General features: G+C 33.4%; 75 protein-coding genes, 8 long non-coding RNA genes and 4 pseudogenes across 136 annotated transcripts in view; 45 read left to right on the forward strand and 42 right to left on the reverse strand.

Annotated features, from left to right (window-relative positions):
• Positions 1-4,580: 4,580 nt before the first annotated feature.
• Positions 4,581-6,476, reverse strand: LOC103834452 (probable protein phosphatase 2C 63). Its single transcript, XM_009110519.1, has 4 exons — positions 6,084-6,476; positions 5,463-5,851; positions 5,125-5,361; positions 4,581-5,051 (listed from the first exon to the last, which is right to left on the reverse strand). Exons 1-4 carry the CDS (start codon positions 6,340-6,342, stop codon positions 4,779-4,781), a joined length of 1,158 nt encoding a protein of 385 aa, XP_009108767.1. The 5' UTR covers positions 6,343-6,476; the 3' UTR covers positions 4,581-4,778.
• A 3,281-nt stretch (positions 6,477-9,757) lies between these two features.
• On the forward strand, positions 9,758-11,860 carry LOC103834453 (probable prolyl 4-hydroxylase 9). Its single transcript, XM_009110520.3, has 8 exons — positions 9,758-10,028; positions 10,114-10,248; positions 10,501-10,658; positions 10,746-10,848; positions 11,051-11,146; positions 11,227-11,292; positions 11,386-11,505; positions 11,624-11,860. Exons 1-8 carry the CDS (start codon positions 9,915-9,917, stop codon positions 11,705-11,707), a joined length of 876 nt encoding a protein of 291 aa, XP_009108768.1. The 5' UTR covers positions 9,758-9,914; the 3' UTR covers positions 11,708-11,860.
• A 490-nt stretch (positions 11,861-12,350) lies between these two features.
• On the reverse strand, positions 12,351-13,286 carry LOC103834454 (40S ribosomal protein S29). Its single transcript, XM_009110521.3, has 3 exons — positions 13,119-13,286; positions 12,670-12,769; positions 12,351-12,547 (listed from the first exon to the last, which is right to left on the reverse strand). Exons 1-3 carry the CDS (start codon positions 13,178-13,180, stop codon positions 12,539-12,541), a joined length of 171 nt encoding a protein of 56 aa, XP_009108769.1. The 5' UTR covers positions 13,181-13,286; the 3' UTR covers positions 12,351-12,538.
• A 1,504-nt stretch (positions 13,287-14,790) lies between these two features.
• LOC103834455 lies at positions 14,791-16,431 on the forward strand. Of its 3 annotated transcripts, XR_001955847.2 has the most exons (4): positions 14,833-15,416; positions 15,634-15,869; positions 16,085-16,167; positions 16,257-16,431. It is a non-coding gene; the product is annotated as an uncharacterized LOC103834455 (long non-coding RNA). The 3 variants fall into 3 exon arrangements; XR_004450018.1 differs by having other exon boundaries at positions 14,791-15,416; positions 15,571-15,869; positions 16,085-16,431; XR_004450017.1 differs by having other exon boundaries at positions 14,856-15,416; positions 16,085-16,431.
• Positions 16,432-33,270: 16,839 nt separating this feature from the next.
• On the forward strand, positions 33,271-39,979 carry LOC103834456 (transcription factor bHLH85). Its single transcript, XM_033276681.1, has 7 exons — positions 33,271-36,294; positions 36,445-36,738; positions 36,860-36,925; positions 37,007-37,072; positions 37,166-38,444; positions 38,528-38,620; positions 38,898-39,979. The coding sequence occupies exons 1-5, from the start codon at positions 35,761-35,763 to the stop codon at positions 37,244-37,246; spliced, it is 1,041 nt and encodes a 346-aa protein (XP_033132572.1). The 5' UTR covers positions 33,271-35,760; the 3' UTR covers positions 37,247-38,444; positions 38,528-38,620; positions 38,898-39,979.
• A 6,460-nt stretch (positions 39,980-46,439) lies between these two features.
• Positions 46,440-59,211, forward strand: LOC103834542 (endo-1,4-beta-xylanase 5). 4 transcript variants are annotated; one of them, XM_033276678.1, is made up of 6 exons: positions 46,447-56,383; positions 56,487-56,533; positions 56,615-56,834; positions 56,937-57,100; positions 57,608-58,495; positions 58,722-59,211. In XM_033276678.1, the coding sequence occupies exons 1-6, from the start codon at positions 56,317-56,319 to the stop codon at positions 59,079-59,081; spliced, it is 1,746 nt and encodes a 581-aa protein (XP_033132569.1). In that variant the 5' UTR covers positions 46,447-56,316; the 3' UTR covers positions 59,082-59,211. The 4 variants fall into 4 exon arrangements, with proteins under 4 accessions (XP_033132567.1, XP_033132568.1, XP_033132569.1 ...); XM_018653685.2 differs by having other exon boundaries at positions 46,447-56,368; XM_033276676.1 differs by having other exon boundaries at positions 46,440-56,383; positions 56,615-57,100.
• Positions 59,212-59,579: 368 nt separating this feature from the next.
• LOC103834457 (endo-1,4-beta-xylanase 5) lies at positions 59,580-66,568 on the forward strand. The gene is made up of 6 exons (XM_009110523.2): positions 59,580-60,715; positions 60,877-60,923; positions 60,998-61,217; positions 61,309-61,472; positions 61,805-62,692; positions 62,949-66,568. The coding sequence occupies exons 1-6, from the start codon at positions 60,664-60,666 to the stop codon at positions 63,297-63,299; spliced, it is 1,722 nt and encodes a 573-aa protein (XP_009108771.2). The 5' UTR covers positions 59,580-60,663; the 3' UTR covers positions 63,300-66,568.
• A 411-nt stretch (positions 66,569-66,979) lies between these two features.
• On the forward strand, positions 66,980-73,715 carry LOC103834458 (endo-1,4-beta-xylanase 5). The gene is made up of 6 exons (XM_009110524.2): positions 66,980-68,164; positions 68,355-68,401; positions 68,477-68,696; positions 68,793-68,956; positions 69,691-70,581; positions 70,779-73,715. Exons 1-6 carry the CDS (start codon positions 68,116-68,118, stop codon positions 71,127-71,129), a joined length of 1,722 nt encoding a protein of 573 aa, XP_009108772.2. The 5' UTR covers positions 66,980-68,115; the 3' UTR covers positions 71,130-73,715.
• Positions 73,716-78,026: 4,311 nt separating this feature from the next.
• On the forward strand, positions 78,027-85,965 carry LOC103834459 (fatty acyl-CoA reductase 3). Of its 3 annotated transcripts, none has more exons than XR_004450016.1 (10): positions 78,027-78,266; positions 79,793-79,896; positions 80,066-80,265; positions 80,560-80,660; positions 81,140-81,332; positions 81,456-81,617; positions 81,890-81,971; positions 82,203-82,469; positions 84,222-84,418; positions 85,567-85,965. XR_004450016.1 is itself a non-coding variant. In XM_009110525.3 (10 exons), the coding sequence occupies exons 1-10, from the start codon at positions 78,176-78,178 to the stop codon at positions 85,751-85,753; spliced, it is 1,479 nt and encodes a 492-aa protein (XP_009108773.1). In that variant the 5' UTR covers positions 78,027-78,175; the 3' UTR covers positions 85,754-85,959. The 3 variants fall into 3 exon arrangements, 2 of the variants coding, with proteins under 2 accessions (XP_009108773.1, XP_033132570.1); XM_009110525.3 differs by having other exon boundaries at positions 84,222-84,349; positions 85,603-85,959; XM_033276679.1 differs by lacking the exon at positions 78,027-78,266 and adding an exon at positions 79,640-79,658 and having other exon boundaries at positions 84,222-84,349; positions 85,603-85,753.
• Positions 85,966-93,322: 7,357 nt separating this feature from the next.
• On the forward strand, positions 93,323-96,552 carry LOC103834460 (inositol-tetrakisphosphate 1-kinase 2-like). Its single transcript, XM_009110526.3, has 9 exons — positions 93,323-94,029; positions 94,816-94,897; positions 94,990-95,022; positions 95,130-95,250; positions 95,336-95,428; positions 95,503-95,622; positions 95,709-95,941; positions 96,025-96,109; positions 96,196-96,552. Exons 1-9 carry the CDS (start codon positions 93,851-93,853, stop codon positions 96,285-96,287), a joined length of 1,038 nt encoding a protein of 345 aa, XP_009108774.1. The 5' UTR covers positions 93,323-93,850; the 3' UTR covers positions 96,288-96,552.
• A 247-nt stretch (positions 96,553-96,799) lies between these two features.
• Positions 96,800-100,655, forward strand: LOC103834543 (annotated as a pseudogene).
• Positions 100,434-106,082, reverse strand: LOC117127200. Its single transcript, XR_004450021.1, has 2 exons — positions 105,319-106,082; positions 100,434-105,250 (listed from the first exon to the last, which is right to left on the reverse strand). It is a non-coding gene; the product is annotated as an uncharacterized LOC117127200 (long non-coding RNA).
• A 6,521-nt stretch (positions 106,083-112,603) lies between these two features.
• On the forward strand, positions 112,604-115,271 carry LOC103849070 (inositol-tetrakisphosphate 1-kinase 2). The gene is made up of 9 exons (XM_009125890.3): positions 112,604-112,841; positions 113,624-113,705; positions 113,798-113,830; positions 113,924-114,044; positions 114,130-114,222; positions 114,297-114,416; positions 114,503-114,735; positions 114,820-114,904; positions 114,991-115,271. Exons 1-9 carry the CDS (start codon positions 112,663-112,665, stop codon positions 115,080-115,082), a joined length of 1,038 nt encoding a protein of 345 aa, XP_009124138.2. The 5' UTR covers positions 112,604-112,662; the 3' UTR covers positions 115,083-115,271.
• A 624-nt stretch (positions 115,272-115,895) lies between these two features.
• LOC103849071 (aspartate--tRNA ligase, chloroplastic/mitochondrial) lies at positions 115,896-119,734 on the forward strand. Its single transcript, XM_033276694.1, is given in 15 exon segments — positions 115,896-116,246; positions 116,390-116,533; positions 116,610-116,719; positions 116,818-116,929; positions 117,021-117,092; positions 117,168-117,259; positions 117,362-117,482; positions 117,647-117,769; positions 117,985-118,180; positions 118,270-118,457; positions 118,546-118,617; positions 118,709-118,807; positions 118,893-118,973; positions 119,047-119,104; positions 119,341-119,734. Coding segments are annotated over 15 exon segments (1,989 nt in total). The 3' UTR covers positions 119,511-119,734.
• Positions 119,735-121,732: 1,998 nt separating this feature from the next.
• Positions 121,733-126,357, reverse strand: LOC117127546 (pathogenesis-related protein 1-like). The gene has a single exon (XM_033278141.1). It carries the CDS (start codon positions 124,241-124,243, stop codon positions 123,731-123,733), a length of 513 nt encoding a protein of 170 aa, XP_033134032.1. The 5' UTR covers positions 124,244-126,357; the 3' UTR covers positions 121,733-123,730.
• A 249-nt stretch (positions 126,358-126,606) lies between these two features.
• Positions 126,607-129,693, forward strand: LOC103834462 (LL-diaminopimelate aminotransferase, chloroplastic). The gene is made up of 10 exons (XM_009110529.3): positions 126,607-126,844; positions 127,141-127,217; positions 127,357-127,424; positions 127,671-127,787; positions 127,969-128,031; positions 128,218-128,322; positions 128,412-128,462; positions 128,562-128,882; positions 128,955-129,161; positions 129,247-129,693. Exons 1-10 carry the CDS (start codon positions 126,762-126,764, stop codon positions 129,538-129,540), a joined length of 1,386 nt encoding a protein of 461 aa, XP_009108777.1. The 5' UTR covers positions 126,607-126,761; the 3' UTR covers positions 129,541-129,693.
• A 51-nt stretch (positions 129,694-129,744) lies between these two features.
• Positions 129,745-131,712, forward strand: LOC103834464 (L-galactose dehydrogenase). Its single transcript, XM_009110532.3, is given in 6 exon segments — positions 129,745-129,949; positions 130,151-130,379; positions 130,460-130,478; positions 130,481-130,758; positions 131,238-131,366; positions 131,469-131,712. Coding segments are annotated over 6 exon segments (948 nt in total). The 5' UTR covers positions 129,745-129,788; the 3' UTR covers positions 131,601-131,712.
• Positions 131,713-131,854: 142 nt separating this feature from the next.
• Positions 131,855-137,297, reverse strand: LOC103834463 (dynamin-related protein 3A). 2 transcript variants are annotated; one of them, XM_009110530.3, is made up of 20 exons: positions 136,790-137,297; positions 136,390-136,672; positions 136,266-136,294; positions 136,048-136,149; positions 135,786-135,854; positions 135,646-135,705; positions 135,249-135,362; positions 134,868-134,916; positions 134,661-134,770; positions 134,443-134,535; positions 134,211-134,303; positions 134,003-134,140; positions 133,661-133,774; positions 133,470-133,571; positions 133,291-133,330; positions 133,000-133,148; positions 132,767-132,913; positions 132,502-132,554; positions 132,313-132,412; positions 131,855-132,213 (listed from the first exon to the last, which is right to left on the reverse strand). In XM_009110530.3, the coding sequence occupies exons 1-20, from the start codon at positions 137,198-137,200 to the stop codon at positions 132,016-132,018; spliced, it is 2,454 nt and encodes an 817-aa protein (XP_009108778.2). In that variant the 5' UTR covers positions 137,201-137,297; the 3' UTR covers positions 131,855-132,015. The 2 variants fall into 2 exon arrangements, with proteins under 2 accessions (XP_009108778.2, XP_009108779.2); XM_009110531.3 differs by having other exon boundaries at positions 133,470-133,568; positions 136,790-137,200.
• A 487-nt stretch (positions 137,298-137,784) lies between these two features.
• LOC103834465 (protein EXECUTER 1, chloroplastic) lies at positions 137,785-141,830 on the reverse strand. The gene is made up of 11 exons (XM_009110533.3): positions 141,169-141,830; positions 140,975-141,091; positions 140,821-140,886; positions 140,594-140,700; positions 140,406-140,487; positions 139,408-140,148; positions 139,189-139,312; positions 138,836-139,005; positions 138,606-138,680; positions 138,437-138,529; positions 137,785-138,337 (listed from the first exon to the last, which is right to left on the reverse strand). The coding sequence occupies exons 1-11, from the start codon at positions 141,589-141,591 to the stop codon at positions 138,245-138,247; spliced, it is 2,091 nt and encodes a 696-aa protein (XP_009108781.1). The 5' UTR covers positions 141,592-141,830; the 3' UTR covers positions 137,785-138,244.
• Positions 141,831-142,292: 462 nt separating this feature from the next.
• Positions 142,293-146,084, reverse strand: LOC103834466 (PE-PGRS family protein PE_PGRS30). The gene is made up of 4 exons (XM_033278074.1): positions 146,064-146,084; positions 143,491-145,039; positions 142,905-142,967; positions 142,293-142,823 (listed from the first exon to the last, which is right to left on the reverse strand). The coding sequence occupies exons 1-2, from the start codon at positions 146,082-146,084 to the stop codon at positions 144,656-144,658; spliced, it is 405 nt and encodes a 134-aa protein (XP_033133965.1). The 3' UTR covers positions 142,293-142,823; positions 142,905-142,967; positions 143,491-144,655.
• On the forward strand, positions 145,037-148,128 carry LOC103834469. Its single transcript, XM_009110535.3, has one exon. It carries the CDS (start codon positions 146,149-146,151, stop codon positions 147,538-147,540), a length of 1,392 nt encoding a protein of 463 aa, XP_009108783.1. The 5' UTR covers positions 145,037-146,148; the 3' UTR covers positions 147,541-148,128.
• Positions 148,129-148,177: 49 nt separating this feature from the next.
• Positions 148,178-154,976, forward strand: LOC103834470. Its single transcript, XM_033278142.1, has one exon. The coding sequence runs from the start codon at positions 148,230-148,232 to the stop codon at positions 149,628-149,630; it is 1,401 nt and encodes a 466-aa protein (XP_033134033.1). The 5' UTR covers positions 148,178-148,229; the 3' UTR covers positions 149,631-154,976.
• LOC103834471 (beta carbonic anhydrase 5, chloroplastic) lies at positions 154,774-157,179 on the reverse strand. Its single transcript, XM_009110538.3, has 9 exons — positions 156,937-157,179; positions 156,805-156,860; positions 156,442-156,585; positions 156,316-156,364; positions 156,104-156,217; positions 155,961-156,014; positions 155,527-155,609; positions 155,323-155,428; positions 154,774-155,238 (listed from the first exon to the last, which is right to left on the reverse strand). Exons 1-9 carry the CDS (start codon positions 157,021-157,023, stop codon positions 155,035-155,037), a joined length of 897 nt encoding a protein of 298 aa, XP_009108786.1. The 5' UTR covers positions 157,024-157,179; the 3' UTR covers positions 154,774-155,034.
• Positions 156,804-159,566, reverse strand: LOC103834472 (RING-H2 finger protein ATL54). The gene is made up of 2 exons (XM_033278143.1): positions 156,937-159,566; positions 156,804-156,860 (listed from the first exon to the last, which is right to left on the reverse strand). The coding sequence occupies exon 1, from the start codon at positions 159,262-159,264 to the stop codon at positions 158,317-158,319; it is 948 nt and encodes a 315-aa protein (XP_033134034.1). The 5' UTR covers positions 159,265-159,566; the 3' UTR covers positions 156,804-156,860; positions 156,937-158,316.
• Positions 159,567-163,293: 3,727 nt separating this feature from the next.
• On the reverse strand, positions 163,294-164,324 carry LOC103834473. The gene has a single exon (XM_009110540.3). The coding sequence runs from the start codon at positions 163,721-163,723 to the stop codon at positions 163,433-163,435; it is 291 nt and encodes a 96-aa protein (XP_009108788.1). The 5' UTR covers positions 163,724-164,324; the 3' UTR covers positions 163,294-163,432.
• A 2,402-nt stretch (positions 164,325-166,726) lies between these two features.
• Positions 166,727-171,704, reverse strand: LOC103834474 (protein STABILIZED1). Its single transcript, XM_009110541.3, has 2 exons — positions 168,325-171,704; positions 166,727-167,064 (listed from the first exon to the last, which is right to left on the reverse strand). Exon 1 carries the CDS (start codon positions 171,331-171,333, stop codon positions 168,445-168,447), a length of 2,889 nt encoding a protein of 962 aa, XP_009108789.1. The 5' UTR covers positions 171,334-171,704; the 3' UTR covers positions 166,727-167,064; positions 168,325-168,444.
• A 5,631-nt stretch (positions 171,705-177,335) lies between these two features.
• LOC103834475 lies at positions 177,336-178,091 on the reverse strand. The gene is made up of 2 exons (XM_009110547.3): positions 177,635-178,091; positions 177,336-177,549 (listed from the first exon to the last, which is right to left on the reverse strand). Exons 1-2 carry the CDS (start codon positions 177,954-177,956, stop codon positions 177,527-177,529), a joined length of 345 nt encoding a protein of 114 aa, XP_009108795.1. The 5' UTR covers positions 177,957-178,091; the 3' UTR covers positions 177,336-177,526.
• Positions 178,092-183,336: 5,245 nt separating this feature from the next.
• LOC103834478 lies at positions 183,337-184,166 on the reverse strand. Its single transcript, XM_009110550.2, has 2 exons — positions 183,642-184,166; positions 183,337-183,540 (listed from the first exon to the last, which is right to left on the reverse strand). The coding sequence occupies exons 1-2, from the start codon at positions 183,961-183,963 to the stop codon at positions 183,518-183,520; spliced, it is 345 nt and encodes a 114-aa protein (XP_009108798.1). The 5' UTR covers positions 183,964-184,166; the 3' UTR covers positions 183,337-183,517.
• Positions 184,167-184,414: 248 nt separating this feature from the next.
• Positions 184,415-186,028, reverse strand: LOC103834479 (copper-transporting ATPase PAA1, chloroplastic). Of its 2 annotated transcripts, XM_009110551.3 has the most exons (5): positions 185,499-186,025; positions 185,341-185,394; positions 185,095-185,248; positions 184,750-184,831; positions 184,415-184,668 (listed from the first exon to the last, which is right to left on the reverse strand). In XM_009110551.3, exons 1-4 carry the CDS (start codon positions 185,886-185,888, stop codon positions 184,791-184,793), a joined length of 639 nt encoding a protein of 212 aa, XP_009108799.1. In that variant the 5' UTR covers positions 185,889-186,025; the 3' UTR covers positions 184,415-184,668; positions 184,750-184,790. The 2 variants fall into 2 exon arrangements, 1 of the variants encoding a protein (XP_009108799.1); XR_626486.3 differs by having other exon boundaries at positions 184,433-184,668; positions 184,750-185,248; positions 185,499-186,028.
• Positions 186,029-188,775: 2,747 nt separating this feature from the next.
• On the forward strand, positions 188,776-193,130 carry LOC103834480 (transcription factor MYB54). Its single transcript, XM_009110552.2, has 2 exons — positions 188,776-190,192; positions 190,298-193,130. The coding sequence occupies exons 1-2, from the start codon at positions 190,033-190,035 to the stop codon at positions 190,891-190,893; spliced, it is 756 nt and encodes a 251-aa protein (XP_009108800.1). The 5' UTR covers positions 188,776-190,032; the 3' UTR covers positions 190,894-193,130.
• Positions 193,131-194,075: 945 nt separating this feature from the next.
• On the reverse strand, positions 194,076-195,365 carry LOC103834481. The gene is made up of 3 exons (XR_626487.3): positions 194,947-195,365; positions 194,669-194,797; positions 194,076-194,577 (listed from the first exon to the last, which is right to left on the reverse strand). It is a non-coding gene; the product is annotated as an uncharacterized LOC103834481 (long non-coding RNA).
• A 304-nt stretch (positions 195,366-195,669) lies between these two features.
• On the forward strand, positions 195,670-199,291 carry LOC103834483 (BRASSINOSTEROID INSENSITIVE 1-associated receptor kinase 1). Its single transcript, XM_009110553.3, has 11 exons — positions 195,670-195,996; positions 196,127-196,259; positions 196,328-196,399; positions 196,489-196,632; positions 196,734-196,805; positions 196,896-196,967; positions 197,049-197,125; positions 197,194-197,325; positions 197,396-197,737; positions 198,273-198,667; positions 198,759-199,291. Exons 1-11 carry the CDS (start codon positions 195,915-195,917, stop codon positions 199,080-199,082), a joined length of 1,845 nt encoding a protein of 614 aa, XP_009108801.1. The 5' UTR covers positions 195,670-195,914; the 3' UTR covers positions 199,083-199,291.
• Positions 199,292-200,582: 1,291 nt separating this feature from the next.
• Positions 200,583-203,435, reverse strand: LOC103834484 (peroxidase 47). The gene is made up of 4 exons (XM_009110554.3): positions 202,082-203,435; positions 201,820-202,008; positions 201,566-201,728; positions 200,583-201,151 (listed from the first exon to the last, which is right to left on the reverse strand). The coding sequence occupies exons 1-4, from the start codon at positions 202,307-202,309 to the stop codon at positions 200,772-200,774; spliced, it is 960 nt and encodes a 319-aa protein (XP_009108802.1). The 5' UTR covers positions 202,310-203,435; the 3' UTR covers positions 200,583-200,771.
• A 7,989-nt stretch (positions 203,436-211,424) lies between these two features.
• On the forward strand, positions 211,425-214,337 carry LOC103834487 (protein CYPRO4). The gene is made up of 2 exons (XM_009110556.3): positions 211,425-213,318; positions 213,813-214,337. The coding sequence occupies exons 1-2, from the start codon at positions 211,693-211,695 to the stop codon at positions 214,092-214,094; spliced, it is 1,908 nt and encodes a 635-aa protein (XP_009108804.1). The 5' UTR covers positions 211,425-211,692; the 3' UTR covers positions 214,095-214,337.
• Positions 214,338-214,608: 271 nt separating this feature from the next.
• LOC103834488 lies at positions 214,609-217,042 on the reverse strand. The gene is made up of 7 exons (XM_033277661.1): positions 216,727-217,042; positions 216,555-216,643; positions 216,343-216,481; positions 215,727-215,825; positions 215,476-215,598; positions 215,111-215,370; positions 214,609-215,001 (listed from the first exon to the last, which is right to left on the reverse strand). Exons 1-7 carry the CDS (start codon positions 216,884-216,886, stop codon positions 214,885-214,887), a joined length of 987 nt encoding a protein of 328 aa, XP_033133552.1. The 5' UTR covers positions 216,887-217,042; the 3' UTR covers positions 214,609-214,884.
• A 1,228-nt stretch (positions 217,043-218,270) lies between these two features.
• Positions 218,271-219,247, reverse strand: LOC103834489 (non-specific lipid-transfer protein 11-like). Its single transcript, XM_009110557.3, has 2 exons — positions 218,824-219,247; positions 218,271-218,616 (listed from the first exon to the last, which is right to left on the reverse strand). Exons 1-2 carry the CDS (start codon positions 219,171-219,173, stop codon positions 218,607-218,609), a joined length of 360 nt encoding a protein of 119 aa, XP_009108805.1. The 5' UTR covers positions 219,174-219,247; the 3' UTR covers positions 218,271-218,606.
• Positions 219,248-221,628: 2,381 nt separating this feature from the next.
• Positions 221,629-225,646, forward strand: LOC103834490 (UDP-glucuronate:xylan alpha-glucuronosyltransferase 2). 3 transcript variants are annotated; one of them, XM_033277663.1, is made up of 4 exons: positions 221,629-222,292; positions 222,425-223,055; positions 223,775-224,300; positions 225,049-225,646. In XM_033277663.1, exons 1-4 carry the CDS (start codon positions 222,077-222,079, stop codon positions 225,467-225,469), a joined length of 1,794 nt encoding a protein of 597 aa, XP_033133554.1. In that variant the 5' UTR covers positions 221,629-222,076; the 3' UTR covers positions 225,470-225,646. The 3 variants fall into 3 exon arrangements, with proteins under 3 accessions (XP_033133554.1, XP_009108806.1, XP_009108807.1); XM_009110558.3 differs by having other exon boundaries at positions 221,637-222,292; positions 222,401-223,055; XM_009110559.3 differs by having other exon boundaries at positions 222,033-222,297; positions 222,401-223,055.
• Positions 225,647-226,519: 873 nt separating this feature from the next.
• On the reverse strand, positions 226,520-230,962 carry LOC117127403. Its single transcript, XR_004450420.1, has 2 exons — positions 230,169-230,962; positions 226,520-229,964 (listed from the first exon to the last, which is right to left on the reverse strand). It is a non-coding gene; the product is annotated as an uncharacterized LOC117127403 (long non-coding RNA).
• Positions 230,963-231,194: 232 nt separating this feature from the next.
• LOC103834491 (probable disease resistance protein At4g33300) lies at positions 231,195-234,625 on the forward strand. Its single transcript, XM_009110560.3, has 5 exons — positions 231,195-232,010; positions 232,304-232,686; positions 232,771-233,126; positions 233,350-233,555; positions 233,631-234,625. The coding sequence occupies exons 1-5, from the start codon at positions 231,326-231,328 to the stop codon at positions 234,464-234,466; spliced, it is 2,466 nt and encodes an 821-aa protein (XP_009108808.1). The 5' UTR covers positions 231,195-231,325; the 3' UTR covers positions 234,467-234,625.
• A 4,822-nt stretch (positions 234,626-239,447) lies between these two features.
• Positions 239,448-241,702, forward strand: LOC103834545 (annotated as a pseudogene).
• Positions 241,703-242,761: 1,059 nt separating this feature from the next.
• On the forward strand, positions 242,762-244,309 carry LOC103834492 (eukaryotic translation initiation factor 3 subunit K). Its single transcript, XM_009110562.3, has 6 exons — positions 242,762-243,035; positions 243,129-243,242; positions 243,328-243,378; positions 243,456-243,525; positions 243,662-243,744; positions 243,888-244,309. Exons 1-6 carry the CDS (start codon positions 242,859-242,861, stop codon positions 244,080-244,082), a joined length of 690 nt encoding a protein of 229 aa, XP_009108810.2. The 5' UTR covers positions 242,762-242,858; the 3' UTR covers positions 244,083-244,309.
• Positions 244,310-244,754: 445 nt separating this feature from the next.
• LOC103834493 (probable pectinesterase/pectinesterase inhibitor 44) lies at positions 244,755-252,841 on the reverse strand. The gene is made up of 5 exons (XM_009110563.3): positions 252,444-252,841; positions 250,726-250,854; positions 246,891-247,361; positions 246,482-246,805; positions 244,755-245,217 (listed from the first exon to the last, which is right to left on the reverse strand). The coding sequence occupies exons 1-5, from the start codon at positions 252,724-252,726 to the stop codon at positions 244,844-244,846; spliced, it is 1,581 nt and encodes a 526-aa protein (XP_009108811.1). The 5' UTR covers positions 252,727-252,841; the 3' UTR covers positions 244,755-244,843.
• Positions 252,842-254,143: 1,302 nt separating this feature from the next.
• Positions 254,144-259,521, forward strand: LOC103834495 (F-box/LRR-repeat protein 15). 2 transcript variants are annotated; one of them, XM_018653989.2, is made up of 17 exons: positions 254,145-255,028; positions 255,125-255,299; positions 255,380-255,512; positions 255,741-255,840; positions 255,927-256,127; positions 256,205-256,475; positions 256,550-256,648; positions 256,740-256,828; positions 256,925-257,024; positions 257,105-257,275; positions 257,405-257,557; positions 257,640-257,800; positions 257,887-258,085; positions 258,200-258,618; positions 258,733-258,796; positions 258,967-259,053; positions 259,149-259,521. In XM_018653989.2, exons 3-17 carry the CDS (start codon positions 255,491-255,493, stop codon positions 259,284-259,286), a joined length of 2,274 nt encoding a protein of 757 aa, XP_018509505.1. In that variant the 5' UTR covers positions 254,145-255,028; positions 255,125-255,299; positions 255,380-255,490; the 3' UTR covers positions 259,287-259,521. The 2 variants fall into 2 exon arrangements, with proteins under 2 accessions (XP_033133553.1, XP_018509505.1); XM_033277662.1 differs by having other exon boundaries at positions 254,144-255,028; positions 255,125-255,512.
• Positions 259,522-259,792: 271 nt separating this feature from the next.
• On the forward strand, positions 259,793-267,578 carry LOC103834494 (annotated as a pseudogene).
• Positions 267,579-267,848: 270 nt separating this feature from the next.
• On the forward strand, positions 267,849-271,030 carry LOC103834497 (pentatricopeptide repeat-containing protein At4g33170). The gene has a single exon (XM_009110566.3). It carries the CDS (start codon positions 267,950-267,952, stop codon positions 270,902-270,904), a length of 2,955 nt encoding a protein of 984 aa, XP_009108814.1. The 5' UTR covers positions 267,849-267,949; the 3' UTR covers positions 270,905-271,030.
• An 89-nt stretch (positions 271,031-271,119) lies between these two features.
• On the reverse strand, positions 271,120-272,280 carry LOC103834496 (uncharacterized protein At4g33100). Of its 2 annotated transcripts, none has more exons than XM_033277664.1 (4): positions 272,150-272,280; positions 271,807-271,936; positions 271,513-271,597; positions 271,120-271,384 (listed from the first exon to the last, which is right to left on the reverse strand). In XM_033277664.1, the coding sequence occupies exons 2-4, from the start codon at positions 271,899-271,901 to the stop codon at positions 271,289-271,291; spliced, it is 276 nt and encodes a 91-aa protein (XP_033133555.1). In that variant the 5' UTR covers positions 271,902-271,936; positions 272,150-272,280; the 3' UTR covers positions 271,120-271,288. The 2 variants fall into 2 exon arrangements, with proteins under 2 accessions (XP_033133555.1, XP_009108813.1); XM_009110565.3 differs by having other exon boundaries at positions 271,807-271,937; positions 272,153-272,265.
• Positions 272,281-273,911: 1,631 nt separating this feature from the next.
• LOC103834499 (aminopeptidase M1) lies at positions 273,912-279,134 on the forward strand. Its single transcript, XM_009110567.3, has 18 exons — positions 273,912-274,951; positions 275,223-275,368; positions 275,470-275,572; positions 275,692-275,878; positions 275,957-276,050; positions 276,120-276,273; positions 276,367-276,471; positions 276,556-276,672; positions 276,749-276,862; positions 276,951-277,133; positions 277,213-277,492; positions 277,576-277,697; positions 277,771-277,868; positions 277,970-278,147; positions 278,230-278,344; positions 278,418-278,485; positions 278,560-278,715; positions 278,802-279,134. The coding sequence occupies exons 1-18, from the start codon at positions 274,736-274,738 to the stop codon at positions 278,979-278,981; spliced, it is 2,616 nt and encodes an 871-aa protein (XP_009108815.1). The 5' UTR covers positions 273,912-274,735; the 3' UTR covers positions 278,982-279,134.
• A 1,462-nt stretch (positions 279,135-280,596) lies between these two features.
• On the forward strand, positions 280,597-283,911 carry LOC103834500 (IQ domain-containing protein IQM1). Its single transcript, XM_009110568.3, has 10 exons — positions 280,597-280,870; positions 280,998-281,469; positions 281,552-281,851; positions 281,937-282,051; positions 282,165-282,230; positions 282,543-282,631; positions 282,718-282,805; positions 282,893-283,123; positions 283,205-283,306; positions 283,393-283,911. Exons 2-10 carry the CDS (start codon positions 281,051-281,053, stop codon positions 283,759-283,761), a joined length of 1,779 nt encoding a protein of 592 aa, XP_009108816.1. The 5' UTR covers positions 280,597-280,870; positions 280,998-281,050; the 3' UTR covers positions 283,762-283,911.
• On the reverse strand, positions 283,890-287,365 carry LOC117127402 (annotated as a pseudogene).
• An 8,487-nt stretch (positions 287,366-295,852) lies between these two features.
• On the forward strand, positions 295,853-298,662 carry LOC103834501 (glutaredoxin-C6). Of its 3 annotated transcripts, none has more exons than XM_009110569.3 (2): positions 295,853-297,653; positions 298,302-298,662. In XM_009110569.3, the coding sequence occupies exons 1-2, from the start codon at positions 297,225-297,227 to the stop codon at positions 298,335-298,337; spliced, it is 465 nt and encodes a 154-aa protein (XP_009108817.1). In that variant the 5' UTR covers positions 295,853-297,224; the 3' UTR covers positions 298,338-298,662. The 3 variants fall into 3 exon arrangements, with proteins under 3 accessions (XP_009108817.1, XP_009108820.1, XP_009108818.1); XM_009110572.3 differs by having other exon boundaries at positions 295,861-297,653; positions 298,299-298,662; XM_009110570.3 differs by lacking the exon at positions 298,302-298,662 and having other exon boundaries at positions 295,861-297,875.
• Positions 298,663-299,446: 784 nt separating this feature from the next.
• On the forward strand, positions 299,447-304,826 carry LOC117127211. The gene is made up of 2 exons (XR_004450039.1): positions 299,447-303,858; positions 304,116-304,826. It is a non-coding gene; the product is annotated as an uncharacterized LOC117127211 (long non-coding RNA).
• Positions 304,827-305,328: 502 nt separating this feature from the next.
• Positions 305,329-307,222, reverse strand: LOC103834502 (calcineurin B-like protein 10). Of its 2 annotated transcripts, none has more exons than XR_626491.3 (9): positions 306,936-307,222; positions 306,693-306,864; positions 306,480-306,562; positions 306,320-306,370; positions 306,129-306,237; positions 305,988-306,040; positions 305,826-305,906; positions 305,619-305,715; positions 305,329-305,524 (listed from the first exon to the last, which is right to left on the reverse strand). XR_626491.3 is itself a non-coding variant. In XM_009110573.3 (9 exons), the coding sequence occupies exons 1-9, from the start codon at positions 306,957-306,959 to the stop codon at positions 305,470-305,472; spliced, it is 741 nt and encodes a 246-aa protein (XP_009108821.1). In that variant the 5' UTR covers positions 306,960-307,222; the 3' UTR covers positions 305,329-305,469. The 2 variants fall into 2 exon arrangements, 1 of the variants encoding a protein (XP_009108821.1); XM_009110573.3 differs by having other exon boundaries at positions 305,619-305,731.
• Positions 307,223-307,509: 287 nt separating this feature from the next.
• Positions 307,510-317,766, forward strand: LOC103834503 (probable protein phosphatase 2C 61). Of its 2 annotated transcripts, XM_033276735.1 has the most exons (6): positions 307,510-309,341; positions 309,433-314,489; positions 314,636-314,890; positions 315,313-315,430; positions 315,528-315,751; positions 316,017-317,766. In XM_033276735.1, the coding sequence occupies exons 2-6, from the start codon at positions 314,301-314,303 to the stop codon at positions 316,209-316,211; spliced, it is 981 nt and encodes a 326-aa protein (XP_033132626.1). In that variant the 5' UTR covers positions 307,510-309,341; positions 309,433-314,300; the 3' UTR covers positions 316,212-317,766. The 2 variants fall into 2 exon arrangements, with proteins under 2 accessions (XP_033132626.1, XP_009108822.1); XM_009110574.3 differs by having other exon boundaries at positions 307,510-314,489.
• Positions 317,464-319,081, reverse strand: LOC103834504 (glutamyl-tRNA(Gln) amidotransferase subunit C, chloroplastic/mitochondrial). 2 transcript variants are annotated; one of them, XM_009110575.3, is made up of 6 exons: positions 318,714-318,981; positions 318,600-318,640; positions 318,454-318,509; positions 318,038-318,089; positions 317,869-317,958; positions 317,534-317,763 (listed from the first exon to the last, which is right to left on the reverse strand). In XM_009110575.3, the coding sequence occupies exons 1-5, from the start codon at positions 318,924-318,926 to the stop codon at positions 317,883-317,885; spliced, it is 438 nt and encodes a 145-aa protein (XP_009108823.1). In that variant the 5' UTR covers positions 318,927-318,981; the 3' UTR covers positions 317,534-317,763; positions 317,869-317,882. The 2 variants fall into 2 exon arrangements, 1 of the variants encoding a protein (XP_009108823.1); XR_004450038.1 differs by having other exon boundaries at positions 317,464-317,763; positions 317,869-318,089; positions 318,714-319,081.
• Positions 319,082-334,346: 15,265 nt separating this feature from the next.
• LOC103834507 (homeobox-leucine zipper protein ATHB-8) lies at positions 334,347-342,577 on the forward strand. 3 transcript variants are annotated; one of them, XM_033276733.1, is made up of 19 exons: positions 334,347-336,419; positions 336,541-336,663; positions 337,526-337,765; positions 337,863-338,022; positions 338,132-338,232; positions 338,565-338,655; positions 338,738-338,833; positions 338,919-339,032; positions 339,127-339,210; positions 339,298-339,453; positions 339,671-339,745; positions 339,834-339,940; positions 340,031-340,226; positions 340,319-340,504; positions 340,644-340,724; positions 340,969-341,103; positions 341,186-341,599; positions 341,949-342,101; positions 342,202-342,577. In XM_033276733.1, the coding sequence occupies exons 3-19, from the start codon at positions 337,563-337,565 to the stop codon at positions 342,346-342,348; spliced, it is 2,499 nt and encodes an 832-aa protein (XP_033132624.1). In that variant the 5' UTR covers positions 334,347-336,419; positions 336,541-336,663; positions 337,526-337,562; the 3' UTR covers positions 342,349-342,577. The 3 variants fall into 3 exon arrangements, with proteins under 3 accessions (XP_033132624.1, XP_033132625.1, XP_009108824.1); XM_033276734.1 differs by lacking the exon at positions 336,541-336,663 and having other exon boundaries at positions 337,531-337,765; XM_009110576.3 differs by lacking the exon at positions 336,541-336,663 and having other exon boundaries at positions 334,353-336,419.
• Positions 342,578-344,584: 2,007 nt separating this feature from the next.
• LOC103834508 (lachrymatory-factor synthase-like) lies at positions 344,585-347,797 on the reverse strand. Its single transcript, XM_033276736.1, has one exon. The coding sequence runs from the start codon at positions 345,869-345,871 to the stop codon at positions 345,380-345,382; it is 492 nt and encodes a 163-aa protein (XP_033132627.1). The 5' UTR covers positions 345,872-347,797; the 3' UTR covers positions 344,585-345,379.
• A 539-nt stretch (positions 347,798-348,336) lies between these two features.
• LOC103834509 lies at positions 348,337-358,681 on the forward strand. Its single transcript, XM_033277581.1, has one exon. The coding sequence runs from the start codon at positions 357,803-357,805 to the stop codon at positions 358,379-358,381; it is 579 nt and encodes a 192-aa protein (XP_033133472.1). The 5' UTR covers positions 348,337-357,802; the 3' UTR covers positions 358,382-358,681.
• A 1,925-nt stretch (positions 358,682-360,606) lies between these two features.
• LOC103834510 (serine/threonine-protein kinase Aurora-1) lies at positions 360,607-362,594 on the reverse strand. The gene is made up of 8 exons (XM_009110580.3): positions 362,385-362,594; positions 361,869-362,132; positions 361,709-361,804; positions 361,535-361,630; positions 361,360-361,456; positions 361,152-361,269; positions 361,007-361,079; positions 360,607-360,916 (listed from the first exon to the last, which is right to left on the reverse strand). The coding sequence occupies exons 1-8, from the start codon at positions 362,403-362,405 to the stop codon at positions 360,815-360,817; spliced, it is 867 nt and encodes a 288-aa protein (XP_009108828.1). The 5' UTR covers positions 362,406-362,594; the 3' UTR covers positions 360,607-360,814.
• Positions 362,595-363,146: 552 nt separating this feature from the next.
• Positions 363,147-366,289, forward strand: LOC117127216. Of its 2 annotated transcripts, XM_033276758.1 has the most exons (3): positions 363,147-364,290; positions 364,494-365,362; positions 365,444-366,289. In XM_033276758.1, the coding sequence occupies exons 2-3, from the start codon at positions 364,496-364,498 to the stop codon at positions 366,053-366,055; spliced, it is 1,479 nt and encodes a 492-aa protein (XP_033132649.1). In that variant the 5' UTR covers positions 363,147-364,290; positions 364,494-364,495; the 3' UTR covers positions 366,056-366,289. The 2 variants fall into 2 exon arrangements, with proteins under 2 accessions (XP_033132649.1, XP_033132648.1); XM_033276757.1 differs by having other exon boundaries at positions 363,148-365,362.
• Positions 366,290-366,421: 132 nt separating this feature from the next.
• Positions 366,422-369,092, forward strand: LOC103831396. Its single transcript, XM_033276760.1, has 4 exons — positions 366,422-366,785; positions 366,875-367,133; positions 367,206-368,508; positions 368,599-369,092. The coding sequence occupies exons 1-3, from the start codon at positions 366,480-366,482 to the stop codon at positions 367,637-367,639; spliced, it is 999 nt and encodes a 332-aa protein (XP_033132651.1). The 5' UTR covers positions 366,422-366,479; the 3' UTR covers positions 367,640-368,508; positions 368,599-369,092.
• LOC117127215 lies at positions 369,023-372,827 on the reverse strand. The gene is made up of 3 exons (XM_033276755.1): positions 372,747-372,827; positions 369,550-372,684; positions 369,023-369,450 (listed from the first exon to the last, which is right to left on the reverse strand). Exons 2-3 carry the CDS (start codon positions 371,528-371,530, stop codon positions 369,146-369,148), a joined length of 2,286 nt encoding a protein of 761 aa, XP_033132646.1. The 5' UTR covers positions 371,531-372,684; positions 372,747-372,827; the 3' UTR covers positions 369,023-369,145.
• Positions 372,828-378,865: 6,038 nt separating this feature from the next.
• On the forward strand, positions 378,866-380,124 carry LOC108869383. The gene is made up of 2 exons (XR_001955710.2): positions 378,866-379,035; positions 379,790-380,124. It is a non-coding gene; the product is annotated as an uncharacterized LOC108869383 (long non-coding RNA).
• A 9,700-nt stretch (positions 380,125-389,824) lies between these two features.
• On the reverse strand, positions 389,825-393,363 carry LOC103834511 (ethylene-responsive transcription factor ERF043). Its single transcript, XM_009110581.3, has one exon. It carries the CDS (start codon positions 390,776-390,778, stop codon positions 390,080-390,082), a length of 699 nt encoding a protein of 232 aa, XP_009108829.1. The 5' UTR covers positions 390,779-393,363; the 3' UTR covers positions 389,825-390,079.
• Positions 393,364-402,952: 9,589 nt separating this feature from the next.
• Positions 402,953-405,793, reverse strand: LOC103834512 (probable glycosyltransferase At5g03795). The gene is made up of 5 exons (XM_009110582.3): positions 405,586-405,793; positions 404,677-405,436; positions 404,476-404,606; positions 403,914-404,262; positions 402,953-403,846 (listed from the first exon to the last, which is right to left on the reverse strand). The coding sequence occupies exons 2-5, from the start codon at positions 405,394-405,396 to the stop codon at positions 403,184-403,186; spliced, it is 1,863 nt and encodes a 620-aa protein (XP_009108830.1). The 5' UTR covers positions 405,397-405,436; positions 405,586-405,793; the 3' UTR covers positions 402,953-403,183.
• Positions 405,794-406,907: 1,114 nt separating this feature from the next.
• Positions 406,908-410,614, forward strand: LOC103834514. 2 transcript variants are annotated; one of them, XR_001955739.2, is made up of 3 exons: positions 406,908-407,163; positions 407,303-407,409; positions 407,498-410,614. It is a non-coding gene; the product is annotated as an uncharacterized LOC103834514 (long non-coding RNA). The 2 variants fall into 2 exon arrangements; XR_004450044.1 differs by having other exon boundaries at positions 407,303-409,300.
• Positions 410,615-411,397: 783 nt separating this feature from the next.
• On the reverse strand, positions 411,398-415,425 carry LOC103834515 (TOM1-like protein 9). Of its 2 annotated transcripts, none has more exons than XM_009110584.3 (9): positions 415,083-415,425; positions 414,560-414,638; positions 414,382-414,480; positions 414,181-414,294; positions 413,842-414,002; positions 413,365-413,446; positions 413,090-413,175; positions 412,354-413,006; positions 411,398-412,229 (listed from the first exon to the last, which is right to left on the reverse strand). In XM_009110584.3, exons 1-9 carry the CDS (start codon positions 415,181-415,183, stop codon positions 411,649-411,651), a joined length of 1,956 nt encoding a protein of 651 aa, XP_009108832.2. In that variant the 5' UTR covers positions 415,184-415,425; the 3' UTR covers positions 411,398-411,648. The 2 variants fall into 2 exon arrangements, with proteins under 2 accessions (XP_009108832.2, XP_009108833.2); XM_009110585.3 differs by having other exon boundaries at positions 414,556-414,638; positions 415,083-415,356.
• A 905-nt stretch (positions 415,426-416,330) lies between these two features.
• LOC103834517 lies at positions 416,331-418,788 on the forward strand. The gene is made up of 3 exons (XM_009110586.3): positions 416,331-416,950; positions 417,708-417,788; positions 418,039-418,788. The coding sequence occupies exons 1-3, from the start codon at positions 416,575-416,577 to the stop codon at positions 418,464-418,466; spliced, it is 885 nt and encodes a 294-aa protein (XP_009108834.1). The 5' UTR covers positions 416,331-416,574; the 3' UTR covers positions 418,467-418,788.
• On the reverse strand, positions 418,764-423,831 carry LOC103834518 (transcription factor MYB3R-1). Of its 3 annotated transcripts, none has more exons than XM_009110587.3 (12): positions 423,391-423,831; positions 423,061-423,183; positions 422,892-422,946; positions 422,671-422,728; positions 422,417-422,511; positions 422,174-422,277; positions 421,942-422,070; positions 420,282-421,812; positions 419,757-420,028; positions 419,533-419,647; positions 419,193-419,411; positions 418,764-419,052 (listed from the first exon to the last, which is right to left on the reverse strand). In XM_009110587.3, exons 2-12 carry the CDS (start codon positions 423,120-423,122, stop codon positions 418,933-418,935), a joined length of 2,760 nt encoding a protein of 919 aa, XP_009108835.1. In that variant the 5' UTR covers positions 423,123-423,183; positions 423,391-423,831; the 3' UTR covers positions 418,764-418,932. The 3 variants fall into 3 exon arrangements, with proteins under 3 accessions (XP_009108835.1, XP_033132645.1, XP_033132644.1); XM_033276754.1 differs by having other exon boundaries at positions 418,817-419,052; positions 423,061-423,186; positions 423,397-423,831; XM_033276753.1 differs by having other exon boundaries at positions 418,817-419,052; positions 423,061-423,196.
• Positions 423,832-424,077: 246 nt separating this feature from the next.
• LOC103834519 (la protein 1) lies at positions 424,078-427,090 on the reverse strand. Its single transcript, XM_009110588.3, has 10 exons — positions 426,888-427,090; positions 426,734-426,812; positions 426,489-426,638; positions 425,933-426,075; positions 425,682-425,830; positions 425,493-425,615; positions 425,084-425,396; positions 424,834-424,981; positions 424,683-424,746; positions 424,078-424,425 (listed from the first exon to the last, which is right to left on the reverse strand). The coding sequence occupies exons 1-10, from the start codon at positions 426,936-426,938 to the stop codon at positions 424,326-424,328; spliced, it is 1,320 nt and encodes a 439-aa protein (XP_009108836.1). The 5' UTR covers positions 426,939-427,090; the 3' UTR covers positions 424,078-424,325.
• A 29,221-nt stretch (positions 427,091-456,311) lies between these two features.
• On the reverse strand, positions 456,312-458,936 carry LOC117127217. Its single transcript, XR_004450045.1, has 2 exons — positions 457,167-458,936; positions 456,312-457,134 (listed from the first exon to the last, which is right to left on the reverse strand). It is a non-coding gene; the product is annotated as an uncharacterized LOC117127217 (long non-coding RNA).
• Positions 458,937-459,198: 262 nt separating this feature from the next.
• On the forward strand, positions 459,199-462,132 carry LOC103847896 (serine carboxypeptidase-like 42). The gene is made up of 11 exons (XM_009124919.3): positions 459,199-459,375; positions 459,658-459,916; positions 460,089-460,196; positions 460,273-460,365; positions 460,454-460,546; positions 460,642-460,727; positions 460,814-461,074; positions 461,165-461,298; positions 461,410-461,502; positions 461,585-461,702; positions 461,784-462,132. The coding sequence occupies exons 2-11, from the start codon at positions 459,661-459,663 to the stop codon at positions 461,949-461,951; spliced, it is 1,410 nt and encodes a 469-aa protein (XP_009123167.1). The 5' UTR covers positions 459,199-459,375; positions 459,658-459,660; the 3' UTR covers positions 461,952-462,132.
• Positions 462,133-462,992: 860 nt separating this feature from the next.
• LOC103847895 (helicase and polymerase-containing protein TEBICHI) lies at positions 462,993-484,847 on the reverse strand. 11 transcript variants are annotated; one of them, XM_033276749.1, is made up of 29 exons: positions 478,807-479,441; positions 478,607-478,688; positions 478,409-478,515; positions 473,745-478,310; positions 472,997-473,391; positions 472,647-472,869; positions 471,711-472,553; positions 471,229-471,293; positions 470,971-471,076; positions 470,685-470,885; positions 470,344-470,544; positions 469,832-469,993; positions 469,494-469,733; positions 469,153-469,365; positions 468,654-469,004; positions 468,416-468,568; positions 467,907-468,128; positions 467,574-467,792; positions 467,375-467,492; positions 466,101-467,221; positions 465,733-465,930; positions 465,313-465,572; positions 464,995-465,184; positions 464,829-464,921; positions 464,392-464,744; positions 464,090-464,198; positions 463,843-463,983; positions 463,622-463,718; positions 462,993-463,535 (listed from the first exon to the last, which is right to left on the reverse strand). In XM_033276749.1, exons 4-29 carry the CDS (start codon positions 473,778-473,780, stop codon positions 463,468-463,470), a joined length of 6,378 nt encoding a protein of 2,125 aa, XP_033132640.1. In that variant the 5' UTR covers positions 473,781-478,310; positions 478,409-478,515; positions 478,607-478,688; positions 478,807-479,441; the 3' UTR covers positions 462,993-463,467. The 11 variants fall into 11 exon arrangements, 10 of the variants coding, with proteins under 10 accessions (XP_033132640.1, XP_033132642.1, XP_033132637.1 ...); XM_033276751.1 differs by having other exon boundaries at positions 473,745-478,688; positions 478,807-478,930; positions 479,024-479,094; positions 479,197-479,326; XM_033276746.1 differs by having other exon boundaries at positions 473,745-479,094; positions 479,197-479,247; positions 479,349-479,489.
• On the reverse strand, positions 477,595-484,830 carry LOC103834547 (probable pre-mRNA-splicing factor ATP-dependent RNA helicase DEAH5). Its single transcript, XM_009110613.3, has one exon. The coding sequence runs from the start codon at positions 484,814-484,816 to the stop codon at positions 482,921-482,923; it is 1,896 nt and encodes a 631-aa protein (XP_009108861.2). The 5' UTR covers positions 484,817-484,830; the 3' UTR covers positions 477,595-482,920.
• Positions 484,848-488,397: 3,550 nt separating the features above from the next.
• LOC103834548 lies at positions 488,398-489,867 on the forward strand. Of its 2 annotated transcripts, XR_004450043.1 has the most exons (3): positions 488,398-488,664; positions 489,034-489,726; positions 489,788-489,867. XR_004450043.1 is itself a non-coding variant. In XM_009110614.3 (2 exons), the coding sequence occupies exons 1-2, from the start codon at positions 488,448-488,450 to the stop codon at positions 489,642-489,644; spliced, it is 828 nt and encodes a 275-aa protein (XP_009108862.2). In that variant the 5' UTR covers positions 488,398-488,447; the 3' UTR covers positions 489,645-489,796. The 2 variants fall into 2 exon arrangements, 1 of the variants encoding a protein (XP_009108862.2); XM_009110614.3 differs by having other exon boundaries at positions 489,034-489,796.
• Positions 489,799-491,697, reverse strand: LOC103834549 (protein FAR1-RELATED SEQUENCE 9). Its single transcript, XM_033276756.1, has 2 exons — positions 491,581-491,697; positions 489,799-491,507 (listed from the first exon to the last, which is right to left on the reverse strand). The coding sequence occupies exon 2, from the start codon at positions 491,489-491,491 to the stop codon at positions 489,941-489,943; it is 1,551 nt and encodes a 516-aa protein (XP_033132647.1). The 5' UTR covers positions 491,492-491,507; positions 491,581-491,697; the 3' UTR covers positions 489,799-489,940.
• A 3,911-nt stretch (positions 491,698-495,608) lies between these two features.
• Positions 495,609-497,513, forward strand: LOC103834550 (cilia- and flagella-associated protein 251). Of its 2 annotated transcripts, none has more exons than XM_009110617.3 (3): positions 495,609-496,260; positions 496,570-496,816; positions 496,924-497,513. In XM_009110617.3, the coding sequence occupies exons 1-3, from the start codon at positions 495,946-495,948 to the stop codon at positions 497,295-497,297; spliced, it is 936 nt and encodes a 311-aa protein (XP_009108865.2). In that variant the 5' UTR covers positions 495,609-495,945; the 3' UTR covers positions 497,298-497,513. The 2 variants fall into 2 exon arrangements, with proteins under 2 accessions (XP_009108865.2, XP_009108866.2); XM_009110618.3 differs by having other exon boundaries at positions 495,611-496,260; positions 496,573-496,816.
• Positions 497,514-498,635: 1,122 nt separating this feature from the next.
• On the reverse strand, positions 498,636-501,266 carry LOC103834551 (E3 ubiquitin-protein ligase At4g11680). Its single transcript, XM_009110619.3, has 5 exons — positions 500,662-501,266; positions 499,883-500,525; positions 499,683-499,808; positions 499,319-499,595; positions 498,636-499,236 (listed from the first exon to the last, which is right to left on the reverse strand). The coding sequence occupies exons 2-5, from the start codon at positions 500,482-500,484 to the stop codon at positions 498,970-498,972; spliced, it is 1,272 nt and encodes a 423-aa protein (XP_009108867.1). The 5' UTR covers positions 500,485-500,525; positions 500,662-501,266; the 3' UTR covers positions 498,636-498,969.
• A 2,888-nt stretch (positions 501,267-504,154) lies between these two features.
• On the forward strand, positions 504,155-506,584 carry LOC103834552 (protein TIFY 8). The gene is made up of 6 exons (XM_009110620.3): positions 504,155-504,555; positions 505,141-505,313; positions 505,392-505,648; positions 505,718-505,814; positions 505,893-506,118; positions 506,274-506,584. The coding sequence occupies exons 1-6, from the start codon at positions 504,324-504,326 to the stop codon at positions 506,363-506,365; spliced, it is 1,077 nt and encodes a 358-aa protein (XP_009108868.1). The 5' UTR covers positions 504,155-504,323; the 3' UTR covers positions 506,366-506,584.
• A 135-nt stretch (positions 506,585-506,719) lies between these two features.
• LOC103834553 (transcriptional corepressor LEUNIG) lies at positions 506,720-512,275 on the reverse strand. The gene is made up of 18 exons (XM_009110621.3): positions 511,837-512,275; positions 511,158-511,255; positions 510,946-511,055; positions 510,240-510,677; positions 510,066-510,151; positions 509,887-509,965; positions 509,724-509,799; positions 509,605-509,651; positions 509,200-509,511; positions 508,905-509,108; positions 508,588-508,830; positions 508,394-508,511; positions 508,206-508,315; positions 507,977-508,126; positions 507,727-507,882; positions 507,536-507,652; positions 507,217-507,423; positions 506,720-507,120 (listed from the first exon to the last, which is right to left on the reverse strand). Exons 1-18 carry the CDS (start codon positions 511,866-511,868, stop codon positions 506,977-506,979), a joined length of 2,727 nt encoding a protein of 908 aa, XP_009108869.2. The 5' UTR covers positions 511,869-512,275; the 3' UTR covers positions 506,720-506,976.
• A 4,186-nt stretch (positions 512,276-516,461) lies between these two features.
• LOC103834554 (probable indole-3-pyruvate monooxygenase YUCCA1) lies at positions 516,462-527,110 on the reverse strand. The gene is made up of 4 exons (XM_009110622.3): positions 522,901-527,110; positions 522,576-522,824; positions 522,024-522,146; positions 516,462-521,937 (listed from the first exon to the last, which is right to left on the reverse strand). The coding sequence occupies exons 1-4, from the start codon at positions 523,534-523,536 to the stop codon at positions 521,713-521,715; spliced, it is 1,233 nt and encodes a 410-aa protein (XP_009108870.1). The 5' UTR covers positions 523,537-527,110; the 3' UTR covers positions 516,462-521,712.
• A 730-nt stretch (positions 527,111-527,840) lies between these two features.
• Positions 527,841-533,829, forward strand: LOC103834577. Its single transcript, XM_033276761.1, has one exon. The coding sequence runs from the start codon at positions 532,226-532,228 to the stop codon at positions 533,510-533,512; it is 1,287 nt and encodes a 428-aa protein (XP_033132652.1). The 5' UTR covers positions 527,841-532,225; the 3' UTR covers positions 533,513-533,829.
• Positions 533,830-534,067: 238 nt separating this feature from the next.
• LOC103834555 (V-type proton ATPase subunit c''2) lies at positions 534,068-535,920 on the forward strand. The gene is made up of 4 exons (XM_009110623.3): positions 534,068-534,329; positions 534,436-534,513; positions 535,247-535,417; positions 535,521-535,920. Exons 1-4 carry the CDS (start codon positions 534,211-534,213, stop codon positions 535,684-535,686), a joined length of 534 nt encoding a protein of 177 aa, XP_009108871.1. The 5' UTR covers positions 534,068-534,210; the 3' UTR covers positions 535,687-535,920.
• Positions 535,921-536,039: 119 nt separating this feature from the next.
• Positions 536,040-539,146, forward strand: LOC103834557 (serine hydroxymethyltransferase 3, chloroplastic). Its single transcript, XM_009110624.3, has 11 exons — positions 536,040-536,290; positions 536,530-536,759; positions 536,849-537,044; positions 537,113-537,287; positions 537,373-537,603; positions 537,690-537,812; positions 537,897-538,001; positions 538,088-538,174; positions 538,267-538,374; positions 538,472-538,544; positions 538,726-539,146. Exons 2-11 carry the CDS (start codon positions 536,543-536,545, stop codon positions 538,998-539,000), a joined length of 1,590 nt encoding a protein of 529 aa, XP_009108872.1. The 5' UTR covers positions 536,040-536,290; positions 536,530-536,542; the 3' UTR covers positions 539,001-539,146.
• Positions 539,147-539,335: 189 nt separating this feature from the next.
• On the forward strand, positions 539,336-540,574 carry LOC103834558 (cytochrome b-c1 complex subunit 7-1). The gene is made up of 4 exons (XM_009110625.3): positions 539,336-539,567; positions 539,659-539,816; positions 539,982-540,029; positions 540,352-540,574. Exons 1-4 carry the CDS (start codon positions 539,474-539,476, stop codon positions 540,418-540,420), a joined length of 369 nt encoding a protein of 122 aa, XP_009108873.1. The 5' UTR covers positions 539,336-539,473; the 3' UTR covers positions 540,421-540,574.
• A 2,132-nt stretch (positions 540,575-542,706) lies between these two features.
• Positions 542,707-546,205, reverse strand: LOC103834559. 17 transcript variants are annotated; one of them, XR_004450056.1, is made up of 7 exons: positions 545,957-546,204; positions 544,958-545,369; positions 544,266-544,862; positions 543,593-543,740; positions 543,461-543,513; positions 543,341-543,374; positions 542,707-543,191 (listed from the first exon to the last, which is right to left on the reverse strand). XR_004450056.1 is itself a non-coding variant. In XM_009110627.3 (4 exons), exons 2-4 carry the CDS (start codon positions 545,345-545,347, stop codon positions 543,711-543,713), a joined length of 1,017 nt encoding a protein of 338 aa, XP_009108875.1. In that variant the 5' UTR covers positions 545,348-545,369; positions 545,957-546,204; the 3' UTR covers positions 542,707-543,710. The 17 variants fall into 17 exon arrangements, 2 of the variants coding, with proteins under 2 accessions (XP_009108875.1, XP_009108874.1); XR_004450053.1 differs by having other exon boundaries at positions 542,741-543,024; positions 543,120-543,191; positions 543,593-544,862; positions 545,957-546,205; XR_626512.3 differs by lacking the exon at positions 543,341-543,374 and having other exon boundaries at positions 542,707-542,977.
• A 288-nt stretch (positions 546,206-546,493) lies between these two features.
• Positions 546,494-553,032, reverse strand: LOC103834560 (probable polygalacturonase At3g15720). Its single transcript, XM_009110629.2, has 9 exons — positions 550,728-553,032; positions 550,484-550,615; positions 550,268-550,399; positions 549,979-550,149; positions 549,673-549,880; positions 549,480-549,561; positions 549,153-549,261; positions 548,900-549,013; positions 546,494-547,672 (listed from the first exon to the last, which is right to left on the reverse strand). The coding sequence occupies exons 1-9, from the start codon at positions 550,728-550,730 to the stop codon at positions 547,325-547,327; spliced, it is 1,299 nt and encodes a 432-aa protein (XP_009108877.1). The 5' UTR covers positions 550,731-553,032; the 3' UTR covers positions 546,494-547,324.
• A 577-nt stretch (positions 553,033-553,609) lies between these two features.
• The window catches only part of LOC103834561 (S-protein homolog 9-like), a 7,923-nt gene continuing 1,050 nt past the window's right edge, over positions 553,610-560,482 (reverse strand). Inside the window, exons 1-3 of the mRNA XM_033276764.1 lie at positions 554,216-560,482; positions 554,010-554,123; positions 553,610-553,809 (exon numbers count right to left, since the gene is read on the reverse strand). The exon at positions 554,216-560,482 is cut by the window's right edge and continues 1,050 nt beyond it. Coding sequence (XP_033132655.1) covers positions 559,486-559,908 — 423 coding nt within the window. The 5' untranslated portion in view covers positions 559,909-560,482 and the 3' untranslated portion in view covers positions 553,610-553,809; positions 554,010-554,123; positions 554,216-559,485. The remainder of the gene's footprint in view (positions 553,810-554,009; positions 554,124-554,215) is intronic.

Here is a 560,482-nt window from a genome sequence, read left to right on the forward strand (position 1 = left end):
AAAAATAAAATCTAATATGTTGGTAAGATGGGTTAACATTATCAATCTATATAATACATGTATAAAAATTAACATGTATTTTTTTAAAGTAAATAATATAAAATCTTTGTAACTACTTTAATCATAATATATTTTCATTTTAAATATAATATATATTTATATATTATATTTTAGAAATTCTAATAAATCTGTATAAAAATATTTAAACAATAACTTAATGTATTTTAAGTTATCGTTTAGAAATGAAAATAAATAAATTATATCCTATTTTATCTACTTTTATAGTCATGATCATGTTAAAATATAATTACTATACTAAAATAAATATGATAAAATTACATTCAATTGATAAATTTATAAATTTTATTTTCATAAATATAAACTATTTATTTAAAATATAATATGATGATAGAACGGTTTAAAATTAACAAACTATATAATACATGTCTAAAAATTAACATATCTTACACTTTTATATATATAATAAATTATCTAAAATGAATAAGCATAAAAATATTGGTACAAAAAAATCTAGTTTTTAAATACGGGTCAGAATTTAGCATAAATTAAATACAAAATATTTTTTAAATATATTTTCTCATGAATATATTAATTTGCTTAATAACTAAATGCAAATACAATAAGATAAATATATAATAAGAAGTGGCAAATACATAAGGTTTAAACAATTAATTAATTATAACATGTAAATTATAAAATTATTGTATTTGAAATAGTTATATAAATATTTAAGTATATGATTAACATTAAAAATATATACCACTTATGTTCTATAACAATAATTTATGTATAGAAAAGTGAAAACAAACACCCGTGCGGTTGCACGGATCAAAATCTAGTTCAAGTGTTAAAACATAAAATAGAAAGCGAAGACAATACTAAAGCAACACCAATCATCAATAGTGATAATTAAATGGAGAATCCTATTGGTAGCGACAATAACCATATAGTAAAGAAATTATTGATCAAGAAATTTGTCAACAAATTCGTTGATGAAGAGATTTTTGAAAATAAAATAAAAACAGAAAAATAAAAGTTGAAGAGGTTGAACCCGTAGATGTAAAAAGTGTTTTAGTATTTAAGACACAAAATATGTTGAATATCATGGTTAATTTTTTCAGTTATCCAATAAATTTTTAATTGTTCGACGGTTATACAATGCAATTACCTAAATTCATCTGATTATCTGCAAAATTTCGTCACTTTCTTAGCAGAAATATTATATTCTAAACACCTAACGTGATCATGTATTCATATGTGTTCTCTTATCTGGTTGTAGCTTTATTAAAGAAAGATGAGTTTCCTTTTAGTGTAGTTATCAAAAACATATTCCAAGAAGACAGTAAATCAACTACACTGACAAATAGTATTTTGGTTTTAAAAATATCATTCAATCATTTAAAAATTGTTCAATTTTTTTCTAAAATCAATTACCCGAACGTTATAGAAATGAAGTTAGGCCAATTTCATATCAACAATTCAACTGTGCCCGTTCAGACAAAATTAGGCTAATTTCAATAGCAAACAACACACTGTTCTTCTTTCATCTTCATTTTTGTATCAGAAACCATAGAGTAACAAAGATAGAATCTAAGTGCTTAAAGAAGACAACAGTTTCTAGTTGTTTACTAAGTGCTGTCTATTGGCATTAACTATGATCCTCGACTTACTTGAGAAGCAACCACACGGTTATCATCTGGTGTCAAAATAACACGAATGGCATCATACAAAGCTTGAATAGTGATTTTACCCTCTCTACTTAGGACTTGAAGTCTGAAGAATTTTTGCAATGGTTATGAGGACGTTGTTATGAGGAATCTATGTTTAAGCAAAACAATGCTCAATTTGCAGCACCAGTCTCAACTCTAAAGCTCTGAGTATATGTTGATGGTGAAACGCATGGATGAGCTGAAAGAGGAGTGCATGTTCCTTGATTTGAAACCCGCTAATGTCGATTCTGAAAAGGAGGAGAAACTTCAGGCTACAAGTGCTTGAGCAAGAATTGACTGAGACTGAGACCAAGAAGGTAAGACAACCATAATATAACTAAATCCGAGTTAAAGCATAAGAGAGACAGAACTCACATTTCTGTTAACCCGAAAGCAAGATCCAGCATATCATTCTCTTCATCTGTTGGCTCTTTCAGGTTTGTTGTAGTATTCAGTGTCGTAATTTTCAATCACAGTTTGGTGAAAACACACTTGATGATCAATTTATTGCAAGAAAAAGACCGTTAGCTTTACCAACGATCACATGGCACGTCAAACACGCTAGAGAACCTTCACACGCCCCTGAACATTTAGATTAAAAAATCTGAGACGTTAGTTACTGTCATCAGACCCAAAAAAAATAATCAAATGGAAGAAAATAGTGCCTTCGAGAGTTCTATATCGTTTCTATGAGCAGCTTCAACGATGTTCATTCCAACCCAATGGGGGACCTTAACATGAATTTTCCACTCCATCTTTATGAACAAAGATAACGTTTATCCTGTTTAAACTCTCATCTGTTGTAAATCTATTTATGAGAGTTTGTGTATCTATTTATTTATAAGGGTTTAAAAATGTATTTACAAATGTTTATGAACCTATTTATAAAGGTTTTATAAATTTGATAAAATCATTATAATTAGATTGATGTATTACTCTATCCTCTTAAGTTTACAAGACCATTTGTAAGAATTTATAAATATTTATAAATTATTCATATTGGTTTGTAAATTATTTATACGGATTTATAAATTTATGTGTAATCTTATAAATAAAGGTTTATAAATCATATACAAGGGATACTAAATACTATAAAATTATAAATGTTAAATTAGTTCTGAAGCCAAAAGCTAGGTTATGGAACTAAGTGTAGGACTTGATTTGTTATTTTTAACATATCACAGCCTAAAGAGTACAGTGGAAAGTATTAAAGGGTGGGTTATCTTCTAGCCATAAATAAAACGAAAAACAGAAAGTTTTCATTTACATCTTGCTTTCTATCGTCGCTTGTTGAAGTGTTATTTAAGAGATGTAACCGATAAGAAAAATCCGACTAGTGCTAACTAAGAAATGGAAATGTATCGACATAATAGTATGGTTGATCACTTGATTGAGTTGCGAACATTGATTTACCTTTCTAAATCCCAATACATGCAAACGAGAATATTGAAACTTGTGAGTCTAGATCGACACAAAAACCAATAATACTGATACACAAGCAAATTAAACAAAAGAGCAAAACTATCCAATACGACATGAACAGAACTTGTGATCATTTGCTAAACATCTTGGGTACCTCTTGCAAGGAAAGCACAAATTGTGTAAGAGTATTACCTGGGTAAAAGCACACTGATATGTTGCAAGGCAAGTACTTCTCGTTGGCACGGTTGATAGGGCCTAGATATTTTGTTTGTGTCCGAACATTACATGCAACGTAACGTATGTGTTGTAAGCTCCATAGGTAGATGATGTCTACATCGAAGTTATTGATGGCCATTGGAACAGACTCAAAGCCAATCCCGATAGAAGCCATGTTAATTTCCCAAGCCTTGTCCCATTCCCAAGAATAATCACTCTCGATCAGCCGCCAAACCTTTACATTGTAACCCTCCTCCGCTTGTTTCTTCACATGTTACAAGCGTTTGTTAAATGCTTCCTTTGATCTAATTCTTGGTCCAACTTATGCAGCTGCAAGATGCCTAACCCACTAAACTTGCATATGCTAATACACTGCACTGAAAGATTTAGATCTTTGAAAGCATCACGGGAAGATGCTCATCCGACACCTCAATTGCGCTTGTATGTACCCAACGAAGAAGCCAAACTCGCAGCTAATTGATGTTTTGATAGACTTTAGATACTTGTAACCTAAAGAGTATGAATACTCCTTCGATTATCAATGTAAAGAACAGTTACAGCTTTGTAGTACTCTCATAGCGAGATCTCCATCATCGACAGTCTCATAGCGACTGGGAACAGAAAACTCATATATATTGTCACTCAAATTACACATACAAAGCATAAAGTTCACAAATGAAATACAATTTTTATTTATACTATCTTCTCTTCACTCTCAATTTGTAACTGCAAAGTCTCTCTCCGAATTAGAGGCTTCCAGACTCCTTCCGTATTTGAATTAAGCTTCAACGGTCCTTCCTACTTCATCCTCTCCTTTCTTTCGATAATACACCTTCTTAAACCTATCATATTTACACTTGCCAACATAAACAAGTAGAAAAAAAGTCAGTAGTCTATACGAAACCTTAAAGGATGGATGGAGAAGAATCCTCTCACAAAATCTTACACATTGTTGTTCTCCTCTGCTAACAACATCATAGAAGAAAGAATAGCATCCACAGTAATGTCCCATCTCAAAACTGCTATTATATGTTTTTTTGGCTTTGATAAGTTTCAGAGTTATGTTTAAAACCCTAAGCAGTGCGAGTGTCCACTTGTTCCACATACCAAACGAACTGAGCCAAATCAATACAAAATTGCACGATAATCAGATTCAGTATCTCGGTTACATTCGACACTTTTTGGTTTGTGGCTGAAAATGTTCATAATAAGGTTCCAAACGGTTTCACTTTATATTGTTTGTCAAAACCAAAACTGCTTTGCCCCCAAAAGAGAAGGGTTTTCGTTCTTTGCTGGTAAAAAGAATATACAAATCCAACTCCAAATATTTAAAAAAAAAAAAAAGAACAAACATTCTTCGTAAAAGATTAAACAAATATGTAAACAAGTTGTATCCCCCTAACCAGAGAGTCAATATAACACATTGAGTAGCCGTCTTTGCTCCGCTTCATCTGACCGTAATGAGTAGATATCCGGTGGAGCAGTGATTCCTCCTTTCTGGATCAACCTATCATTCGATGAAGAAGTGGTTTTATGTTGATCAAGATAAACTACAACAACGCTTATGTCGTCATGGAAATGCCTTCTAACCCCTTTGGCTATTTTCTTTATATCTCCATATCTCATTTCTCTCTTCCTTGCTGCTTCTTCAAGAGCTGCTCTTACAAGTTTTCTTGCAATCCCCTGTTGATCACCAGAGATTTAGAAAATAGCTTACGGAAAGAGAAAGACGCAAGCGTTTAGGGAGGGAACTTACAGTTCTTGGGTGTTTGAGTACAATTTCTACGGCTGCTTCATCACTAAGATGCTCCCAGAGACCATCTGATGCAAATATCAGAAACAAGTCTTGCGGCTTGAGCTTCCTTACTATAATGGATGGTTCAGCTGTCATCGCGGGTCTCCTCAAAGGAATGTGATTTCCATGCTGCTGGAATATAGGATCCCTGTAAAACTCTGGCTTCTTCAAGTACACATCACCAATTGATCTAGATACCTATAAAGAACCACATACAGAAACGACTTAGCTTAAGTAACATTACCACACAACGAGCTCAAGGTCATAGAACACATAAAAACATAAGAACTTCATCATACCTGAATAATGCCTTTAATCCTCCAAACTCCACGAATGTACATGACGATCTGTGAATCATCCGGGTTAAGTTCCTTAACCTCCTTTCTAACTTCTTCAACAGCAACGTTATGATCAGTAGACAACCGTTCAGCAGCAGCACCCTTGTTACTACTATTACTACTATCATCCCCTGCAACAACGCTCCCAAGAACGGCTCTCGAGTCTCCGAGATTCGCGACATAGAGCGTGCCGTTAGAGATGGCACCAAAGAGACAGCAAGATCCTACAGTAGCCATCTGTGGCTTCATGGGAAGTGAGCGTTTAACCATACCGCAAAAATCCTCTTCAGTTTCTTTGAATGCTTTTTTGATAACGTCTGCAGATAGTCCTCCATGTTCTTTTGCGAACTCTGCAAAATTACAAAAACAATACAGAACATAAGATCACAAACACACCAAAGTTCGAATCTTTTTATATTGGAAAGTGACTAACTATGTTATTACTACAAGACATGAACATGTTCTGTAAGAGAAAAATGATTTAACAGAAAAAAAAAACAGAGCATAAGATCATAAAGACCAAAGCTTTGTAGCAAAGTTCGAATCTTTTTATGAACCCAGATTGAGAATTAGGATTATTACTCTGAATATAAGGAAAGAGATGTCTGTTAACGAATCTAGAAGCTTCGGGTCCGCCATGGCCGTCGTAGACGCCGACGTAAGTAGCGGAGGAAGACGTGAACACCTGACTCTGATCCTCAAGGCTAGAATTGGCTTGAACCACCGCGATCGAGTAATCTCCGCCGGCGTGCGGCTTCAATTCCGATTGCCAGAGCAAACCGTCGCCGCTCGCTCTGCTTCCTAAACACCGTTCGAGAGGCCGCGCTAAAGCTCGCAACATCTTCAATTGCTAGGGTTTTCTGATTCGAAATGGAATGAGATCGAAAGGGTTTTGATTTGATTTGATTATTGGAAGAGTTTTGATCCGTTCGTTGTTTTGTTTTTTTTTTGATGTGATGGAATTTAAGGGGTTGTGTGTTGAGTTGGTAAAAGGAAAGAAAAACGCGTGAAGGAGACAGGTGACTTTTGGTCTACGCCGTTCTTTATTTACCTACGTAGACTACGCGTCGTTTTTTATGCCGTGCTTTTTCAATCCATATCCCCTTTGTAGCTTTTTTCAACGCGTAGCTTTTTTTTCTAGAAATAAACAAAATTGTGGGCGGATAAAAAAATAGAAACGTTACTTTCTCTTAATAAATATTTTTCTTCTTGTTCAATTTAAAAAATTGATATAAAAAATATCTAGATTGATGTCTCACCAGATTTCTATCTAATATTAACAGCTACTTTAATGTATTTTAGAGGAAAATCTATAATTGTAAATTGTATTTTCATTGTCAAGTAGTACGATAAGGAAACTCTATTTTGCATTCTTTTCTCAAAGTAGACAATATTAGTATTTAATATTTTTAGTAGGAATATGCTGTAATAAGAGAATGAGTAAAGCTGTAGCCAACGTGTAGCGATATATATTTGGTTGTTGGATAAGAAATATGGATAACTACTGAATTCAATTTTTGGTTAATCTACTCATCTTTGTGTTTTAGTTAATCTGCGCTTTTTCATCACGTTACGGTTTCCAGCACAAGAAAAATACTCCGTTTTGAGTCAAAATGGTGAATGTAATACTGATTAGTTTTAATTTAACAGCAACTTGCGCATTTAATTCTGTTAATCACAAATACGTTACCCCATTTTAGTTAAGAAACTGACGTGGATGGACTTATATAATAATTAATCTAGTTTTATCATCACGTTACAGTTTCTAGAATATAGTCAAACTCTCTCTTTTGTTCTATAGAATTGATCAAAATGGTGAATATATTAGTTTTAATAAATTGCAAGTTGCATAATTTAGTGTTTTTTTACTGACGTTGCATAATTTAGTTAAGAAATTGATGTGGACAAGACATATGAAGATACGAGGGGGCAACTAGAAACACGTTGGCCAAGTTGTTACTCTTTTGACCAATATATGTTTCCCAAATATTTTGTTGTCTTGTTCTTGTGTTCATATCAATGTTTTCCTGATACCTTTACTATATGTATTCGCACGTGTTTCCAAATTGCAGACTTTATCATAAAACATAACTAGTAGTAATTTATAATAATATATGTAAGTGAACCAAAAGAAACAGACTACTTTTAGGTGGAGAAATTTGCAAACATCGAGTTTGGTTAAAAGTCAGTTTTTAAGTTGGAGGAAGACAACGATTAGTGGATTTGTAACCACCAACAAACGACCTTGGAAATTTAATTCAACACAAGCTTTTTAGGTAGTTCAATGTTTCGAAGTTGACTATAAAAAATCGCTGAAATAGCTCAATGTTTATAAATCACCAAAGTCGACATTGAACATAGCAATCAAGACAAAAACATTTGTTTTGGTCTTAAGAAACAAGTTGTTAATCTGTATAAATTATTTGACTTTTGAAATTATAAAAATATATATATTTAATCATTTAATTCTTAATCCATTATTGTTTCATGCTCTATGTTCACCTAACGTTCTTGGATCAACAATTCTCAAGCCGTTGTCGATAGCCTAAACCATTGAAAATAAATGAATATGTCAAAACATTCAAAAGGAAGCAACCACATCAAAATCACAGTAAGTTTGAAGTTTCATCGAACATAATCCAATAAACACACTACGGGGTCCAGAGTCCAAACCCGACTTATCTCAACCTCAAGATAAGTTTGGCGCACTGCACTGTTGGTATGTGTTGTGTTGGAACTCGGTTTTGAGAAAGAGGTGTGGACCATTTTTCCGATGAGTTTTTCGATGGAGACGTCTGTTGGAAGTACCGGAATTTGGGCACGATGTAATCGTCACCGTGAACACTAGGAACTAGTGTATTTGTTGGCCAAAATCGGAGTTGTTTTGAATGATAAATGGAGGTCCAAAGTGAATGACATGAAAAGCTTATAAAGGTATTATTTGGTTAAATATAAAATTTAACAAATATTTCACTTTGGAAATTTGGGTTTGAATTTAGATTTAATAAATTGATTAGACTTAAGGTCAATTAATTTGTTTTAAATCTTATTCATAAAATATTTTGATATTTAATTAAATATAAAATATAAACTCAATTAAAGTATATTGTTGGTTTTGATTTGGTCAATACAACATTATGACTTGATACACTAACGTATTTGAATCATAGTCATGGGAATCAATTGCCTTTATTGCTATTAATGACTATGTGTACGTTAGTACTCCATAATGGCTAACGTGTTTCATTTTTCTATAAAAAATGGAAATGAAACATTCGAGCAACTCATTCTTTTTGAGAACAGAAAAACAAATCCCTCACATTATTATTTTTTTTCTCTTTTTTTCTCTTTGATATTCTTTTTGAGTCTGAGAGTATACACAAAACTAGTTTCGCCAGGCTTCTGATAGAGTGACGCAAATCAGAAGATTTTTGCAGTTGTATTTTGGGACTCATTACGTTATCAAATTGTCGCACTACGGGACGTATTTTGAGTTAAAGAAAGAGATAATATCTCACCTCTGCAGTTGTACCATCCTTTTCTTAGTCTTTGGTATACTTTTATCAATTTTATTCTTTACAATATTCAGCTCTCCGTAGTTTATATAATACGGTCCTATCATGTTGCTGAACAGTAAAGAGAAGCAATATTTGTCAACACATATTACCTTTACATTTTTTTTAAACAGATGACCTTAAAAAATAGGAAAATTATTTTAAATAGCCATTTTTAATTTATTTTTACAGAATAGACCTCTAAAGAAAATGGCCAAAAAATATTTTATTGAAAGATAAATATGCATTTATACCCTTAGAGTTAAATAATAAAAAATTTAGGATTTAGAGCTAACAAGTTGAGTTTTAGGGATGAGTTCAAATTTTTAAAAACAAAAAATCAATATTAAAATTTTCAAAAATAAAAATGGCTATTTTGGTCATTTTATTTTTTAAGGTTATTTTTGTGACAAAAACTTAAAAATGACTATTTGATAGAATTGTCTTTTTAAATATACTAATTATTCCATTCAATTTCAAAAGATAAAATACTATTTTAAAACTGTTTTTAAAATGTTAATTTTTTTTTAATTTATAGATCTTTTATTACTATTAGTTAACAGTAATAAATATTAAATCTCAAAATAACTGAGTTTATTTAATTATCATAAATTAAAAATTATTGAAATTTGTTAATCTTAGGAAAAAAAATACATTTATAATTAATTTTAAATTTGTTTTCTTACGTGAGGAAAAAAAAAATCAAAACATCTAGTACTACTACTTTCAAACACGGTCTGTAAAGGTTCTGTTCTTACACAACTTCTGGTGCATCCGTGGATCAAAGAAAAAGTCTCGTCCGGAGTTGAGATTCCCTTACGCCGGCGAAGATCAGATCGGAGGAAAAGAAGAGAGCTCGATGACGAGCAGATTGAAGAGCTACAAGAGGAAGAGGCTAGGGTTAGCCACAGTCATCGCCTTCTGCTCTCTCTGTTTCCTCATCGGCTTCTACTCTTCTGCTCTGCTTTCTCAGGTGCTGATCTACTACCTCTATCGTCTTCAAGATGCGATCAGATCTGCCTGACCAATCTAGAGTTTCGTGTTTTTTTTGGTGGCAGAATGTGCCTGGAGTTAGACCCAGGTTGAGAATGCTGGAGATGGTGAAAAACGGTGAAGTAGAAGAAGAAGAAGAAGCTTCCTCGATGCCTCATGGTGTTACTGGAGATGAATCCGTTGGATCGATTCCGTTTCAGGTGTGATCTTTGTTACTATTTTTAGACTTGAGACTACTTAAAGTTTCAATCTTTGATCTAACTAAACTCTGTTTTCTAACATTTGGTTAACTGAATAGTCTGAATTGATTACTTAAGTGTAAAGTTTCGATCTTTGATCGAATTAAACTCTGTTTCCTGGCTGATTTTATGAGTGTGAGGTCACTTGAATCAAGTAGAGAGATTTAGTGTTTGGTCTATTTTTGGATCATCTTTGGTTTAACAATGGTGCAGGTACTGAGTTGGAAGCCGAGGGCTTTGTATTTTCCGAATTTCGCAACTGCAGAACAATGCCAAGCTATTATTGAGAGAGCAAAGGTTAATCTGAAACCTTCTGCTTTGGCTCTCCGGCAAGGAGAAACTGCTGAGAGCACTCAGGGCACTAGAACTAGGTTCTTCTTTCTACTCTCATGTTGCCATTTTGCAGAAAAGGAGTCACCCTTTTCCAATCATTAACCTTTCCTGGTGTGTTGTTACAGCTCAGGAACTTTTGTTAGTGCTTCAGAAGAGAGTACTGGTGCTCTGGAATTTGTTGAAAAGAAAATCGCAAGAGCTACGATGATCCCAAGGACCCATGGAGAGGTGGTTTGGTTCTCTACTCCCCACCCCATTTGATTCATAGATATAGTAGCAATAAGTGTTTATTGACATTGCTTACTTACCTTTGATGAGTAGCAATAAGCATTTAATGATATTTAAATAATCTCCAACTTTTAGTGTCCACATTTTGCTAAAAGTGATGAATATCCTAAAAGAGTAACAAGAGGTTTGATGTTTTTGGCAGGCATTCAATATTTTAAGGTATGAACTTGGCCAAAAGTATGATTCCCACTATGATGTTTTCAACCCAGCAGAATATGGACCACAAACAAGCCAAAGGGTAGGCAGGCATCCTTTTTTCTCTCAGTCTTATTTTTTAGCTTTCTTAAGAACATAAGACCTTATTTGATTTTTTTGTAGATTGCTTCCTTCCTATTGTACTTATCTGATGTAGAAGAAGGCGGTGAAACCATGTTCCCTTTTGAGGTCAGTTTTACAATACATGATTGCATATGTATACACAATTCAAACCGTTTTTGTTAGCTTTGATTCCTTAATTCAAACGCCTGTGATTGCCAGAACGGTGCTAATATGGGCGATGGATATGATTACAAGCAATGTATGGGGCTAAAAGTAAAACCTCGGAAAGGAGATGGTCTTCTTTTTTATTCAGTGTTTCCTAATGGAACAATTGATCAGGTAAACAAACTCTGAACATAATATATCAAATCATTTCAGCTCTTGACTCTAGTTCCTTGGGTTAGATTAGTTCATGCTAAAAATAGCTCTTTGACTTAGGTTGTATTGCTTTTTGCAGACTTCGCTTCACGGGAGTTGCCCGGTGACCAAAGGAGAGAAGTGGGTAGCGACCAAATGGATCAGAGACCAAAAGCAAGAATAAAAGGATTTCATCTTTTATGTATACATCTCAGAGCTTCTATCTTTTGCCTGAAAAAATTCTTGATCTGTTATGTATAGTTCTTCAACAAGACAGTGTAACTATTGGGGTTATTTATATACAATGTGACGCAGTCCTAAATCATTATGTTATCAACGTGTGTGTGTCCTGCGCTCTTAGGATTGAATTCATGGAGGTTATTTTGTAGTAACCCATACTATGGCGTTTCTGCTCATCGAAAGCACTCAAATATATCTTCTCCAGAAGTATGGGCCATTCTTCCCCAAGCACCTGTGCGTACTCATCTCTTCACTTGTTCATTCCCACATCGAGAATTAGCCAAACTCGAACAAGGCTCAGTCAACCTTTCAAACAAAGCCACGCTTCTGTGACTTCCCAAGTGGGCTTGGCCAGTCTCTAAACTGATTTTTCTCACGTTTTGACTGATTATACGACACACTTGTTCAGTTGTTTGATTAGGTGATGGATTACTTGACGATGATAGTTAATTAGTTTAACAGTGGTTCAAGATTAACCAAAGTGAGAGTGAGTTTTGCCATGTAGTGATTCTCGTTGTTGCTAGTGTTGAGGTCTGCCCATGTTTTATGGTTAGAGCTCGATAACAGAGCAACAGCCACCACACACATCCAAAAGAAACTATGATAATCAAATGGTAGTAGAATCAGGATGTTTGATAAAACAAGGAAGCTAAAATGTTCAACAGCTTAAATGCCTTGTTGAAACTAAAAAAACATTTATAAGATCCATTACAAGATTAAAGTAAAACTTAAAACCGCAAATGACTCTTCCTGCTCAAACAACCACGGATCTTCTTTAACGGTACTGCATAGAGGAGAAACACAACCAGAGAGTTAGTTATTACTTCAAGGGAAGTGAGAAACACACAACACAAGCAATCATATGGAGGCAGAGAGTAATTAATAATATCATCAAATATCTTTTACCTTGATGAATCCAATTTCTTTCGCGTTGCTGCGGAAGCACTGTCTACAGCAGTTAAGACCATACTTCCTAATCAGCCCATGCGAGTTTCCGCACACACGGCTACACAAATCCATAAAATTTTCGATCTTTTAGTCAAATATCATCAACACATACTACGGTTAAAATCAAGATGAAATTTTTATAACATTAAAATTTAACCATTCACGCAAAAATTAGCATCATTTGAAATGTTAAAACCATCTTAAGGTTATGAAACAGATCAACATGGATTGTCGTCCGACAATGACAAGTTTTGTACTTTACACACACAGAGAACTAAACAGTAACATAACAGCAAAGCTTTTAAAAATCTGTCGGAGGTGAAACAGCGAGGAACCAGACTAAACAGATCGAAGGAGGACGAAAATGAGAGAGAGAGAGAGAGGGAGGGGAAGAACATGGAAATTACCAGGTGCGGGAACCAGGCCCGTACTTCTTGGGATGAGAGTTCCAAATCGCAGCGAAACCCATGATCTTCTAATGCGAATCTAGAAGACGAAGACGAAGACGGACGGCGTGATAACACTCAGAAAGTTTGGAAAACCCTAATAGGTAATGACGACGCAGATGGTCAATTTATTTAATTATAGCGGGCCCAAAATGAAAAAGGTTGATTAGAAGGTGGGCTTTGTTATACAAGCCCAATATTAAATTTGAAAACCTATGTATGTAAGTATGTAACAACAACAGACATGTAGAAAAAGTAGAAACTAGTGCTATCCATTTCCTCTACCCATTTCCTCTACTAGTGGGGACGACTGGTTTTTCCGCTACCACCCGCAAATGCAGCTTTTGCGGTTGGTAGCGGTTGTCGGCAGTTTGCAACAATCATTCAAATCATTCTAAACTGCTTCAAACCGCTCCAAATATCATAAATTCAAAAGCTCGTTCCAGCTAGCGTTTGCGGTTGAGACAATTGCGGGAGGGTAAAAAAAAATTTCTTTTTCTTAAAACAATATATATACAAAAGTAAAAAAAATTTAATAAAAAATTTAAAATTGAAATTATGAAAATATTAAAATATATTTATTATATTTTAATTAATATTATAAAATTTTATAATAAAAACAATTTCAATAAATTTTCAAAAATTAAAATTATAACTTTCTAAATATAAATTTTATATTTTTGATATTTTTATAATTATATTAAATGTAAATATTGTTAATTTATTATTTTACTGTCACCGCATTTGGTAGTTAACCAGTAATAAGTCACCCGCAAACGCACCAATTTTTAACCGCAGTACCAGTCGTACTAATCTCTTAAAACCGCTAGAAACCGCAACCGCCCGCATCCACAAACTCCCGCAACCGAAACCGCTAAAATATTATCATTTAAATTTTAAATAGTCCAACAAAATATTTAACAGTATTTAGAGTAATATAAATACATTTTTTATAATTTGGTTATTAAAAATTCAATCATTCTCGAATATATTGATTTCAGTTAACATTTAACTTAGCCAAAATTTACCAGTCACAATATATTTAAATTATGTGCATATATTTTTGTACATAAAGTTTATGAAAATTAATATGTTACACATTACTTCAAGGGAAATACCCTAAGATAGCACTAAAAATGTTTTGGTCACAAAAATAGACCACAAGGAGGAAAATGACCAAAATGTTTCATTAAAGAGGTAAATATACATTTATATATTTAGGGTTAACTAATCCAAACCTTAGTGTTTAGAGTTAAAGGTGTGGATTTGGGATAAAGATTTAAAATTTTATAAAATAAATATTAAAAATTTGAAAATAAAAATTTTAAAAATAGTTTCAAAAAGTATTTTCGTATTACAAAAAGAAAAATTGAAAAAAAATATAAAAAATATAAAAAAGTTCGAATTTAAAAACATATAATCTAAAACTATATAAAAATTATCTTTTTTAATATATATTTTTTAAAAAATTCTTTATATCTAAGGTATTAGTGTCATTTTACCTATTAAATGAAACATTTTGATCATTTTCTTCCTTGTGGTCTATTCTTGTGACCAAAATTTGAAAATTATCTATCTAGGAAAATTGCCCTTATTTCAAACACTATACATCAATACAATACTAAAAGGGGGATAATCTCAACTCTCAGCTATGCCACGTCATCGGAAATAATTGGCCAATCACAACATTTCATTCTCGGTTTGGGCTTCAATTTTTTACGTATGGGCTTGGAATTGGTTTTGATTTCGATTGAGCCTTTCACGTCTACCTAAACCTACGTCTACGAAGACCAAGTCACGTATCGCTCCGCCTCTTCCCCATTTCTCTTCGTCTTCTTCCTTGAAACCTCAGCGTTTCAGTTCTGATCATCCCCTTCTTCACTTTCAGATTCTTCCCAATCAATTTCGCAATCAATTTTTTTCTTAATAGTTTCGTTTCATCTTCCCCCTTTCCTCCTTCTTTATATAATGTGTTTTTTTTTCGATTACAAATCAAAACCCTATATTTACTCGAAACTCGATCGATGGCGATGAAACCACATGGGAAGTTGATTATCTCCTCCGATTACGACGACAAAGTCGTGTTCTTCAAAGATCTCTCCCTGGGTCACCACGAAGCTCAGTTGCGGTTTCGGCTCATCCATTTCTGGGAGGCTTGGAACCCAGTTAAGAAGACGCTCATCGGCATGGAGATGCTACTCATCGACGAAAAGGTAGAAGACGCTCATCGGCATGGAGATGCTACTCATTGACGAGAAGGTACAGTAATGAATCGTTTGTTATCCTTTCAAAAGAATTATATCATTGTCGTTCTTCACTTAATTATTTTTTTTTCCTTTCGTTTGTTATCCTTTCAAAAGAATTATATCATTATCGTTCTTCACTTTATTTTTTTTTATGGTTTTATTCGCAGGGATTAGTAATATGTTAGTTACTAAGATGCCGAAAGTGAATTCTTAATCATTCTCTTTTACAGTTACCGTCTATTTCAAAGGCTATGGCGGAAGTGACAGAAACCGTGGATCAGATGCGGAGGAATAGGTGGTTGCCAGGGAGAAGCGACTACTATATGTGTGGTAAGCCAGGTTACATGGTCAGAGACTGTTTGGAGGACACGGAGGCGGTGGTGGCTACGGTTGATGGACAGGAGGAGGTGGTGGCCACGAGGTGGAGTCAGGTACAAAGGTGGTCAGTATCAACAAAAATTTGAAGGTACTCTCAGTAATATTGCAAATTATGATTGGTCAAGACCAACTGAATTAGACATTGTTCTCTCTTTAGCCAGTTTCAGATCGGACCATACGTATATGATAGATCTTTTGCATTCGATTTAGCATTTTCTTGAACTGTGACTACCATTTCTTTCATTAAGATATCTTCACCTCAGATACAAACTATATCTTTGGTTTGTTCTGTGATAACCTCAGGGTCCTCTATACGATAAGCACTTGAAGCTACAAAGGTTCTTGCTGATGATTATCAACGCAATGGCACTGCTTTTTATCTTTGGGTAATTAGTTTTCTTCTTCTGCTCTTTATCCGTACATTCTCTTGATATCTAAGCAAGTCACCTACCTTGCTTTTTGTTCTCTGATTCAGGCAGTTATGTCACAACATTAACACCAGCCCCACTACTCTCCCCACTCTCCGTCAATTAAACATGATAATTATCATGAAAGCTAACCTTTTGGAGCTGTATATACTATAAATATGTTTCATCTCTGCGATGAAAATTCCAAACAGCTAAAAAAATCTAAAACTCCGCTATTTATAAGTGATGGATCGTCTGTGTCTATTAGCTTTTGTTTGGATATTTACTTGATTTTAGGTGATGCAAGTGATGGATGATACCCTTTACCAGGTTCTAGAGTTGCGTCAACACCTGCTAAACCAAAAAGGCAAGAACTCTAGACTCCACTGGGGAGCTCACTAGCCACCACAGCTAGGAAACATACTAATATAAAAACCAGCTGTCATAAAAAAAACAAGTTCAGTTCCATCGGATACAAATCAAACCTAAGAAAAACTTGACATGTTTTGGTCTTTTCCTTCAGATTTGAAGCTGCAGGGAGAATAAGGATATGGAAGAGGAGATAAACAAGAGAATAATGGGTGGGGAGGCTTTGACAGTAGAGGATGGTAATAAATCAAGTTGGCATCTTTCAGTATTTACAATAACAGCAGACGTGATTCAAGCAACTCTTGAGAAATTTATAAAATGTGAAATGGATGGGTATGTATCAAAACCCTTTGCAGCAGAGCAGCTATACCGAGAACTTTCTATCTTTTTCAATGACTTCAGATACAGAATCATAAGGGCTTGAAGAAGAAGGCTGAAGGAACACAAAACTCGCGTCTCCTTTGCATCTTGAATTAGTAGTAAGCCTATATATATGTATCTTCCCATCTAAACTAATCACACTTTCTCGATTGCCAGTAATGTCTCTGAACTTTCTTTAGGAAAGTAAAAAAAAACAGATTGATAATTGCAAAAGAGTGTATATAGGAAGGCATGTGTGACAATATTGTGGCCAGGCCAAGAAGTTAGAGTAGTAGCAGGAATCGATGTATATATTTTGGGTTGCTTTGTATACCTATATATTATTTTGGCTGACTCTCGCTATGTTCTGTTAGCAGCATACTTATATATATGATTTATGGTTAATGTCACTGAGAAGCAAAAATAAATGGGGGAGGAAACTTTGCTCTTATCAAATAGCAGCCACTACTAGAGAATTATCCCCAAACCTTCATGTATTTATTTAATTATCCATGCGCACACATATAACAAAAAAAATCCAATTTTACATATATTTTTCCTAAATCTACACATCAGTATTTTTAATATAACACATCTTCCCATGAAAATCATTAATAAGTTGGAAGGTAATATTTGGAGCTAAAATCACGAAGACTATATATATCTTCTGCAATATGATAAAACGAAATATAAAAAAACTCAAAGAACAAAAGATATTACATTTAAAAAAATAAAATAAATTACATTTTTCAAATAAAGTATTATTCTTTGTACTGAAATGCAAAATTAAAACATCATACAATTATTTCAAACATTTAATTTTAGTATCTATTAAATCACTTTACTCTTCGCAACAAAATAATGACGATGGATAAAAATAACAGTCTATATACAAAAATATTTCTCAAACCAATAAAATTATTAAATTTTATTGAACTAAGTAGTTTTAAGCAATAAAAATATAGCCAAAGAAAAATAAAATAAATTGAAAAAGTACATCTAAAGCATTAATAAGACTTATAAAAACAATATTTCAGTGTTTACTTATTTTAAAAATATAAATCAACGACATATAATTTCTAAGTTATATCCACGGAAATACATCCAATAACAAAAATTCTACAATAAACGTATCTAAGAAATATTCAATGGATGATGATGATGTAGTATTTGTTATCATATGCTTACTATAATTATTCAAGAACTACAATTGTATTAATCATCAAATGTCATGCAAACATCTGTAATGCATGTAAGCTTACAAAATTACAGTATATATTTATGTTTAAGACTATTAAGTATTATAGACTCAGTGTAATAGTATTAGTTATGAACTATTATCTTACAAAATTAAGTATACATATTATTTAAATATACTATAATTTTTTTTAAGTTATAAGAAAATTGTAAAACCTAATAAATATAAAATAATATAAAAATTTGAATTATCATGTGCGATACTTTATAGTTTTTGTTCAGGAAATTGGAGAAAAATAGTACCCACTTCAACATCGAAAACAAAAAATTATTACAAAACATACTATAATAGACATTGTCATCGTCAGAAGTTAAAAAAAAAAACATTAACCTATAGAAAGACAGTTTTAAACACATCAGTTTGTTAAAAAGTAATTCATCAAATCAATAGCCAAATTATCCTTTCTAGACCTTTACAGTTTCTGATCAAATATCATGTAATTTAAAAAAAAAACTATTAACAAGATTCACAAACACAAAACATATAATATCAGCGTTTGCACTCTAATAATATGAACTTCATTTTATAAGTTATATTTTGTAACAATCGATATATGCATTATCTATATTCAAAAAATATAGTAGATTAAATTAAATTAAAATTTATATAAGAAAACCCGGGCGTAGCCCGGGAAAGTCACTAGTTCTTATAATAAATGTATAAGAAATATTTATAGTGTTTTGTATAGCGTTTATTTTTGTAAAGTGTTTTATTTAGTAAAGTTGGTTTCTTTTGGTTAATTATATATATATATATAATTATATTAGTGAGATCATTAATGAGAGAGTGAACATAGTGATGAGAACGACATTAGTGAGATCATTATAGTGGTTGAGTGAATTAAGTGGGAATGCATTATGTTTTTTTGTTTGAACAACGGGGGAATGCATTATGTAAACCAACAGTCTTTGTTGGCTAATTGTTCCGACCATACATGATCGAAGAAGAAAGACTTCCGGACCGAGATTCTGGAATAATGATAGGTACAAACAAATAAATCAAATGCAACATGAGGTTTTCGTAAATAGACAACCCATTTTACAGAAAAAAGAGTAAGAAAGCAACGCCACGTGTCATATTTTAGAATAGCCTTCACTGAAGTGGCGCATTATGGAGCTTTTTAGTCAACTGTATTAGTCTATATATATAATTATATTAATTTTTATAGTTTTCATATAGTGTTATATTTTGTAACATATGATATTATGTTTTTCATATAGTGTTGTACATGTTTCATAATTATTTTTATTTAGTGTTTTTTTATAAAGTTGGTATATATTTAATAGTTATATATACATTTTCATATTATACTTTCAACAATCTTTTTCTTTCACACTGAAATTTCCATTACCTTAAAGAAAATACAGAGATGGGATGCAGTTTTGAGATACAGACTTAGAAACACAAAACCAGCAGGAACATTAAGAGTCCTCTGGAGCCAGAAGCCATCTGAATTACATGAATTCAATGGAAACAAACTACAACCAGACAAATACTACTTAACCCTTAGAGTTCATACAAAACAGAACTAATCATTCATAATAAGACATCCTAGAAGGAGAAATCACCATGATTGGAAGGAGATGAAGAGGACAGCATCACAGGCCGAGCTTTCTATACCTTCAACAATCCATATATTGAAATTTTAGTCTAACAATATTTATACAAATACAATTTTTTTTTTTGTAAAAATGTTTTATATATTATATTTGGTAACTAATAGTCTAATACCTATATAAATTTGAGGCATGAGCTTTCTAAAGAAACATACGACATAACAAAAGGCAAACATCGAGCAATTGCTTGAACACTACAAGAAAACAGCGACATATTGAGGGAAAAAATCGTTGGTATGTCGTCGGAATAACGCTATTCCGACGACATACCGACGAAAAAAGTCCTCGGAAATAACTACTCGGAATTTCATTTTTCCTCGGAAATTCCTCGGAAATTTTCGACGGAATTCCGAGGAAATAAATTTCCGAGGAAATTCCGAGGACCACAAGTTCGTCGAAATTTCCTCGGAATATTCCGAGGAAGATGTCGTCGGAATATCCCGAGGGATACACTTCCTCGGAATATTTCCAAAATTAAAAAAAAAATATAAATTTATTTTTTAAATTGAAATTCGAAAATATAAAATTAAAATTAAAATAGAAAACATATTTAAAATACAAAAAAAAATAAAATAGTTTTTATAAATAAAAAAATGTTTTATAAATACAAAATTAGTTATAATAAATATAAATATTTTTATAAATATGAAATCATCTTTTTATAAATACAAAATAGTTTCTATAAATACAAAAAAAATAAAATAGTTTTTATAAATAAAAAAAATGTTTTATAAATAAAAAATTAGTTATAATAAATATAAATATTTTTATAAATATGAAATCATCTTTTTATAAATACAAAATAGTTTTTATAAATACAAAAAATAATAAAATAGTGTTTATAAATCAAAAAAATGTTTTATAAATACAAAATTAGTTTTAATAAATATAAATATTTTTATAAATATGAAATCATCTTTTTATAAATACAAAATAGTTTTTATAAATACAAAAAATAATAAAATATTGTTTATAAATAAAAAAATGTTTTATAAATACAAAATTAGTTTTAATAAATATAAAATAGTATAAAAATTAAAAAAATAGTTTAAATAAATCGCAAAAACAGTTAATAATTACAAAAAATAGTTTTAAAAATATTAAAAATGTTAAATAATTACAAAAAATAGTTTTCATAATATTAAAAATGTTTAATAAATATAGAAATTTATATTTTATATATAAAATACATAAAACGTTTTATAACCACAAAAAATGATTTTAAATATTATATATATGATTTTTAATCTTAAAAAAAGTTTTATAGATTTTAAAAATGTTTAATAAATATATAAATGAATTTAAAATGCAAAAAATAGATTTTATATACAAAACACGTTTTCAATATATATATATAATTACAAATTCGATTTTTATAACCACAAAATTAATAAAAACTAAAAAAAAAAATTCAAATCAAGTGAAATACATAATCAAACTCGATTTTACACAAATCTACCATTCACCCTAACAAAATCTATAAATCTCATTCCAAAATCATCAAATCTACTTAAAAACCATACAAATCTAACCTAAAAGGGTGGGATAGGGTTCATACATGAGGATTAGGGTGGAAATCGCGAGGGAGAAGAGAGAAAGCGCCGTAAATCGCAAGAGAGAAGAGAGGAGTCGACGAAATCGCAGGGGAAAGAGAGAGTGCGGCGGAGAGAAATGGGGAAGAAGGTCGGGCTCGACCTAATAAAATGAGGGGTTCGACGGAAATTATCCGTCGGAATTTCCTCGGAAATATTTACTATATCCGTCGGAATTTCCTCGGAAATCATTAATTCAATTTTCGCGAAATATTTGGCGACTTGGTTTACCCGGTTAAATGAAAATATTCCGAGGAACCAGGTTTCTTCGGAATTTCCTCGGAATTTACCGAGGAAATTCTGAGGAACCAGGGTTTGGGGTTTCAAAACATCGATTATTTTCGCCGTATTTCATTTCTTATACAATTATAATGCATACCATTGAGGATTCTTTGTATAGATGATCATAAACCATGAAATAACAAAATTTCAAAAATAATTGTAAGTATTCCCTTTACCGTTTGTTAAAGTGTTAAAGTGTATAAGTGTTTCTCTTATGTTGTGTGGTTTTCGTTCATGCAATCGTAAAAGTGTTTGTTATTGGGTAAAACACCAAAGTTTGACTTCATAATCTGGTTAAGACACTTAATGAAAGTTATATACGTGTTATTCAATCCGTAAAACGTTGTTTTCGGTTTAAAACCCCAAGTTCCTCGGAATTTCCTCGGAATTTTCCGAGGGAATTCCGAGGAAAACTCTATCGTCGTCGGAATTTCCTCGGAAAATTCCGAGGAAATTCCGAGGAAAAGGAATGTATAATCAAATCCCTAAATCGACAAGATCTATTCCGAGGAAATTCCGAGGAAAATCTTTCTGCCCTCGGAATTTCTTCGGAATTTTTAAAATCCCCCCAACGGCTCTCCAACGGCTCTCTAACGTCTATAATATTTCTTCGGAATTCATCGGTTTTTTCCGAGGAATACTATTTTCCTCGGTATTCCGTCGGAATATTCCGACGAAATGAATTTTCCTCGGAATTCCGTCGGTATATTCCGAGGAAATTCCGAGGAAGCCAAATTTTGGGTTTCCTCGGAATTGCCTCGGAAATTCCTCGGTATATTCCGAGGAATTCATTTTCCGTCGGAACGTCCGTCAGAATACCGCTGTTTTCTTGTAGTGGAAGTCATCAGAGAGAAAAAGCCCGAAGCAAAGCGAGTGAACAAGAGACCAAACGAAATAACGACAAAGAAGCTGGAGTTGAAGAGGACGAGAAGCGAGAGATGGCAACAGCAAACTAGGCCACTGCTGGCCTCGGGAAACAATTGTGTAATGGCTCTTCGCACTCCGTTGAATTTAGGGCGAGCTTTTTTAATTGATATCAGCTTTGGTGTCAAATAATAAAAAATATAAATAAACTATATTGTTACCTCTACACATATATGGAATTTTTATAAATACCAGGAGAGGGAAAATGACTTTTCCCGTAGCCATTTTGTATTTCATTTTTTCTTGGTTGAATATATTATTCGATTGAGTGAAATATACATAATTTTCTCCTTAGCTGTTTACAAGTATAAACCGTAAAGATATTAAAAAAATACCTCGAACAAAAGTCATTTGATTTAATAGGAGATGAAAAGCCAAAGTCAATTGTTATTTAATAATTTACGAAAATACTTTATCACGATATAGAATAATTAGTTGGTGAAGAATATCCAGTGTAAACCGTATTATTTTTAATAGATACAGGTTTTTATGCAATTGATTAATTCAGAAATTAATCTGATCATTTATAAAAGAATAATCTGTCTTCCAAAAATGTATTGTTAAGATATTTATTTAAAGGTTTTGGATATGAAAAGAAAATAGTAAACTTGTGCCATATAACCAAAATAAATGCATCTGCAATGTCACAATCTATATTGATTCTATTCAAAACCTAACTTCTTGGAAATTATGTCAAAATTAAGAAAAAATATGTTACTTCTCTTTCAAATAATGTTTTTCCTAATTTACACGTTTGAATAAATGAAAAGGTGTATTTTGTATTAGCCTGCCCCTTCTGAATATTTTTATTAATTTTAAATATTACAAAATAAAATTACTCAAAGAGTTGTTTTTTTTGTCAACAGTGTGGACCTGTACTAAACATTGATATAAGAGTTGATTATACTCATAAGATCTGTGATATAAGAAGTAGAAAAATGATACAGACTTGTATTTAATTTAGGTAGTCTTTTTCTTAATTCTGGCACATACTTGGTATTTGTTTGTCTAGGATTATTATATATACTAGATTTTTTAACCGCACTACGCGCGGATAAAATTTTATATGTATTTCTCAATTCTAAAAAAATAATATATAATATTGTATTACATTATTTAAAGAATATAAAATAAGACTACATAATATAAATATTTTTTAAAATTTTCTTTATGGAAATCATTATGTTGTTTGATTGTTCTACTTGACTCACATATTTGCATAGTTATTTGTGATAGATGAATAACTATATTTTTATTATCAGTAAATAATATATATTTGTTATATAATATAAGAAAAATAAAATTATTTACTTTTAAAACAAACTTGTCTTATGTTGGGGACTCGGTTATAGACATATCATATTCGAATGAGACATTTTTATAGTTATCAATCTTCTTAACAGTCAAGAAACAAATCTGAATATCAAAACAATCTCATACGATCTCTTTGTGGAATAACTGCTCTGAAGAAATTGAATTAAGCATCAAAAGGACTGAAAATGGATGTGTAGATGTGTTATCTAAGTGAGCTTTACAAAATACTATTCATAGTTCATATATTATTTATGTTCATTCTATTTTTTTGTCCATCATTTCTTAAACATCTTGAAATAACTGATGTTAATTAATAATAAACTTTTGGCTAGCAAAAAATCAAATTTGTCTAATTATCGCTTAATTTGTCTAATTGATATATATGTAATTCTCAATTCTAAAAAATAATGTATAATATTGTATTACATTATTTAAAGAATATAAAATAAGACTACATAACATAAATATATTTATTTTAAATTTTCTTTGTGGAAATCATTATGTTGTTTGATTGTTGTATTTGATTCACATATTTGCATAGATATTTGTAATAGATGAATAACTATATTTTTATTATCTAAATAATATATATTTGTTATATAATATAAAAAAATGAAATTATTTACTTTTTAAACAAAGTTGTCTCATGGTGGAGATTCGATTATAGACATATAATATTCGAAGGAGACATTTTTACAGTTATCAATCTTCTTAACAGTCAAGAAACAAATATGAATATCAAAACAATTTCTCATACGATCTCTTTGTGGAATAACTGCTCTGAAAATTTTGAATTTAGGCATCAAAAAGGACGGGAAATGATGTACAGTTGTGTTATCTAAGTCAGCTTTACAAAGTACTACTATTCATAGTTCATATATCATTTAAGTCCATCATTTCTTAAATATTTTGAAATAACTGATGCTAATTAATAATAAACTTTTGGCTGAAAAAAAAATCAAATTTGTCTTATTATCGCTTAAATATTTTATTAATATTGTCTAAGAAGCTTTCAATTGATATCATAGTTTAATTTTTATTAGTTTTTTTTGTTAATTTTAGAGTTTTTTGTATTTAAGATTTTTTTCCATATTAAGCTTATATTTCTTTCACATAATATATATATGTCATAAAAATTACCATCAAATCAGTTTTTAAATAATTTAATTTAAAATAAAATTATATTTTAATTTGTTTTATTCTAACAATTTGATTGATTTAATTAATTTGTTTTGGTAGATAACTTAAAAAGGTTTTAATATGAATCGGGGAAAGCAAGCTTATGTTGTTATATTATATTTATTTGTGTATATGAAATATATATATAAAATGGTAATTAAATAAATCTAATTGTTTTTTTTTATCTTGTTTAGTTGGATTCTCATGAAAAGAAATCGATAGGTTAAACAAATGTTTCAAAATTTGTTGTGTTATTGTTTTGTTTATAAATTACAAAATTTATTGAATTGATATATTTAATTATTGCACCCTTAAATAATATTTTATTAAGACATTAGAGAACTATGTTTTGAGTTGTTTTGTCAAAATTGTACAAAAATTTATGTTTTTTCATATTTGTCACGAAAATTTATATGTTAATACTTTTACAAAATTCTTAACTTTGTCACGAAAACAAAAATCTATTTCTTTGTGGTATATGTCAATGTTCTCACACTTTCAAAGAATATATTAGCTTAGTCACTTACTTATTTTTTTTTACAAAACAATGTATTGGAGTCTTGAAAGTTGAATCCATATTATTATAAATGTACATAAGAGTGTGATTACATATTTAGTGATTCTTGTATATGTGTTCAAGAAAGTCTCAATGGCTTAGTGGTATCTCTCATATATTCATGTCATTATAACCCGGGTTCGATCCTTTCCTTTGCATTGGTTTTTCATTTTTTACGAAAAAATAAATGAGATGACGTGGCAACTTCGGACTCTCTGATTGGACGATTTTTTGTGCCTACGTGGATACTCTAAGAGGAGCTTATATCCTCCTTTTAGTATAGTATAGATTGGATTTCGTTTAGCGAAAAAGCTTAGTAAAATCATCATGAAGTCTTTTACCAAGAGAAGACATATTATGGAATGTCTATCACTTACTTAACGTAAATCATTAGCAAGTTGATTATAGAAATCAATAATATTTATGGCCTAAAGTCTCATCAAAAACAAAATACATTCTTCTTCTTTTCCTTCAAAACATTTCAAATAAAATAAATAGCAATCCAACTGTCAACTACGTACTATTTGGAAAGATGTAAGAAACACACACTTATTTTGGTTAAGAAGTTTTGGATCTAAATCGTCATTTATATATATACTACTCCTACTCAGTTCTATGAGGACACACGCTTTTCTAACATGATGACAACACTCAATAACACATTCATCAAAGATGCAGTTCAAGAAGAAGAAAAAAAAACGCAGATTAGTAACGGGAATGCACAGTGAAACAACACAAGTTTTACTTGTGATGTTTGCTTGCAAAAGAATACAACTCCGAGATATCTAAAAATGTACATACTTTTAATAATGTTGAGAATTCAATCTAGTATTATTCGTAAGAGGGTGCAAATAATTAATGTGTTTAACTATTGTATGTCTTGAAAGTAGGTGTTGGAAATACACTCTTATAGTCTTATGTATGTCTTTAGTTTATTATATTCAAAGAACGTGATACGTTGGTTAAATTTTGTTACATTTGAATCAAGTAACAGAAAAGATAGTGTGGATCGGATTGACCTAAAGCTTTTGAGAAAGGATACATTCATCTTTCGATGGTGTGACTAGACAATGACGATTGGATCTCAGTTCCGGCCATTAAACGAAACGGACAAAATCACTTGGATATATGTAAGCAGATATATTAACTACCTTATAAAAAAAATAGATCTTCTGGTCTTTGTTTGATCAAAATCTATTCTAATGTATATTTTCATTTCTTTATTTTTGGTCGAATATATGATTCATTTCGTGTGTCCATTAAATAATGTTAAATGTTGTTGCCTATAGACAATTGTTTTTGTTGTTAAAAAAAAAAAGACAATTGTTTTTGTTGTTATACATTCAATCAATGCACCAAACGTCGAAGTTTAATAAAAAGAAAACCACGAATGGACGAGGCGGACGCAAACCGTAACAAACGTTTTAATAAGATAGATTAAAGATTCTGTAATAATCGTATCGTTAAGTATAGACAAATCAGGAAGCCATATTGAGAGAATAAATAATTAAATAAATACATTCCCTTCAACTACCAATCGTCAGCCGAATCAAATTTAATTAAGAATCAAATAATTGCACTTTATATATAGATTGATCCGCGCAGATGTTGGTTTTATATTTTGTTAAACTGATAATTTTTTTATGATTAGTGTTATATATTTACATGTACCACTATTTAACAAATTGTATTGTATATTGCATATTTGAAAATTTATAATACATCAAAAAAGCCTAATTTTAAAACCCAAAAATTCTGATATCCAAAAGAAACGATCTATATCCATACGGATATCCGAATATCTATGCATAACTGATTTGTAAAAAAAAATGCTACTGTTTTGAAGTTTTTTTTTTCAAAAATAGAGCAATAACAATTAAACATGTCGAATTATTATGGTTAACATAAAATACATGTTGTCAAATAAATTAATGTTGTAAAGATAATTAGTGAAGAAGTCGAAAAGAATAAAAAATAAATGTAAAAAATATAATAAAATACTTAAAATAGTTAATTTATGTTTTATAATTTGTAATAAATGTTTTGAATTAATTAAAAACAATAAATGAAGTGCTTAGAATTAGTTAAAAATGAAAATTTATAAAAAACCACTTAAAATAAACAATTATTATTGTATTTCAGTTTTAATAGAATAGATGTACTTTACATATACTAACTTTAAAAAGCGATTTGGAGGTCATTATTTACAAAGTAGGTGTTTTCTCGGCGATATGTATTCTGCTTCATTATAGAAAATATTTATTTTACATTGTTTATTTTCTTTAAAGGATTTAAAAACAAAATATATATTTTACATTGCTTTGCTTTCTTAATATATATTTTCACACTGAATTTTGGGAAATTACACCCTACATCGTCCAAAAAATTATAATTCATTGTCTAACCAATTGACCTTATTTTTCATAGATTTAGCGCGTGTATTTTATATAATAATACACTTATGCACTTGTAAACAACCGCCGAAACCTGTTTCCAAAATAAATAATAACTAAAAATAAAAAGTAAATTCCTGGCCTTTTGTTATTCACATACAATTCAAAATAAGTTTTTACTTGATAATTTTGGAGAAGATGAATATGATATCTCTCAGATTTGCGCGACCTCCGACATCACCGTCCACATTGCCAGTGAAGTATTATGGACGAGAAACCACTTTCGAAGGCTAAGGTGTTGAGAAAAGGGGAGAGACGTTTCAGATTCTGAAATTAACAGTCCCAAGGACGATGAAACAGGAACTGCAACAAGGTGAATTAATGCTTTGCGGATTCGACTTCGCAAAACCATATTGTAAGAGCTGCGGCAAGGTGATAACTGTAGGAAATATACTATTTGCTAAGTTGAGACATATCTAGTATAGTATTTCTACACCATTTGATAATTTCAATAATTTGTACTATACTATTTTTCATGTTCCAATGTATATATTCATTTATGTACAATGATCCAAATTATTAATTTTATAATATTTATTTGTCAATTCGTTATCAGTTTATACTGTTTATAGAAACGTCCTTATAATTTCATGTGTAAGCATTTTCACAGATTATAATGTTATATTCGATTAGGAAAAATAGTTTAGTTTAATATTACAAAATATTATGTACTTCAGATTTTGATACTTTGGTTTAGGTTTTATTTTTGGGTTCAAAATTTAGTGATTATGTCTTAGTGTTTAGTATTTAGAGGGTGGAGGTGAAATCGGACAGCATTAAACCCAAGTCAAGTATATTCTAGAATTCATGTTTTGTATAGTTTTATTTTAGAAAATATTTTGCATTATTTTCTTGTTTGAGCAGCACGGTAACAAAGCTCTTATTACTGGTCATAATTCATGTTTTGTATAGTTTTATATTAGAAAATATTATACCACTGAAAAAGTATTATATTTCATCTACACATTATTGAGTACAATGAATACATATGCGGTAACTAAGAATGTGACGTGGGTGCTTCCATTGCATCATTAGTGAATATTATTCAGTGAATGTTGTCTATATCTGAATTAGTCTGATCATCAACTATATCCTTTATTTACGGGGTAATTGTACTTAAAATGGTATAACCGGCACAACTCAACCTTATTTTCTTTATTACGTCAAAATCAGTGTCATTCTCTCAATTTTTCTTCCCATTTTTGTTAGTAAGCGAATAAACCCTTGAATTTTCCAATTAATTAAGTTTTTGGCATCCAGGATTAAATAAATTCATTTATAAAATGTATTGCATATATTATGTTTTCAATTAATATTTGAAAACAATGTTTTTCAGTAAATTCATTAATAAAATGGCGTCCTGAAAAAACATTGGGTATCAACTCCAATAACAATTTTATTTTTCAGAAACATAATTCTACTTAATAAACGTTTGGAGCCAATTATATATGGAACCAAATGTAAATCGAAAATATAAAAACAGTTATGAACGATCCGTCAGTTGTGTCTTTCCCATTATCAGTTAAATATGTGATTTTCTGATTATTTATTAATGGCTTTCGTTAACCCAAATTTTCTACTATATGCGTGTGGTTTACGTCAAGTCTATATTTTAAGTGTCTAAAAACATTCGTTTGGAATTTAATGTGAACAATGATGCTGAGGAATATCCGACACACGTTGCACCTTGATTTCTTGTTGTACTGTATTTGGTATGATTCGATTCGTTTCGTTTCTCGTTATTGCAGATTATTAATCTTATTTTTCATTTTAAGGTTTTCATGATCAATGACACATTATAGTACTAATTAACTTCAACAATAATATTGGTTTAATAAGGAAACTAACCGTATGAAAAACGAACGTAGACCTAATATACCCTAACCGTATGAAAAACGGATTATGCCTGGGGCAGTGGCTCGGATCTAACGTACCATGAATGCGAGAAGTTATATAGTAGATGATGATCAGTTGGCGCATGTTTTAACATTTTTCATTAGAATATTCAGAAAAGTTCCTCAATTCACTTGGTATCTTTTTTGTTCAAATAGTAGATGGACTAATATATTTTTTTTTAATTCAGAAAAAGGAAAAAAAGCATTTAAAAAAAATTATCGACTATTGAAAAAGGCAAAATTGTTAGATCGGATTTTTATTTTCGTACCTGTATTCGTTTTCTGGAATTAATATCCATAAAATACTACTACTACAAGAATGAAAAAAAACTAGGAATTATATTACAAAATATATCTTTTGCAAAAAAAAAAAATTACAAAATATAGCGTCTATGTTAACTGAAACGACAATTTTATATATAAAAAAAAAAGTGGTCGTTTGGCTATTTTAAATCTTAAAGATGCATCAAATTGCCAGCTATCTACCCAACAAAGAAATAATAGTAATGTCCGAACCATACTCGTCCGATGTGCCATGATGTTTGGTCGTGCGTGCAAGGATTGCTTTGCTTCTAAATTTAGTATTCCAAAATAATATGGGACCATAGTTCCAGCAATATAATTTTAATGTAATTTAATCAGATCAGATTACCCAATTGGGTCTTTCGAGCTGTGCACATATTTTATCCCTCTGCATAAATATCCGAATAAAATAGATACGTTTGTGTAAACTATTCAACTGTGTTTTGAATGATATTGGAGGACACAGGTACACTGATCTCTAATGTGTAAGGATCATTTTACGAAACTCTGTCAATTTTTTATAACTTTATATTTTAAAAGTATTTTAGTATAATCGTAAAATTTTATACTAAAATATATTTTTGTTTCTGATAGAAGTTACAAATATGACTAGTAGTGGATAAGATCACAAAACTATAACAAAGAAAAACGAGAAGAATTAACTCCGGAAGGTCTAGCGGCCGTTACAATCGAATAAGAATCACGAGTTAACTAGATTAACAGAATACAAAGCTTAATCGAAAGGTAAGCATTACCAAATGAAAATGATGTCTTTGATAGATCATAAGAACACTCTCAATAAAATGGGTTTGCCCAAAATACTATTTCAAAGATTGAGAAAACTATTGCCGACGAGTAATCCGATCATCCCAGCCACCACGGGCAGTAAGAGACAAAGATCTCACGAGCTAGGACCTTCTTTTAGGGTTTCATTCATAATTCTCATTTATTTTATTTTAATACCCTTCCTTGTACATCAATATTGTATATTTTTACTTATATATATATTGCATACATTCACACACACATATATATATTTATAAATGTGGTTAAAAAAATATATATATATATATATATATATATATATATATATTTATAAATATGTTTCACATTATAGGCGTATCTCCAATGATTTTTCTCATATTTCCATCAAAATGAAGCAAATTCAAAGTGAGATTGAATTTTGGTCTAAATATTTTTTTCTCATTTTGCCTCAAAAAATATTCTAAGTATACCCTATTATTAATACATGTTAGTAATTTGAATAATCTTTTTTTTTTAATTAATTTTTATAATTTTATTTAACTAAATCTATATTATTTAATAAGTTTATTTGAATACATTCACACACACCCATATATATATATATATATAAGAGTTTAAAACGTTACAAATTAATTAATTTTTTTTCCAATTCAAAAATAGTTGAAAAATTTTATCACTAAAATTTCTAGAATATAATGGTTTAAATGAACTTATAATTGTATTAAAATAGTTATAATTTGATTAAGTATAAGCACGCAAATATTATTATAAAAGTTTACGGACTATTTTCTTATAAGTTTCAAAATTAAAATGAAGTTATAAATAGTTTTCCTTCAAATTTAAAGATATATTATTTTTACCCTCATTTCCTTAAAATAATGCACAATTTTCCCTCATTTCAATTTTTTTTTAATCAAAATTAGGGATCATTGGATATAATCTTAGGAGGTTTAATTACTGATAGATAAAAAATTTTGAAAACTAGTTTTGTTTTTAAATTTCCTAATAATTGGTTTATGTATTTTTTAAAATCTTAGTAAAATATTTTGTTATTGGTTTAAAGACTTTAAATTTATTGAAAATCAACTGTTATTCAAAAAATTTAGTTTTCCCTGATTTTGTAAATCTATTAAATTTCCTTGTTAGTGAGATATATTATTTCTTAAATTTTATTCTTAAATTTTAATTTTAAAAATACCATATATACTCATAAAATTTATATAACTAGAAAAATATGAATCTATAACATATAAGCAACTTGTTGCACTTGCATCTTATGTATTCTTATATGGGAAGCGCATATAAATATCTCCCCCTTAGACCCAATTTGTTTATTTTGCGATTATTTATTTGTTGTGAAACGTAATATATTGATTGATACGTTGTATTGCTATACAGAGTTAAGATAAAATACAATTATATTTTATCAAAAGATATATTGGAATATTCTGAGATGTGTAGAACATTATAGCGAGATAATATTATCCAACTAAAATAATAAAAGGTCTTTGCTATATCATCTCCAATATATTAATCATAAACCATTACAACATATTTTCTTAACGTCTCATTACTATGATGATTCTTAGAATCTTTAGAAAAATAAGTTGGTTCATACAAATATATATATTATATATCTATATTAAACTAACTATCAAATTGATTGATAGTGTACAAAAGAATATCCTCAATTTTTTTCTGAAATAAAAGCTACAGAATTACCTAATATGATTTACATATATATGACAATTAATGATTATGAATAATACATATTTGATAACAATTTTTGTATCTTCTTTTTTTTTGTATATATTATTGAAATAAATTAGAAAATTACATTAAGCATATAATAAAAAAAATTAGATTTTTTCTTATATGTTATATTTGAATTTTTTCAAAACGACTATAAATTTACGAATATGGTAAAAGTTTTGTGATCAATCGTTTCATTTTTTTTGTTCAAGCAAGATACAAATAATCATAAATCGTATGAATATAAAGTCTCATTTAGAGATATTCATATTATATACATATTAATAACATTTGAAATAAATTATATACTATATAAAAATATATGTCAATTTCAAAATTTGCATTAAAAAATTATTGATATCTTAATATTTTAATTTTGAAAAATCTCTCATTAAAAGTTTTGTTATTAGCGGTTTAAAATTTTGCTACATGAAATATACAAATGTTAATAAAATCATATGAGTAGGAAGGGTCAATAATAAATGTTTATATTAAAATATACCATATATATATGTATATATCTATTTCAATATCACTAAAATTTAATAATATACCATATAAAGTAAATAAAATGATTGTTTTGATTTCTTTACCAAAAAATGATTGTAAATAAACAAAAGATATTGGTTTTGATTTATGTTCTTAATGTATATACTTTTATGTATACAAATTAATTTTTAAATAAGTAGTTTTTAATATGGTATTTGATTCTGACAATCCCAGAAATACAGTTCTTCAAATTGAAGTGATCTTTAATATTGGAAGCACTATACATGTATATATTATTTCATTCAGATTAAATACTTTAATCTTGATTTTTATTCCTAAAAGAAAAGTTTTTAGTAAAATATCATGACAAGATTCTAATCACCTCTTTTTGAGTTTATTCGAAGAATGAGAGATTTGATCATTTGTTTAGTATTTGGTTCTTCCTAATATCCTATCTACCTATATTACAAATGTAAGAATGAGAGATTTTAACTATTTATTATAAGTTTTCTGGTTTATCATTTAATAAATCAAACAGTTCTTACTTTATACATAGTTTACATATACTAGAATCATAAAGTATTATATTTATTTTTTATCGGTATACTATTAAATAACTAAACCTCAAAAATGTAGGTTAATAAAGTAAGTAATTTTTTTTTCTAGAATTAGATAATTTTTTGACCGAACTGGTGAATATATACTAGACAAACATTTATATTTCGAGTCTTCACTTATTATCTATAACAGTTTGATATATTAGATTTGAATACTAACCTGTAAATAGAGTTTGTCGGTGGTTTTCCTTACAAATTTGATTCTTAGATATGTATCTATAGAGTGGAATTAATTTTTATCCATGTCCATCTTTTTAAATTGACTCTTATGTAATTCACTTAATTCACAGAATAAGTTAAAAAAACTCATATGAGTGAAACATAAACGAGAACGAAAACATAATTTTATAGAAGTAAAATATGAAATCACTTATGGAGAGTCAGTAGTAAACAAATTGAGAGCATAAAACCTAATCATTTTTCTTCATTTTACAATTGATGTTGCCTATCTGGTTTTTGTGATTTGTGTCAGCCGCAAAATTTAATTTTTTTTGTGCATATGAAGTCTTAAAAATAATTAAAATAAGTTGTAATACGTTAGCTCTTCAACAACGATGATACATTTAAGAGACCAATATTTGTAATCGTAATTTTACAATTGATAAAGATTGTAGTGTTGCAAAATATTAAAATTATTTAATGAACAAAAATTAGTATAAAAGATTCATTGCGCGCATGCAGGCAAGTTGTCATCTAGTGGCAGGTTAAAACAAGGTATTTTCTATATCATGGCAGGTTGAACTATATGTCTATTAATGGAAAGTATTTGAAGGTAGCATATGTAGTTTACTTTTTGCTGTATAAGGATCATATGTAGTTTTTCAAAGATGGCTCTAATTTAATACTCAACATTAAACTTCATGGATCACTAAAAACTACAGTCTAAATCCATACATAAACATAAAATGTTGATTTGGACATGCCTGTTATTAGTACTAGATTACCGAATTCAAAGTTTGATCTATTGTTTCGATAAGAAAAAGTTCAGTAATATTGTTAACCTTGTGACACATATTAAGTTATGAATATCTATTCTTTTTTTTTTTTGAACAACGAATATCTATTCTAATAACTGTGTAGTTTATGTAGTTATACATTTTATTTCTGTAGCAATTAGCGAGCATATTATGAACCCGACCGTAAATTCAATGTCCCCGAGTGTTTTCAATCTTATCTGTATGCAAAAATTCATTTCTATTTTAGTCCATTCATCTCCAAATAGAGTTCGAAAAAAGCTCCTAATAATGAATAGTCTGCCATTAGTTAATGCTTTGGTAAAACGAAAACCTAATCCTGACTAAGATATTATCTACAATAAAGTTGAATAACCTAGTGAGATTCTCCAATCTTGATCCCATAATTCTGTTGAAAACCCCCGTTAACTGTGAATACCGCTATAATCATGGCTCATCAGTTATCACATTGGTCATAATTCGGGAATATCATCCGACCTATAATCTTTTTGCTTACTTAAATTTCTGTGTTTAACAAATATGAGATAATATACTCTTAAGTTAAGCAATAAGATAAGCAGAATGCATCGAGTCATAACCGAGAAACGACAAAATATGCTTTGAAGACTAAGTTGTATCGCCCACAATAATTAGCTGTTCATATCTAAGGGAATCAAGACTTGGTTACTTATTAATTAATTAGGAAGGTGATTGCAATTGGTGTCACAAGTGTTGACTTTGTCCATTATTCGTCATGTTCACTATATATACATCCCAACTCCTCTCCCTCATTCCCTCACTTCTTACAAGACTTCCAAGAAACAAAACTAACCAATCTTCTTAATTAAGATTAAACTCTTAATTATTACTGTTAAGTTCTAATAAAAAAAATTAAATGGAAGCCATGGGAGAATGGAGCAACAACCTCGGAGGAATGTACACATATGCAACCGAAGAGGCCGATTTCATGAACCAGCTCCTTACCTCATACGATCATCCTGGCACCGGCTCATCCTCTGGTACGGCCAGTGCAGACCACCAGGGCTTGTGTTGGAGCCTTGGTTCTCATCACAACCACCTTACCATTATGCCTGAAGCCAGTAGCTTCTGTTTTTCTGGTGAGAGCAGCAGCTACAGCGAATACTATGCGGTGGCACCACCCGGGGTTAGAGAGAACAACAATGGGTCAATGGACTTTGACATGGTAGATGTGACCATCAACACCAACTCTTACCTTGTTGGTGAGGAGACTAGTGAGTGTGACGTTGAAAAGTACTCATCTGGAAAGACTCGTTTGCCTTTGGGAGCCGTCTTGGAGACCCATGATGACGTGGAGAGCATGTTGCAGCCCGAGATCTCTGTGACTACTACTGATCATCAGAAGTATCTCACCGGTTCCAAGAAGAGATCACGTGCGACATCCGCTGATGTAAGTTTACATCTATTTATTTTTTTCTTTACAACTGCATCAAAATATTACAATTTTACAGTAAATATAAAATGGCACAATTTAATTAGATATATGATAATAACATTATTTATTGACTAATATTGTATAAACGGTATCACATGGATTTAGAAAAATAAGAAAGCAAAAGTGGGTAAGAGGGGCCAAAAGAGCTTAGAGATGAGTGGCGATGACAGGAATGGAGGGGAAGAGGAAGAAGGAGAGAAGGTGAAGAAAAGAAAGACTGGGCCTATGATGAGTAGACAGAACTCTAGCATTACTTTATGTTCTGAAGACGAATCACACTGCGCTTCCCAGGACGTTGGAGGAGAAGATGAAGAAGATGCCTCCAAGGCCCTAAACCTCAACGGCAAGACCAGGGCTAGTCGTGGTGCTGCCACCGACCCTCAAAGCCTTTACGCAAGGGTAAATCTTTTTCTCGTGTCAACGTCAACTTTTTTGGCTTAATATTTACTCTCTGTTACAAAAGTTAAATCTTCCGCAAAAAGTTCAAAGGCTAAGTCCGGATATTTCATTGGTTATGCAGAAAAGAAGAGAAAGGATTAACGAGAGACTGAGGATTTTGCAAAATCTTGTCCCTAATGGAACAAAGGTAAAAACTTGTTATGATTCTTCACATACAAGAAATGATAGTAAAATTCTGAGCATATATAACTTATTAAATACGTAACAGGTCGATATCAGTACAATGCTTGAGGAAGCCGTTCACTACGTCAAATTTTTACAGCTGCAAATTAAGGTGCTGAAGGGTTTTAATTTTAACATTTTACGTACATTATGTATCATATGATAATGATCTAACTTAAAACTATAATTATATATAATTACGCAGTTATTAAGCTCTGATGATATGTGGATGTATGCGCCGATTGCTTTCAACGGAATGGACATTGGCCTCAACTCATCAAGATGATGCGGAACTTCTGGTCAATTATAACAAAATTAATATTCTTTTCATTTTAAACATTCTCCGCCTTAGGATGAGTTGGATTAAAATTGCTCGTGCTTTGTTCAATATGAGAGAAATGGAGAGGCACATTCGCTTTTACTTTTTTTTTTTTTATCACATTCCATTTCTTCAATAAAGACTTGAGCCATTCTTTTATTTTATAGATGCTGATGTTTCTATCAATTCAGTCTAGTTGCCGTTATTATAATTTGACCTATAATTTAATGTATCTTGACCATCCCACTATATAAAAGGGACTAATTTAGGATGTTATAAAGGATACCACATGGGCGAAATATTCTCAGCCATTCATTCTGCCACGTCACGTCGACAGTGGGTCCTCCGTGTTTTATTGTTTTTCGAGTGGGTTTACGGTGTGTTTTGTTTTGTTTTGATTTGGGCTTTCACATGTTATTGGTTGGCCCAATCTCTAAATGGAATGACGTAAGTGATGCGTTGTTTTTACCGATTCCTCTTCTCGCTAGCACATTAATTAGTGAACCCTGTTTCTTAAAAAAGGTTTAACCATGTTAATCGTACATCTTTCATGGGAATAACCTCAATCGTGAGGCGTTTAGGTGAGAGGAAACGACGAGATAGCGATTTCTTTAGGTTACACCGTGATTGGAAAACCCTAGCTTAGATCCTCTAGACTCAATCCAAGCCTAAAGGTTCGTCTCTTCACCTTCTCCTTAGATCTGCTTCATAATCATCTTTCTCGATTCGCCGATGCTTTGAATGGTTGACACTAGGCAGATTTTTGTAGATTTTCGATTCGTTGCACCGTTTCTCAATACCAATTGAGATTCGTGTTCTAATATTGCTGAAATCGATTACGAGGTCTCTTATCAAAGGTTGTGCAGAACCCAAGAAAGTTTAGATCACTGACGGTGACCTAGGGGATTCGTTTGAGATGTCAAGCTTTCACGTGGGAGGAAAGGTAGTGGACAAGGTCGACTTGTGTAGGAAGAAACACTGGGCGTGGCCTTTGGATGTTTGGCCGTTTGCTATCCTCTATGCTACGTGGTTGGCTACAATCGTGCCTAACGTAGATTTCATCGATGCTATGATCGGTTTTGGTGATCTTCTTGCTTCTCACATCTTAGTCTTGCTTTTCTCTATGTGGTCTGTGGATTTCAAGTGTTTTATCCAGTTTAGCAAGGTAAATCATCACTCTTATGCCTGCTATTTGTTTACTTGAGTTAAAGGCTTATGATGGCCATGTGTTTGTGTATTGATTCACAGGTTAACAGTATCATCCAGGCAGATGCGTTTAAAGTCACCCCAGCCAAGTTTTCTGGTTCTAAAAAAGTTGTGCCTCTTCATTTTCGTAGCCAAGTAAGCTCATTTGAGATTTTAGATTCAGTTGTTAGGCTGCCACTAAAATAGTCTCGGTGACTGGTTTGGATTGTAAACTAGATTTAGACTACTTTAATGACTGAATATATGTAAAGTTCAGTGTTTACCTCCAACGAATGAACACACAGTCTCTGCAAAAATTAATAATGAATATATACCGTATACTATTTGAATCCTCTTTATCCTAGAATGCTTGAGGTTATTTCAGTACTCTTACTTATGATGTTTTATCAGTTAAGCCCTTTGATGTTTGCAGATGACTGGTTCGTCATCCTCAGGAGACATGGAATAAATTTTTTTTGACTTCAGAAAGCAGCGTTTTATGTACTCAAAAGAGTTAGGAGCCTTTTCCAAGCTTCCTTACCCCACAAAGAAAACATTTGGTCATTATCTAAAATATATTGGCCATGGTACATAAGATAAAGTTGCAACAGCCACTGAGAAGTGGGGAAGGAACGTGTAAGACAACTTATCACTTTTATATACATGTTTTTATTATAAGTTCATTTTATGGTCGACAATTGATGTTTTTATTGGCAATTCTTTTTTGCATGTCTCTTAATTTCTGCAATCAGTTTGTCTTTTTTTTTTTTGTGTCTAACTAACTTTTCTTTTCCAAACATTTCTCTTTCTGAATATATCCAATCCAGAGCATGGTTGTTCTTTTTTCTTAATAAAATGTTGGATCCGTCAAAGCCGGATCCGGATCCAGATCCAGATATTTTAATTTTTTAGTCCGGATATCTAGATCCGTAAGTTTTATTAATAACTATTTCAAAAATAATAATATCTATATATAAAAATTAATTTTATTTAATATATTTCATTTTTAATAGTATATATAAATTTTATGTAAATTATGTAATATTATACATAAAAAAATTTAAAAAAATTATATATTTTTTATTTTTAAATTATTGTTAATATTTTATATATATTAATATTATTTTTTATTTATTTTAAGGATCCAGATCTTTATCTGGTGGATCCATAATTTAACTATCCTTATCCGGATTCGGGGTTCTCGGATATCCGGATGTCGGATATCCTTCTAAAAATTGTAATATCCGGCGGATATCTGATCCGTCCTAGGCAGATTCAAAATTGAAAATCTGTTTTGTAATTACACAATGTGTTAAATGGAAAAATATTAAAATTTCATATTTTATTTTCAAATCAAACAAAAACATAAAAAACAAAAACATAAAAAATAAATAATCAGAAAACAGGTTAAATAGATATGTAAACATTTACAAAATTTAATAAAATATTAAAATAAAACAATTAACATATTAAGTCAAAAAATCAAAATCAAAATTTTAAATAAAAATATATAATCCGCGCGTAGCGCGGAAACGGACCTAGTTTATATAATGGTGTTATCTCATTGATAAAGACTATATTTTAAAAGCCAATACTTCACAAATGGAGTTATAAACTAAATTTTCTTTTACCCAAAAAGGAGAATTAAATAAATTAAAAGGAAACCGAAGTTTGGTAATATATATGTGCTAATAACTCTACAAATTTGCTTTCTTCTTCAATAAAAATACTAAATTTTTTATTCAAATTGAAGAGAGGACTCCATATATTGGATTTTTATTCTTAAAAGTCAGTGGCGTAGGTAGGATTAGAAATAGACATACGGTCTCCTGTTTAATATGTGTGAAGTTTGATATTCCGGGCGGCAGTATATTTTTCAATTCTTATTATTTAACGTCAAAATCATTCGATGAATATATCATGAAAGATTCATTACAGTAGCCCAAAAATGTTTTTTTCCATGAATAAAAGCAGTCTGTTGTGTTGCCAAATCCATTGCTCATAAGATGGCTGCAAGACCCTATGGAACTCCTAACTCAGTAGTTAATTTGCTATAATATGTTTGCAGTAGGGTATGCACGAATCGAATATATAAACTTTTGGAGGTATTTGTAATCCGATCCATTTCGTCTGAATAACCAGTTATCTAATCTGATTCGAATTGTAGTTACTCAGATATTCAGTGTCAGGATATCTAAATTTTTTTAAATTTGGATATCAGATTCGATCAGTATAAATAAAATAAATAAAAATAAATAATCTTTAATAATATAAAATAATAAAATTTTATTACAAAAATAAAAATTACTTACTTTTTGGAAATCCAAAAATTATTATAAAAATTACATAAAATATAATATTTATATAATTTATATACATAATTTTTTAATATATGTATATATATGTACATATAGGAACAGATTGGACGAATATCCATTTTCCAAAATATTAGTATTTGTGATTGCTTCATTTCTTACGAATATACATATTAATATTTATCTTTTCGTAAAATTACTGATATCTGGATTTTTAGGTCCAGATCGAAACATATAACAAATCGTATCAAAACTTACGGATATTTTGTCTGGCCCTAGTTTTCAGCCACATATGGTACGTTCTTGTGTAGCCTATCTGATTTCTCTTGCCAGAGGAAGTATATATATGTATATGATAGTGTGAACCATAATTTTCCATCACACAAATCTCATACGTCTACAATGAAGATTTGTAAGTAAGCAAGCTGCAAGCATAATCTTCCACGTCCGTTCTTACCGTCACCTTAACTTCTTCCACGGCTTCTAAATGTCGCCGTATTTCATGCACCGTGTGTTTGATGAATAAACGAGCAAGTGCAGTTGATAGTCAAGTTCAAAGAGCTACGTTGACTATTATGATATACAGAGACAGAGAGATTGATAGACACAATGGTTATGTTTTTTATTTTATTAATTTGGTATTCCAGACCTATAGAAAAGTATATATACTAATATTTAACCGGAGATGCAACCTAGGGATACATCATTTTCCGATTATTCAAATGAAGATTAAAGCATGGTTTGATATCCATACGGTTGTAAGTAATATGAAGAAAACAGAGGATGAGGAAGAGATGAAGAGTGTGGGCCAAGACAAAGATACTCAAATGGGCTTCGAAGGAAGAGAGAATAAAGGCCCATGTCTGAAGGCGGTAAAAGGTGTTTCAAGTGATGACGTGATGAAGTGCAGACAAGGAAGTACGGTAAGGAAGAAGGTGGAGCCAGCTGGGCTGTGGTCCTGCACAACCAATACGCTCCTCTTGTGTCATGTAACTAACGGTTTAGATCGTTTCACGTGTAACTAGATTAAGGCATGACACTAGGGTTTGAGAGTCTCTCTGAACAATATATAAGAGCCTCTATTGTAATCTTCTGAACTTAATGAGAAAATATATTCAGTTTTCATAAAGTTATAGTTTTTCTCATGGTATCAGAGCAATAAGAACCTTAACAGGTCGCTCAAATGGCTGAAGAGGCTCCAAATGGTCCTTACCCGTTTCCGACGGGCCTACATGTGACGAGTTGTGTGACTCTCAAGTTGAGTGAGAGCAACTATCTGCTGTGGAAGACACAGTTTGAAGCTTTGTTGAGTAGTCAGAAGCTTCTAGGTTTTGTTACGGGGCAAGTGGAGGCTCCTGAAGCAACTGTAACGGTTGTAGAGAATGAAGTTCAAGTGGTGAATCCGAATCCAGACTTTGAAGCGTGGACGTGTACGGATCAGTTAGTAAAATCGTGGTTGTTTGGTACTCTGACAGAGGAAGTTTTGGGTTATGTTCATAGCTTAACCACATCGCAGGAAGTGTGGCTTGCGCTTGCAGACAACTTTAACAAGAGCTCAGTGGCTAGAGAATTTGACCTTCGTCGTCGACTCCAACTCCTTTCCACTCGAGGTAAAGAATTCTTGGTCTACTGTCGGGAGTTTAGGGTGTTATGTGATCAACTGAGCTCTATTGGAAGGCCGGTAGATGAGTCTATGAAGGTCTTCACGTTTCTGAATGGTCTCTCTAGAGATTATGACCCTATCTCTACAGTTATTCAGAGTTCTATGTCTCGGTATCCGCCTCCGACATTCTCAGATATGGTCTCTGAAGTTACTGGGTTTCACACAAGACTGCAGTCGTATGAAACTCCAGCTGAAGTTACTCCATTCACAGCCTTTCAGACACAGCGGACCGGGTACAATGGAAATCAGCGTGGTCGTGGTTACAATGGTGGTAGGTTTGGTGCCAGAGGTCGTGGTGGAGGATTCTCAACCAGAGGCAGAGGATTTTCTCAACAGGTTAACTCCTCTGGCTGGAATCAAGCTCAGGGAAGTGATAGCAACCGACCAACATGTCAGATTTGTGGACGAGTAGGACACTCGGCTCTGAAGTGCTGGAACCGCTTTGACAACGCATATCAAAGTACTGATATTCCAAAAGCTCTAGCTGCGATCCAGGTCTCAGACACAGCAGGTGGAGAGTGGTATCCTGACTCTGCAGCTACAGCTCATATCACTGCTCATGCTTCTGCTCTTCAGAATGTGTCACCTTATCACAGACCTGAATCTGTGATGGTCGGCAATGGACATCAACTGCCTATTACTCATGTTGGATCAACGGTCATTACTACTCCACAAGGTAGTATTCCTTTACTCGATGTACTTGTGTGTCCTGGAATCCAAAAACCATTGCTCTCTATCTCTAAGTTATGTGATGACTATCCTTGTGGTGTGTTTTTTGACTCTAACTGGGTATATGTGATTGATCTCAACTCTCAGAGAGTAGTGACCAAAGGACCTCGTCATGAGGATCTCTATAAGCTGAAGAATGCCGAGTTTGTTGCGTTTTACTCTAATAGACAGGTAACAGCCAGTGAGTTGGTGTGGCATCATCGTCTGGCGCATTCAAATCCTCAGGTTCTTCAGCATCTCAAGAGCAGCAAGGTCATATCAACAAATAAGAGCAGCACATCCTCCATTTGTGAGCCTTGCCAGATGGGGAAGAGCGCTAGGCTACCGTTTTTTACTTCTTTATCTACTGCTGTGGCACCCCTAGATCGTATTCACTGTGATCTTTGGGGGCCATCTCCTGTTGTATCAAACCAAGGATTCAAGTATTATGCTATTTTGGTTGATGATTTCTCTCGATTCTCGTGGCTGTTTCCTTTAAAAACAAAGTCTGAGTTCTATCAAGTCTTTGTGGCGTTTCAAAAGCTAGTTGAGAATCATTATGGTCGCAAAATTAAACAGTTCCAGAGTGATGGTGGGGGAGAGTTCACAAGTAATGTCTTCAAGCATCACCTGGCTTCGTGTGGCATCCATCACCAACTGTCATGTCCCTCGACGCCGCAGCAGAATGGTCTCGCCGAACGTAAGCATAGGCACCTTACTGAACTTGCACTAGCGATGATGTTTCAGAGTAAAACCCCATTTAAATACTGGGTTGAAGCTTACTACACTGCCAATTATGTTAGTAACTTACTCCCTTCTGCTGTGGTTGGTTTCAAGTCACCTTATGAATTGATCAACAACTCGAAACCTGATTATTCCTTCCTACGAGTTTTTGGATCAGCCTGTTATCCTTGCTTACGGTTTTATGGGCAAAACAAGTTTGATCCAAGATCATTGCAGTGTATCTTTCTTGGCTATCATTCTCAATACAAGGGGTATCGCTGTCTGTATCCTCCCACGGGTCGTATCTATATCTCTCGCCATGTTATTTTTGATGAAGATGTGTTTCCATTTGAGAATCGGTATAAAGACTATGTGGTTCCTCTCAGTACGCCCTTATTACAGGCGTGGCAGTCAGCCCCTGCTTCACCCACACTATTACCTACGGTTCAGAGAACCCACACCTCTCAACCATCTGTCAGTTCACCCCAAGTTGAAAATCCTGGTGTGACATCTCCAAGTCTCTCTACCGAAGAGGAGTATGATCACTCTGTCCACACACCTGAGAGGAATGAACCAAGTGGAGAACGGTCTGAATCTTCCGGAGATAGGTCAGTGCCTGTTGCTGCAGCACAACCGTCTCGTCTCCATCAGATGACTACACGTCTGCAACATGGAATATGCAAACCGAATCCTTGGTATGCTCTACTCACTAGAACAGATATTCCATCAATTCCGAAGACTATCGCTGCTGCATTGAAGGATCCTGGCTGGACGAACTCAATGCAAGAGGAGATGGATGCGCAAAATCAAAATGAGACGATGTCTTTGGTTCCTCGACTGCCTGGAATGCATGTTTTGGGTTGCAGGTGGATTCATACTGTTAAACTCAAAGCTGACGGAACTCCAGATAAACTAAAGTCGCGACTGGTTGCTAGAGGGTATGAACAGGAAGAAGGTGTTGATTTTGTTGATACATACAGTCCAGTGGTTCGAACTTCAACTATCAGGGTAGTTTTGAATGTTGCGGTGTCTAAGAATTGGAAGGTGCGCCAGTTTGATGTAAAAAATGCCTTTTTACATGGGGAGTTACAAGAAGAGGTGTTCATCGAACAACCTCCCGGCTTTGAAGATCAGTCGCATCCTGATTATGTCTGCAGGTTGCATAAGGCGCTCTATGGTTTGAAACAAGCACCTCGGGCCTGGTTTAATAAGTTTACCAACTTTTTATTGGAGTTTGGCTTCAAGTGTAGCCCTGCAGACCCGTCTTTATTTACGTATCACTGCAAGGGTCAAAGCATGGTACTTTTGCTCTATGTTGACGACGTTTTACTCACTGGTACCTCGTCCGAGTTGATGACGCGCCTGGTTGATGACTTGAGTAATACCTTTGCCATGAAGGATCTGGGAGAAATTCACTATTTCTTGGGAATTCAAGCTCAGTATCATGATCAGGGATTGTTTCTCAATCAGACTACATATGCAGAGGAGATTTTATTTGAAGCGGGGATGGCTGCAGCGAATCCAATGCCTACGCCTCTGCCTTCACGCCTTGATGAGGTATTCAAAGATACAGTGGTGTTTCCTGAGCCAACATACTTCCGGAGTCTTGCCGGGAAACTACAATATCTCACCTTAACACGTCCGGATATTCAATTTGCGGTTAATTTTGTGTGCCAACGGATGCACTCACCTACTATGAGTGATTTCAACTTACTGAAGAGGATCTTGCGTTACATTAGAGGCACAACTCAGTATGGGCTTCATTTGTTCAGACACACATCACTGTCTCTCTCCGCGTTTAGTGACAGTGATTGGGCTGGGTGCCATGACACACGGAGGTCAACAACTGGGTTCTGTGCCTTACTTGGTCCTAATGTCGTCTCCTGGTGCGCCAAGCGTCAGCCTACGGTCTCTCGGTCATCTACGGAGGCTGAGTACCGTGCTCTTGCTCAGACTGCTTGCGAATTTAACTTGGCTGAGCTACATCCTCCGTGAACTCCACATCTATCAACCTGAACCAGCTCGTCTCCGGTGTGATAACCTTTCAGCAGTTCACTTAGCGGCAAATCCTGGTTTCCATGGTCGTACAAAGCATATGGAGCTAGACTATCATTACATCAGGGAGAGAGTTGCACTTGGTTTGGTTGAAGTGTATCATATCCCGGCTGATGATCAGCTTGCTGATATATTTACCAAACCTCTACCGAGATTGGCGTTCACCAGACTAAGGAACAAACTTGGTGTTGGTACTCTACAACTTCCAAGTTTGCGGGGGAGTGTAAGTAATATGAAGAAAACAGAGGATGAGGAAGAGATGAAGAGTGTGGGCCAATACAAAGATACTCAAATGGGGTTCGAAGGAAGAGAGAATAAAGGCCCATGTCTGAAGGCGGTAAAAGGTGTTTCAAGTGATGACGTGATGAAGTGCAGACAAGGAAGTACGGTAAGGAAGAAGGTGGAGCCAGCTGGGGCTGTGGTCCTGCACAACCAATACGCTCCTCTTGTGTCATGTAACTAACGGTTTAGATCGTTTCACGTGTAACTAGATTAAGGCATGACACTAAGGTTTGAGAGTCTCTCTGAACAATATATAAGAGCCTCTATTGTAATCTTCTGAACTTAATGAGAAAATATATTCAGTTTTCATAAAGTTATAGTTTTTCTCAACGGTCACTGGCAGACGCAGCAAATAATTTAAGTGGGGTCATAATTTCTTACTACCAACCCAAAAAGGCCAAATATAAAAAAAAAGAGGTGTTATTACAATAAAGAGAACAAAATACGGGTGCAATATGGAGGTTTTGAACTCGGATTAGGGGGTTCAGAGGATGAGAACTGTCACCAACTGAGCTCTGTCATATTAGTATATATTAAACTTACAAATCAACTTTTTATAGTTAACTGGTGTCAAGTGGACCTGTTTTTCCTCTATGGGTCCACCCTTGCATCTACATTCGAACCCGAATCGCTTAAATTTCCAAAACTCACCTACGATAATAGACTATCCTTGTGTGGTTGAGACACTGATTAAGCTCTCGCATTGGTTTTCATTATTACGTTATTAACCATATGTCACCTTTTTGTTTGCATGCCACACTACGAGTATTGGTGCATATCATAATGAAATAATCACAAGAAGTTTCGAATCAAAGAAAAAATTCATAACGGAATAACGACAGTCATCCAACGTTCCAAACCAAAACTTCGGCCGCGAAATGTACATTCCCACACGTTTTAATGAATAAGACCATTTCATAGTTCATGAATAGTTTACTAATTCTCACAATGGAATGTTTCAGTACTGGTTCTGCGCATATAATTTTTTTGCAGTTAGATTTTTTATTAAATATAATTGTTCCCATGCAATAGCTGTGTTTGGACCATCGTGTATATAATATATATAGCTACTAGGTGGTAACCTGCGCCTTGCGCAGGATGAATGAACTAAAAAATCATATTGTTTAATTTAATAGATATAATACACACAAAGTGATAGTCACCTTATTACTCCATTTACGAATTGATCTTTTAAAATTAGAAAACATTTTATTCTTATTTTTAATATAAGGAAACAAAGGTTGCGGCTTGATTGAAAAATCAATCAATCTCAAATCAATAATCAATTCTGATTTTGAAAATTTTCATATTTTGTCGCTATTTTTTGTGTTATGTTAAATTATGTTAAAGATAAATACATGCTATTTCTAAAAAATAAAATAAATAAATAAATACATGCTAATTATTTGTGAACCCGCAATTTTTACCCAATATCAAATTTTAGATAATCGGAAATATTCTTTAAAAATAAGCAAATACTTAATATAAATTTATTATGAGTTTAAAATAAAACAAAACATAGGCAATATAATTATTATTTAATTCATAAAAAATATGATTAAAATATAAAATGTAACAAAAGTAATAGAATTATAAAATATAAAAGAAACAACAAAAAACTGATAAAAGCACAACTAGTATGAATAGTTTCTTCAGGACTCCTGGTTTTTAAATCAACAACGGAGTTGAAGCCTGTCATTTGTGTTCTGCTTGAAAGAATGGTTTTTGATAGTTTGATGTCGGAATAAGAATGTGATGAGGAGATGTGTCCAAGGTTTGGTATTTATATACGTATGATTATCGCTGACGATAATCTTTAGAGTTAATGTGATAAAATCAAATCTCCCTGATTATAGAGAATTTTCACTAATTACAGTAACTTTACTTGCGCTCCAATTAAGAATTATAACTTGCTTTAACACAAAATATATTAAATCAAACCATATCAAATAAGGTACAGACAATTAAAAACAAACTGAGACGATAACCCCAACTTTCATAACCGTGTGCCAAATTTTAAAATTTTGGAAAATAATCAAACTTTCCTTTTTTTTACAAACGTAATTGCCGTATCAATTTATGTATCTCGATTTTGTCATATTAATTCACTTTCTATTTTTAAAATTGTTATTATATCTACATTTATTAACCGTGTGCTGTAGTTTTAAAATTTTGAAATTTTGATAAACTTTCAGTTATATACAATCAATTTGACGTAGCTGATGTTAGATCAATTTTAGAAACGTGATCAAACTTTCATATATATACAACCACTAACTATGTAAGGAGTAAGGACTCGATTTGACGTAGATACCCAGTTAAGTTAGCTCAAAATACATATTTTATGTTTGATTATGCTAATACTATCAACATTAATTTATGTTAGACAAATGACTTGGATATGTCAATGACGTATAGTATATTACTGATGTCTGTATATATTAAAACCCAAAACCTCACATTAGCTATGAATACATTATATACACAATTTAATCTATATTCGACTACAATTAACATTATAGTTCTAAAGCATAATACGTAATACATAAATATACAATTGAGGTTGATACCGAAGTAGAAAACCTACGTAAATATGCAATAGCTGTGATGGCTGCACCAATTAAATGACCAACTCAATAGACCCAAAGGTTCGTCCAAGTCAGCTAATCACGGCCAGACCAAATAAAACCGCCGGTTTCATCGACGAATGTGCTCTTATAAAGCAAAAATAAATATATATGTAAGGTTGCTATCGAAGTATAGTCACAAAACCAAAAATGATTATATGTTAAACATATAAGATTAGTAATTTGGTTCGGCATGATTATATGAACCATAATAGTCAAAGAACCATAATCGTCAAAAAACCAAGACTTAACCAAACATGTATCTCGCGAATGGTTTAAGTGAGTAATCGGATATAATACTTATGTAGAGATATAAAGCATAATATATGAGAGAAATGTTAGTCTAGTGTATAATGGCAAACTATGTAAATAGTCTAGTGAGAAGAGGGCAATTAATTAATAGGGGTGAGAGTGATTGTAGTGTTGCCACATAAGAAATGGCATTCTTGTTAATAACACATTAGAGGAAGGTTACATTCAAATAATGCTCCTCAAATAATAAGAAAGAGATTATTCCTCGACAAGAGTTTGAATATACATAATATCAAGGGATTAACTAAGAGTGCCAGATTTTAAAGTATTTATTAAAAGTAACCAGAAAAGCATATTCATTGTTTCCACTACAATATTATCAGCAATCAATCTTATTTTTGGCAATCAATATCAGATAGTTGATTTTTATTTGTGTACTTTATTCATATATATTCTCAAGAAAAAAAATACAACTAACTTCTTTTTGTCAACAATTAGAACTATTGTTTTAATACTTTGAAAAGTAATTACGATTTTTTTTTGATAATCGTGGAGATCCCAAAAACTTTATACTTTTATAAACCCATGAAACCTTACATCCTAATACCAACTAATCCATCTAAATGGCACGATTAGTCTACTTGTTGACAAAAAGAACTATTGTTTTAATACTTTGAAAAGTAATTAAGCCGAGAAGACTTGGTTAGTAATTACAAGTTCTTTATTGCATCAAACTTCAATCAGTTTCTAATTCATAATTTCATGAGTGACATCAAAACTATAATTCCGCAGCTCTATCCAGTTAATCCAAAAGTGATTATAGAATGTATTGCTACAGATTTATCCATTTTATAAATGTATTGATATCTGTTAATAATTTTGTTAAAAACTGGAGTATAAGTTTTTTAAAAATGGTTCTCTTTTAGCAAAAAAAAAAGTTTCTCAAAAACAAAACATAACGAAAGTTTATGGTTGTAAGAAAAGCATAAACAATTATTGGAATATTTTAAGAAATGTCAACTATATTAGAACAGGTAGTCTATTCCATTCAGGAATCATATACATACCGCAAGTAAAGTTATGTAAATTTTAAAATTGTCTTTATCAGAAGAAGAATGAAAAATTGACATGATAGCTATTAAAATAGATTTTGACTTTTGCGTTTGATCAATGATCACTTTCTAAATCCTAAACTATGGGGTTGACTTAGACCATGATTAACCCGGAGTTCTTAGAGTGGAGTTCTTAGCGCAAGTTAAGAAACTGTTCTTAACTTTTAACTAAAAAAACTAAGAACCAGTTCTTAAATAAGGATTTTTTGATCTTTGCAGGTTCGTCCACACCCGGGGTTCTTAGAGTGGGGTTTTTTGATCCTTTTTAATGTAAATTTTGCAAACGGTCCACTGGACTAAAACACCTAAAATTTTATAAATCAATTTACATTGAAAAAGATAAAAAATTAATTAAAATTTTATTTTTTATTAAAATCTTGGTAAAATATTTATGACCTCCAACAAATTAGGGACTTCCCTACAGGAAGGCTTAACTAATAGCTAACTAACCGCCGAACAAATTACTTTACGATCAAGCGCATATCTGTGATTTCATATAGATATCCCGCTTCTTTCTCTCTTCTTCATCGTCTTAAAAAAACCTCCCTTCGACGATGATTTGATGTTTTTGTATTGGAGCCGGTTCTGAGCCAAATCGCCTCAAATCTCTAATTTTTTTGAAAAAGTTATATATATATATAGACCCACAAATTTATGAAAAGAAATTACACTCAGACTATTGAAATCTTTATTAAATCGTCTGTAGCCCCCAAAATCTCAGCCCGGCCATTGCTCAAGTTATCGAACAACCTTTACTAACTCCACTAAGATTTCTACCAACATTCTTGCCCCTCCTCCGAGAGAATAATCATCAAGGCAATCAGAGAATCCGTCAATGCTCCGAAGATACACAAAATTGTTCCTACGTAACTTTGCCATGTCCACGATAAAACCGTCAAGTTATCATGTCTCGACTGGTCTTCTTTACCACTTTTTGTTTCGTACTTCCTTTCCATTTTGTGAGAGTCATTGTCATGCCTGGCCCGTTGTCTATGGGCGCCTAAAACCCAAAACTTTTAAACACAAGTTACAAAAATGTATTTTTTTTCTAAAATGAGGAGCTCCTGATTCGAACCCTGCCCATTATGTTATCTCCAACCACTAGGCTACAAGCAATTCATTGAAATGCACTAAGTATTTAAAATAATTATAGCGACTACAGCATGGGCTTTACTAACTTTATCCCAGGGCTGATCCTGGTCATTGTGTATATCCACGACCATTTAAAGTAAAACATCAAATCTGAGATTCTATAGTTGCAAAAATAATATGATGTCGTAATATTCTCTTGGATAAACTTTACAGACATTTTATCTTCTATGATTTTTTTAGTATATGTAATAAATGAATTTATATTATTTACTTTTTTCATCTTTGCTTTAGTTTAACTAGGTAAAGAACCCGTGCGATATCGCACGGAACTCATTTTATAAAAACAAATAAGCTATATTTTCAATAAAAAACTTGTTTTTTTTTAAAACTTGTTACAATTGCTTTCGAAAAAATACATGTATTACATAAATATCTTGCATGCAGTTATATTTGTCTATTGATAATATATGTATTTTGCATTAATAGTTTTGTGCTTAACTGAAAATTTGGGGCTAAACGACCAAAACAAATAGTGTGAAATTCAGAAAATACAAATATTAAATATATTAATTTTGTAAATATATAATATTATCAAATGAATTAAATTACTCAGCAAATATAACAACAAGATTATTTTTTATATAATCTTAAAGATTATTTAAAATGTAGATAAATAGATATAAAATAAATGAAAAAGTATTTTTTGAAAAATCTATACAATTTTTAGAATGAGAAGACACATCCTTAAATATTTTTACATTCTCTTCAAACTAATAAAATTTTCCGAATTTATATGTTTTTGCCAAGATCTTTAATGAACTTTTAAAAATGAATCTCTCTTTTCCTAATTTATTTTGTGATTGTTATGATTTTTATTTTAGTTGTGATTATTATTCTTATTTTTTTTTATTTAGAGGGCTAAGGGTTTTAATGGTTGACAACCAAACATTACAATGGCTAGTTAGTGGTTACAATAGATAACACGAAAATTCAAAATAGCTCATCGCCGAGTACTACAATCACCAAATGCTACAATTACCAACAATTACAATGGTTCATTGCCAAATATATTGCAATGGTCCATCACCAATAGTTAAAATCAACAACATATGTAACATTTCATTTAGTTAGTTTCAATAGTTCATTTAGATAATTGCAATAATTAATTTAAACGATTTCAAAGAATGACTTAATTCATTTAATTAGATAGTCTATTAATAAATAGTACATATATCAAACTTATGCATATAAGTTATAATGTACATAAATAAAAAAATATATGTTCATGGTTTAAGTTTTCTTAATATTAATCTATTAATAAATAAAATTATCTAAACATGACCTATAATTTTTTCTTTAAACGAATAAATGAAACCGGATGAGAACAAAATATCCACACCAAAGCATGATATTACAAACCATGAAATATAATTGAAAACCATATAGATAATTTTCTTCAAATATATAATATTATAATAATTATTAAATTACACAACAAACCGAATTATTAGAATATTTCAGATATTTATAAATTTATAACAACATTGTCATGATCAATTTTTTTAATATAATCTAAAAGCATGAAAATATAAGACATGAATCATGTGTTAGTGGAACATATATAATAAGAAATGCAGTTTTCCAAATAAAATAAAAACGTGTTTTCCAGTTTTTTGTCAAATATATCTTAATTTTCATTTAGTAAAACAAAATTAAGACTAATTATTTCATTATTTCATTTAAGATTTTTTGCTACCCAAACTCAAATGACTCTTAAAATTACTAATTGTAGAAAGACATTTATTAAGATATTATAACTGTTTTTAAAAGAATTTTCTTGTTAAGATGTTATAAATAATTTAAAAAAATAATAATAAGTGCGTGTTAAATAAATACAAAAGGACACTTATTGTGAATTTTAACTATTTTAAAAAACATTTCTAATAGTTGCACATTGGAAAAATAAAAATAATCATTGTTTTTTTAATGAAAAGACACAATTTTTGTAATAAAAAGATGCAACTTTTAAAGTTATTAATTGTAGAAAGACTCTTATTAATATATTATAACTGCTTTTTAAAAGAATTCACTTGTTAAGATGTTATAACTAATTAATTTTTTTTTGTATATTTGCATGTTGAAAAAATGCAAAAAAAAACTTATTGTGATATTTTAATTATTTTAAAAAACGTTTCCAATAGTTGCATGTTGGAAAAACAAAACTAACCACACTTTTTATGAAATACACAATATTTATTATAAGAAAACAAAACTCTTAAAATTATTAATTGTAGAAGAAAACTATTAATATACTACATAACTACTTTAAAAAAGAATCCAATAGTTACGTGTTGAAAAAAATAAATCTAATTTCAGTTTTTGTGAAAAGACACAACTCTAAACATTAAATGGGATTGGGTTAACTGTCTAAAACCTCCTCTACTAAACAAATCAACACTCATTCCCCCAAACTATTGTACTCGTCGAAAACCCACTTATATTATTTGATACAAATAAGTTTCTAACTAATTCCACATTTGGAATTGAAAACATGAAATGTCGTTTAATTCTCCCTAATGGCGTCTGGTTACGATTACCCATAATCCAAAATCCGATCCGATACAAACTACAAATAAACGTCGCCTTGGGCCCTTTCCAGCGAATCTCCACCGTCAATCTCTCCTTCTCCGGCTCCCTCGCCAGATCCCACCCTTCTAATCTCCTCACGGATAGCTTCACCACGTATTTCCTCGTAACTAACGGCGGCCATGGCCGCCACTTCATCATCATCACCACCATTGTAACTCCTAAGCGACGTCACGAAAAGAGAGATTGAAGAGACGTAAACAAACTCTTTCTCAAGTAGTTGAGAAAAAAACAAGGGAAATAAAAAAAAAGTTTTTTTTTATTTAGCTTGTTGATTTAGATCAATGCCCAGAAATAGAAAGCACGTTTTAGACACAGGAAGCTTTTAGGATGTGGTTTCTATCTTGGATAGATTAAAACTTGGAAGTTTAGCTTCTTCTCTCGTAAAGATGAAAAAGTTTATGGTGCGAAGAGAGAAGAGAGAGAGAGAAAGTGGAGACACAGAACACAGCACAAGCGTGTAGACACAGAGAGACAACAAAGAAAAGTGAAAAGAAAGATCATAGCTTCACAGATCTGTCCCTCTTTCTCTAACGAACGATAGACTCGTTGGAATAAACCAGCAAACCGGAGTTAAAATGTATTGGTTAGAGGCGCATGCCATTCTTTATTCTATGTCCATCGCACTTTAAGACATCCTCCAAACATGTGACACGATCGATCCTATCGTTACAAGATCACGCATACAAGTCAGTTTGAATTTCTAAAATCTAAATGATGGTTTTATGCGACAACGTTTGACAACTAATGTGCTTTATGCCACTGGAGTGCGGTGGTCACTGGTCCTAGCTATTCTTCACACTAAAGGAACAAGCAGTATCTAATGCATCACGATTCATGCATGATCATTCTTTTTTCTATCGCATAATAATTTAGCCAACCCACTTTATATATATCAGGAGGAATTCTTAAATTGTGATTAGCATGACTCGAGATTCATTGACTTGTTTCACACATCACAGCCACGTGCCTATTATTTAATTTGCTCATGAGTTATGAAGCCTATCTGCTTTATTTAAACACGACGAATACCATTGCGATTGCTTTATTAAAAGAAAAATAACAATAAAATATGAGAGAAACGAAGAAGACAATGCTTTCCAGATTTCAAGTGAAAGAAATTAATTTTTTTTCTTTAGTGTATTGTTTAGTTGGAGACAGACCTTTTCATCTAATTGTTTCGTTTAGGATTTTTGGCTATCCAAACACGTAAAACTTGTCCTACTATTTTTTGTTGACAATGTTTTATTTGAATATTTTCTAAAAAATTTGTAAGCAAAAATCTGCATAGAAGTTTTTTTTCACCATTTTATAATTAGTGCAATTAGTGCAAATTTTACTTTGACAAATGCATAGACATCGACTATTTATATTTTAAAAATCTATTTGAATAGTTACATCTTTTCAGTTTAAATAGTCACATCTTTTTGATTTAAAAATAATTATTTTAAAAAGATATTTATATGAATAGTCACAATTTTTCACTTTTAAAAATATACTTATATGAATTTTAGAAAAGACACAACCTTTTACACATCTTGTTAAAAAGACACAACATTTCAACATAAGTAGATTCACAACTTTTAGAATTAATCAGGATTGCTATTATTAGTAGATAGAGACAAACAAATCACCAAGATTTAATTATCATTTTGTACAAAATATCTAATTTGTAAAACCAGGAATTAATTATCATTTTATACAAAATTAATAAATCCTTTTCATTGATATGAAATTGTGTCAACATAACAACGAGTCGACATTAGAGGAAACAAAATATTCTGGGAAGTAGTCCTCGTTTAGATATATTTAGAATGAAAAAAAGAGGAACTAAACCAATGTATCAATACTTAACCACAAGACTAAACCAACATAACTGAAACATATATAACCGGATAAATGGCTTCACTGATAATATTTAAGATTAATTTTGTCATTTTGTGTGTTTCTTTTAGGAACTTTATAGTTTACATATCTAACTGTTGATTATTGACTATTTTTGTTTACTTTTTTTCTGTCAACTATACTTTTGTTTATTATGTACGCACTAGACTATAATTTCCTTGCTAAAAGTTTTGAGTCTTTGAAAATCACTTACAATTTTAAGATGGTGTTTCTATTGATAGTTCATGGATAAATATATTGAATTTTATTTACCATAACTAGTATGTTTAAAAGTTGATAATAGTTAATATTTATCAAGGTAATCAAGATTAGTAAAGCTTGTTTTTTCGTTTTTTTTTTGGTTTAGTAAACTTCTTTTTGTTCATCAATTATATCAAGATCTTCAAGAATAGTATAGATTTCTTACTATATCAAGATCTTGGGAGAGTTATAAAAATACGATCAACAAAAACAAAACTTCATTATCATCACAATGAAGCGTCTTCTTCTGCAGCTGCTTGCCCTCTGGAGCTTTTCTCTATCAAGTTTTTTTTTTTTTGGTAAAATTTTCTCTATCAAGTTGTTCTCCATCTTATATATGATTCTTATTTTCTTCTACTTTTTAATATTGAATATTTTGTTTATGTTTGAAAACATTTTCAGGATGTGAATCAACGTTTGTACCGTATGATTATTCTGCAACCGTAGAGGCAAGCAATGTTATGTTCAATTTTCTGAAGTTGGACATGTTTGTTTAAATTATTATTGTCTTTTGTTTTGTTTGGGTGCAGTGTCTAGATAAACCTTTAAAACCACAGTACAATGGAGGAATCATCGTGAACCCTGACCTACGAGATGGTCCACAAGCTTGGTTACCATTTGGAAACGCAAAAATCGAATTTAAAGATATTGGACACGATAAATTTGTTGTTGCACGAGAGAGGAAACAGCCTCATGACAGCGTCTCACAGAAGGTTCATCTGGAAAAGGGACGTCTCTACACTTTTTCTGGTAAAAATAAATATATGTTTTTCTGTTTCTTGGAGCAAACTCTTTCGAATTTTGTAAACCCTGTCATAACAATGGCCTGCTTTGTTTTTATGTTCCTCATAGCTTGGCTACAAGTAAACAACGGAAAGGCTCCAGTGAGTGCCGTTTTCAAGACGAACGGTGAATATAAGCATGCAGGTTCGGTCATTGCTGAATCCAAATGTTGGTCCATGCTCAAAGGTGGTCTCACTGTTGATGAATCTGGCCCTGGCGAACTCTACTTCGAGGTAATCATATCATGGTCCCGAGTGCTTTTCACAGTCTTGAGTTCGGCTATCCTTTTCGGTTCGGTCGGGTTTTATGGATTTTTCAGATTTTCGGGTTTCAGTGTCTTTAGCAGCCCCGTCCGGCGATTATCTCGGGTCGAATTGTATAATAACATTTCGGGTTCAGTTACATTCGTAATGTACATGCCGAAACTCATTTTATAACCAATATTTATTGTGGTTTCAGTTATTTTAATTCTAGTTCAGATATCTTCGGATCGGGCTTTCAGATTTTAAAATTTTTAAGAGTATCCTTTTGAGTTCGAATAGATTTTTTTGTATCACCATATAGGATCCATTCAGATAATTTTCCATTGATTTTCTGTTTGCATTTAGTTCGCAAATTCGGGTTTCCAACTTTTTTTCCCGGACCTAGTTTCTCACATTTTGAAACATTATCTTCACTTAAGCGCCAGTTTTCGCAATCAGCGAGTTTATTTTGTGTCTGGTTTCATTGCTCATGTGTAGAGCAACGACACAAGGGTTGAAATTTGGGTAGATAGCGTCTCACTGCAACCATTCACACAAGAGGAGTGGAAGTCTCACCAAGATCATAACATTCATAAGGAGAGAAAGAGAACCGTGAGAATCAGAGTCGTAAACAGCAAAGGCGAACCAGTGCAGAAGGCAAGCCTTTCCATCGAACAGAGGAAACTCGGCTTCCCATTCGGCTGCGAGGTAGAGAAGAACATACTTGGGAACCACGCATACCAAAGCTGGTTCACTAAAAGGTTCACGGTGACAACTTTCGCCAATGAAATGAAATGGTACAGCACCGAAGTAGTTAGAGGCAAAGAGGACTACTCGATCGCTGATAAGATGTTTAGATTTTTCAAGAAGCACGGGGTCGCTGTACGTGGTCACAATATTGTATGGAGCGACCCAAAGTATCAAACTAAATGGCTAAACTCTCTCTCTGGTCGCGAGTTCTACAATGCAGTGAAACAAAGGGTTTCATCTGTGGCTTCACGATACAAAGGCCAGCTTGAGGGTTGGGACGTTGTGAATGAGAATCTTCATTTCTCGTACTTTGAGAAAAAGATGGGTCCTAAGGCTTCTCGTAACATCTTTAAGATGGCTCAAGCATTTGATCCAACGACAACTAAGTTTATAAATGAGTACAATACGTTAGAGGAACCGAGGGATTTAGATTCTAGTCCAGCAAAGTTTTTGAAGAAGCTTAGGGAGCTTAAATCTATTGTGGTTCGTGGAAATATATCGTTAGGGATTGGTCTTGAGTCTCATTTTAAGACTCCTAACATTCCCTTTATGAGATCAGCTCTTGACATTCTTGGTGCCACTGATTTGCCTATTTGGCTCACTGAGGTCGACGTAGAAGCTCCTAAGAATGTTCAGGTAACTCATATTCTCTTATAATGGTTAACAAAAGTACCGTCCTTACCACCGGTTTGAAGTCTAGTGGTTAACAAAAGGGATTAGTCCTATTGAGCTCCTTGTTCGAGCCCGGTGGAAAAAAATGTTTTGCGCCGTATTGCCTAAGGCCCAAACTCTTCCTAGTTCCTAGTTAACAAAAAAAAAGTCCCGGCTCTCACATCCATTATTTTGTTCGGTTTTCTTGCAGGCCAAGTATTTCGAACAGGTACTAAGGGAAGGCCACGCACATCCTCGTGTTAAAGGAATAGTGACATGGGCAGGTTATTCACCAACAGGTTGTTACCGAATGTGCCTCACTGATGGAAACTTCAAGAACCTACCCACCGGTGATGTGGTGGACAAACTTCTGCATGAATGGGGAGGCTTCCGCCGACAAACCAAAGGTCTCACTGATGCTGATGGATTTTTTGAAGCCTCACTCTTCCATGGTGACTATGATTTCAAGATTGATCATCCTCTCACCAATTCAAAAGCTTCCCACAGCTTTAAGTTGGTTTCTGATGTCTCCTCAAACACTCAACCATCATCTTTTGTCTTTCGTCTTTAAGTAGCGCTTGCTTCTAAGTAAGAATAGTGGCAGATATATAGTATGTTTTGTTATTAGTCTAGACATGGTGTATATATATATCTGTGTCTGCCGAAACCCCCGAGTGCTAATCATGAGCATCCTTGGGCTGTGTTCTTAATGCATAAGCCTTTAACATTGTAATGAAATTGATCAATCATATTGTAAAATACTTATTTGTCTCCATAATTTTAGGATGAGACTTTAATTTTAGTAAAAATAAAATTCCAAATCATTAACTTTTATAAACAATTTTAGTAATTATCTTATATTATGATCTATGATTACTATGAGACTTTCATGTGGTTTAGTGTAAAAATAAATAAAAGATTTGCAAATACCAAACTGGCAAACCATTATTTACGTTATGCTGCTATAAAAGAAAGTTTAAGTTACCTCTTCTTAGAGAACTAACTATTTCATTGTTAGAACTTCAAAATCCTCCGCCGGTGAGGAACCATCAGATAATAAATCTTGAAATTGTTTGAGAGATTTAACATTTAAATATTCTTAGAACACTATCTAAACAAAAATAACTTTAAAATTGTCTAACTAGCGCCAAACCAATAAAAACTAGAAAAATATAACCCTATACTAATATATATCTAATTTGAAGAAAATGAAGATCTCTCAAAGAGATTCTAGGCAATAAAATAAGTAGAGTTGAATTTTTTTTTAAGTAAGAGGATGTAATTTAAAATGGATATCTCATTTGAGGTACTCAAAAAAAATCCAAAGACACTTGTTAAAAAATATTTAAAATTTTATAAAAATATTATAAATGGCGAGATACTCTTGCGAGTATCTAACCACTAATAATGTTCTAAGTCTTTTGTATTGTTGAAATCATATCTCTAGTTGCCTTTGTTAATTATAGTCAAATATTATTCTAATATTGATTACAATGTAAAACAATTCTCCTAATATTTGAAATGAATGAAATTAGCACAAGTCCGGTCTTAAGATTTTAGTGGTTAAATATAATTTAATAAGTTTAATGATTTTTCTTTTACAATTTAAGTTTATACCTATGTATGTAAACCCTTCAAATTTGGGGGACCAACAATAGTGTTCACATTGTAATGTCCAAGACCCGTCCTGGTTGGCTACTATATCAATGGAAACAAATCAATTTGAAATACCAACAAATATATAGGATATACATATCTGTTAACTTTTTTGGCATATGTATTGACTATTGACTATACTTATTTGCTTTCTGTTGAAGATTACTGGGACGCTAAGTATCTGAACTTCTTTGTCCAAAACAATTAAGGTAAAAACTATATCAAAGCAAACAAATCATTTTGAAATACATATAGGATATATACATATCTGAACTCTTTTGGCATATATATTGACTACTGACAATACTTATTTACTTTCTATTAAAGATTACTGGGGCGATAAGTATCAGAACTTCTTTGTACAAAATAATTAAGGTAAGAATTTATTATATAGTCTTTTTTTTTTTGTTAGTTCACTATATCAAGAACATAAGAAAAATAGTATAAATATTATTTGAAACCCATAATTATCATCAAAGTGATTCTTTAGTTCCGCAATGAAGCTTCTGTTGCTGCTGCTGCTTGCCTTCTTCTGCCTTTCTCTATCAAGTTGTTCCCCTTCTTATCCTCTGATTTTCATATACGATTATTGTTCTTATGTTAAATTGAATATCCTATAAGGTTTCTCTATCAACATATATGCTTGTACATGGTATTAAAGAAAAATAAATAATTAACATAACATAATTTTGCATGAAAACGTTTTGCAGGGTGTGAAGAAAAGTACGTACCTTATGATTACTCGGCAACGATAGAGGTAAGCAATTATGCGTTCTTTCAGAAATGTTTATTATGAAGTTCTGTTATTTAATTGCTTTTGTTCTGGTGCAGTGTCTAGGGAACCCTAATAAACCACAGTACAATGGAGGAATCATCGTGAACCCTGACCTACAAAATGGTTCACAGGGCTGGTCACAACTGGGAAACGCCAAAGTCGATTTCACAGAATTTGGAGGCAATAAGTTTGTTATTGCACGAGGGAGGAATCGATCTTATGATAGCGTCTCTCAAAAGGTTTATTTGGAAAAGGGACTTCTCTACACTTTCTCTGGTACATATAATTTCAATTTTTTGTTTCGTGGCTCACACTCTTTAGAATTTTGGAAGCATTGTGCCAGCTAAGTGTTATATGTTACTTGTAGCTTGGTTACAAGTAAGCCAAGGGAACGCTCCTGTGAGAGCCGTCTTCAAGAAGAATGGTGAATATAAGCTTGCCGGTTCAGTTATTGCTGAATCCAAATGCTGGTCCATGCTCAAAGGTGGTCTCACTGTTGATGAATCTGGTCCTGCCGATCTCTTATTTGAGGTATCTTCATATACAAACATAGTTGTGGTCTAGATTGTTTGTCTAAGGAAAAACTATACAACTATAATATATTTTTTTTAAGGAATATTGCAACAAGAAGACTAAACTTTATTTTTGAAAAGGAAGGATTTATTTGGCAAAACACGTAAGGGAGTTGTTAATAAGGAGCTAATGTTCAAATAGAATCAGTCCCCTTTTTGGGTGGAAAAGTAATTTCTGATTTATGCTTCTATACATTTTAAAACTTCAAAAATAAAACGTTACATGTAACTGGAAACAGAGAAACTGACCAATGATGATTCTTATTGACTTATTGTCATGGTCATGTATAGAGCGAGGACACAAGCGCTGAGATTTGGGTGGACAGCGTCTCGTTGCAACCATTCACACAAGAAGAGTGGAACTCTCACCACGAGCAGAGCATTAACATGAAGAGGAAAGGAGCCGTGAAGATCAGAGCCGTAAACAGCGCCGGTGAGCCAGTACCAAACGCCACCATCTCCATCTTACAGAACAAACTCGGGTTCCCATTCGGGTGCGCGGTAGAAAGTAACATACTTGGGAACCAAGCATACCAAGACTGGTTCACTAAGAGATTCACCGTGACAACTTTCGGGAACGAGATGAAATGGTACAGCACGGAAGTTGTAAGAGGCAAAGAGGATTACTCGACCGCAGACGCGATGGTGAAATTGTTCCAGCAACATGGGATCGCTATCCGTGGCCACAATATTATATGGGACAACCCAATTTATCAACCTAGTTGGGTGAAGGCTTTGAGCGTATCCGATCTCTACAACGCCGTGAAGAGAAGGGTTTTCTCGGTGGTCACAAGGTACAAAGGCCAGCTTGCGGGTTGGGACGTTGTGAATGAGAATCTTCATTTCTCATTCCTTGAGAGCAAGTTTGGTCCCAAAGCCTCTTACAACGTCTTTGCGCAGGCGCATGCCCTTGATCCAACGACTACAGTGTTTATGAATGAATACAATACGTTAGAGCAACCGGGGGACCCAGTTGCTACTCCAGCAAGGTATTTGCAGAAGCTTAGAGAGCTTCAATCTATTCATGTGGCCGGAAACATTCCTTTAGGGATCGGTCTTCAGTCTCATTTCAGTACTCCTAACATTCCGTATATGAGATCAGCTCTTGACACTCTTGCTGCCACTGGTTTGCCTATTTGGCTCACTGAGGTCGACGTCGCAGCTCCTCCAAATGTTCAGGTAACTCATATATAATATTCGTTTATAAGCCCAACGAAAAATTACGTCCCATTCAGTATAGCATGGCCAGATCTGAAATGTGGGGACATTTTAAGGTTAATTTTAATAAAATAAAGTTTTTGATAATTTGGGGCATTTGATTTATGCATACGAACTTTTTAAAATTTAAAAGCTAATGCAAATGTTTCATCCGGTTGTGTCCAGAACCAACACTGCCATTTTGCTCATATTTGTCTGATGTTCGTGTTTCTTGCAGGCCAATTATTTCGAGCAAATCTTAAGGGAAGGTCACGCACATCCGCAAGTGAAAGGAATGGTGACATGGGCAGGTTATAATCCAAAAGGTTGCTATCGAATGTGCCTCACTGATGGCAACTTCAGGAACCTACCCACCGGAGACGTTGTGGACAAACTTCTGCGAGAGTGGGGAGGGCTTAGTGGGCAAACAACAGGTTTAACTGATGCTGATGGATTCTTTGAAGCTTCACTCTTCCATGGTGACTACAATCTCGATATTTCTCACCCTCTCACCAATTCCACAGCTTCTCACAGCTTTAAGTTGACTTCTGAGGATTCCAATCCATCTCCTTCAGTCTTTCGTGTTTGAGACGCTAAGTTTACAACTACTTTGTAATGGAATAGTGTGCTTTTTAATTTTTGTCTTGTGTGAGGAAACTCAGAGGGTTATTATTATACATAAACACCAATAGGTTGGTTTACTAAAGTTTAAGCCCTTGATAACATCTATCAATCAATAATATATACTTATAAGCAATTCCAATATTTAATTTAAGTTTTTTTTTTGTCATCAACTTATACAGATTCATACTAACTCTAATCCAATATCAATACTATTAAAATAGAAGTAACTTTATCTATTTAAAAATATTCTAGGTGTAACCATTACATTTAATTAGCTTTCATATTATTTCTATCTATATCTAACTTAATTATTATTAAATATATATCATATCCTAAAATTAATGACCTAAATAACTAATATATTGTTTTTTTAATAATGAATTCAATTTATATTAACTCTATAACTAATCAATATTTTTTATTAATATATAAAATTATATATACATATTAATTCATATATATATATAACTATATTTTAATCCAAATGCAAGAAACAAATTCACAAACCCTCAGAAAATACATAATTATTAAAATTAGATATATATATATATATATATATATATTTGATAAAATAAATATTAAGAGTTAGTTAATATTAATACTTAATGATATGATGAAACATGTTACTATTGATATTTTTATGAATATAATTTTACAAGTTATTCCAACAAACATGTAAAATATTTATCAAATGTGAAAGTAATTAAACAAAACATAAAACACATTTTAAGTTTGGCTTGGGCGTTCATATACCCGTTGGGATACGGGTTGGGTATTTTGAATTTGGTTTTATTTATATCACATCATAGGTTTCATTCTCGTAGATTTGTTAGTAGAGATCAAAATCAAATATAACACATCGGTTTTGATTCTAATTTGTATTCATATTAAAATACATAAAATAACCATACATTGTTTGCATTCTTTTTATATTGGTTCGATTCAGATATATCCGAAGTTAAATCCATTTTTTTTAAACATAAGAAGTAAATATTTATTTTTATAAAAGACTTATTGAAAAGTTAAATATTTATTTTTAATTATAATTTCAAAATAAATATATAATTGAATATTTGAAAGAAATATTTATATTTGTGATTTATTTGGACAATAAGATCAGTTTTCTAGATTTTTCGGTTTTTTGGATTCAGCTTATTACACTTCGGAATATGTTTTGTAGCACCCTCTTACATAGGACCGGATACGGATCGGGTTCTTTGGTTTGGTTCGTGATGTATTTTGTTTTCGACACATTTCAATATTTTTTTCTAAAGTGTTTTCGAGTATTTATCGAGTCCTTTTAGTCAATTTTGAGTTATTACATGTCAGGAGTTGCATTGGATGGGATATCGATCATTTGGAGCAAAAGAGGCGGAAAAAAAAGAAATGGGAGATTTTCAGAACAGAGCAGCCGTTTTCAAAATGCACAGCTGCTCTGGCGACTGAGATTTTTAAGAAAGTTTTCAATATTTAGGGATTTTTACCTAGGGATTCTCCTTTTTCCTTATGAGTCATACAGACCTGCAAATATATTGTTTTCTATTATTTTCATCAGGGAGCTACCTTTTGAGAGAGATTGATAGGACATTTATCGAATTTGAAAAAGAGTCAGAAGAAATGGCTAGAAAGCTTATAATCTTGTTAAGGGAGAAGAATCTCTACACACTCTTGAGAAAAATCCTGAACCCTATATTTATTCTTACAATCTATTTCATCATGTTTTCTTCATCATCTATCACTATGTTTTCTTTGTTTTCTCTGTTCATGGCTGAGTAGTCAGCTTGCTTAGTCTAGGGTGTTAGAGTGTTTAGATCGATGAGCTAAATACAAATAAGATCATTGTTTGACTGTCTCCATTCATGATTATGCTTATTGTCTGCATTAAACTAATCATTTACTGTTTGAAACTAGGTTTAATCTAATCATCAAAAGTGCTTAGGTTGCTAGAAACAATAAGAATGGAAAACTTGTCCCTAACCAGCGAAAGTAGATGTTAGGGTAACTTGTGAACAAATCGAATCTGAGCAATAATGTTTGTCATCTTTCTCTAATCCAAATGATAGTTTAGAAGTTAGATTTTTTTTGATAAAAGATGAGACATTTCGAGTTCTAAACTTGTTTGAAATCGTTTCTTGAATAGTTATTTGGCTCATGATCGCTAGACACCCGATTCATCACTCTAGGCCTAGCACTTTATCTCCTTGATTTTTACATGGTATTAATCCTGATATTTATTTACTTTCGTTACATAAATCATCAACCAAATCGATTTGTCTAAGCTAATTTATTTCACTCTGAAAGAATGTAGTGTAACCGTTAATCTCTGTGGATTCGACCCCTAGAATATTATTTGGTTTGCTGTGCACTTGCAATAGATTTATAGGGTTTTAAAACCTGAGATGAAATTTCGTGTATCAGTTCGGTTCGTACTTTGGTTTACGGATTTTATGCACAAGCATACTTTAAATAAAGAAAAAATGTGATTATATGTACAGAAAAATTATTCTGCGTTTTCAGAAAATGCGGTTCAAAATCTAGTTAGCTGTTAAGCTTGTAGGAAGCTAAACTAATCATATCACTACATATGGGCACTCGTAGTAAATAATAATGAATAATCGAGTGTTGATTAAGTGTAGTTAAATGGTCAACTGTTTCTTTCCAGAATGTATGGGAAATTTAATTGGGTCATATTAGAATATTGATGAATCATTTAAAAAAAAAATTGAATGAAACATGCATGTCCTTTATATGTATCAAATGATAGAACATCTCTTTATACACAAGTTTATATGGGAAGTTAACAGTCTTTTGTCTCCCAGCCACAGCCACTCCCAGTACCGTTATCGAGTTGCTCAGCAAAATAAGGTTAGAAATTTAAAACAGGATACCTGCAATCTCGGTCATATCCAAACCTAAGAGATAAGACTGTTGGGGTCAAAAACGGTAATCTGGAAATCAATGTCCAGAATTGCTAAACTATTTTCAAAAAAACTTGATTCAAAATAACTTCGGAAAAAACTTTGCTTCGGAGTACAAGAGGTTACGAACATCACAGAAAAACCGAGACCATCCTAGTCTCGTCGGTACAAATATAATAAATGCCAAAACGAGTCTCGTAGGGCGGTACAAATTATATCCGAATCTGAAGTGTTAATTAGCCGAACTCGAAGCCCGAAAAAACAGAAAAAAAAATGCAAAACCGATCCGAATGTCAAAATTAATCACAAATAAAAATATTTGAGACATAAATATGTACTTCAAATATTCAGTCCTATATTTATTTTGAAATGATATATAAAAATAAGTATTTTAAGTTTTAAATAAGATACCTTAAATATCAAACTCAATACAAATAAGTATTTATTTTTACGTTTTGCTTTTTAATTTTGGATTTGACTTCAGATAAATCCGAACCAATCCAATTTAACCCGAAACCGAATGATATATTGTTATTTTATTGGTTTTAGGATGTGATACAAATTAGAACAAAAACCGATATGTTATATCCGAACTCGATCCATACTTACAAATTTACCAGAATGAGGTCTAGGATGTGATGTAAATTAGAACTGAAATTCAAAGTACCAACCAGTCTTATATTAATTTTATTTATAGTTTAAAGCTTTAAATAATAATATGAATTTATTATTAATTGTTTTATTGGAGAAAAAATATTTTGTGATAATATAAATTAATATATGTCGTTCAACATGTTTCATACTATAAATATTTATATGTTTATTAAATAACCCGTAAAAACTGTAATCGTAAAACTTACTTATATTTCTATGTACCTCATAATCAAATAATACTAATATAAACTAAATTTAGTATTGCATTTTTATCACATTCAATATATTAAATATATTTTAATAACTAATTAAAATATGTATATTAAAATATAAAGTTTCCATTATTTTAAATATCTTATTTTATTATTTTATTTTAATAAATTGGAATATGTCAACATTAATGAATATATTTCATTCTGTATATGTACTTATTTTATTTTTATATTTTTAAAATAGTCAAAAAGTATATGAATTTCTTTTATATTTATTGATTGTTGTAGTAACTTAATTATGAATATAAGTTATGTATATATAAATATTATAGAAATGTTATTTCTTATTCTATAAATCAAAAAAGAATTAATATTAATTTATAGTAAAATAGCTAATATTAATTACGAATTTTTTATTATTTAAAAATAATGTTAGAAAATATATATTTATATTTTAAATAAAAAAATTATTAAAATTTAATCTTTGAAAAGATATTTAAGAAAATATTTTTGAGATTTCATTTTTGAAAATATTTAAATAATATGTTAAGTTAATATGTATGCTTAATAATAAATAAGTTAGTTGTAGACAAAATAATACGAATGTAAATAAATTTAATGGTCCAACTTAGATTATTTGTAAATAGATTTTTATTACTTCTGTTTTAATAGTATGGAAAAATACATGAACCTCCTTTTCAAATAACTATGAAAAGATCTTATAACAAGTATAGTCAAACTTCTATTTTTGTTAATTCATTGTATCAAGACCGTAAAACAAATAGTATAAATATTATTAAAAATTCTTAAACATCGCTTCTGTTTTAATAGTATAGAAATGTATCTTAACCTCCTTTTCATATAATTATGAAAAAATCTTATAAAAGTACAGTCAAACTTCTATTTTTGTTAATTCACTGTATCAAGACCGTAAAACAAATAGTATAAATATTACTAGAAACTCTTAAGCATCATCAAGCGAATTTTTAGTTCCGCAATGAAGCTTCTTTTGCTACTGCTTGCCTTCTGCTGCCTTTCTCTATCAAGTTGTTCCCCTTCTTGTCCTCTGATTTTCATAAATTATTATTGTTGTTATGTTAAATTGAATCTCCTATAAGGTTTCTCTATCAATATATATTTTTAATGCTTGTACGTAGTAAGAACTTTTGAATTTCTTATTATTAACGAAAAATAAATAATTAATATAACATAATTTTGTATGAAAATTTTTTGCAGGGTGTGAAGAAAAGAACGTACCATATGATTACTCGGCAACGATAGAGGTAAGCAATTATGTGTTCTTTCAGACATGTTCATTATAAAGTTCTGTTTTTGATTATCTTTTTGTTCTGGTGCAGTGTCTAGGGAACCCTAATAAGCCACAGTACAATGGAGGGATCATCGTTAACCCTGACTTACAAAATGGTTCTCAGGGATGGTCACAAATGGGAAACACCAAAGTCGATTTCACAGAATTTGGAGGCAATAAGTTTGTTATTGCACGAGGGAGGAATCAATCTTATGATAGCGTCTCACAAAAGGTTTATTTGGAAAAGGGACTTCTCTACACTTTCTCTGGTAGATAAAATTTTGAATTTGTGTTTCTTGGCTCACATTCTTTAGAAAGCAAGCATTGTGCCAAGTATCGTCTAACGTGTTTTATGTAACTTGTAGCATGGTTACAAGTAAGTAAAGGGAATTCTCCTGTGAGAGCCGTTTTCAAGAAGAATGGTAAATATAAGCATGCCGGTTCAGTTATTGCTGAATCCAAATGCTGGTCCATGCTCAAAGGTGGTCTTACTGTTGACGAATCTGGTCCTGCCGATCTCTACTTTGAGGTATCTTCATATACAAACATAGTAAATTAGTAATGGTCTAGATTGTTTGTCTAAGAAAACTACTACTTTTAATATATTCTTAAAAGGAAAGTTGCAATACGACACCAAAGTTTATTTTTAAAAAGGAAGAATTTTTTTGAAAAGTAATTTATGATTGAGAAATTTTTAGGATAACACTAATTTTTTTATTATAAATATAACACACAAAAATCCAAATGACCATAATATTTAATTAAAAAAATAAAACAACACTTATATCTCTAGGGTTAATTAATCTACACTTAAGGTTAGATTTGAGGGACGGAGTTTAGGCTTTTTTTTAATATTATTCAAAATTTAAAATAATAATTTTTTAAAAGTTTCAAAAATAATTTTAGGATTTCAAAAGAAATTTTTGAAAAAAAATATATTCGAATTGAAAAAATATTTAGAATTAAAAATATTTTTTATTATTTATTTATATTTATATATCTTAAAATAATGGTAGAAAGGTCTTTTATCTCTTTATTTAAACTTCTTTTTATCATTTTTTATTTTCAAAAAAGAATTAAAAAAAGGTCATTTATTTATTTATTTGCTCTTTTGGTCAAAAACACTTATTTTATGGTCTTTTGGGAGATTTGCTATGATTTATGGTTCTTTTCATTTTAAATGTGAAAAGGAAAACGTTACATTTAAGTGGAAACAGAGAAACTGACCAATGATGATTCTTACTGACTTATTGTCATGTGTAGAGCGAGGACACAACCGCTGAGATTTGGGTTGACAGCGTCTCGTTGCAACCATTTACACAAGAAGAGTGGAGCTCTCACCACAAGCAGAGCATTGACATAACGAGGAAAGGAGCCGTGAGGATCAGAGCCGTAAACAGCGCCGGTGAGCCAGTACCAAACGCAACCATCTCAATCTTACAGAACAGACTCGGGTTCCCATTCGGGTGCTCGGCAGGAAGTAACATACTTGGGAACCAAGCCTTCCAAGACTGGTTCACTAAGAGATTCACCGTGACAGTTTTCGAGAACGAGATGAAATGGTACAGCACGGAAGTTGTAAGAGGCAAAGAGGATTACTCAACCGCAGACGCGATGGTAAGATTATTCAAGCAGCATGGGATCGCTATACGTGGCCACCATATTATATTGGACGACCCTAAATATCAACCTAGTTGGGTGACGGCATTGAACGGACCCGATCTCTACAACGCCGTGAAGAGAAGGGTTGACTCGGTGGTGTCAAGGTACAAAGGCCAGCTCGCTAGTTGGGACGTTGTGAATGAGAATCTTCATTTCTCGTTCTTTGAGAACAAGATGGGCCCTAAAGTCTCCTATAACGTCTTTGAGCAGGCGCATGCTGTTGACCCAACGACTACAATGTTTATGAATGAATTCAATACGTTAGAGCAACCAGGGGATGCGGTGTCTAGTCCAGCAAGGTATTTGCAGAAGCTTAGAGAGCTTCAATCTATTCGTGTCCCCGGAAACATTCCTTTAGGGATCGGTCTTGAGTCTCATTTTTTCAACACTCCTAACATTCCGTATATGAGATCAGCTCTTGACACTCTTGGTGCCACTGGTTTGCCTATTTGGCTCACTGAGGTCGACGTCGCAGCTCCTCCAAATGTTCAGGTAACTGAAATATATTTAAGGGTTATAAATATTTTAACGTTAGTCTTAATAACAATATTTTTTTTTTACAATTTGAGAAAATCTTGGGGGTAAATGTTTCATCCGTCTGTGCTTAGAATCGGCTCTGCTCTTATAAGGGCTACTGGAAATCCTGTCCCATGTTGTTCCGCTCTGTCTGATATCTGAGTTTCTTGCAGGCCAATTATTTCGAGCAGGTCCTTAGGGAAGGCCACGCACATCCGAAAGTGACGGGAATGGTGACGTGGTCAGGTTATAATCCAAGAGGTTGTTTCCGAATGTGCCTCACCGATGGCAACTTCAGGAACCTACCAACCGGAGACGTTGTGGACAAACTTCTGCGAGAGTGGGGAGGGCTTCGTGGGAAAACCACAGGTTTAACTGATGCTGATGGATATTTTGAAGCTTCACTCTTTCATGGTGACTATGATCTCAGTATTGCTCACCCTCTCACCAATTGCACAGCTTCTCACAGCTTTAAGTTGACTTCTGATGATTATCACCCATCTCCTACTGTCGTTCGTGTTTGAGACGCTAAGTTTAAGTTTACAACTACTTTGTAACTGAGTAGCTTGATTTTAAATTGTAGCCTTCTGTGAAGAAACTCCCGAGGGTTATTATTATTCACAAACACCATTAAGTTGGTTTACTAAAGTTTAAGCCTTGGTAGCATCTATCAGTCAATAATACTAATAACCAACTTCGATGTATAACCGATTTAAGACTTTTATTTCTTATATTTCTGATCCAACATTGGTTGTTAAACTCGTAGGAAGTTAAACAAATCAAACTACTACATATGGGCACTCGTAGTAAATAAAATATTTTTGAAGAATGCATGGACCAAGTGTAGTTAAATGGTCAACTATTTTTGAAGAATGCATGGATTTGGGTCAGATTAGAAAATTGAATGAAACATGTATTGTCCTTTCTATGTGAAATGATATAAAATCTCTTTCTTTTTTCTTGGTAAAAATATAAAATCTCTTTATATGCACGTTTATGTAGGAACTAGGAAGACAGTCTTCTGTCTCCCAGGCACTGCGAGTGCCGTTTCTTACCCATGGTAATATAGACATTTACCATGAGTCCATAGATCTATAAATTTGTTTTATTGTTTTAAAGGTCCATTTCAATCGGTTAAATTATCAAAAAAGACTATAATTAAGTAAATATAATTTACTTATTAAAAGACAAGACAATAAGAAATATGTATTTTCATCACTAGTTTTGAGATATTTTTTTTCTATTTGTTTCAGACCAAATTAAAAGAAATGCAATGAAAAAAAATATAGAAAATAGTTATAAAATGGTCCATATTTCATGTTTCGTCCAAGACTATTATATTGGTTAAGACGGCACTGCCTATTTCCACTACCACTATTGAGTTACTCAGAAAAATAAGATAAGGAATCGTATCTTGCATTTTGTTCCACACAGTCAACTTTTGTTCCACACAGTCAACTGTTATTTATCATAAACAAAAGGATTTATTGTTTATCTTTAGGTTCACTGTATCTTCCTATATGCCTTACAAAGGTTTATATGCCTAATCATTGTCTAACAAGAAAGCCTCTCTGCATTTTATTCAAAAATAATAATAATAATAATGAGTTTACTAATTTGATTGCTTAACAGGCAAAATACACTGAATAAATTTTTTTTTTGATAAACTTTCTTGGCTATCCGGTTAACCTCTAATCCGAAAACGCACTATTCTACATGATCTGAATTTGAATATTTTTTGACTTATACCAAAAGATTGATAGATTTACGGTCCATCATATTAACCAATTTAGACCGAAATTCAATTCTAGACTTACCAAATAGCGATAACTTAGTTTTGAGCGGATATCAAATTTAAAACCGATGGATTTATGCCGAGTCCTAAAAAATTACTATACCACTTCTTGGTTAATATTATAGAAAAGAGTGGACTTATCTGGGAAGCCCACTTGCATCCTGCGGTGGAAGGCATCACATTCACCGATAAAGATTTCAACGACATAGAGACAGGCGATGTGATTGACAAGTTGCTCAAGGCGTGGACCAAAAAATTACAAAGAAGAGATGTATCATTGTTGCATAGACATTACGACGTGAATGTAATTAATAAGTCATCCACTATTTATAAAGAGCTTGTTTACGGTCCACATGTTTGAGCTTGGAGGTAACTAGCTAGGGAGATGGGTCAGCTCCAGGTGGTTAGAGTTGTAATTAATGCTTAAAATTACAAATAATTAATCTGTAAGATATCATATAATGAGATAAAACTTGAAAATTCATCTTTTGTTTTGAATTTGCAAAAGTGTAGTACTGGGTCGAAGTGCGTGTTCTTGCACGTGCCCACCTGTGTGTATTTGTTGAACCTTGCGTATTTCCTTTTTACATGCACACGTGCCTACTTGCTGCTCGCGTGACTGATTTTGCTAGCTATCGAATTCCTTCGTTATAATTCATACTAGAGATTGACCCGCACGCCCGTGCGGGTGTTAATTTTTACTTTCTTATAAATCGATATTTTATTTTTATGATTAGTATTATATATTTTATATGTGTCATAATATAATTAATTGCATAAGTACTTTTAGATTTCTATACATCATAATCGAACCTGAATCAAATAGAGTAATATGATTACTTTTGGTTATTTGGTTATTTTTAGTTTAGTTTGAATTCAACATACCCGAATTGAATCGGTTAATATTCTTACTTTTCATACAAATATCCGTACCGGCGTCAAATACATTAGTTTTTGGATATTTGTAGGTTTGTATATATCAAGACTGAATTCATCTCGACCCGATTCGAAACACACATGAAAATTTATAATACCGAAATGAAGTCTAGTTTCAAAACTCAAAAAGCATGATAACCCACAGAAATAACTCGTAGCTGAATAGTTATCCGAATGTCCATGTCTAACCGATACATAAGTAAATAAAAAAAATTGTTAACCATTTTGAATTCTTATCACAAATAGAGTGGTTTCATTCAAATATGTCGAATTATTATAGTTAATATGTAAATAATCCTGGCAAAATATTATAGTAAATATAATTAATGAGATAGTTAAAAAGTGAGAAAATGAATGTAAAAGATAAAATAAAAAAAATTGAAAACAAATAAGTTTTGTTTTTCATGTCACTATTATATATCATATATATGTCATCATATAATTAATCATATTTTATATGTACCATAATATAAGTAATCATATAATTAATATTATTTTATACATACTATCATATAAATAATCACATATATTATATTTATAAACTTAATATGAAATATAAAAACCATAATTTAAGTTGGTGTTTTTAATTAAGTTATGTATTGTATTTTTCTTATATATAGTGAAAATATTTTTTAAATGGCTATTGGAAAATATTTTAGTAAATTTTTTTAAAATATATATATATATATTTGAATCAATTATTTATATAAATTAATTTTAAATTATTATTTTGATTTGAATTTTGTATAGAAATAATTAAAATTGAGAAAAATGAATGCAAAAGATAAAATAAAAATTGAAAACAAATAAATTTTGTTTTGTACTTCTGTAATAAATGATATTAACTTATTTAGTAAATATAATAGATGAAGGGTTAGAATTGATTAACAATATAATAAAAATCTTTTAAAAAATCAATTAAGATAAGCAAGTATTATTTTCTACTGCTATCCATGTTTCCAAACAATTCTCATTTATACTACTATCCATGTTTCTAAACAATTCTCATTTATACTACTATCCAAGTTTCCAAACAACTCTCAAATGTACTTCAGTTTTAATAATATAGATATCAATCAAAATTCATTTGTTCTTATTTTCTTAAAAAACTTACATGGCATGTGTGCCAAAACAGAGATGCACTTACATAGCTATCGAATTCCTTCGTTATAATTTATATCAATCAAAATTCATCTGCAACTACATTTTGTTCTCCAGGAATCCATCCAAAGAGATTTCATCAAATCCTTAGGCAAGCTCGAAGACATCATAACTCCATAAATTTCTGGAAGGAGGTTCAACTCAAACAAAAAAAAATTCTGGAAGGAAGTCTCCTTTTTATGCAATTTATGTGTTCCTCGGAGTTAGCTTCCATCCTGAGTTTAGAGACCCCCAGTTCCCTGCATTTGTAAAGTTCTCCATGCGTGGCGAGTCCTTCAGCCACTAGTGGTGAACTTTCTATTAGTATGACACTTACAATAAATCAACGTACTGAATTTTCACTCTGTGTACTTAGATATGCGACGTTTGTTTATTTTAATGTAGCTTAAATGTATAAATCACCAGGATCAAATGAAAAATGTATGACCACGAACGCTGCATGTCATTTCCATGTTACATACTGGCATTGTAAGAAAAGAGTAACAAAGTATGACAGAATTCACATGTTGCGAACTTGCAAAAAACGCTCGAGTGTGCCTGAATAACGCCGACTTTTCATGTCAATTAGCTTTTTTTTTTTGAACAAACAACTTGCATTACTCAAAGGAAGTTTACACTCCATGAATGGAGTTCATTACAGACATAGACAAGACTGATTTTGCCACTAAATCAGCTTCCGAATTGAAGTTTCTAGAGATGAAAGTAAAGGAAATTGCATCAAAGAAAGACATAAAGTGATAGATATCAAACATGATACCGAATAGTTCAGGTTAAGTCCCTCCCCTCTTCAAGAGCTTGATCAAAGAGAGGGAATCGGAAAGAACTGCCAGGGATCGGATGTTTGAGAATCACAAGGGCGACCGCCCGATGGATAGCTAAGGCTTCCGCCATTAAAGCTGAAGAGACATGGCTGTGAGCTTCCGAAACGGTTTACGAGGTTTGGAGCATTGTAGCCTGAGAAAATCCCACCTATACCATAAGCTCATGTCAGTTAGCTTTTATAAATGTTATTTCGTTCATATGTATTCTCTAATAGCGACAAAACAAGAGCGAACATTATTAGAGACCAATCTAAGGTTTAAAAATTAATAGGCAGAAGTAGGAGACCAAAAAGTTATTCACAAAGTTTAAAAAAAAAAGATACATACTCCGTACGTATTGAAGATAAGACCAAAAAGTTGAATCAAATTTAACCTAAGAAATAGAAAGGAAACACACATGGAGAGAAAGAGATGCATGTGTATAAATTAAGTCGATTCTAGTTTTAATACACTAAAAATAAGAAAATGTCGCGTTCGTCGGAATGGAGTAGTGGATGCGAGTCAGGATGGACTCTGTACTTAGACCATTCTGTTTCTTCTTCTGCAAGTCTTTCTTGTCTCCGAGACATCAGTGGGTCTGAAGACAGAAGAAGAAGCAAAGTTTCATGGAACCAAAACTATGTGCACCAAGAAGAAGATGAAGATAATGGAGAAGAATATTTATGAGGAAGACTCAGTGAAAACTGTAAACAGTCTTGTCCCCAAGAAACAGAACAAGAGAGAAAACAAAGGAAGAGATTATGAGAAATTAACTCGGTTCTTGATGATACTGCTAGTTCTCATGTAAAAATTTTCTTTTCAAAGAAGTTAACTAAGTGATAGTAGTCCATTAGTTATCACTTTTTCGAGTACAAATCTCAAGATTTTTCATTTTGTAGTAGAATCCGTGGCCACTTACATCACATAGAAATGTGTGATTATTTAGGCTTGACAACTATTAAACATAGACTTTCCATTAGGTTTTAAATGACAGGGCATTGATTTTATCTTTTTATTGGGTTTATTTCTTATAGATGTTGCATAAAAGTGTGGGTGGTAACATTATAGATCAAACCTTTACCCGAAAGTTCATTGGATTATTCGCAAGGCGTCTCGGCAACTCACTTTCAGTTTCAGGTCTCTGTCTCTCTGAGATTATGTTGAGTACACATACTTGTCTCAAGAGACTCACTATATGTGTTTGTGTATTGAAACAAGTAGGACAAAGCAGCAATCCAAGAACATTATGTTTATTTGCATATGAGAACAAAGATTCTAAATAACGAGTTCAGTAAAATACATACATATAGATCTTCACTAGTTGTTTACTCTTACTTTATGAAATTTGTTTACTCCAATGATCCAATCTGACTGACTAAGCGTTGTGTACTTAGCAGGTGGTTTTTAATTTACCGCCAGGATCGAAATTTAGAGCAGCTATTTTGGACCTTTTGTGAAGCTTTTTTTTTTTTTTTGAGAAAGTTTTTCTGAAGCATTTATGGGTTCAAATAATGATTTAAGCAAAAAAATGATATATAAAAAAGTGAATGGATCTAAATCTTTTTCTCTCTTTTAATTTGTAATCTCATCACAAATGAGTTTGTCCTTGTAGATACTCTTGTGTAACGGTTGTGCGGATCAAGATCTAGTTTAATTTATAGTATAAAACAAGTCAAACACAGAAATACAGATACATCGTAGATCTCGCACATGAAAATATCAGTGTTATCAGTTGCTGTATCTGTTCTCATTAATTAATTTTATTTTCTATATTTCGAATGTGAACACATGAACATTAATATACCACTTTGATAATCTAGTTTTTTAGTCTTTTTGTTCGTTAATCATGCCTTGATTATAATTAGCCCACGTTAGTCTATATGGTTGTAAGTTGGATCTAATTTTCTCTTCAATGTTGGTAGGTTCGAAGGGAGAATACTTTACAGTTTAATCAGATATGAATGATTCAGTCAAGCTTAAGTATCTGGTTAACCATGCAATTTCTGATTATAATCCCGATTTATTTACAGAAGCCGCACTTGGTATACAAATTCGTCTACTCTTTGATTTTGAATTGAATAACTATGTTCATTTGGTTTACCATCACGTAGTTAAGCCAGTTTTCAATTGAAGAAGTTCATATATATATTTTTTAGACATGTAATTTAAAAGGAGAAGGTAGCTTGCTGTCATTGATTTCATTTTTAAAACATAAAATTAGAAATGTTAGGACTGTATGATTTTGTTGTTGTACTTTGTCGGATTCATTATCATCTAAATGTAGAAATTTACAAATGTACATGTGCCGACAGAAATCCAGCCTAGACTGTTTTCTTGTTTCGAAATATTTTGAAAAATGAATACGGTTAAAGTACCACCTCTTTTTAGTTTCTATGCTGTTTCCATTATTAGACACTACGCATACCTTGTCGATAGTTTATAGTATCATCATTTGTGCGGAATTTTTTTAAAAAAATAGTATAGCCAATGATAAATAATCACAAAACATTATTGTTTATATTTTGTATTGAAAAATGTAAAACATCATTTGAACTTTTTGGTTAAAACACCACTGTATATGATATGAAAGGAATAATGTTTTAATCTAATGTTCAAAATATAATGTTTTTATCTTTTTCTTTTTAATGAGTTGAAGATGTCTATATCTACAATTTGTAGAAGTTGAAATGAATAGTCCTTTTTTTATGAGAATTGTTGACAGCTAATGACAAGTAGTTGAGAGAGTACAAAAAATGTAGGTGCACACATTGATTTCACCTTGTAAAGTCCATGATTATAAATCAGACCCTGCATATGATTTTGTATGTTGTACTGGTCGGATTCTTTCTCTCACTCAAAGTGCATACAAACATAAATTATGTCGACAGAAATGGAGGCCGTAAGTGTTCTTCAGTACCTTGACAACAAGTCCATATTGGTCATTGGAGCGGCTGGGTTCTTAGCAAATAGTATACTCTCTCTCCCTTATCTCCCTATACATGCATATCCTATGTTGCTTCAGGTCACCCATTTTGGTTAAATGATCTATTTGCTTCTGAAAACTCCTTTTTTATATAATGATATATTAGCTTATCCGTTTGTAAGTGTCGATATTATTTTGTAAAGTGGATCTTTTAAGAATATTAATGCAAGTATCTTTCAGACGTAAAAAAAAAACTATGAAGTTATTGACAATACAGTCGGAATCGGCTAATCAGTTTTAGAGCATCTGCAATGATAGTTAAAAAAAAGTGTTTATATAAAATAATAAAAAAATATGAGTGAAGAAGAAAAAAATTGAGAAACTCTCTAAAAAAAAATCATTTGAGAGATTTTCATGCCACTTGTCCTCTTATGGCCGATGTATTTTCACCATTAAATATTAGTCACATAATTAAACTATTTTATAATATTAATATTTTAAAGTTGATAACAACTCATTTAGAGAAATTTATATTATTATTATTTTTAGAAATTCATATTATTGATGCTCTTAGAATATGCAGTAATTTTTTTCAAAAAGACTTTCTCCGGTTAGGCTAGCTTACCTTTGGTATTAGTCAGACTCGTCTGCCGCCTATTTGTGTTGGTTTGGTTCTTATAATACAAGTTGAACCTCGCCCCCACCAGACCAATCCCAAAGATTTGTATCACCCAAGATTAGCAAAATAAAAAAATAAAAATAATAGAAGGGCATTATGATTATGAAAAAAATACTTCAGCTACACTCGAACAGTTATAAAATTATTAAAATTTAGAGTATATATTTAAAGTATATATTGCAATATGGCACGTGCGACTTAAGGCAAGACTATAAATCGTTTCAAATCGCTATAAATCGTTTCAAATCTCTATAAATCACTTTTAACCATTAAAACTTCTTAAATTCAAAAACGTTGGCGGTTGTGGAAGGATAAAATATTTTTTTTATAAAAAATTATATAAATAAAAGAATAAAAACAAATATTCAATTAAATTTTAAACAATAATATAAATACTATATATATATTTTAAAAAAAATTATATTAAAATTTAAAACAAAAATATTTCTATAACTTTTTAAAAATTTAATAGCATAATTTTGTATTTATTATAATACTATATTTTTAATATTTTTATAATTATAGAAAATATAAATATCCTTAATTTATTATTTAACCGCTGCTGCATTTGGTATTTAACAAATCATAAGTATTCCGAAAACACAATAATTTCTGAAACCGTTGTACCAGCCGTAAATCTCTTAATAATGTTTTAAACCGCAACCATCCACATCAGTATCTGCAAACTTCCTCGACCGCACCCGAAACTGCTGCGGTTACACCGGTTACTCTTGTGGGTCCAAACAAAACTGCGTATATGTAAAATTTCATATTCGATACAAATTGCTTTTTAATTCGCTCTATATATATATAGACAAATAGCTTTCTATAGACTATCATTTAATTAGACTAGATTTAATCCCTATAATAATGTTGTATAAATTCATATGCAGTTTTTGTGGAGAAGATATTAAGGGTGGCACCAAACGTGAAGAAACTCTATCTTCTTCTAAGAGCATCAAATGAAAAATCTGCTACCCAGAGGTTTAAGGATGAGGTTTGTCTCAGCCTACTTAGATTTGGAGTGTTGAGTTTATATGTGTTTAGTTGTTGTATATGCAAAAAAAAAACTCCCATTTGGCTTAATTAATAAGCCTAATTTTAATCAAATAATTCAAAAGCTCATATGGACCGCCAACTTTTTGAGGTGTTTAAAATCAATGCAGATCTTGGGGAAGGATTTGTACAAGGTGGTGAAAGAGAAGTATGGTCCAAATCTAACTCAACTTACATCTGAGAAAGTCACTGTCGTCAATGGGGACATTTGCCTTGCGGATTTGGGTATTCAAGACTCTTTGGCACATGAGATGATCCACCAAGTTGATGCCATTATTAATTTAGCGGCAACTACTAAGTTTGATGAACGGTATTTATCCAACCAACATGAACTGAATTTTATTTATTGCTGACAATAACGAACAAAAACACTTATTTAGTTACTGATTTATGTCGGTATATATTTACCCCCTTAGCAATAAATATGCTATCAGTCAATTCAAAACCAACAACATCTTAGCACGACATAAACTGTTGTTACTGTTTATAAATAAAATAAAAAGTTGTAGACCGATGGAAAAAGTCCAATAGTCTTCATACTGTTCAGTAATTGCAATTGATATGGTTTATATTACTAATCAAGGAATGTTTACATTAACCGCAGATACGATGTAGCACTTGGGATCAACACATTGGGTCCCCTCAATGTCTTGGATTTCGCCAAGAAATGTGAAAACGCTAAGATCTTTGTTCATGTATCAACAGGTAAATATAGAAACAAACCAATGCTGTTAATGACTGTGAAATAACTCGTGTTTATTAAATCGCAAGTGATATTTATTTTACGTACACGTGTTCTTCCATGTTAACGAATCTTTCAAGTGAACATAGTATAAATTCAGTTTCTAAAGCCGTATCTTGATTAGAAGGATCATAATATATACGTTTAAAGTTTTCAATTTTAAGGCCACTTCGCAAGTGATATGAAACGATAAAGACATTTTTGAATGTATATCAAGAAATACAAGTGGTCACATTTAGCTTAGGTTAAGACGATTTTGACATGTAACGACTAAGTAGTCCCAAAAAAAACTACTAAGTAGTCCCAATACTGTAGAGATATTTTTGGTTTCTTACATTTTCCTTTCTAGCACAATTTTAGTATTCTTTCTCGGAATATTTCATTAATATTAAGGAATATTCCATAATTAAACCCAACAACTAACAACATTTGCATAATACAGCTTACGTGTCCGGGGAAAAATCTGGTTTGATAATGGAAACACCATACCGTATGGGTGAGACGTTGAATGGAACCACCGGCTTAGATATCAACCATGAGAGGAAATTGGTCCAGGAGAAACTTGACCAGCTCCTAGTCATCAAAACCCCTCCCGAAACAATCACACAAGCCATGAAGGATATGGGACTCACCAGGTTATAATCCCTACTTATGTGTGTGTGTATATATATATATATATTGTTTATTACAATAAAAATGAGATTTAGGGTTAATCCTTGAGATGGGGAAATGATTATAAATCTACATAACATTTATAGGGCAAAAATGTACGGATGGCCAAACACATACGTTTTCACAAAAGCAATGGGAGAGATGATGGTAGGAGAAAAAAGAGACAATATATCACTTGTGTTGATCCGTCCATCAATTATTACCAGCACTTTCAAAGAACCATTCCCTGGTTGGACCGAGGGCATCAGGTTAGGACATATCTTTTTGTGACATAATGTTTATAAATAATGTCGTTTCGTATTTTCTCTTAAAATAAAATTTCAATTTTTATTCCTAGTACTTCAATATTTGACTATAAACATTAAATAATACATGAGATAAATACTTTCTGAATATATGCTAAGATCCTAAAATTATATTTATAACGAACTATGAGTATTAGAAAGTTTTGTAGAAAATAAATACTTGTGATATTAGTGTGCTTGTCCTTGTCCGTTAGTTAACTACTCTGATGTTACAGGACTATTGATAGTTTAGCTGTCGGATACGGTAAAGGCAGACTCACATGCTTCCTTGGTGATCTTAATGCTATTTCTGATGTGGTACCTCCTTTCCTTCACATTTGATCTTAATCTACATTCTACATTAACATTTCCTCCGTACATTTGTTCAAGGGGACTTCACATTGATCCTAATCTACATTATATATTATTTACTTATTTCCTGGTTTTTTTTTTTGAAAAAATTATTGTAGAATTGATAGAATGATTATTGTAGAATTGATAGAATGATTATTTACTTATTTCCTGGTTTTGACACAATCTATGGACCAGATGCCAGCAGATATGGTAGTAAATTCGATTCTAGTATCGATGGCCGCTCAAGCCGGGAAACAAAAAGAGATTATTTATCATTTGGGTTCCTCGCAAAAAAATCCGTTGAAGAATGAGAAATTTCCTGAAGTAGCATACCAGTATTTTACTACCAAACCATGGACTAACAAAGATGGGAAGCCAGTTCATGTACGGAAAATAGAGATTCTGAGTTCTATGCCAAGTTTCCACCGATACATGGCCATACATTACTCGATTCCACTAAAGGTACATAATTCTTTGGCACCAACTGGATTGTTAATTTTGGAATATAATGATATGGAATGATTCATCCAATTAATTCCATAATTTTTAATAATAGAATGCAATAATCATTCTATCAATTCTAAAATAAACTAGGTAATAATCCGCGCCTTGCGCGGGATGTGATTATTAGTTTCGTTATTTTTAATAAAAAAGGCAATAAATCTATTTAATCTGGATATTAGTTAGGTTTTACGTTTTTTTGTTTTTAATCTTCTAAAATATAACTATTATTTTAAATTAATATTCATTTTAGTTTATTCGGTTAAAACATTTGATTTTTAGGTTTTTTCGGATAAAAACCTAAAATTAATATTATATGTTTATTTTTATATTATGAAGTTTAGATAGTCGTCATGTCGAACCAATAGTTTTATATTATAGTTTTTAAACAGATAATAGTTTAAGAAAAAGAAAAGAAAATTATTAAGACAAATCATTTAACTACAATTTGGTCAATAGTGAAAGAAACATTAAGAAAAAATATTTCAACTTTCAAAAAAATTAGATACTTCAGTTGTGGTGAATACTTAGTTATAAGATGCTCACATCAAGGTGCACATGTATATTTATGTAAAAAGTATATAAAAATAGTTGAAAAATATATAAAGATATTGTTAATTAATATTAAATGATATTTTTGTTTAGAATAATACATGAAAGATAAAATTAAAATTTATTTAAAATAAAAAAAGACCTTGACATTGGTCATTTTTTCATCAAAAGAAAATAAAATTACATTCGTAAATAGGGGTGGACACATATCAAGTATCTGGATATTTGGAAGCATTTTTGTCGATTCGATTTTTAGCCACCTAGATATTCGGTGACTCGGATATCCGAAATGTTTTAGAATTTTAAAGAATATTCGATTTGATTGTAAATAAAATAAAACTTTAAAAATAATTTAATAATAACATTCTATTACAAAAATAAAACATTATATAACCTTTTAATTCTAGTACCTAATATAATAAATTTATATTGTAAAACTGATATAAAGTATAATATATATAACATATATATATAATTCTTTCCATATATGTATATATATGCATATAACATATCAAATTAGATATATGTTCCTAAAAATATTGGCATTAGTGATTTGTTTCTTTTTTGGATATTGTATTTTAGTATTTGATTTGTTTCGTAGAGTTTCAAATATCAAGATTTTTTGGTTCAAATCAAAACGGATAACTAATCGAATCAAAATTTATGAATATTTTGCTCAATTTTATCCGTAAACAATAAAAATAATATATATATAATTTAGCTTTTGATTCGTTATCTATTTTTATTCGAACCGAAAAATCTAGAGTTTTATTGGAACTATGTATGTGAGTTTTATATTAAAAAAAATCACAAAGTACGTAGTGTGAACACATTTATGATTATAGTGTGAACGCGTTAGCATATTTATTATCAAATCATTGTGAAGCTGCCACGTGTCTATTATAATGTGAATGCATTTATTACAATGCTTCTCTTTTAATATATAAGGGATTTTAAAATACAAAGGAAAATATTTCTGAACAATTTTCTATAATTTTGATTAAAAATGAATGGAATGAATATATTTCATTTTCAACCAATTCCCTTCTCTTTTATAACCAATTCCTCTATAATTCTATTTCATGGTTACCATTGACAATGTTAAATTTTTGAATAACCGGGAATGTTTCCTAATTCATTATTCTTTTTGCTTTATTACAGGGACTTGCAGTACTAAACATGGTACTTTGCAAGTTGTTGGATAAAAGCGTTACGGATTTTCATAGGAAGATAAATCTTGCGTTGCGGCTTGTTGATCTCTATCAGCCTTACCTCTTTTTCTATGGGGTGTAAGTGACTTTTTGAGCTTCTCACTAAGTTTTTTTCTCTAATCTAATGTGGTTTGAGATTTAAAATATACTAGACCAGGACCCGCGCAACCGCGCGGGTATTTATTTTCAATTTTAAATTTTAGTTATACAAAAGATTTTTTGGGGTAAATTATACTAAATGAGTAAATGTTATACTTGTGTTACATAGTTATTGTAATGTGTTTTGAAATTCGACCCCGATTCGAGATCGAACCGGTAAATCTGGTGACCTATATGTAATCATCCGGTTTGGGTTTAAAAAAACTATTATATAAAAATCCGATAAAAATTGTAAAAATCGTTAAAATCTGGAATCTGACTACCTGATCAACCATTGCTTGACCGAGTAGATAACTCCTAATTATTTTTTTCTTTAGATTTTTTTTAATTATATTATTAAAATATGTTTTATATTCTAAGTAAGAAGTTAGTTTTTTACCATCATCTAGACTTTGATTGCCAAAACCGCACGTATATTTTTTTTTTGGTTATACTAAAAGATTCATTTGTAAAATATAATCTTCATAGATTTTTTAATTTTTTTAATAAAAATATGAAGAAAATAGAGAACTTGTATCATGGATTAACGATTTTTTGGTTATACTTAACGATTTTACATATTTTATCGGATTTTTATATAATAGATTATGATTTTTAAAAATGAATGTATAAATTAAATTAAAATAATTACAAATTAATTATGGGCTTAAGTTTGTATAAAGATACATAATATTTTGGGTCCTCTTAAATTAGTTGAGACCCATAATTTTAGCTAATTATTTAATTATTCTATGAGAAAGTTAACAGTAGAAAAAATAATTTGAGATGGAAAATATTTACAAACATATATTTACACACGCTAATTATTTAGTTAATTATTTTGAATTAATTGTTATTAGATATGAAAACCGATTGTATTGTTACCAAAGGTGGTTGGAAGAATAATTCAAAATAGGAAATCCCTATAAATATGCATTTACACTTGCATTTACATGATTCAAAATAGAAATTTCTATAAATATGCATTATACTCATTTTTTTAAATCAAAGTTAAATTTAGGATATGCATTAATTAAACTGTAAAAGACAAGAATTTTTAAAAGTAAGTAAATTTATTACTTCAGTGGCATATGATTGTAAATAAAATGAAAAATTAAGGGGTAATTTATAAGGGTACTTCTCTTTTAATAATATAGATGTTAACGTTATGCTATGTGATTACATATGTTCAGATTTGATGATTCAAACACAGAAAAACTGCAAAGAATGGTGTTGAAAACCGGAGTCGAAACTGAGATGTTCTATTTTGATCCAAAGATTATCAACTGGGACGACTATTTTGTGAAGACACATATTCCTGGGTTGGTTAAGTACGTTTTCTAGTGATATCATTTCAGTAATATTTATTTTATCGTGATCAAAAGAGTAGAAACTATGTGGAAGTTATACTACTCGTTGGTTTGTTTTCATATGGCTATGTTTTCAAAAGTGTGTTATTGACCTGGGTTTTTTTATTTCTTATTTCTTATTTCAGCATCTGTATCTCTATAAAGTTATTTTTTCAATATAGTTTTATTTTACTGTCGTAATCTATATGAGTTAATAGTAGCTTATATTGAAAATAACTACTAATTCCATATTAATAATAGTAATCCCAAAGGTAAATATCTCGGAACTCCGTGACGAACAATGCACTAAATCAACAAATTAAATGGTCTGAATATACTGGCCCACTGTGTAAATAGCATAAGCAGACGTGTAAAGCAATCTCAATGGAGAATTCTTTCTTTGGGATTCTCAAAATACACATATATGTGTGTATATATAACTAAATATTATTGTTTAATTATGAGATTTTTAAATAGACAATTAAGTAGATATACCACTTTTAGACCAGAATTAGCAAACTACCCGTTTTGCTGATAAACCCAATAACCTTTGTAGCTTAACTGTATGAACTTCCTGAAATGTCCTGCCATTAGCCACATTAGGAATGAGGTTGACCGCGAAAACATTGGGAACTATTTTGATAAATCTCCAAGTACGATTTCGTAGCCAGCTAAGGCTTACTTAAGTCTGTTGTAGGTTAGTTCTAAACCACATGTTTAAATTACAATTATTTAACATTACTAATACCAACCATTGTATAGTTAGTCATATATTAATATTATTATTTGTTAAGTTATATTTTAGTCGTATTTCTTATTTGTTATCTCATGTACATATTAGATTCACTTACAAAACATCCTCACTAACACATATTTTAGCGATTAATATAACGCTCACTAAACACACAAAAGGTTAACCATAATATATAATTCGTTACTACATTAGGAATTGTATTATGTTGGTGTAACCGCTAACATGTATGTTAGGTTTTTTTTTTTTTAACAGGAGGTTCAAAGGTGACCCGTAATCCGCACGTAGTTTCCGTTTGCTCAAAGGCCCGTAATCCGCACGTGGTTTCCGATTACCAACCATCTAATCCCCCTGGCCCGGAACCAGCCGACACTAATACCCATTACCCAAGGACCCGACACCAACGCCGTGATAATTTTTAACTTAGGGAGGGCATAAAGCATTCCGTGACCACAGGGGGTATTCGAACCCGGGTCCGTATTGGTGTGTTAACTACCTCAAGACCACTAGTCCACCATCCCGTGGTTATGTATGTTAGATATACACAAATTTATCATATGAATTGTGCAAACTAGCATCCGTTAAAACATAAATAATATCAAATAACTAGAAAAATATCGACTAACATAAAATATTAAAATTTTAAATTTAAAAAACACCAGTAAATTATAGATAATATTAGTATTTAAATTTACTAGTTAAATATAACACTAGTATGTAAGTGGTAATGTATTACATAGTTTAAAGTTAGACGATAAAAAAATGTTAAATGCAAAACTGTATGCTGATGTTGATGCAGGTTGCATCGGAGGCGGCACTGCAGAAGCTGAAGACTGGTAGCGGATCCGATGAATTGCAGGCGTTGAGAAGTCACAGTTTTACGACCGAGGAAACATAGTCTTCTTGAAAACATGCTTTTTACTGATAAGCCAAACTATGTTATCCCATACGTTTGCTACTTAATCATGCGACCAAAAATCAGTTTTAGCTAGGATGGAGTCTCCATCCTTTTCTACAAGCGACATTATCTCCACTTATAACATTAAACACAACACATAATAAACTTATATTTTAACTGCTACAATTGACATTAACATTTAACTAAATAGATATCGTCTATAGTTATTAATACTTGACACAACAAAAAATATAAACATAATCCCAGTATATAGAAGTAGTATTGCATAAAGTTAAAGAGTTTGGTTTCTATACATACTGTATAATAACAGCTACACAATGATGTGTCGTCTAACTAGATTGTTGTCGTCTACAACTATTATTATTGAATACACTATGGGTTACCATCTAACTATCTATACTCCAAAACACTTTGTCGTCCTCAATAGATGATCTACTAAACTCTTCTATTTAAAATCTAATGAAGAGTAATAAATGTTACAATATAAGTTGTCAGCTAATTAAAAAGATATCGTTATAGAATAGGTTTCCCTAGGCAAATAACAAAAAGTACAAACTTAAATAAATCTCAAACATATAAACATATGTTGGAGAGTAATGAAAGAATTATCGACTAAGTTATCTATAATATATTCTATACACTATGGGTTACCATGTAACTAAATCACTATCACTATGGGTTACAAAATATTTTAAAGTATATAGATGAGTAAGCATTATGTTAAGTGGTAAAGAATAAGTTAAAGTCGATGAAAGATATTAGACCCTAACTTCCCAACAAGAGACACCAGATTTATGTCTTCTTCTTCATTTAGACATGCTTTGAGGTCTGAAGATATTGTATCTTCCCCATCTCAAAAAGTTAAAAACCAGTAGTTTAACAGTTAGGACTTGGAAAGGACAAAAATATTAGAACAAAATGAGAAGAAATCACACACAATTAAGGACTTAGTGATAGTGATTTCACTTAAGTTTTGAAAATGGAGGATTAATAATTATCAGAAAAAAATGAAAAACGTATTAGTTTATCTAAGCTCTAACACAAAACCTGAGCTAGGATAATGTAGGTGTACAGAGCCATAGGGTTATTTTGGTATTAAATAGAAGTATACAGTTTATGTAATAGTGATCGGGTAGTTTGCAAATTATGGTCGAAATGATGTATATGCACTCTAATTTCTCTTTCTTAAAACTACAAAAATTCCAACCGAAAATATCTAAGTAGAATTTTTGTCTTGTACTTGTACTTGATCCGATCAAGTACTTGCCTATATTTTTAATACTTGCAAATTACTTGGTAATACTTGATACTTATTTATTTAGGTTTAAAACTTTAAAACTAAATGTACCAGAACTGATAAGTACAACTAAACATGGAATAAGTACTTTTATTTTTCCATATGCTTGTTACTTTATTCAATCAATTCAAGTAATTTGATTTAGTGTGTATATACCCATTCAAAATAAGTAATAATATAAAATACCTAAAGAATAATAAATATAATTTTATTACAATTTCAGAAGTAAAAAGTATTTTAATAGGTCATAAATATTTTTAGAACCAATAACAAATAATAAAATAAGTAACGGATCGAGTATTTGAAAAAAATTGTAATACTTGATACTTGACTTGTACTTACAAGTAGTAAAATTTACGGACTTGCCACTTGACTCGACAATGTCAAGTGCTTGCTTTTTCAAGCCGAGTACAAGTCAAGTAGCAAGTATTGACCGAGTAACAAGTATGGATGCCCAGCCCTACAGGCTTAAACTAGCAAACTGTATTTAAATAATTCATTAACCCTTGACTGAATTCTGACCAAACCGGTTCATGATTAATAATGGAGACAATTTATCATGTTCTTTGTGTTAAAAAAGTATATTCATATAAACCAAGTTTTGAACGTTACAAACATGTATTACCATACTCTAACTTTTTGAGCAAAATAACATATTCTTATGAGATCCAACCAGATTATATTCGTCTTTACTAATACTTACATAACCATACTTATAAAATTCAAATAGGTTTAGATATAAAACCATAACGGTACATATGACAATACATATACCCAATATCACATACTAAATGTTTACTTTATGACTAATACACATGACAATATCAACTTATTTGATCTGTATATATCATGAATATTTTATATTCAAGAAACTTACCTACTCGATATATTGTACACATTGTATATATGCATGTCTAAAATGAGAAGTTTATAGAAAATAAAACCAAACCAAACTAATCCAATTAAATGAATAAACCAGATAAATAAAAACATTTAAAATATGGTACTATTAACATATTCAACCAATTCTTACCATGGAAAGAAGATTAACTAATTAAATGAGAGATCGCTATCTTAACATACAATAAATCCTCATTTTGTTGCCATATTTTTAATTTAAAAAACTCCAAAATACAAAATCAATGATGATTTTCCATAAGAATTCCAGAATTTTATCTATTTACTTAATTATAGGAATTGATATAAGATTTACAATATTCTATGAACAAAAAAATTAATTGCAATCATTGAAATGAATATTCTGTGAATAAATCCTACAATTAATCAACCTCCTATAAATATAACCTCATTTAAATGAACATGTGAGTAAAGTCTTCAATTAACCCTACAATTAATCGGCCACTTATTCTGTTACATTTTTAGTCTTGGCTTAAGATAATTGGAAGATTAGAGTTTAACTCACTTGAGTTATAAATTTTAAATATAGTGGCCCATTAAACTAGGCATGCGGGTTCGGGTAGTACGGAATTAGGATAGTTTGATTCGACCAAAATCTGGCCAAATTAAACTGAAATTTTTTTGGTTTGGTTTGGTATTCAGGTAGTTTGGTTTTTAAAATTTTTACCGAAACTAACCGAAGTTTTTTAGTTTCGATTATATTTCAGTTAAAATTTGGTTAACTTCAGGTAATTTTACTGAAACAAAGCAATTACTGAACCGAGAACCAAATGTTTTTTTAAACCTCTTGAATGGAACCAAGCTTCTCACCAAAATTTCAGTTTGCTTCGGTTCAGCGGGTTTGGTTCGGTTCAACATCTCAGGCCTCATTTAAATAGTAATTAAACTTATGTTTTAATTATATAAATAACTAATACCTTCAAATTAGTGTCATAAAATGCCAATTTACTAAATTTATTATTTTTATTACTTATAATTTTTGATAAGATATTTAAATAATATATGAGTTACATACAAAACAATTTTCAAGTTAATTGATCTTTCAAAATCATCTAATAATCAAACGCAAATCCAAATAAGTACTACTAAATATATAATAAGAACCTACAAATACATATTGTGACATTTTTTGAAACGATTAATTAAATGACAAAAATCTAAACTATAATATTATCGTGTTTAAAAAGTCATGTAAACATTTTAAGAGATGGTTGATGTACATATATTTGCACTAATGATATAAAAATAAGAATATATATATATATGAAAATGAATATCCACGCGGTTGCGCGTGTTAAAATCAAGTTTTAAATTACAAAACAAATTTTACGAACAGTATGTCTATGTATTTTATGGAGTAGTAGTGGGATTATGGGCTTTAATATATCTATCCCTAATTCTAGTATTTAAATATAATAGATTTTAACAGAACAAGAATATGTAATATAATTTTATCCATCACAACCTAAAAGCTTAGATTTGGTTATTTATAATTTTGCATAAGCTTTTTATTAAATATATTTCAAATAATACTATCATAAAATTTATAAAATGTTGTATGACACAACATCTACTAAAATTTAAAATAAAAACCAAAAATATTATAATTTAAAGTATTTTGAAAAATAAATACAAATACATCGAGGAAATTGGACACATATACATAACAGAAAAAATAAGTTTATACACATAATAATAAATATGCTAGAATATTATGTATATTTTATATAAAATTACATTTCTTACTCTTAATCAACTTCAGCTGTTTGATCATCCATGCATCTTTTTTTTTTTTGGTGTAAAAAAAGTGTTTTTACCTCTTTGCCGGGAACCTAAGCATTGTAAATAGTCTGGCGGAAGTTACAGCCGCAACCCCTTTACCACTAGGCCAACTCAACGTTGGTATCATCCATGCATCTTTCATCTTTTTCTTGCTTTTTTTCTTCTTTTCCCCTTCTCAATTTATTTGATATATATCTTTTGGATCAAATATATGTCAACCAAATATTTATCTCGGTAAAAACAAACAATATTTTTTACATATTTCATAATTTGAAAAAAATTTAATCGGATTTTTTAAAACGTAAATTTCCAGGATGTACATATTGGAAATCAAAATTCACTGAATACCCATGTAACAATACCGAAAAGCGATATGACATTTTGTCATCAGATTTGACCACTTTCACTTTTGTTGCACAATAAATCATAGTTACACTAATATGTGTTATAGTATAGATTCAAAAGTTTCAAATTTAAAATTCTCTCTCTCACGTGGGAAAAGTGTTGTGATTTTGGAGAGACTGTTAGCCACAGTGTATTACGTAAGGTTTTTTTTTTTTTTTTTTTTTTTGGTAAAAGTATTACGTAAGGTTTAGAAAAGTTGTTACTAGTAATCACAAAAATAATTCAACAACCATGTCAATGTCACTTATGTTATTTTGTTATTTTGTCTGCAACTCTTTCAATCTAATCTTCTTGTATAAATATATTAGATGATAAACTGCAGTTATGCATGGAGTAATTTATATACTAATGTTTTCATTAAATAGTTTTAACATTTTGCAACATTACAATTTTTATCGATTGTAAAATGACGAATACAAATGTTGGTATCTTAAATACATCATTGTTGTTGAAGAGTTAACGTTAATACAACTCATTTAATTATTTTTAAGACTTCATATGCACTAAACAAAATTAAGTTTTACGGCTGACACAAATCACAAAAACCAGATAGGCAACATCGATTGTAAAATGACGAAAGAGATTAGGTTTTGTACTCTCGATTTGTTTACTATTGATTCTCCATAAGTGATTTAATTTGCTACATTTATAAAATTGTGCTTTCGTATTGTTTCACTAATATGAGTTTTGTTTTTTTCTTAACTTCTTCTTTGAATTCCGTGAATTACATAAGTTTTAATTTAACAAGATGGACATCTGTAAAAATTATTTTTACTCCATATACATATCTAAGAATCAAAAGTGTATTTCTGGGATTGTCATGATCAAATAATTTAAAAAATAATTTATATACATAAAAGTATATACATTAGAATACACACATAAATCAAAACAAATACCTTTTTATTTATTTTCAATCATGTTTTTGGTAAATAAATAAAACAATCATTTTACTTACTTTATATGATATATAATTATTTTTTAGTGATATTGACATAGATATATATAGTATTTTCAATATAAATAATTAACATTGGCACTTCCTACTCATATGATTTTATTAATATTTGTATATTTGTTGTAACAAAAATGAAAACCGTTAATCAAACAAAAATTTATCTGAGATTTATCAATACAAATTTCAAAATTAAAATATTAAGATCTCAATAATTTTTCAATGCAAAATTTTAAATTAACATATTTTTATATAGTATATAATTTAATTTAAATGATATTAATATATATATATACATATATATATATATATATTAATGAGACTTCATATTCATACGATTTATGATCATTTTTATCTTGCTTGAATAGAAAAAAAATTAAACCATTGATCAAAAAATTTCCAGTGTGATATTTTTACCATTTTTAGTAATTTATAGTCGTTTTATAAAACTTAAAATATAACATATAAGAAAAAAATCTAATTTTTTAATTATATAGTTAATGTGATTGTTTATTTCCTTTTAATAGTATAAAATTAAACAAAAAAATAGAGAAGATACAAAATTGTCATCAAATATGTTTTATTTATAATCATTAATTATCACATATATGTTAATCATATTAAGTAATTCTGTAGCTTTTATTTAAGAAATGAATTAAGAATATTTTTTTGTACACTAACCAATTTGATAATTAGTTTAATAAAAAAATATAATATTTATTTATTTAAACCAACTTATTTTTCTAAAGATTTGAAGAATCAGTGATGACATTTACCCGATTCTTCTCTGATATATTAATAAAAAGTATAGTATATATATATTTACATGAACCAATCTTCCATCAAAATTCTTCTCTGATACAGGATCTCTAGTTTCTAAATTTTGACCCTATACGTGTAGTGTCGTACTCATATCTCTCTAGCTCTCTCTCTTCTACGTTTATGGCAGCGTTAGAGACTGTAGGGCAGTGACAATTCCACCACTTGCGTGTGTAAGCGGAGATAGAATCTTAAAGGGATCTTAAAAGTATCTCCCTTTCTTCTTACCCATCTCTCTCTCTATTAATGTTTGGGACTCTCGCTTCCGGAGAACTCGAAACCGCCAGATTGAGGCGTGATTTAGGGTTTTCATGCGGTGGTATAAGAATGGAAGGCGAGCAGACGCAGAAACTCGTTGTGGGGTATGCTCTGACTCCCAAGAAGAAAAAGAGTTTCTTGCAGCCCAAGCTTGAAGTCCTGGCTAGGTAACCAAACATAACACAAATGTTACATACATAGTTTTCAAAATTGTGTTACAATCTTCGATGTGTTTCTTGTCCCGAGACGAATGTTCGTTTGATTGGCGTATAATACTGAACCGACAATGTGTTTTCCACTTTTAAAAGGATATTTAGGACTTTGACATTTTCACTAGATTTGGTTCTTGTTTCCTTACTCCTGGTATAGCTATATTGTTTGTTTGCATGATTCTATTGTGGAGGACCATAGCCACTAGCAATTGTCTTGTCATGTGCCATGTTTTTGTCTTTAGCTTGCTTAGACTTACACTAGTATACTTGTGGTATCAGGAACCTTGTTTCTATGGGAATATTCCTTCTTTTTATCCTTTTGGATTAGTCTCTGTTGGAGTTTGACTTTACCCTCCTTTAAAAAAATGCATTTGATATTTTTCCTTTTCTATCGCTTGGAAATCTTCTTCACCCACATGGGTTGTTTTAGTTAGAACTTAGAACAATGACTAACTCTTACTTAAAATTATCTCAAACAAGGATTCTATAGTTCAACCACATCCCACATGGGTGTTTTTAGTTAAAACAATGACTGGTTCTACTTAAAAAATATCATGTTACAGAATCTCTCAAACAAGGATTTTATACTTCAGGGATAAATCTTTCTTAGTGAGTCGGTTTGACGTCTGGTCTAGTACTTTTGCTTCTTTCTAATCACCCCATAGCTTTCAGGCTTTTTTCTTTTTACAGCAGAGTGTTTGAACAAGTGTTAACAGTACTACGTTTGTATGTCTATTTTAGGAGAAAAGGCATTTGCTTTGTCCCCATTGATTTGAACCGTCCACTCTCTGAACAAGGGCCATTTGATGTCGTTTTGCATAAGGTTTGTGAGAATTATAAGAATGCTTTCAACTGAACCTTTTTAAATATGTATTTCTGCTAAAAATCTTATGATTTATGATTCTGCATTTGCAGTTGCTAGGAAAAGAGTGGCAAGATGTTATTGAGGTTAGCGGCTGCCTTTTGGTGTGAGAGTATTTTCCATGTAATGAGACTAGTGTGGCAAACACAATATCTTGTTTGACAATCTCATGTTAGCCTCTCTATGTTTGTAGGATTACCAGCAAAAACACCCGGAAGTGACTGTGCTTGATCCTCCAGGTGCAATACAACGTATACATAATCGACAATCGATGCTTGAGGGTTTGGCAGATTTGAACCTGTCTGATTGCAGTGGTAATAATTCACATTTGTTATTTATACATTAAGATCAACCACTTTTGTAAATTTCTCTATAAGTGATTTTGGTAAATCTTTGTAGGCAGCATTTTTGTTCCAAAGCAAATGGTTGTCTTGAAAGATTCAGCATCTAGTGCTGATAGAGCCGTAGAAGCTGGTCTTAAATTTCCATTAGGTAGAAAAAATTTCAACATATATATTATTTCCAATAAACTTGGTCCAAACTTGATTCTTGTAACTTTGTTCCAGTTGCAAAGCCACTCTGGATCGACGGAACTGCAAAGTCACATCAGTTGTTCTTAGCTTATGACAGGCGCTCGCTTGCAGAACTTGATCCACCTTTGGTCCTGCAAGAGTTTGTTAATCATGGTACTATTGTGTTTTACGTTACACTTTAGTATGCAATTGTCTCAAACTATAGTATGCATCCTAAATTCACTTTTTGGTGTCTCAAGGTGGAGTTATGTTCAAGGTTTTTGTGGTGGGTGATACTATAAAAGTTGTGAGACGATTCTCTCTACCGAATATTAGTAATTGTGAAAAAGGCAAAGTTGATGGCGTCTTCCAGTTCCCAAGGGTTTCATCTGCTGCTGCTTCAGCCGATAACGCTGACTTGGACCCTAGTGTTGCTGAGCTACCTCCAAAGCCTTTCCTAGAGGCCCTTGCAAAAGAGCTACGAATCTTATTGGTATATAAACTTGCTGCTTCTTCACATTTTTTTGCCAATCAAGTCTGTTTTGTTTTAAGTTGTTGATGCTTTGTTTTGAATAGAGACTTCGGCTTTTCAACATAGACATGATCAGGGAACATGGGAGCAAGAACGTGTTTTATGTTATTGACATCAATTATTTTCCTGGTTTGTATTTGAAGCTTTTCTGTACGTAGTGTGAATATGATTTTGTCAGATAGATGAACTTATTGTCTTTGAAATTACATTTACAGGTTATGCAAAGATGCCAGATTATGAGCAAGTTTTTGTAGATTTCTTCCACGATATGGCGCAAGCCAAACAGAAGAAGAGACATTGTAAATGAAGAGCCTCTGAACTCATGCAAGGAGCTGTGAGAAAAGTATAATGACTAAACTAATGATGGATTTGTACAGAATTAGCTCTCATCCCTTTTGGAAGCTTTATGAGATGACAAGTTTTGATTAGTGATTCTGAGTATTTTTTCAACAACTCAAAACGTTTTAGAGAAGTTGCTAAGGATTCGAAAAAAAAAAAAGAAAAAAAAATTGCTATAGGATTCATTTTACCACAAAAAGTCATCATCAATATTAGGCCTTACTCCTTAGCAATTGTCATTGAACCCGAAATCTGAACCAAACACTAGCAAGGAAACTTAAAGATTCAATCTGCAATATATATATTATGTAAAATGGTATTTTGAATTACGAATATTATCCAAACTGGAAATGAATCCAAAAGATACTCAAAAAATTTGAAAAACCAAAAAAAAAAACTTGATCTAAAAATTGAAATTAGTATCCAAATAAATAGTGAAAACATAAATAAATATTTCAAATATTTAGTTTTATGTTTATTTTGACATGATCGAAATATTATTGACTGGAATCGAATGAGTTCAGATCCAGAATAGATATCTGGCATAGATAAATTTAGTTGAATCCAAATTATTATTAACCAAACATGATTCATACTTGAATGGGATGGGACATGACATACGAGGCAAAATCAGTATGGCCAACAGAATTTCGGTTAGTTACATAAACCAAACCAAACCAAATAAACCGGTTCAATCAAATTTGATTTCGTCAACTCTTTGTTTCTAAAACGCAATCCTTAAACCTTTTCATCTCTTAGCTACTCTTCTCCTCCCAACAATGTCTCTGCTCCTCCGAACTCTCCCTCTCCGACCTTCCCTTTTCCTCTCCGCCACCGCCAACGCCGCCGTTCTCTTCCTCTTACCCAAGCTGAGAAACCCACTTCCCCGAACCCGAAGAACCTTCTCCAATTCCACCGCCGCAGCCACCTCCATCGACTCCGTAGTGAAACCGCCTCCTCTTCCTCTTCCTCCGTCTCTTCTCAGGTGGGTTTCTCGCACAGAGCTTTGCGGTGAGTTATCAGTCGAAGACGTTGGAAAAAGAGTCCACCTTTGCGGGTGGGTCGCCCTCCACCGAGTCCACGGAGGTCTCACTTTCCTTAACCTTAGAGATCATACAGGCATTGTCCAGGTCTTCCATCTCAACTAAAGTCTTCAACTTTGTATATTAGTATTTAGAAAGTTTCTTCTTACCAATGCACTTAAGTTGTGTTCGATTCTATTCATTTTGGGACTTTATGTTTTGTTAATGTTCGAAAGTTTTATAATTATTAGGTTAGGACGCTTCCTGATGAGTTTCCTGAGGCGCACGGGTTGATCAATGACATGAGACTTGAGTACGTTGTTTCAGTGGAAGGTACTGTTCGTGCTAGACCAAATGAGTCCATCAACAAGAAAATGAAAACAGGAGTTGTTGAGGTATATGCTTTCTCTTCTTTCATTCAGCTCACTATATGTTTTGGTCTTTCTGAAAGTTAGTAGGTTGTTGCATTAGGTAGTTGCAGAGCATGTTGAAATATTGAATCCTGTGAGGTCAAAGCTTCCCTTCCTCGTTACTACTTCTGACGAGACAAAAGATTCGATTAAAGAAGATATTCGCTTAAGGTGAAATATTAGCTATCTTTCATGGTTGGTCTTTTTTTTTTGCTTTGAAGCTCCAAGTGCTTAAATGATGCTTTTGGATTTTGTTTGTTTATTGGTAGGTTTCGATGTCTTGATCTACGCCGTCAGCAGATGACGAATAATATTGTTCTTCGCCATAATGTGGTAAAACTGATTAGGAGGTATCTAGAAGACTTGCATGGGTTTATTGAGGTACTTCCTTCTCCATTTGAAAGAGGGTCTGCACAGTTCTTTTGGTCTTACCTAGTTTTTGTTTTTCATCTTGGTTTGTTGTTTGTGTTAGATTGAAACTCCAATACTCTCTAGATCAACTCCAGAAGGCGCTCGAGATTATTTGGTTCCCTCAAGAATTCAGGTGCATTTGTACTTCTTTTTATCTTGATTTATTCGCTTTAGAGAATGAAGAAGCTTTAATCATAGTTTATAGACTGATTCTATCAAATGTCTCTTTCGAAGTCAGGAACATTTTATGCTTTGCCCCAAAGTCCTCAGCTCTTCAAACAAATGTTAATGGTCTCTGGGTTTGACAAGTATTACCAGATAGCAAGGTATGTATGAATATGATCTTTGGCTCTAAAGCATGGTCTAGAATAAGACTCCCTAGCATACGTGGCGCATCATGCAAATGATTTTTCTTTGGTACTTATCAGATGTTTTAGAGATGAAGATCTAAGAGCTGATAGGCAACCTGAATTCACTCAGCTTGATATGGAAATGGCTTTCATGCCTATGGAGGACATGCTCAAGCTGAATGAGGATCTTATTCGTAAGGTAAGGGCTCCATTGAGCTATGTTGATGATGTTTTAATCTTGTTACTTCGTAATGTGTTTTGCGTCCTGTAATTCTGTTCCTCATTTTCTTCGTGAATCTCTTCACTTTAGTGATATTTTGGTAGTGCGTTAGAGAGCTATTTTCCATATTTTGTACAGAAGCTGTGAAGTCTATTTTAATGTTTAAACTCCCAAGTTTTTGAAATTGCAGGTGTCAAATGCTTTCACAGAATCGTCTTTCAGGGTTTTCACGGAGACCCTTGAAAGTGTTATGTGTACCTTTGGGTGCTAAAAAATATTCAAACTCAGCTCTCAAAAAAGGAGATGTTTACAATGAAGCAATAAAATCTGGAGCGAAGGGTCTACCGTTCTTGAAGATCCTGGATAATGGTAAATAGATATATCATGCCTACTGCTATATCTCTGTCATTCTTTTATAGTAACATTCAGTTCTGATTATATCTAAACTTCTGATGCAGGCGAGGTCGAGGGAATTGCAGCATTAGTGTCTAGTTTAGACCCAGAGGGTAAAGCAAACATTGTGAGACAATGTGGAGCAAAGCCTGGTGACCTTATTTTATTTGGAGTTGGTCCTGTTACTTCTGTTAATAAGACCCTAGACAGGTTAAGACTTTTTGTTGCCCATGACATGGATTTGATTGACCATGTAAGTTCCTCAATTATCCAGTCCATTTTTTTCTCTCTCTTAATGATATTTTATAAGATTAATGACATATCATGTTTTATTATATAGTCCAAGCACTCCATTCTGTGGGTAACAGACTTCCCAATGTTCGAGTGGAATGAACCAGAGCAGAGGCTTGAGGTCTGTGAGTTCTTAATCTGATATCTTTGCATGAGATGAGATTAATGGCCAAATATGTTGTTTGCTAATATGAAATTACCTTTTCTCTCCAGGCATTACATCATCCATTCACAGCTCCTAGGCCTGAAGATATAGATGACTTACCTTCTGCAAGAGCTCTCGCTTATGACATGGTCTACAATGGGGTCGAGGTAAACAAAACAGCTTGGCCATTTACTTTTTTATGAAACAATGGTTTGGGAGATTTCTTTGATACGCTGTCTTAATTTATAATAGATTGGTGGAGGAAGTTTAAGGATATATAAGCGGGATGTCCAAGAAAAGGTTTTGGAGATCATTGGCATCTCAGCTGAAGAAGTGAGACTCATTTTCTAAATTGACATCTACAGATTGTAAGCCTTGTCTCATGTTTTCTTTTCCCTGCAAACAGGCTGAAGCGAAGTTTGGCTATCTTCTGGAGGCTCTTGACATGGGTGCTCCTCCTCATGGTATGTAAATTTACACAGGCTTCATTGATTCAACGTGTCCTTTCATGTGTCGGGATATTTAACGTACACCATAATCAACCCGTCACTTTCTGCCTTGGATCTTTAAGGAAAAATGGGATTAAATTTGTCTGACACTTTGTTCAATAACTTGATGGCACTCTTGTGATGATGCTGTTGCTGAAGAAGATTGTTCAAGCATGGTTGATGAAGCATTAGTATTTGATATGTTATTTCAGGTGGAATTGCTTATGGATTGGATAGGATGGTGATGATGCTGGGAGGTGCGAGTTCCATAAGGGATGTAATAGCTTTCCCAAAGACAACCACAGCGCAGTGTGCCTTAACCAGAACTCCCTCTGAAGTCGATCCAAAGCAGCTCCAAGATCTCTCCATCCGCACCAAATAATAGCTCTGAGAAGATGATCAAGTAGAGATGTGGTAATAATAGTATATCGGAGGCAAACCTCTTGTCCACATCTTCTATATATCCTTAACACCATTGGTTATTGATTTTACAGAAATTTGTATGGATATTAGTATATTACTTTTTGAAACGATATTTGAAGAGTTCCCACTTGAACATAAAAGATAAAAAAATTACCCACAATAAATTTTTTGAGTTGCTGATTATTGATGTATCTTATCTATACTACAACACGTGGATCTTGTTCAGATATTCATGTCTTCCTACGGGTGGAGAGAGAGGGAAAACAGACTGAGCTTCGATAAATCTACAGAGAGAGTTTATAATAAGGGAACAAAGAGGGCAAACTTTGGAGAAAAGAAAGAGTGCAAAGGACATTGGCAAGGCCCAGACAGAAGAGGGTCAACTGGTCAAGCGAAGACTACTCCCTCATTTTATTATTTATTTATTGGGGAATTAATTTACAATTATTGACAAAATTTTATATAAATATTTGCTGTGATAATTATGTAATCTTTTGAAATATCCTCAATTATCAGAACTCATTCTAAATTTGTAATCGTGAAACTGAAAATAATTTTGGAAAAAAAAACATGTCATTTTTTTGTTTGGAATGGTGAATCCTCTATGTAGATGTAGTACGTAGATATTGTTCCTGGTTATAATAGCACAACCTTGTATGTCTTGAAAAAGGATTTATAACAAAAATATACATTTCCAAACAAAAAAAATCTTTAGATGACAAAACCTAAAATTAAATAGAACTATAAAGGCATGATCACTGATAAAAGAAATATTTTAATATAATATAATATTAATAAATAATAACGAATAATTATATTAAAATAAGTAGGTTAATTTTAAACTAAAAGAAAATTTGTACAATTACAGAATGGAAGTTTCTAGCAAAATTTTAAAGTATCTAAATTAAAACCCGTTTTTCATATTTCTCTTACTTTTTTTTCAGAAAGTAATTCCACGAAATCCAATGAGAAACTTCCGTTATTAGTATCCTTAGATATTCAATTAATCTGATTAAGATGCTTTGTAAGAGAATGATTTCAGCATTGAAAACTTAATATGTGTATGAGTCATTCTTGAAGTGGTCAAAGTGGACTAGACAATGGATCAAGACCACAACAGTCTAAGAAATATATTTGTTGATTGAGCAGGTAGTAGTACACATTTGATATATCGTCTTATTTGTGCTCTTTTTTTTTAGGGTCAACCTGCTCTCTTTTTTTAATAAAACATATGTATTTTCTAATTCCAATTAATGAGACCAAACTTTTATTTTTGGTTCAAAGATAGGAGAATTTTCTATAACTTACACAAAATCAAAACATAGGAAAATTAGTTGATGTCCCACACCATGTGCAGACTAATATATTTATATATCTAATAATTTTTAATTCTAATATTTATTTTTAATAATTTCGATACAAATTTAGATTAATATTAAAATTATAAAACTTCAATATTCATACTGGTAATCAATGTGTTAAATTACCTTCTTTTGTTTCATATTTTTATTTATGGGATGTGGATTTTGGATCAAAAATATTTTCTATAGTAATAATCAAATTAGGAAACTTGGATTTGAAATTAAATACTTATTGTATTTGGACTGAATGTATTATAATTAATTATAACCTATAAAATGTTAACAAAATAACAATAGCCTAGAAGTATTCAATCCGGTAAAACTGAACCATTTAAAACCGAACCAAAATGAAGTAAATAGTTTTGATTTGGTAGTATCAAATAAACCAAATGCGTATTATTTTGAAAACTCTAGTATATGGACATGGTTTAGGATATTAACCCATCCAACCGAATAAACCGATTAATTAAAATATATTAGTATATTTATATATAAATTTATAATAATCTGTATTTTGAACAATATTTTCAATAAAAAACAGAAAATTGGCTATAATAATAGTCATTAAAACCATAAACTAAATATAAGATTAACATAATTATGATACTATATGTAGATACTATTAATATCAATTGTTAATATATATTTAATTAAATGTTTTAAATATCATAATAATTATATATTAGAATTTTAAAAATAATAGTATATATATAGGTAGAATAGGTTAATATTTATTAATTATCTTAAAATATTATGATAAATTTATATATTAAAATAAAAAAATTAAATAATATTATAAGTTAAACTAATGACTTATCCTAAAATTACGGAGAATATGACAACTAAACAAATTCACTAAGATCATGGAAAATATGATAAGGAAGTAAATTCACTTATCAAATAATAGTATAGATTTCTCATTGTGTCACGTTTTCAATTGACTATAACTTACACAATTTCAAAACTTCGCAGAATTTTAACTTTATCCTAAGTTTGCTGCCAATTTTCAAATTTACTTTTGTTTGAAAGATAGCTATTTTCATATATACCTTAAATCTGTGATAATATTAAAATAACTTTCCTAAAACATTTATAAATATTAAATAATAATTTATAAAAGTTAATAAACCCAATCACACCTTTAAATACTAAAAATCCTAAACACAAATGTTAGAGTATTTGATTAAAATTTTTTTTTGAGAAGTGGTAATCGGCATATTTTAATCAATTTCTCTCAAAACATTGTGAAATGTACGCACGTTATCTATGCTTTTAGACAGGTCCGGCTCTGGCCCAGTGCTGGAGGTGCATTTGCACAGGGTCCATTTTTTTTTTAACTTTTTTCAGCTTAGTTTAGGATCCTGTTAAAAAAAGTTTTTGTATAAAGAAATAGGTGTCAAAATTTGTGTAGTACATGACCTATTTTATGTTTGAGACGGGCTTGGTTTTAGATGTGCAAAAGGTGATATATATGTTTTTTTTTTTTTAACTGAGGTGATATATATGTTCGTAGAGCTGACAGTGATGACTATCTAGGACAGCTAGGGGGGATGGAACAATATTTCTAAAATTATTAGTTTTGGCTGTGGATTATATATTTTAGAGTAAAAAACTTGTATTTTTGGTTCAAAGATCGATTTCTTCCATCAATCGCCTAGTTCTCGATAACCAAGGTGATGAAATAATAGCTAGTTCAGAATTATGTATTTCTAGAAAAAAAAAACAGCAAAATGAAAACGGTACATCGATCTATATTAGAAAACATATTATAGAGAAAATAAAAATTAAGCTAAACGTTTGGAAACTCTTTAAAAAGGATTCAACTAATGGTTTGGAAACGCTTTCATCAAAATGCAGCTAACGATTTTGAAATTCTTGGCATATTATCACAACTGAAAAAAAGGAGACTTGTACATACTACATAGCAAACAAAGCAAGTGCATGCCGTAGCATTGCAGTTTTCTTATTCCATTATAGAAACACACGCATAAATATGGTACAAAAGACGACCGGACCAAACAAACCAATCATTATTAGCTTATATATGAACAACATAGAAACAAACAATAAACACATAGACTTGGAAACATATTCAAAGGAGGGGGGATCATAGGTTATTTCCTTTTAGTAAGGCCACTGGCCAACAATGTTACCGGGAGGATCATAGTTGCAAGTAATATAGGTTCCACCACTGATGCAGCTCACTTTTGCGAGTCTGCCCAATGGTATCGATAAGAGCCTGAGGTACCGGAACCAAGTGATCATCTTCTACATTCTCATTAGCCTAATATACATTAAAAAATTGTCACTATATATATCTAGCTATCTTGGAGAATACAGTTTCAAATAACAGAATCACACAGGTTTGTAATTACCTCGAAATAACTCGCAACCAACTCTGAAGCTTTCCGTCCGGATAACTCATGTCCAGCATCACCGAGGAGCACAAAAGACGCCTGATCATCACTATCATGCACAGATATCTTGGCCAGGTACCTGTGGCATGTGCAGAGTTATAAGTAGTGCGTTAAAGTATAAGAATAAGTACAGCTGAGTCACTTACTGTGCATCACCAACAATTTCGGTTTTCCCACATTTCCTACACATAAGGGTGGTAGGCCCTTTGGTTGCCTTAGTGTGGCACCCACCACAGCCTATGTAATACCAGGATGAACCGTGCACAACATCAGCAATGGTTGCTATGCACTCAAACCAAGCAACCTGCAAGATGTTAAACAATCAAATAAGAGACTAAGACTATCATATTGAATGCGTTATTCATTGATATTGTATAACCTTGGCATCTTCCTGCTTCATATAGGAAAAGAGATCGCCTATGGTCACTGTCTCAGTCTTGGTAACAACGTCTGCATTCACTCTGTTGGCAACAGCTAAGTTCGCGTTCATCCTGAAGCAACCGTCCAAACATCAATTACATCGTGGAATAACAGCAGCCAAAATTTAAATAAAGAACGCTTACAAAGTGAGATACTCTTCGGTTTCTTGAACATCAGTGTCTAAAAATACGCGTGATGACGTCATAGAAGAGAGAGCTAGGGCACCTATAACAGATCCATTGTTATAATACATATGAGAAGTTTTAATGTAAAATGAGATGTATAAATATGTGTATCTCTCTATTTGCTATCTCTGAACCTATCGGTTACTCATAGCTATTATGCTCCAATTTATACCAAAAGCAGTTCTACTACCAAAGCTAATCTAAGCAGATAAGATTCCTTGACCATCATATGTACATCTTAAACAATAAAAAAAGATTACTAATACGGACCTCCAAATCGTTTCGGGTTTAGAGTAGTGACCAAAACAACACGTGCGGTTCCTCCAGTTGCTTTAAATTTCTCACTAAAATCCGATGCAACCTTGTCCCATAGGTACAACTTGATCACCGGATCACTATAACATAAAAACATGTGTATTAAGAGAGACAACATGTGAATATGAAAAATTACAAATTAGCTTACTCATGTGTTTGAACATGGAGTAGGACGCGGCGTGATGAAGCTATCTCGGCATCATCTAGCATGAGACTATCACTGAGAACCTGCCCATTCACAAGCTTGATATGGCCAACATAATCTGCAAGATAAAAAAACATACTCAATGCTTCATATATCAGAAACCCAACAATGAAACCTAAAAATTGTAAGTGTAGATCAAACCATTATTCTAGACAAAGAATCCTGAACATACTTGATTGATTTAAACGCATTATATAATAGTGGGAACTTACCATAAAGATCCCCTTTCAAGTCGCAGGCAGCATCGAACTCCTCATATCCATGAATCCGGAACCGGTCCTCAGGGAAACAAACCGGACTGTCCATTAGATCAGAGAGGACGGAACTCGATGAGAATGTGACGGTGAAACTTGGTTCCGCAACACGATACAAAGTCTTGTTGTTAGACCCGTAAAAACTGTTGAGTCTGTAAAGGCCACCAACTCTCAAGCGTGCAAATAAGTGTCTATCCTCCCAGCTGGGATGAAACCCTGGATGACAGTCTCCTGGTTACATCAGTAAAGAAAATAAATCAGAAATGCAAAACATGAAATCTTTGAAACGCATCAACAACAATATTATATTTACTGTTCTATCAACAAAAGCAAACATTTGCTTTAAATTCATAAAAAATAAAATAATAGAACAGTAAGCTTGAATCTAAAATGTTTATCAGCATCTTGTATGAACAATTTCTAAACAAAACTGTAAGCAAGAATTTGGGCTATACCTCTTGTCGATGAGAAGCATCTCAAGACCGAGAAGCACCTTTGACACAACATTCCGAGCTTCCCAAAAATGGATCAACCGAAACCTCAGCTCGCCGTCATGAGACCCGTATTTAACATCTTTGAAAGCCACCAATTCGGTAGAGACAATGGCTTTTCCCCTGACGCTAGAGGAGACAGCGGCTTTGCCTCTAACTCCTGAAGAGACACCAGTCTTCGAGCTGTGAATGATCGTATCTGCATAGGAATACAAACGTTTCCATCATCAAAAAGGGAACTAAAAATCCACAATTTCACATGCTTTTCTATTTTCTGTCGTATAAAAATTATCTTTTTTTACATAATCATTTTGTTCATCGTCATAGCTTCATACTCTCTATTTTTATGGTAATCAAACGGACTCTATAATTTCATAAGGAAACGATAAGGTTTCTTACCATTGGGGTTCTTCGATTTAGATTCACCGATAAAGACGCCGGAAGAGACAGCGGTTTTGCCGCTGAGTTTAGTCAGACCGGAGGTGACCGACGCTTCGCCTTTAGCTCGCTTAGAGTGGGGATCGCCTATTGAGTGGCCGGATGAGACATAGGGTGTTCCGATGGGTTTGATTGGTCCGGGAGAGGAGTCAGACTCAACGGCTTTTGGTTTTTCAGAGGTGGATTTTCCGTAGGAACTCATTGCAACAAAGCTTAATCGAAATAAGACTTGGATCAAGAGTTGTATAAAAAAAATCCGAAGGAGAAAAGGCGGATTAAGAGATTTATAAACAAAATCTGGAGGAGAAAAGCAAAACGAATCCATAAATGAGTGTAAAGAGAAAACGAAGTGGAGGATGTATTGATTGTTTAGGGGGCAGATCGCGAAACGGATCGAAGAAGAGGAAGAGCAAAGGGATGAAGAATCGACAAAGGGGATCAAAAATCATCTCGGGTATTAGGGTCTGAGAAATGCGAAAGAGAGGATCGAAATAGTGTGGTCGTGACTTTTTATTATGTGTTGGGCTTGAGGCCCATTCGTATCAAGTATGTTTTGTTTTAAAATAAACACGGTAAGCCCAACAGAGGCAACACACAATGACATGGCAAAAATGGTATATCCGATTGGTTGATTAAAATGGCTTACGTGGACAGCCTAGTTGAGGAGGATATCCCCCTTTTATTACTTATCTGATTGGCCCATTTATATGATCTATATAATTTTTTAAATAGGTAAGATGTTTTGTATATTTGTGTAAAGCCCAATTCAATAAGATAATATGTTTGATTTAAATTAGGCATGCGGGTTCGGGTAGTTCGGAATTAGGATATAGTTTGATTCGACCAAAATCTGGCCAAATTAAACTGAAATTTTTTTGGTTCGGTTTGGTATTCAGGTAGTTTGGTTTTAAAAATTTTTACCGAAACTAACCAAAGTTTTTTAGTTTCGATTATATTTCAGTTAAAATTTGGTTAACTTCAGGTAATTTTACTGAAACAAAGCAATTACTGAACCGAGAACCAAATGTTTTTTTAAACCTCTTGAATGGAACCGAGCTTCTCACCAAAATTTCAGTTTGGTTCGGTTCAACATCTCAGGCCTCATTTAAATAGTAACTAAACTTATGTTTTAATTATATAAATAACTGATACCTTCAAATTAGTGTCATAAAATGCCAATTTACTAAATTCATTATTTTTATTACTTATAAATTTTGATAAGATATTTAAATAATATATGAGTTACATACAAAACAATTTTCAAGTTAATTGATCTTTCAAAATCATCTAATAATCAAACGCAAATCCAAATAAGTACTACTAAATATATAATAAGAACCTACAAATATATATTGTGACAGTTTGAAACGATTAATTAAATGACAAACATCTAAACTATAACATTATTGTGTTTACAAAGTCATGTAAACATTTTAAGAGATGGTTGATGTACATATATTTGCACTAGTATTATAAAAATAAGAATATATATATAAATATGCAAACGAATACCCACGGGGTTGCGCGGGTTAAAATCTAGTTTTAAATTACAAAACAAATTTTACTAATGATATGTTTATGTATTTTATGGAGTAGTAGTGAGATTTTGGGCTTTAATATATCTATCCCTAATTCTAGTGTTTAAATATAATAGATTTTAACAGAACAAGAATATGTAATATAATTTTATCCATCACAACCTAAAAGCTTAGATTTGGTTATTTATAATTTTGCATAAGCTTTTTATTAAATATATTTCAAATAATACTATCATAAAATTTATAAAATGTTGTATGACACAAGTTCACAACATCTACTAAAATTTAAAATATAAAAACCAAAATACTATAATTTAAAGTATTTTGTAAAATAAATACAAATAGATCGAGGAAATTGGAACACATATACATAACAGAAAAAATAAGTTTATACACATAATAATAAATATGCTAGAATATTATGTATATTTTATATAATTTTACATTTCTTACCCTTAATCAACTTCAGCTGTTTGATCATCCATGCATCTTTCATCTTCTTCTTGCCTTTTTTCTTCTTTTCTCCTTCTCAATTTATTTGATATATATATCTTTTGGATCAAATATATTTCAACCAAATATTTATCTCGGTAAAAACAAACATATTTTTTACATATTTCATAATTTGAAAAAGTGTAATCTGATTTTTTAAAACGTAAATTTCCAGGATGTACATATTGGAAATCAAAATTCACTGAATACCCATGTAATAATAATGAAGAGCGATATGACATTTTGTCATCAGATTTAACCACTTTCACTTTTGTTGCACAATAAATCATAGTTACACTAATATATGTTATAGTATAGATTCAAAAGTTTCAAATTTAAAATTATCTCTCTCACGTGGGAAAAGTGTTGTGATTTTGGAGAGACTGTTAGCCGCCACAGTGTATTACGTAACGTTTAGAAACGTTGTTACTAGTAATCACAAAAATAATTCAACAACCATGTCAATGTCACTTATGTTATTTTGTTATTTTGTCTGCAACTCTTTCAATCTAATCTTCTTGTATAAATATATTAGATGATTAACTGCTCTTATGAATGGAGTAATTTATATACTAATGTTTATTCATTATATAGTTTTAACATTTTGTAACATTACAATTTTTATTGATTGTAAAATGGCGAATACAAATGTTGGTATCTTAAATGCATCATTGTTGTTGAAGAGGTAACGCTAATACAACTCATTTAATTATTTTTAAGACTTCATATGCACTAAACAAAATTAAGTTTTACGGCTGACACAAATCACAAAAACCAGATAGGCAACATCGATTGTAAAATGACGAAAAAGATTAGGTTTTGTGCTCTCGATTTGTTTACTATTGACTCTCCATAAGTGATTTCATTTGCTACATTTATAAAATTGTGCTTTCATTTTGTTTCACCAATATGAGTTTTGTTTTTTTTTTCTTAACTTCTTCATTGAATTCGGTGAATTACATAAGTTTTAATTTAAAAAGATGGACATCTGTAAAAATTATTTTTAATCCATGTAAATATCTAAGAATCAAAAAATTTGAAGAAAATCACCGGCAAACTCTATTCACGGGTTAATGTTCAAATCTAATATATCAAGCTGTTATAAAATATAAGTGATGACTCAAAATATAAATATTTGTTTAGTATATATTCACATGTTCAATCTAAAAATCATATAATTCTAAACCAACAAAACATATTACTTATTTGAGGTTTAGATACTTAAGAATATACCGATAAAAAATACTTTACCATTCTTGCATATGTAAACTTGTATAAAATAAGAGATATTTGATTTATTAAATGATAAATCAGAAAACTTATAATAAATAGTTCAAATCTTTTATTCTTACAATTATAATAATTAGATAAGGTATAAGGGAGAAACAAATATTAGACGAATGATCAAATCTCTCATTCTTCGAACAAACTCAAAATAAAGTGATTAGAATCTTGTGACAAAATGAGAAAATGAGTTTTTGTAGTTACGGCGGGAAAACTAGTTTTGTGGTTTTGGTGGAAAACACGTTTTTACGATTTAGGCACAAAAACATATTTTTGCGGGAAAACGAGTTTTGCAGTTTTGGCAGGAAAACTCGTTTTGTAGTTTTGGCGGGAAAACATGTTTTGGCGGAAAACGAGTTTTTGCAGTTTAGGCGGAAAACGCAGTTTTGTGGTTTTGGCAGAAAACGCGGTTTTTCGGTTTTGGTAGGAAACGCGGTTTTGCGGGAAAACTGATTTTTACAGCCGGAAAATGCGTTTTTGCGGTTTAGGCGGAAAAATGTTTTTTTTGCGGTTTTGGCGGGAAAACACGTTTTTTGCGGTTTTGGTGAGAAAACGCACGCGTTTTTACGGAAAAACTAGTTTTTCAGTTTTGGCGGGAAATTGTGTTTTGTGGTTTTGGCGGGAAAATGCGTTTTTGCGATTTTGACGGGAAACATGTTTTTGCGGGAAAACGAGTTTTTTGCGGTTTTGGCGGTAAATCACATTTTTGCGGTTTAGGCGGAAAATGCGTTTTTTGTTTTGGGGGGGGGGAATGCGTTTTTGGCGGAAAAATGTGTGTTTGCGGTTTTGGCGGGAAAACGCGTTTTTCGGTTTTGGCGGGAAAACACATTTTTGTGGTTTTGGCGGAAAAACTCTTTTTTTTTTTGCGATTTTGGCGGAAAAACGTGTTTTGCGGTTTTGAAATTGAATCGTGGCCTTGGATGAGAATTTTGTTTACTAATGTTTTTTTTAATTGAAATCTAAATGGGTCAGAATTGACTCAACCCAATAGACCTATTTAACTTGTTAACCCATTAACCTGTTAATCCATTAACCTGTTAATCCGTTAACCTATTGGATAAAAAATAAACAGTTCATTTGGGTTAATGGGTCATCTTAGATTGGGTGAACCCATGGGTCATGACCCATTTTGACACCCCTAATCTTATCATGATATTTCATTAAGTTTTTTTGGAATAAAAAACAAGACAAAAATATTTAATATGAATGAAATAATATATATATATATATATATATATATAGTGCTTCCAATATTGAAAATAACTTCAATTTAAAAAAAGTGTATTTCTGGGATTGACACATGATCAAATAATATATTAGAAAGCATCTATTAAAAAAATAATTTATATACATAAAAATATATACATTAGAATACACACATAAATCAAAACAAATACCTTTTATTTATTTACAATCATGTTTTTGGTAAATAAATAAAACAATCATTTTATTTACTTTATATGATATATAATTATTATTTTTGTGATATTGACATAGATATATATATAGTATTTTCAATATAAATATTTATCATTGGCACTTCCTACTCATATGATTTTATTAATATTTGTATATTTGTTGTAACAAAAATTAAAACCTTTAATCAAACAAAACTTTATCTGAGATTTATCAATACAAATTTCAAAATTAAAATATTAAGATCTCACAATTTTTCAATGCAATTTTTAAATTTAACATATTTTTATATAGTATATAATTTAATTTAAACGATATTAATATATATATATATATTAATGAGACTTCATATTCATACGATTTATGATCATTTTTATCTTGCTTGAATAGAAAAAAATTAAACCATTGATCACAAAATTTTCAGTGTGAGATTTTTACAATTTTTAGTAATTTGTAGTCGTTTTATAAAATTTAAAATATAACATATAAAAAAAATCTAATTTTTAATTATATAGTTAATGTGATTGTTTATTTTCTTTTAATAGTATAAAATTAAACAAAAAAAAAGAGAATATACAAAAATTGTTATCAAATATGTATTATTCATAATCATTAATTATCACATATATGTTAACCATATTAAGTAGTTCTGTAGCTTTTATTTAAAAAATAAATTAAGAATATTTTTTTGTACACTAACCAGTTTGATAGTTAGTTTAATAAAAGATTTGAAGAATCGGTGATGTCATGCAGGGCCGGCTTGCAAGGGGGGACAAGCGGTGCGACCGCCCCGGGTCCGAGCCCGTGTCCCCACGTGTAATGATAAATAAGGGACCCAATTTTTTATAAATTTATATTTTTATATATAAAAAAATTATAAATATAATAAATAAAATTGAAAAGGGCCCAAAATTATTTGATATGTATATAGTTTTATTTTCATTACAAAATATACAAAATATTATTGATTAAATTTTAAAAATATTTTAAACATTATCTTTATATAAATTTTAAAGAGTAAAAAAAATTTTTTTGCCCTAGGGCCCCTATCACTGTTGAGCCGGCCCTGATGTCATGTACTCGATTCTTCTCTGATATATTAATAAAAAGTATAATATATATATATTTACATGAACCAATCTTCCATCAAAATTCTTCTCTGATACAGGATCTCTAGTTTCTAAATTTTGACCCTATACGTAATACGTGTAGTGTCGTACTCATATCTCTCTAGCTCTCTCTTCTACGTTTATGGCAGCGTTAGAGACTGTAGGGCAGTGACAATTCCACCACTTGCGTGTGTAAGCGGAGATAGAATCTTAAAGGGATCTTAAAAGTATCTCCCTTTCTTCTTACCCATCTCTCTCTCTATTAATGTTTGGGACTCTCGCTTCCGGAGAACTCGAAACCGCCAGATTGAGGCGTGATTTAGGGTTTTCATGCGGTGGTATAAGAATGGAAGGCGAGCAGACGCAGAAACTCGTTGTGGGGTATGCTCTGACTCCCAAGAAGAAAAAGAGTTTCTTGCAGCCCAAGCTTGAAGTCCTGGCTAGGTAACCAAACATAACACTAATGTTACATACATAGTTTTCAAAATTGTGTTACAATCTTCGATGTGTTTTCTTGTCCTGAGACGAATGTTCGTTTGATTGGCGTATAATACTGAACCGACAATGTGTTTTCTACTTTTAAAAGGATATTTAGGACTTTGACATTTTCACTAGATTTGGTTCTTGTTTCCTTACTCCTGTTTTGGTATAGCTATTGTTTGTTTGCATGATTCTATTGTGGAGGACCATAGCCACTAGCAATTGTCTTGTCATGTGCCATGTTTTTGTCTTTAGCTTGCTTAGACTTACACTAGTATACTTGTGGTATCAGGAACCTTGTTTCTATGGGAATATTCCTTCTTTTTATCCTTTTGGATTAGTCTCTGTTGGAGTTTGACTTTACCCTCCTTTAAAAAAATGCACTTGATATTTTTCCTTTTCTGTGGCTTGGAAATCTTCTTCACCCACATGGGTTGTTTTAGTTAGAACAATGACTAACTCTTACTTAAGATTATCTCAAACAAGGATTCTATAGTTCAACCACATCCCACATGGGTGTTTTAGTTAAAACAATGACTGGTTCTAATTAAAAAATATCATGTTAAAGAATCTCTCAAACAAGGATTTTATAGTTCAGGGATAAATCTTTCTTAGTGAGTCGGTTTGACGTCTGGTCTAGTACTTTTGCTTCTTTCTAATCACCCCATAGCTTTCAGGCTTTTTTCTTTTTACAGCAGAGTTTTTGAACAAGTGTTAACAGTACTACTTTTGTGTGTCTATTTTAGGAGAAAAGGCATTTGCTTTGTCCCCATTGATTTGAACCGTCCACTTTCTGAACAAGGGCCATTTGATGTCGTTTTGCATAAGGTTTGTGAGAATTATAAGAATGCTTTCAACTGAACCTTTTTAAATATGTATTTCTGCTAAAAATCTTATGATTTATGATTCTGCATTTGCAGTTGCTAGGAAAAGAGTGGCAAGATGTTATTGAGGTTAGTGGCTGCCTTTTGGTTTGAGAGTATTTTCCATGTAATGAGACTAGTGTGGGAAACACAATATCTTGTTTGACAATCTCATGTTTGTAGGATTACCAGCAAAAACACCCGGAAGTGACTGTGCTTGATCCTCCAGGTGCAATACAACGTATACATAATCGACAATCGATGCTTGAGGGTTTGGCAGATTTGAACCTGTCTGATTGCAGTGGTAATCATTCACATTTGTTATTTATACATTAAGATCAACCACTTTTGTAAATTTCTCTATAAGTGATTTTGGTAAATCTTTGTAGGCAACATTTTTGTTCCAAAGCAAATGGTTGTCTTGAAAGATTCAGCATCTAGTGCTGATAGAGCCGTAGAAGCTGGTCTTAAATTTCCATTAGGTAGAAAAAATTTCAACATATATATTATTTCCAATAAACTTGGTCTAAACTTGATTCTTGTAACTTTGTTCCAGTTGCAAAGCCACTCTGGATCGATGGAACTGCAAAATCACATCAGTTGTTCTTAGCTTATGACAAGCGCTCGCTTGCAGAACTTGATCCACCTTTAGTCCTGCAAGAGTTTGTTAATCATGGTACTATTGTGTTTTACGTTACACTTTAGTATGCAATTGTCTCAAACTATAGTATGCATCCTAAATTCACTTTTTGGTGTCTCAAGGTGGAGTTATGTTCAAGGTTTTTGTGGTGGGTGATACTATAAAAGTTGTGAGACGATTCTCTCTACCGAATATTAGTAATTGTGAAAAAGCCAAAGTTGATGGCGTCTTCCAGTTCCCAAGGGTTTCATCTGCTGCTGCTTCAGCCGATAACGCTGACTTGGACCCTAGTGTTGCTGAGCTACCTCCAAAGCCTTTCCTAGAGGCCCTTGCAAAAGAGCTACGAATCTTATTGGTATATAAACTTGCTGCTTCTTCACATTTTTTTTGCCAATCAAGTCTGTTTTGTTTTAAGTTGTTGATGCTTTGTTTTGAATAGGGACTTCGGCTTTTCAACATAGACATGATCAGGGAACATGGGAGCAAGAACGTGTTTTATGTTATTGACATCAATTATTTTCCTGGTTTGTATTTGAAGCTTTTCTGTACGTAGTGTGAATATGATTTTGTCAGATAGATGAACTTATAGTCTTTGAAATTACATTTACAGGTTATGCAAAGATGCCAGATTATGAGCAAGTTTTTGTAGATTTCTTCCACGATATGGCGCAAGTCAAACAGAAGAAGAGACATTGTAAATGAAGAGCCTCTGAACTCATGCAAGGAGCTGTGAGAAAAGTATAATGACTAAACTAATGATGGATTTGTACAGAATTAGCTCTCATCCCTTTTGGAAGCTTTATGAGATGACAAGTTTTGATTAGTGATTCTGAGTATTTTTTCAACAACTCAAAACGTTTTAGAGAAGTTGCTAAGGATTCGAAAAAAAAAGGAAAAAAAAATTGCTATAGGATTCATTTTACCACAAAAAGTCATCCTCAATATTAGGCCTTACTCCTTAGCAATTGTCATTGAACCCGAAATCTGAACCAAACACTAGCAAGGAAACTTAAAGATTCAATCTGCAAAATATATATTATGTAAAATGGTATTTTGAATTACGAATATTATCCAAACTGGAAATGAATCCAAAAGATACTCAAAAAATTTGAAAAACCAAAAAAAAAAACTTGATCTAAAAATTGAAATTAGTATCCAAATAAATAGTGAAAACATAAATAAATATTTCAAATATTTAGTTTTATGTTTATTTTGACATGATCGAAATATTATTGACTGGAATCGAATGAGTTCAGATCCAGAATAGATATCTGGCATAGATAAATTTAGTTGAATCCAAATTATTATTAACCAAACATGATTCATACTTGAATGGGATGGGACATGACATACGAGGCAAAATCAGTATGGCCAACAGAATTTCGGTTAGTTACATAAACCAAACCAAACTAAACCAAATAAACCGGTTCAATCAAATTTGATTTCGTCAACTCTTACTCTCTTTCTAAAACGCAATCCTTAAACCTCTTCATCTCTTAGCTACTCCTCCCAGCAATGTCTCTCCTCCTCCGAACTCTCCCTCTCCGACCTTCCCTTTTCCTCTCCGCCACCGCCAACGCCGCCGTTCTCTTCCTCTTACCCAAACTGAGAAACCCACTTCCCCGAACCCGAAGAGCCTTCTCCAACTCCACCGCCGCAGCCACCTCCATCGACTCCGTAGTGAAACCGCCTCCTCCTCCTCTTCCTCCGTCGGTTCTCAGGTGGGTTTCTCGCACAGAGCTTTGCGGTGAGTTATCAGCCGAAGACGTTGGAAAAAGAGTCCACCTTTGCGGGTGGGTCGCCCTCCACCGAGTCCACGGAGGTCTCACTTTCCTTAACCTTAGAGATCATTCCGGCATTGTCCAGGTCTTCCATCTCAACTAAAGTCTTCAACTTTGTATATTAGTATTTAGAAAGTTTCTTCTTACCAATGCACTTAAGTTGTGTTCGATTCTATTCATTTTGGGACTTTATGTTTTGTTAATGTTCGAAAGTTTTATAATTATTAGGTTAGGACGCTTCCTGATGAGTTTCCTGAGGCGCATGGCTTGATCAATGACATGAGGCTTGAGTACGTTGTTTCAGTGGAAGGTACTGTTCGTGCTAGACCAAATGAGTCCATCAACAAGAAAATGAAAACAGGAGTTGTTGAGGTATATGCTTTATCTTCTCTCATTCATGTTTATATATGTTTTGGTCTTTCTGAAAGTTAGTAGGTTGTTGCATTAGGTAGTTGCAGAGCATGTTGAAATATTGAATCCTGTGAGGTCAAAGCTTCCCTTCCTCGTTACTACTTCTGACGAGACAAAAGATTCGATTAAAGAAGATATTCGCTTAAGGTGAAATATTAGCTATCTTTCATGGTTGGTCTTTTTTTTTTGCTTTGAAGCTCCAAGTGCTTAAATGATGCTTTTGGATTTTGTTTGTTTATTGGTAGGTTTCGATGTCTTGATTTACGCCGTCAGTAGATGACGAATAATATTGTTCTTCGCCATAATGTGGTAAAACTGATTAGGAGGTATCTAGAAGACTTGCATGGGTTTATTGAGGTACTTCCTTCTCCTTTTGAAAGAGGGTCTGCACAGTTCTTTTGGTCTTACCTAGTTTTTGTTTTTCATCTTGGTTTGTTGTTTGTGTTAGATTGAAACTCCAATACTCTCTAGATCAACTCCAGAAGGCGCTCGAGATTATTTGGTTCCCTCAAGAATTCAGGTGCATTTGTACTTCTTTTTATCTTGATTTAATCATAGTTTATAGATCTGATTTTATCAAATGTCTGTTTCGAAGTCAGGAACATTTTATGCTTTGCCACAAAGTCCTCAGCTCTTCAAACAAATGTTAATGGTCTCTGGGTTTGACAAGTATTACCAGATAGCAAGGTATGTATGAATATGATCTTTGGCTCTAAAGCATGGTCTAGAATAAGACTCCCTAGCATACGTGGCGCATCATGCAAATGATTTTTCTTTGGTACTTATCAGATGTTTTAGAGATGAAGATCTAAGAGCTGATAGGCAACCTGAATTCACTCAGCTTGATATGGAAATGGCTTTCATGCCTATGGAGGACATGCTCAAGCTGAATGAGGATCTTATTCGTAAGGTAAGGGCTCCATTGAGCTATGTTGATGATGTTTTAATCTTGTTACTTCGTAATGTGTTTTGCGTCCTGTAATTCTGTTCCTCATTTTCTTCGTGAATCTCTTCACTTTAGTGATATTTTGGTGAACTCCAGCACTTTTTTATTATTTGAAACTTCTTGTGCAGGTCTTTGCAGAGATCAAAGGTATACAGCTACCTGATCCATTCCCAAGACTGACGTATGCTGATGCAATGGATCGATATGGTTCAGATAGACCAGATACAAGATTTGATCTTGAGTTGAAAGACGTAATATTATCTCTGCATCTTGGTTATTTAGCTAACTGTTACAAAGAAGTATATAAATATCTCTTTGCCTGCTTTTGTTTCCTGCAAGGACATAATTGCTTATGCTGGTTTTTAGCTTGACTTAGGTAGTGCGTTAGAGAGCTATTTTCCATATTTTGTACAGAAGCTGTGAAGTCTATTTTAATGTTTAAACTCCCAAGTTTTTGAAATTGCAGGTGTCAAATGCTTTCACAGGATCGTCCTTCAGGGTTTTCACGGAGACCCTTGAAAGCGGTGGAATCATTAAAGTACTATGTGTGCCTTTGGGTGCTAAAAAATATTCAAACTCAGCTCTCAAAAAAGGAGATGTTTACAATGAAGCAATGAAATCTGGAGCAAAGGGTCTACCGTTCTTGAAGGTCCTGGATAATGGTAAATAGATATATCATGCCTACTGCTATATCTCTGTCATTCTTTTATAGTAACATTCAGCGCTGATTAGGTCCAAACTTCTGATGCAGGCGAGGTGGAGGGAATTGCAGCATTAGTGTCTAGTTTAGACTCTGAGGGTAAAGCAAACATTGTGAGACAATGTGGAGCAAAGCCTGGTGATCTTATTTTATTTGGAGTGGGTCCTGTTACTTCTGTTAATAAGACCCTAGACAGGTTAAGACTTTTTGTTGCCCATGACATGGATTTGATTGACCATGTAAGTTCCTCAATTGGCTAGTCACTTCTTTTTTTTCCCTCTTAATGATAGTTTATCAGATTAATGACATATCATGTTTATTATATAGTCCAAGCACTCCATTCTGTGGGTAACAGACTTCCCAATGTTCGAGTGGAATGAACCAGAGCAGAGGCTTGAGGTCTGTGAGTTCTTAATCTGATTTCTTCCATGAGATGAGATTAATGGCCAAATATGTTGTTTGCTAATATGAAATTACCTTTTCTCTTCAGGCATTACATCATCCATTCACAGCTCCTAGGCCTGAAGATATAGATGACTTACCTTCTGCAAGAGCTCTCGCTTATGACATGGTCTACAATGGGGTCGAGGTAAACAAAACAGCTTGGCCATTTACTTTTTTATGAAACAATGGTTTGGGAGATTTCTTTGATACGCTGTCTTAATTTATAATAGATTGGTGGAGGAAGTTTAAGGATATATAAGCGGGATGTCCAAGAAAAGGTTTTGGAGATCATTGGCATCTCAGCTGAAGAAGTGAGACTCATTTTCTAAATTGACATCTACAGATTGTAAGCCTTGTCTCATGTTTTCTTTTCCCTGCAAACAGGCTGAAGCGAAGTTTGGCTATCTTCTGGAGGCTCTTGACATGGGTGCTCCTCCTCATGGTATGTAAATTTACACAGGCTTCATTGATTCAACGTGTCCTTTCATGTGTCGGGATATTTAACGTACACCATAATCAACCCGTCACTTTCTGCCTTGGATCTTTAAGGAAAAATGGGATTAAATTTGTCTGACACTTTGTTCAATAACTTGATGGCACTCTTGTGATGATGCTGTTGCTGAAGAAGATTGTTCAAGCATGGTTGATGAAGCATTAGTATTTGATATGTTATTTCAGGTGGAATTGCTTATGGATTGGATAGGATGGTGATGATGCTGGGAGGTGCGAGTTCCATAAGGGATGTAATAGCTTTCCCAAAGACAACCACAGCGCAATGTGCCTTAACCAGAACTCCCTCTGAAGTCGATCCAAAGCAGCTCCAAGATCTCTCCATCCGCACCAAATAATAGCTCTGAGAAGATGATCAAGTAGAGATGTGGTAATAATAGTATATCGGAGGCAAACCTCTTGTCCACATCTTCTATATATCCTTAACACCATTGGTTATTGATTTTACAGAAATTTGTATGGATATTAGTATATTACTTTTTGAAACGATATTTGAAGAGTTCCCACTTGAACATAAAAGATAAAAAAATTACCCACAATAAATTTTTTGAGTTGCTGATTATTGATGTATCTTATCTATACTACAACACGTGGATCTTGTTCAGATATTCATGTCTTCCTACGGGTGGAGAGAGAGGGAAAACTGACTGAGCTTCGATAAATCTACAGAGAGAGTTTATAATAAGGGAACAAAGAGGGCAAACTTTGGAGAAAAGAAAGAGTGCAAAGGACATTGGCAAGGCCCAGACAGAAGAGGGTCAAGTAGGAGTGGGCGTTCGGGTACCCGTTCGGGTTCGGATCGGGTATTTCGGATTTTCGGGTATTTCGGTATAGAGGTGTAGAACCCGTTCGGGTATTTCTGTATTTCGGGTCGGGTTCGGGTATTTTTAGTTCGGATTCGGTTATTTCGGATCGGCTTCGGATATTTAGATTTTGAAAAAAAAAAAAAAAAAATTTATTTCTCAAGTTTTTTGTATTTAAAAATTTAACTTTCAGTTAACTAAGTTTTTATTTATAATAGATTGAACGATTAATAGATTTGTACATAACATTTTAAAACTAAAAAGGCATTAATTTAGTTATTTTTTTTTAATTTTGGATGTAACTTTTTGTTAATTTTTGAAATAAAAAACTTGACATGCATTTTTTAAGTGAGTAGCAAATCATTTTTTCCGTAATTGTATGTACATCATATGAACTTAAAGTATGTGTAGTATCAATATAAATATTTTATATAAAATGAGAGATATAAACTAGAAATATAAGGTTAATTATACATGTGTTCGGTTATCTTCGGATATCCATTCGGGTTCGGGTATTACCCGTTCAGATTCGGGTATCCAATCTCTCCTTATTCAATACTCGTTCGGGTATTTTGCTATTTCGGTTCGGATTTCGGTTCGGGCTTTTCGGATCGGGTTCAGGTGCCACTTCGGATATCGGGTAAAGTGCCCACCCCTAAGGTCAAGCGAAGACTACTCCCTCATTTTATTATTTATTTATTGGGGAATTAATTTACAATTATTGACAAAATTTTATATAAATATTTGCTGTGATAATTATGTAATCTTTTGAAATATCCTCAATTATCAGAACTCATTCTAAATTTGTAATCGTGAAACTGAAAATAATTTTGGAAAAAAAAACATGTCATTTTTTTGTTTGGAATGGTGAATCCTCTATGTAGATGTAGTACGTAGATATTGTTCCTGGTTATAATAGCACAACCTTGTATGTCTTGAAAAAGGATTTATAACAAAAATATACATTTCCAAACAAAAAAAATCTTTAGATGACAAAACCTAAAATTAAATAGAACTATAAAGGCATGATCACTGATAAAAGAAATATTTTAATATAATATAATATTAATAAATAATAACGAATAATTATATTAAAATAAGTAGGTTAATTTTAAACTGAAAGAAAATTTGTACAATTACAGAATGGAAGTTTCTAGCAAAATTTTAAAGTATCTAAATTAAAACCCGTTTTTCATATTTCTCTTACTTTTTTTTCAGAAAGTAATTCCACGAAATCCAATGAGAAACTTCCGTTATTAGTATCCTTAGATATTCAATTAATCTGATTAAGATGCTTTGTAAGAGAATGATTTCAGCATTGAAAACTTAATATGTGTATGAGTCATTCTTGAAGTGGTCAAAGTGGACTAGACAATGGATCAAGACCACAACAGTCTAAGAAATATATTTGTTGATTGAGCAGGTAGTAGTACACATTTGATATATCGTCTTATTTGTGCTCTTTTTTTTTAGGGTCAACCTGCTCTCTTTTTTTAATAAAACATATGTATTTTCTAATTCCAATTAATGAGACCAAACTTTTATTTTTGGTTCAAAGATAGGAGAATTTTCTATAACTTACACAAAATCAAAACATAGGAAAATTAGTTGATGTCCCACACCATGTGCAGACTAATATATTTATATATCTAATAATTTTTAATTCTAATATTTATTTTTAATAATTTCGATACAAATTTAGATTAATATTAAAATTATAAAACTTCAATATTCATACTGGTAATCAATGTGTTAAATTACCTTCTTTTGTTTCATATTTTTATTTATGGGATGTGGATTTTGGATCAAAAATATTTTCTATAGTAATAATCAAATTAGGAAACTTGGATTTGAAATTAAATACTTATTGTATTTGGACTGAATGTATTATAATTAATTATAACCTATAAAATGTTAACAAAATAACAATAGCCTAGAAGTATTCAATCCGGTAAAACTGAACCATTTAAAACCGAACCAAAATGAAGTAAATAGTTTTGATTTGGTAGTATCAAATAAACCAAATGCGTGTTATTTTGAAAACTCTAGTATATGGACATGGTTTAGGATATTAACCCATCCAACCGAATAAACCGATTAATTAAAATATATTAGTATATTTATATATAAATTTATAATAATCTGTATTTTGAACAATATTTTCAATAAAAAACAGAAAATTGGCTATAATAATAGTCATTAAAACCATAAACTAAATATAAGATTAACATAATTATGATACTATATGTAGATACTATTAATATCAATTGTTAATATATATTTAATTAAATGTTTTAAATATCATAATAATTATATATTAGAATTTTAAAAATAATAGTATATATATAGGTAGAATAGGTTAATATTTATTAATTATCTTAAAATATTATGATAAATTTATATATTAAAATAAAAAAATTAAATAATATTATAAGTTAAACTAATGACTTATCCTAAAATCACGGAGAATATGACAACTAAACAAATTCACTAAGATCATGGAAAATATGATAAGGAAGTAAATTCACTTATCAAATAATAGTATAGATTTCTCATTGTGTCACGTTTTCAATTGACTATAACTTACACAATTTCAAAACTTCGGAGAATTTTAACTTTATCCTAAGTTAGCTGCCAATTTTCAAATTTACTTTTGTTTGAAAGATAGCTATTTTCATATATACCTTAAATCTGTGATAATATTAAAATAACTTTCCTAAAACATTTATAAATATTAAATAATAATTTATAAAAGTTAATAAACCCAATCACACCTTTAAATACTAAAAATCCTAAACACAAATGTTAGAGTATTTGATTAAAATTTTTTTTTGAGAAGTGGTAATCGGCATATTTTAATCAATTTCTCTCAAAACATTGTGAAATGTATGCACGTTATCTATGCTTTTAGACAGGTCCGGCTCTGGCCCAGTGCTGGAGGTGCATTTGCACAGGGTCCATTTTTTTTAACTTTTTTCAGCTTAGTTTAGGATCCTGTTAAAAAAAAATTTTGTATAAAGAAATAGGTGTCAAAATTTGTGTAGTACATGACCTATTTTATGTTTGAGACGGGCTTGGTTTTAGATGTGCAAAAGGTGATATATATGTTTTTTTTTTTTAACTGAGGTGATATATATGTTCGTAGAGCTGACAGTGATGACTATCTAGGACAGCTAGGGGGGATGGAACAATATTTCTAAAATTATTAGTTTTGGCTGTGGATTATATATTTTAGAGTAAAAAACTTGTATTTTTGGTTCAAAGATCGATTTCTTCCATCAATCGCCTAGTTCTCGATAACCAAGGTGATGAAATAATAGCTAGTTCAGAATTATGTATTTCTAGAAAAAAAAACAGCAAAATGAAAACGGTACATCGATCTATATTAGAAAACATATTATAGAGAAAATAAAAATTAAGCTAAACGTTTGGAAACTCTTTAAAAAGGATTCAACTAATGGTTTGGAAACGCTTTCATCAAAATGCAGCTAACGATTTTGAAATTCTTGGCATATTATCACAACTGAAAAAAAGGAGACTTGTACATACTACATAGCAAACAAAGCAAGTGCATGCCGTAGCATTGCAGTTTTCTTATTCCATTATAGAAACACACGCATAAATATGGTACAAAAGACGACCGGACCAAACAAACCAATCATTATTAGCTTATATATGAACAGCATAGAAACAAACAATAAACACATAGACTTGGAAACATATTCAAAGGAGGGGGGATCATAGGTTATTTCCTTTTAGTAAGGCCACTGGCCAACAATGTTACCGGGAGGATCATAGTTGCAAGTAATATAGGTTCCACCACTGATGCAGCTCACTTTTGCACATCCCAACTTAACCGAGTTTCTCCAAACAACCTGAGTATAGCTTAAGCACTTTGTTAACGGATCAGCACATGTGTTGGAATTATAATCGTAGTCAGATTTCTGGTTAACCCACGCTTCAACTGCTTCAGCGGCTGACATGCTAGCACTATTCCAAGCGAGATTCTCGCCATAGGGCCCTGGCTCGCCATTGGGCCCCTCCGAGTTTTTCAAAGCGCAGTCGCCTCTACGCTGGTTCGCATAGGTAGTGGCATAAAGAGCCACCCGAACGTCCCACGTTAAAGGACCCACCCCAACCGCAGCTCGTGCTTCGTTGTGAGCTGCCAAAAAGTCTTCTGGTCTGTCTTGGGATTTTATGGGAGCAATAAAAACGAGGAAAATGGTCGTGGCCAAGATTAGGTTTCGAGATTGGATAAAGATTTTCATCTTTTTTTTGTTTTGAACGTTTAGAGTTTTTAAGTTTTGGTGCTTCTTAAAAGTGAGGATTATAACCAAGTTATATAGTAGGTGGCAGGGAAACTTGTGAAATGTTCTTTTACTTTCCGAAGCTATCACTTGTGAAATTTATATTGTTAAATAGTTAGAAAAACAAAAAAAAAATAGTTAGAACTTAGAAAAGAATGCGTCTTCGGTCATATAGTTGGCCAGTTCATTAAGAATTATATTCCTAGAATTTAAATTTCTCTTAAATTTGTTGTCTTAATTATTTGAAGTACGAGGATGACCTTATGAAACATTTTAATGACTTGTTTGTCGTATAAACAATATGTATGGAACAATATATATGTATATATATGGAACAAGTATAACTTGAGATGATTTTCTTGTGTGTTTGTGATTAATGCTTTTAGAAAGTTTACAATTTTATTTTAGCAAAAAAAAAAAAGTTTACAATTTTACATGTATATAAATGATAGTTTATGGTTTGCGTCAACTTTTCAATTGACTAGAAGTTTTTCCAAACACTATGAACTGATGTACGCAAGATATTTAGGGTTTTAGACAATTTCTAATGTATTCCCTTAATTTTTTTCGTTTAAAATAGAGTAATTATAAAATAGAGATGTGTTTCTTTTAACGTATTTTTATCTCTTAAAATAAATATTTTTAAAAGTTTATTTTATTTTATAATAAGTTCCTTTTATTTAGTGAAATTTGAAAATTAACCTTATGTACTTTAACTTTTGCAATTCTTTTATAAAATTTTGATTTTGTTTAAACTAAATTTTAAAGACTATTATGTAAACAAAAGTGTGATTTTATTTTACAAAAAAAAAAACTGCATTTCTCTACAAAATATTTGTTTTAGCTAAAACTATGAAAGTTTGAAAGTTGAGGAACAACTGTGAAAATGAAATAGTATGATTCTATAATAAAAGAATGTTATTTTTGTCTTTATATTTATAGAAAATAGCAATTTTAAAACAAAGATGAGTTAAAACATATTATTATAATATATAAAAGTAAAAGTATCAATGAGTTGAAAATATTTTTAGATGCGCAAAAAAAAGAATATTTTATAGAGATGACCCTTAAATTTTAGGGACTATAAAAATTAGTTTGGCCACCTTTTAAGAAAAACGCAAAAAAGATTAATCTAAAGTGGACTCATGTGGAAGCACCGTGGCTTAGTGGTCAAGGTTTAAAGGCTTCTACACCCAGGTCTGGGGTTCAAATCCCAAGCAATGCAATTTCTACAGAAAGAGTTCTGGGTTTCAATTCTCGGAGAAGGCGAATTATGCAGAAAATTAGAGAAACTGCTTACAAGAGATTTTCAGCATGGTGCAAGGAGTACCGTCAGGAATGGATCTCATAGGGCTACTCAGGGTGATGCAGTCAGGCGTGAATCCTCATAAGGTAGGTAAAATTGTCGACTGTAATATCGTCTATGTAATATTTCCCATAATTTGTAATAGCATAATTAACCAGACAAAAAAAAAAAAGTGGACTCATGAAGAATCGAAACTGAACAAGGGTTTAAAAGACAATTTTAGGCTCCGAATGGTAATTGCGGTTTGAGCGGTGCGGAACAAGCAGTTTAACTGCGGTGCGGTTTTAATAGGTATAAAAACGTATAGATATATGGTATATGTAAAGATTTTTGTTATTATTAACTGCGGTACAGAGCGGGACGGTTCGTAACATTCGAAGTATTAGTACTGTGCGAACAAAAACTAAACTTATTAGAGTGCCAGACATGTGCTTCCTTGGTTTGGTCAAAAGGCCGGCTTCGTGTAGAGCTGATAGTGATGACTATATCGGACAGCTAAAGGTGATGGAACACAATCTATAAAATTATTAGTTTCAACTGTGGATTACATATTTTAAGAAAAAAGACTGACTTGTATTTTTGGTTCAACGACCATTTCTTTCATTAATCACCTAATTTTCTGATAGCTAAGGTGTGATGAAATAATATTCGAACAAATTTCATTAACAACACTAAAAAGGTTTTATCACATAATGAAAAATAATAGCAATCATTTAACAATAAAAGATTAAATTGCCCTAAACTTTAAATCAATACTCTTAAGTTCTTAACCCTTACTCCTTAAACACTAAATCCTTTTTTTTTTTGATCAACAAACACTAAATCCTAAATCATAACCACTAAACCATAAACTCAAATATATATATTATATTTATTATTTATATATGCCAAGGGTTTCTAAACCTTTAGCCTAAACCTCAAGACAAGTGATTCAAAGATGGAATCATCTAATATACGCACCTTTCAATCCCATTCGAACCGGATTGGGAGGAGTATGTCGGTTTATTTTGGTTTGGTAGAGAAAACTGTTGGCGTAAACCGGTTGCTGCTTTCCCTTCGGACCAAACCGAAGAAAGCCCTAGTTTTTATTTGTCTGAATCCAAAACACGTTCCTTTTAGCCTCATCTCCTCCTGCAAATTTGTTCCTCTACTGTACTGAGCCAAGTGTGAAAGATGTCGTCGACTCATCAACTAACTTCTTCGATGATCTCTTCTTCCTCCTCCACTTTCTTAGCTCCTTCACTTCTCAATCTCAGGTGGGTCAACTTGTGTTTCTTTCCTCTCTGTTTACTGCTTGCTTATGAACTCTCAGGAGGATAAAGATGAGTTTTTTTATTTTATTTGTGTGTATTCTTTGTGGTGTAACAAAAATGAGTTTGAACTAGAAACCAATTGTTAGATTGGAATAGTGAAGAAAATGATCTCCAATTCACTGTTCTTTGGTCATTGAACAGTATATAACATTGTGATCATTTCTCTTGTGTGCTTCTCACTAGTTTTGTGGTTTGCTTTATACTTTTTGATCTCTTTTTCTTTTTTGCTTTTGCTTCAGAGCTCGAAATGCTTGCTTACCAATGGCGAAACGGGTCAACACGTGCAATTGCGTTGCTACCCCACAAGAGAAGATTGGTAACTCTTCTTGTTCTTGCTCTTTTGAAAACATAACTCCATTTTCTTTCCTGTAGTTATTTATATAATGGTTTATTGACTCTTTATCTGTTGCTTCAAAATACTGTGTCTTACTTGATTTTGTTTTGATTTTTGGTAGAGTATAAGACAAATGTGTCACGGAATCAAAACATGTCAAAACTTCAGGCTGGATACTTATTCCCGGAGGTTTGTATCTGTTTCTGTGTTTGTTTACTTAAGATCTTCTGATACTTGTTTTATCAAATGAATGTCTTTCATTCAGTATAACTCTTTCTTCATCTAACAAAAGGATTGCTAGCTCTTGTAACAAATAAATTGTTGGTACCAATTACACATAAGTTTTCTTATGAATTAGCCTGCATATATAAGTTAAACTATCTTCTCTGTATTTCTTTCTATATGACGCTCCTTTCGCTTGGAAAATGCAAACAGATTGCAAGAAGAAGGTCCGCACACTTGCTAAAATACCCAGATGCACAAATTATAAGTCTTGGAATAGGCGACACAACTGAGCCTATTCCAGAAGTCATCACTTCTGCTATGGCAAAGGTACCTTTAACTGATTTTACTAACACTGCCCTAGTATATGCATTGTGTAGTTCATCTTTTAACAAAAGATAACACATGTTCTATATTTTTGTTTGATGGAGGAGAACCTATCTGCCATCTAACAATGAAAACTTAATATTACTATTCTAGAGATTGATTTTGTCTTTTTCCTCTGTGACAGAAAGCTCATGAGTTGTCCACAATAGAAGGATACAGCGGTTATGGTGCTGAACAAGGTGCAAAGGTCAGTGCGCACCCTTAATTGCCACCTTATGCATTGTTTTATTATCATGTCATTTGCAACTTCAGTTTCACTATGTGTATCTTTTACTTCTTTTAAATGCAAGATAAAATTAATTTAGACCTCTTATAGCTTCATTTGTTAATTTTTTTAATTCAAACTAAACCTTAATCTCACACATTTGAACAGCCACTGAGAGCTGCTCTTGCGAAAACTTACTACAGTGGCCTTGGCATAGGGGAAGATGACATTTTCGTTTCTGATGGTGCCAAATGTGACATCTCACGTCTTCAGGTTTGCTTAAACTGCTAACTGTTCATCCTTAGCTGATATACAAGATCAGGAGAACTAAGCACCTGTTTTCCTTATTCCACCTCTTGCAGGTTATGTTTGGTTCCAATGTTACAGTTGCTGTTCAGGATCCTTCATATCCGGTAATTGCGCAGATCTGAAACCAAACTGCAGTTGTAGTCTTGTCTTTTTTTTGCTTCAGTATATAACATTTTAACTTTTGCTTTTCTCATCTTCTCTAGGCTTATGTAGACTCCAGTGTTATTATGGGTCAGACAGGACAATACAACACAGATGTGCAGAAGTATGGGAACATAGAGTACATGAGATGCACTCCAGAGAATGGCTTCTTCCCAGACCTTTCCACTGTTGGCAGGACGGACATAATCTTCTTCTGTTCCCCAAATAACCCTACTGGTGCTGCCGCCACGAGGGAGCAACTGACTCAGTTAGTACAGTTTGCAAAGAAGAACGGATCAATCATTGTGTATGATTCAGCTTATGCAATGTACATGTCTGATGATAACCCACGCTCCATTTTCGAAATCCCTGGAGCAGAGGAGGTAAATAGAATGATTGATTACAACTTTCAAAAGGTCCATTTTCTTAACAACCTTCTTCATTGTCCTTTACAGGTGGCTATGGAGACAGCTTCCTTCAGTAAGTATGCTGGTTTCACTGGAGTTAGACTTGGTTGGACCGTGATCCCGAAACAGCTTCTCTATTCAGACGGCTTCCCTGTTGCAAAAGACTTCAATAGAATCGTCTGCACTTGTTTCAATGGTGCATCTAACATCTCTCAAGCTGGTGCTCTTGCTTGCCTCACACCAGAAGGACTTGAGGTTAGCTTTAGCTTAGCTAAAGATAGACTTCAAAACTTAACACAGTTCCCACAAGTAATATACTTGTCTTTTTAAAACATTGCAGGCAATGCAGAAGGTGGTTGGGTTCTACAAAGAAAACACAAACATAATCATCGACACGTTTACTTCTCTTGGCTATGATGTGTATGGAGGGAAGAACGCGCCTTACGTTTGGGTTCACTTCCCAAACCAAAGCTCATGGGATGTGTTTGCCGAGATTCTGGAGAAGACACATGTGGTTACAACTCCAGGGAGTGGGTTTGGACCAGGAGGTGAAGGGTTTGTTCGTGTTAGCGCCTTTGGTCACAGAGAGAACATCTTGGAGGCGTGTCGAAGATTCAAGCAGCTTTACAAATGAAGATTCTTGTAATCATTCATCATCGTTATCCTCCTTAATGAACCAGGATTGAAATAATAATATCGTCTCTCTTTGTTTTCTTGAATTGTAGCAACTAAAAAACAAGTGTTTCAATCATTTCAAGAACAAATCTAGTCAAGTTTGGTCTGAAAAGGGTATTTTCGTAAATATCGTTAGTTCAGAAACGAATGTGTCTGAACTAAAGCAGTTGTCTTCTTGCATTCTTAGAAGCTTCGTTGACTCTAACAATGGAGCTTCGGCCTCTCGGGAATACAGGGCTTAAGGTAAGCGCAGTTGGCTTTGGTGCATCTCCGCTCGGAAGTCATTACAGTCCAGTCGCTGAAGATGATGCCATCGCCGCCGTGCGTGAGGCTTTCCGACACGGTGTCAACTTCTTTGACACCTCCCCGTAATCACTTCTTCTATTCTTTCACCTCTTCAAGACATTTACAATCATCTTTCCATACAGTTTGCTGCTTCTGTTTTGATGTTGTGAGAACGTTCAGATGAGGTTACCTCAGTGTTGAGAGGGTGCTTAGTGGTTAGAACTATTGACATCAAAGTATGTAAGGAAACTTTCAACTAAGTGATTCTCCATGTATGTCTGAAGGTATTATGGAGGAACAGTTTCTGAGAAAGTGCTTGGTAAGGCGCTCAAGGCTCTACAAGTACCTAGAAGTGACTACATTGTGGCGACCAAGTGTGGACGATATAAAGAAGGTTTTGACTTCAGCGCTGAGAGAGTAATAAAGAGCGTCGAGGAGAGCTTGAAGAATCTTCACCTAGATTATGTTGACATACTTCATTGCCATGACATTGAGTTCTGCTCTCTTGATCAGGTTTATTACCTCATTCTCTCTTGGTTTACTACTGTGTGACTGTGTCAACATTTGTTAATTGTTGTTTCATGGTTTAACAGATTGTGAGTGAAACGATCCCCACCTCCAGAACCTGAAAGAGGAAGGGAAGATACGGTTTATTGGTATCACGGGTCTTCCGTTTAATGTTTTCACTTATGTTCTTGATAGAGTGCCTCCACGGACGATAGACGTGATATTATCATACTGCCATTACAGTATAAATGATTCGACGTTGCTTGATATGTTACCTTACTTTAAGAGCAAAGGTGTGGGTGTGATAACTGCCTCTCCATTGTCAATGGGTCTCTTTACGGAACAAGGTCCTCCTGAATGGCACCCTGCCTCTCCTGAGATCAAGGTTTGACATTTTTTGAAAAGAATGCAATTCTTGTTAACATTTTTTGTAGCATTTGTATTGAAACATACCGTATTAAAGTTCTGTGATAGTGTTCGAACACTGTTATGCAGCATGTATAGAAAGGTTATTTTTATGTAGAGTGAACGCATGATGGTTAGGCTGACAATTCCTCAGTTTCTTAATTGGAACTAACACTGTGATATAGAGAGGACAGTGATTGCCTAGGAAACCTTCAGCTTAGCTAACCGTACCATTAACATATCGATTGGTCTTTGATGAGTACTAAGTAGAGGCTTGAACAGATTCTAGAATCTTTGCTTGATTTGAGGTTTGGGAGAGTAGGGGATGCTCTTGATTTAATCTCTAGGTGTATGTTTTGTTTTTTGTTCTTCTAATTTTTACTTTGATATTTTCCTTTGCAAATTGTTCTTACATATGATACTCAAAAAACTTTTTGTTGCTTTTAATGTCTCTTGTAGTCTGCGTGCAAATTCGCAGTTGCTCACTGTAAATCAAAGGGTAAGAAGATCACAAAGTTAGCATTGCAATACAGCTTAGCAAACAAGGCGATTTCATCTGTTCTGGTTGGGATGGGCTCTGTCTCAGAGGTACATAACTTTCCTATCAAAGTCCCAAAAATGTTCCATATATCATGTAGGAATTTAGATTTAAGAAAAGAAACAATGTGTTTTTTTTTTTGTTTTAATCAGGTAGAAGAAAATGTTACAGCATTTACAGAACTTGAAGGTTTGGGTATGGATCAGGAAACTCTATCTGAGATTGAAGCTATTCTCGAGCCTATAAAGAATCTGACATGGCCAAGCGGAATCGATCACATGTAAAAGCTCTTGCTTTTGTTTTTTTTTGTTCACAGTAAACTCTGTTCTTGCTTCTTGGAATGCTTAAGTTATGGTTGATATGTATTAAAAAATCACAGCATAATCGCATTCATTATTGATGTGTTCAATTCTTCCGAACCAAAGAGTAAGCAAATCGGCTATCGGTTGTTACCCAACGTATATGATTTACAAATTACAAACTGTATCCACCCTTTGTCCATTCCCTTTCACAACTCTCTTAAAAGCCAAACACCAAATGCAGACTCCAAAACCAAAATGTATACCAATTTTCTATAAAAAAATTATTCATTTTGCCAACACATAGTTTAATAATACCAAAACCTGATAAAGAGCCATTAAATGAATAAAATACGTTATCAGTTATCACGAGTCCGATATAATTATTTTTTGGATCATGTTAGAAACCGTATCCGTTTTGGTGTTGATCTACAGCTCTTCTAGATCTTCTTCCTGTACCCGGAGATGCAGTGTATGAACTACTGCTCGTGGTATACTTCGAAGAAGAAGTTGGCAAGTCCAGATATTTTGACACACCTGTTGTATCCGTACCATGATTGTGCACGGATTCTGCTTCCAAAGGCAACTCGTCTAGTGTCTGTTTAACACACAAACTCAAACCTTATATAAATATATGATTATTTTTTTGCAGAACGGAACCAGCCAGATACACAATAAAGTCTGGCTGAGAACATACCCTGTAAGCTTGCTGAAGAACGTGGAGAGTCGCTTGAGTGCGTTTCCTCTTAACTGCTATCTCATCTGTCTCTTGAAGCATTTCCTCAAACAAGTTCTCCCTGCACCAGATGATATTAACTACCCAGGAATAAGAATCTACTATCCAAACACAGATGTGAAGCATTTTAAACAAAAACGCAGGCAGCACCTGTAAAGCTTCCTGATGAAGACATTGTGCAGCTCACGTTTCGTGTGGTTTACCTGAGTATGATATAGAAATGGTATCAGTATCTTCTGAGTTCGGTCTAAATATTCTATATCAATAGGGGTTTGTTGCACAAGATGGCTAAACTGTTTTTCATTTGCAACTCTTCAAAAAGAGAACTAAAAAAAAGGATCAAATATCAAAGTGCTGATATATTGTATGAGTTGAGTTACTGCCAAAAAAATTTGGGGATGTATAAAGTACTTGCCAGGAAATGCATGATTGCTTTTGGTACCGAGTCCTCAATGTTCTTCCTCACAATGTCATAGTATGACTTGAGTAAGAGCTTTGTTATCTGAATCTCGACTGCTTGCTGTTCCGAATGGGTTTCAGATGGCCTCAAAACAGTTGGGGGCTTCAGGGAAGTAAAGCAAACAGTATGAGTTGAATAGGTAAAATTTTTTATGGGCAATATGTACAAAGACAGCACAGAAGACGCACCTCCTTAAGATAGATCATGGATAGGTTCTGAGACATATCCTCAACAGCTTCACTGAATGGTTTGTTTAAGAAGTTTTCTTTGGTAACTGCCCGACTATCACTCCCTCGAAAGATTGAAGGGAGACCCCACCTTGAATCACTCCCATTTGCTATATCAAATATCAATTGTCCGATAAAACCACAATTAAAAACCACAGAGATTTATCACACAGCCAAAACTCCTCCGAAACATGCTAAATTATCTACTTGCATGCAACAGAAGGCCAAAAATGACAGTAATTAGAACGTTACCAGCTGGTGCAGCTTTTTCAGAATCTGCAGACACAACTCCCTGAGAACAATTCATGGTGAAAGTGTCAATTAACAATCTTTGCCTTCAATTTATAATTTGCTCTTGGGCGTTTAGTGCTAACAAACAGTGCATAAAGATATATAGATAAAACTATATTACATAAGAAATAATAGCATACCTGATCAGCAACAATTCCATTAGCTTGTCTGCCGAGGAAAGATCGAGATTTCACCTGACTTGCGGAAGAAGAAGATGGTCTATCAGGCTCCGCTATATCCTGCTACATTAAATTAAATTTATAAGAAACACTGCAAAGCATATAAGAAACACTAATTATTTTTGTGTCTTGTTGCTCAAAGTACTTCATACCTTTGGTCGTGACACAGAATGGGGAATCCTAGAAGACTTCACGTGTTGCATGGCTTCCTCCACGGCCTTAGTTCCACCAATAAAATTTGGATGTGACGTGTTTATGTAATCCATCTGCAAACAACACTCAAGAGATTAATATCACCATTGAAGCAATTATGACAACCAACACTAATAGTTATGTTCAAATTTGGAAGCAACTAAACAATCAAAACGAGTCCTAAACAACCAACATCAGAAACGATCAATCTCTCCTCCCTAAACACAAACAGGGTGTCAACTGATAAATTCAAGTGCAACTGGCGTAAATGATCATATGGATCTCCAATTTATTATACAAACCTCCATATCAATGATATCCCCGATCATTGCTTCCGAGGGTTCAAGACCATCTCGCAGGAAATCCCCAATAACCTCATCCATGCGCTTTCTCAGGACAGGGAAGCGCTGTAACTCATTCATCATACATTTATGGCTAATCTGTAGAGAATTTCAAAGTTATGGTCAAAATGAAATTAAAGATTATTCAATAATCACAAGAAGACCTCACCTTTACGAGTTCGTCAAAAATGAACCTAGCACACTGAAGGCTAGGATCTAACAAACGAGATATCTGCCTCTTAACAAGAACTTGAAATGGAACCTATGCAGAAAAGATTGGATCAAGAGACTGTAATTAGATACCCCGGGAAGTAAAAAGGTAAGGAAACATATGTATGCTTGGAAGCCCTGACAAACAATATGACATACAAACATGCTAAGAAACGTCTTAGGAAACCTACGTCTGGAACAAATAATGCGGATCTTGGACCGGTTGCGTTCTGGATTGCAGTCCGAATATCATCATCTGTCAAGTCTTCGCATGGATCAACCTCCTGAAGAAGCAACGTGAAGAAGTCTATCAGTCTAGAGAAATTTACCTCAGGTAGCTCCAAAAAACATACACAGATTAAGAAAGAACTACTTGGAAACAAAAAAAAAATATGTAAGCTAAGCGAACCTCCAAACTCTTAACAAAGATTGACTGGAAAATATAGTGAATTCTTGCTCCTCCAGAGAGCTCGGATGTTGACATTTCTTCACCTTTCCCTTCCAGCAATGAAGAGTAAGCTGTTTCAAAAGTTAACCATGAGACTCACTATGAACCAAAGAAAACATAAAGTAAATTATCTATCGTTCCAACCAAAATATCATCTTCGAATATTACCTTCGCAGTATTTTGAAAGAAAGTTGAGGAGAACAGCTCCTTGACCACCCTAAAGATTTTAAGGACAGTAAAGACCCGCAGAATATGATCAGTTTGACAATTTAAAGATCTATTTAAAATCATAATTACGAAATGACAAAGTAGAATATAAGAAATTAGATTCAAAAATGTAAATACTTAGGTTAACTACACTTTCGCCAACGTTTTATCCTTGCAAATAAGATCACTTTCAGATGCTAATTTTACCAGCTAAAGGTTTTGTTTTGCTAGTCTACTAACAAAAAGCACTCCAGAATGTTATGAACACAGGGACATGCATGAGCAAATAGTCTGGAAGAGCAAAATTGTAAATGAGCCGTAAACTGGAAAATAAATACATACCTTGGATTCTGTAATTTCACCATAGCTCTGATGCTCCTTAGCTGTAGCAACCAGAGCATTACTTATCCGCGACTTCAAATCAGGAAGTAGAACCTTGATATGTTGAACAAGAATCTAGAAAAAATACAACAAAAAGGCTAGCTTCAGTTAGTCATGTTCTAATGTAATAATTACCAATGCAAGATATGAAACCTATTAAAAAGAAAAAAACTAGTCAAGAACAAAAAATAAAATATGTATATGAATCAACTTCGTAATTAACTTGTCTACAAAGATGCCTAAAAACTAATATCATCCAATAATAAATATTATCCAGAAATATATCCTTTATGCCGTACACAACAAATGAACAATGACTTAGTATAAGGAAGAAAACTCTTAAAACTGCACGAAATACCTGATTTAACTTCTTCGCTAGCTGAGGGATACCCAGACGGTCAGCAAGACCATGGTAAGCCTGTGTAGTACAAAAAAAAATATAATGAGGACAAATCGCAAGAGTATCAGGAAGGGGGTCGAAAAATGATGCAATCATACTGGACGACTCCGGAAGAACTTCTCTTCTGCGCTAAGAGCTTCCTTGACTGAACGGTTTAGCATAATATCCTGTTTACAAAAAAGACCAGACGTTGTATGAATGCAAAGCCACAAAATAAAAGCAGAAAAAAGTATCACCAGCATTGAAATGATGCGGCTGAGACTAAGAAACAGAGTACAAATAAAGGAAGAATAGTAAAGAAAGAGTCAGCGCATACTATATGCCAGCAAGAGAAATATAAGCACAAGACCACAGCTTTACCTCCTGACAACGGTTTACCACTCCCACATATCCAAGTCGTAGAGGAACAATTTTTCCAAGAAGTAGATTACTAGCATCAGTACCTTTGTCCATGATATCCAACTGAAACCAATGAGAAATAAAATATTAAAACAGTTGATAAAAAAAAACAGGGACAACTAGCTTTACGACCACACTAACAATGATAGCAAACAAATGTCTGGACAAGGAATATTCACCTTCGTGATAACACCTATTGTTCTGTGACCTGGAGACAGCATCAATACACAAAAGGTGAAGAAGATGAGCAATGTCAGATACATACTACCCATGAAAGTAATCATTTTTTTTAGCAGAACTTACCATCAGGATCAGCGGCTCTTGCAACTTGAAGTGCATCCGAGTTCGCCAAATCGGAATTCGCGGGAGTAACAGCCAGTATCAAACAGCTAGGCTGCTTGATGTAAGACAAAATCATGGTTCTTATCTGCGCTTCGATATCAGTTGGCTGGTCACCCACAGGCACCTTGGTGATACCAGGGAGATCCACAAGCGTGATATCCAATACATTAGGTGAATGTATCTTTAGACGAATCTGTTTAGCTGATACACCTTTGTTATCTCCTGCTAACCTATTCGTCTCAGCCTACAAAGATAAATTCAATTCAGAGCATTAAAGCCAATTACTAAATAATCAATAAATATATTTTTCTTAATCAATTTGTGGCCTAGGATTGTAATGTGTGCTAAAGCTATAACAAACCTCGATTTCGCGACGAATCTCTGAGAAGTCATAGATACGACGGTTGTTAGGGAGGTGAAGGAACTCGCCCCACTCGTCATCAGATCCGCCGTTGGACTTGCTTTTGGTCTGGAGGAGCTGGAGGACGAGAGGGCGACGGGTGCAGATATCGTTACCACGAGGGAGGAAGTCTCGGCCGACGAGAGCTTCGAGGACGCTGGACTTGCCGCTGCTCTGGCTTCCGACGACAGCTACCTGAGGAAGCTCGATGGAGGATTGGCTTCCGAGCTGAGCGAATATGTCTTGTAGCTTATTGACGATCGGAATCACGGAGGATCCTAGTGGCGCGGCATTGCTTGAAGCGGCGGTGGCGGCGGCGGTGGAGGAAGGCGGAGGCTGGGGAGTGTCGGCGGTTACTTCTTCGACGGACATTGATGGATCGGGCTAGGGTTTTCGAGAGAGGGTCAATACTCGATTTCGTGCTCTCTCTCTCTCGCGAATGTATGAAATATGAATGATGGAGCAAATTTTTATTTATTTTATACGCTAATTTTATATCTGTTGTTTTTACTTTGTCAACAAGCTCTAAAATTCCCAAAATCAATTTTTTTAAAAAAATCACCGTCGTTAAACTAAAATTCAACGTGTTCTACAAGGTTCAATAATAAACATTTTTTTTTAGTTTTTGATAACATTGAAAGCTTTTAAAATTATGTTTTTTTCTTCAATTTATAGATAAATATGTGAGTGAGATTAGGTCAACCAGTTGATCTCTGTGTAAATATGCAAAAATCAGTTTGAAAGTTTTTGGTACCATAAACTATCTCTGACAGTATAAGCTTTTCGTAAAGTTTTTGGTACCATAGATACATCTTCTCCAACAGCTTTTCCAAATGAAAAATTTCAACATCATAGCCATGGCTACATAGATAAGACCACAAGCAAGGGAGAAAACATCACTACTTCAATGTAACACATTCATGTAAGTTTAACAACTCTAGAGCTCTCAAAACCAAGGTGTAACCAAATTTCAATTAATACTCAGATGAGAGAAGTACCTCTCATTCTTGTATATCTTATTATATTATTTGAGAACTGAAAGAATATACAAGGAAGTTATATAATAGCAACTCTTATCAAACAAGAAATCTCTGAGAAACATACATTAATTTACACATAATATCTAGAGAGAAAGAGAGACTTCTCCAACCTGACAATCCGGTTTCCTTTCTGACTACACTCTCAGAATCCAACTAGTTTCACTGCATGATCACTCTGATGTGCTCAACCTTGCCGCAAGAAAAGAGGCAGCAGCAACTTGAAGTAATCTCATCACCAGTCCAGAAATATAAGAGCAAGCCTTGAACGTGAACTAATTTTATATAACCGGTCCCATGAATCTGTAGTACACTTACAATGGTAATAGCAGAAGAAAACTACTCCTCGGTTGCAGGAAGAGAAGGTAAAGACAAACGACTAGGATTGAAGCCTCAGGCGGTTGAAGAACATCACAAAGTGATATTCAGGTGCCCAGTATACAAATCCTACGACAGGTCCTCCTTTTACATACTGCATCACAAACCACACAAACACATGTCATAATTTGAGTTTTTTTTTTTTTATCATGGACAAGTTGGTTTAAGTCTAGTGAGAGATGAAGAGAAGAACCTTGCCATCCAGGATAACAAGCTCGCCATCTACCCATCTTGGATTACGGAATCCAGGATCAGCAAGCCTACCTTGTCCCTTGTATCTAGCAATCTGTATTCAAACCTCCATTATGAACCTACACAAACTAGAAATCTAATGATAAGTTTGGACAGTGTTGTAAGCATACCACTCCAAATTCTTCAGGGATGAGACCTCTATGTGGAAGCTCATAACGTCTACCAATCTTTGCGCGAAATGCTACCTGTCATGAGATACCACTGTGATAAGGCCACAAGTTACGTAATAGCAATAAAAGAGTTTTTCTCATCAGATTAGTACCACAATATCCTTTCATTTAAATTGCATGTTTTCATATTTGTGTTAGTACCTCATACTAGAGCAAACACAGAAACTAACCTTCCCAGCAGGCACATAAGGATCTCCAGTTAACTTCACGGCTTCTACATATTCATAGAATTCAATATCTGTTGACTTCTTAGACTCCTTTCCACCTTTCCACTGGCCGAATTTGCGTTTCAAATGAATTACTTCTGATGTATACAGTCCATGTGCGCCAATATATAACCCTGGATAGAGATGAACATACATTTTCAGAATCCATTCCATAATGAGCGCTGAAGTGAGAAAAAATGTTATTTATAGAATATGGTTGCAATATTAACTTCTAACCGCTAAGTGTGCCATACTGGAAAATTTGAAGAGATTTTCTTTAAAGAAAACTTTCATGTTCAATCAATTTACTAACTCACCATCTAGAGGATCTGGTGATGGAGTCACATCAATGCGCCGGAACTTCGTCAAACCCGACAACTGTTGGCGGTTTTGAGCCTGGCTGAGAGTGAGGCTTAGTAGCTCCCCAACATCCTTAAGCATCTGCAAAGCGAACTTTCTAGAATGAGCTTGGGGTCTCATTTTGCAATGAAAACAAGAAGGACCAATCTATAGCCAAAACACACGGCAAAACAAACCTTGAGAGAAATCTTCTTATCTTTCTCAATGGACTTGGCCAGATCAACCATAATGTTATCAATCCTGCGTCTACTCTGGCGGCTACCTTTCCCATCAAGTAAAGTACTCTCCACACCCTTGGACTCTTGTTGTACGTTCAAATCTTTCTCTAACCGGAGATAAAACGAAGACTTCTCCACAGATTCCAGATTTGCAGGTGATCGTAGTGACTCTTTAAGAGGCTGGTTTCCAGAAAGCCGATCAACAATATCGCCTATCACAAACTTTACCGCGATTTCTCTCCCTCCGTTGTTGTCAATGATCTCATCAGTCACAGACTCCAATTCAATGTCAGCGTTTTTATCCTCACTTTCCGCCTTGGTTCCCTCTTCCACTTCTATCTCTTCTATATCAAAGTCCTTCTCTTCATCTTCTTCGTCTTCTTCATCATCAGCTATCTGCTCAATAACTTTTGAGATGAAATCCTTGTCCACCTTTCCAGGCGCAGTCACTTTCATGACCTTGACTTTGACCCCAGGGATCATATCTCGCAGGAAGGTCTGGAAGCCAGAAGATTCCTCGAGGAGATCAGAATCGTCGTCTGAGTTATCACTCTCTTCATCTTCACTACTCTCCACCGCGAGATTACCTGCGTCTTCCTTCCTACCCGGTGGTGGAGTTAAGAACCTGGGAGAGTTCAGAGTTCTGGAAGGCATTGTTGGAACGTCTGGAAAAATCTCCTTCCATTTTAAGTACACAGCCTGAAGATGCACACATCCCAAAAAGAAAGTCGCGAGATAATTTATAGGAGCAGTTTAACAGTTTGCTATCTATCTACTAAAAAAGGTCAGCTTCCAATAAAGAACCAATGTTCATAGCATTTAACTACATAGCAATAAAGAACCAAGTTCGAATCAAAGCAGTTTACAGTTTGCTATCGACGAAATGATTCTCCAACGAATATAACAACTACTAAAACTGGACAGTAACTAGATAGGATTAAGGAGGGAAACAAAACCTGTTTTTTGTAGTTTCCTTTTCCATCGAGTGTGAGAAAGATTTCAAAAAGAGGAGCACCCGCAGCAGATGTACTAAGCTGCCTGAGAGAGAAAGAGTTTTCATATATAGCAATTTTCACAACAACAAAGGACCTAAAAAATCTTTGCTTCTTGATGAACTAAGAAGATAGATAGAACAAGTTATTACCTAGGATTATAGCTTCTTGCCACATATCTTCCATGCTCTGCGGTAATTTGAACGATAAGACCAAAAGGATCTTTGACATCTTCCGAAATACCCGACCACCACCCTACCTGCGAATCCATATAGAAAAGACGATGTAATACAACAAAAATAGAAGCTTTCTACACCTATAAGACGAAACCACAGTTAAAAACTTATTAAAGAAACAAGAAAACAAAAAACGAGCTCACCAACCCAGCACCAGCTTTGTCTCGTAAGTAGACTGCATCCTTGTAACGCTCTTCAAGAACAGCTCTCTATCACACAAACGCAGAGAACACCTTTCAGAATCAAATGAAATGAGAAAGGGACTATGATTCACGTTTTAGATAGTAAAGCTTATACATTGAAGCTGGACATGACTCTGCCAACAGCATCATTAGTAGCTGCAGCAGCAATTGCCACCTTGAGCCTCGCAGCATCTTCATACTCTTCTCGTTTAACAGCTCCATTCAATTGCGACTGTACACAACATTTTCAATTATTACAGGAGCCTCATCATCATCGTGAACAGTGTTATGGATAAAAAAAGTAGGAACCTTTAGGACGGAGATGAGACGGTCTTGGTCATCAATCAGTTCGAAATGCTTCTTCCATCGCTCCCAATCCCAATCACTTTCATCACCTTGCTCCTCCAAAACGACGTCGTTGTCTGCAACATCCTTATCCTGACCCGTGGTGCTGTACCAGCTCAGGACCGAATCGAAGCGTTTGATGGCGCTCTTTAGGACATCCTGAATCGCGGCGTCCCATCTAGGAGGGTTCTCATCATCGGAGGAGGAGGAAGCAGAGGACGAATTTCCACCGGAGGAGGAGGAGCAGCGGCAGAGTGCGGCAGGATCCGAGAGACGGTGAGGGTAAAACGGTCTTTTGGTGGGAGCGAGTCTGGATGAGGTGGCGGAAGCCGCTACGGCGGGGGAGAAGGCGAGAGTTTGCGACGGAGGCGTAGATAAGGAAGGCATCGCCGGAGAGAGAGAGAATAATTTGTGTTGTGTGGATGAGATGGGCTTTTTTGTGTTTCGTCCAACGGAGTGTTGTTTTATTACTAACCAACCAAAACGCAAACGTTTTTTTGTCGGATGTCTGATTTACTTCAGGATAGATATTAGAGCAACGAACGCACGTGCGTACTTATCCTAGATTTTTATTTTATTTTTTTTTTTGCTATGCAGTGTGTCTACTTTATAATCATTGTGATTATCCTTCTAATTCTGTTGAAAACTTATCCGTCTAATTTGTGTTTTATTTTGTGGTAGATAGTAAGCTAAATAAGTAGTTAACAAGTGCAAAAAATAATAATTGTAAAAATAGTTAAGCAGTTATCCCAAAAAGGAATGTAGGTGTACATGTCTTTCCTTGTTGTTTCGTTACATCTCTCATCGCTAGTCGTCTCTGAGTTGTTGTTTAATGTGCTCGTTGCTATAGCTCCTTCAGGGACAGTCTCTTACTCTTTCTCTCTTGTCTCTCTTACCAGAGTCGGCCATAAAATTTATCCGGTCATAAACTTTTTTTGGTTAATTTAATTAAAAAATTATTTTGACAATTTGAAAACCATACGAAACTATATATGTATGACATCTATTTAAAATTTAGAGGCTAAGGGCACCCGCAATGGTGAACCTCACCACGGGGTCCTTAGGAATATTTAACAAAAAAAAATTTAAAATAGTTAAGGATCATTATCCGAAATATTAGTCCAATGGTGAGTCTCAGTTATGGAATCCTTAGTAACTAAAAATTAATTTTTTAAAAAAAGTGAAATAAAAGTGAAATAAAATAATTTTATTTATAACATAATTGAATAGAAAGACACAATATTTATTAATAGTTTTTTTAAATAGTTAAGGAGTTTCTATTGCATTTGTAATCTTTTAATCAATTTTAAAAGTGGTATTTATAAGTTATAATTATTTTTTTCAATTTTTTTCAAGTTTCTATTACATTTCTAATCTGTTTTCAAGTTTCTATATCAAATTATACAAGTTTTGAACACCATGTCTCTTTCGTGTTTGAAGACGAGAATGTCACCGATTTGAAGGTCATGTGCTGTCGTGAAATCTTTCCAACCTCCGGTGAGTCGCCTGCCTTCTTGTATCACTTCCCAAGTTTGATCAGAAGCGTCCGATCTTAGTTTCCATTTTTTCCCGTTCGTCTTCCCTTGTATGTGTTGTGAGAAGAAGCTTAGTGGTATTGTCTGCAAGTCAATACTGGCAACGTTAAGCAAACACACAAAATGGGAACATATACGTAGGAGAAATAGAGAGAGTATGTTTACGACGCCGTCGTGGAAACCAGGAAGCAGAGGCTTGAAGAAATGAGGTTCATGCGGATTCGCCATCTGGAATAAGAAGCAATCATCTAAGCAGTCAGACACGATTATTCAACCAAACATATTAACTAAAGCGCATGAAGACTTCACTAGTGTACTTGAGTAAACAGCTAGATAATGTGACATGAACCTTCCAAAGTATCCGTAAGACAAAGCAAAGTGGAGACATTTCAGATTCAGATCAAAAGGAAGACTAGATTATATAATCACCTCTGTGATGAGTTAAAACATTTCAGATTCAGACGAAAACGAAAACGAATTAAAACCGAAAACAAGTGATGAGTTTTCCAGCAAACTAAATCGATTGAAAGGTTCCCTAACTAGAAACCAAAAGATCCCCAATTGAAAACGATTTGAAAACGATTTGAAAACAAATTGAAAACCCCAAACTTTTTGAAACCATAAATGGAAGAAATCCCCAAATCGATTCAAAGGAAATACCGATTCAAAGGAAATACAAAGCATAGAGGGAGACGAGAACAACATGGAAGCTAACCTATTCTTAAATCTACCACAAAATTGGCTTATTTACCTTTGAAGATCAACGATGGAGAGAAATCGAAGATGGAGAGAAATCGCCTTTCGTCGAGAAATCTGATTTTTTTTCTCACCTTCGGTCGCGAATGTTTTTTTTTTCGACATAACCCAACACAACATTTCGCCGGGCCAACCATCAGACGCCACGTGCAGTAAAGACTTGATCCTTCGAAGCCTTATTTACGGACTGATCCGTCTAAAGCTGAGCCCAATTCACAATTTTTTAATTGTAAAAATGCTAAGGATTTGGGCCACGGACCCGTGACGGACCGCCGTTGCGGTTGGTCTAAAGTGGTTCGACTGTGTCCAGATACGGTTCTCACTCTTGATCTTCGGCGTCTGAAGTTTTATGATCAAATCCTGGCGGCTATTTGATGGGATATTCCGGTGTTATGCTATCTTGATTGCTTATTTTATGGTTCTTGCCGAGACATATTGGGGATTCATCCTCAAAATTTCAAAGCGTTCATATCTTCTTACAGTTATATATATCTACCGTTTTGCTCTGTCTTTAAAATCAGCTACTTAAAATATATCAAGTTTTTGGCCTCTTGACTTGACCATCACATTCGAACTTCAAATGAAGAAGTTTCATGTCTTTAAAATCATCGCTTGAGGCTGAGCTTCCCTCGTCGTCATCAGACAACACAAGAAGAATGTTATTATAGCAAGAACGAGCCGCAAAATCTCTACTAGTTCTAAAGCCTTATAGGTGACCAACTTGTGTTAGTTCTTTTGATACACCTGTGCATATTCTTTTAGTCATGTGTTTAGGGTTTTGATTGTTGAACTAACTTAAATTAAAATTATGGAATTGTCAATATAGTCTAAAATAAAAAATTAAGTTGAACTAACAAGGCTCAAACCAACCATAAACTACACCTACCAAAACCATAAAATATTATATCTGTGATAAGATTTTTTTTGTAATCCATATAAGACTCTTGCCACTATATATACTGACAACATATCATCAACACAAAGCAATAAACCGAAGAAGCAATAAGAGAGTGGCTTAACCAGAATCTAAAACTCATCAACACATTAAAGATGGCCACGTACAAGCTTTTTCTCATTGCTTGCTTAGTGACTCTTTCTTCCACTATTATGATCAAGACTTGTTCGGCCTCACGACATCTTCTTCAGCAACAACCTCTTCCTCAAATTCCAAACATGCCTATCCCAACAACGGGACTACCTCCATTGCCGTCAACTTTGCCACAGCCAACTCTTCCCACCATTCCTACTTCAATTCCTCCATTGCCATCAACATTGCCACAACCAACTCTTCCAACCATTCCCACTTCAATTCCTCCATTGCCATCAACATTTCCAAAACCAACTCTTCCCACCATTCCCACTTCAATTCCTCCATTGCCATCAACATTACCACAACCAACTCTTCCAACTTCCACCGCTCCATTTTCAATGCCAACTTTGCCTTCATTTCCAACAACAATCCCTTCTCTCCCCACTAGTTTCCCATCCATTCCCTTTTTCTCTCCTCCGCCTACTACAACTGCATCGAGTCCTTGAATGATTAGCTACTTCATGAGTTTTCTGTATTTCTTAAACTATAGTGAGTTGTTTCATTGTGGTGTCTTGTGTTTGGTTGATTACACATATATCTCCGTATGATTGTACCTTTAATTTCCCTTTTGATGATCGTTATGTTGTATTTTATATATGATGTATGCTTATTTGGTTTCTTTACTCTTAATAATATAAAATTTGTTTTTGTTTGTAAGATTTAAGTTTAAGCTGTTCTGTGTGTATATTTATTCTCTTACATTTGCAGTAAAACACTAATTGAAATCTTTAATTCTGTTTATACGCACACTTTTCTAGTTTGTAAATTATAAAAATGTATACGGCTCTCCCTCTCTCGTTCTCTATTTATGAACATGTATTAATATATACTAGTTTTTTTTGCTAAGAATAATAATATATAATTTTACAAAAAAATAATATATATGTATATATATTAATATATACTCTCTCCATTTCATAAAGAGTGTCACTTTGACATTTTCATACAAATTAAAAAAACGATTGAAATGCATTAAATTTTTTATTAATTACACATATTCAACCAATAATATTTGAGATAAATGAAATTATTTATAAAATTAATGCACTTGTAATTAATTTTAAACTGAAAATTCATTGAAATTCTAAAATGACATTTTTTTGTAACAAAAAAAAAATGCTAAAGTGACAATTAATATGAAACAGAGGGAATAGTTTTCAGTGTACAAGTTCATATTTTACATTAGTATTTCACCATGTCATAAGCAAAATTGATATCCTTTTTACAAAGTATCTAGTATACTATGATCTGCAATCTAAAAATATCTTCAAGAGCTGAACGACTAATTTATACAAATTATACTCTACTACGAACTTTGTGAACAAACTCAGAAATGCCTTTTTAATTTTGTAGAAAATAAAACAAGAAGCATGTGTTGGCTGATGCTAAAAACTGCCAAAATGTGGCCACATCGTTGATAACGTTCTTTTTCCAACATGCAATTTATCAACCTCTTTGGTTAAAAAAAGTTCGCTCACTTTTCCTCTCACGAGTTTCATTTTCACATCAATCATCAAATAGAACCATTCTCTTTCATGACATTCATTCACTCTCCCTCATAACATGACTAGACGCAGTGTTTCATGGAGACTAATCACTTGCTTATCCTCCTCTCCTAAGTTATCCTTGAATGTCTTGTGCCTCGTCGTCACAGTCTTTGTTCTTCTCCAAATATGGTCATTTCACATTACCTTACAACCCATTTTACTCCCTCCATCACTACTCACATATCTAAACAACCACCAACAACAACAACAACCTGAAGTATCCCACAACGATTGCTTGATGGAGAAACTACGTGAGTCGGTAACATTCCTTCCCCTTAAAGACCTTCGTTATTCAAACAAACCACTCGAAGGTCATACATGGTTCATGAGCTCTCTCTATGATAACCAAACCAAAGGGGAGGTTCAATATCAAGAGTTTCCTTCAGAATCTTCCAAAGGAAAGCTCCTGTGCTTGAAAGGGTTTGATAAACATGATGGGTCATGGAACTACTATGCACTGGCTTGGCCTCAAGCTCTTCCGGTCAACGCCAGTCTCAAGAAGGGACTGACATTTGTTTCCTATAATCATTACGATTACGGTAACATGTGGCATGGACTATCTGCCATGGTTCCGTTTGTTGCTTGGAGCTTAAGAAACCAATGTGAAAGGCCTCAAAGATGGGTTTTATACCACTGGGGAGAACTCAGGTTCAACATGGGGAACTGGTTGAACGAGATCATCACAGCTACTTACAGTCAAGAACCAGAATTTGTACGGTTTGGTGATGAGAACACACCGGTTTGCTTTGAGAAAGCAGTTGTTATGAGACACAACGAAGGTGGAATGTCAAGGGAAAGAAGAATAGAAGTCTTTGATCTCATTAGATGCAAAGCAAGAAACTACTGTAACATCAGCTCATCCAATACCTCAAAACCCCGAATAGGTATGACATTGCTTATGAGAACCGGACCAAGATCGTTCAAAAATGTTTCAGCCGTGACAAATGTTTTTAAGAGAGAGTGTAAGAGAGTAGAAGGGTGTGAACTAAAGGTTGCTTATTCAAACAATCTAACATTTTGTGAGCAAGTGGAGCTAATGAGAAACACAGATGTGTTAGTGTCACCACACGGTGCACAACTCACTAACTTGGTTCTAATGGATAGGAACAGTAGTGTGATGGAGTTTTACCCTAAAGGATGGCTTAAGCTTGCAGGTGTTGGTCAGTTTGTGTACCAATGGGGAGCTAATTGGTCAGGAATGAAACATGAAGGAGCGTGGCGTGATCCATTTGGAGAAACATGTCAATTTCCTGATACTGATAGACGATGCATGTCGGTCTACAAGAACGGTAAGATCGGATACAATGAGACTTATTTTGGCGATTGGGCAAGAAGCGTTTTGGGTAAGTTTAGAGTAAGAAATATGGAAGAGGTTGTTGAACGCAACCATGATGGATGTCGGTGTTAATGGTTAAGAACTTAAGATATACGACCAAAGATAGTACTCTATACTTTTGAGTTTTGATAAAATGATGATATTAATGTATTAGAGTATTTTTAACATAGAACATAGTATATACTATATAGTCAAGCGCATCTTTTCAAATAACAACCAAAAATACTCTATACTTTTAAGTTTTGTAATACTTTTAACATGGAACATAGTCTATAGTCAAGTGCATTTTAACATATAGGAAAAGTTGAAGGTAAAGTATACATAACATATAATATTTCTGTTAAATTTAATATTTCAAACTCCAGATCCAACAAAATCGGCATTAAATGACCTAGACTATCTTTTCAACTAATATAGATCTAGCTAATATGATCAATGCCTGTTAACATATGAAACTAAACAAAGACCAGTGGCTTATCTATATGAATAAATATTCGAGTAGAAAATTGTATACAACTAAAGTCTTAGTAATTGACATATCTTTGGGATTAGAATAACTTATCGTAGAATGCAAAGTGGGCAATTAAAATTTGAAAAACTAAGAGATAAAAACGGAAAGCATATGCATGTGTTGGTTGATCCAAAATCAATCACGAATATTAATGGTGCTGTGCAGGTCACGTTGCGTTGACCATATATTGCTCACACAAGTTTAGAACTTAAACCGATTATGCTTCACTCTATGTGATTCAGTACTAACAATGGCGACTATAGCCAGTGTTTGGCGAAGGCTAGTTACTTGCCTATCCTCCCTTAAGTTCTATTTGATACTCTTGTGCCTTGTGGCCACTGTTTTTGTTCTTCTCCAAATCTGTTCATTTCAAATCACTCAACATTCCCTTTCACTCCCACCTGCACTCTTAACGTATCTGAAACACCAACCTGAACAACAATCTGAGAACAAGACAGCTTACTTGGTGGAAAAGCTACGTGAATCAGTGACATTCCTTCCACTCAAGGACATTCGCTTTTCAAACAAGCCACTCGAAGGTCACACCTGGTTCATGAGCTCTCTCTTAGATAACCAGACCAAAGGCGAGGCTCAGTATCAAGAGTTTCCTTCAGATTCTTCCAACGGAAGGCTTTTATGCTTGAAAGGTATCGATGAACATGATGGATCATGGAACTACTACGCGTTGGCTTGGCCTGAAGCTCTTCCGACCAATGCCATGCTTCAGGAGGGTTTGACTTTTGTTTCATACAATCAATACGATTACGGTAACTTGTGGCATGGACTAACCGCAGCATTCCCATTTGTTTCTTGGAGCTTAAGAAACCAATGTGAAAAGCCTCAAAAATGGGTTTTATACCACAAGGGAGAACTAAGGTACTGGATGGGGAATTGGTTGAGCGAAATACTCACAGCCACTTATGGTCAAGAGCCAGAGATTATACATTTTGTTGATAAGAACAAGCCGGTTTGCTTTGAGAAGGCAGTTGTAATGAGACACAATGAAGGTGGAATGTCAAGGGAGAAAAGACTAGAGGTTTTCGACCACCTTAGATGCAAAGTGAGAAACTACTGTAACATCGCTTCATCCGAGACATCAAAACCGCGAATCGGTATGACATTGCTACTGAGAACTGGAGCCAGATCATTCAAAAACGAGTCAGCCGTCATCAATGTCTTCAAAAGGGAGTGTGAGAGAGTAGATGGGTGTGTGTTAAGTGTTTCTTATTCGAATAATCTAACATTTTGCGAGCAAGTGGAGCTGATGAAGAGGACCGATGTGTTGGTATCACCACACGGTGCACAGCTGACTAACTTGTTTCTAATGGATAGAAATAGTAGTGTGATGGAGTTTTTCCCTAAAGGATGGCTTAAGCTAGCTGGAGTTGGTCAACTTGTGTACAAATGGGGAGCTAATTGGTCAGGGATGAGACATGAAGGAGCGTGGCATGACCCCTTTGGAGAAACATGTAAGTTTCCTGATACTGATAAGCGATGTATGTCGTTGGTTTATAAAAACGCTATGATTGGATACAATGAGACATATTTTGGTGAGTGGGCGAGACTTGTTTTGGGTAAGGTTAACATTAGAAAGAAGGAAGAGATTCCTGAACACAACCATGTTTCTCTTGATGTATGTTCTCAATGTTGATGAATAATAATGTAATATTATTAGGCATGGTCAATTCTACATCTTATCGATATGTTTTGTTGTTACAACTAAAGTCCACGAGGAGGGACGTCGGATCTGAGATCTAAAGAGTCACAAACATTGTTAGGTTAATTTTTAATATATTTGTTTTGACAAGTTAGAGACCATATGATATCTACTAATAATAGCAATCCTGATTAATTCTAAAAGTTGTGAATCTACTTATGTTGAAATGTTGTGTCTTTTTAACAAGATGTGTAAAAGGTTGTGTCTTTTCTAAAATTCATATAAGTATATTTTTAAAAGTGAAAAGTTGTGACTATTCATATAAATATCTTTTTAAAATAATTATTTTTAAATCAAAAAGATGTGACTATTTAAACTGAAAAGATGTAACTATTCAAATAGATTTTTAAAATCTATAAATAGTCGATGTCTATGCATTTGTCAAAGTAAAATTTGCACTAATTACACTAATTATAAAATGGTGAAAAAAAACTTCTATGCAGATTTTTGCTTACAAATTTTTTAGAAAATATTCAAATAAAACATTGTCAACAAAAAATAGTAGGACAAGTTTTACGTGTTTGGATAGCCAAAAATCCTAAACGAAACAATTAGATGAAAAGGTTTGTCTCCAACTAAACAATACACTAAAGAAAAAAAATTAATTTCTTTCACTTTAAATCTGGAAAGCATTGTCTTCTTAGTTTCTCTCATATTTTATTGTTATTTTTCTTTTAATAAAGCAATCGCAATGGTATTCGTCGTGTTTAAATAAAGCAGATAGGCTTCATAACTCATGAGCAAATTAAATAATAGGCATGTGGCTGTGATGTGTGAAACAAGTCAATGAATCTCGAGTCATGCTAATCACAATTTAAGAATTCCTCCTGATATATATAAAGTGGGTTGGCTAAATTATTATGCGATAGAAAAAAGAATGATCATGCATGAATCGTGATGCATTAGATACTGCTTGTTCCTTTAGTGTGAAGAATAGCTAGGGCCAGTGACCACCCCACGTAGTTGTCAAACGTTGTCGCATAAAACCATCATTTAGATTTTAGAAATTCAAACTGACTTGTATGCGTGATCTTGTAACGATAGGATCGATCGTGTCACATGTTTGGAGGATGTCTTAAAGTGCAATGGACATAGAATAAAGAATGGCATGCGCCTCTAACCAATACATTTTAACTCCGGTTTGCTGGTTTATTCCAACGAGTCTATCGTTCGTTAGAGAAAGAGGGACAGATCTGTGAAGCTATGATCTTTCTTTTCACTTTTCTTTGTTGTCTCTCTGTGTCTACACGCTTGTGCTGCGTTCTGTGTCTCCACTTTCTCTCTCTCTCTTCTCTCTTCGCACCATAAACTTTTTCATCTTTACCAGAGAAGAAGCTAAACTTCCAAGTTTTAATCTATCCAAGATAGAAACCACATCCTAAAAGCTTCCTGTGTCTAAAACGTGCTTTCTATTTCTGGGCATTGATCTAAATCAACAAGCTAAATAAAAAAAACTTTTTTTTTATTTCCCTTGTTTTTTTCTCAACTACTTGAGAAAGAGTTTGTTTACGTCTCTTCAATCTCTCTTTTCGTGACGTCGCTTAGGAGTTACAATGGTGGTGATGATGATGAAGTGGCGGCCATGGCCGCCGTTAGTTACGAGGAAATACGTGGTGAAGCTATCCGTGAGGAGATTAGAAGGGTGGGATCTGGCGAGGGAGCCGGAGAAGGAGAGATTGACGGTGGAGATTCGCTGGAAAGGACCCAAGGCGACGTTTATTTGTAGTTTGTATCGGATCGGATTTTGGATTATGGGTAATCGTAACCAGACGCCATTAGGGAGAATTAAACGCCATTTCATGTTTTCAATTCCAAATGTGGAATTAGTTAGAAACTTATTTGTATCAAATAATATAAGTGGGTTTTCGACGAGTACAATAGTTTGGGGGAATGAGTGTTGATTTGTTTAGTAGAGGAGGTTTTAGACAGTTAACCCAATCCCATTTAATGTTTAGAGTTGTGTCTTTTCACAAAAACTGAAATTAGATTTATTTTTTTCAACACGTAACTATTGGATTCTTTTTTAAAGTAGTTATGTAGTATATTAATAGTTTTCTTCTACAATTAATAATTTTAAGAGTTTTGTTTTCTTATAATAAATATTGTGTATTTCATAAAAAGTGTGGTTAGTTTTGTTTTTCCAACATGCAACTATTGGAAACGTTTTTTAAAATAATTAAAATATCACAATAAGTTTTTTTTTGCATTTTTTCAACATGCAAATATACAAAAAAAAATTAATTAGTTATAACATCTTAACAAGTGAATTCTTTTAAAAAGCAGCTATAATATATTAATAAGAGTCTTTCTACAATTAATAACTTTAAAAGTTGCATCTTCTTATTACAAAAATTGTGTCTTTTCATTAAAAAAACAATGATTATTTTTATTTTTTCAATGTGCAACTATTAGAAATGTTTTTTAAAATAGTTAAAATTCACAATAAGTGTCCTTTTGTATTTATTTAACACGCACTTATTATTATTTTTTTTAAATTATTTATAACATCTTAACAAGAAAATTCTTTTAAAAACAGTTATAATATCTTAATAAATGTCTTTCTACAATTAGTAATTTTAAGAGTCATTTGAGTTTGGGTAGCAAAAAATCTTAAATGAAATAATGAAATAATTAGTCTTAATTTTGTTTTACTAAATGAAAATTAAGATATGTTTGACAAAAAACTGAAAAACACGTTTTTATTTTATTTGGAAAACTGCATTTCTTATTATATATGTTCCACTAACACATGATTCATGTCTTATATTTTCATGCTTTTAGATTATATTAAAAAAATTGATCATGACAATGTTGTTATAAATTTATAAATATCTGAAATATTCTAATAATTCGGTTTGTTGTGTAATTTAATAATTATTATAATATTATATATTTGAAGAAAATTATCTATATGGTTTTCAATTATATTTCATGGTTTGTAATATCATGCTTTGGTGTGGATATTTTGTTCTCATCCGGTTTCATTTATTCGTTTAAAGAAAAAATTATAGGTCATGTTTAGATAATTTTATTTATTAATAGATTAATATTAAGAAAACTTAAACCATGAACATATATTTTTTTATTTATGTACATTATAACTTATATGCATAAGTTTGATATATGTACTATTTATTAATAGACTATCTAATTAAATGAGTTAAGTCATTCTTTGAAATCGTTTAAATTAATTATTGCAATTATCTAAATGAACTATTGAAACTAACTAAATGAAATGTTACATATGTTGTTGATTTTAACTATTGGTGATGGACCATTGCAATATATTTGGTAATGAACCATTGTAATTGTTGGTAATTGTAGCATTTGGTGATTGTAGTACTCGGCGATGAGCTATTTTGAATTTTCGTGTTATCTATTGTAACCACTAACTAGCCATTGTAATGTTTGGTTGTCAACCATTAAAACCCTTAGCCCTCTAAATAAAAAAAAAATTAGAATAATAATCACAACTAAAATAAAAATCATAACAATCACAAAATAAATTAGGAAAAGAGAGATTCATTTTTAAAAGTTCATTAAAGATCTTGGCAAAAACATATAAATTCGGAAAATTTTATTAGTTTGAAGAGAATGTCAAAATATTTAAGGATGTGTCTTCTCATTCTAAAAATTGTATAGATTTTTCAAAAAAATACTTTTTCATTTATTTTATATCTATTTATCTACATTTTAAATAATCTTTAAGATTATATAAAAAATAATCTTGTTGTTATATTTGCTGAGTAATTTAATTCATTTGATAATATTATATATTTACAAAATTAATATATTTAATATTTGTATTTTCTGAATTTCACACTATTTGTTTTGGTCGTTTAGCCCCAAATTTTCAGTTAAGCACAAAACTATTAATGCAAAATACATATATTATCAATAGACAAATATAACTGCATGCAAGATATTTATGTAATACATGTATTTTTTCGAAAGCAATTGTAACAAGTTTTAAAAAAAACAAGTTTTTAATTGAAAATATAGCTTATTTGTTTTTATAAAATGAGTTCCGTGCGATATCGCACGGGTTCTTTACTTAGTATGTATAATAATAACACTTTAAAATTTGATGATTAAGTCAAATGTTTCATCCGGTTGTGTTTATGAAAACATGCCATGTCTACAAGTAACATATTTTCAAACGAATAGCAACAAAATGGTAACAATATTACCCGTTTTCTATTCTTAATAATAATGAAACTATTAGGTAAATCTATAAAAGGAAAAAAGAGTCAAATGAAATAAAATTGTACTTTTTAAGTTTTATCCTCTTTGAGTTGCTCCTGTATAAACCCACGTCCACTAGGAGAAGAAACAATCAAATAAAACACACACATCAATTAACATTTTAAGAGCTTTTTCTTTGTTGTTTCAAACACAATGGCCTCATCTAAAATCTTCCTAGCCTCTTCTATTCTCATGGCTCTCATGTTCTCGACCTCCATGATCACTTCAAGCTTTGCAAAGCAATTTACCAAGAAACAAATGTTAAGACGTCGATTTTTTAGACCTCATTTCCCCAAAACCGGTTTTCATCTTCCAAAACCTCCTTTCCCAACCAATCCAATGCCATTCCCTCAGTTCCCCAAACCCGGTTTTCCTCAGTTCCCAGGACAAGGTTTCCCAAACAATCCTATGCCATTCCCTTAGTTCCCCAAACCCGGTTTTCCTCAGTTACCTGGTCTTGGTTTCCCAAAATTCCCTCAGTTTCACAAACCAGTTTCCCAAACCAGTTTCCCCTTCTTTCCCTCCGGCAACACCCTCTGGAAACCTCAAGCCGGTTCCATCCATCTTGGCGCCACCCTCTCTCCCCGCAACTCCCACCACCAGCCCTAGAGTTATCTCATTCAGACTTATAGTATGTGATTCAACTATTGTAATTAACATATTTCTGTAACCAACTCTTCCGTATAAGTGAAGATAAATCATCAACCTAAGCTATCTGATTATATGTATTGGTGGCGTTAGGAGTAATGAGTATTGACTGTATTTCTAACCATATAATAAATGAATGACAAATGTATTGAGGATAGACTGTAAGCATCTAATCCCACTCCAGTGGACAAAGATGATTATATCAAGAAAACCAAAAGAAGACACATGAATTCACAAACCATAAAATGACAAAACAAACGCAAGTCCCTGAAGGGATCTCTCAAAGTCTAAACCTCAATGAGACGTAGAATTAGAAAATGATATTTTCAACACACAACTGCAACAAAGTAAACACATAAGCTGATCCCATTCCAAGAAATGGAGTCTCTCTGATGTTTCTCAAAATTATGAAAGACAATCCCATGAAGATGGAGATGGTCATAAGTCAACACCAAACAGACCGGTTTTTAACAGCAATCCCACTGCCTTCTTTCTTGCCTCTGCTTTCTCCATAATCAACGGTCCACTTCTCAAATGTGCAGTTTACAAAATCATAGTATCCACCATGGAGAGACAGTGATCCTTTCCGCACTTTCTCTTCTATCCAAGGGTAACCAAGCAGCCTTTCTAATGAATGATTTATCGACGCCTGCACTCTTACACCTTATATATAAGTTCATTGATTATCATAAGATATATATAAGTTGCATTGATTAACTAAAAAAGACATCACCTCTTCACAATGTTGGCACTGGTGATCAAAATGGAGGTTCGAAGCAACAGCTTTTGTGCTTTCCTTTGCCTTTTTCCCCACTTTCACCCAGTTATGTATGAAACTTCTGTTTACAGGAAAGTATAATAAGACAATGATCAGCAACTAAGAAATGTTTATGTTTTCTCTGGATAGAGTGATTAAATGAGGTGATTAAAAAGAAACCTGGAATCTCCTTCGCCTTGCATGCTCATTAAAGCTTGAATTCCTCCACACCGGCTATGACCAATAATTAAGATGTTCTCCACCTACAATTTTTAATAGATCAATCCCACAACTCCTCAATGAGAAAAAGAATTGCAATGAATGTGTTCATTTGGTGTATATTGCCTATAGATTTGAGTTATTTTCCAGTGGTTCAAGATCTTTACAAGTGAATCAAAAAGTTTAAATCTTTAGAAAGCTAATTTCAAGAAAGGAACAGAACCATGAACAGTATAAACTGTGGACAAATGATATTTGTTAAGATTCTATAGAAAGTTTCTTAAAAACAAATGCTCTACTTATAACAAGTTGAAACACAGATTTATTTTCATACATATGTTTTATTAAAGGGGGCGTATCTATCTTGATATAACTGTAAGAGATAAGATGCTTACATTAAGAGTATTCACAGAGAACTCCAGAGCAGCTTTTGTTTCAGTAGGTTCAGACTACAACAGACAAATGCAATTATATCAAATGTGAACCAGTCCGGGAAAATAATAATAAAAACAATGGATGTTTGCATTAGAATGTGTACCTCATATGAAGGTACTAAGTTTGCAATGTTACGAACAGTGAATGCATCACCCGGTTGAAATCCAAGGATGGCAGAAGGACAGACCCTAGAGTCTGCACAAGCAATCACCAGAAACTGTTGCTTCAAGTGTTAGCAACCATTCCCTTCTCCATAACAATATAAACTCAAGCCAAACATCAACAAACAAACAATAATAAAACTTTTACAGCTACCTTTGGAGCTTGAGCATCTGCCAATTTTTTGAAATGTTCCAAGTTATCCCTGCCCAAACCAAATCCTCCATAAACCATATTTAAAGAAGCAAAAGACTGAAGAAATAGTTACTCTCTGACACCTACATGTACTTATGCTTCTTAAAGGCGAGGAACCGATGTTTCATGTCGTCAAACACGTCAGCGTTATCTTCTCTATCAATTATAGCTTCCTGAGTCAGTCCAGGTGTCTTCCCTGATGCCATCATTTGCAAGTTGGCAGCTTTTTTCCTGTAAACACCACAAAGGAACCAATCACTGGTGAGGACTTGAATGTAACAGTACACATCTCCACAGAGGTTTTTGCCATTTGGAACCATCACAAAAACAAATCTTCTTCCAGTAACAACCTAAGAAACTAAAAACATAAGTTGTAATAACTAAATGCATCACAAAAACAAAATCTTGTTAGATTCATATTATTACTAAACTGAAAACTCAGAGATATACCTGAAAGAAACGGGAATTCTCAAGTGGGTCTTCTCAAAGTCGTTAGAACCTGAGATCTGAATCAAAATGCAACAAACCCACGATCAAATTCCGAAGAATAAAGAGAAAAGGTAGAGACTTGACGACACATACCGTTCTTTGGAGATTGAGGAGAGAGGTGGAAGAGGAAGAAGAAGGATCAAGGGAGAGAGAGAGGTGAGTGGGAGAGGAAGATGCCATGAAAGGAAAGCTGGGTATTTCGAATATGCGACAACAAGGGACAAAGAGTGTTCATCTGAGAGATCGAAGAGGCAAGAAGAGATTTAAATTAAAAAAAAATTGAATTTTTATTTGTTTCTGTAAAAGAAGTGGATGTGAATGCATTTCTCCAACAAAGACGGAGAAACCAAAGTGTTTGTGCCGTGTCAGCTTTGGACCCCACTCTCAAATTCCTTTTGTACTTGTCAAAAGCATTTTAGATCAAGGACTAATAACATGATTAATTTTAGGGAAATTTACTATCTTCAAAGATTTAAAATTTGAATTCAGTAAATGTTAATGCAGATAAGTATCTTTCTATAAGTCCATTTTTTTGAACCAGTTTCCTCTTTTTTATTTTCTGATCAAAGAACCAGTTTCCATGTGATAGTGATCTGATGGTTGTACAAGACCACCAGTTTTTTTTTTGTGTTTCCAGTTTGATTTTTCTTTTTGGTATATAATGAATATTATCTTTTAACTTAAAATTTTTAAAGGCTGACTTTAGTGTATGGTGGAGATTATGAGTTTAAGATCCTAGAATTTCCACTACTTTTATTTAAAACCTCTTGGCTTAACATTTCCCTGTTAATAAGTTTTGTTGTGTGTCCTTTTTATATGTAAAACAGCGTGAAGTTAATATAAGGAGGAACAAAACATTGTAAGCAGATGCCCAAATAAATCCCAATTTCACATGAGGAGGGGCTGTTTTTAGTTTTTACTAAAAAAAAAATTTAAGTTCAGGGTATTATATGTTTTGAGTAACGGGTGAACGTTTTTATGTTTAGGATAAGTTCAATTTTAGAAGAAAAATATGTATTTTTGTCACCTAACTCCATACATCAACTTAAGTGGATTTAGTTTGGTGAACGCCCTGAAGAGTTGATCAATTCATATTTAACTGGTTTACATGGGAAAACAGCAGTCTCGTGTTAGGACATAGCTGCTGGGTACAAATGTTTATGAAGAGTTTTCGATAAAAGTTCCAGATCAGTTGTTCAAGAACGCTAAAAAGAGTAGCATTCAAAATGAAACCTTGGTATATATACTAATTAATACTTAATCAACTTACAACCTATTGTATCTAAAGCAAAGTATAAGCTGTAAGAACTCTTTTAACTTGACAAGAGTAGCAGCTTTGATAAACAATATGCAGTAGGATCATCCTCTTTATATCACCTTAAATACATATTTATTTTTCTTATTTTGATTTTCTTTCAAGAAAGTATATAGTACATTTGTATATGTCTTCAAGAAACTTGCATAGAGCTTGTTCTACTCACCATTGTAAGAGATAGACCTCTTCAAGAAACTTGACCTCCCAGAAGATCCAACATTGCCTCTCTTCACCTTCTCTTTTCCTCTACCAGCAGCAACAACTTCACTCACCCTTAAACCCGATAACGAGCTCAAAGACACTGACCTTCTCACTCGCTGCAGCGACTTCTCTTCTTCTTCATCACTAACAACAACACTAAAAAACTCGTCAGCTTCTTCCTCACCACCTCTCTCGGCTTCTTCATCGAGTTCTCCACTTTCCTCCTCTGGAATCCTCACAAGGATCTCCTCAACACCTTCACTATCATCACCACTTACCGCAACAACAGGAGCACGACAAACCGGGCAGTTCGTGTGTGATCTAAGCCAAGTATCAATACAAGGAACATGAAAAGCATGTCTACACTTTGGTAACAACCTAAGCGTCTCTTCTTCTTCGAACTCGCTTAAACAAACCGAACAATCTGTTCCTTCCACAACACCATCTTGTTTGCTATACTTACAAACTTTGATCGAGCTTATAACCGTTGGATTCAAACCGATGGTTCTTATATGCCAAACCGGATGATCAACAATAACCGGTGACGGTCCATCAAACTCCCAGTTCCTAGCTTCCTCCATGCTCCATCTTCTTGATAACGCTATTGATCTTCTCCTGTTGTACCACTTGAAACAGAGAACGAGTAGAGTAAGGAGAAAGAGAGTTGTGATGATAGAAGTAGTTGAGATGATCAAGATCCTTTTCACGTTTTCGTCTATGTAGTGGTGAATCACTGGAGGTGGAGAAAGATCTGTAACATCGACGTTCGGGCAGATTGAAGGACACTCTTTATAACAAATGGGTCCACAAACATCTGAAGCTGCGTGCTCTTCTTTGCAACCCTTGGATCCACAGTACGGGGTGTTGGTCATATCCTTCGACAGAAACCTGTGAAGGATGCTCATGATTCTTGCTCCAAGATCATCAATAGGGAGGAAGGTGGGGAAGAGAAGAGGCGATGAGAGTCTTCGTCTTTGTTCTCTCTTTTGCTATCTTTCTTTAAAATCAAGTTTGGTCAATAAAAGTAGGTTGGCTGTATATATCATCTTAATTTCACGAGATAACTAATTTCCTTTTTCCCCACTAGAATTTCTTTCCTTTTTATGAAGTAATTTTTAAAAGTACACGTTTTTGGAATAGAGAAAAACCGAGTAACAAAAAATAATGGTCAAATCTCCCAAAAAATCTAAAAAAGTTTTTTTTTTACTAAAGAGTACATTTAGAAAAAAGAATTATCAGAAAAAGTTCCATAAATGATAATTATACCCTTACTTCATAAATATAAATATAAACAAATATTATATATATATATATCTATTTTGATTTTAAAAAACTTTATCAACTTTTAAACTTTTTCAAAATTTTCAAAAAAAAAAAATTAGAAACCTTTTTTAAATCCAAAAATAAAAATGAACTTTTAGAAAATCAGTGTTTAAAATTTTCTGTGCTAGTTATATATATATATATATATATATATATATATATATATATATATATATATATATATATATATATATATATATATATATATATTTTTAAATTAAACCCACAACTCTAAATCCCATCCACAAATCTAAACCACAACTTTAGATTAGTTAACCCTATAACCATAATTTTTTTTACATTTTTAACAAAATTTAATTTAATCATTTTAACTTTAATGTGTTATTTTTGTATAATAACTTTTTTAGAACCAATCATAAAATATTATTCAAAAATAATCGAAAAGGAAATCATTTCAAAATAAAGGTCTAATCATGAAATATGGTAAAGAAAAAAACATAAAAAACGAGCATATGCATCCTCACGAAGTCGGTATAATATTAAATTGTATTGATTATGATTTGGCTGTGTTAGGGATAGTTGTTGACTTAGCGTGGTGTGTAGTTTTGGTATAGCGAGGCTTGTCTTTTTATAAAGAACTTGGCAAAATGTTTTTGACTAAAGTGATTGGTGAACAATACTATCTGTGGACATCATTCAAGTGGCATATTCCTCACCTTGTCCCAGTCCCACTGCACAACAAACCGCGTCCACTGATTGATATACTTTTTACGTTTTAATGCATTTTTCATTAGTTACTAAAGATAAAAAAAATTTAAAAAGGGCATTCAAATTAAAGACATAAAAACATACAAAGTATGACTTTGAAACCATAAAGTTTTAGAGAACAAGATTGATGCAGAGAAGAGCTTAATTATTTAATATTTATTTATTATTTGGATAATTATCATTAATATGTTAAGATTTTTATGTTTTCATATATATAACTGTCTATGCTTAAGTTTGTAATTAGGTTTTGATTGATGATTAATAAAAAAGAGTTTTTCTAAAGAGGTTTCTATAAACCATTGAAAAGAGTATTCTCAAACCCTAAAGAACTTTTGATTAAGCACTGTGAAGAGTATTCACAAACTCAAATTTCAGAGTATTCTTAGAATCAACGGATCTAGTTCTATCCCTAAAAGCTTCGCTACATCAAAGATGAGACAATCCTCATATTCAGCTAAGCATGAACTTAGAAAAGAGAAACTTATAGAACATAAGCTTAGTGAAATAAGAAAATGATAAAAGAAACACTAGGGAGTATGGTACCCTTGGCCTCGCCGACCTCGTTTACCCTCGTATCGTGTTCTAATCCATATGTTGATACTTTTGAAGTGGTTTTATTGACCTTCCACCTCTTGACGTGTTGAGATTTGCCATAGCATCACTCATTAACCCATCTTCATCATCCTGCACATTCGGTTGCTCAGTATGATTGTGAGAGAGGTTGTCATGTGTGGGTGTAAAGGCCAATGAATTGTCTCCTACTTCCAGATTGGTTTTGGAGACAATAATAGGTGATGGAATTTCTTCCATAATAGTAGGTTCAGCTGGAGCAGAAATACCTGCTAATGGTGGTGAAGTGAACTGAGAGTTGGAGCTAATGGCTATTGTTACCTTAGAGTGGATGGGCAAGTTTGATGACATGGAAAGATCTTTCAGCTCAACACCCTTTTGTGATTGCAATTGTTCAATCTCTATCTCATTAATGTGTTCTACAATCTGATCAGTAGAAGCTAGCACTAAACTCGTTTCTGAGTTAGAACAAAGAATCGACAGCATCAGTTTCTTTCTCAGAATCCTCATCAGGTACAGGAACTTTGGCTAGATCGGTGTTATTGATCGGTGGTTGCAGGAGCGCTGGAGAGCTCTCTGTCACAGAAAATGGGATGGAGAGGCTGCTAGTTATTGGAGAGGAGGAGTCCAGCAAGGAGAAGTTAGAGCTCGCCTTAGCTTTCATTTCATCATCGGGAGGCTTGAGATCCATGTCAAAACAGAGCACAAGAGAGAGATGTTTGGTTTGATGAGTTCGTATAGAGGAGACGAGACTGGATCTGGAGCTCGTGATGGGAGACGTGCCGGAGATCGTATGAGAAAGTCGATTGAGCACTTTGGTTTGGTTTACGCAGGCTGTCCCAAGATTTTCTTTCATCACTTGGCTAGCGATAAAGAATCGTCTGTCCACTGCAGATCGTATGAGGGTTTGGGGTTTCCAACAGGAGTGTTTGCTGTGTGGGGAGAAGAATGAAACTAGGGACCATCTCTTTTTCGCTTGTCTTTACAGTTACATGGTTTGGATAAAAGTGACAGGAAGACTTCTTGGCAGCCGTATAACACCAGATTGGCAGGACACTGTTGTGAGGATTCAGTATGATCGTGGCTCTAAACTAGATAAAGTTCTGGTACAAATGGGTTTTCAAATGACGGTTTACTATATCTGGAGGGAGAGAAATACAAGAAGGCATGGGAAACCTTGGATACCTATGGAGAAGCTGGCTTATCAGATTGATATGTCTATGAGGAACATAATCTCATCTCTGAAATATTCGTATGGGAGCAAGCTGGAGGGACTGATGAGGCGATGGTTTGAAGTAACAATCTGAGATAGGTTTCACTTAGTTGCATAGAATTTTTACATTACCTCAATATTGTTTAGAAGTTAGCTAGTTTTTCACATTTTGTAAATGCATATTCTTTGTTGATTATCAATAAATTTGAAATTTCATAAAAAAAAATGTGATTATGTGTATTGATAGTGATGTTTTATTTTGGAAATATGTAAAATTAAATGTTTTTTAATATGTACGTCAAACTCTCTAAAACTACAATTAAAATGAAACGAAAAGAGAAGTTAACTAAAACTTTTTACAAATTTAATGTATAATTTATTATTGACTATTTTCTTTGTTTCTGACTAAATGTTAATGATTATTTTAAAATTTGTGTGTTTTAAGCAAAACAACTTATAATTTGATACTGAGAGAATAATTTTTATAAAAAAATTAGAGAGTATAAAATTGTTTCCCCTGATGGAAGAGCAATTGTGAGGCCAAAGGATCTGTCCATCAGTTGTACATTCATGTAACATGTGATGCGAAAGTTAAGATTCAAATCGAGATAGAACTTTTTTTTTATTGAGCTTAACGCTCCGGTTTGCTTTCTGTCAAGTGTCCCGATATTAAAACCCAACTTATGTATGCATGTATAGTAAATAGTAGGACGAACTCTAAACCATACTCCCTCCGTTTTTTAATATAAGACGTTTTAAAGCTATGCACATAGATTAAGAAAATCATTAATTTCTTATATTTTCGGAACAAAAACATCACTAATTATTTAGTTAACCACAATTCAACCAATAGAAAAATTGAAGATATATTATCATTAGTCAGACAATATTAATTATTAATAAATGTTACATAGAAAACCGAAAACGACATATAATTTGGAACAAAATTTTTTCTCTAAAACGACTTATATTAAAAAAACGGAGAGAGTATTATTAGTTTTTTGGAGAGTTCTATTTTCGACCGGACTTGAACTTGTAACTTCACAGATTTCTACTAAATAATCTAAAATTTTAACCAATAGTCCAATTCACCGGCAAATTACTTTCAAAACTGATAAAATTTGTTTGAAACTTATGAATGGTTCCAAGTTGAAGCTGTGGTGGGCCTAAAAGTCATATAGAGAAGTACACTGGAATAGGAACATGAATACAAGAATACAATAGGAGATTTAAAATCTCTAAAATCTAACGGTGGTGGGACCAAAGCAGCTAAGCCCCATAGCTTTCTCAAAGGACTTGGTCATGTGCTGTTTGGATCTGATAATATCAGCCGACGAAGAAGAAGTTGCGGGAGGAGGAGGAGAAGGAGAGGAGCGAGATGGGATAATGATGGTACGGACATGAGCCATGGCGTTTTTGTGGAGTAAACGGAGAGGGTAGTTCCAGCGAGCAACGCCTTGGTCCTTGAGCACTTCCACCACTGCGATCACAGTCGCCACCGTCCACGAAGCTTGCTTTCCGGCGTTCATCTTTTTATGTATCTCTTTTTAATAACAGTGTATATTATCTTTAGCTCTGAAAAATTAATGTGCTTGGAGAGTTTCGTGGAGCGTTGCGCTTATAAAGGTGAGAATCGAGAAAGTGGTACATAACGTAAACCAGTGGCTGCAGAAGCCGCAAGTATTATAAGTTACAAAAAGGAAGCCGCAAGTATTGTTATAATCGGGGAGCTCGTGGTTTTGTTACTACTTTATGTCCAACGAAAAATGTTACCTGTGGGCTTGGTTTTTTAGTTTACTATTTAACTCTCTTTTTTATCTGTCATAGAGTAATTAAGTAATTCATGATATGTACTATAATGTTCAATCATTTTCACCGCTTTCTTCCTCAAATCTTTCAGATCTTTATAAATCGGGTCAACAATTTATTTCCCACGAAAACTATTGTATAGCATCAAATGTTTCCCCGACTATTGCCTCATTCTATATATCCACAAATAAAAGTTTCCGACTTATTTTCCCATAAAATAAAAGTTGAATACTTATTTCTCCATAAAATCAAAGTACGAAACCTCTAAACCCAAAAATTGGATTACTATGGTTTAATGTATATAAATTAAACCGTAACTTAATAAATCTGAATGTAAACCAATAGAAGACCAAATTAAGACCCGAGTAACTCAATTAAACCATCAGTAGAAAAACCCAGACCCAATAAAAATCCTAATCGAAAGATAAAAAATCCTAACTCAGAGTCTGCAAAAATATTCACACTTTACTTCATACAATATTAGGCATGGGCGTTTGGGTCTTCGGGTCGGGTTCGGGCCGGTTCTTTTCGGGTCCGGATCTTTTGGGTACTAAATATTTAGACCCAATAGATACTTAAAAAATTTTGGTTCGGGTTCGGGTCGGTTCTTCTCGGGTCTATAGTTAAAATATCCATAAAATACATGTAATTTTTCGGATCCATATCGGGTCCGGGTCGGGTATTTAGGATGTGAAAAGGATATGACATACCCAATTTCATAAAATTTAGTTGATATTTGTCATATATATCTAAATTTTTACAAAATAATTTAAATGAAATTATTAATAACTAAAATAAAATATTTATAAACTCTAAATTTTACATTTTAAAACTTCATATTACCTAAAAAATGTTACAAAATAATAACAAATATTGTTAACAATATATATTTCAACTAAATTATAAAATAATATATATAAAATAGAACACAAAAACATCATAGTTTAAGATATGCATGTTTTTAAGTCGGGTACAAATCGGTTTTTATCGGAGCGGGTCTATTCAGATCGGTTTTTTAGGTCCGGGTCTATTTGGGTAAGTTCATTTCGGTTCCAGTTTTTTCGGGTAAAAAAAATTTAGACCCAAAAGGTACTTGTAAATTTTCGGTCCGGTTCCGGGTCGGATATTTTTGGATCGTTCCGGTTCGGGTTTTTGGATCCAGGTTAAAATGCCCAGGCCTATACAATATCATGTATGTTTTGAACGTAAAGAAATCCTCACGGTTTACTAGTTTTAATCAAAGTGTAATAATTAAAGAGAAGAAAAACTTTGAGTCTGAGTGTATGAACCTACCTCTTGTCTTTGAACGACAAATCTTGTTGGAGACACATTCTTTCCACATCTTAACTTGATCTCCACTAGAAGCTCTAGCTAGCTTCCAAAAGTTTTCACCAAACTCACATGTCTGTTTCTTGCCGTCTCGTGCACACACTTTGGGCCTGTTTGTTTCTCCATTTGGATGGATCATCTGGATGAAGATGAGAGTTTTGTTTGTTTAGGCACTAAAAGTGCAATTCATTCAAATGGATCATCCGGATGACTTTTGGAAATTTAGGCTTAATTTTAAAGTCCATTCAGCTGAACCAATTTGGATCATTTGAATGGAGATGGTTCATTCAAAATGGTATAAAGTCTATTATGCCCCTAATGTAATTCACAAATTACAAACCTAAAAATAAAATCATTTTTGTCACAAACGAAAACTGACAAAACTACAAACACTTTTTCCCGTGCTAAAAACTATTTTTTTACGCCAAAACCCCAAAACGTATTTTCCCGCTAAAATTGCACAAAAATATTTTTCCATCAAAATTGCAAAAAAGTGTTTTCCCGCAAAAATTGAAAAACATGTTTTCATGCACAAATCACAAAAAAAATGTTTTCACGCCAACACCCCAAAATACATTTTTCTGCCAAAACACAAAAAAACATGTTTTACCGCCAAAGTCGCAAAACGTGTTTTCCCGCCAAAATTGCAAAAACGTACTTTCCCGCCAAAATTGCAAAAACGTACTTTTCCGCCAAAACCAAAAAACATGTTTTCCCGCCAAAACCAAAAAATGTGTTTTCTCGCCAAAACCGAAAATTTGTATTTTCCCGCCAAAACCGAAAAATCTTGTTTTCCCGCGAAACCGTAAAAATGTGTTCCCGCCAAAAACGTGTTTTCCCGACAAAATCGAAAAAACACGTTTTCCGCCAAAATCGCAAAAACGTGTTTTCCCGAACGCGTTTTCTCGCCAAAACCGCAAAAATGTGCTTTCCTGCTAAAACTGCGTTTTCCCGCCAAAACCGCAAAACCGCATTTTCCCGCCAAAACATCAAAAGCATGTTTTCCCGCCAAAAACATGTTTTCCTGCCAAAACCGCAAAAACGCGTTTTCCCGCCAAAACTGCAAAAACGCATTTTCCCGCCAAAACCGCAAAAATGCGTTTTTTTCGCCAAAATCGCAAAAACGTGGTTCCCTCCAAAACCGCAAAAACGTGTTTTCTCGCCAAAAACGTGTTTCCCGACAAAACCGCAAAAAACCTGTTTTCTCGCCCAAACCAAGAATTTGTATTTCCCCGCCAAAACCGAAAAATCTCGTTTTCCCGCCAAAACCGAAAAATCTTGTTTTCCGCTAAAACCGAAAAATCTTGTTTTCCCGCTTAAACCGCAAAAAAGAAAACTCGTTAATTTTGAAATAATTCTAATGTAAAGATATTAAATTAAATAATTAAATGTAATATAGTTAAAATTAATGTCAAACATATGATTAAATCAACATAAGGGTATTTTGGTAATTTGTTTGCTAAACTCATTTGAATGGAAATGAAAATAAAGAAACAAACATAAGATCCATTTAGATGATTCATCTAGATGAGCTATGTGGATGGACAAACAAACAATCACAAAAGTCTGAATGGATCATTTGAATAGATCATACAAATGAATCATTTGAATGGAAATGACAAATGGTGAAACAAACGGCCCTTTTGTAGAAGATTGAATATTAAGCTTTCCTTGATCCAAACGTTTCTTCATCTTCACCGGCTCGTCCATGTACCAGCTCGATTCAGCATTCCTATGATCGAAAATGATGATGAATGTTGAATATACCAAAGTAAGGGATTCTATTAGACTTATTTATACGCGATCTTTGACAACGGGATTCTATTAGATAAGAAATTTCAGTTACCCTGTTTTGTTTACGTAACAAAGCAAGTGAAACTTGTTGTCTGTGTTTTGAAGAATCAATAACTTCTAACAAAAATTTTCCAAATATCAGAGATATAAATGAGACAAAAAAATCAAAACTGAAGCTTGAAGTTGTTTCCGGAGATCAATGGCGTTAGTCGGACGTATCTTTTGACGGATTGTCCTTGAAATTTTAACCCAATCAAAGCTCCATAATCAGAATTTACAGCCCAGACATCACACCATTACTGCGGCTTTCAGAAATCAGAGATTGAGACAATCGAATTTTAAAAATCGATTTTAGTGTTTAAACTTGTCTTTGATTTGGGATCTTAAAGTATAGTATGTTTATGGGTCGGGTATAATTTGGTAAAGTGTTGACTTCAAACCGGTTTCTCGGTTACATTTCTATATTTTACGGTTTGGACAAGTGATTATATCGAATACTGTAAACCGTGGGTAAATAAGTTTAAATTTTTTCTCTCATGGATATATTGGAATCTAATATACCGAATGAGGTAATAGTTTAGAAGACATAATGTTATAAGATACTTCTTGTGAGAAAATAACTCGTCGATCCTTATAGATCTAACTAAAGTAAACCGATTTTTAATATCAAATGAAACGAAAATTAAAGTAGTTTTATTCACAACCCTATTTAATAACTAAATATGGCTGAATCACCATGGTAGCTGGCCGCCGCACGTATAGTTGTCGGCAAGGCAGCCGCCTCTGAGTTTTTGAGCATGAGTTTACCTTCTTTTTTTAGCATGAGTTTACCTAAGAAACTCTTTTAAAATATTTCATTATAATCTTCTCAAATCCATTATTTAAAATATTTTGAATATCCGTACATTTAAAGTATATTTTTAGAAAATCAATAATACTAATTTAAAAATATATATATAAATACATGTTTAACATAAATTTTGTTGTTAAAAAGGTTATTGTTTTAATAAAAACCACTTTAAATTTCACACTAGATACATCCCCAAAGTAAATAGTGTCATCAGAGTAGAAGGTCTCGTAGACCGTAGTGAATTCAGAATCATATAAAACGAATGACATAGTTGAACTTATACAGGCAAATTCAATGTTAATCAAAATAAGTTGAATATTTATTCAAAAATAAAATAAAAATAAAAACCTGATAAAGCCTGCAAAACATCACTGAGTTTAAAAACCTGATAAAAGCCTGCAAAGAGTACACAACAAGTAAGGGCTTTAATCATCAAATTGGAGAAGAAAGAAAAAAGCTTGGAGTAGTTTAAGTTAATATATGGCCTTCCCTGTTCAATGCAATAGCAACTTTCTTCAAGATAACTTCAACACTTTGGTGTGAATTCTCCAAAGCTTTGGAAACAGCTTGCCATTTCTCACCATGCTTTGGCTCAGAGACCACACATCTGTTCAAAACCTCCTTTTGCCTTTCCTCGGAGCCATGTTGAACCTCGAATTTGTAATACAACGCCCAAAAATCTCCGTTATCCGGGTTAAGTTTCACGGTACGTTCAAAATATTTTCTAGCTTTATCCACTTTCCTTTCTCTCCAAAAAATTTTAGCAACCGATGCAGTAACATACCCTTCTTTAACACAATTCTTCTTTAACGCATCCTTGATCTTCATCTTCGGGAGAGGACACTGCGGCGCCATTTCGATATCAGCAGCTAAGAGGATACCACTTTTGGGAAGCTCTTGAAGTGCCTTTGACATTAACCTCTCTGCTTCTTTCTTGTTTCCATGTCTTAGTTCAATACGAATCGCGGCTAACCAAAGCTCGTCTTCTTTCGGACACCTTTTTCTAGCGTTTGTGAGAATGACTCTAGCTTTATTGAGTCCGTTCAGTTTCTTCTCTACAAGATCAGCTAGTGAGAGACACAATGGTATACACTGAGGACAATGATTCAAACCAGACGAATAAACTCTCTTGGCTTGTACTAGATGGTTAAGCCTTTCTTCGAGCTGTCCAAGCATTAACCAAAGCTTAAAGAACTTCGGGAACCGCTTCACGCCTTCTTCGAGCAATCGTCTCTCTTCTTCGACGTTTCCTAGTTCCCTCTCGAAAACCGCTGATTTCATCCATACTCTCCCTGTTCCTCCTCTCTCTCTTGCTTTCCCCAGAATCATCCTTGCTCTTTCCAATTCTTTATTCTCAAACTCAAGCTTGAAAGCAGCGAGCCAGATTTCCTCAGAGTTTGGAATCGCGGCATTGGCTTCTTCTAAAATAACCCGAGCCGCGGAAACATCTCCAGCTAGCCACTTCTCTTTAGCACCCATTAGCCAAAGAGCCTCAACTTGAGGCAAGTACAACACAGCTTTACGCAACACTGCGTCAAGAGACTCTCTACTCCCATGGCTTCTCTCAAGATCTGCAGCCTGAATCCAAATACTCTTCTTACTCAAGAAAACAGTAAGAGCATGCGCGTAAATCGCTCTTGCGGTCTCTATAGAACTTCTCTTCTCACATTCCTCTGCATCAGCAACCCAAGTTCTCTTCCTATCTTGTTCCTCAACGTTAAAACCAATAACATTCTCAATAATCGCCTTGCACGTCGCAACAGCTCCGGTTCTCTCACAGGCCTCAGCTTCTTCTATCCACCTTTCCCGGTTAATAACAACCCCTTCACTCTGCAAATCTTTCAAGCCTTTCTCAATAACCGTTCCCACTTTATCGGTGTTCCCATTAGCTTCCTCCACCTTAGCTGCAGTAATCCAAATCCCGCGCTCTCTAGGAAGCGTTACCCTCGCTTTATTCAACAGTTTCTTCGTATTCTCATACGTTTCAAGCCTCGCAAGCGCTAACCATAGCTCTACATCCAAAGGACAACACTCCACAGCTCTGTGAAGCAAAACAACCGCATCTTCTTCATTAACCATATCAACAAAAGTCTTCCATAACCTAACCGAATCCGGAACATTCTCCAAACCTCTCCGCAACACTAAACTCTTCCTCGCATCATCCTCCAGCGCCGAAGCCTCCAACCATAGCTTCACAGAGTTCGGTATCTGCTTAACTCCTCTCGCAATCACCGCTTTCTTCTCCTCTGGCTTAGCCAATCTACAAGCTTCAATCCAAACATCCTCCTCCTTCGGACACTCTTCACATCCTCTCTGAATCCGAACCCTGGCGACTTTCAAATTCCCCGCTCTCTCTTCCAGCCTAGCAGCAGCAATCCAACCGTTAGGATTCTTCGGGTTCGACATTGTTACACTCTTTAACAAAACTCTACTTCTATTGACATGAAACACATCAGGAACCTCCGCTTCAAGAGTCTTCAACTCCGTCAAGTATCCTTTCGGATCAACAGAGGCTTTCCCCGAAAACGAATGAGAACACTCATCAAGCTTCAAAGACAGCAATGTGCCTCTCCCTTCACCTACAGCAGTCAAATCTAATGACTTATCCAAAATAACCGAATCAGGAACAGGCACAAAGCTCTCGAACCTCTTCTTCTTCTTCTGACGCGAGTAATTCGCAGTTTCGGGGATACTATCCCATTCTTCAGCAGAAACATTATCTAGCTTCCTCTTCAAATCCGAAAACTGCTCGCAGATTTTCGGATTCGAAGCTCTGTAATTCTCGATTTCATCTTTAATTTTTGCTTCTTTAACATCTTTCCTTCTCGAATCCATTCTCTTATCAATAGCTTCCCATATCGCATCAGCTTCCTTGTCCTCCTCGTCGTATACGGAATCCGCGAACAATCCGGCGTCGTTCCCTTCGAATTCATCAAACGTGTGATGATTCTGATTCTGATTCTGATTCTCCTCCTCTTCAGCTTCGTTTATCGACTTCCCTGGTGCAATACGAGCAGATCCGATATCGGATCGGGTTGTGAATCCGGTAGCTCCACGGCCCAAACCTGCGACGTAGTTCGCCGGAGGGTTTGAGTCGAGGAGATCGAATCTTGCTCCGCCGCCGAGTAGAGGGATGTGGAGATATACCGTGGAGGAAGAACCGAATCCAAGATCCGATAAGGTAACATCGTAATCGTCACGGAGGTTAGGGTTACGGAGAGAGAGGGAGTAACGAATGAGGGATTGAGGAAGATGAGTGCGTTGGTGGATCAATTGTGAGAAGGCAGAGATTGTGGTTGAATTAGGGTTCACGTTGATCGATATGGTCTTCTCGTTCGGAATCGAGAAGAACACCATCTTAGAGGAAGAATCGAATAGTTTTTTTTTTACCAAAAAAATTAAAGTATCCACCACCGAGGGAAAGCGTATATATAGAGCTCTTTAAAGACCTAAAAGCAAAATAAAATAAAAATTCTAAAACGTGCTGGACAAGGAAACAAAAGAATAAATAACCAAAAGCACCTGTATAATAAATAAGGAAAACAAATACGTTTCTAGTGAAATAGGCCGTAAATAAATGGGATTTTTGCAAAATTGACCTACAACTTAAAGTCAAACACAAAACTAACCTTTTTTTTTTTTGAAAATTGGTTTTGTCCTATTCACCCCACAAGTTCATATAATTTACTAAAATGCCATCAATTTTTTTTTTTTTTTCGAAAATGACATTTTTACTCTCTCACCCTCATCATCTTCAAGTAATTACAAGATTGTCATTGTCATCAATACCACAACCACCATGAACAACCAATTTGAAGCTCTTAATGCTTCTAAAATCGATTTACCCTTCTTCTTTTTCCATTCTTGTGAACTAAACACAACATATCTCTCACTTTCTCTCCACAATGAGCTAAAAAAAACTCAAGATTTTGATTCTAAAATTTTTATGGTTCATAGAGTCATAGAAGCTAACGATTATGGGTGGGTGACTTCCGTTTGTGATTCTGTGTGCTTGGAGAAGCCTTATGTATGCTAAGGAACTTATTTCACCAATTTAAGGTATGACATCGAGTTTTTTTCCAGATCTGTTCGTCAGACGACTTACTTGGGAAGTCGTCTGGCTGTAGACGACTTACCTTTCAGTCGTCTGGCTGTAGACGACTTACCTGGAAGTCGTCTGGTCAACGCAGAGGTTATTTTTGCAATTGACTTTGAAATCTGTAACCTGAGACGACTGAAAATTAAGTCGTCTACTATTGTTTGGTTTCAAAAAAAATTCCAAAGAACGTAGACGACTTACATTTCAGTCGTCATAGGTTAGTTTTGTATTTGACTGGATAATTTCAGAAGTTTGACTTCCCTAGACGACTTACATTTCAGTCGTCTGGCGAAAATTAAAATAATAATATTTTTTTTAAAGTAAACGACTTACAATTAAGGAGTCATAGGTTAGTTTTGCAATTGAAAAAAAAACTTCAAGATTTAATTATACACAGACGACTTATAATTCAGTCGTCCACCAGACGACTTAATTGTAAGTCGTCCAGGATTTTTTTCCGAGATTCTGGTCAAACCTCGTAAATCCTGGACGACTTACATTTCAGTCGTCTCGTGGACGACTGAATTATAAGTCGTCTGTATATAATTAAATCTTGAAGTTTTTTTTTTCAATTGCAAAACTAACCTATGACGACTTAACTGTAAGTCGTCTACTTTTAAAAAAATATTATTATTTTAATTTTCACTAGACGACTGAAATGTAAGTCGTCCAAAAAGTCAAACTTCTGAAATAATCCAGTCAAATGCAAAACTAACCTCTGACGACTGAAATGTAAGTCGTCTAGCTTTTTTGGAGTTTTTTTTTAACCAAACAATAGTAGACGACTTAACTTTCAGTCGTCCGAAATTACAGATTTTAAAGTCAATTGCAAAAATAACCTCTGCGTTGACCAGACAACATATAGTTTAGTCATCTAGACAACTTAGATTGAAGTCGTCCACGTCTTCTCCACTAGTTTTTAAGTCTTCTACGTTAGTTTTTGAATAACTTGTATTTTTAAGAGTGATAAGTAACTTCAAGATATGTAAAACTCATATTTACAAAATATGTTCTCTCCCTTAGTTTTACTAAATTTGACTAAGTTTTTCAATGCAAACTTATAAAAAATATGATATGCTTTGACTAGTTACTATTGTTTGTTTCCATCTCTTACCAACATTCTTGTTTATTAAGATGAGAAAAAAGCCATTGGAGTTTATTATTGCAAATGAGAGATCCAAAGATAAGAAAAAGGCTACTGAAGTCTATTATTTCATTGATTTGTAAATGTGTAAACACATTGTTAGCACATTTAATACATCTTGGAAAACATTATTACTGATTTTACAAAAAATTCACAACTAAAAGAGTATACATGCAATTCATAAAACAGACCATAAACAAAACTATTATAGATCATTCATCTACAAAGACAAGCTTGAATTCCACTTGAGTAGACAAGACCAGACAACTTTTAAGAAGTCCAGACGACTTCTAAGAAGTCCAGACGACTTCCAGGAAGTTCAGATGACTTTGCCAGAAGACTTTTAGGAAGTTCAGACGACTTCCAGACGACTTTACAGGAAGTCCAGACGACTTTTAGGAAGTCCAGACGACTTCCAGATGACTTCCAGATGACTTCCAGACGACTAACAAGTAAGTCGTCCCAGAAGTCTTCCAGATCTGAAAAACCTGCATATTAAATCCAGATCAGAAAAACCTGCATATTCAAAAACGTTCAAATGACTTAAAAACAGAAAAAATGAGTGGAAGATTAGATAAATCTACCTTTACAGAACACACAAAAATACATATCTAAAAATAATAGATCTACCTTTAAATTAGTGGAAGATGAGTACCAAATAATTTAAAACCTGCAAAAAAAAAAATAGATTAGTAACAAAGACATGAGGCAAAATTGAAAAATTCATATAAAGTTTGGTGTTTTCAAGTCAAAGAGATTAGAGTGGGTTTGGAGAGTTTTAGTTTGGGAAAAAACTAAGAACTTTATACAACAAGAAGTTACCAAATGAAGAAAAATCAGACATAAGAACTTACCAAAACGCTCAGAAAAATCCAGACGACTTCCTGGAAGTCCAGACGACTTCCTGGAAGTCCAGACGACTTCCTGGAAGTCCAGACGACTTCCTGGAAGTCCAGACGACTTCCTGGAAGTCCAGACGACTTCCAGACGACTAACAGGTAAGTCGTCCCAGAAGTCTTCCAGATCTGGAAAACCTGCACATCAAATCCAGATCTGAAAAACCTGCATATTCAAAAACGTTCAAATGACTTAAAAATAGAGAAAATGAGTGGAAGATTAGATAAATCTACATTTATAGAACACACAAAAATACATATCTAAAATTAATAGATCTACCTCTAAATTAATGGAAGATGAGTACCATTTGATTAAAAACCTGCAAAAGAGATAGATTAGTAAGAAATACATGAGACAAAACTGAAAAATTCATATAAAGTTTGGTGTTTTCAAGTCAAAGAGATTAGAGAGAGGTTGGAGAGTTTTAGAATGATGAACATTACATTTTTGTTGCAGCCATTTGAGAGGAGGAGAGAGAATGTGTAAATTTTTCTTTATATAGGGAGACAAAAAATCCAATTAGATTAAATATTTTTGACTCAGACGACTTCCTGGACGACTTACATTTCAGTCGTCTGGTGAAGAAATTAAAACAGACGACTTACATGTAAGTCGTCCAGAAGAGTTTAATATTTTTAGCGGGAAATTAAATATTTTTAGCGGGAAACTAAAATAGAAGACTTTCCAGACGACTTACAAGTAAGTCGTCTGGACGACTGAAATATACGTCGTCCGGGTAAATTATTCAACAGACGACTGAAATATAAGTCGTCCAAACCCTAAACATAACCCCTAAACTTAATTATCTAATTAAACACTTCATAAAACCAAATCAAACTTGAAAAGTGTTTACTATACACAGAAATAAACACATATAGGTGAAAAAAAAATTTTAGTTTTCCAAAATCTAACCCTAACAATACATACAATAATACAACATATGTTTGCCAAACTCCTAAACCAAAGTATTTCATGATTCACTACTTCCACTCATATATCTTCAAAACAAATCAATTTTATCATATCTTAATTTATATCAGTTAAAACTGTTTATAATTACTTGATTTTTATTTTTTACGCATCAAAATATTTTTTTACAAGATTTATAAATTATTTTTAAAATAAACTGGTACCAGACGACTTACACTTCAGTCGTCCAGAAGACTTCCAACATCTCAGACGACTCAGACGATTTACTGGGGCTATATTCGTAAAAATGGCTTCTGTTTTTTTGTTTGGTCACAAGGGGCTGAGCTGTAATTTCACTAGGCTTTTAGGTTAGTTTTGCATTTGATTCAAGTTTGGGTATAGGTTTGGAATTAAAATCAAGTTGTGGGTTAGTTTTGGCAAAAACCCCTAAATAAATAGGTCAAAACTCAACGTTTTATGCTTATGCCTCGAGTATAAAGATTCGAGAAAAGTGAAAATACTTCACCGTGATTTTTTTTTATAAAAATAAATCATTTTTAAAATTTTTATATCATAGTGTGATACGTTTTTGACTTTTTGTTATAATAATCAGACCATATTTATAGTATTAAAAAAATCTCACATTTTTTTCGCAACAATTACCACTTTGATAGAAACACACGACAGAAGCGAGTTGAACTAAACGTCACTATCTCAAAGTTAACTTCTATAGAAGTAGGACAAAGTCACGAACCAGTCATTTAACCTTATTTTGGGTTTTTGATTGTAATTGATCGAACAAGGCTCAACGTTAAGTAGTAATAACGGGAATACATTTATAGAAAATTAGTTCTAGTTCGGTTTTTTTTTCTCCTGTAAACTATACTAGATTTTGACCCGCGCGCCTGCACGGGTGTATATTTTGAAAAATATGTTGATATTTGTTTTTCATGTAATTATTAGGATTTGGAAAAATGAATCCGATGAACATAACCGATACCGATCCAAAGATATAGTACCAAACCCAAACATAAATTGATTAAATATTCTAATTATTCAAAATTTTGTTATTTAGAGAACCGAATCTGATCCGAACCGAAGTATTTGGGTATCCGAATTTATCTAAAAATAGATTTATATACTTATATATATTAATTATTTTTAGATTTAACGTATATAAAACATCAAAAATGATACTTTTAAATTGGTTTAAATACTTGAAAATATATATAGATAGTCAAAAGTAAATATCTGAAATAGTTAAAGTATACTCAAATCACCAAAAATACTTAAAATAATTATTGATTTCGTATCCAAAATTTTAAATCAAGCCAATTGATATGTTAAGCTTAAGTATTATGACATATGTTATTCAAATTTATACGTAATATATTATTTTATTTATACATTTTGAGAAATTTAAAATATATAATGATTTAAGATTTTAAAAATAATTTAAATTAGTTATCCAAACCCAAACCAAACCCGCAAAGATCCAAATCGAACTCAAACCAAATTTAGAAACATTCTAATAAGGCTGAAATCTTTGACCCCGAAAACCCAAAATACAAACCGATCAGAACTAAACCCGTATGGGTATCCAAAAGCCCATCCCTAGTCATTATTATATATCGTATTTTATCATCATATAATTAATCGTATTTTATATGTACCATCATATAAGTAATCATATAATTAATAGTATTTTATACATACCATCATATAAATAATTACATATATTATATTTTTAAAACTTAATATGAAATATGAAAACCATAATTTGAGTTGGTATTTCAAATTGGGATTTGTATTATATTTTTCTTATATATATTGACAATATTTTTTTATAATGGTTATTGAAAAATAGTTTAGTAAAAATCCATTTTTGAATATATGTATATTTTTGAATCAATTTTTGATATAAATCAAATTTGAATTATTATTTTGATTTGAAATATGTATATAAAGTTTAAATTTTGTTTTATGGTTAGTTTAGAAAAAAAAATTTTAGGGAATTAGATTGACCCATTTTGGTATATTTTAAAAGTGGCCTAGATAACTTTCAATTTTTTAAAAAAAACATAAGCCCATTACTTTTTTTCTTAAAACTACTATCCTTGTTTTCAAACAAAAATATTTTTTTTTAAAAGACTGCAATCCATGTTTCCAAACACTCCAAATTTTTAAAAGTCCTATTCAAATCTCTAAACACTCCAATTTTGTACTTGAGTTTTAATAAGATAGATAGTTCAGTCTTTTGTTTTTCAGTTTTCCCTATGAATAAAAAAGCAAAAACACACTACAATGATCTGATTTCAATGCTCACAACTATTACCGTCTTATTATCTTCCAACCATGGCCTCCATTTTGATTTACATAAACTTATTACAAGACACAAATCCTGACATCACAATCATTCTCGTCATTATTCAAACATTGATACATCTTATTAATTAATTCTTTTATAGCAAATCCAAGTTCTGGTGGCATATACTCTTCAACTAAGCCGCCGGAATTGTGTAACCTAACAGATTCAAATTCAAGGTCATATGCTTACGAGTACAAAACAAATAACAAAAGATATTGAAGAAATATAAAAGGGAACTTACTTCCACATTTATAACCAGATGGAATCTTCTTGCCGCAAGAACGAGCAACATAAACAACTTTATCCATATCAATATAGTTCGTAACATCCCTTGAAACGTAGCGGCATGCACAAGGTACGTCGATAGGACGGATTAGAGCACAACATGACCGAGATGGCGGCGGAGAATTTGGTCCGGCGTTGCTGACGTAGCGTTGACACTCATTCATCAGTCCCGACACGTTAGCTCCACAGAACTGAGCTGTGGCCACGTTGACATTGTCGGAACCGATCATGAAGAATGCTATTGCTACAACCATGATAATTATCCTTCCACTTGCCATCTTTATTGTGTCTTGTTGTTTCTCTTCGTCAACGGTTTGTAATGAAATATATGTTGTGAATGTTTGGTCTGACGATGGATTTGTATATATAGCATAACGTTAATGCTCTGCTTAGTTTTTTAGGAACATACTTTTGGTTAGTAGTGGAGAGCACAAGGGGAGGGAGTGCTCTATTTTAATTGTTATCTTTATTTAATTGTCAAATAATGATATCAAGTTATGGTGCGTTGTGTTGTTGATGGTGGGAATGTTTCGTGGCAGTTTCTGAATGAGGTTCCAACTTATATAGTGGAGTGGTTGATCTTGCGCTTAGTGTCAGCATGAAAGTGTAACGTTGTTGGGAAAAATAGCGGATAATATTTTCTTCGAGAGGTTAAGATGGAATGTAGACGGTTTATGTTCGAGATAACCTTCGTATTTTAGGAAAGGGATTTTTAGTAAGGCTTGTGTTTGGAGATTTCTTAAAGATTTTTGGAACCTTTTATGAAATGTTTTCTTTCTATTACTTTGCTTGATTCTTGGATGATTTTACAAGTGAGCTCTACACTCCTATTTATACTAGTGGAAGAGTAACTACAAGCTAATTCTAGAGACTTCTCCATCTTCTACACACTTCTTCTTCCACACTCTTCTTCTTCCTCTAGATACTTCTTCTTCTTGGGCTAAGGCTTGATTATGATTTGATTAGTTTTGGGCTTAAGGAGGGAAACCCAACAAATCTCCCCCTTCCCGACTTAGTCCGAAATCGTTGTCATGCCGGTGCCTATGAAGCAATCTTCAAACTTCTTGATCGGTAATACCTTGGTCATAAAGTCTGACCAGTTTTCGTCAGTGTGTACCTTGTTGAGATGTATGAGCTTCTCTTCAAGAACTTCTCGGATCCAATGATGCCGAATGTCGATGTGCTTCGAGCGGGAGTGAAACGTTGGATTCTTTGCTAGGTGAATAGCACTTTGGTTGTCACATAACAAGTTGTACTTGTCTTGCTCCACTCCCAATTCATGTAAGAAGTTCTTCATCCATAGCATCTCCTTGCACGCTTCCGTTGCTGCGATATACTCTGCTTCCGTGGTGGATAAGGCAATACACTTTTGTAGCTTTGACTGCCATGAAACAGCTCCCCCTGCAAAGGTAGTTACAAATCCTGATGTTGATTTTCTTGAATCTTTATCACCAGCCCAATCTGCATCGGTGTAACCGTTCAACTCCAATTTTCCATTGCCAAAACATAGACACTTCTTCGTTGTGCCTCGTAGATAGCATAGGATCCACTTAACTGCTTTCCAATACTCCTTTCCTGGATTCGCTAGAAAGCGACTCACAACTCCTACAGCATAGGCAATGTCGGGTCTGGTGCACACCATAGCATACATGAGACTGCCCACGGCTGATGCATATGGGGTAGTCTTCATTTCCTCTTTCTCCTTCTCACTTGTTGGACTTTGCTTTGAACTTAGCTTGAAATGTCCACCAAGTGGAGTGCTCACCGGCTTTGCTTTGTGCATGTTGAATCTCTCCAACACTCTTTCCACATATCGTTCTTGGGACAGCCATAAAAGCTTCTTTGGTCTATCCCGAGTGATCTTCATTCCAAGAATCTGTCTCGCTTGCCCCAGATCTTTCATCGCAAAACACCTTCCCAAATCTTTCTTCAATGCGGCTATCTTGTTGCGATCTTGGCCAACAATTAACATATCGTCAACATAAGCAATAATATGAGAAAGTCGCCGCTTTCATACTTCTTTATGAAAACGCAATGATCATTCTTGGTTTTCTTGAAGTTGTGGTCCACCATGAAGGAGTCAAACTTCTTGTACCATTGTCTTGGGGCTTGCTTGAGGCCGTAAAGACTCTTCTTTAATCGGCACACCAAGTCTTCTTTTCCTGGAACCTTGAATCCTTCAGGTTGCTCCATATAGATCTCCTCCTCGAGTTCACCGTGTAGAAAGGCCGTCTTGACATCGAGTTGTTCAATCTCCAAGTCTAGAACTGCTGCTAGACCAAGAACCACTCGGATAGAGGACATCTTCACTACTGGAGAGAATATTTCTTCAAAATCTATGCCTTTCTTCTGGTTGAATCCTTTCACAACCAATCGGGCTTTGTATCTTGGATTTGAGCTTCTCTCCTCATACTTCAACCTGTACACCCACTTGTTCTTCAAGGCTCTCTTTCCTTTTGGTAGCTTCACCAGCTCGTAAGTGTGATTATCATGCAAGGATTGCATTTCATCTTGCATGGCTTCAACCCACTCATCTTTATGAGTGTCTCCTATGGCCTCTTCATAGCTTTGAGGCTCCCCCTCATCTGTAAGATTGACGTACTCATCTCGATAGTATTTTACAGATGGTCTTGTCTCTCTTCCAGACCTTCTTGGCTCATGTTCTTCCTCTGGCTCCACTTGATCTTCTTCTTCACCTTCATCACCATTCGGATCCATGATGGGATCCCCTTCGCCGTCATCTCCAATCACTTGTTCATGATCTTGGGGCTTATAAGAATCTTCATTCCTTACAACCCTTAGCTTTGGTTTCTTTAATTTGTTGATGTCTTCGATTGTTTGATCTTCGAAGAAAACAACATCTCTGCTCCGGATAACTTTTCTGTTAACCGGATCCCAAAGCCGATAGCCGAAATCATCTCTAGGTGACCCAAGATAGATGCACTCTTTAGTCTTGGAGTCTAGCTTGGCTCGTTCATCCTTAGGTATATGGACGAACGCTCTGCAACCGAACACCTTTAAATGGTTGTAAGAAACCTTCTTACCCGACCAAACTTCCTCCGGGACATCGCCTTCCAAAGGAACTGATGGTGTGAGATTTATGACGTCCACTGCAGTCTTTATGGCTTCTCCCCAAAATTGCTTGGGTAGTTTAGCGTGAGAGAGCATGCACCGAACTCTTTCTGTGATCGTTCGATTCATTCTTTCAGCTAGCCCATTCAGTTGCGGCGTCTTTGGTGGTGTCTTCTCCATTCTGATTCCATGAGCTTTGCAAAACGCTTCAAAGGGACCTTGATACTCTCCACCATTGTCAGATCGAACACACTTGAGTTTTTGACCCGTACTTCGTTCTGCTTGGGCTACAAACTCCTTGAAAGCATCGAGAACTTGATCTTTTGTTTTCAAAAGATGTATCCACACCTTTCTTGAATGGTCATCAATAAAGGTGACGAAATATGATGCACCTCCATTGGATTTCTCGGACATGGAGCATACGTCAGTATGCACAAGATCAAGAATATGCTTTCTTCTCATAGGCGTAGACGATCTTCGGAAAGCGGCTCTATGTTGTTTTCCGGCTAAGCAATCATGACATGGTGAGAGAGAGAGACCTTTCATATCAGGAAGAAGTTTCTTGCGAGAAAGTATGTTTAAACCTTTCTCACTTATATGCCCGAGTCTTCGGTGCCATATATCCATGTCATCACTTGCGACATTTACTTCTTCCTTGCAAAGCTTGGCTTGAGTCACATATAATGAGCCTTCTTTACTTCCTCGAGCCATGATCAAACTTCCTTTGGTTAGCTTCCATTTGCCACTACCAAAGTGGCTATCGAAACCGGCATCATCGAGCTTCCCGGTTGATATGAGATTGAGCCGAATGTCGGGGACATGCCTCACATCTTTGAGAACTATCTTACATCCCGTGTTTGATGTAAGATTAACATCCCCCTTTCCAACGATCTTGCTTCTTCCTTGATTTCCCATTTGAACATTACCGAAGTCACCACTTTGGTAGGTTGTGAAGAAGCTTCCATGAGGGGTGACATGAAAAGAAGCACCAGAATCAACGATCCATGAACTATCATCAGAGCTAAGATTACATTCTCCAATGAGATATAATTCTTCGCTCTGGTCTTCCACAATGGTGGTAGTCTTGTCTTCATGCTTCTTTGTAGGATTGAACCGGTCTGGTTTGATATTACCGGTTTGTTTGTCTTTCTTGAAAAACCGACATTCCGACTTTATGTGACCCGGCTTGCCGCAATAATAGCAGGTAACTTTTGGACGTGACTTGGATCTTCCTCGAGATTGGTCTCGTCCTCTGCTTCTGTTGTGACCACGAGTCTCTTCTCTACCCCGTCTATCAACAATGTTAGCTTCTGAATAAGAGCTCGAACCTCGCTCCTTCCTGCGAACTTCTTCATTTAGAAGGCTATCAGTGACGGTGTCCATGGTAAGCTTTCCCTCCGGTGCTGAATTGCTTAGAGTGACAACTAGTGTGTCCCAACTCTCCGGCAGTGAACTAAGGAGTAAAAGGGCTTGCATTTCGTCTTCAACCTTCATATCAACTTTGTTAAGTTGATTTACGATCCCCTTGAAATTGTTCAAGTGCTCCATCATGCTCTGGCCATCCTTGTACTCTAACTTTACCAACCGTCGAACAAGAAGAGCTTTGTTTCGAGGTGTTTTCTTTTGAATCATGGATTCAAGTTTTGTCCATAATTCAAAAGCATTTGTGTAGGTAGAGACATGTTCAAAGAGGGATCGGTCGACATACTTGCGTATTACGGCAACCGCTTTTCTATTAAGAATCTCCCATGCTTTATCATCCTTTCCTTCCGGCTTATCCTTCATGATGATGGGCTCATGCAAATCTTTGCAATAAAGATGATCTTCCATCATCGGTTTCCAATAAGAGAAGTTGTCCGTCGTGAGCTTGAACATATCACCTTCAAAGGTAACGGTGGCCTCCATCTTCACTTCTTCAAAGATAACCGGTAACTCGGCTCTGATACCAGTTGTTGGGAAAAATAGCGGATAATATTTTCTTCGAGAGGTTAAGATGGAATGTAGACGGTTTATGTTCGAGATAACCTTCGTATTTTAGGAAAGAGATTTTTAGTAAGGCTTGTGTTTGGAGATTTCTTAAAGACTTTTGGAACCTTTTATGAAATGTTTTCTTTCTATTACTTTGCTTGATTCTTGGATGATTTTACAAGTGAGCTCTACACTCCTATTTATACTAGTGGAAGAGTAACTACAAGCTAATTCTAGAGACTTCTCCATCTTTTACACACTTCTTCTTCCACACTCTTCTTCTTCCTCTAAATACTTCTTCTTCTTGGGCTAAAGCTTGATTATGATTTGATTAGTTTTGGGCTTAAGGAGGGAAACCCAACAAACGTGTCTCCAAGATACATCTGGTTTGGTTTAGTTTTGTTTTTGAATCCACAAACAAAACTTTCTCAAGTATCAAGCCACGAGTCATTTAATCCTATTTTTTGGGACTTTGATGGTAATTGATCGAACAAAACTCGAAGTTAAGTAATTGTAACTGGAATACTTGTAGGGAATGAGTTATATAATTCAGACTTTTGTTTATTTTTTTACTTCTCCTTATGAAGCAAAAACATAAGGGCACTATAATGATCTGACTGAATGCTCACAAACTATTACCATCTTATTACCTTCCAACCATGACCTCCATTTTGATTTACATAAACTTATTACAAGACCCAAATCCTGTCATCGTAATCATCATCGTCATTATTCAAAAATAAATACATCTTATTAATTTTTTTACTCAAGTTCTGTTGGCATATATCCTTCTCTTTAACTAAGCCGCCGGAATGGTGTAACCTAATAGATTCAAATCCAAATGATGACATACGGTTACAAATAAGAAACGAATCATAAGATTAATATAGTATGTTAATAAACTTGGTTCAAATTGTACTTACTTCCACATTTATAGCCAGATGGAATCTTCTTGCCACAAGAACGAGCAACGTAAATCAGTTTGTCCATATCAAAAGTGTTCATAACATCCCTAGTAACGTAGCGACAACCACACGGTATATCTATAGGACGGATCAGAGCACAACAAGACCGAGACGGCGGCGGAGAATTTGGTCCGGCGTTGCTAACGTAACGTTGACACTCATTCACCAGTCCCGACAGGTTAGCTCCACAGAGCTGAGCTGTCGCCATGTTGACATTGTCGGAACCGATCATGAAGAAAGCTATTGCTACAACCATTACAGTTATCATTCCACTTCCCATCTTTTCTTATTTCAACGGTTTGTAATGAAATCTACGGTGTGATGATTGTTTTGGTCTGGCGATAGATTTGTTTATATAGCACAAGGCGTTAATGACATACTTAGTTATTTAGTAACATCTTTTTGGTTAGTAGTGGAGACAAGAGTAGGGAGTGCTCTATTTTAAGGGTTGGCACCATATTCCACCTATAGTAATGTCTTTCCTCCTATTTCACCCCAGACCTATATCTCAAAAAGTTTGGCTTCTTTACCAAACTATACAAACTTATTTAAAAACATCAAATTTAATTAATCTAGTTATTAGCGTTTATTAAACCACTTTAGCTTTAGGTGTGCAATAGGTGATAAATGTAAGTGGAGGATATACTGCTCTTATGATACTCCTGAAAGTGCTTTCTCTTCTCCATCTTTGATATGTACTCTTCTCCCATGTTCTTAAAATAGAAGATAGATAAAGGACACCAAACAACAGTAAAAGATAACAAAGAGGGTCCTCAGGTGACACCACTAATTGTTTTGTTATAGAACAAGATTATGCTGTCTGGTCCAGAGAAGGAATGACATCAATGGAAAACATAAGATAAATACATGGCCTTATGATAACCAATAAACCAATATATCACAAAGGAGACTGACAACAAATTACCACAAGAACCAGAAACTTATGTTCACAATCCATTCCTCACTAGCAATTGCTCTTAATCATCTGTTAAAAGGAAAAGTAAGTTAGCATACTTAATCAGCTGCTCAAATCCACAATTAACAATTATCACACATGACTCATTACCATATCTTTAGTTATTGCTGCTGGCGAAATTTTTCATACTGTTACGGTGCAATCTCTCCAGCAATATCTTCAGGAACTTCCCCTACAGCAACCAGGATTCACAAAAAGATAACGAGACTTGTGTTTTTTACTTTCAATCAATTAGCATTGTTGGAAAATTAAATCTTAATTAAGGCACCATGTTTCCAAATAAAATTAATAAGAGGCTAAACCAATTCACAGGGCTATACTAAAGTTCAACTGGTATTAGTCTCTGTATCATGCAGTCATCTTAGTAGCTAACTAAATGTTCATCTCTGGACTATCCTGATTGATTCCAAATGAACCTTTGCTGGACCGTCTCACCTCGAGGAGTAGACTGAAAACCGCAGTTGGTGAGATGATTAGCAAGGGTCTCGCCTAAAGTCTTTTGCCAATCAGGTACACTTCTGGCTTCCGGTACAGGCCACACTATTGCTGTCTCGGTGGTGAGGTTAACACTAGCAGAAGCAACTTGTGGCTATATAGCAAAAGACAAGAAAATCTAAATCAAAATAATCAGAAATTATTTCTAAAGACCATGACACACGAGTTTGGTCTTTAAAGTCTTACTTGGCTCTCCAGGATCTTCTTCACACTTGCTGAACAACCACCACATGTCATCCCCTTTAATTCAGTAGAACATTCGATGTAAAACATAACAGTTAAGTGAATTTATAATCATCAATCATTAAGAGAAAGAGACAGAGAGAGAGAGAGAGTAAACATACTCCGACATTGAGAACAATGATGTCTGAAGATGGAACAGAGACGCCGCCATCACCTGCTCCAGCACCCAATTTCGACTTTGAATCACCACTATCCGATCCTCCTCCACCTCCACCGCCGCTTCCGCCGCTATACCCGCCGAATCCAGCACCGCCGCCACTGAATGAGGGAGATGAGCTGGGCAAACATTGCAAACGGCGTCGGTTCACCGGCAAACCAGCAGCTCCCAAGCCACCAAGACCGCGAACGGCCGGAGAGGAGCGAGCGAGCAATAGAGGGTGGACGTGTCTGGCGCCGGAATTGTGACTAGTGATGAGAGGCAATGAAGGACCAGTTGTTCTGGCCGTCGTTGTTGCCGAGACGATTGAGAAAACAGCGAGTGTAGACTCCATGGAAGTGGTTCCTGAGATTCTCGTTATCTTTTTATTTACTCCACGTTCACGGGCCTGTCTTTGTTTTAGTTTACTTCTTCTAGATGAGTTGTGTCAGGTCTGAAACTTGTCTAACATACTCTTGTTGTCGTACAACTTGTTTTGGTTTGTCAAAGTATACTATGTGTAGCCCTTGGATTTACACCCGAACCAACCAGCCAAACCTAACCAATTTTTTTGGTTTTCAGTTCAAAACCGGTTATGAGTTCGGTAAAGTTATTGGAAAAAAAAACAGTTTTTGATTTGGTTCGGTGGTCGGTTGAATCCGGTTTTTCAAACAAAATTAAGCATTTTTTAAAATAATTTCGAACCGAAAACAACCAAACTAAACTAACCGAAAAAAGAAACCTACCAAAATTAACTGATTCTTTCTTGAAATTTTACCAAATTTAACCACAAAAATTGGCTGGTTTCGGATAATTATTTGAAAGACCAAAATTAATCAAACCGATTATAGTGGAACCAAACAAATCAAAAGCGAAAATAGACGATCCAAATAAACCAAAAGAAACCCAGGCCTATGACTATGATTATGCCTACTTACAAATTTTAACTGATTTACCGGTTTATTAAGTCAAGCCACCTCATATTATTACCCAACACACAAAAAGAAAACAACAGTGTATGCGGTCTTGTTTCACACAATCTGCATTTTTACCATGCGGAATTAGAAGACGGTGATGTTGCCATCACAGAATCTGATGGTCTCTTTGACAACGTGCATGAGAAATAAATTGTTTCAATAGTTTACAGGTCACTGGAACAAAGTTTGGAACCTCAGGTGCTCAACGTTTTCAACTAAACTATATTAGTACATCTGTACATGAATGTTGAATGTAACAGAGGTGGTACTGTCATCGTTTCAGTTGTGAATACCGTCTCGTATCTAATATGCATTTTCCTCGGCAACTGTAAATAAAGTGAGGTATTACATAATACACATAACCATGTTGTTTTCTCTACTTTGTGATGGAAACGATGGACAATGTGGAAAGTAAGGTGTCCAATACAAGCGGCTCTTGGTAAAATCATCTGATTCAGATTCATGTGAGTATATCATAGCTCTGAGCCTCTGAAGTTTCAGTTTCTACGGAATTACAACGCATACATTTCACAAATACACTGGTTCTCAACTTGGGATCCAAAATGCGTCACAAAATACAAACTTGGTTCAGACCGCATCATGCCACATTGAGGATCTGAACATCGTGTTTAATTATCTATATATTATGCTATAATCGTAACATCTCAAAAGACACATCAAACTATCTATAAGCAAAATACCGAAAGCAATGGTATATCAGATGAAAACATCTAATCTCAAAAAAGTTGTAGTATCTATATATATATAAAATTGTTTGCCTCACTCCTAGGCTATCCAGCTGGAAACTCACTTTCTGAGGGACTGACATGTGTCCCGCTGTGTTAAATGCTGCGATTCATTTAATTGGAAATCATATTGGGCTTTGGTTTGTTGTGTATTTGTCTAATAATTATGGGCTTAATGTTTTTTTTTGTTACAGCCATGAGTAAACATCATGAATACGGCACTCACTCTCAATCTTTAATTAGATTTCATATTAGCAGAATAAAATATTTTTTAAAAATGGTAAAATGCATAAAATTTATATAGTTATAACATACAAAGTAATAGGCTAGATTCTAAATTTGATTTGTTGTCTATCCAATTATTTCTTTTAAATATTAGTTATAAGTAAATTATGCTAATAAATGTGAAAATACTGAACCAATTAATAAAAAATTAACTATTTATATATTATTAAAATATACAAATATTTTAATAATAAAAAAAAAATACAAAACTCACGTACAATGTTGAAAAACTATATAAAATAATCAATATTTTGAGTATTAAACGTAACCACAACAACAAAAACTGAAATCTACTTACTATATATAAGAAAAGTTAAGCAAACATTTAAGAAAACGTATAATACCATTTCAATCATGAACATCATGTCATGCTAATACAAACTTATAATCTCTAATAACACTAATAAAAAAATAAAATATAAAAGAATTTAGTTAAACATATGTGAAGATGATATAAAAATGTGTATTCATTATAAAAAAACATAACAAAAAAGAAAGATAATAATAAAGTAGTACAATGTCAGAAAATGTATTTGAAAAAAAAAAAAAAAACATAAACAAGTTAGCAAAATAAACAACATCCAACGTTAACTAAAATGAATGTAATATCCCTCATCACTTAAAATTTTCTAATAGAGAAATATCATTAGTATACACATCACTTACAAATGCAAATGCAAATCTAAAACACAGACCACAAAATCATACAAAAGAATAAAAACCGAAATCACAAATAAAGTATATCCCGCCCGTAGGGCGGGCCGAACCTAGTATACATATATAGAGAGGCAATGAAAGCTGGAAAAGTTACTGAGCTTTTGTAAACGATTATCCCTATATATTAATTGAAGCTCATTTAAAAAGTTATAACTTTAAATTTGTACTAACTAAAAAAAACTATGCTTAGATGTCACTTAATTAAGATATATATCAATTTAGCTTACGTGAAACTTTAGAATCAATTAAAAAAATATTAGTCCAAATCCAATTAATAGGAAACATTGTATTAACCTAAAATATAAAAATTATGTGTAATCTTTCCTTAAATAAAAGTTACAAAATTACTAAATATGATTTAACATATATATAAAAATTAATAACTATGAATAATAAGAGTTGATAACAATTTTTGCATCCTTTTTCATTTTTGTTTAATTTTATATTATAAAAAAAATTAAACAGTCACATTAACCATATAATAAAAAATTAGATTTTTTTTATTATATGTTATATTTTTTTTAAATGACTTTAAATTACAAAAATGAGAAAACCTTATATGTTTTATTTAAAAAAAATTAAACGACTTTAAATTACAAAAATGAGAAAACCTTATATGTTATATTATTCTTATATGTTATATTTTTTTCTTATATATTATATATTGAATTTTTTAAAACAATTTTAAATTACAAAAATGTAAGTTTTGCTTAAGTATATGACTAAAAACATTAAAATGACGTGTATCTATTCGATAGTTGATCTTATAAACCTTTCAAAACCATATGAAACATAGATGTCAAAGTAATTCAAATGTGGAAACAATACTGTTCATATTTTTCAAGAATGTGTTCGGTGAAAAAAAAGTTTCTATGTCATAATTTGTTTAATATTCAATCCGATCAACCAATGATATATTAATTATAGTTTAGTTCAACAATTTTTAATAAAAATTGATCCGGTCCATCGGAAAGAAACTATATAATAAAAACAAAACATTGTATATGTATAAATAAAATGATCAAATATATATATAAAAATTATCGATAATATATACAAATAAACTTACCATGCACAAGGCGCATGTTTTATCCTAGTTATATAATTAAAATAACATATATATATATGAATTTATAGAAGTTGTGTGCCCCCTATTTTGACCATACTCATTTACTTGGTCAAGCTGAGATACTAGAACAATATATATTTTAAGATGGTACTCAACATGTGACATCTAACTCGGTTTCAAATCTGTGTGCATGTATGTATGAGTTGTAGATAAGAAGAAAAAATCATGGTAAAACTTCAAAGTTTTAAAGTTAGTCTCTTTTACTTTTAATTTTTTTTAATAAGGCATGTGATTTGTTTTTTTATAATCTATTTAAAGCTACTTACATCTTCGAAACTACGAATGATTCCGCTATTTGTAATCAGAAGAATAAGATGGAATCCAACCAAATAAAACATATTTTGGAAAAATAATAAGAATGAAAAATTTGTTATGAAAATTAGATACATTAGAGATGAGAATAATAAGCATACTATATAAAAATGAGAGGGTGTCTTGTAAAAAGAATAAAAGTGACTTATCATCTATAACCCTAAAGAAGAGAAGAGAACCAAGACCAACCCTCTCTTTTATATTCCTTTTATTTTTCTTTCTTATGTCTTATATTTTCATCATTTTTATCATTTCACCTTAGACTAATCTATCTTATTCATCTTTCCTCAACAATTGTTCGGTTTGATGTAGGTGGAGATAGAGATTGCATCCATGGAAATGTCTAGAGGAAGCAATAGTTTTGACAATAAGAAAATAAGTTGTCAAAGAGGTCACTGGAGACCTATCGAAGACGATCATCTCCGGCAACTCGTGGAACAATATGGTCCCAAGAACTGGAATTTCATTGCTCAACATCTCTATGGAAGATCAGGTAATAAATTCATATCTTCATCTTTTTCATATATGTATTTTCTAATGAAAATTGTAGTAGATCTATGTGTTTTTGTAAATAATAGAGAGTGATACCGATTCATAGGGAAAAGCTGTAGATTGAGATGGTACAATCAACTCGATCCAAACATCACCAAGAAACCTTTCACAGAGGAAGAAGAAGAGAGACTTCTCCAAGCTCATCGGTTCCAGGGGAATCGTTGGGCATCCATTGCCCGATTATTCCCTGGGCGGACGGATAACGCTGTCAAGAACCATTTCCATGTCATCATAGCTAGACGCAAACGTGAAAGCTCTTCTTCCACGGCCACTTCTACGTTCAACCAAAGTTGGCATAATATTTTTAGCCATAGTTCTAGTCTTACAAGGCTAGATAGATCCCAGTTTGGGTTATGGACGTATCAAAAGGACAAGAGTCGCGGTCTCTGGCCTTACACTTTTGTTCCTGCACCTAAAGATGGTCAGTTTGGATCATCATCTATCTCAAATTTACACAAAGACATTTATCCTGAGAGAATAAAGTCTAAAGAGTTGGTGGATCATCACAATTACGAATTTCAGGCAGCTACACCAGATCATAAGAAAAACTCAATAAGTGAAGATGGACCATCCATGGGAGATAATGGTGGGAAGAAAAATGTTACTTTCATTGATTTTCTTGGAGTTGGATTACTTTCTTAGGATATAATGTCACAACTCAGTGATCTTAAGGGTATCTATCGTTAGGGTTAGGTATCATTTTCAGCCTTTTGCTTCCTTAAAATCTCATATGAAAATCAGTTACAACTCTCGCTTTCCATCCATCCATATATACATAAACATATCATTATTAGGTGTCTCTTTATATATGTATATCGCATGCACTTGAATTGGTATATTACACATACATGTATCGTTACTTCGTTAGTATAATGCACGGTTTGATGTTTCGTACTGATTCATGTAATAAATCTGTTTTTGCATATTATAGGGCGTATTTATACACAAAGATATATGCAAGTCTACTAATTTTATATATTACCAAATTGCTAATTATTGTATTAGAACTTGTAAAGCTTGAAATTTGTGTATCTAAATGGGAGCTTGTATTAGAAAGCATGTTTTATATGATATTTATAATGCGTTAGTTACATTAAGATCGTCACTAGCTACGTACACACATATTTGCATGGTTCTGGAGAAATGGATTAATCGTTTTCTTCTAGCTGGCTTTACGGACCTGCTTAAAACCAATTTCTTAATCTATCATATATAGTTTTTGCGACTGTGGGAAACAATATATAATTTGCAAAAAGCATAATATTAAAACTACACAAGTTATATGAATTCCAAGTTATATAATCTTTTAAAGCTAGACACTTTAGTCATCTACAAACAAAAATCTCACAAAACTATACTTTGTTACTATGTTACCCAAACCAAACCATGTAAAACTTTTTTTTAAATTATGATTGAATTATCTTTCTTCATATCATTAGACACGACACACACAGCGAGACAAGAAAAAAAAACATATTTATTTTTCGTCCATTCGTAGCTTAAGCTTTGCACACCATATTTTTATTGTTTCAGTATTTTAAAATGAAAATATATACACTAAAAAACGTAAGCAGTGCAATATTACGTTTGTTTTATATGCGTCTATTTTTTTATTTAGATATCATTTTTTCCTCGTCAGATATTTGTACTTGCAAACTATAAATCTAAGTTTTTTATTTGTTTCATTTTTCATATATTTCTAGATAATATCCAAATAGCTGGACTAGTTTTATCTAGAGCCCACAAAACAAAAAGAGCCTCTACAAACTGAGCTGGGCCAATTTGGACTCACCCTTAAAAGTTTAAACACGTTTTTTTTTTTTACATTATAATATTAATGATAAATAAAGTAATAACGAATGAAATAATGCGACATAAATATCTAATTCTCATGAAAAAAGTTCTTCTCTCCTTTTCCTCTGTTCTCTCTTTAGAAACTTTTACAGAGGAGAAGTTGAAGAGAAGAAACCTTACACCGGTGTCTTTCCGGCGACTCTCTGCCCGTGGTTGGGCTACCCTTCCGGCGTCGCACCTTCTTCTTCGGTGGTCGGCCGGCCTTTGGCTCTGACGACGCACTAGCAACTCCGGTGTTATCGTCAGCTTTTGGCACCGCGTCACACGTTCCTTTCGTTGTTGACGGCGGCTCTCTTACGGGTTCTTCCCGGATTATGTTTACTCTCCTCTTCTTCGTGCTTCTTCTGATTCAATCAACTTCCGGCTTCGATTGAATCGACTACGGCGATGTTGATTGGATTTCTTTGTTTTGAAGCGGAGAGACTATGGCGTTGTATAAAGTTGCGTTCTCATATACGGTTCTCGTCATCAGCGGTGGTTATCTTCGAACGGGTTCCTGTTCCGGTGTGCTTCCGGTGGAACATCCGACTAGATCCTCCGGCGGTGACGCTCCAGTCGATGAAGTTCGGTGGATGAAGTTAAGGCCAGATCTTTGATAAAGTTGGTTTTAGTTAAATCATACGTTTTTAATCGGCTAATGGATTGTCTCGGCGATTCACTCGGTCGCGGTGAGTTATGCTGGTAGTTGCTCTGCTCCGATGAGATTGGTCTCCGGTGGTACAGAGTTCCGGCTTGAAGCTCCGTTGCAGCGGAGGTTGGAAGCGGGTTCCTCGGTTGACGCGTGTCTCCTTCTTTCTCTGGTTCGAGCACGTGGGCTCAACAAATGACGTTTCCTCCTCCAGAGTGCAATCTTAGTTAGTTGGGCCTTGTTAGGTTTTGTAATTTTATTTGTAGCCCATCTCTTTGGGCCTAGTCTTAAGTGTTTAACCTTTTTTGGCTTTTTGTATCATATGAACTTGTTATAATAATAAGGGAAAATTGTTTTTTTAGAGCAAAAAAATGATAACTATGTCCCTTTAGACTAATCTCTATTTTGTGTCATTTTTACCTATAACACCCTTTAATATTTTTGAATATAAATTTAATAAACAGTTTTACAAACAAAAAAAATTTGGAAAAATAATCACTTTTGATAAAATACTTATATGAACTTAGTGGTATTTTTTTCAGTTATAAAAAAGTTGAAATCATAAATTTCAGATTATGTTCTAAATAAAGTAGAAATAGCATTCTACGAAGTAGAAAACGAAATCTACTTTTTTCATTGAATCTACAATGTTTAGAATACGTGATCTACGTAAATAGGAGTATTCTAAAAATATTTAGAATACACATTCCGCGCTTAAACTACCATTCTAAAATCTTTAGAAATCAAAATCTACACATTAATATAAATCTAAAACACGTAGAAACCGACTTCTACATATTTAATATAAATCTAAAACATGTAGAAATCAAAATCTACACATTACTATAATTCTAAAAACCTGGAGAAACCGATTTCTACAGAGTAGCTGTATTCTACGGATAAGAAATCAGTTCCTAAAAATATGGAAACAAAATATTTGAGAATATTCACTTTTATATTTTGAAAAAATAGATTTAAAAAAACGAAAAAGGAACTAAAAAAACTAGGTAACCTTCTTCGCCGTCTTCTATATCCTATTCATTGTTCACAAATTTTCATAAAAATTTCACATTATTTCTACCATGATTCATGTCTATGCCTCATGTGGTGTTTGATAATTATTTGTAGCTTCAGGTTGGAGTTTTAATGTTGATAAAAAAAAGGGAAAAGTTACTTGCTTTGGAATTGATGCAACAAAACGGCATTTTCTTTTTTTTAATGAGTGACATTAATCATAATTTGTTCATCATCTTCCCCAGATTTTTTTACTCACTAACCAAACGCAATCATATAATCATTTGAAATAATGTTACTTTGCTTCAATTTTTGTTTGCCAATGGTATTGTAGAATCTGTATGATCACATGAAAGAAATGCATCTATTCTTTTCTATAAGTGCATATAGTAATCTCTTGGAAAGACAAAAATGCTTCATCATATATCTGGAGTCAACACAAGTATAAAACCAACCAAACAGAAGGTTCAAAACGTTTGGCTATAATTTTAACAACCTTGTTGCAACACCATGCAGAGTCTACTAGCAAATATGAACCGATGTGAACTAATTTGAAGTTATCTAATTTTTGGTTTGAGGTTTTGGTGGCTTCAAACTAAATTTCAATGCTCATTGTTTCAGCTATAGAAGTCATCAGGGAATTCTGTGGAGGGTGATTCAACTTGCACATCTACCATTGAGATATTCAAGATACAACCGCATATGTCTCTATCTTGTGATCTCCCAACGTGTCGTAACCAGTTGAATATTTGTAGACTAGACATGCTTTCAAGAACAGAACTCGGGTGGTTCCATGTAGCCATATCATTAGTCTTCAAATCTCCATGAAACTAAGACCAAGCAGAAGAAAAATTAGATTAAGAATGATGATACTGGCCATTCATCAGATAAACAAAAAAATAGTTTGTGAAAGAAACTTACATCTGGTATAAAGATCTGCAATCAACACTCTTAACCCGCAATCCTTCACACGAGCGTGAGAACCACTTCCTCAGTTGCAGAAAACACAGACCGAGAGTCTCCTCTGTAATGCCGTCATTTTCTCTGATTCTAAAAACTCATAAACAGAAAAGCTTAATCAAGAAATAGACAACGAAGCATTATCATTCCAAAAATGCAGCGAACGACACAAAACAAGAATATTAGACACGAGATTACAAGCATGAAAAGTAAATAGAAAGGAGAAGACTCTACGTTACCTTAAAGCCGGAGAAGAAGTCTAGTCTTCGTCGCTCCACCATGAGAGATAAACGATCTAAGCCAGAGCACACACTCTTTACGTCGGAGAAGAAGTCTCGCCTTTGTTGCTCCACCGTATGAGAGCGGGTTTCTTTGTCGCCACCTAGAGAGAAAGGCAAGAGATAACGAGATTAGGGTTATGAAAATTAATTTGGGTATTTTTTATGTGTTGATTTTGATTTAATTTAGTTAATTTAAAGTATAATATTTTAATAAATTATAATTAGTTTATATTTGTATTTTCGAAGGATAGACTTGGGATTTTGGTAAATATTAGTCTAATGAGACAATCTTATGTTAGACTTATCCTATTAGGACAATGTATATGTTTTTTTTGTCTAAAAAAACAATTTTCCCTAATAATAATACCAGATGACAAAAAAAAAAAAAGTAATAACGAATGGTATCCCACCATTCATCATCATGCTTTTTATCATCATACGAACATAACCAACATCATCCCCAGTTGAAGTCGTGCGCGTTTGACTTTGACCAGCTAAAAAGAGCTTGAAATGCGCCACGTCATCAAAACTTTTGTCGTTTTCCTCGTTTTGCATTAAATGTCATTTTTAATTTCACTGTACCAACTCAGATAAAACTCTTTGGCTTTGTCTTCTTTCACATTTACTTTTTTTCTTGTAATAATCTTTCTTTTTTTAATTATTCGTTCTTCTTCCGATAACTTGTTTCTATCATCTTCCTTCCTTCGTTTTCTCTCAATCTTACTTCTCCGGTTTAGTAGTCAACGGTCAGCGATCTCGGCTCGGCGTTTTCAAATCGGAAACACATAGCTCTGAGAGAGTCTTTGGTTATCGATTTGGGTTGGTCTTCTCTTCAAATTATAGTCAACGGTTGAAAACGCGTCAAGGGCTTTTCTCATTGATTCGAGATCCTATGAAGAAGAGTTGTTCTAGGGTTCGTTTTTAATATGCGAGGAATGATGAAACCTAGCTTCTTATGGCTGCTTCTTGTTTTCGATTTGGTTCTCAGAGTAGCTGGCAACGCCGAAGGTCTGCTTCTCTTCGATTATTTATTGTATAAGCAGAGTTTTCTATTTGACTTGAGTTATGTTATGTAATTAATTGATTGAAAAGGTTTGAAAAGTGTTTTTTTGATTCTTTCTTTTGGTTAAAACCGCAGGTGATGCTTTGAGTGCACTGAAGAACAGTTTAGCAGACCCTAACAAGGTGCTCCAGAGTTGGGATGCTACTCTTGTTACTCCCTGTACATGGTTTCATGTTACTTGCAATAGTGACAATAGTGTCACACGTGTGTAAGTTTCTTTCTTTCTTTCTCTCTGCCGCCAAGAATGTTGCCTTCTAAGAATTCTTCTTTGCTCAGTGACCTTGGGAATGCGAATCTATCTGGTCAGCTAGTAATGCAGCTTGGTCAGCTTCCAAACTTGCAGTACCTGTAAGTAATCATCTCTTCTTAAACATGATATATCTAGGTGAAGTAGCTTTGATAATTTTTGTAATATGGAAGTAAATGTAATGATACAGGGAGCTTTATAGCAATAACATAACTGGGACAATCCCAGAGACGCTTGGGAATTTAACGGAGTTGGTGAGCTTGGATCTTTACTTGAACAATCTAAGCGGTCCCATCCCAAAATCTCTTGGCCGACTACAGAAACTCCGTTTCTTGTATGCAACCCCCACTCTTCTCTTACTACCCCCTTTTTTTTTATAATCAGCCTAACTATTGTCTTCAGTTTCCTTGAAAAGCTATTCCTACTTGTGTTTAGGCGTCTTAATAACAATAGCTTATCTGGAGAAATCCCAAGGTCTTTGACTGCTGTCTTGTCGCTTCAAGTTCTGTAAGTGTACCTTTTGTCTCTCTCTCCCTAGTACCTTTGTGTTCATTGTTTCTTATCATTGTTTGGTATTAACTTTATTTTTAAATGCAGGGATCTCTCAAACAATCCTCTCACTGGAGATATTCCTGTTAATGGTTCCTTTTCACTTTTCACACCTATCAGGTTTTGCTTCTGTCTCTCTTAATTTAAACCTTTTGTGGACATGTCAGAACGGTTGATTAATTATTTGAAATTTATTTTCAGTTTTGCCAATACCAATTTGACTCCTCTTCCTGCATCTCCGCCGCCTCCCATCTCTCCTACACCGCCATCACCTGGAGGTTCTTCGTTTTGTCTATGTCTACTTGAAAAACATTCAAAGACTAAGATGTTCATATCATACTTGCAGGGAGTAATAGAATCACTGGAGCTATTGCTGGAGGAGTTGCTGCAGGTGCTGCACTTCTTTTCGCTGTTCCAGCCATTGCACTTGCTTTGTGGCGTAGGAAAACACCACAAGATCACTTCTTTGATGTACCAGGTTAGAGAAACATCCATGGCTTGTTTTTCTCATTGACGCTACTTTGGCTGAGTTTTTGTTTTTGTTACAGCTGAAGAGGACCCAGAGGTTCATTTAGGTCAACTCAAGAGGTTTTCATTACGTGAACTACAAGTTGCTTCTGATAATTTCAGCAACAGGAACATATTGGGTAGAGGTGGTTTTGGTAAAGTTTATAAAGGAAGGTTGGCTGATAGCACTTTGGTGGCGATTAAAAGACTGAAAGAGGAGCGTACTCAAGGTGGTGAACTACAGTTCCAGACCGAGGTTGAGATGATCAGCATGGCAGTTCATAGGAACTTGCTTCGGCTTCGTGGTTTTTGCATGACTCCAACAGAGAGATTGCTTGTTTATCCTTACATGGCTAATGGAAGTGTTGCATCCTGTTTAAGAGGTAACTCTCTCATCTTGTAGCTTATTCCTTGTCCTCCTAATTGCTGCAAGGAAATACCTAAAAGTTCGTTTAGGACCGGTTCTGAGTTTTTGGGGGTTACATGCAATTTAGTAAGAATTTTAGTTTAAACAATTTGGTACCTGTTCTGAGCTTTTGAGGTTTATATGCAATTTAGTAAGAATTTTTGTTAAAAAATTCAAACAACTTTGGTACAGGTTCTGAGATTTTGGGGGTTACATGGAATTTAGCAAGAATTTAATTTAAAATTTTAAACAATTTTGGAACGTTTATGAGATTTTGGGGGTTATATGCAATATCGTAAGAATTATTTTAAAAAAAATATACAGTTTTGGTATCGGTTCTGAGAATTTGGGGGTTGCATGCAATTTAGTAAGAATTTTAATTAAAAAAATCAACAATTTTGGGAGCTTATGTTTATATAAATATTTATTAAAATTTGGGGGTTCATAGGTCAATGTTTCACTTGTATAAGCGTTGATCTGCTAGTAATATTTTATTCTTATCTTGTCCTTAGACCGTCCAGAGTCTCAGCCAGCACTTGATTGGCCAAAGAGACAGGGTATTGCGTTAGGATCAGCAAGGGGACTTGCATATTTACATGATCATTGCGACCCAAAGATCATACATAGAGATGTGAAAGCTGCAAATATATTATTGGACGAAGACTTTGAAGCTGTGGTCGGAGATTTTGGGCTTGCAAAACTCATGGACTACAAAGACACACATGTCACAACCGCAGTGCGTGGTACGATTGGTCATATAGCACCTGAGTATCTTTCCACTGGAAAATCATCAGAGAAAACAGATGTGTTTGGTTATGGAGTCATGCTTCTTGAGCTCATTACTGGACAAAGAGCTTTCGATCTTGCTCGTCTCGCCAATGACGATGATGTCATGTTACTAGACTGGGTATATATTCATGTGTTTCAGTTTCACACTTGTATAGTTTCTTTCTTCTATTTGTGTTAGTTATAAATGTTTGTTTTGTACCATTCAACAGGTTAAAGGGTTGTTGAAAGAGAAGAAGTTGGAAGCGCTAGTAGATGTTGATCTTCAGGGTAATTACATAGACGAAGAAGTGGAGAAGCTAATCCAAGTGGCTCTGCTCTGCACTCAGAGCTCACCAATGGAAAGACCCAAAATGTCTGAAGTTGTGAGAATGCTTGAAGGCGATGGTTTAGCTGAGAGATGGGAAGAGTGGCAAAAGGAAGAAATGTTCAGACAAGATTTCAATTACCAAAACTATAATCAACCAAACACTTCCTGGCTCATTGGTGATTCCACTTCCCACATAGAAAACGATTATCCTTCGGGTCCAAGATAAGATTCGTAACAGGAATGCTTTTTCGTTGTCTTTATTTTTCTTCTTATGTATTTATTAAGGGTTTAGTTTATGCTGATCCATATTATTGAGTTCTTTAAGCAAATACATGTATGAAGATTCAGGTGGGGTTTGTAAGTTGTAATGTTTACGTGAAAAGGGACTTGAATATTTGAAAGCTAAAAACTGAACAAGTTTATATTCTCTGGTCACTATGTCTCTCCCAAAGCCTAATAAGTGAAAGCTCTAGGAAACACACATGCATGCAACAACCAAACAGTAAAGTTGTTTTTTTAGCACTTAGAGCAGCATTAACGCAAAGGGAGGGGAGCATGGGTTCTAATTTTTTTTTATTATTAACTTTTTGTTTTATCCGATTTAAAAAAAAAAAAAATTAAAAATAAACTAATTGCGGGTCGCCACGTGTTAGTGGGATCCGCGAAAAATGGCAAAACCCTCAGAAACTCAACTCTTGCAGAAGAGGTAGAAGAGACAGGTTTTAATTAATTGTGGGACATGCATGATTTTTAAATTTTTTTTTTGAAGAGGCAACCTTTAGAGGGGCCGTTAAGAGTTATTTTTGGGTTCACCCCCTAGGGTGAACCTAAAGGTTCACCAACCAATAGAAAATTGTTATTTCAGATCTATTATCTTTTAATTAAGGAAACCAAATAACTTGACAAATTATATTATCTTTTCAAAATAAAATTTAAAAATAAATAAAAATAATATATAGAAAACGAATTCAAAAAAAAAAAATGTTGTCAACAAAACACTAAACCCTAAACTCTAATACTAAACCCTAAACTCTAATACTAAACCCTAAACTCAAATCCTAAACCCTTGGGTAAAACCTTTTTTAAATAATATTTTTTTAGAACTATTGTTATTTTTATTTATTTAATCTTTTATTTTTTATTTTAAAAACATAATATAATTTGACAAGTTATTTTGTTTCCTTAATTAAAAGATACTAGATCTAAAATGACAGTTTTTTATTGGTAATCATAGGGGGTGAACCCAAGAAAAAGTTCGTCGTTAATGCTGCTCTTAGTAATATATTACATTTATTATATAATTTCTGACTCTATTAACCGTAAAGTTATTTAATTAAAATAAAGTTATTTAATTAAAGATCACGTAACACGGTAACAGTCCGAGCTAGATAATTTATTAATCAAAAATAAAATGTACGACCGATATGTATCATGTGTGTTTTTTTTTTGTTAGTCCAATTCCGAGCTTTAGGTCAATATAATTTTCCTTACCCCTGGAGTCGGCCTTTAGATATTTCGATCTAGAGAATAACTTTCCGTACCAAAGGTGGTTTGAACCCAGGGCACATGTAAGACTTCTCCATCTTTTCTAAACCAGTTCCAACTTCCAATGTACGCAGATGTTTCACCGCAAACGGAAGTTCCAGCATGGTTCCTTCCCACCTACCTAATATATAGTTAGTCTATATACCCTCCCTTCTTCTCGACTATATACATAGATAGAGAATACATAGACAAACGTCAAACGTTTTTATTAGATTTGTGAAACACACAAACAATTACACCCAACATATTACGAAACACCAAGTTTTTAGATGGTGCACAAGTGATTCATCATGAATCATATCATTGAGATACATATAACCGATGGTAGGAGCACTGGTACAGAAAATCAGAAATACATTTGGTACATGCTTTAGTTAAGACAGCGACAATGTTTACGGACTTCACCTTGAGAGCTATTTTTGACATTGAGCTTGCTCATTTTGCGCATGGCCTTTTGAAAATCAAAGAAAAACTTAGTTTGGTTAAGGGCATAGCCATTAACAAGATTCCTCGTCACTGGACTGTTGAATAAGGCTTGGTCTGAAAAGAGGACTCCTGATTTCATCTGAAGCGCATTGAAATAAGCATTGTCGAAATCGTTGCGTGTGGCATCAAGTGGTTGCTCTGCATTGTCACCGGCACTGCAAGTTTTTGAGAGAGTGTTTGCAAAAGAAGAGTCTACTGAAGAATCTAGGGTGATAAGTCTAGCCTTGAAGGATGAGCATCGTGCAACTCCAAGGGTATGTGCTCCTATATATAGTTCACAAATTAAGTTAACAAATTGCTTTGGAGTATTCACATTCTCGATAAACATATATATTGTATGGATTTCATTCTAAGTGATGTAAAGTATATTAATATTACTAAAGAAGACTTACCAAAGAGACTCTTTACTACCTATGCCAATATTATTTCAAGTCAGTAATCTCTACAATATTATTTGATAAGTCGTAGTAATCTATATGTCATTCTCATGTTCATTTTAAAATAATTAATTAGAATAGTAACTTTAATAAATGAAGTTTATTACTAAAATGCTATTACTAATAGCTTTTATTTAATTTTTATTAATATTTGTTTCAAAATCACCTTATTATAAAAAGACAATATATTTAACATTTGACATGAAATGGAACTCAAGTGTGATGTAAATAAACAACTTACCAGAGAGAGCAACAACATCTTTCGGACTAAAGCCACGTTGGCCAAAAGCCTGAATGAGTTGAGAGGCATTGAAAGAAGGTGGAAGAAGATTTTTTGTATCTTCTATCTTGGATCTTTTACCATCAAATCTTCCTTTAGGTATTTGATAAAATGGACCACCAGCCTAATAAACAGACCCATTTACTAATTCTTTCTAAAAGTACATAAATCATCATACTAATATAATCACCAATGATCGATCTTGATCAGCTTACCCAAAAAACAGCATCTCTAGCAGCCATGGCAAGTATATCTGCGCAAGATACAACTCCTGGACAAGTATTCTCGATTTCTTGTTTTGTATCATATATGATCTCGTAGCCACGTAGACTCAGATTCCCAGGCGAATCCTTTTCTGCAGTGTTGTCATTTGTTGAATCTAGCAGAATCGAAGCGTCACATCCCTTATAGGACAAATAAATAAGTTAGTTTTCAAAACTTCTATTAGTGTTCTTTTATGTACGTAGAAAACGTTACCTCAATGAAACAGTCGTGGAAGAGCATACGGATAAGACCTGCGGCTAGAGTGGGATCGGCTTGAAGAGCATTATTAACACTATTCTTCACAATCTGCTCTGCGGTAGGACAGCTCTTCATGTAGTAATTCTTACTTAAGCCCCTCACGTTAGAAGAAAGCGCAACGATTGCATGCATAAGCATAATAACGCTCAATAAATTTGCCATAACCATCTTATTATCTCCCATCGTAAATAACCTCCCCAGTCCCCACCGTGATATATATATATAGCTATTAATATTTATATTTATATTCTGTTTCAAAGCCTTTTTAATATGATATTCAGTCACAAGCTTGTGTATATATCACTTACCATTTATATAGAGTATGAATTCACACTAATTAGTACATGAATGGTTGAAATGCAATGGGCGGCTGGCGGCTGCAAGTGCAATAGTGATTTAAACGTTAGTAAGTTATTCATATGACAAACATTCGGAAACAAATGCATTTGTGTGGTTATTATGACAAATTGATAAGTCGATGCAATATCAAATAACTAACATAGTTATAATAAAAAAAACATATTATATAGCATAAAACATCAAAACACACGATAATAAAAAAAATATAGTTTAGTTAGTATTTTTTTTGTCAGCCAATATAGTTTAGTTAGTAATCATAAAGTATGAGTATAATAATTTTTTTATTCTTTTTTTTTGTCTTTAATTTAAATGAGAATTTCGATTATAAGGGAGAAACTAGATCTTGACCCACCCGACCGGGCGGGTATTTATTTTATGTTTTTGGTTTTTTTGTTTATATTAAATGATTTTTTTTGTCATCGTTTATATTAAATGATTTATTTGTAGTTTTTAAACATAAATTTATATTGAAAATTAATCTTTGTAGTTATAATAAAAATTTAAATTAAAAGTTTTTATTAAAACATTCTGATATAAATTTTATCTTAATTAAAATAATATAGAGGTGAGTCATAATTTTTTCCAATTTCAAAATCTTAGCATCCCTTAAAAACAAAGAAAATAAATTTATAAATACATAAATTATATAAACATATTTGGAACTATAATTTCTATTAAAATAAATTTGTTAAAGAAAAATAATTTTGTGCTATTGTTGTTTATTTCTAGAGCTTGATCTGTGACTGTATAAATATTTGCTTTCACTTAAAATGTTTTCTTTGTACTAATGGTATAATATATATATAAATATATATTTTTTAAAAAAATTAAAATTTATTACATAATTGTTAATATAAAATTTTAAAACATAACAATTTTATTTATTCCTTTGAATAATTATATTTTGTGGTTTTAATTGTCTATTATATCACAATGTATCGTATAAAAATCCAATATTATATGAATAAACTATTCATATTTTATTTATATGTTATATAAATTGATTATCACGTGTGATTTTTTATTTTATTATTTATTACTAACAAATATTAAAAATATTTAATATGTTAATATGAAATATATTAGGAAATATTTTGGTTAAGATTTGATTAAGTAAATCTATTATTTAAATTAGGAAAATACATTAGGAAAAAACAAGAATACTTAAATATAGGTTCAATAAATATCTCAATGACATTCTAATGTAAATAAATGGTAAAATTAAGGGGTATTTCTATTTTGTACTTTTCTTTTAATATATAGATGTTTTCTTTTGCTGAATTAACGTTAAACTTAATTTTGTGTGTATGTTAGATAACTTAAATATAAATTATAATAGATAGTTAATAAATTCAATTAGAAAATGTCAGATACTCATATGTATCAATATATTTTATTATTATAATATCCAAATGTTATATTTATATTATTAAATATATTATTAAATATATTCTAAAATTTTAGAATAAAATTTATGTTTTAAAATAAATGTATTATTTGCATATGTTCACAACCGCACTCTTTTAGAATAAATAACTTTCTGAGACATCTGAAATAATGCAAAACAGTAAAAATATTTTTATTAGTTATTGGTATACGTCAACAATTATTGGTTATGATTAGTTGGGTTTTAATTTAAGATTTAAACTTTATTTATTTTTAAATCACTAATCCTAACCAATTATGATTTAGCTTTATTTTTAAAGTTAAAGTTTTATTACAGCCTTAAAGCAAATATTAAAGTGCTTTAAAATTTATATATTTATCTGCAGCAAAAAAAACATAAAGGTACAACAATAAAAATTACAGTCTAAATCCTATAAATACATTTCTAAATCTACGGTCCAATCAATCATCATGTTGTATTCCACGAACACGAACACAATATCCGCGGATGTTAATATGATAATCAATCAACCCATTAGACACGCCTTATATTGGAGTGATTGGAACGTGGAAGTATGGAACATATATATAAACCCAAAATTTATACCTAAAGCATTGGGCCCATGATGGGATTGTGATCTATAGTGCATTCCTGTTAGACATCTTCATATCTTCTATCGACTGATCTATTCAGCCACAAGAAAACGCACTTATTGGTTTTGGACTTAATTCGTCTTAATGGCTAACCTAATGTGCATGTTATTGCATGAAAAGTGGCACGTCGTATTGACACATTAACTAGACCATTTCTTTCCTTTGCCCAAACTGGAATTCACTTATGTCCACAAAATAAACGACTATAAATTAATAGTTTAATACCACATATAATACACTTAAACAACAAGTTTTATTTGAAAACGAAACTTTTATATAATTTTTTTTGATACGAATATGTAACTCATTACAAATCAGAGAATAATTAAACTAAATTACAAAAAGCGTAACCAACGTAATTAGAGCGTTTGGTGCTAAAGGAACAAAAACATAAAAACATGTTGATTTGAGAACGCAAGCATAAACGAGCCAGATATAGATTAGATTCCATCAATTGTCCTTTTAAAATCTGATTATGCCTTTTGTCTTCAACAAATAATGTTTAATGTTAGTTGTCGACCAAAAGTCTAAAACTAATTGCGGTGTTAAGTTTATGAGATATTAACACAAAGTAAGAGGTGAACTCAAAGATGCATGTATGATTGAAGTCAACTCAAAGATACAAAAGTAAAGCGAGAAAGCGAGACATGTAGCTGGCTTGCATTAGCTATAGCAACATCCATAGAAACTGACAGGAAGGCTGGTTGGTATTTTGAATGTAGTCATATGTCGATTTCACTTTGCAATTAGGTGTTTTCGTCGCTGAATTTCTAGTGCTACATTGTCCACTCTCTTATCCGGTAGGACAAGAACAGTTGAGCCTAGTTTTTTTTTTTTTTTGGCTAAATCTAGAAAATATTATTGACGTAATGTACACTTCTAAAGAAAAGGGGATCAACACTGGAAATGTATATTTTTTTAAGGATTTTTTACTAGTTTGAATATTAATGTATAGATGGAACCGATATGGTTTTAATTAAGGTTATAGAGTTTGTTACAAATTTGTTGGAAACCATAAAAAATTATAAGATTTGCAAGTCCAACTAAAGCTTAATTATACATTCTCCTCAATTAGTAATGTAGATCACTAAGACATTGATTACACATAGTTTATAAAACACTTAAATTTCCCTTCATTTTCAAATGATAATGAAAGTTTCTTAAGAAGAAAATATGTATCCTAAAATTAAATAGAAGTCCTTATGTAATAATATGTTATACACTTAGAACTTAAGTGTAGATTTTCTTCCATGAATATTTTGGATGTATGTAAGGTATATAATGCAATAAAATCAGATATAATACTTACTACTCAAGACAACATCTTTATTCATCCTTCTTTTGTACTTCAGAATACAAGAACTAAATAACTGCTCTGATATCGTTCCTACTAAACGTTTTGTGTTTGAAAAAAAATGTTTTTCAGGTATCTTGATATTGACATAAACTCATATATGTATTTCATGAGATTTCTCAATGGGATTGGATTAATGCAGGTCCTAATTTATGGTACCTAGATATAATTCTCATCAAAAACGAATTTAAACATCATAATCTCAAATATTCTTCACACTGATCAAGCTCATAAAAACACAACAATGACTTCTTTTACTGTTACAAAAAAAGAAGACTTCTTTTACTACACAAGCACTGGGTTGAAATGTTTCAATCAACGAAAATTCGGTTAGAAAAACAAGTACCAGATAAAGTAGAGCTGGCTGAGGTGAGTGGGTCAAGAAACCTGCAGCTAGAGCAGACACCAAGCCAATAGGCTAGCGTACCCAGGAAGTGCATACCATATGTATTTGTGAAGCTTTTTAGATCAAAGAGAGTTCAAATCTGACAGTCACAGAAACAACATTTCCTGCAGTAAGTGGACATGGGAAGAAACCAATCTCAAAATATAATAATAAGGGTTTTGATCTGTACCATGTCACCAAGACCAAGCATCATGAAATCTGAGGCACTCACACCGCACAATAGGTTCCTTGGAAACATTATTTTCAATCTCTCAGAGAAGAAAACCCAGAAGATGTCATATACAAAGAGACACAGGAGGAGCATAGCACAAATCTTGATATTAGGAAGAAAAACATGACAACGAAAGCAATACAAATGGAAATCCCAATCAACTTATTCAACACCCAGTGCCCATAGACGAGCCTTGCCACGACTGTCATGTCACAAGCCACAAGCAGCAACCCTTGCATCCTAGTAAACGATTTGGAACAGTCTAAACCAGTTTAAATAAATTAAATAAAATTAAAATGAAAAGGTCGGATTTTTATTTGGACATGTCTGTTATTAGTACTAGATTACCGACTTCAACGTTTGATCTATTGTTTGGATAATAAATAGTTCCGTAATATTGTTAACCATGTGACACATATTAAGTTATTAACTGATGATATCTTCTACTAAGTACTAACTGTGTAGTTTATGTAATTAGTGATACATTTTATCATCGGTAAGGCTGATAGCGGATGTAGCTTGCAACAGCTATACATAAGAGCTACTAGTGGTATTATGTCGCTACAGTTCGTATATTTTATTCTCTAATGAATTCAATTTTGATCTATTTGATAATAGTTAGAAATAACAATGTATTACTTTATTTTGAAGTTGCTTATGTCAAAGAGAAATAGTATAAGTAGTTTCACTGATTGATTCAATAAAATAGAATAAATAACTGATAGTTACACCAAAATAAATATAGTTAAACTTAAAACATAAATAAAATTGATGTTCCAAAAGAAAAATATGTAAATGCATGTTTTTTTGTGATTATTTTGTTTGAATGAAGACAACAAATTCTTTCATCCTCTTAAAATAATAATAATCTTTGTATGTTTTGTCCATGTCCTAGATCCATGTCCTAGATGTGATAATCCGTTAGGGTTTTTTTTTTGTAGATGTATTGGTTAAATATTTTGTCTTTTGAAATCTAGTAAGTGAATTCTTAATCATGGTCTCATATTGCTCGGACATGAATTGACTACTTTCTCAGGATAGTTTATTCAGATAATCTTTTTATTCTTCGAAATTGTCTCTGCACAACATTAATATACCGTTTTTGCGTGTATTTTGGGACAGTTTTACACATAACTACATACTTAAAAAATTGCTATGCTCGGGTTGTTTAACATTTGGATTATATATTTGTAAATTATTTTGTTTGTTTGTTTAGTAATTTGCTAAATAATTGTTTTATTTGTGAGAAAGTTCACATGTATAATTAAAATTTTGGAAAAAGATGACATAGACAAATTAGTATAATTGTTATTGTCGAAGAGCGATGAAATTTTTTTATTCGTGGGAGATATAAATCTCATATTAAGTTTTATTTACCTAGTTCATAGTTGCTTGATTTTGAATTATTTTCTTCATGTATGAAAGTCAAAACGGGGCTTCAAATAAAGTATAGGAATTTTCTTATAATAATAGCAATGGTTGTATCTTAATTAGTGATCTTGTTTTGGATGACATATTATTGTAGACTTTTTTTTAGCATATGGTAGACTTAAGAGCATCTCCAACCTATAACACTATTATAGTGTTAAGATTACACTTTTTTTTAATGTGATTTCAATACTAATTTTTTTTATCTCCAACCCAACTCCAAAACACAATTTTAGTATATGGATTGATAAAAAAGATAAAAAATATATTGTGACCATTTTTGTGGAATGCGCTAAGTTCTTATGAGGGCTTGGCGGCCCAATTGTTCTGAGTCCCTAACGAAGAAGACCCATGGGCGAACGAGCCACTTATAAGTAAATTACTAGATCTTAACCCGCACATTTGTGTGGATACTCTTTCATTTTATAAATATACTTGATATTATTATAAATATTAAATATATAATTTCCATTTTATTATTATATATTATGTAAATTTATAATATTATTTTTTATATTTCTTATTTGGCATTATTTATTACATGAATTTGTTATTATAAATCTTACCACGTTTGGAAGATTACATGAATTTTGAATTTTGTTTTGTTACTATATTAATACATTATTTTATAAAAAAATATTTAAATTTTTTATAATATTTTTTATTTTTTTTTCAACAGATTTTGTTAAAATTATAATTAAAATTTGATTTTTCATTAATATTTTAAATGAATTACTAAAATTTCATAGTTTTCTAATAACATATTTTTAAATATTATATAAACTAAATGTTATTATATAATTATAATACTCTATATAATTTTAAATTTTCATATATAAATCAAAACTAAAGTAAACTTTAATTTCTAATTATCGTTTATGATAAATAATTTAAAATTAATTACTTTTGTATATACAATTTACAATAATTCTGAAAATGTTTTTAAAAGATTTTGTTTAGAAATTTCTTTAAAAAAATCATTTGTATTCAATTATAAAGATAAATAATATAATATTATAATTACTTCATGTAAAATTTAATAAAATTTTAAGGAGTGGTCCAAATTAAAACCAGTATATGGTTGAATCCATAGAAATGTATTTTAAAATATTATATATTTATCAGTACATTTTTGTTAACACAATATCTTAATAAATATTGATACATGTATAATGTATAACATAAATAATAATAATAACATGATTTTTGATTCGATTTTATTATTTGCATGGTGTAATTCTAACATGATTTTATTTGCATACTAAATATTAATTATTATTATTACTAATTAGATCATATGCAGGTATTAACTCTAGAATAATTAAATGTTATTATTATTAAGTATATTATAAATGGTTATATGCAACTATAATTATATATTGATGGAATAAATATATTTTTGAAATTATCCTTATCTAATAACATTTTGATGAAATGAAAAGAGAATTAAATATCTTGTTAGGATATTGTTATGAAAATACAAAAAATAAATAATGTAAGCAACTTTCTAGGAATGGTCCATTTAAAATATCACACATTAAATAAGTTATGACTTTTCTTTTAATAGCATAGATATCATATTAACTAATTTTTTAAATGGTTTTACTATGACTTGTTAATGGTAGATAAAAAATCGAACCCTAAATTAATAGATTAGATATTGTGTTTGTAGGTTTGTTCTATTTTTCCTATAAAATTTTATGCTATAGATTTCTCATGCAATCTATTACAATAAATTTGAATTTTCTCCCTGTAAAATTCTCCACATATAATATATGTCGGTAGTCAAAAACACACGAATGCACACATTAAACCAATATCTTTATATGTATACGGTCGGGTGTTTTTGTTGTCAGGGGAATGTAGACTGATGAAGAATAAATCACAGAAGAATTGCAGGAACATATTCAATGTTTCTAACAATATGAAAACAATAGGAGTTGTTAAAAAAAAAGAGAAAACAATAAGGAAAATGTTTGTAAATGCATATTGTTCTTCTCATGAAAAAGCTTGTCAATACAAACCTCTGAGTCTGTAGAGATACATAGTGAAATAAACTAACAACAGTCGTTTGTCTCCAAAATTTCTATGGGCCAACCAATCAACGCTACCATAATCAAACATTTTAAACTTATACTACATTCATTTGAGCAAGATGCAGAGCCACACGGAAGAATACAGCCAGCATATCGTTCATGTTATAGTTAGGCAAACCCAGGACTCCAAGCCAGTTCGACTTTCGAGTTATCTCCACCAACTAAATAACTCATGGATGTTTGGACCAATCCACCAACAGCAGGATAGTTGTGGAAATCTCGAGCTGACTTGTTGAGAAGCATCCGGGAGAATCTAGTGGGATGTGGAAAGCTCTATTAACGTAAAACACAGGTTGGAGTCTTTGTGAAACCTGGCAAGAGAAAGCTGGATCAGTCTAGAGAGTCTGTGTGGTTTCTCTTTGATTCTACAGGTGATTACATACATCACAACGGCAGGCCCCCCTAGGCTGTGAGAGAGAATGCATAACGTATAAGGTTACTCCTCGTGTACTACCTCTTCCACATTAGGCTGGTAAAGTCTCAATTCTGAAGTTTTGATTTCGTGAGTAACAACGAAACTTACTTTAATCGTCCATGTTAAAGTAATAGAAAAAGAAGAAGATAATTTTTAATCTTTACTATATACTCCCTCTGTTCCTGAAAATAGGATGTTTAAGTAGAAACACACATATTAAGAAAACTAATTTTTGTCTAGAAAATATCATTAAAACTATAAATTAATTGTACTCAACCAGTTACAAAATAGACTATTAAAATATGATTGAGTACACAGTTTTTAATAAAGTAAAAGTTACCTTGAAAAATGAAAACATCTTATATATTGGAACATCAAAATTCTGTAAAACATCCTACTTTTAGGAACAAAAGAAGTAGTTATCAAAAAGAGACTTGAAAAATAAATATTGGTTTGGCGCTGACCTTGATCATAAGCAACAAAAGCAAGAGATCCAACAACTCCATTTGATACTCATCTGAAGATAAAAGGAACAGATGAGATAGAGAGGTAAAAAAATAAGTCATCAAAGAGATAGACTGTCAAACTCATGACCCCCATTGAAGAAATCTAAAACACCATGCTGCAAGAAAACAGTTTTCCCTCGCCTGGAAAGCCACAAGAGGGAATTAGCGATTACATCTTAAAGGAACTTACAAAACTCACAATAGACTATATACTTTGGTAAGGGAAGACCATATCCATCAGATGAAACAACACGAATAGCTTCATATGGATATCTATCTAGATGACAAGATTAAGTGAGAAGTTTAATCAAATGGAAAAGAGTATTTAGAATCTCCATTTGTATATAACAACACGAATAGACTATACTTCTCGATCTGGTCGATATTTATACTCATAGCTTTAGTCAGTAAAGGGAAGCTTTCGGGTTCTTAACAATATTTATTACAAAATGAGCCAAATCGTTTATAAAAAATATTTATAAGATCATTTATTAGTTACAGACTGTGCCTAAATGATATATTTGAACAGGCTATCCCCGGTAACTAATGAAACAGCCGATTCGCTACTCAACTTTATTTACTGGCTGTAACCGGTTATCTCCAATCTGAGTATGTAAAGGGAACACACACCTCTGCTTTAAAGAACCCTAATTTTCAAATTTCGAACTTGCGCTCTCTTCTCCACCCTTCACTTGAATCTCATTGTCGTTCTCCACCTCTCTCTCTCTCTATCTCTTACCACTTCTCGAGATGGGAGCAGCTCACAGTCACGAAGATCTAGAGATCTGTGAATCAGACGAAGAGGAATACGAAGAGTACGAAGAACGAAGAGAACAACAAGAAGAAGAAGACGAGTTCGTCGACTCCAGGGACGACGATTCGTTTGCCCCATCCTCCTCTCGTCTCCCTCCTTCATCATCTCTAGACGACGTCGAATCAAAGCTCCGAGCTTTAAAGCTCAAATACCCCTCAACCCAACAGCAAGCTCAAACCTCGACTAAGCTCTTCCGCTACATCAACGGAAACACCCCCAAAGCCAAATGGGTCACTGCCGAGAAGCTCACCTCTTACTCCTTCGTCAAGACCTCACAACACGACGAGGATCAAGACGACGACGACGACGATAGGAATCGAGACTCGGAGAAGGAGTGGTGGGTTCTCAAAGTCGGGAGGAGCAAGATCCGTGAAAAGGTCTCCGACGAGATGCAGTTGAAGGCGTATAAAGACCAACGCCGTGTCGATTTCGTCGCTAAAGGAGTCTGGGCGTTGAGATTCGGCACCGTCGAAGACTTCAACGCCTTTGTGAGGAGCTACAACAACTGCTTGTTTGAGAACAATCACGGAGTTGAGTTCAACGAGGCGAGTAAAGCTAAGATCTTTGGTAAAGATTTCATCGGGTGGGCTAATCCTGAAGCTGCTGATGATTCCATGTGGGAAGACGCTGATGATCTACTGCTTAATAGTCCACAGTCCGCTACTCCGGTGAGAGATACGCAAGATCTCACGGAGGCTTTTGAGGAAGCTACGAGCGAGGGGATACATAGCTTAGCTCTAGGTGCGTTGGATAATAGTTTTTTAGTGGGTGGTTCTGGTATTCAGGTGTTCAAGAACATGAGGCAAGGGATTCAAGGGAAAGGTGTTTGTGTTAACTTTGAGGATGGTTACGGTGGGGCTCACTCTGCCCCGAGGAAGGCTCTTCTCATGAGAGCTGAGACTAATATGTTGTTAATGAGTCCCATGAGTCAGAACCGAGGGATCCATCAGCTTGATATTGAGACAGGGAAGGTTATCTCTGAGTGGAAGTTTGAGAAAGATGGAGTTGATATCTCTATGAGTGACATTACTAACGATGGTAAAGGTGCTCAGCTGGACCCGTCTGCGTCGACCTTTCTTGGTTTGGATAACAACAGGCTTTGCAGGTGGGATATGCGTGACAGGTATGGGATGGTTCAGGATCTCGCTACCGCGAATGCTCCGGTGTTGAGTTGGGCTCAGGGGCATCAGTTTTCTAGAGGGACTAACTTCCAGTGCTTTGCGACTACCGGTGATGGCTCGATTGTTGTTGGCTCTCTTGATGGGAAGATTAGACTCTACTCGAGCAACACTATGAGGCAGGCGAAGACGGCTTTCCCTGGACTTGGTGCGCCTGTGACTCATGTGGACGCTACTTACGATGGGAAGTGGATAGTTGGTACGACTGATACGTATTTGATTGTTATCTGTACCCTTTTCACTGACAAGGCTGGTAAGACAAAGACTGGGTTTGAGGGTCGCATGGGGAATAAGATTGCTGCACCAAGGTTGCTGAAGCTGAGACCTCTTGACGCCCATTTAGCTGGATCTAACAATAAGTTCCGCAATGCTCAGTTTTCATGGGTAAGCAAAACTCTAGTTTATGTTTAGATTCGTGCTCCCTAAGTGACATTATTGCTCTAGATAAACGCATCAATATTTGCTTGTTTAGTTAATAGTAAAGTACAAGTCTTTACTTGCACATCTAGAACCAGAGGTGTCTATGTGATTTTTGCCTCTTTTAACTTGAAAGAGTAGGTCTCTTTTTGCTGGAAAGCTTCTCTTTGCTGCCTTTGCCGTAGCTGAATTTGTGACTATATGCAGGTGTTTCTGTCTAAGTTGACTGTTGAGGAAGTTTATTTCTTAGTTGAAGTATAGTTTCCCATAACAATAACATTTACCTGTCTGTTACAAAATAAAAAGAAGGACATTTGCCTGTAGAATAGAACTTGCCTTGTCTTTCTTCAGTTTGTCCCATAGTTTTCATATTACAGGTTATAGTGTTCCTCAGTTGTCTGGTGTTTCGTTTTTAATCCATGTTAAGTTTATCTTTGGTTGGTAAATTTCGATATATATAGGTCACGGAGGATGGGAAACAAGAGCGTCATGTGGTGGCAACGGTTGGCAAATTCAGTGTGATATGGAACTTTCAACAAGTGAAGAATGGATCTCATGAATGCTACCATGACCAGGAAGGGCTGAAGAAATGCTACTGCTACAAGATAGTCCTTCGGAATGAATCTATTGTGGACAGCCGCTTCATGAACGACAACTTTGCTGTCTCTGGCTCACCTGAAGCGCCTCTGGTCATTGCAACTCCCATGAAAGTCAGCTCTTTCAGCATATCCAGCAAGCGATGAGGCAAGCAAGGGATTGACCATTATTAGTTTATATAATTCGGATCCTAGTCTGTTTGTAACCATGTGAAATTCCAATGTTCTGGCTCTTAGTACGGTGTTAGATTTCGGGAAAAGACATCTAGGGATGTTGCTAAACTACTTTTGTGTGTGACTTTTAAGTTTTAAGTTTGTCATATTTCCTTCAAAGCAGATTCGATTTCTTGCAAGGCCTTGATGGCGGCTAATGCCAATCTCTCAGCTTCAGTTTCTTTCTGAGCTGCAAATATTTTCCTCTCCATTGTACTTGCTCCAGCTTTTTCTTGCTCTGCTTCTTGAGAATTTCGAAGCTCTTCACGAGCATGTTCAGAGAATGATTTCGTTTCATCTGCTTCTTGAGTGGCTTGCTACAGCTGATTTGGTAGCTCCACCATGGCATACAAATGCATCAATTTTTCAAGACGAGAAATAATCAGAAATAAATCCAGTCAAGTACAGTTTACATCACTATGAGGGTAGCCACTGGACAATCAAACAAGGCTGGACAAAAAACATATTCCTGATCCCATATTAGACTTCGATCATGTGTTGTGGTAAAGCCCCATCCATGTATTTCAAAGACAAACAAACAAAACAAGAAACCAAAAAAAAAAAAAAACATTATATTCTCGTATACAACTGGCCAAAGATGTCAGCATCTTGGTCCGGTACTTCAAGTTTCAAGAATCTGAAATAATGGTGGTAACACAACTGAAATAACCAAAACTATCTCTCCCCTATTGTCCCATCAAACAGTCCTCCTGTCCACATGTGTTTATGCTGAAGGAGTTACAACACCTGAAACCCATGGAACGATGGTTGGCGCTTTTGGGTGGTTATTTCTGTATGACTCTGAATATCTGTCTTTAAAATTCTCTTTTGGCTGCTCTGCCTGCAATTCACATTGACATTATTGAATGAGACAATTTTCATTATCCAACTCCAACTTGGACGAGCTGAAAAATTGGGTAAAGGGGTAAGTGAAGGAGGCAACTTCTTACGTATTTAAGCCAACATTCCTGGTGTTTATGCTGATAAATATCTGGAGAATAGCATCCAAACTCAGATGGGCAATAAACCCAAATGTTGCATCTCATTTCTCCAGGTTTTGCGCGCTTTGCCTGGTCTAAGCAAGCTTGGCAACAATCAGCTGCACTCTCTTTATGGTGTGTAAGTCCCCATCTCACTGCAGCTCCACCATAATCTGTGTGAAGCTCTGCGTTACATACAGCCGGCACTGGTCTTCCTGCTAATATCTCCTCTGCAAATTGAAAATGAAAATGCATAACCTCGTGAGTTTTTAATTCACCAAAATGCATTTAGTTTCTTGGTTATGATCCCATCACAAATTTCTGAGAAATAGTACCAGGCTCTTCCTCTCCTTCAGGTTTATCATCGTGCACTTCATTGTTAACCTCAGCAGGTAACCAAAAACCAATCTCTTCCGACAGCACATCCCACTCCAACTCCAAAGCTCTTACAAGCATCCCTATATGATAGTTACAGGACAAGACAGTTCCCATCTAATTACATTAGACAATGATCCAGTATCCAGATAGTTTCATAAAGTGAATCTGTGGTCATGGTAACTTAAAACTGGCTCTTAATGAGTAATACCTGCTTCCTCCAGTATCACGGTGGAGTTTACTCCATTTTGTTCTTGAATTAGCTCTTTAGCTTCCTTCAGCTTCTCAATGCGCCACGTTTCTACAGCTTCTGTGCCCCAAATGAAGGTGTATTAAGGGTCAATACATTGAATGAGGAATGTTCCAAAGGAAAACTATTGCAGCCTATAACACCTAACAAGTCCACCGTGCATTATTAACACCACAAGGGAAAAAGATGCTTTAAATGCTTGATCTGTTTTGATAGCTTATCCCTTCCACACAGTCGCTTTTAATGAGTAAAGTGGAAGTGAATAAGCTTTTGAAACAGATCAAGCAAATAAAGTATTGATATCTTGAGCTATAATCCACTCCTACATGAATAGTATTTTGATATCTTTACTAAATTGAGCTCTTGACATAGACCACATCTTGCACATTGTTAGGTAATAAGACAAAATCTACTCAACAGAAACACCATCACATTCCAACGAGGGAAGAAGAAGACACACCGTTAACTGATAACTAATCAGAAAAGTTAAGTTTGTGGCAGTTTCAAAATAAATGTCACGACTTTATACTATACATTAACAAAAGACATATATATCTTAGAAGCAAAACAAAAGAACCTCTGAGCAGGGTAACATTAGACTTCTCCTCTACCCTTCTCAAAAGCTCCAAGATCTCATCAATTAGTTTGCCTTTTACATTGGGAGACAACTCAACACTTGATTCTGCAATGGCCACATCATGTTTCATCTTCTTCACCTATATGGTTTTCTACATCATGAGAACCAATGCATATCTTTCCAAAAATAGGAGTTCATTAAAAGCCACTAACCAATCTAACAAGCTCAACAGGTTCCTTAGATCTTCGAATCCGAACCGATTCCTCCATTCTCCTAATCTCATCTGCTGTGTACTTAACACCTTCATTAAAAAAGACAGAAGCTTTAGATAGAAACTTATCGTCAAACAAAGGTAAAAGAGTGTTCTTTTTTTTTTGAACGCACCATTGTCGTGATTGGGAAAGATGTGGAGAGAAGAAGCGTAGAGAAAGCGAAGAACAAAGAGAGCGATGAGGATGTTGATAAGGCAAACGAGTAGAGTGATTCTTTTGTAGGAGAGAAGAGCTCCGCCTCCTCCGTTGTATTCTCCTCCTCCCCTCGCCATCTCCCACCGCCCTCATACCTCCATACTCCTCCCGCCTTCTCTCTGTGTAGTGGGTAATTCAAGATCTTGAGAAAGACGTTTGCTTTTTGATCGGAGGAAGCTAGATTCGATGTCCTTACGGTGGAAAAAGGCAATCGGTGTCTGTCGAGAGAGAGCAAGACGAGTAAGCTTTTATTATACCGACAAGCTATTAAATGTGGGGGATGTGTAATTAATGCAAAACTTGCTTAATTAAGTACATTGCGGGTTCGCTAATTAACCCAAATATATTAGCAAAAGACAGTTTTGCCCCCCCCCTACTTTTGCTGTTTAGTTTAGGGGTGAGTATTTTAGTGGCATTCGAACCTGAACCGAAATCCGAACTAAAGTAGCAAAATACCCAAACGGGTATTGAATAAGGAGAGATTGGATACCCGAACCCGAACGGATAATACCCAAACCCGAATGGATATCCGAAGATAACCGAACATATGTATAATTAACCTTATATTTCTAGTTTACATCTCTTATTTTATATAAAATATTTATATTGATACTACACATACTTTAAATTCATATGATATACATATAATTACGGAAAAAATGATTTGCTATTCACCTAAAATGCATGTCAAGTTTTTTATTTCAAAAATTAACAAAAAGTTACATCCAAAAAAATAAAAAATAAATTAATGTCATTTTAGTTTTAAAATATTATGTCCAAATCTATTAACCATTCAATTTATTAAAAATAAAAAATAGTTAACTCAAAGTTATATTTTTAAATACAAGAAACTCTTGAGAAATGAAAATTTTAAGTTTTTTTTCCAAAATCTAAATATCCGAACCCGATCCGAAATAACTGAATCCGAACTAAAAATACATGAACCCAATCCGAAGTATAGAAATACCTGAACGGGTTCTACATTTTTATACTGAAATATCCGAAAATCCGAAATACCCGATGCGAATCTGAATGGGTACCCGAACGCCCACCCCCAGTTTAGTTACTGGAGATGGGGATGGATAACACTGTCGTGAAGGCTGTGTGTTAGAAAGAATAGAGAAGCGTCTTACTATTGTTCACATGGTATAAAATAAAGTACCTACTACCATACTATCTTTTTATTAATGGTACTAATCAAAGATAATTAACTTGGCGAATTAATCCTAATTTTAAAATTAAAACATTTAAACTCAAAGATATGGTTGAATCTGATAAGCAAGCCAACAGACATTAGTTTGCTGAAAAAAGTGAAAATATTAGTCACCGGCTCTTCTGGTTGCTTAGCACTTAGCAGTTAGTGAATGTGGAATGTGGTGAGATGAATACTTGTGACAAGGCTAAGAACTTGGGTATAAACTTACCCTGGAAAGCTAAGGAAAGGATTTGGGCCTCATTCAATACTAAGAAAAAAGAATTGCACTTCTTTCTGATATTTTCAAGAACAATATTTTGGATTATTAGAGCAACTCAATTTATAACTATGGTCATTTACTAAACTTCTATTATTTCTCTCTATGCACTGTTTTCTTTTTAATAAGATTACTTTTAAAGCTCCCTTCTATGAGACTGAGTACTAGAAAAGATTGTGTAGATGCAGGAATTCCACAGTTTATTTTGACAAGAGCTATATGATTACATGTATAAAGTATCCAATTAGTTTTGTTATAATGCTTTTTGCGCTTTCAGGATGTCCACTTTATATTATAGCTGCATGGCCTTTGGTACTCCTTCTTTTCAGTTTATGCTGTTCAAAAACAAATAAAGAAGGCCAATTAGAGGATTATTTATTGAACGAGGCTTGTGTATTATATATAATACTTAACGTGCAACAGCATCCATCTATCATATTTAGAAAAATCATTCCTTCACATTGTTTTTGTACGAACTAAAAGATTTCAGGTTTTTTTCTTTCTAATGTGATATATGGATGCTATTGCAATCTATTATATACCTGTTACAGTCCACGCTCTTAGAGAAAGGGACCCCCACACTAACGCCACATTTGGCAGGGAGTTGTTTGGCATTGTCATCGTTGAATCCGGAAATGGCATTAGCTACATTCTTCAAGCATTGACAAGCTGCTTGTTTATCAGGTCTACCCGGTGCAGAAGATTTTAGATTATTAAGCCCGGCGCAACACGGTGGAGGCGGGTTTCCTCCACCTTTTACATAAGACAAACATGGTGCTAAGTACATGGTTATCTGTGAACATTGTATGGCTTCTCCCTCATGGTACGCAATCACCATTAAAAGTGTAACAACAAGCAGTAACATGGTCTGGTTTTTAGTAATGTTCCCCATTTCCCACTTATGGATGGAAAATTATGTTTGCTTTGTGTTTCTCTTATATGTTGTATAATTTGATCGACTATTTTTATAGGGAGAAGTTTGAAGAAATCTCTACATGTATTTTAAGTGATATAAGCTTTTTGTTAAGTCATGTGTTTAGAGTGCGGTGTGGAAGTTGAAAATACAAGATTTGCTTTACGGGAGGACTGTCTTCCGTTTATATTCTGCCAAAAATTCAAAATTACAAGCAAATTTTATAATTCCAAAAAGAACGAGGTATGTTACGTAAGATTGCTTTACATATGCAGCGAATGAAAAAAATCAAGATTAGGAACTATGTAAATGTGTGTTCCTTCAAATTGTTATTAATATATTATAAACTATAGAGATGAGAGACACAATGTGCATTTTTATTTAATAAAACAGCTTTTCTTGAGATTTTACAATTCAATGCAAATTTTGAAATTAAAATATTAATTTTTAAATACTTGTTTAATGAAAATTTCGAAATTGAATATTTATCTACTTTTATATTTTTATATGATATATATTTTAATGTAAAAGACATTTAAATAGATACATTTTAATTTTATTATCTATTAAATGAATTCTTATGCATACGGTTTTATGATCATTTATATTTTGTTATAGAAAAGGTTATCATTATCACAATTTTTTTAAATGTGGTACTTTTAACAGTTATATTAATTTATTGTCGTTTTAAAAATTCGAAATGCAACATATATAAAAAATATAAATGTTATTATATGCTTAATGTTATTATTTAATTTATTTTAATAGTATAAAATAAGAAAAAGTTAGAAGATACATAAATTGTTATCACATCTATAATTAGTTTGATAAAAAATATAATATATGTTTAGATGCAATAACCTATTTTTATAAATATTGTAAGAATCATTTTAATTCAAATGTTGTAATATTTTTCAAACAATACATAAGGGATTACTCATTGTTTTAATTTCGCTTTTCTGATCGTAGGTTTGTATTTTACATGGGCCAAAGCAATAATCTAGCCTAATATATAAAGGTTCGTTCATCCTTGCTAGTATGCTAAAGCCATCGTCTCCAAAACCCTAAGAGTTCAGCGCTGCGTTCAAATTTACCATCGCTCCCCCTGGCTTGTGTTTCTTTGTCGTCACTACCAAAAGATGTTGTTTTGAACTGCTTATCTCGCGTCCCGGCAAGCTACGACCCGACCCTCGCTTGTATTTCTTTGTTGTCACTACCAGAAGATCTTGTTTTGAACTGCATAGCTCGCATCCCAACAAGCTACGACCAGACACTCGCTTGTGTTTGCAAAAACTTCCAATCTCTTGTGCTTTCTGGTGAGCTTGCGCAGATGCGGTCCTTACTGGCGGCCATAAAAGATTATCCCCTCTTGTGTGTATTCTATACTGAATTTTCTCGTCCTTGCTGGACGAAGTTACATTGGGTCACTTTCAACTTAAAAGAGAAGAAAACAAGTCCTTGGAAGTCGGTTGATATTTCAACAACTCAAAATATGGATTGTCCCACTGTGTCTTTCTTTCAATTTAGTGACTTTAGTCTAATTCTTGATTAATTTGGTTGACATACGATAAAAAGCTACCATCTCAATTTTCTTTCTTCTTTCTTTCTTTTTTGATCGCTAAATCCCATTGACATCTCAGCTTAAAAATGATGATATAATATCATTTCTTACACTAATTATATATTATACGAATATAATCACATATGGAATGTCCATGCATACTTGTCACTTGCTTTTGGGTTCAAGTATATTTAACTCTACGCTTTAGGCCTTTAGACCACGTCGATTCTGGATGTTGACGTCGTCCATTTTACATTCCAAATCAAATTATTAGTAAATTAAATTAATTTGTTTTTTTCGATGGCATATGAACATAATTTCCTATAGATAGTTTCTTGATTATATTTCAAAATATTACACATAGTAAGGTAGGCCTACCTATGTCTGGGATGGTTACGTTTAATAAGTGAATTATATTGTTACATTAAGCATCTCCTGAAATTTTTCACCCACGGAATCCTTGCATCGAATTATTATGATATTTTGTACTAATAATTCTCAAAGTTGTAGTTGGTAGACAGTTTACCGACAAAAAATAATTGAAACTGGTTTTTTTTGTCGTTGTACACATATGTCACCATTGTTTTCTTTTTAAGATCATCAAGTTGTGGAAATTTAGATCTTATAAAAAGATTGTTGGATTGTCTCTATCAGACAGTTTACCCGCTCTCGAACGTAGTATCGTAACAGAACTCATTCAACATTTTTCTCATATTTACAAGAATTTTATGAATGAATAGACAAAGTGAAGAAAAAACAAAAGAATTTTATGAATGAATGACGAATGTTGAGTATTTACTAACTATAAATAATTTTCACCTAAGCTTATGGCTTGACTCACAAGTCATGATTAACAACCCATTTCCCATTGCACATGAGACGATACAGAAGAGGGTTGTTTTTAATTATAATATACTGGTCCCATATGTGCAACTGAGAACAAATACGTAACGTAAGGCGTACATTTTTGCACAGTCATTTCATTATTCGTAGCCCAACCACCCATAATCGTTGGCGACATCTTTGTTCATATTCCAATAAATCCATCAGGCTTGTTTTTAAGTAAAGAAAATCCTTAATTTGACACGTCCAATGAAACCCTTCTAGATGTTTTTGGTATATTATATTATCTTACTTTAAAACTCAACCTCTGGTCCTCTACGTATGTAGTTTACTAATCATGTTTATTTCTATTATTTTTATCTCCCCTAACTACTTTTTAACACTACTTCCCTAACTACCTTACGCGGACCGTATATATATAGAAAATTACCATCCTATATACACAAATATCCCCTTGGACATCTGATTAGTATAAAAGATGAGAGAGGAGTGTTTTTTATTGAGAAACGGGAGGACGATGATGATGGTAATGAAGATAGCTCCATCCAAATCCACATTGATACGCTTCAACTTAATCTTGTTCGCTCTCTCTTTTCTTCTCTACACTGCATTTTCTCTTAGCCCTTCTTCGTCAGTCTACTTCCGTAGCGCAGCTTCCTTTGTTGGATGCTCCTTTCGTCATTGCACTCCCAAGGTAAGGTGAGGTGTGTTTGTTTTATTTTGATGAACGGGTAAACTCTATACCTAACTCGGTCTAATATGTTTCTTTACTATTGCTATTATCAAATCTTTGGAGTTATAGGTAACGAGAGGAGTGAAAATGCAGGAACTCATTGTAGAGAACCAAATAAACAAGATAGGTTCACAAATCGCTAGTAACCAGACTAAGCTTGAGGCACCAAGCTTCATGGAGGAGATTCTAACAAGAGGGTTAGGGAAAACAAAGATAGGGATGGTAAACATGGAAGAAGCCGATCTTACCCAATGGAAACGTTATGGAGAAACTAATCACATACATTTTGACCGTGTGTCTAAGCTTTTCACATGGCATGACTTGTTCCCTGAATGGATAGACGAAGAGGAAGATCACGAGGTTCCCACATGTCCTGAGATACCAATGCCTGATTTGGAAAGATTAGAGAAGTTTGATTTGATAGTAGTGAAGCTGCCTTGTAAGTACCCTGAAGAAGGGTGGAGAAGAGAGGTTTTAAGGTTGCAAGTGAACCTTGTCGCGGCTAACTTGGTGGCCAAGAAAGGGAAGACGGATTGGACATGGAAGAGCAAAGTGTTGTTTTGGAGCAAATGTCAACCGATGATTGAGATTTTCCGGTGTGATGATATGGAGAAGAGGGAGGGAAATTGGTGGTTGTATCGGCCAGAGGTGGTTAGGTTACAGCAGAAGGTTAGTTTGCCCATCGGATCTTGCAATCTTGCTCTTCCTTTGTGGGCACCACAAGGTAATATTACTTGCATAACAATCACATTTTTTTTTTGTTCAATAATTCTAATTTAAGTAAAGGAACTAAAGTATACAAACCACACAAAACAAAACCTAATTCCCATAATAAAATTCACTTAAGATGAAACCAATCTTTTTTAGTATTAGCAAATTACTTTTAACTTTTGTTTTTAATTTGATTAAAAGTTGAACTAGCCAAACAGATGATTATTCGAACTGAACCTGAGAAAGAAAGGTCTCAAATGAGACATTGCAACTTAAAAAAACTTGATTACGTGAAATTGATGTGAAAGGTACGTACTAACTATGTCGTGGCAAATAAAACAAATCGACATGTTTGGATACTTTGCTTAGTTGATTTTTGTGTGTTAATTAGGTATGTTAGTGCCTTAGTGGTTGTGATTTAGGTGTGTCTTTTTGCTAACCACCATATATTGATTGTTTTTCAAGCTACCTTGCTTCCTAAAAGAGATTCTAAAATGGCATGATTAATATGTTTTAAGTTTATGTCATGTGTGCAGTTTAGTCAAAATTCAATAATATGTTTAACTGTATAAAAGATAACAAAAATTTACTATACATCTGATAAAATAGCTTATTTTTATTAATTCAGTATTATATCAATTAGATTAATATAAGCTTTTTAATCTATAAAGTTAATCTTATTAAACAAAGCGTATAATGTAATTTTCTTGGATTACAAATACAAAAAAACAGGTATAGACAAAGTGTATGATCTAACAAAGATAAAAGCAGAGACAAGACGACCAAAACGTGAGGCCTACGCAACCGTCCTCCACTCTTCCGAATCTTACGTCTGTGGCGCCATAACTTTGGCTCAAAGCCTCCTTAAGACAAACACAAAACGCGATCTTATCCTTCTCCACGACGACTCCATCTCCATTACCAAACTCCGAGCTCTCGCAGCCGCAGGATGGAAGCTCCGTCGAATCCTACGAATCAGAAACCCACTTGCCGAAAAAGATTCATACAATGAGTACAATTACAGCAAGTTTCGACTGTGGCAGTTGACGGATTACGACAAAGTGGTCTTCATTGATGCTGACATCATCGTCCTGCTTAACCTTGACCTTCTCTTCCATTTCCCTCAGATGTCGGCCACCGGGAATGATGTCTGGATATTTAACTCCGGTGTAATGGTCATTGAGCCTTCTAATTGTACGTTTAGTACGATCATGAGTCTACGAAACGACATCGTTTCATACAACGGCGGAGATCAAGGGTACGCACTTTGCATTTTCTTAACAATACATTGAGTAGTTTAATGTTTTTATGTGTCTTGACCAAAAAAATGTTTTTATGTCAGTCATTTAGTATAGTTCATTAATAATATAGTGCTTAACAGCATCAATGAGAGCATCAACCAAACTGGTCCGGTTAACTCACATCAATTCAATGTTATGGTTAAGTGTACAACACTACTAATTAATCAGGCATAGGCATGGGCATGAGCATTCAGTTTTCATTTTGATTTTGATTCCGGTTTAGTTTTTGGTTTTGGAGATTTTGGAACCATTCAAGTATTTTAAAAAAATTGGTTCGGTTTGGTCGGCTAATATCCGAAAAAGTCCAGGTCCAATTTAGTGTTAATTGGGTTCAGATTTTTCAAGTAATTTGGATAATTCGGATAAAAGTCATATAATAGAGTTTTAGGTTAAATTTTGGGTAATTTGGATTGTTAGATCGAAATTGGGTAGTCCGATAATCTTAATTAAGTATTTCAGATAAAAAAACTTTTCTTGTAATTCATATTTTTCTGTTAATTTAGCCGTGTTCGGTTCTCATTTCGGTTCATGTTTTTCAAATCTAGAGATCGGAATCATTTGTATATATATGAACATCGGTTTGGTTTTGGTTTTTCTGTTCTATTCTGTATTGGTTTTCAGTTCTCGTCAAGTTTCCCCAGGCCTACTACTAACAATACATTAAACCATAACAACAGTAATGCTAATGTACATATGTACTTTCAGGTATCTAAACGAGATATTCGTGTGGTGGCACCGATTACCTCGCCGAGTAAACTTTCTAAAGAACTTCTGGTCGAACACAACCAACGAAAGAAACATCAAGAACAGCCTCTTCGCTGCTGAGCCGCCTCAGCTCTATGCGGTCCACTACTTGGGATGGAAACCATGGCTTTGCTATAGAGACTACGACTGCAACTTCGACGTGGAGCAGCATGTGTACGCTAACGACGCGGCTCACGCTAGATGGTGGAAAGTGCACGATGCTATGGACGAAGATTTGCAAAGGTTTTGTAGGCTGACCAAGAAGAGGAGGACAGAACTTAACTGGGAGAGGAGGAGATCGAGGCGTAGAGGTTCAACTGACTTCCATTGGAGGATCAATGTTACTGATCCAAGACGACGCCGTTCTTATTTGATAGGGTAAGTTTTTGTCGTCTGTGTATATAGATGTAATTGAGACTGTGAGACTGAGACCCTATTCTTATCTCTTCCTTTATTTTTGCGTGTGGGTGATCTTCTCATGCCATCTCGATTACAATTATTCTGAAATAAGCTTTTATCTTTGTTTCACAGCTCGTGTGGTTGTACTATTTTTATGGTTTATGTGTATTTAGGGTACGATTGGTTTCTCCGCTACCACCCGCACACGCAACTTTTGCAGTTGGTAGCAGTTGTTGGCGATTTGCAACAATCACTCAAACCGCTCTAAACCTCAAAAATTCAAAAACTGGTTCCAACTAGCATTTGCAGTTGCGGGAGAATATTTTTTTTCTTTAAAACAATATAAATACAAAAATAAAAATAATCAATAAAAATTTTCAATTGGAATTATAAAAATACTAAAATATATCTATTAAATTAATATTATAAATTTTTAAAATAAAAATATTTTCTATAATTTTTAAAAATTTAAAACTATAATTTTCTAAATGTAATTTTTATATTTATTATAATATAATAATTTTTGATATTTTTATAATTATATAAAATATAAATATTGTTAATTTATTATTTAATCGCTTATACAATTGATAGTTAACCAGTCATAAGTATCCTGCAAACGCACCAATTTCTAACCGCAGAACCAGTCGTACAAATCTCTTAAAATCCCAAGATACCGCAGCCACCCGCATCCGCAAACTCTCGCAACCGCAACCGCTGCGTTTGAACCAGTCAGACCCTTAGTTGTTTACTTCAAAACGATTTTAGCAAATATGACATATATAAGAGTCGATAACGGTTTGGGAAACTTTTTTTTATCTTTTTTGACATACTCAGACACAACTTGCTAGAGGGACACTTTGTCTTGATTCTGAGATGGTTTCGGACCATTGTGCCCCTCGCTTTTTTACTTGAGACCAAGGTTGAGTCAGTGTTTTTCTTATTATTTCTCGCCAACTGGAAAGCGACCGTACAGCCCTGCGTTTCGTAGGAGTTATTAAGTTTGGTTTCTGAGGAATACTTTCTTCTCAACTTTTTCTTTGTTTTTTTGCAAAGTTCTTATGTTTTTATTTGTTTTTTTCTCAGAGTTTAAGACATTTGAAGAAAGTATAATTATTACAATAAATTATAATTTGTTTTTGTCTATATTTTAACATCCATTTTCATATATATATTTTATATATTTCAACAATTATATAAAAAAAATGTATGGACATAAGAAGTGTGGATGCAAAATTGTGAACATATAAAAAAAATACTTGAACATAAAAAGATGTGGACATGGATGGATAAAAAAATGTAGAAAATCTCTTTAAAATTTTCGTGGATGAAGTTTCATAAACTAAGTTTCATGGATGTGTTTTCTTGGACAAGTTCTTATATTCCTAATCATCTTACATAATTTCTTAGTATTTGTGAACAAGTGCTTTATGCATACCGTGTAGTGTTTATGTACATTCCCAACATATTTTTTTGGTCATTATTACAAATTATAATGTATAAAATCTATATTAATGTATAAAATAAGTTATAACTTTTTCTCTTCTACATTTTGATATCCATAATGTATATATTTTTTTGTAAATTTATAATAAATTTTGATGTCCATGTGAACGAGTTTTTGTGAACGAGGTTTTGTAGACACTATTTTGTGGATATACATATTTCTATATATCATATAGGATTGTGTGGACACCGTTTTATGGACATGCATATTTTTATAGAGCATTTCGTCGAACAACTTGAATGTGTTTTTTGTGTTTTTCCATTTTGATTTTTTGTCCATATAACATTCAAATTATTTTCTCAATAAATTAAGTTATTTTACACACTTTGTTTCAAAACTCAAAAGTGATTACAGCAGCCAAACAATGAACAAAACCATCAAGGAACAAAATAAATCTAATCCATAAAATAACAAGACTTTGTACATAAACAAGGAAACACACAATTTTTTTTTTTTGAAAAGAGAAAAAATAAGAGTGAAGCACGTACTTACTTCTCCAACGAAAGAAAACAAACAATTAAGGTAACTATCATCCATCCACTTAAGCAAAATAATCGATCCAGTTCTCAACGTTCTCAGCGTTTTTATGTTTGCCACCACGAGATTGGTGATGATGATACAAATAATTATAGTGTTGATAAGGAGAGTAAGGAGGCGCATACATCATCTGGTGAGACATCATGGTTGGTTTTGAAATGAAATGAAACTAGAGGTGAAAGAGAAATCAGTGAGATTAAAATTCATGGATTTGGAAAAATGATTTTGAGATTCGAAATAATAGAGAGAAGAAGTCTTTTGTTTATTTAAAATAAAGAAAGTATTGAGAAGAGAAGAGAAAGAACCATGGTTAGTTTTCTCTGGTTAGTCTTTGTGTAGTCTTGTCAAATATGAGGGCATGAAAGACTTTACACAACCATAATGTGTGTGGCAAGCAGGAAGTGTCTTATTGAGTAATACAAAAGACATAAAGTGTCCTAGAGAAAAAAAAATTCCACATATAACGCTGCCGGACTGATATATAAAAGAAAATTCATTTGTCGATAGAGCAACCTCAATGGTTTGATACCATGAAAATATCTAAAATAATAATAATAATAGTATTATAATTTCAGATTTTTGTTTTGATTTTTCTATAATATATGAAATGTTAGTTAAGTGACATGTGTTATTTATAGTTGATCATGGATTTTAAAAGGTTGAGTTTTTAAAACTTTTCATTTTTCTCTTCCTTCTTTTTTTTTTTTAATTGCAAGAACTCCATAAAAATCTATTTTTAATTGTAATTCATTAACTAAAAAGGGAAAAATTGGAGAGAGATAAAGAAAAAAAATTCAAAACAGGATTTGTAAGAACCTATTGAGATATTTTAGAATACATGTGTCACTTTCTTATTTATTTAAATATTTAAAAGAAACTATTTTTAGTTAAAATCAGAAGTTGTATTATAATACTAATATTTATCTATTGAAAACTTCATTTTACGAAAATACACGATAAAAAGTGCTCTAAAGAAATGTCACAAATTTATGTTCAATTTCTAGTTTCCCTTGAAGCTATTTAATCCCACACAACTGTTTCAAACATAATTTATGTGGTTGTAATTACATGGAGAAAATATATCATGTTTTCGAGTATAAAATGTTTTAAAACATTCAGAATATCATTATTTTGGAGAATTTTGAAATTGGACTTTTGAAATATAATAAAAAGTATATTAATATTTGATCAGAGAACATTTCAAATGTTTGAAAAATCTCTGTCAAAATATTATTTTGATATCTTCCTCTTTGGCTATTTTGAAAAACTTTTACATAAATGATTCCTCAAAATTTTGAAATGCTTTCTAATCAAAATATTAATATAATTGATATTTATATATATTTTGAAAGATTTAACTTGAAAATTAAAAATCTGTTTTCATAAGCAGGTACTGTATCTCCAAATTTTGTCCAATTTTTTTTCCTTTTATTAGTCGTTTAATGTGATATATTTATTCCAAATAAACAATTATTATGCTTCCTAATATTTTATTGTTTTCTGTAGACTTGGCCTAAAAAGACTTTAGCAACAAATAATTATGTACACCCACTCTATCTATCTCTATCTTGCAAGATAATTATATGTGTGAACAGCAACATAACTTGTGTGGAAATATTATCCAATCCTTTTCCAATCTACATTTAGACTTTTGTTAGCTTGTTGCTGGTTCCTTATTTCTTACGTTATTTAGCAGTGTCGTATAATGATGTCGTCACTGTCACTGCAAATTGCTACGATATTCCCAGTGGAATTAAAGACAGAAAGCTTCTTTTTTATTTACATCAAGCTTCATGGAGGAGATTTTAACAAGAGGGTTAGGGAAAACAACGGTAAGGATGGTGAACATGGAAGAATCTGATGCGAAACGAATCACATTCATGTTGAGCGTGTATTTAAGCTTTTCACATGGCAAGGCTAGAGCATCAAATTCTTACTTTAGTATAATGGTTTACAGATAACAAATGTTTTTTAATTGGTAGGAGGTATCTTGACCAAAACCCAACAAATCTCCATATGAGGATACTACCGATGAATAGTCCGAACCCAGGTTTTGAATGAAAGTCTCATATCCTTTTTTTGTAACAAGGCTTTCATATTAAAATGCATAAGTAAAAATACAAGGTATGAATGAGTTTTCTCACCCATAAGTTTGAAAAAGAAAGCAACAAATAGAGAGTGGGAGAACATCCTAGAGAAAGATCAACAAGTGAATCTTAAGAGAGAAAGATAAAGAAAAAGACAATCGCTAGTGTACATGGTTCCCTCGGCCGCGACGACCTCGTTTACCTTTTCCTCTAACATTTTTCCATTCCATATCTTGAATTTTTTGAGTCGGTTTAATCAGTCTTCCTCCTCTAGTTATGTTATAACCAGAAGTCTCTCCAACCTCACCTAAACCATCATCTCTCCCATGTGTTAGCGGGGATAAATCCTGCTCCATTTGAAATTGCTGAAGGTTGTTGGCGATAGGAGAGTAATGACCAATTGATTGCTCATTTTCAGAGGCTTGAGGAGTCTCCAAAATGATTTCTTTTGATGGAATTTCTTCCATAACATGTGACTGAGGATGAGCAGTTTCTTCAACTGCTAACATAGGTAAATTGTTTTCAATTTTTGAGCAAGAAATAGATTGTACCTCATGCGAATGGGTGAATGTAGTAGGAGCAGGGACCTCAAGAGGTGTAGTGAGAGCAGAATTTGTAGTGATCTTGTGTGCTTGATGGCCAGGAGTCAAGTGCGAGTCAGTCTCCACAGCACCCACCAATGTGGATGAGTTTGGTAGCAACATATCTATCGCCACCAAAGGGATTTCTTCATTTGTTATATTAGCTTTCGCAGGAGCGGAATCATGTGGTTTATGGGGCAGAAGACACCTCTTCTCCTTATGACCAAGCGCTCCACATCTCTCACAAGCACTCCACATCACCACAAAAGTCTCATATCCTTTAGCTAAGCAAATAACAATTTAGTCTGCGGCTGGATACATAGAACCCATGGCACAGAACCAAGGGAGTTACTTTTTTGGAGTGACTCCTGACATTTGAGAAACACTAAAAACAAATAAAAAAGGAACAAACAGGAATAAAATTAAAAGAGTAAGTGGGAATTATTGTTCTTCCTCAAATATAATGAAGAATAATTTTGCTTTGTTATGCTCTACAAAAAAAAAGAATGATGAGGAATATAAAGAAAAAATAATTCTTCATGAATGATGTATTTTTATGAAAACCATAAGGAATCGAATGTGTTCATTCTTTTTTCTTTGGTCACCAATTACACTTTTTGTCCTTTTTTTTTTTTTAAGGCTTAGCTAGTTACTCCTGTCCCAAATTCTATTTCTACCACTAGTTAGCATCCCTTGGTTAGATAAGAATTTTTTTTTCCGTGGTTTAACCATCCAAATACGTAGTTCCGGGCCTGATTTTAGATACCACCAACACCAAGTTTGCGAGTTTTTTTCTTTATAAAACTATCATACACCTCTTAGTATTTTATTGTTTTATGAAGACTTGACCTAAAAAAGAGACTTTATCAACAAGTAAACAAATAAATAGTAGGACCCACTCTCTCTATCTCACTGGCCTACACGATGTGGTCTGTGTGAACAGAACATACTTGTGTGGAAATATTATCATTAATAAGACTCTTGTTAGCGGCTCGTTCCTCTTCTTTTCTTTATAACAATGATGTTTTCAATTGCCACTATCTTTGCAAAATTTCCACGAAATTTCCATTTAGATTCTCCTTAACTACTACTCTCTCTCTCTCTCGACCTCATTGACTTCATTAACAATGGCCATCACCGATTTTTTCGCGGGTGAAATAGCGACTGAGCTACTGAAACAGCTCTTTATGATATCAGCCAAAGCATGGAAATACAAAAGCGTCGCTGAGAGGCTCATCGACTTGATCGAGGACATCCAGCCGACCATCAAGGAGATTCAGTACAGCGGCGTCGAGCTCCCTCCTCACCGTCAGGCTCAGATCGGTATGCTCTCTAACACCTTAGAGAAAGGGAAGAAACTCACCGAGAAAGTGTTGAGCGCCCGTCGCTGGAACGTGTACAGACAGTTAACGTTAGCGAGGAAGATGGAGAAGCTAGAGAAGGATATCTCTAACTTCCTTAAGAATCAGATATTGACTCATATCCTCGCTGATGTTCATCTTCTCAGGGCTAACTCCGATGTAAGGTTCGATCGGGTTGATAGGAGCCTTGAGATGATGACTGAGCACTTGGGGTCGATGAAGATCGGTGGAGGAGGGATGATCAGGGAGGCCATGAAGATAGCAGAGGCGACGATGGAGATTGAGATGGGCAATGAGGAGGAGAAGTTTGGTGTTGGGTTGGAGATAGGTAAGAGGAAGGTGAAGAAGATGATGTTTAGCGCCGAGAGAGGGCTTATTGGTATCAGTGGCATGGGCGGTGTCGGCAAAACTACACTTGCTAGAGAGCTTGAACGGGACGTTGAAGTCCAATGTAAGTCTTATTCTCTTGTCCTGTCTCTGACTATGTTATATATGTCCCTCACCAGATGATGCACAATTAGTATCATATTGTCGGTTTTGGACCTAAGCCCTACGATTTTTTCTAAAATTCCTCGTATGAATCAGAGTTGGATTTTATATATTAGAAATTATTTTTCTTTTTTTTTTTTGAACAACAGAAATTATTTGTCTAATATTCCTATGTGGGACTTAGATTGCAAATAGTTGGATGAACATGTTGTAATGATTGAGTTGAGTTACTGACACTGTTTTTGTTTATGTCAGGTCATTTTGAGAACAAGGTTTTGTTTCTGACTGTATCACAATCTCCCATGCTTGAGGAGCTGAGAGCACATATATGGGCGTTTGTGTCTGGTTATGAAGGTGTAAACCCTGTTCCAAACTGGAATTTACAGTACGAGGGCGGTGTTAAAACACAGAAGCTGGTGATTCTTGATGATGTTTGGACAAGAGAAGCGTTAGACTGCTTGACGTTTAACATCCCTGGTTGCACAACACTTGTGGTCTCACGGTCCAAACTCACAGAGCCTAAAGCCACTTATGATGTGGAAGTACTAAGGGAAGATGAAGCACTCTCCCTCTTCTGTCTCTGTGCATTTGGTCAGAAAACTATCCCTCCCGGTTTCGACAAAAGCATGGTCGAGCAGGTAATAATAATGTCTTATTTTTTCTTCTTCAACTGATTCATGCCTAGTATGATGTATATATCTAATGCTTTTTGATTCTCACAGGTTGCTGGTGAGTGTAAAGGTCTACCTTTGGCTCTCAAAGTCACAGGGGCTTCACTAAAAGAGCGACCTGAAATGTATTGGAAAGGAGCATTGCAGAGGTTGCAAAAAGGTGAACCTGCTGATGAAACTCACGAGACTAGATTGCTTCATCAAATGGAAGCTAGTCTAGAAAATCTTGACCCTACAACCAGAGAGTGTTTCTTGGATCTTGGTGCATTCCCTGAAGACAGGAAGATTCCTGTAGATGTTCTTATCAACATGTGGATTGAGATACATGATCTAGAGGAGGCCATTGCTTTTGCTACTCTTGTTGATTTGTCACACAAGAATCTCCTGACTCTTGGGAAAGATCCACGGTAAGGAGTGATCACTCTTCGATTTTATACGATTCAAAAGTTCTTATGTACTAACATGGCCGGTTCTGGGGACAGCTGGATGAAATATTCGCCTTAGCCCACAATGTTGCATAGCCGCCAAATTTTTGAATTTTTTTTTAAAATTAAGATATAAAAATGTTCATGGCCTCCTAAATTTTTCAGATCCAGCTTTGTGTACTAATCACTGTTTATTGATTTACAGGCTTGGCTCGTCATATGCAAGCTACTATGATGTGTTTGTGACACAGCACGATGTATTGCGAGACTTGGCTCTTCATTTAAGCAACAAAGGGAAAGTAAACATAAGAAAGAGATTGCTGATGCCGAAAAGAGAGAAAGCTCTTCCAAAAGAATGGGGAAGGAACATTGATGAGCCATATAGAGCTCAGATAGTCTCTATACATACTGGTAAGAGAATGCTTTAAAGTGCAACTTTATATCACAAGAATGGTAATGTTGACTAGAATTATGTTTCTATTGCAGAGGAAATGGATGAGATGGGTTGGTCTGACTTTGAGATGGACTTCCCTAAGGCAGAGATTCTAATACTGAACTTCTCTTCAGACAAATATGTTCTGCCTCCTTTCATCACTAAGATGAGCAAGCTTAGGGTCTTAGTGATCATCAACAACGGCATGTCCCCTGCTGTTCTCCATGACTTTTCGATTTTCGCCAACTTGTCGTACCTTAGGACTCTCTGGCTGGAGAGAGTTCATGTCCCTGAACTCCACAACACTACAGTTCCCTTGAAAAAACTCCACAAGATGTCTTTGATCCTCTGCAAGATCAATAACAGTTTTGATCAGACAGGAGTTGACATCTCCAACCTCTTCCCAAAATTAGCCGACCTGACGATAGATCACTGTGATGATCTCGTCTCACTACCTTCAAGCATCTGCGGCATGACATCTCTCAACTCCTTAAGCATCACAAACTGTCCGCGCCTCAGTGAGTTGCCTAAGAACCTCAGCAAGCTACAAGCTCTTGAAATTCTGAGGCTATATGCTTGTCTTGAGCTAAAGGCATTGCCTGTGGAGATCTGTGAGCTTCCTAAGCTTAAGTACCTAGACATCTCACAGTGTGTTAACCTGAGTTGTCTTCCAGAGGAGATAGGAAAGCTAAGGACGCTGGAGAAGATAGACATGAGGGAATGTTTTTTCTCTGATAGACTTAGTTCTGCTGTTTCTTTAGAGTCTCTACGCCATGTGATTTGCGATAAGGACGTTGCGTTTATATGGGAGGAGGTTGAGAAGGCTGTTCCAGGGTTGAAGATTGAAGCTGCTGAGAAATGTTTCAGTTTAGATTGGCTCGACGAGTAGGATCATAAACCTATAGTGGCCTTGTACCAATTGTAAATAGTTTGATGGACTAGTGTAGGTTTCTCTTCTTTGTTAATTAATATCATGTTTTGTAGTAAAGATCTCTCTGTACAGTTTTTACAAACTCAATCGGTCAAGTCTCTTTTTTTGCTTATCTTATTCCTAATCTTTGTATGAAAATGGTTAAAAAGTGTCTTCGGAGCGTCTGATCTTATGTGATTAATGTGGGCATGCAGAGAAGACCATATCTACAGATTTTACTGCAACGTCTTCAATATCTCCTAAGGGACACCTTAGCACTGATGATATTGAAACTACAGTGAACCAGCAACCTGTAATATTTGGTTAAGAAGTAGAATACCTAGCTCATTGACTTTGATACTGATATATATAGATAGTAGGCTGAATGAATTCTTTATTAGATGTGTACAAGGTATTTATACAAGACATACAAGTAGGGTAAATCGTATAGTTATGTATTTACATAGAAGTCCTTAATGTCTTAGGTATTTCCTTAACACGCCCCCTCAAGATGGAGGAACTTTGGTGACACCAATCTTGTCTCTTAAAGTCTGAAATGAAGTCCTCGGAAGCGGTTTGGTTAGTCCATCAGCCAGCTGATCATGAGTCGATACATGAATAACTCGAAGAGCTTGATTTTGGATTTGGCCCCGAACAAAGTGATAGTCCAGCGCAATGTGTTTCATACGAGAATGAAAAACAGGATTTGCACATAGGTAGGTAGCACCAATGTTATCGCAGTAGATGGTGGGAGAGGATGGAAGCGTAACTCCAAGTTCCGTGAGAAGAGAACACATCCATCGGAGCTCCGCTGCAGTATTAGCAACAGCACGGTACTCAGCTTCTGTGGAAGACCGCGCGACCCCCTGCTGTTTCTTCGAAGACCAAGACAGTGGATGCGTGCCAAGATAGACGATGTAGCCATTTGTGGAGACGTAGTCGTCGCTGTCTCCTGCCCAGTCAGCATCAGAGTATGCATGGAGAAGAGGAGTCTTTTGCTTCTTGAGATAGATACCATGACTCAATGTGCCAGATAGATACCGCAAGACTCGTTTGACAGCATTCCAATGATCAAGTGTGGGCTTATGCATAAATTGAGAGAGACGGTTCACCGCATACGAGACATCAGGTCTGGTGAGAGCAAGGTACTGTAGACTACCAACAACACGCCTATATTCAGTTGGATCAGGCAGAGGAGGACCAGAGTTCAACGTCAGTTTAGGAGAGGCAGCAAGTGGAGTCGCAACCGGTTTGGCATGAAGCATATTCGTGCGTTGTAACAGATCAGTGACATACTTCCTCTGCATCATATGGAGGCCATGAGGTGTGCGAATGGTTTCAATGCCAAGGAAGTAGCTGAGATGACCGAGATCTTTAATAGAGAACTTCGCAGAAAGAGCATCAATAACTTGTTGAACCAAGGAGGAATCAGTGTCGGTGACGAGGATGTCGTCGACGTAGACTAACAAGTAAACAAAGCGCCCAGCATGACGAAGGATAAAGAGAGACGTATCAGATAGTGAGTTGCTGAAACCTGCTGCAAGAAGAAACTTCTTCAGTTCCGAGTACCAAGCTCGAGGAGCCTGTTTGAGGCCATAAATGGCTTTGCGCAGGCGACAAACATGGGAAGGACGATCAGGGTCTTGGAAACCAGGTGGCTGAGACATGAATACCTCTTCATGGAGATGACCTTGGAGAAAGGCTGTGTTGACGTCAATCTGTCGTACTGGCCAATCATTATTCACTGCAAGACCAAGAATCAAACGAATTGTCGTAGACTTAATTACTGGACTGAAGGTATCATTATAGTCTACACCAGGCTGTTGATGAAACCCCTTGGCTACAATTATCGCTTTGTATCGATCAATACTACCATCAGGGTTGTACTTGATCGTGAATACCCAGCGGCATCCCACAACGTTCATCTGGCGAGTTGCTTCGACAAGATCCCAAGTACGATTCTCGTTGGTGGAGTTAAACTCTGCACCCATCGCTTTTCTCCATCTTTCATGTTTGATAGCTTGTTGCCAAGTTATCGGAATCCAATGAGGGTCGGATTGTAGTTCAACAGTTAGATTGTATTTCGAGGTTGGCTTGACAATGTGATTTCTGGACCGTGTTGTCATTGAATGTCTCACTGGAGGCGCCACAACTGAAGGCAGAGACGGAGCAGATGGTGCAGGAACAGCAGGAGCCGGGAGGTTTTGCTCCGCAGGTTGTGGAGCATTAGTAGGAGCCGTAGGAGACGAGTGCTGAACCTCAGGTGGAGGAGCTGACTGCACGGCAGGTGTAGCAGACGTTTCCACAGGCTCAGGCACCGCAGGTGAAGAAGCACACACTGGAGTCTGATTGATCACGACCGGCGGAGAAGACTGTATGAGTGATGGCACTGGGACAATGGTATAAGGAGGGTCAGGTATAACAGTGGCTGGTTCAGGGGTCGGAGAAGCATTAGGTTGGGTTAGGGAGTGATATGGGAAAACGGTTTCATTGAAGCGAACATGTCGAGAGACATAAACGCGGCCAGAGATGGGTTCTAAACACAGATAACCACTTTGAGTCAGAGAGTACCCTATAAAGACACAAGGGAGAGACCGGTTTTCGAGTTTATTGGGTGCATATGGGCGCAACCACGGATAACACAGACATCCAAAGGTTCTAAGCTTATGGTAGTTGGGGACAGCTTGAAAAAGTTTTTGAAATGGTAATTGATTTTGGAGGATGGGTGTGGGCATGCGGTTGATCAGGAAGACAGAGGTAGCAAAGGCTTGCGGCCAGTAGGTAAGTGGGAGATTTGCGACTGAGAGAAGTGAGAGACAGGTTTCGACAATATGTCGATGTTTCCGTTCTGAGAGACCATTAAGCTCAGGGGTATGAGGTGGAGTGGTGAGATGGCTTATACCGTGGGTTGCAAGGTAAGATCTCAAGGCGATGAACTCGCCCCCATTATCAGAATAGAGGGTTTTGATCTTTGTGTTGAATCTGTTTTCAACTAGAGGTTTGAAAGTGGTGAAAATATCTTTGACTTGAGACTTTGCGGTTAAGGGATAGAGCCAAGTATAGCGTGTGAAATGGTCTACAAGGACAAGGTAGTATTTGTAGTTTTGGGAGGAGAGAATGGGTGATTGCCAGACATCAGTAAAGACATATTGCAAGGGTTGGGTTGAGCGAATTGTACTCTCATGAAAAGGAAGCTTATGTGTTTTATTAAGTAAACAATCATTGCAAGGAGAAGCTGTTTGAGAATGTTGAAAACAAGGTAAAGAAAACTGAGCAACAACTGTTTTAAGAATAGAAAGAGAGGGGTGGCCAAGTCGCCTATGCCATTGGTTCAGGGTAGCTTTAGTATCTGGGTAAGAGGCTAAGCTTGCAGTTGGGTTCAGGGACGGCCATGGCCACTCATACAAGTCATTCTTCGTGCGGCCTTGAAGCAACCGGACCCCCGTGTTGAGATCCTTCACCTGAAAGTGAGCAGGAAAGAATTCAACAGAAACGCGGTTAGCATTACACAACCGATAAACTGATATCAAACTCTTATTAATGTTTGGAACACAAAGAATATCAGTAAGAGCCAATGGCTTAGCTGGCGTATTAAAGGATGTAGAGCCAGTATGAGTAATTGCAAGACCTGAGCCATCGGCAATAGCAACATCATCGCCACCATTGTAGGGCTGATGCAGCGCCAGGTTACTGAGATCTGAGGTCATGTGGTGTGTAGCACCACTGTCGAGTATCCACTGATTTGGAGCATAGTTGTAAGCCTGAGCAACATTCGCACGAGGTTGCCATGGGATTTGCGGCGACAATGGTTGTGAGAGAGCAGTACCTTGTGCCGCAAGTTGCGAACATCTGCGAGCACTGTGACCAAAAACACCACACAATTGACACTTTCCTTGATAGCCACCACGCCCTGCAGTCGGAGTAGTCGGAGTGTAAAACTGCTGCTGCTGCCAAGTTTGGTTTCCACGATAACCTCCACGACGCGAGGGCTGATTGCGATTGTTGGTGTTGTTGCGGTTCGTGTAGTTAGCTGTGACCGGAACAGAGGATGCGACTTCCTTCGAGAGTTTGAGCTTTGTCTCGTGATTGATAAGCTTCTCGTGAAGCTCTATGAGAGACGGTGGTGTATCACGACCAGCAACCTGATCAACAATGAGCTTGTAATCATCAGGTAAGCCGTCAAGGAGTTGTTCGATTTGATCCTCATGATCAATTGTCTTCCCTAGTAAAGCAAGTTGATCAAATCGTGTCGTGAGACCTTGATAGTACTCATCAATTGACTTGGTTCCCTTGGTCCAGTGTTTGAGTTGTTGGCGAAGTTGATTGATATGGCCCAGACTAGGTTTCACGTATGTTGAGGTGAGGACGTTCCAGATCTCAGCTGACGTGGTGGTTGTCGAGAGCAGTGGTTGCAGAGGAGTGGTTATGGCACCAAGAAGACCACTGTAAATGAGACGATCTTGCCTCTTCCAGATAGTGTAGAGCGGATTGGTTGCAACTACATCATCCGTAGTGATCGTTGCAGAGGGAACTTCAATGGAACCCTCAATGTAACCAGCAAGATCATATCCTTCAAGGAGAGCGTGGATCTGACGACTCCACATGAGAAAGTTGGAAGCTGTGAGCTTTGTCACATTCGCCATATTGATGTTCAAGACGGTTGATGTTGTGTTCGAAACCGTGATGGTCTCAGCCATGGATGTTGGTGAGCTAGTAGTTCCAGACATCGTGAAAGAAAAGAAAAATTTGAAAGTTTGAGAGATGGCGGCTTAGGTTAGATCTTAAGCTCTGATACCATATAGATAGTAGACTGAATGAATTCTTTATTAGATGTGTACAATGTATTTATACAAGACATACAAGTAGGGTAAATTGTATAGTTATGTATTTACATAGAAGTCCTTAATGTCTTAGGTATTTCCTTAACAATATATATATATATATATAATATATTGTTACAATGCTAAACACAGCAACTTGTAGTATCTCAGACTGGTTTTAAGCAAGAGGACAATATTAACTCTTCAACGGAAGTCTTAAAAAGATCAGTGATATTGATTTGCTTTTGTGTTGTACCAGCTTGACAGATTCATACCAAACAGATCAGCCATGGATTTTGACTATGCACACTACGCACTTACCGAAGGAAGGAACGGTAAAGATCAAGAAGAAACAGCGGTAAGCTCACCATCCAGAGAGGCCTACAGGAAGCAACTAGCTGAGACCATGAACCTGAACCACACACGGATTCTCGCCTTCAGGAACAAACCTCAAGCTCCTGCTCAGTTGCTTCCCACTGACCACTCTGCTTCTTCTCCTCTTCACCAACAACAACCTAAATCCTCAGGTATGTATTAGTTAGTTCGCATCTACTTCTTGTTGTATTGTATCGATCCGTTTGTTCTAATTATATGTTGTAATGATAAACTTCTGAGAGGACGTTGGATGCACCTGACATTGTGGATGACTTCTACCTCAACTTGCTTGATTGGGGAAGTGCTCATGTTTTGGCTCTAGCGCTGGGAGACACTGTTTATCTGTGGGATGCTTCAAGTGGCTCCACATCTGAGCTTGTGACCATTGATGAAGAGAAAGGACCTGTGACAAGTATCAACTGGGCACCTGATGGTCGTCATGTTGCTCTTGGGCTTAATAACTCTGAAGTGCAACTGTGGGATTCTGCATCCAACCGTCAAGTAAGTTAACTACAAAAATCTCCTATCTCCTCTGATTCAGACATAATGTGTTGTGTACTTAACCTGATGTGTTGCACTTTTTTTTCTGCAGCTGAGGACATTGAAGGGTTGCCACAAGAGTAGGATCCTTGGCATGGAACAATCATATTCTGACGACTGGGGGAATAGATGGGCAGATTGTAAACAACGACGTACGGATCAGATCACACGTCGTGGAGACTTACAGTGGTCACACTCAGGAGGTTTGTGGGCTCAAGTGGTCAGGTTCCGGACAGCAAATAGCGAGTGGTGGCAACGATAATGTTGTACACGTATGGGATCGTTCTGTGGCCTCTTCAAACTCCACCACGCAGTGGCTTCACAGGCTTGAGGAACATACGTCTGCGGTTAAAGCCCTTGCCTGGTGCCCTTTCCAGGCGAATCTGCTGGCAACTGGTGGTGGTGGAGGAGATAGGACGATAAAGTTCTGGAACACTCACACGGGGGCTTGTTTGAATTCGGTAGACACTGGCTCACAAGTGTGTTCGTTGTTGTGGAGCAAGAATGAAAGAGAGTTGCTTAGCTCACACGGTTTTGTACAGAATCAGCTTACGTTGTGGAAGTACCCATCTATGGTGAAAATGGCTGAGCTCACTGGTCATACATCTAGAGTTCTGTATATGGCCCAGGTGAAGAGAATAAACTTATATTAATTTCTATTTTATGGTTTTGAGTTTTTTTTTTTTTGAAGTCGTTAGTTCTGAAACTTGTGCTGTTTTTGTCTGTGTGTTTTCTACAGAGTCCAGATGGTTGTACCGTAGCTTCAGCAGCAGGAGATGAAACACTGAGGTTTTGGAATGTTTTTGGAGTGCCAGAGACCGCTTCCAAGAAACCTGCTCCTAAAGCTGCACATGAGCCATTCTCTCATGTGAATAGTATTCGTTGAAGAAACTGTGAAGACTAACAAAGGGAAAGCCACTGATTTAGTACAGAGTAAATTATTGTATCTTCATGAAATGTATTGACAAGCAAAGTACATTGTATATATAATACCTTACATAGAAAAGAATATTCATTTTTAACACTCCTATTCATCCATCTCATCAAGTTAAATTACAAACTTATAAGGTTTCAGAATGTAAACCACTGTTATTCTTATTCTTACTGAAAAGAATTGTCAAGGCTTGGACACGAAAGCAAGAAACAATGTCTCAGATACTTCTTCATTACTGAATAAATCTCTACAAGTTTTGTTGACTAGTCAACAACTATAACTTTACTTAGGGGACTACTAGTTTTCCCGCTATCACCCGCAATCGCAGCTTTTGCGGTTGGTAGCGGTTGTCGACGGTTTGCAACAATCACTCAAATCGTTCTAAACCGCTTCAAACCGCTCCGAATCTTATAAATTCAAAAACTGGCTCTAGCTAGCGTTTGCGGTTGCGCGCGGTTGCGGAAAGGTAAAATTTTTTTCTTTTTTTTAAAAACAATATATATACAAAAGTAAAAATATTTAATAAAAAATTTAAAATTAAAATTATGAAAATATTAAAAAGAGAAAAAGACTAGGATAACACTAAACCAAGTTTTTGTTCCCAAAGTAGCACTCAAGGCTCAAAGTCACAAAAATATGTTTCATTAAAGACGTAAATATACACTTATACCCCTTGGATTAATTAATCCAAACTTTAGGGTTTAGAGTTAAGAGTCAAGGGGTGGGGTTTTGAAATTAGGGTTTAAAATTTTACAAAAAATAAATATTAAAATAAAAAATAAAAATTTTGAAAACAGTTTCAAAAAGTATTTTTAAATTATAAAAAGAAAATTTGAAAAAAAAATAAAAAAAAAATTCGAAAAAAAAGTTTTCAAAAAAAATTATAAAAATTTCGAAATCTGAAAACATATAATCTGAAACTATTAAAAAATTCATTTTTTCTACTTATTTTTATATATTTTTGTTTGTTTATTTAATTTTAAATCAATGGTATTAGGGATATTTTACCCTTTAATGAATGTCATTTTTGTGATTTTCTCCTTCTAGTGCCATTTTTGAGACATAAACTTCAAAAGGTGATATTATTGACAATTGCCCAAATAAAATATATCTATTATATTTTAATTAATATTATAAAATTTTATAATAAAAACAATTTCAATAAATTTTCAAAAATTTAAATTATAATAAATATAAAATTTATATTTATTATAATTTTATGATTTTTGATATTTTTATAATTATATTAAATGTAAATATTGTTAATTTATTATTTGACTGTTGCCGAATTTGGTAGTTAACTAATCATAAGTCACTCGCAAACACACTAATTTTTAACCGCAGTACCAATCGTATAAATCTCTTAAAACCGCTAAAAATTGCTACCGCCCGCATCCACAAACTGCCGCAACCGCAACCGTTGCGTTGAAACAGTCAGGTCTTTAAACAGGGTTAGTTGTTAACCACCGTAGTCCTAATTAAAAGCGAAGAATCTTTGCTATTTACAAAACAAAACCTTATATAGTTTCTATTATCCTAATATAACCCGAAAGTTTGCTAATTACCGCGGTAAAAAAGCTCATAGGACAAAGCGTCGTCGTTTTACCCTTAAACCCTAGCAAGATCCATCTCTCACCCGCCCGCCGTGACTCACCTCTGCACATTCTCCTCAGTAATCTACCGAAAGCACGAAGAGACAGAGATGGGAAAAGAGATGGAGTCCCCGAAGGAACAGAGCTCCTACACCGTTGAGCAGCTCGTCGCCGTCAATCCCTTCAACCCTGAGATCTTACCTGATCTCGAAAACTACGTCAACGAGCAGGTTACATCGCAAACGTATAGTCTTGATGCAAATCTATGCTTGCTTCGTCTCTACCAGGTATGCTCATAAGTTACATAAAATCATAACCATTCCTGTCCGAAAGATTCTGTTGTCTCTTAAGTGGTGTTTTTTTGTGTCTTTTGTGTGCAGTTTGAGCCTGAGCGTATGAACACTCATGTTGTGGCTCGTATCTTGATCAAGGCTCTTATGGCTATGCCAGCTCCAGACTTCAGCCTTTGCCTCTTCTTGATTCCCGAAAGAGTGGTAATGCTTCTTTCACTTGCACTGAAGATTAATGATGATGAAGCTTGAGTGTCAAGCTTACTTTGTTTGAATTGTGTGTTTCTAGCAAATGGAGGAGCAGTTCAAGTCACTCATTGTTCTCTCACACTACCTTGAGGTATCTATCTATGCAAAACTTCAATCTTTGTTTAGAATTGAAAGCCTGAATAGGTGTCATTGGCTTTGCTTTGGCAGACTGGGAGGTTCCAGCAGTTCTGGGATGAAGCTGCCAAGAACCGTCACATTCTCATCGAGACTGTTCCAGGTATATCAAATTTCTAGAACTAGATTAGTTATTTAAGAATGTATCAAATATCAATTGTCTAGTACATAAAGTAGGTCTTTTTGGTAGTATCTCTTCTTTGTGTGTACATGTCTTTAACGCAAGAGATTGAATGCAGGTTTTGAGCAAGCTATTCAAGCATATGCAACTCACCTTCTTAGCTTAAGCTACCAAAAGGTTCCAAGATCTGTGCTTTCCGAGGTATGTTGTTCTATAGTTGATTCAATTTATGAAAATCTTGGCACATGATGACCTTCTTTTCACCACAATGATAGCTAAAGTCTCTCACTTTGTATAATTTTAAATGTCCTTTGCTCGTTAATTATGAACATTTTTTTACACAGGCTGTTAACAGGGATGGTGCATCTCTAGACAAGTTCATTGAGCACCAAGTGACCAACAGTGGATGGATTGTTGAGAAAGAAGACGGAAGTATCGTCTTACCACAGAACGAATTTAATCATCCGGAGCTTAAGAAAAACACAGGCGAGAATGTTCCCTTGGAACACATCGCCCGCATCTTCCCCATCCTTGGTTGAACCAATAGAACTCTGCAAATTTTCATTTGAGTCTCTGTCTTTCTTGTAATACAACACTTTAAGAAAGCTGGAATGTGATTTTCTTCCTCTTTACACTTTGGGGTGATTTTTTTTCAGAATCAAGTAAACCAGGACTTTGTCATAAGTAGATTGATCGATTAAACTTGCTTGTAAGAGTACTGGGATGCCATAGTTTTTTTATATATACAGCGCTCTTTGAGCGACAAGGTGTTGGTAACAAGTCATGGATCATTTTCTTCAACGCAAACACAATATTCGGTTAGTAAATATCTATTCAAGCATTAGCTTTCTTCTAGGCTCTAGTTTTGTCTTTTTGGAATGGTCTTTGGGTAATGCCAGCTTATGCTTCACCCTTAGCCTGAAGTGGCCATGTAGCTCTTGCATCAGAAGTTATATAAGCAAGGTGCAATTATACATAGTACAATGCTTCTCTCTTTAGTTTTTCGTTACTTTTGTTTATTACATTTCTTTTCATATCAAATACTCCATAACATTATATGTTTTTAATTCTTGGAAATATTTTTTTCTTTTTATTTACTCTTTTGAGTATATCGTATGATCGATTCTTCTTGAACTAATGACCTAATGGCCATGTAATACATTTATATTGTAACAATATTTGCCAAAACCGTAAAAATCACACTCCACAAACATCAAAGAACAGTATGACAAAACACAAAACAAAAACATAAATAGAAACTGAAAACAAAAAAGGCTTCACGCTTTAAACAGAGCCATACTTAGATGTCCAAGCCAGCAGTAAACGTTACCCCAGTAGAAGGCAGCCAAAGATCTCCTTTAATGAACTGAGTAACGGTGAAATTGTTGGCCTGGTTCGAGTTGTTAAGCACGTGGAAACCAGGCCATTTGACTCGGCTGCTGAGTCCTGAGCCAGGCCCGTAGTTCAAGAACTCTCCATAGAAGAGCGTGCTCAAAGCAAAGTCTGCGTTCCACTCAAGCCACCCTTCGGGTCTCACAACGTTGCTCATGTTGTTCCTCATGAAAATTGTCCTTGAATATTCCTTCCATGGTCTCCCTAGATATGTGCGTGTCGTGTTTAGGTATGGGACTAAGTCTGCGTCTGCGGAGATGTTGCTGAACTGGATAGAGAATCCTGAATGTGAGCAAAAAGGTCCAAGTTACATTGTATAGTACATGCATTGATTGATTATGCACTTTAAGGCTTTAATTAATGAGAACAGTTGCTTTTGTGGTACATAGTTTTTTTGTTGACCAGAAACTATAGTCCTGTTCGTTTCTTTAACGAGCGTTAGAGAACAGCGGCCAAAGCAAGCGGCCAAAAATATAAAAGAATTTTATTAACGTTGTGACGGAACAAATGTAGGGAAGCTACAAGCTCTACTTTTTTTTTTTTTGAACAAACCATACTTCATTAAAATTAAAAGAACTCAACCAGAGCTTGTACTAAAAGTGTAAGTCTTAGAGGGGCCTATTGGAAATAAAATTTGTGTGGAGTTTAAAAATTTTAAGAGTTAATAGATTTTTAAAAGTTGAGTAGATTTGATGAATTCTTACCCAATGTATTGTATAAATTGTCATTGATTATTATAGATTTTCATATATACTTTTTTTTCCAAACTTATCTTTCTATTATTTTTTTTAAAACATTCTTTCATAAAATAGAACTATTTGAAAATTATATAAAAATTTTGGTTTTTTAATATTTTGACATTTTGTCTTGTTTGATTTTTGTTTTAAAGTTTTTAAGATCAACCTATGAATTTTCTCATGATTTTATTTTAATATCAAATAGTTATATTTCATGAAAGATTTTTTTTTTAAATTGTTATTTTTAATAATTTCTGTTATCTTTAGTTTTTTTTTTTACAATTATCTTTGACTTGACAATAAAAATGTAAAAAAAAATCTTGTTGTGTTTGTGTATTTGTGTTTTTGTATTTTTGGTACATAGATTTTGAAAATCCTATTACTATATGTGATATTTGTAAAGTTGAGTGTTATGAGTAAAACTAAAGAGAATTTATGTCATAATAACAAAAGAGTTTAATAGAATTACAAAGTCAATAAAAACTAAACTTTTTGAATAACATAAAATTTCCATAGAATTTAAAAGTCCACAAACCAATAACAAAATATTCTATAAGATTTTAAGAATTCATTAACCAATAACAATGAAATCTCTAGATGTTGGACATAAACCTCGCAAATTTGTTTATGGGAAAGTTGCAAAAAACTTTTATATTAAGTAGAATTTTCTTATATATTAGATATTATTTTCTAATATTTCGATGTGAAGCTTGAATTTTTCATTTATTCTAAAAATTAACGATATAACTATATTCGAAAGATTAAGAACTATTAACAGAGTTTCCAAGAAGAGTGGGTAAGAAGTGTACCTGAGGGTTGGTTAGGATCTTTACGGCCTTGTGCAGTGATGGTATTCTTTTGGTTAGGGAGTCCTCTCCTAGCCAAAATGTGACAGTTTTGAAACACAACGGTCCCATCCCCAAATATAAAATCTACCGTTCCAGTGATGGTGCACTCTCGGTAGAACTGACGCATGGTGTGCGTGTAAAGTGTATCTTGAAAACCTCTCATGGCACATCTGTAGAACACTGAGAGGTCAGAGTCCGACCTTAGGGCTACGGCTTGATGCTTCTCTGGCCCCGCTGTGTTCTGAAAGGTTATATCTCTTGCTAAGAATCCCTTTCCGCTTACAGCTAAAATATGTATCACAAGTTAGAAATAAAGAAAGATAAAACATATAAATATTAACGAGAATCATATAAAACGTAATAATTATACCGAATGTCGCGGACCGGAAAGTGGTCCAACCGTCAACGAAGTTGCGATTACCAGAAATAACGGTCACGTCAATGCCATCACCTAACATAACGAGGTTCCATTTCTTCTTCTTGATCTCAACGTTTTCCAAGTATAAACCCTTTTTAATGTATATGACGAAACGTTTCGAGCTGTACTCAGGAGCTGCCTTAATGGCGTCCATTATCTTTGTGAAGTTGCCTGTCCCGTCCAGTGCTACACTTACGTCGTAACTTACACCGTTTGTTTCAAGGAGTTTACGGTCTTTGGACCTGAGCCAGTCTGGGAAACGAGGGCTTTCGTCGTGGTCGGTGTTTGATCTGAGTCCCCGGCCTGGTGGAGCCTTTGGTCCTTTAGCAATAGGGCCAGGTTTCGAAATGGGTTTGGGTTTCTGATCGGCTTGAACAAGTGGTAACAGCTCCCTAAGCATAGAATATAGTTGATCGAGACTGCCTGAAATGAACCGGGAGTAGAATTAAAAACAGTCTTGGGCATATATAAAAAAAACTTAAAACTTCTATAAATTAATAATATTGAAACTATGATATTTTATTAATTTATAGAATTATTAATTTATAAAAAAATTATTTATGATGTTTATTAATTTATCGAGTATTAGCTTATAGAGTTTTACTGTATATAACTGAACCCAATTATCCAAACTTAACAAGAATTTTATCTACCTGAAAAAAATCAAATATCATAATTAGTAGACATATTGTATAACAAACCTAGTTTTATATTATACTTAGAGGCAACTCGGATGCAATTTTATGAAATAAAATCTTATGTTTGTTTTCTAAGAAAAAATCTCATAATATTCACCAGTTAAAATTAAAAAAAAAAAACAAAAAGGAATTTCATTTTATTTATAATCATGAATAAAAAACATTTTGTTTAAAAAATCATTCCACATTAGAAAAAGTAGTGGAATAGATGGAATGTTAATCTCACTCCATTCGATTCTATTAATAGTTGTGTCTTTGGTCTCATCTATTTTTTTAATTAATTACTAGTTATAACCTCAAATTACACCGTTTCAATTACAATTAAAGAGTTTTTTTTTGCTTAACAGAAAATTATATAGTTACTATTTGTTATCCAAAACCGAAACAAACATAATAACAAAGAAAGTTTGATACTCTGAATCGAATGTGATTGTTAAGAAATTGCCATATCATTATATTAAGTTTACTACATCTGTTCCCGTAATTAAGATTTTCTAGAGATTTCACGCTTATTAAGAATATAATAAACATTTACAGTTTAATTTAATTTATTATTTATTTTTATATATTTTCCAATTAATCTCTACCAATTAAATCTAATCAATTTAAATATTTGTAATTAATGTTTTTCAAAAGTATACAAAAGTACTTTAAAAATATAGAAAATTTATCTTTGTGAAACAAGAAGAAAATCTAGAAAATCTTACTTCGAGAAACGGAGAGAGTACTTTTTAGTGACACACGCAAATAATCCCTTATATATTAATTGAGGAACATTTGAAAAGATGTAACCTCAATTTTGTATTAATTAAAAGAGGCCCCAATGCATAGGTGGCAATCAATTAGGTAGTCAATTACATTCAATTGAAAAATAAGTAGGTCCACATTCGATTTTTATATGTTGTTAGATACATAAGTTGGTCAAACTATATGATATAACGATATGATATGCTATTTTCTTTCCTTAAATAAAACCTACGGAATTACCATAAATGACTAATAAATATATGACAATTAATGATTTTAATAATAAAGATTTGATAACAATTTATATCTCCTCCATCATTTTTTGTTTAATTTTATATTATTAAAATAAATTAAACAATCAAATTAGCTATAAAAGTAAAATTTAGATTTTTTCGTATATGTTATATTTTGAATTTTTAAAAACGACAATAAATGACTAAAACTATTAAAATTATTATGTTAAAAATTAATGATCAATGGTTTAACATTTTTATTATAAGAAGATACACATGATTTTAAAACCATATGAGTAAAAAATATCATTTAATAATAAAATATATATATATATATAGATTAAACACTATATACCATAAGATTACATAAATATTTTAATATTAAAACTTTCAATGAATTTTCAAAAACATTTATAAATTATAAACTTATTAAAGATTTCAGATTAAAAATTTTGTTATCGATGATTTAAATATTTTGTTATAAAACGATATGAATGATCATAGAACCGTATGATTATAAATTCTTATATAATAAATAACTATACAAAATATACTATTCTTAGAAAAATAGGTTGTTTCATCTTAATTTATATTACACTTTTTATTAAACTAACTATCGAATTGATAAATAACGTACCAAAAAATGTTTTGCTCTTTCCTTAAATAAAAGCTACGCAAAAAATTCAAAAAATTTATATGAACCCCCCTACGAAAATAGTGAGTTTTCATTATATGTGAAAATTAATTATTATAAATAATAAATATTTGATAACAATTTTTGTATCTTAGTTCTTTTTTTTAATTTTATATTATTAAAAGATATTAAAAATCACATTAAATATATAAAAAAACCATTTATATTTTTCCTTATATGTTATATTTTGAATTTTTCAAAACGTCTATAAATTATTAGAAATTTGAAGATCCCACTCTGAAAATTTTGTGATCAATAGATTTTTTTTTTGTCATAATAAGTTACAAATGGTCATAAAATTGTATTAATATGAACTTTTATTTAATATTATAGGAAGATACACATGATTTTAAAACCATATGAGTAAAAAATATCATTTAATAATAAAACATATATATATATTAAAATATATACCATAAGATTACATAAATATTTTAATATTAAAACTTTCAATGAATTTTCAAAAACATTTATAAATTATAAACTTATTAAAGATTTCACATTGAAAATTTTGTTATAGATGATTTAAATATTCAGTTATAAAATGATATGAATGATCATAGAACTGTATGATTATAAATTCTCATTTAATAAATTACTATATAAAATATACTATTTTAAAAAAAATAGGTTGGTCCATCTTAACTTACATTATATTTCTTATAAACTAACTATTGAATTGATAAATAATCTACCAAATTTTTTTTTTTTGCACTTTCCTTAATTAGAAGCTACGAAATTACCTAATATGATTAACGTATATATGAAAATTAATTATTATGAATAAGAAATATTTGATAACAATTTTGGTATCTTAGTTCTTTTTTTTTTAATTTTATATTATTGAAAGATATTAAAAAATCACATTAAATATTTAATAAAAACATTTATATTATTTCTTATATGTTATATTTTGAATTTTTCAAGACGTCTATATATTATTAGAAATTTGAAGATTCTGACTCTGAAAATTTTGTGATCAATAGATTATTTTTTGTTATAATAAGTTACAAATGATCATAAAATATAACGCATATGAATTTTTATTTAATAAATATTCAAACTAAACAATATATATATATATATATATATATATAAACTAATGATTTAAAGCAACAAGATTGGCTGATCAATTTAGTCGTCGAGTTGAAATCTTTGAAAAGTATGTGAAAGACTAAAGTCAAAGTAAATATGGATTTAGAATAATAGTTATATTTTACTAACCGAAATACCGAAATACCGAAAAAACCGAACCGAACCGAAACCAATCCGATATCCAGATTGAACATCCCTAATCCAAATGATGCGAAACTATTGTTTCATTCTCCAAAATATAATAAAAATAATAACTTAATCCCGCGCAAGGCGCGGGTCTTATCCTAGTAGTATACATAAAAGAAAAACATAATAATTACCAGCGATAAGAGTTTTGACGAGACCAGATGTACCGTCCAAGCCTTCCTTGCAAGTGTCTTGGTTGGAGAGAGCAGCACTCAACCATGTCTGTGTGTCCGATCTCACGTTCCCTGTTCCGTTGCCCTTACCTGTTGGCCCCACTCAAAGCTCATTAATTACTACTATTTATTCTTATTTTTCCACACTATCATTTTCATTCACACTTATATTTATTGTGCCATTTTAAAGATGTTGAATCCACGTTCTCTGTCCCTACTACGCACATGCCATTTACTAGATTGTATAGAAGTTATGTCTTGAGTCTCTTGACGTAAAGATGTGTGATGGAAACTTCTAAAATTTTATTGACTAACAGATTCAATCGAATAATATTTTCTTCCAAGAATGTTTTGTGCTAGCTGTGTTTGCTAAAAACTCAGAAGGTTATCTCAATTTTGTTCTTTTTTTTATTCGTGTGGTTTTGTTATAATAAGACAAATTTAAATTATCAAATTATAATATAGGGACTAAATGCTTTCTATTACAACTGAAGGGAGGAAGTTTCATTTGTTACTGATCTTCTGAAGACGAAAGAGCAGAAATGCATTTGTTTTTAAAGCTCTTTGTTTAAGCTGAATCAACAAAACCAAATAAGAAAACGGGGGATATGCGTGTAGAGATTAATATTCTTTGTTGCAATGCAAAGTTTGTATAGTTGAATAATACTAGTACTAGGGTGGTGGTCAAAGAACCACCAAATAACCGTATTGCAATCAATTACGTGCCGGATTTCAAATTTAATGCAGCAAGTGCGAAACTAATTTTCATTTTTTTTAGAAAAAACTTTCTCAATTCGGCCCTTTTCAATTAAATATGTGAATAAAATGACTTACTATATTACCATTTGGTGAACCAAAAAAAAAACCATATTACCATTTAGTAACACCATGGATGATCATATTCTATTGGAGACTTGGAGTCGTGGAGAATCTTACTAGATAAAGTCCACTTCTGAAGCAGTCTAGTTGTACATGTGTGTTGTTTCACAAGAATACTTAATTATTGCTGTTTTATTATAATCAAAAAGACTAAAATTCTATGACGGTCGTATACGTCAGATTAACATCAGCTATGTCCCTCTCCTTTGCCTAGCTTGTGTAATGGTGTGAAAATATTGTTAATTACGTAATTTGGGCGTCGTTACTTGTCTATTAATGGATATAGTCTTTAGATGCCTACGAATAATGTTCTAAACTTTCAAAAACTCTGATTGATATGTATATACAATAATCGTGAAAAAGAATAAAACTACTATATAGTACTAAATTGGTCAATTTCACTACCTTTGGATCATTTTAATCGATATAAACAACCGATTTCAAAAATCCTTTCTAATCGGTTAATTGCTAAAACCAACTAGTTCAGGTAATTAAAAAAGAAAAGAAAAGTTCAGGTAATCTTTCTAAAGCATAGCAAGCAGCTATAAGCCAATAACAAAGGTCATGCTAGATCCATTTTTCTTCTAAAGTGGCAACAATCGTATCTATTATCCATTTCTTCTTAAAAAAAATTGTCGGTTTGATCCAATTTGTATATTATGTTTTGGGTTTATAGACAATAGTTTGTATTTTCCATCAATTAAAAAAGAACTTGTGCATTTAAAGTTTATAACACTGTAAGGCGGTGCTAAAACTAGATAATAGATATATGCGGTTAACTAGGGTTTAAAGGTACGTACCATGTGGATTCTCAGAAGCAGAGGCAGACCAACTCAGCTCATCTGAAGAAACATCGAGCAGATCTAGACAATCCGAAACCGCATTTTGGAGTCGACGATCCCCACTGAAATCCGCAAACTGAGCCAAAATCGAACTCATTTGTCTTATTACTTCCACGATCGTGTTAATGGAGCTCACAAACTCACTTGCTGGAACTTTCAAGTAATCGTATGGCATACTCTCTTCTGATGACACACACAAACACAACATCGAGAAGATCAAGAAACCCTTCCACCATGACATTTTTCTCTTTTTTTTGTTGTTGTTGTTAAACAATGCTTTAACTTATAACAATAATGAATAAAATGATTAAATGAAAGAAAGGATTGGGTGGTTTTGATCACATTGAAGCTCTTCTGAGTTAGTGGAACCTATAAAAGAAGGAACGCATTAAATTGCACCTACCTGTCTGTCTACTTCGAAACAGTTAAGTCTACGTAAATCTTTATTTAGGACTTAACTCCATTATCCCAACAAACATAACTCTTTCTTTCATCGTTGATATTTCTTTTATTTTCAATTGTATTTATGAGATCTCTTAATTATAGCTCAACCGTCCCACACATCCATTATGTTCTCAGACTCGGTCGTATAGTAGAATGCAGCCATTTACACCGCCTTATAAAAATCATTGACTCCATCCGTTATATCTGAGTTACTAGGTAATAATCCCCTGTGCGCAGAATGAGATAGTTCGGTAGATTAAATATTGGAGTATATTATACTAAGGGATTAGTGTAAGAATCTTAAATTTGTAATTCAATACAGTTTCGGTTCAGTTTTTTCGTTTTCGGTTAATACAAATTAACGACCATATCAAAATCATATATAATTTCTTTTGGTTTATATGTATATATTATCAGTTTTAGTTTATAAGAAATTAGTGTAATCTAATTTATACTATTTTAATAAATCAAGATATACAAATTATAACATACATTACAAAAATAACAAACACATGAAATTAATGATGATGTAGTAAAATAGTATTCTACAACCTTTTTTACTTTTAGAAGCTTCTTAATTTCGATGATAATGTTTCATCAAGCTCTTTCGCGCTGTGAATATTTTGATCATGTTTCATCGAATTCATGTTTAAGCTTCTTTCGATGATGATGTTTCATCGAGTCCATGTAGTTGATAATAAACATCTTATAGTTTCAGGCGCAAGATAATGACACATTAGATGAATAGTTGGAAACTGTAATAAATGTTTTTGCATAAAATGTGAAACCATTTTGATTTGAGAAGCTTTCTGCAAGAAACACATCAACAATCTAATCTTTAAATGATTGTGATGCTCACACGTCACAATGTTAAAATATTACTATGTAAAAAATATATATTACAAATGCTTCTCTTTTAATATATAAAAGATGTTTTTTACAAATTTATACATACTAGTACTATATATATTAGTCATTTAAACAATGAACATATTACTCATCCAATTCATTGTGTAGGTTAAACAGAATTTTTTTTATTGTATTGAGAAAGTAAAACATCAATAATTAAATGAAACAAAAGCTTTTAGTTTATATCATTTAATTATTGATGTTTTACTTTCTCAATACAATAAAAAAAATTCTGTTTAACCTACACAATGAATTGAATGAGTAATATGTTCATTGTAAATGTAGTCATTTATATGATTATAATATTGACTTGGGATTGTTGTCCCATACATATGAATAAAATCACAAAACACTAATCTGAGTCTTGAAAAGTTAATCTAAAGATCAATAGAGTTGCAACATATAAATATATACTACTATACTATAAAGTTTGTTTTACAGAAATAATAAATTAAACATTTGTATAAAATTTGGCGCTTAAATCAAATGTTTAATGAGCTTAAAAGCCCATCGCCGACTCTAGCTAGCATGGTACTACCACTCTATCATTGCCAAAGTTGATTATTCCACAATATTTCGATGCATGTTGATCTTCTCTTGTATCATTTATTCCATAAGAAGAAAACACTTTGTGCTTATTATTGCTGAATGTATTATTACGTACACGAATACGATAAATAAGTGCTATCTGAGTTTATAATTTCATGGAGAGTACACATGTTGTATATGAGTGGCCTAGCTAGATGCAGTGGCTAGATGGATATGGTAAGGATAGACTACACAATGGAAGGAAGAGGAAGAATAGTGAACTGAAGATATAAAAGGAAGGAGTCAGTCAAAGAGATATTAGTCTCACGTTGACATTGCCACGAAATACTCATTGGGCCATCAAGAAAAACAAGCCCAGTTTCAATGTGGGTTGCTTTGCTCTCCGTTCAAAAAGACCTTTAGTAAATTATCGTAACAACGACACCGTTTCGAGACCTCCCTAGTTCTGACCAAAATAACGGGGATGCAAAGAGAAAAGAACCAAAGACTCGAAACTAACTCGAGCTCTGCTCTTTTGTCTTTCCCTTTCCTATTCTAATTTTGGATGCTGAGGATTGTACGATGGAGGAAGGTGAATTGAAGCGCGTATGGTCATCTACCGATGCTGAGGATGATGATACGTACCACAAGCGTCCCAAACTGTACTCAAGCTCCCTTTTTTACTACCTTGATCACTCTTTATCTTTTTGATACAAACTGTTCGAAATGGCCTTTTTTTTTTTTTTTTTTAATTGCAGTGAGTGCCCAGCGTCTGCTTCTTCTGATTCGTCGTCCATGGAGGAGAGAACCGTTGCATCTTCTTCTCGGACACATACTACTGATATGTTCTGCCAGAATTTCATCTTGAATCATGGTCGGAAAGATGATGATTCTCAAGTTCATTTTGATTTGACTGCTGACCTCTTACATGTGGTACACACACACTCACTCTTGCATTCTTTCTTTCTTTTTAGTTTTTTTTTGTAATTTCTTTTTTCTTTTTTTACTTTCAGGTGTTCTCGTTCTTGAAACACGTCGACCTCTGTCGCTCTGCTATGGTATGTCGTCAGTGGAGAGTTGCCAGTGCTCATGAGGATTTTTGGAGGGTCTTGGAATTTTAAAATATGAGTATTTCTATCGACCAATGTGAGTTTCTTCTTTCATTCATAATATCTTAAATCTGAAAGAAACAACTCTGAGAATTGATATTGAGTCTTGGACTATTATACATTTTTTAGGGAATACAATAAACTTGTAAGTTGTAACATTGGATACATTCATTTTGCAACCTTTAGTGGCCGCCTCTTTCTTTATACAAAGGCGCTATGTTACTCAAACTTACATAATCTTTGGTTTCTTGCTTTTGTGTGGCAGTTGAAAACATGTGTCATCGCTATCCCAATGCCACTAGCGTGAATGTTTATGGCGTTCCTGCTGTTAACGCCCTGGCTATGAAAGCAGCTACCACTTTGAGGTATCTCTGTCTTGAATTTAATATGATTTCATAGATTAAGCTATAGCTAGTAGATCATATCCATCGTTTGGTTTGGTTTGTTTCAGGAATCTGGAGACCTTAACTATTGGAAACGGTCATATCAGTGAAAACTTTTTCCAGATATTGGGGGAGTGTAACAGCTTGAGGAGTGTGACCATAAGTGACGCTGTTTTGGGAAGTGGTGGTCCTCAGGAAATACACCTGAGTCATGATCGCCTACATAAACTTAAAATTAGACAATGCAGCGCTCTGCGTTTGTCTATCAGGTGTGAAGTTGATTTTTTCCATTTGATTCTCTTATTCCTTTATGTGTATTTCATTCATTCTTTTCCTATCATATTAGGTGTCCGCAGCTCCGGTCTTTATCATTAAAAAGAAGCAACATGGTACTGGCGATGCTTCACTGTCCACTCCTCCAACATCTTGACATAGCCTCGTGCCATAAGCTCCAAGATGCTGATATCCGTTCAGCTGTCACTTCGTGTCCTCAACTAGAGTCGCTCGATGTTTCTAACTCTTCCCGTCTCAGTAATGAAACTTTGCGTGAAATAGCCCAGGCTTGTGCTGCTCTCCATATTCTTAATGCTTCATACTGCTCCAATATATCTTTTGAGGTTGGTGTCATGTGATCTGCTATCTGTTGTCTCATACTTGTTCTCTGACTTGTGTGACCTTTTCTTCTTTGAAGTCAGTACATCTCCCCATGTTGACGGTTCTCAAGCTTCGTAGCTGTGAGCGTATAACATCCGCGTCTATGACTTGGATTGCTAACAGTCCTGCGCTGGAGGTCTGTCTGTTTTTTTTCCATACACTGTTCTATAACCTTTAACTAAAGACCACTGTTTCCAGTTAAGTTAATCACAGATCATCTATTGCAGGTTTTGGAGCTTGATAATTGCAACATGTTGACATCTCTCGCGTTGCATCTCTCCTGCTTGCAAAGTTTAATCCTACTAAATTGCCGCAAGTATAGCCTTCATCTTTTGTTTTTTTCTGTGAAAATTAAAGGCAAAGTTTTGCTATCATTTCACAAGTGTCCTCTCTTTTGGCTGCGTTTTAACAGATTCGTAGAGCTGAACTTGCAAAGCACCATGCTTTCATCAATCACTATTGCAAACTGTCCAGCTCTTCGCCGAGTCACAATCACTTCCAACGCCCTACGAGTATGATTTGTTAATACAGTTCTACTTGTTGGAAGTTTTGGTCTGTTTAACCTGTTCACATTTCTTCATTTTTGTTGCAGAGGTTAGGTCTCAAGAAACAGGAGAATTTGACAACATTAGTTCTGAACTGCCAGTCCTTGCAAGAAGTGGATCTCTCTGGTTGTAAATCACTGTCCAACACTGTATGTGAATCATTTAGTGATGTTGGTGGATGCCCATTGCTGAAGTCATTGATTCTTGACAACTGTGAGGTGTGACACGGTTTCTTCTTGTGCTTTTGGCTGCAGCTAACTGCTACATATGATAACATAGTGAAATATATATAGTTAACTAAGACAATAGGTGATATCTTTGATTCTAAACCTTGTACCATCTTTCAGAGCTTAACAGAAGTGAGATTCTGCAACTCATCGTTATCTAGTCTGTCCCTTGTTGGCTGTCGTGCTGTTACTTCTCTTGCGTTGAAGTGCCCTCGCATAGAGGAGATCTGTTTGGACGGATGTGATAATCTTGAAACTGCATTCTTCAAGCCTGTGAGTGATTCTTCTCTCAGATCACAAAACTGACTTTTCTTAACTGATGGATTTCTTGCTTGACCGGTCTGGTCATGACCAGGTTGCGCTCCGGTCTCTAAATCTAGAAATATGCCCAAAACTGAGTGTGCTCAGCATAGAAGCGCCTTACATGGTGTCCCTTGACTTGAAATGTTTCGGTGGACTGTCTGAAGCATCCATCATTTGTCCTTTATTAACATCCTTAGATGCGTCTTTCTGCGGGTAATCATTTATTTTTTTGTTATATTTCATTTTCACGACTTATCTTATGGTGCTACTAATCAACTTCCCTCCATTACCTTTTCTAGTCAACTGAGGGATGACTGTCTGCCTGCAATCACTGCTTCTTGTCCACTAATCGAGTCACTGGTGCTAATGTCGTGCTCTTCTATTGGCTCTGTTGGCTTTTCTTCCTTGAAAGGCCTCCAAAATTTGTCTGTTCTTGATTTGTCGTATACTTGCTTGATGAATCTGGAGCCCATCTTCAAGTCATGTATTCAACTGAAGGTAGATAAGTCATAAGACCTTATGACCTGTACAATTTTTTTCTTTCTGTCTGCAGTAGAGCATATATACTTATTATTCATTTCATGAGAACTTCTTGCATATTTTATTGTTTAGGTACTCAAACTACAGGCCTGCAAAGATCTTACTGACTCATCATTGGAGCCTCTATACAAAGAAGGTGCATTACCCGCACTTGAAGAGTTGGACCTGTCTTATGGAACTCTCTGTCGGACTGTGATAGCTGATCTACTTGCCTGCTGCACACACTTGACCCATTTGAGCTTGAACGGCTGTGTTAACATGCATGACCTTGAACATGATTGGGGTTCTGGTGAGAGTAATCAAGAACCAGCTGAAACAAGTACCAACCGGTTGCTACAAAACCTCAGCTGTGTGGGATGCCCCAATATCAGAAAAGTATTGATACCGCCTGCAGCTCGGTTTAATCATTTATCATCACTGAACCTTTCGCTATGTGTCAATTTAAAGGAGGTTGATCTCGCTTGTTCCAACCTCGTCTTACTTAATCTAAGGTATGAGAGGATTTACTAGTTGTAATATGACTTTATTTCTTTAGTTCTCATAAAAAAAGATTGGTGTTATTCAATTTGCTAATTAAATTTAAATTCAAAATTGAATTGTTTTAGCAACTGTTGCTCTCTGGAAGTACTGAAGCTTGGCTGTCCAAGATTGTCTACTCTCTTTCTTCAGGTAATGTTTTTCCCCCATGATTGGCTCTGTTTATATCTTAATTGTTTTGGTTAGCTAGTTAAATAAGCTGAGTTACATGGGTTCACGTAAGTTAAAGATATATATCTGTAGTTGTAGTACTTGTTCAGATGTTATCACTGAAACACTCTTTGTGACTTTGTCTTTGGTAGTCTTGTAAAATGGATGAAGCAGAAGTTGAAGCAGCTATATCAGGATGCGGCTCATTAGAGACACTGGATCTCCGTTTATGTTCAAAGGTATGAAGTAGGGTGTGTTTACTTTGATAGTTTGATATAAAGATTAGCAAATAAGAGACTTCAACTTTTGAAAACTATGTCCTGGTTATTAACAGATATCCTCGGTGAGCATGGTGAGGCTCCAAACAGTGTGCCCTAGTTTGAAGCGCGTCTTTAGCAGTCCTAATCTTTTGCAAGACCAGGGTTTTGCATCGAATGTTTTCTTATATACAACTCTCTCTAAATTATACTAAATGCTATATGATGTGTTGTGTGTGTGGTGTTTGAGATGTAACTAATGGGTCCAAGTCTCGAGTTTCAGTAGTGCTTATAGGCCTTGTATTGTGGCTTTTCTTAGGCTGCTTTTGTGATGACACAAACTTTTGTGTGTTTTTGCTTGATTAGGCCATTTTCAATCCAACGGTAAGACTTTATTTTATGTAATTTTTATACAAGAGTTTGTCTAATCCAACGCTAAAGGATTCATTACTCATGGAATAAGGCACCAATTCCTTCTGATCTCCTTTTCTTACTTACAACCCCTGTGGACTTCTGAGTATGCGTTTTACAGTTAACTATTGTCAAACGACACGTTTCTAAAACGTCCTACCTTACCAAACGAATGGGGAAGCAAGAAGAACCAAAGACTCGGAAAGAGCTCTGCAGTTTTGTCTTTCCCTTTACAATTTTGGCGGATTATTTTCCTCTTCGGGATCTGATCAACGACCACTTTGATTTATAGCCTCTCTTAGTCTTGGGAATATTATCATTAACCCAAAAACTTAATTGGAACAGAACCAAAAAAAGAAAAACCAAAACCGGACAAAGTTTACAAAAATAACGGTTTTTATCTTTTTCTGAACCCGGAAAAATCCAAGCCGAACAGGTAAAAATATCCCAAGTACAATTAAATATTAGTTATTTTAATACTAAAATAAATACATATATATATAAAACATTTAATTTAAGAATCAAAAATCCGAATTACTCGAATATTTTTTTTTTGTTTTTTTGGAATTTATCTCGAGTATTCATAATTTTTTTTGTTTTAAACTTGAACCAAATTTAAACTGCTTTTAGTTTGGTTTCATTTCGGGTTTTACAAAAACACATGATCATGATCCTACCCGATATTATTCGAATTGACCCGAAAAATGTTTCGTTTCGAAAAAATTACTCTTAAAAACATAATTTCATTTTACAATTACACAATGAAATACATTGTGTTGATTCAGACTTTTCTTTTCTTCACCTCTCTTCTCTACTGTGTCTATATTTTGTGAGATTTCTCCTGCTTTAATGTCCCCAGGTATTCTCTTCTTCATTTCGACATGCTCCGAGCTTGGTTGATGATATGAAGAAGAAAGGGTATGGTGTACCATAAAATTGGCTGATGAATCTCTGCATGGAGACTACGAGGAGGACCAAATTCGAGCACCGGTGTGGAGATGACGACTCCACGGCGAACAGATCCGAACTCGTGGTGTGGAAGAGGAAGATGGCACCTGTTGTTTAGTTAGAGTTAGATAGGTCTGAGACAAGAGATTATGCAGCGTTGGAGCATTTCACATTGGGCAGTACCGGCCCTGATAGGAAGCATTAGAAGCTGTGGCTTCCGACCCGAAATAATATATAAATTAAACCGACCATTTATTTATATAAAAGTTCTCTGTAGCGCAATGGTTGAGGTGTGGGTAATATTTTCTTTAAGTGGTGAGTTTGAACTTCCTCCCCTACAAAATCCATTATATATTTAAAATATACTTATTTTCATGGCTCATAATTTTCTTTGAGCTTATGGCCTTCAGATTCAATGGACCGGCACTGACAGTGGATAAGAGTTTTGTGGCCATTTTTGGCCAAAAAATCGGGTTCTTAATTTTTTTTTTTGGATTGTGCTTAAAATTGAATGTAATCGGAAAGATCTATCAATTTAACTAAAAACAACATGAAAATGTGATATTTTGTTACAATATTCTATGGCCAGTCATGAAAGTGTTGCATGAGAACTAAAACAAATTGAAGGAAGAAGATGATTATAATTACAATTTTACCATTATTAAAAAACCAAAAAAACAGCCAAAAAATAAGATTAAATGCCGAACACTGTTGTGTTAAAAACTTCCCTTACTAAACCACTATATGTCTTATTCATAAAATGTTTCGTAACCAACTTAATATATACAAAATGTATCCGATTTATTATTTATTAAAAATACTTAATACTAATCCCAACATCCATATTTTTTATGTACAAAATATCATGAACAAGTTATATAAAATATGTAAAATACATTCCAAAAAGCTTTGTGGAGATGGATCATTGTGTTTTTCTGTGTACAAAGTATCAAAAACAAGTTAATTGGTGAAATTATTGAAGGTGAACCCTCCACGAAAACATGAACCCATCCACGAGAACATGTCCACACTAAATCTACAATAACATGTTCACAAAAACATGCAAGCAAGAACATGTCTTCACCAAACTGTCCGCACTATCTCATCCATAAGCATACTAAAATTGATAGGCATAGCAATATTATTATACAGATCTATATTATATGTTTTCGCATCAGTCACCAATCCACAACTCTATCATCCACAACACTTTGCATCAATCCACGACTCTTTCGTTCACAAAACTTTTATTAATAAATTAAAATTTTAATTTTTTTAGAAAATATCAAAGTATATATATATATGGTTATCAAAATGTTATCTACAATTTTTCTGTCCATTTGATATTGGCTGTTATCCATTTGATGATAAATTTATTATATATGAATGATTATTAGACATGTTAGGAAAAGAAAAGCTTTAAAAATTTGTCATGAAAAAGATGGATGAGTTTAAGGAAATGTTATGATAAATGATGAATCAGATCCACAAGTCATCCGTTCAATTCACAAATCGTCTATCCCTAACTCACATGTCCACAGAATTAGAACTCATGTCCAAACATTGTTTATCCACAAAAAAATATTTATTAGTTACTAAAATTATCAAAATGGATGTTAAGTATAAAAAAAACAATTTAGAACAAACTATACCAAATATATTTATTTATGTATTTTAAATTTTGAAATACAGTCAAAATAAGATATAAGGGATAATGTATAATAAAAATACAAAAGAATAATGTAATAAAACCTTATTATCTACCGTTAGATCTTCTTGATTCTAAAGACATTCAATTCTTAAATATAAAATTGTTACACATTTTGTGTTCTATCGTTGTATTCTAAATCATTTGGTTACTTTAACCTAACCAAACATAGACAAATAACTTGGCGTGAGGGCATAAGGGTCCGTAAAAAGACAGTTGTCCAAAAAAAATATACCAACTGACTCATTATGTTTCTACGCGTTAAAATAAATTTAAATGTGTCTTATATGGTAAATAATTCTTTCGTTTCTAAATGTATCTTAAACATTCCAATCCAAATAATTCGAATCAATCCAAACCGAAAACCCAAAATCTAAATAGATCCGAATCGAGAACCCGAATGTCCAGCATTAGTCTCTCTAATAAAACCACACAATACCGCAGTTATCTATTGGCTTCCTATTCACCACTCCATTTTCCCCAACCCTCATTTCTGCAGCTTGGAGATCAGTCTTTCAAGGTTTTTGGATTATATTATTATTTTTTTTAACATTTTTCCTTTTACTAATTAAGAGGAATATGATTCAGATTATTATTCAAATCCTATTAGAGATATGTCTTATTTTTTAGTATAAATATGCATATGATCTCTTGAGAAAAGTTTGATTGATTATTTGATTAAAGAAGTTGTGTGTTGCCTAGAACCGAACTTTCCTTAGACTAAAAGCTAGCGAGGATGGAGGAAGGTGAAGAAGCCGCAGGGGCTGAATTGAAGCGCTTATGGTCATCTAATAATGCTGAGGATGGTACGATGGAGGAGGAGGACGATTCGGACCACAAGCGTGCCAAAGTGCACTCTGCCCTTGCGTTAGCTCTCTCTCTCAACTCCCTTTTTTACTCACTGAATCTTGATAGAAACCAAGTTTGGAGCTGCCTCAGCTTTTCACCAACATCCTTTGAACTGTCATGAATCCATTTGAATGTTATTTTGTTTGTTTCTTTTCGTTTTAGTGAATGCCGGTCTGCTTCCGGGATATCTTCAGATGCTTCTGGTTCGTCCATGGAGAGAACTGTTGCATCTTCTTCTCGGACAGATACTACTATGTTCTGCCAGAATTTCATCTTGAATCATGGTCGGAAAGATGATGATTCTCAAGTTCATATTGATTTGACTGCTGACCTCTTACATGTGGTATACACACTCTTGCATTTTAAGATAATCTTTTTTTTTTATAGATTTTTTTGTAATTTTTTTTTTCATTTTCAGGTGTTCTCGTTCTTGAATAGCATCGACCTCTGTCGCTCTGCTATGGTATGTCGTCAGTGGAGAGTAGCTAGTGCTCATGAGGATTTTTGGAAGGTCTTCAACTTTCAAAATATGAGGATTTCTATCAAGCAGTGTAAGTTGTTCTTTTCAATACATAATGTTAAACGTTGTCTTCTCTGTTATTTTGCTGTGTACACCTTGAAGGAACTCTGAGAATCGATATTGAGTCTTGGACTATTATACATTTGTTTGATATTTTTAGTGAATACAATAAACTTGTATGTTGGTAAACATTGGATGCATTCATTCCGCAACCTTTAATGGCCTCTCTAAGAGAACTATGTTAGCTCAAACTTGTATTTTCGCAAGACGTTAATATATATTTAGAGTGAAGTATAACCATCGGTTGCTTTTGTGTGGCAGTTGAAATCATGTGCCATCGCTATCCCAATGCCACTAAAGTGAATCTTTATGGTGTTCCTTCTTATGTCAGCAACACTCTGGCTATGCAAGCAGCTACTACTTTGAGGTATCTGTCTTCTTTAGCCTTGAATATGATTTCATAAATTAAACTTAATCATATATATCCATTTCGTCTGTTGTTTCAGGAACCTGGAGGTCTTAATTATAGGAAAAGGTCGTCTCTTTGAGGAAATTTTACAGGTATTGAGGGAGTGTAATAGGTTGAGGAGTGTGACCATAAGTGAGGCTCTTCTAGGAACTGGTCCTCAGGAAACACACCTAATTCATGATCGGCTACGTGAACTTAAAATTATAAAATGTCGCGTTATGCGTTTGGATATCAGGTGAAGTTGTTTTTTTTTCCATATTTGTTTTTTTTTATTCTCAATTTTTATCTATCATATTAGGTGTCAGCAGCTCAGGTCTTTATCCTTAAAAGGAAGCAACATGGCACTGGCGATGCTTCACTGTCCACTCCTCCAACATCTGGACATAGCCTCGTGCAGTAAGCTCCTAGATGTTGTAATCCGTTCAGCTGTCACTTCGTGTCCTCTATTAGAATCGCTCGATGTTTCTAAATGTTCCAATATCAGTAACGGAACTTTGGGTGAAATAGCCCAGGCTTGTGCTGGTCTCCGTAGGCTTAATGCTTCAAACTGCCCCAGTATATCATTTGAGGTTGGTGTCATGTTATCTTCTATCTGCTGTCTCATACTTGTTTTCTGACTTGTGTGACCTTTTCTTCTTTGAAGTTAGTACATCTCCCCATGTTGACAGTTCTCAAGCTTCGTAGCTGTATCTCTATAACATCCGCGTCTATGACTTGGATTGCCAACAGTCCAGCGCTGGAGGTCTGTGTCTGTTTTTTTTCTTTTTCTTTTTCTTTCCACACACATACACATGCACACTGTTCTACAACCTTTACCTAAACACCACTGTATCCAGTTAAGTTAATCTCACATATCATCTAATTACAGGTTTTGGAGCTTGATAATTGCAACATGTTGACATCTGTCGCGTTGCATCTCTCCTTCTTGCGGAGTTTAAGACTAGTAAATTGCCCCAAGTATAGCCTCCATCTTTTGTTCTTCTCTGGAAAAGTTTTGCTATCATTTCACACAAGTGTCCTCTCTTTTCGCTGCGTTTTAACAGATTCACAGAGCTGAACTTGCAAAGCACCATGCTTTCATCAATCACTATTTCAAAGTGTCCAGCTCTTCAACGAGTCACAATCACTTCCAACGCCCTACGAGTATGCACTGCACTTAGTTATCATGATTTGTTAATACAGTTTTGTTCTAAATAACCCGTAAACATTTCTTCATTTTTGTTGCAGAGATTAGCTATCAAGAAACAGAAGAATTTGACAACATTAGTTCTGCAATGCCAGTCCTTGCAAGAAGTGAATCTCACTGGTTGTAAATCACTGTCCAACACTGCTGTATTTAGTGATGATGGTGGATGCCCAGTGCTGAAGTCATTAATTCTTGACAACTGTGAGGTGTGTGATACAGTTTCTTCTTGTTCTTTTGGCTGCAGCTAACTGCTACTTTATATGATGAATATAGTGAAATATATATATAGTTAATTAAACTGGCTCATATTTTAATTTATCATCTTGTAGAGCTTAACAGAAGTGAGATTCTGCAACTCAACGTTATCTAGTCTGTCTCTTGTTGGCTGTCGTGCTGTTACTTCTCTTGCGTTGAATTGCCCTCGCTTAGAGGGGATCTGTTTGGACGGATGTGATCATCTTGAAACTGTATTCTTCAAGTCTGTGAGTGTTTCTTCTCTCATATCACAAAACTGACTTTTCTTAACTGATGGATTTATTACTTCTCCCTTGACCGTTATGGTTGTGATTAGGTTGCGGTCCGGTCTCTAAATCTAGGAATATGCCCAAAACTGAGTGTGCTCAGAATCGAAGCGCCTTATATGGTGTCCCTTGACTTGAAATGTTTCGGTGGACTGTCTGAAGCATCCATCATTTGTCCTTTATTAACATCTTTAGATGCGTCTTTCTGCGGGTAATTCTTTATTGTATGTTATTTTTTTCATTTTCATGATCGATTTTATGCTGATGCTAATCAACTTCCCCCTCCCCATTGCCTTTCAAGGAAACTGAGGGATGACTCTCTGCCTGCAATCACTGCTTCTTGTCCACTAATTGAGTCACTGCTGCTAATGGCATGCTCTTCTATAGGCTCTGATGGCTTTTCTTCCTTGAAAGGCCTCCAAAATTTGATTGTTCTTGATTTGTCGTATACTTGGGTGATGAATCTGGAGCCCATCTTCAAGTCTTGTATTCAACTGAAGGTAGTTAAGACCTTATGACTTGTATAATTTTTTCTTTCTGTCTGCAGTAGAGCATATATACTTATTATTCATTTCATGAGAACTTCATTGCATATTTTATTGTTTAGGTACTCAAACTACAAGCCTGCAAAGATCTTACTGACTCATCACTGGAGCCTCTTTACAAAGAAGGTGCATTACCCGCACTTGAAGAGTTGGACCTGTCTTATGGAACTCTCTGTCGGACTGTGATAGCTGATCTACTTGCGTGCTGCACACACTTGACCCATTTGAACTTGAACGGCTGTGAAAACATGCATGACCTTGATTGGGGTTCAACCAGTGTAGAGCTATCTGATTACTTTGGTGTATACAATTCAAGTGAGAATACTCAAGAAGAATCAGCTGAAACATCCAACTGGTTACTGCAAAACCTCAACTGTGTGGGTTGCCCCAATATCAGAAAAGTGTTGATACCACCTGCAACTAGGTTTGATCATTTATCATCACTGAACCTTTCGCTATGTGTCAATTTAAAGGAGGTTGATCTCGCTTGTTCCAACCTGGTCTTACTTAATCTAAGGTATGAGAGGATTTACAAGTTGTAATATGACTTTGTTTCTTTAGTTCTCATCAAAAAATTGGTGTTACTCCATTTGCTAATTAAATTTTAATTCAAAAAATGGATTGTATAGCAACTGTTGCTCCCTGGAAGTACTGAAGCTTGGCTGTCCAAGATTGTCTACTCTCTTTCTTCAGGTAATGTTTTTATTCCACAGTTATATCTTAATTGTTTTGGTTTTAAGCTAGTTAAATCACATGGGTTTATTTATGTTCAAGATATATATCTATAGTTCCAGTACTTGTACACTAAACACATTTTTGACACCTTTGTCTTTGGTAGTCATGTAAAATGGATGAAGCAGGAGTTGAAGCAGCTATATCAGGATGCTGCTCACTACAGATACTGGATCTCCGTCTCTGTCCAAAGGTATTATTAGTAGGGGAGTGTTAATTCGATATCAAAAGTTAAACAAATAATCCATGGATCATAGAAGGGACTTATAAACTTTGAAAACCATCTCTTTGTGATTTAACAGATATCTCCAGTGAGCATGGCGAGGTTCCAAACAGTGTGCCCTAGTTTGAAGCGCGTCTGCAGCAGAGTCCTGATCTTTTGAAAGACCAGGAGTTTGCATCGAATGTTTTATACAACCTCTAAATTATACTAAATGCTATGTGTGTGGTGTTTGAGATGTAACTAATGGGTCCAACTCTCGAGTTTCAGTAGTGCTTATAGGCCTCTGGAGTCTGTGGAGCTATGGCCTTGTGTTGTGTGATGACACAAAAATCTTTACTTTTGTTTTGTATTTGCTTTGACTACATCGCTGCTACTCATATAACAATATTATTCTATTTTCTTCTCTATAATAGACTAAACCATTGGAACAAAACTTACTTACTCTATTTTTGTAGAAATTACGGAGGAAAAAATAGATTTGAGTTGGAAATCGTCGTCTAATAAATTGCTCCAAATATACTGTGATTACCATTCCAATCAATATGATTTACCATCTCAATCAAAATATGATAAGTCCGTTTTTTTTTTGTTTTCTATCAGTAATGTTAGTGAAATATTTACACTTGAATAAATATAAGTTCAGACTCTTTTCATCATTCCTCATATTCTTTCTCTGACAAGAAGGGTAGCGTAGAGATATGTCTCTAGTTTCGTGACGTGCAAGTAACGTCGCTCAACTTCAAAAGGCTACATTTTTAAACTTACCATGCAAGCAAGCCTCAAAGCCATCCCTTTCTCCTTCCACAGACCTCCCAGATTCTACTATCTCCTCTCTTCTCATTCTCTCTCCCCTTTTCGTCTCACTTCTCCTTCGCCATTTTCTTCTTCTTCTGCTTCCTCACAATGGTTCGGCTTTCTACGCGATGCCATCTCTTCCTCGGACTTGAGGCTCGGGAAATGCACGCACGCACGTATCCTAACCTCCGAAGAAAACCCAGAACGTTTCTTAATCAACAACCTCATCACAATGTACTCAAAGTGCGGATCACTCAATTACGCTCGCAGAGTGTTCGATAAAATGCCTGAAAGAGACCTAGTCTCCTGGAACTCGATTTTAGCTGCCTATGCCCAGTCTTCCGAACATGTTATCGACAGCACCGAAGAGGGTTTTGTTCTTTTCCGGGTTTTACGACAGAACGTTGTGTTCACCAGTCGAATGACTCTGGCTCCTCTGTTGAAACTCTGTTTGTGTTCTGGATATGTGTGGGCTTCAGAGGCAGTTCATGGGTATGCTTTCAAAATCGGTTTGGACAGTGATGAGTTTGTTGCCGGAGCTCTTGTTAATATATATCTGAAGTTTGGTATGGTTAAGGAAGGTAGGGTTTTGTTTGAGGAGATGCCTGAGAAAGATGTGGTGTTATGGAACTTGATGTTGAAGGCTTATCTTGATATGGGTTTTAAAGAAGACGCAGTTGAACTCTCTTCTGCATTCCATAAAAGTGGCTTGCATCCCAATGGAATCACTTTGCGTTTACTTGATAGAGTTTCTGGTGATGATTCTGAAGGAGGACAAGTGAATGGTAATGATGCTTCAGAAATACGATCCAAGAACCAGATATTAACAAAGTATCTCCAGGGAAGTCAGTACTCATCTCTTCTCCAATGTTTTGCGGATATGGTTGAGTCCAACTTGGAATGTGACAGTGTCACATTTGTTTTGGTGTTATCTACAGCTGTTAGGTTAGATAGTTTAGCATTAGGGAAGCAAGTTCATTCTATGGCATTGAAGTTAGGTTTTGATTTGATGCTCACTGTGGCGAATAGTCTAATAAACATGTACTGTAAGCTGAGAAAAGTCGGCTACGCTAGGACTGTTTTTAACAGTATGAGTGAACGAGATTTGATTTCGTGGAACTCAGTTATCTCCGGGTTTGCTCAAAGTGGCCTAGAAGTGGAAGCAGTGTGTCTGTTTATGGAGCTCTTACGTTGTGGCCTCACACCAGACCATTATACCATGACCAGTGTTCTAAAATCAACTTCTTCTCTCTCGTTGAATAAACAAGTTCATGTTCATGCAATTAAAACTAATAACGTTGGTGACAGTTTTGTCTCTACTGCTCTGATAGACGCCTACTCTCGGAACAAGTGTATGAAAGAGGCAGAGGTTTTATTCTCGAGGAATAGTTTAGATCTCGTCGCTTGTAATGCCATGATGTCTGGTTACACCCAGAGTAATGACGGCGACAAGACTCTGAAGCTCTTTGCTTTGATGCATAAACAGGGAGATAGGTCTGATGATTTCACGCTTGCAACGGTGCTTAAGACATGTGGTTCCTTGTTTGCAATGAACCAAGGAAAGCAAGTCCATGCTTATGCGATCAAATCAGGATACGATTTAGATCTATGGGTCAGCAGTGGAGTGTTGGATATGTACGTTAAATGTGGAGATATGAAGGCAGCACATTTTGCTTTCAATTGCATTCCTGTGCCAGACGATGTTGCTTGGACGACTATGATCTCAGGATGCATAGAAAACGGAGAAGAAGAGCGAGCTTTTCATGTTTATAGCCAGATGAGACTCATGGGAGTGTTACCTGATGAGTTTACAATAGCCACACTTGCGAAAGCAAGTTCTTGTTTAACAGCATTAGAACAGGGGCGTCAGATTCATGCAAATGCCCTCAAGCTGAACTGCTCAGGTGATCCTTTCGTTGGAACTTCACTTGTGGACATGTATGCTAAATGTGGAAGCATAGACGACGCTTATTCTTTGTTTAAACGGATTGAAATGAGGAACATCGCCGCCTGGAACGCAATGTTAGTAGGATTAGCTCAACATGGGGAAGGCAAAGAAGCGCTCCAGCTTTTTGAACAGATGAGATCTTTGGGTATAAAACCTGATAAGGTCACGTTTATCGGCGTTCTCTCTGCTTGTAGTCACTCAGGTTTAGTATCCGAGGCATACAAGCAGATCAAGTCAATGGATCGAGACTACGGCATTAAACCTGAAATAGAACACTACTCTTGTTTAGCTGACGCGCTTGGCCGTGCTGGACTTGTCCGAGAGGCTGAGAAACTGATTGAATCAATGTCCCTGGAAGCTTCAGCGTCAATGTACAGAGCTCTTCTTGCAGCTTGCAGAGTTCAAGGGGACACAGAGACAGGGAAGAGAGTGGCCACTAAGCTTTTGGAGCTAGAGCCATCGGATTCATCAGCTTATGTGCTTTTATCCAACATGTACGCTGCTGCTTCCAAATGGACTGAGGTGAAACTTGCCAGGACGATGATGAGAGGACAGAACGTGAAGAAAGACCCGGGGTTCAGTTGGATCGAGGTGAAAAACAAGATCCATCTGTTCGTTGTGGACGATATGTCAAACCCTCAAGCCGAGTTGATATACGAGAAAGTTAGAGATGTGATCAGAGACATCAAACAAGAAGGGTATGTTCCTGAGACGGATTACACACTTGTGGATGTGGAGGAAGAGGAGAAAGAGAGGGCATTGTACTATCACAGCGAGAAGCTGGCTGTTGCTTTCGGGCTTATGAGCACTCCTCCAGCCACACCGATCCGTGTCATAAAGAATCTTCGCGTCTGTGGAGATTGCCACAATGCGATGAAGTATATAGCGAAAGTGTATGGTAGAGAGATTTTACTGAGAGATGCAAACCGGTTTCACAGGTTCAAGGATGGTAAATGCTCATGTGGTGATTTTTGGTAGTGGAAGGTTGGACAGAGATTAAGTTTTTGATTTACTCAATAGTTGACAATAGATTGTAATTTACACTACACACAAGTATCTTGTTTCCAGCTCCTCCAACGCAGTTTATGTCTCCTTTCTCCTGTATTTCTCCGGTATAAATCATGAGACATCGCAGGAGGCAACATCTCTAGTCTTCTTGCTATCTATAAATAAGTATATATTTCTTCAATGAATAATCAGGAAGTGATTTTATTTTTGAGGCTGTGTGGGTCAAATAAAGAATACAACATTCTCCTTCTACTTTGATTAGTACTTGTATGCTTTCCTATAAAAAAAGAGTTGCTCAATGGAGCTGTTTCAAAGAGACAATGTCACTGAGAAACATTAAGTGGTCATGTATCATCATCGACTGGATTCTTTTGAATCAGCTTGCTTTGTTGGATTCAGCTCACTATCAACCTCCAACATGCGAGTGAGAATTTTACCATCTAAATTCTCCTGTTTGAATACATGAAAAAAAAACAAAACTACTCAGAAAGAGAAGTTTATGGAATTGATTAAGATGATCAGACAAAAACATGAATATAGCTGAAGAAAGAAGAAGAGAAGTAGAGTGGGTGAGTTACCGAGAGACATTCTCTGTACTTATTCCACTCAGCAACACACTCTTCTTTATCCCATTGCCCTTTAACAAACTTCTCTGAGTACCATCTGCAGAATCAAAGATAAAAGGATGCAACTTTCAATGGTTTTGGATCAGAGTTATACACTAACCAAAAGATTTCATATAAAGGGAAGTACTTGAATCAAAAGACCATATATGCCTCAAAATAGATTCCATTTTGGTTCACCATTGCTAGCTACTAAACACTTAAACAAACACTAGAGAATCTCTCTCAAAAGGAAAAAGGAAAACTCACTTATTGAAGCAGTTGTGGTAAGCAGTTCGCAAATCTGCGCAGGGAGAGGTAGAGGAGCGAGTTGAAGTTGAATCCTTTTTCTTCAACAAGCCCATTGTTTCAATCACTTGTGACTTTTGAGCTTAGTACACCTATATACGTAGTTCAAAAACTTATATCAATTCGAAGAAATAAAGAAAAATGTGAAACACAAGAACCTTATAAAAGCTTCATCAAGAAGCATGACGAAAGAATTTTATTTGTCAAAAATATTGTACTCATGATTAATATAATGATCTCTCTTCAAAGATCAAACAAACATATATCAAATATAGATGAAAGTCAAGGCCAGAAGCAGAAATGTTACCCTGATCAGAACGGAACAGGTGGAAGACTAAATTTGATTAGACAGGACAAACAAGAAGAAGATGTCTGAATCTAAACCCGTAAACCTCAGCCTCGACGACGCCTGAAGCTTCGGAGGAGTGTGTGAAAATCTAAACGACGCCGTTTTACTGCAGCAAAAGCCCTATGCACGCCGCGTTAATACAGAATCCCATGGTTAAAGCCCATTAGCATATTGAGCCCAGACTGTTTAGGCCTGTTTATTCTCGTGGGACCAAAACACACAACACTGTCAACGTCAAACGTTACACGAACTGGAATCACTTCTGGTCATGTCATTATCGAGCGTGGCGTTACATCAAACTTTTTTTTTTTGCATTTTTTTTTTTTGGTTTAAGGTTAAGCCCTTTACTTTCGGCTCTATAAGGGAAATTTGGCTGTATAACCTTCAAACAAATTATAATTCATTCTATGTCTAAATACCCTAATACACCAATACACCATGCATCTTTTATATAATAATACTACTATGCCCTCTTACACAACCGGTAAAACCTGTAAACTAAAAAAAACTAAATTAATAATACTTACCTTACACACATACAACGTGGCCTTTGGAGAATCACATACCTTGTAGAACGTGGGTTGTTTCTTCTCCATTTTTGATCCACTGTGTAACCACCAAAACCATTTCTGGAGTAGCTTTGCCTATGAGATGCCCATCTGCAATGACTCGCTTCGCTACTGACAAAAAGCTTTGCGCATCTGAAATCTATGGAGTCGCCGACAACGTAAACGGCACCGCCGCAAGGTTCGTCACCTCTTCCTTCAATCACCTTAATCTTTTCGGTTTACGAGGCGGTTACATGTACTATTCTCACGGATGTTGCCAGTTACACATATCTTTCTCGCTGTGAATATCCTTGAATTGATCGGAGAAGATGAACAGTTTTTGTAACATTGTGTTCTATTCTATTTTATGCGTATAGAATAGAAATGTAAAACAATATGTATTATGAATGTTTTATTCATGTTATGTAATGTAAAATAGTCTGTTACTATATGTATTTATCATGTATCGTTCCAGTTGATGATTAATAAAGAAGGTGTTATTTTCTTCACCAAGTACTATACTATGTATTTTTTTCCATTCTATTTGGGTTTAGAGTTTATATTTGGGTTTAGGGTTTATTGATTAAGATTTAGGGTTTAGTATTTGGAAGGTGGGGTTGAGGTTTGATGGTGACCCTATCATGTATCGTTCCATTTGACGATTAATAAAGAGTGTTCTATTTTGTTCACCAATATGTACTATACTATGTATTTTGTTTCATTCTATTTGGGTTTAGGGTTTATACTTGAGTTTAGGGTTTATACTTAGGTTTAGGGTTTATACTTGGGTTTAGGGTTTAGTGATTTAAATTTAGGGTTTAGTATTTGGAAGGTAGGGGTTGAGGTTTGGGTTTAGTGATAGCCATAGTATTTAGGAGTTGGGATAGTGTTTAGTATTTAAAGATTATGGATGTGGTTTTAGTATTTCTATAATACTTAGTGATTAGGGTGATTAGTGACTAGAATTTAGGGTTTAGTATTTAGAAGGTGAGGAGGTATGGTTGGGGTCAGCGTTAACTTCTTTCATGCAATCATAGACATTTTATAGTTTCACCAATATGTACTATGTTATTTATTTTGTTCCATTCTATTTGGGTTTTGTATTTATATTTGAATTTTGGTTTATAGGTTCTTGCCTAGGGTTTAGATTTACTAAGTAAATGTTTGGGTATAGTAAACCATATTATATACATTCTATTTGGGTTTATACTTCCTTGATTAGGGTTTAGCTTAATCTATTTATTTAGGTTTAGCGTTTAGGGTATATTTGGATTAGGGTTTAGTGACTGGAATTTAGGGTTTAGTATTCAGAAGGTGAGGGGTATGGTTGGGTCAACACTAACTTCTTTCATGCAATCATAGATATTTTATAGTTTCACCAATATGTACTATGTTATTTATTTTGTTCCATTCTATTTGGGTTTTGTGTTTATATTTGGGTTTAGGATTTATATTTGAGTTAGGGTTTAGTGATTAAAGTTTAGGATTTAGTATTTGGAAATTTATGTTTTTTTGGGTTTAGGGTTTATACACTTTTTATTTTTTTTTTAAATTATGTTTCTATCCGCTCATTCTACTTCATATAGTAAATAAATATGTTATAAGTAAATTTGTGACATGAGTTCTTTTACGTGATGTGTTTGTAAATAATAGTGATTCATTATTGACCAGTAATAAGAAAATTTTGGGTGGATTAAATTGGTACGTGGCTGCATGTGTTTCTATCAAATAAAGTAGTATTTAATTTAATCTTTACCCTACGTTATTTACCAAGTCATATCTACCAATACAATATTACCGGATGATTAATGAAAGAATGAGCAGAACCGGATAACAATTGGCATAAATGATAGATATTACATTACGTCAAAATCAATGCTACTCACTTAATTTTGATGCCAAAGTTGGTTATTTAGCAAATTGACCCTATATATAAAGCCTCCCTCCGTAAGAGAAAAAATAACACACACAATAATCATTCGTTTGCACGAAAATGGATAAGTTCAAAGGTCAACCTCGTCTCCCTAAGTTCGCCGTCCCAAAACGATACGATCTCCGTCTCATTCCCGATCTCATCGCCTGTACTTTCACCGGAACAGTCTCCATCGATGTAGATATTGTCGCGGATACTCGCTTCATTGTTCTCAACGCAGCTGATATCTCAGTCAATGATGATTCCGTCTCCTTCACGCCTCTTACCTCCTCTAAGGTATAACTATATATACAACGCTCAGCTGATCTATTCCGATAAATGTGGTTAGGTATCACGTTCTTGATGAGTTGTGCTGTTACATATATTTTTCATGATTAGCTTCTCGTTTTCATGTGGATTGGATTTAATGGAGAAAATATTTGACTGTGTTGAATTTATTTTTACATACTTCATATATTATCCAGACAGTAGAATCATTTACATCTTGTTGCTTCTTGTCTGAAACTCAAGGGATTTAATATGCTTCTTTTTTTTTTTGGTTAAGCAGGCCCTTGCAGCTCCGAAAGTTGATCTCTTTGAAGAGGATGAGATTCTGGTGCTCGAGTTTGCTGAGATTCTTCCCCATGGAGTTGGAGTTCTACAACTTGGGTTCAGTGGTATACTTAATGACAAACTGAAAGGATTCTACAAAAGGTAGTAAATGTTTTTTTTTTTAACACAAAGTAAATGTATATGTATGAAAATTACATCAATAGGGGTTAGTCCTCTTAGTATCTTTTTAACTTTTGGTGCAGTACCTATGAACATAATGGTGAAAAGAAGAATATGGCAGTTACTCAGTTTGAACCAGCTGATGCTAGGAAATGCTTCCCTTGCTGGGATGAACCTGCTTGCAAGGTTTATATTCTGCATGTTCTTTCTTTTTGCATCTTCTTTCATCAGCATGAGGATATTAAAAGTGGTGTATTATTTTTTCTTATGTCTTTATCTATCTATATTGACACATTTTGTGACAGGCTACCTTCAAGATCACACTAGAGGTGCCTACTGAATTAGTGGCTCTCTCTAATATGCCCATTATGGACGAGAAAGTTGATGGGAATGTGAAAGTTGTCTCTTATCAAGAGTCACCAATTATGTCTACATATTTGGTAGCCATTGTTGTTGGTTTGTTTGACTACGTGGAAGATCATACATCCGATGGTAATATTCATTTTATTCCCCACTACTATTATCTTATGTACTGACAAAGCACTAAATCAAGTTTCATATTTTGCACAGGGATCAAAGTGAGAGTGTACTGTCAAGTGGGCAAAGCTGACCAAGGGAAATTTGCATTGCATGTTGGTGCAAAAACTTTGGATCTGTTCAAAGAGTAGGTCCCTTCATCAACTTTTAGGCTTGTGTGATATTCATTGCAAAATGACTCCAAATATTCTTGTAGGTACTTTGCTGTGCCATATCCTCTTCCCAAAATGGATATGATTGCGATACCGGACTTTGCTGCTGGAGCTATGGAGAATTATGGTTTAGTTACATACCGTGAAACAGTTCTTCTCTATGATGAGCAACATTCAGCAGCTTCTAACAAACAGAGAGTACTGCAAACATTTTCTAATTATCCTCTTAGAAGAATCTTTCCTTGTGTGCTTTTGCGCAATTATCTAAAGCTTTTAATTTTATCATGCTAGGTTGCAATTGTAGTTGCCCATGAACTGGCCCACCAGTGGTTTGGTAATCTTGTCACTATGGAGTGGTGGACTCATCTATGGCTGAATGAGGGTTTTGCTACTTGGGTACATTACAAATCTATGTCTTTGTATAAACAATGATTTTGAGTTTCATTGTGAATGTATAACGTTTCTTTATATCTATTTCAGGTCAGCTACTTGGCTATTGATAGTTTGTTCCCTGAATGGAAAATCTGGACTCAGTTTCTAGACGAATCTACTGATGGTCTGAGGCTTGATGGGCTTGAGGAGTCTCACCCTATAGAGGTAACCAAAACAAGTATCTATGTTTGTATGTGGCAGTGGCTCATCCAACTATACCATATTATGAAAATGTCCTCAGGTGGAGGTTAATCATGTTGCTGAAATTGATGAAATATTTGATGCAATAAGCTACATGAAGGGTGCATCTGTCATCCGCATGCTACAAAGCTATCTTGGTGCTGAAGTTTTTCAGGTTATTCTCTTAAAAAAGCAATTTTAGGACTATTGAGCTCTAATGTCTACAAAATTTCTTACCCTACTCATATGGTTTTGGTGAGCAGAAGTCGCTTGCTGCATACGTAAAGAAACACGCTTACTCAAACGCAAAGACAGAAGACCTATGGTCTGCTTTGGAAGGAGAATCAGGAGAACCTGTGAACAAGCTCATGAGTTTTTGGACAAAACAAACAGGATATCCTGTTGTCTCAGCCAAAATCAAAGATGGGAAACTGGAACTTGAGCAGGTTTCTTACATATAACCCTTAGGTTCAATATGATATTTTATGCATGATCAACTAACTAAATTCAATTTTAAAACTACAGTCTCGTTTCTTGTCAAGTGGTTCTCCTGGGGAAGGACAATGGATTGTGCCAGTAACCGTGTGTTGTGGTTCATATGACATGCGCAAAAACTTCTTGTTGGAATCCAAATCTGGAGTGTATGATCTAAAGGAGTTATTTGGCTGCTCCATTGCTGATGGTGCATGGATAAAAATCAATGTCGATCAGGCTGGATTCTACAGGGTGAAATATGATGACACCCTTGCCGCTGGACTCAGAAATGCAACAGAGAACCAAAGCTTGACCTCTATTGATAGATATGGTAATTAAACCTTTTAAAGTTTTGTTTTCTGGTTGACATAATTGAACTTCTTTGGAGATGAAATAACATTTTTTCTTTCACAGGTATTTTGGATGATTCTTTTGCACTTTCTATGGCTCGTCAGCAGTCTCTGGCCTCTTTGCTCACTTTGATTACTGGTTACAAGAAGGAACTTGACTATACTGTTCTGTCAAACCTCATTGTTGTAAGGATTCTTTTTTTTGTCTTTAATTTTTTCCTGGTTCATGTCCTCTGGCTCTTACCCTTCCTCCATACAGATAAGCTACAAAGTTGTGAAGATTTCAGCAGATGCAAATCTAGAACTCATGTCTGAGATTAAACAACTTTTCATCGGTGTTTTCCAGTTTGCTGCTGGGTAAGTTCTTTTACCCATCTACAGAATTTAGACTAAGATTATATGTTTTATTACCAATGAAAATGGAAACGATGTTGTTACAATGTTCTTTGTTGTTACAGGAAACTAAGTTGGGAGCCAAAACAAGGGGAGAGCCATCTAGATGCTATGCTGAGAGGGGAAGTTCTAACTGCACTTGCTGTGTTTGGGCATGATGAGACACTAAAGGAAGCAACTCGGAGATTTGATGCATTCTTAGCTGATAGGAACACTTCACTTCTGCCTCCTGACCTTAGAAGAGTTTGTTCCTTATAACATAATCCAATTAAACTTTAAATTGGAAATGGTGACCTTATGATTGATTGAACTGTGTGTTTGGCAGGCTGCTTATGTTGCTGTAATGCAGAGAGCCAACAAGTCAGACAAGTCTGGTTACGAGTCTCTTCTGAGAGTTTATAGGGAAACAGAAATGAGCGAGGAGAAAACAAGAATCCTAGGTAACTAATCTCTCAATAGAAAAAAAGAATTTAAATTAGTCATTTCAACTGCTAATGTTTGTTTTTTTTGCAGGTTCTTTAGCATGTTGCCCTGACCCCAGTATTGTTCAAGATGTTCTTACCTTTGTATTGTCTGATGAGGTATATACATAGTAATGATTTTACTTTCAACTCTGTATATTAGTGAATAATCAATATTATTGATAATTGTCCAGGTCCGTAATCAAGATGCACTTTATGGGCTCTACGATGTAAGTTGGGAAGGACGTGAAGTAGCCTGGAAATGGCTGCAAGAGAAGTGGGAGTACATTGAGGAGACATGGGGTTCCGGATTTCTCATAACACGCTTCATAAGTGCACTTGTATCTCCGGTTTGTTATTCTTTCATTCGTCCATAAACATCTCTTGATTTTTTATGTTCTGTCATTGATTCCTCGTTTATGTCCATTTGTCTCAGTTTGCCTCGTTTGAGAAAGCGAAAGAAGTGGAGGAGTTTTTTGCAACGAGATCAAAGCCTTCTATGGCAAGAACCTTGAAGCAGAGCATTGAAAGGGTTCATATTAATGCTAATTGGGTGGAGAGTATCAGGAAGGAAGACAATCTCACTCAGCTAGTTGCTCACCTCTCTTCAAACTAAAAGTTTTAACTCTTTTCATGTTGGGTTATTATCTCCCTGAGTTAACTAGAAAAACATGTGTGCACTATGCAAACCTTTGTTGTTTCTTCTTCTCAACACAGAATGAAGTTTCTTTCAAAACTTGCCATCAATGAAGTTTCCTTTCTCTATATACTGTACAGCTTTTGAGGATGATAAGGGCCATTGATTACTAGTTTTATCTGCAGGAATAAATCTTGGTTCATTCTCTGTAAAGCAACTAACGACCAAGCTGCATTAAAGAAGAGAGAAATCAGAGTTATATATGCCAGTGCCATGCTATCTTCAAAAATTTCTAACACAAAAATCAATATACTTGCTTTTGTGACTATTACCATTACCATTACCAGTCACTCTGTCTCAAGTTGAATCTCTAAAACATAAAAGTTCAAAAAAAATATTTTTATGTTTGAATAATCGTTTAGCACAAAATTCAAAAATCTTGCATTTTGCTATAGTCTATAGGTAGTTTTGTATGTATAACTTAACGCTTCACTGAAATCAAGACTAAGAACAATAATATATATATATATATATATATATATATATATTTTTTTTTTTTAAATCATTTGTATTATGTGTTGTATACTTTTTGACTAAAGGCTTATTATGTGTTGTATACGTATAAGTATGAAAACGAGAATACGTTTAGTTAAGTGTAAAATGATGTTAGTATAACATAACATTTTTAGCGATAATAAAGATGATATAAAACAAGAATACAATCAAACTTGTAAATTTGAAGTCTCTTAAATCTTTGTGCACCGCTAAAAAGACCAGTATTTACTAGGCGAGATGTAGTTCGGCCAATACAACACATTATAAACGCAAAAAAAAAAAAAAAAAATTCGCTATCAAAGTATGGTAAATTTTTTAAGATTAATAAAAAAAATAAAAAATTGAATTTTGAAACTACTATAAATATAGATTTAATGGATTTTAAATTTATTCACATATAATTAATATACAAATCTAAACAAGTATTTGCATTAATTCATTTTTGCTCTTGAGTTTATTTGTTTTCTTCGAATTGATCGCATTGGTTCGTAAAAAAAACCTTATCAATCTACATTTACTTTCAACATTGACAAATATTAAGCCTAATTTGTAAAGTTAACTCACATTTAGTTGACGAATAAATTTGTCAAATTACAAATATTCTAGAAATTAGAGCAGTTTTCCACAAATAGAACCCTTCAGTTCCAAGAAAGCCAATCGTAAGTTAGTAACCAACTAACAAGTGCAATATAAACCACATGCACTCTAGACAAACATGCTTGACCCGCACGCGTCGACTAGTCACAAAGTCATGACAAAGATATAATAATATAATAACTTTCGACGACACATTTTCTTTTGAACACCAAACACATTTAAGGTCTTTAGGACCAGTTGTTAGTTATATTTCTATTGGAAAAACCAAACTCAGAATATCAAATTACTAAAATTAATTAAGAGTTGAAATAAATTATGTGTATAGTCATTTTCTCAATAACTTCCATGAACTTACCTTCAGTAGCCTCCATATCTAATAGGACCCCCACATCCTCTATTTTCTCCTAGCCCACCCTTTTTCTTATAATATTCAAATGTTCATCTTTCTCAGACACACCAAGTTTGAATCTTCCGTCTTCAAAGATTTTGTAATTAAGACTTTTACTCTATTACTAATCTTCCAACTGCCCACACTACACATATCTATGCCTACATATCTATATAAGTCTTCTTCAACCTATGTTGGTCATATTCAATTATTCATATCCATCGTTTCCTTTTCTCCACATTGTTTAAAATTTTAATTGTTTGTAGCTCATCTTTCTCTTGGTGCCATTTGTTTGGTTCTTCTTCATCTACGAATCACTTAACAAAAGGTAGTTGTTGGGATGTCTGGACGATATGATTTTATCAATGTTTGGTTGGTGTAGCTACTATTAATAAGACTATAGTTTTGTTTCAATTAATTTAAAGTCTGATACTCATCTGTATTGACGTGTACAGGAGGTTTCTATATTAATATTTTTTTGGAAGTATCCTCTGGCTTTATTGTGTCCATGGGTCTTGAAGTTGGCTCCCTTAGCTTGAAAATTAAAGACGGAGGCTTGACTTCAAGAACCAACAGTTTCAACAGAGATAACACTACTCACCAGAACTCTCGTAAGATTAATCGGAAACCAACTATGCAGCGGTCGTTGAGTTTCAACAGCTGGGAGGTTCCTGAAGAGACCAAGACTGATTCAGATGTTGAGGTCTTTGAGACAAAGAAGTCAACGCCTAGCACTTTGAATGGAAGAAACTGTGAGAGAATCCAAATAAAGAAACCTACGATTACTCCCCCTGAGCCTTTTGTGTTCTTCTCACCTAGACCAGTCACCGAGCTTGATGCAGCTGCAACTACCGTACAAAAGGTATACAAGAGTTACCGGACGAGAAGGAACTTAGCAGATTGTGCTGTCCTTGTAGAGGAGCTCTGGTGAGTTACTTGATTGATCTTCTTCTTGTGATGCCTTGTAAAGATGTTTACACTAATCTAAGTGTTGCTTAAAATGTTGTAGGCAGAAGAGTTTGGATGCTGCAGCTCAGAAATTGAGCTCAAATACTGAGGAAACAAACAATGATTCAGGTTTTAAGGTTCTTGAGACAAAGAAGTCAACTCATAACACTTTGAATGGGAGAAACTGTGAGCGAATCCAAATAAAGAAACCCACAGTAACTCCACCTGAGCCTTTTGTGTTCTTCTCTCCTAGACCAGTCACCGAGCTGGATGCAGCGGCAACTACGCTACAAAAGGTGTACAAGAGTTACCGGACAAGAAGGAACTTAGCAGATTGTGCTGTCGTCGTTGAGGAGCTCTGGTGAGTTACATAATCCATTTTCATCTTTTTAATGTCTTTTAAAGGTGTTTTAACTTAACTGTTGTTATTGCTTGTAACGTTGTAGGTGGAAGACTCTTGATGCTGCAACTCTGGACCTGAGCTCTGTGTCTTTCTTTGAAAAAGAGAAACACGAGCCTGCTGCTTCAAAATGGGTGCGAGCTAGAACACGAGCCGCTAAGGTCTGACTTCATTTTCATAAGTTCTTTCTCTCTATTTAGTTTTAAGTCAAGGTGTTATAAGTTTCACTATTTCTCGTTGTTATGTAAAAATCAATGTGGTCTCAATTTTGTAGGTTGGGAAAGGCTTGTCAAAAGATGAAAAGGCTCAGAAATTAGCTCTTCAACATTGGCTTGAAGCGGTAAGTACCCATGATAGGGCTTGTTAAGAAACATATTGATGAATTTTGTTGAGTATATCCGTGATTTAAACTTTATAAAACAAAAATTTAGAGAACAAAATACGGTTGAAACAAATGCATGTTTTAGGGTGTCTATTAATGGTGTGAATAAATAAATTATAATCTTGAAATCTACATGTAATAATCTTCAAAAAAATCGATATTTATTTTTTCTTTAGCAAAACGATTTTCCTAATCTTTAAAAAATCAGAAGTGGTCAGTTCCTCTTTGATGATTGAATCTAATCTGATTGTACCTTTCTTGTATGAGCAGATTGACCCACGTCATCGTTATGGCCACAACTTGCACTTCTATTATGATGTCTGGTCAGAGAGCAAGAGCTCACAACCATTCTTTTACTGGTTAGACTTTGGTCTAAAAATTCATCTTAGATCTTTATGTGTTTGAAACTGTTCTAAACTCTGTTTCCATCTATTTGAAACCTAAGGTTGGATATAGGAGACGGCAAAGATGTAAATCTTGAGAAACACCCAAGAAGTGTTCTGCAAAAACAATGCATCAGTTATCTTGGACCAGTGAGTTTCTTACACGACACTAGTTAGCTAGGTTTACCTTTTTGATTACGTACTCATCACCCTTTTGTGGTTCTTTTAAATCTGTAGATGGAGAGAGAAGCATATGAAGTGATAGTGGAAGATGGGAGACTAATGTACAAACAAAGCATGGATCTGATCAACTCAACTGATGAATCAAAGTCCATCTTTGTACTTAGCACGACTAGAACCTTATACGTAGGGAAGAAGAAGAAAGGCGTTTTCCAGCACTCTAGTTTCTTATCTGGAGGAGCCACAACCGCTGCAGGGAGATTGGTGGCCCGTGATGGGATCCTTGAGGTACTTAAGTTACATGTCTTGCTTCTCCATCGTGTATGAATCTCATCTTGTGTAAACTAAAATGGTCTTACTCCTCTTCAGGCTATATGGCCATATAGTGGACACTATCTCCCAACAGAAGAAAACTTCAAGGAGTTCATAAGTTTCTTGGAGGAGCACAATGTTGATCTCACCAATGTTAAGGTAAGGAAACAAATAAAAAACATTACATCCTTTCGTGTTCTTAACATCTTTGTATTAACGAGAGATAAATTTAATATGTATTGCAGAGATGTGCTGTGAATGAAGAATACTCGTCGTCATTCAAATCCACAGCTGAAGAAGAAGAAGAACCAAAAGAAGTATCAGAAGAAGTTGAGTTGCCTTCAGAGCAAGAAGAGAGAGCGAGACCAGTGTTTGATCCTGCGAAGAGACTTTCTTGTAAATGGTCAAGTGGATACGGTCCAAGAATTGGGTGTGTTAGAGATTATCCAGTGGAGCTACAGGCACAAGCATTGGAGCAAGTCAATCTCTCACCTCGTGTCTCACCAGCCTATTCGTATGGACCAATCCCATCTCCAAGACCGAGTCCTAGAGTGAGGGTTTCTCCACGGTTAGCTTACATGGGGATCCCAAGCCCTAGAGGTGTTAAATGCTAAAACTTACACTTGTTTAATGTAACTTGTTCTCCAAGAAAGAATAGGTTAGAAGAGGAGAAGCTAACCTCCATCTTTCTTTGTTCTTTTATATCTTTTGTATATTTCATGGATTGCAAGATTTTTTGTTGTTTCGAGTAGTTCTTTGTATGATCGTTTTGTGAGCTGTTTAGATCCAAATACTTGAATAAATAAAAACGTGGACGTTGTTCATAAGTCAGCAAAAAACACATTTCTTTCTGAGCCATAAACTGATAAGAATCGTAATCCTTCTGGAGCCAAACGAGAAAACTCAAAAACGAAACTACAAGGATATGAGCAAAAGAAGATATGGCAAGCTAAAACTTCAGATGAAAGTTTCGTAGAAAGAGTTGAAACAAGTCAATGAAGCTTGTTTTAAATGCGGACAGAAACAAGTCAATGAAGCTTGTTTATGGATTTGAAGCAACTTCCTATTCTAAAGACCAATTTGTCTGAACCTTAACGCTCGCACACCCTAAACCGGTACTATATAATAACACAAATAACACCATTTGGAACTTCATATGAACACCGAGAGAGACACTTTTGTCAAGAACAAAAGCTTAAGCGCAAAACATAATCATTCATCCATATACCTAATCTTAACTGAAATGATTCGCAAATACACTTAACCACATATTTGAATCGGCTCTTACTTCCACCGCGAACCAGATCTAAAATAAGATTAATCAAGTGATCGAGCTCAAGCTCAACACATAGTCAGCTCTTCCACAACCCTAGACCATCAGTAAACCAAACGACACTAGCCGAAAAGAGAGCCACAACCAAGATACACTCCAAATAGCAGAGTCCAACGAGCTTTACCAGTGACAGATTCAAACCAAGCAGCCTAAGACCACCGCAAAGCTCTTGCCGGGGATTGCAGATTTTGCTTATCCAACCCATCTTAAGCGAGGAAAGACCAAGGGCTTGGATACAGTAGAACCCAACGACGGACTGATCTTGGTTTTAAAAAGCGATCGCTTCCTTGGCCATGGCGCTTGGCGAGGTGTAGTGGTGTACTCATCGCATTACCACCGCAAAGCCATGCGAGGCACACATGGCGCTCGCCATTGAGCGCATTACTATTAGTTCTAAGGCCCCTCTAGCGACGCCCCCATTGATTCTTCTTAAACCAACTTAGTTTTTACGTATCTAGGTTTCTAAACTAAACCAACTTTGGTTAACACGTAAGATGTGCCGTCTAATATAATCTATCGGCAAACCCTAATCCAATATTATAGTTATACAGCCCCTAAATTTTTCATCAGCTCTTTCTTTCTTTCTTTAGTGTTCTTCACTCTATTCACAGCCTTAGCTCTTCTTTCCTTTTACTGGTTATTTCTCACTACAAGAAAACATCGGGATACTGAGGGAAAAAATCGTCGGTATGTCGTCGGAATAACGCTATTCCGACGACATACCGACGAAAAAAGTCCTCGGAAATATCTCCTCGGAAATTCATACTTCCTCGGAATTCCGTCGGAAATTTCCGACGGAATTCCGAGGAAACAAAATTCCGAGGAAACTCCGAGAAACATATGTTCGTCGGATGGTTCCTCGGAATAAACCGATGGAATTCCGATGGTCAAATCCTCGGAAGTTTCGACAAAACATTCCTCGGAATGTTTATCGGAAAATTCCGAGGAACATATGTTCCTCGGAAAATTCCGAGGAACATATTTTCCCTCGGAATATTCCGAGGGAATGGAGTTCCTCGGAAAATTCCGAGGGACAAAACTCCCTCGGAATTTTCCGAGGATTCCATTCCCTCGGAAAATTCCGAGGGAATTATGTTCCTCGGAATATTCCGAGGGAAGAAAGTTCCTCGGAATTTTCCGAGGAACTACATTCCCTCGGAATTTCGAAAAAATTTATTTTTTTAAAAAAAATTTAAATTTTTTAAATTTAATTTTAAAATTTAAAATTAAAATTAAAATTGAATAAAACATTAAAAAAAAAAAACTACGGGTCTTGGATGTTCGGGAACACCTCGTTCGGGTACATCCTCTTCATCATCTCCATCATCTGCTCGTTGAGCCTCTTCTGGGTCTCATAGCCCGCCTGTTGAGCTGCCATCTGGGTCTCCAACGCAGATATCCGATCATCCTTGTCCTTCAGCTGAGCCGTAAGAACTTCCGGATCAACATATGGCGGTGGTGCAGAAGAAGGAGCAGCCGACCGGGAGCGACGACCCAAACCGACCATACGTCCCTTCTTCTTTGGAACCGACTGAAATATAAAAAACCAAATTTAGATAATATAAATTGATGATAAAATAAAAATCAAGAAATAAATAAATTGAACTTTTAAAAAAAAAACTTACCGATTCAACGATTTCGTTGATTCGAACCCGGGACAAGTTGGTCGAAGCCGTCGAATCGTCATCATCGGTTTGAAGCTGAGACACTTCGTCGTACACCTGAGTTTGGACCAGGTCGACCACGTCCCTCACAAGACCATCATCAATCTGACCGGTCTTCTTGTTGGTATACGCCCTTTTCATTAGGGCGAGATCATCAACCGGCTCGCCCTCATTTTCTTCCGCCTTGAAAAAAAAATAAATTAAACAAACATTAGAAATTTGAAAAAATGCATAAAAAATAAAATTCTGAAACTTAAATAATTAAAGAAAAAGCGGTTGAACTTACCATGCGATCCGCGAGAGTGGCAATAGATTGGGCACCCAAGTTATGCTTGTAGATGCCCTTCCCTTTACGGTCGCTCCTGCGGTTGTTGGAGTTGGTGGAAGAAGTTTCTTTCGTCTCTTCCTTATCCCAATGCTCACACAACTCCTTCCATACCGTGTCGTTCATCGACTTTGGGACCTTTTAATTTAAAAAAAACAAAGTTTAATAATTTAAAAAATAGTTTAATAAATTAAAAATTATTAATAAATTAAAAACTACCTTGTTTGCTTCCCACTTCTTCTTCCACTCGTACATCTGCTTCCCATAGTTGTCCATAACTTTATGGACAAAATGGTTATAAATAGAGAGCGTATCATCGGAATTCCAGTTGAATTCTTGCTGAAATAGTTTAAAAATAGTTTTTAAGCACAAAAATATAAATAGTTTAATAATTACAAAAATAGTTTTAATAAATAAAAAATAGTTTAATAAATATAGAAAATAGTTTAATAATTACCAAAAAAAAAGTTTTAATAAATAAAAAATAGTTTAATAATTAAAAAAATAGTTTTTAAAATATTTAAAATGTTTAATAAATATAGAAAATAGTTTAATAATCACAAAAAATAGTTTTAATAAATAAAAAATAAAGTAAAAATTTTGAATACTTACCGCAAACTGACGAAACCACAGATGCTGCTTCTCGACGGGAAAGTGAGTGAAAGTCGGATGTCCCTTGTCGAGGGCAGAGTACATCATACGGTTGATCCATGCGCTGATCCCGTTCCCGGATCGGTTGAACCTAATAAAAAGAACAAATTATTAATAATCAATCAAATTTTAAGGATAAAAAATAAAAGTTTAAATTACCATGTTTGACCATGTCCATGTGGATACTCAGTGAGATAGGGAAGATGGTCACGACCGGGCTGTCGAACCAACTCCGCAACGCTCATCACTCCCGGAGGACCGGGTGCAGCAGCGGGACCAGGAGCGGGTGCAGCAGCGGGAGCGGGAGCAGCAGGAGCGAGTAATGGAGAGGGAGATGTATGGTATGAGCTGTGGGGCGAAACGGAATCCTGAACATGGCTGGAAGAACCCCGAGACTGGCTCCCCATACCACCCCGGCTACGACGCTGGCGAGGCCGGATCTGATCATCATTAGACCTGTAAATTAAAAAAAAAACATATTTCAAAATTATAGTTTTTAATCACAAAAATATAAATAGTTTAATAATTAATAAAAAAAGTTTTAATAAATAAAAAATAGTTTAAAAATTTTAAAAATAGTTTAAATAAATCCCAAAAACATAATAATAACGAAAAATAGTTTTAAAAATGTTTAAAATGTTAAATAATTACAAAAATAGTTTTCATAATATTAAAAATGTTTAATAAATATAGAAATTTATATTTTACATATAAAATACATAAAACGTTTTATAACCACAAAAAAAATGTTTTTAAATATTATATAAATGATTTTTAATCTTAAAAAAAGTTTTATAGATTTTAAAAATGTTTAATAAATATATAAATGAATTTAAAATGCAAAAAATAGATTTTATATACAAAAAACGTTTTCAATATATATATATAATTTCAAATTCGATTTTTATAACCACAAAATTAATAAAAACTAAAAAAAAAATTCAAATCAAGTGAAATACATAATCAAACTCGATTTTACACAAATCTACCATTCACCCTAACAAAATCTATAAATCTCATTCCAAAATCATCAAATCTACTTAAAAACCATACAAATCTAACCTAAAAGAGTGGGATAGGGTTCTTACATGATTATGGGGGAGGATTAGGGGAGATTCGCCGGAAAAACGCGAGAGAGAACGGTGGAGTCGCCGGAAATCGCGAGAGGAGAGGCTGTGCGGCGCGGAGAGAAAGAGAGAAATGGGGAAGAAGATCGGGCTCGCCCTAATATTATGAGGGGTCCGACGGAAACTATCCGTCGGAATTTCCTCGGAAATATTTTATATTTCCGTCGGAATTTCCTCGGAATTCTTTGATTCAATTTTCCCGAAATATTTGGCGGCTAGGTTAACCCGGTTAAATGAAAATATTCCGACGAACAAGGATTCCTCGGAATACCCTCGGTAATCTCCGAGGAATTTCTGAGGAACCAGGGTTTGGGGTTTTAAAACATCGATTATTTTCGCCGTATTTCATTTCTTATACAATTATAATGCATACCATTGAGGATTCTTTGTATAGATGATCATAAACCATGAAATAACACAATTTCAAAAATAATTGTAAGTATTCCCTTTACCGTTTATTAAAGTGTATAAGTGTTTCTCTTATGTTGTGTGGTTTTCGTTCATGTAATCGTAAAAAGTGTTTGTTATTGGATAAAACACCAAAGTTCATAGTTCCAAACATCATAATCTGGTTATGACACTTAATGAAGGTTATATACGTGTTATTCAATCCGTAAAACATTGTTTTCAATTTAAAACCCCAAGTTCCTCGGAATTTCCTCGGAATATACCGAGGAGATTCCGAGGAGATCCTTATGTTCGTCGGCATTTCCTCGGAATATACCGAGGAGATTCCGAGGAAAAAGAATCTATAATCAAATCCCCAATTCCTCGGAATTTCCTCGGAATTTTCCGAGAAAATTCCGACGAACATAAAGAGTTCCTCGGAATTCCCTCGGAAAATTCCGAGGAAATTCCGAGGAACTTTGGGTTTTCAATCGAGAAGATCTATTCCGAGGAAATTCCGAGGAAAACCTATTTGTCCTCGGAATTTCCTCGGAATTTTCCTTTAAAAAAAAAAAAAAAAAAAGGTCGACGCTAGTCTGTTTCCGAGTCGTCATCACCAGATGAATCTGAATTTGGATCTTGGTGAACGATCACATATATCGACTAAATCGAGTCTTGACTTCAAATTATCCTTTGTTTTACCTTGAACATTAAGGATCGTGTTCATGAGATTGTCAAAAAAGTTCTTCTCGATATGCATGACATCTAAATTATGCCTTAGTAGATGATCCTCCCAGTATGGCAGATCCCAAAAAATACTTTTTTTGTGCCAGTTATGTAGGTTTCCAACACCATCTACCGGAAAATGCTCATGTCCACCGACGTCTGGCGTCCTTTCTGCACCAAAATCTCTAAGTTGTGTCTTCAAATCTTTCCCACGAATTTCCGGAGGTGGACTGTCAAACACCCTCTTGTTCTTCGTAAACAAATTCCTACTTCTACGATATGGATGATCTGGTGGTAGAAATCTCCTGTGACAGTCAAACCAACACGTTTTCCTTCCGTGTTTTAGTTGGAAAGCATCAGTGTTATCTTGACAATATGGACATGATAGCCTTCCATGCGTTGTCCATCCAGATAACATACCATATGCTGGAAAATCACTTATTGTCCACATTAGTACTGCCCGCATTTGAAAGTTTTCTTTACACGAAACATCGTATGTTTCAGCACCTTGAGCCCATAGTTGTTGCAACTCATATATTAGTGGCTGAAGAAACACATCAAGTGATCTCTTAGGATGCTCTGGTCCGGGAACGAGAATCGAGAGAAACAAAAACTCTCGTCGCAAGCACAAGTTTGGGGGTAGGTTGTATGGTGTAAGAATGACTGGCCATAGAGAATACTGTCTTCCACTCTTGCCAAACGGGCTGAAACCATCAGTACATAATCCAAGGTAGACATTTCTTCTCTCATACGCAAAGTCGGGATACTTTGATTGGAAATGCTTCCACGCTTTTGCATCTGAAGGATGTCTGATCTCACCATCTGTTGAGTGCTCCGCATGCCATCTCATTGGTTGCGCTGTGCGTTCAGACAGATACAGCCTCTGCAACCTTTCCGTCAAAGGCAAATACCACATCCTTTTATATGGTACTGGAACTCTTCCACTCGTATCTTTATAACGAGGCTTCCCACAAAATTTGCATGAAACCCGCTGTTCATCCGCCCTCCAATAAATCATGCAGTTGTCTCTGCATACATCTATTACCTGATACGATAAACCAAGACCAGCTACGAGTTTCTGAACCTCGTAGTATGAGCCAGGAGCTACATTATCTTCGGGTAGAATACCTTTTACATAATCAGCAATCGCATCCACACAGTCTTCAGCCAAATTATAATCCGTCTTAATGCCCATCAATCTTGTAGCAGATGATAAAGCTGAATGACCATCTCTGCAACCTTCGTACAATGGTTGCTTTCCAGCATCCAACATATCATAAAATCTCCTAGCTTCGGCATTGGGTAAATCTTCCCCTCTAAAATGATCATTTACCATCTGCTCAGTACCTACACCGTAATCTACATCCGTTCTAATTGGATCTTCTAATCTAACCGCTGGCTGAGGTTCGCTAGTACTACCATGTTCATAATCAGTTTCTCCATGATGATACCAAATTTTGTAACTTCGTGTAAACCCACTCAAATATAGATGAGTCCAAACATCCCATTGTTAATAACTTTTTTATTTTTACAATTAGAGCAAGGACATCTTAACATACCTGTTTTTGCTTCCGGTTGTCGGTGAACTAACCCCATGAATTCGGTTATACCTTGTTGGTATTCTTCCGTAAGCAATCTCGTGTTCGGATCCAAATGAGGTCGATCGATCCAAGAACGAAAATAATTTGAAGAAGACATGTTTTTTATGAATCAAATTCGTGTGTAAAGAAAGTGAGAGGGAGGATGAAGATATGGAGTGAATGAAGAGGAAGAGGGGTGCTTGTATTTATAGTTGAAATCCTGCCGACAGTCCGAGGAAATTCCGACGGAATTCCGATGCAAACGGCTAGTTCGTCGGAATTTCCTCGGAATTTTTAAAATCCCCCAACGGCTCTCCAACGGCTCTCTAACGTCTATAATATTTCCTCGGAATTCATCGGTTTTTTCCGAGGAATACTAGTTTCCTCGGTATTCCGTCGGAATATTCCGACGAGATGAATTTTCCTCGGAATTCCGTCGGAATATTCCGAGGAAATTCCGAGGAAGCCAAATTTTGTGTTTCCTCGGAATTGCCTCGGAAATTCCTCGGTATATTCCGAGGAATTCATTTTCCGTCGGAACGTCCGTCAGAATACCGCTGTTTTCTTGTAGTGTCTATGTTCTCATATAGTACTATATTTTCTTATCAAGCAAAACTTTTCAGTCATAATGTCGAGTTTTAGGTTTTCTAGTTCTGTTCTTTTAGATTTTAGTACTTGTGAATTTTTTTTTTGGTTTTAAGCTTTTATATTATCAAGTGGAATTGGTGTTTTGGTTTTCTTTTTACTGTCTTTATCAAAATAGATCATAAGTTCATTCCTGTTTTGCATGTGTGTTACCCGGTGCCGTGCAAGGGTATTAGGGGCCTAAAGCAAGTTTTAAAAATAAATTTATATACAACAATTAAAAAAAAACAATTTTCTAATACGATATATCACCTTCGCGAAATACATAAGTTTAACACTTATAAGAATAAGTTTATTACGTAAATATGCTATGTTATGTCCTATAAGAAAAAAGTATATGAATTTAGAAATTGAGTTATTCGATTCTCGTGGAAATTTTTTTTTAGAAATAAATTTAAGCAACTAAACTAGAAATTATTTTAAATTTTGGAGTCCTAGAAAACGTAGTATTATTCGGGGGCCTAAGGCGAATGCATTTTTCAATACACTGTAGGCACGCCTCTGGTGTTACCCATGGCGATCGACTTGCCTTGCCATGGCGCCAGTAACTGGAGTTACAATAGTGTCGCTCTAAAGTGGGGTCGAAGGCATCGAGAAAAAGATTAGTTTTTTTTTGGACTGAGAAAAATTCAAGTAAACTATATGACGCATTTCTAGACTGTCATTCACCTCTACATTTTTTGACAAAAAGAAAAATTTTAAAAGTAAAAAAAGTATTTTTTTGAAGTATAGAAAAATACTATTTATTTTTTCAAATATAGAGAAATATTATCTTTATATTTAAATACATTCAAGTGTGGACACTTTCACGGATCCCAACGAATCCATACATCTTTCTCACTCAATCACTCTTTACAAACCTAGATCATTTGTACGGGAGAATCTCTCTACAGATAGAAGATCATCAATTTGCGTGGATTTTATGGTATATCTGGAAAGGAAAAAATAATAAAGTGTTTACCAATATATATAGTGATCCCAGAGACACTCTTAAACTAGTAGAAACATAATCATTACTTTGGGCGGAGGCACATAATACAGTTATACAAAGGGTTACTCAAATCAAGGAAGCCGAGGTCACAACCTTACTTTCAATGCCGGGTAGATGGTGTTTTACGGAAGGATGCTTGAAAGATCAAGATATTTACTCGGAACAAGGTTGGTATAGCACTTTGGAAGGTTTTGATGGATTAATGGAAACAAGAAATACTAGAGCTAGTCTTTCACTTCTCCACTCGGAAGTAGAAGCGCTTATCTGGGCAATGGAATGTCGTATGAGGAATTTACGTCAGTTTCAAATCATATTTGTAACAAATTGTTCTAAATTGGTGAAGATAGTTTCGGGACCAAAAGAATGACCATCTTTTGAAAGTTATTTGGCAAAGAATCTGAAAGGGAGTTTTCACAACTCATAACTCATTATAACTACGAACGATGAATTTAAGGGTAGACAGTCTTGGACGCAGTACAAGGAAACAACTGTCATTTGTCGTCCATATGGATACAGAGTTATCACTTTGGTTTGTAGAATAAACTCTTTGGTTTGTAAGTATATGTGAGTCTGTTTAATGTTGCTGACAAAAGGAATACGTATTATATTTTTGAAAAATACATTAATTGGAATCATTAACAAATCCGATTATGGAACTAACCAGGAGGACTCGGCTCGGAGTCACGGTTGAACCAGTCCAACCGGCCAGTCCAATCCAGATTTTAAAACATTGTGTAAATACAACTGTTTACCGCAAACGCACTAACATTTCTTTAGAATCATTGACAAAGACTCGGTTTTATTTAAATGGAACATGGATGAAAATGGAATCTTACATATAGAATCTTAGGACATAATGTTTTAGGTGAGACCAATATAAAAGAATACGTCACTGATCACAATTATACAAAAGACTGGAAGAGATCACAACAAAAGAAAATGGATCCACTGAAAATGAAAAAGAAGACTAAAATAAACTAGTTATATTACGTTTTAAAAGTAAAGTTGGGCGTACGTGAGCACATGTGGCAGACACGAAGTTGAAGGCAACACCATCAACGGTGCTCGTATACCACACATCTCTCCAAAGTCTGTTTCATATGGGCTCCAGTTCAACCTATTTCCACACCATTTATGCTTGTCCTCTTCTTCATTTAGTAGTATTTACTCACGTCTTGCCAAAATTCTATGTGAGTAGATTCAACTAATGAACTTGTAAAGTCTTTGACTCTTTGTAACTGTTATTTTTACTCATCATGGTAAAAAGAGAACTTATCAATCTGCTTGAAGACCAAGTAGACTAAAAGCTTTGAAAACAAGTTATATATATATGTACGATGAGTTTACTTAGCATTTGATATCTAAGTTTGTGAGTTTTCTTGGAGGCAAAATAGTTTCAAGCAGCTCCGTTTATGACGGAATCAGTGACAACAGAATCTCAAACTAAGCCTTGGGATTGGTCCAGTTTTTATATAGTTTCATAAAATAACATGGAAAAGTTACGCTAATGCTTTGTCATAATGGCAAAAGCGTAAGTTCAGAGAACTTGCGATAACTTATTTGTATTGGAGTTTTAAAAGTATAATCGCTAATACATATTTCCTCTGTTCCAAAATACTTGATGTTTTGGATGTATGCACAAGTATTAAGGTATACACTCAATCCTAAAAAATAACATTAAAAATATAAATCAAATTAATTCAGCCAATCTTTAAAAATAAGAATCAAATATCATTGGTCACACAGTTTTCGATAAAATTAATATTAATATAAAATATCAAAACATCATCTATTTTGAAACATCAAAAACTCTCCAAAACATCATTTATTTTGGAACGGAGGGAGTAGTTTATAACCTAACTAAATAATAAAGAAATAAAACCAAACAAAAATAGTTCCTTTAAACATTATTTGTCAATTGATTTGCATGAATCATCACCATATCAATTTTGCAAAAACAAAAATGACATGGTTTCTAAATAATATGATATGTCATCAAGCTAGATAAGTGTCATCTTAAGATTTAAATTTTGTTTCATTATAAGTATAGTCTTACATTTCAATGCATATATTTAATAAATTTCCAAATTTTCCCTTTTTAATTCATTCATCAATAAAGCAAAAATATATAAATATTAAATTGGGGTAGAATGAAAAATTTAACAATTTTTATTAATTTATGTGCAAAAACCTTAAACATTATCTTTTATGAAATTAATGGACGAAGTATAAAATTACATTATTGTTAATCAAGTAAAAATTTATAGATAGTTAAATGTTGAAATTTTAACCAAAATCTATTAAACAATGTAACAAAACTGTTAATTTAGGTTTACAAATTATCAGTTATTCACGTTTAATTACTATAAAGTATCTTAGCTGAACGGTTAATTAATAGAATATATTGATTCTAATCAATTTTATATAAAAAAATTATATTTTCTAAAATTTATATATTAGTATATTAATAGATATATTTTAATATAATTCTTATTTTAAGAAAAATAAGAATTGATTTTTTCCTAAACTTTGACTAAATCTAAATAAATTTAAATCGAATATAGTTAAGAAAATTTTCATAATAATTGGTTTTACCATTTTAAGTTTTAAACCAATACAATTAAAATATAAAAATTAATTATATATAAATATATGAGTAAAAATAAAAATTATTATAATTGCCCAAGCCGCAAGAAACTATTATTTCCACAGATAAATTAAAGAATTTTTTTTATTAATATTTTTTTTATAAAAATTAATTAGAAATGTTTCTTAACAAATACTCCATGTAATTCATATTTAGTATCATGTTAGCATTCAATCTTTGTTTCATTATAAGTATCGTTTTACTCTTATTTGAATTCATCAATTAATATAACCAAACAAAATTATATTAAATAGGGGTAAAATAAAAACTTTTAAAAAACTAATATGTGTGCAAAAAGCTTAAATGCAATTTTTATGAAATGGAGGAAGTATAATATTAAGATATTATTAATCAAGTCAAAATTTGTAGATTATGTTTAAAATTTAAACCAAAAATATATTAAACAATGTAAAGAAATAGTTAATTTAGGTTTCTAAATTATCAATTTATTCACGTTTAATTGCGATAAAGTATCTAAGTTAAGCGATTAATTAGTAGATTGATTTTCAATATATATATATATATATATATATATATATATATATATATATATATATATATATATATATATATATATATATATATATATATATATATATATATATATATATTATGTCATAGAAAATCTACTAAAATATATTTATATATTTAGGAGAACAACTAATCTAAATGAAAATAAAAAAATTAATCAAAATTTTAATATATTTAGAACAAAAAGTATTATGATTGCATTCAGAGAATTAAATACAATCTAATATATTCAAGTGATAACTAAACCTACTAGATATTACATATACAAAATCACATGTTTTCAAAAAATGTAATATTATTAATATAAATTATACATGTAAAATTTTTTAAATTAAAAGTAAAATATTAATTAATTATTATATTATATTTATTTAAAAATATTTATATTTGTGTATGAGCACGAAAGAATCACATAGTATAACAAGAAAAATATAGTTACAACAAAATGTAGAAAGATTAAACTCCATTAATTCTAGTTTTTGTTGATCTCTCTGATAAAAATGTTTTATTAATTGATGTTACTTTCGTTTTCGTTTTTTCTTTCGCTTTTTATCTTGTTTAACGCATCCAGCAATGACCCTGGTTTTTACTGCTCTCCTTTGTGCTCGTAAGTTGTTTGTTGGGTTTGCGGGCAAGTCTCTTTTGCTTTCTTAGTTTCATTAGTATATATGGTTCCCCATGATGAGTTGGGGCTTTGTCTCCCTGTTGTTTAGGGCTTGTGTCTTCAGAGGTTTTGTACCTGCTGGCTTAATATCCTACAAATGTATTCCAAAACTGTATGATCCTTAGGTATGATAACGAATTTTAAGTGTTAAAAAAAACTCATCCAGCAATGACATAAAGAACTGACTCCAACTCTCTTCTAGGGCAGTACAATAAATTGCAACCCAATGCATGTTAGAACTTGCTTTCAAGAGTTAACCAACAACACATAATTCTTCGCCTCTGCTTCCCAATACATAAGGAGAGTCGTCTTCCCTTATCCTAACATGACTAGGATGTGAATTACTCCAAACTTGTGAATATTTTTCCATTCACTTTTTGCTATTGAAAGGGTCAACATCAGCAATAAAATCTACCCCACCGGTTTTGGAACTCCCATGCATTTAACTCATCAGAATACACATTTAAAAAAATATACAAAAACGAGAAAGCTACGGAAATTTAAAAAAAAAAAAGCAAAGAAAAAAACACATCACGAGAGAGTACTTTGTGATGTAAGCAACCACATACACCACTCCCTTCTTCTCCTCTCCATTGTTTTTTCTTTTCCTTTCCCAATAATTCTCTTCTTATTTTATTAGCTATTTTATATTTCCTAACTTTTTCTAATACTATTACTGTTTCTCGTTTTGATTATTTTTTTAAAAATTTTAATCTCTTTTGATCCTCTCTATATATACAAATACAAAATCACCACTTTCTACTAAAATAGCTCTCTACGTTTCTTTTCTCTCTTTAATTGCAACTATGATGCAAGAATTGGGTTTAGAACGTTTCTCCAGCGATGTATTTCCCTTAAACCTCACTCCTCCTTCTCAAACCTCATCTACTTCTCTTTCCATCGACGAAGAGGAATCTTCGGAGGCCAAGATCCGACGGCTGATATCGGAGCATCCAGTGATCATCTTCAACAGATCTTCTTGTTGCATGTGCCACGTCATGAAAAGACTCCTTTCAACAATCGGAGTCGTCCCCACCGTCATCGAGCTAGATGACCACGAGGTTTCCTCTCTCCCCATGGCTCTTGAAGAAGAATATTCCGGCGGCGGCTCCGTCGTTGTTCCTCCGCCGGCGATTTTCATTGGCCGTGAGTATGTCGGTGGTCTTGAGTCCCTTGTTGCTCTTCATCTAAGTAGTCACTTGGTCCCTAAGCTTGTCCAAGTTGGAGCTCTTTGGGTATGACTTACTTGCTTTTTAATAGTATCAAAAAGCAGAAACTTAGGGTTTTTTTTCTGATTATTATCCGATGATCAGAACCAAACACCCATGTATAAAATGAATTATGATAAACAATAATTAAAGATGTGTAAGTAGTGAATTTTATGTAATTTTGCTTTCTCATTTTCTCTATCACTTGCTAAAGTATATACATCAATCATCAAACTTATTTATGAATCATCGGACTGGTTAGGACTAATAAAATATAATCTAGTTGTATAAAGATTCAATTTTATTTATTCTTGTTTTTTTTTTTTTTTTTATCATATCATGTTGAGAGATATTAAATAACCATAAGATCATGGGTAAAAATGCAAGATGTATATATCCATTGATCTTAATGTTGCTAAAAATTAATTAGTTTGACAATAATATATCTTGATTGGCAATTGAATAGTTTTTCCTATATGACTAATTCAAGTGGTTAGTTAGTTCATCTTAGTACTTAGTAATGGTAATTTTAATCGATCATGGACTTCTATAGCTTCTTTGTTGCGAAATGCGAATGATCATTTTTAGTTTTTTTTTTTATTCTAATCTATACTGATATGTATAAATATGTTTCTCGATTCGAAAGTTAATTTTTTTGTCGTTATCCTACAGTAGAGAAATGAGGAAAGAAGATTCTACTATTATTTGTAAGGTCTCCAAGCTCTCGGCATCACGTTATGTTTTTATTCAAGGAAATATTCCTCTTTTGATCAGATGTAAAAGTCGGCAAAGAACCTCAAGTTAATCATAGATCCTTCTAAAATATAGTGGGAGTCGCCATCTTAAGCCAGACGATTTCGTTATTGTGCCGTGATCTCGTCTAGGTATTTGACAGCGACGCTGGGCTTAAGTGGCATCTCCGAAAACAATCTCTCTTTTATTTTCCTTCGCACAATTATTGAATTTCTTTTTCAAAGATTCAGGAAAAGACCATAATTTGGAATAGAATGCTATATACTTCCTTTATACCGGCCGATTAATTTGTAGTAACGTATGATTAGGAAAATATGGAAAAAACATTTGAAAAGGGATTTAAAGATCAAATCATTTACAAAGACACTCATTTAATTATCGCTAACAACACGCAGGTTTTTCTAACTAACCAATAATCGCTATAATGTAGCATGCATCCGTATTTTTACATTATAAAAATTGCGAGAAAAAATTGCCTAGTCATTTGTCTCGACCACAGGATATGGGGTACACCGCACAGGCGACCCAGTTACTTATGGGTGTATGGATGCATTAACGTTTCAAAAATTAACTTAAAATTAGGTTTCGATCCGCGCAACCGGATGGATTTTTGTTTTAATTTATTTCTATATAAATATTTTGTTTTCAATTCTAAATTGGTATATATTATAATATATATGTGTCTATTAATTTTTAAAACATAATAAATTTACGGTATATTTTTTATTGAATAGATTGTTTCAAACTTTCATATGTATTTGTATCTTCTTCTATATATATATTATCGGATTGTTATTTCATTATTAAAATCATAACTATATATATAAAAAGATTAGTAAAATATTGTTTTATTGTCATATTCAAAGATATTGTAACATTTCACAAATTTAGAAAGTTTTTAAAAAATTAAACTTTTTGCTTCATAGATTTATATGATGGAGTAAATAATTAAAAATTTAGTTTTGTTTAATTTTTAAAATAAGCTATATAGTTTAAAATTTGTTTTCATTGGTTTAAAGTACTAAAAATTAATCATTGTTAGATAAAATGATTTTTGTTATTTAAAAAAAAATCTTTATAATTTTAAAAGTTAACATCGACAAATATTTAAATATTTATCATATGGAGGTATAGTATTACAACATTAAATTATATTTATTTAATTTATACTATCTATAAATCCAATGGATCATCTATTGTTTAAATCCAATTATTAATAGTCTAATAAATTTTTTTGGTAAGTCCAAAATTTAAATGATAAGATTAGAGATTAAATGTAACATGATTTCCTAAAAATATGTCTATTAGATACATTTTTAAAAAAATCACACGAATCAAGATTGTAACTTCTGTTTTAATACATAAGAAGTGGTAAAAAGAGGCATATACTTTCTGCAAGCTGCCATTACTTAAATGTTGATGCCCACAAATGTATCTGAGTTTCGATATAACTCATGCAATGAAGTGTAAGTAAATAAGTTTACATCTAAAAACAAATATAAAAAGTTGCCGACCTATACAACTTGGTTGTCGTGGGATTAATTTTTTTGTGTGAGATCATGTGACATGTCTTCCAAACTAAGGTTATGCTTTTTTATGTATATTTTAAATTTTCAAGTTGATGAATGAATACTCATGGGTGACGATGACCTCATCAAAACATAAACAACAATTGTTCCAACAATTGTTCCAACAAATGTTTAATGATATTAGTATTTGGAATAGTGGAATAAAATTCAGAAAAAAACTCAGTGCTAAAGCCTCCCCATTTTTAATACATTATTTCAGTTAAATTGAGTAGTGTAAACTGAAGATAATTATTTTGCTCAATTATTTGGTCATTGTCATAGGCATTGCCATTCGTCTTTTCAAAATTTTGTTTGTGTTTATGAAGACTGCATTTTTAAGTTGAACAATACCTTTTATAGATTGAATTAAGATTATCTCATAAATCTTATATATGACTTAATCTACTACATAATTGGTTATGTATGTTATGAAAATGTGTGCATGTAACTTTTGCTGCACAAATATTTTTGCTTTTGCTTATTCAACTTTGAAATATTTTCTCATATTAATATGTTAGTTTTGGTTTTCATGACCTAGCTTGATCGTTCAATTTTACTGATGAATGATGATGACTTAGATTGTCTGGCCTTATCACATTAGAAGAAAAGGAGCAATTAGGACTAAAATTGTAATTATACAAAAACAGTTTGATTCCTTCGAGCTTGGCAGCACATGTTCCTTCATATTTGGAAAAGGCATTGACATTATTAAAAAACATGTATACGATGACCCACCAACAAATTTAATATACCAAAATATCAAAAAAAAAAAAAATTTAATGTTTAACAGGGATGCCTTTCGATGTAAAAAGAATGTTTAACTGGATGATTAATCCGAAATATACGCCACCATCAAAGAAAAATTACAGTTTTACGTGTCTAATATAATTATCTTTAGCTTTTATAAAAATATCCCATTAAAATTAAAAAAAAATAAAGTCGAGAGAAAAGTGAATCATCTCTATTTTTTAAAAAAAATTAATTTTATCATAAATTTAATATTTTACTGATACCAATTTTTCAAAAAGTTTTGCATGCAGATACAGACATAATAATTTTATAAACAGTTATAAAGAGATGTACTATCAGTTAAGATCATTACGATAATTTAGTACTCATGCAAATATGATAAATCTGAACATCAAACTTCTTATATATGGCTATAGAAATATTTTTAGCATAAAATAAATGTAAAAAAAATTCATGCATTTAGATATTTAATAATACATAAAATATCAAACTCTTTATATATAATAAAAAGGTTTTATCATGGCAAAAATACTTTTATGGCGTAAAATAATTTTCAAAATACTCATGTACATACAAAAAGATAACATCTATCACGCTTGCATGTATGTGTAATGCGAATCAAAACCCAAACTAAAAAGTATATTTTTCAAATCTATACTACAATTGAGGCAAGTATAAATTTAACCAAAAGCGAGCATAAGTTTTACCAATTATTATTTCTAAAAGAATATATAATATATTTTTATGTATTATATGTGCTTTAGTTTTTGTGTAACTAATTATGTTTAGTAAGACAATAATATGCAAGTAATATATTTTGTACCAAAATGGTGATTAACATTGATGAATAAGTTATGTTATGCAGAAATCTATTTTAATAAATATATATATATATATATATATATTTCTCTTTTTTGTTTTAAATTTTAAAAGTATTATGCTGGAAACAATTTTTTGGATATAATATTTTTAGATAATGATAATCATCAAAAATGAATATTTTCTTTAATTTTTTAAATTATTATTAATCGTATAATAATAAATTGAAGCCCTCATTAAGGGTTTGAACGACTTTAACCGCTCTAACTTTTAACATGAGTGCTTAATTTCGAAAAAACACTTCGCAAATGATAGTATGGATTCATGATAAAAAAAATTAAATTAACTCTTTTAAATAATTCATAAATTTTAAGAGTAATTTATAAATATTTACAGAAGTTTATAAATTCAACCTCACACCATAAATATTAAACCCTGAATAATTATTAAACTATAAACACAAATGTTAGAGTATTTTTGATTGATTGTATTTTGAAAAGTGGTAGATAATTTAAAGTGTTATAAGTACCTTTTTGAAAATATAAATTTAAAACACCACTAAATCACTTGTTTTAAAAATAAATTGTTAATAACATCAAAATTTAGTTACCTATTTCAATTTTTTTAAATACTAATATAATAGTATTAGAAACTTAATTAAAAACACTTGTAATGATGCTCTAAAGTTCTAAGGACAACCCAACGGGTATATAAAAGGCCTTATTTGTGTAATAGCCATATTTTAAAGATGAATTAGGTGAATAACAATGATTTTGACATAAATCAATGTCGGTATTTAGGTAATAAATCATCCGGTTTTATCTCTTTATGCAACATGTTTTCAGTTGTAAGTAAGAGAATATGTGATGTTGTTTTTTTGTGGCGCAGATCAAGCCAAAACTATTATATATGAACGAAGATAAAGTTGTCACATCACTATGTTATTATCAGAAAAAGTTTTTTTACTATAGGCAGTGAAATGAGTGATGTAAAATATGAACATGTTTGAAATAAATGGTTTATTCAATTTACCAACCCTGTAAATCCATCTGCAAAGAACAAACTTTGAAGAAATTGAAAGGATAAAAAGCTTAAATGTTCTATTCCATATCAAATAAAAGTATAAGACACCATCACTATCTCTAATTTTGTACGAAACAAGTGTGTTTCTTCACTAGTTTTTATTTTTTTGATACTTTTTATGTAATTAAAGTTATATGAATTAATAGATATTTATGAAAAATTCTCCTAATTTGACTCTGCCTTCTCCAGGCAACTATGCAGTAATTTCTGGATTCGCCCTAGTAATATAACTCTAGCCATACCTATGAACACCTAACTTTTAAGAACATTGGCTTGAAAATCACCTGTATAAACTGATATGAATGAATGAATGAATGTATTATCCAGTCAAGAGGAGATCATCATAGAAATGTGTGTATCATACCTTATTCAAATAGTTAACCAAATATGTTTTATTTCTATATTTGAATTAATCAACTATTTAATAATTATTATCTATATTTATTTTGTTTAATATGTTCAACATCATATTTGTTACATGATATTTTATATTTTCAATTCATTTATTACCGTATTTTACCATATTTTTATAGTTTTTTCTTTTTGTTTTGTTTTTTCCGTACTTTTCGTTAATATTGCATTTTTTTACATTTGTTATATTAGTTTATCACTTATAACTTTACATCTACATTGTATATATTTAAATTAACACACACAGATATATATACGATGATGATGAAGATGTTCACAATGACCAACCAATATAATGTTATATTAAGATTTTTTACTATTATAGTTTTGTCTCTTCTCTTAAATTAATGTATATAAAAAGTTGAATATATTTCTGTTGATATATTAGTTATATTTTCATAAATATTTTATAATAAATTTTAAGATGTTTGCCTTGAGCTCCTAAAATGCTAGGTACGACATCCAACATGAATGCACATTTGAAAAAAATCAAAATAAAATAGTAAACAAAGAGCTCATGTTTGTTGAAATTGTAAGAGCATGGTGTTTGTTAGACCCAATATTGGTCAATAAGTTGAATGGGTCAGCATCGGTCTGGGCCGTACAGTGTAGAACAAGTAAGAGGCCCGTTACGAGCTGTTCGAAGAGAGATCGAAGGCCTAAAGATCGCGGAAGGGTTGCGGGGATCCTGGACTCAATTTACTACAAAAGGAGATCGACGCATATGAAGAGGGACACGTTGAAAACTCTAGAGAGAGCTACATCCATACATCAATCTTGTTTTCACCTAGCTTTAGATCTTTTCCCTTATCGATCTCGTTTGTAACGTCGATCTCATTTCATTCATTGTATTCACCCTTATCTATCAATAAAATCCATTTTTGTCTGCTGAAAACTGATTACATCGTTGTGTTCTAAAGATATCGTTGCCTACATCATTTTATCTTCTCTAGATTAAACTCCCGATCACTATAAAATACTTAGTGTAGATTTTAGGATTTACAGTGTTGGCTACTTGTAGGTTTTGTTGATCTTGTTAGCGCATAGTGTGTTGTTCATCCAAATTGAGATTGAGACATTGACGGGAGTTTGTATGTGTTCTCAGGGAGCTCCACATCATCCATCGTTGCTGATGTCAGAAACATGGAACAAGCCTTATTCCCGAGAGTACGCTGCTTTCTCTGCCCCCATGGCTCTGCTCCGCCAAGTTCTGGTCAACCACATGTATATGATTAGATCATCCAAGATCAAATGGGCCATTTGTTATTTTTTTATGGTTTGAAAATATGAGTGTAAAAAATTAATGAAATGTGGAACATGCCGTGTGGACAATGTATAGTGTGCACTCTCCTCCCAGATGAAGAACAAGTCGCCTAAGCAGCCCCGGGACCGGGACGGGGACCGGAAACTGGGACGGGAACGGGGACGGAAAACGTCAAACTTAAAATTTGTAGATACGGGTACGTCATAGAAACGGCGACCATATTATAAGAAAATATAAAAATATCCATAAGTCTGAAACATAAGTTTTAACAGAAACAAGAAGAAGGTAAAGAAAATGCTTACGTGTTTTGTTGCTTGTGATATAAACAACAAAGAGACAAGAAGGGAAGGAAAGTGCTTATGTGTTCTGTTGCTGATATATCAGCAGAGAGAGAAAGGTCGGGACTTTAGTTTCAAAGAGAAAGAAGAAGATGGAAGTGCAAGAGACTGAGAGTGGAAGAATCGAAGAGACATAGACTATTACTTTTTTTTTTAATTACAACTTTTGATCTTTTCAAAATTAATAGAATAAACACATTAAACATTTAAAACATATATGATTTAATTTTTTACACTTCTTATAACACAAAAATTCATGGATACGTCTATTTTTTTTGCAGAAACGTTTCCGGAACGTCTCCTTCTCTGCCCAAGCCCGTACCCGACGATTCTTGACGTCCCGGGTTCACCTCACACATATTGGGGACGTTTCCTATGCGTACCCGAGACGTCCCCGTCCCCCCGACGAACCCGATACGTGAGACGGCACCAAGTTGGAGTACCCGTGCAACCTAGCAAGTCGCAGCTGCAGTGTCTGCTTGACTTACATTAATGTCATAATCTGTTGTGTTCTAATTCACAGTGTTTTTATTATCTATCATACACTTTCTATTTCTTTCTCTCTATAATGTAGATAAAAACTTTCATAATATTCATACTTAATCTTCAATCATTGTCATGCCTCAATTCCATTTGCTCTTGTTTATCCCTTCCGATCTTTCCACACAATATATGTCTGAATCACTGGTTCATATGGCACCCATAGACACAAGATATAGTAGGAAAAAAAATGCTTTATTATACTTTCAATGGATCAGTTTACAAATGTATGCATCAAAAGATACATTTTTACTTACAGCTAACAATGATCACCAACTAATTTGGGAAAAAATACAATAGAAAACTTGGATATTGCCTCAGTCTTCAACCTCAGTGTTGAATATAAAACTTGGAAATGCCGTCGTCACATCCCTTCAAAATTCAAACAGATTTGTTGAAGATCATAAAGCAAAAGGCTATCTTAGATTGAAGAGTTAATCTAACAAAGAGAAGAAGATTTGGTTACTTTAGGTAAGGAAGAGTCATATTCTTCAACAAGCTGGGATGCTCAAGCACATACACTCTCCATTCCTCCTTGCTTATTTTACCGTCTTTGTCGGAATCTGCATCAGCAAATGTCTAGCAAAAACAAATCAAATCTACTAACTGAATTTACCAAATATGATTACTCAAAACTAAAGAGAGAGAGAGTATTACAACCGAATACACTCACTTTATCAATAATCATGGTCAGAAGTTCATCTGACAGCATCATATCAGATTCCTTCAAAATAGCAGCCACCATTTGATGCACCTAAATACATTAACAACTTCAACTTGTTGTTACGTATCTAAAAAGACAGTCTCAAACTTGCAGTAGCAGCAGATTATATACCTCTTCTCGCTCTATAAATCCGGTTTGTCTAAGATCATAGAGCCTAAATGCAACTGGCACAGATTACAAACATGCTTGAGACCATGCGTTATACATGATGAAGCTTTGTTACATTACTATTAGTAAGACACTGATACTTACAGTCGATCTTCTCCTGGATTGGTGCAGAGGGATGAAACACAGTCAACACATGGATAAACTCCTCAAACTCTATAACCCCATTCTTCTTCTCATCGAACAAATCAAAAACCTACACAACAATCAAACATATATCCATCCAGAAACCATGAAGAAGAAAAAACTATCAATGTCTCTCTAAAGAATACACTCACCCTATCAAGAAAAAGGTTCGGAGCTTGGAAAAGCGCTAATCGAAGCTCTTCCTACAAAACAAAGGAACAAATCAATATCCTCAAAATCATCGGAGAAGACTGCTCAGCTCAAAACTCTATGCTTTGAAAGAGCAATCACAGATAAAAAAAAAAAGATCACCTTGTGAATCAAACCATCATCAATAATAGAACAGCTCAGTTTCTTGAATAACTCATGCAATGCTTCAACTTCGTTCACTGAAACTGCAAATACACATTCAAACCCAAAGTTGAAAACTTTAGAGCTCCCAAAAGAAAAAGTTTTAAACTTTGAGCTCCAAAACAGAGAAGCTTGAAAACCCATTGATCAGAAGGATCAGACCAGAAAACCCACATTGAGATTCATGGGCAAGACGAGTCAGATCCGGGTGCTGGCATGTCTGAGTCGATCGGCGGCGGCGACAATCGAAGCATTGTCCGACGGTGGAGAAGAGGACATCGATAATGACCAAGAAAGGCACGAAGACGGCGCAGAGTTGCTCTCCAATTGTAAGAGAGCTTGATCTCTGTGATTTCACCAACAGCAAGATCAAGAAAAAATTCAACGAATGGGTAATGCATTTTCTGAGAAGCTTACAGAGGAAACGTTCGTCCAGTCCATGACTCTTCGTCTTCGTCTACGTCTTCGTCTTGCTTCGTTGATCTCGAAGATGGTGTTGAAATCACATCACACTCACAAGGTTCGAAAATATATACGCGTGAGAGAGAGAGAGGTGAAGAACAGAACAGAAAGAGCCATTGGTTTTGCGTCAGCTCTCCTCCTTTTTTTTGTCGATTCCCTCTGTTTTAAAAATATTTTAGATTTTAGCACTTTCTTACCAATATTTCAATATAGATTTTGATTTAATTATACATTAAATTAAGATAAAATAAACAGGTTTGTTTATTTTAAACCTGTATTTACTAAGATATATATATATATTTAAAATTATAGTATTAGATAGATTTTTATCTATTTTTGGTTAAGATAATATTAAATCAACTTCTATAAAATAATAGTTTTATACAAATCATGTATAATTTGATAGAAAAGTCAACTTGTAAGTAGCATAAATTAATGTGTATAAATATGTAAAATTTATGCTAATGATAGAAAGTCTCAGAATCAATCAACTTGTAAATAGCATAAATTAATGTGTATAAATATTTTCATAATTTTGCACTTTAAATTAATTTTATCAAATTTTACTATTATTTTTGTAGATAAATAATAATCATGTATATTAAATCAACTTATATAAAACTTGTAATTATCTAAAAGTAAAACTAAATAGTATTTATAAAATTTGTAGATATCAAAAGGAAATCAATGGTATTAGGATAAAAATAATTACATATATATATTTTTTTAAATAGCATAAAACTTTGAAGAATAGTTTTAGTAAAAAAATTGTATAACTATTAAAATAGAATTAAATAATATTTAAAATTTTGTAAAATTTTGTTATATTTTATCATTATATTATTTATTTTATATTTAAATATATTTAATTTAATGATGATATATATAAATTATTAGCATATTCTAAAAAATTTACCAAATATAAATAAACATTAATTAAACGTGATTGTCCATATCACAATTAATCATAAATCATGTCATTATTATTAGTGTAACATGTCATTTTTTTTAGTGAAAATGAATATAAAAATGACATAAAAACAAAATTTGAAAAACTGCTTTTCAAATAATGTCTAGAGGATTGTGCATACATTACAACTTCTTATAATTAATTAAAATGTATTTAATTTATATTTAGTATTTATCTTATTTATTTCTATTTTTAATTAATTTATGTATTCATAAAGTTAAGTGGACAAATATTGTTTGTAACAATTATTGCGCAGCTGTTTTCAGAAAACAATTATTTCGCAGCTGTGACCTAATTTTTTTATTGATCAAATCTTGTTAGAGAACATGTTGTGAGGTATCATACGTTTTCAGTTCAAATTTAACTGGCAATAAGTTAAAGTATCCATATTATTCATCTTAAGCTACAATACAAACTAGAATAACTTCGTTAGGAAAAAAAAGAAGAATATCTTCGTTAAAGCTTTCAGAGAGTTAAAAGTTAAACAAAACAAACAAAATGATTGTTAGTTTGTTACATTGCATCTTTCTGTGTTAGAACTTTGTTTCTTATTAAGACATGGAAATGTTTTGAATAAGTATATTTTCAGGTGTGCATAGCTATTATAGTCTATGATGACTAACAGATATGGTAAGAAAAGAAGATATGATAAGAAAGGCACTCAAAGAAAAATGCCAAACTTTTTAAATACTTTTTTTTTGTAAAAGTTACATAAAACTTAATAAAAACAAATTTAATATACGTAAAAACGGATATGAGATGTGATGGCACAACACAAAGACATGAATGGTTCTCAGAGAAGTAATAACCCAAATGGACCACACTTCTCATGAGTTCTCCTTAAATGGCTAAAAGAAAAGATCTCACATTTTCTACGTTTTTTCCCTCTTTTCTGATTTTTGTGATAGTTGAAACCAGCACGAGAAAGACACAACCAATTATCTTATTATTTTGTTATCGAATTATATATTATGTAGTATATTATTTTGTCTATACATAGGATAATAGGAGACATGAAAATAGTGTAGGGTCCCTTTTATAGCCAGGCTGCTGAAAATTCAGACACTTCCGTTGATATTGACGTTCAAATTCTCTACTCTGTGGCCAATTCTAATATAGATAAGAAAACACAACCTTCATTGTATCTGTAGATGAAAGCTTTTGAGACACTGTGGAGCAAAGGGAAGAAGCATCTTTAGAGGCATGTACCTCAGTTCCACCTGGTCCTTGGATCTCTCTTCACTGCGCATTTTTTTCTACTTACCAATACCCAAATACTCTTATTTGGATTTGTAATGTTTGAAACATAAATCACTATGTATATTTCAGTATAATTTTCCTCTTCAGTGTGTAGTAGTTACAGATGATCCATTTGCCATGTACAAATGCGGGTAGAAACTAAAGTTCATGTATATTATATTTGTGTTTTATACTTGTTCTCACTTCTAATTCTCAAACTTTGGATGCTTTGTTTTGTTGCAGAAAATGCTGAAGACTATAGGAGTACAGTAATAGCCTACGTGGGACTTGACACTTGACAATTTCGAGGCAGCTTTGTCCTCTCCTAACCAATTTTGATTTTTGTGTTTTACCACGTGTCAATTTATCTAATGTGCAAACTACCAAAATCAAATGGTATATAAATGCAGGATTTTATGATCGAATTCACAAAAAAAACTAGTGATTTATTACACAAAGAACACACAAATTTCCATAATCTAATCAAATAAGAAGATGCATGATTGATAACAAGCTAAATTCAAGAAATATAAACAAAAGTAATCTCAAATTCAATCAAGAAATAAGTGAAAGAACTAAACTTTCAATCAAATGCTATGGATGGAACCATGAGCAAGATAATTGATAGAAGGTAATCAAAATTCAATCTAGGATGTTCAAACAAAACAATCAACTAGTCTATAGGTATAGATCTCATTCAAATAGATGAATCCACTTCTGTGACAATAATCCACATGCTAATCATGCATTAAAATATCAACTTCTGTTGGCCTAACACATTCAAGCATGCATAAATCACAAGTCTACTAACCATTTAACATCTCTAACATTAATTAATTTCCATTGGCTTGATATGTAAAAGACAATATTATGTTGGTTCAAGCATTTCATCGAATGCCTTCGGGACATTAAATTACTTAAGCTCTAAATCAACTTGATCAAAGCTAATCTAGCATTAAGAAAACCTAACAAGTATGAAACAATGTTAATCAAGCTATGAACAACCCAAATATCCACCTAATCACCCTAATCCAACTAACTCATGAATCACAAAGTGTCTACTCACTAATCTCCATGAGAAATCGTATATTAAACTCATATGAGATTCAAAGCTAATCATGTTAATTGGGAAGAGAAAGACAAATATAAGATGAATCATTTCCTTAAATGATCAAAATGTTCAAGCTTTTGCAAGATTAGACAAAATCGTGAGAGAAAATAAGATGGTTAAGGTTTTTGCCTTATAAAGTACTTTATTTATAGGCTCTCTAAAACAAGTTGGACCAGCCCAAATATCTTGGGTCAAACTAAATAAAAAATCATTTTTTTAGTCGGTAGAGACCTCGCGGAATCGCTACGAAAAGCTGCTGTGAATGTCCTATCTCTAGCAGCTTTGCCAAACCGCTACCAAAACCCGCTACAGACTTCATTACGTTCATAGCGACTTCATCATCCCGTTGTGAAAAGTCGTTTCTTGCCTTGTACCAAAACTCCACAAACAATGCCTTCATCTTCAGTAGCGGCTTTGTTAAGCCACTACCAAATCCCGGTACGTACACCGTTGAGATCACATCGACTACTTCATCCCATTATGTAACCCCGCTAAAGACTTCGTTATGTTCGTAGCTGCATCCCTTGCCCGCTACGAAAAGCCGCTACATGACTTGTAAGTTTTCTTGGACTGTCCTCTATGTAGCGATTTCTTTGGGCTGCTGTGACGCCATGCTGCCAACTTCGTTGTAATCATGGCAGGTGGATAATCTCTCTGCCAAAAGCTTCTACACACATGAACTTGAGCTTCACTTTGTCAAGTACTCATTTCAACCTCTTTAACCTCCAATGTGTTCCAAACACTTCCAAAACCTTCAATTGGCAATTCCAGCACCTAATAGACAGGCTCGGCTCTGGTCATGTGCTGGAAGTGCATTTGCACAGGGTCCATTTCATTTTTTGGCTTTTATAAGCTTAGAGTAGAGTCTATGTAAAAAAAAAAATTGTATGAAAAATGGGTCTCAAAGTTTTTATAGTACATGCCCCATTTTATGTTAGAGACTCATGCATGACAATGCAACCTAAATGTGTCTAAATGCCACTTTAAATTATAAATATATACATTAAATGATAATTAAAATCATGTAAATCTAAAAGATATCAACAAACACAGAAGATGGAACAAGAACCAGAACTGAAATGAATCTCTTCAGCTACCACACAACCTGAAGAAGCTGCACAAAATGACACATAAAATAAAGCTAACTATCATAAGCAGATAAAACTGTGAATATAGTAGAATACCTGACAAAAGTCACTCTTTGTTTAGTACTTTAGGTACTTCTAAATACAACTCATCAAAGCTTGGTATTGAAGCTCTTATGCTATCACTGTATAAGGAACATCAAAACATTTGTAGATGACTTCCGTCTTAAAATCATAATCAATTCTACTATATTCTAGATGGAGAAAAACTGCATGAAGATCAAACCTGTTCTCAAATGTTTCTGGAGCATCCTCACGCAAGTTTCCGCCGTCCATCTCTACAAGTTTTTTTTTTGAAAGATCGGTAAGGATCAAGACAATGTAATGATGAGGTATATTTCCACTTGCCAAACGAATCAGGATTGATAAGTAGACCTCTTACTAAAGTAAAAACCAATATGCCTCGATCCTAAGATTTTACCAAGAGAATGTGCTTAGACCACAAAGACTCAAGGCCCTAATCTCCAATCAACTTTGTTTATAAAGATCTGTCCACATGCGTCTTCTCGAATTAGCATCAAACTCATTATTCACGAGATGGATGCAACAGATCTTACTTACAAGTTAGCTATAATACACTCTTTATTCCCCAAAGTTTCTATCTTTCATGAATGTTTCATATGATGATATGAGCAAAACATTACGACCACAAAAATAAAACAGCAGAAAAATACAAACATACAAAATACCAAAACAAAGAAGAAAGTTGTGTACTTCCTCAGCTTCTAATAAGTTTATATCAGTGTACTTTTAGTGTAGCTTCTAATTAGTTTTCATATTTTGATGTTTAGGTTGACATATAATTACTAGACCCTTACATGTTCATATTGATGGACAGCCTGATCGTTTGATGTGTTATTTGGGGAGTTGGGACCATACAATCTCTAGCAATCCATTCACAATCCTGACGAACAGATTTTAGGTTGCGACTTTATATAGGATAACGTAAAAATTACCAAAACATAAAATAAAAGAACGTTGCCATGCATGCGGCCTTAGGAATTAGGATGACGATGCCAACATGCATGACATTGGTTCTCACACGATATCTCTGTAGAAGAACCATTGTTCTACAGCCATTGTATATTTTTAATAGTACGAGAAAATGATTTTTTAATGTTTGACTTAATTAAATTGGGAATCTAACTAATCAAAAGATTGGAATCCTACAAGATTACACATCATGTGTCTCTCTAATTGAGTAGCGGGGTAGTCTATGAAAATAAAATAACGCCGACTTGTTTATTTTGTTGACATTACATCTCACAAACGGGTGCAATCCACCGGGCCAGAAGAATCTAGTCTACTTATTATATTTTGGAGGCAATTTGGCACCAACGGTTAATATAAACCGGCATTAACCTAAGCGGTGATATACCGTCTTAGCCATAATATATGTATTCACCAAGCTGGTATATATGTTCATACATAGATACTATAGTTATGAAAAGGAGACCAACTAGTTCATTAGTCATTACTATATATAAAAATAAATTATACAGTTGTTGAATAAAAAGGATATGAGAGTTGACGAAGTTATATCGTTTGATATGTCCAAAAGGCCAGGAGAGACCGTCCTAATTAGAAATTTAGAACTTACAAAGTACACTTCATTCTGTTTTACAAATTCAAAAATTACAAATATCATTTTAATTCACTTAAACTTTGTATATGTATACTATTGTAATACAACAGTGAAGAACAGGAATTTATTAATATTGTTAGCAATCTTTCTTTGTTCGCATATTGAGATGCATGACGTTTAGTCGTTTAACTTGCTGGCAATGACAAAGAACAGGAATCACATCGGTAAATTTCATTGATAACTTGAAACTCCTATTAATATTCTCGAATAAACCAATTAGTAGTTTAACCAAGATACTAATCACACGTAACGCCACAGCACCGTGTGTCCTTTCAGTAGAATATTGGGATGGTCCAAGTTGATATTTTTAACTAAATAAGTTAACACATTTTCTTGTTTAGTTAATAACGTTACGTATCGTAATTTACTCTGTCCATAATTTTGAGTATGAGTGTAATCTCTTTTTGCCCACATGGTCGGCTCATTTTAGCTATTTGATTCTAATTGACGGCAGTTATTTATAAATCGTCTATAGAAACTACTAGTCACTTTGGTATTGATAACTATGTTTTTTTTGGTTAAAAAAAACTATTTTGGGTAAACTTTTAATAGTGACTATACCTCTACCGCAAGCGGTGTTCCAAATAAAAAAAAAGTCTTTTACAATTTTTTTGGAAAGTTATAGTACTACCACGTTGACAGAAAATCGAATATGTGACCTCTGTCAGTCGTCTGTGAGAATGGAGACCATTGAGATCCATGGCTTTCTCAAATTGATAACTATGTTTGTATTTATATATACACATATATAGTATAGAAGGTGTGATCAAAAATAAAACGTGAAAATAACATGAATGAAAAATACATTTTTACGTTACTTCATGTTTATATATGAAAATATTGTATATTGACATGTTAAATGTTATGCAACCTCTGAAATAACGAAGTATGATTCTATAAATACTTAACTAGTTTTAGATATTAATCAAATATATCTGATTGTTGTTAAGTTTTACCCAAAAATGCCATCAATAAAAAAATAAAGCTCGACCCCGTCAGAATTGAATCCTTCATCCTAAATGCTAAAGATACAAGTCATCGAGATAAATATATAATCCATATAATATAATCAATAACTATATATTTATATACTGCCGATTAAGAATCACAAAAGGCTATATAAATGGGTATATGCATACGCAAAATCGTGTATCAAACTCTTTCATTTGTTTGATCTCCTCTCATTTCACACATATACAGAATCTACAAAATGGGATTTTGTTTCTGTTTATCCTCAGGAGGATCAACAGATCGAAACCAGATTTATGAGATAAAAGATTATGGACAAGAAAATGCAGTTTTACACTCTGAACAACACGATGTTCATCAAGGCTTTGGCTCTGTCTCTTCTTTAGCTGGAGGAAAGGGCTACAATCAAGATGCTGCCGTTCTCCACCTGGTATTTGATTATAATCCTTACCATATTCTTACAAAATAAGTTTTTCTGAATTTTTGCATTCTTAAAAATAACTTTATATTCAGAAGTGTAAATATATGTTTGTCCAAAGCAATCTCTTATTAATAAAATGAATGGTAAAATTGTAGGGATATGGAACAGAAGAAGGAGCATTGTGTGGAGTGTTTGATGGTCATGGTGAGAAGGGTGAATTGGTGAGCAAGATAGTAAGAAACCAATTGCCATCTTTATTGTTAGGTCATATGAATAACCATTCAGGGACTCGAGACTGGAAACTCATTTGTGAAACTACGTTTTTGTTGATGGACAAAAGAATTCTTAAACTCAAAAATACCCTTGATTGCTCTTCCTCCGGAACTACTGCTGTTCTCGCCGTTACACACGTAAGTTTCTTGAAAATCTTTCAAGTTTTTGCCGTTTCATATTAAATTGCGTTTTGACCTAATTATTCTAAGTATCATAAGCAGTACATGTCCAAACATTGTAAATTTTGCTTATGGCCCTAAGCTTTGTAGAAAAATACATAAACAATGAAAAATTCTGATCAAAAATTATAAAACATAATTCATGTGTCCTAATCAACCGCTCATGTGGCCTACCCTATGGATCGAACACTGATCATAAGTGATGTTTCGATCTTCAATGCAAAAAGAGTAGTAATTTTCTTCTTCTTCTAATTAAATGTTGTATAGTATATATCCTGAAGTACAGAATTATACTTTTGTAACATTAAGCAACAATATTTGAACATGATGTTAATATACTCATATAATTTTTGTAATATTAAACAACAACATTTGGACAGGGAAATCAAGTGATGGTGGCAAATCTAGGAGATTCAAGGGCTGTGATGATTGGAGCAAGTGAGAATGGAGAAATCAAGGTGGTTCAATTAACCACAGACCTGAAGCCAAGTGTCCCTAGTAAGTTTGTGATGCTAGGGATAAAGCGATTTTTGTAAACAATGTCACGTACCGGTTTTATTAGCGCTCAGCATTTTTGGGTTAATTACTTTTGTAGGCGAAGCCGAGAGAATAAAAAAACGCAACGGAAGGGTCTTGGCATTAGAGTCAGAGCCACATATTCAAAGAGTATGGCTTCCACATGAAAACCGGCCCGGTCTAGCCATGTCTAGGGCTTTGGGTGATTTCGCTCTTAAAAGCTATGGTGTCATTGCGACTCCTCAAGTCTCTACGCATCAAATCACTTCTCGCGACCAGTTTTTGCTCCTTGCTTCCGATGGGGTACGTATAATAACAAACTGTTTAAAGTTTCTTTGACCGGTCCTAAGCATAGCCAAATGATTTTTTCGTCTTGAATCCCAAAATTTCTTGAGTTATTATATATGAACACCAAATTGTAAAAACAAATTTACTAAAGTCTTTACTAAATTGGTTAAGTCTTATAAAATTTCAAAGCTGACCTATTCTTGACGACAAACTAGAAGCCAAATTATAAATAACAATTTAAATTTTCTATCCATGTAAATAATGGTTTTCTTTTGTATAGGTGTGGGATGTACTTAGTAACGAAGAAGTGGCTGTGGTGGTGATGAAGTCAGAGAATGAGGCAGGAGCGGCCAACGCCGTGACAGAGGCGGCGGCTAATGCATGGAGAGAGAAATATCCGACGGTTAAGGTTGATGATATCTCTGTCGTATGTCTCTTTCTCAACAAGAGGCTACATCCTCAGCCACGTATGTAATCAAACAAACCAGCTAGCGAAAAACAAACAAATAACGACTAATTAAAGAGGGATGCCACGATTGCATACTTAGACTTCTGTGTTTTGCCTGTTAGTGTGAATGTATGTGTGTATATATATAATATTTGTATGTTAAGTCGTGTGATTATTCATTAGAAAATAAATGAAAGAAGATGTTAGAAATGGTGTGTGTCGTGGGATAAACGTAACGAGGACTTTGACATTTTGGACAGACGTCATAGGAATCTACGTATTTGGAGCTTACCGGAATAATTCAAATGTGCTTCAGTGCTTCCAGACTCTTATGTCACTGCTGTATAAATTAATGATAACATTTAACGAAGATATTTTTGTAGCAGAAACAGCTGAAGAACATAAACTGAGTTTCAGAACATGAATACTTTATTAGACATTGAGTAAATGATCTTGTCATGAGAGATTGTAGTAACACTATCCACTATATATTGAGATCAAAGACTACACTAAGCTTGGAGTTCTTGGCTCAGACAAACTGTTGTTTATCATGCTGTCAGTTTGTGAAATTCAGCCGCCTTAAACTGATTACTCTTCACGTACTTAAGAATGCATTTCTCAAATATTCGGACTGGAATGTATGTTTGTTTTGCTGTTTTAATGATGTGAATAATTGTGTCTATGCTCTCTTGTTGTCTCTCTTTTTTTCTACACCAATCCACAGTATACAAAAAAAGCACATGTCACCAACGACGAATTGACCTATTAGCTAAAACTCTAAAACATCTAGTTGGGATCTAAGAAGTTGCAAGTTTGATTCTTGTTGAGAGGTGTTTACTTTCCTAAAGAAATAATTTAACATGAATTGGTCTCTGTACTAGAGATGCAAGCTTTCGGATCCAAAACTTCCACACATTAAGACAAAATCAGTGTTTCTAAAACCGGATTGGCCTGTCAAATCATGACTTGCTTATCTAGTCGGTTTCAGATTGTATTAATAACCAGATATGTAATTAAACCAGTAACCCGATTTAATATCAAAACCTGGGTTTTTTTTAAATTAAGTGAAAAATAAAACAAAAATCAAATTTAAATAATTTTATATGAAATCATGATAATTTGGATAATTGCCTACTTAAAATTAGTCATAATATTTTATATTATTAATATAATTATGATATTGATAAAACAAAACTTATATAAATTAATATCTAATTTTATATTTATGCTTAATTATTTAAAATCTGGTTAAACCAGTTGGACCGGTTCGACCATTGACTCAGTCACAATGCAGAGTCATGCCATTGGCAAAACAACGTTCAACATAAGGAATGCTATGAGCTTGTGTGTTGTAGAACAATGGACTGGCGCGGGTTTAAAAACGATCACCGATCGAAATGGATGGATTGAGATTATAAAGTATCACCATGTTGTAGAGTAGTGGACTACGTGAGACTTGATAATGTAGAGCAAGCTTTGCTCTCTCCTAACCAATTTTTATTTTTTTTAAAGAAAACAAACAGATGGTGGAACAATAACCGGAGCTGAGAATAAATATCTTCAGCCACACCCGAAGAAGCTGCACAAAAAGACACACACACACAAAGATTCTTAACATATAAAGCTAAACATCATAAGCAGATAAACTATGAATGATTCCTCTTCCATGGATAGAGTAGAATACCTGACAAAAAAAAGTCACTCTTTGTTTAGTACTTTAGGTACTTTCAAATACACCTCATCAAAGCTTGGAATCGAAGCTCTTATACTTTCCCTGTATAAGGAATATACAAACTTTAGTAGTAGATGCCTTTCGTCCTAAAACAAGAATCAATTCCGCATGAAGATCAAACCTGTTCTCAAATGTTTCAGGAGCATCCTCTCGCAGATTCCCACCTTCCATCTCTACAAGTTTCTTTAAAAGATCAGCAAGGATCAAGACATTGCAAATAGGCAGAGTTTTAACCAATATTCCAAGAAAATGGTGCTAAGACTACAAAGACTCAAGTCCCTAATCTCCAATCAACTTTGCTTTCAAAGATCTGTCCACATGTCTCAACTCGAAACAGGATAAAACTCATTGATTCAGTACTCACGAGATGGATGCAACAAAACTTAGCTATAATAAACACTCTTTCTTCCCCCAAAGTTTCACTCTTTCATGAATGTTACATACCAGCAAAACATTACAAACACACAAAACAAAACCGCAGGAAGATACAAAAAAACACCAAAACAAAGAAGAAAGTTGTGTACTTTAAACACAAACCTGCTCTAATCGCTGGCTCCACACTGCTAACATCAACTTGCTGAAGCTGACCAAACCTACATTTTCCCACCAATACCACAAAGACAATAGCTTTAAAGAATTACACAACACGAAACTATCTACAGACACGAGTTTGGATTCATTACCAGTCAATGACTTGACGAATCTTAGCTCCACATTCCTCAATCTGAACAACAAGAGGAACAATAACGAGAACTCAGCATAGAGAAAAACGTAAAGGGTTAGTAAAAGGGTTACACCTCGGAAGGAGTGAGAGAGATTCGAGCTGTCTCAGCTAGACGGGATACGTCCGGCGGCTGAAGAACGGAGGGGTTCGTGTCCGACGAGAAACTTCGAGCTATTGTTGTAATATGTCTTTGGAACTTGAGACTTGAAGAAAAGGTTGAGGCTTTGATTTGGATCATGCGTGGTGGAGAAGCAGTTACGACGGCTAGCAAAGCTCTGGTCGCCATGGCTTTAATTGAAAACTCTCCGAAGACTAGCTACTGAACATGATGGATAGGAGGAGTAGGAGGATAATTCAATTGAATCAAAATTCGTCAACCGGTTTTAACCGGTACGGTTACATAAACGGTTTAGGATGATAGTAAACCATCAGTAATATGTGTGCTTACAGCTTAAAGAAGTGGGGAAACTGAAGAAGAGACGAGACAATAGTCTTGAAGGACTTGAGTTCATTTACTTAGCTTAGGATTTGATGACATAATATATCCTCTTGTGTTTTTGAGTTTTTTTTGTGTGGATTTCCCAGTAAATGTGAGAGGATAAGAGCAACTTCGATAGTAGGCTTTTACCATGAAATTCTAAAGTTATACATTGGTGTACATAATATTTACTGGAAGAAGCTGGTAATATTTAATTATACACCAATTTTAAAGTTATACATTGTGGAAACCCAACCAACAATATCTAATTTAACATATTATTGGTTGGGTTTTTAAGATTTTAGTATATTCTTATATATATATACACACCAATATATAATTTCGAAAATCTTTAGTAAGAAATTACCATTGGAGATGCTCTTATATAGATGATAACTGTGAGTTTTAGGGAAGAGAATCTCATATGAGGGATTGTGAAGGTATGTTAATTGTATTTGTCACAGAAAGTGAGGTTCCCAGTGAAAAAGAGTAGATAACAAGATCCAGAAACAGAATTCGGTACACCAAGCAATGGCGTGAGAAGGAGCTTAAAATGTTTTGTTTATCTTCTAACATAGCCAGAGATTTGCCTCAATGTTAAAAATGAAATATTGGTTTATGGCATCCACTTTTTTATAAACAATTAAGAGCATATATTTTTTGTATTAATCTCAGCTATTTATGCTTAGTTAAGAAATATCTTAAAAGATATGTATAAAGGAAAGCTTTGTAATAGCTAGATTAAAGAAAACAAGAAACTATATAACCAATTTTTCTAACTTAAATAACCAAAATAGCCCATTTTAAACTGATAAACATAATAAAAGAATTAAAATTAGTTATGGCATATATCAACTTTTGGCTATTTTATATTCAATTGAGTATATCATATAAAATATTAAATAATTTATTCATTTTATCACAATTAAAATAATTGGTTAAAAATTAATTTTAAGAATTTGTTGATGAATATTTTGAAAAAAAATAAACAGTTTGATGGTATTGTTTTTTTGTTTCTTTTAACTATATGAACATTCATCACTATTGTAAACATTTTTATAATCATAGGCATTTTAGTCTAGTTTGCTTATGGCAAATTTTAATTTTCGCATGGACTGATGAATGTAGCCATAGTCTCATGTCTCTGGCTCTAGATTTTTTTTTGGTTTGAAGTGAAGTATTTTATCACTTAGTATTTTATATACAAAACCTAATACACCTTTAGTTTTGAACTGATTTCTATTCAAGACCCATTGAAAGATAGAATTGAGCTTCATGAAAGAGATAGTATTATCACTTTATGTATTTATATACAAAACCTATTTTATTCATCTTATAAAATTTTCCCTTTTTCATTGCTAACCAAATGGAACAATAATTTCCTTTTTACATATGCTCATTTATTTTATTTAAATTATATTCATATATTTACTATGTGAGAAACTCAGAAAAATTATATCCTATCCTTTTATTTTTCATATATTTGCAAACAAGAACTTAATTAATTTATAAATTAAAGGTGTATCAACGCTATTTTTAAATTTAATCTTTAAAGAGTATATAATTGTTTATTTTATTTGTAGAAACAATAATGAGAAGCTGACTGGGAGAGAGGTCGACACCAATTATAAGGTATATTGCTTCTCGTTCCTAAAATTGTTTTAGGAAAAAAAAAAGAGTCTTCTAGAAATTATATTTTCTATTACTGAAAGCGAAAGGGTTTTAGAAATGTTTGATTATACAGTCTCGTTATTGGTACCTTTTTTGACAACATTGGTTCTTTTTTATTCAGTAAAATTTGTTAGTGCAAAGATGACACCACAACTGAGTAATGCAGGAGATAAATCAAGAGACAAAAGGATACAAGCAACCAATTATGCTTTATTAAAAATCTCCTTTAAACAATCTATTACAAGACTTGCTTATCAGCTTTTACACGTCAGTGTTAACATCCTAACACACGTTACTGACAGATTCCTAATCTACCCAAACATGTTTCTTTCCCGTCAGTACTTCAGCATCTGCTTCAGCACGACCCAAGAACACCCCTAAGGGATTTTCACCCTTCCTCTATAATAATAGCCAGTGTCTTATGGAATACAGACGACTCCATAGCTCTTTTATAGTGATCTCCACGTTCCTGAAATCCTAGTCTCCAAGGAACATGAATATGGATCAACTTCCATATCAATAAGTACACTTTCCTTTTCTTGAAATGTACTTATTCCTCAAGGCACAAACTTACTCCCCAAGTTTATCTCTTGCCTTTTTCTCCACGGTATAAACTTGCTCCTCAAGTTTATCCCACGCCAGCTCAGCATCTTGCGTCCACATGGTCTCTACCACTCCGCATGCCTCCTGGCTTACTCTCTGACACATACTGCCTCAGCAACTACTTCAACGACTACGTCAAGACATAAACCCTCAGTTTATCCTTCTCCATCTCAGCATATCTTGCATCCACATGGTAACCCACCACTCCGCATGCTTTTTGTAGTAACGACTAATGCATCCAGCATGAGTAACTTCATCGTCTAGTTAGTCACGGAAGACTATTGACATCTACAAGCTCCACTTGCATCTTCAGAATTTAATAATTATGCAAATACAAATATTGCCTTTTTAGAAATATTTTAATTCGAAGATCCCAACTTTGGCATAAAAGTGGGCCGCCGTATATACTGCATAAACATTCTTAAATCATGTACAGCATACAATTCTTAAAGCAACAATATATTATTCACTAGTGGGCCGTGGTGGCCCGTTTATTCTCGATCTCAGCTCAGAGTAGGACCCACCACTTTGTTGTCGGCCCACGCTGGGTACCCCTTTATTTTCTTTGGCGTCTTGGCGTGGCTTTTTATTTTATTGTTAATTTTCAGTATATAAATTTTATTTTTCTGAACCTTTAGTTTCACGGCTTCTACTTTTTAAATAAACTAGGTCCGTTTCCGCGCTACGCGCGGTGTATGTGATTATATGTAGTATAAAAATATGATATTGTTTGATAATTTTGTCCAATGGACCTATAAAATTTAAGCTTAGAAAGTAGCTAGAAATTTTGTTGTTCCTTTATTAATATTTTCTTGATGAGATTTTCTTTGAATGATGTATTTACATCACATCCTTCGGAAAGAAAAACAGCATCATTGTAAGTTCGATATTTACTAACTCTTTCAAAAGTGAATTAGAATTGAACATTTTGAAATAATAAGAGAGAGAGAGTGAGAAGTAAATCATACATACTGATCAAAGGAGGTTTGTGGTTTAAGTTGACATTCATACTACTATGTTAATTGTTTTGTTTGAGTTTGTGTATAGTTTCTTAAAATATTATGTAGTTATATTTTTGTCGGTTTTAACTGACTATTTTATTAAATATAGATTTCTAATTTTTCTCTTTAGCACTTATTTCGGGTAATTATAAAATATGTATACACTTTTTGAATCAAAATATAAGTAGCACAATCAAAATAAAAGATGAAAAATGTTATTTGGTGTTTTTTTTTAATGTTGAAATCAATTTTCCTATTATTAGGTGTGACGCAGAATTGTTTTTATATATTCTAATTTTCCTGCAATTTCTCTTTGGAGTTTCGCCTAATGTTTATGGATTCTTGTTTTATCTTATTGAGGGTGATTAATTTTCCTACAACGTTTGAATAGTTTTAAAGTATATTACACATGGTTAATTTAAGCTGGTTTATTTAATCTTTATATATTCTGAAATTGATCTTAGTGACCCAAGTTTTACAAACGTTACAAATGTTTTAGGTTTCAACTTTCAACCCTTAAAGTGTCGTATATAAACAATTCAAGTGTGCTGACAAAAAAAATACAATTCAAGCGCATGGTTTTGTTATATAGCGCAATCGTTAGGGTTATCACCGGTGATTATTCTAAAAATGTTCATGTCTGATGAGAGTACAACACGAATTTTCACTCAAGTAATTGTATCCTAACCCTGGATAATAGCTTTGACTACTTATTTGATAAGTTTGACCTTTAATCCAATAACTCTAAGCGTACATTTGAGTCGTTTGATATGTATACACATATTGCATCTTATTCACCATCGGCACAAGGGCACCCCCTCCTAGGCCACCACCTTACTTCTCCTCACTGCGTCTGGCTTCTTCCTTCTTCTCTCTGCCAGCTCCAACATTTTTCGTTTTCTCTCTTCTCTGTCGTCAACAACTTATTTCTTCATCTAGCCACCCTCTGTTTTCTTCTCTCCAACTTCCCTTCCTTCTTAGCCTCTTTCTCCTTCAGCCGGGACTTCTTTCTTTACGGCGGGAGGAGTGGCACAGTCTTTGACCGGAAGAAGAGGTTGGGTTTGTTTGAGTTTTTGGCGAGTAAAGTCACAAGTTCTTTAACATCCATCGTTCCTTTGGCACAATACCATGTCTTTGGCTGCATCAATAGCCACCGTTTCAACCCCTAGCTCAAATATGTAATAAATGTTTATTGGCATTAAAAGTTAATTTTAGCTTTAACTTTTTTTTGGGTCAACTCTCATTTGTTTACACAGCATATACAATGCATACACATATTCTCACATAGCATATAAGTCAATATGTTTTGAAGGCACGTTCAAAAAAGAAAACTATGAAACAAAATAACATCGTATAAAAAGTAAAATAGGTCGATCAGCTTAAGCTTTTGTTGTAGCTAAGAAAACTAAATAGTTAAGTGTAAGCTTAGATATAGATAGGTGGATGATAAACGACCATTCAGACTTTGCTAGACGAAACAGTTTGAAAATGATACTCACCATGGACTTTTGTCGATCAGGAGGCATTCCCATTTTAATCTGTCCAGTTTTGATGCATCAGCATCCTCCTTCGGCCAATCTTTTGAATCCGTATTGCTGTGACAGTAAATTTTGTCAAGAATTTGTGCAGACTTCATGATTAGAACCAACGCTTTCTTATCTGCCTCATAAAGTTCTGTCAACTGCATAGTCAAGTATCTTAAAATGCAAATATGGAATGTAATACTTGAGTTTTTGGTACATTTTAAAACAAAAAGTCAAAGTAATGTGACAAATTATAATCTTTGCTTCGAGGGTGAGTGGAGAGTATATTTGGAGTGGCTCCTGTATACATTAACTACGGTGTTCACTTTACATCTTCAACAAAAAAGACACTCTTTTGTAAGATAGGCAGTTTATATATAAAACCTTAGCTTAGCAATGGATATGTCACAAATTCTCATTTTCGTTGTTAATTTATATACAGTATCATGGAATATATAAGAGATGACCCGAAACTAAAAAGAAATAATTGACAAAATACCAATAAAATATATTGTACCTCTGCCTCTTTATGTCAAATGAGTAGTGTGGTTTTCTAGATTAGAGAAACCAAGTTAGCTTCAAGATGCAACGACCATAAAAATTTTAATGCTAGCTCTATCTCCAGCTCTCGCCTACATTAAAAGTGGATAGTAGCTTCCGTAAAAGGATATACAAATTAAAGGGAACACAACACCAGAATTACTAATTGGGTCGATATAAGCGATGGATCATCAACTAATATATGAGCAGCACTTTAGATGTCTTTCCAGGCCAAGAATCTTTATCATCAGTCCAGAGTTAAAGAAGTATTGTAAAAACAAAAACAAAAATAAAATGCCTTTTATCAACCAAAGACGCTTAATTTTAATTTATGATTTGGACCCAAAAGAGATCTTTCACTGAAAAATTATTTACCCGTAAACATACTAATTCCAGCACTTCCAAAGAGATGATCACCTTTTCAAATATGATGACTTGACATACTTCCCGTATCTAGCTTGAACCTGAGAATCTAAGAAGATCAAAGACAGAACAACTTTTATTGAACTAAATGAATAGAGAGCCTAGACTTGTAAAAGAAGCTAGAGAAGGATCCAAAGGGGAAAATGATAAGTTACCTAGAAAAGTAGTCATGTACCAAACGTCAAAACCATTGGAAATGAAATATGCCAGTGACTCCTCTACTGAGGTGGACGGTGACGGTAGAACCATATCGTCTGCACTAAACGCCCACCGTCCCTACTTCCTGTAAGAACATGATAAGAAGGTCTCATGCCTATTCATTGGTTCATCCAATTCATCAAAAGAACACCAACCAGTAAAAATCATTACAAATCCACAATAATCGAACAAAACTTCTACTTAAATAAGAAACAACTTTATGCAACACCTCCTGCTTAAATACCGTTATGCAACATTGTATTAGAACACATCAAAGAGACACTTTTTACCATAAAGGACTAAACAAATTGCAAAACACTAAGGATTATCTACAGAACATTAAGAAATTATAACAGCGTATCTTAGAGCCTCAATCTGCACTTGGAACCATTGACCCGGATGTCTTACACTAAATCCCAGCTCAACATTCATAACTAAACAGTGGCTTAAAAGTGCAGAGGAGGAAGAAACGTAATGAAACCATAAAAATAGCAGAGTTGGATTTCACATTTACTATATCGACATATGATTACCAAGACCCATAACCATGTAATATTCCTCCATCTTAGAGAAAGACAACAAATTAGTTGATCCTAATTGGGTCACATTTATGTATTATGATATTATCTATTCATATTCCAAAAAGAGACAACTATAAGTATGGAAAAAGCATTGAATTATAAAACGTACCGAAGCAAGAAGCAGAGTTGTAAAGAAATTGAGGTACTGTGAGTGAATAGGTGTGATAATAAACAGCCTTTGATCTGATTTTCATGTTTAGCAATGAATCTATTATCGTCACCAAAACATGTCTCCAGTTCTTCCATTCGGGCCGGCTGCATAGAGGCAGCAATTAGCAATCTCTTGCTGCTAAACTGTTTTTATTTGTTCATGTGTCAGAGTTATTCCCAAATCTACACTCCGCTAATTAACTCCCACCTAAATAAATCATAAACAGGAAGAAGCTTTGTTAACAAACATCAAATAAGTTTGAATTATCAGTAAAAAGTTGGGCAAATGGAATTTTCACCTGCCCTTGAGATACAGCAAAGATGGAGTTTTCCTTGCACTGTTTCTAAACCCCAAAGGATGGTTTCTATCTGAACCTGTGGCAATATGCTAGGTTTATTAAGCCACGAAGGAATTCTCTGCAAATGAATTTTGTCATATATAAAACTTTTTAAATCAACCTGCATTCAAGCCATTTGGTTTTATGGTAAATAAAGCAACATCAAGACCCAAATAAAGAACAAACGTATGTAAACCAGATCCTAGAGTAATCAGTAAAAGAGAAAAGAAAAAATATGTTAGGATTCATCCAAATGTTTCGAGATGTGATAAAAAGCATTCCGTCAGTGTTTTTCTGTAGACAGAAGATCAACACAGACTATGGAAAAATATACATGATACAAAATGTCTTCGAGAATTAAACATATTCTTACCAAGACCAATTGGCGATGCTGTGAAAGCTTAAATCTGTGTTATTGTGAAACATATGTGACTGATAAGCCAGAGCTTCTGAAAAACCTAGTTTGTGTCCCCTGAAAACAAAATCACCTTCAGGTAAATTAAGGACGTCAGATTGTACAATACGTGGAAGTAAATGGTAAACTCAAACTCATGACTTACCGCAATAGTAAATCCGCGATGGAGCATGCATGAACAGATGTCATCATGTTTAAAAGGATATGGATGCAAGGCTTTGTAGCAATGGACTTCCATGATCGACGCTTCTAGTTTTTTGGAGTTTGGGCTTACGATCTTCAAAAAAAAAACAGTGTTTTTGAAACGGAAATATCCAATCAGCAGTTAGGGACATTGGTATAGACTATGATGTAAGAAAATTTGGGGATTATCACTCATACCTGTTTTCTGACCGGTCCAACCTTTTGCAATCGGCTGGTCCGGGTGAGACATCGTTGATATACACAGCCATAGGAGACTTGTTGGTGGAGACGGGAGACTTTCCGGTGGATTTCATGGCTGTAGCTGTAGCTTTCTTCAGTGGAGGTTTTCGATTAGATTTAAGATCAGATGAAGCGATAGAAGGAGAAGAGGAGGAGGTGGAACGAACCCATTAAAAAAGAAATTAAGATCATAACAAATTGGTGTGGAACGAAATCATTAAAAAGGGATTTAAGATTATAAAGAGTGGGTTACGACAAAGTGCAAGAGTCGGAGAAGATGAATCAGCCCAAATGAAGGACCAAAGGAGAAAGGTCTTGTGACGTGGCAAATTGAATTTTTCTGATTGGTAGATTTTTTAATCTGACGTGGACACCCTCTCTACTCCTCATATAACCCTTTTAGTATTAGATAGATTTTATTTTTCTGTTTGTGTCCGTCTGGACTGTGGATAATTCAGTACTTTAAAGGTGTTTATAACGTATTGAACTAACTTTATAATAACCCTATTTTTTATCCAAACTGATGGTAGAATATTAAAGGTCTGAAGAAAGGTGATGACAGGATGACAGTCCGAAACAAAAACATCAAGCAAGTAAAATTACTATAATTAGTATAGAACAAGTAGAACAAACAAGGTCCATCTTATCTCTCCGGCAAACTTGTTTTTATCAAGGAGTTAGATGGATGAAAAAACTTTCAAAACTTTTGCAAAACGTATCGGTAATCTTGTAGTTAATAAGCACATCCTCGACAATCATCTAGGAATAGTTATGAGAATTTAGGGATTATAACATTTATTAAGCATTTTGTATATATTTTTCGGAAACATGGTTATATATATATATTACATTTTAAATTTTGCAAGCCAAAATCAATGTTTGACTAGGTTGTGACCTGACCATAACCGACCATGCATCTTGTGGTAACGACTCTAATAACCCACTCTCTAGTGTTGGTTCTAGCGGCATCACTAGTTTGTAATAGATTTGGTATATGATGTATGGTGTGTTTACCAATACAAGTAACTTGTTTAATCCAGTCTTTTTTTAAACATATTTTTCAATTAAACTGTAATCCAGTCTTTGAGAAAAGTTATGAATACAATTAGTGTTTTAAATAAAAAAAGTAAACAAATGAGGAAATGGCTGAACGAGTAATTGACGAATTTTAGGTTAGAGGAATATACGGTAGGAAACAAGATACAAACATTAAAAATTAAAGTAATGAACGCGATCCAACGACTTGAAAATACGGTGACAATTTGTATTCAACTTACCTCATATGGAAACAAAGGTCACCCGTTTACGGTGCCGGAGCAATCGGACGGCACGATTTTCGAAAGGTTATGTCTGAAACCACTTCTTTAGCAGCTTCGTCACGCCGAAAAAATGAGACACGTATACTGTTCTCACGCGCTCATGTTCTTCCTGAGGATAACATACATTCCTCGTTTCTCATTTTGATTTGGTAAAAGCTTTTTCTTTTTAAAGTTTTCTCTGATGAATTTATATTTCTAGGTATCTGTATGTGTTCCAAAAAAAAATATATCTGAGTATTAATAAGAGATTTTGAGTTTTCTCTTATAAATTTCTATTTCAAGGCATCTGAGAGCATTTGCAGCGTTAAGTTTCTTTAACTAATTACTTTAACATAAGAATATTAATATGTTCATAAAATTAAAGCATATTCAATAAATCTCTAGATTTTCTGAAAATAAATAGATTTATTATAAAAGTGCTTTTTACTCTACCGTATGTTTTTATCGTGAAAACACTATTTAAAAATATAAAATAATAATATTTTTACATATTTAAATTAAAAAATATATATACTATTATTTGCGAAATGATTTTTCGTAATGGAGCTCTCACGTTAAAAGTTAGACTGATATGACATTATTACCTTTAATGAATTTTTATATATTTTATGATACAACTAAAAAAAATTTATATTAATAATATCATATTTTGTAAAAAGGAATTATTTTTATATATTGTGTTGATATCTTAATGAATTTATATATATTATTATATAATTAAAAACGAATTTTAGATTAATAATAACACATTTAAAAAAAAAAGAAGAAGATAATTCTATATATTGTGTTGTTATCTTGAAATAATATTTTCTATTATAAGTTTTTTTAAATTAAGATACACAATAATTTATAATCAAATATCAATCAATTTCTAAAATATTTTAAATGTTTGAGTATTTTAGTGAAAAACTTTATCAAACATATATAAACAATTTGATGTTTGATTTAGTTTTTTTGAATACATAAATAATAATTTATCGTATTGGTTTGATTTAAAAATTTTGATTAATAAATATTCGCAAGAAGATTATGTCAGCATATGCGGGTAAAACACATAAATATAAAGATATACGTCGATGAAAAAGCCACATTTGTAATAGAATTTTTGTACTTTGCATATGATTTATTTTGTTTTTTTTATTCAAGGGGTTTAAGTTTTTTTTATCAAAGGTTTTCTTATTTCTTTGGTTAAAGTTAAATAAAAAGAAACATTATAAAAATTTCGAAGTGATATTTATATGTTACTAGTTGTATACTATTACGATATATACAGATATGTGCTATTTATTTCGCAATTCGCAATAGTTATACCATTTTGCTATTTTGATAGATTTATAAGGGTCTGAATCGACCAACCAACTTTGAATATACTTATTACCTTTGTATCAACTAGTCAAAACTATATTCTTTAAACGTATAATTAGACGTATGCTTAGATGACTGGTTAAACTGTCCTTTTTAACTAAATTATTTAATGTTTAGGAAATTAAGTAGTGATTTACATAAAACTTTCCACATTCCACATTCCACGGTATTGGTTTTAGTTAACACAACTCTTTCGGGTTTCGATTTTACCTGTGAATGTTCCATCATCTAACAACCCTTTGCCACAAATATTGAATTCCTTAATTACAGCTCATGTTGTCAACTTCATCCTCTAATCTTTTTTAGAAAGTAATACTATTTTTTCAAGAAAAAGTTATTCATTTTCTTAATATTATTAGATTTGGGTCGTTTAAAACTTTCAGAGTTAATAACTAGTATCTAGGGTAAATGAATGACACCTTAAAGACTATCAAGTGACCAAAATCAAGCGAATTATGAAGGCAAATCTCCTAGTTGCAATGAAACTTTTGTTTAAGCACTCTCAAGTGATCAATCCTTTCTATCTCTTTAGTTTACTCACTATGACTATCTGCCGTCTCAGTAACCTCACGTGCAGAATTCTTGAATGTAACTTCATCAATGCTTACTCTATTTTTTTTTTTTGTAAGCCGAAAGCTCCATACTATCAACAATTCAACATATATCAACCAAAAATAACATGTTATTTATTGCTAAAAAGCTTTTTAGGAGACAAATTGCTTGATCAAATATTTAATAAAATATTCTTTGGGGTTATCATTAAAAATCTTTTCTCCATTTCAGAATATATCAAATTGGTTCAATTCTAACATTTTCATTTTATTTGGAGTATTCAGTTTTAAGTATAATTGTAATTTTATGTTTCAAGTCCATAACCATAACCTATGTGAAAATATTTATTTTTTGTGCGTGCAAACGCTAATATATAACACGTAAAAATATATAGTAAATATTTTTTTCTGACTGATAAAAATAGTGCAAATGAGAACTTTGCGATTAACTAATCTTGATATTAGGTAATAAATTCACTTTTATCTAACCATGGATTCGTTAAAGAAACAAACTCTCCAAACTGGTCTGCCATTATTACCGTTTTTATCAATTTTATTTTCTTTCTTATCAGCAAGAACATCTCATCTCTTCCGACCTTTGTGTACACGCTGCCTCGACTGCTAATTACATCGCCAAAGGTCCATGCCACACGCTTATTTCTGCTTGTCATTGTTTGTTTGGGGAAGCCGATGCTCGTCATCACTTTCAACGAGCCAATAACTGTCACGATGAGTCTCGTCTTTTCAGTACATGCATCCTTTGCTCTTCCGGACGAGTTTTCTAGAACAGGAGTTTACGGCTCAACTTTCTTTGACCTAGCTACCTTATTGAAGTCTCCGAACCAGGCTGCTCAAGCTCCGGCAATGTCAACCATTATGTTCATTTCAGTTTCAAATTCACCAATGGTCTTAGAAAAGAAAATAGTTTCAACTGCCTCATTATCTTGCTTACCGATTATCTTGCTCTCCGGATCACTTGAGATTCACTTAGTCTCCCGGGTCAGCATAGTTGGTTCTAGAGCTGATTTTATTCGTTTGATGGGTTCCTTAGCCTCAGTCGGCTTCTTACCCCTCTTCCAAACTCTTTCACTAGGGTACTTCAGTGTCGTTTCAGACTATTTGAAGTTCTCTGCGGTTTCAAGGATTCAAGTGAAGATTATCTACAGATCTCTCTACTACGAGCAAGTCTCTCCTTGTAACACTTCTATCCAATGTTTTATTGTTCTACTGTTATTGTTGTTCATCTTACCGTCGAGCTTACCTCTGTTTGTAATTGTTGTAGCATTTTAGACATTAATTAATGAAATTTGTGACAAAAAAAATTCTTTCTTATTTTCGTCAACCATCAAAAATAACATGGTTTTATATATTTGTTAGTTTTCTTCAAATATTTCTTACGTAAAATAAAATTAAGAAATCAATATGAAAGTGAAAGAATTATGATAGTTGAGGTGACTTAGCATTGACCATTGAAAAACAAATAAGGTGGTAGGCATTGACCCTTTGCCTTAGTTTTGAAAACAAAATGATACCATAAAACAAAAGTTGTTTTCCTTTATTTTCTGTGTGGGGGGTAAGCCTTTCAATTTACTCATCCTTCCCATAAATTTTGTTTTAATCTTCCCCCACCCAAAAAGTTACATTCTGTATAATTATTATTCTCATGTTTACCTTTTAAATTTTACTCCTCCTTTTGATATTTTATTAGATTTTCTCTTTCAAAATCAAGATAATTTGATGTTGTTTTACACAGGAAAGACTCCAACTATATATCATGTTATATATAAATAAATCTACATTAGACAGCTTTTCACGTTATGATTTATATATTGGATTGGCTACCATAAGGTAGATCTCTGATGTAAACTGATTACATTTGGTTATTATCTATAAAAAATTCAGCCTGAATTTATTTATTGTAAAGTCGTTATAATTTATAATTACCAAGTCCTAAATTTGGTAAAACTAAACCAGGTCGATATATCAGAGAGTAATTTTACAATTCGAGCCAATGGTACCACAGGAAAAGAGTAATTCAACTGAACACTGGGTTTTCGTAATTCAACTATTTAACATGATATTTTTTGTCAAACATATATTTTATTGATTAGTTAATATAGATAATTTTCTTACGTGGATTTTGAAAATAAGATTATATATAAGCTATAGACGACAAAATATTATGCAATGTAGTAATGTACGATACGACGGAAATTTGCTTTTTCGATCGAACTTATTATAATGAAATAAGAGCAGGGTTTAGATAATTCATATTGTGCGATGTTGACGTAGATCTTAGGTTGGCAAATGAAGCTTGTACGCCCGTGCCAATCTATAGTAATTTTCTTATGTAGTTCGTGTTTCCATGTAGAGTCGATTGATCATTGATGTAGTTTAGAAACGAATGTATAGTACATACACTTAATAAAATTTGCGGAGGTTCGACGATATCATATCATTCTCTCATAGATAGATGTCCTCGGTATTAAATTGGCAATAGCCAATAAAAACAAAGAAATAAAGATTAAAGTAATATTTGAAAAAACAATACGTCCACTAAATTAGTGGAAACTTTGGACTTTGCTTGCTTTATACTCTTATGCATACACTTCATTATTAGATGGTCCACCTTTATGTTTTCTATAAGCTTTAAGAAAGGTGTTTTTAGATAATATATTAATGTCAAAAAAGAAGAAGATAATATATTAATTTTTGATAAATGTATATTGTTTATCATAAAAGTTTAGAAATAATAGATGTACACAAGTTTACATATGCCCGTTGTTTTCTTTATTGAAAGCTAACAGTCCTTTAACACCGTTGACATATAATCACATGTTAATCGACGAAAGAAAAAGTTCCCATTAGAGAACTGATGATGAATGACAACTAACTTGGTGCTTTATTCCAATATTTGATACATAATAACATCTTAGCTGGTCTCTTAAAAGTAACATTTTATTTAAACTAATCATTAAATAAAATATGTCCTTAAACGAGCATAATTTTTTTAAAATATAGTATATTATTTACGAAGGGTGATTAAATTATGGAATATAGGTAATTTTTTGGGAATTCCCTAAGAGGTTGCATGAAGAGATTAGATAGTTTTTGAAGCGAACCACAAGGATAGCACATCATTGTGTTATATATCGTCGACCTGGTATGGGTATGAAGTTTAATTGGCCTACTAAAACGATATAAGATTATATTCACAGAGATTAATTAATACCGTTCATCATAACATATGTCCACTATATTTCCTTCAATATTCTTTTACATTGCGAGAAGTTATGCACCGAATTTTCCTTTGATCTAATACATTGGTTTCTTTCCTTCTTAGATTGTAACCTTCCAAATATGTTGAAAGCTACGTGTTATTTGTGTGTGTGTGTGTGTGTGTATATATATATATATATGTGTGTGTTAGTCGATTCTCCTAAAGAAAATAACAAACCTTTCTATATTTACCATGTACTTTGAGTTTCTAGCTAATGTTTTGAATTAACAGTTTGTATCATTATGCAGGCTATATTCTTAAAATTTGGAATCGCAGATGTGAAACAATGAGTGATGTGAGAAAATCGTGCATGGGCTTGAAATATAGCGTGCCTTATTGCAGGGGACAATGTAGATCAATTTTGCATGCATGTGTCATCTGGCTCTCAAAAATTTCAATATAAATATGGCATTTGCAACAATAATCATATATATTATATATGAAAATTTCTAAGCGTATACTAGGAGTGATGATTGAGGATAATGATGATGACTATATGGGATTTTATCTGCGTTACAAGAAATCAAGGACGCATGCAACTTTTTCATCATTTTGCCCTTTCTTCAACTACCATCTGAATTTTTAACTTATTATAAGGTATATTGCTTCTCGTTCCTAAAATTGTTTTAAAGTGGAAGTGTGTTTTATTTCTGATTTTTTTTTACTTTACACCAATTTGTTGTATATCATCGGATATAAAACAAGTGCCATTGGTATTTGCGACATACATAAATCTCAAACCGAAAACTATAGATCTAAAAAATCTCAAAACCGACCAGCTGTTGTTCTACAGAATCCATGAGTTTTATAGAAGTTCAGGTCGAATTTAGAACCTATTTTCAAATTTATAAAACAAATATGAAATAACTTCAAGTATCAGTTTTTTCAAATAAAAAAAAAACTTCAAGTATCAGTTCAGGTTTGAATCTTATAAGACCAACTAATGATGATAAAACTAATTTCTAATTATTTCAAATTAATTTGAATTGAAAAAGTATCCAGTTTTATTTCAAACTGTTTAGTACCACCACTAAGTATTTACTATTTAGTGTTTCCATCAGAGAAAACTATCTGTTTGGTAAATATTTAAGCATATGGTTATACAAGTCAAAATATCTACCATGGAGTCCTAGACCGCCCACATCCATCTAAGCCTTTTAGAATGTTAACTTTTTGTCAACCTATTTGTTGAACCAAACGCACAACGTTAAGATGCTCATGTACATGCCTAATAAGAGAAGTTCTAATAGGGGTTCTCAAATAAAGTATTTTAGGTATATGCATCTTTTTTTTTTTATTAAGAGGTTCTCTTGATTTTGAAAACCCCAAATAATATTTGATTAAAATGTTTTTTTAATGTTTTGAGAACTCCTATTGGAATGGTGTTTTTTTTTTGAAAACACCAGCGACCTGCCGGAATCGAACCAGCGACCTAAAGATTATCTGCAACGACTACAATCTTCCGCTCTACCAACTGAGCTAAGGTCGGATACATTAGTGGTGTTTTTTACATAGTCTCTTACCAAAATATTAATAAAGTATAAGTGAGATTAAGAGAAAATAAGAAACCGATGTGGGGAAAAAATGTTGCATACATGGAAAGAGATCAGTTATGCAGGTGTCCTTTTCCTATTAGTATAACTATGTTTTAGTTAAAAATATTTAAGCATATAAATATATTGTTTAAAAATATTAATATATAAAAAGATATTAATATAAATGTATAAAGAATTGTGATAGAGAAACTTCACCCATGCTGATGTTCTAAAACCATGAGATTGGGGTTCTTAGCTTTTTTTTTTTAGATTTTAACTAAATAAAAGATATAAAAGTTGTTTCTTAACCGAAAAGTGTAAAAAAATGTCAAATCATGAGTTAAGAACACCGGTTAAACTAGCTAAAAAACCAGGATTAATCATGTCCTATTCTGGAAAATTTAGAAAATTTTGTCAAATGTGCGATTAATAGTTTTCTAGAAAGTAAAAAAGTAAACTCTAGTAATTGTGGACTGTAGATGTATGTATGTACATAACCTAGAAATTTGTCCAAATCTGTAAAATAAAGCTGGGCGGCGCCTCCTGCCACATATACATTCCATCAGAATAGAAGAGCAGGAGTCACAGGGAGTAACTAAATTCATTATTGCCATGACCATACTGAAAACAATGAAATTAAGGTTTTGAATTTAATACTTGTCTTGTGTATATGATTACGACGTGACGTATTTCAAACGATACTGAGGAAATATTCTTGCGTGTCTATCTTTTTGATAGTGTATTGGAAGTTTGGAACGCAAGACCAAACGAAATGGCAGTAAAAAGAACAGTAACACTTCAAAATAGAAATTGAAAAATGAAAAAGTAAAAGTGAGAAGTGGTGGTTGTCTGGTATTAAGGGTACTCACTTCTCTCTTTTTCAACACAACCCGACACACATGTCTTCTCTTATTTTTCACACACACATTTCTATTCTATTAATTCCCTAAATTAAAATTAAATAAAAAAGCACACCCACCCATAAACTAAAGCTTTTTCTCTTTCTTTCTCTTCCCACTACAAATTGTTATATAGAAGTTTCACAAATCTTTGACTCTTCACGTTGTCGATCTATATATCTAGAGAGAGAGAGAGAGAGAAAGAGTGAGGAAGAAAGTGGTTGAACGGTAGCAGAGTCTAAAGTTTGAATTGTCTAGTTCGCATTGTGAAGCATGCTTCATCAGTTTTTCCGAAGGAAGTTACTCATCCATTGTCTATAGAGAGAAAGAGAATAAGATCGAGAAAGAAAAAGAAAAAGAAAAACAGGAATTCAGAACTTTTAGAGAGAGAAAAATTTGTAGGGTTTTTAAGAATTCACGGCAAGGACAAGAAACTGCAATATCCTTCTTTTCTTCCAGAATCGGCTTGATCAGAAACAATCTACGGTATATCTTCCTCTCTCTCTTTTTTTTTCTTTAACCATAGAAAAAGTTGAATATTTGTTAGGTTCCAGTGGAATATGCAGAAGAAAGTTACAAGTTGTGTGCTGTCGTTGGACTTATTTAGGATCTATTATTGCTCGAGTCTTGAGGCCATGCTTATAATAAGAGACATGATCATAACAAAAAAAAAAAAAGAGAGCTAGCCATGATCATAAGAAGCACCTAATATCCACCATTTTTAGTTTTGGTAGGATAAACAAAAGCTTTCTTTGATCTTTAATGGTTTTCAAAGAATCATTTAAGCGTCTAGTTATTTATTAATCACATCTTTAATATACTTCATCTGTTTCATAAAAATCATGTTTTAGAAAGAAAAATGTTTTAAAGACACTGGCTGCGGACTAATGCAACACTGGCTTTCTAGGGAGTGAAATTCTTGCTCTTCCTCTCATATGCTTTACCTTGTTTTTATTATTTTTGCCAAGGTAAACCACAGTATGAAACAACCGATTGTAATAATTTACAAACTCTACCCATTTTAATGGAATTCACATTTTGGCAAAAAAAAATGTTTTAAAGATTTTTTTTTTTACATTTTCAATGTATTTTTATTACGTAATAATTGTAATTGTAAAAAATTGAAAAATTAGTTGTTATTATTGAATTTCTATTGATTAAAAAAATGTGAGAACTAGCTAATCACAAAAAGTATATTTATAATCAAAATTTAATATGTTTTCGTAAATATGTGAAAATTCTAAACATCGATCATTTTAAAACAAAGAAATATTAGGGATATCATATCAGTACGAAAGGATCGTTTTGAGAATATCAAAAAAAATCTTCTAGATACCAAAAAAAACTCCATACGTTGAAGAGTACATATTCTTTTTTTTGGGTAGAAATATGAGAGAATGACTCCCAATTTATTTTAAAAAGAAACTCAAACTTCAGTTTATAAGACGAGTTTGTCATGGCCGCAACGGTCCAGCAACATCCTCATGAACATATTCTTTTGGAATGTGCTAATTTTTTTTTAGTTCTCGATTCTGCTACTTAATTTTGTTATATTATTTTATTGTGCTAATTTGTTTTGTTTTCCTTTATAGTAAAGTAATAAAAAGAAAAATCCAAAGAGGATCAAAGATGGGAGGAGGGAGCAATAATAGTCACAATATTGACAACGGGAAGTACGTGAGGTACACTCCTGAACAAGTAGAAGCTCTGGAGAGACTCTACAATGACTGTCCTAAACCGAGCTCTATGCGTCGCCAACAGCTAATACGTGAATGTCCTATCCTCTCCAACATTGAACCTAAACAGATCAAAGTCTGGTTTCAGAACCGCAGGTACATTCTTCTTAATTATCATCATCATTTCTTGACACCCAAGAAACTCTCAAATTTGTAAGATTTATTGACTCTTGTTATTACTATGAGCTTGCAGGTGTAGAGAGAAGCAGCGGAAAGAAGCGTCGCGGCTTCAAGCTGTGAATAGGAAGCTAACGGCGATGAACAAGCTTTTGATGGAAGAGAATGATAGGTTGCAAAAGCAAGTGTCTCACTTGGTTTATGAGAACAGCTATTTTCGCCAACATCCTCAAAACGTATACATATTAACTCATCTTTTGATTCTTTCACCTAAAACTTGACGAGTAAGTTATGTAATTAATAGTCTTAATCTGGTTTCTTGTGATTGTGATTGGGGAACAACAGGGAAACTTGGCAACCACGGATACTAGCTGTGAGTCAGTGGTGACAAGTGGTCAGCACCACTTGACCCCTCAACATCAGCCTCGCGATGCTAGTCCCGCTGGGTAAGCTAAAGTCAATAATCCTTTTTCATACTTATTGGCAGCGCAGTCTCAGATTTTCTTTGCACCATGTTCAAATATTTGTTTATCAACGGTATATTTAAAGAAATAATGATATTTTTTAAAAAAGTTAATAGCTTAACGTATAGATGGTTAACTTTGTTTTGAAATTATAGGCTGTAAATTTAGAAATATAATTAAAATTTTATTCTAATTATATATTTATTTGGAAAAAGATTAAAATATATATAATGCTAAAAGATGGACCTGATTCTTGGGTTTTTTGAAAGAAATGATATATAATTTCTCAATGAACCTTTTGTGTTTTTCTTCAGACTATTGTCCATTGCGGATGAAACTTTAACGGAGTTCATTTCAAAGGCCACTGGAACCGCTGTCGAGTGGGTCCAAATGCCTGGGATGAAGGTACTTTACATAAGTCTCTAGCTTGTCTTTTAGTCTATGATTCAACCATCCTTCATTGCTTTACTGACAAATGAATCTGCAGCCTGGTCCGGATTCCATTGGAATCGTTGCTATTTCTCATGGATGCACGGGAATAGCTGCTCGTGCTTGTGGCCTCGTGGGTCTTGATCCCACAAGAGTAAGTATTCTCACTTCTTTCTAACTGTTTCTTCCTCATCAATCAACCAAGAACGTTTATAACACTTCTGTTTTTTATCCCTCAGGTCGCAGAGATCCTGAAAGATCGGCCTTGTTGGTTGCGTGATTGCAGATCTCTTGACATCGTTAACGTCCTCTCCACTGCAAATGGTGGAACCCTAGAACTAATCTACATGCAGGTATTTTATGAGTGATGATCAAGAAACCTAAGAAATTGAATCAGAACGAAACTAAAACTTCCTCTTTTTTTATTTTCGTTCTTTCTTGCGAAAGATGTATGCACCCACAACATTGGCACCAGCTCGTGATTTCTGGATGCTACGTTACACGTCTGTAATGGAAGATGGGAGTCTTGTGGTATATACTTATGAAACCATATTCCTCAGTCATTCTCTTTTGTTTCTATGTTTGGATCATTTGATCACATTGAATTAATCGATGCAGATATGTGAACGGTCGTTGAACAATACACAAAACGGGCCGAGTATGCCTCCATCTCCTCATTTCGTTAGAGCAGAGATATTACCAAGTGGCTACCTCATTAGACCCTGTGAAGGAGGTGGATCTATTCTCCACATTGTTGATCATTTTGATCTTGAGGTACAAAGCCTTCACTTGATTATACATTCTTGTAATTTTATTTTATTTTATTTGTTTCTTCTTACACAAGAAACCCAACTCATGAATCTGAAACTGAAATGTTTCCTCTGTTTCTCCACTTCAGTTTTTGTTCTTTCCACATTTCAATCTTCATTTCTTCTTATGTAAGTTTTTTTTTAAAATAATGTTAAATAAGCTTAGTTTAAATTTTCTGTAGCCATGGAGTGTACCAGAAGTTCTTCGCTCTCTTTATGAGTCTTCAACGTTACTAGCCCAAAGAACAACCATGGCGGTAAGATTCCTAAACCACTTTGTCTTTGAAATTATCGCAACCTTCTTGAGAAAACAATATGTAAGTAAGAACTTTATGATATTTACAGGCCCTACGCTACTTGAGACAAATATCTCAAGAGATTTCGCAGCCTAACGTATCCGGTTGGGGACGAAGACCAGCGGCTCTTAGAGCACTTAGCCAAAGACTCAGCAAGTAATTTAAAAGCTTCTCACACTTCTCTTTACCTTCAAAATCACTTTAAAACATGTCTTCTAAAATTTAAATTGTTTCTTATACTCTCAGAGGATTCAATGAAGCAGTCAATGGCTTTAGTGATGAAGGCTGGTCGATGCTAGAGAGCGATGGTATCGATGATGTTACTCTTCTTGTGAACTCCTCTCCTACTAAGATGATGATGACTTCAAGTCTCCCATTTTCAAATGGCTTCACTTCTATGCCTAGTGCGGTTTTATGTGCTAAAGCTTCCATGTTATTACAAGTAATAAGCTCATTGAATCTCAGAAAAAAAAAAGAGATTCTCAATTTCCTCCTTTTTTATCCATCCTTAAGGGTATTTTTTTTGTTGTGTAGAATGTTCCACCCTCGATTCTTCTGCGATTCTTGAGGGAACATAGGCAAGAATGGGCAGATAATAGCATCGATGCGTATTCGGCTGCAGCCATCAAAGCAGGGCCTTGTAGCTTACCAATCCATCGCCCAGGGAGCTTTGGTGGTCAAGTCATTCTTCCTCTAGCTCACACTATAGAGAATGAAGAGGTAACTGGACCAAGGGTTCCTCAAAATCAAATCAACATAACTATTTTTTTTTCGTTCAACTCAATATAACTATATGTTTTAATTTTTGAAAATTATAATAACCTAAACTTTTGCTTTTTCCGCCTTTTGTTTATGGCAGTTCATGGAAGTGATTAAGCTTGAGAGCTTGGGGCATTACCAAGAAGATATGATGATGCCTGCGGATGTCTTCCTTCTACAAGTAAGACCTAATTGTTTCAAACGTTAATATTTGTGTCTATGTTTGTTTGTATTTACATGCAAAATATTCTCAAAAAACTTCACATCTTTAAAAAAATACGAATTCAACATAATAATTGAAACCTAAATCTCTTCTTCATTTTCTTGGGATTAGTTTTGAGTTTCCTCTGCTTCTCAGTGATTCATCTTCTTGCAACTAACTATTCTTATGATTCTAACATAAAATTTATGGTTTAATGATATAGATGTGCAGTGGGGTGGATGAGAACGCAGTTGAATCTTGCGCAGAGCTCATCTTTGCACCAATTGATGCCTCATTCTCTGATGATGCCCCAATCATCCCTTCAGGATTCCGCATCATTCCACTAGATACCAAATCAGTACGTGTAGTCCATATCAGAATCACAATCAACAACTTCAGTCAAATCAGATACTAATTGAATCCAAATAATTTTGTTATAGGAGGGAGTGAGTCCTAACCGAACGCTAGACCTAGCATCGGCTCTAGACGTAGGGAGCAGAACAGCCGGAGACTCTTGTGGAAGCAGAGGAAACACAAAGTCAGTGATGACAATAGCATTTCAGCTAGCTTTTGAGATGCATATGCAAGAGAATGTAGCTTCAATGGCTAGACAATATGTGAGAAGTGTGATCGCATCGGTCCAACGAGTGGCGCTTGCTCTCTCTCCTTCTTCTCATCAGCTAAGTGGCGGCCTGCGTCCACCACCTGCATCACCAGAAGCTCACACACTCGCTCGTTGGATTTCTCATTCGTATAGATGTTACCTTGGCGTTGAACTACTTAAGCCTGATGGAACCGATCTTCTCAAGTCTCTTTGGCACCACCCTGACGCCCTCATGTGTTGTTCACTCAAGGTACTTTGTTTTCATTAGCGTTAGCATGCATCATCATATAAATTATAAATTTTATAGACGAGGTATTAAAAATCGGTAGTATCCGCTGAAACTGCTCGCCCCTCCTGAGTTGGACTTTAGCAACTCGTCTAGGTCTCAAATATATTTAGAATATATAAAAATAGGAAATTTGAAGGAAGTGACCCTAGAACACTAAAACCAATGGATGTTTTGGTGTTCTTGGTACTATTAAACTTTGAAATGCATGATTTGCTCTATGCAATATTTTAATCAATAATGCTTAATACATTGGTTTTGAAAATTAAAACTTTTCTAATGAGGAATGTGGACTGGTTTGTGATCATTGCAGGCCTTACCGCCAGTATTCACATTTGCGAACCAGGCTGGTTTAGACATGCTGGAGACAACATTGGTGGCACTTCAAGATATTACTCTCGATAAAATCTTCGACAACAACAACAAGAAGACATTATGCTCCGACTTCCCTCAGATCATGCAACAGGTACTTTTTAAATCGTCATTATTTATTTTTCAACAAACAAAATAAAAAGGTTGAAACATTGGTGTAACGGTGCAATGTGGGTCCAATAACAAATTTTCAGGGGTTTATGTGTATTGATGGAGGAATATGCATGTCAAGCATGGGAAGAGCAGTAACGTACGAAAAAGCTGTTGCATGGAAAGTGTTAAACGACAACGAAGATCCTCATTGTATCTGCTTCATGTTCCTCAACTGGTCTTTTATCTGAATTTTTTTGAAGTTTTTCCTTAATTGTCGAAATACAGAAAAACCTTTTCTTCAGAGATATATTTATATGTACTCTTAACTATTTAGTTAATTTGTATTTAGTTATATATCCGGAGAGTGACTATCATCTCTAGTTTCCAAAGGTTTTATTTTCTTTTCTTGTCGTTCCAACATTCCTGTAACAAAATGTTTAGCAATCTTTCAGAGAGTTCAGCAGTTTTTTTGGGGGATTTTCCACAAGTATTTTTATGAGTATTCAGAGCATCAGCATGGGTCCATACTTTTAAGAGAGTATCTTTAGACATTTATTTTAAATTATTTTTAAACATAGAAAAGGGTTACACCAATCAATCAACCAATCAAACTTTGCTTTACATTCTCTTAAGGGCGAGACGATTCTGAGCATTTGCCACTCTCTCTCTCCCTCTTTTATTTTTTTTTAATTATTTTAAGCACAAGAGATTTAATGAGAGACCGCCACTAATGGTGGTCTAAGGGCATGATTAACCCCGGTCTCTTAGCTGAGGTTCTTAACTCATGGTTTGATATTTTTTTTCTTTCTTTCTTACACTTTTCAGTTAAGAGACGGTTTATATATCTCTTATTTAAGAGACGGTTCTTAGTTTTTCTTAGTTAAAATTAAAAAAAAAAACTAAAAACTCCAATTAAGAGACTGAGGTTAATCATGGTGGCATGATTAACTTTGGTCTCTTAGCCAGGGTTCTTAACTCATGATTTGAGATTTTTTTGTTTTTTTTTCTTTTTACACTTTTCGGCTAAGTGACGGCTTATATCTCTTATTTAAGAGACGGTGTTTAACTTTTTTTAGTTAAAATCTAAGAAAAGCTAAGAATTGTCTCTTAGTTAAAGCTAAGAATCCCAGTTAAGAGACTATGGTTAATCATGCTCTTAGTAGTATGTTTTTAGACACTTTTACGTTAGCAGGATAAGCCAACAATGGTTGAAATTTATTCTCTCCGTTTCTAAATAAGCGTCAGTTTGACATTTTTAACACAAATTAAGAAAGTGGCGAAATATATGTAATTTGTTATTAATTATACCTCTCTGATCAATAGTATTTGAGATAAATAAAATTATTTATAAAATCAATGCAATTTTCAATTAATTTTCAGCTGAAAATATGTATTGTATAATTTGCATTAAAATTGTAAAGTGACATTTTTTTTATAATTTTGATTTCTTTTTAAATAGCATTTATTACGAAACAGATGAAATATTTATTTTTCGAAGAGTATTAACGAGTATGTATTGGCCCAAGGAAAGTCCAAATAAGCTCTTGGACTAATTAAAACCCGAAAACATTGACTTAGAGCATCCGCAATGAGAGTCTTTGAATGAGAGTTCTTAGAGAAAAAATAATTAAATAATCAGTAGATCCCACCAAAAGCTAAGGGTTCAATCCTTAAAATCCCTAAATAAATATTCTTTCTTAGTGAATCCTTGTACTATTTGCGGGTCCCCACAACATGTGGCGATCCGCAATTGGTTGATATTTTTTTATCTGAAAAAGAATTAAAAAAATAATACTTAAAAAATCAAAATACACTTTTTCTAAGGACTCCTTTTTGGGTGACACCATTGCGGGTGCTCTTATAGCTATTCCCACCGAAAATAATTTTGAAACGGAATGAGTATCTTTTGGCATTAAACTTGGTATTTAATGCCACTGTTTCCAATAAAATTCTAAAGATAATGTTTATGTGGTTAATACTCTCTCCATTTTAACAAGTAGATTCTTTTAGATTTTACACACCTATTACATATATAGTCTCTCCGCTTCACAAAAAAAATCACTTTGATAATTTCATAAAAATCAAATTTTTTTATTAAAATGCATTTAAGTTATTATTCTCTCCGTTCCCGGAAGTAAGATTTTCTAAAATATATTTTTTATATTTTTAAGATACTTTTGTATACTTTTGAGAAACACTAATTGTGAATATTTGAACTGATTAAATTTTATTGGTGGATAGTTATTGTAAAGTGTATTGAAAAATAAATTAAAAAATAAATTGTAAACATTTATTATATTCTTAATAAACGTGAAAACTCTAGAAAATAATATTTTCGGCAACAGAGAGAGTATTAATTATTCTTATTCAACCAATAGTATTTGTGATAAATGAAGTTATATATAAAATCAATGCATTTGTAATTAATATTCATTCGTTGCATAATAGATAATGTTTTAAAAAGTTTTTGTTGTTTCATAATAGATGATGTTTTGACATTTTTATTTCTATAACTTTAACTTTATTGAAACTGACTAATCAATTAGATTATACATCTTTATTTATAGTTGGTTACATTACTTTTAGTTTATACTTTTAAAAGTGTTTTTAAGAGAAAACTGAATTTTTTGTGCTTTCTTCCAAAACATCATAATGAAACATAGGGAGTATTAAGCAGAAAGTTGTTTTGGAATTCGAAAATGGCATTTTTGTGTAGCAAGAAAAAATGACATTTTTTTAAAAAAAGAGGGAGTATTAAATATAAATTGTAACTAATTTATACTAAAAATCAATAGTGATTGAATAAGTTTATTTTTTCAGTAATAACAAATTTGCTTAAAAAAATAGTAACTCATTATTACTAGTTAAGAAAAATACATATAAGAAGTTAAGAATATATATTGTATGGAACAAAAAGGTAACAAATCTTCTTCTTTTTTGTCAACAAACTTCTTTCTTTAGAAAACAAAAGCAATATACTTATAGTTATAGAGAGAACAGTTTTGTATGGTTAGTTTTCTTTTAGAATATATATGTGGAATATCTTTATTGTTTGAAAATCAGCTGTAATAAACGTGTAATCAAGCGAAAATGAAATGGAACAGACTATAACGAACAAATTAGTTGTAATTAGATTACTAATCAGCAATCCGAAAAAATGAAATGCCATAAAACCATAGAACGCACCATGTCAAATGTATCTTTAATTCACTTTTTATTACGATAAGTTGAAAACCACACGCATGAAATACAATGAGCTTTCACAGCATACACAAGGGTTTACAGATTCATTTCCATTTTACTCGCCCAATGTTTAAGAAAAAAATCAACAAAGGATTCAAGATCTTCCTTCTTCCATCCATCAACAGGATCAGACGCAAACGACCACTCTAGTAGACAAACTTTTCCACCGTCCGATTCATCACCACCGTCCACCGTCGTTACTTTGACTGTCGCCACGTAAGATCTGAACCCTACGTTATTCTCGAGGACCTCATAGCTCAAACACCGTTCGACTGGATCGATCTTGACCAAACGCTCTCTAGCCCATTTGGTTTCCTCATCGTCCTTGGTTTTGGTGGAGGTGCAGTATCGGACCAGACCGGGCTGACCATCGGTTCCTTCGACACGGTAACATGTGTCAATGGTTGGTAACCACTTGTGGATATTGCAGAAGTCTGAAACAACTGACCAGATTTGCTCCGCCGTGACGCCGTTGACTTGGGCGACTTTTTTACCCTCCCACCTAAGCGACGCCGTTTCTTTTTCCATTTCGCCGTCGAGTTTAATGATTGGTATAGTTAGTTGCTTCGGTGTAATGTTTCTCAAGGAGTTTAATTGGTAGCACAAAGCTATTTATACTCGACGTCAACCGTGTAATGGATACTATAGTTACGGTTTTACCCTCAGTTCACCAACAAACCAACTGCAATCCAATAACTATTAACTACAAGATATGACCCCAGAATGTTTTAATTTAATAAAAACCATAAAATAATAAATTATTTTATTATAGTATTATGATTGTTTTTGGCATATGTTCTTTGAGATTTATTTTATACTTAAAATTTGTTTTCATATATAAGTTCAATTTAATATTTATATTTTATAATCATGGTGCATAAATTTGTTGTTATAAACTTTATACTAAGGATTAGAGAAAATACTATACATAAACATTTAAACTGAACACAATCTGAAATAAGAAACGAAAAGTAAAAAGAAATGGAAGTTAAATAATCCAATCGAATCAATGACAATATTATACATGTTCGTATGTCCTAATTTAATGTTTAATTAAATAAGTCTTTAAAATTTTATTTTGCTAGGTTTTTTAAAAAGGGAAAACATTCTATTTTATAAATGTCCTTTTTATTTACAATTAAAATATTCTTTTACAATTTTATTTAAGATTTTAGAAAAGGTCATTTACTGTAATATAACCTATTACAATTATGTTCTCCTTAGAATTTCAGACAAAAATATATTGCTATCAAATAATTATTTTTAGTTATTAATAAATATTTTTAAAATCGCTATATTTACAATCCGTATCAATACTAACTTTACATTTCTTTTGTTAATTAAATAATTTTTAGTATCATGTTCATCATCAAACAATCTCTTAAAAATAATATCAAATAAATTTTTACAATTTTCTTTTGGTTAGGACTTAGAAATATTATACAAATTTCTTTTGTTTAAGATTTTTTAATATAAAAGGAAAGCAACTGTCAAATATTCTTCTACAGTTTTGTAGAATTTTAGAAAAGGAAATTAATATTACATAGTCTTTTACAATTATATTTTGTCTAGGATTTAAAAAAAAAACTAAATTTCTATAAAATAACTTTTTCCAGTTAATATTAACTATTTTTAAAAGTTGCAATTTTCAAAATTTGTTTTTTTAATATCATTAATATTTTTTACAAATTTTCTTGTTAATTGAATAATTGTTACTATCATGTATATCATTAAAGTTTTGTAGTAAAAATTACTATTAAATAAAATTTTACGATTCTCTCTAGTCATGATTTTTTTTTAAAGGAAAAACTCTTAATTTGTTAAGATTAGAAAATGATTTTTTTTTAGAAATCACATTTATTTAAGATTTTAGGAAAAGAAGAAGTTATTTTCACATAATATAAGTTTTCATTGACACATTAACAATCTAATTTTTAATTGACACATATCACAATCATATTAGGTAAAATATTTGAGGTTAATAATTATTTCAGTAATTAAAAAAATAATTAGTTTATTTCTTTTAGATTTTTGTACAACTATTTTAATTTTAATAAAAAAATTCTGTTTAATTATTTATATATTTTGTATTATATATATAAACACATATTTATCATATTAACACGTACTTATGTACGACAATAACATCAAAATTAAAAGTTATGCTAGCATCATAAGATGTAATAGGGATAATAAGAAGTTGAGTTGTATCAAGAAATTAAAAGAAAATACTCACGCATATTTTTCATGTAAATACTATTGTGTTTTGTAAAAATAATATGTGGAAGCTTAAACCTAAAAATATATGTGAAATATTTATAGCTATTTTTTTCATAATAAGAAAAAAATTGTACTTATAGGATTTTACAATTCGTTTTATTGTTTAGCATTTTTTTCTTAAAATTTAATATTTATCTTTTATAATTCTCCATCTTTAGTATCTTTTAAAACAAACATTATAATAAATATAATAATAACAATAATAATAATAGTAATAATGATAATAATAATAACAATAATAATAATACTATTAAATAATATTTATAATTAATTTCTAAGAAAGATCGTTTTTTATTATTTTAGTTTATATATTTTTGACTGTGATATAATTTAACATATATCACATTTTTAAATATATAACTCAATATATTTAAATAACCAAGCTCAATATAATCTTCTATAATTATATTTTCATTAAAAGTTAGAAAAGAAAAATTATACTAAATAAATTGTTTTTCAAATCTATTTTTTAGGATTTTTAAAAAGGAAAATTTCGAAAAACATTACTACTAAATATTTTTTTTTAAAATCGTTTTTACTATTAAATAATTTTTAAAAGTAGTTTTTTTCAAAATTCGTTTTTATTATCTTATAATATATATTTTTAATCATTATATATATAAACACATGTCACAATATTAGAAGGAAAATTATTATCAAATAATCTTTTGCAATTATCTTTTGATTTGGATTTAAAAAAAGGAAAATTACTATCAAATAATATATATAATAAAAAAATTAATTAAATTTGTTTTTGTTAATATCTTATTATATATATTTTTAACTATGAGATAAATTAACACATGTCACAATCTTATATATATAATTATTATGTATCGCGATCATGTTAATTAACAACTTTGAAGAACCAAACTTTATATAATAAAATTAGATTTGGACCCGTGCGTTCCAACAGACTTTATTTGATATTTTAATTTAATTAAAAATATTAAAAATCATTTTTTTATTATTTTAAATTATTTTTGCATATGTATTGTGAAATTTATTTTATAGTTAAAAACTCGTTTTCACACATAAGTTTCAGTTAATATTTGTTAGAGCTAGAAAAAACATCCAAACATAAAAATTTAAACCGGATCCAACCCGGAATAATAATTATAATGAAATAAAAAGGAATTTGGAATTTAAATAAGACCAAGAAGCAATGACAACATTATACACTTTCTTATATACTAATTTAATATTTTATTAAACTTATCTGATATTAAATAATTTTCCTTATTCATTATTTATTAATGATATATTTTCATAATAACATTTTAATTAAAATGAATTATAAACTACTACATAGTAAAAATAAAAATATGTAATAAGATAACGATGAAGATTGATTTGTTTTTGACTAAACATACGTACGGTGACAATAATAATAATCAATTTTTTATGAGCAAACATGAAAATATATATATATCAAACATATGTTTGATTTTCGTATAACCAAACACATAAAATACCAATCACGACAACATCCTAAGTTTTTTTTTTGTTAATTTAATAGCTTTAGCATCATACTTGTCATCAAATTCTCTTTTTAATACTATTAAATAGGTATGTTTATTTTTGTTAGAATTTTTTTTAAAAAGAAAAAAATTATATTTTATAAATTTCGTTTTAATTTACAATTAAAAAAAAAGAAAAACAATGAAATACTTTTTTATATTTTTGTTTAGGATTTCAGAAAAAGAAAAATATTTTCATATAAACTTTTACAATTATCTTCTGTTTAGAATTTCAGAAAAATATTATTGCTATCAATTAATTCTAGTTACTATTAAATAATTTTTAAACTATGATTTTTACAGTTCATATCACTACTGTCACAATATTATAAGGAAAATTATATCAAATATTTTTTTGCAATTATCTTTGGATTAAGATTTAAAAAAAAAGGAAAATTACTATTAAATAGTATTCTAATTATTTTCTAATAAATTCATTTTTGTTAATATGTTAATATATATATTTTTAATTATGAGATAGATTAACACATGTCACAATCTTAAAATATATAATTTCTATGTGTCGCGATCATGTTAATTAGCAATTTTAAAGAACCAAGTTTTATATAATTAGATTTAGGCCAAACTAAGATCCAATCACAAAGCATGCATGGTCCAATGCCCTCTTTTTTTTCTTTTTTTTTAGAGACAATGTGTGGAATATCCCCAATTAAGATCTAAATTTGCTGAATGTCCATAATTATGAATAACCCAAAAATGAGTAACCTTTTGACACTGTGCGGACGAAAATGCCCTTATGCTTTGTCGAAAACAAGTAACTCTAGATCTATTAGCTAAATATTTACATAGCAGGTAACAATCTACATACCAACTAACATATCCGCTAATAATTTCAGTATCATCTAACAATCTATGTATCAAACAAATGTATCGACTAACAAATCATATATCAGTTAATAAACCTATTAACAATTAATTAGTTATCTATTAAATAGCTCCAAATCTATTTGTAACAGCTAACACTTCGTGTATCGATTAAGAATCCATTAAAATCTAAATAATAGCAGTTAAGTAATAAAATATCTACTAACGTATATATTATCTAAAATTTGATTGTGATTCGAAATTGGAAACATTAGAATTAAGGTGAGATAATAAGATTAGCATTATGGGCGTCAAAAGAATGAGAATAAAAAAAATAAAGATTTGAAGAATTTGAAGTAGAAGTAGAATTTGAGATAATAAGGTTTATTAACTGATATATGATTTGTTAGTCGATACATTTGTTTGATACATTATGGTTCTAATCTAATATGATGACAAATTATCCTTTTTGATATTCAAATCCTATTTAGTAAGGTAGAAGTAGAACCATTAATAAACCCTTCATACCACGTGGTAGAAGAGCTTTCACAAGTTATTAGTGATTTGTAGAAGAGCTATTGGTATTGTTCCTACTTCGTAACAAATTATTATAGCTAGTTGGACAATTAAAAATTAAAAGTAAGTGTTAAAGTTATATTGTACTTTCTATTCATTTCCAAACTAAAACTGTTCTCTTTTTTGTTTTAACGCTGATTTATTACGATCTTACAATTATGATATAGGAAATATTACATAGACGATTCGACAACCGACAATACTACCTACCTTATGAAGACCTACGCCTAACTGCATCACCTGAGCCGTCCTATGAAGTTTCACGTCTGGCCAGATTTACTTGCACCATGTTGAAGATCCCTTACAAGTCTTTCCTCTGTAGTCTGCATAATTGTTTAATAAACTGATCTCTCCGGGACTTGAAACCTGGATTTCCTGTAATCTGCAATAAATTACATAGTCTGGGATTCGAACTCCAGACCTGGGTGTAGAAGCCTTTAAACCTTAACCAATAGGCTACGGTGCTTCCACAACTAAAACTGTTCAGTCCCACGATCCGACACTACAAAGATACTCCACTAATTAATACAGAAATTACGAGACATTAAACTTTATAATAGCAAAGTAGGAATTAATCCTATATCGTTTAACCATCATTAGCTTACCAAAAAGTCTACAGCATCCTCTCAAATTTATGTAATCAAAGTGAAATTATACCAATCTTTTGCTAGCTTGGGGTCTGATCTCTCGGAGTCCTCCTCTATCGATGCCCCGGGGCCGTTGCCAGCCGCCTCTGTTGAAGCCAGGAGCCACCCCCGGTGAGTATTCGTCTGAACTGTCCTCTGTTGATATTCTCTTGATTTATCTCGGTGATTGAGAAGCGGTTTGAAGGAGAAATTTAATGTTGTCTTTTAGTCTAGTTTTTCGTATTAATTTCAATGCTTGACTCTATTGAATTAGCTTTGAAATTAATTTTTAGTTTTTAGGAGCTTTTAAAAAAAAAAATTTTGCAGTCCTTAAGAACAGAATTGCTTCATAGCAGATTCTAGTTCAATCATTTTGTAACCAAAACCTCATTTTAGTAGCGACATTTACTTTCTTAAAAAAAACTTTTGCTTATTACAAAAATATAAAAGGAGAATGTTGGCCACCGGGGGACGGGTTGGAAAAGATGTTCTCTCTCTCAATCTTTCAGAGAAAGAACATCGTCGATTCTTTGATGGTCGGTGTCTCTTCCGGCCTTTCTCCCACTCGTCGGACTTTGCTTCCGGGAATCGGTCGCTCCTTTAGGACTGGCTTTGCCGGCTTCTCTCTCGTTTCTCACCCTCTTCTGTGGTGTTATCGGAGAGCTTGAACCTGGATCTCTCGGCTCCTCTTCCCCTGACCTCCGCGTCACTAAGTCCTCTTTGGCTCGATTGACTCTCCAAGTCTCCAACTAAGGATCAGATTGTTTTCTCCTCCCCTAGATTAGGGTTGATTCACCTTCTCTCTTCTCTAAATCTTTAAAGGTGACACATGATTAGGTAGGTGAATCTGATCTTTTAGATAGATCAAAGGCTTTAGATTCTTCATTATCAAAGTGGAGGTCTATTAGTTTTGATGTCAGCTTGATTTTCTTCATAACGGTTGCTCTTCGTTGAGCTTTCTCTTTTCGTTGTTGGACCCTTTCGTCTTCTGGTGAACAAATTATGATGATGTGTTGATGCGGTGGATCGTCTCTTTAGACACGTGTTCTTCTTCGGCTTTTCGTCTTAAACGTGTTTCAAGCTTGTCATCGCTAAGGCCAGTGTGCCTTCAAACCTTTTTGGCCGTATGTGGGCCTCGCCTATAAATTATGTTTATCTTTAAACTGGGCCAACTGTTTAAGCTGCTTCTCTTGTTGCTGGTCTTTCATGTTTGGTCTTTTTATCTTTATGTTTGTCCGCCCTATCTTTTGTGTCTCTTTGCAAATTATTTCCTTGTTTAATAATGTACCAGTTGACAAAAAAACGTTGGCCAGAGCCGTGCTTACTATGTTCCTAAAGAGGCAATTGCCTCAGGCCCCATCATATTAATCAAATTCAAGGGCCCCCTTTTTCCAAATTTTAGGACTTCATTACTCAAATTAATGGGTTAATTTGCTTAAATATCTGTGAATTATTACAATTTGAGCTATATCAAGGAACTTACAATAAAATTACATGAGTTATTATTGGTTATGATTTTCATGACTTGTTTCTTTTGCTGGTTTTCTGTAATGTTTTAGATATAATTTTAATTTATTTTCATAATCTTATAAGGTATTTAATTTATCACATGATTTTTATTCTCTTATAAGTTTCTAACTTTTAAAACTTTATTTGGCAAAATAATTCATCAGATATTTACAAAATTTCAATAGCATATTTTTTAATATTGAATGTTTAATATCTTATTAACTTATATAATTTTATAAAGAATAAAACTTATATATAGTTTTTCATAACAATTGCTAAATACTATATACGATTAATATCATCTATATAAATTTTATAATAATAATTTTTACAGTTTTACATAGTAGTTATGATACATAGCTTATTTTAAGTTTTGCCTTAGGCCCCTAGAAAGCTAGGCACGGCACTAGCCACCGGAAGTGCTTTCGAATCACTGAATAAATTCAAGATACTTGCGTATTATCCGGTGTGCATATAGAACTCACCTCGGATCATGCCACCGGAAGTGCTTTCGAATCACTGAATAAATTCAAGATACTTGCGTATTATCCGGTGTGCATATAGAACTCACCTCGGATCATGCCACCGGAAGTGCTTTCGAATCACTTAATAAATTCAAGATACTTGCGTATTATCCGGTGTGCATATAGAACTCACCTCGGATCATGTGTCTACTTAGATTATTTTGGCATATGTTTTATTTATGCTATTACCTGGTTACTTCACCTAATTAGGTCAATACGAATTAGTGTTGCGTACCACTAGACTACAGTTTGGCTTAAACTCAAAGATGTCAAAGCGGGCTAATTAGAAAGACTTAAATTATTGATAGATTAACCCTAATCGGTCTTGTCTTGTGACTATATATACTCGGATATAGTCCGCTGTTTAATGTGTAAAGATGTTCCAAATCAAAGTTACGTACTAGGTTTCTCATTTGCTCTTTACTTATGAGATATTTGTTTGGCGTTTTCGAAACACCACCAACCCTTCCTTATTCAAGACATGCATATATATATAGGTTAAAAATAAAGTAATATATATAGAGAGAGAGATATTAGTATTACCATTGAAGTATCTAGTTCTCATACCAAATTCTTAAAACTAGATTGAATATCTTTGACCTTAAATCTCAAAAAGTTCGACGTTTAGAGCATTTTCAGTCTCACTTTGTTTTTTATTCTTAACCGGAATGTAATAGAGTATGGAGAAAGAAATTCTCCAACTCAATTTCATATTTCACTCCATAATGAAGTTTATTCCATAAATAGAATAATCTAATTTTTATTTGTTCATTACTCCGTTTATGAAATTAGATATGGAATCCGATTGTAGTAATTTTTCTCTATTTTTTTATTCTATTTTGAGAAAAAAAAATGAAATTTTACATTGGAGATGTTCTTAATGACTTACGGAAAAGTGAGCACACCTATTATATTGAACCAGTGCGAGAGGGAAATGGATAATTATATCTTAATTACAAACGATCAACATATTTGAAAGACAACCGTACCAGAGCTGAAATTAACTAGAAAGAGGTTACTGAAACAATTATGAAGCAACACAAACGTACCAGAGTTAGTACTACAAAGAGGTTAGAACATACATACATACAATGAGAAAAGTTTATATATGAAATACGAAATTTCACGACCAAGGAAAAGTAAGTGAGGGTCGACTATTCACATTTTTGACGGTCTAATAAAGACACAAAAATAATTAAATATAGTAACGAATTTTTATGTTCAACCAATATGGATAAACAAATGAGATATACAGAGTTTCTCTCGGTCACAGAACTTAAATCGTATTATCTTCCAATAAGCATGATGCAAAAATATACAGTAAAGTAAATATGATTCATCTTGTAACAAACAAATTCTTAAGCCTTGCTTGAGAAGGTGTCAAATTGGAAACTGTAAAAAGGGTTATCTTACTACTTTGTCTTTTTCGGGCAGGAGGACCCTTTTACATTTTTTTTTTTTGAGCAAATCCTTTTACATATGTTTATATCCCCATATAGATGTACTTTAGTCAAGGAAATGAAAAGGAGAAACTAATGATGACAATATGTCCAAATTATTAAGCACTCATTGCTCAACAAAATGCCTGAATATTTACAATATCTAGGCCTAATTTTAGGTCGGACAATGTGGTTTTTATGACTCCAGCTCATTGACACTTCTTCTAGGCGTAATAATTCTCTCGTTATTATATAAAATGTGATGATAAATAGCATTTTGATACTCAGTTATAGTACTGGAATCTAAACAAGTAATTTAATCGTAAAGTGAAAACAAAACAAAAAGTTTAGTTACATGTATTTACATAATTAACACATCCAGTCAGTTAAAAGTGCCATCATGATTCTGTTAAAAAGATTATACTTGGTTCTTGGGAAACATAAATTTCCACGTTTCTTTTTGGTTAATCATTCATTCCATAGAAGAAATAAAAATCATTTTGAAATATTTGTGTAAAACCAAACTTCTAGACAAATAATAATCAAATAAAAAAAAGCGGCCGGTAGCTCTACTAAGAACATCCACAATGCTGATACTCTTGGCTCTATAACCAAGGTAAGTTTTTTAAATTATTTTATTATTTTTATTTTATTTTTTAGCTAAAAAAAAAATAAAAAGGAAGGAGCCAATCGCGGGATTCCACGTGGCAGATGGGATCCGCGCACAGTAACAAATCTGATCCTTAGCTAAGGATTAATTTGGCACAAACTCTTAAATTTAATGGGCCCCACATATTATTATAATACTTTTTTGTTAAGGATTTTTTGCTAAGGATCCCCATTGGACATGCTCTAAGAGCATCTCCAATGTACATCTCTATATTTTCCTCTAAAATAGAGATCTCTATTATAGAGGTGGATTTGCTCCAATGAATGCCTCTATAATAGAGTTCCTATATTTTAGAGGAAAATATAGAGGAATCTTACTTTTTACCTCTATATTTAGAGATGAAAATAGCAAATCTTTATATTTTCCCCTATAAATAGAGGAACTCTATTATAGAGGCATACATTGGAGCAAATCCACCTCTATAATAGAGATTCTCTATTTTAGAAAAAAATATAGATATAAAAATAGAGGTGGGTTGGAGATGGTCTAAGCGAAGAACCGGGTTCCTGCCTTTTATCGATTTAAGTTTGTTATGGTTATTGCATTTTCACCTGAAACCATTTATTTTTACTGAATTTTTGAAATTATAGTACAATGTAGGCAAATTCAGAATAAATCGTTAATTATATTACCACTAGCTTTGTTAACTTGAAATTTTTGAAATTCCCGATCCACAATCCAGAATAAATCGTTAGTTTTATTACCACTAACTTTGTTAACTAAAATTTATGAAATTCCCGAACTAAAATATCCCAAATTTTATATTAATATAAAACAGTGTCGGCCGTCGAAGTAACTTACGAAACTTGGGAGCCAGAGACGTCCATCCAAATTGAAAGAAAACAGTTCATGATTTTCTTTTCTCAAAGAATATTTTTTTTTGTCCTCTCTCAAAGAATATTAGTTATTTAGTTTTCTCGATAAGATTTTAACTCTTTCGACAAAGCAATCAAAATCAACTTTTCTGATTTAACATTAAACAAATATGACCAATGGATCTCTACCCGTATTACACTTTTTGCATATGCGAACAACTAGAGACTAATCTAATTACCATCACCATAAAGAATAAACTTAGTTTAATATATCTCTTCTCTCTTTATTTTTTCTACGTGAGAAAGAAGTTTAACTAAAGTAACTAAAGACATACGAAAAGAAAAAAAAGATAACAAACTATTAAAATCCATAAAGACAGACACGGCTCAAATAAAATTTGTATAATGAAAAAAAAACTGTATAATGCAGCTGTTATCATTACACTAATTAAATATTGTTTTGCTTTAATGTGAATTTATATTCTAAAGTAATCGCGTCGCTTTTGTTGGTGGTTAGATCAATCTTCAGTATCTGTATTTACCAGATATCTGCTCCAGTTGTCCAACATGTTAGATCTTTTTCTTCTGGGTGCAATCCAACATGTTAGATCTACGAGACATTAATTGAGCTATTTAGAAGTGATAGTTTACAAGTTTAGACATTTATATTTTAATAATAATTTCAAATCAGTTCCATATGTTTCTATTTTTCATATCTAAAACTCTATCTCATTCGTAATAACTCATATGTGGAATTCAGAATTTTTGGAATATAGTTGATGTATTTTTATATCTTTAACAAAAGTCCATGAGAAATCTTTTGGCATTCATTATAAAGTCTTTTAACATAAATTGAAGTTCTTAAATTTAACTTCGGACATCATAATATTACATGTAAGAAATTTAATTCAGTGTTTTCTAAAAACTCCTAAACAGTTTTGTTTTATTAATAAGCATGTTCGTTTTAAAGCCGCAGCAACTGGCGTCAGCGGCAATATACAAAACTACGACGGAAATAATTTTCGCGTCAGTCGCCAAGGATCGATTAGAAACAAAAAATCAGAGTTGCCGTTGCTGCTGTTATTTCTAGCGTCGCATCTGCCAGTTATTATTGGCTGTAGCGACTGAAAAATGAAATTTCTTTATCCGCGACTGTGATGTATTTGTGTGATCGTAGCTGTTATTTTGAAGACGTTGCCGCTGTAGCTGGCGTTTATTAAACGAACAGGCCTAATAACTCTGATGCTATCAAACTGTACAGCTATGTCATAATTTTATAACCACAGCATATAAAGAAATATATGAAATTTCATTCCTAGATAGCTTGAAACTACAATAATATTCTCTAGATCACGTATAATTTATTATGTTAAAAATATGTACATTTTAATATACATAGTGTTAGTTTTTTTTTCGTTTTCTGGTGGGAGACTCAAACTAGAAGATCCTTTATAAAACCAAGAAAAAACAAGTCTTTTTAACGGTTGAGATCATAAGTATCGGACCCATAGACTTATTTTTCCTATATTGAAACAAATTTATAAAAAAAAAACTCCTATATGCGTAGTAAATATAATGTTTCCGTTATATATAGACCATAAGTTTCTTCATTAATCCCACTTTAGTTTCTTTAAATCCCACCCCTCAAAGCATAAGCCAAACCTCTCTTTCTCATATGCAAACACACGACCAGATGGAGGTATGTTCAACAGTCACGACCAAGAAGCTCTCAAGCCTCGCGAAACTAATCCTCTTCACCATCCAGAAGGTCTCAGACGCCTCACGTCACAAACTCCTCACTACTCTCGATCCACACCTACTCGCAAAACACGGCAAGACCCTACGCAAGTCTCTGAACGACGTCGTATCAACTTCCCACTCCCGCATCACGTGCCGTCCCTCCGACCACGACGACGTACGATCCTCCTTCATCTCGCCTGTCCCCATCCAGCTCCACTACGAGTTCAGCTGCAGCAGCACCCCACCGAGACGTTCCTACGCCTCAACCACCACCGGCTACCACGTCAGCATAGGACGACGCAAACCGCTTATCAACAAACGCCAACGCCACGCGTATATAAGGTACAACACGCTCCCTAAGGTCCGACACGTGGCGGCGGCCGTGTTTCCTGACGTAGCTAGCAGCACGGGAACCATGGATAGCTGCTACGTGGACAGAGCCGCCGAGGAGTTTATACAGAGGTTCCATAGACAGCTGAGGTTGCAGAGGTGGATGATGGCTCAGGAGGTTTAGAACATTTGATTCGTCAGCGTCACTTTCATTACACCAAATATCTTATCAAGTTAAAAAAAATAAAAGTATATAATAGGTAACTTTTTTAGTCTCGTTTAAACTCTCTATATAAGGTCTTCTTAATTTTACGTTTTTCCTCTTTTGTTTTCTGTAATCCATGATCGTGTTTAGGATCTGCGTGGATGAACCTGTAGGTAAATCAATCTTTCGGGATAGCTCTCTGTGTGTATAGCAGCGCATGTATCTGAATATAATATATCGTTTAGTAGTAAAATAAATAAATGAAAATATCTTTACATATGTTCATTGTAAATGTTTCAATATTTAAACTATGATAGATGACCTAATGACTGTTAACGTTTTTACATAAATGACTTCCATCTAATGACTGTCATATCAACGTTCAAATCACTGCCTTAAAACATGACACGATTTATTACTGATCAATTGACGTTTTTTGGGGCGATCTAATACATACGTTTGTTGTTTACATTTTACGTTATATATACGTATTTTTCTTCATTGGTCCTTAACTCCTTAGAGTACTTCCAAAGCAATGGGGTTGCTCGTAGTGTAGAGGTATAGTACCAAGCCCTCACGGGGAAAACATCCATATGCATTGAGTTTATTATTTGTTATGATAATAATAAAATTTGTCAGTATGTCATATACATAGACATAAACGACAAAAAATCAGCCAAATGATGTTCAAATTTGCTATTAGTATTATATACTTGGCTGCATTGAAAATACAACAAAGATAAAACATACCAATTGTTATATATCTGCTAAGCCAATATTGCAGTAAGATTGGTAGTTTTTTTTTTTTTTGAAACAAGTAAGATTGGTAGTTTAACAAGTCAAAAATATACTGCAAAAGCTTTCTCCAAATATTTTCGCAAAGACGAAGTATGGCATCTCTGATCTCCCCACCAAATCCCACTAAAAATCTAGAAGGTCGGATCGTAGAAATCTATATTTTGTTTTATCATTGTATACCATGTACATAAAAGAGAAGACAGAGAAAAGAATAACAATTAAGATCAAACAAACAAAGATGCTAATTCGATTTTAAGTTGATTTATGACTTTTTGTTTGTTTGTTAATTGATTACTTTACGTTTGTGTGAGAATAATAAAGATGTTCATTGATTATTTGGAATATCCTATGAAAATAATATTTTCATTTAGCTGGTTGTTTGTAGTTCTCTTCTATATTTGCATATCCAATCAAATGTTGTTGTATACATGTTGTGGCCGTGATAAACATCCATGTTTTTTTTTTGTAACACAGATAAACATCCATGTTTATAAAATATATTTCGGGGTATGTAAAAAAAAATTGGAATAATATAATGGTTGTGATATTCAAATATCGATTTTTTTTCCATATATAACTATGGATGTTGAAACTATTAAGAAATTATTATATAACCATTACTACATGGGATATTAAGTAGCTACCCACATGGAATGTTTCACTATCTCTGACTAGAAAGATCGTTTTTATATACCCTGCGGATTGTTGGCATGTTGTATTTTCGATATAAGACCACAAAACAGGGAATGTGTTTTTGATGCATCTCCACAAAAAAAGAGTGTTTTGCCTTAAAAGAAATTGAGTCCTCGTATCAAATCCATGTAACCGGTGATTGTTTTGTGCTTCTTACAACTTTTAAGAGTGATGGTTTTCACTTTTACAGCATTTATAAACTATATTGACTGCTGTCTGATGAGTCTATGGATGAGTCTTACAATTAAAGTAACTTATTGCAGCAACTAGCAAGATTGATTCCATGCTTACATGATTCGAGTTATTAATTCCAGCAAATGCATCTAACAGCGTCTAAACTACTATCTCGCCCAAACCGCAGTCCATGGTGCAATGGCGGGCTATACTTGCTTCATCTCTGGTAGGCGAGGATGCTGTCATTGTTCTCGTGAACTCTGTTGCTGAAAATACACAATATACTTTTGAAGTCATGTTTGGTCTCTTATTAGATTAAGAAGAGAAGCCGAGAGTTTATGCTTCCTTTTACTTCCCTTCTCATGAACTTTGAAGTTTGGGTAGAGTGACAAACACCGTTCCAGTTTGGGTAGAGTGACAAACACCGTTCCAGCATTTAAGGTTTTGTTTGCAGGGTTGCTATGCAACTAGACCAACTTTCAAGCTTTGCTTTTCGTTTTATAGAAACATTTATTATGATGGTTGGCCAAAAAAAAACATTTATGATGAATAATATCAATTGATAATAATAACACGAATGATCTTTCTTGGGAATACACATATTGAAACATGAACTAGGAAAAGAATAAGAAGATTCATACACACCTACACAATGGTGTTTTTTTTTTAATTTCTGGATAATATTTTGGCTCGAGATTGCCAAGACCTGAAGCGTTTAAACAAAGGACCACATAAAGCTGTTTGGTTTCAACCCCTGTAGATTCCAGAAGGATCAGCGTTCTGCACAATCCATGGGTGCTCAAGAAGTTTGTGCAGTGGCAGACGTTGTGCAGACTCCTTGACAAGCATCTATACAATAATATTAAGTTGAGAAATATGTCAGATTTCAGATTCAATCTCCAAAGACAGCTGCTAATTCCATAAAATGTATATAAGAACCTGGCCAATCAGATCCTTTGCAGATGCAGACACGATTGGTTTAGGAGGGAACTTGAGGTCGACTTGCACAATCCTGTTATTGATCATATGTGTTAACAAAATCATCAAGAACAACAAACAAATCCTCACAAGAAACATCACAAACCTTCTGTATGTGTCCGAGTGCTCCATAGCTTCAAAAGGAGGTACACCATAAAGGAACTCGTAACAGAGAATCCCTAGGCTCCAGATATCTACACTTGCATCATGTTCTACGCTTTCAACTGTTTACAAACAAAATAATCCAATAGTCACTGTTAAAATGAATGCATATCATAGCAGAACAAATTTTAAAGTAAAGTCTTCAACTTTACCCATCTCAGGAGGAAGGTAATCAAGCGTCCCACACATTGTCCTTCTGCGGTTAAATGTGTGCACTGACCAACCAAAGTCTGCAATCTTGAGCTCACCCTGATATTATAAAAAGACCATGAACATTGTTATTAAGCTGGTTTCAGATCAAATGTCAATGCAAAAAACTGGTCTAACCTGAGCACCGATTAACAGATTCTCTGGTTTGATATCTCTGTGTATCACATGCTTGCCATGGCAATAGATGAGAGCCCTCGCCAACGATGCAACATACTATCAAAGCAAACATATAAATATATCAGTTTTCCACCGAAAAAACTCTGACTTGACTGTTGAAGGAAGAGGACTAACAGTAGCAGCTCGTCTCTCGCTAAAGTATTTGCATTTCTGAAGCTCCTTGTAAAGCTCGCCTCTAGCAGCATACTCAAGTATCAAATAAACCCTTTTCTGCAACAACCCAACAAAGTGTGTTATGCTAAAAAAAAAGGAAGAAACGGTTTATAACTTTTACCTGATCATAGAAGTAACCATAGAGCCGGAGTATATTGGGGTTACGAAGATGAGACTGGATCTCAACTTCTCTTCTGAGCTGATGCTCGACTTGAGATTGTTGAAGCTGTGTCTTGAAAAGAACCTTTAGGGCGACAATGTGGTTGCTGCGCTTCTCTCGAGCAAGGTAAACGTGACCAAACTTGCCTCTTCCAAGAGGCTTTCCGATGTCGAAATCACCCAGATTCCATCTCTTTTGTGCAACTGCTGATACATCTGAAACCTCCTGATGATGATGATCACAAAGTCCAACAAAACAGAATGTAAGAAAAGAAAAAAACAAATCTACTTTGAAATTGAGCAAACATATAAACAAAACACGTTGAATCGATTATTCAAATTCACAACATTTGCAACCCTAATTTCTCGCTCATATTCAAATCTAATCAAGAATCAAGCACCGCGCAACGATAATCAGAGATCTCATCGCGACGCAAATCTAAAAGATCCAAGGGATCGTAAGGTGAAACAATCGTACCTTCTCCGTAGCGATCGCCATGGAAGAGAGAGGGCGGAGGAGAGATCAAATTGAAAAAAACAAAAGAAACTAAAAGAGGAGCGTGTGTGGGGATAAAAGCTTTGAATTAAAAACAAAGAGAGACCCTTATTCTATAATAAAGGGCAAATATGTAACGGTCGAATTCTTAGGAGTTGCCACTTGTCAGGATTCGGTTTCGAATTTTTAATGGAGGGGCTAGTTTCGTTTGGTTCGGTTCGGTGCAATTTGATTTCGACATTTCCGGTTTAGCCATCAATTCAAATTAGATTGAGAGGGCAATAAACATATATTATTAAAAAAATACTTCATCTGTTTTAGAAGATAATCATATAAAAATACATATTTCATGCTTTCGTCATTTCTATTAATTAATAATGATAAATTATAAATTTCAAAATTAATTATTACAATTATTAAAATATCAGTAAACTAAAATAGACAATTCTCCTAAATAGACTATTTTTAAGTTTTGATCACAAAAATAGATCACAAGGAGGAAAATGACCAAAATGTTTTATTTAATACCAAAATGTTTCATTTAATAGGTAAAAAGACTCTAATACCCTAGATATATGAAAAATAAAAAAATAATAAAATAATAATTTTTTAATAGTTTTAGATTATATGTTTTCAAATTCGAACTTTTTTATAAATTTTTTTTATACATTTTTTATACATTTTTTTAATTTTTTCAAATTTTTTTTGTACTTCAAAAATGTTTTTTGAAACTATTTTTAAAACTTTTATTTTCAAATTTTTAATATTTATTTTTTATTTTATAAAATTTTAAATCTTAATCTCAGATCTCCACCCCTTAACTCTAAACCCTAATATTTAGATTAGTTAACCCTAGGAGTATAATTGTATACTTACCTCTTTAATGAAACATTTTAGTCGTTTTTATACATATGTCTATATTTGTGACAAAAACATTTTTAGTGTTATCATAGGGTATTTCCCAACTAAAATTATTAAAATTGTGAAACAAAAAAATCATATATTTTTAAATTAAAATTTAATATGTGTCTAAATATAAACATCTATATCTATCTTATCTATTAAAATCAAAAACTAACACCCGGAGCTAGGCGCATGAATCTTGGTTTTTGTCTCCATGGCAAGTCTTGACTACGAAAGAGAGGAACATGTAATCATTGAGATGAATCATATATACTTGGAGGCTGATGGAAGATCCGAAGAATAGATGGCTACTAGAAACAAGAAGACAAAGGAGAAAAAAAAACTGAGAAATTTCTATGATTCGTCATTGTAGAGGAGTATATGGTTTCAGTTTCTTTTTGGGATAAGGTAGTCCTTTTAAAGAGACAATCATGACTTAATTAGAATGTTATCTGGAGTGTATTTATTATAAGGAAAATTGGATAAATAGGACACTTTGAACTTGGATTTGTCACATTAGGATTTCTAGAAGATATTTTAGGAAAATAGGATTTTAGATCTTGTAAAATACCAAAGTACCCTTAATTTACCAATTATGTTGAATTTAAATTATAAATTATAATAATTTTCGTAATAGATTTTAATGTTAAAATTAAAATCTATAAAAATTAAAAAATAAAAAAAACACTAAATGGGAAAAAAGGAGACGCGGGATGCCGCAAACCTAATTCCCCTTTCTCTTTGTCTTCTCCGTCGTAGACTCGTCGCTCTCCCACGGCGATTTAGGGTTCAACGGTGAGAAGCTCTGTTCTTCGTCGGTGTTTCATCAGCCCGTGGTCTCTACTCTCGTCTCCGTCACCATCCTTTTCGATCTCACTGAAGACACAACGGCTGCGAATCGTTCTTCCTCTTCGTCGGGTCAAATCGATTTTCGAAGTGTTCTTCCATCAATTTCGCCTCTCAATCTCACAATTCTTCACAGAAGGTATTGGATTTCATCTATAGATTCTCATATTAAACGAAATCGAAGTGTTCTTCCATTAAAGCTTGATTTTTTTTTAAAATGATTTGCCGTGTTTCTTAAAATAATTTTGTTTCACGGATTGGTTGATATTATTGAAACCTTTACATGTGTGATGATATTGAAACCTTTACATGTTGAACTAATAATTTTGTCACGGTTTGTAGCTATGTCTGAGGAGCTACCGAAGAGGCTTTTTAAGGAGGGCGAGGAGCCCCGAGTTACTCAGATCAACAACAACTGCAGGATCGACTACATAATCCGAAAGTTCCAAGCGTGGCTGCCAAAGGAGTTGGATGTCGTGAAGAAAGACCCGGTTTTTCATCAGATTTTTAAGCTCCATGAGAATGGTCTTGGATACTCTGCGAGGGTGATACACAGCTTCTTGTGTAGGGAGCTGGTGACTTTCTTACAGCACGAGCTATGGTTTGTCTTTGCGAGGAGACCGCTTCGATTCTCATTGCAAGAGTTCCACGCCGTAACCGGGTTTGAATGCGATACTCACATTTCGATTGAGGAGTTTGAAGAGTGGAAATATGATGGTGGTTTCTGGAGCAAGGTTTTGAGGAGAAAAGATGGAACAATTACACTCTTCAACCTGTGGACTAAGGACAAGGAAGCTGTAAAGAAATGGAAGAATGCAGATCGCATACGTCTTATCTACTTGGCGATCATTCTTTGTGTGGTATTGGCGAGAGATGAGAAGGCTAATATCCCCCTGAAGTACATCGCGGTGGTCATGGATCTTGACAGAGTTCGAAGGTATCCTTGGGGAGTTGCTGCTTATGACCTTCTCTGCAAATCCATAGCCAAAAATCGTTCCCAACTGAAGGAAAAGACCACTAGCTATGTCTTGGATGGCTTCTCATACGCCTTGCAGATTTGGGCAATGGAAGCGGTGCCAAAAATCGGGAAGCTTTGTGGAAAAAAGCTGGATAAGGGTTTCAAGGACGGTCCTAGATGCATAAACTGGATGGGAGCTGCGAAGGTGTCATATGAGGAGATCATTCGCTTGGAGGAGATTATTACACCCAAGGTAATTTTATCTATTTATGACGACTCTTTCCGGTTTGAAATGAGTAGTTAGTATCTAACTGTATTTCCCTGTCTTGTGTAGGATGACATCTACCCATACATCTCATGGACAGGAAATTATGATGTTGTCAAAGCTCAGGCGTTTCGCAGAGATGATGATGTGGAGGATGACAGAATCAAGGTTCTGATGGAGATGATAAAGAAGGGGCATGATTTTAGTGAGCATGTTTGGGAAACTGAAGAAAATGAAGTGATTTCTTTATCTCTCGATGACGAATCAGCTGTGAATGATGAAGCAAGCGTGAATGTTGAAGCAGCCGAGAGTGATGACGACTTTCAGACTCCGAAAGGATCAAAAAACGTTGGTTCTAGATCAAAGAGGGGTAAAAAGAGGCTTCCCGATCGTGGTATGGAGAAGAGAAAGCATAAGGTTCTCGCAAGTGGCGCAAAGCAAGCTCCTTTTAATGAAGACATGAAGGCTTTTATGACACAGTTGTTTGAGCACAACTTCTCTGGAATGGAACAAAGGATACAGAAACAGATGGCCGAGACATTTGAGCAGATGCGGACAGAGCTTAAACAATCACGTAAGGAAGCCAGCGTTGAAGTTGAGCTTGGAGAGCCTTCACCGACAAAGCCATCGACGAGCCAGGCACCGTTGAGGAGGTCCACACGCGGGGTAAACAAACACTAGTCTTCACCATCCTCTTCAATGTTATTTTGTCTTGTTTAAGTTCGTGGTTTGCGTGTCTGTTTGTTTTATTGGCATCTAAGTTATCGGCCTGAATTTTGTTGTACTTTATAAGGTCTCGGTTTGTATGTGTGCTTGGTGTGTAAGTGTTCTTGGTTTGTAAGTGTCTTGTTTGAACTTATGTAATGGTCTGGAACTTTTATGTAAAATAATTATTAATGATAATGTATTTTGGTATCTCAATTATTGCTTATTTGTCATGAAATAACAGGATGGTTCCGAGACTACATTCGATGTGAATTATAGTGAAGCAGATGATTTGGGTCGCGGGATAGGTACACAAGGGGTTGAAGGGCTTTCTCAGACGTCGTATGTGCCAGGCTTTGATCCATCTCAGGACAAAAAAGAAGAAGACTGGTGGACTCCAATGACTTCGGTCCGAGGTTCAGTGGATAATCCAGTAAAGAAAGAAAAGACAGAGATGAATACAGCTCCACCGCCGTCACAGTGGGAGAAATGGTGCAAAAGAAAAGGTCATGGACTTCAGCTTAGCGATTCACCATTGCCAGAAGATGCTTCTCCGCAGGCGTCACTTTATTATATCTCCGAAGAGTCATGGAAAGGATTCACGGAATGGGCATTAAAGCCTATACCTTTAACAATTGGTCCTACATGCTTTAATTTGTCTGTAGCTACAAGAGTAGTAAGTGCTGGAAAATGGCTTGGAAACGAGGTAATGAATCTTGTACTAACCTTTAGTGAATTTATCTTCCTAACACTTCTTATATGCTATATTACTTAACTTTCATTGTAAATTTTTAGGAGATGGATGCGGTTATGTTTATATGGCGTGTGAACACTACATTGAATCGTTGGGCCCCTCGGCGTGTTGCTTTCATGAGTGCTATGTTTTGCCTCCAAGTAGACGCTGCATACAAGAAGTTTTTACCAAACAAAAAAGCCTATCAATTGCCTGATTTCCTTCTTGGGTACGGCAGAGGAGAGCTTCCATCTCATGGGCGGACTGATCTAGTTTGGGGTGTTGATGTTGATCGACTCTACTTTCCTCTGTTTGTAAATGGTAACCATTCAGTTCTTTTTACATCCTAGTATACATTTCTTCGTTTACAAATTTTTGTGGACACGAACGCAGGTAATCACTGGGTTGGTGTCTGTGTAAACATCATTGAAAGAAAAGTAGAAGTCTTTGATTGCGGTCGGGGAAAGAACAGACAGTACGTTGAGAAGTTTGCTGCTATCATTCCTAGGATTGTGAAGTCCGTTGCACCACAAGAAAGACAGAAGCAGCTACTCCTCTCATCATATTCTATCGTGGATGTGCCTATGAAGTTGAGATTGAATAAAAGTTGTTGTGATTGCGGTGCATACGCTTTGAAGCACTTGGAATGCTCGCTGCTTGGTCTTGACGTCAGTTTAGTGGATGATGAAATCATTATGGGTTGTAGACAGAAGATTGGAGTGGACTTATGGGAGGCTGCACACGACCCCATCTTTGCTGAGGTTATGACACGATATGTGCCTTCACCATGGGAGAGGTCTGAGGTCTTTGACCTGGAGGATGATTGATTAACTGTGATTTTAGTAGTTTGGTTTGTTAGAATTAGAAAACAACTTTGGCTTTGGTATTTGATTTGAATTAAGAAACAACTCTAGCTTTGATTTTGTATAAATTATGAAACAACCCTATAAAGAACAAAATCATAAAAACTGAGGACCCAAACCCTAAACAAACCCTTAACTAAAACCATAACCATAGACATACCCTAACCAAACCCTTAACTTAAACCATAACCATAGACATACCCTAACCAAACCCTAAAACCATAATACAATCATGATTCTTAATCATACCCTAAACAAACCCTAAATCTGTAATTCATAGTCAAACCCTTAACCCTAAATAAACTCTAAAACCATAACCGTAGACATACTCTAACCAAACCCTTAACTAAAACCAAATACAAATTAATCCAACGCCTCAAACACACACCTATTTATTGATTATTTTTGTACATTGGTCACTATCTAAGTACGTCCGTCCACTATGTTTGATAGATGTTTAAACACTAATTTAGAGGGTTCAAAGACAAAGTTCTTGTGGTGTTATCGATAAATTCAAAATGATTTTTTTCTGCTCTGCCTTAGCTAGAATACGCGTTCTGGGAGTATGAAACGACGTAGTTTTGGTTATTTTTTTGACCTAATCTCTTTTCTTCCTCATTCTTCCTCGACAGAGAGATTGCAGCGGCGAAAATTTGGAGATCGACTCCCTCATGTCTTCAGTAAATTCTTCATCCACTACAAGAGATCGCCTCGCGAAACAACGGGGAATTCCCACAAGATGCAATTGCGGTGAGGCAGTGAATCGTTTCACTTCAAAAACAATTCAAAATCCGGGAAGATTATTTCATTGTTGTCCTTTGGGATCTCAAAAGGTTAGTCATGTTATCATATAACTGTCTCGTTGTTGTCCGATGAGAGTAGAATTAGTCAATCTAATTGTGTATTGGATGTTACTGATGAAGGACAAAACCCACTTGTTCAAATGGACTGACAAGTCAGTTGTTGAGGAGATTGAAGACTTCCAAGACCTGTTTGACGTGTTACTCGTTGACAATTCCGAGTTTCAGAAATCAGTGAGAGCTGGTGAGGCCATGATGACACGCCATGAGAGTAGAATTCAAGAGATGGAAGATGCAATGTGCCATTGCGAAGAGAAGACCTTGGAATGCATTAGGGAACTTAGGGGCATAAAAGCTTTGTTTGTGTGTTGTTTGGTGATGGTCTTCTTGTACCATATCTATGCATGATGTTCAACTACTTTTATGTGCTTCCTCAACTTGTTGTTTCTTATTTTCAAAGAAGTTAAGACCATGTTTCTTGTTATTTCGAGGTGATCATCATCTACTGAAACGAATTATTTTGCAATTACTTTGATTGTTACTAGAATAAATCGATTTGTCTCTATAGTTTAGCAAATACCAAATTGTCAAATAGGTTCTTAAACAGAAGATCAAATTGTTTCAAAAGCAATAAAGAAAAAAACAGAGACAGATGCAGACACATAACAAACTAGATGGGTAAATCGCATGTTCCTCTCTTGTGTCCTTCAGTTCCACAACGGCTACACTTATGCTTTTTATTCTTCTTTGATCCTTGAGAAGATGCGATCTTGTCTTCTACTGATTCATACCTTCTCTTTACTGGTCGACCAGCACTCTTTCTTGTCTTTGGTGGTAAAACCTTTGCAAGTTTAACCTCAGCAGGGACATTCCATTCTGACTCTACAACTGCTATTGGATTAATGGAATCTGCATAGGCGGTTCTCCACGCTGCAGTGCTGTATAAGGCGTCAGTGAATCTGTGCACTTCCATACCTGTCAATCTCAAAAAAAACTTGATCAATATGAAGTCTATATGATGAAAATCCCGAAAATAAATAATTCTCAAGTATTCATGTGTTTATACTTCCATACCTCGTGAATAAATTGCAGGAATGGCGTGTCGGCAAGGAATTTTTCCTATATCATACTTACCACATGTGCATGTTCTTCTTTCCAAATCAACATGACAATCATATATGTCTCCTTTTACAACCGATCTGAAGTTGTCAACCTTGTAAACCTGGAATCCTTTTGCCTTCACAATTCTCCTATCAATCTTTCTCTCCACCTTAGCGGTTAAAGGATCTAGATGCTTTGAGCTTAACAAGCGACGCTCATAGAACCATCGAGTCAACAGTTCTCTTATACTATCAAGCAAAGGAATAACCGGATATTCTCTAGGTATTCTAAGAACTGAATTTATAGACTCTGCAGGGTTCGTGGTCCTAATGTCATACCTGGAACCAGGGAAGAGAGAACGAGCCCATTTGCGCACATCAGCCTCCCGTAGATATCTTCCAAGCTCAGGACTCATATCAAAAATTTCGGTGATACGTTCTTGAAATTCAGTGTATCTATATGCCCGTGAAGCCTTTTCTACCAACGCAGTCAATCCTTTTGTCTTGAAAAATGAGACCACATTGGTCAATAAGTGATGAATGCAAATTCCATGTGCTGATCGAGGGTAGACAGTCCCAATAGCTTTAGAAATAGACGCATTTCTATCTGAGACAAAAGCTAGGTCTTGACAATCAGCAATAACCACTTTCAACTGTCTGAAGAACCACCCCCAAGAATCGTCATTCTCTGAATCAACAACCCCAAATGCAATCGGATACAAATTAGAGTTACCATCTACAGCAGTAGCAACAAGAAGTGTCCCTTTGTATTTATTTTTCAGAAAAGTTCCGTCAACAACAATCACCCTTCGCATTGCATTGTAGAATCCTCTAACTGATTGCCCAAATGACATAAATAGATACATGAATCTTCCCTTCTCATTAGTTTCATAGTGAGTATGCGTACCAGGATTTGCTTCTTTAATCATATGCAGATATGCTGGTATTTTAGAGTAACTGCGATCTGGTATACCTCTAGCAGCTGCAATAGCAAACTCACGAGCTTCCCAAGCGTGCCAATAAGTAATCTCACAACTATGCTCCATTCTCATAAATTGAATGATGTCATTCGGTTTTGGGCCATCGTTTGCATCATCAAATCGATGTTGTATCAGAGTCCCAATTGTTCTTGCTGATGCTGTTTTTCCGAATTTCCTTTTCTTTGAAGGAGCACATGAATGTCTTCCATCACATTGGTTGATCATGAAATATGTAGACCCATCTATTCCTTCTGCACGCACAGTCCAGTTGCACAATGCATCTTTACATCGAATATACCACCATTTTCTCGTGGATTTGATAACAGTGTAATCGAAATTATTCTTCATCGCTAAAATTTCCATTGTTGCCTTCAGAACCCCTTTACTTGTGAAAATTTGATCCTTCTTCACGAAGTCTCCTCTCCAAGCTCGACCATCCTTATCACTGTCTCCATTGTTTTGAAAAAGTTCAATGTTTTCACTCCTTAAAGGACCGCAACCATCTGCAGCGACATGATTCGTTCTTTTAACAAAAGACTCCTTTGACGGCTTGACAAACTCTGCTCGATTTATCTCAGGAACTTCTTCATCCTCAACATTACTTGAATCGCAAGGCTCCTTATTCAAATCGATATTGACTCGTTCCTTTTGATTTACACCGGAAACAGAGAACATCACACACAAGGTAGTAGACGATTCCCTCTTTGCATAGCCCACAAAATTAGATGCTTGCCGATCATTGGTGATAATAATAGGAGGATTCCCTTTTTGATTCAACAACGAATAACTGAACTCGGCATTAATGGCATTATGGTCCACCCCATAATCCTCACACACCATTATCTTGAGCTGCTTCAACGTAGTAGTAGTTGCTAATGTTACCATTCGACCACGCCTTTCTTTGTCTACCACGAAACTCCAGTCATCACCGCGACTACACATCCATTCACCCGATTTGACATAGATTAGAACCATGTTGTATTGATAGAGAAAAGAGAGATGATTATGTCGATGAAGAAGAGAGAAACACAAAGAACGACGACAAAAGATCGTGGGAGAAGGAGAAAAACGTGGGAGAAAATATTCTTGGAGATATTTAGGGAAGATTTAGTTTAGATTTAGGAAACATCTTTAACCGATTATGGAAGTTTCCATATTTTTCGGATTTCCTGTAGAATGTATAACCTATGTAAGTCAGAACACAGTAGAGTAGATGTGAAACATATTCTTCCCTAGGCGCCACATAAGGTAAAAGGCAGACCACATCATGGCTCCAAATATAGATAGGGTATATCAACGCATTGTGGCTACATGTCGTAACCAAGCTAAAGGTATAAGAAAGATATCTTTCTTGATTATAACGTAACGTAACCTAGCTTTGGTTAGAATATATAAGAAAAGATAGGTTACGTTGTATACCAAAGATATATCTATGTATAAACATTAGTAGCCGAATTCTAGACTAAGTAGATGACCAGAATGAGTATTATAACTGTAGCTAGAAGATGAAATAAAATATGATTCATTTTAAAAAAAAAAACAATTTAAACATATATATTGTCATACTTATGTTTCCAATAGTTTTGATATTTTTTAACATTTTTAAAATTCAGTTTACTATTTTTTCTATTAAAAAAGGGTAAAATATGTCCAGAATTGTCCAAAATATCAGAAATCCTATTGTGACAAATAAAAGTTCAAAGTGTCCCATTTTTCCAATTTTCCCTTTATTATAACTAGAGCCGGGTCCGCGCTACGCGCGGATAACATGTTCAATTGAAGTAAACTTTTAATTTTTGGTATTTTTAAGTTCTAGAAATTGGAAGTTATTTTTTGTGTATTGTAGAATGAACCATATAGTAAATTTGAATAATATATTAGGTTGAGCAAACAATTTTTTTAGGATAAAAGAGTATATGAGTGGACATTTTTAATTGACGTAGAAAGCAATAATTTAAATTTTAAAACAGTTGACCGGTGTCGTTTGATGTCTTGTTGTTCATCCCATGTGGAGTTATGGCTTCAAGCTTAGTATAGCAGTTTATTCCTCTTTTGGAAGCGTTGTATGATATCAATGTCGGTGTCGAAGTAAAAGCGCGATCCAGGTGTGGTTGTGAGTGATAGTTTCCCTGTAAAAGTGAAATATTTGTAAGCATTTATTTTGACGTAAATATTATGTTTAGTTTATTACCTTCATGTAACCGTGGAATGATATTTGTGATGATTACGATTTGGTTTTTTCTGGTAGATATGTGATTTAGCTCCCTGAAATTTGCCGTCTCATTGTCCCAGATAGTTAGACGTACCATTTTGGATCTACTAAAAATAATTGTATTATATATTTATTAGTTAAAATAAATATTATTTAATAAAGTGTTAGTACCTGTGTAAATGCAATCCAACAAAGATCTTGGAATATGTGTTCTTGTTATATAAATCACTTCCTTGGATGAGGCATATTCGACCAACAACATCTCTGATAATATTTTTTTATAGTGAGGAAAAAGAGAATTTATTTGTTTGCGAGACCCCGACAATGGTTTTTTTTTTACCTGGGAAGAAATTGGTTGCACTTGCTAAGCTGATCAATTGGGGGTAGCGTTGGGGCCGGAATATGTATGAAGGTATTGGTGGAATGTTTTCTTCAATCTGTGTAATAATTGTTGTCTCATTGATATTGATTATGTAGGGTTGAACTGTAAGACTGTACCGTTGGTTATTGGGAAGGAGATTAAAATATCTAATGTGATAAATTTTCCCTTTTTCGAACCGTTGGTACATTTTGTCCGACGTAGACATAGGCACCCTCCCTTCCATTTTCTGTTCCTGTTGAGTGGTTTAAAGCAATCATTTCATATGTAGTTGGAAAGAATAAAAACATAGTATTTTTTAGACAAACCTGGATGTCAAGACAAATGAAAGTTGTTCATAAGAAAGCATTTTTGTTTTTGTGATTTGTGATGAGCCACATCCTAATGGTCCTAGCGATTATTGGTTGTGGTCCGAGGTTGTTGTTCTTGTTATTGTGATCTTCGGCTGCATGATTTGCACAGATAACAGTGTGATTTATTTTTTATTGACATTTTTTTTTAATTTTTTGAAGTGAACATAGTTATAATTTGTTTGTTTTTAAAAAAAATTGGATTTCTTTCATTTAATTTAATATAATTAAAGAATATGTATTTGGAGTGACCAAAATTTAATTTAATTTTTATTTTGAAGTGAAGATAGTTTGTTTGTTTGTTTTTTATTGCCCATCAAAAGGACGTAGCATGAGTATTTGGAAGTGTTAATTTTTAATTATTTTGTTGGATTTAAATATAATAAAAAGGAACTCTAAGAAGTAATGTCAACATTATGTCAAATCAGTTATTTAGTATACATTATATTTTATTATTGGTTGAATAATAAATATTAATGATGTTTTATTTTAAAAATGTATAATATAAATATGTTGTTGTAAAATTAATACGGTTCATAATTTGTATTTTTAAATACAAAAAATCACTACTATCTGAAAGAAAATCTACCTTAGATTTAAGTATTAAATTAATATATCAATACTAATAATTTTTTGATTCAAAAAGGAACTTGTAAATATAAAATACCTCCAAGAAGGGGAGGATCTCTGGATGTTGATTTGTCCATAGTGTTGAGATCAGCACTTCTTTAAACAAAATGAAGAATATTAAAATGATTGTTCAGATCGACCACCAAAAAAAAAGGTTACCTAATTGGCTTTTGCGACGAAGGGGTAGAGCTGGTTGATCGTAGACGATTTCTTACCAAATGACGTTAGGAGGTTTTCTCGTGGGATTTTGTATCTACGTGCAGATGTTGATAACTTAAACGGAATACCAATGCTATAGACTAATCGTTTGAATAGCTTACACTGATTAGGTTGAATAACTTAGACTGATTTTCTGCAGAGGGAGAGACGACGGATAAATGTTATGGTGAGCGTAGAGTCAAAGCTTGAATATATATTTTGATTAACATTATGGTTTTGTTTCCATATCTTTTGTTTTTTGTATTAATGGCAGAATATATGTTATTTACTTCTTAGTGAATGCAAGAAGATTTTTTGCTAGAAGAATATTACTATGGGGCCAGTTAAACTTGGTGAAATCGTTTTTGATTTAGACGTGTATAGCTAGAAGTCTATCTAATAATTAACAGCTCAACAAAAATCAATTCATGCATGCATTTGTTTTATTATAAGGCAACTCGTAAAGGACGTATTCCTTATTGTTTGCATGCATTGCAATTTGTTTACGTGTTCTTAGTGAATAATTAACAGGTACACATAATTAATGGACTGGGCTGCGAGATTGTTCTTTTAATTCGAAGCCCACTCGCTGTAACCAAACCAAACTAAAGCAATTTTAATTCGAACCTCATTCTTTTAATTCGAAGCTCACTTGTTGTAGCCAATTTTGTAACCAAAGCAACTTTAATTTGAACCCCACTCACTGTAGCCAATTTTGTAATCAAAACCAAGTCCAAATTTTTTATTGCAATTTTAATTGGAAGCCCAATCCACCAGTGACATGGTAGTATGATTGGTGGGGATTATTTTGCCCATGTTGCATCCCTTATAAGTTCTCAATTTAGCTTCTTTTATATAGTAGGATTACTTGGGAGATTTATTTTTTGGTGTGTGTTAATTATCACTAGCTTATTAGTAATGAAGGTGTGGGTGTATTTGCCGCTCATGAACTTTTTAGTATGTACTTTCTAAAATTTGTTAGGCAAATTTGGATTGTCGAAAAAAGTTAAATGCAAAATTCATTTACTATCCCCGTTAACTTTATTGTTCGATTATGAATTGTTTTCACATCTAATTAGTGATATCTAGCTATACATTTGTATAACGGTAACCTGTAAGGCAAGTTAAGAGATATATTTTAGCATTTGAAAAAGTGTTTGGCGAAATAATGTAGTGTACTGTTTAACTAAATAACAAGTAACAATTGTGAGGTGCATGATCCAGCCGCCATATATTTACTGATCTAGTGTATTTGAGTTATTATCTTTATCATATTTTGATTTTTCACTATTTTTTACTATTTGTTTACTATTTTTTTAATATTTTTTAATATTTTTTTCTTAATTTTTCCTAGAGTCAGTATTGTTTAGAACCAAATTAAAAAAAAAAATGCTATTTTGGTCATTTTTTTAGAACTATTTTTGTGACAAAAACTTAAAAAATACTTGAGAGAACTGCCTATTTTTATGTAACCAAACCAAATTGTTTAAAAAATTGTATTTTCTTAATCATCATGCAAAAACCTTAAATGCCTAGCAATTATTACAGTGAGAAGAATATAGAAAGTGAAATTTCATGTTAGCAAATGAATTAAAAAATTATCAAATGTAAAAAAAGTGAATCAGGGGCAGACCAAGGTTTTTTTATTATGTGCGTAAAATAAATTTTTATCCAGTTTGAAATTTTCACATTTGGCATTCAAAATAACTATAATTTATTAGTAAATAAAAATAAATTGGAGGATAAGTTTTATTAAAAAAAGATACCAACTCAAGGAAACATTAAGAAAAAAATAAGTAAAAATAAATTAAATATTTTACAAATATAACATAAATACACTAACGAGTAAATACATGGTAACTGAATCCTCCAGTTATCAAACCACTAGTAGAGAAGAAAATATAAAAAGTCAATTTCATGGTACAAAAAAAATGTCAAATACAAAACCAAAAAAAAATGTGGTTTTCTATCCACAAGTGCAACATAAGGGAGACTCGGGATCTAGCTCCAGTCAAGGGAATGGTAAAAACATTTTTCGGACGTCTGTAGGGTCCTTATTCAACCGTCGTATTTATGAAGTTCATTGACGACTTCACTGATTCATCAGATAGGATTTCGTGAAGCGTCGTACTACAGTGAATATCAAAACAACGGTTAGGAACAGATACAACCAAAAGAGTTAAATGGAAAGAATTCAAAACAATAAAAAAATGCGAAAAGCTGCATAATTCACAATGAAAAAACATATAGAAAGAAAGTAGTGGCTTAGATCTAGCGGATTTCCCCTACAAGGAAGGACTTTGTTTACAACTAGTTTTAGGTGATTTTTAGTTAACTATATTTGCAGTTTATCTAAATGGTAAATTTTTATATTTGTATTTTTGAGAGATAATAGAAAAAAAAGTAATGATAAAGATTTGTTTATTAAATACCAAATTAATAATGTTTCTAATGAAATATGACTTTGGCTAATTTTTGGTATTACTATACAAAACTATATAGGATAAACAGTCATACTTTTGTTTTTTTTTTACCAATATAAAACATACTATCATACCAGCCAGGTGAAAACCTTTGACAATATTTTCACTATTATTGTAATTTCTTTTATTTAATATAACGTTATTTATCCAAAATGATATTCATCAATTTTTATTTAATTTAACATGATTTATCCAAAATGGTAAATCATATTTCATCTCTTTTGTAAATCATATATGGTTTTTGTTTACAAAATAAATCTGTTTTATCCATACTAAACAAACTATCCAAGAGACTCAAGAGTCAACAATCCATGATAAACAATTTTGGTAAAGTATTATAGAAAAACTAATCCATATCATATTACTCTTTCTGTTTTATATAATTTTCCGTTTTATAGTTTCAACTTTGTTTCATTTTAATGTTATTTTATGTTTTCAATGCATTTATTTTGATGATTTTTCAATTTTACCCTTATTTTTTAACTCATTAATTAGGTTAATCAAACAAAACAACATATTAATAAAATATTTTCTTGATTAAAGAAAATTAGTTATAATTTTTATTTTTGTATGCTATTTTTATGGAAAAACATTAGTGTTATTAGTGGTATTTTTCTATAAAATATCAATTATTTTATATGTTATTAATAAATATATAATAAATTAGAAAATAAATTGGGAAATTATCTCAAATAGGCCTTTTTAAGTTTTTGTCATAAATATAACCATCAAAAAATAAAATGACCGAAATAGCACTTTTTTATTTTGAAAAAATTAATATTTATTTTTATTTTTAAAAATTGAACTCATCCCCAAAACCCAATCCCTTAACTCTAAATCTTAGATTAGTTAACCCTAAAAGTACAAATGCATATTTACCTATTCAATAAACTTCTTTTGGTCATTTTCCTCCTTGGGAATATTTTTGTGAAAATAAATTAAAAAAAACTATTTAAAAGAATTTTTCTAAAAATTTTATTAAATAAAATTAATACAACCAATACAAAAAACTATTGTAGTAGGTCTCTAATTGGACGTCAGAGGTTTTAGAGAGAGAGAGAGAGAGAGAGATCTGGTTTTCCGGCCAACGGAGGGGCTTCCACAGCCACCGTTGGTCCGGATCTGTGTTTTTCTTTTTCCATTTCCGTTTCTTTGCTCGATTTGGTGTGCATGTTTTTGAGAGGGAGAGATCGTTTTTCTCCGTTTAGCTTGGATTTCGGGAGGTGGAGACTTATTCAGCTCCACCGTCGCCGGCTCTTGTCCCCGCGGGTGGAGGCTCTCTTAGCTCTGCGTCGCCGGCATCCGTGGCTTTTGTCTGCGAAGGCAGTGGTGGTTGGTAGTTTGGCTCTGCGGGAGTCGGTGTAGTCGGCTCTGGGTGTCCTGAGAGTTGGAGGCGTTGGTGTGGGGGCTTCCGGGTTTAATTCACTGGATGGATCTGTGTGTGGTGGCTTCGTTTGTGCTCAGGATGAGATCTCGATCTAGATCGATTGATGCTCTCCGTTGGAAGAAGCGATGGTGATGAAGTGGTATGCGGCGTAGATGCATGCTCCTGGTGTGGCCGATGGGACGCCGTCCTAATTCCGGCGTAGTCTCTCTGGGCGGTGGCGATGACGCGGTTTCGTGACACGTGTTAAAGGTCGAGACGCGTGTTGTCGGTGGTCGGTTTTAATGTAATGGGCTTGGACCCATTTTGTATGGTTATCTTTTACCTGGGCTTCATTAGTTTGGGTCTTTAGGTTGTTGTAAGATTATGGGCTTTGGCTTTTTTTAATAAACTGGAAAAAAAAAAGTAGATCTCTAATTTCAAATAACATTAATTTCAAATAATGAAAACATCATTTATTTTGCAATAAAAATATATTTCTAAAACACCACTTATAATGAAATGGAGTAATTAATTAAAACAGAAGTCACCATATAAAGTGAACCGTCTATTAGTCAATATATAAAATCATCATTGCTTCAAAATCATGAATAATCAAAACATAACATACATGCTTAATCATGAATAATCAAAACTCATACATTGCTTCAAAATCTACTAAAATTCATCATAAAATAAAAAATAATTTATCCAGAGCATATTGAGACACAAGGGAGAGATTGTGAAATCTGAAAACCAGTGGGAATCAGTGTCATCACCATGCTCGTCATGAGAACATCATAGGAAGCTTTGATGGCTAAACCAAACCCTAAAACCCGCTTCATCCTTCGAAGCGATTTTCCCGGTAAAATTTCAATTTCTCCGTCTCCGATTCTCCATTTTTTTTTTCAGTTGAAACTAAGGTTTATTATTAGGGTTTACATCCTCATCGGATCATGTTCTTCATTGTATATTGAGATTCTACTCTCTCTTTTCTTCTATCTTCAAGTCCTTTTGTGTTTGGAGATATTTCTATCGAATTTTGTGGTGGATGCATAAAACTCTCAGCTTTATGATATCTATATTATTTTTCTTTCCAAAGCTTATCTCTTTGCGACAAAAAAAACGATTGTTTGTAGAGGAATTAACTTTCATTTGATAGTGAGAGACATTAGAGCTGAAACTGAGTGAGGTATACTCTGTTTCTTAGTTTCACACTGAAGATTCATGAATGTAGCTTTGAATTCTTATTTTTATTATCTACATATGTCTTAAGATTCTGATTAATAAAGCGTTGCAATATTTACTTGATGGTTCTGTGATTACAGCTTGAATTCACAATAATTAGACAATTAAAAAAGTCATCGGAAATATGCTTTGTATTTGTTGGTAAGAACCTCATTTGCTACTTTTGTGTGTGTGTTTTTGTTAGAAAGATGCGGATTAGGAAGATTAGTTTTCTAGGCTAAGATTTGGTTTTAAGTCCCAAAGAAAGGAGTAAAGGTAGCTGCTACCAAGAAGACAATATCAATCAGTTTGTTTTTAAGGTTTTTTTACATACACATGTTTATGGCTTTTTTTCCCCCGTAATTTTATGTTATGCTGTGTTATATTTCCAGGAGAACGTAACGAACCTTCTATTTGAAAAAGAAGGCCTAAGCATTTTGTATTGGTGGACCTCTTCCTCCCAAGAAGGATCTTACTCACTGCATCAAATGGCCAAAGGCAATCCATCTCCAAAGGCAGAAGATGATCCTTAAGCAGGGGTGGAAGGCCCCACCATCAATCACCTCACTAAGACTTTCGGCAAGGTTCTTGGTAAAGTCTATTACATAATTTTAATGTTGATTTTGGAACTTTTATTGCATAATTTCACTATATTTGTTGTAACAGCTGATTGAAACTAACAGAATATTGTATTGATGTATCAATGAACATGCTCTTTGTGTGTGTAGAACTTTCCTCGACATAATACAACACATGTCTATCACATATGCAAGCATCTTGATACAGCAGTTAGTGATAATGTTTTGCAGCTTTGGTATTTTACTTTGATGTATTATGTATCACTGTTACGGGTGATGATCGTTTGCATCTTTAGATTGGTTTGAAACAAATACGTTTATGATGTATTTAAAGATTCAAATATCTCCATATACAAACCTAATCTTCATAAAATAAAAACTAATCTTCATAAAAGAACATGAATAAATTCTGCGGATATAATATTTATATTATTAAAATATTAAAAAAAACACATGTATTATGTTGAACGCAATTTTTTTTTGTCATCAAATTACTCAATACTCAGGTTGAGTATGCAAATCAAATTGGTAGTTTGATTCTATATTTCACATTTCTAAAACGAAAACATATATACATTTGGAAATATGATAAATATTTAGAATATATAACAAAAATAATGTGTAAACAAAATCTAAAGTACAATGAGAACAAATATCTGCGCGGTTGCACGGGTTTAAAAATATTTCAAATTACATTAGTTCTTAAAACAGATTTCAGAATATGAAAGTATATTACAATTATCTACAGGTTATACATTCAAATAAATAAGAGATGATAAATAATTATATTAACTCATTTCCATTAGCCAATATTAAAACAACATTGATCAATAACACGTTAGAAATGAATGACCTCATTTGAATTATAAATTACTAGATATAAGAAAATAAACAAGAACAAATTAAATAAATAAATATATTTTTTGTTAATAAATACAAATAAAATGACTAAATAATGAATTATTATTTTTAGCTTCTTAAAACTTTTTTGCGTCCCCTAAGATAGATATATCAATTTGTTAGATATCAATTTGTCTAATAGTAAAATGTGAATCTAATAAAATAAATATATAATATAAACAAAAAAATACATGTGACGATTTGAAACGATTAATTTACATCGTACAAAATATAAAATTATTATGTTTGAAAAAATCATATAAATGTTTAGCTATACTGTTAATGTTATACATATATATCACTAATGAGATAAAATTACATTTTTGTATATATAAGTGAAGGCGATACCCGTGCGGTTGCGCGGATTCAAAATCTAGTATATTAAGAGAAGTACAAAATAGAAATGATCCTTAGTTTTACAACTTATTTACACTAGAATGCCATTAAAATAATTATTGAACATATATTTAAGTATGTTTGTCTTTTCTAATTTAAATAATATATTTAATAATATAATTTTTCTGATTTAAAACTTATTCCTTTAATCGAATCTTAACCAGAATAGATTTTTCAATAGAGTTTCTAATATATTTTGTATTAATATATTAAATATTATTCTATTTATTAGTAATAAATAATAAATTAAAAACCACAGATCATAATAAATTTATATAATATATCAATAAATATAAAATAATCTATCCAAACATTATTGGTAAAATGTTTTTCATATACAGTAGAACTTTTATAAATGAATAATGTTGTACTCTGAAATTTTATTAATTTATAGAGATATTAATTTACAAAAGTTTTCATATTTAGATTTTTTATTTTAAGATATATTAATTTACAAAAGTTTTCATACTTATATTAAAAAACGGATTAAAATACGGAGGGAGTATTATTGTGAGATAACCGAACTTGTTTAGGATGAAATGATACTAATTTGAAGAGAGAGTACTGGTGCGAGGATATCATGCCTTGATATAATATAGCACAGTTTTGAGGAGTAAAGTTATTTGAGGAGGTATGTAAATATTGAAATACCACATTTCTCTGGTTTCGGACTACTAACACGACACTATTGAAAAAGTTAATTTTGGATATAAGCAAGTGAAACATAGACTTATGATTTTAATTTTTTTTTAAATAACATACATAAAAACAAAATTTCTAAATTATTAACATAAATTATTTATAAATTGTCTACAATCCTAAATATCTTAGAGCCAGTCTTTGATGAAATCTAGATTATCAGGACGTAACAGAAAAAGAATCATTATGAACTCCTCATATAGTTTATATACACTACTCCAGCAGCGTTTTAAGATTCACCAAACTCTACATGTGGATCTCAATATTTAATTAAATAAAGTGATACCCAAAAGAAAAAATAAAAACAACACCGACACAACAGTTAAAATACGGTAAACCCTCTTGTTATGATTTCGCTATCAATGAATAGAAACATAAAGTAAATATGGAATTTACTATAAGAAGTGTTGGCCGAAATTAAAATTGAAATGCAACAATTCATGGGAGGAGATCTTATGCGACGATCATAAGTCATAACCCAACTAGAGAACCTAGGGGTGGGCACTTTACCCGATATCCGAAGTGGCACCCGAACCCGATCCGAAAAACCCGAACCGAAATCCGAACCGAAGTAGCAAAATACCCGAACGGGTATTGAATAAGGAGAGATTGGATATCCGAACCCGAACGGGTAATACCCGAACCCGAATGGATATCCGAAGATAACCGAACATATGTATAATTAACCTTATATTTCTAGTTTATATCTCTCATTTTATATAAAATATTTATATTGATACTACACATACTTTAAGATCATATGATATACATACAATTACGGAAAAAAATGATTTGTTATTCACTTAAAATGCATGTCAAATTTTTTATTTCAAAAATTAACAAAAAGATACATCCAAAATTTTTTAAAAATAACTAAATTAGTGTCTTTTTAGTTTTAAAATGTTATGTCCAAATCTATTAACCATTCAATCTATTAGAAATAAAAATTAGTTAACTGAAAGTTATATTTTTAAATACAAGAAACTTGAGAAATGAAAATTTTAATTTTTTTTTCCAAATCTAAATATCCGAACCCGATCCGAAATAACCGAATCCGAACTAAAAATATCCGAACCCGACCCGAAGTACAAAAATACCCGAACGGGTTCTACACCTCTATACCGAAATACCCGAAAATCCGAAATACCCGACCCGAACCCGAACGGGTACCCGAACGCCCACCCCTAAGAGAACCCCACCCACCCACTTGTGAATTGAATGGATCATACTAAAGTAGAATGTGCCGTTACCCCTTATTTGATTTCACCATTTGTGAATTGTGATGTAGACTTGTAAGTGGCCTTCTTCTTTTTAATTTTCACATATGCTCTTCCCCATTTGTCAAAAAATACTCAATAGCCATGACTTGCATGCATTTAGGTTGTTTTGGACGGTGCATTTAAGGATAAAATCAGTATTACAATGATGTAAACCCTGATTGGAGTAGTCAAATATAGCCCTCATTCATATATGTAAATTATTTTATTCTATATCAAACTGGAATTTATATTTTGGAAAAACAAAGTTTTGTCATGGTAAACACATGTTAAATAAAAAATTGTATATAATCTATCTATAAGACGCAATGTTCATACATGAGATAATCAGATAAATTATATTACCTCAGTAAAAGAATGAGAGAATAAAACCAAAAGATTAAAGATACAACACAATGAAGATACAAATTCAATGCAACATATATGAATTTTAATGAAGAAAATTAGCAATCCAATCACTCAACTGGAAGAAAAAAATATAGAGGTTCGAATTCCTTCTTCAATTGCATCAATGCAAATGGTTCTTTTTCTTTTGATTTCTTAGCCTCTAGCGAAAAGGATCCGACTAATATTCAGAAAACCCACTGCATGACCAACAATATCTTTCAAACAACAAACGTAGTTGGGTCCAACATAATTAAAATCTTAAACGCACACTTAAAATGCTTAATCTACTTAGACGGTGGGTATTTAATCCCCTATCAGTACTATCATCGACCAATGATGCGATCTTAACTTTTCAAAAGGACACAAAATGAAACAAAATAGTACCATTGAAATGTAACTGGGGACACGACAACTATTGTGGTATTATTGGAAAAAAATTGAATTTATTTCTGTCTTTTTCTTCCTTTTGTTTACCATAATGAATTGATCTTTTTTGTTTCCTTTGTAAATTCACTAATGGTAAATGTAAACCATTGGTAACTGTTAGTTCTTGAAGTGTTTTAAATCTATGTACACTAGTATGAAAAAAAAGAAAATTGAATTTTGAAACTAATATAAATATGATCTAATGGATTGTTAATTTATTTATTCCCATAAAAATATAAAACCCTAAACTAGTATTTGCTTTAATACATTTTTGCTTTTAAGATTTTTTTTGTTTTTTTCGTATTGATCCGCGTTCGTTTCGTAACAGAAATCAACTTATTAATCAATCAATCTCTGTACAATATAAAATAAAATAAATAAATATATATATATATATACAAAATAAATTTAGCGATGAACATTGATCAAATCAGTTTTTTGCGAGCTTTACCTTTTTTCATTAGAAAATTATATTGATCATTCAAAGCCAGAGATTACACATGACAAACTAGTATTTGCTTTAATACATTTTTGCTTTTAAGATTTCTTTTTGTTTTCTTCTTATTGATCCACGTTCGTTTCGTAACAGAAATCAACTTATTAATCAATCAATCTCTGTACAATATAAAATAAAATCTTTTTCAAAAAATATATATATATATACAAAATAAATTTAGCGATGAACATTGATCAAATCAGTTTCTTGCGAGTTTTACCTTTTTCATTAGAAAATTATATTGATCATTCAAAGCCAGAAATTACACATGGCATGATTTAACTCATATGATTTTTCTACTATTTATGTATATATTAATATCTAGTGAATGTATATTTCAAAATTAGTTATTGAAATAATTATAAATTATTAAATTATTTCTATAATATTATAATTAAAATAAATAGACTATTGCCTTTATGTCAATTAAGTTTATATTTTAAAATTTTAATTTTTTTATTACAATAGCTATATTATTTTGAACTTGTTATGTATTCAAAAATTCAAACCGTGTTATCAACATAGTATAAGTAAAAAAAATTAATCTATTAAACTAATAAGATTATTTATTTTAAAAATAATTAGTTTGATGATATTTTTTTTAAAAAAATAGTGTTATTTTTAGTTTAAATAGGATCTCTGATATTTCAGGACCGGCTCTGTATGTACGTGCTTCAGTGTGCTCTAAAGCTCAATAACGTTATTGGCGCTAGGTAATGACTAAATGTTATTCTACTCGACTTTTACATCATAATGGTTCTTTTCGAAAGTTTTATATTGTTTTAGGGTATTATAGTATTATTATATTCGGTAAAAGACATTTATTAAACGTGTCTGTCATTAATATCATAGAATCGTCCTTATACATTGTCAAACAATAAAAAGGTTATAGACTATAGGATATGTGTCTCGGTTGTTTTCCACTAGCGTTGGCGATTGCATGTTGCAATATAATATTTTCATAAATGAAACCACACCATTTATTACAACTAGAAAATGTTAATTAATAAACATAATGATGAAAAAGTTGTTTCCATATATCGTTTGCGTTTGCACCTTGCAAGAAATATTTTATAAACATGAAATCAAATATTTAATTTGTTTAATATGATAAATATTTTAGGGGGAAATTACATATAATTATATAAACACAAATGCAACAAATATGGTGTTTCGTTGATGATAGCTTAATTAATTACCCCATTATGTAAATTTTATTTGATTTAAGATTAATTTAGTACCCAAGTCCCAATCTTCAACAAAAAGTTGCATTTTGTGTACAATTTAGGTATGTATTATTTGTATGATTTATTTTCTGAATAGCCAATTACTGGATATAAATTAAATAAATAACAATAATTTTGACATAATAAAAAACTAACAATTACACTTTAATTAATCCGGTTATACTTTTTCTTTTATCATTATCCGATAAAAAATATTTCAAAAAAAAAGAACTAGTCATCCACGTCACACATTTATTGACCATATACAAATACACTGAATGTTATATTCAATATCGCTGAAATAGTATAGAATTATAATCTCATCCACATACCCTAATAATAAACATTACCCTAATTCTAACCCATATATACTAAACCTTATCACAATCTCATCCCAACCCCTAAATATTAACCCTAAATCCTAATCAATAAACCTTAAACCCAATTATAAACTATAAACTCAAATATAAACCTTAATTAATCTGGTTATACCCTTCCCATTTACCATTATCCCATAAAAATATCTCAAAGAAAAGAAGAACGATTCATCTACATCATACGTTTGTTAACCGTATACATATACACTAAGTGATCTATCCCATATCGCTGAAATAGTATAGGGTTTTAACCTCATCCACATACCATAATAATAAACATTACTCCACTTTTAACTCATATATACTAAACTTTATCACAATCTCATCCGAACCCCTAAATATTAACCCTAAATCCTAATCAATAAACTCTAAACCCAAATAAAATAGAATAAAATTAGGGTTTAAATAGTGTGAAATTTAATGTAATTTGAAAATTTTGACCAGTTATAAAATACTGCATCTTTTTTTTATTGAATGAATTAGTTTTATTTAATGTTATTTTATGTAACCAAGCCAATTACATAAAAGTTTGTATTTTCTTAGTATTTGCGTAAAAACTTTAAACACTTCTTAAAATAATACAGAGAGAGGAGTATAAACTTTTTTTTTTGTCAACGGAGTATAAACTTTAAACAATGCAATACTTATACATCAGTTGTGTTTATTCTAATAATCGCTACATTTTCTTATAACTAATTAAATGTCAAAATTTGAATTGTTGTGTCGTGGGGTATGTCAAACATCAAATCGCACGACGTTACACAGCTGGGGCCACATGTACAATTCAAGACTTATTTTGATCGGGGACATAAATTACAATCGATTGAGTTTGAGCTAAGAACACAACTCAAGATGTTGCCAATTATAAATTAGTTTAAAAATTTTGAGTTATATTTTTTATCCTTGAGTTGCAATTTTGAATTATTCATATATAACTAATTGATAATTCAATTGTTAACTCAACATTATACAAAATTCAATGTATTAGAAGTTGAGGTATTATTTACGATTTTGTGTTCGTGATCCTACATTACTTTTACATTTTTAACAATTTTAGTAATTTAATACATCTATGATTGTCTCACGTCTAGATTTTGTCAATTCATAAAATATTTTTAAAGAACTTATATACCTTGCATTTACTCATTAGTCAAAGATGTTTATAAACTATTATTTCCATTTAAATTACTTAAACAAAATTATTCATATAATTTTAATTGCTAATTCTATTTGGTAACAAAAACATTGCCTACATTAAATTACATAAATATATAGGTATATCTTTTGTTAGAGTAACACAAATCATACTTCCTTAATTAAATTACTTAATATAATCTATTTTGTTTTGTACTTTATTTAATTTAATTTATAAAAAATATGATTATTATTGTATTCATAATTTTAAAATGAATTTATATAAAAACATATTACCAATCAGTAATTTTGTGAATATAATAACTTATATGTTTTGTAGGCAACTCATTACATGAATCTATAATTAGTTTTATCCATAATTTTACTGCAAATTACATCGAATTATAATTTTTGTCTTTAATTCTCTTCTAACTCAACATGTTACCAATTGGAATGATTTCAATGTAAAAGCATGGGTAATAAATAAATTATACATATATTTTATATATTTATTTTATTAAAATATAAGTCACAACATCAATTCATGTGTGATTTTTAAGTTGGATCACCATTAATTTTTTTAACTAAATGAATATTAATAAAACCAATAATATATAGAATCTTTGAACTACTTTAATCATAATATATATATTAATTTTTTTGAAAAACCTGTTTAAAAAGATTTTAACAAAATCTTATATGTAAATATATTCACTAATTTTGTGATTAATTTTAAAATATTATTATACATTAATATTTTTAGTTGTCATTTATAAAATGAAAAATAAATATTCTATCATGTTTTTATCAATTATATAATCAAAGTTAATCATATTAAAATAAAATTATTATGTTGATCTAAATATTTTAACAATATATTCATTTTCAAAATATTTATGTAAATATTTTCACTAGTTTTCTAATTAGCAATGAAATATTATTATGCATTAATATATATACAGTTATAGTTTATAAAAATAAAAATAAAATTTTTGTCATACTTTTATCTATTTTATAATCATAATCAATCATATTAAAATACAATTATTGTATTCAACTACATATGATAAAATTATATTAAATTGATAGATTTATAAATTTATTTTCATAAATATAAAATATTTATGTTAAAAATATAATATGAGGACAGACTACAATACATGTATAAAAGTTAACATATCTTAGATTTTGTATATACAATAATATATTATGTAAAATGAATAAACGTAAAAATATTACTAAAACAAAATAAATTTTAAAGGGTGGGTAAAAATTTAACGTAAATTAAATACAAAATAATTTTAATATATTTTTTCATGCACATATTAATTTCTTTAATAACTAAATGCAAATACAATAAAATGAATATATAATAAGAAGCAACAAATACTTGTGATGGTTTTAAGCAATTGATTGTTTACAACATGTAAATTATAAATTATTATATTTGAAATATTTATATAAACATTTAAATATATAACTAAATTAAATGTATACCACTAAGTACCTAAAATAAATAAATAAATATATATATATATATATACATATAAAATTGAAAATAGCATCTACTGTGCGGATCAACATCTAGTTACCTAATTATTTTTCTAACTGCTAATGTAAAATTCCATTCATTTATTAATACTCACTCTTACATTTAATGTGAGCAATTGTGAGAACAATATTCACATAATGACAATATTGTTAAAACCGGATAGGATACCGACTCGGTAAAGTTGCTGGTTAAGTGGTCGGACCGGTTCAACCGGTCGAACCGGATTTTCTATTGAAAAATAAATAAATCTAAATAATCATATAATTACACTATATAGACCTAAAATGTAGTTCTACATATAATATGTTCTATGTTTTCTTTTATTAATTAGATAATAAACAATAACCATAAGTTTAGTTATATATACAAGTGAATACTATATCAACTAAAATTGATTAAAAAAAAATGAATGACCGTTTAAATTACATATTTATTTATTTTTACAACTAAAAATCTTAAATTTTATGAATATAGAAAAATGAGAATAAAATATGAGAGTCAAAAAGAGATTTAAAAAAAACAAATCTTCAAAAAAAAAAGAATCAATTAGAAAACTAATTAAACAGTAAAAATTAAACATTAATTATGAAATATTATATTTTAATAATAATTGAAAATACATTAATTATATGTTGATTTCTATTGAACCGGGTTTCAAAGTCGAACCGGGTCACCAGTTTTACTGGTTTTTAGCCGGTTTCACCGGTTTTTCTCAAATCCGGGTTTTAAACCGAACCGGACTCGATTTCTTTGACGAGTCACGATCGGACCGGTTCGACCGGCCGGTCCGGTCCGGTTTTCAAAACCTTGCATAATGATCTGATACCAATTAATAATAAGTAAATTAACCATATTTATTTATATATTAGTTAATTATCGATGTGAAACCTCATTCATTCGTTAACACTACTACATACCATTCTTTAAAAATAAAATATTGTTAGATCTTGCAAGATTATGAAAAATTAGAAGGTCGGAAAAACACACACTAACACTACCGTTATTATTTCTTCTGAACCCAATAACGTACACACTTACACATTTCATCAACTTTCGTTTCACCGACTAGACAAGGAGAATAACAAAAAGTTGTCAATTCCACAGCATCATCTTGGAGATATCTCGTGCAAAGCAAAAAGAAACAGAGAGAATCCCATGAAAACTAAACCAAGAAAGAAAGAAAAGAAAGAGCAAGCAAATACGGGAAAACAACAAAAAAAATTACAAAAAAAAATCAGGGAAATTGACTCCAAGAAAAGCTTTCTTCGAAAACTAAGTTCAATGGAGAATCATTGTTATACGTAAAATCATCTTCCATACCACTATGTAACCATGGTGGCATGTACACCAAATCCTCCAACGAGTCAAAAAACACGAACTCGTTAGACTCGTTTAGACTTGTTCCTAGACTTGGCAACTCTACGATCTTTTCCAAATTGTCCGAGACTGAACTTTCCTCGTCAATGCTCGTCACAGAGAACGACGCCGTTTCGCTAGTCTCACTATCCGACCTTATACTAAGCGACGCGGTTTCGTTACCCTCACTCTCTGTCTCTGACCTTTTATCTGACGCCTCCGTTTTGCTCGTCTCACTATCGTGACAAAACGCCGTCGTATTGAACTCCATGAGAGCCGCTTTGGTCGCCGCAGCTCTGACGTCACGAGGGCTGAGAGAAGCGGGTCGAGGGAGAACATCAGAAAGCTCAGGGAAGTTGAGAATGGCAGACGTTCCCTTGATGCTCAAAGCCGCCACGTCGTGAGCACGCATGGCCATCTCCGCCGTGGGAAAAGTCCCGAGCCAGATTCTTGATTTCTTACGTGGCTCACGAATCTCGGACACCCATTTGCCCCAACTCCTCATGCGGACTCCACGGTACACAGGCTGCTTATTACCCTTCTTCTTCTTGTCGGAACCAAGTGATGAATCCACCATTGTGATTCTTGAAATGTGATTTTAGATTTGTGTTGTTGTAAAAAGAAAGAATATTATAGTGAGAAGTTTCTAAGTCAAAAGTAGTGCGACATTGTTTGGGGTGTAGTAAGAGTTTGAAAAGATAGTTCTTGTTTGTATCATTGTTTGATGAAATTTCTAGTCTCGTCTTCTCAGATGTTTCCAAATCTCTCAATGGTTCCTCGTAGTATTATCAACTTATATACATGGTCGAAAGAGAGCCAGGGACACATAAAGTTGTAGCTTACCTACGAGAAAGGTTGGTGGATGTACTGTAACTACGATTTTATTTTTTAAAAGTTTGTTATCTTTTTATTTACAACGCGGAACACGAGATACTGTTTTTCTAATTTTTACTTTTGCTTTTTAAACATGATGTGACGACTTAGAAATTCATAGATTTTTTTGTTCCGCAACTAGATTTGGTTTTTAATTTTTTTATTTATTAAACATAAAGAAGATGAAGAATTAACGATATGAAATTAATATCGTAACTGTTTTGACTTTGTACGATTTGCTACGTGCAGGTCCCGATTCGAATCTGTGGTAGAGTACGTAGTCACCAGTCTGTTGAATTAATTGAACTCTCATAAGTAGAAAGAATTTGTGTCAAAAATATTTGTGTCAAAAATATTTGTGTCATATCATTTCCTTACTCCAAAAGTAGTTTACATTAAAAAATATAAATGTATTAGTCAAGTCGGAAACCCTAGGACGTAATAACTTTCTAGCTAATAAATAATAAATACTATGCATTAAATCACGTCTTTTTGAACCGTTGAGTCCGTTTCAAAACACTATGACAATAGAGAACTAAAAACTTACGTGATTGATCTAGGAGTGATTGGTTGGGTTATAGGAAGTGACTTTAGCTTTAATTTTCATCTACAACCTTAAATATTACCAATCATGTTTTATCTTGGTTTTTAAAGCTACAACTAAAAAATTAAAGCTACAGCAAAAACACACAAAAAATGGTTGTAAACATCTTATTTTCTAAAGCTCTTTTTTTTTAGTTGTAGGAAATTTTAAAGCTACATCACTTAAAGCCAAATTAAAAATCCTACAGACAAAATGCTAAAATAAATTTTCTACAGTTACAACCCAACCAATCACCCCCATATCATGAGAATTATCTTATTTTAAAATGTGAATAACATTTCGGCTAGACTAGGTTTAATTTGAAGCACTAAATTACATATATACGGTATGTCGGCTGAAGACTAATGTAAATATAAAACCCACAGAATGCAAATTATTTTTATTATGCAATAAAAAACATCCTTTGCTCATTCGAAATCGGTTCTTTCTTCTTTCCCTAACCTCTCAAATCTTATTGCCTTGAACTTCATCTCCGGCAACCGACCGGTACATGTCGGCGCCACATGATTTTTTCTACCCTTTCTACCTTTTTTTGCTCCCGCTTGGCTTCTCCTCATATTCGCTTTGTTGTGACCTCTAGTTCAGGATGCACCCTTCGGTTAGTTCTCCGCTCGAGAGGCGATATAACGCTGATGGTGGTTAACTTGCTCTCAAGTTTCAGCAAAGAGACGCAGTGTCATTTTGTTGGTGGGAGTTGGGTCTTAGGGCTTAAAACTGAATCAATTTCATCACTTTCTCTATTTAGAACATGGTCTTGGTGCTCGAGTTTAGGGTTTGATGGAATATATGTTCGATTTGTTTCTGTTGAGATTCTGCAATTTTCTCGGAGATGGTGTATGGGTTCGTCAATCTGGATTCACGGTCCTCTCAGTGTCATGAGGCTCGTCTTCCTTTCGGTTAAATCAAGTGAGCTCTGGTCGTGTGTTCTTATCAGAGGTGCATCGAGGGTTTGATATGCAGTTAGAGTTGATATCTAATTTTGTTCACAGTGTGTGATAGTGCATGATAGCTACTCGAGCTGTCTCATCATGCGGTCATCTATGGCCCTTGATGGCAGCTACGTAACTCTCTTCATGTTAGATTCCTTTTCTTGTCACTGCTCGAGACTTCCCAGAATTGGCGACAACTTTATATTCTCAAAAGTTTGACTCTTGGGGTTCTCTTATGTTGTTTACCCCATCGACACATGTGGTTAGCAGTTGCGGGTCATAGGCTTCTGTTTCTTCGGTTCTCAAAGACAGCACTAGCGTCGCGATTTTTTTGGTCGTGGCGGTTTCAAATTTGAGTCAAGCTCACATTCCAGTGTCGGCTATGGTCATTTGATTTGCTCTTGGTAATGATACTTGGTTGGCTTCTCTGTGCAGGTCGTTAGAGTCTTCCCTAGTAAATTAGTGTGTGGCGTTAAATTCAAGTCTGGTGGCGATAAGGCGAAGCTTTTCCGTAAGGGTAACCTTATTCTCTTGTTTCTTTAGCACTTCGTAGACAATGACGATTATAGCTTCGACGCGATCATCAGTAGCTAGCTATTTCGGAGACGGCATAGGAATTCCTGATATCTATGACAATGAGGAAAACTTCACTTTTCTATGGTCATAATCAATGATTGAGAATGACGACTAATTCTTAAGAATAATAAAAACGGTCTAGTGAAATGTGTCAGATTTAGTAGGTAAGAAACTAAGGTTATAATATTTAGAATTGAAATTTTTTGTTCAACTCTGGGCTTATAATCGAATCTGAATCTCCATTTATCTGGATGATTAAAATTTCAATTAAAAAAATACATCATTGCAATATAGATTTATTAAGAACATTATTTTAAGAAGTTGTCGTCTACTATTTCCTTTGCTGGTGGGGAACCTTTATATTTAGAAAGTTGTTCCATTATTACATCCTCAAGTCAACAGTGTCTATATCAAATAGTTGCAACGCGGAGTTTTTTTTTTTTTTTTTTGCTCAAGGAGTTTTCATTTTTTGTTCTGATAAAAGATAAGGAGATATGAATTTTCTCTGTCTAGCTATATTTGCACGAATGTTTATTTATATGATAATTGTTCAGAATGTTAGAACGTAGAAGAATGGATAAAAGGCGGTAGCCGTAGATATCCATGAATAGGCACTATTGCTTATCAAATTCATACAATTCTGAAAAATTAAGTTTACATGTACGATGAAACAATCTGCACGATGGCTTATAAATCACAATCTTCACTTAGTTCTAACAGCTCTCAGCCAACACGGATCCTATCAATTTTTAAGAGTATACATATTTTTGTTTTGTGTGGATGTTACGAACTTACAGCAAAGCTTTTTTGTCCACATTCCAAGTATTTGATAAAACCTACCTTCACGTTTTTCACCTAAAATTTGGTAGATAAATAACAACAAGCTTCAGGTTTTTTGTTAACAGTGAAAATTCCGAACTTAACCATAATCTCTTCCGGATCCAGAGTTAGCTTTTAAATATTATAAATTAGAAAATAATATTCTAATAACTTGAACTAAGGACATCATTAGGCTAACAACATTTTGATAAGGATTAAAACGTTTGTTTCTGCCTTTCTGGTTATGTCTTTGTCCTTTATGTACTATTTTTTCATCTTCGTCAATCCACATAAAATTTTGTTTATTTTTTTTTGTTTTCCTTGCAGCCTCTGAAATTTCAATGAGCTGGAACCAGGTTTACTACAGCCCAAAACATTGAATGAATTTAATAAATGCAACAATCTACTTATGAATAATACTAATAAAAAGGACTATAGAATAAAAGAGTGAGAGGATGAAGAAGTCGACATATTTTGAAGAAGAAAAAAGGCCGTACGGAAAAGATAATGCAGCTGTCTTGATGTGTTGCACTGGACTGGTAGTGTTATCGACAACTTTTGGACCCCTTTTTGATTACGATTTACGCTCCACGTAACACGTGGTTCAACCACGACCAACCGTGGTCTCACGTGATTCCATTATTGCACCCGGCAACTATATTATAATGTATTTATTATGATAAACTCTCACTCATTCAGAGTTAAAGTACAGTATCACTCGTCGACACAAGAAAAAGAGTACAATATCAGTAGTAAAAGTAAAAACTAGCTAGGGTTAATCTGGACATAAAATTTTAGAAATGGCAAACTAATATTAAACTGACTACATTTTGTTCTCCTTAAGTTTTTTTCTGATCAAAAGTTCTCCTTAAGTTTAATTAATTTTTTATTTAAAAAATATGAATATATATTAAAATCAATCCGTATAACCAGAAATTAGTTCTAGTTACAAGCTCGATTCGAATAAATTTTTCCGAATCTATGTATTACAACAACTAGCTTCATCTGCTCACTAAACCCAACACAATCCGCTAGTAGTAAATTTTTAGTAAACTTTATAAATCAATTCATGTTTTCAACCGTCAATAATAATTATTAGCAAGTGAGGTTCTCTTTGTTACCTAAGCTTCTTAGTTAATTTTAAATTACCTTTGCATGCTTAATCATTTTCTAGATATGAATGGACAATTTTCCTTTTTTAACACCTTTTGATATAGGTATACGTTTAATTGGGATTTTATTGGGTTTCTAATAATGTAAAACATTTAATTTAACAATATATATATATATATATAGATATATAGTGGTAAATATATAAATGACATATCATTTACATCACTGAAAATAAATAGGAATAATAAAATATAAAGGTTAACAAAAATAGTACTATATATAACTAAATAGTCAATTTGAATTCACATATTTTACGTTGTATAATAACTTATTTAACATGTTACAAGGAATTTGTATAATAACTTATTTAACTTGTTACAAGGAAATTGACGTATATGTTCTAATTGCATTTGTCAAATAGGTATACCGAATTGAACAATATACAAATGTCTAGATGTTGTGGCTTGTGAGATGGTTATTTTTTGTCTCTTACTGTAAGTCTATAACGTGTTTCTTTTGTTTTTCATTACGTTATAACTAGTAACTAATGTGTACATTATATATATAATTTTTTTTGTGTGTACATTATATTTTAAGTTATCCTTAATTGGGAGTTAAACATTAAGAGCATAGAGAAGACGTCTATAATAAATAAGGGTAAAATAATTTTTATTTTTGTAACATTATAAATTAGTTAGGAAGACGTCATCTCTATGGTCTTTTCATAATGTAACACCACCCTAAGAACATGGGAATCCAAGAACATGTCTAGAAGAGTTTCTCTAAATAAATATAATAACAAATTATTTAAAAGTAAGTGAGAGATTAAAAAGAGGTTCTCTATCCATTTTTTTAAGAAGCTCAAACTCCACTTGTTATCATTTACTGGTTCATTTAATTGAGAGATACATCTTTTTATTTAATTTGATAAATTTCACATAAATTAAAAAATAATAGAAATATATTTATATTTTATTAATTATATATATTTAATAATAATATTGAAACAAATATTATTATATATTAAATCAATGCATTTTATAATCAATATGAAACTTAAAATATGTATAAATTACATTTTAAATTCTAAAATGATACTTTTGTATAACAAAAAATTATCAATATAAATGAAAGTCTTTATGAAATAAAATAAATAAATAATTAATTAAACAATAACATACAAGAAACTTAAGTGGTTTTTACGGCTATAGATATTTTAGAAATATTGATATTAAGAGTTTTTGGGAAACAAAATTTACTTAAAAAGGTTGGGAAACCTATTTGAAAATATTTCAAAAATGAAAAATATTGGCACTGGTTTTTTTAATGTTTTTTAAAAACTTTCTTATTTAAATATTATTATTTTGATAAAAGATGAAGGGTGAAATTCTAACGGAGCCTCAAACTCTTGAGGTTTTAGTTCCTCCAACAAGTTTTCAAAACCTCAAATTTACGGAGTTGTAAGATTCACTATTCAAAACCTCAAATTTTTTATTTATTTTGGTCTTTATAATTATGTAACTTACATATAATTATACTAATATTAATTTTGTATTACTTTAATCTATATTAATATATATTACTATTGATACATAAAATACATAATTTTTTAAAAAATTAAATAAAAATTTTAATATTAATTATATGAAAAATATTATGTATACATAATTTAACTATTTCGTAATTATTTTCTCTACTTGATACACTTTCTTTTAAGAAATTGGGAAATTTTATTTGATGAAAACAAAATATCTATATATGAGTTATAAATACTATGTTTGCATTTTTAATTTATATTTATTTATAAGAATTTAGTGCTTATAGTTAAATCATTACACATGTTAAAATTTAAAATGTAATATACAAACATATTCAAAATATATTTGAGGTTCTTTGTTGGAGCAAACTACTCTTTAACCTTCATTTTAAAGATCACCCAACTCCTAAACTCAACCTCACTCTCGATTATTCTCCTAATTTGGCATGCATTAGTTATGAAATCAAGATGCATTGTAAGACAGCACACACATTCAGTGGCGGAAGCAGAAAATATATTTGTTGGGATCATCAATATTAAACTAAAATATTTTGAGTGGGGGCATATAGCTTGAGGTTTAATAACTTGCACTAAATGTTTCAATTTTGTTGGGTTCAGTGGCTTCCATCTTGTTCTATGTGGCTCGGCCACTGCACACAGTTAACGAGTTTGGCAAGTCGAATGAGAAATCCGATTCTCGGTTAGAATTCCCAAGCTGTCCACTACATTTTAGCTCATAATTCAATTACAAAAACTTATCCCCAACCTCTACATTTCATATACATGTAGAAACTCGAAAGCTCTAACAGAATGCTAACAAAGAAGCCACTAAGACGAGCTTATTATTATTATTATTGATTTCTTAACTTTTTTTACGTTGATATCATAGCCACTACGAGCTTAATTACCTTAGAGTTTAAAGATTTGTAATCCTAAGATTACTCGTTTATCACACTGGCTTAACCCCAAACCCATAATGCAGTCCTTATCGGAAATTGAAAGCATACGAACATATATTTATGTTTTAGTAATCTTTAATGATCTTACATTGTTGTACGTATGTATCTTGGTGATCAATACACTGAATGTATATCTTACAAAACAATTTTTTTTTTTTTTTTTTCACGATGAGATACAAAGATAAATCTTAGTACGAATCGGCAAAAGCCGAGTTGCGAGTATCGATCCAGTGTGGCACACACGTGTTAACATATGAGAAAACACGCTTCCTTGTTCGAGCTTGTCTTGCCAAGAAGTCTGCTTTGGTGTTACTGGATCTGCTCTTGTAGACCACTTGTCCATCTTGGTAGGACGCCCATACAGTTTTAAACTCGTCAAGTTCAGTTGCAAAGGCCGGCCAGTCTTCAGGTGTAGCGATCATTTTGACTAGCTCTTGAGAGTCAGTAACAAAATAATTGCAGTAACGCTGAAAGCGAAGTAAACATTTCAGAGCTCATATCAAACTTTTTAGTTCAGTATGAAGCGGTGAGATTTGTCTATGGCATCCTTGGAGCCCCAAGATATCTATTGAACCGTCTTATAGCTGTAGGATCCATCCTACTCCACTCGTGGTTTCATCATTTTTCCATGATCCGTCCACCCTACATATGAATGTAGGTACCTCAGTGGGGGTTCTTGGTATGCATTCCATGGTGCTTTCACCTGGGTCGATCACTTCATTGGCCAAAAACCATGCATTACATTCACGTATCGCCAGATCAATTGTGTCCATAGGTGAGAATTCACGTCCATTAAACAGTTTTTCATTCCGGGCTTTCCATATATACCAAATAATCCAAGGAAAGACTCTGGTTAATTCCTCCATAGTTCCACATGTATTGGATCTTAAGAGGAGGTAATCCATGTTGGTATAGAGATTTTCTGATGGGAAGACTCCCGGAACCGAAGGAATCGTTGAGAGGGCCCAGCATTGCATAGCGGGAGGGCATGTAAAAATCGTATGGTTAATCGTTTCCTCAGCACCGCCACATCTTGGGCAGCTAGGATCGTTCCCAATGTGTTTTGAAAAGTCTTTCATTGACTGAAATTGCCCCAGATAAAATCTGCCACATAAGATGGCAGATTTTTTTCCCGGTTTTGGCTTTCCAAATTTTTTCCTTGAGCGGGTTGAGGGAAGGTAGCTGGTTCCTAAATTCAGTATCCTCGTCTGGTTTTGATCTTGCAAGCATATAGCCTGACTTGACCGAGTATTTCCCAGAAGTGGTTAGGTTCCAGCAATATCCATCCCGACCGGGATTTCTCTTGAGATTTAAGCTTCGAACCAACGGTATGTCGTTGGGGTGGAGCAAACTCCTGAGTTTAGAATTGTCCCATTCTTTTTCCACAGGATCGATTAGGTCAGACACTCTCAGGTTCGGATCATAATCATGTGTTATCGTAGGAGGCCTGGCGGTCTCATCCGGTAACCACGGGTCTTGCCAAACCAGTGTATCTTCCCCTGTTCCTATTGTTCGTCTAAGACCTTTATTGACAAGATCTTTTGCAGCCATCATGCTTCTCCAGCCATAGGATGGTCATGAAGCTTTTGGTGCTTTGAAAGGATGTGAATTTCTAAAATACCTCCCTTTAAGGACCCTTGTAAGTAAAGAATTTGGATTGTGTTCCAATCGCCAAAGTTGTTTAGCTAATAAAGCTATATTAAATTCTTCGAGCGATCGGAACCCAATTCCTCCTTCCTTTTTGGGGAGACAGAGTTTGTCCCATGATATCCAATGCATACCTTTTGAGTTAGGGCCAGAGCCCCACCAAAAATTAGATGTCGCACTAGATATCTTTTTACATAGTCCTTTAGGGAGGAGATAGCACGACATTGGGAATGTCGGAATGGCTGCTGCTACAGATTTGATCATAACTTCTTTGCCGGCTCTGGAAAGGTATTTTGCCGTCCATCCATTAACTTTCTTGTGTAGATTGTTTTGGACATAGGCAAAGGCTTGGGTCTTAGAGCCTTGGAGTAGCTCCGGGATGCCTAAATATTTTCCATTGCCGCTTGCAGTTGTAATGCCTAAGATATTCTGCAGGTTTTCCATATTTTCTTGAGGCACTTTTTTACCGAAAGTGATAGCTGATTTCTCAAAATTAATTTTTTGTCCAGAACCATTTCCATACGTGTTTAGCGCGTTGAGGAGGCTGTTGCATTGTTCTGGGACTGCTTTACAGAAGAAGAGGCTGTCATCTGCAAAGAGGAGATGAGATATCGGAGGACTTGCTTTGGCCACCTTGAGTCCCGTGATCTGTCCTAAATTTTCAGCTGTTCTTATATTTGCTATCAGAACTTCTGTGCAGAGAATGAAAAGGTATGGTGAGAGTGGATCTCCCTGCCGTAATCCTCTAGAGGGAGTTATTTGGCCTGTGGGATTTCCATTTATCAGTACACTATAGGAGACTGATCTGACACATCTCATTATCCAATGGATCCATTTCTCTCTGAATCCCATTTTCCTCATCATAGCTTCTAAAAAATCCCATTCCACTCTATCGTAAGCTTTGCTCATGTCTGTTTTAATGGCCATGAACTCATTCTTACATTTATTATTAGTTCTCAGAGCGTGAAAGGCTTCTTGGGCTAGAAGGATGTTATCTGTGATGGTACGTCCTGCCACAAAGGCAGATTGAGTTTCAGAGATAATGCTCGGCAGATATCTTCGTAGCCTCTGGCATAGAATTTTAGATATTATCTTATAGCACACATTGCAGAGGCTAATCGGCCGGAAATTAGACATATCTCTTGGCCGCTCCGTTTTTGGGATTAGGCAGATATTTGTCTCGTTGAGCTGAGGGTCAAAAGAGTCCAAATTAAAGAAATCTTGAACCATTTTGATCACTTGAGGGCCGATGGTTCTCCAATATTTCTGGTAAAAGAGGCCAGTCATTCCGTCCGGTCCTGGAGCTTTCTCAGGGTGGATCGAAAAAACTGCTTTTTTAATTTCGGCAGGGGTTATATCTCTACATAGGCTCTCATTCATTTCTAGAGAGATAGAACTTTCCAGGTGATTTAGAGATACTTCAACATCAGCACTCGTAGAGGATGAAAAGAGATCATTAAAATACTCCACGGCAATTGTTTTTACCTTTCTCTCATTCTCGTACCAAACTCCTCTGCTATCATTCAGACCACTGATATGGTTCCTGGCCCGTCGTTGTTTGGTTGTAGCATGGTAGAATTTCGTATTACGGTCGCCGTTATTAAACCAAAGATTTCGGCTTTTTTGATGCCAAAAAGCTTCTTCTTCTTCATATGCCTTTTGGAGTTGAATTTGTATCGAAGAGACTTCTGCAGCTGAGAGGGATTGGTCCACTTGGCTTCTGTCTAACTTGTCTTTAAGTTCTTCCAAGATTTTTTGTGTATTATAGTTCTCCTCTCTACGCCATCGCGCAATGGTTGATCGACATCTCTTAATTCGATCATGGAGAGGTATATCAACATTGTTCTCCATATCTATCCAACCTTCTTGCACTATGTTTTCAAAACCAGATTTGGATATCCAGCGCTTATCAAAGCGAAATTTTTTCCAACCTTTTCTCTTGCGGTTGGATAAATGAGTGATAATAGGTCGGTGATCCGATCCCATGAAGCGGAGATATTGACTCGATGAGTTTGAGTATAAGCTGAACCATTCTGCATTCCCCATCGCTCGGTCAAGTCGACATTTAACAAGATAGTTATGCCTTCTTCCTACCCAAGACATACAGTCTCCTGAGTAAGGAAGCTCAATCATCCCACAGTTTTGCTGCATGAATCTAAAGTCTAGAAAAGAATTCTCACTTTGGATACGACCTCCTGATTTCTCATGGTTGCCATTGATTTCATTAAAGTCACCAACCATGAACCACGCATCAGAGCGTGAAGTGCTGATTCTAGCTAATTGCTCCCAAACATGAAGTCTTTGATTAATGACAGGATCTCCGTAAACGAAAGAGATAAAAACTTTATTGCCATCAATTGTTGCTGATACATCAATGACTCTACTATTGGAAGATAAAACTTGAACATTAAATTCAGATAAAGCAAAAAGAGCTAAACCGCCACTAAGGCCAATAGGCTCAACAGTAAAAAGAAAATCGTAACCACATTCAACTTGGAGATCTTGTAGATAATCTCTCTTATTCTTAGTTTCCATCAAGAACATGATACCCGGAAAGAACTTTTGACGGATCTCCCGCAGGTGACGAATTGCCAAAAAACTACCAGCTCCTTGGCAATTCCAGCTTAGTATCATATTGGATTTGCTGGTGGGATCTCATCAACCACCAGCTTTTTTGGTTCCTCTTTTTTCTTTCCGTTAACCGGACCCACCGCAAGAGGAAGTGGGCGTGATCCATGGTCACGATTGTCAAACACACGCTTCTTTGGAGACTCATCATGGGAGAGGGCTTGTCTCTTCCTCGGATTGGAGCTGCGGTAGGGGCTCCTAGCGGTTTTTTTCATTACGTCCGTACGTGGTCCCAGGCGGCTCTTCACCGGTTTGCCTCTTCTCCCACCACGATTATTTTCATTATTTTCTTTACAAAACAATTAAGAAAATAATAATATCTATATACACGTATACTATAGCAAACGTTATGTGGTCCTGTTTTGAAATAATTTCGCTGATGATGGTTACAAGCAATACCTATCTATCTATTTGGTCCTCAAATTTTTATCTTATTTTTGTATGAACCCAAAACGGGATTCTGGCTTTAACGTAGGACACAATATACACAAAAAGAGATTCCATTAAAACACATGAACATTTAACAAGTAGCTAGTAGCCATACATATCTTTTTAAGCCACTGAAAAGTATGCCATTATGTTATGTCCAAAGCAATGTTTTTTGTCGACTTCCATAAGCCAATTATGTGAACGTTCTTTTTTAAAAGATGAATCAAAACCAAAGATTTTTCAAGCTTATTTCACAATATTTGGGACCTAAAGATCGATCTCTTTCAAACGGCCACATGTAGATTATGATTGTATGTTTGTTTGGCATCTTGTTTGTTTGGCATCTACGATGAAGATAAATCATAACATTTAATGATAAATGATTTATTTTAAATACTGATTAATTATGATATTCCAAACTATTGTAAACATTACTGATAAAATGTTATGAAATTGATAATTCATAAAAGATGGAACATACCAGAACTGAGTCAGACGTTTTCATAAACTTGTTTGTTGACTCGGAAACACTCAAATGATGTGGTTGTATTTAGAATCTTGTAAGTTATGTATAAATGAATCTCTGCTAATCAAAACATCAAGATACAACATGTTTTTACAATTGCAAACTATGATAAACATTACTGTCTGAATGATACAGCGTAATGAAAAGGATAATTCACAAAACGTGAAGCATACAAGAAGACTTAGACGTTTTCCTAAACTTGTTTGTTGCTTAGGGAACACTCAAATGTTGTGGTTGTAATTGCAAAACTTGCAAGTACAGTCTTATTTTTGTATAAATGAATCTCTCTGCTGATCATATGCATGCTCTACATATTTCAATCCTAGTATATTATATGTGGTTTCAAGTTTGAAAAACTCTGTTGTACCAAATAGAATGAAGTATCATATGAAATATATCAAATCTCTCAGGTTTAGAATGCCAAAGGAAATGCTTCTGCACCATCTTCACTCTCATCTGCATCTCTCTATATCTTTCCTCACTTATCGACAATAATATGTTCTTCAAATCAGGAATATCCTTCTCCAACACAAACACTGCAAAAGACTCCCAGTTTATGACTTCAAAGAAAGGAGGCACGAAGTTATCAGATATGATAACAGGGACACACTCATAGAACAGTGCCTCCACGACCCTAGGGCTATTAACTTCATGCCCTTTTGGGCAAATGCAATACTTGCTGCTCTTCATGAACTCCATGTAACTCTTATTTTTCCCTTTAGATTTGGGTATCTCACTGAATATCTTCATGTCTGGATCTCTGTTACCTCCCCAGGTTTGTAACAAGAGAGGTCTAAGGTAGCCGTGCATCCCACCTGCAAAGAAGGCAAGTATGTGCCTTTGTGAAATGGGTTTACCTCCTAGAGCCCTAAGCGGTCTCCTGGGAACAAGAATAGTTGTCTCGGGAAGTGCTACATCTTTGCCAAACACAAAACCTTCTGACACGTCAGAGTTGCATAATGCTCTGATGCAGTTGGCCATGTACTGCCTTGTCTCGGAAGGAGCCTGAAAGACAAAGAAGTGGGATCAAAAGGGGGTTTCATCTCAATAAGTAGAACTACAAAAGACTTACCCAGTCATGACAAGCAACTAAAAAGTGATCTGATCCTCCAGTTTTATTCCAGAAGTGATATTTGGAGGAGATCATGTCCAAATAGTTCTTCAGGAACTTAACGAGATTCTTGTCGCTGTGAGAACCAGGGACATAGAGAGATTCTTCCAACATTTTGGAGCTGAAAGGAAGGTAGAACAGGTGAGCTTTACGCGGGTTTTTCGTGACGAATGTTTTGCTGGCTTTGAGCTGTCTCATAAACCATCCTTCGGATGCATATATCCCTTTCAGAACTGGCTTATGAAATACAGGTCTTTTGCCTTCCCTGTAGACATATACTTTGAGCTTGGACTCCATTAGCTCATAGCTCCTGCAAACGAAAATATAGAGACATGAAAACCGAGCTAAACACAACTCATAGCCATTTCGCCGAATGCAAAACGAATGTGTAGACTTATGATAGATAGTATACAAAGGTTCCTATCTTTTTTGGAAGTAGAAACCAAATCTATGTCTAGTTACAGGAGAAAGTTAACACTATGAAAACATACATGCCGTTCAAATGCATAACACTATGACTTACCTTTTGAACATGGAAAGATTCCAATACAAAGGACCGTGCAGTAAAGGGTCGTTCTCCACCTTTGGTGAGTTCTCAATTTGGGTTCTTGCATACAGCAGCTCCTGATCAACTGCAGAAGGCCGTTTCATTTTCTGAAAATAATAAATATAATAAGATACAAAGGTGAGTAGTAGTAGTAGAAACCAAAAGTAAACCACATACCAGTGAGACATGAGTAGTGCGGCTTTGATGCAATAAACTCATCATCTCAGAGATAGAAACAACCCCAGAGACTGAAACATTCATTACTCTTTTCACCTCTGGGGAAAGATTATCATCAGATCTAGTCTCCAGAGTCTCCACATTCCTATTGTTTTCATTAACAATCTCAGCATCTTCCACAACATCCCCATAACTCCCGTTGGAGCTGCTGCTTCTTGTCTCTAACAGCGAGTCCAGAGCATCCTTATCTTTTGCATCCTCTACAAAATCATCAGATTCCAGAATCTCCACATTTCTATTATTTTCATTAACAATGTCAGCATCACTCCCATTCATGCTGCTTCTTGTCTCTAGCAGCAAGTCCAGAGTTTCCTTATCCTTTGCATCATGAGACTGAACACTAACATTTGCATCAGAGCTAATCACATAGTCTTCTCCTAAACCGGTTCTTTCCCCTTCAGATACCTCAGCTGATATCGAACTACTAACATTCAGTCTCTCAGGACCAGACAGTGGCCGTATTGGCTCTGTGCTTCCATGTATCGATACAGGAAACTCATCTTGAGAAGACAAAGATAATATATCACCACCATAGTAATGTATGTTCACGAATTGGAAGGCTAAGATAAAAATGAAAACTACACCAGCAAATCTTAATAGTTTCATTTCCTCTAGAAAAGACCGAACAACTCTAAAATTAAGTTGCCACAAACTCAACATCTACTCCATTCAATATCTCCTCAGCATCTTGATCACGAATCTGCAGGATAGAACAGAACAGAGAAAGGAGTTCAAAAGACACGAACTTGATGTTACAACTGAATAGTTACTATAATAGATCTTGCATCTGAGAGACATCAGCTCGAAAGTTTTGGTTTTTCACTGAAGCTGAGTGAAGGAAGAACTCACAAGAACTAGGGGGGAGAGAGTTATAAACAGCAGATCAAAGCCAAGAAGCTCCCTTTTTGCCAAGAATTTGCATAAACTTTCCCTGAAAAGCTTGGAAGACGAAGAAGGAAGAAGAACATGAGAATCCAGCTGTGAATCGATAAAGGTGTGAAGGATCTAACTTTTTCAAACTAATTAACTTAGCGAGATCTAAGCGTAATTAATTTATAATACTAATCAATACTATTAAAACAAGATTATTCATGCTTTTCTTTTCATGAAAACTTTAATTATACCTAAGAGACTCTTACTTTTCCAAATGAATTTTAATTCTAAACTAGATTTTGACCCGCGCTTTGAAAGCGCGGAGTTTTTCTTTCGGTTGTGGTTTTTGGTTCTTAGGTTAAAGAGATATAAAACCGTTTGATTATGTATAGATTTGGCTCAAATTATTTGACCTGATTAGTTTTTGATATTTGGTAGGTTGATTCCGTTCTTTGTTTAGTTCTAATTTAGTTCAATTTTTCATGTTCTACAAATATATAAATCAATGCGCAGGATTTTTTTTTGTCATAATTTTTTTTAGATTAAAAAGATATAAAAACCATTCGATTATGTATAGATTTGGCTCAAATTATTTAACGTGATTAGTTTTTGATATTTGGTACATTGACTCGGTTTTGGTTTAGTTCTAATTCAGTTCAATTTTTCATGTTCTATAAATATATAATTCATTATGATATATATGAACATTTTTTCTTCTTTACTTTTGTATTTTGAGTTTGGCAATATTTTAGTTCGGTTCGATTTATATGTGGATGTTAAAATTTGTTTTAAAAAACTTGTCTTGCATTTGAAACCTGATCCGGACCCGCGATTGAACCAGTAAACCGGTGACCCAGAAAAAGTTCGGTTTGGGTATTGTGAAAAATTATACTTAGAAACCCGCAAAAACTCAATAAAACCCGGAACCCGATACCGGTTGAACCACCAGGTGAACTAATAAATAACGTTTATTTCTTTTTTTTAGTTTTAAATTATGTTTTTAGATTATGTTTTATATTCTAAGTTTCCAATTAAGAAGTTAGGTGCTGACAAAAAAAAAGAAGTTAGGTTTTTCCTTTTCAGTTTTGTATTTGTGGTTTTTAGATTTTGATGAAGATTTCACTATGCCACATGAAGAAAATGAAATGAAAGATGGTAGAGAGAACCAAAATTAGTTGATGTGATTTGGTGTTAGTTTATTTCCGTTATTGACAATTATTACAATGATTTTTTACTTTTCGTGTATTTTGTATTTGAATTTTAATATATTATTTACATTAGACATTTAAATATTTATAAATTTTATGTCTTGATTTTTTTAAAGATATCATAACTCTTGTTAGAGAAAATTTTAAATAGTCTAAATTATATTTTGTATGTTAAATGAAAATAAATAATATAAAACATGTTAATAGTACCAACCGACAAAAGATAAGCTGTCTTTTTGACATTCCACAATTAGCTTCCTCAGAAAAAAAATGTTCATCTGTGGATCAAAATGTTCGGTAAACATAGATCTGATGAAACTTGCTCCATCAACACAGATCGTTAAAGGTATATCTCCAATAATCCATTTTTTATAAATATATCATAGGCTCATGATCGAAACAGCTAGTTATGATCTAAAAATCAAATTTTCTTTTTCTGATCTACTTTGCATCTCTAATATGATGAATGATCTGCTTCATCCCAGGTTGATTCTGTCAGTGTCGTCTATGTCTGAAGAAGATCAGAAAAGTCATATCTCAAGACAAAAAAAAGATCTGGAGCTAAAGTATACAGAAAGATCGATCTCTTCAGGTCAATTTACTTTCAAATAAGTTTGTTCTGACAGTCTACTTAAACAATTAAAAAAAATCAAAATCTGAAGTTTTTTTACTATTTTCAGAATATGTTTCATGTCACCCGATGAGTTATGCAGTTAAAAGCTTGTGGATCAATGATCGGGAGAAAATTGCTTACTCAATACCTTCAACTTCTTGTTCTAAAGATAAGTCTTTAATTTTTCTCACATTTTTAAAGTTGTATGCTATAGTATAATATCCGTTCATATTCAAATTTTGTGTGTTTGATCTCTGTTTGATCTTACTGAATGGTTTGAAAATTTGTATCAATACATACTTGAGGACACATGCTTTCGTACTTTAGTTGATTTATTATTTAATCAAAGTTTCGAGATTGAATATATTAGTGTCTGTATTCAAGTGTTTGATTATTGGATGTTGGAATCTTTACTAAATTACAATATAATAATGTTGGTATCAATAGCAATTACTTTTTATTTGTTGATTAAAAGGAACCCTCTCAAAGCGTTATGTGAACTTCATGATTTGTTTGTTTTTGATTGCTAACACTCACTGTATTTTTGTCGGTTTATTTTAATGTTCCTATGATTGTATGAATATTGATATCTACATTTAAGATCTATGTCATGAACTTTTATTTTTTAGTTTATTAGATTATGATAATCAGAAACGGTAAAAGGATCTCCAATCTTAAAATTTCTAATTGATATATCATTTGTTATTCAGTACATAGCTCTCATTTATTTTCAATATAGTTTGATTATTGTTTCATGAACCTTTATTCTCTGGTTTGTTTCAGGAGTAAATGAAAATGTCACAATCTATACCAAACAAAGGTTCCTCTTATTAGCTCTCCTTTTGGTCGTAACTCTTTTCCAGGTTCACTAACTTGGAAGTTTTCAATAGTCTTGCATTCGCCAACAATGCATTGATCCCCCAAAGATTTCAAATTGTTATTTCTACAAGTAGCATGAACTTTGATACCCTGGAAGAAATTTTAAAGAATAACACATTATTCACGATTTAAGTAAAACTAATCATTACTCTTGAAAATTTTAAATTATAGCAGTATTACCTTTTTGTCTGTCAATATGATCTCTAAAGTCTCACCAAATCCGGCTTTGAATGGTTTGCAGACGTGTATGACTTTGGTTTGCAGACCAGTTTTTTCTTAGAAGACGTTATATGAGAATTGTTTTGAAATCTACGTGATTGATCCAAGGTTAATATGCTGTATATATAGGAAAAAGGACTGTGGGTTCAAGATATTCCAAATCAATACTGTTAGTATATAAGGCGTGAGTTTAGTAAAATCATTACTCTTGTTTTGATTGGTTGTTATTTATATTTTGAAGATATGAAAATAAAAAATTCTACCTGGTAGTTATGCTTCGGTATATTCTTTATTGTTATCTAAGGAACCTCCAAAAATTTAGATCATTTTCTTAAAAGATTGGTACAAACGATTTCGATATTGTTAGGTAGGTTCTTCCGACAATCAAGTTTATTTGCCAAGTTTTGAGGTTTTGGTTTAATGGATTATATTTTTGGTATTTGATGTGGGAAATTTTGGGATTTAAATAATTTGGTCAACTATATTTGAATAATGCAACATATAGGATTTCTGGTGCAATAGTTTGTAAGCAAAACCTCTGTTTGGAAGTGACGACTGGTAAAAACAATGATATTAACATATATGTATTGTTTTTATTTCAAAGTTTGCAGAATCCAATAAACGTTCAAGCTTGGTATTCCTGGAACATCATTCTCAATATACAAAGAGATGGTACATCTAATCTATAAGAAATGAAAATTAGTGTTGATGCAATTGAAGTTTGTTTAAAATGTAGATGTTACTTTGTTATTTAATTATACGTTATGTTTCATTAGGAAGACATTATGTTACTTTTAAAATAAAAGGATTACGTAGCTGTAATTTAGGTGTTTCTGTTTGAATAAAAAGAATTTCGAAAATACTGATTTTAATTAAAAGCATATGTTTAAATAAAGTTAATGGCAGTGTATTGTAAATACTTTAAAACTCTAAGGTGATCTAAAAAAAGGCCCTTCAATTTTAATAGTATTGATAATGATATTTCAGTCTTTTGATTTTGAACCTGTATTTACAAATGCAACCAAAACAAATCATGGATTTGAATTACAATAACCAAAAATTATTCATTAATTAAATGCTCAAATTTGAAAATCTATCAATATTGAGAAAACATTTTAATATGCACAAATGAAATTTATTCTTAAATAGTTCATAAAATCAAAATTTTAGTGGTCATACTTTATTAGACACATAAAATTCATTAAGAACTATATCTTTACGAAAGCTCATTATACATAAACAATATTTTTATTATAGATAAATCAATAGAAAAACAGTTTTAGTTGCGCATTTATTCTTTAAAAAATAATTATTCAAAATTGCAATATAACAGTGTATTGCAACAATATGATTACAACCCATCGAGATTGTATTAAGTTCGACCACATTATATATCATTTTCTAAGAAATCATCATTTATTTGAGGTCATGTGTTTGTTTTTTTTTTAATTTTGTTAGATTCAAATCATTTTCCATAAAGATTATTTCCAGCTCCAATTGATAATAGCGGGTTTTTTTTTTGATTTTTACTGAGTTCTATCAAGTTTTTCACTAAATTTGAACCAAACTATATATAAGATGCCGTGCTTACTAGTTCGAATAAGGATCTGGGTCAGATATGAATACATTGCTTGAAACTCAAACAGTATAATAGAACAAAATTTTAAATTATTTATTTTCTAATTAAAAGTTGTAAAGTCATACAAATTCTTATCAAAATGAGAGAAAAAAAGATATTCACCGATTATAAGAACGAGTCAAAAATAGTAGTAGCTTCTAAATCGAACAAGGACAAAAAATAATGTAGATAGATGGTTAGGACTTAGAACTATGATAAAATATATGACAAAGAAACTCTTCAACTTAAAATAGATAATCTATATTGTTACTATTTTTCACTAATGTAACACACTGTTTTAAATATAAAATATCTATACTACAAAGCACACATATCATTTTAAATTTATTTCGAACAAATACTACATTTTGAAAGAAAACACAAATGATAAAAATTTAGAAACTCATCTGTTAAAATCTGAAACAAAAAAGAAATGATATTTTTAAATTAATTTTAGATCATTAATAAGTGAGAAAACAAACCGCGCTTTCTAATTGCGGATCAAAATCTAATATCCAATTTAAAAACAGCTGAACCAAATTTCTTATTAATCCGACCGAACTGTTTCTTGACTCCATTTTTTTCAATCGAATCCAGCTTATAATAAAACCTTTTAAACCATATCTAACCCAGTAGAGCCGTTAATCCATATCAAATGTTATAAGATAAGTTCAGAAGATTAACATTAGTTATAAACCAATTAGTAATTTTATTAATATGTTATGTTATCAGCTTATCACAAAAAAAATTTAAAATCACACACGAGACAATATTGGGAGTGATCGGTTGGGTTATAAAAATTACTTTAGCTTTATTTTTTATCTACCATCTTTAAATCATCAATTATGCTTTATCTTATTTTTTAAATCTACAGTAAAAAAGACAAAAAAAAATAGTTTTAAAACTCGTATTTTCTATTATGAACATAGTGCTATGAAATATTCGTTTTGGTCTCGATAAACAGATAGAAATATAGATTCAAACCTGCGCGGGCAAAGCCACGGAGAGTGCGAGTTTGTATCCTTAACCATGTTTGTTTGTTTCAGTTTAACTAAATTGATATAACTCTAAAAACGGAGGTTCAAGTGAAGATTAGCCAGTGGAAGCAACTTTGATGCATTTTGAATGTCTACATAGAAATTACATAAAAACTATATCCAAATAGACAAAATACATAAACTCTCTAACTAATACTTAAATTTATTGCCAATTGAAACAAATAAAATGACGGACAGAAAAGAAAAACAGATGGATCAAAAAGGTTTATAAATGGAATCTCCACGATGGCTGAGTTCTCCACAAAAGATTTTCTTTCTCTACAAGAAATATACAAATCCATCACCGGTCATAATCAACAGCAATTTATAAGGGAGGAAGAAGATAACATATGTACAAGACAGTAAAATCAATTGATCAGAAGCTTGTAGAAGAGTTAGCTTGAGTAAAGAAAACGGAGTATGTCTACTCAGAAATCAGGTATCGATGGAGGATTTTTGTGTGTTTTACATGGTACCAGCTCTTCCCGAAGTCGGTTTTGTAGTAGGCTTGAACTTGGAGATGTCAACGAGATCCCCAAATAGCTTATCCTCTGGTTTATTCTTAGGTTTTGTAGGAGGAAGATAAGACGTGGTAGATGATGATGATGATACATGGTGCGAAGTCTGGTCTCTCATGGATAAACCATACATTTGCTGGTCCAGATACGGTCTGCCCCCTTGTTGCTGCTGTTGGTTATAGCCATATCCATATCCTCCCATCTGGGTTCCATACGCCTGTTGCTGTTGTTGTTGAGCATAATACTGAGCCATCATCATCTGTTGCTGTTGTTGTGCTTGATGAGCTTGGTTTGGCATTGGCTGTTGCATGTACATACCGCTACCGGTTTGCGGCATTTGAGGATATGGACTGTTGTTAACTGGTTGTCCTGTTTGGGGCATTTGAGGATATTGTTGAGCATGTGTGAAGGCAACTTGTGTCTGATGCATTTGACGAGAAAATGGACTTCCTGACTCTGCAGTGGGACTGTAGTCTTGGTGCTGAGCCTCCCATGGGGGAGGTGGAAATGCCATACTGTCTTGGGCACCTTCACATACAAAATTACCACAAATAGAACATATAAACATTCTCCTGAATCCAAAAGAGTGAAATGCTTTCTCGTTGCTATGTCTGAAAAGTAAAGGTTTGTGGCTTAAACTCAGATATATTACCATAAGATGGTTGTTGTGTTTGTTGCATCTGGTGTGCAGGTTGAGCATTCCAGGGAGAAGAGGCCCCTTGCCCGTATGATGGCTGCTGCTCAAACTGTGAATAACCCGCTTGAGGAGAAAATCCATTGGATTGTTGTAATCCAGCTTCTCCAGCTTGACTAGTAGGTTGCTGGTGCAATTGAGGAGTCAAAGGGCTACTCTGGGGAGCTGAACTGCCAGTAGGTGCAGTTGCAATACTTGGACTACTAGTAGTATTGTCTGAGAACATATCGATAAGGGCAAGTGCATTTTGATCTGATGCAATCGGACTTGCTGGTTGAGGAGGTCCAACAGGAACAAGGGCAAGGTCATCGCCACTGAGGAGGTCTATCTTGGAATTGGCTGAGCCATTAGCTACAGGTGGTGCTGGGAGGGCTAACTGATTTAGAACACCGTTACCAGAGCTTGATGTAGCTCCGTTCGCCAGATTACTGCTGTCCCCAGTATCAATAAGAGGACCATCAACATCTACAATGGATTTTCCCGTCTCAGACTTGGGCTTCTCGACTTGAACAGAAGTTCCAGGTTTTCCAGAAGCGATTGCTTCATAACTGGTTAAGACCCGCTGCAAGTCATCGTTCAACGCCAGACCTTGACATAACAGAGACTCGTCCCTGGATAAAAAAGAATGGGTGAGGTAAAGAAGATTACAAAGACAAACAATATGTAACTAGAGAGGAGAAGAAATAGCTCTTACGAAGTTGAGTTGATTAGATGTACGACTCTTTGTTTGTATGTACGACACTGCTCCACCAGATCGACCATCACCTCCTGTTTAAGGTCCTAGAGAAATCCAAAAAAAGAAGGATTCGCATCCTGAGATACGTATAAAGCATAAAATATTAAAGTCCACAATGGCAATGTCCAAGAAAAATCCCGAAATGCTGCTCTTATTCTAGTATACTTTGCACTATAGTATAGCCAACACTTGCAAACAGGGATTTATATTTCTCTGCAGCTAAATCGCGTTACCTCCTTGTTTCCCGGCTCTAATGCACTCAGCATTTCCGCAAGCACATCCATGATACCTTTTGCATTTTGAATCTCTGACAAACTGAAAAACAAAAGAATTTGACATACAATACAATGAACATTGAGAATATATCCTGAGCAACAATGGCATGCAATTACGTCCTAAACAAAGAAGCAAACAGGCGCAAAGACAAGACAAGATTGAAACTCCATTAATACACGTGTTTTACAAAAACTAAAAAAAAAAGTTATTTAACTGTGGTAGTTTTTTTGTTCAAATCACGTCTCAACTTCGGTTTACCCTATATCTAGGCTTACAACTACAGTTTTTTCTGCTAATACATGTCCTTAGAACAAAAAGTAGCAAAAGTTATATTAACAAACTTTGTCAAGTAACTCAAGTAACAATATCTTCTATTCTTTTGTTAAAAAATTCATCAACTTAAAACGGCGGAGTTGCAACAGAAGATATTTTACCTCAGTGTCGGAAAATCTGGCTCTGCCGAAGGTTCAGGCATATCATTACCAGGTCCAGCATTACGAAGATTTGGAGGGTAAGACGTCAAAGGCTGTGTTTGTGGAGGTGTAAACACAGGTGCTGATCTCTCTGATCTCTGAGGGAAAACAGCTCCAGCACGCTGAAAGAGACATGAGTCAGCAATGGTGACGAGGAAAGAATAATGGACGAAACTGTATCAGAATTCACAAAGGATCTAAAAGGAATTAAGTATGAGACATATTGAAACTCAAGTATGAGACATATGGGACATCCAGAACCAGAAGCAATATATATCCCATAATTTCAGTAGACCCTACCAACAATTCCTGGTATCCTGCATAGTATTGTGGATATCTTGCCCTGGGGCCACCAAAGGCCTCTTGCCATGTATCAATAAGGACCAGGATCTTCTCTTTGACATGGAAGTCCGGCTATATGCATCAGTAGATACCTTGAATTAGAGAGAGATAAATATAATTAACTTTTTCCGAGAAGACCAATTTTGAAGAACCTCTTACCTTTTTCTTAGCTATCCGAACCATCTCATGAATAACACCCTTCTCAGCGACATGCATATGAACCATGTCACCACAGTTCTTCACTATCGTCTCAAGCAGCTAAAACATAACAAATGCATGATGAGCGAATATACACTACCATTTCAAAACAAACGAGAGATATTGGGAGCTCACTCACTGTTAAGGCAAGAAGTTGAGTTTTAGGATTCCTGCTACCAATCCGTTTCTTAACGCCTTTCACAACATCTTTAGCTTGCCTGGAAAACAGAAAAACCAGTTTCAGACATCATGTAGGATCCGTCTGATCTGATAAGTAAAAACCATTTATGTACCTGTTCCAATCACAAGGCATATAAAGGGAACAACTTGCCAGATTTTATAATTAAAACGAATACAAGAAAGACTTCCTCCTCAAAACGTTGACTATATACAGAACAAATACTAACCAAGTCCACTTCAAGAGAGTTAAAATTTCAGAACAACAAACACATAGTAAAAAGAATCTGTTTTTCTTGAAGCTTAGTCAAAAGAAGGCAAAGAGTAAGTTTACTGTTAAGTTTCTTACTGAACCAACAAAACACTCACACAGATTCAAATCAGTATAGAAAGTTTCAATATTTGTCAGGAGACTAGTTGACAACTTTAGAGAGAGAAAAAAGAGACAAAATTGGAGGGAGCAGAGAGGCAAACAAACAACATACACAGGATCGCTGTTGAGCATGTCACAGATCTCGAGGTTCATAGCCCAATCGGGTCCGATCAGCATCTCGCTCGTCGCTCTCTCCACCATAGCGTTCACCATCTTCGCTTTTGACCCCACCCAGATAAAACAAAAACCTCCGACAGAGAAGCGAGAGAGAGACCAATTCTCAACAAGCTTTGACGGGAGAAGAAAGCAGCCAGCCGTAAATAATAAGACCACGCCGGCGAAGAATCTTTCGCTCACGTCAAAGCTTGTCTCTTTCCTCTTCCCTCCTTTCTTTCTAGTAGAATTGTTTATTATTTAATTTTTTGATATTTTTTCTGTTCTTCAGATGATCAGCAGATCATTTTAACGAATTAGCAAATCAAAAAAAACGAATAAGAATAATCTTTTGGGAAAGGTCCTCTAAGTGTTCGACACGTGTCCATCTAGTTCTTTGTGTCTGATTTCGGTTTTGGTAGACCGTTGGTTCGACCGATCAATAAAATTACCAGACCAAAAAGAAAGCTTTCACCATCTAGATTTGGAAGTTTGAATTTTCGCTTTGATTTTCCAATTTGTATAGAAATTTATGATCATTCTGATATTTATAAAATTTATTTTGGTTTTAATCGATTATTTTTAATTTTTGGTTTGGTACTTCAAATAATAAAATTGGAAATCAACTAATTGCCTAATTTTTAGGTTTAATTCAATTCCAATTGGTTCTAGTTTTTTTCAAAAAAAAAAAAATTGAATAATTTTTATAAAAGTTCCAAATAATTAAAAATTGGAAATTTCAGTTTGTTTGGTAGACCAGTGTTACATCCCCTGATCCCCTAGAGAATGATCTACGAAGCACCCTCGTGGCACTACACCATTGTTGGTCTATGGGATATAAAATGATAATATTGGAGAATGACTGCAGAAAAGCAATAGACATAATGACAAAGCTTTACATACTCAATGCCAAAGCTTTACATTTCAGTTTATATAACTGGATCAGGGAGTTAAATAGTGGGTGAATCATTTTCGATTCCAATGGGTACAAATAAATGTGCTGATAAACCTGCAAAAAGTAGACTGTTATCATCTAAATTTTTTGTATTTCGTGATTATGAATATGTGCCAAACATGTTAAATCGGTTCTTGATGATAATAAAGTATGATGTTATAAGAAAAAGTAATTTGAACATTTTAAATATTTTTGGATTAAAATACTCAGGAGCTAATCTAACCTTTACATTTCTTAACGGAAATTAGATAATTAACTAAAAGATGAGAGGTCTATTTGTAAATAATTTCCACACCCGCCGGCAGTTGCCGTATCGCTTTACACGCGCTGTTTGTTCCTAAATCACCACCACCGTCTTTATCCTTCTTCCTCATTTCTCAAACCTCCCCATTTTTCCTTCTTTCAAAACCTTAAGATCTAGCTAGGGCTCTTCCCCAAATTCAAATTAAAAAAAAAAAATCCTATCTTTGGGTAAAGGGCTTTTTCAAATTCTTCAATGGCGATCATCGGAGACGCGTTGCGTCAAGCGTTTATGCCGAAGCAAGAATACGAGAGCCTCAGGGAGGAAGACAGAGCCTGGATTAAGCTCCAGAGGCCTGTGCTAACGTCGATCGTGGCTTTCCTTTGCTTCGTCATCTTCACTTGCACCGTCGTCAGCTTGAGAATCGTGTTCCCTTCGAATGTCCTGAGGAGGCCCTTCTGCAGCGACGTAAAGGTTCAGCCTTTGCCTACGTATGGGAAGGCTCGCGACTCCGATCTGTTTCCTGGGGCTTTTTACTTGACGGATCAGGAGACTGTTGATTTTTACTGGATGGTTGTTTTCGTTCCGTCGACGATGGTCTTCCTTGTGTCGTCTGTTTATCTTGTTGCTGGTGAGTGTCTGTCTCGGGAGCTGAGCTTGCTGTTTTTGTGTGTTTGCCACTGAGTGCATTTGATCATGTGCAATTGGTTACGCGAGTTATCTCTTGATGTTAAGCACGTTTTTTTAGCAAAAGGCTTATACTTTTTTGGACTGGTGGTGAGGTGAAACAGTGTTATAGAGGGTTGGTTGATGTGTCCTCAAAACCTGATTAGTTTAGTTCTGTAAACAATTAGTTTTGAATGAAGACATGTCTAGTTCTGTGTTGGCTCAGTTTTGTTGGGGTTTAGTGGGTAAGCCTTTAGGAGAGTTGGTATACATTACTTTGGTAAATCCAGTTTATTCCTCTGCTAGATTTTTCCCTTATATATAGTAGAGAGAGAGAGGGGTTTACGGAAGCTTAGACAAGTGTTCTGCTATGCTTGATTTTTTCACATGGAAGCCCTTCTTAGTTCTAACTCTCTGAGTTTTTGAGGGTTCTTGCTTTTCAGTTGAATGATAAGAGTTTTATCAAAGTGAGCCAGCTTTGCTGACCACTAGAATATAGATCCTTTCATGTTGCCAAATAAATTGAGATTCTAGTCGCATCTATTCTCTTTTCATCCATTCCTTTAACATGTAACTCTGACAACATGGAAACATTGTCAAATGCTATCATTCTAAATGGCTAAACCTCTCTACTATCTCTCCTTTGTATTATCTTTTGTTAATCTTTTCATAAATGTGTGGTATGTCTTCTTCTTATTTTCGCTTATTTTGCTATACTGTAGGAATTTTTGTGGCGTATTCCGTCCCTCACCGTCACTGGTTTCTCAAAGTAGTTGAAAATAACTACTGTGCTTCAAGAAGAGGTATACTCTCTACTCTCTCCATCTTATATGTATATACCTTTCCATATATGTTTTTTATTTTCCATTCGTGCGTGCAATAGATTCATTCGTTTTCAATACCACTGTCTGGTTAACTTTATGTATATATAATAATCCTGTTTCATCTACTATCAGTTATGATGTTTCCACCTTTGAGAACCTTGCCTTCAGAGCTTAGCTTAGAGCTCAAATAGGTTATTGATCTTCTTTATCCTGTCTGCTAAATCCACAGGTGGGGTTCGTTGCTTGTCAATTCTGAATGTAGTGTTTGCTATCATCTATGGTCTCCTCGCTATATTTCTCGGCTCAACCCTCCTGACACTAGGAAGCAGCTGTTCTATGCCATTGTTTTGGTGCTACGAGATATCTTCATGGGGTTTGGTAATCTTGTATGCTGGAACTGCTTTCTGCCTTAGAAGAAGAGCCGCTTTAACGATAGACGAAGGAGAGTTTGGTAACAGAAATCATCAGGGCTTGGAGATGCTTGAAGCCAATCCTTTGGTATTCACGCCAGAGGTTGAAAGACGAGTGAACGAGGGCTTTAAAGCATGGATGGGTCCATCTTTGTTATCATCTGATGAAGAAGAAGATGAATCCGAGTTTTACAACGAAGTTCCTAATGTAACAGCTCATACTCTCTCTAGCAGGCAAAGATCTTGAATATTGAACAGAAGAATATGAAGTATGACACTTTCTTAGTCCTCCAAAGATGGGTTGCTTCAGAGTGTGCTCACCCGAGTTTATGGACGGATCATGAGAAGATTGTAATCGGAAGATAAAATCAGAGCGGTTAGCAATGTCCTAGTTGTAGATATTATTACATCATCAAGAATGGGGTTTGCTTCTGTCGTTGACCAGTTATTGGTCGCTTTTGATCCTGTTTACATTAGCTATTTCAGGAGGCTAGGCCAGCTTATTTGTGTTTTGTAACCCATTCATGAATTAAAAGTTAATTTCTTGAGAAAAAAGTATATTTTCACTATTTTATCAAATTGTAATCATGTCCAGAGTTGAAAAATCAACACGTTACAAAAAGAAATCAAGAGAGTGTTCATATATGGTATGGCCAAAAAATATTGAAGGCGAGAATGTTCCTTCAGAGCTCTATGAACAAAAGCAGCCTTTACTATCTGCAACTCTTTAGAAGGTAAGATGATGGGCTCGTGTAGCCGCGTGGAGAAGACGAGGATACCTTTGCTTTCCCCGGTGTCACGCAATCACTGAAGTCCAAGGCGCGACACTCCACCTAGATTTCCATCCAGAGTTGGTTCAGACCAAGTCAACTGATAAACTCAAACTGCTATTCCTTATATCTCTCCCAGTTCAAGATTCAATTTTCAACATTAAAGTAGACTAAGAGCATAAGAAGAGGGTTGAAGCTGCTACCTGGGATCGGTTTTCCAGTTGATCGTGAGGCCAGAGCTGATTTTCTTTCCCTTGAATAGATCTGTTCATCTGTCTCTTCTTGAGTATTGTTTCAGGTGTGTCATTACCCAAGACTTCCAAAGCATCTGCATATGCCGTAGCTGTGTGTTCACTCAAGTGCTTCATCAGTCCTATGGCATCATAACTTCTCTCTCCAGGACTCATAAAGCACCCAATATCCTGAGAATAAAAGAAAAAGAACAACGAATATTTGTCCATCAGCTGGCGCTTTAGTCAAAGACAAGAAGCAGAATGTCCAGAAACTAGTTTCATTCATAGTTAGTATTCCATCTCACATTACCTCAAATGTAATTTCCGGAGGCAGGTTTGGGCTTTGTGAGAACGAACCAAAGAGCAAAGGAGATTTCCATGGTGATGGGGTATCAAGGAGTTTTTTAAACGGAGTTCCATCAAATCTGTAAAACGAGTGGAACCAAGACAACTTAGAATAATACTTTCCAGCAAATGTATGAATCAACAGAAAAATCAGGTATCAAACACATACAGAGGAAAGGGAAAACTTACATGCTATAGTTTTCAATAATATCAAGACTGCTCTCTGCAGTATTGGTGTTAATTTCCGCGAATGCTGATAAAGGAATAGAGTCTGTAGTGAATGGAAGTTCGGATGAGATTTCTCCAGTTGGAATCGTACCTACTGACTTTTCGTGTTGGTTCGATAGATCTTTTGCAACTGTATTCACTTCGTTATCTGGTCTAAATCCAGTTTTATCAGGAGAGCTCAGTTTCATCTCAACATCATTATGATAAGCCAAACTTCTACGAGTTTCTTGGTCCTGATGCAGAGGAAAGCAACAGATTTAGATATTAAAGCCTTTAAGGTTAAATTATTGGATAAGTAGCACCAGGGATCAAACTATGAGCCTTGACAAAAACAGTCAAATAACTAGATGCAATGTGCTTGAACATTCCAACAAGAAGAGATTTCAATAAACTAGATTGATGTGTTAAGTAACGAGAAGTTCACTAGCAAACAATGTATATCAAACAGTGCACGTTAAAGTATGTAGAGTGAAAATACGGACTTACAATTTTGGCTGAAGTCACTACTCCTGACTCCAAGGTCTCCTTTGGGTCCTCTTTGGCTTCAGAAGAGGAGGCACCTTTATTGTCATCTCCATCATCAAGCATAACATCTAAGCGTGAAAAATCTTTAGCCAAGGAGGAAGCCTCAGCACTTTTAACCATTTTTCCTTTTCTCCTATCAAGCACAGGTGACAGAAAGTCCCTATGCCGCTTCTTTAAGATGGCTGGTGCACCACTGAAACTTTTGGCAGCATCTTTAAGCATGACGTCAGGGGTCTTATCATGACACGGTGAATCCCATAACCTTAACGGAGTTGTACAACTCATCGAAGAAATCATCAACTGGCGGATACCAAAGGGACTGTACTCTTGCCGTAAATCACTACTTGATGGTGCAAGATCACAGCTGAAGAAAGGAATATCTGCACTTGGAAAACGTGGAGGTTCATAGCAAAGAGTTCCTTTGTCTTTTTCAGTTGGCTTATCGTCAATAGGAAAATGAATCTTCTTCACTCTAGCAGGAGAAGAAAAATTATTCAGAGGCACTAGCTTCAAAGAATCCTTGGGAATATATGATAGATCCTGCTGTCCTGGGATACCATCATTATCATCAATGCCATGGGAAGTTACAAGTCCATCAGCGTCGATGAAACCATCATTTGTATCAGTTTTACGTTCTAATGCAGTAGAACCAAGAAGGTGACAACCTTGAACAGTATCATTAGAATCATTGCGGAGTAGAAGTGAGTCCTTCATATCAGAATATAACAAAGGAACACTACTATGACCCGCCCGTCCCTCAGAATTTGAAGGATGCCAGGACAAAGCTGGAATGTTTCCAATTTCATTAGCATGAGATCCGTTGGCTTTTTGAGGCTCAACCATGTTCTGACCTTGCTCACCATAAGATGTATCGCTATCTTTCATGTTATTTGGGAAAAGAACCATACAGCACTCCTCGTCCGTGATCAAAGTTTGAGGTTGTGGGTGAATATCTGTGTCCGAGTTTGGCGACGAAGGTTGATCACTTAATCTGACTGAATTTTGAAGATCTTGGCATGCTTCATTTCTTCCTTCTCCGGCCAGGTTATGGGTCAATAAATGAGGACAGTCACCCTGCAAGTGGTCCTCTGTAGCTGTGGTAGTGCTAACCTCAGTTTGGTTCTGATACTTCTTTGAGGATTCTGCATGAGATGGAGAGTTTGAGATTTGCTGTTCTTTTCCTGAAGGCAATTCAGGAATGTAGAATTCTTCATCTGCAGGTTTAACCTCATCTAGTAAATCATTGGTCGTCTGTGAACAACTGAAAACAGTTGAAGCTTGGCTGCACTCTGATTCTTCTGCATCAGCCCCTGGCGTGAATTTACCTTCATCTCCACTGCTGGGCGTCCACGAGGAAGATGAAGCGATGGATCTGTTCTGAGGGGGAATGAGTGGCGAGCTTTGACACTGATCTAAAAGTCCTGATGCGTAGTAGGAATCCAACTTCTTCTTAACTGAGCTGTTCCAGTGATTTTTTATTGAGTTGTCTGACCTATGGAAGCATAAAAGCAAATAAGAAAATAATCAGAGAAAGAAGGCTAGACCATAATCATCACCAGAATAAGCATAACAGACCACTGAATTTTTAGGACACAGGTTACAAAAATTCTATAATATTTACCTTCCTGGCAAAAATTTCATTAGATCTGCCCATTTATTCCCATAGATTTGATGTGCACGGATAAGAGTCAGTTCCTCTTCCTGGGTCCATGCATTTTTATTAATGGCAGGGTTAAGATGGTTATGCCACCTACATCAATCACAATATTGTTCATGTGTATCCAAGCAAAACTTAAAAAGTGAAGTACTAAACGTCATTTCATTGGCACAAGAAGTAGAGATTATGCTCATACCTTTCCCTACATTGCTTTCCTATGCGCCCAGGTAAGTGCTGACAAATAGTAGACCATTTCGTTGGCCCATATTTTTCTACCAGAGCAATTATTGTGTTATCCTCCTTTGAAAATATGGAATAAGATAAGATGTCATGAAACAAGTTACATAGATTAAACATGTACGACAATGGAAACGATCACTCAAGCTTGAACAAAGTTGAGTAAAGCATATAACGCAATTCAACATAGTTAGAAAATCACCTCTTTTGACCAGGGTCCTTTCACAAGCTCTGGGTTCAAGACCTTTTGCCATCTATGAAGACACTGGACATCAGTGCGATCCTTAAAACACTCAGCTGAAAAGGTGGAACAAATAAAATCACACATTGCTTTCACCATTCATTCAAGGCTACAAATAAACGAGACAGCTAACATAGAGTATTGTTAATTTTTTATGATCTTTAAAACGTTGGAAACTAAACTAGGACAAGAAGAGAATACGCTACTTGACTTACCAATCTTCTTCCAATTCTTTCCTTGAAAACGCTCAACAGCCTTGCACAAGACTTGGTCCTGTTCCAGGAAAACAGAAAATTTCAGACAGACAAATCTTCAGTAGACACCAAGGATAGCTAATGAAACCACAAACTGCACATCTCTGATTGAGAACTTAAATGATTCACACAACAGTTGAAGCACGCAAGAAGCAAAGAAAAGAAAGACAAAAGGAACACACCTCTTCGGGAGTCCATTGTCCTTTGGTGGATCGTCTTGCAGGGCCACATGTCCTCCTATGAAAATGAAAGTGTTTAACACATGACAAAAGAGGTTGCAACAATTATCCTGAGGACGTCTTGTTCGATGCTACTAGTAAAACCTCAGAAGAAAAGAAGTGAGAAGCATACCCGTGACTCCCTTTCTGAGTACCTTGCAAACCATCTTGTGGAAGATTGGTGGGGGCTTTCATCTTAGCAAGATAAGCAATGTCACATTATCCCAAAGTCGGTGCCTTTCGGATCGTAATAAGCCTTCCACAACAAAAAAATTAAAACTTTAAACTTACAACGTAACTCGGAATAACAAATTAGCATACAGTAGTCAGCAAAAGAGTTTTAACATTCCCAGAAACTAAAAAAGAAAAAAGCTTCCAATCGAAATGCAAGTGTGGTTTTGAGAGAAGCTTGAAAAATAGATTTTTGATCCTTTTGGTTCAAAAAATCAAATCAAAATAAGACCTTAAGAAGAAGAAGAAGACAGTGGTCGTATGGATCAATCGAGAATAAGGGGGAGCGTATGTAAGGCTCAGAGAAGCAGATCCACTAAATCCAGAAAGTAATCAAGACGAGAGAGAGAGAGAGAGAGGTATTCAAACATGGAGAGGCGGAAATGGAAGTGAGATCAAACGAAAGGGAAAAGATGATCTCAGCCGTTCAACGTCTCCCATTAAAGTTCCTTTCCTACGCCTATATTATTTTATACGTTTTCTTAATTTTCTGTTCTTTTCTTTCGAGATTCTTCATCGTTTTTCCCTTTTTTTATTTAATTAACGCTACTAACAAACAGCTAACAACATTCAAATAAGCATTAGGCATTCATTAGTATATATACTTTTCCGATTCAAAGAGCAATTAAAATGGAACTTGTTTTCTAATTTAGATCTTAGGTGGACAAAGTCAAATACATGAAATAAATCAAAATAAGTTTACCTAATTAAAACATTTTAAGTAATCAGTGAGTTAATTACTTGGACTATTAGAATACTTTCTGTAATTAACACAAGTTTTAGATCCTCACTTGCTTAATAATTTTTGAAAAACTTTCCAAAACATGATTAAGGTCAACCTATAATAGGAAAGAGAGATGCTCATAATAAACAAAGAATAAGCAGCAAATTAATAGAGCTAAACTTCTTTCCAAAAATATTAAAAAAACGAAACCAGATATGATATTTATCCAAAATTTGCCGAAAAAATAGCAACTACTACAAAATTTGCTAGCTGATTTTTCTAGTCATAGCATATCATCACCAAACAAGTCACAAGTAGATAATAAAGGTTTCGACTGCGAGGTTGTAATAAAGATCGCAACCACAAAATATATTAAAAGCAGAAACAAGTCAAGTCACTAGCTAGTAGCTACAAATAGAGACTAGAAAGAGTGTCGTCAACCATCATGCTTCCACCTTCTGAGCTTTGTTCCAGCGACCACCCGGTGAATCAGATCCCCTCTTTCTCCCGAACCTCCCTCTTCCTCCTCCTCGTTTTCCTCCCCTGCACACACACACACACAACCCAATTTTCTCAGTCCGATACCGAACCACACTTCATGTTGAAACCCAATGACCACCAACTTTTTATTAAAAAAAAAACAGCAAGACGAATAAGCGGTAAAATACAATTTCAGCATTAAAAAAGTACATAATATGTGGTTTATGTTCGTAATTTTGTTGTTTTATATAGTTTACAGTTAGCAACTAGTCGCCATAAAACCAAACATAACATATTCAAATACCAAAACATGTACCCACCTTCCTCCACGGCCACCCTTGTCTTTGCTGCGAAGGAGACCCCAGTACTCCTTTTCAGCTTCGCCTGCCACCAAAAAATATACACATTTTAACTGAAGTCGGACAAGTATAGTTAAAGATAAGATGGAAGTTTAAAAATGTGTTTTATTACCGGTGAGAGGTTCTAGGACAGCGATGAAATTCTTCACGGATAGTCCACCTTCTTTAGCCAATACTGCTGCTGCACGGGCTTTCTGGGATGCTTCTGGTTCATCAAACCTAAGGTAACCCGTCTCTGCTCCCATTTTGAAATCCACAAACTTCACAGTGACAAAACAAACAATTTGAGTAATAAAAACCAAAATGCTAAAAAGAACAAAAGATTTATTAGCAATGATAATTCAAATAGGATGTTTATGTACCTTGACATCACCGAATTTTCCAAACACGGCCTTAAGATCTTCACGCAACACAACTTCTTTATTATCTTTATGGGTAGCTAGAGCACCCTTTTCTTCTCTCTCTCCATTCTTAGTTGGAGAGTCAGGAGACTTCTCTTCATCTTCACCCTCTGTTCCTTGGCCCTGAACCTGATCAGTGTTTTCTGTATCCGCAGGCTTTGATTCATTTTCATCCATTGTCTTAGCAGTTGGCTCTTCAGAACTCTTCTCTTCTGTGGTACCTTCTTCATCTGAGCGCTTTAGAGTGAATGAAATGATCAAACCCTTGGGATAGCTACAATATTTTAAAAAAAAAAACAGTCATAGTAAGTTCAAGATCATTAATAGCAACAAAAGACAAGAAAGTTTATAGCAGTACTGAAATTCTTACTTTGCCTCATAATCAGAACCGCTCTTATGATCAGAGCCGTTCTTCTGATTTGCAGAACCCTTTTGAGGACGGTAGTCAGCAAACTTCTCTTCATCTTTCTCCCTTTCATCATCAAACTCTTTCCTGAAAGAAAATATTATCTTGTAAGTAACGCATCCAAACAGAATGAAATGAGAAAGCGTGGATTACTTTGGTTTCATGTCCAAGTCAAGACCAGCAAAGACCAACTTTTGCTTGATAACATTCTGGGCATCCTCTTCTGTAGGGAACTCTACCAAGGCAACGCCACAAAACACTCTCGTCTCTGCAACATGGCGAGGCAACCTCAAACTATTAACCTGAAAATAACACACATACATATATATACAACCAGTTAAAAAAAATCTCACTATTAGTATTTTTCTCCAAATTTTTATAAATCAGTCGGATAATGAATTTACCTTTCCATACTGGCTGAAAAAGGCTTCCACATCATCCCTTTTAACATCAAACGAGAATGGTGAAGCAGCAACGGTCCTAGCATTAAGTTGTTCAATCAAATCTTCTAGCTTCAACATCTCTGTACTCCTACCAACCTTTTGCCCTGTGTAACCAATGGTGGATTAATACAATGTTCAAAGATACTTCTCCAAACTGGGCATAATCATGTTAACAAGGGCTATATAAAAGACAGGTCTGAACGTAGACACTTCTAAATATGAAACTCTTAACACAAAGATGTCACCACCTCGTTTGAATCAGTAGCTATCATAAACTTAACCAATCGAAATTTGATTACATCATGCGTTTATGAGGTCAATAAACTGTTCAAGACATATTTCTCCAAAGTGGGCATAGTCATGTTAACAAGCCTTGTGAGTTCGGAATACAAGAGACATGTATGTCTCAACTAACACTTCCCCTATATATGAAACTCCTAACACACAGGTTTCACCACCTAGTTTGAATCAGTAGATGCACTTATATGATTAAGAAAAAAAAAGAGGAAACTTTTACCATCTTCAGAAACCTTGAGAGCCTTAGAGGTACGAAGAGTATCAGCAACAGCTTTGATGGTATCTTCAGGAATCTCATCTCCTTTGGAATCACCCAACTTCAAGTATCCTCTCATCTTACTGAATGAACATATCAACGCCAAACTAACCACTGTTCTCAAAATCCAAACATTACAAGAATCAAATCATCACTTAGCATAAAATCACAATAAAGCGATTGAACTGTTTGAAAGTTAGAAACTTTACATCCATCTTCACTCTGTGTAACTGTCTTCTTCAAGAAATCATCAATGGGAAGGTTACTATCACTGAAGTAGAACTCCACCTAAAGAATCGAATATCGATGTTAAAAAAAAAACTGATTGAAGCCACAGAGAAATAGAAGAGGAGAGGTTTGAACCTGACGGAGAACAGTTTTGGCAGTTTCTTCTGTGAGACAAGGGATCGACATTGTTGTTAACTGGTTCGAGAGGCAGAGGAGAAGAAAGAAGGAGAGAGAGAGAGAGAGAGAGAGAGAGAGAGAGAGAGAGTACTAGGTTTAGTCCGCGACAGCTTCGGTAGTCAAATTACAATTTTATATTTTTACTTTAGTTTCTGCTTTTGATCCTTTATTTTCAACTATAAACCCGGGCATTTTACCCGGACCCGAAGATCCGATCTGAAACCAACCCAAAAAAACCAGATTTGGGTAGGAACCGACCTGATCAAATTACCCTATCGGATCTTGTTGCAGGGGATCCACAGGTCTTAGACCCGACCCGATCCAAACCTGATGGGTATCCAAATTAATAATGTAAATTAAATAAAATGCATCAAGGAGTAATCGAAGATGGGTTATTTGCCTAGAGAACATGGGAGACAATGAATTGTTGTTGTATCTCGCATAGTTTAGTATATATACACATTTTAATATAATGAAAACACAAATTTTGAATAAAATTTTGAATATTTTCGGATATATAAATATTTTCAGATATTTTTTTGTAGTTTTAGATCTTTTTTAGATCGAACCCGAACCTAACCCGATCCGAAACCGAACCAAATTCGAACCGATAAATTCTAATTACCCGAATTGATCTAACTATCTAAGATCCGACCCGACCCGGACCCGGCACGATCCGAACCGACCCGTAACTGAGAATTTAAAATTATCCTATCGGGTCCTAAACATTTAGATCCGAAAGATCCGGACCCAAAAGGACCCGATCCGAACCCGACCCAGCGACCCGAATGCCCAAACCTATTTTCAACTTTACATTCGTGATACCTAGAAGTTTACTATCTATCTGATTTACTCCCACTATGCTTTACAATTACAAAATTTACCTACAGAATCATAACGCAGTCAGTATAGAACGCCCCAGAGACGAGGAAAGGCCAACATCATAGCTAGGAAATTTTGCTTCCTTGGGTTTATCGGTCTTACAATGAGACAGAAACGTGTCTCTTCCTTTGCTTCAATGTAGTTCATGTCAATAATTACATATTTCTTACCTACTTTTTGTTGTATATTTTAAATCTCATATTCATTATAGAATATGTGTTGATATTACAAGAAAAAATAATTTATATCGTCTAAATATATTATGCATAATGTATTTGGCTTATGTTAAGTTAAAAATAATTACAAGAAAATTATAACTCTAAATAATATACGAAAGACACTCAAGAATAACAAAATTCCTAATTAGTTACATGGCAAATTAATGCATTTACTATATAAAACATAAAAAAAAAAAAAAATTGACAGCAAGATATTTACAGACTCATACATAAAAAAAATTAAGTTCTAAGATTCTACTGAACTAAAAATAATAACTTACAAGCATGAAAAACCTCATATGCCAAGTTCTTATTTAATACCTATTGGATTCATCTAACAATATATATATATATATATATATATATATATTTAAAAATATATATAATTTATGAAATTAAATTTGTAATATTAATGAACATATTTTGACTAAGACTAAGGAAATATTCAATCATAATAATAATCTAAATCAATAACAAATAACAAACAATATCTTGACAAGATATTTTCTATATAAAAAAAATAACATTTGACACCAATGGTAAAGATATTATAAGGTAAGGAATTTATTTTTATATTATTTTGACTACAAACAGAGAAATTAAGCTCAAGGATATTTTGATAAAAAATTTCCTTTTATGCAAATTTATGTTATTATATATATAACAACATAAATAAAAATAAAAAACTAAACAAAAATTAAGAAAAGTTCATACAAAATGGTTTCTCCAAAAACATATTGATCGCATTTGTTTTCACCATTTTCTTGTAGTATCCAATGTTCATTGCTACCCATGTATTTAATTTCACTTGTTTACTTAAATTTATACTCCTTTATTTATCTAATTATAATTTGTAACATTCCAATGATTCTGATTTTATATATACTTTGACGTAAAACAAGACTACAAAAAATGCTACCTTCCGTGTAAACAAACATCCGAAGGATGTGAGAGGTTTTGTGCAGCTAGAACATTCAGTTGGTTGGCGAATGTATTTCTGATTTATGTTGTTGTAGGTCAAAAAGGCCAAATTAACATTATTAAAGATTACACATTTTGTACTAGTGTCAAGAGTGCTAATAAAGATCCAAAACAATTAGCAAACTGAAGTTACTTTGATAAAGAAATCATCTTTCCTTAAAAGAAATAAAAAATATTAATTCAACATATAAGATATTTAAATGTAAATTATCAAAATTACTAGTGAAACAAGTCCACATGTACTAATGGTGAATTCAATAATTTTTTGGATAACTAGAATATATATATATTTTTTTATTTTGATATTTTTTGGCGCATAACCTTTGATTCTCTTCTTAATCGAATAAACACAATTGGCTTTGATATGTTATATTTGTAAAGTATAACATTTTGCGAGTATGGTTTTGATAGCAATCTTGTAGTTGAAACACCATTAATTCGTCCTCGAAGAAACAATATATATTGTCTTTGTACTTTACATCAAAATATTAAATGGATTAGACAAAACATATAGTCAGGATATTTATTGTTAAAAATAGGTTTTTACTAAACCCATAATTATTTAGATGCAACTAAAATATTTTTTTTGTACTAATACATCTACCCGTGTATCATTTTTCACTCAAATATAATATCAAAAACTGAATGATTTATTTGATAATATAAATGTAGTTCATGTCAATAATTCCATATTTCTTACCTACTTTTTGTTGTATATTTTAAATCTCATATTCATTATTGAATATGTATTGATATTAGAAGGGCAAATAATAGTAAAATATATGTTGATATTACAAGAGAAAATGATTTACATCGTCTAAATATATTATGCATGATGTATTTGGCTTATGTTAAGCTGAAAATAGTTATAAGAAAATTAAAACTCTAAATAAAATACGAAAGACACTCAAGAATAACAAAATTCCTAATTAGTTATATTGCAAATTAATACATTTATTATAAAACATAAAAAAAATTAAGTTCTAAGAGTTTAGTGAAATAAAAATATTAACTTACAAGCATGAAAACCTCATATGCCAAGTTCTTATTTAATACCTATTGGATTCATCTAATAATATATATATTTAAAAATATATATAATTTATGAAATTAAATTTGTAATATTTATTAACATATTTTGACTAAGACTAAGGCAATATTCAATCATAATAATAATCTAAATCAACAACAAATAACAAACAATATCTTGACAAGATATTTTCTATATAAAAAAGAATAACATTTCACACCAATGGTAAAGATATTATAAGGTAAGGAATTAATTTTTATATTATTTTGACTACAATCCAAGAAATTAAGCTCAAGGATATTTTGATAAAATTTTCCTTTTATGCAAATTTGTGTTATTATATATACAACATCATAAATCAAAATAAAACACTAAACAAAAAATAAGAAAAGTTCATACAAAATGGGTTTCTCCAAAAACATATTGATCGCATTTGTTTTCACCATTTTCTTCGTAGTATCTAATGTTCATTGCTACCCAGGTATTTAATTTCACTTGTTTACTTAAATTTATACTTTTTTATTTATCTAACTATAATTTTTAACATTCCAATGATTCTGATTTTATATAGACTTTGAAGTAAAACAAGACTACAAAAAATGCTACCTTCCGTGTAAACAAATATCCGAAGGATGTGAAAGTTTTTGTGCAGCTAAGAACATTCAGTTGGTTGGCGAATGTATTTCTGATTTATGTTGTTGTAGGTCAAAAAGGCCAAATTAACATTATTAAAGATTATACATTTTGTACTAGTGTCAAGAGTGCTAATAAAGATCCAAAACAATTAGCAAACTGAAGTTACTTTGATAAAGAAATCATCTTTCCTTAAAAGAAATAAAAAATATTAATTCAACGTATAAGATATTTAAATGTAAAATATCAAAATTACTAGTAAAACAAGTCCACATATACTAATGGTGAATTTAAATTTTTTTTGGATAACTAGAATATATATATTTTTTTTGATATTTTTTGGCGCATAACCTTTGATTCTCTTCTTAATCGAATAAACACAATTGGCTTTGATATGTTATATTTGTAAAATATAACAATTTGCGAGTATGGTTTTGATAGTAATCTTGTAGTTGAAACACCATTAATTCGTCCTCGAAGAAACTATATATATTGTCTTTGTACTTTACATCAAAATATTAAATGGAATAGACAAAACATACAGTCAGAATATTTATTGTTAAAAATAGGTTTTTACTGAACCCATAATTATTTAGATACAACTAAAATATATTTTTTGTACTAATACATCTACCCGTATATCATTTTTCACTGAAATATAATATCAAAAACTGAATGATTTATTTGATTATATAAATGTAGTTCATGTCAATAATTCCATAGTTCTTACCTACTTTTTGTTGTATATTTTAAATCTCATATTCATTATTGAATATGTGTTGATATTAGAAGAGCAAATAATAATAAAATATATGTTGATATTACAAGAGAAAATGATTTATATCGTCTAAATATATTAAGCATGATGTATTTGGCTTATGTTAAGCTGAAAATAATTATAAGAAAATTAAAACTCTAAATAAAATATGAAAGACACTCAAGAATAACAAAATTCCTAATTAGTTATATTGCAAATTAATACATTTATTATAAAACATAAAAAATTAAGTTCTAAGATTCTAGTGAAATAAAAATATTAACTTACAAGCATGAAAAACCTCATATGCCAAGTTCTTATTTAATACCTATTGGATTCATCTAATAATATATATATATATATATATATATATATATATATATATATATTTAAAAATAGATATAATCTATGAAATTAAATTTGTAATATTTTTAACATATTTTGACTAAGACTAAGGAAATATTCAATCATAATAATAATCTAAATCAATAACAAATAACAAACAATATCTTGACAAGATATTTTCTATATAAAAAAGAATAACATTTCACACCAATGGTAAAGATATTATAAGGTAAGGAATTAATTTTTATATTATTTTGACTACAATCCAAGAAATTAAGCTCAAGGATATTTCGATAAAATTTTCCTTGTATGCAAATTTGTGTTATTATATATACAACAACATAAATCAAAATAAAACACTAAACAAAAATTAAGAAAAGTTCATACAAAATGGGTTTCTCCAAAAACATATTGATCGCATTTGTTTTCACCATTTTCTTCGTAGTATCTAATGTTCATTGCTACCCAGGTATTTAATTTCACTTGTTTACTTAAATTTATACTTCTTTATTTATTTAATTATAATTTTTAACATTCCAATGATTCTGATTTTATATAGACTTTGAAGTAAAACAAGACTACAAAAAATGCTACCTTTCGTGTAAACAAATATCCGAAGGATGTGAAAGTTTTTGTGCAGCTAAGAACATTCAGTTGGTTGGCGAATGTATTTCTGATTTATGTTGTTGTAGGTCAAAAAGGCCAAATTAACATTATTAAAGATTATACATATTGTACTAGTGTCAAGAGTGCTAATAAAGATCCAAAACAATTAGCAAACTGAAGTTACTTTGATAAAGAAATAATCTTTCCTTAAAAGAAATAAAAAATATTAATTCAACATATAAGATATTTAAATGTAAAATATCAAAATTACTAGTAAAACAAGTCCACATATACTAATGGTGAATTTAAAATATTTTTGGATAACTAGAATATATATATATTTTTTTTTTGATATTTTTTAGCGCATAACCTTTGATTCTCTTTTTAATCGAATAAACACAATTGGCTTTGATATGTTATATTTGTAAAATATAACAATTTGCGAGTATGGTTTTGATAGTAATCTTGTAGTTGAAACACCATTAATTCGTCCTCGAAGAAACTATATATATTGTCTTTGTACTTTACATCAAAATATTAAATGGAATAGACAAAACATACAGTCAGAATATTTATTGTTAAAAATAGGTTTTTACTAAACCCATAATTATTTAGATGCAACTAAAATATATTTTTTGTACTAATACATCTACCCGTATATCATTTTTCACTGAAATATAATATCAAAAACTGAATGATTTATTTGATTATATAAATGTAGTTCATGTCAATAATTCCATATTTCTTACCTACTTTTTGTTGTATATTTTAAATCTCATATTCCTTATTGAATATGTGTTGATATTAGAAGAGCAAATAATAATAAAATATATGTTGATATTACAAGAGAAAATGATTTATATCGTCTAAATATATTATGCATGATGTATTTGGCTTATGTTAAGCTGAAAATAATTATAAGAAAATTAAAACTCTAAATAAAATACGAAAGACACTCAAGAATAACAAAATTCCTTATTAGTTATATTGCAAATTAATACATGTATTATAAAACATAAAAAAAAATTAAGTTCTAAGATTCTATGAAATAAAAATAATAACTTACATGCATGAAAAACCTCATATGCCAAGTTCTTATTTAATACCTATTGGATTCATCTAATAATATATATATATATACATATATATATATATATTTAAAAATATATATACTTTATAAAATTAAATTTGTAATATTTATTAACATATTTTGACTAAGACTAAGGAAATATTCAATCATAATAATAATCTAAATCAATAACAAATAACAAACAATATCTTGACAAGATATTTTCTATATAAAAAAGAATAACATTTCACACCAATGGTAAAGATATTATAAGGTAAGGAATTAATTTTTATATTATTTTGACTACAATCCAAGAAATTAAGCTCAAGATATTTTGATAAAATTTTCCTTTTATGCAAATTTATGTTATTATATATACAACAACATAAATCAAAATAAAACACTAAACAAAAATTAAGAAAAGTTCATACAAAATGGGTTTCTCCAAACACATATTGATCGCATTTGTTTTCACCATTTTCTTCGTAGTATCTAATGTTCATTGCTACCCAGGTATTTAATTTCACATGTTTACTTCAATTTATACACCTTTATTTATCTAGTTATAATTTTTAACATTCCAATGATTCTGATTTTATATAGACTTTGAAGTAAAACAAGACTACAAAAAATGCTACCTTCCGTGTAAACAAATATCCGAAGGATGTGAAAGGTTTTGTGCAGCTAAGAACATTCAGTTGGTTGGCGAATGTATTTCTGATTTATGTTGTTGTAGGTCAAAAAGGCCAAATTAACATTATTAAAGATTATACATATTGTACTAGTGTCAAGAGTGCTAATAAAGATCCAAAACAATTAGCAAACTGAAGTTACTTTGATAAAAAAAATCATCTTTCCTTTAAAGAAATAAAAAATATTAATTCAAAATATAAGATATTTAAATGTAAAATATCAAAATTACTAGTAAAACAAGTCCACATATACTAATGGTGAATTTAAATTTTTTTTGGATAACTAGAATATATATATTTTTTTTGATATTTTTTGGCGCATAACCTTTGATTCTCTTCTTAATCGAATAAACACAATTGGCTTTGATATGTTATATTTGTAAAATATAACAATTTGCGAGTATGGTTTTGATAGTAATCTTGTAGTTGAAACACCATTAATTCGTCCTCGAAGAAACTATATATATTGTCTTTGTACTTTACATCAAAATATTAAATGGAATAGACAAAACATACAGTCAGAATATTTATTGTTAAAAATAGGTTTTTACTGAACCCATAATTATTTAGATGCAACTAAAATATATTTTTTGTACTAATACATCTACCCGTATATCATTTTTCACTGAAATATAATATCAAAAACTGAATGATTTATTTGATTATATAAATGTAGTTCATGTCAATAATTCCATAGTTCTTACCTACTTTTTGTTGTATATTTTAAATCTCATATTCATTATTGAATATGTGTTGATATTAGAAGAGCAAATAATAATAAAATATATGTTGATATTACAAGAGAAAATGATTTATATCGTCTAAATATATTAAGCATGATGTATTTGGCTTATGTTAAGCTGAAAATAATTATAAGAAAATTAAAACTCTAAATAAAATATGAAAGACACTCAAGAATAACAAAATTCCTAATTAGTTATATTGCAAATTAATACATTTATTATAAAACATAAAAAATTAAGTTCTAAGATTCTAGTGAAATAAAAATATTAACTTACAAGCATGAAAAACCTCATATGCCAAGTTCTTATTTAATACCTATTGGATTCATCTAATAATATATATATATATATATATATATATATATATATATATATTTAAAAATATATATAATTATATGAAATTAAATTTGTAATATTTTTAACATATTTTGACTAAGACTAAGGAAATATTCAATCATAATAATAATCTAAATCAATAACAAATAACAAACAATATCTTGACAAGATATTTTCTATATAAAAAAGAATAACATTTCACACCAATGGTAAAGATATTATAAGGTAAGGAATTAATTTTTATATTATTTTGACTTCAATCCAAGAAATTAAGCTCAAGGATATTTTGATAAAATTTTCCTTTTATGCAAATTTGTGTTATTATATATACAACAACATAAATAAAAATAAAACACTAAAGAAAAATTAAGAATAGTTCATACAAAATGGGTTTCTCAAAAAACATATTGATCGCATTTGTTTTCACCATTTTCTTCGTAGTATCTAATGTTCATTGCTACCCAGGTATTTAATTTCACATGTTTACTTAAATTTATACACCTTTATTTATCTAGTTATAATTTTTAACATTCCAATGATTCTGATTTTATATAGACTTTGAAGTAAAACAAGACTACAAAAAATGCTACCTTCCGTGTAAACAAATATCCGAAGGATGTGAAAGTTTTTGTGCAGCTAAGAACATTCAGTTGGTTGGCGAATGTATTTCTGATTTATGTTGTTGTAGGTCAAAAAGGCCAAATTAACATTATTAAAGATTATACATATTGTACTAGTGTCAAGAGTGCTAATAAAGATCCAAAACAATTAGCAAACTGAAGTTACTTTGATAAAGAAATAATCTTTCCTTAAAAGAAATAAAAAATATTAATTCAACATATAAGATATTTAAATGTAAAATATCAAAATTACTAGTGAAACAAGTCCACATATACTAATGGTGAATTCAAAATTATTTTGGATAACTAGAATATATTTTTTTTTTTTTGATATTTTTTGGCGCATAACCTTTGATTCTCTTCTTAATCGAATAAACACAACTGGCTTTGATATGTTATATTTCCAAAGTATAACAATTTGCGAGTATGGTTTTGATAGCAATCTTGTAGTTGAAACACCATTAATTCGTCCTCGAAGAAACTATATATATTGTCTTTGTACTTTACATCAAAATATTAAATGGAATAGACAAAACATACAGTCAGAATATTTATTGTTAAAAATAGTTTTTTACTGAACCCATAATTATTTAGATGCAACCAAAATATATTTTTTGTACTAATACATCTACCCGTATATCATTTTTCACTGAAATATAATATCAAAAACTAAATGATTTATTTGATTATATAAATGTAGTTCATGTCAATAATTCCATATTTCTTACCTTGTTGTTGTATATTTTAAATCTCATATTCATTATTGAATATGTGTTGATATTAGAAGAGCAAATAATGATAAAATATATGTTGATATTACAAGAGAAAATGATTTATATCGTCTAAATATATTATGCATGATGTATTTGGCTTATGTTAAGCTGAAAATAATTATAAAAAAATTAAAACTCTAAATAAAATACGAAAGACACTCAAGAATAACAAAATTCCTAATTAGTTATATTGCAAACTAATACATGTATTATAAAACATAAAAAAAATTAAGTTCTAAGATCCTAGTGAAATAAAAATAATAACTTACATGCATGAAAAACCTCATATGCCAAGTTCTTATTTAATACCTATTGGATTCATCTAATAATATATATATATACATATATATATATATATATTAAAAAATATATATAATTTATGAAATTAAATTTGTAATATTTATTAACATATTTTGACTAAGACTAAGGAAATATTCAATCATAATAATAATCTAAATCAATAACAAATAACAAACAATATCTTGACAAGATATTTTCTTATAAAAAGAATAACATTTCACACCAATGGTAAAGATATTATAAGGTAAGGATTTATTTTTATATTATTTTGACTACAATCAAAGAAATTAAGCTCAAGGATATTTTGATAAAAAATTCCTTTATGCAAATTTATGTTATTATATATACAACAACATAAATCAAAATAAAACACTAAACAAAAATTAAGAAAAGTTCATACAAAATGGGTTTCTCCAAAAACATATTGATCGCATTTGTTTTCACCATTTTCTTCGTAGTATCTAATGTTCATTGCTACCCAGGTATTTAATTTCACTTGTTTACTTAAATTTATACTCCTTTATTTATCTAATTATAATTTTTAACATTCCAATGATTCTGATTTTATATAGACTTTGAAGTAAAACAAGACTACAAAAAATGCTACCTTCCGTGTAAACAAATATCCGAAGGATGTGAAAGGTTTTGTGCAGCTAAGAACATTCAGTTGGTTGGCGAATGTATTTCTGATTTATGTTGTTGTAGGTCAAAAAGGCCAAATTAACATTATTAAGGATTATACATATTGTACTAGTGTCAAGAGTGCTAATAAAGATCCAAAACAATTAGCAAACTGAAGTTACTTTGATAAAGAAATCATCTTTCCTTAAAAGAAATAAAAAAAATATTAATTCAACATATAAGATATTTAAATGTAAAATATCAAAATTACTAGTGAAACAAGTCCACATATACTAATGGTGAATTCAAAAATTTTTTGGATAACTAGAATATTTTATTTTATTTTATTTTGATATTTTTTGGCGCATAACCTTTGATTCTCTTTTTAATCGAATAAAGACAATTGGCTTTGATATGTTATATTTGTAAAGTATAACAATTTGCGAGTATGGTTTTGATAGTACTCTTGTAGTTGAAACACCATTAATTCGTCCTCGAAGAAACTATATATATTGTCTTTGTACTTTACATCAAAATATTAAATGGAATAGACAAAATATACAGTCAGAATATTTATTTTTAAAAATAGGTTTTTACTAAACCCATAATTATTTAGATGCAACTAAAATATATTTTTTGTACTAATACATCTACCCGTATATCATTTTTCACTGAAATATAATATCAAAAACTGAATGATTTATTTGATTATATAAATGTAGTTCATGTCAATAATTCCATATTTCTTACCTACTTTTTGTTGTATATTTTAAATCTCATATTCCTTATTGAATATGTGTTGATATTAGAAGAGCAAATAATGATAAAATATATGTTGATATTACAAGAGAAAATGATTTATATCGTCTAAATATATTATGCATGATGTATTTGGCTTATGTTAAGCTGAAAAGAATTATAAGAAAATTAAAACTCTAAATAAAATACGAAAGACACTCAAGAATAACAAAATTCCTAATTAGTTATATTGCAAATTAATACATGTATTATAAAACATAAAAAAAAAATTAAGTTCTAAGATTCTAGTGAAATAAAAATAATAACTTACATGCATGAAAAACCTCATATGCCAAGTTCTTATTTAATACCTATTGGATTCATCTAATAATATATATATATATATATATATATATATATATATATATATATATATATATATATATATATATATATATATATATATAAATAATATATATACTTTATAAAATTAAATTTGTAATATTTATTAACATATTTTGACTAAGACTAAGGAAATATTCAATAATAATAATAATCTAAATAAATAACAAATAACAAACAATATCTTGACAAGATATTTTCTATATAAAAAAGAATAACATTTCACACCAATGGTAAAGATATTATAAGGTAAGGAATTAATTTTTATATTATTTTGACTACAATCCAAGAAATTAAGCTCAAGAATATTTTGATAAAATTTTCCTTTTATGCAAATTTATGTTATTATATATACAACAACATAAATCAAAATAAAACACTAAATAAAAATTAAGAAAAGTTCATACAAAATGGGTTTCGCCAAAAACATATTGATCGCATTTGTTTTCACCATTTTCTTCGTAGTATCTAATGTTCATTGCTACCCAGGTATTTAATTTCACTTGTTTACTTAAATTTATACTCCTTTATTTATCTAATTATAATTTTTAACATTCCAATGATTCTGATTTTATATAGACTTTGAAGTAAAACAAGACTACAAAAAATGCTACCTTCCGTGTAAACAAATATCCGAAGGATGTGAAAGGTTTTGTGCAGCTAAGAACATTCAGTTGGTTGGCGAATGTATTTCTGATTTATGTTGTTGTAGGTCAAAAAGGCCAAATTAACATTATTAAGGATTATACATATTGTACTAGTGTCAAGAGTGCTAATAAAGATCCAAAACAATTAGCAAACTGAAGTTACTTTGATAAAGAAATCATCTTTCCTTAAAAGAAATAAAAAAATATTAATTCAACATATAAGATATTTAAATGTAAAATATCAAAATTACTAGTGAAACAAGTCCACATATACTAATGGTGAATTCAAAATTTTTTTGGATAACTAGAATATTTTATTTTATTTTATTTTGATATTTTTTGGCGCATAACCTTTGATTCTCTTTTTAATCGAATAAACACAATTGGCTTTGATATGTTATATTTGTAAAGTATAACAATTTGCGAGTATGGTTTTGATAGTAATCTTGTAGTTGAAACACCATTAATTCGTCCTCGAAGAAACTATATATATTGTCTTTGTACTTTACATCAAAATATTAAATGGAATAGACAAAATATACAGTCAGAATATTTATTTTAAAAATAGGTTTTTACTAAACCCATAATTATTTAGATGCAACTAAAATATATTTTTTGTACTAATACATCTACCCGTATATCATTTTTCACTGAAATATAATATCAAAAACTGAATGATTTATTTGATTATATAAATGTAGTTCATGTCAATAATTCCATATTTCTTACCTACTCTTTGTTCTATATTTTAAATCGCATATTCCTTATTGAATATGTGTTGATATTAGAAGAGCAAATAATAATAAAATATATGTTGATATTACAAGAGAAAATGATTTATATCGTCTAAATATATTATGCATGATGTATTTGGCTTATGTTAAGCTGAAAATAATTATAAGAAAATTAAAACTCTAAATAAAATACGAAAGACACTCAAGAATAACAAAATTCCTAATTAGTTATATTGCAAAATTAATACATGTATTATAAAACATAAAAAAAATTAAGTTCTAAGATTCTAGTGAAATAAAAATAATAACTTACATGCATGAAAAACCTCATATGCCAAGTTCTTATTTAATACCTATTGGATTCATCTAATAATATATATATATATACATATATATATATATATATATATATATATATATTTAAAAATATATATACTTTATAAATTAAATTTGTAATATTTATTAACATATTTTGACTAAGACTAAGGAAATATTCAATCATAATAATAATCTAAATCAATAACAAATAACAAACAATATCTTGACAAGATATTTTCTATATAAAAAAGAATAACATTTCACACCAATGGTAAAGATATTATAAGGTAAGGAATTAATTTTTATATTATCTTGACTACAATCCAAGAAATTAAGCTCAAGAATATTTTGATAAAATTTTCCTTTTATGCAAATTTATGTTATTATATATACAACAACATAAATCAAAATAAAACACTAAACAAAAATTAAGAAAAGTTCATACAAAATGGGTTTCTCCAAACACATATTGATCGCATTTGTTTTCACCATTTTCTTCGTAGTATCTAATGTTCATTGCTACCCAGGTATTTAATTTCACATGTTTACTTCAATTTATACACCTTTATTTATCTAGTTATAATTTTTAACATTCCAATGATTCTGATTTTATATAGACTTTGAAGTAAAACAAGACTACAAAAAATGCTACCTTCCGTGTAAACAAATATCCGAAGGATGTGAAAGGTTTTGTGCAGCTAAGAACATTCAGTTGGTTGGCGAATGTATTTCTGATTTATGTTGTTGTAGGTCAAAAAGGCCAAATTAACATTATTAAAGATTATACATATTGTACTAGTGTCAAGAGTGCTAATAAAGATCCAAAACAATTAGCAAACTGAAGTTACTTTGATAAAAAAAATCATCTTTCCTTTAAAGAAATAAAAAATATTAATTCAACATATAAGATATTTAAATGTAAAATATCAAAATTACTAGTAAAACAAGTCCACATATACTAATGGTGAATTTAAATTTTTTTTGGATAACTAGAATATATATATATATTTTTTTTGATATTTTTTGGCGCATAACCTTTGATTCTCTTCTTAATCGAATAAACACAATTGGCTTTGATATGTTATATTTGTAAAATATAACAATTTGCGAGTATGGTTTTGATAGTAATCTTGTAGTTGAAACACCATTAATTCGTCCTCGAAGAAACTATATATATTGTCTTTGTACTTTACATCAAAATATTAAATGGAATAGACAAAACATACAGTCAGAATATTTATTGTTAAAAATAGGTTTTTACTGAACCCATAATTATTTAGATGCAACTAAAATATATTTTTTGTACTAATACATCTACCCGTATATCATTTTTCACTGAAATATAATATCAAAAACTGAATGATTTATTTGATTATATAAATGTAGTTCATGTCAATAATTCCATAGTTCTTACCTACTTTTTGTTGTATATTTTAAATCTCATATTCATTATTGAATATGTGTTGATATTAGAAGAGCAAATAATAATAAAATATATGTTGATATTACAAGAGAAAATGATTTATATCGTCTAAATATATTATGCATGATGTATTTGGCTTATGTTAAGCTGAAAATAATTATAAAAAATTAAAACTCTAAATAAAATACGAAAGACACTCAAGAATAACAAAATTCCTAATTAGTTATATTGCAAATTAATACATTTATTATAAAACATAAAAAATTAAGTTCTAAGATTCTAGTGAAATAAAAATATTAACTTACAAGCATGAAAAACCTCATATGCCAAGTTCTTATTTAATACCTATTGGATTCATCTAATATATATATATATATATATATATATATATATATATAGAAATATATATATATATATACTTTATGAAATTAAATTTGTAATATTTATTAACATATTTTGACTAAGACTAAGGAAATATTCAATCATAATAATAATCTAAATCAATAACAAATAACAAACAATATCTTGACAAGATATTTTCTATATAAAAAAATAACATTTCACACCAATGGTAAAGATATTATAAGGTAAGGAATTAATTTTTATATTATTTTGAGTACAATCCAAGAAATTAAGCTCAAGGATATTTTGATAAAATTTTCCTTTTATGCAAATTTGTGTTATTATATATACAACAACATAAATCAAAATAAAACACTAAACATAAATTAAGAAAAGTTCATACAAAATGGGTTTCTCCAAAAACATATTGATCGCATTTGTTTTCACCATTTTCTTCGTAGTATCTAATGTTCATTGCTACCCAGGTATTTAATTTCACTTGTTTACTTAATTTATACGCCTTTATTTATCTAATTATAATTTTTAACATTCCAATGATTCTGATTTTATATAGACTTTGAAGTAAAACAAGACTACAAAAAATGCTACCTTCCGTGTAAACAAATATCCGAAGGATGTGAAAGTTTTTGTGCAGCTAAGAACATTCAGTTGGTTGGCGAATGTATTTCTGATTTATGTTGTTGTAGGTCAAAAAGGCCAAATTAACATTATTAAAGATTATACATATTGTACTAGTGTCAAGAGTGCTAATAAAGATCCAAAACAATTAGCAAATTGAAGTTACTTTGATAAAGAAATCATCTTTCCTTAAAAGAAATAAAAAATATTAATTCAACATATAAGATTTTTAAATGTAAAATGTCAAAATTACTAGGGAAACAAGTCCACATATACTAATGGTGAATTTAAAAAAAAATTTGGATAACTAGAATATTTTTTTTTATTTTGATATTTTTTGGCGCATAACCTTTGATTCTCTTCTTAATCGAATAAACACAATTGGCTTTGATATGTTATATTTCTAAAGTATAACAATTTGCGAGTATGGTTTTGATAGCAATCTTGTAGTTGAAACACCATTAATTCGTCCTCGAAGAAACTATATATATTGTCTTTGTACTTTACATCAAAATATTAAATGGAATAGACAAAACATACAGTCAGAATATTTATTGTTAAAAATAGGTTTTTACTGAACCCATAATTATTTAGATGCAACTAAAATATATTTTTTGTACTAATACATGTAGCCATGTATCATTTTTCATTGAAATATAATATCAAAAACTGAATGATTTATTTGATTATATAAATGTAGTTCATGTCAATAATTCCATATTTTTTACCTACTTTTTGTTGTATATTTTAAATCTCATATTCATTATTGAATATGTGTTGATATTAGAAGAGCAAATAATAATAAAATATATGTTGATATTACAAGAAAAAATGATTTATATCGTCTAAATATATTATGAATGATGTATTTGGCTTATGTTAAGCTGAAAATAATTATAAGAAAATTAAAACTCTAAATAAAATACGAAAGACACTCAAGAATAACAAAATTCCTAATTAGTTATATTGCAAATTAATACATGTATTATAAAACATAAAAAACATTAAGTTCTAAGATTCTAGTGAAATAAAAATAATAACTTACATGCATGAAAAACCTCATATGCCAAGTTCTTATTTAATACCTATAGGATTCATCTAATAATACATATACATATACATATACATATATATATATATATATATATATATATATATTTAAAAATATATATAATTTATGAAATTAAATTTGTAATATTTATTAACATATTTTGACTAAGACTAAGGAAATATTCAATCATAATAATAATCTAAATCAATAGCAAATAACAAACAATATCTTGACAAGATATTTTCTTTATAAAAAGAATAACATTTCACACCAATGGTAAAGATATTATAAGGTAAGGGATTTATTTTTATATTATTTTGACTACAATCAAAGAAATTAAGCTCAAGGATATTTTGATAAAAAATTCCTTTATGCAAATTTATGTTATTATATATACAACAACATAAATCAAAATAAAACACTAAACAAAAATTAAGAAAAGTTCATACAAAATGGGTTTCTCCAAAAACATATTGATCGCATTTGTTTTCACCATTTTCTTCGTAGTATCTAATGTTCATTGCTACCCAGGTATTTAATTTCACTTGTTTACTTTAATTTATACTCCTTTATTTATCTAATTATAATTTTTAACATTCCAATGATTCTGATTTTATATAGACTTTGAAGTAAAACAAGACTACAAAAAATGCTACCTTCCGTGTAAACAAATATCCGAAGGATGTGAAAGGTTTTGTGCAGCTAAGAACATTCAGTTGGTTGGCGAATGTATTTCTGATTTATGTTGTTGTAGGTCAAAAAGGCCAAATTAACATTATTAAAGATTATACATATTGTACTAGTGTCAAGAGTGCTAATAAAGATCCAAAACAATTAGCAAACTCAAGTTACTTTGATAAAGAAATCATCTTTCCTTAAAAGAAATAAAAAAAATATTAATTCAACATATAAGATATTTAAATGTAAAATATAAAAATTACTAGTGAAACAAGTCCACATATACTAATGGTGAATTCAAAATTTTTTTGGATAACTAGAATATTTTTTTTTATTTTGATATTTTTTGGCGCATAACCTTTGATTCTCTTTTTAATCGAATAAACACAATTGGCTTTGATATGTTATATTTGTAAAGTATAACAATTTGCGAGTATGGTTTTGATAGTAATCTTGTAGTTAAAACACCATTAATTCGTCCTCGAAGAAACTATATATATTGTCTTTGTACTTTACATCAAAATATTAAATGGAATGGACAAAAAATACAGTCAGAATATTTATTGTTAAAAATAGGTTTTTACTAAACCCATAATTATTTAGATGCAACTAAAATATATTTTTTGTACTAATACATGTAGCCATGTATCATTTTTCATTGAAATATAATATCAAAAACTGAATGATTTATTTGATTATATAAATGTAGTTCATGTCAATAATTCCATATTTTTTACCTACTTTTTGTTGTATATTTTAAATCTCATATTCATTATTGAATATGTGTTGATATTAGAAGAGCAAATAATAATAAAATATATGTTGATATTACAAGAAAAAATGATTTATATCGTCTAAATATATTATGAATGATGTATTTGGCTTATGTTAAGCTGAAAATAATTATAAGAAAAGTAAAACTCTAAATAAAATACGAAAGACACTCAAAAATAACAATATTCCTAATTAGTTATATTTCAAATTAATACATTTATTATAAAACATAAAAAAATTAAGTTCTAAGATTTTAGTGAAATAAAAATATTAACTTACAAGCATGAAAAACCTCATATGCCAAGTTCTTATTTAATACCTATTGGATTCATCTAATAATATATATATATATATATATTTAGAAATATATATATAATTTATGAAATTAAATTTGTAATATTTATTAACATATTTTGACTAAGACTAAGGAAATATTCAATCATAATAATAATCTAAATCAATAACAAATAACAAACAATATCTTGACTAGATATTTTCTATATAAAAAATAATAACATTTCACACCAATGGTAAAGATATTATAAGGTAAGGAATTAATTTTTATATTATTTTGACTACAATCCAAGAAATTAAGCTCAAGGATATTTTGATAAAATTTTCCTTTTATGCAAATTTGTGTTATTATATATACAACAACATAAATCAAAATAAAACACTAAACATAAATTAAGAAAAGTTCATACAAAATGGGTTTCTCCAAAAACATATTGATCGCATTTGTTTTCACCATTTTCTTCGTAGTATCTAATGTTCATTGCTACCCAGGTATTTAATTTCACTTGTTTACTTAAATTTATACGCCTTTATTTATCTAATTATAATTTTTAACATTCCAATGATTCTGATTTTATATAGACTTTGAAGTAAAACAAGACTACAAAAAATGCTAACTTCCGTGTAAACAAATATCCGAAGGATGTGAAAGTTTTTGTGCAGCTAAGAACATTCAGTTGGTTGGCGAATGTATTTCTGATTTATGTTGTTGTAGGTCAAAAAGGCCAAATTAACATTATTAAAGATTATACATATTGTACTAGTGTCAAGAGTGCTAATAAAGATCCAAAACAATTAGCAAATTGAAGTTACTTTGATAAAGAAATCATCTTTTCTTAAAAGAAATAAAAAATATTAATTCAACATATAAGATATTTAAATGTAAAATGTCAAAATTACTAGGGAAACAAGTCCACATATACTAATGGTGAATTTAAAAAAGTTTTGGATAACTAGAATATTTTTTTTTTTATTTTGATATTTTTTGGCGCATAACCTTTGATTCTCTTCTTAATCGAATAAACACAATTGGCTTTGATATGTTATATTTCTAAAGTATAACAATTTGCGAGTATGGTTTTGATAGCAATCTTGTAGTTGAAACACCATTAATTCGTCCTCGAAGAAACTATATATATTGTCTTTGTACTTTACATCAAAATATTAAATGGAATAGACAAAACATACAGTCAGAATATTTAATGTTAAAAATAGGTTTTTACTGAACCCATAATTATTTAGATGCAACTAAAATATATTTTTTGTACTAATATATCTACCCATATATCATTTTTCACTGAAATATAATATCAAAAACTGAATGATTTATTTGATTATATAAATGTAGTTCATGTCAATAATTCCACATTTCTTACCTACTTTTTGTTGTATATTTTAAATCTCATATTCATTATTGAATATGTGTTGATATTAGAAGAGCAAATAATAATAAAATATATGTTGATATTACAAGAGAAAATGATTTATATCGTCTAAATATATTATGCATGATGTATTTGGCTTATGTTAAGCTGAAAATAATTATAAGAAAATTAAAACTCTAAATAAAATACGAAAGACACTCAAGAATAACAAAATTCCTAATTAGTTATATTGCAAATTAATACATGTATTATAAAACATAAAAAACATTAAGTTCTAAGATTCTAGTGAAATAAAAATAATAACTTACATGCATGAAAAACCTCATATGCCAAGTTCTTATTTAATACCTATAGGATTCATCTAATAATACATATACATATACATATACATATATATATATATATATATATATATATATATTTAAAAATATATATAATTTATGAAATTAAATTTGTAATATTTATTAACATATTTTGACTAAGACTATGGAAATATTGAATCATAATAATAATCTAAATCAATAGCAAATAACAAACAATATATTGACAAGATATTTTCTTTATAAAAAGAATAACATTTCACACCAATGGTAAAGATATTATAAGGTAAGGGATTTATTTTTATATTATTTTGACTACAATCCAAGAAATTAAGCTAAAGGATATTTTGATAAAATTTTCCTTTTATGCAAATTTATGTTATTATATATACAACAACATAAATCAAAATAAAACACTAAACAAAAATTAAGAAAAGTTCATACAAAATGGGTTTCTCCAAAAACATATTGATCGCATTTGTTTTCACCATTTTCTTCGTAGTATCTAATGTTCATTGCTACCCAGGTATTTAATTTCACTTGTTTACTTAAATTTATACTCCTTTATTTATCTAATTATAATTTTTAACATTCCAATGATTCTGATTTTATATAGACTTTGAAGTAAAACAAGACTACAAAAAATGCTACCTTCCGTGTAAACAAATATCCGAAGGATGTGAAAGGTTCTGTGCAGCTAAGAACATTCAGTTGGTTGGCGAATGTATTTCTGATTTATGTTGCTGTAGGTCAAAAAGGCCAAATTAACATTATTAAAGATTATACATATTGTACTAGTGTCAAGAGTGCTAATAAAGATCCAAAACAATTAGCAAACTCAAGTTACTTTGATAAAGAAATCATCTTTCCTTAAAAGAAATAAAAAAAATATTAATTCAACATATAAGATATTTAAATGTAAAATATCAAAATTACTAGTGAAACAAGTCCACATATACTAATGGTGAATTCAAAATTTTTTTGGATAACTAGAATATTTTATTTTATTTTATTTTGATATTTTTTGGCGCATAACCTTTGATTCTCTTTTTAATCGAATAAACACAATTGGCTTTGATATGTTATATTTGTAAAGTATAACAATTTGCGAGTATGGTTTTGATAGTACTCTTGTAGTTGAAACACCATTAATTCGTCCTCGAAGAAACTATATATATTGTCTTTGTACTTTACATCAAAATATTAAATGGAATAGACAAAATATACAGTCAGAATATTTATTTTTAAAAATAGGTTTTTACTAAACCCATAATTATTTAGATGCAACTAAAATATATTTTTTGTACTAATACATCTACCCGTATATCATTTTTTACTGAAATATAATATCAAAAACTGAATGATTTATTTGATTATATAAATGTAGTTCATGTCAATAATTCCATATTTCTTACCTACTTTTTGTTGTATATTTTAAATCTCATATTCCTTATTGAATATGTGTTGATATTAGAAGAGCAAATAAAAATAAAATATATGTTGATATTACAAGAGAAAATAATTTATATCGTCTAAATATATTATGCATGATGTATTTGGCTTATGTTAAGCTGAAAATAATTATAAGAAAATTAAAACTTTAAATAAAATACGAAAGACACTCAAGAATAACAAAATTCCTAATTAGTTATATTGCAAATTAATACATTTATTATAAAACATAAAAAAAAAATTCTAAGATTTTAGTGAAATAAAAATAATAACTTACAAGCATGAAAACCTCATATGCCAAGTTCTTATTTAATACCTATTGGATTCATCTAATAATATATATATATATATTTAAAAATATATATACTTTATGAAATTAAATTTGTAATATTTATTAACATATTTTGACTAAGACTAAGGAAATATTCAATCATAATAATAATCTAAATCAATAACAAATAACAAACAATATCTTGACAAGATATTTTCTATATAAAAAAACAATAACATTTCACACCAATGGTAAAGATATTATAAGGTAAGGAATTAATTTTTATATTATTTTGACTACAATCCAAGAAATTAAGCTCAAGGATATTTTGATAAAATTTTCCGTTTATGCAAATTTATGTTATTATATATACAACAACATAAATCAAAATAAAACACTAAACAAAAATTAAGAAAAGTTCATACAAAATGGGTTTCTCCAAAAACATATTGATCGCATTTGTTTTCACCATTTTCTTCGTAGTATCTAATGTTCATTGCTACCCAGGTATTTAATTTCACATGTTTACTTAAATTTATACACCTTTATTTATCTAGTTATAATTTTTAACATTCCAATGATTCTGATTTTATATAGACTTTGAAGTAAAACAAGACTACAAAAAATGCTACCTTCCGTGTAAACAAATATCCGAAGGATGTGAAAGTTTTTGTGCAGCTAAGAACATTCAGTTGGTTGGCGAATGTATTTCTGATTTATGTTGTTGTAGGTCAAAAAGGCCAAATTAACATTATTAAAGATTATACATATTTTACTAGTGTCAAGAGTGCTAATAAAGATCCAAAACAATTAGCAAACTGAAGTTACTTTGATAAAGAAATCATCTTTCCTTAAAAGAAATAAAAAATATTAATTCAACATATAAGATATTTAAATGTAAAATATCAAAATTACTAGTGAAACAAGTCCACATATACTAATGGTGAATTCAAAATTTTTTTGGATAACTAAAATATATTTTTTTTTATTTTGATATTTTTTGGCGCATAACCTTTGATTCTCTTTTTAATCGAATAAACACAATTGGCTTTGATATGTTATATTTGTAAAGTATAACAATTTGCGAGTATGGTTTTGATAGTACTCTTGTAGTTGAAACACCATTAATTCGTCCTCGAAGAAACTATATATATTGTCTTTGTACTTTACATCAAAATATTAAATGGAATAGACAAAATATACAGTCAGAATAGTTATTGTTAAAAATAGGTTTTTACTAAACCCATAATTATTTAGATGCAACTAAAATATATTTTTTGTACTAATAAATTTACCCATGTATCATTTTTCACTGAAAAATAATATCAAAAACTGAATGATTTATTTGACTATATAAATGTAGTTCATGTCAATAATTACATATTTCTTACCTACTTTTTGTTGTATATTTTAAATCTCATATTCATTATAAAATATGTGTTGATATTAGAAGAGCAAATAATAATAAAATATGTGTTGATATTACAAGAGAAAATAATTTATATTGTCTAAATATATTATGCAGGATGTGTTTGGCTTTTGTTAAGCTGAAAATAATTATAAGAAAAGTAAAACTCTAAATAAAATACGAAAGAAACTCAAGAATAACAAAATTCCCAATTAGTTATATTGCAAATTAATGCATTTATTATAAAAATTAATAATTTAAGTTCTTTGATTCTACTGAACTAAAAATAATATCTTACATGACTGAAAAAAACCTCATATTCCAAGTTGTTGTTTAATAACTATTGGATTCCTCTAACTATATATATATATATATTTAAATATTTAATTATGAAATGAAATTTGTAATATTTATTAATATATTCTGACTAAGACTAAGAAAATATTCAATCATAATAATAATAATCTAAATCAATAACAAATAACAAACAGTATCTTCACAAGATTTTTTTTTTTTGTCAGCAGATATTTTCTATATAAAAAAGAATAACATTTGACATCAATGATAAAGCTATTATAAGGTAATGAGTTTATTTTTTTATTATTTTGACTACAATCCAATAAATTAAGCTCAAGGATATTTTGATAAAATATGTGTTGATATTACAAGAGCAAATAATAATATCTCATCTTCATTATAAAATATGTGTTGATATTACAAGAGCAAATAATAATACCTTTTTTGTGTAGAAGAAAACAATCATAAACATATTTTAGTCTAAATACATTATGCATGATGTATCTGCCTTATGTTAAACATAAAACACTTATAAGAAAATTAAAAAATAGATATAAAATACGAAAGACACTCAAAAATAACAAAATTCCCAATTAGTAATATTTCAAATGAATGCATTTATTATAAAACATTAAAAATTAAAGTTCTAAGATTTTACTGAAATAAAAATAATAACTTACATATGAAAAACCTCATATGCCAAGTTCTTATTAAATAACTATTGGATTCATCTAACGTTAAATATAAAATATATATAATTTATGAAATTAAATATAAAATATTTATTAACGTATTTTGACTAAGACTAAGGAAATATTCAATCATAATAACATTCTAAATAATCAATAGACTTTACAAAATCAATAAAAAATAACAAATAGTATATTGGCATAATATTTTATATATAAAAAGAATAACATTTGACACCAATGATAAAATATTATAAAGTAAAGAATTATTTTAATATTATTTTGACTATAATCAAAGAGACTAAACTCAAGGATATATATTTTGATGAAATTTTCCTTTTATGCAAATCTACTTATATATAACAACTAAGGGTTTGCCCGGCGCTACACACCAGTTTTTCTAATATTATTTAATTACTTTGATACATAATGTAGTTTTATAAATTAGAAAATTTTATATATTTTTATTATGTTGTATATATTTTTTCACATAATATCAACAATGAGATATGATAGCAAACATACCTAAAATCTTAAATTCGATAAATTATTGTTAATTAGATCAAATGTCTTCTGCTTTATTTATCGTTTATTTTGCATTATTATTTGAAATAGATAAAAAAAATTTAGTTGTCATTTTTCCAATTTCTATATGGGGTTATGCTATATTTTATGCGGCTGCACTGATTCGGTTAAGACCGAATGCATATCATAAGTACTCCTCATTACAATTGGCATCTAGGCAAGAGCCAGATATATCTCATTTCCGTGTATTTGGGTGTGCAGTTCCGATAGCACCGCCACAAAGAATAAAAATGGGTCCACAAAGGAAATTGGAAATATATGTGGGTTATATGTCACCAAGTATAATAAGTTATTTGGAACCGGTAACTGGTGATATGTTTACGGCACAGTTTGCCGATTACCATTTTAATGAGGATGAATTTCCAGCGTTAGGGGGAGGAATTAGTAGAATTTCTAAAGAGATTACATGGTGTACAACGTCATCGTTACACCTTTATCCCCCTACGAATCAAAGAGAGCTGGAAGTTCAGAAAATTGTGCATTTGCATAAGTTGGCAAACCAGTTACCAGATGCGTTCACAGATACGAGAAAGATGACGAAATCTTATATACCCGCTGAAAATGTTCCATCCAGAGTTGAAATTTCTAAAGAACAAAATGATAGAAATAAAATGAATGAACCTAGGGTTCAGTTAAAGAGGGGGAGACCAGCGGGTTCCAAAGATAAAAAAACCCCGAAAGAAAAAGAGATTGGATGAGCTAATAAGGTTCTAGAAGAACCTGATACTGAAAGATGTCTGAAAAAAAGACATAAATGGAAAGGTTCTAGAAGAACTTGTTACTGAAAAATGTTTGAAAGAAGGCGTAAATAATATGATGCAGATGATGAAAAGGAAATATAAAAGTATGAGATTTCCATCAACTACGCCCGAGATGAAAATTTATGGATCAGAAATAAAAATAAAAGATGTTGATGGAATGTTCTTATTTTCTGTGTCCAAAGAGATCGATCATGAAAATGATGATCCCGATCCAAGGTCCATTTTGGAATGCCAGAAAAGACATGATTGAATTACTCTCCTTGAATAAAAGAAATGTCTTTGGACCTATAGACATAACGCATGTGAATGTAAATCATGTTGGGTATAATTGGGTATTCGTGAGAAAAGTAAATGAAAAGGATGAAGTAACACGATATAAAGCACGATTAGTTGCCCAAGATTTTTCTCAGAGACCGATAATTGATTTTGAGGAAATGTATTCCCCGGTAATGGATGCAATTACATTTAGATTTTTGATGAGCCTAATGGCATCTAAAAATCTTGAAATGCATCTAATGGACGTTGTGATTGCATATTTGTATGGATCGTTGGATAATGATATATATATATATATATATGAAACTCCCTGAGGGATTGAAAATTTCTGAAGCATTGAAAGAAAAATCCAGCGAGATTTGTTCGGTCAAGTTACATCTATCACTTTACGGATTAAAGCAATCCGGACGCGCGCATGTGGTACAATCGCTTAAGTGAATATCTTTTGAGTAAAGGATATATGAATGATGTGATATGTCCATGCATTTTATAAGGAAATCGTCATCTGGCTTTGTAATCATTGTTGTATATGTAGATGACCTGAACATAATTAGTATTCAAAAGGAGGTTGATGATGCTCGAACTCATATGAAAGAGGAGTTCGAAATGAAAGATCTCGGCAAGAAAAAGTTTTATCTTGGGCCCCAGATAGAGTATCTCCGAGAAGCAATATTTGTTCATCAATCAAACTATACGAAAAGATTATTGAAACGGTCTTGTATGGATAAAGCGACTCCTTTGAGTACTCCAATGGTTGGTAGATCTCTCGATGTTGAGAGAGATCCTTTTAGGCCATGTGAAGATAGCGAGAAGATATTAGGTCCTGAAGTACCTTATATGAGTGATATCGGTGGGCTATTATATCTTGCAAATTGTATTAGGCCTGATATTGCCTTTGCTACTAACCTACTAGCAAGATATAGTTCTGCTCTTACTCGCAGGTACTGGGACGGAATACAGCATGTATTATGTTACCTCCATTATACAATTGATTTAGGGTTAATGTATTTTAGAAAGCCCGAGTTTGGTATGGTTGGTTTTGCAAATACAGGATACTTATACGATCCTCATAAAGCTCGATCGCAAACCGGTTATGTTTTTAAAATTGGTGGAACCACGATCTCTTGGCGGTCCCAGAAACAAACTCTAGTTGTGACATCTTTGAATCATGCAGAAACTATTGCGCTTCACGAAGCATGTCGAGAATGTGTGTGGTTCTGGTCAATGAGTCACCACGTACAACCACAAGCGAAATAGTCAACGAGAAAGAGCCGATGAAAATATTTGAAGACAATTCGGCATGTGTCGCTCAACTTAAAGAAGACTATATCAAGAGCGACAAAACAAATCACATCCCTCCAAGATTTTTCTCATACATACGAGAACTCGAGAAAAATAAAGAAGTGGACATTGAGTATGTACGTTCATACGACAATCCAGCTGACTTGTTTACAAAAGCTCTTCCGACTACAACATTCCAAAAATATATCTATGGTATCGGAATGCGACATTTGCGTGACCTGTGACAAGAAAGCTATGTCTACTATTCTCATAGGAAGATTACATTACAGTACTCTTTTTTCCTTTGTCATAGTTTTTATCCTACTGGATTTTTTCATAATTAGGTTTTTAACGAGACTGTAAGTAATTCATGATGGATAATCAAGGGAAAGTGTTAAAAGATAAAGATCAAAATAGATAATTATCCATTAAAGAGATAATGTTTGTCTTAATGTTTTGTCATTTTGTGGGAAGTAAACGATGTTCTAATAGTATAAATACTAGAAATTATTTTACCAAGAGTCACATTTCATCTTTTTATTACAGTGTGGGTCACTTTTCACTACTGGGACATTTTTCTTTAAGTTTTCTTAGACCATCATTAATCCTAGTATCTTAGCTGGGGTTCTTAACTTCGGCTAAGAGACGGTTCTTAGTTTTTCTTAGATTTTAACTTAAAAAAATTAAAAACCATCTCTTAAATAAGAGATATAAGAACCGTCTCTTAGCTGAAAAGTGTAATACAAAAAAAAAACAAAACAAAAAAGTGTCAAATCATAAGTTAAGAACCCCGACTAAGAGATCCGAGTTAATCATGCCCTTAGAGCAGCATCAACGGGAACGCTTAAGTGGGGGGAGCTTAAAAAAATTACTATAATAGTGGGTGGGTCCCACATAAAAACTAAACATCGTCGCCTCTGCGTTCTATTTAAGCACCGTGTTTTTTCGGTGCTTCCACTGTTTCGCAGGCCCACTAACACGTGACGACCCACGATTGGTTCATTTTCAATTTTTCTTTTTTAAATCAGACAAAAAGCTTTAAAAAGAAAATTAAGCACCCCCATTTGGGGTGTAGGGTTAATGATGCTCTTAGTTTCCCAACTCCTCTAGTTACGTCTTTAAACCAAACACCTAACTAAACTTGTAGTATCTAAGAGCAGCTCCATCGGGAGTTTATTAGAGGGGTTCTATACCAAAAAAATAAAAAATTTAAATGAAAAATGTAATAAAGCGACAGAACCGGTCCTATATTCGGTGATTGTAGAAGCCGTAATAACCCCATACGTGGCAATATGAGATTGGCTAGAGGAAAGTTTACCCTTTCTCTTCTCTTTCGCAATCGATCTGTCTCTCTCTTTTCTTCGCTGACCCCAAGATTTGCACCAGAGACTGTTCTTCGCGACTTGGAGCGATACAGCTGCGTTTGGTAGATCGATCATGGCACGATGCGTACGATGAGAACAAGGGAACGGCAACAGATGAAGCTTGTGGTGGAAGAAAGAGGATATTGATGATGATGATGATCGTGGATGAAAGTGGGATCAGCAGGTACAACTGTGATGAAACGAGGATGCTCGCGTTGTGATATTGCCCAGTTTCCCCTGAAATGAAGAGGAACATGTCCCAACTCTAACAAGGGAGCTGGCGCTGTATAACCCGGCTTGAATCCCTGAATAAAAAACACACATGTCTATATAATTTTATACAATCAATGTTTCAAGAAGAAGATGTTGAGAAGAGAAGGAGAAGGGACCTACCTTGGCAAGATAACGAGAGCATGTATCATTCTACATAATATGATCGTAGAAATTGGCAAGATAATGAGATCATGTATCAAACCGAAGTTCCCATGTGAATTTCACGTATTCGACGATATGCCTTCAAATCTCGGCAATATGATGAGCATTCGGAATCGAATTCGTGATAAAACAATACATCAACAATTGAAAGCTGATTTGGTTGAGCATATTTGGCAAAAATTTAGAACAAATCAAAATTTCGACTAATCGGCTTTTCTCGTTTATGATTTGTATTTGTATTTTCATATGTTTTATGTAATTTTTATCAAAAATTTTATGTATGCTTTTATTTTAAATCATTCTAATTAAAACAAAAAAAAATTTTAAAAAATTTAAGAACCCCTATGGGGTTCTCCCATTGGAGGAAGCAAAAATTAATTCCAATAACCAAAGTTCTTAACTTATCAAGTCACCTTAAAACCAATTAATTTAATCATTAGAACCCATTAGGGGTTCTAATGGATGGAGTTGGTCTAATACTCCTGTCTAGTTAAATGCTATAGCGTTTGAACTCTTTCCTCTCTCGTATTACTGTCTGATTAAATGCTAGAATTTGAACTCTCCCCTCTCTCCTCTCTAGTATTTTCGTATTTTGATGATGGAAAAAGTGTAACAAATGAGAGAAATAATTTGATTTGCAGAAGGGGGAGTAAGGAAGAAAATGAGATGTGCTCATGCCAAAATCGAGAAGGTGGATACCGTCATAGCTCGTAATTCAAGCAGCCGCCGCCGTATCTCTGTTTTCCGATGCACGTAGTCCAATAGGAAAATCTCAGTGTTGTTCCATCGGTGGGTTACTTTTCCCGAGAAAAGTCGTTCTGTTGTTTTCCCCTAATCTATAGATGCTAATAGATATCAAAGTTTCCAACTTTCTGTTCAGCTTTGATAATTTAGCTGATAATATCTATGTTGATTTAAAAGGTTATTGCTTTGCATTTAGCTTTATGCTGTAATCCTGTGAATTTAATCAAGAAGCTTACATCTCGAATTCATATTCAGACAGTGAAAATATTGGTAGATTCAATATTTGTATACCTTGTTGTTTTTTTTTGAAACACTTTGTATACCTTGTTATCTTCTAGTTATTTATATGATTTGTGTTAAACTCCTTGAATTTCAGAATAATTTTTGTTTGCGTTTCAACGAAAACTGGCCAAAGCTTTTAATCTGAAAATCGTTAATTAGCTCCTCCTAGCAAGGTATGTCATGTTTCAAAGTGTTCCTCTTTGACTTTACCTAAACTTATGTCTCCACAAATTCTTGTTCTTTCATGTTCTTCTTCTCTTTAACAGATATAAACTTGTCTTGTCTTGATTTGATGCCACTTGTTAATTTTTGTGTTTTGCTTTTGCTTTTATGTATGTAAACATGATAACATGCAATTGAACGTTTCGAGGATGAAAATTCTCTAGCACAAGATGGAGGCAGTGGTAAGGGTGGCTTATTGGCCGAATGATAGAAAGAATTCACTAGCTTGTTTTAGTTTCATGTATTTTGTAGAGTAATCGTAGATGACACCAAGGCAAAATGCAATGTTATCTACATGTACACAATAAACTAATGGGCTGTTGTCATTTTACCACCATAGAAATGTATGTACATAAAAACTTTGAGTTGCAAGTATCTGAATTTTTGGTAGATTCTCATAGAGTAGAAATATCGTTGGTATATATATAGACTTTATATAGTCGACCAAAAACACAGCCATATGTTACATACTTCCTATTGTACATGTGTACGCCATATTTTTATACATACAATCTCTGTTTAGTAATTCTCTATGTATAGTAGATTTAGCCAACACAAATTTAACCAATGATAATGTCATATATCTACCAGCTTTTTTGTTTTTAACTAGTTAACCAAAAAGAATCACAACATTCGAGTAATCCAACAAAATTCACATGATGTACAATAAACTACTATCCATGTGTACACCTTTTCTGTGCATTGTTTTATGCTATCTACATGTACACCTATGTTCGCGTACAATTATATTTATGTACATGTATTCCATTTTGAAAGGATGTTCTACAACATGCTAAAAATGAACATGTAACCCAAAGGAACAACAATCTGAGGAACATAACACAAAACTCAATTTCGTTTGGATCCACCGAGTCAAGATGATCTAAACACACAAAAAGTCTGAGACTTTAAGTGATATGTCTGACGTTAACCAGAAGCATTTTCTTGTCCAACCTCACAGCCGCGTAAACCTCAGAAGACTCTCGATCGAAGAAATCAGTGGTGCATACACTAACCTTATCCTTCTCGATGTTAACAAACATAGCAGAGACGTAACAAAATCAGTGATGCATTAAAAAAGGTAACCATTAAAAAATAAAATAATAATAATGTGTAGTTGGTAAAGCAACAGAGCAAACTCAAAAAGATGAATTATTTTTCGGTTCCAACAACATGAATAACTTTTGGTATGGGGTCCACCACTAAAACTATTCAAAATCACAATTGTAACTAGGGGTGGCGTTTGGGTTCGGATCGGATATTTTGGATTTTTGGATATTTCGATATAGAGGTGTAGAATCCGTTCGGGTATTTTTGAATTTTGGGTCGGGTTTGGGTATTTTTAGTTTGGATTCGGTTATTTCGGATCGGATTCGGATATTTAGATATTGAAAAAATATATTAAATTTTTCATTTCTCAAATTTCTTGTATTTAAAAATATAACTTTCAATTAACTAATTTTTTTATTTTTAATTGATTGAATGATTGATAGATTTAGACATAACATTTTAAAACTAAAAATACATTAATTTGGTTATTGTTTTTAAATTTTGGATGTAACTTTTTGTTAGCTTTTGAAATAAAAAGTTTGACATACATTTTAAGTGAGTTACAAATCATTTTCTCCGTAATTGTATGTATATGATATGAACTTAAAGTATGTGTAGTATCAATATAAATATTTTATATAAGATGAGAGATGTAAACTAGAAATATAAGATTTAAAGATATTTTAATAAAATTTTCCTTTTATGCAAATTTATGTTAATATAGAATACTAAACACAAATTAAGAAAATTCTATACAAAATGGATATCTCCGAAAACATATCGACAGGCAGCAGCATAATAAGAGACTACAAGTACAACTACACTCAATGGTAAACCCCACACAATCGACGGTCCTCAGTGAATATAACAAAAGCTGCTTTGAGACTTTAACCAAGTATATTTATCTGCTCCAATCCTTTAGCTTCCTTCCTTCCTTTAGCTTCCTTTCTCACTGCTGTGTTTCCTGACAAAATCAAGGTGAAGCTCGTCTTCTAGTTCTGTGTTCTGCATTTTATTTCAATGGCTTGTGAATGGTTCTTTTTTCTTTTGTCGTGGCTCTTATCAGCAGAAACTCTAACTAAATAGCGTAAAGACAGACACATAGAGTTCTACTTTTATATGTACACAACATCTAATTTTTTTCACGCTGTGGCTTATGTATCCTGATCTGTAGACTGTATGTGTATAAGAATCAGTGAGATCGGACTTAAAAATGTCTTAACTTATTTTTTGGTTGATTTGTAATATGACATGTTTCAGATCATGGTGTCGTACGGTGGCTTGGCGGTGACAATGGTGGTGGTCGTGGTTACAGTGCAGTTGTTGGGTTGCAACTTTGCAGAAGGGTATCCGGAAGAAGAACTTGTGGTGAGGCTTCCTGGTCAACCAAAAGTCTTATTTAGACAGTATGCAGGTTATGTCGAGGTTGACTCCAAAACAGGCCGTAGCCTCTTCTACTATTTTGTTGAAGCAGCCACACAACCTGAGACCAAACCCTTAACCCTTTGGCTTAATGGAGGTTTGTATGTCATTGTTTCTTCTAGCTTTGGTTTTTGTCCTGTATGTAACTTTTTGGCTATATATGTATAATATGGTTAAGAAGATGTTAATAAAAACTTAACTTTGCTTTTTTTCTGACATTTTGAGTATCAAAAGGGTGTGAGTTATGGAAATTGAGGTTGGTCTTGCAGGTCCAGGTTGTTCATCAGTTGGTGGAGGAGCTTTCACTGAGTTGGGTCCATTTTACCCAACAGGAGATGGCCGTGGCCTCCGCATTAACCCCATGTCTTGGAACAAAGGTTTTATAATAAAATTAGAAGAGAACTAGGATTTGATTCTACCTATACATCTGATACTTTCTTATATAATGTGTAGCCTCGAACCTGCTTTTTGTGGAGTCTCCGGCAGGAGTTGGTTGGTCGTACTCCAACACAAGCTCTGATTACAACACCGGGGACGAAACTACTGGTAAAGAAAACTTAAAATACCATTATCAGGTTATATTAGAATATTTACAAGACTAGTTCTTATTTCGACACGTTTTGTATATGAACAGCAAAAGATATGCTTGTGTTCTTGATGAGATGGTTCAGCAAGTTCCCAGAATTGAAAGCTCGTGACTTCTTTCTCACTGGGGAAAGCTACGCAGGTGTGTTTGATACATCATGTTGCTGTTTTTGATGTCATATCAGAAATATAACTTTATTAGTTAGTGTCTTCTGTTGATACAACGCACTCTCGCAGGACATTACATACCTCAACTGGCTGATGCTATACTCAGCTATAATAGACAGTCAAGTGGGTTCAAGATCAATGTCAAAGGAATTGCAGTAAGCAAAAATAATCTTCTTCTTTTTCTGGATGTTCAACTCTTTTTTTTAGCTCTTATTTTTTTTCTTAAATATCTGATGATCAGATTGGGAATCCACTTCTAAAGCTGAACACAGACACTTCGGCTGTTTACGAGTACTTATGGTCGCATGGCATTATTTCGGATGAACTTAGACTAGAAATCATCAGTCAGTGTGATTTTAACAATATACCAAACGTAAGCAACGCGTGCATCAAGGCAGCCACTGAAGCTGGCGTCGTTTCTCAGTTTATCGACGTGGATGATGTTCTCCGAGACTTATGCTACCCATCCATTGTCCAGCAAGAGCTGAGGCTCAAGAAAATGGTCCCTCTCTTTTCTTTTTCTTTTTTTAACCAACAAAATATTTGTTCTTCATCTGTCTAGGTGTAAACTTTTTAGAAATTGGTGTTTCAGGCTACACACATGAGCATAGGGGTGGATGTTTGTATGACTTACGAAAGAAAGTTCTATTTCAATCTCCCAGAGGTCCAACACGCTCTTCACGCCAACCGCACTCGTCTGCCTTACGAATGGTCTATGTGCAGCACGTAATTAAACACCTTTCCTATCCTCTTTCATTTTTTAGTTACATTAATTAATGGAAAAGACTTTTTATAACTGATTGGTACTGGCTTTTCGCTAATTTCCCTATGTCACAGCCTGGTAAATTACCATGGCATCGACTCGAACATCAGCATGCTTCCGCTTCTAAAGAGAATTATACAGAACAAAACTCCTGTTTGGATTTTCAGGTAAGAACTCTCTATTTTAAATATCCCCTTTTTATAACTTCTTTTTGCAGCTCTAAACACACCAGCTTTGTTGAAATTGCAGTGGCGATCAAGATTCTATAGTTCCATTTCTTGGTACTAGAACCAATATACGAGAACTTGCTCATGATCTTAACTTCAGTACCACACTTCCCTATGGACATTGGTTCCACAAAGACCAGGTAAGTTCTCTACTAACACTGAAAGTCAGCAGAAGCCAATTTTCCCTACTGATTGCAAACTTGTGGTCTTGTGACTAAAAGGTTGGCGGCTGGGTCACTGAGTATGGAAAGCTATTGACGTTTGCAACAGTGAGAGGAGCGGCTCATATGGTGCCCTATGCGCAGCCCGCAAGAGCTCTCCATATGTTCAGTTGCTTTGTGCGTGGACGAAGATTGCCCAACAACACACATTACCCTCATGATGAATGAGAGAGAGGAGATTGTCTCTTTATTGTTAACAACCTATATAAAGACAATGGCATGGCGTAGTTATCATTGTAATAAGTTACTATTGAGAAGTGTTACTTTTCTAGAGTAAGAGATATTGGATTCCAATTTGGGATTTCATAGACTTAAGGGCAACATTATTGGTGTCCTTAATTTTTGGATCCTTAGATTAGTTTAATCTTATTTTGATGTTAAGGACAAAAGTTAGGGACAATCCAAAATAATAGGATTATTGGTAGGACTTTTTGGAGTATCTTAGCAAAGTAATAAGATTATTATAATTAGTAATGACATATAAAAGATAAATTTAGAATAAAACATATAATACAAAACGACTGATTACATGAGAAAATTAAAAAAGTGAAAAAAAAGGACAGAGAACAGAGAAGAGCACATACCTCGTCTATATTCGATTCGGCGGAGAAGTCTTCGATTACACGACTGATCGGTGTCGCCGTCGAAAAAGAGAGAGAGGAGTCGAGATCGCCGTCGGAATAGAGAGAAAGGAGTCGAGACCAAAATTATTCGAAACAGATCTTCGTGTTTCCTCTACCCCTTTCGGTTTTCCAATCAAACTGTGCCACGAGCTCAATAAGGACGAGCTCGGACGTTCCTTGATTAACCCACGTCTCTCTTCTTTTCTTTTATTTTTTATTTATTTTTCGGCCCATTTCGCCTAAGGACGGCCTGCTGGGACGCCGATAATGTTGGCCTAAGAACCCATTTTGAATAGTTCTGTTGTTGGCTCTGTTCCCATGTCTCTAAAACTGTAGTCAATTATTTCTTGTTGGTCTCTCATCCCAGTGTCGCTATTGCATTGAGTTGATTTCATAGTCTTATGGAGAAAACTGATTATTGCAATGACTATGAGAGTCCTCAAAGTCCTTATAGATAATTTGTGTTTCTGGAACAATTCCATGGCGTAGAGGGTTCTCAGTGGGGTTTCAGATGAGCTATACGTCCTGTTACTCCCCGTCTCTTCGAACCATACATTTACTAAAGCATACTAGATCAATAAAACAGAGAACATAATGAACCAATACATTTACTCTTTTGGATCAATGAGCACATCATATTGAGAAAAACATTAAGAGTATTTACAGTGAAAAAGAGAGAAAACTTTTCCTAATCTTTCTATATGATTTTTGGTTATGTCAAAAGTCACTGTCTAAGTAAAACTGTGGAAACTCTTAATGGTACTTTACAGACTCTCTTTGAAGCTAAAACGAAGAGCCCTCAGAACACAGCAGGAGCAAATATCCCTTTGGAATGGTCCGTTCCTCTCCACCTCCATATTCAAGCGATGAATGTCACAAAGAAGCAGCCACTGATATCATTTATCTTCATCACTTGAAGATGAAACAGAGCATACCGTTGAGTCAAGCTGTGGTGAATGTGGGAGCATTTTGAGCCATAAAATACACATGTGAGCGAGTTGCTCAAACAATCCGAGGCTCTTAAGCTGAGATTTAAAGACACTGATATTTTGCTGATGTCTTTAATCAGCCTGAAGCGGCTCTAAAGAACCCCATGTTTTCCCAATCTTCAGCTTCACATGTAGGGGGACTGATAATACATAACAGAATCAATAGTCAACATATAATATTTATAAACATGACACAGAAAAGGAGCATGGTATATGAAGAACATACCGAGAAGTGAAACCGCATTTTCCATGCTGGATTGTAGCAACATTGCAGCTTCTTTTGCGTAAGAAGGATCAACTTCCAGCACGAGCTCATCATGTACCTGCATAATGAATGTGCAACTTTAATGAGCTATACAGACAATATGAACAAACATTAACTTGCAGGCAGAAGTAACAACTAAAGAAAGAAAACTCAAACAATAAAAAGAGGTGGGCAACTCTCACCTGTAGAAGAATTCGGCATCGTCCCTTCAACATGTGAAACCTAGCCTCAGTTGAAGAACTAGATGCTGAAGTATTAACATCCTCAGAAATAGCTGAATATATGTTTATCATCGCAATCTTGATTATATCAGCAGCAGATCCCTAAGTAAAACCATAACCAAGTAAAAAAATTATGGTCTAATTAAACGTCACATCATAACATAAAAGTGTCAGGGAAAAAGCAAAGGAAGAGAAACAAAGGTCAGACCTGGCACACGGAGTTTACAGCTTGCCTTTGAGCCTTAGATTTCTCTTTGGCATTCCCAAATTTGATTTTTGACAAGAACCGCCTTCTTCCCTTGAGAGTCTGAATGTATCTGCATATCAAAAATGTTCTTGGATTTGTAATTATAGTTCACAAAGAAGCAATCCAATTAATAATAAAGCTGATCGTGGACCAGCCAGTAAAACACAGCCAAAGAAATAAAACAATTAATCAAAATCTAAGTGTAATATCTCAGTAATTTTTAGTATAAGAAGCATTAATGAAGATAAGTGTAACATGCTCACCCTTTTTCCTGGCAAAAGGAAACTGTTTCGTTAAGCCAAGACGTGACTGCAGGGAAAGAACTTTTAAAGCTTCTAATTTTCTCCTTGGCTTCATCTGAGCTGCACTCAAGCTGTTCAGCAAGCGTGTTGGCACCCATTCCATAAAGAATTCCATAAATCAATCTTTTGGTTTGATCTCTATCATGTGAACCAACAGAATCCTCGGTCTTTCCAGTCCATTTTGCAGCAATCATCGTAAAGACATCACCTTCTGGCTGACTGAGCTGCGCAACCAAAGAGGAATCTCTAGAAAAATGTGCCATAAGTCGCAACTCTATCTGTGAATAATCTGCCGTCAAGAGTAACCAATTCTCCTGTGGTGAAAAGATATCATTATCGAGTCTTCATAAATGCTTGAAGACCAAAGACAATAAACTTTTAGAAACAAGGAAATTTACTTGAGTAGGAACAAAGAAATCACGTGCATTGATTTTGTAGCGATCTTCCTTTCCACTTTTATCCAATATAAACTCTACTTCGTGCTCAACAGACTGCAGAAAAGCAACATGCTGTTTAATTTGTGGATACATGATACAACGAGAAAGGAAAATAAAAGAATCATACTTGGAGATTAGGTTCCTCTATGGAAAGCCTTCCAGTTGCTGTGGATGTTTGAAGCCAGTGGCCATGCAGAGTGTACCTTTGCGTGCTTAAGCGTAGTTTAGCAAGCGAACAAATTGATCCAAGTGTACTATTTAAGAGTTTTGCCAAAGTGCGGTGCTCTTTGATAACTGGGACAACAGGATGTTCATTCCTGAGACAAAGTCGTAATCCCAAGTTCGATCAGACCAAAATAGAATCACATAAACTAGAGGAAATCTTATTCTTAATATCATAACCACATACTCTTTGTAAAGAAAAGAAAATAGCACTTTGGAATACCTTAATAGATCCAAGCAATGTTTATCAGTACTTGGATGGAGTTTCCCTTTATTGTGGTTTTCAGGTATGGGCAACTTCAGCTGTCGAAACAGCACATTTGAAATATCAGCTGGGCTGTGCAATGAAAATGTCATGCCAGCTAATTCAAATGCTTTCTTCTCAAGGGACCGCAGTTTATCCCGCAATAAATTCCTTGCCTTAAGACATCCCTCTATATCAACGCCTATACCCCATAGCTCCATGTCTGCAAGGACATTGACCTGAAACACAGAATGAACGCATTATGATGCCGGAAAAAACAACTAATCAGCAGATGGCTGCTTGAACAAATAGTTTCACATAAATATTTGACTTTGAGCATGACATGCTGGATGCTGGTGCAGTTAAGATAAACTCAAAAACAATTTAAAGGGGATATACCAGAGGCATTTCAGTGGTTGTCAGTGCTTCGATAAGTTCTTCTGAAACAAGGATCTTCCAAAGAGCTGAACAAAGGGCTCGCGTTTGAGCAACCCGTCTGCAGCAGCCATTGTGGGCAACCCTTCGGATCTGATTCCTCCACCTGCCACTGCGATTTGCAGCTTCAGCTGCCTCTGGGGACAGTCTTTTCTTTACCTCCTATAACAGTTTTACAAAATTTTAATGAGCAAATACACTAAACAGGTATGAGCAAAATCTGTGTGTGATGATAGATAGTTATACTATGGTGTTTTTCTGGTTCAACACCATCATCAGGAGATATATGATATACAAATCATTCATTCTGCTAATAGTCAATCTGGAATTACCTTATCTATGTTTGGATTTGAGTGTCTTTCCTCATCTGGCCAAAGAATCCATGACACGATGCCCATGTCAATGGTGTGGCTTATGCGAAGTGGAAGCATCACCAACCAAGATCCATCCACCAACTCATGGTCCCTGACCACTTCTGCAATATTCAGGCGAGCGCATCTTTGGATTGAAATGGCAGGACTCTTGAGAACTTGAATCTGGTTTTTCAAGTTCCAAGTGAACTTTCTCTTTTCTTCATTCCCCATTATTTTACTGATTCTGTTCCACCTAGCTTTAATAACATCAAGCATGTTTTGGGTACCCAAAACCTCTTTCTTGTCAATAACTGCATCCTTGAAAAGCTTTTCTTTTTCTTCACATTCCATATTGGGAAGATCCTTGTTAAGATTGACATAGTATACAGGAGAGCTATTCCAGCAGATCGCAATTCCATGTATCTCATAAGAGATGCGAGAATTCAAATTTTGTAGCTTACTATAGTGGATATCAAAGAAAAATTCCTCAGCAGATTCCCAGAGCTTCAGGAAAGAGTCAAATCCGCCACTAATATTTCCTGCAGTTAGTGGACCCTTTTCACCTGCATTATCCTTATTGCTAAGAGGAATATGGGCACTCCTGGTCAATTGCTGCTCAGCATTATCCTCATTTTTGATCTCTCTGTCATCACTAGAAAGAAAACTAACAGCATTAGGTCCATCAGTGCCAACTGTAGTTCCTATCGGTTGGATTTCAGGAAGAGGATCGGCCAAGTTAACTTCTGATGAAACCCCTAAGGCAGTACCTGCTACGTCCCTTGGCTTTTCTCTGTGATTATCCGTGTCAAAGTTCCCACGTTCCATGTGCCCCTCCATGCTTGATCGTCCTGGAATATGTTGTGGTCCATTAGGACCAACAGAGCCTCCAGAGATATCTCTCTCAATAGTTACTTGTCCATTGGGACTCCTAGCAGGAGGCAACGGCAAGGGATTTGAAAGGTCATGAACATCCAAACCAAGCGACTTAAATGCAGAGAATGCAGCAGCCCTCGCCTCTTCTGCTTTCTCAAGAACAATTTTGCGCGCCCCATTCTTGATTTTCTTGGCTAATCCCAAGTGTATCCTTCTCTGTCCAGTACCTTGTACACCATATCAACTCGAGCACATTAGATGGAAGTGGATACAATATTCTTTCCAACAAACGGCCAACTTATCATTCCTATTATAAGCTGGAGAGACCTCAATGAGGCAACAAAAACATAAAAAATAAACTGTCTAGGAAAACTGATTACCTTCTTCAGCCCACGCTGAAGATTCAAAGAGAGCTTTGACAATTTCAGGGATGGATGCTTCAGCTATCGCCTGACATGTACGCAAGCCAGCTTTGTACAACGCTCTAGCTCTTGAACCCTATTTATTCAACACCATAAACCATCTTTGTCAATAGCACTCCTTATATCCTAGCTATAAGTTCCTGGAAGTTGCAAGTACCTTTATATATGGAATGCTAGTAAGTTCAACAATTTCAGCTCGGACACCAAATGAAACACGGTTCTGGAGTTTGGCAACTAAGCCTTCTAGATCATGCCATCCAAGCCTTTCACAGAACACCGAAACCATGGAAGAAAACCTTCCAGCGTTCTCCTGTAGCGCTTGAACCATACCTCTAGCCACTTTATAGGCTTCACAAACCTCAGACACAGAAGCTTCCTGCATTTCATAGTTAAAAATGATCTATTAGAGGAGTCAATCATCACCTGCAACGGGTTTAGCAAATATTTTTTAAGAAAATACAAGAAGCAAAAAAAGCAGTAGGGGAGCCACCTGAACTAATTTTGACAAGATGAGAGCAACAAAAAATCGTTTGCACACTCGAAGCATCTCTTCATCTGAAAGCATCTTACTGCTAGTTGAACCATGCCGATTGTTATATTCTCCACGCAATTTTTTGTTCACATCTTGTGGTTTCTTTAGAGTGCGCACTGTTGCACCATGTGCCATGCGCATCAGAAAAGGTTCGACCACTCCAACTCTATTGCCAACAGACTGAAATTGTATGATCAAGTAACAGATCAGCTTACAAGATTTTCTGGAATTGTGTGCCCAAATAACTAGACCTAGAGCTTTTCAAAAAGTACTGCAGAAAACTTGGAAGGTTTCCACTACAGAAGTAAATGAAGAATAGAATGCCTAACTATTGTGCAAAACATTAAAATTTCAATAAGAAGAATGACATTAAACTAGAGAAGTCAAATTAGAGGAAGAAGTTATCTGAACATACTTCTTGTTTTCAGCACATTAATGCCGCATATTAGTAGAGGGTACAATATTACCTGTTCTAAAGGAGACAGTTCCATAAACCGTTCATAATACAGCTCCCAGTTTGGTTCAACACCAACATTAATTGGTGTGATTAAGTAGACCAAATGCAAATCAGAAGCCATAACTAGTCCGTCACGTGCTCTTAGAAGATCATCCAGCACAATCTGCAGCAAACCATTACATACACGTCAAGCATGCTCACTTAACCCTATGAAAAATGCATTTTCAGTTATAGAAAGATTAAATTACAAGTGACTCCTCTGGGCAGAGTGAACTGCCAAAAGCTCCACGTCCAAGGGGTGTTGTAGTGTATAACTTCGTCTCTTCATTCCACTCAAGAAATTTTCTGTGGCACAGCCACCGAAGGGAATCCTGAGCTGATTTGACCACATCTTGAAAAGGCTTTGTAGAATTCAGAAGAGTACACCTAACATAGCGATGTATATCTTTGGCAGTCTGAACAATTCCACCTGCCACAACTTCTAATATTGCATGAGTCATTCCATTCTTGTCCTCAGATAAACAAGACTCCAAAGGTGGGCAGCTCTCATTTAGAAGTGCCATTATTCTCTTGAGTTCTCCTGGTTTGCATATCAACACCTGGAAAGAAATGTAAATTTAGATCAAGAATCAAAAGCCTAGACCATTAACCACTCCAAAGAAGAAGAAAAAATGCCTGTGAATTTCACTATGAGGAACTGAAACATGAATTATAACATCATTATTTCTAAAGAAATTAAAGGCATACACTTTCTCCTTTTGTATCAATGCCAGTCCGCCCAGCTCGACCAGCCATTTGCTTGTACCTTGTTCCATCAAGAAAATCACGGCCAATCATTGGTTGCCGAAAAATGACTCTCCTTGCAGGCAGGTTAACCCCCGCCGCCAGTGTGGATGTAGCTGTTAAGACACGTACAAGACCTTTACGGTAACAGGTCTCAACTATCTCTCGTTCTTCTACCTGTAGTTCAAATATAATAATTATATGTCCTCATAAATAATTATTATGACTTTTGCGTAAAATTCACCATCTCACAAAAGATTACAATCTAGCAAAAAACATATCTAGAATAGATTGTGTATACATACCGTAAGACCAGCATGGTGGTAGGCAACCCCAGAGGGAAGAGTTTCTTCTAGTACAGGATCTACTCCAGATGGAGACCTTCGCAGGGCATCAATCGCAGACTGAATATCCATAAACTCACTATGTTCACCATCAACGTCTATGGGCACTCTTTTAATGAGCTTTGAAATGTGTCTAGCAGTTGATTCACATCCTTTTCGACTCGAGCAAAATATCAGCACTGAGTTGCCCTCTTGAACAACCTGGATTGTGATAATACATCTGAGTTTTCCTTCTTGAACCAAGTTCAGTACATAAAAAAATGCAAGTACTTAGGACCTTAACTCCCAAAAGATATTACCTCGTTACAAAGCTCAATGATATGGTCTGGGTCTTTTCCTCCCATATCAGCAGCTTTGGGTATAGTCCTCACAACTTCCATCTTCTTATTATAAATGGTGTTACCAACTTTGATATACTCCTCTAGCGGAACTGGTCGAAACTCTGTCTGATATAAAGCTGCCTTTCAACATGTAAAGCCACAATAAGTTTTTTGATTAAGAAGGCCACAATAATTTTACGGAGTTTCAAAAGAAGTGAGTACAATAGCTCCGGAAAGTAACAAATACAGAAAAATTATCATCACCCATATAAGAAATCTGGAGATATACAGGTCTTCATTTTACAGAAAACGTAACGTTTATTTGACAATCACGAAGAGTATTTCTGCGCAAAATATCATATTCTTATAATTCTCAGAAGCATGCAGGTTTATCTATGAATACACCTATACGCCTAAAGATAATTGTCATGCAACTAGATGAGAGCCAAAAAAATAATACATAGATCAAATAGTGATTCTGTTTGTCTTACTTGAAGCCAGTCAGCAACTGCTCCGACATTCGGCATTGTAGCACTCATACCCACAATTTGTAGGCCATGAGCAGGATCAGTCTTGCCACTGCTATTCCCTGAACTCTCACCACTACTAGACTCTGAACTGCCTTCACCGGCAGCATAACGAAGTTTAGTCAGCATAAGTTCCAACAGATAACCCCTATGTTGGTCACCCACCTGTATAAACCATGAGCACAATAGGTTCCTTTTAATGCATTCATTATTGTATGCAAAGATAAAGTACCAAGAAAATAAAAGTGTCAAAAAGTTATAAGCTTGTCCGAGATCCATATAGACGAGATATGTGAAAACCATACCATGTGTAATTCATCTATAACAATTATCCCAAGTTCAGACAAACGACCCTCTTCAAGCAAGCGATTTATCAAAGAGTTTGCCTTCTCAATCGTGCAGACAGCCACAGAAGTGCCTTTAGGAAGTGTTCCACCACCCTGATTTCCAAAGTAACTACGAACTTGCTTACCAAGTGGTTCAAGAAGGAGCTCAAGGTGTTCCGCCTGCATCCAATTGTTATACGGCTAAATTAACAGCAAGTAATGTTATACAATGTGTAGGATGCTTGGAGAGAATAATAAAAGAAACCTTCTCAGCGCAAATGGATACATAAGGTAGCACAAGCAATGCCATTTTTCCTGTTGTTATGACCCGGCGCAGCATCAAGACTTCTGCAACAAAACTTTTACCAGCACTGCACAAACAGCATGATTTTGAAATTGAGCATAAATTCTTTTCAGATAGAAGCCTGCTGGCGAGTTAATAACACTACTATCATGATCCGGCGGAAATGTATGAATGAAGCAAACTTTTAATAGGCAGATTCATAGAAAACCATGAAGATACCTTGTGGAAGCACAATATACCAGATTCCTTTTCTCCAAAACACCATCTACTTGAAGGCACTCAACCTATAAAATTAAACTTCGATTTGTATTCAGCTAGGGAAAGGACGTCAGAAGCAATAGCATACACACAATGACACAAACAGGTATAACAAACAGAATAAGAAGTTCTTCCAGATGTTATACCGACCAGAGAAGCTATAGTTGTGTATCAGAAGAACAGATGTAGAACGACATCACTCTTTAATAAGCGGCAGATATTTAAGAAAGTATAAATACAAAACCGAAGGATAGAGCAGATTAACTTTGGATGGCATAAACTAGTTGCAGGTTCTCAACTGAACTTAAACTTTCTAAACTGCAATAGAGAAGCAAATGCACATGTATCTATCTATAGGAGACGAACAATGAAAATGTTTCTCAGCTGTGTACTTAAATATAGTTGACAAATAACGACATACGCATCAACGAACAGTTATGTACCTGCCATGGATAGAGTTTAGATATTCCCTTCTTATTGTATACGCTGCAAACTTCTGAGGGAAGCCAGGTGCTCAGACTTAAACCATCTTTGTTATGATGAGAGCTTGAAGGAGTATAGCTTTCTTCAGATTCACTAGAATCAGCTGGTTTCCTCATGTTGCTTATCATAGAAACAGATCTTACACTATGATTGTCCTGGCACACTAAAACTTGCTTTCCTTCAGGTTCTGGATACTTCCTGCCTATCAAATGTTTATTTGCCTGAGCATTACTGGCAATATCAAGAGTTCCACGTCCTTTATTTTCAACAAGAACAGATTCAGAGACCGTAATGTTTCCTCGAGTAATGTTATTTTGATCCAATGAAGCACATTGCTCTCGGGTACCTCCATTTGTTTTTTTATCTTGAAACAAAAGTTCCAGATTCTTGACAGGAAGCGGAGATACTTCTCTATTAAAATCTCTCCCATGCTTCTCCCCGACCTTTGAATAACCAATGGCATCTTTATCCTTGACTCTGCTTTCGTCTAAGCCTAAAGTTTTCTTTAAGTTTTCACTGCAATTATCTGCTTTTTCGCTATTCTGACCTCCATCTTTAGCTTCTACGGAACCAGAGTTTTCAGTTGGCATTGACAAACCATCAGCAAATAGAATTGCTTCATTCCAGAAAGAATCTCCAGGTGAGAACATTATGCTACCGCTTCCTGACTTAGGGGTTCCAACAGGACGTGACTTGACGACTGATCCAGGCGTGTGGCATTCAGTGAGATGAGTCGATGATTCAGGTGCCTTAGTACACTTCCTCAAGCCCATTGAGATTTCAGCAGATTGATTGCTTGGAATCTGTGAATATATTAGACCAGAGGCGTCAAAAAATTGAACGTGAATCAGTTTAGCAGGAAGATAAGTAACCATAACTGTTGACTCCATTTTTACCTTCTGCATAGGTTCTGAAACAGATGTATCTCTCTTGTCACTGATTGATTCAGGCTTACTACCGAGAGGATGTGCAAGTTCATCCAGTGATGGTATATTTTGGGAATCACAACGCATCTTGTGAGAAACTTGCATATCTTGAGCAAGTAGTGATGAACTGCTTGGACGCTTCCGTTCATTTGCATTCTGATGTGGAGGTGGGCCAACAACAGACCGCACTTCACTACATAAACCAAACAAGCAAAGTTTACAAATTCCTCTAAATCTCAGAACATAAATGGATGTTCACCAATCAACTCCTTGATGATAATTGAAAGAAGAGTCAAATCGAGAAAATGAAGGCATATTACCTACAATACAAGGACAAGAAACCAGTGGCAAAGTCTCTTAGATCTGAATTATCTTTCTGGTTGGCACAAAGCAAACCATCTGTTGCAACCGTAGCAACACCTTCTTTATCCAAGACTTGAGATCCGCTCTGTTGGTTCAAACATCCTTTAGAAGTTCCAGCGCTGGCAGGTTTAGGCAGGCGCTCCAAATCCAGTTTTTTCGTAAACGCTTCCTGCCTTGCCTGCAACACACTGTTGGTAGTGTTCTTGTCATCTTCCAGGGAAGATGCTTTCAAGTAACTGTCCAAAGTTCCTTTATCTCCAGGAGACCTTTCTCCAGTCACCTTCACATGTTTCTCGTTCCTCCCAGACTTCAAATTTGGTGACGGGTGTTTCCTCTTCTTCGAAACATAAAACTAGGGAGAAAGTAGAAAGTAGAAACATACTTTAGCTTCAATATCACAAAAACTCCCTAGCTATAACTATCTTCACTGTTCATAAAAGCATCCAAAATCAATTCTTTTTAACCTAATTGGGGGACCCGTAACAAAGTTTTTAACTTTATTCATAGACAACCAAAAAAATATATCAAAGTATGGGATTCAATCAAAATGTGGCATCAATTCAAGTAATGGGTCTTCTCAATGAATCAGATACTCAACAAAAGTTGATGCCTTTGCATCGAGTAAGATGTTGCAGCAGCAAGCCTAGAAACAAAGAAGAGGAAGAAGAAGTAGAAGATCGACATGCGTCTCCAAGAGAAACGGACCTGGTCAATCCGCGACCTTGAGGAATCTGAATCCATGGGGGCGGAGGAGGAGGAAGAAGAGTAACCACCGGAGAAGAAAACCCTAGACGGCGATTTCAGCGTCGAAGGAGTGAGGAGAATCCGTGCGTTTGAATTTTGATTTCCTCCCTTCTATACACAGTCAGAGAGGTCTCTCTCTCTCTCTATTATATATTCAAACTTACAATTTTGAACCATAAAGTTTTTGCCTTTTTGGTATACAAATATTTGAGTTTTTTTTTCAAAAACTGTTGTGCCGTTGGCACTCCATGACAAAGAGCAACCTTATCAATATTATTAAAACTGAAAGGTTTTTTTTGAGGTCCCGTTGAAGTTTTGAAATATTTACAGATCTCTGCCACTGATATCTTTTTAGTCTATGCTTTTAATTAAATGTTTTTATTTTTTTTTTGTAAATCACAGTTATTATCCTCTATTTAAAAGATTTATAGTTTATTTAAACCATGATTATTCAACCATATAATACAAACAGAATTTGATATTGCAAGAACCGACAGGAAAATAACAATTACGAAGCAAATATGGAAATAAAACCTAGAAAGAGATCGTAGCATCCTCTTCGCCACCATACTGTTCTTCACCACTTCATCATCTTGACATCTTCCTTCTTCACCAGTTCATCATCAACGTTTATACCTGTAATGTTTGAAATTTAGTACTCATGTAAAGCACAATAGTCTACAACTAATTCACGTAGCAAAATGTACACCAAAAACAAAAACAATAGAAAAATGCAATAATTATTCATTTCAAGTTACACAGTATTAATTTGCTATGATTTTATCAGATTTGTTTATTTTATAAAATTCACATAATATAAATTCTGAGATTAACAACTATGAAACAAACTCGCTAAAGCTTATTTGCAAATCTTTTTCAAATGCAATTATTTTGCAAAATTTTTAATATATAATTAAGTATAAACTACCCTGTATAATCGCAACACATTGTGATATTCTATCTAATAAACTGGTATAATATCGCAACTATATTGTTATATCTTATCTAAATTGAACAACTTTAATCATCCAAAAACATAAAGAATAGATTGTTGTAACTTATAAGATATCGAATAATATATATACCTAGAATATTCCTAAATTAAAACGATTTAGTTGGTTTGCTATCCTAATAATTTACATGCGATAAGAAGTATATAATTATCCTTTCAAACCCAGCAAAAATAACCATTTTAAACCTCCAAAACTGTGATATACACTTATGGGTTCCACAATCAAAATCAGCAATCTAACTGTTCTTAAGCCTTTCAAATCTGCATGGAGCGTTCATGTGAAAGTACCACCTGGAAACATCCGAATGCAGATAAAAACGTAAATATATATCAACTTGAACGATTACTTTTTTTATGTTTGTTATTGTAGCGAAATCAGGTTCATCAAAAAGCGTCTATGTTTTCGTTAATTAATGGAAGAAAAACTTAAATAGTTCAATACGTTTTGCTGTTTTGCGTATGTTTTCTTTTCATGTGATCATTGTTATAATTTTTGCAGGGCTTCAAAATTCAAACTACATTAAAAAAAATTTGATCGGACAAACGATCGTGTTTGCAGACAACAAAGTTTAAGATAATTCAAAAACAAAAATATTTAACATTTTACAGTTTTAGCAATAGCATATTGATCAAATAATTTATATGTTTTCAATCTTTGTAGATCCTATAAAGTTCAATGGTACCGAGGGAAAACTTCATATCATAGATTTCTAGATTCAACTACATGAGGTAAAGGAAATAATCTGATTATTTTATAGATACACAACAAACGATTATTTTAGATATACATTTATGATTATAAATAGCCACCAGTCCTTCGTTTTTTGAGCATCATTGCATATTACTTATTTCTTGCAGTCCTTTTCATTTGAGTAGTACAACGGCACAACATGTTAACTCCTGTGAATGCTGCAATAAAGAAAACATAACTAATATAGCTGAATCACAAATCATTTTTATATAAAATTTAATAGTTCTGTTCGATTACAGACTAATCTATATTTTACAATGAATGTTGCGAATATCAAATCTTAGAGCAGGAAATAGAGTATTTTTTTTTGAAGAAAGAAATCATTTCGATTACAAACCTTTAATGGTTTTGACAAAGTTTGAACAATATCAAACTTTATTGCTTATTTTTGTCAATTATATCTGAAACCATCAGAAGTCACTCCTATAATCCGCACAACCCATCGTTCGACATGCAACATTTCGAAAAAGAAAAACAAAGTTAGATTTCGATTTTAAACTTTTTTGTAAATCGGTCAGATTAACCTATTATCTTTAGAATTTCAAAAAGAATTTAGATTATATTTACGTGACCATTTTGGAGTAGTTGGATCCTTGAACTCTCGATCTTCGTGTGATTTTTTGATGGAGAAATGTCTTTTCTTACAGATATTTTTTGGATATACAAAACAATATGAAGCTCATCCGATTAAAAAGTTATGATATCAGATTCGACATGCAACCCTTTTTTGGAAAGACAAAAAAAAAATTATATATATAATATATATATATATATGTGTGTGTGTGTGTGTAAGTGCGTTTCGATTTATCAAAAATGATTCAGATGAACGTATGATCTATTGATCAAAAAAAAAATAAGTGAGAAGTGAAATGCCTGTAAAGATTGGTGTCGATGGAGGATGTATCTCCCAATTTTCGTTTTCTATTTCAAGAAAGTAATCTTTATTTCAGAGCAAGACTTTTCTTGAAGAAGACAAAAAGACAGATGAATTTTTGTGTGTTTGCCAAAAAAGGTTTTGTGGGCATGGATCATATTAAACAAATAATCAATCAATACTATTAAAACTGAAGGCTTTTTTTGAGGTCACCTTAGAATCTTAAAGTATTTACAATACACAGCCACTAACTTTATTTAAACACATGCCTTTAATTAAAATCAATATTTTCGAAATTCTTTTTATTTAAACAGAAACACCTACATTACAGCTACGTAATTCTTTTATTTTAAAAGTAACATAGTGTCTTCCTAATGAAACATAACGTATCATTAAATAACAAAGTAACATCTACATTTTAAACAAACTTCAATTGCATCAACACTAATTTTCCTTTTTTATAGATTAGATATACCATCTCTTTGTATATTGAGAATGATGTTCCAGCAATACCAAGCTTGAACGTTTATTGGATTCTGCAAACTTCAAAATAAAAACAACTAGTGGTTTTCCGGCGCTACGCGCCGGGTTTGTATGTTTTATTTTTAAATAAATTTATAATTTACTTAATGGTTTTAGTAAAGAAAATATGTTAAAAAGAATGAAGACGAAAATATGTTAAAAATGATATTTTTTCCCGATCCAATTGATAGTGATTAGTGACCATAGTGTATGACTTTGGTTTGAAGTTCTTAGTGGCCAATACCTTGGACGCAACGGTTGTCGTGTTTTTTTCAATGTTATTGTTTTAAATCTTATGTGCTTAAAAAGTTCGGTGTATGAACTTTGGATTGTATAATTGTGAATTAATTATTTTCAGTTTATTATTCCTAAGCTTGCCCTGAACATCATAGATGTTGAGGCAAAAATGTGTTGCGAGCCGCATGTTGTTTATGGGTGCAACTGGAAAGTAAACATTTTTCTGTAGCCTAAACGGTTTTATAAGCATTGCAAGTTTGAACGTTCTATGCAAGGGTGCATGACTATTGACTTCACAGATCCAATTCTGAAAATGACTTGCATTACTAATTGGAACAACCACCACCACCACATAGAGTTTAAAAAGGAGAAATAAAGCTAAAGAAATTTGAAAGTCTAAAAGGAGAAATAGAACTAAAGAAAATTGAAAATATGACTTATTACTAATTAAAACAACCACCACATTGAGTATTATAAAAAGGGAAATTGATTCAAAGGAAATTGAAAGATACAAAAGCAATTATTTGATAAAGAGAAGACGTGGTTGTTTCTCATAGTAGACTCATTCCAAACGTGGTTTCTTCGGTGCATTCTCTTCCAAAGCGACTTGCTCACTGGCTGATGCTGTATGTCCGGCAAGTGAACCATCCAATGTAGATGGCACCTCTAACAGAGCAAGTGTTATCAACTTTGACATCAGATCCCGTTGTCACAACTTCAGGCTGCGATGCTTCAGGGACCTGCGCACCTTCCTATTAATAAGGTAACAAACACATAGATTATATACAGATAGCAGCAGATTCACATTAAGAAAAGAGACCAACATTCACAACAAAGGCTGGCGCAGGTGCAAGCTCTCTCGAAGGAAAGACGCCAGAAATGGTGAAGGTTTGGTGCTTTGAAGTAAAATTGAAGTCCTTTAACTTGAGCTGGAAGGTGTATGTATTCCCAACAATCTCAGCAAGGGACCGAGGCAGTTCAGTGTCTACCTGAGCATCAACACCTCTTTTCTTACTTGAGTGCAACCACAACATTAGTTTCATCACATGCGACACATTTGAAGGAATATATCTCTTGGACAAGTTTCTTTGAACATCCAGTCACTTTAGCTGTGCAAAGAAACTCAATTATCTGTAAAGTGCAGAAGAAGCAGACAAAAAAGAAGAATAATCTCAAACAATATTAAATTTAAATCGACCAAACTTCACCTGAGGATCAACAGTAATAACCTATTGGCTAAGCCCAGCAACGGTTAGAGGTTCAATTTTTTGGGCATGAACCAGCTTTAATGAAGACGCTGTCTGGTCTGTTCCATCGCCTGTCAATCTGCAATGGGCTGAGCTTGAAAAACAGTGAACAAAGTAGAAATTCCATTCATCAGGACAAGACCAAAGTTGCGATTATCTAATCAGAATGAGGGGACTTACTTGTCAAATTCTTCTTTTCCTGCAGCTGTCTCAGAATCAAAGTAGATATGTGTGCCAGAAGTGGCCTTCAGAACTAACCGGCCTGACATCGCATATGGTTTTTTTTTAAGAGAATGTCAGTTCAAAACAAACACTCTATTGTATAGATTTGTTGAACCTATGTTAAAATGCAACTACAGTGAAAAAAGATTGTCTCTTACCCCCAACTATCTTAGGATTAATGTTGGTGGCAAGCACAATTTTAAGCTCTTTCCTGTAGCTATCATTTTTTTATGAAATGCAAGAGCCAAATAGTCAAACATACTAACACGAACATTTACATCCCTGCGAAAAAAAAACAAAAACCAAAGTTTTAGAGTCGCAAGTATACATTAGAGTATCTATTGTAACAAATGGAGGTTAAACAATTCAAGGTACCTTTTTAGACGCAGAGTTAGCATTACACACTGGACCCGGATATACTGTCGGTGATTGTGCTCCCGATTGAACTTAGCACACCAATTATATATGAGAAATGATTTAATGGGATTAAGTTAACACATGCTATCACAAAAAAAAACAAAAACAGTACTCAAACTAAAGACACATACCACGAAGTTGTTTGTTGACTGAAACTGGATACACGTTCACACTTACAGAACCTTGAATAACAGTTGATTGTTGGAAAGGAGCCAATTACATGATCAGACAATCTGAATGGATGTTATCGCCGCCAGGTTCAATCGAAAACAGAGGTGCTTACCTGCTCATCGTACCATGTCAAGACTCATGAGTTCACTGACTTTCCTAACGTGTTCCTCGCCTCCCAAAAAATGCAGCAAACGAACCTCAAAAGTGTTGGGGCAGCGCCAGGCTTTCACATCCGCAAAGAGGGTGAAGGAATTGGCCATTGTCGGAATCAATATTTCAGACAAACTGTTCTTCTCGATCTCGTTGAAGTTGTGCTGTTCATCGGTGCAAGGTGTGATATTTATACTTGCAGCTTTAGTTAATTAGTTTGGAATGCAAAGAGGTCGATTGAATGCTTTAAATTGTGAGTAGTGGGATAATCGCTTTAAAGCTCGGATTTAAGGGTATTTTAGTGGAAGGTGGAGGCGCAACGGTTCGTCGATGGAAGCTTCACTTTCTGAGAAAATTGACATAGAAGAAGAAGGTAGAAAGACGATGAGAAACCTAACTCTTAATTGGGCTGAAAAAAAAAGTTTAATAAAAAGCCAATAAAACATACGAATGGGCCAGCAGCAACATATATGAGATAAAACCCCAATCCAATGAACGTAACGAAAACATACGCTCGTTGTGTTTTTATAAGGGACACGTGGCATCTTTTGCCCTCATAAACCTGATGACGTGGACGCCTGTGGAGATACTAAAGTCTACTTTATTTATAAAGATACATATCTGTTAATATCATTGTTTTTACCAGTCGTCACTTCCAAACAGAAGTTTTGCTTACAAATGATTGCACCATAAATCCTATATGTTGCATTATTCAAATATAGTTGACCAAATTATTTAAATCCTAAACTTTCCCACTTCAAATACCAAAAATATAATCCACTAAATCAAAACCGCAAATAAACTTGATTGCCGGAAGTATTCGGTTAGTATTTGACATAAAATTGAAAACTTTTGTATTAACGACGGACTTTTCTTTTTGAAACATTTTTTTAAAAGTCTTTAATACCTTGGCCAATGTATGCAGAATGTTTTTGAAATAAATATGATCAGCGTTTTTCAGAATTAAATGTAATAAAGTAGAAGACTTTGCATTTATTTTTTTGTTCCAAATTAAACATTCATGTAGCAAAATTTTTACTTATATTTAAACTTTAAGCATTAAATTTATAATTTGTTATAAAATTTATCATTAAAAATATTTTAAAATCAGTTATGAGAAATGTTTTAAAACCCAACCCGGACACTGAACCGGATGACTTACCGGATTGCTGGGTCACCGGGTCGACCGCGGGTGAACCGTGAGTTAATAAATAAATTAATTTTATTATATAATAATATATCAACTATGTAAAACAAAATATAGAAACTAAAGTTTAATATTTTCTAAATGTTTTTGAAAACATAAAATAATAGTTTGGATATGTATATATTTTATGTTTAAAAACATTTAGAAAATACTTAACTTTAGTTTTTATATTTTTTTATTTTCAATTGACATACAAAATATCAAAAAAATAGTTTAGACTATTTAAAATTTTCTCTAACAAGGTAAGAGTTATGATATCTTTAAAATATCAAGACATAAAATTTATAAATATTTAAATGTCTAATGTAAATAATAAATTAAACTTCAAATACAAAATAAACCAAAAGTAAAAAATCATTGTAATAATTGTCAATAACGGAAATAAACTAACACCAAATCACATCAACTAATTTTGGTTCTTTCTACCATCTTTCATTTCATTTTCTACAGGTGCTATAGTGAAATCTTCATCAAAATCTAAAAATCACAAATATAAAACTGAAAAGGGAAAACCTAACTTCTTTTTTTTTGTCAGCACCTAACTTCTTAATTGGAAACTGAAAATATAAAACATAATCTAAAAACATAATTTAAAACTAAAAAAAAAAAAAGTTATTTATTGGTTCACCTGGTGGTTCAACCGGTATCGAGTTCTAGGTTTTACTGGATTTTTGCGGGTTTCTAAATATTAATTTTTCACAAAACCCAAACCAGACTTTTTCTGGGTCACCGGGTTTACCGGTTCAATCGCGGCAGATCCGGGTCGGGTTTCAAAAACACTGGTTATGAGTCAAATGCAAGACAAGTTTTTTTAAATAAATTTAAACCTCCACATATAAATCGAATCAAACTAAAACATACCAAACTCAAAATACAAAAGTAAAGAAGAAGAAAATGTTCATATAAATCGGAATGAATTATATATTTATAGAACATGAAAAATTGAACTAAATTATAACTAAACCAAAACCGAATCAATGTACCAAATATCAAAAACTAATCACGTCAAATAATTTGAGCCAAATCTATACATAATCGAATGGTTTTTATATCTTTTTAATCTAAAAAAAATTATGACAAAAAAAATCCTGCGCTTTGATTTATATATTTGTAGAACATGAAAAATTAAACTAAATTAGAACTAAACCAAGAACAGAATCAATGTACCAAATATCAAAAACTAATCAGGTCAAATAATTTGAGCCAAATCTATACATAATCAAACAGTTTTATCTCTTTAACCTAAAAACTTAAAACAACAATCGAATTAGAACCGAAAAGAAAAATTCCGCGCTTTCAAAGCGCGGGTCAAAATCTAGTGTTATATTAAAACAGCCAAATCCTTCGATAGAAATATTTATTTTGCTGATTATTTTATTCAGGACTAATTACCCAGACTACTTCGAATATAAATAATAAAATATTTTTTACCATCCAAAAAAATGTTTTCATCTATTGTCGAACAGAAAAACTATTTTCATCTAAACTATACTATAGTATATGCTTGAAAAATGAAAAAAATAAATGTTCTTTGTATAAGTTTGGCTCAACTATTATTCTACAATAAAATATTTCATCAGCAATCGTTATTTTATTTTATTTTTTCATTTTTACTTTTCTATCATATGTTATACTATATATATTATTATTTTTCTTTAAAATTATATTTTAAATATAAGATATCTTCATTATAGAATAATTAAGATTAATTTTTTAAAAACGTGCAACTCACTACATTCTATTTCTAGATATTTAAATAGAACATAAATTATAATTTCATATTTACGTAAGATAATGATCTTATCAAAGCTATCGCAAAGCCATCAGCTTGGCCTTCTCTCAAGTTCTTCTATTCGAAGCTTATTCCGATATTTCAAGATTTTTTGAATTGGCGTGTGTTGTATGCCTCAGGCATTGCTCTCGAAAGGTCTTTCCTAATTGCTAACAGTGTCACTGAGGATCTTTTTCAATCTTATATAGCTTCTGGTTTTCCAGCTTGGCTTGGTCATTTTTTTTTTGTGGTCAAAATGTGCATATAATTTTGTCACTGAGGATCTTTTTTTTTTGAACATCTGAAACACCTGAGCAGACATTCTACACAGGCATATAATTTTGTATTACTCGTGGTAGTTCTCGTGATAAATATGATCAAATGGCTTCCAAAATCACATACATGTCAAAAGAAAAACATGATGCAGTTGCAATCTCTTACTCATCCATCATACTGTTAGTTTTTTTAGCTTTGAATATATAAAAGAAAGGTGAAAAAAAAAACATTTGAGGATTTGGGTGACAAACAAAAGGAAGAATAAAACTTGAAATCTCTCTCAACCACGTCTTTTGCTAAGACGCCATGAGTTAGGCTCGTGATAACGATCATACAGAGGCTCTATGCGTTCCTGGCGCTTACGCTTGCTCATATGGGTTGGATCAGCCACTTTGAAAAACCTTGGAGCTAGCTCCACAAGCCACCTTGGGTCAATCACGGTCACTTGTCTCATGTACTCCTTGGTCGTCATCACAAGATCATGATATATCACCCAATCTGGTTGTCTTTGGAACAATGCACTGCCCGGGTGTATGTAAACCGGTTGGTTCTCCACTAGCGTCCTGTAACCTTCCTGCGGATCTTTTCTTGCTCCATGGAAGAAGAATCCTGCTGTGATTGCTTTCCTTATCTTCGTGAAGTTCTTCCCCGCGCTCACCACGTCTAGTTTATGTTTGTCCATAATGCTGAGAAGCTGTTTCCTCACGTCTTGAGCACGTCGTAACGATCGTGACTGTATGAAGTTCTCAGAACACCATGGGCCTGAGAAGTTCTTAGCCTTCCAAGCTTCATACACAGCTAGCAATGTGAAGTGATCACCTTCAGGCTGGAAAAACTTTGCCCTCTTCTGGTCTGCTTGAGCTTGCTTCTCTCTTGGTCTATAAAATACGTTGTCCGTCTGGATCATAGCAATCATCGTCAAAATCTCATCGCTGCACCCAAGATCCACACTCGCTAGCAACATCTTAGAGAGAGGTGGTTCGAGAGGAAACTCAGCCATTTTTCTACCTAGGTTTGTCAACAGTCCTTCCTCATCCAAAGCTCCCAGGCTGTACAACTGTTCCATAGCAGAGATCAAGGCTTGCGGTTGGGGTGGATCCATGAAGTCAAACGACAACAGGTCATTGATACCCATTGCTTTCATGGTAAGGGTTGTCGTTCCTAGGTTACTCCTCTGGATTTCAGGGATTGATGTAGGAGGCATCTCATTACAGTATGCGCTCTTCGTGTAGAGACGGTAACATTTCCCAGGACCAGTACGACCAGCACGCCCAGCTCTCTGCGTTGCCGCGACCCTACGAGGCTGCGTACACCCAATCTTTCCTTTGGTAGTGTAACCTGCTTCGGCAAGATACTGAGTCACCTGTGTCGTCTTACCTGAACCAGTTTCACCAATGACCACCAACACTTGATTATCATGCACAGCCTGTATCAGCTCCGTTTTCAGCTTGTATATAGGAAGGCTCTCCCTCTGCTCCTGGATAGAAAGCTTTGATCTTTGTCCAAGAGTTGGAGTATTCCCGAAAGCATCCTTCTTCCACTCAGGCATGTCATAAGCGGATAATCCAACACCTCTAAGCTCCTGTGCAAGATGCCTTTCACCAGTTTCAGGCATAGGATCTTCCCAAGGACGATTCAGATCCTTGGGGATAGAGTCAAGCATTGTTCTTTGCTGCTGATCCCTCATTTCTCTCTTCTCCTTGGTGAGCGCAGACTGAAGTGCAGCAGCACGACTCAAGGAGCCTTGTGGATTTCTGAAGATCTTGACAGGAGACATGTCAGCAGAGTGCCCTTGTAAGAAAGCAGGTTCTTCTTCGTTCATCTCAATCTCGAGCTCTTCTTCCTCCTGATAAAACATCCCATCTCCATCCTCCTCATCATACTCAGGAAAGTCAGTGGCTTTAAGAGCACCAGAAGCAATCATCTGCTTCGCTTCCCATCTCTCAGGGGAGCTCATCTTCTTCTTCAGTGGCCTCCTACGTGAAGGACGCTCCTCCTCAAGAATCCGGATGGTATCCTTTGTTCTAAAAGATGGATTACTCCTCCTCGGCTTGTTCAAGACTCTACCCGTGTTCTGATCAACATCCTTCATGGAAAGACTATACTTAGCACCACCAGATAGAACTTTGACGTACACTTGCATATCACGCTTCACCAAACTCTCTGCAGCCCCCATCTGAGAAACATGAACAAGACCTTCTTTCCCTCTGAACCTATCAAACTGAACAAAGCAGCCAGACTCCATCACCCTATTCAATCTACCTTTGTAAACCTGATACAACTCAGGCTCCCTATCACGTGATCTCCCCCTCCTATACCTATCACCACCTGATCTTCCTCCCCTATCTCGACCCTCCTCTCTCTGAGCTTCCCTCTCAATCTCCTTGACCTTAACCGCTAAGCCATTGAATCTCCCTTTCTCCTCGGATTTGGGCGGGTAGATCCCGTGGATTACAGTGAGCAGCGAGCGGACGAAATAATCAGGAAGCTCCGCGTCGTCATTCTTCAGCTTCCTATCGAGTTCATCGGCGGTATCGGAGTTGCGGCCGAGATGGATGATGTACTCGGCTAAATCCTTTGGCTCTACAACTCCAACATGCGTTTCCAATTCGTTGCAGATGTTGGAGACGAGAGATAGGTGCTTTAGTTTCTCCATGCCACCTCCTCAATCAACGAAACAATATTCCAAGAACAAGTTTGTTTCTTTCTCTCGATCCTTTTCTTAGGGTTTCTCTTCTTTTTCACTCTGATATTTCTTGTTTTGGGTTTCTTCTGGCTAAATCATCTAGTTTATATAGGGATTACAAAAACTGCCATTGCCTTTTTCATCACGTCGGTATACAATATCATTAAACCGATGAAATAGAAATAAGTTATGCCAAACCCAATTATTTCACGCTTTTTGTATTGCCTCTACAAAATCAAATCTTATTTTTTCCAAAAATCACTTCACTACTTTTATATATCCCCTATATATTACAACATATTTTATATGTCATCACCACAATCATTCTTAAAATCTTTAAAAAATATGTTAGTCCATCAAAATATATAATAAGTTTTGTATTAAACTAATCATAATTAATTATTAATGTTTTTCATTGTTTCCTTAAATAAAAATAATATTTAAACCAAAAAATAAATTACTTTATGTAACATATTTTCTCTCCTATTACATATAAGATCATATATTTAATCCATATATCACGAATCAAACGTTGTATAAATTTACTTATTCGAATTCTTTAAATATTAAACATTACATTTAAAATGTATATAAGAAGATTTATTTATCCATTTTATTAATATACATAAACATACTAATTGGTTTATTAATTTATAAATACATCATGTAAACGGTTAATGTAATTAAAAATATTATTTGACAAATATGATATATAATATATCATTTAGTTTTATATCCAACCACAATATAAACAACAACAAAATTACAGACAATTAAAAACCGTCGTTTTATCATAATGTTATATATTACAATATACAAACACATGTTTGTGAAACCATTACATCTTTATGCTGCAAACAAATTCATATATCTATTCTATTTTTAAAAATACATGTGTGGATGCACTGATCAAGTTCTAAATGACGTTAAAACCTTATGATAATGTAATCAATAGACGTTATAATTTTTTCATGTAAAATGTATGCTATTAAATAACCTCTATAAATGCACAAAGCAAACCCATTATCTTAACGATGGCAAAACATGATTGTACACATACTATCCAACTAACAAATGTACTCAAATAAACTTTTCAATATAGAAGAAGGAATTGTGTATATAATAAAAATACATATATTGAAAGATCAAATGCACGTAATTAAAAAGTTGAAACTTAAATGTATGTTATATAAATGGATCTTCATAAACTCAAAACTACAAACAATAATACGCGAAAAAGCAATAATAAATGCTAATAGATCCAAAAAAACTAAAATATAAGAAGTTAAAACATAATGTAAAAATTAATATATTATTTAGCATAATATAAGCAAATAAAATAAAATTACAAAGCAAAATAAATAGAAAACCACACATGTGTACACCATCAAATAGAAGATAATAACGTACAACTCAAGTGAGTGTACAAAATATAAATAAAATGTTTAGGATAATTAATATTTGTGTATGCGTAGACAAGTCTCTAATAAAAAATATAGCAAATATGTTGTTTAGTTGCGGAATGAATATAATAAATAAAGCAAAGCTGTTGTTGTTAAATATCAAAATATGGTTAACTGAAGGTTTATTATATATTTTGTTTAGACACGTCTTCTATGGAAGCAGAACAAGTATGACATTTTCTGGATGCTTACATATCTTTATTTATTTGCTTGACATTTTTCTGGATGATCAGCCACATGATTGGATCCGGATCTCAATTTCCACCACTAAGTAATATGCAAGAATTGACAATGTTGTGAGTGTCAGAGCTTATATTTTAGCACTAGCCTTACAAAAACAAATTTGCTGGTTCCAAAAGTTGAATGTTCACTCTGTCTCACTGTTTTCCTACAGAGTTCTTAGAAACTTGAATTTTACTGGAGAGTTACCATCGTACTTTCGAATAAATATCACTAATTTAACCCTCTTGTGATAGTGAACAAAAAAAATCCTCTTTTGATTAGATTTGTATCTTTCTTCGATAGACTCAATGATCCCAAATTCAATTAGATTGATTTGTGTTTTTTGTTTGCAGTTATACAAATTCAAAATAATCATTCTTTCATTTGTTTTTATAGTAAAATAGATAAATCTTGATCTCAACCAAATATTTTTATGGACCAAATAATTTATTATCTAAAATATCTAAATTTTATTAAAAAATAATTGTAAAAATTACTAACAGAATATTTATATTTTATATTTTGAAATATCACAATATTAATTAACTTTACATAATATTTCTAGTATATATGATAATCCCACTTATGTAAAGAAGCACAACTTTAAATCTAACATTTAATTATGTATAATATTTTATTTTTCTACTTAATGCATCATATATAATTATGCAGATATCATATAAATACTACACTTTAACTCTAGCTACAATTTATTTTAAGCTATTCAAAATCACTTAATTAATAGATATATTGCTTATGTTTATTATTGTTTTACTACTACTTAATTTACAAACCATAGTCCATAAAAATAATATTTAAACCAAAAAAATAAATTACCTTATGCTATATATTTTCTCTGCTAGTATATATAAGATCATATAGAATAAATTCATATATCACGAGTCAATGTTTTATACATCTACTTATTAAAATTCTTAGACTTTATATTTAAAATGTATATGAGAGGATTTTTTATCCATTTTATTAATATAAATAAACGTACTAATCGGTGTATTAAATTATAAATAAATACATCAGAAACGGTTAATTGTAATTAAAAATATTATTTGACAAATATGTTATATAACATATCATTTTGATTGGTTTAATATCCAATCACAATATAAACAACTAAAATTACAGAAAGTTGAAAAAAATGTTGATTTATCATAATGTTATATATTATAAATCGAACAAATATTTTTACAAACACATGTTCGTGCAACCAATACATTTATTTTTATGTCGTAAAAAGTTTCATATTCTATTTTAGAACCTATAATCATTTGAAGGCATATGGCCCATTTAAGCTAAGCCACACTATACTTCTGCCATCTAGCCCATTTGAATTGGCCTTTTAAGCCCATGACTTGAAACGCTACAAACTCCTTACTGAGCGAGATACCCACGGAGTCTCTCTAATCCCTCCCAAGGCAATGGCGTCGAACAGCAGAGAAGCGAGGAGGCGGAAGATCTTAGAAAGAGGATCTGACCGTTTGGCCTTTATCACTGGTCACATCAACGGCGTTCCTCCTCCTCCTCCTCCACCTTCTTCCGATCCCTCTTCCCTGTCTCAATCTCCTCTCCGCACTAGTGATTCCTCACCGGAGACGATTCCGCCTCGCGATCAGATACCTACTGATGGAGAAACAGGTTCTCTTTCCCCCCTCTCCCTCGCAGTCAAGTTGATGATCACAGTGTATGTGTATGGCTAGTTATAGATTATTCGAATTCATATATGGAAGATTAGAAGATGCATTTGTCTAGCTTCATAAGAAGAGTGGTGTGAAGGAACCATCTCTTCCCTAGGTGTTTCTTTAACCTTACCTTAACACTACCTTGTTAATTAAGGGTTTACTTGTTGTATCCACGTATTTACAAATGTGTGTTTGCTTGCTTAACTTGTTATATTCCGAACAAGAATCGTGATGTGTGTAATGGTGGTAGCATCACTGAGATAAGCATATTAAGAAACACCTACCTAGTGTATTGGTTTTGATGATCCTGGTTGTGATATTGCAGCTTTCACTAGTCATCAGGAAAACATCTCTGAGGCTTCGATGCTTGCTAATATGGACCCTATCATCCATCAAAGCAGAGCAGACTCTCTCAAGTATACTGAAACATTGGCTGAAGCCTCCTCCGCTTCAAGGGTACAACCGTCTCCTGCAACCCCATCAGTCGTAGATTTGGGCGCTTCTCTTGCATTTACTCCTCTGGTTAGTTTCGTGAACACCATCACTCCAAAACACGTTGGAGCCGCCGTTGATGCTTCCGAATACGCACGGATGTTCTCATCTCTTGTGATTGCGCTTCTTGTCGTGCTATCTCACCTCGGGTTCTCTTCCCTAGGCAGCAGCATAGTAAGCTTCAGACCTGTCTTCTTGCTTCTCTTGACCGATGCTACAATTGTGCTGGGACGTGTTCTGCTGAGCCATCATGGCGATCCTCCCTCAGCTTCAAGGCGAGAAACCTCAGTAATGAATGGACAAGGCATAGCGGACCAAGTGGGCAACGCGCTGGAGATGGTCATGATGATGAAGAAGATAATGAACGCTGTTTCTATGGATTTTAGCTTGTACGCTGTGTTTCTCATATGTGGCCTCTTGTTCACACAAAACATCTTTGCTTAGGTCCTCTTTGTAGGTTTCTGATTCCTTTTTTTTTGGACATCATGTGATTTCTTATTCATTTCTCATACTATTATAGACTACGCTTATGAGTAACATATTTATCAAGTATTGGTTTGTTTGATAATAAAGACGAGGTTTAGTGTCTTATGATTCATTATGTTCTGTTTATGGTTTTCATCTTTTGAGTAGAAGAAGATATAATGAATGTTTTCATCTTTAAGTACAGAGTTATTGAAGCTAGAAGATTTTGATTAAAAAGCACAGAGTGGTATGGGCATTATCCATCAGGTTTGCATTCACTCTTTCAAGCTTAGTCTAGCATTTTGCACCTTGAGAGACAGCTGAAACTTGTGTTCTTCCATATCTCTCAAAATAGACAGCAGGTTTGCTCTATAAGCTTCGCATCGCTGACCTGTCCTCTCCAGTTCAGCTGTCAGTTCAAGTATGGTCCTCTCCTTTTCACCCTGACATTGAAGTGGATGATACATTCCATTGGCAGTTTCTTGAGTTTCGTCAGACTGGTAAGAATCCCCATTGGTTACTCCTCCTCTAGTTTTACTACTTGCAGCAGCAACCTTCTTGGCAGCTTCATCTAAGGCAACCACTGCAGCTTTATAAATCTGAATAGACTTGGCTCCCTCCTCCACATACTTGGTTGCTTCTTGACGGAGATTGTCATAGCAGACGGTTAAAGATGATTCTGGGCAACCACTGTTCGAAAACTCGCCGCTACTCTTTGCTTCCTTGGTCCATCTCCTTAGCAGATACCTAGACGGAAGAGTAAAAACATTTCTGGCACTGAACACAGCCAATATATGTCTACAAACAATCCCCGAATACTCAAATATCCTACAGCTGCAATTAGCTTTCACCTCCTCAAGAGACTCAAACTCAACAGTGTGACCTTGTCCAAACTTCCCCACACGATAAGTGGAATCACTCATCTTACTCACAGGATTCGCGGAAATCTCCAAAAACTCCTCCTGAAACTTCATAAACGCTGCTCTCGTATACACTCCAGCAGCTTGCTTCTCCATCGGAGAAGCCGTCTTCAAAACAGGAGTAGAGTTAGTCGATTCATAATCAGCTCTCAGCTCTTTCACACGCCAGCTTTCAACAGCTTCCTCACACTGTATCATGACCATCTCCATGGTGGTTGACCCGTCCACAAACCCGTGGAAGAACGAGTTCTTGTTCTCACTAGACAGCTCTCCAAAAAAAGTGTCTTTAATAAAAACAGGAACCCACTGCTGCCTAACGTTATAAATAGACTGAAGCCAATGATCCTCCTCTAGACAGTATCTCCTCACAACAGAGTCCCAAGCCCCTTCAAACTCAGCAACTGTCTCCGTCTCCCTAACACAGCTCAAGAACTCAGACTGAAACCCGGGGTGAGACCCAAACACGTGAGCGAGCTTCTCCATGATAAGAGGGAGGCTGAAGCGAAGACGCGCCTGGGGGAAAACCTGAGAAGCGGCGAGGTGGATCACGGGGTCAGGCTCGAGGGTGATGGAAGGAGGAGGAGGAGGAGAGGACATGGCTTGAAGCCAAGAGTGGAAGAGCCAGGCGAAGGAGGATTGAGATTGGTTGAGGATGAGAGCGCAGCCGAAGAGGAGAGGGTGGCCGTGGTGGTTGAAGCCTGTGAAGGCGGCGAAAGGGACTTGACTGTTTCTCAGGTAGGTAGTGTCGAAGACGAGGGTGTCGCCGAAGTGAGTGTAGTTTAATCTGCAAGTGGGATCGGCCCAGAAAACGTTTCCGACATTGTCTTCGTCTTCCAATGCGTATGAGAAAGATGGGTTCTCGAGGTGTTTGCGTTTCAGATAGTTCAAGACGTGTTCCAGACTCATCGCGGCAGGTAACAAGGTTGTAACTTTGCAGAAGCTTGAGATGAATTGAGACAAGAAATTAAAACTGCACAGCGATGGTGATGATGATACCTGTAAGACTATAACCCTAGAACCTTGTTCTGTCGACGGAGTAATCCAGAGAGAGAAATGTGTGATGCAGTTAACGGTTAGGCAATGAAACTATTTGGGCTTATTAACTTCTTGGGCTTAGTCCATTGAACAGGTATGTAAATGAGATAAAATGATTAATGCTGGATAATTATGCTAGAGAAATATTATGATTTTAAAACCAACATCTCTCTCAAAGAGTTGATTACGTATAAAGACACTTTTTGACTTTGCTTTACCTTTAGAGATACTTTCCGCTAGAAGAGCACTTCTTAATACAGATGAAGATATTTGAGACACAATTGCCCTTGTTCAGTTAAAATAATGAAACAGTTTCGTTAAAGATTACTTACGAAAAAAAAGAAAAGTAACCACCTATTTGTTATGTCTGGACAAAATATTATTAGAGTGAAGTTTTTTTCTATTTTTGTTTTTATTAATACACCCCCCCCCCCCCCCCCCTAATTCTCTTTTGCTTGTTTTTACAAAATTTAAAATATAAAAATAAATATATTTGGTATAATAAATTGTACTTTTTTATTCTTTATATTTTGAGATCCATTTTTATATAGTTTTTAAATTTATAAATAGATAATATTATTTAAATCTAAAAATACATATACATGAAAAGTGTGGACATGTAAGTCATGGACGGATAATTCGTGGACATACAGGTCGTGGACGGATAATTCGTGGACATACAAGTCGTGGACATATAATTCGTGGACATACAAGTCGTGGATAGATAATTTGTGGACACACAAGTCGTGGATAAGTTAATCCGAAAAACAAAAATATTGTTTTGTGGATGGATGTATGAATAAAATGTAATGGATGATGTGATATGGCTTTGATTTTGAACATTATAGATACTTATCCACTGATGCTATATACTATAAATGTATCCACCAAAAGTCGTTATATCTTCTTATAAGTAGCTCTGCAAAATTTATAAAACCTGATGTTGGAAACAAAATGTGGGCGTGGACAAGTAAAAGCTCTGCAAGATAATATGTTTTGTGACATGATTTTGGAAACAAAATGTTGTGGATAGCATCCAGTTAACAAAAAGATGTGGACGTGGACAAGTGAAAGCTTTTAAAAGAAGCTATGCAAGATTTGTAATACCTGATAGCTTATCGTAATGATAGAAATGTGATAGAAACTGTATAATTTTTATTATTTTAAAATTATTTTTGCAATTCTTTATTATTTTGTTTCTAAAATGTAAAAACACAGATAATATATAAATCATGTCTATATATATATATTTGATATTTTATAAAGTTTTATTTAATTAGATATTTTATAAAATTTTATTTTATTAGATATTTTTATGGACATAATAAGTGTGGATGTGAATTTTGGTAATAAGAGAATTGTTTAATAAAGTGTATAATTAAAAGTATGGGACAAAATCAAGAGAATCTATAAGTAAATTAAAGAATGTTGGGGTAAAACTGCGTATAACCAAACATTTAAGGACCATTATGTCAAATAGAAGAACTTGACCATTGTTGCTTCACGAGGTTTCTCTCTGAAACCAAATCGACGACGAAGACTCCGACCAGCCGCCGCCATGGCGGAAGGGTTCCGAGTATAACGACTATCGTGAATGATCAGTCGCAGATTGAGCTTGGCTGCGGCTCACTTCCGGTTGCGGAGAAGCTGTAAACGACGGAGGTGGCTTGGACAGGAAAATCAGTCGGCCTGTTGCAGAAGAAGTAGTTCACTATTTCTCAGAAATCGTTGCAGTGTGAGATTGAGAAACACAAAGAAGATTAAGCAAGCCCACGGGTTAGTGAAGGAGATAACGGTTGAACAAGTCAATAGCATATAAATCAGTAATTTCCCTCTAGAGCATCAAACTCAGAGAAGATGATTGCTTGATTTTGGTTTTTAAAATTAAATCAATAATGCATAAAATATATATTCAATTTAGGAAGAAAAGGTAACGAGAGAGATAGTTGCAGGGCAATATAGATATTGAGCAGCTAAAATGTGTCTGGCAAGTGGAAAGTGACTCTAAAGGTAATTGTAAACTCAAAATGTGACTCTGAATGTAATTTTTTCTATTTATTTTATGAAACTTCCCAAAATAAAATTAATTTATAATCTGCATTATTTTGTGTTCTTTGAGATTTAAAATGTAAAAATACTAATGAAGCCTTATTTAAACCACTAGACTGCTTCCATTTAACTTTTACTTGCTTTTCAGATGAAGTTTTATATCTTCACTGCATTTTATATTAAAGCTTATTGTCCCCCTATGGCAACAAAAAAAAGTGAACGTTTGAGCTTAATTAACACACACAGAAAGTAGATGTACTAGGAAAAGACACATTTGTGTAATCCTTTATTATTTTTATAAAAAAAAAAAGAGTGAGAAAAAGAGACTATTATGATATTATCTATCTAACACAACACCTTCAAAATGAAGTTAAAACTTTTTAGAAACTAGTCGAATTCAATACGATGAAAACTTCTCAAGCATCCAATAAAAGCGATGAACAATGTTCTTTTTCCCTTCTTATACGCCTTTCTACTGTAAATTCTAAACATGATGCATAGGACATTAATAGAGACTTTTGTACGGAGCCAGGAGAGGATCAGTTCATTTTGATCTGGATTTGGCGATGGACGTGAACTAGATGCTCCACATATGATGGGCCGCCTGCTGCTATGTCCTCTACCATATACGACATAAACATCATTCCTGAAAAAGGTACCAAAGATTATTTACAAACAAAGTTTAACAAGAAATCCTTCTCTTATTAATCAATCAAACTCACAAGTTTCAAATCACAAAAATCAGTCTCTCAACTCACAAGAGATGCAACAACATAAGCATCTCTATTTATAAGACTAGATAACTCATAATCCTATTAGCACAACAAACTTTCCTTATTTCCTAATCCTATTACAAAATCATATTTCACTAGGATTAGGATAGCTTGAGTCTTAAGCTATTGTCAAGCTTATTCCAACATTCTCCCTTTTAAACTTGATTCCATTTTCACTTACACTATGAACTCCAATAAGACTTCTGATTTCTTTGAATCGAATTCTACTTAGAGCCTTCATAAGTATGTCAGCTCTTTGTTCACTCCCCGGAACATGTTCAACTTCAATTTGCTCATTCTCTACGCATTTTCTAATGAAATGGAATCTTTGATGAATATACTTGCTGCGACCATGGAACACTATAGGTTCTTTGTGAGCGAGATGGAAAGGTACATAGTCATTAAGAGAGAATTACAATATATTTATACACTAAAAATACCTATATATGCAATATATTAATCATATTAATGTCCACACATGCGTGCACACGGTCCACCTAATTATATTTAAAATAGTTTTTCAGAAATATAATTCTATATAGCATGATTACTTCCCAGTTCCCACAAAATAATATATACAGCTATATATAAATATTATAAACATAAAATTTCGAATAATTTTTTGAAACTCACAAAATAAGAGTATTCACTATGCTATTTATTGTAGGAATTTTTTTTCTTATGATAAAGATTATAGTATTTGTTGCAAAAAAAAAATCATATAAATAAATCATATTATTTTTGGTTTTTTTTTTCGGGTTCTGTTGTAATTCAAAAATGAAAATAATTTGAATAAAATCTTGAAAATTTCAAATTTAATAATTATAGTATAATTTATTATTTTTGGTTCTGTTTTTTTTTTTTTGGGTTCTGCCGTGATTCAAAAATGAAAATAATTTGAATAAAATCTTGAAAATTTCGAAGTTAATAAATATAGTATAATTTATTTCTTTGTTTGGTGATTAAAATATTTAAATATCAAAAGAAAGGTGAAAAAAAATTCTTTAATGTATTAAATGATAAAGGATCGGTTTCGATTTGCTTTGCTGAGTTCCAATTTCAGCTCGGACCCGGTTCGATATTCTAATCCAATTATCGGTTCGACACATAGCCGGAAATAGCTAATTCCTTTGTCGTGTAGCCAGTAGCCCTACCCTCAAACGATTTCCACCTCTTTTAAGAAACCCTAATCATCTCGCTCCGTCCCCATCACACAACCAGCTTCCCGAAGCTTCCTCTACCTTCTCTTGTTCTGTCCTTTCATCTCTCTATCAATCCTCAATCTATCCTCGAACCCTAATTATCAATCGCTTTCCAGAATCTACTTGTAGAAAAATCAAATTTTTTCCTATCTCCCCCGTAGAAAATTAGTGACGATTGTATCCCTTATCCATCTCCCCTTGCATCAGATCGTTTTCGTGTTCTGGGTTTTGTAAAGATCGCACCTTTTTAGCTGTTTGTTATCTGAATCGTTGATTGTCTGAGAGAGAGAGAGAAGGAAAGATGTTTGGTGGTGGAAACAGGAGAGACGAGGGATCGATGCCGATTCAGAACACTAACTTGTTCGCTGCTTTGGACACTCGCAAGAAGAAGAAGAAGTCGGACAAGGCTGGTGGTAAGAGCAAGGGTTCGTCGTCATCGCAGAAGGAGCCTGAGCCTCAGGTCTTCTGGGCACCTACGCCTCTCAAAGCTAAGGCTTGGGCTGATATCGACAGTGACGATGAAGATGATGACTATTTCGTTACCACTGCTCCGCCTCAGGCCTTGTGGAATGCTTCTGAAGCGTCTCGCTCGGATGTGAAGGAGACTCACGTTGAGGTATTATAGATGTCAATATATTTCATACGCTGTCGTCTTGCGTGTTTGCAATTTCACGTGCTTTGAATGCTGCCGCTTGAAACTACTCTCGTTTAGGACTTGAGCATTCAATGGTTTTGGCTTTTTATTTGCTGTTGAGTTCACGCTTTGGAGTTGGCTGTTTTGTAATCTGAAGGTCTAATTGTAAACATTTGAATTTGATGTTGTAGAATTTTCTCTAGGCACTGTAAGTTTGTGCCTGTTTGTCTGTAAATCGTGGTTGTGAGTGTATCTGTATTTGTTATTGAGATGAGTTTGCTTTTAATGTAGCAGGAAAGTGAAAGTGAAGAGGATATCCTTGATGAAGGTGATGATGATGATTTGGAGGAAGAGCAGGAGACGCAAGTGCATCCAGAAGCAGAGCCTGAGGTGAAGAAGTCTCCTGAAGTTCCTGCACCACCCAAGGAGGCGGAGAGGCAGCTTTCCAAGAAAGAGAGGAGACAGAAGGAACTTGCTGAGCTTGAGGCTTTGTTAGCAGATTTTGGAGTTGCACCCACTGGTCAAGACAACACTCAAGGTATCTATCACACAGTCTCGCAATGATGTCTTACTTATGTGGACAGCTTTCTACACTGGCTTATTATTACGGGCTGAGGTAGTCATTTTTTGCTAATACCCTAACAGATAATCAAGAGAAGAAAGAAGTCAATGGAGAGGGAGAGAAGAAGGAGAACGCAACAGGAGAATCAAAGGCCTCAAAGAAGAAGAAAAAGAAGGATAAACAGAAGGAGGCAAAAGAGTCTCAGGAAGAAGTGAAGAGCAACGCAGATGCTGCTGGAGGTGAGTCCGCTGAGCAGGAGCAGGAGGAAGCTTCTTCTTCCATGGATATCCAAGAACGGCTCAAGAAGATTGCATCGATGAAGAAGAAGAAGTCAAGCAAAGAGACTGATGCCGCTGCAAAAGTTGCTGCACAGGAAGCAGCTGCGAGGAAGGCAAAGCTGGCTGCCGCAAAGAAGAAGAAAGAGAAGAGTCACTACAACCAGCAGCCAGTGAGGTGAAATCAATCACCCACTCAAACCTGTTTTGATATATGAACATGTGTTTCCCTCTTTCTGTTCATATGAGACTTTACTCTTTGATAAAATCTGTTGAAAGGAGGGGGGATGTGTTTGGGTCGTACTTTTAGAGATATGACTTTGATCTTTTTAAATTTATGTTATACAATGGGACATAACCAGGAAAAAGATTTGTCTTTGAGTTTGTTTTGCTCTTCCTTTCTTTTGTCTTTGTATTCTCTCGTTTCCACTAGAATCATGTCAGGTGCATATGCTTTAATTGCTAGTCCCCTCATGGTGTAGTGATGTGTTACTAAAACGAATATACACACTAACCCCTCATGGTGTAATGTGTTATTTTTAAGAATGTCCTTGTGGGATGAAATCCACAACCCAAAATACCATAAAACAAGTGTCATTCCGTATATATTTTGTTATAATCTTAACCTAAGGTTTTGTCTTTAAATTAAAAGTTAAGCGGCTAAGAAAGAGGTTGGTAAGGCCAATTCGCTGGGGAAGTAGAAATGTTGAGAAGAGTGATCGCTATTGTCGCGGTTAGCTCACGGAGGTGATGATGATGAGGAAGATAATGGGATTCTCTGCATTGTCTTTGCGGGCTTTGCCCTGATGCATTAGGTATTCACTCTGTTTCCATGAGGCCAAGGCTCGAGGCTTTGGCGTTATCTGATGATCCTACTCAATACACAGGCCCTTCTTTTGAGTAAGTGTGTTCCTCTACAAAATTTTCTTACAACCTTGTTCACTACTCATTAGTATTACAGTCTTTTTTAGCTTTCAAGCTTTTTCTACAAATAAAGGATTGGTCTTTGGCCTGCTCTTTGTTCATTTCTCAATTCTAAAAAAAAAGGATGTGTGCTGTTGTTAATTGTTTTGACAGAGAGCCTGATGAAAAGATGAGAGACGTATTCCATAGTTTCCTAGAGGAGCGGCGTGTGAATGAGAGAGTCTCTTCCCGTTTCTTCAGACATGGCTTTATGTGAAGGATCACCCTAACTTACTGAGATGGTTCAAATCAGTTGGCACATACGTTCATGAAAACCCGTCTGCGGAAAACGCCTAGGTCTCCATCAGAATGACGTATCTTTTCAGTCTATACCACTCTTAAATGATACAGAGTCACTTTTGCTCATCTCAACCCGTTTAAAGTAAGCATATGCATCAAGCTGTGATGGTATGTTAAGAAATGTTCATTTCAGTCGACTCGGTCAACTCTCTTTTGAAACGCAGAGCTATGACCTTAGTATACTTAGCCTTGAGGCTGAGATTTTGAAACAAGGTCACTGTCTTAAGACTTTTGAAGAATAAGTAGAACATATTCAGGGTCCAGTATAAAGTTTCTATTATAGAATATTGACATCTATACCAGTCTATTGATAAGGCAATTCAGCTGCACAAGGTATTGAAAGAGCCCTGGCTCTCGTATAAGATTCAGAGAATAAACAAAAAAAAAAAAAAAAAACAAAGTATCTAGAACACACGCAAACTCAAATCACTGACTTTCAAAACTCTCCTACGTGTTCAGAGGGTTTTAATTTACAAAAGCGAAAAGGCATTTCTTCTTTCTTCACCTTCTTAACGATGAGGCTAAGAAGCAAACGTCGTTTTGTGTAAGAACAATCGCTGTGTACCGTTTTCTCTAACATCGACCAAATGTCTAGATGATGCTGTGCGCCAAACCGTTATCAACTCTATGTTCATTCCTTTGTTGTTGAGTATTATCGTTTTCACCAGAAGACAGCGAGCTCAAGACCCCCTGGCTCGTTAAATCAGAGTTCTTCTCTCCAACTTCACTCTTGCAGAGAGGGCAACTCGCATTAATCTTCAGCCACTTGTCAACACACTCTTTGTGGAAGAAATGCGAACAAGGAAGCTCTCTTAACTCTTCGTTATTCGCATACTTCGCTAAGCAAATGCAACAGACCTGCAAAAAAAAAAACAATTGTAACTATTCAAGATACTTGAACTGTACGTATGCAGAGTCAAAATCGTAAGCAAAAACTCACAGCGTCTTCTCCTGAAATGGCACGTTCGTTATCTGTTCCAGCCGCCACAACTCCACCTTCGATACTACTCGAACCACTACTCCTGCTTTTCTTCAGCTTAAACTTATGGGTAGGCAATGCGTTTATCGACTCAGGTGTAGCACCTCGGGGTTGAGTTAAATCTTCTCTGTATCCGAGAATCGAGATAATGCACGGCAAGCAGCAACATATAGTTGTGCAGAGGATGAAAGGCATGGCGTAGCCAATACAGCTAAAGGTAAGAAACACTAAACATAACCTATATAACATTCAAAGAACCAAAAAAAACAGGGTTAAGAGTCTTTGACAAATGTACCCAAAAGGTTTGAAACCGAAAGAGTATTACCTGTACAAGTTAGGAGCCTCAGATGCAGATGAATGCCCTCCGAATATCCAGACGTTACCTACCACAAACCATATCGCAAAGAAGCAATCCAGAGCCATTTTGAAGTACTCCATAAGAACTTTTAGTCTACAACCCAAAAACCAAAGACTCAAATGAGTGCAAACAAAGTACATAAGGCGCGTAAAGACATGTATGTATACCTGGCAGCGCTTATGAAGCCAGGGTATCTACTACTACCACGAGAAGAAGACGTGTTGTTGTTGTTGTTGTTGGTCTGTCGAGCATCTCCTCCTTCTGATGACCTGGATATCGAAAAGGCGAATGGTCCTGCTGCAACGTTAAGATTAGGACGATGCTGTGCAGGATCCTGTTCAGAGGGGTGACTGAAATGATAATATCTCCAGTACAGGAGAGGGAGCGTTGCAACGCATCCACAGGCGTAACCAACAATCCAAGCAAACAAGGGTGCACGTGGATGCTCGTGTTTAGACAAAGACAAAACGACTATAGCTGCAATGATCTGGCCGAGAGTGAGGAGTAGCTCAATGGAAATCCATAGGCCAGAGTTCAAAGGACTGCGTCTGCGACGGGGGGTTCTAGGATTTGACCGCACAGAAGAAGAGGAAGAAGCTGTAGCTGGGTGAGAAACAGAAGCAGTAGAAGAAGAAGGTCTCTCCTCCTCATGGTGTAAAGGTTCATGAGAAGAGGAGCTTGGAATGTCAATGATGTGGTCATTTGATGAATGTTCCATGAATGGTAGATTAAGGGTATGAGCTTTAGTTGTCAGAAGAGAAACACCCATCTAAGGTTTTGTAATACCATGGAAACTCAAAATTTGACTTCCTGCAAAACCCATTAAACAAAACTTTCTCAGTTCATGAAATTGAGAGAGACAAGTAAGCATAAACCCTAAATTAAAATCATCAATTCATTAACAAACCCTAATTAGCAGATGGAATTGAGAAATCAGGGAACAAACCTAATTCTTCAAATGGGTGAGGTTTCCTTCTTCAATTGGAGAGACCCGAGAAGAGAGAGCCCAGAAAGAGTCGAACTTTATTGAGCTATTGAAATCGTAATCGTACTACTTCTTCTTCTTCAATTCTCTTGCGATTAGATTTTGTTTTTTTTTTCTTTCTTTTTTTTTGTGTGCTCACCGATCAACTAAGGAGATATAATAATATCTTTTTTTTTATATTCGGAGCCAAACAGCAATCACACAAACAGAAGAGTATGTAAACTACAGGCGTATGATGATGGATTCAGGTTTCAGATAGTGATGGGGTTCTTTGGCTCCTTGCTTTTTAGTATTTTATTTCAGAACTAATAAGAAAATGTGTAATAAAAATGAGAAGAGATTGTTTGTGTTCTGACTGACTTTACAACCTCCCCTGTTTTTCGGTGCGGCGCGTAATAGCTGGACTGAAGGATGCCTTTTCTTGTTGATCACTTTTTTTTCTTTCTTGGATGGGCTCTTCTTGATGCATCCATGATCCAGATATGTTTCTCTTGCTAATATTTGGTGTGAGAGAGTTTAGAGTGTTTTTGTTATGTTGTGACAACATTCTCTTTTTGATAAGAAATTTAAGGTGTGTGAGTCTCTATTCTTCTTATTCTAGCATATGGTGTCAATCTTCTTGTTTCCACACAAAAAAAAACGATTTTTGTAATCCAAACCTACGACAAGGATGATCCCAGTAACATGGCATTTGCCGCCTGCAAAAGTATTTCACGAGAAGTAAAAACTTTTAAAAAATTTTTTTGAAATTTTCCTTTCACATGATGTAAACGCAAACTTAGAGATGATTGGTGTTTGAAACAATCTAGGCCTTAAAGTAGGTACACATTCCCTGAGTTTTTTTTTTCCTACTATTGTCTGACATGCAAGTCTCCAAGATTCAGGCTTCTTCACAATACTAATAAACAAGGCCTTAAAATATTTTAAACAGTTCCCAGGTTCTAATTTTAATCTGAAGTTGCATTAACCTTTTTAAAGATGCATGGTTTATGTATTTGTTCTCGCGCCATCAAGTACGTGCACATAAGAACACCAAATGTGCTTGAGTAAAACACAAACTCGAAGGATCAAATCATACAAGCACAAGTAAAAAGAGATAACTTGACATCTACGCATCAGATCTCTTGCATCCCCAGACATACTATGAAGTCAATAACATAATCTAGAGATATCGTAGTACGAAGTCACTTGCCTCCACAAATCACAATACAAGTTCCACAGCGTTATGACTTCACAAAAACACATTTTCTTGCAAAAGAAACCATATGAAAGAGGCCATCCTTATTAGTTATTAGTATTTTAAGGATTCTTATAAATAAATCAGTTATAACCCAAAATCGGAATCATACCCCGAGGGTTGGGCACAAGCATTACTCGCTACTTTGCGTGTACTTACTACATGACTTGCTTTGCACGAATAATAAAATTTTCGACTTGTACATAACTTGCTAAAAACGAGTATTTGTTGTTTTGAGTACTTGATATAAAATGAATTACTTGCAAGTTATTTGCCCCGCTCTATTACTTGCTATTTACGAGTACTTATGAACTATTTACGAATACTTATGAACTATTTATTTTCTTGAATATTTCAAAACTACTTACTAAATAATAAATTATTAGAAAATAAAAGTTTGTTTTATTTATTCTATTAAAAATAACATGTGAATTACTTCAAACGAAATATTTGTTCTATTTTAAAAAAGACAAATAAAAAATACATGTAACCAAGTAATGGATCAAGTAACGGGCAAGTAACGAGTTAAGTACTAAAAATAATAATACTTGGTCTTGCAAGTAATAAAAATTATCAGTTTGTTACTTGCGTTGACAACATTGAGTATTTGAATTTTCAAAGCGGGTACGAATCAAGTAACGAGTTTAAGGCCTGTAATGTCCAACCCTCGTAAAACACGTGTTCCTATACAAGCGACAATTATACTTCAATATCGACCCCAATCAAACTTAATTATTTAAAAGATCAGCGAATATAGTTTGATACTTTCTATAAACATCTTAAAGGTGTATGGAACGGAACCAGAGGGTTATTTTGAAAAAATACTGACATTTATCTTATTCTAATAGTCTCATAATTAAACGAGCTTTTTTTTTTAAGTTTAACAAGAAAATAAAGGACTTTCTATTATTCCTTCTGTTTCATTTTTATGTATTGAATTAGTGCACAAGGATTTAGAAATTTACATTTTTCTAAAAAATTACTTTTAAAGATATAATTTTAAAAGTCATTTAACCAAGTATAAAAAATTGTAAAATATTATAAGTTAAACATTTTTAATAAAGTTGAAATTAACCTTAAAACCTCAAAACAACTTATATTTTGAAACAACATAAATTTTCTAAAACGTCATATAATTTAAACGGAAGGAGTATTGGAATACGTTTTACTATAAACATCTTAATTTGAAGGTAAGAGCGTTTATTGATCACCAAATATAATCGCTAAACCTTTTTTCGTTTCAGGTAAAAATTTGCAAAAAGTAGAAAATATCAAATGAGCATTATGAAGTGTGAAAATCGTCATGATGAGTAGTTGTAACATCGAGATATCATCAGAAATAGGTTAATGTCTCTTTTTGAATTCTCTTTCATACTCAGATTAGGCTACGAAATTAAGAGTACTAGAACACTTCAACGAAAGTTCAACAACTCCAATCTCAAAACCAAATATTCCACATTTTGATAAATATCATTTACAAAGTAAAAGGGGTTAACTAGACTGGAACTTTAGTGGTAAGTACATTTTTTACCAATAAAAAGTTAGCAAATGTGGTTAAATACATTATCACCAATATAATTAAGATAAGAAAATCTAGGTTTTATGAACTGATATTAAATTCGTTTAATATGTTTTGAACGGAAATTATTTCAGTATTGATAAGAATACATACATCTACGCGATTTTCATTTAATAGTTTTAGTATATTCATATAATTTATTATCTAGGAAACTATATTATTGTTTTCTTAACAAAAAATTACTTATTCATTAATCCAATATTATTTTTAAAAAATGTGGATATGATAACACATGGAGAAATAGAGTTAACCACCACATCTGAGCAAGTACTTTTTACCAATGTACCAGATGAAAACTTTTAGGTAAAATGACAGCCTTACCAACTGTCCCACAGACTATTTTTTGTATGTGCGGATAGGTTAGAACTTAGATGTGTGTTGGTTAGATTAAGATACACACACCATACTTTCTCTAAATCATTAAAGTGTACATCTTATAACAGTTTTAACTGATAACATCATGAATCTATGACTCTACCTTAATACAAAAAGCAGTCTACGATGTCATGATTTTACAATCTTACTTATGTTCTTTTTAGGTGAAATTTTTTAATTATATTTTGTTTGAAAAGATATGATTCATTATTACATGTACTGTAAGAGAAACCCAATAAAGTAGAACCAAAAGAGACACTGTGATCTCTCTCTCTCTCTCTCTCTCTCTCTCTCTCTCTCTCTCTCTCTCTCTCTCTCTCTCTCTCTCTCTCTTCTTTCTGGTTGTGTGTGTCCATGAAATAATACAGAGAGCAAACTGTAATGGAGGAAGTGGTGGCGAAGTGGACACACTGACACATTGGTTTGAATTTGATGATGGTGAACCACAACAATGACGATCGTACTACTGATGTTGATTCTCACCTCCGCCAAAAAGAACAAGACAAGCTCTTGTTCCATGACTTCCTAGGATCCAAGACCGAAACTTTAGCTTCCACTTCCATGGCTGACCACAGTCTACCTCTGGATAAGGCAGTTAAACTGGCCATGACTTCAGCTTCCTCCGTCGGTGGACGCGGTGGTCTTTCCTCAACCTCCGATCTTGGTACTTCTCTCCCTTTCTCTCTTGATGCTTTTTTTTGTCTTTTGATGAAGTGTCCTTCCACTGATGTGGTTTAAGCTGGTTCCTCTGTACATTTAGGGTTTCTATTTATAGAAAGTTCAAGTCTTTTTATAGATTCAAGTTGGTGTTCGATTATTTCATCCAGCTTCGATTCACTATGATTTTAAAGTGTAGAAGAAGATCATGTGAATTAGTTTCTATAGTTGGAAACTTTTCATCCATTAGATCTCCTAAGTAGAAAAAATAGAACATCTATGGACTCAACTGAAACAAGACATGAGTGTACATTGTTTTGTTTATTTTTAAAAACATGAACATGTTTTTTTTCTTTTGTGTTAGCATGTGGGTTGATTGAGCTCTGGTACATAAAACACACAGACACACTCTTTATGTCCCTCTCTGTCCGACCATAATGTCTCTGATGGATTAGTTGGGACATTGGAAGTGAATTTGACATATGAGTTTGTGATGCTTTTTTATATGACTTGTTCTTCTTTATTACCTCTCTCTAGCTACTACTACTACTGCAATGTGATGTTACTTATCTAGATTTTATCTTTCTACAAGTTGAAAGACAAGGCAGCGGTGGGGGGAATCATCTTGATGGGAGACAACTGTTTGGACCTAGAAGTGAGGTTTCAGGCTCAATCATGAGCAATCGATTTTCAGGAACCAAGAGAAGTAACTCTGATTCACAATTCACCTCTCAAGAGCACCCAGAGACTCTGCACTGGTCCAAGGTAAGATAAAACCATAGCCTACACAATAACTTCACCGTGTGCACAGCTTCATGATCTGTCATTGTCATCAAAAACCAGATGCTAAGAAACGGACCTGGAAGCCTCTCCATGAATATGAACCATATGGCAAACCAGTCTCCACGCGGAGGAGGACAAATCAGTCATTTGCTTCATCAGCTGTCTTCCAGCAGGTTCAAGGATGAAAACGTGGGACCATCAGTTATCTCCCAGACAGCTGCAGATGAAAGTTCACGGACAGGGATGAAAGGTCCAGGTATCATGAGTCATTTTACAATGCCAAACCCGAGCAAAGTCGAATGTTTTGCCCCTTCAAGGTGAGTTAAGCTTCTAGTGATACTTTGTGCTAAGGTCAATTTCAACACACTGTGTGTTGTATTTTGCAGTACTGGGAATAGGAAAGAGTTGACATCGAGTACTAAGCAAATGACTATCTTCTATGGTGGTCAAGCTCATGTCTTTGATGATGTCCACCCAAACAAGGTAACTCTCTCTGTCACTTAACACTTTGACATTCAAATTATTTGAGAAGTTATCATATGAACGTTATGTTATTTGTAGGCGGATGTGATAATGACTTTGGCGGGATCAAGCGGGGGCTCATGGTCTACGGATTTGTCTCATAAACCGAAGACAAAGAACAACACAAGCGATGGTCCATACAAACTAAGCCAAATGTATGAAGGAGGCAGCTCTAGAGAAACACCGTTTTTGTCTTCAGAGTTTCGTGCAAGGCCGGGTCATCAAGCAACCTCCAGTGCCTGTCAGAGGATCTTTACACAACCAGGTGACCCTCTTATTAAATAAAAGTGAGATTTCAGCAGACAAGTGGAGTAGAGGGAAACAAGTCTTATTTTGATTGTGACTTTACAAAAATGAGGATATGAAAATTAAGAGTTGTCAACTTTGAAACTTTTGCTTATGTACATATATGATTTGCAGGTAGAGAACATCAAGGAAGTATCATCTCAAGGGGACGAGAAACCAGAGATCTGGTTCACGTATCAGATCCTGAAAAGAAGCCACGTGATTAATCTCAATATGAGAGATGCTTAGTGTGGCCTCTCTTCTAAGTTGTTTATGTGTTCTACTTGATAGCCATTTGCGAATTTTCTGTGCCTTGTATTCAAACTTCTCTTCTTCAAAGAGTAGCGTATAATAGTTTCCTATAGCGTATAACAGGTCAACCACACCTGCTGTTTCTATGCCTTTTCTCTGCAGCTGCAGCAGTATACTTTTCATTTGAACCATCACTGATCACTGCTCTTCCTTAAGCACAAGTTGTACCGTTCCTAGATTTTAGTTTTCAACCGTTATAAAAAATGCTAATGAGTTTTCCAAACGTTTCAATATAATTGGTGAAACCAGACCAAACCGAAGTGAAGAAGAGTGTCCAAGTGATAAAGATGAGAGCCACAATAAAAACTAAGTTTACAACAACAGTTATCACAGTTCCACAAGATCTCAATTACGTCAGATCATACAACAGCATTGTTTAACCATCTGAAAAACTATCTTTAGATCGAAGATGATTAGCCGAGAAAGAACTACAAAGAGAAACACTAGTTAAAAGAACCCCCACCCCCTCCCTGAGAAGACTACTACCTAAAACACAAACGAACTTGTCCTTATCTCACACTTAACTTCACTTCCACAGCTTCACTAGCTTGTCGTGACTAGCTGATGCAACCAATCCAGTTGAAGTAGAAACAGCCAATGACGCAATTAGCCCTTCGTGAGCCGGTAATGTCATTGTCTTGTTCTCTGACATGTTCCATAATTCTAAAGACTGCACACACAAGTTTCATAAAGCTTAGGGAATCAGCACCAGATTGTAAATCTCAGACACTTTTTGAACACACATGCGTGAAGATATAAACTTTACCTGGTAACACCCAATTACGAGTAGGGAAGGGTACGTCGGATGGAAAACACAAGACTGGAACTTGTTGCCATTGCAGCTTAGCTCATGAACACATTCTCCTTCACTGCCTGTCCCCAGCGTCCAAACTTTTACCATATCTTCACTAACCGATGCCAAGAAGTCACCAGAAGGATCCCAGCAAACCGAATTAATCTGATTAGCATGGCCCTGTACAGAGCCATTAGTAAACATTGTCTTGTGTTAGCTTCTCTCTTAGTAGTCAGTGGATATATCATATAAAACAAGCACATATCGAATAAGGGAAGTTTTAGCACTAAACCTGCAAAGAGTGTCGACAAGCTTGTGTTTCAACATCTAGTACTGATACAACATTTGCTGACGAAGCAGCTAGATACTTCCCAACACGTGGTTGGAACCTCAACTGAGTGCTACCACCCTGTGAACAAAACAAAAACAAAATGAAGTTAAATGTATTCATTTTCTTAAAAGCAACTTGTCAAAAAGATGTACCTTGTACACTCTTGTGCAACTTCCATTGTTGATGCTCCAATACCTTATTTCGCCATCAGTGTCACAGGAACATATGAGATCATCCTTATTGGGATGGAAGTCAAGTGACGTAACCATAGAAGAATGTCCCATGAAAGTACGCAGGGAGTAACCTTTCTGCAAAGTATGTTCACAAACTCTTAAGAACTCACATAATCTGAATAAATAGAGATAAAAAAAAAGATAGTGGAATCATCAGCACTCAATTTACATTATCAGCATCCCAAACCCTGACAGTTTTATCAAACGAAGAAGTTGCAAGGCGAGGCAGGCTGGGACTAAAACGGACATCTGTTATCATAGCCGTGTGCTCCTCAAGGGTGGTCTTCGGCTTCATAGTGTCTGTATGCCATAATACAGCCTGCAAAATAGGCCAACAAGCCAAGAAGGCTCTTAAGTTTCAGAACACCACAAGACCTAATGATGATTTCTTGCTTTACCTTTTTGTCATGTCCGGCACTAGCAAGCATTTTTCCATCCGATGAGAAATGGCAACATGTAACTTTGCTTGTGCTCGCACGTACTGAATTCAATTCAGTAAACGTGAAACCTGGTGCAGAGAGGCATCATTGTAGTGATTAAGAATCATTGTTGTATTACAATGTTGAGTGGGACAAGAAACACACACCTTTACTAACATCCATACACCGCCCAACGGCGTCTCGTTGATCACCATCCTCATTGGATAGAAAAGACTCAACGTTGTCATCAAGTGAACCATCTTCCACAAATCTATCCATATCAGCCTGCAAAATAACCAATAATTTATGCTACTATTTCATATTTGATTACATTCCCATTAACAGTTTTAAAGAAGCACACCAATTGATTTGATGGAGATGTGAGAGTGGCGGTTCCATCAGTGCCAAACATAGTTATTGCTTTGGAGGAACCACTACGAGGCAGATTAGGCATAGAGATCGCATCTCCAGGAGTATGAGTTGAAGGTGTGGAAGGTGCTGAGCCTGGAGATGGTCCCGTAGTGTTGGCAGTTCCTGTACTATTAGCTGGACCAGAAGACGAAACCGGTTGCTTTCTTTTCCTCCCAGTCTGATTCTTCAATACCTTCAGTTAAATGCATAAACATTTTAAGAATCAACCTCAGACTCACTATTTGAAACAGGATCTTAAGAACAGACCTGTTCATTTCCTCTAAAGGAATTTGACATGCTACCATCCATGGTAATACTACCACCCCCACCCAATTTATCTTGTTGATTAATGTTGTGATTTGAACTCTGTGATTGCTGATTTGAAAGAGCGTGCTGATTAAGTGACTGTGGCTGTGGTAGATTTCCACCACCCTGCTGTTGATGCTGCTGCTGTAAAAGAGCCATCTTTAACTACAAAGCATACATAGTTATTAACGCAATCGTCCAGCCTTTAAAATTGAGCAGAGATTTATCAAACAAAACTGTAAGATCTTATTCAAACCTTTAGTAGCATGTCTGTGTCTCCACGAGGCAGAAGAGTGCCACCAGGTTGTAAAGACGATCCAACATTAGGCAACACATCCCCGACAGAACCCCCAAGGCCATCCTTTCCGAGGCTCATGCTCCGGTTGTTCAATAGCATTTTCAGTCTTCTGTTCTCTTCATTGACGGTTTGTGAATTTAGATTCTGTTGAGCCATCATGAGCTGTTGCTGATGTTGCGGAGTCAACATGTTGAGTTGGTGAAAAGACTGTGGAGATTGCATAAATGGTTTTTGCTGCTGGAGAAGACCAGAACGAAGCTGATCAAATCCCTAAACCAGGAAGGAACGTAGCAGTCAAAAAGGAAATTCCTCTGAGACAAAAGAGAGAGGGAGAGAGCCAGATAATGTATGCATAGAGCTTACAGTGAGTGGCCACCCTTTAAGTGTAAGGTTGCTGCCTTGATTTGAACCTGAGACAGGAAACAAGCACTAATCATAATCAAGCTTAACCTACGGAAACGATCTAAAATTAGATAACCTACCAGGAATTCCAATCAATGACCCTTCTGGAACAGGAGTTCTGGGAGTGAGCACAGGATTGATCTCACTTTTTATATCCTAGCACACAAATAATCCCAGTAAGTATTAACTCACAGTAAAGTTTTGCACTGGGACTAGACACAACATAGGTTCAATACTACATACCATCGCAGACCCGGAAAGTTGCTGATTTCGAGCTTGAACCTGTGGAGACATACCAGCACTTGCACCATGTAACACTTGCCTGAGTTCATTAGCAAATGACATTAGCGCAAGAGATAGATACTGAATGATTTTTTGTTGCTTAATTCACTTTATACTAGGCATAAGTATGAGAACAGTACCCTGCAGGCTGTCCGGAAGCTCCAGCAGATTTCAACATCGATGCATGATTTGGATCTAACAGCTGCCCAACATTGTCTCCAAATCGCTGTAGACAAGGAAAATTTGAATTATAACATATGATGAAACTAAGGTGCTGTGACAAAAAGAAGAGATGAGGCCTTGCTTAAACTAACCTTCATAGCAGTCTCATCTAAGGAATCCCTCTGAGTAGGAATTTTGACCCTCTCCTCGTATGCCTTATTATTATTTGCCAAGGCACTCCCAGACACAGAGTTTTGCCTCATAACCGGGTCGCTGTTGCTACCAACAAGTCCGTTTGCTGATCCATTTGCCAGGTGGGGCGCAGCTCTCCTCTGTGGCAGCTGCTGAGGTGCTGACTGCTGTTGGTGTTGAGGCGCTGGCTGTGGCTGTTGCTGTTGTTGAGAAGGTGGTTGGTTTTGATGTTGCTGCTGTTGTTGCTGGTTATGTTGTTGCTGCTGCTGTTGTTGTGCACGTTGCAATAAGAGTTGTTGCATTTGTATTTGCTGCTGTTGTTGTTGCTGCTGCTGCTGTGAGATCTGTGGGTGTTGAGATTGCTGCAATTGCTGTTCTCGCGCTTTAATCATCTGTGTCTGTAAGATATCAGCACACAAAAGAACTTCTAAATCATATAAACTTAACCAAAACAAAACAAAATAATCATATACTAATTGGAGAAAACATGTTACATATAAAACTTCTAAATCTTCTCTACAAACACAAAGGAAAAGAGAGAACACAAATCAACTGTAAGTAATCAAGCTACTAACTAACTCCATATATCACTAACTAAAAAGAACATTGTGCAGCTTTGCACAGATGTAAAAACACTAGGTGGTGTGGGTAAACAAAGAAGGATACCTCAATGTAAGATGCTGCAACCTCAGAATGCTTCTCATTGGTCCTAGCAATAAATATATCCCAGAAGACAGACCACCACTCAAACAGAAATCCGCCAGGTGCATCAATAGCTAACACATTGCAAGAAGAATGGGAAGTTCAATAGGACACGAAGAAGCAGAACTGCTATTAGAATCGCTGTAAGAAAACTCAAGAAGATTGTGATATCTTACCGACTGGATCCGATGACACTTTCCCTTCAGCTTGGAAAGCCTGAGCTGTAGCTTTTAAATCTCGTTTCACAAGATAATCGTAGATATACACATCCAACCTGTTACATCCAAAACCAATACTTAGAGCACCAATGTACACAACATTGATAACAAACATAATACATAACACATCAAGATATGCATAAGAAATGTCTAGCTAGGCAACTCTCCAAAGAGGAGCATAACATCAAGCAGAAACTTTCCTGATGGAGCTTTTAAAGAACACACTTGTATGCCAAAAAAGGAGAGTAAATTTGGGACAGTAACACAAAAAAAAAACTGATGACACAAGAGCCAAGCCCGTTGAAAGTGACTGACAACAAAAAAGAACTAAACTTTAGCCAAAACATGCAAAACTCACCAAACGAAAAGTCCACCCAACCAAACAAAATCTAGCAACAACACTTTCAGCAAAAACAGAAACTAGAAAATCCTCAAGGTAACATAACCAAGAATGTCAAAGGAGAAAGCTTTTTGACAAATGCAACAAGTTGAAAGGTAACAACAATAAGCTAAACCCTTAAAGAAAGAACCCAGATCAAGCACACGCAAATAAATTCAAGAACGCACAAAATCAAAAACCCAACTCAAAATTGGCAAGAAGCAGAGTGTATCAGTGAGGGGAAATCAAAAGACTCACATTTTATCAGCTTCCCAGTTGGTCTGAGACATTTCTCTCTCTCTCTGTTGTTCTTCGACAAAACTAAACCCCACAAGACAGTTGTTTAGAATGTCAGATTCCTATGTTAATAAACTAATAGTGATGATAGCTTCACGACCCTCTGAGATATTTATTGCAACAGCAGAAACTAGAAATCAATGCTTTTGTACCCCTTTTCACCTCCCCACCTAATCTTTCTTCAGTGATTAGCACTTGAAACAAGCCAAAGCAAACTCAAACACACATAACTAAAAGGACGAAGGAGACAGAGAGAGAGACAGATGATACAAGTTTTAGAGAGAGAAAGTTCAAAGAAAGGCAAAAGCATCTAGACGTAGCTCAGCTTTGATTATAGCAACTAGCTAAATGGAGTATAATTAATTTTTATTTTCACTGCTATAATTAATGGATTAAAGAAAAAAGCAAAGAAACAAATAAAAGGAGAGAACTTTATTTATTTATTTTTTGTGCACGAGAGTACTTTATTTAACTTGAGAGAGAGAAAGACAAATCAGATAATTTAATTATTTATATTTTATTTATATGTTCGTTATATTTGTTTGCCTCTTGAAAAAAATAAAAACCGGAAAAATGCTTTTAAATATATTTAATTGAAGAAAAGTAGTTTCCATGTCAGTTTGTTTTGAGTGGACGGACGGAGTTGCAGAAGATATATACGAAGAACGTAACTTTATTAGTCTGAATTACTAAAAGACCCTCGTCAAGTTGTAGATTTTACATGACGTAACACGCCTTTGTCAAAGTACTTTTACTTTTAATGACAAAAATAACCTTTTCTAGTTAATGACGCTAAATATCTTTTTCATTTTTTACGTTTTTTTTTTACTTTTTCAGTTTGTCTTATTCTGTGTGTAAGTGTAAGCTTGTGGAACTAGAAGACTAGCCGAAAAATTGACCAGAATATAGTTTGTGTTCTGCCATTCGGCTGTAAAATGAAAACAGTTTTACACTGAATCAAGCCTAAACTTTCTAATTTGATATATATATATATATATATATATATATATATATATATATATATATATATATATGTAAGTTAAACAAATATTCATGATATTATTTTTTCATAATCTATGGTTTTGTGGCAATCATTGATAAATTGAATTTCTTTTGACTGAATTTGATGGTAAATTGATTTTGATTTGTAGTTTTGGTTGATTTATAATTTCAATATAATGTTTTTTTAATTAAATTCATATGTGATAACATGTAGGAGACTAAGCATGATATTTCATCATTCATATTTTATATATGTAGAGATTATTTATATTTGAACAGTTTCCAAATAAAACATAACTTAGTGGTAACATGTAAGGATAATTTATATATTGGAACAAGCTTTTACAATAAATTTGTATTTGTCATATTGTATTACTAATAAAAGACTTAAAACAAGCTTCTCAACTGTTGGACTAATGTGAGTATGGTTTTACTAATCGAAGATTAAAAAAATTAAAAAAATAACTAGTCTACAAAATAGAAAATACAAATAGAGAGAAAAAGAACGAGAGAGAGAGAGAAAGAGAAAGAGAAAGCGTGTAAGGTAGCCACGGCGTCCGGTGGCGCGTCCGAGCGCGTACCGGCGCCGTTGGCTCTTTACCCTGTCATTCCGTTCAAGTCATCGTCTGGTTGTTCCGATCTGTCAGGTATCTCCGACATGCGCGCGGATCTGGGGTAGGGTTTCGTTCCGGGAAGAGATCGGCTCGCGGCGACTTTTCTTCTTCTGGATTCGCGGCGAGGAGGTACGTCTGGTAGATCTTCGTTTCAGCGTCGTTTTGGTCACGGGATGTAGAGGCTCCCATAGCTCTTGCATCGCCGCTCAAGTTCCCGGGTTGTGGAGGCTTCGTCAGCTCTGCAGCGCCGCTTAAGCTCCCGGAACGTGGAGGCTCCGACAGTTCCATTGTTGCCGGCTAACGGTCCCTTAGTTCCTTTCTAGGGTCTAGTTTTTATTTTCTGTGTTTGTCACTAGTTATGTGTTGTTGGCTCTGGTTTTGTTGGCTGAGCCCTCGTCGGAGGACGATGGATGCTCTCTGGTGGAAGATCGTTTGTTTGAGCGAAGCCCCCTACCTTTTGGCCCTGTATTGAACTGTGGCGGATGAGATCTCGGCCACGATTGATTCTCTCCGAGATTAGGCTTAATTGGGAGGATAGGCGGTCGCGGTGAAGATGGTGTGGAGTCGAAGTGCTCCGGGGTGGTTTCGGTGTACCGGTGGGTGGTTCTCCGGTGATAGTCGAGGCAGAAGTGATGTGGCGGTTCGCGATGGAACGCGGCCGACATCATTTTGCTCTCTTGGGCCTAGGGCCGTTCTTGGGCTTGCGGTTTGTTAGTGGTTTGTTAGTGGGCCGTATTTGATGTGGGCCTTGTAATTGTGATGGGCTTTGGGCCTTTATTAAATAATCTTTGTCGGAAAAAAAAAAAAAATAGAAAATACAAATAGAGGTGCGAGTCCTTCTTGGAATACTAACCATCTGCTTCGCTGAAGAAAACTTTACTGGAAATCCGACCCTAAAAAGTTAGAAACAAACGGTGGTAACTGGTATTGATAACATAATCAATTCATCATTCAAAACTCATATTACTACGGCGACTTTGACTATGACAAAGATTCACTTATGGTGTTATAGGTAAGACCAAATAAATATATTTAATCAGTTTAGTGTACTTAATCCTATTTAGGTGTTCGACAAAAAAAAATTAGGGCAATTTGCTGTATAATCAAAGCAGAGCAAAAATGAAGAATATAGTCATACTTTGGATTTTGCTACATAAATAGACATTAAAGTCCTTTACGACGAGTGGACGTGTGTATATCATACATTATGATCATATACTATTATATTTATAATTTCGATAGATCTCGATATAGAATAGCTCATTTTAACCATATATATTATAATAATTTGATGTATTAATATTATTTATTTATAATATTAATACATCAAATTATTATAGTTAAAATTTTATTCTATGTTCGTAAATAGAATACAATACAATAACACATTTTTTAACATTACATGTTAGAGAGAGATAGAAAGATAGAAAAAAAAAAGAGAAATATTGAATCAAAAGAAAGAATAGAAGGATTTAGAGATAGAGTGAGAGATAGAAGAAAGATAGATCGTATAATAACAACTAGATTTTGACCCGTGCAACCGCACGGGTGTTTGTTTTCACTTTTCTATACATAAATTATTGTTTTAGAATATAAGTGGTATATATTTTTAATGTTAATCATATACTTAAATATTTATATAGCTATTTCAAATACAATAATTTTATAATTTACATGTTATAATTAATTAATTGTTTAAACCTTATGTATTTGCCACTTCTTATTATATATTTATCTTATTGTATTTGCATTTAGTTATTAAACAAATTAATATATTCATGATAAAATATATTAAAAAATATTTTGTATTTAATTTATAATAAATTCTGACCCGTATTGCAAAACTGGATTTCTTTTTACCAATATTTTATGCTTATTAATTTTAGATAATTTATTATTGTATATATAAAAATGTAAGATATGTTAATTTTTAGACGTGTATTATATAGTTTGTTAATTTTAAGTCTTTCTATCATCATATTATATTTTAAATAAATAGTTTATATTTATGAAAATAAAATTTATAAATTTATCAATTGAATATAATTTTATCATATTTATTTTAGTATAATAATTATATTTTAACATGATCATGACTATAAAAGTAGATAAAATAGGATATAATTTATTTATTTTCATTTCTAAACGATAACTTAAAATACATTAAGTTACTGGTTAAATATTACACAGATTTATTAGAATTTTTAAAATATAATATATAAATATATATTATATTTAAAATGAAAATATATTATGATTAAAGTAGTTACAAAGATTTTATATTATTAACTTTAAAGAAATACATGTTAATTTTCATACATGTATTATATAGTTTGATAATGTTAACCCATCTTACCAACATATTAGATTTTATTTTTGAACATAAATATTTTATAATTACGAAAATAAAATATATAAATATATAAATTTAATACAATTTTATTATATTTAGCTCAATATAATAATTTTATTTTAATATGATTGATTATGATTATATAATAACTAAAATATTATAGATTTTTTTATTTTTCATTTTATATAACTGAATATATTAATGTATAAGAATATTTTAAACTAATTTCAAAATTAGTTAAAATATTTAAATATAATTTCAAAAATGAAGATCTTGTAAAAATCTTTTTAAACAGATTTGTTAGAATTTTAAAATAAATATATTTATATTTAAAATGAAAAGATATCAAAAGATACTATGATTAAAATATTTTAAAAATTATATTTATTATTAGTCTGAACTAAAATATAGTATGAATTTCTATGAATAGGTCTATTTTTAAAAAAATCACACATGAATCAAGGTTGTGACTTCTGTTTTAATATATAAGATTCTATTCTAGGTTTTTAAATAGAATTGAACAAAATCTTATTTTTTATTATAACTGTGCGTATTCAATTTATCAATATATGTTCGTTTTGCAAAATTCAAAACTTTTTATATAGAAAAAAAAATCTATGTTTTTTGTAAGTATTTAAAAAATCAAATAAATATTTTTTAAACTTATAAAGTCAATTAAAAAGAAAAGATGAAAGTGAAAAATGGCAAAATAGAAATTAATACATAAATATCATAGCCTAATGAAGGTTATTGTTATATTGTTGATTTTTTTGTTTGTTATGTGCATGTAGCCAAATTTCTCAAAAAAAATTCCTATTTATAGGTTTGTTGACTAAATTCAAAAATAGTTTTTTTTGAGGGGGGGAACAAATATTAATCCATCTTTGAACGTACTTTGTTTATAGGCCCAACATCAACTCTCAAGTCCAGAAGACAGGCCTTTTTCTTTTCTTTCGTAGTTTGTAAGACCAACTGGCCAAGCCTCTTGCACAAGGCAACTTCGAGCAACATAATAGGTTTGCTCTGTACACAAGGAAAGCAAAACTCAGTGAAGTAAACGAGATATGTTTGTACAATACTTTACCCCAATTTTCTGTTGGAACATAGAAAACTTCACATAACAATAACAACATAATTTCCTTTTTGTTGGCAAGTTGTATGTTTCATTCCTAAATCTCTATAAACCCAGGCAATGAGAAAGAAACTCTGTGGCTATTATAAATTTATAATGGTAGCTTTCCCTCGATATACTAATAATATTTATCAACAAAAATCTGAGTTTGAGTTAAAAAAAACATGGCCATTAATATTTTTATCTGACTTGTGAATCCTATTTCTCACGGAAATAAAGAAAAAATAAAGAAAAAAGATGAAATGTCATAGATAATTGCTTTTAGACCATTTTAAATGTATTTTTGCTAATTTCTCTAAAATAAAGGAACTTTATGATATCATGAATTTTACTAATGCATTCCTCTAAGATAGCATTCTTCAAAATATAGAATAACAATAGAAATTATTATTTCTTCCTCTAATTATAGAGAAAACATAGCAATGTGTATTTTATAACAAGAAGTGAAGATGAGTTGGAGTACTTTTGATTAAAGGTAAAAATAGCAATGTGTTGAAGATGATCATTAACCTCATATGCACCTTTACAACTCTATATTCCCTTATACATTCTCTAGTAATTGATTCTTAAGTTGTATGTTATAGTTAAATTTGTGTAGCTAATATCAGTATTGCAATTTGTTTTCTTGCTTAGCGGTCAAAACACAATTTCACAGATTTTCCGCAAAAACATGTGTAATCAAATGCATATGTTCTAATAATCTATAACTAGGACCTAGATAAAACTAAGTAGTTCAATTTTGATATATAGTTGCAACAAAAATGCATATGTAATAGACTTTTAGTACAACTCAATGGTAATTGATCTGATAATTCGAAACTGCAAAACTTTAAACACGAGTTAGAGTATTATTGGCCATTGGAATAGGTATGGTGGATGATACAAATGGGAATACAGCAATCTAAGAGTAAACTTGGACGAAGGATGCAGAATCAGCAGACGACACGACATGTCTATTCTCATGAAAGCTCTGCTGTTGTCATCATATGTACATATAAATACAAACTCAAAAATTTGACTTGTACATTTTCTCAAGTTTCACATATATGGCTACATATAATACGTGAGTAAAAGAAGTGCATTTGTTTATTTGCATGGCAAATCCCCGTGCATCTTAAAATTTTGCTTTTGCTTTTGTTTTGGTTTATCCCATGCATCTTGTTTGTGTAGCAAGTTGATAAGTACAAGTGCATGCCAAGTTAAGAGTGCAATAGGGAAGGTACGGTTCATCGGATCATGAGTATTTTTATCTCGATTCTAATTCCCCCTCGTGGTCCATGCCTTAGTCGTATATCACTATTGCATCCTTATAAATTATATAGCATCAATCAGACAAGTCATACGTATAAAATAATGCTAAAACATAATCGGGATTTTACCATCCCCACCCTCTTTTTTGTTGTCGTTGCTGTCAATATCCTCTACTTGCTACCGATAAAAATTTGGTCATTAGTCGATGGAGATGTATGAGTGTTTTGAAAGAAATTGAAACGAAAAAAACATAGATCGTCGTGTACCTTCCAATAGAAATTCAGTCATTAGTCGATGGAGATGTGTGAATGTTTTCGAAAAAAACGAAACAAGAAAATATAGATCCTCGTGTACCAATTAATATATACATGCATATGACAAATATTTTTTTTTTTGTAAAAGAATGCATATGACAAATATGCATTAATAAATTTATGACATGCGCGGATGCATGCGCCTTTCGAAGAAAAAATTTATGGCATGCATGCAAATTTAAATGAAATGGATAAACTTACTAATGGCATGAAACCAACTGAAACACGAAAGAATGATCTAACGAACTAAATTCACCTTAACAAAAAAAAAACCCATGTTAGTATCCAACACTAATAACAATTTTAATTGATATGCACATATAAGTATAATTTGATAATTAGTTAGTATGGAAATAATTATATAGTTACAATACTAATTCTTGTTCCCTCGATCTCTTACAATTTTAGGCTCTGACTGGTGATTTTTTCGGGAATAAGAAGAACGTGAAAATTAAAATGTATATGAATAAAATAGTAGGAATGAAAAATAATGTTTATTCTTTTTCAAATTTAATAAACAATAATTTTGTTTTATATTGTTTTACAAAAGGAATGAGAATAAATAAAAAGAAAAAAATATTCTTTGTGAATGTATTTTTTTTATAGGAATGATAGGAAATTTCATGTTCTTCTTCATTTTTCAGTCACCTTTCAACTCTTATCTTATTTGTAGTTAAGTTTTATTACACGTGCCAAGAAGATATGTTTGATTTTTCTGTTAAAAAATGTAGAAAATATCATTTGATCAAGTAACTTAACGTGCTCAGTGGGATTAAGGATTAAGACCCATTTTTCATTATTTTTAAAAAAAGATCGAGACCCATTGTTTACCAAAAAAAGATTGAGACCCACTAAACAAGTGATTAATTAGTTATCATTTGTTATACAAAACGTAGAAAGTCAACTTAGCTAGTAAACTAATTAAACCAAATGTAGAGTCTGACTGAATTGTACCGTTAGAATAAACTTTTACTCATAAAAATATTTCTACTCTAAAAATAATTTTACTCCAAATCCCACTAAAAGTTTACCAATCAAATGAAATACATTTTTCATTTTACTCTATTTACTATTTAAATGGGGGAAAATATAGACTCATGGTTATTCTACATTTTACTAAAGTGAAAGTGTTTCTTTTTATTTTTCTTGTTTTTCACCAATTTTTTTTTCCATTCATTTCCACTTTTTTTCTTTTAGTCTAGTTTACTATACAATTACCAATCAAACCCGTAGTCAAAAGTTGAAGCTATTAAACTCAGATATGAATGTCATAAAGAGGATCAAGGATTGGGGTATTAAACTGACGGAAGCTGCGAGGGAATTAAAAGAGCGGTGACATACTTAACCTGCAAAGAGAAATGTCAAATCCATCATGAAAATTGACAGTGCCTGCAAAAATGGTCAGTAGCACAAAGCCCCTAACCATAAAAAAGAAGAATGCAATAAGAAATAATAATAAAATCACAGAGTGACGCAAGTGACTGAGGATAGTTAACGTAAGGTGTGCATGGATGCGTGTCATAACGTTTATTGAATTCAATGCCCTCAAATACCGTTGAACTGTTGAGTTAGTTTGATATTTTATTTGGTATTGACTCAATACTTGTTCTTGCCTCTTGGTAAAGGATTTCTCATATTCTACATTTTTTTCCAACATTTGACTCATATTCACTTCAGAGAATTTTAACTTTTTGATAAGTATATATGTCCTATTTCCTAGTATATTATAAGAAGTTATGAATTTGTAAATATTTTCTGTAAGTATTTAAATATGATGTAATATAATTTATTTTCCAGACGTGGTTCTACTGTGCTATAATGTGCTTCTAGCAAATAGCTTGCGCGAAGCCATTACTCCAACAGTGAAAAAGGTCATGTCTCAATAAACAGATATTTCAAAGCCCGGACTGTATAAAAATTTATACACGTAAACAAAACAAACGCATTACTCCAATAATCCATTCAGATTGGGATGCAATAACCCATTATATGAAGTTAGTTGTATTGTATTTTGGGTAAAGTGACTAAAACAAAACCCTTAAAAAAATGCGCGTGTGTATGTATCAATGTATGTGTTCTCTCATGACGGCAGAGAAAGAGAGAGCGATGGATCAATTTCGTAGAAAGAGATAGTCCATGCGGTGGTCGCAGAAGAGTGTCAGATCTCTCTATCTCAATTCTCATTTCAGTGACAAATCAGTGCCCACCTCCATCCATTTCTCTTCCTTGCGTTTGCTTCTCTCTTTACATACACACTTCGTTACATATTCATTTGTCTCTCTTGCGTAGATGTGACACATTCAATATTACCCACTATGTATTTCCATCTGACATTAATATGTCGTGGGAATGATGTATTTCTAACCTTTCACTACTTATAAGTTATAACCTTCTCAAATAGCAAAGCAATGTCATATTTTTAATAAGATTGAAACTGTTTACAGAATCGACAATGGCGTGACATGAACTAACTTAAGTAGATTACTTAAGTAGATGTAGATACTAAGCATAATTAACGGCGGGTCTTAATTTGGTTCTTAAGGGGTGGGTCCCACTGTTTTTATAAAAACCGTGTCTTCCGCGTCTTTTATAAGGACTAAGTTTAACTTGGTTCTTGCACTGTTCACGGATTCCGTTGATACATGGTGATCCGCGATTGATTTGTCTTTTTTTTTATCAAATAAAAAAAATCAAATAAAAACCCGTGCAGCGTTAATCATGTTCTAAGAGCTTATTCAGTTGGAAGTGATTCATATTAAAATGACAAATTCATTATTCTTCAAACATATTTTAAATATATATATATATATATATATATATTATTGAATTTGCTATTTGATATACTTTATAATCCATTGTAGTATTTTGCTAGCATTTCTTAGTTACAAATATTAAAAATATGCTTTCATAGTTTTAAATAGTGGTTTAAACAAAATTATGGTAAATTTTCAAATCAACTAAATTCATCTAAAACTCATTAAAATTAAATCATTTTAAATTGAATACACACTTTTAAGTTTTAACAGTTCCTAGAGTATTTTGTTTTAGCAATTTTAAATGACAGTCAAAACGTTATATACTAATCTAAATCCGCATCTATACAAGTTTATTTCTTCAATTTACAACATGCAAAATTAGGTAGTGATTTGTTTTTCGTTTTCAAAACACAAATTAGGATTTAGAGATAATAACAAAACGAGAGCTGCACAAATTCTTGGTGGCCCCCTTTATGTCTCTCCACTGGTCAGCTATTTCGCCAGCGATCTTAACCGCGTCAGACGCCGTTCCAAGGAGTCCTCTCCTCGTAAACCCAACGGTGTACAAACCTTTCCCTCCTCTCCAGCTGTTTGGAAACGGAGTTTTCGGCATCCCTTCCTTCGTGAAAAAATCACTTCCCTAATCGAATAGAGGGAGGCATTGTCTATGATTGTTTCTAATTAATTTTTAGATGAGTGGGAATTATAAATGTTAAGCTTAATTACCTGAAGCCAAGTAGGCACGTTACTTTTGTAACCAGTGGCAAATATAATAGAGTCAAATTCCTTTTCTTGACCATCCATAAACTTTGCTCCCTTTTTTGTAATTTCCTTTACACCTTCCATTATCTGCATTTTAACAATAATAAAACGATTAGCTCGACCCAGAAACAAAATTGATGTAATCATGACAACGTAAAGACGATTCACGGAAGCATATACAGAAAATGGTATAACAAAACAAAAACTAACTTTTTCTGAAGAAGAAGAAAACTTTTTCAACAAAACAAACAAACATTCTTTAGAACATTAAAAACATTTTAAAACATTTGTAGTTTCCACATTAACAATAACACATTTCTTTTAGAACGTTAGGTAACACACTATTATTTCGCGGGCACTGCAGAGTTATAAATAACTCACTAGAAGGTTAGGTAACTACTGCTAAATTTCTCAGGCCACGCAAGACTATCACAATTAAAATAAAAGAGAAGTAAAATCTTCAGAAGGAAGTCTTATTTCAATAAATTAAATAAAGGCAGATATGGTTAAACCCACCTGAATCTTGCCAGATCTGATGAGAGTCATAGCTCCGACGTCAAGAACCGGAGTTTTTCCGGTGAGATTCTTTAGCTCAAGCGGACCGGTTTTTGGTCTGCGTAGACCTAACCGGTCGGTATTTCCAAACGACAGATTAGCCATCAGTAACAAGAACTTATCAACAAACCTCAATGGTAAACATTTGAGAAGTGTCATCCCAATTCCAAATGTTGACAGCCCAAGTATCTCCCTTGGCAACACATGAACCTACATTAAGAAGTACTAACATTAATAATTCATGTATTAAAACCAAAATGAAAGTAAATATGTTTTGATCACTTACTGTGTTTCGGACAACAAGATGAGGAGAAGCGTTATGTCGAACAAGATCCAAACTAATCTCCATGCCGGAGTTTCCACATCCGACAACTAAAACTTTCTGTTGTCGGAACTCTTCACCGCTTTTGTATTCACTTGCGTGAATAATTCTCCCACCGGAGAACTTCAATATCCCCGGAACCTCCGGCACGTAAGCGTCTGCGTTCTCACCGGTCGCAACGACAAGCCATTTGGAGAGATACTCTGCGCCACTTAGAGTCTTTACTCTCCATAAACCGGAGGAGGAATCGTAAGAAGCGTTTTGGACGTTCTCATTGAACCTAGGGACGATGCCAAAATGCGAAGCGTATGACTCAAGGTAGTCCAAGAACTCGTTTTTAGAAGGGTATTTTGGGAAGTTTTCAGGGAAGTCCAAGAGTGGTAATCTACAATAGTGTTTAGGGAGATGGAGTTTGAGTCGGTCGTAGGTTTTGGATTTCCACAGAGATGCTATTGAATCGGAACGTTCTAGGATCAAAGAGGGGACTCCACGGCTAGAGAGACATGCAGACGTTGCAAGACCGGAAGGACCGGCTCCAATGATGATGGGACCATGTACGAGGATAATCTGTTTGGTTTGGTGGCAAGAATGAGAGTCCATTGTTGTATGGAAAGGAGAGGATGGTATTGATATAAGCTTTTGAAGAGTGGAGGAGACTAAAAGAGAGTGAGATATGTTTTACTTTTTGAAAAATGTTCTTTTGAGTGAGAGAATGAATATGGAATTTATAGAGGGAAGTTGCAGTTGGGGGGACCTTCTAAGATTCTCTTAGTGACGTTCTCTTTACGTATTGCGAACATAGTACATTTGTTTTTTAGATATATCTAAAGTGTAACACTAAAAGGAATATTCTTACTTTCTTTAGGAATATGAATAGTGACGGCAGATTGATTAATTTAAAGAGCTATAATTAGACGAAAAACCGGTGTTCTAAAAATTAGTTCGGTTTTTAAACGGTAAACCAGTCATAAACAAAACTACTATTTATTTTAAAAAATTGACTTTAGTGGCACTTGAACACGTGTCTTTGCACTAATATCATTTCTTTTTTTTTTCTTCTTCTTTTTATTTTTTCTCAAAAACAAAAAAAAAATCCTTTCTTTTTATTTCACTGAAAGTTATATTGATAGATCAAATACAAACCATAGCTTATAAGAAACTAACAAAAGCCGGTGAGTTTAATAACTCCGGGAAACAAAAGCCAGACAAACCCTGGAATCCAAGGCCGGCAAATTAAAAAACAATCCCCAAAACCAAGATGAAACTACAAGACCTGCAGATTAAGTAAAACAGAAACTAAATCATAGATCAAGCAGCTATACATCCTATGAAGAGAGTTACACAATGAACATAGAAATAGAAAGAGGAAAGCACCAACGTCGAGCTTTATTGGGGTTGAAACACGGATCTTAATATAATGCTCCGTTAAAACACGTGAGAGGAGACAACAGATAAACCGAAAGGAGACCAACCCAAGGAGGCGAGGAAGATAACCTGTTTTTACCTTGCACCAACACGTTAATATCCACTAAGACAATTTTCAATGGTACACTATAATTTTCTCTATATTTTACTCTAATATAGAATAACTGAGTTGGATTTGCTCAAATGGTTCACTCTATAATAGAGTTACTCTATTTAGGGCATCTCCAACCCCACTCTATTTTTCACTCTAAAATAGAGTTTTAGAGTAAAAATGCTCCAATGGTACTCTATTTTTCACTCTATAATAGAGTGAAAAATAGGTTTACTCCAAATATAGAGTAACTTATTTTTTTTTTGTTCATCACTCTATTTTCTACTCTAAAATAGAGTACTATTGGAGAAAACTTAAACTCTATTATAGAGTCACTCTATTTTAGAGTAAAAAATAGTGTAAACCATTGGAGATGGTCTTAAGTGTAAATTATAGAGGAAAAAATAAAGTCCTCTTGGAGATGCTCTAAAACGCATTGTTACCACTTTGTAATATTTATAATATATTATATAAAACAGAGTTATAAATCTGGTAATCTACAAAATAACATAATGGTTCGACCTGCAACCATCATTGTTCGGTCACACGAAGAAGCCTAATTAGATTTATTTTTATGTAGTACTGATTTGGTAGAGGCTTTAGTTTTTTTTTGTTCAGACGCTTAACATTTTGGTCAGAGGCTTAACGTTTTGTTTATGGAGATTTTTTGTTCTTCCGCCAGCTTGTAGTAAGAGCATCTCCAACCCCACTCTAAAATAGAGTTTAGAGTGAAAAATGCTTCAATAGTACATTATTTCTCACTCTATTAAAAATAGGTGTACTCCAAATATAGAGTAATTTATTTTTTTTATTCATCACTCTATTTTCTACTCTAAAATAGAGTACCATTGGAGCAAATTCAAACTCTATTATAAAGTTATTCTATTTTAGAGTAAAAAATAGAGTAAGCCATTAGAGATGGTCTAAACTTTGCATTCTTCTTTGAATGAAATTAACAATTTGACGGAAAATAAAAAAAAACTATCAAAATCTTGGCATTCATAAAAATTAAATTCAAATGAAAATACAGTTGCTAACAAACACTGAATGACGGAACTAAACACAAAAAAGAAGAGTTCTGAGAACACCACGAATAAGATTAGTCAAATTGATTATCAGAGTTTAGCAAAGTGGAATCTACATGGAAAAAGTTGAGTTATCTCAAGTTTATATGATTGATCTAGGAAGCCTAGATATAGTGTTTCTGATTATTTTATAAAACTTGAATAATGTAAAAAAAGTTCAAGAGACTGAATGAATAATAGAGAGTGGTGAAAGAGGCATTGGAATAGTAAAGTGGCAGTCCAAAATGACAGTGTAATAAATGGAAAGCGTGAAGATTAAGTAAATTATTTGCTCTTCTTCCCATTCGATTTTGGAAAAAAGATTGCCAATCATACAAAAATCAATCAAACAAACAAACAAACAAGAGGAACGACCAATAAATTGGCTGAAAATTTGAAAATAGTGATCTATGAGAGAATGCTTTCGTGCATTGTCTTTGCTAACATCCATTTCATTTTCTTTTTCAAAGTTTCTCAGAATTAATACATGCAAAACTTATAAACTTCCAATTTTAAACAATTCAAATATTTATTATAAGTCTATCTTAGTTAGATAAAACTAATTTGTTGTAAATGTATTTATATATTTTGACACCCACCCAATATATAAATTAGATGGTTGGTTGTGTCCAGTCCACTTTCTTCTAATCCAAACAACCTAATTTTCGATTTTAGTAAGAAACATTATCTTTTATACAAATTATATAGTAGACAAACCTATTATCTTTTTGTAACTTGTATTTCTAACATATGTTGCTTTCACTTATCTCAGTTTTTTTTGTTTTGAAAAGGACACTTATCTCAGTTTTCTTTTCAAAATAATATAGTTCTCTGAAACATGAGCACATAAGTATACATTTTTTTTTTGAAAAAACACATAAGTATACATTACAAGGAAATGGGTTTAAGAATTAATTAATTTAATTTGTTGTAACAAATAATTTGTTACTTGGTTAAAAATGAAACAAATAGTATTAAATAGATCTATAGAACTACAATTTGATTACGGAGTGTATGAATGTGCACCGAAGATTCGCACAAGAAAGCAAGCATAATTCATTCACATGCTTACTCAATCAAATTTATAGTTTTTAAATGGGAATTCGGCCAAAAAAAACCTCAATTTTACGCGAATTGCCAAAACAAACATGAACTTTGGGGCTCGCCAAAAAAACACCAAACTTTCATTGACTTTAGAATTAATTAACAATGTTTTCGCTGACTTGCCAATTTAGCACGCCGTCAACAAATTTAACAGAAATATTTGACGTCGTTTATTGTTGACGTTAAGTGAAACGACGTCGTTTTCAAATGAGATGAAACGACGTCGTTTTACACGATTTGAAATTAAAAATATGTAAACCCCTGGAGTCGAACCCAGATTGGTTGGTCAAATGGGAAGGTATTTTACCACTCGGCTACTGGCACTTTCAATGTACTTACTAACATGTTTACTTTTATTTGGTACATATTAAATATAAAAAATTCTCTATAAACTTAATAAGAATAAAAATTCTTCCAAAATAAAATTTTATTTTTTCTTTTCAAAAATAACAAATCTTCCAAAATTTTCAATTTTTTTAATACATTTGCTAAAAGTTGAAATTAATTATACACACATAAAAAGTTGATAATTCTAACTTTAATTTTTTGCATTTTATTATAATTTTTAAAAATTTGGATTTTTTTTTTAAAAAATGAAAATTTTGGAATTTTTTTGATTTTTTAAAGAAAAACAAATATTTAATTTTAATTCAAAATTAATTTTATGAAATTTTTGGAAGATTTTTTTATTTTTTTTAAAGAAAAGTATTTTTTTTATTTTTTTAAAGAAAAATAAAATTTAATTTTAATTTTAATTTCAAAATTTATGTTATAAAAAATTTCTTTATTTTTTTCAATTTTTTGGAATTTAAACTTCGTTTTAATTTTTTAGAAAATTTTGGAAGAATTTTTATTTTTTAAAAAGAAAAATAAAATTTATTTTCAATTTTAATTTCAAAATTAATTTTATAAAAATCTTCTTTATTTTTTTAATTTTTTTGGAATTTTAAAGATCTTATTAAGTTTATAGAGAATTTTTTATATTTAATATGTACCAAATAAAAGTAAACATGTTAGTAAGTACATTGAAAGTGCCAGTAGCCCAGTGGTAAAATACCTTCCCATTTGACCAACCAACCTGGGTTCGAATCCAGGGGTTTACATATTTTTAATTTCAAATCGTGTAAAACGACGTCGTTTCATCTCATTTGAAAACGACGTCGTTTCACTTAACGTCAACAATAAACGACGTCAAATATTTCTGTTAAATTTGTTGACGGCGTGCTAAATTGGCAAGTCAGCGAAAACATTGTTAATTCATTTTAAAGTCAATGAAAGTTTGGTGTTTTTTTGGCGAGCCCCAAAGTTCATGTTTGTTTTGGCAATTCGTGTAAAGTTGAGGTTTTTTTTGGCCGAACTCTCGTTTTTAAATCAAAATTCAGAACTCATTAAACCAACAATCTCAATACTTGGGACTTTAAAATTTATAGCTTTGATATTAAACTGGATAAGACTCCAAACTCCAAATTATATATGGTGTACGTCGACATATTGATCTTATTTTTGTTGAGCTGTCTTAAATTACAATGATTATATCATGACTCGTGTGATGCATTTGCCATTTGGCCACTAAATATTACTTTTTTCCTGGCAACGAGTAAGCCATTTTATTTTTTCGTAAAATGCTAAAATTTTAAACATTTTATGTTTTTGACAGAAATACAACCAAGATTCGAAGCGAACTAATCAAATAAAAATTAAGCAACGCCAAATATAAAAAGTCAGAACGACTAAACGATCAGGGAAACGCAAATGCAGGAAGGAATTCATATGATCTCGAATAGCACAAATCCAGTCTTCCAACGACACACAAACAGAGATTAAGACGATGCTTTGATGCACGAATTTTAATCTTTCGAATACTGTATTTTTTTTCTTTCTGGTAAAGCACTATTGAATACATGAATGTACATAATTTCTTGAATCGTTTAATAGAAATATTTGGCGGACTACAACATTCTGCTCATCTGAGGGTATTTCCATCCATACTCCATTTTTTCCTCTAAAATGGAGTAAAAGTGAATATGGAGTAAGGAATGCTCTAACCCAACTCCATATCTCACTCCATTATGAAATTTACTTCATAAATGGAGTAAACTATTTTTTGTTTGGTCATCACTCCATTATGGAGTGAGAAATGGAGTAGGATTAAAGCAATTTTATTCCATTTTCACTTTTACTCCATTTTAGAGGAAAAAATGGAGTTTTACATTGGAGATGCTATAAGAGTACCTTGGATAAATTTGGAGACGCGGCCTTGTATAAGACCATCTCCAATGACTTACTCTATTTTTTACTATAAAATAGCGTAACTCTATAATAGAGTTTGAGTTTGCTCCAATGATACTCTATTTTAGAGTAGAAAATAGAGCGATGAACAAAAAAAACAAATTACTCTATATTTGGAGTAAACCTATTTTTCACTCTATTATAAAGTGGAAAATATAGTACTATTGAAACATTTTTTACTCTAAATTCTATTTTAAAGTGAAAAATAGAGTGAGGTTAAAAATGCTCTAACTAACAAACATAAAAAAATCACACAACATTTTGATTATCTGAATCTAAGTACTTCGCAAGTTTGCAGCCAAATTTTCTAGGGGAATCTAGGGGCCGGACTCTATAGGAAATGATTAAAAGATGGCTATTATGACTAATTCATGACTTTTAAAACTAGTTATGGGGAAAGAAAGCACGTTGTAATGATGAAATATACTAAAGGGTATAAACAAATAATTGAAAGTACAATTATAATCATTGATATGAATTTTCCTGTTTTCTTTTAACTTTCGTTATAAAGCTGCATAACAAGTGCCATGCATGTGGTTGTTCTCTAAAATGTAAAGATTCATCTTATACTATTAAATAACATGAACATATTCCATAGACCTATTCCATTTAGCTACTAAGACCATGATTAACCCATGTTCTTAGGATGAAGTTCTTAGTTTTTAGCTTCGGCTAAAAACCTTTCTTAGCTTTTAACTAAAAAAGCTAAAACTGTCTCTTAAATAAAAGATATAAGAACCGATTTTTAGCAAAAAAAATATAAAAGAACAAAAAACAAAAAGTATCAAATTATGAATTAAAAACCTCAAATTAAGAACCCGGATTAATCATGCTCTAATAATTTTAAAATAGAAACTCAAAAATTTAAAAGTATATTCATTAAATTATCCTATTTTTGTGTAACAAATGGCATATTATTATTATTTTCATCAATGGTTTGTAAACGAAGTCTTGATAAATTTTTAGGATTTACAACAACCTCCAAAAAAACACACGTGTACTAGTTTAGTCAAATAATTGTATCAGCTAAAAATGTTGATAACATAGTAATCAGTTGTTTCCCGCCCTTTTTACGTACTTATTTTATGTTAATAGTATTTTTATATGATGCACCAAATTAAGTTGCGCATGCATGCTTTAAGATTTAAGTATTTGACACCGGAGAGAACGATTTAACTATGTTATACACCTTTACTCAGCTATTCGCCAAAAGGGCCGGTTATGGAAAAAGAGCTAGTATTTCTTTGTTTTTGTTGGGGGTAGCCCATCTAATGAGAGCTTCATCATGATGCAACACTATTACGAAATTCACACTAAAACGAGTAAAAATTTTCTTTGGTTAAATAAAGTTATGTTCATTTAGGGTCCAACTGGTGACACCAATTGAGGAAAAAAATTGCAGGGAATACTATGTTCCTCTCAATTCCCGTCTTTTGTTACCAGTTAAAGGGAAATTTTATTACTTGTAGGAATTAGAAATTCCCCCACGTTCCTTTTCTTATGAGGAATATAGTGTAAATATATTCCATGTCAAATTAGATAAGGAATCAAAAGGAAAACTATAAAAATGGTAAAAAATATATATTAATATGTTAATGTACCAAATAAATTTATAGAAAACTGACATTTTAAACCAACTTCTTAATGTACGTAGGTTTGTCTTCTTCTATATAACACTAGTTCATCAAGCTTTTTCTTCATATAACCCTAATACATCTAGAAACAAGAGAAGTAGGTAAACTATACTTTTAAGATTATTTATTTTGTGTATAAGAAAAAACACAACGCACTGATCAGTGTTGGTTAATAATAAAACTTGTTTCATGTATTTATATTATAGCTATCATGTCAACTCCAAGAAATCAAAACGGAGCACGTCGTGGACGTAAGTCAAACAATGAGGCAAGAACCACAATCGATGGTGAAACCACTCGTGAAGGCCATGTAATTATGTTATATAATTTTTTCTGCAGTAATGAGCTGTATAAATGAGATATTTTAAGTTAACAACTAGAAATATGTACTTTAGTATCTATGGAAAGACAAAAATTGTCAAGTTATGCTTGAACTTGTCATTGCGGAGTTAAGAGCAGGAGACTACCGTAGTAGAATGCCCGATGCTGCTGCTAAGAAAAGAATTGAGAACAAATACTTTGAGTTGGCGGGAGAAAAGATTTGTTGGGATCCAGAAATAACTAACAAAATTTGTTACCTACGTAAACTATGGAGTATCAATGGTCAACTGATGAAACGTACTGGAGTTGCAGTTGATCAATCTACTGGACAAATAGATATGATGCAAACTTGGTGGGCTGATCGGATTGCAGTAAGTCTTTATGCATATACAATTAACTATGTTCTTATTAAAAATCTAGTAACCTACATTTTTATGGTTATCTATGTAGGAATATGGAAATAAAGGAAAATTTGTTAGCGTGTTGCAAAAAAACCCGTTGCCGTTCAAAGATTTGCTAGACCAAATTTTTGGTGAACATGATGTTGAGCAAGATGAACGTTATTCTCCGCATATGCTTGGCCAACATATCCAGCAGATTCAGCCTTCTTTGCCTAGCAATGATGACACGGTATTTGACCAAATGCAAGAAGATCAAAGTGTTGAACAAATTGCAGATGCGACTAACGATCAAGGATCCCAACCGCCAACTCGAAGAACATCAGCCCGTCGCCCTTCAAGAAGAAGAAGTAGTTTTGAAACACAGGTTGAGAGTGGATTTCAACGTGTAATAGATACTCGGCAAGATATTTTGGAAGAACTACGGTCACGAAAAGTTCAAAAGCTATCATATGGTGATGCGACGGCTGTTCTAGAAAAACTACCAATTGAACAACTTGGAGTGTTTTGGTGGGCAGCAAATAAGCTGTTGAAGAATGAAGTAGATGTCCGTGAAGCATTTATAAAAATAGAGAGTCAAGATATTAAGATCAGATATTTGGAGAGTTTAGTTGGCATAGATAGATACGGCAATCCATGCACTCATGTTGATCTGCTAATGACAAGTCAGAACCTCTTTCAGAATGTTGGAATGACTGGAACTAGTTCAATGGGAACTGAAACTGTTAGAACTGATTTCATGGGCTTACTTGGGATGCACTCTTCTGAGTTAGAAGAATCAACAAAAAATGCAGCACGTGTAGTCCATATACATGATGATGGAAGTGATGCTGAAAAGCTTGTTTAAGTTTTCTGAGATTTATATTTTGGTGTTTGATATTTATATGGATTTTATTTATTTTTATTTATAAAAGCATGAAGTTTTTCTAAGGATTATATCAATAATAAGTTTTATAAATATATATGCAGGATCTTCGTATTATATATTTACTTTCTCGTGGAACTGAAAATCTAGAAGAAGATGAGTTAGTGGAGCTTATGTTATTGGAAGAAGAAGAATTTATGCAAAGGTGCATGCATCCTATATTAGAGTATTACAAAAACAACTTTTGCAAGAATCCAATGAACAACGTGTGGGGAAATGGTTGGAAAATAATACGGGAACAAATCTACAGCAATGAAATCTCGTGCCGTACTCTTATTCGTATGAGCTCAGAAGCGTTTATCCGTTTATGTGAAGTCCTTGAGAAAAAGTATGGGTTACAAGAGTCGCTTAATATTAAAGTCGATGAGAGTGTTGCAATTTTTCTTGTTCTCTGTGGTCAAAATGACACTCAACATGACATCGGTTTAAGATTCGGTCATGCCCAGGAGACTATAGGTAGAAAGTTTCATCATGTTCTGGGGGCAATGGTAAAATTGGCAGTTGACTACTTACGGCCAAGAACTGCTTCTGAGTTTGAAGCAATATCTAATAGTTTACAAGGAGATAAAAGATATTGGCCATATTTTAATGGATCTATCGGGGCTCTTGATGGAACACATGTACCCGTAATGGTGACTCCAGGTCGTGATGCATTACGATTTGTGAACCGGAAAGGAACGGCAAATCTAAATGTTCTAGGAGTATGTGATCACGATATGCTTTTTACATATTGTTTCGTTGGAATGGCAGGATCAACACATGACTCTAGAGTGCTAGATACCGCTATGCGCGATGATCCGTTGTTTCCTAAACCTCCTGGAGAAAAATATTATCTCGTAGATTCTGGTTATGCAAATAGACGTGGTTATTTAGCTCCATACCGAAAAGAAAGAAAAGAAGGTACTCGATATCATCTTCAAGACTTTATAAATTGCGAGCCTCCAAAAAATAGTAAGGAAATGTTCAATAGATGGCATGCATCATTACGTTCAGTTATTGAACGTACGTTTGGTGTATGGAAGAAAAAGTGGAGGGTTTTAAATGAATTCCCAAGGTACGACATCTCCACACAGAGGAACGTTATATTTGCAACAATGGGGCTTCACAACTTTATTAGGTGGAACAAAATTAAAGATGTTGATTTTGAGGAAGCGACTATGGAGAACAGTGGTGTGCATATGCATCAAAGTGAGAATGATTCAGATGATGAAAATGATGTACGAGGAAATGAAGAAACATCAACGACAGTTTATATGAAGATTGTTCGAGATCAGATTGCTACACAACTGTGGTCAGATAAAAGACTTGGCTCCCGTCGAGTATAGGTCAGTATGTGTTTTTCTCTTTATTATTATATACAAATTCTTGGATATATCTATATCTCTTAAAAAGCACAATATATACTTTCAGTAACACAAGTTTTTGTTTTGTAGTTATGAGCTACATGCATTGTGGCAATTGAACTGGACATGGCAACATGAAGCGTAGACCAAAAATCTTGCTTATATTATTTATTATTTTTAGAGTTAATTATCTGATTATTTATTGTTTGAAATTTTGTTCCTTGTTTTGGTTACCATTCACTGACAATTTGTTACATTCCTTCTCTACAATTTTTCCTTCTAATTAATTCCATATCATTCCTTTAGATTCTTTTCCCTATGATTCTTTTTATTTTTAAAGTGGTCACCAGTTGGACCCTGAAGATTTTATGGCCATTGAAAACAAAAGAAATTGATTAAATCTGGTTAAGATTACCATAGGAAAACAAGGCCCAAAAGATAATATTCTTACTGTGCCAAGTAGTCTTTGAAATCTCATACAAGGCCCAAATCAACGAGTGAAACGTCGTCGTTGTAGCTTTCTTATATCACCCACGTGCATCCGCGAGCGCGTGGTTTTCAATTCCTCAATCATCTTCAGATCACAGCCCCTGAATAATTTCTCTCCTCCAAGAGAGACCAGAGAAACAGATCGTATCATCGCAATAAGCGAGAGAGAACTAGAGAGAGAGAGAGATAGAATGTCTGGAATGGTAGATGCGAGCTCGTGGGGCGCAGCGTTGGTAAGGATCTCGCCGTACACATTCTCGGCAATCGGAATCGCCATCTCGATCGGCGTCTCTGTCCTCGGCGCCGCCTGGTAAAATCCAAATCTTCTTCTTATTCTTCTCCTAATCCACGTCGTTACAATCATTCTCCTTTCGGAATCTGCGATTCACCAATCTATTTGCTTCTCTGATTCAAAGGGGGATTTACATCACCGGGAGTAGTTTGATCGGTGCGGCCATTGAAGCTCCTCGTATCACTTCCAAGAATCTCATCAGGTTCGTTAAAAAAGTTGAAGTTTTTTTATTAGTTTCGTGGTCCTTTGGTGTTATTGTTGTGAAGGGTTCATTGAAAGATTCTATGATATGGAATCGTCTCTGAGCAGCTGATTCATGTTCGTTTCTTGGATATTTAATCACATAATGATTAGAAGAAAAAAAGTAGTTGACTTTGGATCCAGTAGTTAGAAAATGAGAAACCCATTATCTCATATGGGTTGGTAGGGTGCATAGATAGTGTGAAGGCTCTGGCTTTTTGGGGGTTGAAGCAATAATAAACAAATGTCTTATCTCTCTCTCAGCAGAAACTTATTTAGAAGCTCTATGTCAAATGAGAGGAAAAAGATGAAAAGTCTGATTTAAAAGCGTCTATGATGACATAATCTTTGGTGCCTTGCCATTCCCTTTAGACCATCTCTGAACCATATTGAGTAGATAATTTGACTCCTAAGGAATGCTTAACCGGGACTACTTTTGTTTGAAATTTGATTTATTGTTACAGAGCTATAGCCTCGGACTAAGATGCTCTGTAACAACTAATGTTGACAATGACATTACCACAGGTCCAACACAACCCATTTCTGAACCATATCGAGCTGGGAATTTTGCTCTTTGGAATGCTTAACTAGGATTGTAATTTGATTGGTTGTTACAGAACTTTAGGCACAGACTTTGATGCTGGAACAATGGAATGACCAAGCATTTGTTTTTCGTTTTTTTTTTCTTGTCACAGTGTAATCTTTTGCGAAGCTGTAGCTATATATGGCGTCATTGTTGCAATCATTCTGCAAACGAAGTTGGAGAGTGTCCCGTCTTCAAAGATGTATGACGCTGAGTCTCTTAGAGCTGGATATGCAATCTTCGCGTCTGGAATCATAGTTGGATTCGCCAACCTTGTATGCGGGTCTGTATAATCATTCTTAACTCTCCTTCCTCACAGTTTTTCGATTTTTTGGGATTCTATTTTCAAATATGCAACCAAGGGGTCCACATTTTCTCTGCTGCAGGTTATGTGTAGGGATCATTGGAAGCAGTTGCGCATTGTCAGATGCTCAGAACTCCACACTCTTTGTGAAGATTCTTGTGATTGAGATCTTCGGAAGCGCTCTTGGTTTGTTTGGAGTTATTGTGGGGATCATTATGTCCGCACAAGCAACATGGCCGACCAAATAGACACAACCCATCCAGTCTGCAACTCTGGAAAAAAGATTGTTTCTTGATTATCTTCATTGTTATATGGGATACTCTCATGTCTAGAAGAAAACCCAGTGTGAGAACTGAAAACCTCTTTTGTATCCCTGATTTTTTTTTGTTTTTGTATTTTTTTAAAAACCTTTGGAATAAGCCACTTTGGAGAACATCTTCTTGTTTGTATTCTCTTTTAATCAAAGACGAGAGTTTGTATAAGCTTCTCTATGTTCTAGTATTCATGGGTAGTTGCTGTTGGTACACAAACCCACCCAACTAAACCAGATAATCCAGTCTATACAAATTGCCAAATTGGAAACCTAGCACAGCCGGTTTATCCTAAACCAAACATCTAAGTAGACGACGTCGTTTGTCGATATTATTTCTCGGTGGCTGTTCTGTTCTTGGAACCTGGAGCTTGGTGTTTTGTTGGGTTTGTGTAAACCCTACATATATATGTGTACGTCGTCACTCACACCACCTGCTACAGCGTATACTTTACATATTCGTCTTCCTTCTCAGATTCCCTCCCATCTCCACTTCTTAGCGACCTCTTCTCGCAAAGCTCGAAACTTTTTCTACCATACCGGTAAGTGTTGCCGTTTTCCTCGCTTTTCTATTCTGGGTTTTTAGTTCCGATTGCATTTGGACCAGGAGCTGATAATATGATACGACGTCCACTTCGTTGTCTCAGATTGGTTGTGTCTGTTTTCGTTCATAAAGTTTGAGTCTTTCTTTCAGCTTTTTCTCTGTCTAATTGATTTTTGCTGGTAACTGGCCTGTCTGTATGTTGTGTACCTGATACAGTTGAGACATTTGTGTGTGTAGAAGTAGAGAAAGAATGCAAGCTTGTTGTGGAGGTACTTCAATGGGGTCTCTTCAGCAACCTGCACGGGTTCAAGGACCTGTCTTTGCTCCAATAACCTCCCCAGTGACTAAATTCTCTCAGCAACTGAAGCTCAATTTCCCGAGACCTTGCCCTTCTTTGTTTCTGAGAAAAAGCTCGGTCTTTGAAAGGAGAGCGTCTTCAGTCTCGGCACCTGATGTGGAGACTACCAGTAAGGGAGTTTTAACATTCACTTTTTGATTATGTTAAGGAAGGACAAATAGTTATTTATTCCATATGTGGTTGTGGCTGATGTTTTAGGCAATGAGATCCCATTCGAGGACTACAGTCGTCGTGAAGTGGATCCAGAGGTCGATGATATTATCACCAAGGAGAAAAACAGACAGTTCAGGAGCTTGGAGCTTATTGCGTCCGAGAATTTCACTTCTCGAGCTGTTATGGAGACTGTTGGATCATGCCTTACCAACAAGTATTCCGAGGGACTTCCCGGTAAAAGGTAATCAAGTATTGATCAGAACGAGTTTTTGTGTCCCTACCCTTTTTGCTGATGTCCATGTCTCACAGGTATTATGGTGGCAATGAGTTTATAGATCAGTTGGAGACACTTTGCCAGAACCGTGCTTTAGCAACCTTCCGGTTAGATTCTACTAAGTGGGGTGTTAATGTTCAGCCGTTGTCTGGTTCACCTGCAAACTTTGCTGTCTACACCGCCATACTTAAGCCTCATGATCGTATCATGGTGAGTTAAGATTGTTTTGCACTCTTCACCTCATTTGTTCTTATGCATTTGAGATATTGGTTCATGACTTAGTGGCTTTGTTTAGGGTTTGGATTTACCTCATGGTGGACATCTATCACATGGGTTCATGACTGCCAAAAGACGTGTATCTGGAACTTCAATATACTTTGAGTCCATGCCTTATCGACTTGATGAATCAACAGGCATTGTGGACTATGATATGCTCGAGAAAACTGCTGCACTGTTCCGACCAAAGCTTATAATTGCAGGAGCTAGTGCGTACAGCCGAGACTTTGACTATCCTCGCATGAGGAAGGTAAAAACCAAACCACTGATTCTTGAATCTTTTTGTTTGTCTAGTTTTGGCTAGCTTCTGATATTTTAGTGTGTGAATTTCTGAAGATCGCAGACTCAGTTGGTGCTTTCCTGATGATGGATATGGCTCACATCAGTGGGCTTGTGGCTGCTTCTGTGGTAGCCGATCCTTTTGAGTATTGTGATATTGTTACAACAACCACTCACAAGGTATGTATGTATGTTCTTGAATACAAAAAAATTTCTCAGATTAAATCAAAATCTGATAATTTGCTATATACTTTTCCATGTCAGTCTTTGAGAGGTCCGAGAGGTGGCATGATCTTCTTCAAGAAGGATCCAGTTAACGGGGTTGAACTTGAATCTGCCATTAACAATGCTGTCTTCCCTGGTTTGCAGGTTGAGATATTCACCATTCCTTCAAGTTCTCTTGGATATTAATTCTTTAGACTTGGTTAAAAGTTCTTCGTGTTGTATGTTTCTAGGGTGGCCCTCATAACCACACAATTGGAGGATTAGCAGTGTGCTTGAAACATGCACAGTCGCCAGAGTTCAAGGCTTACCAGAAAAGAGTACTCACCCCCTTTTACTTGATCATTAAGCTCTTCTTCACCTGATAGAGTTAAAAAACTTAACTTATAAGAATCGTCTGTTGCTTGTTTAGGTTGTGGCTAACTGTAGGTTTCTAGCTAACCGATTGGTTGAGCTCGGGTTTAAGCTAGTCTCTGGTGGCAGCGATAACCACTTGGTTCTTGTTGATCTTAGACCATTGGTAAGTCCATACAAACTCTATTGATTTCCCCATGCAATAGGCTCTTTTCTCAAATTAGAGAATCACTTATCAATCAATATGCTTTTGGTATGGTTAGGGAATGGATGGTGCACGGGTTGAGAAAATCTTAGACATGGCATCTATTACACTCAACAAGAACTCTGTCCCTGGTGAGAGAGAGCCTCTTCCCTTATTCTTTTATTTTGTTTCTTCCCATCTAAAAAGTTGCTAGTCATTTACTTAATCCTGATTGAAACAAGATTAGTCTTTGGAAGTCATAGAGTGCATTGGATATGTGTGTGAGTTTGATTGTCACAGAGCTATAAAAGTGTGTGTGAAAATGTGAAACAGGGGACAAGAGTGCATTGGTTCCAGGGGGAATAAGGATAGGAACGCCTGCAATGACGACAAGAGGACTGTCAGAGAAAGACTTTGTGGTGGTTGCTGACTTGATCAAGGAAGGAGTGGAGATAACGATGGAAGCAAAGAAGTTGGTGTCGGGAACAAAGCTTGGAGAGTTCACCAAGTTTGTGACATCTCCAGAGTTCCCATTGAGAGAGAGAGTGGAGAGTCTCAAGGATAGAGTGGAATCCTTCACCTCTCGTTTCCCCATTCCTGGAGTTTGAAAAGAAGAAAACAGATGATGTCTTGTTGTGTACCTTTTAATTATCTATCATTGACACATTTTTATCTCTTAGGGTTTTATCAGCTCCTTAATCTTGTGTGTGTCCCAAGTTTCTTATAAAAAAAGATGATTAGAGAAGTTTGAATCTTCAGAATATTTCGTATGGTACACAAAACCCAACAAACTGAAGCAAGAGCCAAGTATATAATTCAGTCTTTACAAATTGCTAACTACAAAACCAAATAATCAAATATCCTTTCGACGGCGTCGTTTAGTCATTTGAGCAGCAGCTCTGACAGACGAATGACCCATTTAATCCGCCCATTACAGGCCCAATAAAACGCCAACTAAACGACGTCGCTTTAGTCGTTGTAAATTTACCCTTTTTATGTCTCTCCCAGATACTGAAAACTAGCAGCGGACCTTGTTGAGCAAATCGGTGAGGAGAGAGAGATCGCAAAGAGAGAGAGAGAGATGTCTTCGTTTCTGAAATCGTTCCTGGATCCAAAGAAGAACTTCCTAGCTCGTATGCACATGAAAGCCGTCTCCACCCGCCTCCGTAGATACGGTCAGATCTCTCTCTATCCAAATCCCTAATTTTCTCAATCTCGATTTGTGTTTGCTGAGGAGTGAATCTGTTGATTCTGATTATGATTCAGGTCTGAGGTACGACGATACGTACGATCAGTATTACCACATGGACATCAAAGAGGCCCTGAACAGGTTGCCGAGGGAGGTGGTCGACGCCCGTAACCAGCGTCTCAAGCGTGCCATGGATCTCTCCATGAAGCACGAGTACCTTCCCAAGGATCTTCAGGTATTTGATCTTTGATTTTTTGAATAGAGAGAAGAAAAGTGAATTGATTATCCATTACATAATAATTTAGATGCTTGTATAGTTTTACAATGTGTTAAGCTTAAGCTACTTAATAATGTTGAATGTTGTAACTTGTAACTTGAGGATTGTTAATTCTATATACAGGCGGTGCAGACTCCATTCCGTAGCTACCTTCAGGAGATGCTGGCTCTCGTAAGTCTCTCTCTCTTTTGATGTTTTTCTTTTTTTTTATAAAAAAAATTAGATATTCCTATTTGACTATAGGAATGGTACAATCGCATTCTTGCGTGTACATGCTTGTTTAGAACTCTGAGATGCATTTGATTTTTGTTTGCTATTTGAAGCAAGTTAGCTGTTCTGATCTTCTGTTTTCATATTCCCTCAAGTCTTGCATCAGATAGAATAATACTCTTAATAGTGCTTCATCGTTGCCTACTGTAGCTTCTCCTTTAAACATGGATCATCGTCATCAGTATTCACTGTTATCAATCATCGCTTTTCTTTGTTTTTGCAGGTTGAGAGGGAAAGAAAGGAACGAGAAGCCTTGGGAGCGTTGCCGCTCTACCAGCGCACACTTCCTTAAGAAACCTTTTTCCCCCATTTCTTTCTTATGATGATGATCAACTCTGTTTTTCTGCATAAAACTCATCTCCTAATGGATGACATTGATATTTTGTTGTTACATTTTCATGTTTGCTGGCTTGAATAAAATCGAAACTCAACTCTGCGTGGCTCAATGATTTTTTTTTTTTTTCAGTTTGCTTCGTTGTTATGAACAGGGAAAGATTTCCACATATATATTATTGGGTGAATTAGCCAAATGACCAAATTTGAAAAGGAAATTAAGTGTATAGCATTGATTTTGACATAATAAAGCCCATAACAATTATGTCAACTTCTATCCGGTAATGTCCTTTTTTTTTTCAAGTTGCCAGTAATAGAAAGAGAAACTGATGACATCACATTTGACACCCCACAATTAATTATCACCTAGTAAATATTACTTTAATCCAAACTTTAACTCTAAAATAATAAACCCTAAACTTTAAACATCACCCTTCCATATAAATACTAAACCCTAAACCTTAATTACTGAACCCTAAACCCAAATATAAACTTTAAACCCAATTATCAAAATCTCAAAATAGTACTCCCTCTGTTTTTAAAAGATGCATATTCTAGACTTTTCACATATATTAAGAAAACTCATTAAATATCCATTGTTTTTTGTAAATAACAATTTTCCATAACTTTTAGCCAATAGAAATTCAATAAACACCATTAATTTTTTTGAAACTTACAATTTTTCATAAAATCATACATTGAAAAGGTAAAAAATATATCTTTTTGAAACAATTTTTTTTTCTAGAACATGCATCTTTTAGGAACGGAGGGAGTATATAATATTATATAATATTAAACTAAATCCAAACAAAACTCCTCAATGCTAAACTCAGACCTAACTTTTGAATACTAAACCCAAAAATGCTATCACTAAACCCAAATGTAAACTCCCACCTTCCAAATACTAAACCCTAAATCCTAGTCACTAAACCCTAAACCCAAGTATAGACTATAAACCCAAATAGAATGGAACAAAATACATAGTATAGTATAAATTGGTAAGTAAAAAAAAACACTCTTTTTTAATCGTCAAATAGAACATACATAATACGGTCACTAAACCCAAACATCAACCCCCACCTTCCAAATACTAAACCCTGAATCTTAATCATTAAACCTAAACCCAAGTATAAACTCTAAACCCAAATAGTATAGAACAAAATAAATAGTATAGCACATATAGTTGTAAACAAGAAATTGATAAATAATAAATTTATCAAACAATCGATGGTACAATAATACAACAACCGTAGCATACTATTTAGTTTGGTACTTGCGAATTGTACAAAAATATAAGAATCGTACTATACTATAATTTTCTTTCACTACATATAGTATAGTCGACGAGTTCATCTTCTTCACATCTTCCTCTTTTTACAGACATGGTGATACACACATTCACTAGTCCAGAGTAATTATTCTTCATCATACCATATCAATACAACATACTATAACAATTTAAATAACAATGAAAAAAATCAAGATGAACAACATTGAAAAAAACTAAAAAAAAAGAAATTGTGATGTCACCTTGTTGTTGTCTACGGTGCCATCTTCTCCTCCAAACTCAATTCCACGAGCCCAAAATCCATATTATTTCTTAATCTAGTGGTTTGTGTTCGTATGTATAAAAAAATAGAGATTGGAGGAGAAGAGGAAGAAGAAGAGAAAGAGATGTGGAAGAATGATAACCACAATTTATTAAATTATTTATTTAATATTTCTTTTGATAAATAACTCTCAGCAGGTCACACAGGTTGAATTGAAGGGTAATATAGCATTATTACATAAAATACATGTACTGTAGATGAAAGTTACGGGTTTTAGTTATGTAGTGAATTATAATTTGTTTGAAGGTTATACAGCCAAATTTCCCTATATTATATGAGTTTTAATTTGGCCACATTAAAATTGGGAAAATAAACTTGTGGGATTTCAACAATATTATCAACATGGTAATCATTCATATGATAAGAGACCCATGTTATTACAAGTTTTTGGAGGATTTTACTTCCAACAAATATATCCCTCTCTCCTTTTGTTTTGTTCTCATTTAGTTAAGTAAAGATTTGTGTTGGGAGATTTAACTTTACAAGTTCACGTATATGCTTCATGAGAAACACAGTAATCCCAAAACTCTTTTAAGTGGCCATGCCAGGTTTGCTTTTGAATGCGTATTAGTAATTACATTACAAGGTCTAGTTAAAGTTATAAACTCGTTTTGATTCAGTGAGGAAGCAACTAGTTAAGACAACATTTTTTTTTTTTTTGTAACACAGTTAAGACAACATTTTAAATTGGATTTACGTGGAGAACCACAACAGATCTTTAAAGAAAGATTCCATACATTTGTTACAAATAGAATTAACGAATCCGGCTTTGGAACTTCATACTGCCATGTAAACAGAGTGGAGCTTGGAGAATCCACAATGCAAATCCGAATAACTAAGCAGCGAATGCTACCACTTCTTGCCTTTCAGAGTCCGAAGATATCTCAATCAAGTCTAACACATTGTCTGCGTTCATCCAGAAAATGTGTTGAGTCCTTATTCTTAAAGCAATTCTGAGAACACATCAGAACAAGGAATCAAGAGCACAGAATATAGTATTTTCACGTATGTGGATACAAATACCCTGTTCATGCCATTTAACTCTTACATCTCTCTCAGTCTCACCATGCCACAACGCTTATTCCCCAAAGAATGAAGAATGAGCGTCAAAGGAATATGCCTTTGGAAATAACAAAAAAGAAAAGAAAAATAACAGCAGTGTGGGCTACGTCTGGATATAGCAGAATTGCTTAGAACGGTAAAAATACTAAGACATGATAGCATTAACATAATGCAGTTCTACTGAAGCAAGCAGATCAGAAACAATACCAAAAGGAAGACACCGTGAGACGTAACGAATGAACTACAAAATACAGAGAAAATACTCGATCTTGACATGTTGTCAGCAAAATAATCCAATCAGACTGTGTAAATATATTTAAAGGAAACCTGCTCGAAAGCACAGCTTTAAAGCCCTGTGGACAAGTCCGACACCAGGACACCTGAAACAAGCCGCATAATCAAAAAGCGACAAAATAAAAATCAATTATGTTTTGAGAAAGAACATGTATGATATTGCACCATTCAGATGGCCATGGGAGAAGTCGAAAACCCCAGCATCAGAGTTAGACCTCTAAAAGCAAAAAGTCTGTATGCCACGAACAAAGCGATACTGTTCCAGGGATGATGAGTAGGAAACTCACACCGCTATGCAACACACTTCATAGAGCTACAAGTAGAAGCACTGAATATATCAGACACAAGTTTGGATATGCACTGAACCAAAAATCCACATATTACTGCTACTGACAAGGACAAGACGACTGACCCATCTTGTCACACAAGTAACAAGACGAGGTCAAGAATATCAACACACAAGTCTGCCCCCAAACGAGGAGCATGAAATTCACTATCTACAAAATCGACATCACAGAATAAAATACAGCACTAATAGAACAGCCCTTAAAAATATGATATCTCAGAGTATGTATACATGAATTTTGCTTTATTCTATTACAATAGAGGAAGCTAACTGAAATCTGACAGAGCAGTAAAAAAGAAAACCGTACCGAACCTCGTAAATTTTCATTCTAATCAGAGTCTCGGTACATACTTATATTCTGCTGTCTACACACTGGAAAAGAACACTATATGACAGTTGATTCCACATGTCAGGACAAAAAGAAAAAAGAATAAATGCTGATTGATACTAGCAAAATTGACTGCGTGTACCAGCAGATATCAAATTTCTTACCTCCATCAAATGTTCATCATCTGATATATTAAGAGAAAGACGTAGATCAGTTAACGACGTTTCTTGTTCCCAACTTAGTGGACCAGAAGCGAACAAGTCCCCCAAAGTACTCCGGTAAGTATATAGTTCAGACCTACAGGACCTTCTCGCTCCATCACCTCCTAATGAATGCTTCCGCCTTGCTTCTTCTTCCCCAACGCCACAATAAGATTCAGCATCGCTGCTACACGAGTCTGCCTGCTGGCTAAATCCATCTAGCATACAAGGTCGCATGTTACTCCCATCGTAACTAGTGGCGCTACAGCTACCAACTGAGCATGCATCGCTATCGTAACAATCATCAGCGACTAAGCTCTCACCAAGACCTTTTGATCTTACCCTGACCGTTTGGGGATTCTTGGAGGAAGCTTCCAGTGATCGTATCTTCTTGGTCTTTCCTGTGTATGATTCAGCACACTCAGACCAGTTGTGAGGTAACGGCCTCTTTAATACTCTAGGAGAGACAACACTAGGCTCGCGGAGAAGTATGCTTTTCATTTGAGGCTGCAGCTTTCGATCTGTTCCAGTGACTGTGGATGACTTCGCAGAACCTGATATCTGAAAAAAATTAATTACAAGACAGTTTAGTCAAAGTATTAGCTCATAAGCAAATTAGTTAAAGATCATTTCAAACAAAGAACGAATAACGTTACCTTTCCAATAGCAACCCATCTCTCATCTTGCCACGACTGTCGGACCCTGACGTTTGCCTTGTGAAACGTAAACTCAGCAGGAGTCCCAAGCAACCGAACCACATAGTACTTTCCAGATAACTCTTCACGAACAGTGGCAGCTTTCCAGGAGAAATCATCAAGAACTTCCACCAATTCACCGCTCTTCCATCGCTCTACGTCCACTTGGGGAGGACACGGCCTAATCATCTTCCTTGGAGCTCTCTCCACCACTGCATCCTCGTTGAAAGAGTAGTACCTAACACTGTAGGTGTGTCCATTACCAGAGATAATCTCAGCGCATCGCCACGCACCATAAGGCGCCTCTTTGCTGCTAAATACCTCAACTCTACTTCCTTTTCTGAATCTCATGATAACTAAGCCAACTTAATACCTGCAAAAACAAAAATATACATATATTAGCGCTCATTTAAAAGCATACATTGTTTAGGATGTTGAAAAAAGACACATTCTTAAGCAGTTACTTTCCTGACTAAAGCTCAATCAAACAAATGTTCCAAATAAACAGAATCAAATTAAGATGAATCAATTTGTAAACAGAATTAAAGAAACAAACAAAAAAAAAATCAAGATCAATTCAAACTTAATTCTTCAGATAGCAGAAGATCATACATACATTGTTTAGAATGTTGAAAAAGAAAAACACAATCTTAATAGTTATTATCCTGATCAAAGCTCAGTAACAAAGATTTCAACAAAGGTTCCAAATAAACTCCTCTTAAAAACGTGTTTGCTTGATTTAAGAATCTGAAATCAAATTAAGATGAATCAGTATAATCATTCGTAAAAACATAATCAAAGAAACCAACTAACCGAGATCAATCACATGAAATACAAAACGAATCAAAGATCAATTCAAACTCAGCTCCAAATTAACTAGCGAAGAATCTCGATCAAAGGGATGAACAGTAACATGGAAACAACAGAAGATAAGAAAAAAATCGAGCAAGGGATCATCACCTTCTGGAATGTTTGGATGATGAGATAATCGCCCGAAATTTTCGAAAATTCTCTTTGATTTTTCTTAAATGATTGTGATTGAAATATTGGAAGAGGAATTGGGGATTAGGGTTTCGAGTAATGTAGATATGGAAAGAAGATTGGGCGTTACGAAATTTATATTTCTTTTGGTTTTTGTTTATTTCTGTAAACCAGAAAATAGGAGACAACCCATACATTAATGATGTTTGACTCGCTTGTTTAGTGCGTGCTCACGCGCGTTAATTGTGTTCTTGAGTTTTTCGATACGCGTTTAAAGGCAGCTTCAACATAGATCAATAAGTGGTTTAATAAAATCAACTTACAATATGTGGTTTGACAAAAAAAATTTTTTGCACAAATTGATATGTATGGTGTACACTCAAGTCTATCTGGTTTTGCTTATGTAATATATTAAAAGCCAGTCATGTGCCAAGCCTAACGAAACATTCATCTTATATCCTCAAGAATTTTGAAAAAAAATTATATAAATAGATTCCAAAATTTGTAAAAAAAAAAAATTTTAGGCCACCAAATTATTAAAATCTTTATTAAATCGTCTAAAGACCCTAATATCTCAGAGCCGACCTTAAATATATTTAGTGAATTTTAAAATTGGTCACTACAAAATTTACGTGAAAAACGTATAATACCAAAGTTAACACTATATACTATTAAAAACTAGGATGATGATTTCCACACTGTAATGTGATTTTCACACTGTAATATTCTATTAAATTTTCCTGAAAAACGTATAATACCAAAATTTACATGAGATATCATTGATAGCCTAGTGGTTTCAATGAGATTCTCGCACACGACTGTCAGAGGTCGCAAGTTCGACTCTCTGTCAGCGAGACGGTACTGAAATCTCTCTAAAAAAATCTTGTCGCAGATAGCCCATGGATTTCTATGGTGCTAATGGGATTTGAAAAGGTAAATACTTTGAGGGATTACAGACTTTACAGTGTAGATAAGGATCCTGAGAAGAAGACAAACCAGATTCTAATTTTGAACTAAATTCGATCTGGTCGAACCATATTCAACTGTAACCAAAACAAACAATTATTCGGTTCAGTTTTAAATACATTGATAAGCAGATAATAATGTTACTGTTCTAATGTATTAAATGGGTATAATTTGAAAGCTGATGTATTAAAGTGGATAAAATAATTAGTTAATGCATTAAAGTGGATAAAATTAGTTGAAGTATTTTGATAAAAAATTTCCTTTATTATTTTATTATTATTGTTATTATTATTATATCTCTCGACTGTAGGTTTAAAGATTACAAAATGACTTCTGTGTGTTCAAGTCCGTTTATGAAATACCAAGAATGGCTTAATTAAATTATAGAAAAGATAAGAACGGTCGAGCTTGAGCATGCGGAGCAGAAGCTTGAGGAAGCTGTGCATGAGGTTGATCATACTGTGATGGAAGTTCCGGACTCGGTGATGGACCTTGAAGATCTGCATGATTAACACACTTCATATCAATGTTGACAAAGCTGCTAGTCACATCTGCGAAACGGCAAATTGCGCTGGGACTTGTTTGTGGAGATGAAGAAGTAATGTTGATGTGTTCCAACACGATGTTACCACAACCTATTTTATCACAATCTAGTTTTATTGCAATGGGTTGCGCACATGTCCCTCTGAAGTATCTAAAAGTTACATCGCTCACTTTCACAGCACTTCCCTGAAAGGAGTCAAACAACATAACTACATTAACGCATTTACACAAAAAACGACAACATAAATACATTTTTAATATGTACTAGATTTGGACCCGCACAACCGTACGGATACTAATTTTCAGGTTAATATATATTTTACATAATTAGAATATATTTTTAAGTTACTTATATAATTAAATGTTTATATATAATTATTTTAAATATAACAATTTGATAGTTTTCATGCTGTAAGTTAATTGATTATTTCAAATCATCACATATATTTGGTATTTTTTATTATATATATTTTAAAATTATTTTTTATTGAATTATTATGATCATGATCCGTAATTCAAATCGCTAGATTTTCTTTATCAATATTTTTTATGTTTATTCATTTAAGATAATAACTATATATATCAATAAAATTTTAAGAAAAGTTAATTTTATATATGAATTATCTAATTTACTAATGTTAACCCGTTTTACCAACATATTATATTTCTAGCATAAATTTTTAATGTTTATGAAAATAAAATATATTAATTTATCAGTTTAAAATAATTTTATCATATTTAGTTAAATACGATGTTTTATTTTAAAATGATAGATATAACTATAAAACAGTAAAATTAGTTAAATATAATGTTTATAAAAGATAACTGAGTGTATATATATATATTAATGTATAATAACATTAATTTCATTACTAATTACAAAATTAGTGAAACTATTTATATACAATTTTTGATAATTAAGATATTGTTATAATGTTTTTCAACACATTTTTAAAAAAAATTAAATATATATATATATATATATATTTTAAATTAAAAGATATCAAATTATATTATGATTTAAGTAGTTAAAAGATTATATATTTAGCATTAAGGAAATATATTTAATAAAAAATTTAAATGATGATCCAAATAAAAATATCACACATGAATCAAGGTAAGTTTGTTAACCAATCCGGATTTTTAGGAGTCAATATTATATTAGAAATGATATATTATTAATCTATATTATTGGTAATAAATAAATGATAACTTATTTCTAGTGATGGTTTTTTTAAAAAAATCACACATGAATCAAGGTTGTGACTTCTATTTTAATATATAAGATATCTTTTTATGAATGTGAAATTTAGTAATTAAATGAATGAAGCTTGGCCAAGAAAATAATAATCACAGTCAATATTATCACATCAAATACCATATATAAGAACATGAATAAAAAATAAAAATTACCTTTGCATATTTATAAAAATCATCATCGTATTGCTGATCGATTATGATGGGGAATTTGGTATTTATCAGCGTAATATCTTCGTACCAAATATTTTTGGCATATCCTCCTCCTCCCTAAGAAATTATGTAACATCTAATAAATTACATATATATATATATATATTGTTATGATATTTTTTGAATTATATATATATATATATATATTATTTATTGCCTATGATATGCTCATTCTTTTATACACGTAAAACCTTACCGGCCAAGTCTTGATTCTTGCGGCATTATCAGCGCCAGTGAAGGTACAATGTTGTACATGTACGTTTTCTACCGTTTCAGTGGCTCCTCCTTCCCCCAAACTCCCTATACTGTTTTAAGAAAAAAAATATATATAACATTTCACTGTTAAAAAATATATAATTTTTAGACCAAAAAAATATATATATAATTTCCCTTCGATCAAAGCCATTGTTTTATCTAAATTGAGCTTACAGTAGTTTTTTCCGCACTCCCACGCACGAATAGTAATGTGATTTTATCATTTTACCAGAAAAAAACTATAATATATAAAATTATATGTGCGAACCTTATGCCATGGCCTGGACCACAGTTCACATTGGTTATGTTGATATCGGATGAACCAGTTTTAATCGCAATACAATCATCACCTAATAGGTAGAAAATCATATATGTATATGTGTATATATATACATATAGCTCACAATAAGAAAACTAGGTATATCATAATTTTCTCGTAATCAAGACAAAAATGTTAATACCGGTTTGAATTGCCGAGCTGAAGATATTGATTTGTTGTGAAAGAGAGATATCAATGCCATCCGTATTTGGACTGTTTGCAGGTGCTATGAGATGAAGATTTGATAAAGTTGCTTGGATGCAATTACTAATTGAAATGTGATTCTTTGGACTATTTCTTTGAGTTAGTCCATTATATATAAGGTTGTTACATCGATTAAATTGCAGTGCCTGCATAAACAAAGATAAAACCCTCAGACAAAACAATTAATGTTTTATGATTGCATCTAGACATCTTAAACTCAACTTATTGAATAGCTTTGAAGTACCTGTGGTCGGGAGTCGAACTTAACAGTAGACCACCAACTTTCCCCATGGGGATCAAGGAGACCAGATCCAGTGATAGTGAGGCCTGACACCTTATCGAAAGATAACCAGTTTTCTGGTTTGTTGCTTCCCCAATCCTTAACCAGCTTTGGCGCTTCAATTTTTCCATCAATCTTGCAAAAACAAAAAGATAATACATGTGAATCATGAATATTGTAATCATTAGGTCACAACAAGTTGATTTTCAGATTAATGAGTTGATTCTTAACATTCTTTCTAGCTAGTAAATACCTGAATATGAGGATTACTAGCTACACAAGGGCCTTGAAACACTTGTGGTAGTAAGGTATAAACTTCGTTGGCATGAATTACTAGAGATTTTGACTTTCCTGCACATAACGCTTTCCATGCGTCTTGAATCGCCTATTTCAAAAAATATTTGCAAACGATCATTTAATCATGTAGTTGAAATGTTTTAGTTGTAAATGAGTTTGTATAAGCAGTTACTTGAGATTGATCAGCGTTTGTATTGCCAGAATCTGATAGAAAATCTCTCACGCTTATAAATTCAGAATCGCTATCTCCATAGTGCGCATAAAACGATGATACTAAAAGCACCGAAATCAGTAGCTGGAAACCCTAATAACAGTAACAATAGTTATGATATATATATATATATGTATCCGTAAACAAAAGTGAAACAATGAAATACATGAATGAAAATTTGAAGGGGTATATATTTTTGTCTCACCATTTTTTATCTAACTGATTAGAAAATAGTTATTTTGTTTTTTTTTCTTAGTAAAGATAATATTGAGATATTGTGTGTTGTATGCATATATATATACACATAAAGGTGTGAATACGTAGTTGTTCTGGTATATAAAAGATATATTTGATTAGTTGTATAATTTGGAAACGAAATATTTTGTCAAAAAGAAGTAAATAAGTTTGAACAGAATACATTAAGTTACTATATTCTTACATATATATATTCCTAAAAATGTTACTATATTTAGGAATATTATATTCCCTTTTTTAATCGGAAGGAATGTAAAATAAAGTTATTATATTCTTATCCTCATGGATTGACACTACTTAACACTTAAGCTAGTCTGTGGTATACTGGTATAGGTGCGCGGGCATAATTATTTAACTAACTATGATATGCCCGCTCTACGGACGGAATGATAATTTTAAAATAATTTAAATAGTTAAAATAAATATTTTTGATTTTTGTTTAATATTTGTTTTTATTTTAAAATGTTTTATTCTATATTAGTATGAATCATTATTTTAGTTTTCTTGCTTTGAATTTTAAATAGTTAGAGTAAAACTATTCATTTGCTTTGAATTTTATTTTGGTTTAGAACCATTAAAATTTATAACTTTTAAGGGTATTAGAAAATTTATCTTTCAAAATTTTTTGTTCCTCCTCGTCCCACATCGTATTTGTAAATATATAACTAATTATTTATTTTCGAATAACATAATCGCATTTGCACAATACTGTAACTTTCAGAAATGGTTGGTGATCAAAATAGTTATTAACAAAGTACAAAAAAATTGTCTATATTATAGTTGTCTTTGGATGTTACATGCTAATACATGATGCTTAAAAATCTCTATCATAGTTGTCTTTGGAAGTTTTTCTCATATAATCTACGAAATACGCTTGCATGATCGTTATATCATCAATCTATTACAAATGCATTTTGTTTTTATGTATAAACTAACAATGCTTCTTGGTGAGAAAATACCGAGCTGCTGAAAACAATGTCTCTCGCCTGGTGATGGAGCTGGAAAAAAGTTAAAGAGATTGAAAGTCTCAACGAAGTGTCACCCTCCCTCTTGAAATTAAATTTTCCTTTAATGCAATCAAATGTGGATTTCTTCCCTCTAATAGATCGAAAGTATCAACGAAGTGCATACATAACAAATAAAAAGATACTGAACCTTAGATAGATTAAAAACCCCTAGCTTAATAAGATGAATGATAAGACTTGGAGTCCTAACACAATTTTGCTTAACGTCTTGCAAAGATTAATTCTTGCAAACACCTAAGTTGTCATATACTGAAAAGTTCTCTACTGATATCTAAATAAGCTTCAAATTAAGGTTAAATATGAGTAAGAAACTGAAGCAAAGCCATACTGTTAGCAGAGCCGGCTTGAGCACATGATTATGAAACATTTGATTGGGACCCCCACCTTGTGGAGCCCCCCGGTTAACAATTTATTTTTCAAAAATTACTGGTTTCTATATTTATTTATATATTTATATATTCATATAATTATATATAATGAAAATGTAAAATAAAAAGTAAAATATATTTTTATTATGCATAAATTTAATAGAAAATATTAGATTTTGGATTATTATAATTTAAAATGACCAAAACTATAATAAAAAGAATATTATTTTTATGGTAACTGAAACTAATAACTTTTTATTTAAATAAAATATGTAATTCCAATAAAGTTTTCTCTATAAGAAAATTATTATCAATTTCAAATCAATTTTTTTTTTTTTTTTGAATAGGACCCCAAGTTGGTTTCAAATCTCAGGACCAGCGTCGTGGTTTGTTGTTTGCCAACTTCATGTGTATTTCTGACATGTTGAACGTACCGGTATACTACAGTGGTGATTTGATATCTTTCGAACATCTAAAGATGTGGTTAAGGTGAGTATATGATGTTTTTCATCACTTCGTTCATAGTGCCTATTTATTTACTTGTCTTAGGTTGATTAACGCGTTCCTCGCCTAATTCACTTTCGTGTAAAACATTACTTACATTATACAGCTGTTTGAAAGATTGTGTTGTATCCCTAATCTGTTAAATGATTACGAATAAACTTCACCTCACTGAACCTCTGTTTATGGGATGCTCTGTTTTAGGTGTCCTACTGATATATTTGTCCCATAACCATGGCTGGTTGTCGTCATATCCGGGCCTCCGGCTATAGGTTCAGGTGGACAAAAAAAAAAGTGGTAAAATGGTTAACTGTTCTTGTGGCTGTAAGATGAAAAAAATGTTTATCTTTTTGTTTCTTGTGGGACCGTAAAGAGGTGGTGTAGTCATTAAGATTGTGAGTGCTTTCTTGAGAAGTTAAACTCTGAGGTTTGTTGCTATGACTCTTATCTTTCTCAGGTATTGTTTTCTTAACCATCTAAGCAAAAGTCCGGGGTCAGGTGGTCAGTAGCTGGAGATTGTTTAGGAGAGAATTCTTGGTAGAATTCTTAATTTGCAATCCTTTGCCGCACGTTCATCACAATGCACCATTGTCTTCTAAAATATCCAACAACTTCGGAATCAATGGCAGAACATAAATTAGAATGTCATTATGTTGGTATTATAAGCAAGTGGGTGTATTAGTACACATAGTACTGGACGTTCATTTTAGTGTTAACAATTATTAACTTAACGATCACTGTACAGTAAAATCTATCCGACTTGCTGTCTGGTCGTTCTAACACCGCTGTTGCAGTCTCCACCGCCTGACGGTTTCCCATTTCACGGCGGAGAAAAGTAGGAGATAAAGGAGTTAGAATAAGCTAAACGAAAGCTACTGGGGAAATAAACAAACGAAAGCTACTGGGGAAAAAAAAAAGATAATCAAGACCTGAACAAATGGTCTTACAAAAATATTTGGATAAAAAAATTTAATAATCAATTCCTGAACAAAGTGAAACAGAATCAACAAACCACACAATAATCATCTCTCGAATATTTAAAGATTTTAATGCTGGAGTTACCTTTGCGTCGAGGAGGAGCATTCAAATTCCTGAACCTTAGGAGGCGGACCTCGACGGTGGAAATACAACAACCATACTTCAAATCAGTGAGGAGGACAGAAGAATTAGCAATTTTCCAGGACATATTTTTTAAAAAGATAATTAATGAGGAGAAACAACTGATGAATCTCACAGGACAAAACATACTCTTTTATATTAAATGGAAACCTTTATCATCATTCAAATCAAAAATCTAAAAAAATTCAAGAAATAGATTGAAGATCATGAGTTTTGTACCTTTGCGTTAGGATGAGCATGTCTATACACATAAGCTCAATCCTCGCTTCACGTACCTAGCCTCCCAAAATAGGCGGACCTCCACTGTGGTGGTCCAATGGCCATCCCTCAAGTCTGCGAGGAAGAGAGCGGAGTTAGTCAGAACGTGTAGAAATCTATAAGATGGAGAGGCATGAATAATATGAGTTTCGATGGAATGAGATAACCTATTTATAGTGGTGATTCACACAATAGCAATAATGGGGATACATTGAATGACGGATCGTGTGAAGAGTGGTAGATGTTGTTGATGAGGGTGTTAAAGACGACGATTGGATGAACTGATTCTCGTAACGTTTCCAAGAATTTATTTAAAGGTGAGTTGGAAGTCAATCAAAAGACACCACCGCCGGGCTCTAACAGGCTATCGCCGGAAACAATGGCTTCACGTATTACAGATGGAGATTTGATGCCGGTTAGATGAATGATCGAGCTTTCGTCGAAAAAAAACTTTTTTTTTGGCGACGCAAAGAGAAGAGGAAAACGGAGGTGTCGTTTTCTGAAAAAGGAAGCCCAGCAAGTAACAATATCACAGAGCCCGTATATGCTAAGAAAAAATCCCATCCGAATTCAGATTAATGAAGCTCTACGTTTCGGAAGAACCGGGACACGTGTCATCACTACGTAGCACGACTTTTCTAGCTGGACGCTGAGGTGGCAGCACATGAGTGAAGCAAACATATATATATATATATATGTAGATAGTTATTAGTATATTTTTTATGATTTAAACATGACAATAATTTATTTTTTATATTCTTAATCATTTTAGTTTTCTTTGATTTTTTATTTCAGTTTACGTCTTCTTAGTACAAAGAAAAACTATAAAACTATGAAACCATGAGATCATAATTATATATCAAATATTACACACAATAAAATAAGAATGTGAATTTCTTTTTTGGACAACGAAGAATATGAACTTTTGGTCTCTCTTAGTCTACTTTGTATTTTTGAACCAGAAAAATGTATTAAATTACCAAAAAAAATTGAAACACACAAATCCAAGTAAAAATAAAATAAATAAAAAGTAAATAAAAAATAAAGTTCGATGAAAATTTAGAAGAAAACTTAAAAAAAAACAAACAAATTGAGATAATGATAATAATTCATTGGTTTACTTGATAAATATATACATTGAGTTATCGAAATATTCATAAGTTACATTTAATAAACAAAAAAAAAGATAATGATATTTTTATTATTATTATAGTTAATTATATAATGATAAATCTAATTATTCATTAACAATATATCTACTTTAGCCGTTTTAGAGATTAAACAATTAAACGCATGTTCATAACACATAAATAACTCTCTAAACTTAATATCAAAGCATAAGTTTTCTTATAAATTACACGGTAATAAAACAAATAAGTGAAATACTGCCATTAAATAATTTAGAATAATTAATTCATAATTCCAAACTGCATGTAACAAAACTGATTTGCTTCCTAGTCTTTTAAACTCAACAAAAGAAAGAAAAACATAAAACTCCAACTAAACAGAAAACAAATATCGAAAGTACATAAATATAGATATTAAAAACTCAAATAAAATCTAAAGCCAAAGAGAGAACTAAGCTTTGATGTTGTTCATATAGCCGTTAATGCAAACAACTCCACCAATAATATTGTTTGACAAAAAAATATTGTTTGATCTGAACAAAATGATTGAACCACTAAAAAGAGAACATTCACATCAGAATGAAAGTGACAAATACATAAAAACACAATGCTTTGGGGGTATCAAACACAGTTAGTGTATGCTCTAACTAGAGACGTTACCAATAGAAACACTTAATAATTATTGATCCTATAAATTATTTATCGTCTACGGATCCTGAAGCACATGCTTCACTATATACTTAATAGTTAATACTTAGCTAGATACTTTTGACCTTTTCATATTTCTGTAATCATATTACTACATTGGATATCAAAATATCTTACTTATTAAGCATTAAATATTTTCAAAATTTTAATTTATATACAAATATTGAAGTCTTGTAAATTAGTGCAGCATTCTTATTTGTAAACTAGATCTTTTTTCCGCGCTACGCGCGGATTATGCAATATAAATTTTTTTACGGTCCCTATTTTATTTTCATGTACTTTTAATAGCTTTGTATAATTTCGAACCATTAACCAAATCATTTCTAAAGTAATAAATTAGATAAATATAAATTGCTTTTTATATTATTGTCATATTGGATGTGCTATTAGTCTTTTATGCTCTTTATGTTTTGATTCTACTTCTAAGCATTTTAATTTGACTGATTTGTTTCTTCTGAATTGTTGATAACATCTATGGTGAAATCCAAAGTAAATCTTGTTCATGATGTTTAAGTGAGTGACAACTTTCATGCATTATTCAAAAAATAATAATTTGCAGAATCAGAGATGATAATGCACTTCCCCTTTCACCTTTATTGATGTTTGGTTTAATGTTTTGGTATCAAAAATTTTGATTTTCTTATATTGAATGTTTTGCAATTGTTTAAATTTTGGTGATTGTTCATCCTATACACAGAGACGCAGAAAATGTCAAACAGGGAAATAATTTTAGATTAAATCATTTCTTATATTTCTTCTTCAATTTTATTGATTTGTATTTACATATTTTACAGAAATTTTACAAAAACAATTCTGCATTATAATTTTAAGGTTTACTTCTTACATAATATATACTTGTCTAACAAAATAAATACTTTTTGAAATTTAAGTGTTTAAATACAATTTTTTTAAAAAATATTTAATAGTAGATATGTGTTGTCAGCGGCCAGACGTAACAACTGATTGTAAGTTGGACATATAATATGTATGAATGTTTTGGGTATATTTTGTTTTACTTAGAGTATTTTTGTAGTTTGAATAATTTAAACATATATTACATGAAATCGAAAGGGGTATACGGAAGCGGGTACGTGGAAACGGGTATGCGGAAATGGAACCGTATGGATGCATAGAAGCGAGAATTTTCAAAACATTAGGAAGCGGATACGTTTTGGAAACATATATCCAAATATATATATATATACATATTAAATATAAGAAAAATTTATAAAACTTATGACTAAAATATTTTATTCAAATTAAAAAAAATTCTTCATTTATAATCATTTATTATAATTTTGAAAATATAAATAAATTAACTTCAAAAATTATTACCCAATTAATTATTTTAAAATTTTCATAAATAATTAACACAATATATTTATACATATATGTTATATCTCTAATAAGAATTCAGGGCATAAATATTATTTACTGTATTAGTTTTAATATTTGCAAATTTTTATTTTTTTTTATTTAAGTATTAATAACTTTTTGATTTTATACAAAAAAACAAAAAAACATGATTTTATATTCTATGTATTGTGTTTTCTTAAACGGGAACATGATAGTAAAACGGAATAGTAAGCTCCCGACATGTTTTTAAATAGGAGATTTTTGAATCTTTTTGGAACCAAAATTTCGTAAACTTTCACAAAATTCTGATTCCGGTTTCGAAACGGAAAGCATATTTCCAATGAAGCTTCTGTGCAACCTATATTTAAACTCATATATGAATGTGGTATTAGTCTTTATTTATTGTAATTTGGATTACAAAAAATTCAGACCGATTATGTAGGTTGAATATTTTGTTTTAATTTAAATAAAAAATTCTTGTAAAATTTAATAGAGGAAAGTAATATTTTGTGTTAAATGAGAACAAACACCATTTATTAAGACATAGTTGATGAGTAACACATGGATTATATATACATATGTTAAAAGTTTATGTCACTAAATAGTTTTAGACGTAACTTGAAGGGTGAATAATTTGTCGAAAATTATGCTATAAGACATTTTATTTTAATTTATTATTATAATGAGCGAAGATAAATTTTAATATGTGCATAGAGAAATCGCTAAATTATGTGATTGACTAATCAAATTTATTGAAAAGTAGAATACCGCCGCATTATAAGCATATTGTATATTCAATTTTTTTGTGATTTCATGTTTAATATATTTTTTTAATATTTTTTCCTTTGTATTTTTTCTTTAAAGTAAGATTAATATGCACATAGTTTTCTACTATGTTTTTTGTTGCTAAAATATTCTCTTATTTAGTTGACAATTTAGTTCCGTAACACGGAAGTGTATTTGATTATTATGTTTGGTGTTTCCTAAAAGTTCAAATATGAATACTTTTTTCGAGAATAAAAAGGTAGATATTGATTAACACTTTTGTTCATTTTATTGTTGACCTCCACATATCTATTGCGTATTGTTTTGTAATAGTGCATTTGTGTGTTTAAATATTTCTCTTATTTTTCTTCTTGAGCTTCTAGTAATATCTATAGAGTTTAGCATCAACACGTATGTGGTTGTGGTCACTTTAAATGTGGTTGTGTGCAATAATTAAGGGACACCTCCTACAGCACCTCTAAACTCACATTCACCCGCACCACCATTTTCGCCAACTTTACTTCCGTAACCACTAGCATGCTCACCTCCTCCACCGCCTCCGCTACCATCATGTTGTAGCCCTGAAATCTGTGGTTCAGCCAGTCTCACTAAACCTTCCAAACCGGCCACCTAAGATATACCAGCGACAGACTTTCAGTACAAGGAGCGTATCTTGACAACCAGAAGGAATTTCTCTATGGAACTAATTTTACAAGAAAACTAGATTTTTATAACTCTGGTGGAAACACTCAATTTGCATTTTTTTTTTTGGGGGGGGGGGGGGGGGGGAGACTTGCTTTTTTTTTGGTTTCGAAGGAAAACAAGAACATGAATTTTTGTCAGGAAAATAAAAAAAATCAGTTTTGGTGAAAAAAATAATTTTGCGGTTTAAAAAATAATTTAATTTTTAAGTTTTGGCGAAAAACAAGATTTTGGTACAAAACAAAATTATGAAAATTTTAGCGAATTTTTTTTCCTTTTGCGGTTGTGATATAAAAACATAATTTATTATGAGAAATTTTAATTTTGCTATTTTTGTATAGAAAAATTGATTTTGCATTTTTGAGGAAAAACATGGATAAGTTTTGCTGGAAAATTTAATTTTGTGGTTCTTACAAAACAAATTGATGTTTTGCGATTTTGATAGATTTTTTTGTTGTTGTTGCAATTTTAGCAAAAAATACTATTGTTATAATTTTTATTTATTTTGCATGTTTGGCTAAAATTAATTAATTTTATTGAATTACTATTGTTTTAGTGTTATTGTAAATTGACAATCGTTTTTGATGTATTTATAATTAAATTTAACGTGTTTTTAATGTGTCATAGGAACAAATTTATGAGTATGAAATGAAGTGAATATAATTATATTTAATTCATTTTATTAAAATTATATAAATATGTCTTTATTTATGTTATTAGAAAGAGACATCGAAAGTCTCAATTGAGCAATAAGTTACATATATGTTTAATTTGTCCACTTAATAAATTGGTGAAAGGGCTTGGGTCGACCAGTTGTACTTTAATTTGGGAGAATCTTTACCATGTGAGATATATATACCATCTTCTCTTGCATCCCAAAAGTTTTTCCTACCATAGTGGACAATGAAACCACCACCTGTATATGCCCTAAAGATTGCATAGAACTTGAAACCAGGTCCCTGCCATAAGGCACAATTGACTTTAGTCGTGAAAATACTTTCATAAAAACTGAATTCATAGGTTTGTCCAGGACTCAACAAATGATAGCCTAGATCATCATCGTGCGTTAGACAATGGACCCTGAGAATGTTGTTCGGATTAAGAGAGTTTATAAAATGGACCGAGTCTTTGTCGTAAGACTCTCCGTTACTCAACTCAGCAGACAATGCAATGACAATCAAAAAGCATGAAAGGGGATTCATTGTTTTGATTTGTCGATGTGTTCTATATTTTTAGGTTGATATATAGGAGTACCAAAAGGATAAAACTCGTGAGTTATTTAAAGTATGTCATGAAGTGATGCTCATGCATTCAGTCTCCGTTGCATGATCTTCTTAAGAGGGTAATATCTATTTTATTTAAATAAAAGTCACAATTTCCTTTCAAGTGTGATTTTTATGTTGGACCATCATTAAAAACATTTATTAAATATTTTGATAAGACTAGTAATATATAGAATTTTTAAGCAACTTTAATAATAATATCTTTTGACATCTTTTCATTTAAATATATATATATATATATCTAATTTCGAAGAAATCTGTTTAAAAAAGATTTTAACAAGATCTTAATTTCAAAAATTATATGTAAATATTTTCACTAATTTTGTGATTAGTTTTGAAATATTATTATACATTAATATATTCATTTATCATTTTAAAAATGAAAATAAATATTCTATCATATTTTTATCTATCATATAATCACTATCAATCATATTAAAAAGAAGTTATTATGTTGATCTAACTATTTTAACAATATCATAATTTTCAAAAC

The sequence above is a fragment of the Brassica rapa genome, chromosome A08 (genome assembly GCF_000309985.2).
Source record: "Brassica rapa cultivar Chiifu-401-42 chromosome A08, CAAS_Brap_v3.01, whole genome shotgun sequence".
Lineage (NCBI taxonomy): Eukaryota > Viridiplantae > Streptophyta > Magnoliopsida > Brassicales > Brassicaceae > Brassica > Brassica rapa.

Excerpts from the sequence above, each read along its gene's own strand:
- LOC103834559 (XM_009110626.3), bottom strand. The coding sequence starts at position 545,347 with ATGAGATTCAGAAAAGGAAGTAGAGTTGAGGTATTTAGCAGCAAAGAG. Across the intron at positions 544,863-544,957 it reads GATGGGTTGCTATTGGAAAG|ATATCAGGTTCTGCGAAGTC; the intron begins GTAACGTTATTC and ends AATTTTTTTCAG.
- LOC103834465 (XM_009110533.3), bottom strand. The coding sequence starts at position 141,591 with ATGCCTTCCTTATCTACGCCTCCGTCGCAAACTCTCGCCTTCTCCCCC. Across the intron at positions 140,149-140,405 it reads AAGGAAACTACAAAAAACAG|GCTGTGTACTTAAAATGGAA; the intron begins GTTTTGTTTCCC and ends GTGCATCTTCAG. Across the intron at positions 139,006-139,188 it reads ATCACCAGATCCTCTAGATG|GGTTATATATTGGCGCACAT; the intron begins GTGAGTTAGTAA and ends ATCTCTATCCAG.
- LOC103834577 (XM_033276761.1), top strand. The coding sequence starts at position 532,226 with ATGCAGGATCTTCGTATTATATATTTACTTTCTCGTGGAACTGAAAAT.
- LOC103834500 (XM_009110568.3), top strand. The coding sequence starts at position 281,051 with ATGGGTCTTGAAGTTGGCTCCCTTAGCTTGAAAATTAAAGACGGAGGC. Across the intron at positions 282,632-282,717 it reads TCACAACCATTCTTTTACTG|GTTGGATATAGGAGACGGCA; the intron begins GTTAGACTTTGG and ends TTGAAACCTAAG. Across the intron at positions 283,307-283,392 it reads TTGATCTCACCAATGTTAAG|AGATGTGCTGTGAATGAAGA; the intron begins GTAAGGAAACAA and ends TATGTATTGCAG.
- LOC103834507 (XM_033276733.1), top strand. The coding sequence starts at position 337,563 with ATGGGAGGAGGGAGCAATAATAGTCACAATATTGACAACGGGAAGTAC. Across the intron at positions 339,033-339,126 it reads TAGAACTAATCTACATGCAG|ATGTATGCACCCACAACATT; the intron begins GTATTTTATGAG and ends TTCTTGCGAAAG. Across the intron at positions 340,227-340,318 it reads AAGCTTCCATGTTATTACAA|AATGTTCCACCCTCGATTCT; the intron begins GTAATAAGCTCA and ends TTTGTTGTGTAG.
- LOC103834488 (XM_033277661.1), bottom strand. The coding sequence starts at position 216,886 with ATGGCGAGGGGAGGAGGAGAATACAACGGAGGAGGCGGAGCTCTTCTC. Across the intron at positions 216,482-216,554 it reads CTGTTGAGCTTGTTAGATTG|GTGAAGAAGATGAAACATGA; the intron begins GTTAGTGGCTTT and ends AAAACCATATAG. Across the intron at positions 215,002-215,110 it reads AGGAATGTTGGCTTAAATAC|GCAGAGCAGCCAAAAGAGAA; the intron begins GTAAGAAGTTGC and ends TGTGAATTGCAG.
- LOC103834503 (XM_009110574.3), top strand. The coding sequence starts at position 314,301 with ATGGGATTTTGTTTCTGTTTATCCTCAGGAGGATCAACAGATCGAAAC. Across the intron at positions 314,891-315,312 it reads CTGTTCTCGCCGTTACACAC|GGAAATCAAGTGATGGTGGC; the intron begins GTAAGTTTCTTG and ends ACATTTGGACAG. Across the intron at positions 315,752-316,016 it reads TGCTCCTTGCTTCCGATGGG|GTGTGGGATGTACTTAGTAA; the intron begins GTACGTATAATA and ends TCTTTTGTATAG.
- LOC103834501 (XM_009110569.3), top strand. The coding sequence starts at position 297,225 with ATGATGCAAGAATTGGGTTTAGAACGTTTCTCCAGCGATGTATTTCCC. Across the intron at positions 297,654-298,301 it reads TCCAAGTTGGAGCTCTTTGG|AGAAATGAGGAAAGAAGATT; the intron begins GTATGACTTACT and ends ATCCTACAGTAG.
- LOC103834495 (XM_033277662.1), top strand. The coding sequence starts at position 255,491 with ATGAGTATTTCTATCGACCAAT. Across the intron at positions 256,128-256,204 it reads GCTCTGCGTTTGTCTATCAG|GTGTCCGCAGCTCCGGTCTT; the intron begins GTGTGAAGTTGA and ends CTATCATATTAG. Across the intron at positions 257,025-257,104 it reads TCACTTCCAACGCCCTACGA|AGGTTAGGTCTCAAGAAACA; the intron begins GTATGATTTGTT and ends TTTTTGTTGCAG.
- LOC103834515 (XM_009110584.3), bottom strand. The coding sequence starts at position 415,183 with ATGGTGAACGCTATGGTGGAGAGAGCGACGAGCGAGATGCTGATCGGA. Across the intron at positions 414,003-414,180 it reads CAGGATACCAGGAATTGTTG|CGTGCTGGAGCTGTTTTCCC; the intron begins GTAGGGTCTACT and ends TGTCTCTTTCAG. Across the intron at positions 413,176-413,364 it reads TAGAGCCGGGAAACAAGGAG|GACCTTAAACAGGAGGTGAT; the intron begins GTAACGCGATTT and ends GGATTTCTCTAG.
- LOC103834466 (XM_033278074.1), bottom strand. The coding sequence starts at position 146,084 with ATGAAACTCGTGAGAGGAAAA. Across the intron at positions 145,040-146,063 it reads TGAAACTCGTGAGAGGAAAA|CTAATCATTCAAGGACTCGA; the intron begins GTGAGCGAACTT and ends CTCATGAAGTAG.
- LOC103834511 (XM_009110581.3), bottom strand. The coding sequence starts at position 390,778 with ATGGTGGATTCATCACTTGGTTCCGACAAGAAGAAGAAGGGTAATAAG.
- LOC103834459 (XM_009110525.3), top strand. The coding sequence starts at position 78,176 with ATGTCGACAGAAATGGAGGCCGTAAGTGTTCTTCAGTACCTTGACAAC. Across the intron at positions 80,661-81,139 it reads CTTTGTTCATGTATCAACAG|CTTACGTGTCCGGGGAAAAA; the intron begins GTAAATATAGAA and ends TGCATAATACAG. Across the intron at positions 81,972-82,202 it reads TTAATGCTATTTCTGATGTG|ATGCCAGCAGATATGGTAGT; the intron begins GTACCTCCTTTC and ends TCTATGGACCAG.
- LOC103834560 (XM_009110629.2), bottom strand. Across the intron at positions 550,150-550,267 it reads CTAGTAATCCTCATATTCAG|ATTGATGGAAAAATTGAAGC; the intron begins GTATTTACTAGC and ends TGTTTTTGCAAG. Across the intron at positions 547,673-548,899 it reads ATTTTTATAAATATGCAAAG|GGAAGTGCTGTGAAAGTGAG; the intron begins GTAATTTTTATT and ends GACTCCTTTCAG.
- LOC103834504 (XM_009110575.3), bottom strand. The coding sequence starts at position 318,926 with ATGGCGACCAGAGCTTTGCTAGCCGTCGTAACTGCTTCTCCACCACGC. Across the intron at positions 318,641-318,713 it reads TCTCTCTCACTCCTTCCGAG|ATTGAGGAATGTGGAGCTAA; the intron begins GTGTAACCCTTT and ends CTTGTTGTTCAG. Across the intron at positions 317,959-318,037 it reads CCTGAAACATTTGAGAACAG|GGAAAGTATAAGAGCTTCGA; the intron begins GTTTGATCTTCA and ends TTCCTTATACAG.
- LOC103834493 (XM_009110563.3), bottom strand. The coding sequence starts at position 252,726 with ATGTCATGGTGGAAGGGTTTCTTGATCTTCTCGATGTTGTGTTTGTGT. Across the intron at positions 250,855-252,443 it reads TGCTTCTGAGAATCCACATG|GTAAGGGCAACGGAACAGGG; the intron begins GTACGTACCTTT and ends TGGGGCCAACAG. Across the intron at positions 245,218-246,481 it reads AGATCCTAACCAACCCTCAG|GATTCTCTATCCAGTTCAGC; the intron begins GTACACTTCTTA and ends GCTCACATTCAG.
- LOC103834472 (XM_033278143.1), bottom strand. The coding sequence starts at position 159,264 with ATGAGCATCCTTCACAGGTTTCTGTCGAAGGATATGACCAACACCCCG.
- LOC103834480 (XM_009110552.2), top strand. The coding sequence starts at position 190,033 with ATGGAAATGTCTAGAGGAAGCAATAGTTTTGACAATAAGAAAATAAGT. Across the intron at positions 190,193-190,297 it reads ACATCTCTATGGAAGATCAG|GGAAAAGCTGTAGATTGAGA; the intron begins GTAATAAATTCA and ends ACCGATTCATAG.
- LOC103831396 (XM_033276760.1), top strand. The coding sequence starts at position 366,480 with ATGACTTCGGTCCGAGGTTCAGTGGATAATCCAGTAAAGAAAGAAAAG. Across the intron at positions 366,786-366,874 it reads GAAAATGGCTTGGAAACGAG|GAGATGGATGCGGTTATGTT; the intron begins GTAATGAATCTT and ends GTAAATTTTTAG. Across the intron at positions 367,134-367,205 it reads CTTTCCTCTGTTTGTAAATG|GTAATCACTGGGTTGGTGTC; the intron begins GTAACCATTCAG and ends ACACGAACGCAG.
- LOC103834499 (XM_009110567.3), top strand. The coding sequence starts at position 274,736 with ATGGATAAGTTCAAAGGTCAACCTCGTCTCCCTAAGTTCGCCGTCCCA. Across the intron at positions 276,051-276,119 it reads ACTTTGGATCTGTTCAAAGA|GTACTTTGCTGTGCCATATC; the intron begins GTAGGTCCCTTC and ends ATATTCTTGTAG. Across the intron at positions 278,716-278,801 it reads TAAGTGCACTTGTATCTCCG|TTTGCCTCGTTTGAGAAAGC; the intron begins GTTTGTTATTCT and ends CATTTGTCTCAG.
- LOC103834554 (XM_009110622.3), bottom strand. The coding sequence starts at position 523,536 with ATGGACTCTCATTCTTGCCACCAAACCAAACAGATTATCCTCGTACAT. Across the intron at positions 522,147-522,575 it reads TCAGATCTGGCAAGATTCAG|ATAATGGAAGGTGTAAAGGA; the intron begins GTGGGTTTAACC and ends GTTAAAATGCAG. Across the intron at positions 521,938-522,023 it reads ACGTGCCTACTTGGCTTCAG|GGAAGTGATTTTTTCACGAA; the intron begins GTAATTAAGCTT and ends CTATTCGATTAG.
- LOC103834452 (XM_009110519.1), bottom strand. The coding sequence starts at position 6,342 with ATGTTGCGAGCTTTAGCGCGGCCTCTCGAACGGTGTTTAGGAAGCAGA. Across the intron at positions 5,362-5,462 it reads GGATTAAAGGCATTATTCAG|GTATCTAGATCAATTGGTGA; the intron begins GTATGATGAAGT and ends GGTTCTTTATAG. Across the intron at positions 5,052-5,124 it reads TACTCAAACACCCAAGAACT|GGGATTGCAAGAAAACTTGT; the intron begins GTAAGTTCCCTC and ends GGTGATCAACAG.
- LOC103834502 (XM_009110573.3), bottom strand. The coding sequence starts at position 306,959 with ATGGACTGGACGAACGTTTCCTCT. Across the intron at positions 306,563-306,692 it reads TCTTGCCCATGAATCTCAAT|TTTCAGTGAACGAAGTTGAA; the intron begins GTGGGTTTTCTG and ends GTGTATTTGCAG. Across the intron at positions 306,371-306,479 it reads ATGATGGTTTGATTCACAAG|GAAGAGCTTCGATTAGCGCT; the intron begins GTGATCTTTTTT and ends TTTGTTTTGTAG.
- LOC103834512 (XM_009110582.3), bottom strand. The coding sequence starts at position 405,396 with ATGTTGAGTTTGTGGCAACTTAATTTTAGAGTTGTTCGGTCTTTTCTA. Across the intron at positions 404,607-404,676 it reads GCACTACTCATGTCTCACTG|AAAATGAAACGGCCTTCTGC; the intron begins GTATGTGGTTTA and ends TATTATTTTCAG. Across the intron at positions 403,847-403,913 it reads TAGTTGCTTGTCATGACTGG|GCTCCTTCCGAGACAAGGCA; the intron begins GTAAGTCTTTTG and ends TTTGTCTTTCAG.
- LOC103834470 (XM_033278142.1), top strand. The coding sequence starts at position 148,230 with ATGGCGACTATAGCCAGTGTTTGGCGAAGGCTAGTTACTTGCCTATCC.
- LOC103834454 (XM_009110521.3), bottom strand. The coding sequence starts at position 13,180 with ATGGGTTTCGCTGCGATTTGGAACTCTCATCCCAAGAAGTACGGGCCT. Across the intron at positions 12,770-13,118 it reads GGGCCTGGTTCCCGCACCTG|CCGTGTGTGCGGAAACTCGC; the intron begins GTAATTTCCATG and ends GGATTTGTGTAG.
- LOC103834552 (XM_009110620.3), top strand. The coding sequence starts at position 504,324 with ATGATGGTGAACCACAACAATGACGATCGTACTACTGATGTTGATTCT. Across the intron at positions 504,556-505,140 it reads TTCCTCAACCTCCGATCTTG|TTGAAAGACAAGGCAGCGGT; the intron begins GTACTTCTCTCC and ends TCTTTCTACAAG. Across the intron at positions 505,649-505,717 it reads GAATGTTTTGCCCCTTCAAG|TACTGGGAATAGGAAAGAGT; the intron begins GTGAGTTAAGCT and ends TGTATTTTGCAG.
- LOC103834548 (XM_009110614.3), top strand. The coding sequence starts at position 488,448 with ATGGCGTCGAACAGCAGAGAAGCGAGGAGGCGGAAGATCTTAGAAAGA. Across the intron at positions 488,665-489,033 it reads ACCTACTGATGGAGAAACAG|CTTTCACTAGTCATCAGGAA; the intron begins GTTCTCTTTCCC and ends GTGATATTGCAG.
- LOC103834518 (XM_009110587.3), bottom strand. The coding sequence starts at position 423,122 with ATGAAAGCCCCCACCAATCTTCCACAAGATGGTTTGCAAGGTACTCAG. Across the intron at positions 419,648-419,756 it reads ATTATTGAAAACTATAGCAT|ATTTGATGGAACTCCGTTTA; the intron begins GTAAGTTTTCCC and ends CTCGTTTTACAG. Across the intron at positions 419,053-419,192 it reads AACTGGAAAACCGATCCCAG|GTGGAGTGTCGCGCCTTGGA; the intron begins GTAGCAGCTTCA and ends ATGGAAATCTAG.
- LOC103834519 (XM_009110588.3), bottom strand. The coding sequence starts at position 426,938 with ATGTCGATCCCTTGTCTCACAGAAGAAACTGCCAAAACTGTTCTCCGT. Across the intron at positions 426,076-426,488 it reads TCTCAAGGTTTCTGAAGATG|GGCAAAAGGTTGGTAGGAGT; the intron begins GTAAAAGTTTCC and ends TTGGTTACACAG. Across the intron at positions 425,616-425,681 it reads GACTTGGACATGAAACCAAA|GAAAGAGTTTGATGATGAAA; the intron begins GTAATCCACGCT and ends ATTTTCTTTCAG.
- LOC103834549 (XM_033276756.1), bottom strand. The coding sequence starts at position 491,491 with ATGAGTCTGGAACACGTCTTGAACTATCTGAAACGCAAACACCTCGAG.
- LOC117127215 (XM_033276755.1), bottom strand. The coding sequence starts at position 371,530 with ATGGTTCTAATCTATGTCAAATCGGGTGAATGGATGTGTAGTCGCGGT. Across the intron at positions 369,451-369,549 it reads TCCTGCAATTTATTCACGAG|GTATGGAAGTGCACAGATTC; the intron begins GTATGGAAGTAT and ends TGAGATTGACAG.
- LOC103834510 (XM_009110580.3), bottom strand. The coding sequence starts at position 362,405 with ATGGCGATCGCTACGGAGAAG. Across the intron at positions 361,631-361,708 it reads GCGAGAGACGAGCTGCTACT|TATGTTGCATCGTTGGCGAG; the intron begins GTTAGTCCTCTT and ends TTGCTTTGATAG. Across the intron at positions 361,080-361,151 it reads CACTCGGACACATACAGAAG|GATTGTGCAAGTCGACCTCA; the intron begins GTTTGTGATGTT and ends GATCAATAACAG.
- LOC103834457 (XM_009110523.2), top strand. The coding sequence starts at position 60,664 with ATGAAGCTTCTGTTGCTGCTGCTGCTTGCCTTCTTCTGCCTTTCTCTA. Across the intron at positions 60,716-60,876 it reads CTTCTGCCTTTCTCTATCAA|GGTGTGAAGAAAAGTACGTA; the intron begins GTTGTTCCCCTT and ends AACGTTTTGCAG. Across the intron at positions 61,218-61,308 it reads ACTTCTCTACACTTTCTCTG|CTTGGTTACAAGTAAGCCAA; the intron begins GTACATATAATT and ends TGTTACTTGTAG.
- LOC103834497 (XM_009110566.3), top strand. The coding sequence starts at position 267,950 with ATGCAAGCAAGCCTCAAAGCCATCCCTTTCTCCTTCCACAGACCTCCC.
- LOC103834492 (XM_009110562.3), top strand. The coding sequence starts at position 242,859 with ATGGGAAAAGAGATGGAGTCCCCGAAGGAACAGAGCTCCTACACCGTT. Across the intron at positions 243,243-243,327 it reads TCTTGATTCCCGAAAGAGTG|CAAATGGAGGAGCAGTTCAA; the intron begins GTAATGCTTCTT and ends GTGTGTTTCTAG. Across the intron at positions 243,526-243,661 it reads TCTCATCGAGACTGTTCCAG|GTTTTGAGCAAGCTATTCAA; the intron begins GTATATCAAATT and ends GATTGAATGCAG.
- LOC117127216 (XM_033276757.1), top strand. The coding sequence starts at position 364,442 with ATGATATTGAAACCTTTACATGTTGAACTAATAATTTTGTCACGGTTT. Across the intron at positions 365,363-365,443 it reads AGGAGATTATTACACCCAAG|GATGACATCTACCCATACAT; the intron begins GTAATTTTATCT and ends TGTCTTGTGTAG.
- LOC103834487 (XM_009110556.3), top strand. The coding sequence starts at position 211,693 with ATGGGAGCAGCTCACAGTCACGAAGATCTAGAGATCTGTGAATCAGAC. Across the intron at positions 213,319-213,812 it reads GCAATGCTCAGTTTTCATGG|GTCACGGAGGATGGGAAACA; the intron begins GTAAGCAAAACT and ends CGATATATATAG.
- LOC103849070 (XM_009125890.3), top strand. The coding sequence starts at position 112,663 with ATGTTTGGGACTCTCGCTTCCGGAGAACTCGAAACCGCCAGATTGAGG. Across the intron at positions 114,417-114,502 it reads GCAAGAGTTTGTTAATCATG|GTGGAGTTATGTTCAAGGTT; the intron begins GTACTATTGTGT and ends TGGTGTCTCAAG. Across the intron at positions 114,905-114,990 it reads TGACATCAATTATTTTCCTG|GTTATGCAAAGATGCCAGAT; the intron begins GTTTGTATTTGA and ends TTACATTTACAG.
- LOC103834453 (XM_009110520.3), top strand. The coding sequence starts at position 9,915 with ATGACGAGCAGATTGAAGAGCTACAAGAGGAAGAGGCTAGGGTTAGCC. Across the intron at positions 10,659-10,745 it reads ACTCAGGGCACTAGAACTAG|CTCAGGAACTTTTGTTAGTG; the intron begins GTTCTTCTTTCT and ends GTGTTGTTACAG. Across the intron at positions 10,849-11,050 it reads TCCCAAGGACCCATGGAGAG|GCATTCAATATTTTAAGGTA; the intron begins GTGGTTTGGTTC and ends TGTTTTTGGCAG.
- LOC103834475 (XM_009110547.3), bottom strand. The coding sequence starts at position 177,956 with ATGGCAAGTGGAAGGATAATTATCATGGTTGTAGCAATAGCATTCTTC. Across the intron at positions 177,550-177,634 it reads ATCTGGTTATAAATGTGGAA|GTTACACAATTCCGGCGGCT; the intron begins GTAAGTTCCCTT and ends TGAATCTGTTAG.
- LOC103834547 (XM_009110613.3), bottom strand. The coding sequence starts at position 484,816 with ATGGGGGCTGCAGAGAGTTTGGTGAAGCGTGATATGCAAGTGTACGTC.
- LOC103834491 (XM_009110560.3), top strand. The coding sequence starts at position 231,326 with ATGGCCATCACCGATTTTTTCGCGGGTGAAATAGCGACTGAGCTACTG. Across the intron at positions 233,127-233,349 it reads ACTCTTGGGAAAGATCCACG|GCTTGGCTCGTCATATGCAA; the intron begins GTAAGGAGTGAT and ends ATTGATTTACAG. Across the intron at positions 233,556-233,630 it reads GATAGTCTCTATACATACTG|AGGAAATGGATGAGATGGGT; the intron begins GTAAGAGAATGC and ends TTTCTATTGCAG.
- LOC103834490 (XM_009110558.3), top strand. The coding sequence starts at position 222,077 with ATGAGAGAGGAGTGTTTTTTATTGAGAAACGGGAGGACGATGATGATG. Across the intron at positions 222,293-222,400 it reads TTCGTCATTGCACTCCCAAG|GTAACGAGAGGAGTGAAAAT; the intron begins GTAAGGTGAGGT and ends TTGGAGTTATAG. Across the intron at positions 223,056-223,774 it reads TCCTTTGTGGGCACCACAAG|GTATAGACAAAGTGTATGAT; the intron begins GTAATATTACTT and ends ACAAAAAAACAG.
- LOC103834460 (XM_009110526.3), top strand. The coding sequence starts at position 93,851 with ATGTTTGGGACTCTCGCTTCCGGAGAACTCGAAACCGCCAGATTGAGG. Across the intron at positions 94,030-94,815 it reads AAGCTTGAAGTCCTGGCTAG|GAGAAAAGGCATTTGCTTTG; the intron begins GTAACCAAACAT and ends TGTCTATTTTAG. Across the intron at positions 95,429-95,502 it reads TGGTCTTAAATTTCCATTAG|TTGCAAAGCCACTCTGGATC; the intron begins GTAGAAAAAATT and ends ACTTTGTTCCAG.
- LOC103834474 (XM_009110541.3), bottom strand. The coding sequence starts at position 171,333 with ATGGTGTTCTTCTCGATTCCGAACGAGAAGACCATATCGATCAACGTG.
- LOC103834478 (XM_009110550.2), bottom strand. The coding sequence starts at position 183,963 with ATGGGAAGTGGAATGATAACTGTAATGGTTGTAGCAATAGCTTTCTTC. Across the intron at positions 183,541-183,641 it reads ATCTGGCTATAAATGTGGAA|GTTACACCATTCCGGCGGCT; the intron begins GTAAGTACAATT and ends TGAATCTATTAG.
- LOC103834484 (XM_009110554.3), bottom strand. The coding sequence starts at position 202,309 with ATGGGAGATAATAAGATGGTTATGGCAAATTTATTGAGCGTTATTATG. Across the intron at positions 201,729-201,819 it reads CTAGAGATGCTGTTTTTTGG|GCTGGTGGTCCATTTTATCA; the intron begins GTAAGCTGATCA and ends TCTGTTTATTAG. Across the intron at positions 201,152-201,565 it reads AGATGTTGTTGCTCTCTCTG|GAGCACATACCCTTGGAGTT; the intron begins GTAAGTTGTTTA and ends AACTATATATAG.
- LOC103834517 (XM_009110586.3), top strand. The coding sequence starts at position 416,575 with ATGGCGATCATCGGAGACGCGTTGCGTCAAGCGTTTATGCCGAAGCAA. Across the intron at positions 416,951-417,707 it reads GTCTGTTTATCTTGTTGCTG|GAATTTTTGTGGCGTATTCC; the intron begins GTGAGTGTCTGT and ends GCTATACTGTAG. Across the intron at positions 417,789-418,038 it reads CTACTGTGCTTCAAGAAGAG|GTGGGGTTCGTTGCTTGTCA; the intron begins GTATACTCTCTA and ends CTAAATCCACAG.
- LOC103834469 (XM_009110535.3), top strand. The coding sequence starts at position 146,149 with ATGACTAGACGCAGTGTTTCATGGAGACTAATCACTTGCTTATCCTCC.
- LOC103847896 (XM_009124919.3), top strand. The coding sequence starts at position 459,661 with ATGGTGTCGTACGGTGGCTTGGCGGTGACAATGGTGGTGGTCGTGGTT. Across the intron at positions 460,728-460,813 it reads TCAATGTCAAAGGAATTGCA|ATTGGGAATCCACTTCTAAA; the intron begins GTAAGCAAAAAT and ends TCTGATGATCAG. Across the intron at positions 461,075-461,164 it reads AGCTGAGGCTCAAGAAAATG|GCTACACACATGAGCATAGG; the intron begins GTCCCTCTCTTT and ends TTGGTGTTTCAG.
- LOC103834542 (XM_033276676.1), top strand. The coding sequence starts at position 56,317 with ATGAAGCGTCTTCTTCTGCAGCTGCTTGCCCTCTGGAGCTTTTCTCTA. Across the intron at positions 56,384-56,486 it reads ATCAAGTTTTTTTTTTTTTG|GATGTGAATCAACGTTTGTA; the intron begins GTAAAATTTTCT and ends AAACATTTTCAG. Across the intron at positions 58,496-58,721 it reads AAGCTCCTAAGAATGTTCAG|GCCAAGTATTTCGAACAGGT; the intron begins GTAACTCATATT and ends GTTTTCTTGCAG.
- LOC103834479 (XM_009110551.3), bottom strand. The coding sequence starts at position 185,888 with ATGGAGTCTACACTCGCTGTTTTCTCAATCGTCTCGGCAACAACGACG. Across the intron at positions 185,395-185,498 it reads TCATTGTTCTCAATGTCGGA|GGGATGACATGTGGTGGTTG; the intron begins GTATGTTTACTC and ends ACTGAATTAAAG. Across the intron at positions 185,249-185,340 it reads AGAAGATCCTGGAGAGCCAA|CCACAAGTTGCTTCTGCTAG; the intron begins GTAAGACTTTAA and ends TTTGCTATATAG.
- LOC103834483 (XM_009110553.3), top strand. The coding sequence starts at position 195,915 with ATGCGAGGAATGATGAAACCTAGCTTCTTATGGCTGCTTCTTGTTTTC. Across the intron at positions 196,260-196,327 it reads GACAATAGTGTCACACGTGT|TGACCTTGGGAATGCGAATC; the intron begins GTAAGTTTCTTT and ends TTCTTTGCTCAG. Across the intron at positions 196,400-196,488 it reads CTTCCAAACTTGCAGTACCT|GGAGCTTTATAGCAATAACA; the intron begins GTAAGTAATCAT and ends GTAATGATACAG.
- LOC103834553 (XM_009110621.3), bottom strand. The coding sequence starts at position 511,868 with ATGTCTCAGACCAACTGGGAAGCTGATAAAAT. Across the intron at positions 510,678-510,945 it reads TTGCAGCATCTTACATTGAG|ACACAGATGATTAAAGCGCG; the intron begins GTATCCTTCTTT and ends GATATCTTACAG. Across the intron at positions 508,512-508,587 it reads CATCTCCATCAAATCAATTG|GCTGATATGGATAGATTTGT; the intron begins GTGTGCTTCTTT and ends GTTATTTTGCAG.
- LOC103834463 (XM_009110530.3), bottom strand. The coding sequence starts at position 137,200 with ATGTCCGTCGAAGAAGTAACCGCCGACACTCCCCAGCCTCCGCCTTCC. Across the intron at positions 135,706-135,785 it reads AGTTCTTCCGGAGTCGTCCA|GCTTACCATGGTCTTGCTGA; the intron begins GTATGATTGCAT and ends TGTACTACACAG. Across the intron at positions 132,555-132,766 it reads AAGCAATCATGCATTTCCTG|GTAAACCACACGAAACGTGA; the intron begins GCAAGTACTTTA and ends TATCATACTCAG.
- LOC103834456 (XM_033276681.1), top strand. The coding sequence starts at position 35,761 with ATGGAAGCCATGGGAGAATGGAGCAACAACCTCGGAGGAATGTACACA. Across the intron at positions 36,739-36,859 it reads CTCAAAGCCTTTACGCAAGG|AAAAGAAGAGAAAGGATTAA; the intron begins GTAAATCTTTTT and ends TTGGTTATGCAG. Across the intron at positions 37,073-37,165 it reads TTTTACAGCTGCAAATTAAG|TTATTAAGCTCTGATGATAT; the intron begins GTGCTGAAGGGT and ends ATAATTACGCAG.
- LOC117127546 (XM_033278141.1), bottom strand. The coding sequence starts at position 124,243 with ATGAAAATCTTTATCCAATCTCGAAACCTAATCTTGGCCACGACCATT.
- LOC103834555 (XM_009110623.3), top strand. The coding sequence starts at position 534,211 with ATGTCTGGAATGGTAGATGCGAGCTCGTGGGGCGCAGCGTTGGTAAGG. Across the intron at positions 534,514-535,246 it reads ACTTCCAAGAATCTCATCAG|TGTAATCTTTTGCGAAGCTG; the intron begins GTTCGTTAAAAA and ends TTCTTGTCACAG. Across the intron at positions 535,418-535,520 it reads TTCGCCAACCTTGTATGCGG|GTTATGTGTAGGGATCATTG; the intron begins GTCTGTATAATC and ends TCTCTGCTGCAG.
- LOC103834496 (XM_033277664.1), bottom strand. The coding sequence starts at position 271,901 with ATGGGCTTGTTGAAGAAAAAGGATTCAACTTCAACTCGCTCCTCTACC. Across the intron at positions 271,598-271,806 it reads TACCACAACTGCTTCAATAA|ATGGTACTCAGAGAAGTTTG; the intron begins GTGAGTTTTCCT and ends TTGATTCTGCAG. Across the intron at positions 271,385-271,512 it reads AGTACAGAGAATGTCTCTCG|GAGAATTTAGATGGTAAAAT; the intron begins GTAACTCACCCA and ends GTATTCAAACAG.
- LOC103834471 (XM_009110538.3), bottom strand. The coding sequence starts at position 157,023 with ATGGCATCTTCCTCTCCCACTCACCTCTCTCTCTCCCTTGATCCTTCT. Across the intron at positions 155,610-155,960 it reads TCTCTGTGAATACTCTTAAT|GTGGAGAACATCTTAATTAT; the intron begins GTAAGCATCTTA and ends TAAAAATTGTAG. Across the intron at positions 155,429-155,526 it reads CAAGGCGAAGGAGATTCCAG|AAGTTTCATACATAACTGGG; the intron begins GTTTCTTTTTAA and ends TCCTGTAAACAG.
- LOC103834489 (XM_009110557.3), bottom strand. The coding sequence starts at position 219,173 with ATGGGGAACATTACTAAAAACCAGACCATGTTACTGCTTGTTGTTACA.
- LOC103834473 (XM_009110540.3), bottom strand. The coding sequence starts at position 163,723 with ATGAACGCCGGAAAGCAAGCTTCGTGGACGGTGGCGACTGTGATCGCA.
- LOC103847895 (XM_033276752.1), bottom strand. The coding sequence starts at position 473,780 with ATGGATTCAGATTCCTCAAGGTCGCGGATTGACCAG. Across the intron at positions 469,734-469,831 it reads TCATTGAGCTTTGTAACGAG|GTTGTTCAAGAGGGCAACTC; the intron begins GTAATATCTTTT and ends ATCACAATCCAG. Across the intron at positions 467,222-467,374 it reads TTCAGCGTGGGCTGAAGAAG|GTACTGGACAGAGAAGGATA; the intron begins GTAATCAGTTTT and ends ATGGTGTACAAG.
- LOC103834550 (XM_009110617.3), top strand. The coding sequence starts at position 495,946 with ATGTTTGGTGGTGGAAACAGGAGAGACGAGGGATCGATGCCGATTCAG. Across the intron at positions 496,261-496,569 it reads TGAAGGAGACTCACGTTGAG|CAGGAAAGTGAAAGTGAAGA; the intron begins GTATTATAGATG and ends CTTTTAATGTAG. Across the intron at positions 496,817-496,923 it reads TGGTCAAGACAACACTCAAG|ATAATCAAGAGAAGAAAGAA; the intron begins GTATCTATCACA and ends ATACCCTAACAG.
- LOC103834509 (XM_033277581.1), top strand. The coding sequence starts at position 357,803 with ATGCAAACACACGACCAGATGGAGGTATGTTCAACAGTCACGACCAAG.
- LOC103834508 (XM_033276736.1), bottom strand. The coding sequence starts at position 345,871 with ATGGAAAAAGAAACGGCGTCGCTTAGGTGGGAGGGTAAAAAAGTCGCC.
- LOC103834462 (XM_009110529.3), top strand. The coding sequence starts at position 126,762 with ATGTCGTCGACTCATCAACTAACTTCTTCGATGATCTCTTCTTCCTCC. Across the intron at positions 128,032-128,217 it reads GTGCTGAACAAGGTGCAAAG|CCACTGAGAGCTGCTCTTGC; the intron begins GTCAGTGCGCAC and ends ACATTTGAACAG. Across the intron at positions 129,162-129,246 it reads TCACACCAGAAGGACTTGAG|GCAATGCAGAAGGTGGTTGG; the intron begins GTTAGCTTTAGC and ends AAAACATTGCAG.
- LOC103834557 (XM_009110624.3), top strand. The coding sequence starts at position 536,543 with ATGCAAGCTTGTTGTGGAGGTACTTCAATGGGGTCTCTTCAGCAACCT. Across the intron at positions 538,002-538,087 it reads CTGTCTTCCCTGGTTTGCAG|GGTGGCCCTCATAACCACAC; the intron begins GTTGAGATATTC and ends GTATGTTTCTAG. Across the intron at positions 538,545-538,725 it reads CAACAAGAACTCTGTCCCTG|GGGACAAGAGTGCATTGGTT; the intron begins GTGAGAGAGAGC and ends AATGTGAAACAG.
- LOC103834551 (XM_009110619.3), bottom strand. The coding sequence starts at position 500,484 with ATGGGTGTTTCTCTTCTGACAACTAAAGCTCATACCCTTAATCTACCA. Across the intron at positions 499,809-499,882 it reads GGCTTCATAAGCGCTGCCAG|ACTAAAAGTTCTTATGGAGT; the intron begins GTATACATACAT and ends TTTGGGTTGTAG. Across the intron at positions 499,596-499,682 it reads GAGGCTCCTAACTTGTACAG|GTTATGTTTAGTGTTTCTTA; the intron begins GTAATACTCTTT and ends AATGTTATATAG.
- LOC103834558 (XM_009110625.3), top strand. The coding sequence starts at position 539,474 with ATGTCTTCGTTTCTGAAATCGTTCCTGGATCCAAAGAAGAACTTCCTA. Across the intron at positions 539,568-539,658 it reads CACCCGCCTCCGTAGATACG|GTCTGAGGTACGACGATACG; the intron begins GTCAGATCTCTC and ends ATTATGATTCAG. Across the intron at positions 539,817-539,981 it reads ACCTTCCCAAGGATCTTCAG|GCGGTGCAGACTCCATTCCG; the intron begins GTATTTGATCTT and ends TTCTATATACAG.
- LOC103834458 (XM_009110524.2), top strand. The coding sequence starts at position 68,116 with ATGAAGCTTCTTTTGCTACTGCTTGCCTTCTGCTGCCTTTCTCTATCA. Across the intron at positions 68,402-68,476 it reads ATTACTCGGCAACGATAGAG|TGTCTAGGGAACCCTAATAA; the intron begins GTAAGCAATTAT and ends GTTCTGGTGCAG. Across the intron at positions 68,697-68,792 it reads ACTTCTCTACACTTTCTCTG|CATGGTTACAAGTAAGTAAA; the intron begins GTAGATAAAATT and ends TGTAACTTGTAG.